Source organism: Camarhynchus parvulus, chromosome 7 (genome assembly GCF_901933205.1).
Source record: "Camarhynchus parvulus chromosome 7, STF_HiC, whole genome shotgun sequence".
NCBI lineage: Eukaryota > Metazoa > Chordata > Aves > Passeriformes > Thraupidae > Camarhynchus > Camarhynchus parvulus.
Window position 1 is genome coordinate 31688041 of NC_044577.1, and position 576716 is coordinate 32264756.

Below are 576716 nucleotides of genomic sequence, written 5' to 3' on the forward strand. Positions count from 1 at the left end.
TGCTCAGATGTAAACCTCTCCATTTGCTTCAGCAGAGTTATCCCTGACTTGCAGAGCTGCAGCCCTGTTAGGTGTTAGACTTTCCTCTGCACTGACTTGTTCTGTCCCCAGGATGAGCACTTGGCTCTGCTGTAGGCACATACCCTCGTGTCTGCAGTGTTTGTGTAGAGATGTGGTCTCAGGAGGTAACAGCAACAGAGCAAGTGTAGCTGCTGGGGAAACCGTTGGGGAGCTGTGATGCAAACAGGATGTGATATGTTTCTGGATGTGGGCTGTCAAGGCTCTGTGTGAACCTGTGGAACACTCTAGAGCTCAGAAGTGCTGAGAGGCTGGTCCCTAGAGAAGTAAAACTTGCTTTACAGTAGAGTGTCAGAGGAGCAGAAGAAAAGTGCCTAACAGAGCAGGGAGTTCAGCAGTATTCTGGGAGCCGAGAGGGAATTAAATCAAGGTTTAGGAAACCAAAGAATAAAGATATCAAAACCCAGGGCTTTTGAATGCCTAGTTAAGAGAACCTGAGGGAGTTCGGCATCCTGTCAGTGTTCAGTTTATAGTGGACATATAGTGTTTATGAAAATGTATGCAGATAGATTAGCTCTTTGGAACATTGTTGGAAAATTGTCAACAATTCTTTGCTCTGTTTTTCTATAAACATTTATATTATATGTTCTTTTATATTTTATGCTTCACAATGACATTTGGCTTTGCCAAATGTATCTCAGAGGAACTTCATTATTTTTGTATTGTTTGTGGTATGAGCATGAACTTTGACTTCCTGCCTTCCAATTTAGTTTGGTGTCTAGCTTTTTGCTGTCTGGGTCACTCATGTTACAGCTGGAGTTTCCTGTTTTCAAACCCATATCAGCCAACCATGTAAACCTGAGGGTCAGCTCGTTTAGAAATGATGCATGATTCCAGTCACTTGTTTACTGAAATAAATTAGATTTACGTAATGAAAGCTGTCAGGTGCTGTATCAATCTTCTGCACTAGTCAAAGTACTTCCTTATTTACAATTCTTGTTTCTTGATGCACAACTCAGCCGCTCAAAAATGCCTTATTTCACTTGGAGGACAACTGAAACTTTCTTTCACACAAATCTGTTATTGAATTTTGTGAGCCTGATATAAAAAGTCATTATTAATGAAAGTTAATGGTATTCTGTGTGTAAAATCTTGGGTGAAATAGTAATCATTTTGGGTCTAATATCATGCTCTGTATCTGCAAGTAAAAATGTTCATCTGTGTGTGTGTATTATCCCTTCTATCTGGCAGAGGAAGGGAGAGTGGAGGGACATCCTTGTGTACACATGATCCTGAAATCTAACACTTCCTAGAGAGAGTTTTTTTAGGAAATAGGAAATGCTGTTTCCTGACTCTAAAAAGAAACCCCACAGTTTCTGTAAGGATGGCTGTGGTGGGTCAGTGCAAGCTTCCCAGATCCATCTTTCCCAGAGTATAAATGACAGTCATTTTAGAGAAAGGGATCCCACAGGGGATCATCTGGAGATTTGTTGTCTTTGGGCAGTTCTGAGGGTTCTGGAAGGCAAGGCACTTTGCCTCTCTCTTGGCTATGAGTGCTATATTTTCTCAAAGTGTCTTTCTGATTCCATAATTTCTAAAATATCAACAGCATTGCCAAACACAAGTGTAAGCCTCTCCTCCCTTGCCCATAAGCAAGCCTCCAAAGCATCATGAGATTTGCTTAAGTCATGAGAATTTGAAGCTGCCATACTTTATGAAGTTCTTTTTATTTGACTTCTTGTTTTTGTGTCTTGAGGATACACCCAAGTCACACTGGCCAGTGTTTCCTCCTAGAGGTCACATGGTGGCCCACAGTTACATCAGCTGAGGCCTGAACCAAAACACGAAGGTGTTACGTGCAATAAAATCCAAACACTGTGGCAGATGGAGTGCAGTCAAAACTGGCTTGCTCTTCCTTTTCTGATCCAGCATAAATTCAGAATAACTTTTATTAAATCTGAAAAGTGTTTTTTCTGCAGCAAAAGAAAGTACATATTCATCTGGTTTGTGTTGCTTGATTAATTATGTCCCCAGAAGTGATGCTACTAATTTAATAATAAAAAGCATTTGGAACATTTAGGTGTTGCTTTTATTTACAATTAAGGAATCTTTGCAGAGCTCTAACAATATAAAATGGCCATTAAGGGCATTGAAATTGCATTTAAGCTGCAGCAAGATAACAAGAATAATTTAAACTTATTTTCCTGTCCATTTTGGGTTTCTGATCACAGCTGAGGAGCTGTCTGTGTTTGATGAACAGGCCAAAAAGTTTGCTTGAGTTAAATGAGTATAGCTTCTTCATATCTGAGATATTCAGTGCCAGCAGAAAGTGTATTCTAATCAGCGTACTGGTCTCTCTTGTATTTTTAAAAATCAGTTTGTTGCATAGATGATAATATGATGTGAGTTTCACCTCAGACAAATTCAGATTGTCAAAGCAAATGTCACACTAAGGGTGTGAGTGGTACTAATGGAAATAACTGGGTCACAGACAACCGTGAGAGGAATCAGAATATTAACATTTTCTTTTACTTGACATTCATAATATATGATTGAGAGCTTTGTGCATATTTGACTAGGCCATTGTCAGCCTCAAATCTGAGCTTCATATTTTTATATTCACAGCTTTTAAGTCCCAGCAATTTTCCTATGAGTCAATTTTGTTTGTGTGAACTTACAAGGAATTACCAAGTTGAACTTTATAACTTTTAAAAGAAAGTGCTCTGGCAGCAGCTGGGGGCTATGGCCCTGTTAACATCCTCTGTGAGTGGAAGTGGTGGTGGTTTGTTCCAGGCAGACTCAGGTATTGTGCTCATCCCTGGAGGCCCTTCCCACTGCACACTGAGCCAGATGCTTGGCGTGCTCCTTGGGAGCGAGCGTGCACACACTGCATTAATCTGTCAAGCTTTTAATATGCAAATTTATACATATATACACACACATGCACAGAGAAACACAAAGGGAGGTGCAGGCGCACATTGGTATGCACAGAGATCTTCTTTGTTTTAGAGAAAATAAGGTCAGACAAGTGCAACATGGAAAAGAAAGCACATTCTCCTTCTCGAGGGAATTCCTTCTGTAGGCCTGTGTCAGCAATGCAGAATATTCCTGCTCTAGGATGGATGAGTGAGTGTCACCATTATGATCCAGTTCTGAAGGTTTTAAGCAAGAAGCTGTCAAAAACAGCCTTTATCCTAAAGGTGTATAAAATAATTTGTACCTCTTGCCAGCAAACTTGTAAGCACCACATGATTAAAATAAACGGCCTCAAACTTTATTCATCATTCTGGTGGATGTCAAGGTAGGACATGTTTAATAAATTCATGACAGTCTGTGTTTCAGGGGACATGCATTGCTATAATTCGAATTGTTGGCATTTCCTGAGGGTCAGCACCTTCACACTCATGTTCTGCATTGTTATGATCTAGTGAGTAGGTGAGAAAGAGCAGCCTCTCGGGTGTGAGCATCCTAGAGCTGGATCACGTGGGGTGTATCTATTTTTAGGGCATCCTTTTAAGCTGTGGTGTCTCTGTGTCTGTGCTGCAGTTTGGTCTCTGCACTACCAGGGTGCAGGAAGCAGTTTTGTGACTGGTGGAAACCAAGCACTGTGCAGAGAGCAATACTTAGGATGTGGATACAAGGTGCCTCCTCCAGAGGCATCTTCTTTGAGGATGGTCTCCCACCAGTTTGCTTTCTGAATGTGGGATTTTGCTGGTAACAGGAACTTCAGAGTGATGATAGGACTGAGGAATTCAGGGACAGTTACAGTCCAACTTATACACAGATGCTGAAGTGTTCCTAGGCCTTTGCCTTTGGATAGCCTTTTACAGAGAATTTGGCAAATGCTTGTTGGGATCAAAGGGGAGGATCTGATAGAGTCAGGATGGTAAGAGTTGGACAGGCTAAAATGTCAATTTTTAGTGGATGGGATTTGATGAGATTGTAATTAACAGATCTCTTGTATGCCAGAACAGTAAACAGTGATAGAGCTGGGACCAGCATAGCATTCAAATGGTGACTTAGCTGACATCACTGATGAACAAATCAGGAGTCCCTAATGTGTTTGTGACATATATGGCTTTCTTCAAAGGTATTCAGCAGCATTCTTACTAGGAATAGTGTTAAATTTAAATTAAGCCTCTAACTGATTGATTACATAAAGTGTTCCTTGGTTATCTAGGCTGCTGCAGAACTTGCATTGATGGTAGAATAGCATCAGATTCCCTGTCTTCCCTTTAAGTTTGGTATTATAGTGGTCTCCCATGCAAGATAAGTTTCAGCCCTTACCTAATTAAAGCTCAAATTTATTAACTCAGACAGGATGTTAAAAAAATTGAGAGCTTCAAGCTGCAGTGATAATTCCTAATGCTCTTACCTTACACCAGTAGAAATTATATGTACTCTTAAATTCCCCTTCAGGTATCCTCAGTAACCTGTAAGAGCTCTCTAATTCTGCCATGAAGATTAATTTGAATCTGTGGTGAATATTTGAAACACTGACTCTTGCTTGTAATTCATCTAGATTAGGCTTTTCCTCTGCTGTGATTTTACCTAATAGTGATACAGCTTCTCCATCTACCAAATGAATAAAATCATGAACTCAGCAGCTGCAGGAAATGTTCTGTGGTGAAATATTTTCTTTTTGTTTATTTCTGTCTTCAGAGATTACATGTGATAACAAAAATTTTAAAAAAATCTTTCCCTATTTCATGGATAAGACAGATATTTGAAGGGGAATAGGAAATGGAAAGTACAAGTACCAAGTAGCACACAGTTCTGGGTATTGATTTATCCCCACCTTAAATCCAGCATTTCACTACAGACAGCCTGCTGCTGGATGATTTTCTGCTTTAGACAGATTCTCTACAAACTTCCTCATATTCTGTTCATGGAGAGAAAACAGCTGGAGCTGGTGTGGTTTACTGAGTAGGCAAGTCCCGTGCACTGGAGCCAGAGACTGTCCTGGTTTAATCTGGCCTCAAGGTTCTGACTCATTCGTGATCCCGAGTAAATCATTTGACCTTCTTGATCTTCTGCCAGCTCAGATGGAAAATTAGGTAAAAAGCAAAGACTGCAGTGGAAACTTGGTCCTGTGACTGAACTGAAGAGATGAAATGAGCAAATGTACAGGTGTTTCCCTGCCTGTACACGACTGATACCAACAGGAGCCACAGCAGGATTCAAACAAAAGACAGAAAATAGCACGTTTGGCATTTTTGTGGCTGAACAGTCTTTCATAATATGTAGCATTTCACTGGAAACAACCCATTACAAATATGTTAAAACAAAGCAGTTCAGTGTGCTGTTATTACCAAGGTGCCATCCACCAGGAATGTGAATTTGATAGCCACAGTAATTTTTTCTGCTCTTATGTTTCGCCTTGGCTTTGGCATGGCATTTGATAGCCCTCACTTCCACTTGTCCTGCCTTGAACAGAAGAGCCGCAGAAGTTCAGAAACCACTTTGAAAGATTCTACTCAATAGAATCCCACTCTCAGAATCACAGTTCCTACTTCTCCCACTCTCTCACACTGAACCTCTGTTTTCATGTCTAAAGTATTAGCATTGAAGTGTTCTCTAATATACTGAAATCAGCAGTACTTGAAAATTTGAGGATCAAGTACTCAATTTAAAAAATTGGTTTGCTTTGGAAAAAAAATTAGCTACCTATGAAAGTGTGATGAAAGCGATGGCTGTAATTATGTTGAGGTTTTATTGCCTCTAGGAGAGAAGGTACAATTAGCAAGGGAAAAGAATAAAGATCATGGTATAGTCTGAGCAGGAACTGAAAACAGATAAAAGAAAAGTTTTACATTGTATTCCCTCTCCATCCACATTACTATAGCTTCTTTAAAAACTGAAATTCTGGAAAAAACTGTTGCAGTTGTGGTTGTATCATAGGCCACTTGATCAAGCTTGTTATGATGTCACCAGAGCTACAAAATTATTTCTAGTCTGCCCACATTGCTTTTATAATTTTTCTTTGCATATCACTGTTATATTAGAAACTGTTAACACCAGCTGTGAGTTTGTTTGACATTCCTCTAAGAATTCAAGAGCTACTGACTTAGTCCTAGATGTAGTTTTATTGCACTGTGTTATTTTTATTACCATGCCATGGAAAACATGTTCAGATTACTGAAATCCATCTGAGAGAGATCTTATTACCTGAAAAAAATGGGGATTTTGATCTTCATACATCAAAGGTAATCCTTTTCCACTCCACAACTGGTTTGGGACCAGCCACATGAATGCAACTAGTATAAGTGTTTTCTGAGAATGTCAGAAACCTCCCTGTTCCTCAATGCCTTTAGTTTACATGCTTTTTTATTTTTCTATCTAAAAATGTATAGCTATATATTAATTATATTTCCTTTTTTCCTCTGGTGCAAAGCAGACTCCAGCCATGGATGCCTTAAAGCATTGACTTGGAGTAAGGAAATTTTATTTCCACTGTTATTAAATCTGGGACATTTTCCCTATTTAAGAATTATTTTCTCTTGTAGTATTTTCAGTTACTAGTGAGCCTAGAATAATTTTGATTATTTTGGCTCTGAACATCTATTGCCTCTGCTGGACTTAGCCTGGTGCAAGCTACCTAAGGTAAAGGCAAGATAAAATCTGAACCTTGAACTAATCCCGCCCTGCAGAAACTCCAGTCTTTGAAATAGAAGTAAAACTTTCATCTGAGCTTCTGGGAGGAGTGTCTGAACACAGGACTGAGATCTGAATTTCATGGCCTGATCCTGTCTTGCTGATTGGAATTATCCTATAGTTACACTGAAGTTATTTTGATTAGGGTAGTAAAGGAAACTGTTTCTGATTCAGTCTGATTCACCATGCCTGGACTTCTTTCTCATGACTGATTAAACAAAACACCATTTATTGTGTGTGCAGGTTACCATGGTGACAAGAAACACTGAACATCAATGAAACTGATTAGAAATTGTGATTCTTTATCTTCAGAAACTTACCTTTTGTGGGGAGACTTTCTTATAAGTTTGGATTCATGAGTTAGCTTTGGGAAAGCAATCTCTAAATTTGATCCCACAAACAAACATGATTTGATCATAGGTGCACACTAGGAACTTGTATGTGCAAATTAGCATTTTCAGAAGCAAACAAAGGCAGATCATTTGTTTAAGATGTGGATCTGGGAAAGGACTGAGTCCTTTCCCAGATTCAAACGCAAACATCTAGTTTGGCCTTGGACCTTGTGACATAAAGACTTTTTTTAAATGCCTGTTCTTTCAAGCACTTGTGTTTTCAGGCACAAAAGGTACTTTAGGCCTGTTTGACTTCAGATATTCTGTATATCTTTGATTTTAGTTGTCATCTGTGAGAGATTTTACTTTTTTCCCCACTGTAAATACACATCTTAAAGCAAGGCAGTACAGCATAAATATTTTGTTTTCATGTAGTAGCCCACTGTGCAAAACATCTTTTCACTTCCCTTTTCTGGACTATTGATGAGATCTTCTTAAAATAAGAATGATGTTGTTGTGTTCTTCTACCAATAGGTTCCACTTGCTGGGTTTGTTTGGTGCTGTCTTTCTCGAACAAGTAGCATGAACTAATCAGGCCATTTTCATGAATGAATGAAGATTATACATAATGAAGATTATAGCAGGATAAACCTAACTTCAAAAATTAATCTAGCTTGGCCTGAATCAATTGTGTGGAAAAGAAGCAGCTTTGATCTTGCCCTGTGTAACAGAATTCAGTGGATTTTACAGTTCCTGTAAGTGCACCTGCTTAGACCTTGGAAGAGGATGCTAAACATATACAGAAATTATCTTTGCATTTACTCTTGTATCTGTTAAAGACTATCTCCTGGATAGTTACTCATGTCTGGAGTGAGATTCCATTATTTTTCCCTGTTTACAGGAATGCTTCAGGGACAAGCATCAGCTGCTAATGCCTTAGCCCTTATAATGTCCTGGCAGACAATTTCAGAGATCTTCAATATGAAAGCAGGACTGGGGTGGAGAGAAGCTTAGCATTGCCAAAGTGTGAAACATTAATGTGGTGGGTTCAGTGTGAGGGATCTGAGGTTTTCTTTTTCTCCACAAAAAGACCTCAAACAAGCTAGCATGAAAAGTGAATTTATGAATTCTCTACAGATATGATTTGTCCTGGCCATGGAAAGGTCACTGGTAGGGCAGTGTAGGTAGGATTAGACATACAGACTTGGCTTGATGATTTATTTTTGGTTTGAAACTAATATCACTTTGCTGTTATACTGCTCAATTGCAGTCCATGACAGATGGGAAGAATCCACAGCCATTTGAACTGGTTATAATATTTCAGCATTTACCACTGAAACCCTCTAGTTCATTGTGTGTTATTTTAGAGAGAAGTGATTAAAACAAAACAATAACATAAATCAAATTTTCTTTCTCTATTTCTTCTCTCTCTGCCCCCTCTTCTGTCTCCCCTTCTTTTCTTCTTTGGAAGGGCTCCAGGAGATACATTAGGAAATCTAATGCCAAATGCCAACAAAGACTCAACCAGTATCAGGATAAGACTTTAAAATATTTTTTTTTTGTTAGTACATAAAAAGGCCTGCAAACTAAAGACTTCTTTATTTTCCTGAATTACAGATAAAATACTGAATAGCAGTCATCTCAATCAGGCATGAAGCTTTTTGAAAAAAAAATCCATTTGACTTTAATAATTGTGTAACGGCTTTTTCTCCACAGCTTTGTTTAAAATAAAACTTGGGAGTTTGACACCAGGACATGTTTGTTCCAGTCAGCTTATAGTAGAAAGGTTTAGTACTTCTTGGCTGCAGATGCCCATGAACTTTAAAAGGTGATGAAGGATTTTTCAACACGTATGGAGACTCAAGAAAAGTATTTTATTTGATTTTTTTTTTAATTTGAGAATATTACTAAAAATTTGTCAGAGGAAGTGATGGCAGAATTCAGGACTCTTGACTCTGTTCAGCACCACAACTTTGCCAGATGCTGCTTCATTATTCCTGCACTCTGTGGGAATATTAACTTCAGCAACAACTTTTGCAAGAATAAACTTGTATTTGCCAACATTCCTTTGCTGGTGATATGGATGGATGAGAGCATTAGCAAGTTACAGACTATTCCTAGTCATTGTTCTTGTGGTTAAATCTCTGCCAGAAGATGATGAAAAGTGGAAGGATTGACAGATAACAGCCTGGCTGTTGTTTGATTGTCTAGGAAGTGGTATCCTGTGTAGGACAAATTCCTATATTCCTCTAATAAACACAAACTACAGTGTGGTGAATGAGATATTACAGTGCTAAAATGCATTAAAATGTCCAGGGAGGTGGGTTCAAGTCTGTCATGGAATGGGCACTTCTATGGTCTTCTTGGAGTTGAAACAGCATTACATCCCACAGAACAGAAAGATTAGCTGGGGAAAGGTTAGGTAGGAAAAATTCTTGATTTTGATGAACCAGAAGCAAAAATCACACAAGAATGAAAGTGGAATGATGTCTTTAGCCCCTGCCTAGAGTTGCTGACTCTTTTGTGAAATTACATAGCAGGCCAGCTAAGAATATAAGACTTAATTAATGTATGGTAGGTATGGATGGAAACCTGGGACACTTCTTTAGGAATAAGGGATGAGCCAATACATGTCACAGTAGGAATCCTTCAATCTGCTGAACAGAGGGGATGAATGGTGCCACTAATGTGGCTAATTTCTGCTAATGCCACTAATAGTTTCTTTGTGGGCTAACTATTCTCCCCATGCCTTTCTCCACTATAGTGTACTGAGCTTAAGCTCCCACACTCCTTGGGGGATGTTGGGGGCCATAGGCCCAGCTGACTGCACTGACAATATGGGATGTTGCTGCCAAAGATACAGCAGAGGGATTTATCCTCTAAAACAAATTCTGCCTGTTTCATATAACAAAAATCTTCCTCTTACAAACAAACGGTTGTATACACTCCAAAGCTAATCAGTGCTGCAAAACAAGTGGTCTTTAGTAGACAGCAATTAAGGAATTAGGGGGATTCTCTAAAAGGGAAAGTCCTTTGCAGTAAAATAGGTGCCATGAAAGTGACAAAGTGATTATGTGTCCTCTTTGGTGTGGAAGGGAAATGTCCCGTCACACTGGCTCCAAGACCCAGCAGGTGGGTTCCTCACCTGAATGGTGCCGGGAAAATGTGGCTGCACCTCGGAACAAAAGGAACATGAACAGTTTGGGATGGGCTCACAGGCAGAGCCTGAGCCAGGAGATAAAATCTTGAAAGAAAGGAAAGGACTCAAATTCACTTTCCATTCTAAGGAGGAAGATGTTTTGGACTAGGATGATAAAAAAAGGAAGACTGAGAGTTGTCGAAAAGGACTGTAAATAAAAGCAGATTAGGACAATTTAAAGATTCGATGTCCACTGTCTGATCATTTATTTCTTGAAAGAGACCAGTTCTTAAGTTGCTATGGACTAACAGATCAGTACAATGAGAATTCATCAGCAGAAACACAAACCTTTGCTGTTATTATTGCTAACCCATTTTTGGTAACCTGTTGTTCCCTATGCTCTGGGGACAGTTACAGGATCTAAGTCAATCGGTGGCAGAAGGGAGAGAACTTTATAAGAATGGGACAGAAGGCAGGTGTGTGATGCACAACTACATCCCCATTGTTATAAATAATCTCATTTTCTTTTTCTGGCCACTTTAATTCTATTCACTTTTGTTCATATTAATTTAGTTTTCCTGTTTTAGTTTTCTGTGTTCTAGCTAAGACAAAGAATGATAATTGGCGTGAATATCTGGACTGCTTTATGCTCTAGTTTTGCCTGCCTCATTTGATTATCTTTATATCTGCTTTTCTGTTTCCCACCTCTGTATTTTCTTCCAATTAGTTTTTTGTTTCTCCCCTTTGTTACCCCTCTCCTTACAATGGTGGTTTCTGTCCAGTTCACCAGGAATTAGTTTCACCCCCACAACTTACTTCTCAGTTGCCCAGTTGTGGTGACTTTCAGTCACTGGAGGCCTGGATCCTATTGGTACCTCTGACCTGAGCTCAAGGTTCTGTGGTGGGCTCTGACTAGCTGCTAACAGGGCCTGGGAAGAGAAATTAGAAATTCTTCTATTGTGAAATAGTCTGACCTTCCATTTGCTGAAATCAGTGATACCCAGGGAATCAGGATTGGGTCCAAAGTCTTGGAAGAAGCTTAAGCTGTTTAAATTTTCATGTGTAGCAACAGAAATGGCATTCTTGGCTCTCTAAAGTACATCTCTCACAAGGCCAGTGCTGCTGTTTATTCTCTCTTGCCATACTATCTCAGTTATGAATTCATCATGTTTGAGACCCTTAAATACAGAGTCAAACAAAGCCACTTGCAATGATCCAGAGTCCCCATTACTGCCCTCCTCAGCCATGGGTAGCTGGCCTTGCATACATCACCCCAGCAATATTTACCCAGAGCCATGAAAACTGCTGGAATTGTGCTTTGCCCCTGCTAGACAAAGTACACTTTTTAATAGGCATGGGTTGAAAGCAAATTGACTTTTTAAAGGGAAACAGGCTGCTCCTCAAAAACTATTAGAGATTCTGTCATCTGGAATATCCCTGTCGTGTTGACCTTATTTACAGATTTCATGAAAAATACAGCATCATAACATTGATGTATAGACCCTCTAGCATCCAATTTCTTTAAAGGATGCCTCCATATGAAATAAAGATGCTGGTCGTGAATCCATGCATGCTGAGGCAATACTAATGAGAGTGAGCACTGTGGGATATATTGCACACAAAGGCTTTTTTTAAATGTAGTCATACACTTTGGAAATAAAGCAATTTGGCATCTTACCATGGCTACAAATGAGGTGGTGTTATGGAAGGGGGAGTCAGGCAATAAAAGTGACAGTGGTGGGGTGTTATTGACAGCTCTTTTCGTAATTACAATCTGTGTATGCATCTATCCACGTTATCCAAGCTCTGGTCTTCTTTAGGAGTAAAACACAAGCATAGGATGGCAACATTTCATTCAGTCTGTTGGAATAACACTTTATCATTAGCAATTAAAATACCTCTTTTATTATTTTTATGCTTTTTATTGTTTCAATCATGCTCACGAACATAATTTAAACGCTCCAAGAACCATACCAGACAAGTAGGCAAAATAGACACAAATCAGGTGTTTTACAGTCCAAATTTACAGTGAAGAGGTCAGGATTCCTTAGGGATTCGGAGTGAATCTAAGGAAGATTCGGGAGAGCTGAAAACAAGGCAAGTGATAATGTGTTCCTTTGTCTAGAACTGCAAATGGCAGCTGCTCTGGGGAGCCTTTAGGAGAGAATAGACTTGAAACAAACAGGCTTGGGATTCCTGGGCCTCTTGCTGATAAGGGCTGGTAAATTGAGAGCTGTAGTCCAAAAGATCGACCAAACAACAGTCTACTGATGCTTGGGCTAATGTGAAGGACATTGGGGAAGGGAGTGTCCAGTTAAGGTCTTTCTGTCTGACAGACTCGTGACTTCTCCAGTTGTTTTTAGTGTCTCCATCTTCTCTCTTATTTAAACAAACCTAGCAAGAAAGCCTGGAAGTGTTTATTCTGATAATCTTTCCTGTAATTCCAGGGAATTCTTTACTTGTCTGGAGTGCTTTAATACTATCCATGATTTCTGGGTCACAATACAATGGCAGTCGTTGTAAAATGATTCTATTTATGAAAGTGAATGTATGGTCATTTTTACCATTTATATATGTGATTAACAAAATGAGAGCAAAACGCTAAAGATATTAGCGAATTATCTTTCAGAATATTTTCAGTATTTTTTCTCTTTTAAATTGAAAGCTAAGAGCCTTTTTAAAATTTGAATTGGTATCAGCCTGTGAAAGCTATGCTACATCTTGCAAAGAAAACAATTTGTCAGTGTGACATAAGTCCTCATAATTCAGCATTCAGGAGTACAAGCATCCCACATACAAATACATTCAGAAGTACTTTCAAATAAAATAAAATAAAATAAAATAAAATAAAATAAAATAAAATAAAATAAAATAAAATAAAATAAAATAGTGTTTCTGTGGTAGGCAATTGTCTTTTGCCTGGAGGCTAAAGTTATCAAGAGCAAAGATCTTCAGGCTGAAACGAGGATGTCTGTTTGGCTTTCTTACCTTGGCCAGCAGTGCATTTTGAGTCTGGTTTAGAAATTTACAGCGAGTGTTGCATACACTTTTAGCCTGCATATTTTGTGTGATCAATAGATCAGAATTGAATGATATCTGTACCTTAGAGTCAGCAATTCAATTTAATAGACAACTTATTAAATTATGCAGAACCTCATAGGTCTTTAAAACAATGTTAAAACTCAATTTCATGTTTGGCAAACAGTCAGCGTCGCTCTGTCGATGCCCAGTGAGCACTGAGGTCATACAACAGCAAATTCTGCTCTGGGGTGCTCATGTAATGAACAAATAACCCCATTAAAATCAGTGGGGTGACTGACTTTACTATGGTGGGTACTGGGGCACGATGGGACTTTTATGGGAAGAGTCTCTTCCTGCTGCATCTGAACAGTGAGGAGCAGATGTAGATTACTGACACAAATGCAGTTTAGATTTTTCACTGGCAGGTGGGAGCCTTTGCTGGCAAACCTCAGCATATCCATAGGTCAACGCATTTTGATTATACTTACTGACATATTGAGTTAGTTCAGAAGTAATCATTCTTCCAATAAATGATAAAATTATGTTCTATGCAACATTGCTTACTGGAAATTTGACCCCTGACTCTCATATGTCTCCTCAAATTGTGTATAACAATGCAAATGTTCATACAGGGTGCTCTGTGCAGCACAAATATGCTTTTTTGAGCAAAAGAAAAACAAGTCCATCTTGTTTTCTGTATTCCATTTTCTGTAAGCCTTGTGCTTTACCTGCTGTTTCAGCAGTAAAATTAGCTCCTTTTCCAATCATGAAAATGTATTTCTGCCCTTAATAATGTGGGTTCATTTCTATAAACATCAATAGAGTCCTCTCCTTAGGTGGTCATGTTTTAACCTGAGTTAAAAATGAGTGTTGTTTTTCTGAGATAAGTAACCTTTGGATACGACTGCCTGCCATTCTCAACTTGTGCCACCAGAGAAGTTCCTACACTTGGAAGGCTTGAGGATTTCCAACTCTTTGTTTTCACCTGGAAGAATTTAAACAATTAGTGGATGGAAACTTCAAGGCTGTAACTGACGAGTGTCCTTTCTTTGAAAATAAATTAGTTTAACTTATGGCTTATGGCAATTACAGCACATCATATGAAATGATATTTATGGGACCTCATCCATCTTAATCAGTTGTGACAGAAGGCACTTTGTGGGGAGGATTGAGCAGGACTTCAGAGCAACTCATTTCACCTTCAGTTGCTTAAAGGGGAAAACTAAGGAAGTTCCACACTTCTGGTTCAGTTTTTGCCAAGGCTGAAAAGTAAATTATTTTTATTAGTGCTGCTATTAGGGCAGTTTTATAGATTTATTTTTTTTTTATATCATCAAGGGCCTGCTTCCATTTTGTGGAAGGTGATCCTGGTGCTGAGGGTGATCCCTGTGGTAGCAGTGCCCTCATTGATCCTGGCGCAGCCCTTCAGGGTCGGGACAGGAGCTGATGGCAGGGTCCATCAACAGCCCCAGACAAGGCAAGGGATGAACCAGGTCCAGGATCCTTCCAGGGTGCCCAGTCAGGGGTAAAGGGAGACTGGGCCAGGAGTGGGACTGGAGACAAAGCCAAAGGTGGGTCCAATATCCAGCCGGGGGATGAGGCCCCAGGCAGGGTGTGGAGCTGATTGGAGCACACTCCTGCAGTGTGGGTGCAGCCCGCAGGCTGCCACGGTCCATTCCCGGACACAAGCCTGGAGACAAACATGCCTACAGAACAGCTCAGGCAAGGACTGAAAGCCTGGAATTAAATGGAGCCCTGGGGCCAGACCCCAGGGCAAGGGAGTGGGTGCCAGGTGAGGCAGAACAGGGCCATTAAGACCTATCAGTGCTCACAAATCTCAGCATTTTAGAAAAGAGAATCCTTTCACTGAATATCTTTGTCTACCAGTGGAAAACACACAGAGATAAAGGAATTGTGCAACTTAGTTTCTCAATGTGTCTTAGTACCAGGTTATTTTTGTCTTTGTAGAGGCAAAATAATAATCTTACTAATATTTTAAATATCTTTCATAGAAGGAACTACAATGTTAAGGAGTTAAGAGAATAACTGGGAAGCCTGTTTTAAAATTTTGTCCCTTTAATATGTGATCACTACCAAAGCTTGACAATAGATGCCAGAATTTGAAACCATTTTACAGTAATTTTGACTATTGTGTTTTAACTTCTGTGTTATTTGGCCATTGGATGCATTAACCCAGTGTGTTTGTCTAAAAGGCAGTGGAGAGGAAGAGGCAGGGAAAAAGAAATTATTTCTGAGAGGTGCCTTATCTCGATCCCACACTTGAGAGCTGTCGAGGGACAATGGTTGAGCCATTGGTTTTGAGAACTTTGTCCTAATCTCCTGCTGAGTTTACAGTAGTGGTTTTATCTAGGAAGGGCAAACCCTGAGAATACAGAGGAATAGCCCCCTTGTGACTGGGTGGTTCAATGAGGCTCTCCCTCAGCAGAGAGGTCACTGAGTTTTTGGGGGACACAGGCTGGAGTGTGCAGTGTTTGAAAGAGCAAGGTCTGCCCATCCCAGTGGCTCACAGAGTGAGCCTCTGACAAAGAAATACCAGAAATGTCTCCAGCTCTTCACAGTCTCATTTTTAAATGATTGATTTGATCCTACAGTTAAATAATGAATGTTTTTTACTTTCAGGAGCTGTTCTGTCAATACCTGATCCCTTTCAGTATGTCTGAAATGGAACTAAACAGGCTGATTCCTGTTAAACTGAAAGTGTTTGACCAATCAATTCAAAGTACTAGTTTTATATTTATTTTTGTTCAGAAAGCCAGGGCTGGGTAATAATGGCTATGAAGAATGAATTTTAGCAGTAATGGAGGAATTACTAGGGTCTTGTGCCTCACAGATCAACTTCCAAGTATATCCTTCCACATAAACTTACTTCTTTTTTGGTTGTTGTACTCCAAATTGAATGGTGTAATGCATCCTCCAAAATGTTCTTTCTGGTTTTTATATTACAGACATCTGAAGTGAGAAGAAACTCAAGGAGGTTTTTAATACTAAATACTTTTTACCACTTGTGGGATCCCTTTAATTTATGAACTACCATGACAAATTTTGCCAAGCTGCGAAATTGAATGAAACAGAAGCAGCTGTTTACTTGGTAATTATTTACTATATAATTTCCATTCCCCAGTGGTGGTACTACACTGCGATTAACTGATCAACAGTGATTATGAGTGCCAGGACCGGTCACTTTATATTGGTGGCCAGCAAATAAGCTGTTACAAAATGCAACAAGCTAAAGTGCACTGAAATTGCTGAAGGTACCAACCCATGCCTGGCTACATGCTCAATTCTCTCTATAAATGCACAAAGATAACATTGCTATGTCATTTTTCAGAAGTGCAGTGTGAGCCTGGATGCTGAGAGCCCATATGATGTATGTCACAGATAGATCAGTTCCAAAGAGAATCAGACTGTTTATATTCAGCTTTGTAACTCGCTAGGAAAAGAAGTCCTTGTTTCAAAAGTTATTCACTGAGAAACAAAAAGCCAGTGAGTTTATTTGTCATAAAGGAGTGGAGTACAGGAGTCAAGGGCCTCTTGTCTGTTTTTGTAGAGAATCCTCCTCTGCTTGGCTCTAGAACACGGGAAGCACTGATGCTCCTGCTCTCCTATCAAGGAGAGATGGATGAGGGTGGCAGAAGGTATTACAGTGTTGTATTTGTGCAGCTAGTGAACAATAGAGTGTAAAAGTGGATTTTCTCATTCAGTGTCCTGCTGGTTGTTGGATTCAGGCTTCACCAATTTATTACCATTTTCATCTGTTCTTCCTGTGGAAATGTGGCAGGTATGGTGATGAAACCACAGCAGACTTTTCCCAAAACTTCCCATGAATTAAAACTCAGGAGAAGATCCCTCCTGGAAAGAAGGACAAAGATGGTAGTGTGCCAGCCAAGTGAATTGTAGCATGAGATGTTATACTAAGAGTTCTCCTATTAAACTTTAATTGGAGCCTTTTTAAGAAATCTGTTGCTCTGTAGAATGGGGAGGCCAATGAAATATTTCTCCTGGCTAAAAACTGACTGGATATTTGCAATGAAGAGAATGGTAGCTTAGAAGGAGAAATTCCATGGCTTTCAAACTATACATCAGTGAGTCACTTGCAGTTTCTTCTTGTTGTTTGCTCAACTGGTATTTTCAAATGTCTCTCTTTGTTGATTTTTGGCACTGAAATATGAGTAGGGGGATGACAATAGAAAGTGGAAAGGCACATTCCCCAGTTTTTGGGTACATTATTCCATGAATATATTTTGTCGTTGCACATGACCAGTTGACCTTTGAAACTGTGTCAGAAATAACTCCGCATCTTGATGGATGACACTGACCTTAATAACAATAACAAAAAGAGAGTAAAAAATGGGGTCCCTTTTCTTTGTAATCACCATGGACTGCTGGCTGTCAGACTCAGACTTTCCTTATTGTTCTTCTCATTTACAAGCCAGACAGCATTACAATGGTTTTTACTTACTGGCTACCGCAGGAGCTAGTGTGGGGCTGGGTAGTGCAAGTACAGCAGCCAGAATTCCATGGTAGGACAGAAAGGGAAAGGAGTGGGAACTGACTTCAAATGTATGGCAGAGGCTTTGAGGCAAGAGTGTCACAGCCTGTTGGGGCACACTGAGACTTGCTGGTGTTTTTCCAGCTTATTTCTCCTGTAAAGAAAAGGCTTTCAAACACTGCAGTGATAAACACGGTGTTTGCACCTAGCAGCATGCACAGATGAAGACATTTCTGGCTCCTGATAACACACAATATATGCGTTATTGTGTGTGTATTGCATTAAGAAGCAGACGTGGATTGGATTCTTGTGGACAGATTATAGAATGTTTCCTTTGTATTCACGGCTGAAACGGACTAATAGGATTTACTTGATTCAGAGATCAGATCAGGCCTTGTTTAAAGGAACAGGCAAACCAAGAATGGGAGCAGCAACTTTTGTATCAGTACCAGCCGGGAGAAATAAAGAAATAGAATGGCTGCAATTTCTATAATACTTTTATCCTGGTGTGGCATGATACAACCTACTTATTGTTACTATTTAAAAAAAATCTTTTATGTAGCCATTCAGTTGAAAATGTCATAATTCTAAAATTTTGATAAAAAAGAGGTAGGAAATAATACAGTATCTGGAGTTAATGGGAAAATGCTATATTGATCTGATACACCTTTTGTGCCTCTAAGTTTAGGAAGCAGAGAGTATTCACAGTACACACTTTAGTAAACTTGCCTAAAGAAGTGAATCTAGTATGATGAGCCTTTACCCTCATGCTTTAAAAAAGGCCTTTGTGAATCTATTCTGACTGGGTACTTTTCCAGATTTCATGCCCATTAAAGCATCAATTACCTGTGACATTTCTATCAGTCTCCCATTAAGTTTGCACTTACTAAATTTCCAGAAATCCTGAGAAAATTAATCCAGGCATTAATCAGACTGCAGAGGGAATAACTTAAAAAAGGAAGAAAAAGAGACTGGTATAATTTATGGTAATAGATTTTGAAATAAATTGCTTCCTTGAGTTAATAACGTGTTCTCTTGTGACTACATATTTGATATTACACTGGAAGCAGTTCTTTTTTGACTAGATCAATTAGTTATTGTTTGCATAGCACTTTGAAGGTGTAAAGTACCATGTAAATGCAGGCTTGTTGTTAATATTGCTGCCTCAGTCAATGATCTACCAAGATCATATTCCTCTTTGCAAAACATATTTAACAGCTGTCTACTTGCCTTTATCCACCCCATCAAAGTGGTTGTCTTTTCTTTCTCTTCCATTTAGAGAATCCTCAGTTGTGCTGGTGGGTTTTCAATTGGAAGGTTTCTTTCTTATAACACTCAATAGCCACCTCATTTTGCTGAAAAGACCCAGGAGAGAGACAGGCCAAAGTTATTATTACCTATTATTACTTATTATTGCCTCAATTAAGGGGTTTAAAAGCCCCCCAGACCTGGAATCAATAAGATCAGAAACGGAATAAATTAGTTATTAGTTACTCTGTTTATTTTCCTCCTCTTACATGACTGAATCTCTTACCACAGGAATAGGGTTACATCTCTGTGAATTTCAAAGCCATTAGAGTTTTGAAACGGTAAGGATTAACTGAACTGAAAAAAATACTATTTTCAAAGGGGCTTGTTTTGGGGCTGCACAGCAGGGGACATTCTGCATTGTATGCTGAAGTCAAGTTAGATATGGAGACACACAATGGGGAAGTCGTTAAGCTTCAGTTGAATTTAGGCATTGAAGTACTCAGAGTTGGTGGGATTCTGGCTGTTTGCAAGGAAGCTCTCAGGTACTAATCCAGCCATTCCTAACAAAGAGGTGGAGTTGCTGAAACGCAATGCTTGTTTTTCTCTGCGATTTTTTATCTAACCTTATAAATATTTGAGCCTATTGCTGAGCTTCTATGTGGCACAGGACTCTGTATATCACATCCTAATTGTTCTTTCAGAACAAAATGAAAGCTAAGCAAAAAAATGGGAAAGTGAGAATAGGGACACTGCAGACATAGACATCTAAGAAATTGTGATTAATACCACTCACCAGTTTTATAACGCTTTTGTCTAGTGGCACTGGCCTGGAACAAACAATAACAAACCAGCCATAATGTAACATCCCCTGAGAGCCATTTGGATCATGCAGGAGCTGGAGAGCCGACAGCATGAGCTCGTGAAAATTGCTCTAATTACTTGTTAAGATACACTCAGAAGTCTGGCAGAGGAAGCTGTGCTGTGCACCACAAATGGTGCAGCAGTGCCACCACCTGAAAGAAAGGGAGACTAAGGGGGGAGGAGAAGGCAGTGAGGACAATTAAATGAAAGCACGGTAAAGGGGTTTCTCATTTTGAAATCTGATGGAAATCCTGCTGCAGCCATTCCCAATGAGGGTGGCCTTTGACCTCACACCCAGAGATCAGCTTGTTTCCATCTTTAGCTCTAAATCCAGGATGTACTGGCTATGGTACATGTGTGAAACCTGAGCAGTAGAGAAACAAAGCTGGGACAGGAAAGGGTTTTCTCCTTGCATGTGTTGTAGGAGGGTGCCATGAAGGATCTCTTGTTCCCTGAGCTCCTCCTGGAGACTGATGCTCCTTCTGCAAGCCTCCTGCTTTCCTTTCATGCTTTTCCTTTTAATCTTTGCACAGCATTTCAGAGGTATTAGAAGGTGAAAGTAGAAGTGAGAAAGAACCACAGCCTTTACACTCTCTTTACATCCATCTCATATTTGATGACTGGGTGACAAGATAGTAATAAGAAGTGTGACCACCAAGGAAATATATTTACTAAGGGATAGAGCTGACCAACCTTGCCTTCAGGCTCTTATCTAGTCAGGCATACCTGATAAAGCACCAGGGCCAAATAATTGGAAAAAAAGAAGAATTGAACTCTTTCTGGTGGCAACTTGTGTCTCTGATATATGCCAGTGACTGCTAAGATTTTATGTTAAATTAAATGTCCAAAGTTTGAACGTTTCTGTAAGAAACCCCAATACTTATGGAAGAATCTCAGATGTTACGGTTAGGACAAGACAGAACATCACAGAAAGAGGTGAAAGCTCTCTATATAAAATTGTTAATTTAAAGCTTTAAAGGATTTATGATTGTCATCCTTGGCTGATTTTGTAAAATGTCATGTTGGGATGATTTTGTAGTATTGTCATCCTTGGCTGATTTGAAAGGCCCACATGTTGTGGCTCCTGAAGAAAAAGTAAGACTGAAACGTGCTGTTTAAATAATTAAAATTTTTAACCAAGAGTAATGGTAAATATTTTCTATGTGTGAAATGATTTTGCATTCAGAATTTCAGTTGCCACTTCTAGTCCTCTTCAATGCTGGTGTCTGTGAGTTGGATCATTAACTATCATTAAGTCTGAGCAATCAAGTCTCTGTTGTCATTAGGAACATTGCATTCAATTTCATATTGGTTATGTGGATTCGAGTTTTTTTATTTCATTTGTTATTCAGCATTCAGGCCAGCCTCCCCAGGCACTAACAGGTTGTCAAAAGCAACTTGCTGATGATTAACCAGTCACATTCTTGGCTGTCTTAGTTATGTCAGGTTTCCACTGTAGATTTTAAACATGGATTTCTAATAAACACTATTCCTAAAAAGTAAAGAAAATAAAAAGTTTCCTAGTTGGGAAATAAGTTGCTGAAGTGTTTCTATCCATTTATTGGCAGCAAATGATGAAAAACCAAACAGGTGCACAACAGAGAGGTCGAATCTTCTGTGAGCCTGTAAAAACCAACTCTCCCTCCCTCATTTCTGCTGAGGTGAATGTAAGAAGGAGCCTTCCTGTTTGTTTTTTCCCAAACAAGGAGGAAGCACTGAGCTTTATTTTCCTATATCTTGTTTAGCCACCTTGATTGGAGCCTACATTCAGGTTCCTTAATGGACAGCGTGTTATATAGGTTGTTTGAGGTTAAGTAACAATGGGGAGCATGGCTAGCACAGTTTCCCATGTCTCTAAATATAAACACAATAAGAATCCTGTTAAGACAATGAAGCAAGATAGAAAGAGGCTTGCTGCTCGAGCGTGTAGGTTCTTTTTCTTGTTTTCTGCCCATTATGTAAACTGACATTCTGTTTTTCCCATTTGAGAGCAGACCTCTGCCTTATCATCATCACTGCAGATGTGCCCAGAGAGTGTTTACCAATAAGGAAAAGAGACATTGCCGTTGTCTGGGTTGTTATTTCCTACAACAAAGAATAGGGGAGTTGGGATGAAGGAGGAGGACGGAAGGCAGCCGGTGCTGAAACGCTGCAGGCGACAATGCGAGCAGAGCCCCTGACGCGTGCTTAGAGCGGCGCTGCCGCAGAGCTGCCACCTTCCCTGGGCACTGCGGGTGTACGGGAGAGGCGCTCACTGCTGCCCTACTGCTGGATGTGCACCCAGATCCACAGGCACAACCTCGCAGCATCTTGTGATGAAAGCTCTGCCAGCTTTTCTCCCCCCTCAGTGACACTTACAGCAGATCAAACCCTCCCATGCAAGTTTGCGACACTCAGCTCAGCTGGGTCTCAGACCATGGAAGCCATCTCTCTGTCAGCTTGGTTTTATTCTAGTGCTGGCCATTTACACCAAAATTAGCTGAGTTATTAATTAGTGTAACCTTAATGCAAAAGGTTCTGCCATCAGTAAGGCCAACAAATATTTTCCACGGATGGAGGAGAGGTTATTTCCACTAGAAAACTGAATTCTCTGAAAAAAGGCAATACTTGCTTTGGAGCAAAATCAAATTAAAGCATAAACAGAGGCAGAATATAACAATTTGTAGGCTGGAAGAATGTTTGTGCAGTAATAACTATTTTAACTGTTAAATATTCATGAATATAACAGAATTTAATAAAGACAAGAAAGTTACAAAATTCAGCTGAGCTCCGGATCAGAGCTTTTCTCCTTGCTCAGATACAAGATCGCCTTCTGCCTAAAGTGGCTGTGACTGCTAAAAAGCAATTTCTGAGAGTCATGGAGTATTCAGGCTTGGGATTTAGATTGCTTCTTTGTCAGAAAAAAAAGCAAGTTAAATGTCTTTGAAAGTGTACATGAACTCCACCAGCCACTAAAACCTTCCTTCTAACCACACAGCTGTCACTGCACTTGTGGCTCTTTAGTTTCTGCAAAATACAAATTAGAGTTTCCCCTAATTAATTGTTAGGACAAGGCTTTAACAGATACTTGATTAAGATCTTGGGGCATAAACAGTTAAAGAGTGTAAAGATCTGAGAAGTGGTTTTGCCTGTGGTACAATCCTTATGCTGTTTGTTTCTCAGTGACACAAAAGAGTCTTTAAATTTTTGCTGTGGGAATAATAAGCACAGAGTTCAGGCCTCACTTTTGTGGCTAAGAAAATAAAATCCAGAGGTAAAAGTGAAATCCTGACCCCGTTAACAAGTGAATGTAGAGTGTCAGGACTTGAAGTCATTCCGACTTCTCCAAGCTATAGGTGTTAAAAAACCCGTAGTGTTTATATCGGAGTGGAAATGCCTCAGATTCTAGGTTTAGTAAAAGCAGCTTCATTGTCTCTGCTGTAGCTGATGAAGACACACTCAGCTGCAGAGCAGCACAGGTATAACCAAGAGCAGAATTTGTGATCTTTGGGTTATTTGTGTCCAGATTCAGCCTCCAAAACAAAGTGTCACCGCCTGTAAGTGGAGGTCTTGGCAGCTGTATTCCAGGTGGCCACTGAACTTGTATTAATATAGCTTCACCCTCTGCATTGATCCCTTTGTGACAGTTTGGAGATGCCATAGAAATGGAAAGCAAGGGCACAAGGTTACTTCTCCTGCACTGGAGTCACACACATAATATGTTTTGACCTCCTGGGACTTGGTGGAATGGTTCATTAATGCAGTGGAACTTATTCAAGACTCTGAGCTTTTTTCTGCCAGGTATTTGTCTCTTTTGTCTCTATAATTATATGCCTTTTTTTTTCTCTTCCTTTTTTTTTCCCTCGCCTCCCGAGAAGTACTTGTTTCTAGAAAGCTATAGGGCTAATGAGCCTGGAAATTTAAAAGAAGCCTTTATGTAATTGTTATGGCACATTTTATATGCATTGCAGCATCATATTCCTATGGAGAAGAAAATCTATATTTCTCCATCATACTTTAAAGACTAATTCCCTGGAGTAATCTCCATTCTTTACTAGTTTATTCTAAATAAAATTGATTTTTTCCTGGGAGATTAAAACCTGCCTTGAAGATTGTGAATGGTTTTGTTGTGTGGGACTTTATTAATAGACTCCCTGCAGCCTAATTCTGTTTATACAACTTGAAAACAATAAAAAGAGTTGACAGTTTTGTCAGTTGTGTTTGCTTAAAAAAACAAACGGTAAAAAAAGGAAACACAGAACCCTCCTTGCCCTGATGTAGCAAGCGCCAGCTCTGTAAACAAACTTCAACGGAGCGTTTAGGAAGATGTGAGTCATTAGTCAGGGCAGAGCGGGCTGTTGGGTTTATCTGTGAAATGAAATGTTCCATCAGGCAGGGAGGAGCCCTGGGGCTCGGTGGGGAGCAGCACACGCGGGTTTATCGCCATCAGCAGCGAAGAAAGAAAGAAAAAAAGAATGTGAGAGAGAAAGAGAGAAAGAGAGAAAGAGAGAAAGAGAGAAAGAGAGAAAAAGAAAGAAAGAAAGAAAAGAAAGAAAAGAAAGAAAAGAAAGAAAGAAAGAAAGAAAGAAAAGAAAGAAAGAAAAGAAAGAAAGAAAGAAAAGAAAGAAAGTAAAGAAAGAAAGAAAGAAAAGAAAGAAAGAAAGAAAGAAAGAAAGAAAGAAAGAAAGAAAGAAAGAAAAGAAAGAAAGAAAGAAAGAAAGAAAGAAAAGAAAGAAAGAAAGAAAAGAAAGAAAGAAAAGAAAGAAAGAAAGAAAAGAAAGAAAGAAAGAAAGAAAAGAAAGAAAGAAAGAAAGAAAGAAAAAGAAAGAAAGAAAGAAAGAAAGAAAGAAAGAAAGAAAGAAAGAAAGAAAGAAAGAAAGAAAGAAAGAAAGAAAGAAAGAAAGAAAGAAAGAAAGAAAAGAAAGAAAGAAAGAAAGAAAGAAAGAAAGAAAGAAAGAAAGAAAGAAAGAAAGAAAGAAAGAAAGAAAGAAAGAAAGAAAAGAAAGAAAAAAGAAAGGAAGAAAGGAAAGAAAAGAAAAGAAAAGAAAAAAGAAAAGAAAAGAAAGAAAAGAGAAAGCAGGGAGCGTGCATCGCTTTAATAATCGCTTTTTGCACTGGCAGGACTTGCCCCGCGGAGGAGTCTGCCAGGCAGGGGAAACGGCACCGCCGCTTAACAAATGCAGTGTTTAACTGGTAGATAGGAGTGCAAATTTCACTGGTAGATAGGAGTGCAAATTTACAATTCCTAGGCGATTGTATTCGAAGTAAGAGAAAGGAGCTGAAATCGGGGGTGTTAATACAGAGACATTGAACTCTAAACGGGGTTATCTTCACGGAACCGAGGATCGCTTTGCAGGTGATCGGAGAAACTTCTCAAGGCTCTACAGTCCGACGCCTTTGTAATCTGCCTTACTTTGGGAGCTGAATGAACCGTGGCTCTCCACCCTGGCACAGCGCTGGAGTTTCTACTGCTATCAAAGCAGGGCGAAAGCTTTTTGTTCAAGATAATTTGACAAAAGTGACTTTTCAGCTTGCCTAAATTCCCAGCATCTTAGTTTTGATATGGGTAAGGCTACCACAGCTGATTTCCTCTCCCCGAATTCTGTCACCAACCCATTGATCTTAAGATTCCAATATTATGTTATTTAGCAGCTTGCATTCATTTAATATACACAGTTTTACTCAAGACACATTCTCTATTTGTGCTTCATGGCGAATTGCTTCATATTTTGGAATTTGTACTTAAATCTCTCAGCAAACTGTTACTTTAGAACAGATAAGGATCATGCAAAGGTTTTTCTACACGAAACATAATCAAAACATCTTTCTTAGGTCCTTCCTAAGAACTTTCATTGAGTTCTTCAGGTGACAGATGTGCTCAGTAGTAAACACGTGTGTATATTCCTACTGATTTGAGTTCAAACTGGTCTTAAATTTCATCAAACGATGCCCTGAAACTAATGGTGGCCTTTTAATTGTGGTAAACTAGAAGTGACTTCAGGGATATCAAAGCGTGATATGCATTTCAGTAGTCTAAATCACCACAAATAATGATCTTGTGACACAAGCAACTTGGAGGGTTCAACCCGAAATTTACATCAAATTTTACAAAGTTTGTATCCAAATTCTGCTGTGGTGGTCCTGCTCATCGCCCGTAGGCATTTTTTATATGGAGGGATTTTGCTCTTTTCAATAAAACTGTAGGAACACAACTTATAAGGTGCCATCCATTCATTTGCAAAAGGGTTGAATTTAGCTTTCTTTATAAAAACTCGGGAGATCCTTTCCCTAGAAAGGTAGGTAAAAGTGCATTTAGAACACATAGGAACATGTTACAAATGGGTGTTTCAGGAGTGGATAACTTGAAATGAAGGTTTTGTCACAGAAATGAGGGAAGGAAATAAAACCACAACTTCTGTTTGGCTGATCAGCAGGCTGGGGTGTGAACGAGGTCAAGGAATCCCAAGCAAAGGTAGAGGTTGAGAAGTCTGAAACCCGAGAAAGGAAATTAGCTAAATATCAGTGTTTCTGAACAACCTGGAGGTCCCTGGGTTGGAAAAAGTCAACTATTCTATCTTCCCTAAGTCAGAACTTTAGAAGTTTTGAACTTTAGCCATCTTTTGTGCTTTCTGCTTGATATGGGAATTATCTTCAAAGTAGTTATCTAAAGTTTTCTGTCCACATAAAAAACAACCAACAACTTGAAAGGAATACTAAATACAACTGAAAGCTGTATAAATCTACGCAACGATGAGTAAAAAAATTGTCCTTTTATCTGTAAGTAGATCATTGATTCTGACACAACTACATCATAGTGTGGGGGAAAGAGAAGCTCTAGAAGAACAGATAGGAGAGAGGATAAAAAAAAAACAACTATTTTTACCTCCAGGAATTATATTTAATTTTCCATGGTCTTTTAAAGTATATTTATGTAAGACAGGATTTCTATTGAGCTAATCATAATCCAAGAAACATGCTGTTATAAATTCCTGGGATATGTGTTCTTAAGGTTTATTTTTCCACCCTCTGAAAATGCATTGAACTAACAATGAGTGGGGACTCCAGGCCCATAAATAGAAATACTCAGCTTCCAATCTGGTTTTGGGAGAACTTGCTCAGTTTCATGAAGTGATTTGATCCAGGTGCTGTGTACAGTGACCTGGGTCTCCTTCCAGTGACACTGGAGCTCACTGCAGGCAGCAGGATTAATTTGTGTGAGAAAGAGGAGAAAGCTGATGCTGCAGCTTTCTGCTGTAGACAAAACCAAGAAGAGATGGACAGTTAGATTTGTTCTCTTGATAGCTTCAGTCTCATCTAGTCTGATTATTGTAATTTAGGATGTACACACTAATGCAGAATAGAAATATATTCCAGTTTCTAGTTATGGCCTGCAGTTGGTATCATCTGATGAAATACTGAATTGTTTTTTGAGTGATACTCTTACTATGATACTCCCACTCTTATCAGGCTATTAAATAAAACTGAATCCATTTGCTGATTTTCTAGGAAAGATAATATTTTGTACAACTAGAAATATCAGGAACGAATCCAGTAGTGGTGAATGTTTTCTGTAGAGGTGGAGGTACCACAGAAGAACAAGGTCACTGGAAAAAAACAAACCACAAAAAAGAACAAAAGCCACAAAAATTTATGTTTGGTGTTTTTTAAGAAAACAAATATATTCTCCTTGTGTATTGGATTAAATTAAATGTACTACCAATGGAGTTAGACTAAGGTAAAAAAGGTTGTAAAAAGAGAAAATCTAATCAGATATTTTAAAGCAAGAATAACATTTACATGCAAAAAACTGTAAGACCATTAGTGATATTATGCAACTTATTTGTGATGTGTTTTTCTGAAATATAATCAGTGTTGTTTGAACCTGGCCTTTTTCTTGGAAAATTATTTTCAGCAATAAGCAACAGAGGTGGAAAGTGTTAACATAAGTCAGCTGTGAATCTCATTAATTTAAATAATGCTGCTCTCAAAACTCATCCAACAGCAACAGCTCAGTTCAACAATTTCCTTTTCAGTCTAGCTCATTGCTATCAGCCTTTTACCCAGTTTCCTCATCACCTCATAGTGTCCATAGAGCTGTGCTGCTCATTTTCCTTAGAGCACAAAGGCTGTTCCTGGAGTCCATACCGTGTTCACAGAATCTAAAAGAAATTGGACTGGATGTGGTGAAAGGGGTTAATTATGACTACTAGCAAACCCCTTGTGTGCATGTGAGCCTGGTGATATGTGATGATGGAAGTCTTTGGGAAATCCCAGACTTCTCCAATTTGTGTCCAGCATCAGTCTGCAGGAGAAAATCACCTGTGTATAAATACATATATATAAAATTAAATGTTAAATTTTTTACACATGCTTTGATCCTTAAGATTATTATGAAGGAACTTATTCTGCTTCTGAGAAAGTGCTTTAAATGAAAGTATATTTCATATATATGTGTTTTTAAAGTTTTTGTGAAAGGTCATTTTTTTATTTTATGAAATATGCTTTGAGAATATACATCTCTGAAACAACCAAATGAAAACAAATACTTGCTATGTCCATTTCGTAGTAAAAGGTGGGTAAAGAATAATTCAAGTTACTGGTAAATGAATTTCATCTTTACTTGACCTTTGTAAAGTAATAGAATAATAATCACAGGTCTCACTCCACAGTTATTCCATTGTTTTTAGTCTCCTAGTGCTGTTCACGACACACAGGTATGGTGCTTACAGATGCATTATCATTTCCAAAGAACTGCTTCAGGCAAACTGTTGATGGAGTGCTGCCATCTCTTGGTTATGCAAATTATATGTTGCAAGATATTAGGCACTTTGCTGAGATGGAAATGCCCTCCCTGAATAGTTTTGTTATGTGAAGGGGGATGCTCAGCTCTAATATTCAACACATTTACAGACATTTTCCATTTAATGTATCCAGCAAGGTTACTAGAGATTTTTGAGAGGCTTTGAGTTTGTCCTTCCTATTAAAGATGGGGAGGTTGGTTTATCTTTAAGCTGCCAAAAGCATTTCAATGCTGTTCAGACACCTAAGCATGTGGACCCGTTATGTAGCTGGTCATGTTGAGGAGAGACCTTGCACATGTAGCACTAATGGCTATGGTTATGTGTGCTTCTGTAATTAATAGGTAGTAATGACAAGTTGTCCTTAGTGAGAGTCAATTATCCATGACCCTACAATAAAACACGAAGTAGAAAAGAACAGGCAGATGATGGGACCAGACCCCTTGGAAGTGCCTATAGGATGGTACCAGAGGCCACAGGGTCATCAGAGGAAAGAAACTTAACAGCCACCCAAAATGTTAAAGTTCCTTTTCTATAATGCTGAAAATAATGTGGATTTAATCAGAACCTCAGGCACATTTCTCCCTGTGGAGCTGGGGGGACTCCAGTCAACCCACTCGTGGTATTCCATGTGAGCTGCTCACCCAGGGGCACCCATTGCCTACTCCAAGTCCTTATAAAGCCACCACACTTTTCCTCAGAGTCCATTTGCCATGGCAGTTTCCCTGGCAGAGCAGGATGACAGATAAACATAAGACACAGAGCTGATTAAATGGCACACACTGAGCTTCCTGAAGGAGGGAAGCTGTGCATCCCCTTGGTATGCCAGCTCCTACATTGTATTATGTATTCTCCTCCTGGTTATTATCTTCTATAATGCAACTTTAAATTGGTTATTTATCCATGCATAAACATGTAGAAAATTCCACTTACTGGCAGCACTATTTATTCAGTTGGTGATAGGCATCTTTAAACACTCAAGTTAGGTACTTCCTGGTCTGTACAGGCTCATAACATGCCACAGATATGTTGGGTAGATTTTGGTTAGTCCTTTGATCATTTACAGATATTCTCGTTAATTTTCTGCCTGCTAAGCAGTCACTCCACTGTTTCAGTTGGATTCAGGCATAATAATTAGGGCACAGGCTTTCAGTGATAGCGTAAAAAATGTTCCTGTCTCAGCTCCACCTACAACAACTTTCCTGGTGTCATATCCAAGGCTTTCAGTGTTGACCTCTTTTGGAACAGTTCTGGTTTTGAAAAGGTGTGAAATGACAATTTGATTTAAGTGTTGGTGAGTAAATAGGCTGCGTTTACACAAATACAATTTAGAGACATGACTGTCACTCTGTTTTAAAATAAATGGTTGAAAATATACCTCCAACACTCTGTTCAGGGAATATGGTGTCTCTAATTAGCAGAGTAAGGAAATGACACATCTGCTGTATCCTAGGGACATGATACATGCATGGGCCTGAGTAGGAAAGAAAGGAAAATACCTTCTTAATTAAGCTTTAGTTTACTTTTCCTAGTTCATCTTTCTTTGCTCAGTTGTTTATGGTAGGTGACAGCAACAGTGGGAGATGAAATAATCAAATGAGATTTTTTAATCCTTGTTCTCTGTGTGAAAAGTGGCTGCAGTCTATGAAACACCCTGATGGTTTGCATACTCTACTGCTCTTTAAATATTCTCAAGTCTCCCATGTTCCTTCTTCAGCAGAAGAACGAGATAAATAGTTTTGCTAATTGGTTGATTCAGTTTCTCATAACATCATCTTTACCAAATTCCTTGTTAAGTGAGTGGGAAAGAAATAAAGACTGCAAAATTTTCAATTTTCTTGCTTTGTCTGAGTGAGGATCAAATATTCATGGAGAAAATGAAACACTTTCATGAGACTTAAAATTCAGAGTAAGTGGTTTTGAAACTACTGCCTAAGGACACGTTTTATAAAGCTTGGAAAAAATGGTCTGTCTGCTCTTACCAGCTGTAATCTGTATGTGAGAGGTGTAGTGGGGCTACATTGAAAATCCTTTTCCCTCCCTTTCCACTTCACCAACAGTGCAGCAGTTTAAAGAATGTGAAGGAATAAAGAATGTGAAGGCCTTCCAAATTCACACTTGTTACTAGAAAGGTCAGGAAACCATTTCTCCATTGCTGGTCTTGTGCATATTTGCATGGCCTGTATGGACACCACATCTCAGCAGTGGTGTGAGAAAAACAAGGTGTTACCTCCATCCCCTACCAGGACAGCCTGAAACTGCTGTTTAACTTGAAGTCTACACTTCAGCTTTCCTTCCAAAGTGAAAGTCTCCTGCTGCGTTGCCAGCAGTGTGGACAATGTCACTCTTCCCTGTATATATCAGAACCTTGGATGTTTTTTTTTAGAACACTGTTTAGGTCAGAGAAGCATTTTGGAGGTAGAATAGCTATGTCTGCATTATGTGAGAATTCTGAGGCACCTACAATACTAGGACAGAAATGAGATTCCCTTCTGTGAGTAAAAATAGATAAGCTGGTGTAGCTGAACTAGAAAGGCTGCTGGAAATCAGGGGAAAAAAATGTTTCATGGCCTTATTTGATAAGCACTGATATTCATGTGTCACATGTCAATTCTGATGGATATTCTCCACGGCCTATAGGACAACAATACAACCACCTGCCATGCTATTACATGACTTCTCAGGGGATTGTTTCTGCTTGCTTACACCCTGCCAAGCGAGCTGTAGTTTTCATTCCCACTCTACTCTCCTCATTTCAATTAATGCATTTGTGAATAACATAGTTATTTCTTCTCATACTTTCCACTTTTGTATGAGGAGAGGTTTTGTCCTTCCTGGACTCACCCCATGCAGCTGGGGAGATGCCTTACTTTAAAAATATATTGACTTGTTTAAACAGGGTGGTAATAAGTTATACTTGTCTTCACTTCTTCAAAAAATAAAAGAAAAGCTTTGCTTTTGATTCTTCCTCTTGTCTTTGTCAGTCACAGGCAATCAGAGGGTGCCCCACATGAGCAGCTGACTGCTCTCAGGTTTGGAGGACACAAGTAGCTCCCTGGAGGTGACAGCAGCCATGTGCACACTCAGAGTGGTGGTGATGACCAAGGAAATGCTGCCTTCCCCAGCACCCGAAGCTTGGAGGCTGACAGTGAGAGAGTGAATGAGCCAACTCACCTTGCAGAAGGCAGCCATCAGCAGCAGAGATGGCAGTTTACTGGGAAATGGCCATTTCATTTTCTGTGTTTGTGCTAGTAAAGGACCCTGTCAGCACACATTCACACACACAACTCTAAGTGCAACTGTCTTTGATCGATTACACTGCAAGGAGGCTGCTTGTAATTCTTTGTTTGTTCCAGTTTATATACTAGACTGTCTCTTGGTCACCTTATTATTCTGATCCTTGGGTGCATATTTAATACATAATCACATATTTTTAGAAATTATTTTATTTCCTGGCTCCTATGTTAAATCTAATTAATATTTATACTTTATTCAAATAAGGGATGATTTTTTTCTTCTACATATTTGACCTTGTATAAGATAACAAACCTTTCTCCGCTATAAAACTGGGATGTTTTCAATCACCCCTTTCTTCACTGATCTAGATGCTGGCAGCAAGTTTTACAAGCTTTTGTTTTATTTCCCACTCCTCTTAGATGCTCCCACACAAATGTATCTCAAACAATTGGCTATGAACTATCTATATTATTCTGATCCATATGTTGGTGAAGTTATATCAACAATATTTACTGCACTGAAAAGCTTTGAGAGCATCCAGCAGAACATCAGCTTGCCTGGTAATAACTTTGATATAGAAATAGGTTACATTTTTTATAGCTTAAAAAAAAAGGTAAATATTGATTTGAAAAATTCATACACAGCCTTTTTTTGGTTTTAGCATACTCAATAAAAGAAAGGAAGCATGTGTATGGGTCAGTTTGAAGAAAATGTGCAAATAATGGCAATAATACTGACCAGTCACATTGTTCTGGTAGGTAGAAATATCTAAACCTTAACATCATTTGTTTTTGTGTTGCAGAGAGATTGTTATGTTACAAGTATTAAGAATTTCATGACACAATCAATTTACCAAGCTGTCCTAGAGAAACAAACTCTAGCATAAAATTCAAGTACTGTAGAGACAGGTACATTTCTACCATAGGTGAGCAGCACCGTTAGGTTCCTAAGTGAATTGGCAGTCACTCTGGTTTTACACTGCTTTTAAGGACATAGTTTTATTTGAATACAATAGTTAGTAAACAACAGTTTTATTTGCCGGGTGTGTGTGTGCTGTATTGCTACTGTCACTGTTCTTTGCAAACTTGCTCTTGTGCTTCATCAGGAAATTGAGATGAAAAGGTGCTTCCAGCTACACTGTTCTGTGGCAGTGAAACTGTTTAAATGGTTCAATCTTTATGCAGGTGAGTAAAGATTTCATATCATTATGCATCTCTCCTCTCGATTCTTTGGTTATGGCTCACATGGCCCAGAACTTGAGATGACAGCATTGTTGGTGGGCATTTGGAAAGGAAGGCTGCTACCCCCTACCCTTTTCAGCAAGTTCCAGAAAGTTGTGTTTCTAACTTCCTGTGGAATACCAGTACAATTTGCACAAGACGGAAGAAAACAAAAACCTGAGCTAAAGAGCAAAACAGAACACAAAGTCAATGAAATTTATTAATAGCACTATTAAAAAATCATAGATATCTAAGTGCATACACGTTGTCTGTGTTCCTGGATTAGTGAAAGCATCTTTTATAACAAAATTTTCTTCCAGACATAGCACAGAACTTTGCCCAGGAGAAAACAGGGTAAAATGTGTTTAGAGTTGTTAAAGCAGTCAAACAATTTCTGACAGACTGACTGATATGCAGAGCAATCGTTTGATGAACAGAGAAACCTGCCTTGGCATGACACTGATGTGTTTTTCTTAAGTAACTTGCACCATGACCCCATGCACACGAAAATACACACCAAACACACACCATTATAACCATTTTATTTTTTATAAAATACTCAGACCATGAAGTTCTACATGAGGGCTGCAACATCCTCCTTTTTTTTTAAAAAGGGCACTCTTACACTTCTTACACTGTTTGTGCATGAATAATCATTAAGACAGAATGAGTATACAAGTCCTAATGCAACTTGACACCCACTTGAAATTTTAAACCTCCTTCTCTATGATGCAAAAATTAATGAGGATTTAATCAGAAACCTCTGAGAATATGGGGCACAACTGTAAGCTACAAATGAGAGGTACTCACTAACATGTTACCGAGGAGAAAATCTGATGGATACTTTTTTTTCTTTATTTGTGCACAATTAATCAGGTAGATCTGTGCCCCTGAAGGCAGAAGTGTTCTGAAGAGCAATGAAAATGTCCTCACAGTGAACAAGAAACTGTAAGTGTTTTACATTTAAATATAATTTAACTAAAAAACAAGTTCCCTTGTTTAGTTGCACAGAGACAACTGCAGAATGACTCATTTTTGGGGGGTTATGGGGTGTGGGGTGGGTTATGGGCGGTCTTTGGGAGGCTTTTGGGTCTGGGGGTCAGGGTGGTCTTTTTGGGGGGGTCAGGGTCTGTGGGGGTCCCTGCCCCACTCACACAAGGGGTGGACACAGAGGGCGACCCCAAAATGGGGAGGTGGCACAAGGGGTTTTTCCCCCAAATAGAGGGCACAGAAGAAATAAGGAAATGACGCCAAAATAATCCCCCAAAAAATGAGGTGGGAGAGAGGAATGATATAAATATATCTTTATTTTGGTGGTTGGCTGCTGGCCAGCCTTTCAGTGAAGAGTGACTGGCACCCAAGTCAGGAGGGATTTCTGTCTTCGCCAACACTAATGACACCACTTTGATTATTTAAAAAATATTAGGAATTAAATAATGGTTTATTATTAAAAGAAAAAAAAGCTGAAAGATTGCTAGGAAGAATCATTAATTTGGCTGCATGTAATTTGCTGCCTGTAGGCCTTGAAAGGGTATAGGTTGAGGACATTGTCTCACCAGAGGGGATGTGCTCTCTGTGAGGCAGGACTCAAGGATTTCAGTTCTGCAAAGCTAACAATGTAACTCACCTTTCCTGAGGTGAACAGACTGCACAGGGCTTTTAGATCTAATTACTGCACAAAGTGGGAACTGCAAATAAAGATATAATCCCTGTTGATAAAGTGATTCATAACACTGTAACCGAGTAGATGGCAAACCTAATTAGGCTGTTTTATAATGATCACTTTCTGTATTTGCTGTTGCTTTCTGGGTCACTGTTTGGGAGACAAGAGCAGCTGTGACCACCATGTGATCCAGAACCTCCTAAGCCATGCTCAGCTCTGCTCTGTGACCCACTGCTGGTCCATGAAGTGTGTCATTGTCAGGCACCAGGAGCACCAAATTAACACTTGATACTGTTAAAGCTGACTCCCACAAAAAGGCACTGCATAGGATCATCCAGCTGATGACTGCTTGCCACAGCATCAATCCACTGTTCCCTCTTGGTCCAAACATGATTCCAGCTGATCACCCAGAAATGCTGCTGGCTTGTACTCTGACAAAATGAGTGTATACAGTTCAAAAAGGAAAATATGGGATTGCAATGCTCATTTGGAAACAGTGGGAATGGGAAGTCAGGAAAAATATGTCAGGATCCTGACCTGGGAAAACTAAGCTGTGCCCATGATCTTCCATGCTCCAGGATGGAAATATGTCCCTGTCACACCACACACCCCACTCACAATAAACACAATATAATGCAGATGTGGATTAAATATGCTGTTTGACAACTATCTTATTTTTTATAAACTGCTTCATTAACTTCATTCATTTGAGCAGGAAAGTTAAATAGGAGGGTAAGTTAAAGGGAAAAAACATCCAAACAGTCCCCTATTCTTACTATGATTTTTAAGAAGATTTTCTTTTCTTTTTAATCTGTTGTAATATATTATGATGCATTACTCTTTCTATGGATCACTGGTGGGTAATCTTGTACTGCTGCTGATTTACATCACTGCAAGCCATGCCAGTGTTTGTATGACAATGTAAGGCAGAAGTCATTCAACTCACTTTCAGCTGGTGGAATTAAGAAAATTCATGCATATCCCTACTGTTCAGACCTTGAGAACTATTAATTGCCTTAAGATTAAGCTTAGGAACAGAGCAGAACACTTAATCTTCTAACAGGTCTAAATCTTATTTACCATTCAGATACAAGCTCTTTATTAAAAAAAAATCTTCAGGAAGAGAAGGTTTTAACTGCAGAGATTTAACCCTTAACCAGATTCCTTGTTAGATTAAATCTGGTCTAATAAGCTAATTGTTAAACATCTGATGGTGTGTGTCAAATCTCTGTCAGCTGCTTATGGCAGTGCTTGTACCATGTGCACCCAGGTTTGTGGTGCTGTCTAAGGGTGACCTGTACATGAACCTCCTTGATGTGAGTGCCATATTTCCATTCACATTGGTTTTGGGAGATGCTTTTTAACCCTAGCAGCAGGGCACCCTTTAAAATAACTGTGCAGGGCACCCTTTCTCTCATACTTAGACATGGTATAATTGAATAAAGCGCTTCCTCATGCCATTAGTGTCCATTGCAAACTGACTTTGTAATGCTGATGTTAGGAAGACCTGGCCTGGCATTTGATACTTTTCAGTCACAAAATATAAGATAGCCAAGTGGAGCTATCAGTGATATTTTGAGATCATAGGAGTTGAAACAACCTCCAGTGTATTCTTATAAAACATCTCTGCCCCAAGAGCTGTAGAGAATGTGGCATTAGGTCCTCTTCTGTAAAATAGCAGCCTTTCGCAGAGTTTGCTCAATAGTCATGTAACACTTTGCATCTCCTCTGGCCACTGTCCTCTTAAAGTTAGAGGTGTTCTTCCATGTAATTGTGTTGGAAAATAACCCTAAAATTCTGAGTTTGAAGGAAAATAAGAGCTTTACCAAACACAGAAAGCAAGAGAAGCTGGCCTCATACCTATTGACAGATCAATGACTTTCAGTGCTGGCTTTGGCTACCTCTGTGTCCTGTCAGCAGCCAGAGCTGTGGCTCTGCTGCTTTCCCCACCACTGCCAGTGCTTGAATTCACACAGAAATTCACATCATTGCTGCAAGAGAGCAATCCTTGGCTCCAAGTGACTCCACTCCCATGCCTGTGATCCAAGTAGGTTGAACAGGAACAAACCTGCTGGATCCCACTGGGCCCAGGTGCAGCCTTTCTGCACTGGAGCTGATTCAGCTTGTAGAATACACAGTGACAAATTACTAAATGTCCCCTGTTTTTGAGAGGCATTCAAAATCAAATAGGAGCAGGTAAGACCGCTGCACTCTGAAAGCAGCACTTCCTTTTCCTCTTTGAACACTGATAATAGCAATTGACTTGAGGGTGATAGTAACCATCTCCTCTGAAAAGAAACGAGAAGCATTTTCCATTCATCTTGCTGTAATAACTAAAGGAAGCAGTTTTTTCAGACTGTGTAGAAACCAAATGCAATTATTGCTTCCTTCCTAACACTGACCCAGCAGCCTAGAATTGGTCCCTGAAGAATCACAGGCAGGTTGAAAGCATCAGCTGAACACACCATGCCCACAGGCGGCTCATTCATGGGGACACAGAGCACCAGGAAGATGCTGTCCCCATGGACACAGCTCACAGGGACACAGAGCACCAGGAAGATGCTGTCCCCATGGACACAGCTCACAAGGACATGGAGCACCAACCACTGTCAGGAACCACACGTGTTTGTTTGGGACAGCTCGCTGCCGTTTAGATTTTTATTTCAAAACTGCTGCTAAGAGATGACAAAGAACGTGTTCTCCTGCCTCTGGTTCCCCCCTCCAGGGCGCGGGGATCTGTTATCGTGTGTCTGTGTATGGGAACCCAGGACATCCCTCTGGCTGTCCAGGCCAAGACCCTTGCCAGGGGGCTCAGAAGCCCTGGCATGGAGCCCAAAACACCTGGGGTTTTGATTATGACCCATGGAGCAAATTACCAACCTTATATGAAGATCAGCAAGCCACAACAGTTTAGGCAAAATAATAGTGAAGTTATCACGGGGTGAAAAAGTAGATTTTGGGGTTCTGGAATGGGGGTTCATGAGGCAAGATGGAGGGATCTGGGCGCCTCCAGCCTTTCTCCTTCTTCTTCTTGGCCTCCACCTTCTGCTGTGATGTTGGCACTTACAGATTGGTTTAGAGTAGAAGCTCACTGTCTAACATAGGTGATAGGTATTGGAAAATAATTGTAAACATTGTACACGTAGTTTTTCGTATAAAGACATAACACTGCCCTGGGGGCAGGCAGAGTGCCTCTGACTGTCTTGCTGAGCGGACCTCGGCAGGGCAGGAGAAAGAAATTTATAGATAAGATACAATAACCAACCTTGAGACGGAGAAATGAAGAACCCTGACTCTTTCTTCAAGCGCCGGGCTGGGAAAAGAGACTTTCTAACGTATCTCGGGGTCACTCTGACAAGCCAGAGAGACCCCTGAATCTGTGGAGCTCAGGGAGCTCACGGGCAGCTCCCCTGAGGCTTTCGGTGCCCCCGGGCAGCCCAGCCCGGCCGCTTTGCTCGGGGAGAGCCCGGGAAGCGAGGCCGGGCAGCGGCTCTGGCAGAGCAGGGAGCGAGCCGCCGCCGGAGGGCAGCCTGGTGTATCCAAACCCCAAAATCGGCGTGGTTTAAAAACCAGCCCGGCCTCCAGAGATGAACTGCTCCACGGAAAACGCTTCCGTGGAAATACTTGTTCCAAACCTTGAAGTTCGCCCGTGGTTTTGCAGACAAAGGCGCGGCCAGCACGGGGACATTAGCAGGTGCCCTCACAGCCAGCGAGGGCTCGCAGGTATCCGTCCAGGGAAATTGCAAATCTTTACCCCTTCCATTTTCCTCAGAGGAGCAGGGAATTGCGGGTGAGAGGAAAGCTAATTGCTTACAAACAATTTGATGGTGAAGGTATGGGTGTTATGTCTTTGAAGTGGGTCTTAGTGTCCCTGCTGACTCTGGGCTGCAGGTTCCTTACAGAGCCCGGACAGCTCGGCTATTGAAACAGTCGTGGGGCTGCACAAGCCCGAACTTCTGAACTTTGGGGCACAGCAGTGGGTTCAAGGGGGGAAGATGTGCAAAGCGGTTCAGGAAGGCCCTGCCTTCCTCGTACCTCGGCCAATTGGGAAAGGAAGGGGCAAGAGGCGCCCGGAGTTTGGGATAAAAGGGAGGCTGAGCCCTCCGAAAGCCCGAGAGAGAAAAGCTCGAGGGCTTGTGCACCGATGGTCTCTCTCCCTTTATTCGAATAAAGCTGCAGGAATCCTCTGTCTCCTTTTGGACATAAACCTCTGGTGTTTGTGGGTTTTCCTGACACGGGCAGGGCTGTGTTACTGTGCTGTTTGCAGGAGCAGGTTCTGCGGGCAGCCGGCTGCGTCCCCTCCGTGCGCACGAGTGAGGACAGGAGCGCTGCCACTCAAAGGCTGCCGCAGAAAATCAGGGGCAGTGCTAAAGCTGAAAGGAAAAGAGTGAAAGAAAAACTCACCATCCCCAGTGTTTGGCATTCCACGTCTGGCTGTAATGGCAGATATATTAACCCTACATTACATGGAAATGTCAAAGCAAATACCCCATGAAAGCATCTAAAAGCATGTTTATTCCCTGACACTCTATTGCCTTTGAGCTGTTATCCTATGTCTGTGTAGCTATAATTTATAGATGTAAGAGAGAATTTCACAAAATAGGCAGAGGCAGATTAAAAAAAAAAAAAACACTTAGGAGGGGCAAACATCTATTTAAAGAAAAAAAATTGCCTTGTAATGGGGAAAGCTCTTATTTAGATTTTGGTGTTTGAAGCATTTCTTGGTCTGACCATTACCAGAGGGGGGCGGGGGGAAAGGCAGTTTTTTGAGTCTCAGGCTTTGCAATCAGCCCGTGGTGTCACCTCCATGCGTGGGTTTCAGAATTCCTCTGGTCTGGAGGATGCTGGTGCAGGGCAGAGGTGGCACTTCTGCAGCTCATGGTGTACCATAGCTGAGAGAGCAGGGAAATCTTTTTGTACTGCATGAAAACAGCAGCTGATCAAATCATCCACCTATGTGAATTGCTTTAGGAGAAAACTAATCATGTGATGACTCCATTGAAAACAGCAAAGGAAGTTGGCTTCATTACCATTCAGGAAGGTGTCAAAGGATGACTTCCTATCAAAATGCTTTATGACACCCCTTATGTGTGTTTTTGTGTGGTCCTTACTGTATCGAATAAGACTTTGTAGAGAATTCAGCTTTAAAATGTAGGTACCAAATGTGCATGCTTTCATGGTGCCCATAATGGAAAGACTAAAATAAAAACCCATCATGTATTCAAGGATACAATATTCAACAGGGATAGAACAGTCTATCCCTTAATATCTTTTGTGCAAATTTACATCTGGATTAGGCTGAGGAGCAGAGCAGTAAGATTTGAAGATAAACATAAAGGCTGTGGGTTAACATGGATGAAGTGTAGTTCTAACATGGTTTTCTCACAAGAGTTTGGTCATAAATGTTACAAGCCTTGTGAGGCCTAGGGTGTGCAGAAGAAGGATATACTTCTATTTATAGTATTTTCGAGAAGCTACTGGGAAATATCATATCCTATTTGGATTCCAACTTAGAACTTATATCTCAGGTATCAATGTGCATGCAAAATCCCTCAATCCATAACAACTTTTGTAGTTATGGTTTCCTAAGTTCTTCTATAATTTATCAGTAGCCATCTAGACTATAACACCTCATACATTTTCCATGACGTCTAAAAAGCTAAATTTCCCAGTAGTTTAAATTATTTTCTGTTCCAAGCACAGGTAAAAGATTTTTTCCTGTTGTCTGTCATTAGATTCCATACAAAGCCTTGTTAACTAGATGGAGTATGTAAGTGAAGTTTGTGACTGCTTCTTATGCTGCAAGTCTTTTTGTGGTTGCAGGTGTTCTGTGGAGTTTAAACAATAAGACTTAGTCATAAGATGTTCAGTAAACAAGGTGAATGAAAAAATTTGAGTATCAAAATAGTTCAGTGTCACCACCAGTGACACTGTGACAGCACAGTAACTTCCTATGCTCACAGCTGCAGGGACTTGGCAAAGGACTGCACTCCTGATATTCTACAAGCCAACCCAAAAGCCAGATGGAAAGGCAGGAGGAGGTCTGGAAACTCCTGGATGACAAACTGTTGTGTTATAAACACCCTTGCAATGCATTTTAAAGCTGAAAGGCTGGACATGGCTAAGCATCATCAAGAGCTACAGTCTCAAGCTGGGGTTCTCTGTGATCCCTTGTAGCCACAGTAGTTCCTATTTACAGCCATAGAAGTCAGGGTGATGCTTGGAGCTGAACTCATGGAAGCAAAGTCCAAGTAGCATCTGAAAATATTCACTCTAATCACAGAATCTGGATGTAACACAAAATTGCATTATTAATCTTGGATAAAGGCAAAGCTATATAATTTGCAGCACTGGCAGGCCTTTTGATGAACAGGAGGTGCTGTCTGACAGACTGTAGGGCAAGGATCTCCTTGTCATCTGTTCCCTCTCTGGTGGTGGTTTTGGCTAATTCTCATTGGGTCTATCCAGTCTGAAGATTTTTTTCCAGTTCTTATTTTCTGTAGAAGGGGTAGAGATTTACCAGTTGTTTGATTGCTGAATTTACCTGGAAGATACAGACAGCTCTAGCTTAGAAACCTTTGGGAAAAGCCATATCTGGACAGGGAGTTCCTACATGTACAATATGGGAATATGGCACACCACAAAGCCTGGAGCTGCTGGGATGTCTCACCCTTAGTGCTGCCCCTGTGTGACACTTCTCCCTCCTGTCTCCCAGATTTCCATTCTGTTCCTGGTGCTGTGTCCAAGAGGCCATGGAAGAAAATCCACAGGGAGCCCCCTCAGGTTCCCCCTTGCTGGACTGGAGAGGGTCAGGATCTGCACCTCTGCTGGGTTTTGGAAAGCTGGGAGGAAGACACAGGCTGTGCTCCTTCCCAGCCTCCTCAGGTGAGTATCTGGCATCTGTACACAGGAGAGGGAATTTACAGCTGGGTGAATAAATAAAATGTGGGGATCTGCCACACAGTCAGCATTTGTGGGATTCTGGCTTCTGAGTGTCTCTCAGATCCTTTGGACGGGGATATTTCCTTTGTAGCCATCAAACAGGCTTGGGCTGGGATGAAGAGGGAAGTCAAGCAGCCTCTGCTTCTGCTTGCATGCAGTGCTGGGGTTGGCTTAAGGAAGTGAGATACTTACTGCTAAGTTTAAATTCAGAAAACATACCTACCTGTAAATCCTTTCTCCTCCCAGTGGAGGTGAAAAGACAGCAAAAGACCAAGTGAAGTAAAGTTAAATTTGACAAAAATAGGGACAATAGCTATTATTTATTCATTAGCTTAAGCGGTGAATAACAGCGCAGCACTAAAAGTGTGAATGACAGGAATAACACAGTGATTCCCATATAGAGCCACAAAATCTGGATGTAGGCAGAAAGACTAGTTTGATGTGACACTGATGTAGACAGGTAATTCCAAACAGTTGGTGTGTATTATCTTAAATGCCATTAAAGTAATCAGTTGTGAAGGTACTACAGACTTAAATTTTCAAATATCTCTGGATGACTTGAATATAATGCTATGGATCTGAAGTGAAATCTTCCTTTAATGGATTTAAATCCGTCGCATGATATTTGAAGACTTGAAAAAGAATAATTTTCAGGATTTTGACAGACATGATGTGAGTTCTTTTAGGCTTAGAGGTAAGTATTAATAATACAGCTGAATGAATGTCTTCCTTTTACTTTTCTGTGATTTATATATAGAAGAAATTTCACAATAAGTTTGTGTTTTCAGCCTGTACCTTCAATTTCCTAAGCAAAAAACATAAGCATTAGAGCAAAGACCTTTTCTGTTTCTTTTAAAATGTCAGATATGTAATTATTTGATTGTAAATACAGGTTCTTAATACGTAAAGAGGAAACCTAAAGAAAGAGGTTAACTGAAAAAAAATCCTTTTTAAAAACTGTGTGTTAGTTTAGAATGTGAGTTGTTTCAAATGTATCAGTTGAACTGATTCAATGAGGGAGTGATTTTTGGATGTTTTGGGTTTGCACAACATTTCAATGTGTATCGTTCTCCCCATGCTTTGTTATGCACTGCAGACTCAGTGAGACATATCCTTACTGCAAGTCCTGTGTATAGATGTGTTTTTAGACCTGCATATAACCTCTTTCATTAAAAATACTGATTTTGATATTAAAAAATGCTCTTTTTCTGATCCTCATAGCCCTTAGGAGGCAAGCCTTCATTTACAAGCTCTGACTCTTCCTGTTTTTAGAATGGTACAACTGAAGAGATACATTCTTGTGTGCATTATTTTGAGATTCACTAATTCCTTCAGTCTGAATTACTGGTATTAATGTACAGCAAACATCCATGCATATTGCACAGTGCTTTTACAATGGGCAGAGACACACACATGAAGTAGAAAACAAACACACTAGGAATTGCCTCCTGGGATGTCTTGAGAGAAAAGGCATTGATAACCAACAGAGGGTGTTTCAGCCTGTTAATGAGCAGATGTAGCTGGCAATCTTTCCTACCTCGCTCTTTAAATAAATCATTATATGAGCAAAGCCTAATTTCTGATGTACCTTTGGTGAGTTGGTTGAGAAACATGCACAAAAGAATGCAGTCCATGCTGCACCATTCATTAGGCTTCTTTAATGGTTATTTATGTATATGTCAGAAATGTGTGGTGCTGGTGAGAATGGAATACATGAACAGCTGTAAAGGCAAAACAGTATTTTGGAACTTGTGCTGTTCGTTCCTGCTCATTACCCTCAGGTATAGGTATTGTCTGGGCGCCCATTTTGAGGACTTGATATAAAAAATTGCAAGTGAGAATTTTTTTGGCAATGCCTTGATATTGTTTTCTTCATTTGAGTTTTAAGAAGGTTCTTGATTTTGTCATATGTACTTGCCTGAAGTATTGGTATTTCCTCACATGATGAGTCAAAGATTTGATATAATTATTTAAGTTCAAATTGTGCTGTGTTTTGTTTAATCTCCTTTTATATCTGGGGAGCTCAGAAGATCCAGGCATTGTGAAAACATTTGTCTAAGTCTAAATCTTTTTATTTGATCCACAATGCTTCATTTGAAAGCAGCTCAAGGACTTTCAAGACCAACAAAAAATCCCAATGAACCATTTCAACAGTCAAATTGAAAAAGATCTGATTTTGATGTTGTGATTCTTTGGAAATCAAAATACTTAGATGTAGGAATTTACTATTTTGTATTCCTGTTTAATTATTCAGCACATTAATATAATTTAAAAAATATGGTGCAGAAAGGTTTTGAGATTTCACCAGTGAAGCAGTTAACCTGACATGCACTGAGCAAGCCTGGAGCTTAGCAGGAATGCCAATCCAGAATTGTGGAAAACAGATACAGGATGTTTTAAGAGGGGAACCATGGTTCTTCAAGCACTTAAGGAATTATGTGCAAAAATATATTGCTCAACTGTCCTTGTGCCTGGTGACAGACATATTTAAGTTCTCAGTGATTCTTTCATTCAAAAGATGAAACTTTTGGAGCTCCAGTTTTGTGGAAATCCATAAAAGATTTTCCTTTAATGTTTTTTTTTCCTCAAGAAAGGTTGCTTGTAAGATTGTGTTGGAGAGGGCTATCAGTATCCATTTACAATTGCATTAATTAATTTGTGACCAAAACAAATTAATAAATGTAGCATATGTGGATGCTCATTAGAAAGAAGTACTCCCTGACACCAAAAAGGAAGTAATGAGATGAATTGCTTATACTTGAGCAAGATCCAAGACAGTTTAAGGGAAATTGAGAAGGTCTCAGAAGATATTAATCACAAAAATATCAATAATGCTTCAATACCAGAAAAAGCAGCATATTCTCAAAAATACACAATATTTGTTATACACCAGTAATACTTAACTTTTATTCCTAAATTCTAGTCAGGCTGAGCTTCAAAAATGGGATAGGTCAGAAATATTAAATACTATGAAAACAAATTTAGCATCCTACTAGTTTTGGCTTCTTATTCCTAAAGTGTGCATGGGAGAAAACCAAGAGATCTGTGGCTTAGAAAAGCTGTTTCCAAAAGAACCTTAAGCTTGTAAGAGTTAAGAGACTCGCTGTCACATACTGAGAAACCCAGTCTCAGTAGAGCCTGTAAAAGTCAGCTCATGAACTGTGCCATGAAATGTCCTTAGTGCCATCAATAAAGAGACTTTGGGTTATCTGCATGTGGACAGGAGAGAGAAGGACAAAATGGTGAAGTTGTATTTCATATCCTCTCTAGGCAACTGTGATAAAGTCAACTTGTATTTGTAGCTTTAAGCAAGAGGAACAGGACTTTGATAATTCTGAATCATAGATGATTCAGAGGTTGGACTTGTATTTGTACAAGTGTTAAGGTGTATAATTCCTGTGGTTTTGTACTGATGGAGGGGATGTACCACATACATGCAAACACACAAGCTTAAATACGTAAATTACTGCATTCCACCATTGCAGTTGCAATTACAGGATCTTACAACTACATATTGCTTTTCAGCAGTGAAGAAATGTCCAAATATGACTGAACCTCCTTCTATGCAAGGGCATTACTCTCATACTGTGCTCCTTTCTGAACTGATATAGATTGGTATATGAAATGCACAGGCATGTTCAATGAGAGAGTGACAGAAAATTTCCTGATATTTTTGCATCCAAAATGGATGAATTCTCTGTCACTCTGTTTTTCTCCACAAAATATTCTGACATCAAGGCTGGATAGCATAGCAGTACAAATGCCATTATCATGTTGATTGAGTTAAAGGGCAGCAGTGTTGGTCATGGCAATGCAGAAGAGAAGAGAAATTTCTTACAGCAAAATTAAAGCTTAAATCAATTTAAATAAAAAGCCCTGTACTATCCAGGGGTAAGGTACTCTCAAAAAATCTGGGAGCATAGGGGGGAAAAATGTGATGGGAGAGAGCACAAATCAGCAGAAAAGAGAAAACTGCCCTAGAAAAAATCCAAGAGCAGAGGAGAAAAATGAAAAGCAAATACACTCCTTTGTTTCAGAGGAGCAGCAAAGATGCAGTGCGGATTGCAGCTTGAAGTTAAAAAATCCCTCAACCTCAAGTTGCTTGGGTCAAAAACCACCTGAGCACAGTTTCAACCTTCTCTTGCCAACATGTATCTTTGGTTTTATCTGGACTGCTACAGCCTTTTCTTTTCTGGCCTTTCAGGACCCGTTATGGTCCATACCAAAGAGCTCCATTCTATATTTTTCTTTCTTACACCCTACTTGTCTCTGCTTTGCACTGGCTCTGATAATTCCTTTAGCATCTGCTCCTATCTACTGCGCTGCTCCAGATCTCCCTGTCAAGATTCTTCTTTTGTATGATCTTGGTCTCCACATTAACCTTTCTCTTCTCTTTGCTTTTTCTTGTGTTCTGCTAGCACCTCTTTTCCATAAAATCCATTTGTAGTGTCCTGCCCTGCTCTTAACACAGTCCTTGTCCTGGACCTCGTGTGACTTTCCTTCCGTCCATTGGTTTTTTTTTTTTGGAGACTTTTGACAAAGCACTTTACCTCCCTTTATTTCAAATTTCACAGCTGTAATATGGTGATAATATTATTGACTTCCTTTGTAAAATGTTTTTAAATTTACCAGTGAAGCTCTGCATAACAGGTGAATATTATTTCTATTGAAATCAATAAGCACTAAGGTGAGCAGTGGGTGTCTCTTTAATGTAAGATCCTGTTTGATCTTCCTCTGTCCAGCTGAGACAAAGAATGTGCATGCTGTGTATCAAGTACAGGCTGCAGCCTGAGCTCCAGCTCAAATTTATTTATAATACACAGTGTGTACATGATTTCAAGGTTATATCATTGGCTTGAAAACCCAGGATCTTGTCTTAAGGAGGGATTGAGCTGCATTTGTGGCTCCCTTCCTGCCATGGGTACAGGTACACAAGACAGAGTGAGGGCAGGTGTGTGAGCTTCCATTCTTGATCTGATGGTCATTGGAAGGACATTGTCAACTGCATGGTAAGCTTTTTACATGTGCTAACTCAAACATATGGTCATGGCTTGCCTTAAAATTTCTCAAAAAAAAGTCCTTTCTCTCTATGTTGAGAATAAGTAAGAGCCATTCTCCCCAGAAGGTTAAGTTCAAAGCTGCAATTTCTGAGAACGGAAGTTTAGAAAGAAAATTCTACATCAGTTTTGGCTCTGGCATCTTGTGAGCATTTCTAGGTGCCTTTCAACTTACTCTTTTGTGAAACAAACAGTACAGGTAAGAAGAGAGCTGGCATACACTTATCCTGCTTTAAAATGAAGGTTGTTTTGAAATTATTTCAGAGAGCTTTTTGGTTTTACATTAATTATGAGCTGTAAGCTTTTCTTAGTGTAAACGTCTTAAACATTTACCTTGTGAAACCATTATTGCCAACTTCTCATTAGTTTTATGTGTAGCAGAATAGTATGATGTTTAATCAGATATTGGAATACAAGATATTCTGAAAAGTATGTGAAATATTGTGTGGAAACGTGTTTCCATAAACAGTGGTTAAGTTTTTCTACACCTGTGAATGCTAAGTGTTAACATTGGTATCAGATAGGAATTGGTGTGGTTACACAACCTCTCAAGGTCCTTTTCACAACCAGATTCTAGTGTTTATGGTATGATCCTAAACAATCTGTCAATCAGTCATATATCAATGGATGTGATGGTGTTTATTTTTATCTTTGCTTGTTTGCTTGTTTGGTTTGCTTTTCTTAAATTCATTTAATACTGATATTTTTACAAGAAACCATTGTGCTCGAATCTTTTAGGATTATTTGGTGGAACTGATCACCAACAATCCCAATGTCTCCCTTTATTTGTACCCATTTATTCCCATGTTTTGAACAAGCCTGTTGGTAAGGGTGCTTTAGATTTTAAGACTATGCTGAATGTGCAAACTCCCACTATCCTGAGATGGACTCATCTCATTAGGTCTTGCTTAATTTCTTCTTCAGTGGTATTTTCTTTTTTCCTTCCACAATAACCTAACGTATAAAACTTAAAAGGTCTACAGACACTAAGAAATGAAAAGGAGAGTGATTCATCTTGGCTGTGGACTGAACAATAGATTTCATCACTGTCACTGCTGAGCAGAGTTCCTTGTCTGCTCCTGACATGATAACAGTCAGCTGCACTACCAGCCTCCAGTGCCCCAGGAGGGAAGCACTGCCAGCTCTGATTGTGGATATGTTGCTTTTTTTTTTGGTAGCACCATAGAATAGAATCTAAAGCTCTGTCTATACTAGCAAGAAAAGAATTTAAAACTATTTGAATATTTGCTGTTTCTAGTTCCAGTGTAGACTTTATACAGAGATGGGAATATTTCTGGACATTCTTAATTAATCCATATTCTGTTTAAGGAAATGAAAGCTTGGATAGCTGCTGGCTTGGTCTGCTCAGTGTTTAGCCCTTCCCAGGCCTGATCTGTGTGGCTCAACCAGAGTGAGCTGGGGCTCTTGTTAAGGCAGAGGGGATGTTTAGGTTTCCTGCTGAAGTGTTGGTGAGTTTGACAGTGACATAAACAAGAAGCTGTGTGGGTGGTGGGCAAATGGGGTCTGGTAAGAAGGCTCAGAGGGGTCAGATCTGCACTTGCCCAGCAAGGCAGGACTGCCAAAATGACTGTGCCTGCTTATGATGGTCACCAGATTGTTGAACCCTATCTCCCATCTGCCATTCTCTGAGGTAGCTTCTTCCTACCATTTCTCTTGCAGAAGGAACATACAGTTTTCTCTCCTCCTCTCCTGGTGTTACCCAGGTAAATCTGTTGTAAACTCAGACCTTGCAGCTCTGCTTTCTCCAAGAGCAATGACTGTATAGTTCCTTTAAAGTGTAGTGTTTGCTCCAGTGAAAGCTCTTTGCAGGAGCCATGACACATGTAGCTTGCTTTAAGATTTTCCTTCAGTCATACCATTCCCTGAACCTGGGGAAGATGCATCTTTGGGAAGTCTCCTGGAATCTCTCCTCTGTCAACAAGCTGACCTACATCCTCTTTTCCTATGAGATGTCTCAGTTTGCTGGTGTTCAACCTCACACTCCTGCCTTTGACAAATCTATTTGTGGAAGTGGAAATGGGATCCTTGGGTGTGACTCATCTGTCTGTCATCTTCCACGTGCATCCTGGACATCTGCTTGCCACCTTCGTCTTTGCTCTTCCTCCTGCTACAGCACAGTCACACAGGGCATTGTCACCATCTGCCCTAGTTGGTTATTTGCCACTAAATAGTGTGTAAATAATATTTTATTTGGAAAAAATAATAAAAGCATAATTTACTTTTGCAAACAAGCAGTTTACTATATTGACAGCAGAGAGGCTTGTACCTAAGGTGATGGAATTTCCTAACTTTTTATACTGAACTGCTTCTCTGGAAAAGGAGAAAACTTACTCCAAAGTGGAGATAAGAAAAATCATTGTCTGAACTGATACTATCTGAAGTCTGAGGATAGTGACTGCATAGACAGAGGTCTGCAGATTCATTTCTTGTACATCCAGTAGAATTAATCTTAGAGTGGCATTATTTGGGATCCGTGCAGTGTTGATGTAAGAAAACCTCTGGGAAAGCAAAGAATTATTTTTATTAGTATCAGGACTGAGCAGAGAAGTACCTGAGCAGAAGATATAGAAATGTCTGTTTGCATGTGATAAGCAGTAAATCACTTTATTTGAAACATTTTCCATGAAATGTCACTATTGTCTTTGCAAGGTACTTCTTGTATGTATGTGCCCCAGTCTCACCGTGCTCTACACTGTCCAAACATAAAAAAGAGTAAAAGCTATCCTCAAATAGTTGAAAATCTAAGTGAAAGGCAAACATAAAGATAAAGCAAACAGATAAAAGGAAGAGTGGAAGATGTAGGGAGTACAAATGGTTTGAGAGAGTGAGTCTTAGCCTTCTGACTAGTTCCTGCAAGAAATGTAGAGATCATGCTGGTATGGGGTTTTATGAATCATTTCGATAAAGCTGTTATCAAAGAATGAATCAAATAGTTCCTGTTAAAGAAAGCATTATCTTTGCAGTCTATTAGAATTCTTTCATTACTTGAGGACAGGAAATCTTGTAGCTACAATAGTAAATACAGTTTATGTGGATAAAGTCACTCAAAAAAAAATATCTCAGTATAAGAAGGAAGTTCTCTGGCGGATTAGGGAGCTCTAAGAAGGTGAGAAATAAGGTCTTGAGAAAAAGATTAATAGTTGAGCAATGTAAAGATCCATATTGGAACTTGTGAAAACTGTCTGGAAAGACAATAAATAGTACTTTTTTTTTTGTTGTTGTTGCTGACAAGGTGAAATTACATGGGCCTTGTTAACTCTAAGAGATACGAGGAATGCAGAGGGATCAAATGGTGACCGAGCACTCAGCAATAAATGACAGGTGAGCTTCAGGGTAGACAGCTGATGGTAACTGATGCTGAAGGGACAATTGGAACTAATCATACTGCCTGATAGATTCTAAATTAGCTGTAACAACTCCAAGAAAAATACTTGGTCATTGCAGGGAACAGCATTGAGAAGGCTGCAGTTCAGTGCAGTCTAGAAAGAAATTGAGATGTTAGATTGTATTAAGACAAAACAAGTATTGTTACAAGAATTTATAGTACACCTTTGCCTGTATTAAAGTGTTCAATCTCAGCATTCTATCTCAAAGAGCACATGAAATAATAGAAAAGATCCTAAAGAGAGCAACTGAAATGATGAAAAAATATCAAAACAATTGCCAGAGAAGTAAATGTCAGGATATTTGAAGACAGTGCTAAGGGGAAATTAATATGGGAAAACGTAATAGATGAATGATTGTGAGGTGAACTCTCTTTTGTCTGTTTAAAATGAAGTGAAAAGGATGCTTCAATTAACTTTACCAAAATGTAGTTAAAAGGCAGCAGACTCAAAATAATGAGCAGAGCAAATTGAACACTTGGCTAACTGAACCATCCAAATGTTTTCTTTCTTGACATTTTGCTGAGGGAAAGATGACCTGAGATGTTCGGAGTTGGCTGTTCCTCAGTGGTGTGTGGCCACTTTGGGCTCCAGGGCCTTGGTACCCCAAGGTACAGCTGGTCACCAAAGAGCCACAGCTGGCCACTCCAGGAATGGTTTCTGATCCCGTTTTTCAGGACAAGACCTAAAATTGTACCTTGTCCAGCCCCTGAGTGACTGACTGAGCCCCAGGTATTCTGGTGAGTGCTGCACTTTCTGTACAGGAGCAAACAGCCCCTGATACAGCCCAGCTTTCTGGCATCCCACACCTGAGAATTCAAACTACTGCTCATTTCTGCCTTTCTGCCTTCAGGCCCTTAGATGTTGTATCAAGGATCCTGTCATGAGCACTTGAGCAGGTTAATTACCTTTCACCCTGCAAAGCTTCATTATCACCGCCATCTGTTTAGTGAATACTTTATCTGGACAAGCTCTAGTCTAAGTTTCCTCCATAATGTACCTTTGATATTTTGTGTAAACTTTTAAAATGGGCAGATAGATGATGGTAAAATGATCAGAATGTCTAGAATCTGTCATTCACTCCTTCAAATATGCCATTGCTCCAATTGCATAACTGCAGCAATTGCAATAATTTCCCTTTTTAGTCCTGTGTACCATTATTTAGCCTAAAAATGACTGCTGATTTTTGGTAACTTAAGGGTGACTCATTTTCTGAAATTCACCTAAAATAACTCTGTGAAATTTACCCTTTAATATAAATTTTAAAACAAATAATCAGAGTAGTATTTTTGTTATTCTTCTTAGATTTTCATGGGCAGAGCAAGCATGCTTTTACAGGAGGTTTGAAAAATAACATTGATAAGACAAGGGCAGCAGACAGGATTGGAAGATTGTGAGAGATCCCTCAGCCCTCTGAAGTCATTCCTGACTAAGTTTGTCTAATTTGTCTTTTAATACTCCTGTCTGCAATTTAAACATATTAACAGAGTGGGCAGTAAGGGTAACCTCTTGCAAAACTTCTCTGTTATTTGATGACTGTTGTTGTGTCTCCTTGAGTCTTGGCTGAGTTAAACAAACGCAATTCTCTCAACCTCTCCTCTCAGAAGGTGTTTTCAAACCTTTGATTGTTCCTGCTGCTCTCAGCTGTCCAGCTGACCTGTTTCTTCCTGGAAGTTTGGTGAATTAAACTCCCTACAGTGCTCCAGCCTCAGGCTGTGGGCTGCTGAGGGCTCCTTCAAACGTCCTATGTGTGACATCTTCATCACACACCCTTGTAGGAGGGTAATTTTATTAGCAAAAATACTGACTCATGTTCTGCTGGTAATTGTTTATCCTCCACATCTTTTTTTTTCCGAATTAATTGTGTTATTAGGTATTCCACATGTTGTGTGTGCACAAGTGATGATTTCTATGTAAGTACAGTATATTGCGCTTGTTTTCCCTGAATTGTATCTTATTTGTATCTTCAGTTTGTTTAGATAAGTTTTGAATTTTAATCCTGTCTCCAAGAGTCCCTATGCACCCTGCCAGCCTGATATTATCTGTGAATTTAATTACTGTGTGTTTTATTCCATCATTGAAGTCATTCATAAAAATGCTGAATAGCTCAGCTTAGGCTCTTGCAGGAGCTTTGCTCAACACATCATTTCCTTTTGGCAGTTAACCAACAATTTTACAGACATTTTTTAGTACTTGTACAATAACTTCATCAAGATTGTGCCAGCTTAGCTCATTTTTGACAATATCACAAGAGATTGTGTAAAAAGCTTTTCTGAGGTTAATCTAAAACTAATCCTCAGCTCAGAAGCCTATTAACCTGTCCTAGAAACAAGTCAGGCTGACTTTTAGGGAGCTTGCTATTTTATAGGTTGCCTTTTTCTGTTGTTAGACACTTGCCTGCCCCTCTGACTTCAAAGGTAAATCACAAATAGGTCCAGGTTTGAATAAAACCAGCACAAAACATTTCTGTTACTTGATTTCTTTTCCCAGACTGTCTCTTTCTATTTATTGCTAATGTATTTAGAAAGTATTCTCATGTTACTGTTTTCTTGTGTATTTATAGTTGTGCTTTAGCTTTTGTATTTTGTCTCTATGCTCCTGCAACCACATCAAGATATTAAATAGGAGGTAACTGGCTTTTGTTTCAAAGCTAAGCCATTTTTCATCTTTAATAAGATGACCTAGTGGTCACTGCTGGCCTGTGCTTTCCAAGCAGACTGTTCACAGTTTCCTGCATTGTGTGCCTTTGCATATTTTCCAGTCTATATACACTGGATATTGACTCCATTAAAAAGACACAGCGTAAGCTCTTCTCTTGCTGTGTCACTCCTGTACATTCCTTCCTGTTCATGTTCAGATAAATAAAGTCAGCTGCAAGAGAGCTGATTTCCACTGGTTATAGTATGTTTTTGGTTTAGATGGCTTATTTCTTTCTCTTTCTGATGCAGCAAAGAGTTGGTGATAATTAGAAACAAAAGAGCTGGTGTGTATATTCCTTGTAAACGAAGCATATTTTGCTGCAACAGGGGTGATTAGACATGAGCTGTCAGCATATTCCCATGCTCTACAGTTAACTGTGCATTAAAAATAATAATGGGAATAATAACTCCTAGTATACAGAGCAGAGATGCTTTGCAGTCCCTACCTAATGTACTGTGGAAATGTAGCCCCCACCTGGGGCAGGTGACAATCGAAGAGCACAGAGCATGCCAGCTAATTCTGAGAAAAGGAAAATGTCTGCAAAACTCACAGAGGAATTAAAAAGAAGCAGGAAATTTTCTTGCAGCCCAAGACAAACATTTCTGTTAATTGACTGGCGAGGGATGGGAGGATGTTCCTTCTTTTCTGTGAGTTTTGTGGGTAAAGATTTAGTGGCTGCATTCTGGCCCACAAAGGCAATTTTACATATGGCAGTCCCTGACAGCCAAAGAACTTATATCTGCTCTCTGTTACACAAGCATAAACTTCTTTTAATATTCCTCTCTATTGACATTTAACTGGGCTGTTTGTGACATTGAAATGGTGTGACTTACAAATCAACTCTGAATGAGGTGATGTGGACCTTTTCAAAGACGTGATCATGGCGCATTGTGAGTCTGTTTGAGATGAATCTGTGTTTGTTTGTGTTCACTTTCTGTTGAACTTTGGTGGCAATAATACTCATAAGCAATAATAGCTGATTTTTCTTTATGATCATTTGCATAAGAAGTTAGATGAGAAAAATGGTATTGCCCAGTGATCTGTGCATCATCATCATCATCATGATCTGTGCATCTCATCAGCATTAGCTGTGGAGCTCACGCTCCGAGCTGTAATACCAAGGAAAAGAATGAGAGCTGTGATTAGCAATTCTGAAAGATGGGGTCTGACTGGGGAATCCCTGCCCACAAGAGTGATTGAACTCATTCTCCCTCAGAGTGGAAGCTGCTCCTGGTAGTGATATGGATGTCTGTGTGCTATAACTTGGACTGAGGCCATCCCTTCTCCTCTGAAAGGTCACCGAAGAGCCATCAAACAGCAGCAGCTTTCAGCTTCATGTCAGAAGTAGTTTGCCAGTCACAAGGCAGCACTTCACAAAGTTTTAAATTCACCCTGTTACATCAAGAGCAATGTAATAAGCTCTGGTAGTCACACAGGACACGAACTATCCTCTTGGATAGCACTTAATGTATGCTTTGTCATCCCTGAAACTCCACAGTCTTGTATTGTGCTATTATAGTTAAGGAAGAATATCCACCTGGTGAATCACTCCTACTAAATCTGATTTACTTGTGGCAAAGCCTAAAACAAACAGCCCAACACATTCGCAGAAGTGAGATGTACAGCTTTCCCTTTGCTATTCCACACACAGGATAATGACAATGGAAATAACAGTGAAGGGTACCAAGACACCTTGAGGAAATGACTGGTTGTAATCGTGCCTGACCTCTATCTGTCGCCCGTCCTTTGTTCCTGGTCTGTACAACAGTGGAACCAATGCACATTATTAAAAACCAAAACCAATTCTGTACTGGCTGAATGATGGACAGGGCATGTTATTTTTCAGGTCTACTGTCTTGCTTTCTACCACCCTTCTCTTAGTACCAAAAAAAGGGCAAAAGGAAACATTTATTTGTTTAAAAATGTGTGCCTTGCATTTCTCTTCTGATAACGAAAAAACCCAGTGTTCCTATACTATTATTTATTACTGTGCGTTGTCTGCTAAGGCTATGTTTTCTATCATGGGATTCAAATTGCTTCTTGTGCCATCAGCATTTTCCTTTTTCACATTTCTTTCAAGGCAAAATAGAAAATCTATTTCTCTGCAGTAGCAACAGTGATCTGGGAAAACTTTATTTAGGGTGAAAGGGAAAATAATGGAGTCAGAATAAGCATCTACACTAAAAGTCTATTTAGAACATCAAACCCCAATGTATTCATAAGACAGAATTGTATCTGTCTTAAATTAAGCTCAAGAAGACATAGAAAAATAGTGTGTAATGACCACCAACCTGTCTATTTGCATTGCAGATTAAAAAAATCTTAAGATGTAGTAATGAGGAGTTCAGATGAAAAGACGGTGTGTTTATGGCAGACAGTATATTTATTTTGCAGAAAAGCTGTGTGAAGGCAGTGCCACTCTTGTAATGATAAAACCTGGAGTGCATTTAAAACTTAACAAATGCATTTCCATCCATGGTTATTGCACAGGAGACCGCATAAATAAAAATTCAAACACTGCTTTCTTAATTCACACTTACAGTTACATTTAATGATGCCAGGACTTCCAACATGAGTAAAACCAGCAGGGTCTGGCCCATAAAAATGATTCTTGTTTGCAGCCTGCCTGTTTTCTACAGCATAGCACTAAGATATCCTTTACTGTCTTTGCAGCAGCAGCAGCAGCAGCAGCTCTGATTTAAGGAGATGCTGACTTCTACCCTCCAGCTCCTCATCCCTTTCCATGGTACCTCCTCAGCTGTGGCAACACAAGTCTTGATGGGGCCATTAGACCAAGCAAATGTGGGAAAAAATTACAGCCAGTACCCTGTCCTTATTCCACACACTAATAGCAATGCAGAAGAAGAGAAGATCTAAGAAGTTTAATGAGTGCAGCTCATCCAAAGATAAATAAAAGCAGTTGTTAGGCAATGACAGATAGAGAAGCAGGGTCTGTTTTTTTGTGCCAGACCTGTCCTCTAGTGCAGTAAATCTTTTAGTGATACAGTGGTCAAAAAAGAAAGGACTATGAAGGCAAATTATTTAGTTTAAAAAGCAGTACTTATGTACTTATTCCAGCATCTTCTGAATTTCAGAGTGAGCCTGTGTGTCACAGTAGCATTTACAAAATTTAGCTATTACAGGAACTGACAGGTTTATGTTGGACAGCTTAAACTTTCAAGTTATCCCCTTTTTACAGGTAATGAGAAATGATAAGAAATTCTGTCTACAATGCAAGAGAAAAGAAGGAACATAAATTGCAGTGCAATTAGCTTCTTTTTCCTTTCTTCTCTGAATACACAGGATAATGGATACCATTCAAACTGATGGAGTCACAGATGGGGTACAAGGCTGTGTTCTGAAATCATTTAACTATGTGCTTAACTTAGAGATGTGAGCACTGTAAAAGCTGAAAATGCTGAGATCGCTTACTCTTAATCTTTAGGGGCTCAGTATTTTGCTGATCAGGGCTGGACTACTGAGCCTTTACAGGAATGAATGCAAGCTGATCTGCTTATGAGAGGGTTTAATGGAAATTTCATTTTCCCTTTCATTTAAAATTCTGTCAACAGTATGTCCTTCCTGGCCTCTGCAGGAAGAAGTGTATCTACATAATGCTTCATTGTTGCTGCAGCAAATGGGCTGTAAAGTAAATGTTCTAATTAGTCTTTGAATCATTAGGCTGGGTGTCGTTGGTCCGGCAGAATGGTGAGCTCGTTGGTATTCTAAAGAAAAGAGGAGAAAGTCCTCTGCACATTTTCATAGTTTCTTTTTGCTTTGAGACTGTTGTGACTCAAAAGTCACTCTTCTGCTGTCTGCCAGCAAGGGGAGGATCCTTATTTTTGGTTTTATTTCTATACTTGCTATTTTTGACCTGAGAAGACAGGTTGGTATCCCAGAAACCACATTTACCTTTAATTTTTTACCTTGAGGATTCCAGATGCAGTATAAGCATTCTGCTTCAGAGGATCACTTATGCAGATGAAAAACATAATTTTTGCCCTCCAGACTATTTTTTAACATAAGACATAGGTGTATCTTGGTGTCCAAAGAGACTTTTATGTGGGCCTTGAATAATTTAGTGCTGGTACTAACAGCAACACATGCTGACATGACTATGTGTCACCTAGAAAATCTCTACAGAGAGAGACTGTCTAGCTCTGAGTACTCCAGTGAGCTCTTTGGAGTGTTGAGGTAGCTTTCAAGTACAGAAGAAAGAAGGAATAAATGTATAAAAAGTGAACCCTTGTGAGAGCTGCAAATGGAGTTTGAATGTACAAGATCCTCAATGTGTGAAATATCTGAGGCTCTTAGGAGGATAAATGCACAGTAATAAGTCAAGGAAGAAAGAAAATAGAGAAGCTGGAGATGAAATTCCCCATTTGTAATTCCAGGTTGGTTTGGGTGTTTTAAAATTTGTGTTGTGGTATGAAAACTCTTTGAGGCTCAAGTATATTCTGGTAGCTCTTCCAATTAAAGACCTTATTGAAACCAAAGTGGAAAAATGTTCTTATCTATCATGTTGGCTCTAGACTTAGTTAATTCCCTCCAGAATACATCTACAGGCACAGAAAAGTGCTTAGGATTAGCCTGGCAGAGGGTGCAGCCTGTCGTGGCAGCTCGAAGTGAAGTTGAGGAACTCAAGCTCACATCTCACTAAGACACTGCCAGGCGATTAAACAAGCAGTCCTGCTTTGCAGGAGGACTGGCTTTTGGAACAATGACATTGGGAATTCCTCTGCTGCTGTTTCACCTTATCTTATCTTTTAACATGTTTGCCCTGGGTTTTATCTGTGCCCTGAGCAGAGCTGGGCAAGCAGTGATAGTGCAGATTGACATGAAGAGTGATGTGATGTGATCTGATTTGATCTGATGTGATCTGATCTGCCTGGGAAGCAGTTGGCTCAGGTGCAATGCTAATGCAGAACAGCATTCAGAGTGATCAGATTTACTGGCACAGACCTGGCATCAAGGTTGGCTTAATGGCAAAAATGGCCCATAATGGCAAAAATGGCCCATCTGCAACTAGTGCTGTCAGCTGGAGTTGCATTAAGTCTCTGGAATGGCTGGTTGCTTTCTCTGTGTGCCGTGTGATGAGTCTATTACTGTTTATCTTGTAAATATACATTTAGAGACCTTATAAACCTGCCTGAATTGTTGCATCTGTAGACTAACTGCTCCTTCATAGCCTTGGTGGCTTAGTTAAAGTGCATGTCATTAACTTGATTGACTACAGGAGCTCCCAAGGTTTATCATACCAGTGCAGGTGCTGAACTGGAGTGTGGGAATAATTCGAGTGGCTGCAGCAGAAGAATAGGAGGCTGGAAATGTCATGGAGTCTCTCACTAGTGTATTTTGAGTCTCTCTTAACCTCACTTCTCAACTTTCTTACAGAAGTATTTGAAGAGAGAAAGAAATGTCAGCAAAGACTTTCAGAATCTTGGATTTTAGGTGCTGTAGAAAAGCAAAGTATTTTACAAGCATTCCAAATCAAATGTCTCCATTTAGGAAATAACAGTTATTAATTCTTTTGATCAAACTACTCAAAGCTTTTATTCTTGTGCAAAGTTGTATTTTACAGCCTATTTAGGTTAAAAAAAAAACAACCAAAAGCAAGCAAACTAACAAAAAAAAAGCTTTAATAGGAGTTTATTATAGGACTACCATAAACCTTACCACTAAAATTGCCCTTTTGCAGGAGAAAAATGGCAGCTAAGTTCTCTCATTAAAGAGATACTGGCTAACTGCATTAAAAAAGACCAAAATAAAAAAAGCAGTAGCTTAAGATAGAAAGGAAAATTTCAGCCCTTTCCAAATACCACCTCTTCCCACGGAGTTTGTGAACATGGAACATGGAAAAACACAGTTTGGAAGGGACCTCTGAGGGCCATCTTGTTCAGAGTCATCCCCCACACAGAACCAACAACATCAGGTCAGGGATTGCTCAGGATTTTGTCCTGTCTAGTTCTGAAAATCTCCAATGACTCACACTGCTCCCTTAAAAATAAAAAAAAAGAAAAAAAAAACCCGCATAAAACTATTTTGGAGGGATTGATCTGGCTTCTGCCTTTGGAATCATATGCCTAAAGTCCAGGCTTTCAAGATCAGTGTGCAGCTGTTGATTGAGGAGCGCAAAAATGGTCTCCAAAAGGGAGGTGCAAACTGTCCCTACACAGGTGTAAGTTCCTTCTGAATAGCTGTCCTTTAGTACCTCAAGAGCAAAACAAACAAACAAACAAACAAAATGAGCAACTTTCCTCTCTCTTTCGTTTCATTCCAACCTAAATTTTAAACCACACTGTAGTGTTAGGAGTGCTGTCCATAAAATTTTTGAAGTCAGGATAAAGAATGGAAACACAGACAGAGCTTTTATTACAGTGCTGCTAAGGACGGTGCTGTAGTAAATAAAGTACTGTTAATATTTTAAGAATGGCATCCCTGAAGTATCTTATAAGATATTTCTCCTCAACTGCCTTCCTTTAGCTGAAAAAAGGAAAAGTGGTTCTTATAAACACATATACCTCTATCTTGTTAACTACACTTGAAATTTTTTCAGGTGGCAATTAAATTTAATTATATAAACTTTTCATATCCAAATTAAATACTTCGTTTTTATACTAAATATAAATTAAGAGTTTCTGAACTGAAATAATTTGTACATTTTTCTCTTTTTTTTCTCTAACTGGGCCTTTACTGCCTTAGAATAATGAATATAATTATAAAAGAATGCTCCCAAAAGACAGAAATGTGCTTAGCATTTTTTATTCCAAGCAGAATATTGTAAGCTTGTGTTTACAAAGCTTGTCTTGTGCACGTGGGTGGACATGAAATTATTTATCAAATTATTTCAAATAATTAATGAGATGATTGCAGACTGTTCACAAATAATTCAGACAAAAAGAGATTACATTAAGCAAGTAAATAATTGCGAACCATTTGCCTAGCTCAATTCTAAACAAATTCTTCCAATGTCAGGGAAATGAAAGAAAAGGATATCTGTAATACCCACAGATTGCTTTAACACTGCTCCAGCACTCCCTCACTGATATGGAGTCATTGCCAGAATTTTTGTGTAATTTCCCTAAATTGCTACGAGTGCATATTGTGTTAAATGGACCTCAGTCATTGGGAAAGTCATCTGAGGTCACTTCAAAACTGAAAGACAAAAAGTGACTTAAAATGACTTAAAGGAGTGGTAAATATGCAGAATGTATTTTAAAGTGGTTTTGGAGCAAGGAACATTTTAATGAATTATAGAGCACAATAGATGAGTTTTTAAGTAGAAGGAGAGGACAGAGATGAATGGGGAAAAAAAGAAATGGAACTGAGGAAACAAAATGGATCAGGTATGTGCAAAACTGCTCTGCCAGACTGTGAGAAGGAAGAGAGCAAACCTCATGAGTGCCACTTCATTCAGTATTTAGAAACAGGCACTATTCCTTTGCTAGGCAATGTAGGCCATTATCAGACACTGTTACTTCAAGCATAACACGGGGAAAAAACATTAAAATAAACTCAGGTTCTATTTTCCCTCCCCTCTTCACTTGTTAAGTGCAGGAACAAAAACCTCTCTTCTAAAAGATACATTTGTCTATTTATTTCTTTACTATGTTACCTATCAAAAGTCAATGTACAGTTGTATTTGGTAATTTATTTCACCATGAAACATGCAGAGGTCTGTTTTCTTCCATGGAATATTTAATGTTATGTGAGCCTCTGCTTTACACTACTCTGCTGATAAGCTAAACAGAAGGGATATTAATTATCTCATATTGGCCATGATGTGCATAATTTCAGATAACAAATGCAGAGCTGGACTGTGTGTCTCTTCTTATTTCCACTCTATCTCCATCTATGCATAGGACATTGCTAAAACAATAATGGAAAAACAAGAGACCCAGACATAAATAAGGTATCATAGGTAAATAAGGTACATAAGTAAGTTCACTCCACAGCAAATGATTTTTCGCTACAGCTGCCCACAAAATAGCTTTTTTCTTTCATGAAATATCCAAGTTCAAACCTGACAAATATGTACAGAAATCCCTGGTTTGCTGCAGGACTGATCCAGGCATTCTGAAGAGCTCCTGGGTGGGGCAGTCTGATGAACGGGGCAGTTCAGACAAAAGTATTTTAGTTTTCAAGACACCCCTAGTAATTGTTGAAAAAATAGAGTTGTAATTTTTTATTCATTTGTTTAAATTGGGACTTTGTTTTCCCCATCCTTTCCTGCACTTTTTGCCTGCATTGCTGGGCTATGGCTGAGCCACCTGTTTCAGGTTTCACAGATCTGTCATAATCCATTTCTTGGATGGTTTTCTGCTCGTTGTGTTTAAATTAGAGGTAGGGAAGGGGATTGAAATATTCTCCTGTTACCTCATAAATGTTAATTCTTGTGCAGAAATACAGATGAGAACAAGACTTTGTCTTCCCTTGTGAGACCTGTAAAATCTACAGACAGTAAATGTTTGTACATGCTCAACAACCAGATAGTTTAGCAAATTCTTCCTTAGTATTTTTTCTATGTAAATAAGCACCAATAAATGTTTTGGCTTTAAACATCTTGGTTGTTTAGCATGCAGAATTTTAGACATGTCAGCTCCGGTTGTTTGATTTATACCTTTGACCTATCTCTAATTATTTTAACCTTATAATTTGCATAAATCCAATCTTTGCTGTCAGACTTGGAAGACAACAGAAATCCCCTTATGCATTGTGATTCACTAAAGAAATTAGAGGTGTGATACATTTTCATTTGACCCTTTACAACTTCTTCTAACTTTGAATTACTCCAGTGAATTTTTCTGTTGTTGAAAGTAAAAGATGTAGAGAACAGATTACTGCTGAGTGCTTTTTGCCTGCTTCTGACAAAGGGAATCGATGACTCCCTGCAACATCTGTGCTGTACCTGAGCTGCCCAGCTCAGCAGGGAGGGTTGGACTGTGGCTCTCAAGAAATTCAGGTCAGAGGTACTGGTTTGCTTCATTATATCAGCTATCAAACATGCAAACTTGAATTTGAATTCTGTTTCGAATTCTGCACGCTGACTCATCGTGCCATAGGGAATTGAGTTTTTTTAGACCTTTGGTTCAAGCCCACTTTGAGCTGTGAGGATGCTGCCAGACTGCTATTGACACCTAGCACTCTATGAACTGGGAGGTCTCTCTGAGGGGCAAATGGCCCTTTCTGGCTTTTCTCAGCTCCCTGGAGCCAGAGTGAGCATCTCTCCTGTGTGGGTGGTGGAAAAGTATGCAATGTGAAATGACAGTTTAAACTTCCAAAACTTATTTCTGTGGAAGAAACTGTTGTGAGAGGAGAAATGGTGGCCTTATCAGGCATGGTTTCGTACATAAAATTGAAAAGTTTATTTAGTTGGCATTTGCCTGGTTCTTTACCCCAGTGCAAGAGGGTGGTTAGTACTTCCTTACCTCACAAGATGTGGTGACAGGCCTTCATCTGAAAAAACTGGGAGCTGTTCTGATGTTGCAATAATGAAGGCCATTTACTATCTATTAGCTTGGATGGATTAAAAGGTTAAACCAGTTTCTGGTGAAAATTAATTATGCTGAGAATTCAGTTAGAAGGGTTCTTTGATGTCTGGCATTTGCATGTCTGTGATGAGGAATAGGTCACCTGCTTTGTGCATAAACTCTCAAGGCTTACAAGAAGAGGAATAGCAAAGTTCCCTGCTAATCTACTTCTCCTGCTTAAGGATGAGTTTCCTACTGATGTGGAGGGAGTCACACCTCGCTGATGTGATTATCTGCAGGTTGGCTGACATTGTGCAGAAATTAGAAGCAGCTTTGTGGCTTCATTTAGGGATAATCTCACTCTCCTACTTAGCTACAGCAAGGAACTCTCCATCCTCTTTCATTCTGCTCTTGTGAAGGTGCTGGGGAGAAAACTGATGCTAAAGGGTGGAAAAGCAATATATTAAATAGTGATGTGACAAATCAGGCATTCATTGGTCTGGCCATGGGCTGCATGACCCTTCCACACCATGAGGTTTGATTAGCTGCTGACTTTGTTCACCTACTGGAGTCCACCTCGGCACAGGCACTTCTGTGTCAGTGCTGGAGAGCTTCTCACTTTGTACACCTGGCACTTGCAGGCTTGGGCAGGTGCTGCCCCCACCTCCCTCTGTGTCTCTGTGTCTCTGTGTCATGAGGCAGTGTCACAGGCTGTTGACAGAGTGACACTAAGTGGCATCTTTATATACACACACATTCCTTTATGAAGAGAAGAAAAGGAACTGGGTTGTGATGACCTGTAAAAATAAAAGCTTTGAGAATGAGGTCAGTGACACATGCTTGGGAAATTGCTTGCAGTGAAGACTCATTGCCTTCAAGGCAGTAAATGTTACCAGTCTGTAGTTAATGCCTCGATAAGAAAGGTGCTGTGTACTCAAGAAGTGGCAAAACCCTTCTCATGGCAGCTCCTGACAGTCACACAGCTCATGGAGTTGGTTTCAGAGCAGCCTCAAGGATGTTAAAAATCTGCAGTGCAAACTTCTATGATCTGCTCACTTTCTCTACAGCCTCTGCTGCCTTCAGCATGAGAGTTAGTCATGTTAGTCACACGCCTTCCCAGCCCTCTTACAGACAACCTGAATTCAGAGTTTGAATGTGACAGCTGGTTTGTAAGCCTGAGACATCAACTGACCACTCCAGTTACACTGTGAACAGAGCCAAAAGCAGTGCTTGTATAATTCTTATAATGATAGAATAGATTTGCAATTGTGTTTAATCTGAGTCTATTATTGCTGAAGAAATTGTTGATTCCACATAGGGCAATTAAGTGCTCAATACTGCTTCTACCTGGAGTAAGTCTTGCCTTTCAAAGAAAATAGAAACAGAGCCCAGACAGCTCTGTGTTTGCAGCACTTTGCTCACCTCTGCTTTTGACCTTTATGTAAATGAAATAGCCATTCCACATCATTGAAACCATATGCACAGAGCAGTTTAAAATATTGGCTACTTCTCGGGTCAGTGATGCCAGAACAATGTGGAAGCAACAAAGAGGAAGATGATTATGCAAAAAAAGAGTTACCTTCTCAAATGAACAAGTCACAAACATTTCCCTTTCATGACACCTAGGAGAAATATCAAGCTTTGCAAGCAAGTTGGATCTGCTAAATCCAAAACTTGCCACCATTAAATATAGTCTGCAATTAAGTAATTATCTCCCTTCTCCCCATTGTCTTCCACTATACACGAAGACTTGCTGTGAGTGAGGATTTTGTTAGCTGACCTGGTGATTAAACTTAAAAGATGTAGGTTTGGAAAAGTTGCAGTAAACTTACTTTCCTAAGTACTGCAAGTGCCCAGTTACTAAAGTGAACAGCATTAGAATAAAGACTATAATTCATAACCCAAGACTTGTAACTCAGCTCTTACCTTTATCTCCCTTTGGTTAAGGGCTCTGGCTTCATGCAACTATTCCATTTCTAGGTCACTCTTTACAGTTGTAACACAATCTTTGATGAACTGTGGCTTGTATCTTAAGTATCTTTAGATAAGTGTTGCTTAGCATCTCTACTTACTGTAGAACTAATGAAGAGAGTTTATGCCTAAATTCATCCCTAACAGTTCCAGAAAGTCTCTGACACCGCTGCAGAAGAGGGAAATAACAGCAGCTGAGGAAGAAATAAGAATGAACAAGCATTTGGTGACTTTGTAACTCCACTTGTGCTGTGGTGGAGTAGTGCAAGTGTGTGGAAAAGAGAGCAGCACATCACGAGGATTCCCACTTTTATCTGAAGAATATCTCTTATCCAGAAAGATCATGAGGAGCTTTGCACTGGGGAAGTGTGAATAACACTGCTAAGTCCTTCTAGTCAGAGAGGTGAAAAGGTAGTCATTGGACTGGGAAAGGGTAATTGACTGATGGCTTCTGTGACCCTGATACTCAGAGAGAGAAGGACCTTGTCAGTCAGACAAAAAATTACTGCTTAGGAACAAGCCCAGAAATTCAGTGATATAGCTCCAATTATTAGTTAGGTCTGTGCATTTTAACCCTTCAGGTGATGCTTTCAAAAAGGAGGGACACACAGAGCTAGCAGCAGTTGGAAGGCATTTATGCTTTTAATGAGAGACATCCTGGCTGCTGGTGTCCTTCCTCTAAAAGCACAATTAGAGAGCAGCAGGAGGGAAGGGAAGATGGTGAAACCCGAGGGAGCTCTGGGATCTCTGCTCCCTGCAGTGCTAATGGTGCTCCTCAGAGGCACCTTCATGTAGGGGGTGTGATGTGTGCCTGGCGAGGAAGGCTGAAGGTCACTGCTCCAAGTGTTGTTTTTACACTGAAATGTAAAAGGAATTGCTCAACCCTCATAGTGGCTGAGAGCAGATTTTGGCACAGCCTTCATTTGTAGCCCTCCCTATCATAAGATGAAAGCTTTGCAGTCCAGCAGGATTTGAATGACCTCTACACCTCAAGGTCAGGCAGGTTTTTTTGTCTGAACTTCTAAGGCTTTCCTTGCTGCTAATCTTACGTGTCGAAATAGAAATTTTTCCTGGCATGTAAATGTATCTGCCTCAAATCAAAATCTGAATTTGACTTCTTGGAGATGTCAAGAGAGATCTTTCCTGTTTCTATTCTGTTGTGCAGTAGCTCTGAATACACTGACTTCTGGATTTTGCCCAAGGAAGATCTCAGAAGCCTCCTGTGGAGTTTTGTTACTGTCATCAAATGGACTTAAAAGAAGGAAAACAACTTGCTGTGTTTTCAGACAAAACTAACACATTTTATTTTTGCTCCTTGAAGGCTGTTCAGAAGGGAGCATGTACTGTTTCAACTGGCTAGGACTTTCCTGGTGTGTTTCAACACTTTCTGATTCAACATTTAGGTCTTTGGAAAAGTTGCTTAAAGCATTGAGGTACCTTTTTTTTTTCTTTTCCCAGTTGAAAGGGAATTTCATTTCTTTAAAGTGTCAGCAGGTGTTTAGAGTACAGACTTTCAGTAGGGAGAACCAGCCTTTGTTATGTGTGATTTATCTGTGGGATGTTCCTTCATTTGTCATTGGCAAGGCAGAAAAGTAGGCAATGTGGAGGGAGGCTGGAGTGATGTGAGCAAAGATGTCTTGTCCTGGCAAAAGGCTTTTTGCTGGCCAGCTCTGCCTGAGGATGAGCAGTGGGGCTAAAGAAAGGCAGAGCTGCGCTGCAACACAGCTAAATACATTTAGGGCAATTTGGATCTTTCTAGGGCAACTTGAATTCTTTCTGGTTATTTGGCCTCAACTACTCTTGAGTGTCAGTGAGCATAGTTGTAGAAACATATCCTTCTCTGCAGTGGAAGTGAGAATTTGCTGTGCCATGTGTAATTGTAGAAACAAACAGTGTCGTTTTCCCTTGCTCTAAGACAGATTTCTGTGGTTGTTTCCAGAGATCAGACAAAGGCTCTGGTCTGTGACTGAGCACATCACACCAGCCAACCTCTCTTTTGATTGATTTTTGATATTTACAGATGCTGTTGTACTGCAGATGGAGGTCATGAACTAGATCCTATGTTTTTGTCTGTCCAAATCTGGACATGTACTAGATATTAAGAAAGGCACTAACTTAGAGAAATGAATTTATAATGAAGTAAAAAATAAAAACCCAAACACCTTAATACAGAGTTAGGATATAACAAATAGTCTTGGATCACTTGTTTCAGTCTCATAATTATCAGTTTGTCATTTTTTGACCTTGTGTGGGGTCTGTAGGACACAGCTCCCATGGTGCTGTGGCTGAGCTGGCACTGGCCGGGCATCAGGTGCCCACCAAAGCCACTCTGTCACTGCCCTCCTCAGCTGGGCAGGAGGAGGGAACTCAGTGAAAGGTTCATGGGGAGAGATCATTCAGTTACTGTCACAGGAAAACAGGCTCGGGGAAATTAGTTTAATTTATCACCAATCAAATCACAGCTGGATAAAGAGAAATAAAACCAAATCTTATAAACATCTTCTCCTCACCCCTCCCTCCTTCATGTCTCCTCTTCACTCATGGTTTTCCCCACCTTCTTCCCCCACCAGCCATGCAGGGATGGTGAATGGGGCTGTGGCCAGTTCAGTTCATCACACGTTGTCTCTGCCACTCCTTCCTCGGGGGGGGATTCCTCGCACTCTTCCCTGCTCCAGTGCGGGGTCTCTTCCACGGGACAAGTCCTTCATGGACTTCTCCAATGTGTGTCCTTCCCATGGGCTGCAGATCTTCACAAACTGGGTCCTTCAGGAATGTGCAAACAGGCCGAGCCTCAGTCTGCCATCATTGTTATTGATTTGTATACACCTGACATTCCAAGGAGCTGATGAGTATAGAGATAATACTTGTGCTGTTCAGTGTGTAAAATGTGTCTTCTTTTTTCCTCAAGTGGAGCTGAATAAAGACTGTTTATTTTTCACATTCATTAAGTGAGGAACACAGTGATTGACTGTAGCTGTGAGGTGTACATATCCTATTGAAACAAATTATGGGCAAAGAGTTGTATAATTCATTCACTGATGTGAGCTAAGTTCATATAACACTGTCTCAATATCTGACTGATATTGCTGTTTAGTAGATGTGACATTTAAAAGTTTAATCATGATCCTGCAGCATTCACTTGGCTCATTCTAAATTGTGGAATAAGAAAGGGGGCATTTGGCATGCTTTCAGGCACACTGCTATCTGCTGCAAAGTACTCAGGAATATTTCTAAATGCATGGATCAACCTTTTCATCTATTGATCTCAGAATGTTTTACTGAGCTAAGTAAGAATCATCAGCTTTCCTATTAAAAAAAAAAAAAAAGAGGATAGGTAGGAATGAAGAGCCTTTACAAAAATCTCTTTCTTCTGACCATATGTACAGCAGGAGAGCAGTGTCCAGCACTCCTGTGGTTCAGGAGAATCTTTCAGGGTCTGAGCTTTGAGGCTGATGTCTGTTCAATAAAGTGAATAAAGTGAGACTTTATTCATCTTCAAAATACCAACTCTGTCTTGATGGTGTTGTAGGTGGTTGCACAGATGAGGACAGTATGTATCATATGTATCTCTTTCTCCTTGCTTTCACATTTTATGTTTATTTGGGAATTTGAGCAGTAAATCACAGGTGGAAAAAGAAAGAAGAAGTAAATTATATGTTAGTATTGAATATTTTCTCATTGCAGACATCAAACAGCAAGACTGGACTTGTGGAGAACAAATTTAAAGTACTGAAATGTCAATGCTGTTATGCACATGGTTTAAATTACTTTTCCCAATGAAGAAGAAGGATGGAAATATGTTCAAATCTTTTGTCTGTCTTCAGTGACCTAAGATAAAATTAGATTCACAGTTTTAACTTTGGTTGTTGTTTTTTTTCCCCACAGTCTATTAATAAAATGCTGTTCTTGTACAAGTGTAAATATACTCCAAACTTTTAACTTAGGTTTACCTGAGACTCTATATGGACTGTTTTACATGAGCAAAAGCACATAGCCTATTGGGAGGGATTTCTTTTGCTAATTATTTGGAGGATTCTGGAAATCTGAGTGTATGTGATTCAGGCTCAAGTTGATCTTTTAAGAAAAAGACAAAAATCCCCCCAAACCCTGCCCCACATACACAGAAGAATAAATACAAATATTCTTTGGAAACTTTCTTGATATTTCTCTGAGGAGTGAAATAGGGTTTGCTTTTATGCCCCTTTGAATGTCATCACTGTTTTGGAGAGTTGGGGTGGAAATGCCTTCTTTGCAGTTTTAATGCAATATTTTTGCAAGTTCATGTGCTGGCATCTCTTGTGGTGGTTGGTGTCAGAATCTTAGCTTCACCAAAATGAAGCAGCTGTACTGGCTCTGGCCTCATTTCTTCCTCTGTCTGATGTTATTAAACTGGTTTAATGGTTTGGTTTTACCTGCATTCTCTTAGAAATCACCAGTTGTAGCCATCTTTGTTTTGGGGCTGGGTACAGAATATCAGCATGTGTGTTTTTACCCTGTGCCTTTGAGCATTGGTGCATGGTGAAAGCACACAAGGTACCTGCTGGCCAGCAAGGACTGAGCTGCTGCTGCTTCTTGGGAACAGCAGCTTTGGGAGCAGGGGTGAAGGCTGGTACAATGAAGGGGGTGGGTGTAATTGTGATATTGCATTTCCTTAGTTTGGCCTTGATCTACACCTGTCCCAGGCAGTTTTTTACTGGGCTCATACAGTGGGTGCTCTTCCCTCCCTTTAGTTCTGGTGTAAATCTGTGGTGTTCACCTAATGGCATTTTCATTGTACAGATTTAGTGGGGGAACAGCCTGAGGCAGAAGGACAGAGACAAAAAATCATAGTGCTGAGAGGCTCCAAACCAAACCTTCAAAGAAAGATTTTAGCACTTGCTGCTCACAAAATGTTTTGGTAGTTATTACATGTGATTGCCTCTCAAGGTCACAGGGTGTAAAACAAAGTAAGGAGATCTTTCCCATTTTATACAGATGAGGAACTGTGAGGAAATGCAGATATTAAAGAGAGGCTACAGTTGAACCAGGAGTTCAACAAGGTTCAGGGAGAAAGAATCTTTATTCAGCTCTCTCTAAAACCACTCTCCTCCCTCCTTTTACTTGTGCTTTTCACTTCTCTCTGTGTGTTTAACCTGCTTCTCTTTTTCAGTATCATTTACCCTTTTACGATTTCCCAGAAATCAAAAGCTTTGCTGGTGCTGGTAGCCCACAAACCCCGGCAGAGAGAACCTCTGCAGTGTAGAGTGTTTGTGTGACCCATGGGGGAGTGGAAGGTGCTTGCACAAGGGAATAAACCTCCTACTCCAGCCAAAGCAGAGCAAAAAGGTAGATTGTCAGTCAGGAGTCTTTTGGGCTCTTGCAAACTGGCATGATAAAGCCATAGGTAGAGAAAACTTAATCCCATTTATTATGCAGAGATTAAAAGTGACTTTAGCATCCGTGTCAGCGAGATGATGGATGGAAACTTCTTATTCACACATTTTCTCAGTGAACTCTATTAAGATGCAAGTCCAGGTAGAATTTAGTATGCTAATTTCAGAGCAAGTCCATTACACAGCTGAAGCTAACAAAATATGTTTCCTTAGTAGATCCTACAGTGTTTCTTACTGAAAATAATGTTAAATATTTTAAGCTATTTAAGAATTGGTTATTTAAAAGCAAAAGAACGTTCAGTCATGGTTTCCTTTCTGGACCCAGAAAAATTCCCACTCATTTTATTTCTCTGAGCTCTGTTAACTTTTTCAGCATTCATATTCTAATAAAAGTTACACTCAGGAAAGTTTTATGTACCCTTTAATACTGATATTTTCATTGGCACTACTTTCCTCACCCTGTTACCTTCCCTGTATGTGAAGGGGTGCAATCCCTGAGCTGTTATTTCTGTTATTGTTTCAGAGGAAGTAAAATCCCACTGGTGTCTCTCCAGGGAGTCAGACATGTGTTATAATCCTGAGTTACACAGCTAAAGCTGCTGAGGGCCTTTCTCCTGCTTCTCTCCAAAATCCTTTGAGTAGCATTATCTGACCCTCAGCACTCAACGCCAGCTATACCTAAATACTGAAATACTGAAACTCCAGGCAAAGGGAGGAGGCAGTGTCCCATCAGGCAGTGGCTGCCACCCAGGGCCATCCAGTGAGATTGTCAGAGCTCTTCAGTGCTAGGGAGGGGAACACAAAGTCTTTGAGTTTTAATTTTTTTTTCTTTTAATTTTAACCATCAGTTTGTATCTGTTTTAACTTTTCTAGTGATTCAGTGGGTGGCACAGATTTCTGCAGGTGAGGAGGTTATAGTCAAGGCATACCTGTCAAAGAACAGGAAAAGTCCACCTGACCCTATCTGGTATTTTACAGGAATGCTGAACAAGTGTTAAAATCAGAGAGAATTCTACTGATTTAGATAGTGTGAAGTTGATAAACAGGATGTAAGTTGTACAGCAAGTCAGGCTCAGACTTAAAATCTGAATCTTCATCTCCTTGCTTCTATGCTGGTCCTGCTGGAACACATTGCTTCCTTAGGATGTTTGTCTTTTATTCCAGGAAAAAAAAAGTCTAGGAAAGTAAAATAAGAACAATAAAAGAAAATATTTCCTTAGACACAGAGTATGTGAGTGGATGGAATGCAGATACAGACAGAATTCGAGAGTGTAGCTGTCACCACTGGCACAGGGATTGCCCTAAGGTGTGCCTGGATGTTAACTTAAGGTTAACGCAGTCAATCTCTCCAGTAAGAATGTTTTCAAGAGCAAACATGTTGAGATATTCCTTTACTATTTCTGCTAGAAATCAGTTGTGATTGGATTTTAAGAAAATGGCTTTTTTCCCCAATACTTTTATTTTTTATATCAGACATTGTAACATCTTCCATCCAATACATCTTCTAGGTACAGATAGTGCAAAACCCATCAATTTCATATGTTCAGAGAGATAATGTATTAAGGGAGCTGTGACATATGTACTAGAAATACTGTGTACCTGTAGGAAATACAGCCTTGTACAGAACCTATTTACATGAAGTTATTGGCACCCAGAATTTCCATACTTCTGTACCTACCCAGCAAGCTGCTATAAAGTTTCTCCGGTCAGTCATTCCCTGCTTTGCACCTTATTTATGCATTGCACAGCTGATGTCAAATCAGACCTGGCACTTTGTTTATGCTGCACTTCCTTTGCACAGATATGAAAGACTGACAGGACTGCAATGCAGAAATGAATGAGACCCCTATTTCATGTGTGTGTGTGTGATCCTCTAGATTCTTTAAAGCAATATAAAAATGAATAATCAAATCTAAGGGTAGAGAAATTACAAGGAAAAAGATTATTATTAAAAAAATCAGTGTTGCCACTTTGAAGCTGAACAGAGAGATTTGCTGATGAAGTTTCTGGGGCAGATGGTTTCTGGATGGATTGATGATACAACTGCAGTAAGACTATTCTGAACTGGCTGTAGGTAAAGTTCTTTCTTTGAAAGTATGGTGCAAATGTGAATAAAAGGGAAAATTGATTCAGCTGAAAACACAGTAGCCAAAAACCTCAGCCTGTTTTATCCAAGAAAACAGTATTTCACTCTCGTTTTCTCTCATTAGTTTAGATTAATTTGTGAAATAGTTTTAGATGTTTTTTGTTGTTTGAATGAGTATTCTGTCCTGTGATACAGTACAGGACTCATTCATGGAGAGCTCATGACATGTTTGAATTTCCTTTTGTATGAGAAGCAAACTTACAAATTGCTGAAATATAAAGACTAATGTAAGTATTTCCAGGAGATATGTTGAACTGTAGCTTTTTCTTACAAAACACTTGATGCTGGGAGGATAATGAAAACAGGTTAACTCACTTCTCCAATACTAATGGTAACTCTAATGTGGATACTGAAAAAATATGGTTGCATTCCTAGTTGTAACAAAAGATAGCTGCCTTTTTATCAATTCTTTCCTGTTCCCATTGCAAACAGGTTAGAAAGGTGCAGCTCTTGAGTGAAACAGGGCAAGATTGAAGAGCTGGCAGGTCCCTCTCTGCTGTCTGGTCATGGTCTGGAGGCACCATAAGTGAGGGCACTGGAGGAAGCAATGAATTCCCACTTCAAATGGAGCTCAGTCAAAAATTAGTGAAAAAGCTTCAAAACTGATCAACCAACTGGGAGCTGAAAGAATGGGAAAGGTGGTGTTCTTCCATTCTGGGGGTACACTCATGACATCACTGAAAGTGGTTTTAAAGTCTGAAAGACACAGGAAGCATTTGCTTGCAGACTGATTACCTCAGTGGAGTTCAAGTACAGAGCCTGGGCTGGAGGATGATGGCAGTCTGTTTTTTTCTGTGGTAGCATGGAAATCGATCACTTGTCATGCACAGAGAGTTGATAGACAAGCACCAGACATCACTGGACATAACCTTATTGATTTTCTTGATAATCAAGAATGAAAAAGTCACAGGGGAAACAAGAGATGAGATGAACTCCAGACCCCTGACTGGCTGATCTCTCAGTTTTACCTGTACTTACAGCTTGTTTGTACATGAAAGAAAAGCACATGTGTCTGTTCCTGTACTTCTCCTCTGCTTTTACACATGTGGATTCTCTGAATGTGTGCTCAAGCAAAAAGAGAAAAAAAGAATAATCAGGTGCAAGAGTTGAAACCCAAAATTTTTGTGAGTCTAAACTCAAGTAATCATTTGGAATTTGTCAATAATCTGAACTGTCAACTTCAGCCTCCCTTACATATATTGGCATTTTTTGGACAATATTTCATTGCTAAGAAATACCTTGGATTTATTTTTCCTCCCAAACTTAGTTTTATCTTTCCAGAAAATGGGAAAGGAATATCTGAATGAATTCTTCTGCTTTTACCAGTTGTTCTAGGTCAGTGGGGTATTGTAATCATGAACAAATGGTTTAATTCTCCTGGACATCCAGCTCTGCTCCTACTCACACAGATAAGCAAAGGCTTCCAGGATGAAAAAGTCCTTTCTATTAAGGCAAAAGCCAGCCTGAAATCCCAGAGATGTTTATTGTCATTTTCTCTGGATTTTGAAATATGTCAGTCTATTCTCTGAGGTTATCATATGTAATAATGACAGTAATAAGTCACTGTGAAATAACTGCATTTCCAGACCATTCCAGGAGAAATAAACATCAGAAAATATGTTATGAAATAATCACAAAAATATTGTAAGTGTTTAAAGTGAGGTTTCCAGCTGCCTCATCCACCTTGAGATTGTTTTTTTATGGGAAGTAATAGCACTGGAAACCTGTGTGTAATAAGAGAGGAGAGGGTGGAGGAAGGAAAACTTTCTTGAGCTGTTGTTTCAGCCTGGGGGTACAAAGCACATCAGCCTCCTAAACTGAGTGTTCTCTTCCTACAGATGCTGGAAACACATGGACAATTTCAGTCTCAGCTATAGGAATTTCAGTCAGATGCAATTCCTCTGATTTCTCTGGAAACCTTTGAGTGATTCAAGAGAAAAGGAAACCACAGCAATAATCTTTGCAATGAAAGTACTCTGTATTGGAGTGTTTTCTGGGGCAGATGCTGGGTTTCCTGAAGGAATAGGACAATCCATGGGTTATAGAAAGGAGGACAGGAACTAATTGTCAAAAATTGCAAGCACAGCCTTAGGGTTATTGTACTCCAAACTCTGGCAATAAGGTGCAGGCTAAACTGGGGCCACTGCAGGCTCTTCTGGAGGTGACTGAGGCAGTGGGACAAGAAACACAGATGCAGCTTTCACTTTGGAAAAGCAGGATTTGCTCCATGGGTTGGTTTAAAATCTAGAGAACACTTGAAGCGCATGGCGAAGAACATTTTAATTTTGCATTGAAGAAACTGGAAAACTTAAAACTTGCAGTCAGTAATGGAAATCAGCGTGCCAGAGATCCCTTAGAACTGCAGGGAAAACAAGAACTTCCTGATGGGGTTTATATTGTGGTGCATTTTGAACATTCCCTTAAGAGCTGTTCCTGCTTCAGCCACAATATGGAGGGCTGTCCTGAGACCATCCTGGATGTTTCCATGCAGATGACTTGAGTTTCCATCATAGGTTCCAATAAAATAATGTTTAAAGTGATCGAGATCTCTTGGGTTAAGTACTCTCTGTTGTGTCTTAAAGTAGTCTTTAGCCACTACAGAAAAGACTGATAACTTACAGAATCTCCTCCTGAGAGAGCCAGTTTAGACTTTAAGACATAACTGAAGGCTTTCCTGGGAAAACTTTGGAAGAAATACTCCAAAGTGCAAAACATTTATCACCAGGTCTAAATTTTATGTAATTCGGGTTCTTTATGATTATATTTCAGTTGTTATACTGCCACTCTTGTGCATTTTGTTCAGTGCCTGCCCATTTGTATGTTGTGTAATTGGAAAGCGGGATGAACAATGGGGAAATAACTGTTACACTGGTGTTTTTATGGGCTCTGTATCCAAGGAGAAGGCAGCCATAAGGGACTCCCCCAGTCCCCTTCCTCCCTCAGAAGAAATGTTCCACAGGAGTTGGTGGAGGAATGATGCAGATCATCTGTATTTTCTGGCCAAATTTAGAAAACAAAGCTGAAATATTTCTTACATTGTCTTGCTGGAGTGAGGAAAGTGAATGAAGACCTGGGAAGGGCTGATTTTTCTGTGGAAGTGCTGAATAATGCTGGGAGAGTGGGACTGTGCTGTGCATGTTGCTGCCAGAGGGGATGGCCCTGAGGGAATGGAGGCAGAGGCAGAAATTCCAGGGCAGGAGAGAGGCTCTGTCTGCCACTTCCCTGTCACAGTGAAAATGCTCAGTTTGTTCCTCTTTTACAGAGCTGAAAACAAGTAAGCATATTTAAGAAGGCTTCTTCTCTTGCACTTAAGAAATATTTTAAAACATCTCTTTATGATCAAAAAGTTTGTCAAAAATTCGTTGTTTTCCACTCAAAAAGAGTGGAAAAGTACTGAGAGCTCTGAGTGTAAAACAGACAGGAGGGGGTCTCGCAGTGGCTTCACTCAGACATGGCAGATGCAGAGGTGAGAATTAATAAGTTTAACAAGAAATGGAGGAGAAAATGTGAGGACCCAAGAGTCTGTGAGAAAGTGTGACTTACAGGGATGGGGAGGGAAGGGGGCTCTAGGGGAGAACAACTTAACTGTGGAGCTTCTGCCTTGGATCTGTGGGGCTGAGATTGATGGAGCTGGGTGAAAAAGTTGGTGATGAAGAAAGAAACGGAAGAAGCAGTTATAGATATAATTTGATGCATTGGGAGGCATTTGCAGGTATAGGGGAAAAGAGGTTAGCGCTGGTTTGCAGAGAAATAAAAAACTGTAAAAGAAGGAACTCAGTTCAAGTTCATGCAAAGAGATGGACAGGAGGGAGAAACACAGTTGGAAAAGTGCTTGGGGAAGGGAGAAAAAGTAGGAAAGGAGGTCCTGATGTTCTGCATGAGATCCCTTTGGTACAGGATAAAACCTAACAGCAAGGGGACATTCTGTGGGACTGCCAAAGCTACCTTGGTGGGAGGCACAGAAAGAGTGAAGCTACAATTAAGTTTGTAAGAAAATGTACAAAAGGAGAAGGAGAATTCCCGTGGAGGCAAGAACAAAAGTGAACAGACAACAGAGCTGCATTGAATAGGTGAAAACTGCTCCCTTCTGCATCAGCTGTTCAATGGCACATTTTCTGTGGCACTGTAAGGAACACCTGCTCCGCTCCCCGGTACTCGTGATTTCTGTTGAGGAACCACAATGCACATGAAAGGTCCTTTATAAGTGACCAATTAGAGGACAAATAGAAACTGTTTTCCTAGCAGAAGTGCACTTGAACTGCAGGTTGAACATAATGCTCTGGGAAGGATACCACGGTCTCTGGAGACAGGGACAGGCTAATGGAGATGGAGCATTGCTGAGCAGCCCCTGCAGTGTGGGGAAGGGTGGGATGTGCACGTGGCTCTCCAAAGCCATCCAGCTCCATTCATGCTTCTTAGTTTCTACAGGCATCATTATTTTAGAATATATTTTTAAGCTAATGGAAAGGTTTTTAAAAATCTGTGGGGATTTGCAGACTTTGAAGAGAGGTTTCCAAGAAAGTAATTGGCTTTGCCTTCCTTCAGACACTGAAGCTCAATTTTCAGTGCAGGAGAGCATTAAAAACAGCAAAGAAAAATGGCCTAGGTGCATATAGTTGTAATACATGCTGCATTTGTAGCATCCCCAACAGGATACAAAAACAATATAGCCAAGGCACTTTGCTAGCATGAAAGAGCATCATTCCTTTGGTATTAGTTTATAGCACATGGAGTCATCTCTCACTTGCAGGAAAAGTCACTGAAATAATTTATGTCACTATTAAACAGCTTCACTGCTGATCCATTGCAGCCTCAGCACATTAACTATATTTACCATCTAAGATACAGAAAGGATTCTGTCCTATCTGACGAGGAAGCAATAAAGTTTTAGTGAAATGGATGTAAATCAAAGTTTAAGTTTGCCCAGTAAAAATACATAAAGCTATGTTTCACATCATGTTTTATGCATAGCAGTATTCTGCATATATGAATAAAACCTGCATTTGTTGGTAAATACTGCTTCCATATTGTTGATTGTTTTGGTCTGTAAATTAAACCTGTGTGCATGCAATGATCTAAAGAAAAATGCATTTTTTGGCTCATAACTGTTTGTAAAAAAGATGCATTGAATGGTAGGAGGAGGAGAGGAACCAGCCTAAATATGTAAAGCATTCACTTGCTGGCATCTTCTTGGTTTCAAGTGCACAGTTTTCTGCATATACCTGAATTTCTGCTTTTCTTCTTGGAGCTTGAGCTTTTGCATTGAGCTGTCACTTTATTAAAATCTTGCAGAGTGTCTCTGTACGTGTCAGACTGGCCACAGGATGGGGTTTATGTCTGTAAGTGCTTTCCTGGAAGATGATTTGGCCCCCAAGAACCTTTGTATGTATAAGGTAATGACACTTTACTTGGTCACAGGGAAACATAATACAAGCTTCTTCTGTCCTTGCTTTGGTAATCCTGGAATTATCATTCACTGACTGCCTTTGCTCAGACAGTTGCTGAAATTCTGGGATAAGAGCTGGTGGATGGCTGTGGCTGTTGTAAGTCAAGCCCAATGTTAAAATGTGTCTCCTTTCAGTGATGCCAAAGAGCAGCAGGTCTGGGGGGAGTGGGATCAGGCCTGGGTGTGCTCCAGGGTGGAGTGGCAGTGCCTTGGAGATGGATTGCAAAGCTGATGGGAGCTGAGTGCTGGGCGAGGCCGCGGAGCTCCCAGGAAGTGCTGTAGGGAAGGCAGCAGTAATAGGTGTCTAAGGTCAAGGAAATTATCTTTTTTTTTTTTCTCCATGCAATTATTTTGTAGTGTGTTTGCCAGCTTGAACCACACAATGTGATAACTGCTGGCTCTCTGAGGCGTTAGCTGAGGCATTACCATCATTGTTTTAAATGTGGTGATGTGCTGGCTGTTCTTCCATCCCACAGAGAGGGAAGAAAAGGCCAACCAGTGCCTAGAGAGAAAATCCTGCTGCAGTCAAAGGGCTTTGTGGGATCTCTTGAAGAAGAAAGACTGTTTTTATGTGCTGACCCTCACCTATCAAGGTAAGAATTGGGGAGGAATAGGATGCTTAATTTTGACACTATGTGGTACTTCAATATCATCTATCATGTTTACTTTAATATATCCCTTTTCTGTGTATTTTGGAGGTTTAAAAAGTTTCCCTGAGACATATCAGCAAGATAGAAGCTATGCTGAAGGAGGCAGGTATCAGCTGTCCCAGAAAAAGGATATTCAGAATCCATCAGAATCTGTAGCCATCACCTTTTATATGGACAAAGTTGCCATGCCTGGCAGCTGTCTCAGTGTGTCCAATTGTCTGCTTTAACAAACCCATCTTTAGGCTTCCAGAAAAGTAAGGTCATTGCTTGGATGAGTAATCTGACACTTGGAAAGAGATGCAGTGGGATAGGTCTACTGCTCTCCAAACAGTGTGCAGAAAAATAATAGTAAAACTAAAAGATAACATATAAGCAATAAAAATAGCAGGTATCTCTTCCTAGGCACATCAATCCCGGCATCATCAGCCCAGCCACGAGTTAGATGGTGAGGGAAGAACAGAGACAAAATGTGTCTCATTTCTGCACTGAAGATTACATGCCATCAAAAAGATAAAATTACCTGAGACCCTCCCAGATCACCTCAAAGTTGGGGTTGTGTATATGCAGCACATTGGAAAACTAGCCCAATTTATCATCTTTGCAAGAAAGCAAATACTTGGCAGGTTTTGTATTTTAAACAGCACTCAAAGTGCATGAAAATAAATAAATAAGGTAACCTTAAAGTCTAAGCCCAGGAATGAAAATCTGAGCAGACTTCAGCCTTCATCATCAGCTTAGCTCTCTGGGTGTGACAGGCAATTTTCCTTTTTAATTTTCTCCAGCAGTAAGGAAGCTAATGGTACATCTTAAAAGAAATGACCTTATCCTTGTAAAGCTACCTGAAGCTTGGCAAAAAATAGGATGGCCTCACTGTCTAAGAAAGGCTGGCTTGAAGGGAAAAATTCCCTTCTTTCTTGCATCAATGGGCTGAAGAATGGGAGGGAATATTTTATTCTCGTACGCCATTTTTATTCTGCTCCAGATATGATCCCTTTGGTGGTTTTTACAGGTACCATTTTATATATTTTTGTATTATGGATGCTCCACATAGATAGATATAACTCTGTTTGGCCAGAATAAATATTCTTAGGGCCAAATTTCTCAATAGCATACCTAGGTGCAGACCATTCCTCCTCACAGTCTTCTTGAAGTCTGATGTGCATTCATAAGGCTGTGGATTTGCTGGGCTTTAGCATGGCAAGGGTTTTGATAAAATAAAAAGTATAAATTGCAGCCAGAGCTATTTCAGTGAGCAATCTGTCAAAATATCATTGGTGCTCTGAATCTGTCATAACAGTGGTGAGAGAAAATAGTAAATTCTGCTGTGTTTGTTTCTGTAGGGTTGCTGACCTGGACACACCCACACTTCATTGGTAAATGATACATACAACTGTATTAATTTTATGTACATACACAAACATCCTTCTCTATCATCCTCTGGGGTTTTTAGCAGAGCCAGGCATTTCCCCACTAGTTTTTGGCAGTAGTTACTCTGTTATCTTATTATTTCATCTGCTGTCAGAAAATGAAATGTTTAACACCATGAAATTCCTTTTTTAAGATGTCATACAGGACCGAGCCCAGTCACAGGGCTGTAGTTACAGGATGAGTGTATTTTCCTTTCACTGCTCAGCTCTGCTGCTGTCTTGCTTTTCATTTGTTGTATATTTTCATTAGAAATGCAATGTTGCATCCTCTCATGATTCATGGAATTAATGAACTCTGAGACCCTGGTCTGTTCAAAGAGTACAGTCTGGGACTTTGCAAGTATTTTGAATGGATTTCCAGTCCTGTGGCCAAAAGCTGGGATTCCATGCAAATCCAGCCATAGATGGCAAGGGAGAGAAGGAGGCAGAGCTCTGCCATTCTGGCACCAACCAACCCCCAGGTCCCTGTTGGGAAGAGTGTGTGGTTTAAACCTGCCAAACAACTTGTCCAAATTCCCATTCTCTGTGTGCTTCAGCAGAAAACTAAACCTGAGCATCACAAATGCCAAAATAGTGGTCTAATCACTGGACCATGTGTCCTCTATTTAACTTGACTTTAGAATTTGCACTCTGCTGACTCGAATAGGACAGTTCACACGTCCAACTACTGTTATTACAGGTGCCTAAAGACTTGAGCACACATTGATGCATTGCTTTAAACTCATTTCACATTTCAAAGGTTTGCTTTGTGATCAAAGGGGCTGGAAACTTCTTTCTAAATGAAAGCAGACATTTTGGGACTATTTTGTCACTATAGCCACCACTGAAAAGAAAAGACTGGTAGGGAGGAGGGGGACTGGTAATCAAGTCAAAGCAGGCTTCTTTTTTTCCGGTCTGACTCTGCAAGACTAAGACTTGGTTGGAAAAAGGAATATCTTCCCATTCTCTGGGTGTGTTTAATCAGGGAGATTGTGAAATGCAACTGGAATTCAAATGGAACTGAGAGTGCTTCTAATGGATCTAAAGAACACTTTTCTAGAAGAGAACTTAGTTCTCTTCTCTTAGTTTTTCACCTCAACTGTGACATTTCAGAGCCTCCCCACCTGTCCTGTCAGGGTAGGAGTTACTAGTTTGTTACCCATTTTCTTGCTTAAACCATCTGAAATGTAATGCATTTTCTTCATCCAAGGGCAAAATTTACCCAGTTTGGCTGGACTGGGTCCATGTATGTGACTCTTTCCAGTTTGGTGTAGATCTCCTGGAACCCAGGTGGCCCTCTGGCCCATTACTCTGTGTTTCAAGAGCTCTCACAGATCTGGCAACTGTTTTTCATGACTGGTATCAAGATGATCTGTAGAGATATCAGGCAGAGAGAAAGAGAAGATTCAGATGCTGTCAGGGTGTTTGTTTATTTGCTTTAATAGTTGCAGTGGATGTTCTGGGTCATTAGTTTCAATTCAGGAAGATTCAAGCTAAGGTCACTTAGCCCAGCTGGAGACAGCAGCTCAAGCTGTTTGCCTCCACATGTGGGTGGTACAGAGGCAGATGTTATTTTGGATGACTTTAATGTTAGTTGTGCATCCTTGAAGCTTTGTAGTTTTAAGTGTCTGAAGTGAGTGAGTGTCCTGGTGCAGACCCTTGAAATTTATGGCACCTGAGGGTCATGGTTTGAAGCACAACTCTATATTATCTTCAGAAACACAAGGAAGAGATCTCCTGGAGATAATGTTTTGTCAGACAATAATAATTGACTGGACCTATCAACACTTGTTTGCTCTCTGACTGCTAACCCTGACTATTACTGATCATGTAGCATGTTAAAGCTGATGTCTGACTTGAGTGATGTACTGATAGGGATATTTCAGTGGCTTTGAAGTCTAGAAGGGTGATGATTTATGGGAGCTGTGCCTTTAGAAAGGGAGGAACTATGTTGCAACAACAGAAGCTCTCAGAATGCGGGGTCGGTGGTTGTCACTCATTCCCCAAAGTCCCATTATTTGTGCCTTCATCCGATAGCTGAGGCCAAATGCTTTCAAATGTTTTATACTCCAGGACATGCCTGCTATTTTGGGAGCAAAAGGAGGTTTGGATGAGTTTCTGGGTTTGTATTTGCAATGCTCCTAGTATGAGAATGCTTCACCTCAGGTTACCTTTTGCAAGTGATCTGTGAAAAATTTGAATATCCAAGGACTATTGTAAAGAGTGCTGTGTAATGCTTATGAGCTTAATCCTTAGTATAATCCCTAAACTTAGTGTATCCTGGCAAGTTTCCTTGAATAAGTGTACTTTGCAGCTAGATCCAGAAAAAGAATAAACTCCATGAGTTAAGCAGAATGGCCAATATTCTTTTTTAAAATTAATTCTTGCTTATGTGGCTCTTGCATGGTAGCAGTTGCCTCTGCATTGAGTATTGAAAAAATAAATGTTCCAAATCCCTCAGAATCTCTAACAATATTTCTGAAAATTAATGGCTTCATTTTTTCCTCTTTCTCTTGTATTTTCTGCCACCTTTTCTCACATCTGTCTTAGTGGGTTTGTCAGAACTCAAGAAGTCAGCCAGTATAAGTGGGAAAGGGGGGCAGGATATCAAGGAATGTCTTTAGGACTTGGTAGATATTTAGTTGGAATGCTTTACAGGTGATTTTACGTGAGAGTATGGGTTGGTGCTTGTCACTTTTGATCTGTGAGCAAGAATACTTGCCATGAACACATCAATCACTTGGAACAAGAAGTTGCAAAAGGACCTGATCTTCCTTTGAAATACCAGTTCAAAGCCTTATTGCTCCCCAAATTGTCCTTAGGATGGAAAAAATGGTAAAAGATGCTTTCTTGGTTAATGATAGGGAAAACTGAAGTATCATTTTCCTTTTTTTAGAGCTTTGGGATGGATTTCTGGGTGTATTGCCTGATTTCTTAATGTATTTCCAAATTTCACCAAATCCTACACGTGGTTCTGGTTTTTAACCATCTTCATTCCGTGCTGGCTCCAGATCAATACACCAATTCCATGAGTACAGAATTTCCTCCTGAAACACAAAGAGGGTCCTAGGAGATGGTGGTTCAGACCCTTTTGGAGGGAAGGGGGAGCACACCCTTAGCAAGGGGCTGGCAATCCTTTGCCTTGGCACTGTCAGCACCAGAGCTCTCAGGATATTGTTCTTAGGGAGGACAGTTCAACAAACAAACACCACAACTGACAGGGCAGAGCAGCTGAACAAACAGACAAGGGTATAATTTATCCCTTTCCCTGGTTTTCAGTGTCTATTTAATGCATTAGCTAATATGATCCTTACTGTGTGATGTCAGTTGTGACAGAAGCAGCTTCATCTGTTGTTTTTAGCTTGGGTTTAATTTAGAACAAAGGAAGACAGGACAGGAGGTGGAAGGGATGGCACAAGAGATGAAGATGGGAGGGCTGGGCAGAGAAGAGAGAAAGGGCACTGTCACCAGTGACTGTGGGACAAGAGAAGTCCCTAATAATCTTGTCTAGGCTTTAATTACTCATGCCTTGGCTACAGCAGATAATTTTCTGTGACCTTGACAATTGTAGCTGTACCAAATGCCAACTCCTTTCCTATCCCCTTGGTCACGATGGATCATCTCTGAGAAGGGGCAGATCATCCCACATCCCACAGCACCAGCCTGGCTTTGTTGCATTTATAAACACAAGGTTTTCTCTCAAAGTGCCTTCCCAAATCTGAAGACGCATCTTGGAAATGTCTTTGTTGCCATCCTGTTCCTCATAATTCGTTCCTGATGGAGCCTGTCTTGTTCTATTGCTTTTCTGGCTTCCTCCATGTTAGGTCCTCTTTGACTTTGGGGCTGAATCCATATTTTTATTATTTGTTTACAAGGGGTTTAGCAGAATGGGATTCTATCCCATGACAAGGGTTTTTTGCACACCATGCTGATAAGCATGACAAAAATATATGAAAAAATATATTGGCAAACAGCTTTTCCTTGTATTTTAGTAATGTTTTTGGATATCTCTGATACCAATAACTCCCACTTTTCCCTTGCAGTTAGGTGATGACCTCCAGGGTCATCAATACCAAATGCTTTTTTGTTTCATTTGGCTGAAGGTGCCACTGAACCTGGCTGCTATTACCACCACTATTTCCACGTGAGTGCTTCTGCAATAACTGTGATTCACAAGCACATGCTAGGATACTGGACAGCTGGAAAACTACTACCTATGAGGAAAATTAGGAGAAAAATTCCTGCCTTGAAATGAATTTATCTCATTCCTGTCTTCCCCAGATATACAGATTGAGCCTTAACTACACAGAGGAATTTTTTATTGTTTCTGTCAAGGAGGATGAAGTAAGGATTCTGATTGAATAAATGATGTGTGTGAGGCATGTCTGATGACTAGCAATCATTGATTTACCCAGCTTTAGTCTTCAAACACTGCAATTGTTTCCCTATTTTGTGTCCACTGTCTCTCAAACTATATTATATGTAAGTACTCTGAATATTTTATATTGCCATGCTTCTTTTTCCCCAGGTTTCTGCCTCTCTTCTTTTATCAGCATTGTAATGGCCTGGGTTTTGAATTGTTTTATCACTTTAAAAGAGATTGACTGAACAAATAATGTTGCTCTTTTGTTGATTGCCATGTTGTCACTTAAATACTATTTCAATATAATGGGTAAGTTATTACTTCTAAAACAGATTTGCTACTACATTTTCTTTCTCTGGCTTTGAGAAGAAGGAAGTTATCTCAGTCAAAGCTCTATTTCTTAGGAAGGAAGAAGATACTGTGCATTTGAACCTCATGAGAATAGTTGATTTTCAGTTTAGGGTAATACAGTCTTTAATTAATGAAGAGGAAACTTTCAAAGATAAAAATGCAGGTGAGGTTCATGGTAATCCCTATGGTTTCTCTTTTTTTCTCTCATTGTATGACTCTGCACCTTTTTTGACTAGTGGCCCAATAAATAAATATTCTTTCATCTATATTGCTCTGATTGTCTGTAAGAGGAGGAATGCAGAGCATCCAAGCAGGAGGGGACCAAGCCAGCAGTCCTGCTCTCATTAGTGATGCTTGCCTACATAGGCTTTGCCCAAGCCTTTGAAAGCAGTGCAGTTACTCTGAATTTACTGTAAGGAATTTGCCACAACGAGCTGAGACAGAATGCAGGTCTCTATTAGATGTGTAAATAATTGCACATTTGTCACATGTGGAAAGCTGGCTTGATGTATGTGTAAAGATAACTGTTTCTTGATGAGCTCAAGTCCTTGAGTTTTAGTGCTTTAAGAGATTTATGGATAGTTGGCTGAGACAGCACAATGTCTGTTCTTGGAACAATGCACTTTTAGAACCTATGCATGCAGGTAACAGACCTGATATTTACATCTAAGGAATACCCCAAATGAATGCTGTAATCAATTCCAAATCTGAAAGGTCAGCATCTCTGAAAGTTAATGCCCAGAAAGAGAAGCAAGTGGTTTTCCTTTTGTGAAAGAAAAAAATCTAGAAATAAAATACAGAAAAGGAAAAAAGACCAAACAAAATTTCAACTCTCCTCTGCTTTTCAGAAAATAAGGGGTTTGTACCTTTTTTTTACTATTTGTATCTCTTCTAGGTGTGAAGGACCAGCTATGAAGAGGAAAATTCCCAATCAAAGGTGTCATATGTGGGAGAAAAGGAGCTGCTTGTTTTCAGGCTGAAGAGATAGAGGTTAAGTGACAATTTGAAAACAGCTGACACTCATTCTATAAAAATCAGTGTGGTGTGCTTATTTGGAAAGGAAAAGAGTAAGAGCAGAGGTGCTGGTCTCTTTTTCTCTTCAAGAAAGAGCTATGTCTAGCCTCCCGTCAAAAATAATTAATATTGTGTGGCATTAAAAAAAAACAAAAGAACCCTCAGAACCCCCAGAATGTTCTTTGCTTTGTGGCTGCCTGTATCACATTGTCCTGCAGCAGAAGCTGAGTGAAATCAAAGGCAGCTGTAGTGAGATTTTCACAGGGAGTGAGGCAATGGTGAAAAGGTGCATCAAGAGGGAAGGACCTCCTGCCTGGGTCAAAACAGCCTGAATCAGCTGCAGCCTCTCCAAATCGATATCCAGGATGATAAGGGGTATAAAACTTTTAGTGTTGGCCTGAGGAAATAGTAGGAGCTATCAGAGTCCACCTGAGAGGCAGGTGAGCAAGAACATGAGCAGTGGGAAGGGAGCTATCCTTGCCTGATGAGGAAGGGGGTGACCTGGGGTGAGGGGCCTCTCACAGTCACATGGAAATGTCCCAGGAGGATGCAGGTGCTGGTTCTGTGAGCTCTGCTCCACTGGTGAGGTCCCTTTGGGTAGCTAATGGCACTGGGAATCCCAGGTGACTCTGAGAAAGTGGAATTGCTGCCCTGCTCAGGGCCCAGAATGCCAGGCAGTTGTTAAAGATGGCCACGAGGTTCCTTGTCCTGTCTGAAGCACATGGAGAGCATCCTGCAAACCCTTGTTTTATGACTGGCTGGAAAACAGAATTTAATTCACCATGTGGAAAGCAGGAATCTATTATTGGGACAGGGTAACAGATGAAGAACACATCTATGAGCATGAATGTAGAATTATATAAAAATAAGGTTTAAGGGAAAAAAAGCAAATAGATATTAGATGTATTGCAATTTTCTTTTTAGTATAAAAATTATGTACTCCCTGCTGGGAGGGATTTTATTAGTCTATTTAAACTGAAGCTTTGCAAATTAATTATGGAGGCAACTTCTTTGAATGCAGCAGAGAACTGCTGGAGCTTGCATGAGTCCTTGTGTCTCTTGCTTGATTTTGAAAAGCTATCAAAAAGCAAGCAGTCATTATAATTTATAGGTAACAGTGTACAGAAAAGCTCATTTGTTGCTACTCCACAGAGTTATATGCTAATTGTCAGCCACACTCTTTTCACCAAAATATGAGTCTGTCTGTCTAACCACAGTGTGGCACTAATGGTATAAATGCAGCAGAACACAGATGGAAATTAAACAGCAGCTGGGTAATCATCTTCATAAATGTAATATTAAAAATATCACAATCCTTTAATTTTTGTTCTGCTTATATAAGGCAGAGCTGCATGACAAATAGCTCTCATAACTTTACTGAGACAATTGCAGCTTGTGACTGGTTTAAACCAAATTACTCTTTTGCCCTGCTGTCCTCACTTGAGCTTTTGAGTACCAGTATTTACAATCTGGTAAACACCAGATCATAATGACCAGATCATAAGGGGTCATAAGCCCTCATTAGCCTCTCAGAGAAAGACCACCTCTGGTTTGTTGAATATTGATTAGGAGGCACCAGAACATACCAGTCTGAAGCCACCAGGGAAGATGCTGAACATCTGAAGCATTCCTCTGCATTTCATGAAGCTCTGGATCAAATCTGCTGTGGCCACTTTGATTTTCATTTTTACTGACCACCTTCTTTGTCCTTGTGCTGTTCTACAGGACTGGGCACTGTAAAAAGCTGATTGAACAATAAACAGAAGTGTTGCTGTCACCCTGAGCCTCTTGTGGGATGGAGGAGTACTCTGATAACTTAACTTGGCTTTTCCATCCTTCATGGACAAACCTACTTCCTTTCCTTCCTCTGATGCATTGCAAGTGTAATGTGTCTTGTTCTGCTGCCAATACCACCACAATAGATTGCAGTGCTTCTCTGAATAGAGATATTGTGAGTCATTTTCATCTCTACTGAAATTAATTCATACATTTTCCCCCCAGTTTGCATCGAAATCAGGTAACTTGACTGATTTAGAGTCCAAACTCGCAACTGGTAAATATAGAAATCCCTTCTAAAGACAGTTTCTTGAAATTGGTAGCATAATGGTAAATACTGTTGAAGATGACCTTGAGGTAATAACTTCAAAAGCTGATAATAGGATTTATGCTCTGGTAGTAGAAGGTGTTTAAAAATTAAACAAGCAAAACATTGTTTCAGTATTAAAAAACCTCATATGTTGTCTTAATATGTGCTATAATCCAAGCCTGACTGTGCATAATAAGCTTGTAATTCCATTGATCCATTGATGGGGAGATAACAAACCCCTGTAAATGGCAAATGGCTTGTGTGTGAGCAATGTGATATTGATGGACCTGCTGCAGTGCTGTAACGGTCTGTGTCTTGGCTGTGTCCCCATCCTGCCTGGGGATGCCCTGCCTTGCTCAGTGCCCTCAGCAGGCTGGAAAGCCAACCAGAGAGGCTTTGCAGAGGATTCCACCAGTTCAGGCTCTGCTCTGCCTGCATTGGCAGCCCTCAAATCCTATGGGTGTGCAGACAGTGATTTGTGAGCATGCAGAGCTGCACAAAGGGATCCCTGGACTGGTTATCCCACAGGAGTCACACCAGTTCCTTATGCTGCTTGAAGTAATTTTCCCCATTTTTCCCTATGCTCAACAAGAATTTTCAAGGGGTTGACATTTTATGGTCATACACACACAGTGTCATAAAGGAGGTGACTTTTTAATGTAAAGTTAAACATGAATGTTGAATAAATGTGTGATATAGATATAAACGTTAAAGGGGAGTGTTACAGTTAAAAGGAAGTGTTTAATATGGCGAAATTAGTGGCAAAGGGAGGGCAAACTGCTCTTCAAATCATCTCAGTCCCACAAAAAACTGCATTTAAGGCATGATCCTCCACTGTTGAAGTCAATGACAAAAAAAAATTCCATACTTCTTTGAGAAGTGAAGGTTGAAGCCTTAAAAGAGCTTTAATATCATCTTGCCCATAAGTTGTTTTGGAAAATGAGACAAGCTCCTTTAGACCTCTCTTCCCATCTCCTATAGCTCCAAAATCAGCAAAACTGATTATGGGCTAGAGATACAATCTCACTCCTCCTCTGCTGTCTAGGGAGTCCAGGGTTGTCTTTGCCCTTATGAAGCATAGCCCTACAGAAAAGAGGAAAATCTATTTAATTTTGTTTTGCATTATACACTCCAGAAAATGCAACTTTATCTATATAACAGCCTGTGATGAGGCAGAGAGAAGAAGCTGCTCATCTAATAATGTGCTTGTTTCCAATTCAGAATCTTGCCACACTTTCCTGAGGCAACACTGATCCAATCCATCCTAATTGCCTCTCTTAGCTCAATGTGGACTTCATAAAAACTAAATATTGGGTTCATGCAAAACAAGTTTTGCTTTGCTGAGCGTTAAAGTCTGCCCTTCTGATGCAGACCCTTATTTTTATTCAGAGAAAGTCAGTGGATGAGGCTCATAACTTTTTGGGAACATTTGTACCATCCATATGGTTGTTTTTTTCTGAAGAGCAATATGACTGAAGTTAAGGCATTTGCTGTTAAATAAATGTTTCTTGTTTTAACTTCTCATCACTCCCAAAGAGCTGGGATGGAAATCATAGTGCTTTCATACAGATGGAGCTCTGAGGTAGATTGCTGCAGTGATGAGGAGATATTATGGACTCCTTAAATGGTGTGTGGGTGTCTGGGGAGAGTGGGATACAGTCTTGTCTTGAACATCAGACAAGGTGGTGATGCCAAGAGCTCTGGTTCCAGGGGCAGAGTAGGGGACACCAGCTGCCTTCTGCCTGGATGCAGGGGCTGTTCACCCTGCAGTGCTGTTGTGACACACTGGTCACCCTCTAGCTCAGGTGTGTTTAAGCACCACCTTCTTGTTAGGTTGGTGCAAGAGCCCTTGATTCCCCCCCAAAAAAACCCCACTCTCTCTATGATTTTAATTCAAGTGAGGGCTTCATTAACTGGAAAGTCTAGTATAGATATTCAAGTCCTTAAAGATGTGGAGAGGAAAAAATCTGTCAAGTATTATCCCCAGGGCAGGATGACCAACGGGACTGAGAGGGGGCACAGCTGAGATGCAGCAGAGCTGCTTGGAGGGGTCTCTTGGATTCAGCTGGGTGCTCTACAGCCCAGCCCAGGGCTGCTAATGCCCAAAGGACAACAATTTCTCATTTCCTGGGCTGGGTGACCTCTTTCCTTTGGCTCTGGGGAAGCCTCTCCTGGGGCTGGCAGACAGGGAGCTGCCCTGAGCTCTCCCCTGGGACTGCCCCTTGGGAAGTGTCTGTTGAGGGGGACATGTGCACACAAATAAGAACTACAAATACACCAAGATGCAAAAGGTGAATCTTTCAGTCTGTGTGCAAGCTGTGCATACCTTGATATGATAAAGTGAAGTATTGCAGTGTTCAGATATGAGTTTGGTGGGAGGAGTTTAGAACATTTCAAATTAATGCAGTGTCAGTGACCTGTAACTCAACACTGCCAGATCATCTTCAAATCACAGACCTCAACCTCTTTTCTGTTCAAGATAAGCCTGACAGTTTTCAGTCTAAACTGTTTGTTACTTCCCTTGCCAAGATTATGTCCCACTAAAAATAGAGTTTATAATAGAAGGTACAGCTTTTAGCTACGAGGCCTTCAGGATGGCTCCATTATATTGCAGTTCTTTTAATTAAAATGAAGGGGGAAAATACATATAATAGGCTTGTGCTAATAAAGCATCAAATGAACAGTTTTACCTTAAGACACTGCTCTGTTTTTCCTTACTGTATGAGCAGTTGTCTTTGTCTTCCTCAAAATACACTGAAATGGAGGGAAGATTTTTTTTTTTTAAAAGGAAACTTTTAAGCCTTCCTATGCACTGTCATTCTGGTACCCTCTGATTTGTCACATAATTGTGTTTAGGCATCTTTGGGCACAGTGGATGGGAGCACAGTGGAGCCTGCTTGAATAGGTGCTTCATGTTGAATTCAGATTGCCAAGTGCTACAGACTGAATTGCTGGAGCTGCTGCATTAATAGGCTGGGATTTTTTTCCCCCTGTGTGCTTTCATGAGAACTTGTACTGAAAAATAACTTTCACTTCTCACCTTAAACCTGGAGAGTTTCTCAAATAGTCTGTGGTGTTGTAAATCTGCAAAACAATTGGTAGACTCTTAATAGTGATCATAATGCAGAAGCAAAGCTTTTATATCAATATGACTATACCAGGAAAGAAAATTGAATCTTTCCCCATGTTTTCTGAATTAAAATTTAAAACATGCAGCAGCAGTGTAGATCTAGAAGCAGTAGGTGATGTTGAACTCCAATCTTTGAGCATGATATTATGCCCCCACCATTAGGTTTTTCTGCATGGTTGTACTACATTTAGCTTCATTCTTCATATGAAATCTATGCATTTATATTTTTTACACATTTACACCCAACAGAATTGGAGCTCTTATGCAATGGATTGGCGTGACCTCAGGTGTTCACAGGGTTGGGGACAATAATGGCTGCATTAAATACCATTTAAACATTATATTTTGCTAATGCTTTGAAGTATTTTGTATTAATGTGAAAAATGTCCACAAGAATATTAGTTTCTAAAAGAAAGAAATAATGCAGCTGTCAGGTTTAAATAAAGAGAAAGTTCATGCAGAAGTCAAGTTTGTCCATGCTCTTTCCAGGAGAATTCAAAGGTGAGAGCAGAGCACAGGGTTCAGATGGGCAGAGTCGACTGGCACCGAGTTGCCCATGGGACTTGTGCCACTGACAGAGCCAGCACAGCTCTCACATGGGCTATAAAATCCTGGAGATCAAAGCAGAGGCAAGATGTAAAATATGTTAACTTCTGTCACTTGCAAGGCTCAGAGACACCACTGTAGAAATAAAAAGTAATATTCTGAGTAAACCAAAATGACAGAACATGCATTGCAAAGTGCTGCTCAAGCATATAAAGTGCAATCCAGCCACTAAGTAGAATGAAACATTCTGCAAACTGTTATTGAGCACCAGCCTCGTGCCACAGAGTGTCTGCACAGAGGAGCTCTGGGTAAGAACTGGAAAAAGTTCTGATAACTTATCCAAAGAAGTCATTAGAGCTAGTAAAGTAAAAATTTTTGGAGTATAGCTGATCAATCCATCTGAAACTGCTGCTAAAAGGAAACAAAAATATATTTCTTGGTAGGAGTTTTGATAGCTGAAGTGAGGTTTTTCCAGAGTTGAAATGCATCAGGTTTCTGATAGCCATTATTAGATGAAATACTGTTGGGAGACTTCAGCTCTGAACTGATCTTGTCCCATTTCACCAGAATTAAAGGGTGATTTGTGAGGTTGCTGTGGTGGGAGCAATAGCAGTAATTTTTTGTTGCAGGGCTTAAGATTTTATTGGGTGTTGTGCAAGGGAAAATGAAAAATCTCAATGTATGTTCTCAATTCTACGTTTCTAAAATGTGTAACGATGGAGCTTAAGCTGGGCATTGCTTTTGGTGTGTGAATAGTGAAGAAAAGTCAGATTTTTCATCATGTACTGGCTGTGAAATATTTAAAAGTAATGAAAATAGTCTGGATAAAGATTTTAATCTCAAATATTAATGAATGTCTATATATTTGTCTGCTCAAACTGAAATTGGATATTAATGAAAAAAAAAAGAAACTCCAAACTTTCTAGTCCTTCACTGGTAACAAGGAATGTGAACAGCACACTGGGCACTGTCTGTCCTGGTGGTGCCACACATCACATCCCTGCTCTTCAAACTCTTCCTACTGCTCCCAGACACCACACTGTGTTGTGATCCCTCAAGTCTGCAATTGCCTGTCTGAATTTGGGGACTTCCCCCCCTGTTTGGGGGTCAGAGTGCTCCTGGTGCACCCTTCCCCCTGCCTGCACACCCTGGCCAGCCTCTGGCAGTGCCAGTTTCCCGGGACCAGGGGCACTGTGCTCTGGGCAGGGAATGGGATGGGCTCAGGCAAAGCTCACTGAGTGTCTGTGCTGCAGCAGGGACAGATCCACCATCTCCACACCGGGGATGGGACACAGCCACCAGTGAGGTGCCACAGCTGCAGCTCTTGGTGGCACTTGCCAACTTGTCACAGCTTCTTCCTGAGCTAAATTTCCCTTGGAGTGTGTGTTTTGTGTGAACAGGACTGAATCCACTGCTTCAGGCTGCCAAAGCAGTGGCTCGTGTGACAAAGCCTCGTTCTTCAAGGAGGGTGACTGCAAGCCAAGCTTTCCTCTGTGACTGAAAGCAGAGAGTCACAAGTGGAGTTTTGGAGTCTCTTGAGAGCAGCTAGAGTTGTAAATGGGATGTGTCTGATGCTGTGGTGGGAAATAGACCCAGAATCTCAGGCTTCTGGGGCGAGACATCAGTCTCTAATCCAGTCACTAGGGACAGACATAATCACACACATTAAAGACTTATTTTATGCCACAGACTGTGTGACTAAATTGGCCTGGCATGTTTATCTAGATCCTTGTGCTCACACTGCATTTTAGCTGTGCTGAGAGCTGCCTGGGCCCTCTCCTTGTCCCTGCAAGGCGCTGCTGCAGGCTCAGTGTCCTGACAAGGACACCTGCCCTGCCTCTGTCACACATTTGACTACCTATGTACCTTAAACTTGTGAAACTTGTGGGGTTTATTTCCACTGAGCTTTTCCATTTGGTTTGACATTTAGATTCTTAGCTAATGCTAACTGGGTGTTTCTCCAGTTGTTTTAACAATGTTTTTCTTTGTGCACTGTTTTTCCAAGCACACCTCAGGGATACAGATGAGATTTGAAACTGGGAGCCGTATCACTTGAGAAAAATTCAAACCCTTCAAAAAGAAAGAAACAGCAGGAATTATTTGATTTTCAAATCATGTTAGAGGGAAAACTTTATACAACAAGAACAGAAACAAATTTGTTTGTATGTTTGGTGGGGTTTTTTTGCCAGGCCTCAGATTCAGGGTATCGAATGGATTATTATTGGTTCTTATCTAAGTTTAGAAAGAGCTGTGAATATATAATGAATACAACAGAGAGATTTCAGTGTTTACTGGTTTACTGGTTTATTGATGCTTCACTTGCCTGTCTTTGCAAGATGTGCCATTTATGAATACTTGGCTAATCTCCAAAGACAGTCGAGATTTGTTCCATTTATTGCTCTTCTGAGTTTGCCTTTTGGCAAAAAGTCTCAGCTCAGGAGCCGTTTGCATATCAAGGCTCACAGGTCTCCTTTGAAAACCTGCCAGGTCATGGAAGTCATGAGGCCTCTCACTTTAAATTAAGTGAACAATAATTGAATGTATTAATTCTAATTCTTAACATTGTTTTTGTAATAGGCATACGTAATTTTGCCATAACTTCATGTAACTGAATCAAGATGGCGTGCACTGTTCTGGCTTTCACTCAGGGGAAGTACAGGGAAATACTGCAGAGGGGGAGGTCTTTTGGACATAAGTTACAGCTAAGTTTATGTTTATTATGCTGATAAGGGAACAGCCAATGGAACACTGGTCATGCTGCTGGTGGTGTCCATAGGGAAAGGTCAGGCACAGTTGTTTCATCCCTTTTAGAGGGTTCTGAAGCTGCTTCATAAATGATGGTTTATGTTGATCAGTGAAGCAGGGATTGCTGCACAGCTTAATAACAACAAGCAGAGCGGGAGGAAAATGCCTTAAACATCTCTGTTCTTGAGTGGAAGCAGTCTGGCAGCAAAGAGAGCAGTGGAGCAGGCACAGCTTGGGGTTGGACTCATTCCCCTGGAAGCTGTGGGCTGGCTGGGCCTGAGCAGGCTGGAAGCACCTTGTGGCACAGGCTTCAGAGGGGTTAGCAAAGGATGGCTTTTACCTTCCCTAAGTGCCTAATTAGAAACATTTCTCCTGAAGGAGCTTCAGCCTGCAGAGGGAGAGGGAAAGTGCTGTGCAAGGAGTGATGAAGTGGTGGTGATGAGCAGAAAAAGCAAGGATTGGCAAATAGTAGGAGCTGCAAAGGCACAATCAAATGCTTGTAAAGGGCACTCTTGGGTTTGAGAACAGGAGAGGGAGGAGGATCTCCTGAAGGCACTGCTCAGGGAACTGATCCGCAGTCATTAAGAAGTATCTTTGCTGGCTACTTGCTGAAAACAAAATAGTGCTGCCTCTTGCCATTTTAGCAGGAACTGAGCTTCTCTCTGTCCAGCACCTCCTTCTGTTCCCAGATCCTCATTTGTGTCACAGGAGAGCTGGACCTGTGGTTACAGAAAATATTAGCACTGCTTTATTGACTCAAGCACCCACAAACCACTTGTCACTCTTCACAACTCAGGGAGGATTGATGCCCAGAGAGCCCATCAGTCCAGAGCAGCAAGGCAAACAACACCCCAGCTGCTCTGACTTATTTAATATTTATCCCAGACCTATGCAATGCTCCTCCCTCTGGAGGTCAGTTCCAGTTTGTGCTCATTTGATCCATCTTTGAGCCAAATATAGAGGTGTTCTTTTAAGGGGAAAAAGAAAATGAGTGCCATCAGTAGGGAGCTTGATGGCAAATGTGCACCTCAGTGTATTCCACTGTCTGTTCTCTCAACAATCAATCTATAAATGACCTTTCCCCTTTCCACTCTACTCTATAGCAGAGTTTTGATTTTATAAGCTGACCAGCCTCTTTCTGTTTCCCAAATCCTCCTATTGTGCTGTAACTGCCTTATTAAAATTTCCATGAGCATGTGGAAATGTTATAATAAGTTTCTCAATAGGAAGTTCTAACAGTGACTATTCAGTTCTGTAGGCTATAGATCATCTCTCATATGCTTTTGAATCAGGTATTGATGTTGCTCTATATTATAATGGGGTTATATTTCATTTTCTTAATGTCACATTTTTATTAATTTCTGATATTGGTACCATACTAAGTATCTTATTCATATGAGCACAATCTCTTAGGTCAAAAATGTAATTAAATATGCACCAGAAAGGTGTGGCTTGCATCTTGATACTGAAAATGACTTATAATCTTTATAACTATTACATATCTTATGTTTCATAGACAGGTGTGTCATATTCCACTTAATGCTCTGACAGTGAGGTTCTTCAGTTGTTGTATTTTTGTGTATTCTGTATTTCCTATCAGTCTTAAAATTGCTGTTCCTTTCACTTAACATCTTTTTGCTTTGCCTCAGAATTTCTCCCCAGTCTATGAATATATTGATTCTGTCACTCATCCTTTATTACCTAATTAGTTTTAGTTGCATTGGTAGGACTTACATACTAATTGTAGTCTCCTGGATCAGCTTTTCCAATGTGACACTGCTACTATGAAGGCAATGCTTAGCAGGAGAATTCTAGCAGTGGAAGTCACATGGAAGACTTGAAACAGTGAAATGCAAAATCTCAAAGTCTGGGGAGCAAATAAAACCCCCTGAAATTTCAGTTGTGATGTGAAGGACAGCTTGAATTGTTATATGTTGCCTCCTGTTATTGCAATAATACTGTGGGAAATAATGCTGTGAGTGACTTTCCTCTGGAACTGAAAGCAGGAAAGATGTCTGAGTGCAAATGGGTACAGCTCCTGTTAGCTGCTGGTGTGCACAGAGGTCAGGGGAATTTGCTTGGTACAAGATATGGCTTATGAGACTTGTGATTTCCTGCTTTGTGTAGTTTGCCTTGCTTGGCATCTTCTGCTAAGATTAAGGGAGGGTGGCAAGTAGCTAAAGCCAAAATATCAGTTGTGTGTTTTGGAAAAAGAAAACATTGTAAGACTAAAATACTCTTACTTTAATAGTAGCTTTTTATCAAGGGTATAAGAAAGCCAGGTCTTGCATAGGGAGCTGGTGTGGGATATGGTCAACAAGGTTCAAAATTGTAAATTGGCTGAAATACGGAGCTAAATCTTGAAGTTTTCTCTCTGAATAACCTATTCTAATGGTCTGAGTGTCAGCTGCATAAAGTTTGCACTATTTTCCTCTCCTCAGACTCCAGTGATGAAAAATGTTCTTACAAAGCTTTTGTTTTTCCAAATAGAAAAAGAAGTAATGTAGTTTCCCAGGATCCCTTTAGCAACAATAATGAATCCTCTGGCACTCCTTACTATGCATTTAATGTCAAGTTTACCTTTCACCCTTAACTCATCTAGACATTAACTGATCTATAAAATTCACTTGAGGATTCATTGCCAATTATAAAACTCCTGTTCTGAAATGTGTATTTTTTCTTTACATTAAAACATTTTAGTCAGTGAAATATCTTCACGTCAAACAAATGATGGATGAATGATTGATTGCCAATACATCTGGTTCATTCAGTTTTGTGTTTTATTACTTTGTGGACCAGGCAGATATTATCCAAATTCTTCTGTCAATGACACCAATGGAAACCCTGACTAATCGTTGTAGTGAATGGCACTGATCTGCATTTTCACACATCATTGACCAAAATACAGCCCAGAGCACAGAGGAAGAGGTGGCACTTAGGGAAAGCTGTGAAGGATACAATGCCATAAAGCTCAGAGCAACTGGGCTTAGTTAAAAATCCTTGGAGCCTTGCCTTGCTACAAGCAGGTTTGATTTTCGATTTTTCACTGTCTTTTCACCAGGACTAAATGCTGCTGCTTGGTGGGTAACATTTGGTTTTGTCAGGGGCAAGCTAACACCCTTTCCTTAAGGGGACTTCTGTAGAAATGGGCTGGTCCTGATGCTCTGGGAGGAATGCAGCTGAGGGGGTCATCGTGGAAAAGCAAAAGTCAAATCCTCTTCTTCATCTAGAATGAGAGGAAAATGTGGAAGCCTTCTGCTCTGTTTTTTGGTAGAAGTTTGCTGACATGTTTTATGGACTTGGAGACAGATATGATGAGATTAAAAGGTAAAACAAAAGTAAATGGAGAGTCAAGGGAAAGCTGCTGTTTGTCCTTGATAGGACAGGAAGGTTTCATGAACTGCTGCAGAGGGGCAGTGCAGTCCCAGTGTCTGGCACTGCCCACCTCAGTCGGGTGTTGGCCCATTCCACCAGCTTCCACATGCACAGCCAGCCCCATCCTTGGGGCTCTGATGTTATTTGGAAGGAGCTCAAGTGAAAACACGGTCAAGGCTCCTGTTTACCTTGAGGAAGGAGTAGAAAGAAATGAGGTGAAAGCTGTATTTGCAATGAATCACTCCCAGAAAATGGTTTATTGCAGAGATATCTATGAAAGGGAAGGCAGGATGAGAAGCACATGTATGAGCCCACCAGATCTATTAACTGAGGTTGTGCAGGGCAAGAATAAACAAGAGAAGATTTTGCACTTATTGCTGGAAAATATGTCAGCATCCCCTGGGGAATTCCAAGTGCCCTTTGATAATAACTGCTAAAACCCAGTGTTTTCAGGATTTGCAGGTGTCAATCTAACTCATATTTTTTCTCAGCTGTGATGTAGATTTCAGTTTATGTTTTTTTTCTCTAAGTTTCTGTCAATGTGCTGCAAAAAAACCCCCCAGTCCAAAAAGTGCAACACATTTAACCAGCAGACATCAGCTATGTAGATTTTAAATGTATTTGCATTACATAGTTAAGCATAAAATGGGTTTACTCATGGTCTGAAGTGTTCTGAATAATAAATTTTAAAAATGCTTTTGTATTTTCTGGAGAACGAGGCCACAAAGGTAATTTAGATGTTTCTTTATGATGTTTTATCTCAGTATTTTAAAGAGGTGTATCATTGTGTGAAGGCTTAAAAAAAACCCAAAACAACAAAGGAAAGCAAAGCATTGTAACCTCTGTTTGTAGTGGCTGATGACAGTGAATTGGAAATGTTAAACAAGAAAAAAAAAATGGCTGCAGTGTTCTGTGATAGTTCTGTGTATATTCTTGACAAATGCTTTGATGTTGAAAACTCCCATTGTGATATTTTTCAGAAAGGAACACTTCATTTTTTTATTATCCAAACTGCTTTAAAAGTATGTCATTGTTTCCATGTTTACAGTTTATGTAGTCTAATAACAATGTTTAGGGAATAAAAGGCACCAAACACCTTTTGTAGGGGCCAGAGACATTTCTTGAGAGTGAGTATTTTCAATATTAAACAGGTATTTTGCTTTGAAATGGGGAAGAAGAAACAGTCATTTTTGGGTTTTACTGTGAAAAGGGCAATTTGGCATTGGGCAACTAAAATACGGGTTGTACACCCATATATCAGTGAAATAGATTCTACAGCTGCTTTTCAGTTCTTGGTGCATAGCCAGGCTATGATAATGCCAGGAGTGCTTACCCTGCAATGCTGTAAACTCACCTGAGCTGCAATTACACACCTGCTTCCCAATGCTGCTGGGCTTAAAATCACCCTGGCAGCATCCTCTATGCTAACTGGTGTCTTAAATACAGGTATTTTTCAGTCTTTGTGGAGGTTTGTACAGCTTTCCCTCAGGCTAGGAGCTTGAACACGGCTCCTAAATGCTGCAGTCTGGAAGTGTCTGTGGTATAAGTGCCTGTCATGAAACACAAGTTGCATTTTCTCACCTTGCTGGTTGATGTCTGTCAGAGCTGGTGGTTCAGCTGGAGCCCTGCACAATGGGAGAAGTTGGAGCTGGGTTTGTTGTGTTTTTGGCCCCAGCTGAGAGGGTCTAAATGTTTCCAGAAGGAAATGACAGCCTTGCTCAGGGCTGCTCTTACATCTTGGAGCACCATGGAGCTCCCCAAAGTCAGAAGAGTTGTCCTGGCTTTATACCCTGGTTTTCTTCCTCTGTTACACTGGAGCACTGTATAGGTTTTGAATAGCTGTAGGTAGAGAAATTCATCCCCAAAGATGTTCTTTTCTTTGTCTGCAGAAGTTTCTGTCTTTCAGAGAAGGCAGGTACATTACCCTGCCTAAACAACGTCTTTGAGATTGACTGTGAGAGTACACTGTGAGGCAGCACTAAAGACACTATAAATAGTGAATCATCTGTCGAAGACAAACCAGCTCCTGTAATGGAATCACTTGGATAGGTGCCATTTATCCTTATCATTTTTCTAGTGAGAGTTTTACATTAGGGGAAAAAGACATGAAGAAATGTTTTCTAGCTGCCTGCCCGTCATCCTTGAACCAAGATTTATACAGGAACTGATCTTTGTATCTTTAACATTTATTGGTATTAACAACACAGGAGTGTAACAAATAGTCAGACTCACCATTTTTGCAAGATATCAGAGGTCAGGAATCATTTTTGTTTCTTTTTTTCTTTCTTTTTGGAAGTCACAAGGTCATTTATGAAATAATATTTGGGAGGAATATGAAGAAAGTTAGAAAAGCTGCTGCCTGTCCTACTAAGCTATTTAGAAAGATTTACTAATGAGTCACAGTGAAAGGATCCAGATGAGCAAAAATGCAATTATTTACACTAGATTTGCAACATGAGATGTGTAACAGCTACACCAGCTTAAGGAGCACCCAGCTGCCTCCCTTTGTCTCGGCTGGTGAATTCCCACCTGTGCTGTGGCTGTTCCTGCAATTGTTCAAGCAGCAGCACAAATTAGAGTAATGAAATTATCTGGGTGGGGAAGTTTTTAGCCCGGATAATTTTACTGGTCTGCAGTGTGGCACCACAGAGGGGTGGCATCACAGTTTGGTGGCAGATTGACATAGAAATGTGAATGAACAGTTGAGAGCAGGGAGGAAGAGTAGAAACTTAGATTAATTTTCGTGCAGTCTTGGTATGTCCAGATCTGCACATGAACTGACTTGTCTTTCATTGCTTCATCTGGTTTCCTATTTTATTAGTCCATGTAGCTCAGAGTGAATAAAACCCAACAGTTTGTCTCTAAATGCTGTAATTGTTCACTGTACCATTCCCTATGTATTGGAGTTAACTGTAACAGCCTGGTGGAGAAAGTGGTAGGAAAACCTGGGTGAGAAGGATTCAAAAGCAGCAACAGAGGGGGAGGAACTACCTCAGAAAAATAAGGTACTGTAGGAAGCTGGGTCTAAACACAAGTCGAGACTGATTTGCTGGCAGCAAAAAGACAAGGAAAAAATCAAATGTGAGATGCAATAAAAAACCAATGATGGCGAAAGTAAAACAAAACTGTTTTCTGACTTAAGATCAGTCATTTTATTGATTTTTAAAATAAAAGCTCTATTTTCTTATGTGTGCCTGAATATACCAGGCAAAACCTAAACCCTGAAATGCTCACTTAGCCTCAGGCAGCCCCCAGCCCCCTGGCCAATAACTCTTGTCTGGCTCGTGCTGCAAGTACAACAGTGTGTGTACTCTGCAAGGTCGTTTATCCGCAAAATCCCAGAGAACTGCATCAAAAGGGTCAAGAACAAGCTCTTTTGGATCTACACTAGGTAAATCACTGAATTTTTGTTAAAGCAATTGTAAAAAATCATGGAGAAAGTTAAAAAAGATCCAGTGCAAAGGCACACGATTACTACTGTGTGTGTCTAGAATCTACTTCTTAAATGTAGTTCTGCAGCAGTTAAACACTAAGGTACCACTGGAGCTCAGATTTGTCTGACAGAGGAAATCAAGGGATAAAATCTCTTTTCAGACAAAGCCATACTGAAGCCCATGAAAGAAAAATAAAGACAGATGATGCTCATTGGGGGTGTCTAGAAAAATATTAATATGGTAATGTCTTTATATCTATGGATTGTGCAATTGCCTTCAGTAGAATTGCACCAGCTTAGCCTGCTGAGCATTTCAACCAGCACACCCAGCTCTGCACTGGATGAATCTCCTGATAACAGATACGAGAGGTGTGATTCAATATCTCCTGCTCTCACAGGCGCCAGAATGCTTGTAGCACATCTAGAAATGCAGGGCACTTGATCCTGCCAAGGAGCCCTTGCTTCTGTTGAGGGAGTTGCCAATATAATTGCAGAAGGTGAAAGGAGTTAAGTCTGTGAGAACTGATCACTTGAGCCCCTTTAGGGAGGTGAGAAAGGCACCGGGTGGAGTGGCACTGCTGAGCTGGCTCCACTCCACCCCGGAGGCGTGATTCAGCATCCCAGCGTGGCTGTGGCATCTCAGAACTGATGTGAACGTGCTCCTGATTTCTAACCAGGTATTGATTGAGAAAGGTGGAGCTGTGGGACAGCTGTGCTCATTTGGAACAACTTCTGGCTGGTGGATTGGGATTGGGATTGGGAAGGAATTTGGTGTGGAGCCATTGTTGACTGAGAGATGTGGATTTAACCCCACTAATTGTCCTAGTGCCCTGGGAGTTTTTCTTTCCTGGGCCTCATTTTGATAGCAGGAGTCCTCTGTGTAAATACAGAGAGACAGAGTGACACAAACTTCCTTCTCCATTTGGAGGAGCAAGAACAATACATACATACAATTTCTATACAATCCAGCCCTCTGTGGTTGTTCTGCTTACTCCTGGGGCTCTGAATTGGAAACTTCTGCATTTAGGCACACACTGCAGTATTTTAGTAGTCTTTTAAATTTCCTTCTGGATTTGCTTATACATGAGTCTTATTTTGGTTTTGGACTTTGCACAATATTTGAAGAGAACAGCAGAAAATCCAAAGCCCTTAATATTTCACTTTGGACTCTAAAATTAGCTTAATGCATTTGATAAAAACATCATTTAAAAGTGAGCCTTATGCTGAGCAAAAACTGAATTATTTTAAGTGAAAAGAATAATTTAATGATAGTATTTATCAGAAATTTATGTATAATTGGTGCAAAAATAGATATTTATTGATGCTTTAGCTTATGTTAAAAAAGGGTATTAGTAGGATTTATAGAAATTTGAGAATTTTTCTTAATTTTGAGTGATCCTTGTAATAAGAATTTATTAGGGTTTTCCTCAAAATTATCAAAATTATGAAAATAAAACCAAAGGCTCTTTGGTTTAATTCTCTGAGTAGGCTTAAGACTACTTAAGATTAGTACTTGTAACCAGCTTTTTTCCCTGTTAAATACTGAGGGCAGTTCCTAGGATCCCAGAGACATCTTGCTGTACTGTGTCTTCTTCCTGACACTGTGCATGCACTGAGTCACAGGAAGCTATTCAGATATCCTAATAAGCCATGATAGAAAATCCTACATGAAATTCTTATCAGAACACAGCTTAAAAACTGAAGTCCTTCCTCAGCTCAGATGGAAGCTCTGATATCAAAAGGAAGTGGAGTAGAAATCTTTCCATGGGCTCTGTTAGAACTGGCTGCAAAGTACTCTGGAGATACCTAAAAGTTAGCAGGTGTTGCTTTCTGGCTGATAGCAGAAAGAACAGATAAGTAAGAAAGAGTCATGGATAAAAGGGGGGAAAAGTTTCTTTCCATTTCACAGGATAGTGGTATTTGTAGGTGTAACTACAGCACCCTTGAGTAAGAAGAATGGCAGTGCTCCTTGATAGTGCCTAAGACCTAAATTAAGCTATGCTTTGCTCAGGGAATGAACAAACTGAAACACTTCTCTATTAACCATGGGCCATTTTGCTTGGCAAACTGCCTTGATATTTAAATGGTGAAATACTTGATAAAACCATGCTTTAGTCTGGTAGTGCTTCGATAAAATTAACCCATTAGTCAGCCCAGGACAGGCTGTCAGTCCCTCTGCAGTGATGGGACTGGTGTTGACTGCCAGCAGCCTCATCACCTCTTTTTCTTGTGCTATTCTGTATTACAAGAGAAAGTTAGCAGTTGAAAAGTTATTTTTATGCTAGTGCAGAGGCAATATCTCAAAAGGGCAGCTTCTCCTGGAATTTATTTTGCTTATCTGAAGCGAGATGTCCCACTGCAGAGCAGAGCAGCCACTACCTGTGTTTCTGTAGCATGGATGGATGTGTCAGTCAAGATAATGACTATTCCAACACAATCTGGTCTCTTCATTTCTCCGTCCCTTTATTCCTTGACTTGTCATCATACCCACGCCTAGAAAATCCAGGTCAGCCTGGCTCCTTTCAGGCAAAACAAACCCAGTAACAACCCCCACACTATTAGCAGGGGATGGGGACAATTTCTTGATGTGTGAGGAAGGTTCTCAAAATTCCCTTCCTTGTGAGTCATTGCGGAGAAGACCAGCATGAAAGGTTGCATGGCTCCCACACCCCCACCCTCCAGGCTCTCTTGTACAGACTCCTCATTAATGGAGGGATTGCGTTAAAAGGAATAAACCTTCCCTCAGAGGATCAATTAGCAACCTTAAAAATAGAATAAAGGAAGACAGAAGCCCTTGCAGAGCCTTTCTGCCAGTAGCTCTCCTTTGCAGTGAAAAATCCAGGAGTAAGCAGGAGTGTGACAGATGATGGAGAGGTTTCTGTCCTCGTTCCCTTTTAACACTTCCTTCACTGTAATTACTGGAGTGTTACTGGTCATAGCAATCCAGTTAGAGCTGCAGCAGCTCTTCCATTAACATTTTCTATTTCCAGGCCTTTTCACTCAGCTGTAAATACGAGCTAACGGGGACAGTTTGGCACACAAGGCCTTACTGAAGGCACAAAGTTCAGAATGTTTTTTCCATGCAATTGTTCTAAAATCTCATTAAATTAAATATTTCATTACTGCAACAAAATTACAAGTGTTGCAACAGTTTATGTGTCTATGACTTTGAGTGAAGAGTTCAGATATAAAATCCAATCCATCCCTTGGATCTGCCAGAAATACCCTATTATCTCTACCAATCAATTGGCAACATCTTGGGAAATGAAAGTGTTTGGATAATTAAATATCAACGTGCAGCTGCAAAGGAATACTGAAATCTTTTTGATATGTATAGCAAAGGCAGAAGGCTTAAAGTATCCCTGAAAATGTCCAGTGCAGACTTCTTTATTTAGGAATTCATCTGAACAGTCAAATCTAGGTCACAACTAGATACCATTGCCCAATGTATCTTTAAAATTTCCTGCTACTTTATTTTTACTTTACAATTCATATTACTGCCCTCCTACAATTGGCCTTAAGTGTTACGCTTCTCAAAAATGTGAAATGTATTTTTCAACACCCTTTGCTATCAGTAATTTGACACAAAGGACACAAAGCAAAGATTTCACGAAATACCCTTGACTTTATCACATTTCATTATATAACATTTGGTGGAAGAGAAAGATGATTAAAATGTCTCAATCCAAAAGTAGTTGGAATAAGTTGCAGATTGTGTATGTTCAGCTGCCCTTATACAGCTTTCATTTGTGTGGCCAGCACTTACTCAGCAGTTCAGTATAACTCTTATTGACCTTGGCAGCTGTCACATCGCTTGCTGGATTTTATGTCGCTGGAGGTGTCAGTGTTCAGGGGAAAGATGTGCAGAATATGCGTGGTTTTATTTGCAGGCGGGAATGAGGTAGAACCCAAACTGCATTTCCAACAGCATTATTTCACAGATGACAGTCACAGGAGACCTGTGACCAACTTTAACCTTTTAATAGTACGCATAAATTAAGGCTACGAGAGAATACTGAGCTGCCAATTATAGAAGCTGTAGTTCCAGGGTCTGTGATTAGCATATTCTTCCCTACTTGCCCCATGACAAAAATGAATAGCAGAAGCTTTATGAAACATTTTCTGAGAGCAGAAACTCATAGAAACTTATCTCCAAATAAATTTAGTGTGCAAAGTAGGTTAGTAAAGCTTCCATTAGCTACTAAATACCCAGAGTGAGAAGGTGGAGCAGAGTGTAGACTAAGGTGCCAGTTTCCTTTGTTCCTTAAACAAATACCTGATGGGTTTTTATTGGCCTACAACCTCTCCTGCAGAATGCAAAGAATAAAGTCTGAGACTGACCTTCCCCAAGGCAGTCAAGTTCATCCTGAATCCTTATCTGCGTAATGGTTCTGCAATAAACAGATGTGGCTTTGCAGTATTTGTAATATAAAATGTAATGTTTTCTGAATGTCTTGGATGTCCTCTTGAGAGTGTCCCAGGGTGAGTTTGGATTTCAAGTCTGAATGCTGTTGCACCTCAAGGCTTTCTTTGGGAATGTGTTTCTAGGTGGTGTGCAAGACTCTTGGTGTCCACAGCCTGGTCCGATCCTTGTGTGCTGAAAAGGCTGAGCTCTGTGGGTTTGGGGGTTTTTTTGGTATATTTTTCACTCTGTTGATCCATCAGACCTGTCGGCGCATGTAAGCCACTACTGGGCATGAAATATGCCTGAGAAATGGCTTGTGGATGTTGCCTGCAGAAGCTCCCCAAAGAAATGGCCTCAGCAACAGCAGCTGCAGCATCGTGCCAGCTCCTGCAGTAACTCTTGGTGACAGATGTCACCTTTTTGGAACGTCCAGAGCCATCTGTGACACTTTTATTTTGACCTTGTATTGATTAGCCCTTTGTTTTTTTAAAGTTCCAGCAAATAACGATGCTAATCCAGATAAATCCAGTCACAACTGAAGGTCAGCATTATCTAGATGTGAGCCTCCAGCCCTTTCCTAATGGGAGCTGAAATGGCATCTGAAAGATTTTATGATTTTAGTGGACTTTTAAGAGGGACTAATTTATTGAAATAATTCTGTAAATGGTGATTTCAATCACTGTAGTTAATTGCACATGATTTCCCAATAGATTTAAAAATACAACATTTCATAAAAAATTAATAAGTTGCAAAAATTTAGAAGCCTCAGACTGATTTCAATTGGTGTTACACCGGAGCATTTTTCTTGTATCCTGTGTTTACAAGTGTTTTTTAATCAAGTATAAAATAAAAACCAAAATAGCATGAAGGCACTGAATATGACACTATAAGAAGTGCACATGAGCCACTGATTTCTACTACATGGGTAAAACTGAACAGTTCCATCCTGTGTTATATTTTCATGGCAGATATTGACTTAATTTTAGTGGCTGTGCTGTGAAAAGTATCTAGACCACGTCCCTGCAACCCCAGACATTTCAGTCTGTCATACAAATCTGAGAGAATTGCAGACTGATACAGGAGTTTTGCACTATTTCATTGGAACTAACTTTTCATTGACCTTTGGCAGAGAAATCTCTTTACTACAGCCTGGTCTTTTATTTCCTGGAGTGCTGGAATCAGAGTTAATGAGCGTATATTGAGGTGAGAAACCCTGGTGCCCTTTTCTTGGAAACATGCTCCCCTCTCTACTTACCATTACAGGGTGGCTATTAGGAGAAGCACACCATCACCAGAGAAATAAAGAGCAAAGTAGATGCTCTCTCCCTTGCTTTCTTTTGGACAAGGAATTTTCAGTCCAATCCTAGTTTGGGGTTTCCTTTGTTTTCCCTTTTATTACAAAGAGGAGTATATTCAAACATGTTCCCTAAGACCAAAATATACAAGGTTTTAGTTACCATGTTTAAACATGGCTTGGAAGCATTTTCTGCCCTTTTGCTGTACAAATGATGCCCTCTCTCCCCTTTCTGCACTCCTCTATGAATGCCTTGGCTAGTCAAGGCCATGAAAAACAGAGTGGGAGATACTTTGAACCTCACCAGCAGTGCTGTGGCTGTTGAACAAGGGCTCTGCCGTTTCCTGCTGCCCACTGCTGTGTTGTAGGTGTGCCCCAGACGCTCAATCAGACACGTCCATCACATCTGCTGAGTCAACAGAGTCGGGAGGCAGAGGGTGGCTGTGTCATACTAAATAGTTTTCTTTGCAGATCCTTTCCTTCCTGAGTCTCTTTGTACCCCTGATCTTATCGATTGAATCGGCTCTGCTAATTTAGCAGTCCTTTGGGCTGATGATCATAATTACAACACACAGCACAGCTTGAGTAAACAGGTCCATTGCAGCCCTAACGTTTTTGGCTGCCCGATGGCAAATAAACACGTTTGGCAAGAAAGTGCTTCTTTAATGACTTTCACTGGTTGCTACAGAGCTGGAGGAGCTGTTGCAGTGTTATGAAGAAAAGGGGAGCTATTCTGTGTAAAGTTCAGCTCCATACACTTTTCCATGCAGCTTGAAAATTGTTGTAAGACTGAGTTCTTTTGAAGCTGACAGACATTGACAGGATTCAAGATAATTTTTATTATGCCTACCTAACTACAATCTTTTTATTGTTAATAATGAGGTAAATATTTATGCTTGATTTTATTTCGACAGCTATCTCGGAGTAGATGTGTCATACTGTTGGCAGAGTAGGTTTTAAATTAACATGTTTGCTTTAAAGTTCAGTGGTAAAATGTGACTGCAGAGCAGAAAGTTGCATATATTATAGACAGTAATTGGAAATAATTATAAAATTCTCTGCTAGAAAATTGTGATGAAAGACCACTTAGATGAATGACAAATGAGCTGTTCCAAGTTCCAGTGATGACAAAGGTAAGGCTGTGTGGGCAAGGTTAATTCTCTTCCTTTGTGCACGTGCACTGCAAGTACTAATGATCCCCCCTTGCACCTTGAAAGTTTTCTGCTGCAATCAGTGGGCAAGCCCCAAACTCTTTATTATTTTATGCCTACCCTTGAAGGTGTAAAACCCTGTACCATTAATTGCAGTTGGGGTTACGCTGTGCCCTGGCTCAGGCACTCAGATTCTCTTCATTAACCCAATAGCACAACAGAACCTGGGCCATAAGCAAAAGCCCTTATTTTCATCATTATATATTCCTATCCCAGTCACTCTTCCCTTAATTTAGCTGCAAGGTAGAAGAAATAATTCTGCTTTGCAAAATAAATGTTGTGAATTGGAGGGATTTATGTTTTCCCTTCCTGGCATGGCATTGCAGCCCCTGCCAGGGGCAGTTTGCTGGGGGTGGCCAGGGCACTCACCAGGTGAAGCCTTTGGTCCTGGGCACCCAGGTGACCACCCAGGTGAGGCTGATGCCCACCAGCTGCTGCCCACTCTGCCTTGGTGGCTGAAGTTTTGACAACAAAACCCACCTTAGATCCAGGGATTCAAGCCTTTAGCATTCAAGATGAAGTCCACAGGGACTTTACAGAATCTGACAAAATCACCTCTTGAATTATCTTTAAAATTCATTTAAAACTAATGTGCATTCAGTTCTTAAGTAGCACAGGTACTTGCAGGCAAGTATTTGAAAGGAATTTAGTGATCCAAGATATGTCTTTAGGATGCAGCGAGGAGGAGTGATCAGTGTTGGGAAACAACTGATGTGATCAGTTTTAGCAGCATATTTTTCTGTCAGTTTTATCCACGCAGCTCTTTGTATAAAATAGATTTAGTGGGAGTTCTGGGCATACTGTGATTCATCTGGCTGAAGCACTTAAACATGTCTCAGCAATTTGTTTTTAGTTTAAACAGCATTTAAACTCAATCTTTTAAGTAGGTACAGACATTATTTGTACATTATTTAATCCTATGCAAAAATTCCTTCAGTTTATTGCTAGCTGTGATACCCAAATCAGTTTGCTGCCAGAACATCAAGTACTGTTTGATCTAATACAGCTTTATTGGATGAAGATTATACTGTAAGTTAGGTTTACTTGTGAAAGCCTTTCTTTCCTGTAGACAAATATTTAATATCTGCACTCACTTGTAAAGCTCACTTTACAAGAGAGGTACTTCAGAGAAAAATGTTATCACCCCCAACGTGACTTTACCTGCAAGGAAAGTGCAAAACTAGAAACTGTAAGAAAATGAACAGAAATAGTGTTTTCTCTTGGGTGTGATCCTAAGACAAGTGCCAAGCTGGGAAAGTCCATTTCTGGCCAGCTTTTGTTTTATTGGGATGTGACTGTCGAGCTCCCTGCCCCCGCTGAAGCCTGCAATTAGGTCAGAGGGATTTTCCATCTCCTTGGCCTTCACTTGATTTGTGGACTGTCGAGGTACAGTCTGAAATGTAACAAACTGGGTAAGGAGTTTTTGGGCCACAGTAAGCTCTAAATTTTCCAGTTAACCTTTTACTAAGTGTGAATCTACTTTTGGGATGATGGCCCTTGAGTAATGATTAGCTGTTGTTATTGATCACTGTATTTTGAGGAAGAGTTCCTTCCTGGTTTTTTTTGGGCTGAGTAGCCTGTCTTTGTGAGCTACTGCTTTGCAGAAGAAGAATCTGTGAGATCATGACATATATAGGAGCAAAAAGAAGAAGTGTTTCAAGAATGTCCTGCTGTGGCATTATCTCCCCTGCAGAAGACAGCAGCTGAATTTGCACTCTGTCAGAGAGCTGAGAAGTCAGGCTCTTTCATATGACCCACAACAATTTCCAGAACAGTCTGAAGAGCAGAAGGTGATTTCTTTTTTTTTTTTTTTTTTGATTCCTTTTACCTGGATGACAGGATGCAGACAGCCCAGCACAGATTTAGGTTTATGTGGAGACATTCCCAGGCAGCCAGGTGCACCCTTTGTTTTTAGCCCTTCCTCCTGTTTGCACTCCTACACGTTTAAATGAGCAATGCATGCCTGACTTAGGAGCAGCAGAGAAGCTATCTGATATAAATGAGGTTTCCTCTCTCCTTTCTTTCCTGCCTGGAGAAATCTAAATGAAGGATCATCTTTGTTATTATGAGACAAGATGTGCCTGGTTGTTCTGCAGGATTATTTATGAAGTGAATGCCAACAGGAGAGTTAGCTCTCTGAGGATCAGTGCTCAGGTCTGAGCTACTACCTTTGGCACAGCAATAACATCACTGTCAAAAAGTGGAGGGTTTTTTTCCCCTTCAACCTACAAATTTCTTTTCTATTATTTAAATTTTGGTGTGATGTAACTCAACTGTGCAATCTTCCTAGTGATTAGGCCCTTAAATGCTTGGCAGTTCAACTTCAAACTCTGGGAAAAGTGTAGGCATCCAAACATTTTCATAGAGGGAAGGAAGGTTGGTGAATATTAAAGCTGTGTTGAATCTGTAGTCACAGGGAAGCCCTGGGATGCTGTGGAACACAGCCCAAGGAAGAGTTTTCAGAATTATTGATATTCAGACCAATAAATGTCTGACATTTACCCCTTGAGAGGATGGTGACTCTTCACCTTCCAGGTATGCTGCAGCTGGAAACCTTATGCAACCACTTTTCACAGAGAAGATAATTGAGTCACATTAACTTCAAAGGTATCGCTCGCATAAGAAAATGAGATTTAGTGCAAGGTTTATAAATATGCTATAATTAGACCATTAATTGTGTCATCTTTTTGGCACAGCAGTTGACATTGCCTGTTCCTGTAAGTATGTGTTATTTCATAGTTTGATTTTAACAATTGTTTTGCCTCACACTGAGGAAGTTTGACATATGCAATGCTGACGATGTGGAAATAAGGCAAATCTAAGAAGACATGGGTTGTGCATGGTAGTTAATTGCCAGATGTTTTTTTAGTTCCTTATTGCAAAAATCCACTTCTAACAATTATTAAAATTGTGTATTTCCACTGACTAAAAGATTTGCTGAATGCCAAATGGATATTAGATCAATTTCCTATTAAATGAAGAAGAATGAATCTGAGTATACAATGAGACTAGTGAGCAGCAGGGTTTATTTTTAGATTATACTTTTAAAGCTAAACACTGTCTTTAAGTCCAAAAGGAATGTGCCATTTCTTTCATTACTTTTTTACACTTGATTTCTTTTGGCAGGTTAAGACAGCAACTTTACATGAAATGGATGATTGGTTGGGAGATTGTGAATCCTGGTTTCCAGGTTATTTCTTTTCTAATAAATCATTTATAGAAAAAGTGGTTTTCTGAAGTTGTCTCATTAGTCTTCATTTTTTCTGCCTTTTCTCGATTTTCTTTTAAAAAGACTGGTTAAATAACCACTGTCCTCTTTCAAATTCATGGGTGCAACTAACCCCTCAAAATGAACAATTGGCCCCTCTGTGATCATTGCTGTGGTTAAGAATTTAGATTTCACTATGAATATAATACTGAAATCCTTTTTTCTAAAGCTAGAGATGAGTCCCTGCTCCTTATTAAGGTCCCTTTTTGCCTCCCCCAGTACCCAGGGCGTTCATCCCTGGCTGTGCACAGGTCCTGGCCTCTGCAGTGGCTGCTGCAGCCTGTGCTGCAGTGATCCCAGGCTTGGAAATGTTCTCTGGAGCTTGTCAGATCTGGAAATAATTTACTGTGCTGAGGGTCAAAATGCCTTCTCACTGCCACTATGGTTGTGAGCACAAATGAAATGTTAAAACTACCTTTGTTCTGCTTTTCTTAGTAGAGGCACTGGAATCCAGCCACCTCAGGCCCTAGCCCAGTGTGTCTGCCATTTAGAAAGCCATGTAGGGGTTTTTCTTTCATTCCTTTTGCTGCCAGGAATCAAATATTTAAGCATTTACAAGGATCCTTTTCAGATTTCTACATGGATGAGAAGACATCATTCAAATTATGGGCACTTGCTGGCAATTATATGGACTTGATCTGCCTGCTAAGAGGAGCATGAATGAATTTAGAGTAACATTTAATGGCTCAGAAAAGAATTTCTGTTTTGGTCATCTCCACATGAAAATGTTAGTGTCTGGATTCAGGTAAACTGAATAGCTTGTGACTTTCTCTCCCCACTCTCTTTCTCCTCACTGTGTTTGCTCTTGAATCTGAAGGAATGAAATCTGCACGAGTCTCAGATTTTCTCAAAAACTTCAGTCCATTTAAGCCAAGGTGCCCTTTGTAGGAGTTGGGGGAGCATTGAGTTTCCTCTGATTTATTTTCATTTGGGCTCATGTAGTTCTAGATACAAAACTAAAAAGAAAAATGTTTTCAATTCCTTCAGCACTGTTGTATTATAGCTGAAAATGGTGCGAAGTGAAGAGAAGTTGGTGGCTTGTTGTGGATCACCCCTTTCATACTGCAGTTGTTTCTTGTCACTGTCTTACTCCCTTGCCAAGGTGAAGCCAGTCAGACCCCATTGCTGGCTTCAGAGAGGACCATAGGAGACACAGAATGGTGGAGGCTGCTCTAAATTTTGTCTGGCAGTCGGCAGTGCTTGAAGGTATAAAACCAATTTGGGGCTTCCTGCAGCTGCTGGCAGCCTGAGGTGTTAGATGGGAAAAGTATTTATCAAGGAACAAATATTTTTTAACTGAATCAATGCCTCAGAAAAGAGAAAGTTGGTTTTGAAGGATTTCTGACGACTAGGAATAAGTTTCAGGGAGTCATGGAGGAAGGAAGTCTTTACAAAAAATGTCTGACATGGTAAAGAAAACCATTACTTCTCTACAGCAGCTGGGAACAACCCACCTTGTCTGATTTCCTCTGGGGACTTTTATAAGCAATTATTTTATTCCAGGTATGAAATTCCTCATCAGTTGCTACCGAGATTTAAATATATAGTTACGTTTCTGTCATTCATGTTTGAATGAATGATAGCATTGACCCTGTTCTTGCTTTATTAATAAATGGAACTTTTTACAGCTTTGATTTGCTCATGAAAGGCAGGGTCTAGATGTTCCTCCTTTAATATGACGGAGTCAGATCCACTGCTGATAACTGTACAATATCATAATGGTTTGGGTTGGCAGGCACTTTAAAGACTTCCTCATTCCTACCCCCTGCCATGATCAGGGACACCTTCCACTGTCCCAGGTTGCTCCAAGCCCTGTCCAGCCTGGCCTTGAACACTGCCAGGGATGGGGCAGCCACAGCTTCTCTGGGCACCCTGTGCCAGGGCCTCACCACCTTCACAGGGAAGAATTTCTTCCTAATCTCTGATCTAATCCTGCCCTCTGTCAGTTTACTTCCATTCCCCCTTATCAATTCACCCAGGGATGTGGCATTAGAGCTGTGCTATGCCTTTCCATATCCTGGAAGCACATGAGGATTTACATGAATTTATCTATCTCGTATAAAGCGCACTGTCACCAGTAGCATTGGTTCACCCCTTCAGGTGTTTTGCCCAAGGGATGCAGCTATGCTTTGGTGGGTCTTTATTCAGAGGCTACCTTGGTGTGTGCGTGGCAAATGTCATTTAACTTCAGAGCAGGAGATCACCAGTCAGTGAGGGATATTACCTCATCTACTCAGTAAAGGTAAATGCACAAGTACAGCACAAAAGCTGAGCAAATGTATCATTTCCCCACTTCTTTACATCCACTTCAATATTGCATCTTTCATTAAATGTTGTTTAAATCATCTTTTTACTGTGCAAGTTTTCATAGTAATGAGTTTTAGCAGGTTGCAGAGAGACTGCGGAAAGGGAATGTTTTGCCCTTCAGACTGGTGAGGAAAGGCTTGTGCTGCATAAACAGGAGAGGGAATTAAGCCATGTCCCAGAGCTGATCCCAAAGAAATGAAGTTGCTTGTGTATGGTGTGGCTTACCTGCCCACACTGCAAAATGAAACCTTGGCTCTGGTAGGAACTTCCTCCTACAAGGCAATGAAATCCTCACACCTTACACAGAGCACTTCAGTTACCAGCAACAGCTCAGAGTTTCATGAAACACAAGTAGGGGGGGAAATGTCCCTTAGTCTGGAACTTTGAGAGAAGTATAAATCTTTTTCACTTGGGGTAGTATTGTATTTTTTGTGCTAATAATTTTCTGGTCCTTAGCACAAGAGATGTCTTATTGGATCCAACCAGGGATATTCTGTCTCATATTCTGTCTTTGCTGGTGGCAGTGAAGATGTTATTCAGGGAGTGCACCAGTGCCCTGCCCTCCTATGTGATCATTCCTCTCCTAATTCCCCAGAATAATTAAATTATGAACATTAGAGCATGATTTTAAACTGAAAGTAGATGATTCTGCTATAAAATATGACATTTTAATATTGCATTCATATTTGCAATGCCATCCATTTCCACCCCAAATAAATAAAATCTTTTCACACGGGAGCTGTAAATATTGGGGGTTTGTGGTGACCCACAAAAAAGTGACAACCAACATTCACAGTCATCATTATTTCATTTAAGTATACCTTTATAGGAATTGCTGTTAACATGTGCATTCTGAAAATTATCATGTCATGGGTGAAACATTAGGTGAAAGCTATCACCTGTCATAGAGGTGGGAGATATGGGTTCTGTTGCAGAGCTTAGAGACCTATGCTCGATTAGGAAAATGCCAAAATGTAGGTAGTTTAATATTATTTTTAGTTAGCACTAGATTTTAGAATTGCAGCTGGTGAGCTACCATTAGTTGTCATTGGCTCACTGATGAATTCATGTCCTCTTAAATGATTTTTGAATGTGTGCCTACAGGCTCTAACAGGCTCCTTTGAGCAATATAAATGAATAAATCAGCAAGAGGTACCCACCAAACTATTACACCAGGGGGTGTAAATGGTTTAGAAAGGAAACACTTACTTAATATCAAATATTTGTCTTAAGCTGCTTATAACTTCTGAACAACTGACTCTCCAGCTGCTGTTAAAATGCTTATTTTTGTGGTGAAGACAAGGCACAGGTATCTATGTAAAAACTGAGATGTATGTGGAGAAGAGCTTGTTACCCCCATGAGTTAAAAATGAAGTTTGGGATGGGAAACAAAGAGAGACATTTTAATCATGGTTGCTGCAAGGGGATTTTCCCCCCCCTTTTATTTTTAATCTGAGTCATTGGGAGAAAAATGACATGATGACAGTTAATTATAACATTAATCCTGCAGTGCTTCAACACAGACTAATATAAAGTTCAGAGAGTTCCACCAGCAGTTAGTTATATCCTTAGGAAGCAATGAGATTTTGCCTAAAATAGTTGTATTGTTTCTTGGCATCTGAAAAGACCCCCACAATGTGCAGTAAATTAGTCTCATATGGTGCTGAAAACCAAGGATATAGTGAAAGAAGTGATTTTTCTGCATATGCATGTAGGTTCCAGGACTACAAAGTGTCTTTTAAAATAGTTTTTGTAAAAAAAAAATTAGAGAAATATCATTCAAAAATGAAACCTAGCAGTTAGTAAGACCATGGGTCAAAGAACTGTTTCAACTTCTACAGGCATCCAAAGTGGAAAAGAAATAACTGCAAAGCAGAGAAAGAAAAACTAGGTGAGGATTTCAGAGGAAGGAAAACATTAATAAAGTTAGTAACTGTTGCCTTAATCAGTCAGTAATACTAAGGCATTCAACACCTTGTGATCTTTGCCTTTAAAGGGTTTGGGTCCATTATTCCCCATCCTGTCGCTCCTCCTGGATGTGCTGCATAGGATGGCTTTGTGGGAGATGGCGTGTCATGGAAAAAAAGAGGAACAAATACACTGAACTAAATCCTAAATGCTGTTAGGAGGCTGCAGTGTTTTTCTGGCAGGACAGCCTGGGTGGGAAATGATGTGCAGAGCAAGCAAGCCTTCAGGAGAAATGAGCTTAAACCCCTGGCTTCCCTGGAAGTGTCAGACAAATTCACTATCACCCTTAAATACAGAGGAAGAAAAACATTTGGGATGATTTTTCAAACCTTCCCTAAAAAATGTAGCAAAAATAGTTTCTAATGTTTTGTGGCTGTTCTTGAACTTGAGTTGAGATCTTTTCTACATATATCCCACTTAGACAGATATGAATGATGTTTGAATTGAATCTTTACTATTGAATTGAATCTTTACTGCTGGAAACTGGTTAAATTTAGTATGTTATTTTCTATTAAAATTGCAAAAGAAGTCCAATTCTAGAAAGTTATGACAAGCTTGATAAGGTGACAGAAAATTGTGTATAATGCATTTATTGTGTTTGCATGTATAGACAGAGAGGACTTATGCTCAGGTATTCTAAGTGCTTTTCAAAGGCACACAAGGTGCATACAAATTCTGGAGAGTGCTGTGATGTTTAGTCATTAAACAGGTAGCCCCTGGAGAAGGAAAGGGACCTGGTGAGAAGGGAAGGCTTTTAGCTGAGTTGAACATCCCTCTCATCTTTGGTTCTTTAGGCATAAAGTGATGAATGCTTTCTAGTACAACAGAAATCAGAGAAACCTGAAAAATGTGGCTGAATATTAATCTGTTGGCTGAATTTCTGTTTGTTCTTTCATCCCATTTCTGTTCTGTAATTTTTTTTTTGTCTTAAAAATTGATGCCATTTATAGAGTGAACATTTTCCTATTTCATGGGGTTTTTTCACGCTTGACAGGGAATTTAACAGCAGTCAATTGAAATAATAAATTGCATCAAGGAAAATGTTTAAGACCAGGCTGGATGGAGCTCTGAGCAACCTGGTTTAGTGGAAGGTGTTGCTGTCCATGGCAGGGGCTTGGAATGAGATGATCTGTAAGTTGCTTTTCAACCCAGGCCATTCTAATACCATGAATCTGTAGCATTATCAAGGCAGAATTTTTGGTAGTACTAGAAGTACTTATGTGCACTGGCTTTGTAAAACATTCATGAGATAAAAGCAGCCAAATCCAGTGAAGTATGATAGGAAGTGAAAGCTGTTCATTATGAGAGTGCCTGAGCCAAACCAGATTTCTGCAGACATGCAAAAAGTGCTTACCACGACTGGCATGTTTGGAGGGACCATTCCTCTCTCCAGTGGATCCCCAGAAGAATGCAACAGGATCCAACCTCCTTGAGACAAAGTTCTTCTTGGGAACCTCCTGTGCTGGCATGTATCTGCAGAGCCCAAGGTGTGACTAAGGATGATAGGCAATAACTAAGCAGCATGTTAAAAATAGCAACTCGATTTAAAATCAGCATCAGAATGCCATTATTGATTGTGTAGAGCAAATCCCCTACCTTGTACTCAACACTTAATTAAAGCACTGGAACAGAAGCACTAATAGAGAGGGAAAAAAAAAACCCAAAGCAAAACTATAATGATTAGAAAATATCTTTAATTTTAGTGTTCTGCTCCATAGTCATCAATAGATTTCAAATCTAATTACTAGTCACTAGCATGAGCTTTCTTTATCTCTTCTTATCACTTTTTCTACTAAATAAGCAGTGCATTGGGACAAAAAACCCTTAACACTTGACAGGTTCCCAGCTGCTAAATTATTGCCAGTTACTGTTTGCAGGGAGACCCTTCTTTGAGTAGGTGCTTGCTGCTCTTTCTGTAAAGCAAGACTCCAATCAGGAAAGGTTAATAGCTTGTGAAGAGCCTCCATCACAGCTTTTCTTGCCCTGCCATAGCTGGTGAATAGGTGGCAGATGCATTGCTTCATGCTGCACCCTACTCATGTTTTTCTTTAACCTGCACACCACAGTACTTAAAAAGGACTTTCTCTTACTCACAAATGCAGCTGTCGTGTTTCCTCAGACATTAACAAGGGTATCACAGTTTTAAGCTCTGGGGGCTCTAGCCAGCAAGATAATTGGTCTTTTGTAGGAGTTCTGCTCTGTGCTTTCATTTGTAGTGATTATTTATTTGGTAAGTGTTCCTCCGTCTTCAACTCATCACTGGCACCAAAAGGTCTGATCCTGCTTTCTCAAAAATAACACTCAACAGGATCTTGATATTTGAACAGGACAAATAATTCCAATTTACACCCTCTACTACCTGTGCCTTGAACTATAGTGTGCAGTAAGGTCATGTAAAAAGGAGCTTTGTGTCCCTTGAGAAACACCTGCCACCATTTGAGGGGCAGTAGGCTGGAGAAGAATAGGAAGGGACAGATGGGTTGTGGGGAAGAGGGGGCTGTTGTGCTGATCAGCCTCTGCAGGTCTGTGCCACAGGGAGGATTGATGTCAAAGCCTAGCTCAGAAGTTATTTCAGGTGCAGGCAGGGATGCACACTGGGATTTGGGTATTGTACTCACTAATGGGTGGTGGGTTGGGATCCAGCATTAACACTGGCTGGATCTATTCACAGAGGTGTGCTCTAACTAGAATGTTGGTAAAGATAGATATCCTGCCTGAATGCATTTCTTCTGTTGCTAAAGAAGTCATCATCTAAGGATATGATCACAACAGGGCTGCCATCAATTATGCTGGTACTCCATAATTAAAAATAAATTATGCTTGGTCCTTAATAGGACTAGTATTAAACTGAATGCCTGTTTAATCTCTGTTAAATCTGCCACAAAGAAATGACACCATGAGAAGTGTGAATGAATGATATCCTTTTTTCCCTCTTCCCTGATTCTAATTACACATGATGGCACTTGCAGTGTCCCTTGTGAATGCACAAAATTGGTGCAGCAGGGGAAATGCAAGCTTCCCTGTGCTGCAGTCTGTTCATTAGCATTGATTTCTGAGGCACTGCCCCTAAGGATGAGAGGATAATTTCTTTTTTCAGTTTCTCATGATCCCAGCTTGTAGTAGACTATTAAAAAGAATTTGTAAACCTCAGTGTAAGTTCTGGAACAGTGAGAGATGTACAAAACTCATAACCCTCCTTTCCATGGAGTATTAATGCTCAACTAACCACTCCTACTTTGTCCCTGGCCTGTGACACTTACCTAAAGCTGTGCCTTTGGGCTGCAAATCCATTGTGTCAGCCTTTCATTGTCTGCTTGGCTTTCTGCTGCTTTTCCATGGTACAATATGAAAACTGATACAACATTCCATATGGAAAAAGCTGTCATTTATTTGGTTAAATTATGAACATCCTGGTAAAGCTCACATATTCAGATTTCTTCTCCCGAGTTGTACTGGCTTTTGTGGTACAGTGTAAAAACATCTCTGTGACCACACTTACAAAGTCTTCCCTATCAGAAAAATAGAAACCTGATCTAGTCATCCAACTGATTTGTACAGTCCCTTCTATTAACTTGGGGCACATGAATAAATGCTGAGTATTGATGAAAAGAGTCCCTATTTCCTGAGTTCCACATTAATTATTATCGCAAAAAATGCACCCAAGACACTTCCCCTAAGTTTTTTTTTTAATCTTCCTCTTTTGAAAAAAATGGCCACTACAGAAAGAATAAAATTGAGGTCCAACTAGCTTCAGTAACAAATCATAGTGTGCATATTAATGATAAAGACTGAGAGAACAAATCATAGGTGCACCCTAATTTCGACAGCTCTTCATCCACATTACTCTAGTAACTACTTTTAGACAACATAAAAAGTGAATTATGAAAGTATGAAGAAAGACTTCCTAACAAATGCAGAATATATTGATAGGGACACTGTAACAGTTTGCTCACTGCCCATTAACGCTGTAGTGGGTGGCTTGTACCGTTTTGCTCTGAATCTCTGCTCCCTGAGAAACAGACAAAAACTTGGCTCCGTGTTTTTATGCAAGATTACCTCTTTGTTTTTAAGCCTGGAATGCCATGTTTTGAAACTGCTCTCTGTTCCTGCCTAAGCTGTATTCCAGATGCTGTGCAGGCAGGTTGGTTCAGGTCCCCACGGTACTGAGGACAGGAGGAGGTGGCTGCTTTGCCCATCTTGCTGAAGATGGACCTGCCTGTAGTCTGTGGCTTTCTGCCCAGCTCTGCTGGAACTGGCTGTTGCATTGCAAGCCTTGCCAAAATTTTTCACAATAACAAGCTCCAATCTACATAACACCTGGCCTGTACAAACCAGGTCATTATGAACTTGATCCAAGCTGTCATTCAAGCAGCTTTGTTATTCCCTTCTTAGCCTGGGCCAGTCATCCATAAGCAGGAGCTGGTTTAAACCTTCCAGGCCTCGCAGCACTCGGGTACCACTTTTCTTTCTTTGAGGCCCACCAAGCAGGAGAGATCCACATAACAAGAGGATCACAGGTAGCAGAAACACGAAGAAACAATGAGTGATCTGGGCTAAAACCCAACCTAACCGGTTACTCCGAGTTCCAAGCTCCTTCCTCTCTATTTTTGTGCTTTTATTTTCCTGTTGCTGCTTCTTGGTCTCATCCTTCAGCCTTTCTATTCAAATGGAACAAAAAGCAGGTTTTACTTAATGTATTTCCCGCATATTCACTCTGTATTCATTTCCTACTTATCTTTTAGGTATATACCAGTCATCCATGAACATTTTGAGGAAAGAGGAATTCCTGAGGAAGAGAACCAAAGCCAAAATGTGTGTGATGAAGGGAGCTGGCACTCAGCTGGCTGGAGAGCTGCGAGAACTCTCTTGCCCTCTTGTGCTGCCTCTTCTTTTCATTAGTGCTACTCTTGAGGCTGCAGGGAGGAGCTCAGGCTCCCATATCCAGATGCTGGATTAGCTGCATTAATGCAGGCTCTGCATTGGCAAATTAAACTAAGAACTGCAGCACTGCAGTTCCATGTAGGCTTCAACTCCAGATTAAGCAGGAGGGGCAAAATGGGGCTATTTTTAGCAGACAACACCACAAGGGCTGTGAGGAGGCAAAGAGAGGGTAGCTGCCCGTAGTCCAGAGCCAGTCAGGAGAAAGGAAGTGTCACTTGCAAAAAGTTCCTGACATTTCAAGAGGTGTCTCCCATTCTGTATCAGGCAAAAATGAGACCTTTAAATTTTTTTCAGTGGAAAAAAGACAGCAGTGAAGCTGGGGCTTGTGCAGCCCTGGTGGGTGCCCTCTGCCACTCTCTCTTGGGGGTAGGGCTCTCTGACCTGGGAAAGAGCCAAGAAAAAAAATCTTCTTAAAACCAATCCTCTTTGGCCAAGTGTTTCCACTTTGACAAATACAAATTTTCTCACAGAACTTCGTTTCCAGCTGTTTATTTTTCTTTGTGACCAGCTGTTTGCAATCTCTGGTGAACTCTCCTTCCGCAGCAAATGTCCAGGATTTTATATGAGAGCAATGGGACAGGCTGAACCTGGAGCCAGGAAGTTTGTGTTTCAATCTCTGATCAGGATTTCATATCTTATGATATGTATCATCCATCTCTCTGCCTTAATTTCTACTCCTCTGTCTCCCATCTTTGTAAGGTAGAACTCTCTGAGAGTAGAAACATTGTTTTTTTAAACAGCATCTACCACAACAAAGTTCTGGTTTCATTTTGGATTTGTAAATTATATGAACAATCCTTGCATGAAGATTTAATATTTTTGTAAACAGACAATAACCTGAGGATCATAGATGATGCAACTATGTCCATTAAAATACTATATATGTTAGTCTTGTTAAATGGAAAATGTCCAAGAGAGACTTGACTGAGTAGGCTATCCCTTGGGCTCTTTAACACACAAGGGATGTTCTGTTCTTTAACAGAAATAAGAACTGTGTGAAAAGCAGGAATAGATACTGTAGTCATTTCCTTGTGCATACACAGTCACCTCTTACTGTCTGACTTAGATATAGGCATTAATTTTTCCTGAATAACTCCTAAACTTAATGACTGTCAAAAAAAAAAAAAAAAGGTTCTGCAGAATAATGCCTATTTGAATTTTTAAATAGTGCAGATAAAGTAAACTGAGATCATTCACTTCATGTATTTAAAAAGTGATGGATTCAGTATCCTCCCTGCAATCAATAAATGTTCTCTCCTTAATCGAGGACTTCCGCCAGTTTGGGGATCTCGTGCACTAATTGCTTCCCTCCAAAATATGACTTAGATGAATTTGAAACTAAATGGGACCAGTGTTCCTTGGGCAAAGATGGTGATTCTGTGTTCAGTTGTTGGCCCTTCATTTCAGGATGGATATTGAGAGGCTGGTGTGTGTCCAGGGAAGGGAAAGGAGCTGGGAAAGGCTCTGCAGCACAGGTCTGATGGGGAGCAGCCGAGGGGGCTCAGCCTGGAGAAAAGGAGGCTCAGGGGGACCTTCTCAGTCTCTACAACTCCCACCTGGTGCAGCCGAGTGTGGGTTGGGCTCCACTCGTAGGTAACAAGTGATAAAATGAGAGAACATGGTTTTAAGCTGTGCTAGAGGAGCTTTAGGTTGGATATTTGGAGGAATTTCTTCACAGGAAGGATGGTTACGCATTGGAACGGGCTGCCCAGAGAGACGGTGGTGTCACCATGCCTGAAGGCGTTTGAGGAAAGCCTGGATGTGGCACTCAGTGCCACGGTCTGGTTAACAAGGTGGTGATGGATCACAGGTTGGACTCTATGATCTCAGAGGGCTTTTCCAGCCCAATCCCTTCAGCAATTCTGCGATTGCCTGGAGCTGTTGTGGAAGCACTGCGAGCACCCTCAGTACGGAGAGCAGCGTGAGGAGGTTGGTGACAACGCGCTGTTGGGAATTCGGCGCGGGGTAAGCATACAACTAAAATTGATCTTTGACTAGTTTCGTAGCGCTAGGGCGTGTTTAACAACACCCGTGGAACCCCCGCGCTCCGAGCCGGAGCAACTCCCCGGCTCCCCTCAGCCCTCAGCGCTGGGCCCTGTCCCGGCGCCGCCCGGCAGAGGGCGCCGCGCGCGCCGCTCCCGCGCGGGGCCGGGCGGGGGCCGGGCCGCGCCTCCTCCATCTTCGCTCCGCCCGCGGCCCCTCCGCGCCGCGGGGCCGAGCGGGGACTGCGCGCCCGTCCCGCCCCGCTCGCCCGCGGCGCCGGCTCCGCAGACCTCCCGCCGCAGCGCGCCGCGCCGGGCTCCATGCCGCGCTCCGGGATGCCAGGAGGTGCGGCCGCCCCGCTGCCGGGGGAGAGGGTGGGTCCGGGGGCTCGGCTCCGCGGGCGGGGGTGCGGGTGCGTGGATGGACGGACGGACGGACGGACCCGCCGGGTCGCGCCGCGCGGGAGAAGTTGCCGCGGTTTTGGGAGCGCTCCGGCCGGGATCTCCCGTCTCGCTGCTGGTGGCATCTCCCGCGCTGGTCCGGCTGCTCCGAGCGCCCCGGCTGTGCCGCCGCGGGAGCAGCGGGCAGGGCGCGGAGCCGGCACCCCGTGAGACCGGGGAAGTTGGGACGGGCACGGGCACCGGCAGGCTCAGTGCGGGCACCGCCGCAACTCCGCTCCGCCGAGCAGCGCGGAAAGTAGCGCGGCTGCCGCGGGCAGCGCGATCGCGGCTGGCTCTGGGCTCTCTGTGGCGCAGGTTGGCTTCCAAACCCCGACTTTTTCACCTGCCTACCCACCCCCGGTCACAGCATCGCAATGTGTTTGGGTTGTCTTTTTCCCTCCGTCGATTCTTCAATCACTGTTTTTAAAGAAGGCACGCTTATACGCTCCTTCATTAACCATTCATTACTTTGAACGTTCGTTCTTAATTTGTGCTCGTCCTTGTATTTATTTTGCGTATTATTATTTATTCAAGGTCAAACCGTATAGAGTTGGGACTTTATTTATGTGAAGATATGATGAGGACTCTGTAATGCTGTTCCTTTCCTCCTCCTCCTCTCCCTCCCACTCCTGTGCCTGCCTGAGCGTTTCTGTAGAAGGCTTTTAAAAGAATAGACGAGGGTCATAAAAAAGTACTTGCTGACCACTGCCTCCAGTTTTTTTGTATAATTGAAATATATTGTTGAATTCCTCTAATGAAAACAGAAAGTCAACTTAAAGAATTGATTGTCTGAGGATGTAATTTTTGGAGCAAGTTGTACAGGGAATGTCTGTTGGGTGTGCAGGTGAGTGGCATAATCTACCTGTTAGACCCGGGTACCACTGAAAGTACCTGTGAGAGGATGTGATGGCAGAGAGCTGCTGTTTGTGCCTTGTATCACACAGGTGCCTTGCATGGCTGCTCAACTTGCTTGGTGAAATCTTCAAACTTTAAGGAAACTGAAAGAAGTAGTGAGCTCGTTAGCTTCTGAAAAGATTCCAGTGGGATTTAGGTAATGGCATGTCGGAGGTGAGGGAGATAGCCTTAAAGTGAGGTGCTGGAGTCCAGGGATGCTTCCCAGGGAAGGCAGATAGGGCTGGGTCGGGGTGTGTGAGGTGTGCGGGCTCGGATGTTCTTGGCTGGTCCACGGGGCTGAGACCAGCTCAGAATGCACAACTTTGTGTCTTTGTGGGGGCAGGCTCGAGGTGTTAAGTGCTGAATTTCCCTGAGGATGCAAGCAGGGGGATGCTGTGCCTGCCTGTACCTTACATAGTGCCGAGCTGGTTTTAGAGCATTGTGCAAGAGCTTTTACTGCTGCGAACATCAGCAAGGAGAGCATGACCCTGCTGTGAGTTGTGACGGCTTTGCTGCTTGCTTTGGTGGGACTGGATAAAGTTTCCATTGTTAATTATTACAAAAGTTATCGAGACACTGTTCTCAGCAGTCTTTTCTGCAACACGAGGGAAGAGCAGGAGATTGTACACTCTCCTTTTTTGTCTTGGTTCTCTGAGGGGAAGCGGCGTCCAGTCGTCTTCCTACATGAAAACAGGATTGTTTTTTTAGATCACAGCATTGAAAAGCATTTTCTGAAGAATCAGAAGTAAACGTCATTCATTAGTAAACTTCATCTTCTGCTTTGCCTCAATGGTGTTTCAAAGATCCCATTTCACTCTGGTAATGGAAGACCAAAAGAGCTGTTAAGCTCCATCTGTATGCATTAGGGTAGGTGGTTGATTTGTACCCTGGGGCCATATTATCTGCTATTTCATTACTTCTGGATCAGTAATGATATTCAGGAAAATGGTATTTGTAGTGACTGCTTTCTAGGGATGCCTGCTCACTAGAAAGCCTCGCCGATAAGATCGTGCCGCGTGTTTGCTGACGTGCTGCGCTGGCGGAGGCACCCGGGCTGCTGCCTTCAGTGGCACAGAACTTCTGGGGTTTCTGAGAGAAATGGGGATTCCCATGGGTTTCCTTGCTCCTTAGTAGAATGTTGGTTTTTTTTACTGAGCCAGTATTTGGTGTCTTACATGCCCTCAGATGAGCTGAGCTCTTGTGCGTGTTTAGACACTTTCTCCTTTAGTGTTTGGGCACAGCCGCAACTACCCCAGTGGCTGGGAGCAGGGGTGAGCACATGAGGAGCCTGGGCTGGGCAGGAGAGACATGCCAGATGCTGCAGGTACCCTGTGCCAAGCTCAGATGTGAATCATAGCACAAAGGTAGCCATGGAAGAGTGGTTTTGAGCAGAGGAAAACCCAGGTGGTGGCTGTACTTGGGAAGCTTTTGCCTCCCTGTTGGTAGGTGAGCAGGGAGGCTGTGGTGGAAGATGTGCTGTGATGTGAATGGTTTCATCCAGGTGTCCAAGGCAACTAAGCTTGTCTGGCTTTGTAGGCTGTAAGCAAAGAGTGGGATAAGAAAACACCAAAAAATAAATTACCCTGAGATGACAGTGCTTCACTGACACCACAAGTACCTGTGTCTTCTTTGCTTCCCTGCACTGCTGCTGGCATCCTGGTGCCTTAACTGAAGTGGATTATGAAAGCTGAGCAACAGGGATGCTGTTTCGGATTAAAGAGGTGATGGAAATGCCCCCAGGCTGTTGTTCAGGGAGGTAGGTTTTTTGTTCCCCATTAGAGGTGTATGCTGGGCTTTAATGGGTTGTGCTCAATGCTGTGGATGGGGGAAAGCAGAGACCTGTCTGCTTGAGCCACCTGAGACAGAGCTGGTTTGGGGAACTTCTCCGGGCATTTTGTAGGTGAGGGAAACTGACCCAATGGACGGCCTCAAAGCGTCTTCAAAAACTGTGTCTGGCTTGTCAGTTTTCAGGAACTTTATTGGATTTCGGGGGGCTTGTTCCAGTATGGTGAGGCGTAAGCATTGTTTTCACAAGACAGAGCTGCTCTGTGGTTTGTTAAGGTAATAGAAAATGAAAATTTGTCTGGTTCTGGCAGCAGTTCACAGGCTCCGGTGCCGCTGGGTGCGGCTGAGGAAGGGGAGTCTTGCTGGGGCTGCCTAGGGTTGAGAGCTTGTGTGTTTTTCCTCTAAACCAGAGAAGCTGACAAGCTGTGGATAGGTTGTCATGCCTTGTTATAACTGAGTTTTATGATACAATGGCATCAGACTTCCTGGCCAAACTCTGTGCAGTTATGGTGTGTTTCTCTGTGTGTTCTGAGTCCTCCCACACTGTTGAGTTTTTGCCCACACATCGCCTCGGTTCTTTACCTGAACTTTGAGAATATTGATTTTTTTTTTTTTTTTTTACTGAGATTGCATTCCAGCTTTTCTGTTATTTGCCCCAGTATCATGTAATGGAAAGTAAGTGTGAAGGTGGGGTGTGAAAAGGGGGTGTGATTGCCAGGGGACACGAGGATGGAGCTGAGGGATGCTGAACTCTGCTGGAAGCTGGGCATCCCATCTCATCCAAAGCTGCTTCTAGGGTGCTGAAGTGGGTGCTGTGAGAGGAGAAACAGATAAAGCACCACAGGCAAAATAAGTACTGTTTATTTGAAGAAAAAAAAGAAAACCCAGGAGTTTGTGCCAGAGGATGAGAGCCGTGTGGGTCATTTAGAAGCAGGAGCTCTGCAGGGAAGGCAGGTTTCTCTGCTTGCTCTGTGAGGCTGCAGAGACCCAGCCTCTGAGTCACTGCTGACCTGTCCTACCTTCTGTGTCTAAGCACAAGTGCCCACTGTCTGCAGTCTGGTTTGGAACAAGAGAGCAAAAAAATACTGTGCTTTGGACTGGCAAGCTTATCAAGAACATGCTGGTAATGCTCTTTCTGCTTTGAATGTTATTGAGTCATCTTCAGGCATTCTTTTGTACTTCTGCTGTATTTAGTTAAAACACTTGAGTATTAAGGACATGCTGCATCATTTTTGTTGGGAATGCTTTTAGTTGTGCTTCTTTCCCATTGTGATTTTTATTTGTTAAGCTTTTGTTCTGATTGAAACAAAATCTTCTGCATTTTTTTTTTTTGGGAAAGCATCTTAGTTTTTCTTTTCAGTCCTAACAAATTCTCATATTTATGTCTGAAAGTAAGGTAGCTACTTTAAAAGGGGATTGTTTTTTTTCCTACACCACCTGCACTGACAGAACAGGCAGCTGTTTTCAGAAAGTGCATGGAATGGGTAGGGAAAGAGGTTCAAGGGCCACCAAAAAGCAAACAAAAAGCTGTGTTGGTGATGCAGGGCCAGAATGTGTGTGTGATGTATGGTGTCCATGCATGTCCCAGGCAGGTGGGGAAGGAATCCCACACAAGATGAGCTGCTCTCTGACCCCTGTGGTGGCTCCCTTGGTTGTGCAGACTCTGTTGATAGAGGCAGAATGTGCAAACACATTGACAGTGCAATGAGGTGTCTCGTTGTAACCTGAAAGGCTAGAATGAAGCAGGAGAGAGGGAAAAGGGTTTTACAGGTGAAATGAAGATTTAAAGTTAGTTAAAAACTACAATAAAGTGGAGAAATAGTCACTCTCCTGACTCAGTTGCTTAAACAGAAAATGTTTGTGCTGGAAAGGGATATTCTCTTAGGAATAGTGGGTATTTTGAAAGGTTGAAGGTAGGATAACTTAATGTGGCAAACTTTTGATCCCAGCCTTGTTAGGAGCGAGGGGGGATTCTTTATGTGTCTTGAGGTTGCCAGGAATGGACAGAAAGACACAATGTGCCATTTGGCTCTGTCAGACTGGCATAGCCTTCCAGAAGAAAGATAAATGAAACGATCTCTTCACTCATTACATATAACTGTGGCTGTTTCTGATCCATCTCCCACAATAACCTGTAATTCACATTGGCATTGTTTCAGCACGTGGTGACAGCAGTGGGGAATTCTGTCTCCTGTGTGTTCAACAGGGATTTGTGGAGAGGATAAGTTGCCACAGCAAATTGTGGGATATATAACTGTGTGAATATATATATATATATATATATATATATATGTAATTTTTTGTCCATGTATAACAGGACAGTGGTACTGAGTCTTTAGGTAGATGTTTTTATCTATTTTAACTGAATTGCTGGGTTTTCATTGCAAAATTGATGTCAGCAGATAGCAGAGAACAGAGCAGAGAGCCTGAGGGCACTGCAGTGTGGGGGAAATGACTCCTGGGCATTAACATATGCCTTTTGAAACACTTCTGAGAGCTGTAGGCTGCAAATATTTATGATTCTGTAATTGATTTCAGGTGTCTGTAGTAAACACGATATACACCTTTGGTAAATAAGGAAGCAGCAGTCTCTGTGATTGCCATTTTCTCCAGCAATGGTGCAGTTTATGGAGCATCAATTTTTAGTGTGTGGTATTTATTCAGGAAAGAAAACTTAGGTGGTGGGAGGCTTGACAGTCATGGCAAACTTTATTTTACGAAGTCATCCTAACAGAAACATGCAAGAGGATTTCTTCTTGTGCTTTTTTTTTTTTAAATCTATGTGTGTCTTGTTTTCCTATTTAAAAATTTATCTGTGTTCCGCCTTGTGAAATGTTTTGAAATAGTCAAAAAGATCACCTGTCCTGTGTAGGAATACATATTGAATTAAGTTACTGTTAATAAAACAGAGAATACATTACCTGTAATGGTTGGAAGAGCAGCCTGAGGATGTGGCACAATGAGGATGAGCACAATCCCACTGTTAATGAATGGGATTAAAACAGGCGTTTATGGGCGAGGGAGGCTCTCCACGGGGATGGAGTCTGTTTTGTGCCTGGCTTTTTGTCTCTAGGGGCTTGAAACAGAGCTCTCTTCCTGAGCCTTTCTGAAGCTCAGCACACATGATTTGTATTCTCCCAGAGAGTAATTTGTCAGGAGATGAACAGCAATATGCTCGGTGGTTGCTGCAGTAGGAAAGACAAGTCCAGTTAAAGACTTATTTCTTGGAGTAAAGTAGTTTTTAAACTTTCCATCATAAAAAAAAGTCATAAATACCCCTGCCTGGCCTAGATTTTTTCCCATATCAAGTACTTTGGTGGCAAATTCAGGTGTGCAGGAAATGAAGCAGCCCAGAGCTTCCAGCTGGGGAGGACACAGGGTTGGTCCCATTGCTCATGAGAGGTCACTGGCTCAGAAGTCAGATGGTTTGGGAACTTGGAAAATTTGTCTAGACATTGTGATGTGTTTTTAAGTAAAACTTTGATGCAAAATAGAAATTGAAACAAAGTAAGTAATAGGTTAATTCTCCCTGAAACAAAGCCATAATTTTTCTGTAATAAAACTTGGCTGACTAAATGAAAGCTTTAGTGTTGATTTCTAGCAGAGGCAAAAACAAAATAAGCATTCAGTTCCAGTTCAGTTTTTTTCTTTTGGGAAGGGAGGTGTGGGGTGTGTTGCACTTTTTTCCCTTTTTGTAATTTTTTTTTTTTCATTAACAGAGAAGCTAAATCATGTCCAGCTTTCTGAGCACTGAGGATTTCTGTCTTCTTGTTGCTTTGTTGGGGCAGAGCTGGGAATGATTCTTCTTAGTATCTGGTGTAAATTAGGTTTTATGCCCAGGCTGGATGGGGCTCTGAGCAACCTGATCAAGGGGAAGGGCTCCCTGCCCATGTCAGGGAGTTGGAGTGGGATCATCTTAAGGTCCCTTCCAACCCAAACCATTCCATGTTTCTATGATTCTATTGAAATTTGGTACTGGGACCAGGGAAAGGGGATGTGTGAGTGACAACCAAGAGAAGATGGCAGCTTGGAATGGAGCTGTGATGTGATGGGTAGGAGTTTTGGGGAGTGCCAGTCAAAACAAGAGAGGCAAGCAAGTGATCTGGTGTTCAGGAATGGATTTAGACTGTAAATGTGTTCAGAAAGCAAGTGGCTTGAAGCCTCTGATTGGCAGGGAGGGAAGAAAAGATGTGAAAAGGAGACACGATGCAACTTCAGTTTTAGTTATCTGCAGCAAAAAAAGGATGTTTTGTGCCACTTTGACTGCGAAGGAAATAGGAGCCAGAAAGGAGAGGTTTAATGAGCAACAGGATGGAGACAGACATGATGGAGGCTTGTCAGGATTTGTTTTTTCCCTTAAAATCTGTAAAACCCTATTCCCATCCTTCAAAAAGCCTCTATATATTTAGGAACATCAATGGTAATATATCATGTCAAATTCGTTTGTTATATCTGCTTCTATCATGTCTAATTTTGGCAGGAATTATAACACTAATTACATTTACTGTCAAGCTGATTGCCCCTTCCCTGTGCAGCTCTTGCTGAGCCTGTCTTGCTCTCTGTTTAAATAGGTATAACTTTTTTTTCCCTGGCTATTTGGAAGAGTCTTGGCTGTGGAATACCCTTTCTCTGGGTCTAGAGAAATATCAGCTTGTCAGTCTTCCAGATGAGCTGTAACGACTTTCTTATCAGGGAAGGTTTAAAGCAGAAAGGTATTGATGGACTAGAATTATCAGATTTCTTTTTTTTTTAAGTTTGAGAGAGGGATTGAGATGGACAGGGTTATATATATATATATATATATATATATATATATATATATATATATAAAATCTCTTTTGGATATGTGTATGAGGTGTTTGCCCCCTTGTAAAAGATTACCATATGTTAATTACTTGTTGAAAAGAGAATGCAAGATGCTTTGTGGGGCAGTTTTGAACATGACATGTCCTTGGTTTTTCAGGGCATCAAATCAGCCTCCGTGTTTGACAGCTTAAAATCCAGATTAGATGAAGACAGTGAATAGTAGACAGATTATTTTGATTCTGGGATGCTCTTTATGAATATTTCTGAAAGAAGCAACAGGGCAGCTGAGTAAGAAGCTGTGGGGAAAAAATGTGAGGTTGGAATGTTGAGTGGGGAGTGATGTTAGAAGGAATAAAGAAAATGGAACTTGGCATTGTGGCTTCACTGAAAATAATCATAGGCAATAGGCATCCTCCTGCAGAAGATGATGAGGGGACTGCAGTATGGGATGCAGAACTTCTATGGAAGCATTTTCAAAAGTGTTTTGCCAAAATACCTCTGGAAGGCAGAACCTAAACTGCAGTAGTTTGGAAGGGCAGAGTTTGGGAAGCATCTGATCCTGCAGAGGAGCACGTTTGGAAGTGAAAAATTTGGTAATTACTTTTCCAAAATGAACTCCAATTTGAGGTTAGGATTAATGCCTGTCTGCCTTTAGGAAGATACAAATAGTTACTATTTTCTGCTAAACTTGAAAAGAAAAATCCGAATAACACTACTGGGACTGAGAGTTAAAGGTCAGAAACTCTGAATAGCAGCATTAATTGCTCCCTTTAAAGGATATAAAGGATCAGAGTCTTTCAGGGCTTGCCTAAGGAGGAGTGCAATATTAATGTCAGTAAAGGATGATGCAGCAAGACTCAAAAAGGGGAGGGGGGGAGGTTTTTTCGTTTGTTACTCCAAAATAAGATGAACATACAATTTACTTGGGTGTAACTTCTGAAGTATTGCAGTGTTGCTTCAGTTGTCTGTTGTGTTTAATACTTTTTATTCCATTGAGCAGAATCAAAGTGCAAGAAATATTACCAGCAGGATTAGCTGTTGTAGTGCACACAGGATTGCCTTGGCCCATCCAGTGCAGTGAACTTATTTCCTTATTTTTTAAAGTTTAAACTCTTTGTTGAGATTGTTATCACAGCCTTTTAGAAAATGATGCCACACTTGATTTACCACCTTTGTAATCTTCAGGTTTGACCCAGTCTTTGCAAGTTGTGCTCCATTCTCTTAGGTGGTGTTTTAGTGTTACTGACTCTAATTAAGAAATATGGGGTGCCTCAGAAAAAATGAATTATTTTATGCATACTCCTGCTGTTGCTGACCTCTTATCAATAGTTCAGGCTATGTGGGAAAACTGTAAATATTGAGGGAATCAGTGATATATGATAGAATTTGTTGTTGAAATGGATTATGCATTTTTAACATGGAGATAATTTTTAAGGAGCCTGGGTTTCCACAGCTGCCTGTGAGATTCCATATAATGATAATGAGGCTGTTTCTGCTTTCCTTCTTTCTCTCATATGTTTAGAAGATTACTCGCTTTTTCATGCAAGGAAGGGTTTGGAAATCAGAACTTCTCAGTGCTGGAGAAACAAAAAAAAGCTTTGTTTTATCTATAGTTAGATTTGCAAAGGAGTCCTTGTTGTAAAAGCACTTGATGCTAAAAATGTTGTTGGGTTTTTCTTACTAATTTTCTTTGCATCCCTTTCTACATCCTTTAGGAAAAACCCTGTTTTCTCTAGGGAATGAGGAGAGTTGAGGGGAAATTATCCTAATTTTCAAACAAGAATGCTTTTAAAGTGTTTACATTTGTTTAACTTCATAGCCACGGGTGGTAGATTTTTTTATCTTCTCTGGATTTCATATATACTTCTTGATGATCTGTTGAAAAAGATTTAGATATGGCTTTTTCAGTTAAAAATAAGAGAAAGTACTTGCCTGCTGACTATTTTTTGTTTAACTTCTAGGAGCTTGCCTTCACTGGGATAGATTTTAGATTTTGTAAGCAAATCCTGTTGGACTATGCAATGATGTGTTTGGATTAAGTTTCCTTCCTATTGCACATTCTACAGGAAAATGTATTTTCTGTTAGTCTGGTAGATGGTTGTATAGGATAGATTTTGATTGCTTCTGAAACAGCAGAAGTCTCCTAGGCAATTCTATTAAATCCCAGGTAGTTCAAGGGAGGAGAGGGAAAGGCTGTGGGCTCAGGTGAAATGTGTGAGAAGCTAAGAAACTTCTGGTGCTGAGGATCTGGCATGGAATGTGGTAAGTAAAACAGAAGGTTGCATACAAAAGATGGTTAAAAAGTTGTATCCAATACTTCCAGCTCTTTCAATACACTTTTAGATTACCTCAGTGTTCTTGATTATTGCATTTTTCTCTCTGTAGTTTTGTGAGTTCTCTAAGGATGGTGTGAGCTTGCCTGTTGGATCAAATAACAATGGAGAGGGGAAACACTCAAGCCTAAACTCAACTTTAACTACTTGAAGTATTTAATTATAGTAAGTGTATTTAAAAAAAGTTCAGTTGATATTTGGCAGAGCCAAGACTTACGTGCTTAGAATGAACAGTGCAGTCCTCATCAGGCAGGTGTTCAAGATCTGGTGTTCTCCCTGTAGGCTGGATTTTTGTGCTAACAATGTTTGCACTTATGCATTGTTGAAAATACTTGCATTTTCTGTGGATTCACATCCCTGAAAACAAATGGCTGCAGGTTGAAATATTGGCAGCCTGGCAGGGTATTTAAGCTTGCACTGTAGATTACTGTTATATTTGTTTACTATCTGGGGATGCTGCTTGCAGAGCTAAAAACCCTCTGAGCTGATCATTATCAAGCTTGTAAAAGGAGTAGCAAAGGAGGAGTGTCAAATTCCGTCTGACATATGAATAAAGTTTTTTTGAAGTGAATTTATCTAAAACGTAAAAAAATAATACAGTAACTAATCCCTGACCTTTTAATTAAAAGTTCACTGGTTTTTTTTTTAGGAGTTAGTTCTGTCAAGATACTTTTGCAGTGTAATGTTCTTGGTGGCAGAGCTTTTTGTATTCTCCTCGACGGATGAATGATTAATGATCTCAACACTGCCTTCTGGATCACCTTGTAAGAGGTCTCCTTCATCAATCTGGCAAGGGGATTGTATGGCAGTTTGCACCCTAATTACAGTCCCCAGCTGGGGATGTGCTGCTTAACAGATTACTTGCAGCAGAACTGGAGTCAGTGCAGATATGGATGGCCACGGAGTTGTTTGATGCCAGGCTTCTAAAATTAGATTTCCTTCTGGAAAAAAACATCCACTTCATATAAGCAGTGCAGCAGATAAAAGTGTTTAGCTGGAATTAACTCTGTAACTTAAAGGTTTAATAATAACACTGCTTCTGTGTTTCCCTGTTTTCATTGTTTCCCTTCCCTTCTCTTGCGGTCTGATAGACCAGGGCAGTATTGCAAGCCAGAAATTTTATTACTAGTGGAAGCATTAAGGTATTCCACAGGGCAAAACAAAAGTGATTCAAAAGGTGCTTTTACAGATAATAAGTTTTAGCATTGAGCAGTTTACCCAGAAGGCAACAGATTATTTCTAGTGGTCTGTCGTTATTGTTGGCCTTTTTTTCTGGCTCATTTGTGGTGTAATGCTGCTGCTCAATTAAGATGTATTTCGGTGAGAACCATGAATGACAATGTCCACCAAGCATATTGCTAAGCATATACATCCCTGCCTACTGCTCAGGCTGACAACTCTGAGTGTGTTGCTGAGGAACAGCTCATTTAAGGACTAAGGCAAGGAGGAAAACTTGCACAGGATCCAGCCAAACACGAAAGCAAAGTGCCTGTTTGGTATTTGAAAACGGCAAGATTTTAGACTTGGGAAGGATGTTATTGCCAAATGATTTTCTAGGTATGTATCAGTGTTTTAGGAGTCAATATTGCCAAAACAGATAGCATTGTGAATATCATGACAATCTGGGAAAAAAATCTAAGTTGTTTTTTTTTTTAAATGATAGGAATTTATTTTCATGGTCTCAGGGTTTGGGCACTGGCAACTTCCCACTGGGTGACAAATATTGGAAGGATAAAGGCTGTGGAGAGGGGTACCAGTAGACTAAGGATGGAGGTGGAATATTAACTATTTATGCTTGTATCCTGAAGAATACAAGGATTGAAGAGATTGATGTTTGTGTTTAGGAGAGTAGAAACCTTCATCAGTGCAGTGGCTGCTGTGAAGGTGTGGGTGTGAATGTTTGACATCATCTAACTTGAAGGAGGAAAAAAAGTCTTTGCTGCTCAGTGAAAAATTAGATGACTGTAGCTGACCTGTTTTAATGCTGTGGAATGGCAGAGAGTCTGGGCAGTCTTCTCCCTTTCTGGGAGCTTGACTCTTGGAGCATGGGAAGGAGCTGATAAGTGTGTGGCAAGCAGGAGTTTATCACTGTGTTATCCTAGGTTTGGAAGAAAATCTCTGAAGTCTTTCCTCCTAGAGATGGTCAGTGATTGGTTATGGTGTATTTACTCTTTCTTGCCTCCCCATGAGAAGTGGAGGAGTTGACTGTAGAGTTGCTGTATTGTCTGGAAATCACATACATTTCACTTTATGGTGAAAACATTTCCAAGAGATTGTTTGGAAGGCTCTGGTTTCTGTGATCCAGGTTTGCCCTAGGTTGAGACCCAGGGCTTTCCCTGTTCTGCTTCCCTCTTGCTCCTTTGACTCCCACCACAAGTGAACAGTCCTTCAGTGCTCCATCCTCTCAGCTCAAAACTAAAGGCTGGCTCTTCAGTTTCTTTTATTGTCTTGTTAAAAAGCAGATGCAGTGTTTCCTCCCTATCAGTCTTTTAGGTGGGGAAGCAGCACGGCTTGGTGTTCTTGTGAGCTTCATCACTCTTCTGTTTGCAGAAGCAATTGGAAGGAAATGATCCAGGTCGTCGTTATTACTCATATTTTGTTTTTTTCCAGTTCTGCAGCTTCAGCTCCTTATTTGAGCTGCGTTGGCACGTCATGAAGCTCCACATTTCGGTCTGTAGTCGTGCATATTAATAGCCCAGGGCTGCACAGCCTCTCCCTGATCTTGGTTTTCCATGGTGGCTCTCTCAGGTTTTGTTCCAGGACAAATACATTGTAGGTACTCAAGAGGAAAACATTTTCTCCTAAATTATTTTAGCAAATGGAAACCCTTTTTTACTCTGGCTGAAGACTTTGTCTTGGCTGTAAGCCTGAGAGATTTAAACATTTGCAGTTCCTTTTATTGTTCAAACCTGTGCAGCATATTTTAAGTGAGCGAGCAGTCTGTCAAGTTACTAGAAATCATTACTTTGCCAGAGAGTTATTGAATGGATGTGAAATCAGGTGTTTGTGAGATTTTTTTACCTTCTGGACTGAATATTTTTGATGTTTGGGAACTTTTATCTGCAGTCAGCCATTGTGCTTTGGAGAGGAGAAGGCTTAATTCAGATTATCTGAGCAATCAGGGAGCAGAGATGCGGGTCTGTGATTCATAATTGAAATTTAGCCTTTAGATTAACTTCATTAGTATGCTGTTGAACAAGGACAGGGTGTTAATAAATGAAAAAATCCTTCTGGGTTTAACCACCAAGAGCTGCAACAGGTCTTTGCAGTTCATGAAGAATTTTTATTTTTGCTGTGACAGCATTATTTTTGATTTGCCCATGCTCTTTTTGTCTTTATTCCTCAAAATTTTGCAGAGATAAATAGAGGAAAGTTTTATCTGATGTGAGATTAAACCCAAAATTGTTCTAGTAAAGCCATGTTCATAAGCCCCTCTGAGATCAAGAAAAGGAACATTAAAAAATAGACTTCAGTTTCCTTTCTAACTGATGATTTAAAGTAATGAGTGAAACCTGGCTTATGTTCTTCAAAGACATGAAACTTTGTGAGGAACTAGAAACTACAGAATCTCCAGTCATTATCTTATAAATGTTTATAAAATGTTTATTCTACTGAGATGACAAATACTGATTTCTGATTACTTTGTAAATTCTTGATCCTGAATTTAATTAAAGGCCTTTTCTAACCTAATTGGTTCTGTGTATATCTCACAGTAGTCCATGGGCCATCAGCATAGAAAGAAGTATTCAGTCTTCTCCAAGTAGAATTTTCTTGCATGAAATGAAGGTTAATGTAGTTGAGTTTTAAATGACTATGCTGTAATGGAGGAAATTATAATTGGCTTTATTTGTAAGAGGGTTTTTGCATTTCTATGCAATGTTTTTTATGCTTTTCATGGTTTTATGAAAGATTTTGATAGATTCTCATTCATCGGTTGTAGAGCAGTACTAAGAAAGTAGGTTCACAAAAAAAAAAAAAAAAAAAAAAGCAACCAGTTACCAGAATGGAAAAGAAGATATTAAGGATTTTTGGTTCCTTCCCATCTTCACAGTTGCTCTTGATCTGCCTAAAACCTGTAGCAGAATATTTTGAGTTGTCTGTACATTCTCTCTTCAGCGGAGAGTCGTGCACTTGATGTAATCCTCTGTGCTTTGAGGTGCTGAGGCATCTGCTTCTGCAGGCAAGGATTATGGATGTAGCTTTTCTTCCTGCATTCAGCCTTGAGGGAAACACAGATTGCTGAACAACAGAGCAGATTGGTGTCTGCTGCTTGAAAGGCTGGGAGCTGAGTTTGAACTCCTGCATGGAGCCTGTGTGGGCCTACAGGGGTTTGTGAAGCTTTGGGAATTGCTGCAGCTGAGAGTCTGGGATAAGGGCAGTTTGGAAAAGAGAAGTGAAGAGAAGAGCAGAAAGTCTGTGTTATAATGAGTGATGTGTAGCGTCCTTCAGTATTTCCTTCAGTACTAGGAAAAGCACAGATTCTGATCTGACATACAGCAATGGGCTATGTTGCATTTTTCCACAGGGTTTGGCATGGAGGAACACATGCTTAAAAAGCTCTAGAAAGTTGTGACTGAGTAAACATAGCTTGTGTGGGGCAGCTTAAGATAGATGGAGTCTAATATCTTCCATTGTTTATCCCTGTGGAAGATGAGTCCTAGCCAGCAGACATAGCTCACATCCCAAAATGTCTTAATTCTCACAAAAAGCTGTTGGGAAACCTTGACTTGAGATACACTGTTGGACTGCAGTGGGATAAAATTGCACTATCAGTGGTTTCTAGCTTTCTACAACCACTCTGTAGGAGAAGTGAAATGATCCAGGCCCAAAAATATGAATTAAAAATAATTTTAGACATCCTATTTTTTTTTTAATATTTGCTGTGTCTTTGAGCAGTGCCCAGAGTATAACATATTGTGTTTCAGTTTTGAGTAGAGAAGCCTAATCTGTAAGAATTCACGTTTTTCTAAGAGAAAATGATACAGAGGGAAAAAAGAAAGAAAAGGGAGTAAATTGGAGAACTACAGACTTTAGATAACATTTAGCTATAGTCCAATAGTACGAAGCTTGAATGATGAACTACCTGCTTGAAGACCAAAAGATAAACTCGATCTCCCCATAATCATTAACATTACACCTTATAGATGCTGTGAGAGCAAGCAGTGAAGATACTTAAATAAGGGATGATGATGGCTTTGATTCACTTAGTGAAGTGGGGTTTCCAATAGGAAAATAGTGTGAGAGAAATACATGACATGTCTAAAGAGATTGGGAAAAAAAAAAGTTTGCTTTTCAGGGCACCACTGTTGATGTTTCATTTTGACAAGATGCTGTAAATAAATTCCCTGGAGATGCTCAAGAGTCAAATATGTTTTTCAGTATTTTGTTTTCTACAACTGAGAGCATTTCTGGTTACCAACAATTTTTTATTCATCCTGATCCTTAAGTTGGGTGGAATCTCCTAACCTTGGCAGCACCAGCAGGGGAGTATGTTTAGCCTTTGCACACTCTGGGAAAACTTGGGTCTGAGCAAGGGCACCCACTGCCAGGTCTTGGCTGTCCTCACTCGATAGACTTGCCATGCTGGAAGAGAAATACATGAACTAGAGATCATGCTTAGTTCAAAAGGCAAAATGCAAACAGTCATTTATGTACAAGATCTGAAATAGTAAAATCCTGGGTGGAGAAATGAGAGAAAATCTTCACTTCCTCGTACATTTGCAAAGGTTAAAATGGAAAGGTTTGTCAGTGTGATGTGTTGGAGCCTGTCTTGATGTGATGGGGGTCAAGTGTTCCTCTTGCATTCTTGATGCTTCCTGTAGTGTTAACTGGAGAATATTCATGAGTATGCTGGTGTTTATAGCCAGTCTGATGAAAGATGCAGACAAATTTAACCTTTTAACTATAATTGAGTTTATTTTTCTTACTCAGGGGTTAGTGTGACCAGTGAACTAAAATAGATGGTGCTTTTTCTTTTTATTTATGCAGGGGAGAGGGCTTGAGGAAATGGTCTTAAGCTGAGATGGGGGAAATTCAAATTAGGTATAAGAACAAAGTGTTTCCACTGTTAGGGTGGCCAGGCATTGGAAGAGGCTGCCCAGGGAGGTGGTGGAGTGGCCATCTGTGGAGGCGTTCAAGTGGAGCTGGATGTTGAGGTTTAGTGGTTTAGGGGTACAGTGGCAGTGCTGGGCTGATGGTTGGACTGGATGATCTTAAAGGGCTTTTCCAACCTTGGAACCTTCCAATTCTAGGATCCTTTGCAGATCCAAGTGTGTATAATTTTCTATATTTAAGTGATTATTTAATTACTCCTTGCCTCAAAGAAGGATGAAACCCAACCCTTCTCCTACATCTCTTTGGTGACTTGACTGTCTCTGTATAAGGGGTCTCCTCTACTGAATCTTGTACCTTGCTGTGTAGAAACTGTGATTCCAAACACAAATACTTAAAATACTCATTGCTAATTACTGGTCCTTGATTGAGACCATGTCACAATGACAAGTACCTGATGTAGTGTGACTGACCCAGTCCATAAAACCTCTAAGAAGCCATAACACATGGATATCCTTATTCTAATGAAAAATTATGGTAATAAAGTTTAGTTTCTGTAAGACAAATGTGTATGAAATATAACCACAAGTGGAGACCTTTCAGTGAACTGACAGCTTTTCAGCTCTCTCCTCCTTTTCTGTGCCATTTTTTCCACTCATCACTTTTTTTCATGGATGCTTCCAAAAGATGAAATGCAAAATGGGAAAATGTTGAAACCCACTGAAGTCAGTATGTTTCTTGTTGACCTAAATGGGAATGTAAAAGCTAGAGGTCCTGTCCTTAACTTTAAATAAATTTCCCCCTGTATGGAAGCACTGTCTGGAAATAGACTATCAACATGCCTTGAAAGAATTTAAACAAAAATGAAAAAGCAAGAGTAGAGTTTGCTTCCAGCTCTTAGTATAATTACTTTGATATTCCAGATCTTCATATCATCCTTTTCTTAAGCAATTCACAGAATCACAGCCTGAGTTTTCCAAACATCTGCTCGTTTGTGGAAGGTATCCTGGTAGGCTGTTTCTATTGAAACAGAGCTTAATCTCTGGCTTCACTGATCCTCTCTTTTAGTCAGAGCTGTCACTTACTTCAGGTCAGTTCAGGCACACTATAAATCAGGACCTTCTCACTAGTCAATCAGTGATTGATTTAGTTTTGCAGCACTCCAAGGCAGTCGTTTCTGGTTTAAAACTGAGTTAATGTGGCCTAACATTAATGTGGGGCTGGGCACATGGCTGGGAGCTTGTGGGTTCTGTAGCCAGGACTGCTTTGTTGCTGATTCACAGTGTGGGCATAGGCAAATTTTATGATTAAATGTAGAAATACTTGCTGTGCTTCAGTCTTTGTCTTTTTCCTCCCTCTGGGTTGAGTTCTTTAAGGCCCTGGAGTTGGAGTGTTCAGAGTTGTGTGGCCTCCCTATTACCTGGAAGTACGTGGAGATGGAAGACTCTTTACTGTGGTTTGTGCCTCAGATGGAGACATTTGTGCTAATGGAGCTTTAAAAACCAAGAAGCTATGTTTGCAAAGGCCTTTAACACTATTGCAGAATAATTGAAAGTAAGACTAAATGGAATTTTTATTTTCATTTGAAGGTGTGGAAAGTCTTCATCCCATTCTGTGCCCTGTCTACACCACCATCCAAATACTCAAAACCCTCAAATGCTTTGCAGTCCTGAATAGTGGATAGCAAGTCCATCATAATGGGACTGAACTCTGCATGATAATATTAAAAGTACTTGGGAGGGACCACATCCTCTGATGTGCAGTTTTGATTTCTGTGCCTCAAACTGGATAAAGACTTACTGTCAAATCTTGGTATTCCTATGGAGGCAAGAGCTGTGTGTGATACTTGTGCCTCTCTGGGTTTCAAAGTTATCTCATGTGTATGTTCTGTAACCTTTCCATAATCTCAGAAAATGGGAAAGCACTGCTGGTGTGAAGATGCTAAAGATTTCAGTTTATTAGTAAAAAGAAAAAAATTCCTTGAAAAACATCCACCTTTTAAAATGCAACAAAGTTCAGACTTCTGTAATTGTTTCAAAATTTAATATGCTTTATAAGTAATAACAAATGAAACCTGTTTTCCTGAGGCAGATGAAACTACAAGGATAACTTGTAGCAAATCAAAAGAAAGTAGGAAAAGACTTTCATCCTGCTATTTCCCCTCTTGCAGTCTGTGGGTCTTCCGCTGCGGTGTTCTCCTACTTTGAAATTGCCCCAGTTAGGTTGGTCTGCAGTTATTGTTGCTATGAGAGAAATGTTTTTTACATTACAAAGTTGTTTCATTTGACTAGCCCTAGAAGGTGGGTATTTTTTCAATAGTAGTTCCATTTCCAAAAATACAGCCATCATCTCAGTGAGGGCAAGTAAGAAAGTCTAAGAAATACATTTTCTGACAATACGTGATATTTTTTTGTTTTTCAGGATGACTTTAAAATTCTGTTCTCTTGAAATAACAATGAGGAAATACTTCTGGTTTTCTGGTTAGGGAAAAAAAAAGTGAACTATTCTGTCTGATCTGTGGAATATACTTGGAACAATGCCAGAGCAGTGAGGGATGCTGTGGGCAGCGAACAGGATCCTGCAAGGCAGACTGCCCTCGGTGTTCAACGGAGCATCTCTAACTTATTTAGCTCTTTTATGTCTCAATATTGGGTGTTTGCTGGGGAGTGATGGCTGCTGTTGTGTGCTGGGATTGCTGCTGGTGTCACAGGCAGCTGGATTGATGAATCAGGGCTCCCTGGAGGAGCTGTGCTCCCTGGGCCAGGCTGACACAGCACACACAGCCACATCCTCAGCCTCCTGCCAGAGCACGAGCAGAGACTGTGGCAAAGCTGCACATTAGTCCAAAAAGGTTCTTTCTGTGCATCTTTAGTTTCTTTAAATATATGCCTGTACTTATGCCAGAGTTTCCAAGTAATTATTCTGTTAAAACATGAATATTTGAAATAACTAAAACAAATGAGGTGCGATAACGTGAAATACAACGGAATTTGCATAATCTGTTTAATAGATAGGAATTGTTACTGTGTTTAGTTTCATTTGTCATCATTTGCCCTGCTTTACTATTGTTTTGGATGCAAAAAATTTCATGTCTAAGTACTTACTCTTCCACAGAGGCTTAATGGCATCCATAAGGGAGTTGGTTGCCTGACTCAGGAATTTGTCTGCTCATGTTTCCCCCTCACCTTCTCTTTCCTGGTTCCTTCTTGCTACTTTAGACTTTGACCACGACAATACTTGAGTGGCAGCAGCTGTAGAGATGAGAATGAACTGAAGCCAACCCTTGTAAAGCAGGGAGTTAATAATATATTTATAAGGATACTATATATAGGTGCTTTGGTATCAATATATACTATTAAATAATGTATAAGGTATTTACAGGAAAGAAACTTCAGCTCTGCAGAAGCAATTGCACGTACAATTACATGGCAATAAGCATCATGTGCTCTGTTGTAGGTATAGGTAATGTTAGACTGTTTAAAAACAAGTGGAAAATTGCTCTAAAAGTCCAGAATGGGCTAAATGCCATTGCAGATCTTGAAACAGGTTATAAAATTGTTCAGAGAAATCTTTGGCGGTAGTAACCAGAATTTAAAAGCCCCACGTGATTTTGAAGTTGAGAATTGGTGCATCTTCTGTGAGAGATTTGTCAGTGTGGGAGAGCAGTGTTTTAGTGAGCTGCTCCTAGAATAGATCCTGTGGGGAGCTCAGGATTATTGCAAACCTCTCCACCAAGTGTTGGGGATATTTGTTTGGCCTCACCTTCTTTAATAGAAGAAGTAAATGGTTGTGTGGTAGGACTTTGGAGATTAAATAATGGTTTTTGATTATATGGAAGAAAACGGGAGCTACTCAGCAGTGTGGAAGATTGGTCTTCAACTCCAGTAAGGCAGGTGGAAGAAATCCCTGTGTAAATGTTAACACTTAATAAAATCAAAGCTTTTCTTTCTGTAATTTCACCATGTTTACAGCAGAAAGGGGAAGAAGAGGTTAATAATTTATAGTATGAACAATAGGTTGGCTTATAAGGCAATTTCTGTTCAAAGGCATTAAGGCATGAGTATGTTTTCTACTTTCATACATGTAATCAAAACCAGATTAAAACAAAAACACAAAGCAAGCAGACCCCCCAGTTCCCCCTAAGAAATGCCAAACCAAAAAAATCCCCTGAAAATAAACAACCCAACGTTCCATGTGCCATCACCTCATATTTAAGCTGTTTTTACAGACATTTTTTTGAGATTGTTCTTGTTTGGAATAATATAATAAGTAGTAGAATGAAAAGAAAAATACGGATAGCAGAGCCAAGAGGAGCAGTTGAGTTTAAGGGAGGTGAGGCTCATTTCCAGCAGAGATGTCCTAGGTGACCACTGTGCTGGACACGTGCAGGAGATGCATTTAAGGGCACCTCCCTCTCCTGGGGCTTGGGAGGGAAACTCTTCCTGCCCTGCTTCTTCTGCCTGCAAAGTGCTACTGCCAAACCTGCATGATTTTTCCCAAGGGTCTGTTAGGAGGAGAAGCCACCTCAAAGAGCTGCTGGCAAGCAGTGCTACCTTCAAGTGTTTCTTAATGAATTCCTTCATTTTTATGTCACAGCTCCATCCTGGTAACCTCCGACAGGGATCCTTCCCTCCAAACAGCCTGACATTGAGTGAGGATAATACACTGCTCAACGATGGTGATGATAATGGATGCACTAATGTTATTTGACATGTATTTCATGTTAAAATTAATGTTGTCTTTGATGTTGTGAAGGTTGAATTCGGAGAAGATAATTGATTCTTGAGCTGAAAAGATGTCTTCAGAGTTGTTGGCAGTTCCTGGTAGTTCAGGTTGCAGGTGTGTCCTGGCTGTCATTCCACTTGCAGACTATCCTGGCAGCCTGGTGGGTGAAGTACCACAAGTGGACATGTCCAACACATAGAAACAGCAAAAACTGAGTGGTTTGGGGTTTTTTTTGCCTTTATACTAAAACCCCCAGGGTTTTTTTAGAGTTACAAAGTGCCTGTATCATCTTTTTTCATTTAGAGCTATGTAAATTAAAATGTGTGTGGGAAAGATAGATAACTGATTTGCAACTAGTACTAGATAATTTACTAATTACTTGTGTTTTCTAGTGTGTAGGATTATCATTTTAGAATAAAAAACTGCCTCCAGAAGCTCTTTTGAATTTGATTTTATAGAAGATAGTGAAGGTTCAGGTATTCATCCTTGGAAATTCTTTTCAGGGTGATGAAGCAGCCCTGAAATGAAGCAGTCCTTCATCCTCTGATTCTGGGTGGAAATACCTTGGATTGCTGGCTGCTTGTTTTAGTTGCATAATCAAGAGTTTTTAGCCCAATAGCAAAGAATTTTGACGCTAACAGACCCAATCTGTGTTGTTAAAGCTTTTTGTGGTGGAAGCTATCATTCTTAATGTGGAATTGCCTTCTGCTGTTACAGCGCTGGGCATGTCATCAAAATAAGAAAGAATCTTCAAATAACACTAGCCATGACATATTTAAATAGTTATTAAATAACTAAAACATCATATAAACTTTTTAAGTCTTTTAAATGATACCTTTCACTATGAATGTGCTATGACAGATTTAGTTATTTAATAAGTATTTGAAGTATTTTCAATGATACCTTTCACTACAAATATACTATGAGAGAATAAATGACATCTTTAACATTTTGTTTCAAAGTTCCTCTATATTTTCCTGAATAGCCAAGTGTATTTTCCTTGGTACTTGATTGGGACTAGCAAAAGTATTATTTTAATCCATTTTTGGATAAAGTAGTAAGACTGTGATATGCAGCAGTCTGACAAGATGTTAATTCATGGTAATGTTGTTATCAACAGACTTCTAATAACTTTAAATACATCTTTGGCATATTAAATGTTCATGTCGAGGTAGAATGGGAAAGGTTGTTTTCAAATTCAAGGAAAGTGCAAAAGAGTGCTATTTGTCCCTAATTAAATATTGAGGACTTTTGTATTAAATATTTAATTTGCCAGCTGTACTGCAGTGGAGTGGTGGATAGATGATAAAACACTACATTTGCACTTAAAGACTGGTTTTGGGCAGTCAAGTGACCTGTTGCTAAATGAATTGGAAGGAAGGAAGAGACTTAAATAAAAATACTTCTGGTGTGTTTCCCACCACTGGTGATCCAGGAAGAAGGCCCTTGATAATCATCCTGTGGCTACACCTTCTGAGCCATTTTACATGTAAGTGCACTGAGGACTGGTTTCTGGCTTCTGTTTTCTGAAGGAGTCATGGAAGATTGGAAAGTCTCTAAGGCAGAGGAAAGCGGGAAATACTCCTGTGTGATCAGTCTGTATGAAAATTGGTATTAAACCCATGCAAATGGAAATGGTTCAGGTTGATAGAATCTTTGTCAGTTTTACAGACAACTTTGAAGCAGTTACCAGAAGAAGTGAAGGTGTTCTTTCATGATGTGTGAAATAGTCCTTGTCTGTTGAGGAGCAAGTGTAAAATTAAAGGGGATGTTTCAGCCAAAACACTCAGGTCTGTTTTGAACACTCCATAGATCCAGTTCAGAACGGGTGACTGCACTATAAAAGATGCCAAGGCAGAGCTTTAGACATGGAAATGGACTACCGCTGTGAAGCTGTGAGTCCATAAGGCCTCAGGAAAGTCAAAATGTACATGTGGTGTGAGGCTGCATCACGTTATCTGTTGGTCCAAAGCCCTGGAGTTTGGGGTTGTATTTGCAAGCTTAAGTTCTGTGTCCCAGTAATCCTAGAAGGTTTTGGTTGGAAGGGACCTTAAAGACCTCCTGGGTCCAACCCTCCTGTTTTGGACAGGGACAAAAACACTATTATGAACCTTAGCAGTTGTTCCTAAGATGCTTTGAGGAACGTATGTGTCGGGAACTCTGTGTGTGTCATTCCAGATGTCATGAGAGGCGATGTGATGGTTCTGCCCTATTTGCTTGTCCTCCCTCTTCCATCCTGTCTCCTACCCCTCCATAAATTACTGATAAGGTGAAGGAAAGATCAGCTCCACATCTCAAGATGAATGATGTGACAACAGCTGGCCTGGCACACATTTGTCAAAAATTATTTTAGCCTGGAAATGGAGCCTTTAAACAATAATGAGAGATGTCCTGGAATGAATGGCATCTCAGTCTGAGAAATTTTGTATCTGAAATCTGTCTCTGCTGCTGTACCCAAGGGATTTTCACTCTTTGGCATATGCCTTTGAGTACATGGATCTTTGTGGGGTTAGGTTATGTTGTCTATAGTATGTTAGATTTAGGTCACAGCAGATGTGTGGCGGTGTCTCTGGGCTCAGGTTAATTGGATTATGACGCTTTAGGAGTGGAAAGCATGTTCATCTTGAGCAAAGAAGGTGAGAGTTTTGGCTTTCTTTTGTAGCACATAGGGTCATGCACGTTCCAGGATCATTTGGGTGTTTGACCCAATGGATGGTGATGCCCATGATCTGTTGTGTGCTTCTGTTTCACTCTGCTGCCCTGACTGCTGTGCTTTACTCTGGTAAAAGCAGAGTAAAGCACAAACCAAACTACTTGGTTTGTTACTGGGTGCTTGCAGCTGCTGGTAGTGTTTGAGGAAACATGCAGAGATGCTTTAACTGTAGGTTAAACTTCCCCCACACCTCTCCTCTGGCTCTGGGACTGAGCTCAGTGATGCAGGCAGTTCTTCCTTTCTTATGTTCCTTGAATACATTAGCCAGGTTTTTTCCAAAAGTGGTGCTGTTGTTAATTACTATTGTAATAAATGTTGTGGTTGAATTAATGAAACCTAAAAAGAATTCCAGATTTCATTGGGATGTCACAAAGCTACATCTTTCAATAAGTGTGAATTACTGTAAAAAGTAGCAAGACTTGCACAGTGTTATGTTCATTTTTAGTAAGTGTACTAGCATGCTATAAATTCTGCCAGTATGCCACATCCTGACATTTAGTAGTTTCGTTATTCTGTTTGTTGGTCATTTCTGAACAAAGACTATTAATGAGAGCTACATAAAATGGTTTTTGTTAAAGACCAGTGACTATGAGGCCACTTCATGTACAAGATTTATGCACTCTTTTTAGTTTTTTTTTTTAACTAGGGATCACATGTTCCTTCTGACTATAATCAGTGTGTGTGTGATAATTGTTTTTATATTTTAAATTATCTAAGTTTTGTCACATATAATGAAAAAGGCTGTCTGGGTTTCATAGCACAGACCCAGAGATACTCAGTGAAGACTGGTGTGTGCCAGAGAGAAGAAGAATTGTTTAACACAGCAAACTGAACTTGTGCTCATTCCTTGTGTGGGAAACTGAAGTCCAGTGAGCGGAGAAGTCTACCCAAGATTCATATTTATTTTCATAATACTATGTTAAGAGATCTTTCACTTTGTGAAGATTGTTTGTATTGCAAAGTGAGTTCCAGTTATTCTCTGACTTTACAACTGATGAATCCTTCCTCCCCATTTCTGAATTGCATATGTGCACCCACAGGGACAGATTCCATCTTTTGAATGTCTAAAACTTTTGCCAACATCCTTATGCAAAATACTTTTTTATCTGAAAACTCTAATTGCAACTGAGACTCCTTAATGAAATATTCTGGTCTTGATTGAAGTTCTTCAATAATTTTTTCATGTTCCCAGTGGAATTTCTAGTAATTCACCAGAGAGACTGTAGTGGTAGGATGGGGGTGGAGATTTAGATTTACTTAGGATGGGGGATGCCTGCATTCAGATCAACTCTTCTTGGCTTCGTTCAGATCTAGGACTTGGATTAGTATTTGGGGATTCAGTTTAGTATTTTGAATAAGGAGCTGTGGTGAGATGCATCTCTCTCATGTTTTTGATGTAAAATATATGTGAGAAGGATAACCTTCATAATCCACCAGAATATTAAAAAGTTACAGGATGAAATAAACCACTCCAGTTCAGTTTTAATGACAGTCATGGATGAAACCTGCAGCTCCTGAGTGCATAATACAAGACTTATAACTGGAAAAGCTGCTTTAATTTGGCCTGAAATGTGGTCCATCAGGAAGCCTTATAAGCAACTTTAACTGTATTATGCAATGGAAGGAAGCTATTACTTCTCTAATTGCCTGGATTTTCATTAATAATGTAAAATTCCCTGCTTTTTTATTCCTCCAGGTGATTAACTGGAGATTTTTCTCAGCAATCTCCCCTCTGTTTTGAGAGAGGAGCAATGAACAGTCCAATAGATCTTTATCTCTGCTTTAGAAAAAAGGAACTGATGTGATTAACCTTTAGCAAAGATACCATGACTGTTAACATCTCATGTGGCAGCAGTGCTGAGCCAGTGCTGAACTGTTGGGAAGAAGGTTAATGACTGATCCTGAGGCTCTAAAAGACTTTGGAGCTCTTTCCAGTGCCTGAAGGGGCTCCAAGAGAGCTGGAGAGGGACTTTGGGCCAAGGGCATGCAGGGGTAGGACAAGGGGAACAGCTTCACACTGACAGGGCAGGGTTAGATGGGATATTGGGAAGAAATCCTTTCCTGTGAGGGTGGTGAGGCCCTGGCACAGGTTCCTGGAGCAGCTGTGGGTGTCCTGGAAGTGTTCAAGGCCGGGCTGGATGGGGCTTGGAGCAACTTGGTCTCGTTGAAGGTATCCCAGCTGATGGCAGGGGGTTTTGAACAAGACGGTCCCTTTGAACCCAAACCATTTTGTGATTCTAAGTTGATCTCCCATGATTTAAATACAACTGGAGACTGTTGGATTTTCACTGCTTTTAACTTTTGGTCTAAAACAACAGCAAAATTTTGGTGACAGAACATGCACTGAAATGATTAAATGCTCGCTCAGAGTTACAGATGTGTGATTTTAGTGAGATACTGGGGTAATATCATAAACTATTACAGCAAGGCTTGAGTATTTCATGTGTTTACTGGAAGCTGCAGGTGATCTGGGATGGTGGAGATGGTTGCATTATCTTAAATACATTGGCTTATACTTAAATTTCACCTGAGAAGGTGTCCCTGATTGTGCACTGCTGTGGTGGGTTTTTTAGGAGAGCAGCAGTTTGTTGGCTGGATTGCTAATGGCCATGGCGGGATCTTCCTTCATGAATTACCTTTCTCTCTCTGGGTTAGCGCCATTACCTTAACAAAGCATGAAAACTGCTAATTGCTAGAACTAACAGCTCACCTTTGTGAGTAGCCACCAAAGAAATGTGTATAAACCACATGTGGTATGTTGTGGCATTAATTGGCTTTTATTGGTTTATCTTAATAATAGTCCATGCTTAACATAATCACAGGAATCTTTTACCTGAGTAAAGGCTGGGATCCATGAGCAGAATATCTGGATAAAGGCACGGGCTGCTGCTTCCATCCAAAACATTGCTGCGCTCCAGCTGTCACATAAAAGACAGAATTCTCAAATGTAATATTTCTTGGAATTTATTTTTGTAGAGTTGTTTCTATGGCAGTTGTTATTCTCTGTGCAAATGGTGTGGTGAAAGTCAAATGGGTGAGTGTTTCCTGAGGCTGAAGAAGCTTAGCAGAGCAACTGTTGCTGACTTTAGAACAAAGCAATCAACATCCATAACTAATGCCTCAACTTTTTAATGTGATTTTTAATATTTAAGTAGGAAAAAATGCTGTGAGATTGTATAATCAATGCAACTGATAGATTTTAAGAAGTAATATTTTATTGAAAGTACTGCTTTTTTCAGGTTTCAATCTATAATCGTTCAGTGCATTGTTTTTTCCATAACCACATGTTCATTATTTTGTTCAGCCAGCCTTGAACTAAAGGGTTGATGGATTAAACCTAATTCTAAGCTATTGCTTTATTTTTCTAGATACAATGTTAAATCCAGGGATACATTTTAAGTGTAGAAAGTTGTGATTACCATGGTTGTCAGAATCAAAGTAAGCGTGTGCATTCCAAAATGAGCTACAAAACAACTTTATAATTGCTGTGATTTTGTTCTTCAGCTGTAAGAGAGGAAAGCTTGACAGCAGGTCCATGGAAGTAAAAAAGAAAATAAACTGAAGCTTGTACTTAAGCACTGGCAATCACAAAATAATTTCTTTTTGGAGGACATCCCCTGGGATGCAGGAGGACATCCCCTAGGATGGGTTCATGAGTGAGCTCTGAGTGGGGTGCACATTTCTGTCCCAGTGCCTTGGCTGGGTGTCCTTGTCCTCCCTGGGTGTTCTCCTCCAGCTTCCCCTGTGTGCTCAGTGTTCAGAAGCTGCCCTACAGAAGGAAGGGCTGGGTGTGCTGTTCCAACAAAGGTTCATTGACTTTCTTGCCCTGCTGCTTTTTCCTGGAGGGAGTGCAAGGGTTATGGAGCGAGTCCAAGGACAAGGAGCAAGTCAAGAGGAGAACATGAAGATGCTCTGAGTCCTTGGGTACCTCTGCTATGGACAGGCTGGAAAAGCTGGCACTGTTCAGCGTGGAGAAGAAAAGGCTCCAAGGAGACCTTAAAGCACCTTCCAGTACCTAAAGAGGCTCCAAGAGAGCTGGAGAGGGACTTGGGACAAGGGCCTGGAGTGACAGGACCAGGGTCACTGGAAGACACTGCCCAGAGAAGCTGTGGCTGACTCACCCCTGGAAATGTTCAAAACCAGATTGGATGAGGTTTGGAGCAATCTGGATGGATGAGGTTTGGAGCAACCTGTTCTAGAGAAAGGCATTCCTGTCCATGACAGGAGGTGGTAACAAGATGAACTTAAAGTCCCTTCCAGCCCAAGCCCTGCTATGAGTCTGGGATTGGATTTCTTGGAAGAAGGTCATCTGTTGTTTTGTCATCTCTTCTGGAACACTTCCAGCCTGATTGTCAGCTGGATAACCTTCCTTTCCCAGCAGGGTGGTGGCAGTGCCTGTTGCTGCTGCTGTCCTGCTGCAGAGCTGTAACTGTGTTTTTGTACAACAAAGTGTAAGTAAGATGCTGTCTGTGTTTTTTCTCAAATGACTTTAATACTCTGGGAAGCTCAGTGGAGAATTAGGTGTTTATGCATGGATGAGGAGAAGTTTAATGAAGAGGAAAACTACAGTCTTTACTCATTTCAGTCTTTCTACTGTTTTTCAAATAAATCCACAGAGAAGTCGCAATATTAACAGTGTGCACCTATTCTTATTGTACCTCTCAGCACTTTAGCATAGAAATTAAAGACAAATAAACCCCTCCAAACCAAACCCAGAGCCAAGCTTTGAAAAATGATAATGGGAAAAAACCTCAGAGCACTGTGTGTTTCAGGCTTTACAGAGCAAACTTTTTAAAAAATGAGGGACTCCAGGGCTGTGGTGTTGTAAAGTGAACCTCTGCTTTAATTTTAATTGCCCAGGTGTTGAGAAATGAGAAAAAAATTGAAAGCAGGGGTTTTGCCCAGGCACAATCTTGAAAATAAATAAAATAATACAGAAATACACACACGTATCTATATGCATCAAGTGTTAGTTGCTGAGGGCAAGACTTAAAATGCTGTTTGGCTTTATCCTGTTCATCTCCCTGCACACATTTTGCTTCCCTGACCGCATGTGAGAAGGGGCAGTGGGAAGGAACTTATTCCATAGCATTTATATTCATAATTTATGCCTGCAGCCTTGAAATAATCTCATTTGTCTTCCACTCTTACCGGAACAGTTTTGCTAGCAATGAAGAATGCTGGGAGCAGTGAGGGATTCTGTTGTTTCAGCTTTTCATTTGTCTTCTGTAAAGAGTGGTTTTGAATAAAAAGATGAATTGGGCAGCGCCGTGTAATACAATTGCCGGGACGTTCCCAACCTGATTTCGAGGAGGCTCGCAGGACTCTGGCTTGTCTGTTCAATAGATAACCAGGTTTATTGGGCAGATAATGCATTTCTCTGGGGCACAGGGAGAGAGCATGTCAGACACCTTCTCTGCCTTTGCAGGCGATGGGCAGCGCTGCTGGCAGCAGGACTGGAGCGGGCTGTGGCTTTGCTGAGGAAGCACAGCAGGGATGGAGGGAGGTTTTGGATGCCTGTGTGTCCCCTGCAGCAGCGTTTATCTGCCCCAAGCAAAATGCAAACAGCAGGAAGGCAGGGCTCTGATCCCACTTGCAGCTGGGAATCATTGCTAAAGTGAGCTCAGATCAGGCAAGAAGTGATTTCTGTAATGAACTCCGACCAGGAGGGAGCCCTGCCCTGTGCACCTGAGCAGTGGCTGTGTCGGAGGTGACCTGGGGGACAGCGCTGCTTCACCTGCGCTCAGCCACAGAAACAGCCGCACAAACTTTAACCTGAGCCAGCTAAACCAGTAGCAGTCTGTCAGCAGCAGTGTGGCACTCTGCGTGGATTAATTTTTCCCTCTTGTCAGTAGTTCTGTGATTGAAGAGCAGCAGTGCCCTGTACCTGCAGTTTTTGTAGGTTAAACCAGCAGGTTGTAGACTGCACTGCAAAGTGGTGCATTGAGTCTGTAGAGAAAAAAACGATTTAAAACTTTGCTTGAGAGGAATTTACGGAAGATTTTAGCTATTACAAACCCAGGAAACAAAGATGTTTGTGTTAGGCATTTTGTGTAACTTCTTAGCTTGTTTACTCTGGAGTATATCTGAGTGAGTGCTGGTGATTTAGGATCTATTTGGTGTAAATTAGATTAAAAGTCACCCTTGGGGCCTAATTAAGCCATGTTATAAACAGGGCAGCAAGTTAAACACTTGCAGTAGATTTTGCAGATAACAGGTACGAATAGATGCAAATAAATCTAAGTTGTCATTGATACAGGAATTTTAATTGCAGTTGTTGGCTGTTCTTGGGGTGACTACCAAGAGCTCAGGGCTGTGAAGCTGTGCTGCTGCCCCTGCACAATCCATGCCACCCCACCTCTGCTCGCTGTCTTTCATCTTGCGCTGGTTGTTTTCCCTTCCGCCTCTGCCATTGATACAAAAGAATATATAAATGCATTTTTTTTGGTTGGTCTAAGCAAGGGGATAAGATTTAAGAAATTTTCCTAAAGACTCTTTCTTATCGTTGACAAAATATTTTACAGACAGGCTTTGGTTTCCCCGTTGCACCAAATGCAATCGCTTGCTGACTGATAATCAATTCTGCAGAATTTATACTTTATTTACTCTAATGTGTCACAGACATTTCTTTTATGAAAAATCCTCTCTTAGGATTTTCCTGCTGAAGCTGAGAAGTTCAGCAACCAGACATAAACAATAGGTTATCTGCTTCTGTGGAATGCAGCAGGTCAGTTCTGGATTGGCCCAGATTGAGTGTTTGGAGGTAATGGCCAATCCGGAACTGAGCTCTCTCGGACTGTGTCCGAGAGAGCAAGGTTTGTTATTCTTTCTTTACTTTCTATTCTTAGGTAGCTAGCAGCTTCTGGAAACTCTCCTTTTCTTTTTCTTTTTAGTATAGTTAAAATAGATGTTTATATCATAACTTAATAAATCAAGCCTTCTGATCATGGAGCCCATCTCGTCTCTTCCTTCACCCCGAAAACCTTGTGGCCAACCGGCGACACTAATGTAGTATCTTCTACCTTGTTCCTGATAGCTTAAATGTGGCTGTGGGAAGTTTTTATCCATCTTCCCTTCTGTGTTCCTGGTGGATGTTTCTGCAGTCAGGGATAAGGTGCCCTGTGGCATCAGCCAGGTCTCACACACAGGCTCTGCTGTGGCCACAGGCTGAGCCCTCAGCAGAGTCTCATGAACTTGCCACATACTTGGTGGGGGGGGCATAGAGACCTCACAAATGTGTTATTACTGTGCTTCATGAAGGAGACCACCCCTTGCTAGAGCATTGGCAAGATGTGTGTGTTTCCAGCTTGGCTAGTTTTATATTCTGTTAAATTTTAAATATTTGTTTTTTGTTTTTTTTTAAACTAAAGGCTCTATGGAAGTAATAGGGAGCTTGCATTTTATTTTGTTTGATTGAATCTTGAATTCAATGCTAAAAATGAGAGGTAAATTTGTATTAAAATCTCCTCCCCTAAGGAAATTTGATAACTAAACTCCACATATTTTCTTTTCGTAATAGCTGTCTGATTGGCTTTTAATAATCAGAGTGTTTCTGAAGACTGCTCATGTAAAAGGAGAAAGTTGTTAACTTTTCAAAGTATTTTTATTTACTTTCAGAGTATGATTACTGCAAAGTGCTTTGTGCAGGTTCATTTAGGGAGTGTCACCTTGCGGTTACCACTCTTCCAGGAAGTTTACATCTGATAGGATTGATCCTGCTGTTGTTGAAGATGCCAGCAAAACCTTTCCAGAATGCAGCAGTTCTATAGCTGGGACAGGTGACATTTGCTCTGATTGCTGATTTATAGGCACTGAGGCCTCTCCTCCCAAAATCAGGGCAGAGGGTTGTGAGTGCTGGTGTGGTTTGCTGAATTTGAGCTGTACTCCCTCTCCCACACAGCAGTGCCCAGAAGTCCTTAGCTGTGTGTGGCTTCTCTGAATCTTTTCCCCATGAACAGCTCTGTCATTTTTGTCACCCTTGTGCTTCAGTGAACATGGCACAGATTCCTAGGGCCCTGAGCTGCTTTTCCCTTGCCATAAAATTAAAAGAGAGCCTGGGGAGCTCCTGTGCAGCAGCTGGGGATGCTGTACCAGCGTGCCTGACCCATGCTGGGAGCTGGTCCTTTGCTGTGGGTCTGTGGCAGGTGTGCAGCAGCTCCCAGCAGTGCTGTTGTTGGTGAGCTGAGCAGAAGGTGAGTGCAGGAATGGCTGGGGAGGTGGAACAACCCATTCTTCTGCCCAAGGTGTGGCAGTCCTGCTCCTGGGCTGGTGATGTCCATCAGTGAAGCTCAGACAACCAGCTCCAGGGCTGGGGACCAGAACTGGGAGAGCAAGCCATGCTTCTGTGTTTTACATTTTCAGCTGAAATTGAGCAAAGCAGCAAAACTAACTTCCTCAAATCAGACCAAAGCCTAAAGTCTAACTTCTGCAGCTCTGCCTCAAGTTAAAGCATTTGCTCTGATTACCTGGTTTGGAGGGCTTCATGGCTGATCCATTTTCTTTATTTGGATTAAGAGAATAACTGAAGCGAATCATTGCCATATAAGATATGGAAGTTCAAATGTAGTTCATGTTTAAAAGGTTTTATAATGAACTTTGTTAAAAATGTCCACTGATTACCTCTGGTGAACTGGAGTGCATGTTATAAAAGCTGCTGATTTAAAGTCCATCTTACATAAGCTTATATATTGAGAACTTTAAAGACTTTTTCAATATAAATTTGGACCAGCTCTTAAAGTGAGATTACACTCTGGGTTTTTAGGATGTGGAGATTCCAAAGGTGTGTATCTCCACATTCTTTCAGGTATCTTTATAGACCAGAAGTCCTGCCCCTTAACTCCTGAGGAAGATTGGTTTTTATCTATTACATAGGTAGATGTTTCACATGAAGTTTCCTAGACACACATTACTCAGAGGAACTTGCCACTGTCCCTGCTTCAAAATGCTTAAAAAACCTGTGGTTTGACCTTAAGCAGAGGGCTGAATTCCTCCAGCCAGGCTCTGGCAGGAGTTCTGCATTCCCTGGGGTAGGTGTCACAGCACATGCACAGCTCCTGAGCCTGTTGTTAGACTTTGCTCAAGAGTGGTGGAGCAGAGCATCACCTGGTCCCTCACTGTGCTTCTGTGAGCTGCACCTGCTCTGAAATAGCCATGTCTGTGTTCAACAGTAACAGGTACTGAGCTGTGGGAATTCTGCTGGAATAGAGATGTGCAAACCTTGGAAGAGCTCCTGGTGTAGAAGTCTGTCTGTGTGTGTGGGTTTCTCTTCCCTGTGGGGGTCTGTGGGGACTGTCTGTGCCTTAATGTGCTGGTGTTGGGAGCTGTAAGCCCAGATCCCTGGGGGAACAGCAGCAATTGATGCTGCTGTACTGCACAGTATCTTGTGGGAACATAACTTTGTCAAATGAAAAGCTTTAAGGCCAATGGCTCTAACTTATCCCATTTCCTTTTCATCTCAGGGATTTTTTTGTATTTTTTTTTTGGAGTATGCCTAATACTCATGAAGTCTTACTGAAAAATGGCTCACAATTATTTTGTGGCTATCAAACACTGCAGAAGGAGTGTGATGGTTAATACTGAAATAGTGAAACAGTTGGGGGCCTTGTACCTTGGCTAGAAATAATTGACTCATTAATCTTAACCACATTGAGCCCACTGCGTGGGGGTCAAACACAGTTTAATCCTCATAGGTGGGAATATGCCAGATTACACTCCAGTTCTGACAGTTATTCTTCTCCCTGGAAAATTTGCTAGTATTTTTACAAAGAAATGAGGAAGAAAGAGAGTAGAAGATACCAAGCAAGCTCTAATACATATACTGAGACAAAACAGCAATGAGGCAGGATTTAAACCTTTACAAATGGGATTTTGAGGAATATTAGATGAGAGCCAACAAATGAGAAAAAGAAAAGGGAAGGATGTGCCCATTTTGGAATTTGATTTTGCCCTGTGCTGGTTGGATGCTGGTCAGTTTCTCACCCTTTCAAAATGGTTGTTCAGCCACCTACTTGTCAGTCTCTACTCCCTGAGTGAGATGTTTAATGCTGTACCTCAGTACAAAATAGTTTTAAATCTTGAATTTGTCCTCTCCTATCAAATCTGCATGTTACAAAATGCCACATTGCAATGTAGTGGTTGTTGACACGGTATTATAATTTAAATAATGTTTCTAACCATTGGCAAATACAGCTCAGGGTCTGGTAAATAATGGATGGAAATTACAGTCGAAATGGGAATGTTAAATAGCCATTCTTAACAGATGGTCATCAGAAATCATGCAGCTTATCTTTTATAGACAGCACAAACACAGATATCTGTGCTTCTGCTGAATCAATTTTTACGTGAGCTCCTTGAAATTGTGGAGCAGAGTCCCAGCACCAGTGGCAGCTCTGGGAAGTCCAGGTGATGGTGGGTCTGTGTGTCCACCAGGCACTGAAACCCAGATCTGAGCATGGTGGATTATGGATTCCTTGCCTTCAGGCTGCTGCTGTCAAACCTGTGTAAAAAGAATTGATTTTGCTGACGAGAAGGTCTTGGGCTGGGGGCTGAGTAAGAGATGAGAAAGGTTTGTCCTTCCACCTGGCCCTTCTTCTCTCCATCCTGGAGCAGAGGTGCTGTGTGTGCTTGGACTGAGGAACTGGGTATTAGAGCCACGTCTTAGCTCATAAATCAGGGATGATTGACACCTAAAACTGCTCCATGGCCACCAGTGGTGTGTCATGCACATGTTGTACAAAAACTGGCAGTAAGCCCATCAGGCTGAATTTCAGACTCCATGTAACAAACACTTCCCTACATTCCTGTGAAGGAAAAAGCTGCTTTAGAGCTCTAAGTGAGTTAGTTACTGCAGATGGATTCTCCATTCTCCTTGAAAAGTGCTTCCCAAGCTCTGGTATGCAAACTGCTCCTGTCCATGGCTGTGCAAGCAGCTGGTTCTTCAGTCTGTATTAAATACAAGTTTGGTTGGTTTTTTTTGTTGTTGTTGTTGTGGGGGTTTTTTGGGTTTTTTTTTTTTTTTAGATAGGGAAGTTTGGAGAAAGTAAATATGAGCATGGCAAGGAAAGGAATGGTGGGTGGTAGAGCTTTACTTTAAAAAGAGACAGCCAAAAGTAGAAGAGCACAGAGGTATCGTGTTCTTGTTCCCTGGGTATGTATAGTATGTGTCAGGATTGTCATTGAAGGGCCCACAACAGCAGGAGGAAGAGCCTTAAACATTCTGTGCTGCCTTAGATGCTCAGTGACTGCAGAGGTTTTGTAGATGTGAGAAGAACAGGTCCAGTTCTCAAGGGCTCTGGTAATGATACTGCAGGTGCTGGTACCTTTAAGCAAATGAAAAGGCTGGGAAAGTTTTGTACACACTCTGTTGCTCTCATTTTCCCCAGACAGCTTGGGTTATACTGCAGCTAACCAGGGGATTGTAGGGACACAAATGTTTCTGATCCCCAGGTGGAGCCAACACAGGAACATCCAGCAGTACAATGTGGTTTTAGAGATGAACTTAAGGACTTCGCAGAGAAGTGTGAGCTCGGACGTGTCGTTGGTAGTCACAATTATTTTTAAGCCAATAAAGTAATGAAAATAAAAATGCCAACTGAGACAGCTTCAGAACCAGATCCCATTTAGCAGGGTTACACTGCAGATAGATGCCCATGGAGCAGGGGCTGTCAGCTGCTGGCGTTTCACTCGACAGCAAACTGAAAGATGAATGCCTGTGCTGTCTGATACTGATGTTGGAGTCATTGGGGATTACAGATGTATGAAGATAGACATGAAAAAATCAATATGATTTGGGGTTCCAGAAGTTGCCACCACTTCATTAAAATGATGCTCTGCGTCTCTCAGGAGGAAGAGGTAACTTCAAGGTCACAGGAGACAGCTGCTCCATGCTGTGGTGTGATAGGTGATAACACATGTGAATTGCAGGAGCACAGGGGATAGCTCTTGATGTTTCATGGGTTCTCCAGAGCTCTGATAATTTGCAATGAGAAATGTTAAGGCTTCAGGATTTAACACAACTCGGTCAAATAAATATGTTCTCCAGTGAGACTGATTTTCTGGAGTGGAATTTTATCCCAGGAGCAGCCCGAGTCTCCTGCACTGACTGACTGTTGTTGGCAAACTCGTGTCATAGCTTGTGTGTGCCTATTTAAATGGTCTGTATTGCTTAGTTATAGAAAGGAAGACATGGTGATAATTCTTGAGGACAGATTCTGCCCATCAGGGCTTTCTCAGACAGAACCCCTAAAAGGCATCAGAGATTGGACACAAAATACCTCAGTGCTTCTGCAAGAAGGAGAAGCAGTGAATTATCACTGAAAGTGGCCAGATCTTTCTTCAAATTTGTCTTATGGTTCCTTGCTCTCAGCACAGACATACATTATCAGAAACACTGATATCAAGTGAATCATCTGTGTTGTTATATAGCAAATAATCTTTGAGTAGCTAAAACAAGCTCTGTGCTGTGAGTCTAGTCAAACATATGTATGTTGACGATGATATATGATTACTGTTAAACTTTATAAATCATTTGTAGTGAGGTAAATGAGCTAAAACCCGGCTGGAAGAAGTATGCAAATTAAAAGTAAAATGGAAATGAAGAAGGCTAGAAGGGAAAGATACCTACATTTGTGAGAGTGCATGAGAAGAGGCTGTTCTTGTACAACACTTGCATTTGTGTAATGCAGCTCTGAGAACAGGGGATGGGAGGTGTTCCTTATTGGCACAGCTGTCTGGGCAGCAGGCTCAGGTGAGGATGAAGAGCCTTGCTTTGATTGGAGGGAGGCAGTGGAGATAAAAGCCAGAACTGTTCTGAGCAGCCCCATCCTCAGGAAAGAAGCATCAGGTGCCCAGCCCCAGCAATACCCCTGTCCTTGTGTCCAGCTCAGACGTGGTGCATGACAGGACAGTGGTGGGAAGGGATTGGTTTGGTAATGGAACTCTGCAGGGCAGAAGTGCTGCTGAATTCATCTTCGCTGCTGGTAGCTCAAAGATGCTGTGAAAGGAATCTGCAGCTAAAGACAGACTAAAATTTCAGGTACACTTTGATATTTTTTCCTTTGTGACACGTTTCAAGTGTGACCATTAAGCACGAAACTTGACTAGTGTCAGCCTGGCATTTTGTTCCCTACCTGATGCTGCTGATGGAGTGGTGATGGGCAGATCTTGCTGCAAGGGATGGCTCCTTGCTCAGGGAGCAGGGGGACTCTTCCTTCACAGAGAATGGCATCTCACTCCAAGGTTATGGACTCTCAAAAGTTTGAAGAGCTTTTCTATGAACTTGGGAGAATGGATGAGACTGAAGGATGCCTGCTCCAGCTGATGTGAGCCAGTGGTCTTCCAGCAATTGTTTGGACTGGCTGATGGGAAGATGGCCAGTGGCTTGGCTGGCCATCTCAAGAATGATTCAGAGAGATGCTAATTTTTCTTATGCATGTCACCCAAGTGTTGAAGAAACTGGTGTTTCTTCAACTTGTATTGAATCACATGTATCACATCAGTTTATCACATTAAGGTGATAAACTTTGAGAGGAGTGAAGGTGCCCATCAGCTACTGAGGTGCTTGGAAGATTGAGCATAGTTCTCAGCTGGTGTTGTTGGATTGTGAGATTTTGCATCCCCTGAGGAACATAATCTGCAGTGAGGGAAGGCAGATAAATACAGTGTGCCTCTAAGCATGTGGCTGGTGGTTGGTCATAAGATGGGAACTCATCTAGGACTGTCACTATTGGCATTTAACTGGGCAGGAACCTTAATCCAACATAAATTGTTATGAGGCTTTCAATTCCCTCAAATTAAGGCTTCAGCAGTAAGTTTCTTTCAAAAGACAGGAAGATTTCCTAGCGCTGCAGTGTGTGATGTATTATTTGTCTGCCCTTATGATTCAATTTTCTGTGTGCTGCTTAACTGCTGTGAGGAGCAAGGGAAAGCAGTTTGGTGTGGGAGAGCTGCTGCAGAGCAGGTTGTGCTCAGGCACCCCGGGAGCATCAGCTGGGGCTGGCAGAGACAAAATCTGGGTTTGGCTCCCTCATGGAGCTCCTGCCCTGGGGTGGCAGCAGGGTCCCTGCAGCAAAGGCTCCAGGGCACCCAGGTGACAGCCTGGGGAGCTCCACCACCCCCCCCATAACTGCAGGTGTGCAAGGACAGGGCTCTTGCTGCTGCCTCCCTCAGCACCCCAGCAGTACCAGGTTTGGATTTTCTTTGTTGAGCTTCACCTGAAGTGGATGTTACTTCAAACCATCTGTGCCCCTATGGCTCTGTGAGGCTCCGGACCTTGGCCTGGATGCTCATTCAGGGTTCATTGCCACAGTCCTGCAGTTTTGTATTAGGTATTTTAATATAAAACATCAGGTGATTTCCTCCCTCTCCTCACACTGTGCTCTTCTAAAGCATTAAGATGTCTTCAGGTGCTTTTAATTTTCTGAGCATCTCTTAGGATGCATTCAAGGTGGTGTCTGCAGATTTTATGCTGCCACCATGAAAGAGACAAAACTTCCTCTTCTGAGATAAAGGAGATTCTGATATAATAGCAGAATTTACAGATTGGGTCCTTAAGGAAAAGAAACAAAGTAGTGGTGCACTGTAGGGTGAATATGGAGGAAATATTTTTCCTGTTGTAGTAGGAGTGATTAATTTTAATTGTAGGTCTTGTACCATGCCAGTTGCAGACAATCAATTTTGTATCAAATAATATAGAATGTGTTGCCAAATTATATATGCTAATTGATTATGAGCTTGTGTGTAACGTACTATTAAATTTTATTTTTAGCCTGGACTGTGCGTGCCTGTGTTCTGTTGCATGGTCTGAACCAAATTTCATGGTGGTAGGTGTGTCCAAGGCAATTCCATTTCTGTAATTGTGGAGAGGGGGCTGGTGTCTGCCTGGAGCAGGCACAAACTCACTGCTCCCACGGGTGGGAAGGCTGCAGCATCCTGTGTGTGGTGAGCATTCCACGTGTGGTGAGCATCCCATCTATTGCTGCTACCTGAGTGGAGAGTGGGGGTGTGAGGAGGAGTTTGAGCTGATGAACCAGCTGAGGTTGTGTTGAAACTGGAGGGAAGCATCTAGGGAGCATCCATACAAATCCAGGCTTCAGTACATCCATGAGCCACCTCCTTAATTAGGTAAAACCATAAAGGAAATAAAGATTTACATTTTTCTCTCTGATGGGATTGTACTTGAGTTAATTGCTTCTAAAATGAGACCATAACTTTTAGCAAGGAGGATGGGTAGCTACTGTTCAGATTTCATTTTGATAATTTTCTTAATACTTTGTTTTACATCAGAAACCCAACTTGAGATGCAAGAGGCCGCTGTTATGTTTGAGGCACTGGAGCACTGAGATGTCATGCTAAACAAATGTGTGAGCTTGATTTCTGATGGATTTTTTCCTTCCATCTTTGCACTTTGCTGCAATACATACGTGTTTTCTTGCTGTGGTGTTTCTGAGAGGCTGTGGGAAATGGAGTTATTAATAAACACATTCAGTAAGTACATTAATGAGTGTATTTTATGTATATGACTGCACATCTGCATACATTACATGCTCCAGGGCTTTATCCAGAATGGCAGTTTTCCTTCTGGAAATAAAATGAAACAAGTTTTAACCAAGGAATTTATTTTAAGTGGATTAGGTCGCTAAAAAATTTCATTTGAGTTCAGTGATGGCAGACTCAGGTCCAGTATTGTAATACTTCATATCAAATGGCATAAATTCCTTTGATACAGGATTTATCTAGTGCTCCTTGTAGTCTTGTAAAGAAAGATTTAGAGAGAGCTTTTAATTCATACTGATTTTCTTTCTTAAAAGAAGTTGATTTTTTTGTCATGAAAAATTCATATATATTACACTAATTAAGAAGTGTATGCACCAGATCTGTCTAGACATAATTTGTGTAGGTTTTTTCTCCTTCCTCTTCAGCCTCTCCTCTAGTGCAGACTTTTTGAACTGGATCCTTTCAGAAGGGAGTCACTTCTTTACAAAAGCTTAGGTGTTGGCACAAGCTGGGCTTTTAAAAAACATTTTTAATCTATCCTATTATTTTTCATATCCTATAGCAATATATAATGGCTTTTATTAGGATGGTTACAATGTCTTTTTAAATCCCCAAATAACACTTGGCATGTCAGGATTATATATAAGCATAACCTTTTTTTTGAGCGTGTCTGGAAATCACAAGGAGCCTGATGGACGCTCATTTTTCACAGGCTGCTGTTCTAACCCCCCTAAGGCAATCAGAGGAGAGCTTGCAGTAGGGTATGTAATGTGAATAATTTTGGATACATTTCTTTTTCATTTCTCTAAGATGCCTGTAAAAGAGTCTGGCTTCTGGAGCTTCTCATCACCTGCTTTCTGCAATCCCAGCCCATTTGCTGTGTCTCGTAAGGAGCACCTGAAATCACTGGTCACATTTGAGGGTAGTCCTAAACAGGTTAGAATGATTTTTTTTTCCCCCCAGTCATTTTTTCCCATCAGTCAGACTCATACTGCTGTATTGGAATGGAAATGTACAGAAGAGACAGGGTTCACTGCTCACATACCTGTTTGTTTGTTAATTTGGTACTTTAAAATTCAAATTTATAGCTATAAATGATGCTTAACTTCATTTATGCAAAGAAGAATTTACATAAATACACAATTTCTTATTTCCCTACTCTTAGTAGGGCAGGAAAGTGAGATCCATTTAAAGTACACATCATAGCTTCAGTAGAAGTTTTGGCATGGATACATGTATTTTCAGGATGGGTCTTTGGTCTGTTTAATGCAGGAAGTGAGACTGGATGTGCACAGTGATCTCCTTAAATGGTGTCAGTATTTATTACCAAAAATGAAATTACAAAGTTTGGAGTAAAACAGGTATCTCTCTGTTTGTTCAGAAGTTAATTAAACAGTAGCAAACAACCTTTGAATGGGCTTTGAATTTACAGAAACTTGATTAGAATGGAAACAGGCATGGATGTTGAGCAGATTCTGGTGGGTGTGTTTGAGGAGCTGTTAAGGTATAGGTTTGCATGAGGGTAGTTAGAGCACTGTATATGTACAAAAGCAGAAAGAGTTATACTGCTGTAACTTCATTCCTAATTAACCTGTTTTCTTAGAATATTATGTTTATTTTTAGCTCTGAGAGCAACTCTGTCTTTTCTCTGATGAGAAATGCTGTGTGAGACAAAAGGGAAAGTCAACTTTAGACTTATTTCTCTCTACAAGTTGTTTTGCATTAATAAACAATGATATTTAATACAGCAAATGTGTGAAGGGAGGAAATGAGCAGTGTTTTGCCCGTGTTCCAGTGTCTGTATATCACTTTGGGTGCATAAGTGTGCACTGAAGTACCACAAAAATGGAAACATTTGTTCTGTCTCAGATCATGGGTTGTGTTAAGGTTCGGTGTTTGCTGGTGGAGTGTGCAAGATTGTGTTAGGCTGCCAAGAGATAGCAAAACTGTGCAGGTAAATGTTTAGGAGATTCACTGGAGCTGGTACATGACTATTTACTGACACTTGCATCCCTGAGAGGCCTTGAGAGGTTTCATCTCAAGTGCTGCACCTTACAGAGGGTCAGAGTCCCACTGCCTCTGATGCAAAGAGCTTCCCTTGCCTGGAGCAATGCTGCTGCCCTGCTCTGGGGTCTTGGTGGCTCCCTGACCCTGGTGTAGCACTTCAACATCTGACAGACTGGCATCAGAATGAGAAGGTTTTGCTCAGTCTGATTCTGATGCTGGTACAAGTTTTGTTAGAGATGGAATCATTTCCCAGAGTCATCATTCAAATATCTGATAGCAATTGGCCTAATCCAGAAGCAGAGGAGAAAAAGTCCTTTTTTCTTGTTGGTGTAGGATAGGCTATCAGTGTCTCTATAATGTTCCCTCATGGATTAAGTGCTGCTCCCCTGTAGGTACACCAGACATCAATCTTGCCAGCAAAGGAGAGAAGCACCTCTGAGCTGGCCATCAGTTCCTGACTATATGCTATCATCATTTCACTCTTGGGAGATGTGACATCTGTCACTTATTCCTGTGGGATTTGTGGACTATTGAGTGTTGAGAGTGACAGCTGCTTCAGTGAGCCTGGCAGCATTGATCTGAGCCTGGAGAGTCCTCATGGCTTTGCTGAGGTGACCTTCTCTCAGGGTGGGCTTGCCAAAGGATTCTGCAGCTTCTCTACGTTCTGTGTCGTTATGAACCTGCCTTTTTGTCTCCCTCGTGCTGACAGCTCGTTCATCTGAAGGTAGGGCACACATTGATATTCCAGTGCAGCTCTTCAGCTGCTGGAGGTGTTGGCACATCACAGGGATGTGTGGGAAACCCTCCCTTTTGTGTGTGTGTGGGTTCCAGCCTTGCCCACGGAGCCACTGGCACCAGCCAGATCCCCCATGTGCATCCTGCACCCTCATCCTTGTCAGAGGTTTACATCACTAACAAACCTCCTCGAGTGGTTCCCTAAAAGCATTTTTTAAGCTCCTCCCAAATAAATTCTTTAAGATTAAAAATATATGGCTTGTTATAATGTCTCTATCTATTTTGTATGAGGTGGTGCATAGCTCTATCTGCCTGCTAAATGCTGCATATAGTTTAAAGTCAGTCTTGTGCTTTCTCTTATTGATTAATCTAAAATACAAATTTACAATTGATTCTCAAGTCTTGGATGCTGCTGAAAACCTCTGCTAGGAATAGATTTATATAGATGATATTCACTGCTGTTTCCAGCACATGGAAATATACTGAAGCACTATTTTTAGATGTTTTATATGCAGTCAAAAGGTTTTTGCTCATCCTCTTGCCTGTACTTTTATTTCTTGCAGTTTGGAGAGTTTTGGATTAAAATAAAGGGAAAATTAGGAACAACAATCAATTTACCCTTAGCCTTACAGTCCCTTATTACAATTGCTAATTCATCAGTGGGTAGGTACCTCTCTTTTGTAATGGATATTGAGGATAATTTTAAAGGCAACTTTTAAGCTTAACCAATTTACATAGTACTCTGGGAGATTAGTTGCTTCTGCATAAAGAGCTGTGTGCATTCCAGGGGTGTTCTAGAGCCCTCTTGTGTGTTTTTTTGAATGTTTGTTGTAATAATAATTGATTTCCTTAGCAAGGTGTTGACCTCTAAGTAAATATTGCAGATTGAAGCAGTAAAACTTTGGAAAATTGCTTGGAAGTCTTTGGTTGGAACAGTTATTCTCAGCTCACAATTGTATCGTGTTTGAAAGATTGAGTTGGGGTCCAGAAAAAGTGTTGGATTTTATGTTCTGTGCAGGCTGTTTCCATGCTTCTGAGTTTGGGGTTCCTTGGTTCTGGATTGCTGTTATTTTGGTTTTTTTCTGCCATCAAATGATCTTCAGTGAAACAGAAGCTGCATTTTCCTATCTTGTGTCCTTCCCTTCTATCTCTGTATATTTACTTTCCTTGTTTTTTAAAGCCATTAACATCGCGAGCATCAGGACAGAAAATGTGAGAGCCACTAAATAGGATTATGTTCAAATGATGATTTAATTGAGCTCTTACACAGGATAAGAAGATTGTCTTGTTTTGCTGAACTGCAGTTTATGGAGGTCCTTGGCAAGAGGAAGCCAAGTTGCTCTCGGCATTCATTCACACCAAATCCAAATCACTGCTAAATTTGTTTAGCAGGAAAAGTAACAAATAGAGGAAAAGCAGAGCCCATGATTTTAAGTGTATTTGTGTTTGCAAATATGTGTTTTCCTGTAATTCAGAGGAAATTCTTCCCACAGGACAAAAGTTCCATTTCCCCCCCTTTCTCAGAGTTGAAATGATCCTCTGAAACATTTGCTGGCATGACAAAATCCCACTCTTGAAAGTAGGACAGGAGACATTTTCCACTTTCTACAGATCAATCTTTTTGTATAACTCAAAGCAATTGCAGTCCTTTAAAAAAGGACTCAGGTGCTGAGTAAAAATTACATAGTAAGTGGAGTTTAACTCTAGTTGTAACCCAGTTCCCTGCTAGTTTTATCACATAAAGAAAAAAGTATCCATAGAATTATGATCCAGCTCTTGTACCAACTCTGCCAAATATTGCCTGGTAGGCCAGTTTTTAAAGAAATGCTCAGGGCTTGCAATATATTTATTTCTGCCATTTAAATTCTAATTTAATTTTAGATTTGTTTATGTAATCAGATATATTGGATTACTGCTGCTATCAAGTCCTGTATTTAGTTCATACTCCTATCTTTCTGAAGGAAGAAAATGCTGCAGGAATGTAAAATAGTTCAAATAATGTGGAATTCAAGCCTCTGGGAGTAGATGCAGCTTTTAATACTGAGAGCATTTGTAAAAGAAATTCTAAACACTTTTAGGTAGCAAGACTATTTTATTCAGGTATAAGTACAGCTTTTTCACTGCAGAAGCTGTTAATTTCTCTTAGTGTGAACCCACAAAGAGAGCTTCTGCCAGCACTGATTTTTCCAGAAGGTTGGCTCAATTTTTATTTAAATTCTGAAACACATAGAAAGGAAGGCTGGAGTCTGGTAAACATCCATCTGGGTGTGCTTTTACAGAAGGCTTTATGCATTAATTGACTTATTAATTCAGCTAATGGGGAAAAGTGTAAAAAATTAGCAGGGAAATATATTAACCTGCAAAAGCCTGACGAGTTTACCTTGACTAGTGTGACAGATGCGTTTTTGAACATCTTTCTGCTGTAACCATCCCAAACTTCAGTGGACAAAGTGCAAGTTGAGTATGGATAATTGGAACTGAGGAATTTCAGCAGGTTCCTCCTACTGCTGTGTTCCTAAAATACCCCTGTAGGCCTGTCTTGGCACTGGAGTTGTTTTCCATCCTTCTCCTGAAGCAGTGTTTTATATGCCTTGCTTGCAGCTTACAGGTGTGCCCTGTAGGACTGACTGAGTATAGTTATGGATGTTATATATATGGTATAGATCTGTTTTGTGTTGCTATTAAGGCTGAGATGCACTATTAAATCAAAAGTAGCCAGTGAACATGACTAATTTCTCTAGCAGCATTTGTTGCATAGGCCATGTCTGTTCTTCCTTTAACCAGATGGAATCTAGTCCATATTGTGGTTATCAAATTTTGAATTATTTAACCCAATATATTTAAATAAAAATATATTTAAATATTTTTTGGTGCACATAACTGCTAAGAGTGAAGTAAATAACGTTTTCTGTAATTGTAGTTATTGGATTTACAGGTACTTTCTGCCTGTTTCAAAGAGAAGTATGAGTAAGGCTTTAAGAGAGGGTTGAAAGCAAGTGTGATGAATAGATAAAAGCAAAAGAAGTCAAAGATAGATGTAAATTGTATTTTAATATAGACTTTAGTAATATGGTAAAAATAGATATAATCACGAAACCTGACTATCTTAATACATTCCTGCAAGGCAACCTTAATTCCAGGATTTCTGAAATGCTGATTATTTGTAACTATAAAATTGTTATAGTATCTTCTTTTGGATATAATGTATTGTGTCTCGTTTTCTTCTCCAAGCATCTCCAGGGGAGGGAAAAAGGCAAAAAACAATAGAGAAGAATACGTGAGAGTGATGAAAATGACTCCCAGGGAATTAGAAAATAGAAGGGAAATGCAAGTGAATAAAGGGCTAGTTAGGAGAAGGAACCAAATGCTGTAGGGTGAGAAAAGGGATAAGAAAACAAGCTGAGAAAAGGTGGTAGATGTAATAAAAGTATATCTGTTGCCTTTTGGAAGAAATCAACTAGTTTAGTATGGGAGAGAATTAAGGGCAAAGGATAGAAAGGATTTGAGGATTAAGGACAAGGTGCTCAGGAGATGTGCAGCAGGTGATGAGACAGGTGGCAGAACTGAATGGAGAAAAGAGAATGTATTGAGATGGGGAAAGTCCTGATTGTGGGACTTGGATTGGGGGCAACCACAGCCTCAGATCTCATGTCAGTTTGCATGAGCTTGGCAGACTGAGCTCTCTGCTGGGAACAGAAACAAAACAAAGGATTTGGGGGCAGTGTCAAGTACCTTGTGAGATTCACAGCTGTCTGGTCCTGCTTTGAGCAGAAGGTTTGGCTGAATAGGGATGTGCCAGCCTGTCCTGTCCTGGGAGTGAGGAATGAACTGCCCTGGTGACTGTGCTCACAGGGAAGAGTGGTCAGAGCAGGCAGGCAGTCTTGGGGCAGTGCAGATAATTGTGTGATGGGAAAGGCCATGGCTCAAATGAAGCTGATCTTGAGAGAAATGAAGCTGTGAATGTGGAGCTGTGGGAATGGGCAGCTGTGTAAATTCACTGTGATTCACTGATCACCTTGCAGAACTCAGGGAGGAAATGTATCTTCCTTTTTTCTCCTCTCATGCTATCATCTTCAGTAAATCTGTGCCTTAATGATATTAAGGAGACATAAAATAGAAAATTGTATTTGAAATCAAATTAATGTCCTATTTCAGTGAATGAGATTGTTGAAATAAAGCTGCAAAACTCATAAGGACACTACAATCACTAGGCAAAAATAAATCCACATAGAGCCATATCCCTCAGACACAGTCCCTGTGACATCCAGTGGTGGAATAGGAGATGAAGGGACTGTAGGTGGCTCTGAGTTCTTGCTGATGGAATAGATGTTCCTAAAGCAACAGGAGAGAGTCAGAGGATAGGTGCAAGTTAAGGGAAGTCTCTGCTGGGAAGGTGCAGAAGGAAATGGAGGGAGAAACAAAATTTGGGCACCAGTGAGCAGTGTGTCCTGTGGGGCAGGGAGAGAAGACCCAGGCTGACACTGTCTGCAGTGTAGGAGATTTTTGTTTTGTGGAAGTGTTTCATCCAGGTTTGATGTTTGTGTGAATTTCACTCTGCCAGAATTACTTCAGTAGTAGTTTTGGCCCGTTTTCTCTGCTCAGGTGTTTAATTTTTTAGTTCAGACCAACCACTGCTGAATGCATGAATAGAAACCATTTCTTTGGTGGACCTGGCAGAGAGAAAATTCAAAAAGATTAATCCTTTTGGTGTGGCCAGGGTTGTTAATCAGGGACTCACCAGGAAAAGTGGTTCTGCATCCTTGTGGGCAGCACCACCAGAGAAACCAGACAACACTTTTAAGTTGCATGTTGAAGCTCTGAAATATAAAATTAACTGATAATTTTCATAGGTCACGCTCTTTCCCATAAACCAAACTCATCTGCTCTCCTGGAGGGAGACAGAACAACTGGTCTGACTTCTCATTATCTCTTCCTATGGCGTTCCCTTATTGAATTACTGCCGGGTAGAGGCAGCAGATGCTCATCAAGCCACTGCAGGACTCCTCTGTTAATTGAACTGTGATGGGGATGACAGCAGGGAAGGTCAGGATGATGGGACCAGTGATGTAATGTGAACTCTGGTAAGAACAACCTGCACAGGCAATTGACCTTGCTTAAATAGTGTCACAATGAGGTCTTTTAGCAGTTCATATCATTATGGTTATTTTTTTGTATCAATACTGCAGCCGTGTCAGGGCCCCCTGTGCGAATCATATTATGTCGTGTTCAGGGCAAATATATTTTTCACCCCAAAGAGATAAGACTTTCCTATGTGATAAAATACAGTGAGGGACCATAGCCAGCAACAGGGGAAAAGAAATGGGAATGAGAAAGGCAACAGAAGCACAGAATTCCTGACTAGATCTATGATTTTACTCAGCTCCAGCTGAGTGCCATCCTTTCTGACTGCCTCTGTGACAATTTGGAGCTTTTTGTTGCTGTCGTGCATAGTTAATCCTGGGTTGAAAGCAAGTTCACTTTTAAATAAATGTGCAGGTATTATGAATGGGTTTTGGTAGGAAACCCCAGATTTTTACACCAGGTTCTGCAGCTCTTGCCAAGTGCCTGGGAATGCCTGAGTTTTGGGCACACATCCCAGGGCCAGGTGCTGAGCTGGAGCACGTGCCTGGTGCTCTTCCCTCTCTGGAGGAGGTGATGGGGTGTGCTGGTGTGGCTCTTGGCTGCTGTGTGTGTCTTCTGGAGAGCCAGACCATTCCTAGGTACTGCCATGGCAGGGAAAAGGAAGTCTGGAAAACTTCCCTGGGGTCCTAAATGTGGCAGTGTGAGGAAGTTTGGTAAAAGGAGCTGCTCATGCATTTCTGACAATGAATTCCAGCTAAAAAGCAGATGCTGCTTTTCAGTACAAGCCTTATACCACTGCACTGTGCTGCTCTTGGTGAGTTGGAGTCTGTGTGGCAATCAGTAAAAGCTGAATTCAGAGTGCAGTGTGTGCCCATTGGTATCTGTGCATGTGTTCAGGAAGCAATTTTTAGAGGTTCTTTATACCAATATTTGAGGTTTTTAATATGTGTTTTTAGCCTTCAAAAAGGCTTTATTTTTTATCTTTATTTTTTAATTTAATTTTAATCTTTATATTTTTATTTAATTTTTTTATATTTATTTTTTTTGCTTAAGTAATATGGTTTTCTTAACCCTTTTGTTACAGTGTCTGCCTGGCCCACTGACATCAAGGTTGCAAAGTAAATAGAAGGCGAATCAACAAATCAGTATTAATGAATCACAAAATATTTTTTATTAATTTTGACAAATCCAGGTATAATTATTTAAAATACATATTCTGACATGAGACCTGACTTATACAGGGTTTGATTCTGTAGCAATGATGAAGCCTTGGTTATAGGAGACTTCATCACAAGATTTCATGGATGGTGTTTGATAGGAAATGAAGAGGTCCAGTGTGAGGGCTTGATGAACTCTGTAGAGCCTGTGTGTTCAGTGTTTGCCATGCATTGTGCTCTTTATTTTCTCCTTTCCAAAAGTTTGTTCTTTGGTGCACGGAAATAAACAGCTGATTGCAGAGGATGCATTGGAATAAATGTTTATTTCAGCACTTTGGAAATGAGTTTTTGGAAATGGGATCTATCTTGTGGATGTGTGCGTGTGTGTGCGTCTCTTCTTATTAGGTCATTTGGGTATGGGCTACAGCTAGGTAGTGTAAATGGCAAAATGCTAATGACTGCCTACAAATAGAGGTACAGATCTTGTAGAAAGAAATGATTCTTAGTGTGTGTGTTACAGCAGAAGGAAAAGTATACATGTAAGAAGTATTGAAGGTGGCCTCTGCATGTTTGGCTGGCTATTTTAGCCAAAGTCACCAGTGCTTAGAAGTTCAAAACTGAACCCCACATAGCCTCCACAGAACTGATTAACAGTAACATGGTAAGATTTTCTGCCTAGTTGCAGTGGTTTCTTTGGTGAGGGGTTTGGGTGTGTGCATGCATTGCTCTGGTTGATGTGAGGAAGTGTAGAATGTAACAATTTCAATTGGAGATGAGCTTCAGCTGCACCAGTCCTGTGGCAGGGAAGCAGATGGTCCCTCCCTGCTAAGCAGAGCCCAAGTCTTTGCTGAGCTCGTATGCCTGGTGGTACTTGATTGTATTATTCTGACCTTGTATTTAAGATTGATAAACTCTACGTGGTGGCCATATTCCAGTGAGGAGAGAAAAAAAAACCTCTGACCTACAGCCTGTGATGCTGTACTAATGTCAAATAATATAAAGTAATATCAGAATGCAGAAGAAAATCACTGCAGTAAGGCAATTTAATTTCTGAACTGAAAGCACTTTAATGGAAATGCTCAGGAAATCTGCCATTGTTCCAGCAGCAGAGGTTATGAGGTTGTTTATTCTTTTCTTGAAACTCTGCTGCCTTGTAATTGGTGACTTTGAACCTTTCTGTTGTTTTCCATGTGAACGGTCCTGCTGCTAAAGTCGGGACATGGCTCTCTACTCAGTCTGATTTCCAGGTTTGCCTTTTAAAGGAAAATAATTTCAAATACTAGTTTTCAAATGGTGTTATACTGCTGAATGTGCATTATATGCAATGCTTTGCCAGTGAAGTGAGAGTAATCCTCTTTGAACAAAAACTTGCAATAGCATTTACTGAAATGCTGTTGGAAGTAGTGCCAGCTCCCTTTGCCTTTGTTTAATTGCAATTTAACAGTAATCCAAGATCTGTGCAACTGTGACAGCAATTCTTAGATACAGCTGAGTTTCAAAGGACCTTCAGTTCATCCATTGCCAATGATAAAAGCTACAGCAGAGCAGTGTATTGATAATAGACTCAAACTTTTCTCTATCCATTGAAAAATAAACAAAAAGAAACTTTTTTTTGTCCCTCAAAGCTATAAAGTTTTGTTGTTACAGAAAGGATGTGCTATAATGTGAGCTTCCAGGCTGTGTTCTGCTGTGCTGGCTGAGAAGGCTGGCATGAGGCATTCAGCTATAATGTGTAAGGGTTGTAAACATAACCTAGATAAAATAACTCCCCAAAATTATTTATCCATCAAAAAATAGGCCTTTGTAAGTTTCTAAGGTGACTGTTGGCGTGTTGATGAGATGTTTGATTTGAGTTTCTGCAGCCTTTTTTTTGTATTTAATTAAATATATAAAAGTGCACGAGCAGCCTGAAAAGGTTACTTAAAAGTTGTTGGACACTTTCTCTGTTCTGCTGCTCAGAAAAAAAAAAAAAATCAATGCCTGAGTTCAGGAGAGAAGCCTATTGACAGTCTTGAGCATTTTGATCTTAATTGCTCTGCACTTGTTCCTGCTGCAAGGGGTATGATAATGGCCTGAAGAACATTTGTGAGGGTAAATTACCCTACTTTGAGTGCTGATACAACACCAAAAGGTCTGTGGCTCTTAAATCCCATTGAGAAGTCCAGGGATTGGATTTCACTTGGGTCACACTGAAAGCAGTTTGTAGAGGGAGATGTTGGGGAGCTCTCGGCATTTCTTCTGCTCTCAGTGGGCCTGGGGGCTGTGGGTGGCTGTGTCACGGACAGGATGGTGCCCTGCACAAACTCCTGAATCCTTGCCTTGGAAGTCTCCTGTCCTTCTGAGGGAGTGTAAATCGCCCACGTTTGTGTGCAAATGAAGCAAGTTTTGCTTCAGCTGTGTTTAACTGAACCAGGTTCCTGGGAAGAGTCTGCAAACCCCATTCACTTTATATTCTTGAAAGTCAAGTGTGTTCCCATGGAGTCCATTGGAAGTACTCAGAGTGAAGGAGAAGTGAGAGCAGCATTGTTTAACAGAGCAGTTCTGCTCCAGCACTGTTGTAATTAAAGTTGTTCTACTGATGGAAAGTCTATTCTCTGGTGTTTTCCTTAATGTAGTCATAATGCATCAGTCTGAGCTCCCTTGCTGGAACATCTTTCATTATAATCCACTTAGCTAAGTTTATAATTAAGCTTCTAAATTCAAACCTGCTTTTGTTACATTTTTAGGTTGTACAGAGACTGAAGGAGGAAAACTTAGGATTCGTGTTTTTTACCCCAAACAGGTTGATGTAAGTTAAGAAGCAATTAATTGGCACTACAGTAATTTCATATGTTTGCTTTTAAAGTCCTGGGTCTTCTATAGCTTTGGAACAAGAATTGGATGCAACTGAATAGAAGAATAAAAGAAAATAATTAATAGATTCTTACTGTTTTGACTATGGACATCTCTAAGATACCCAAGCTTTCAAAAATAACTGGTGATGATAGTGATGACTTACTGAGTTTTCTAGCAATGGATTATTGAGGAAGGTTGTTGAAGTTTATATCTAAAGATGGACCATGAAATTTCTGTTGAGCTTTGCAGATTTGGAGGTTGTGCAGGATTCCTCCCGCCCAAAGCAGGCTGGTTGAGACTGTCTGCTCATTCTTTGGAATGATCTTCTCTAAGAAGATGTGTGAACACCAAATACTTTTTCTGGCATTATTTACCCTTACAGTTATTGTAGCAAATTACCAGAGAACTGTGCAGGTTAATGTTTGGATTCCCAAAAAGTGACCACTTAGGACAAAAGTGATAAAGGTGCTGTCAGCAGTTGTCAACCTGATGTGTAAATCTCGTTCATATGCTCTGTATGTTTTTAACCAGGACTTTCTCAAATGCTCCTGGAAGAGGAACAAATATTCTCAGTTAATGTTTGGAGGTGAGGCAGTAGAGGTGTAGAAAATCAAGCTACCATTCTCATATGTGCAAAGTCACTCTGCTGAAATCACGGGGAGCGCTTGCAGAATCGAGTTTTAGTGTCGGAGCGTGACCTTGGGTGACTTTTTACACTGGAAGCTTCTGGCAGAGTTGGAAGTGGAGTCAGCTTTGGGTGCCTCTGCTTTAACCAGAAGACTGTTTCCTTCCAAATGTGCAAGGGGAGAAATGTGTAGGGTGTGTTTTAGGTATGGAAGTGTAAGGGAAGTTTAGTGTAACTATGTTCATCATTAAATAAAAGACTGGGCACAGAGGTACTTACATTTGAGTGCCTGTTCCTAGTTTGGCATATGTGATTGTCCAAACACTTCTGTTTTGTTACACTCCATGCCTGTAACACTAGCATTTGTGGTTTTTTGGAAATCTCTCCCCCAGGGATGGTCAGCAGTTCTTGTCTGTGGTGATCAGCCTTTGCTGCTACAAGCCAGGCATTCTGCTGCTTTAGAACAGAATAGAATGAGCTTTTTGGATGACAGCTTTCTGGGCAGGCAAGGCAGACTTTATCTGAGGATAAAGACTATGATATAAACATCCAGATTATCTTGGGATATCACACGCAATGGGTTTGTGTGTAATAGGCAAACAGTTGCACAGTTACTACTTACATTTGTATTAAGAAAATTTATTCATGATTAATGATGCTTATCTTTGTGCTAGACACCTGCCAAATGATTTATAGCCACACATATCATCTGTAATGGCTCTTCTTTTTTGTTGTTGCTATTCAAAGTATTTGAGATTATTCTAATTGCATCATGTGTTTGAAATGGAGAGAGCTACCCAGGTGTCCTTGTCAGCATTCCCATCTCATACCAAAAAGTAGGTCAGATTTACCCATGAAGGGAAAGGTCACAACTCCCAGTGAAGTCAGGGGGAATTGAGCTGATGTATGACAAGCTGAAATCATGTCTTAGGTTTGGATCAGTTTAAATTGATCTTTTTCTAAATTTAGTATTAAATATGTTGTAAATCCATGTTGGACCAGAGCCAGGCTGAGCTTCCCTAAACCATAGAAATGGAGCAGAAGGACTGGAGAAACCCCTGTCCCTTGGAGACCTGGAGAAAGAGCAACTAGTTCCTTCTGTTACAGTGCATTATGTGAGAGTGTACAGTTAAATTTGGACCATCAGTCTTTTATTTTTTAGTGTTGGATGATTTTGAGGACTCTGATGTGTCTTGGACTAGCACAGTGCCTGCCAAACGTGCCTTTGACTGCTCAGCAGTGGCTGGAAAATGGGAAAAGTTTCCCAGAGGCTTTTTCCCCCTCTCTGGCTAAGCAGGGATTAGACTGGAATTTGGCTGTTGGATATTCCATTGAGGGTGAAAATTAAATTAAATTTTGATCACTTCAGCAATAAGATACTTGTCAGCTGCGTACGTGTTTACTTATTTCCAGCGTTTTGTCACTGGAATGCCATGCTTTCAGCAGAAATGCAGGTTTCTAAAATAAGTTTGCTTTTCAAAACTAGTTTGATTTAATTCTGTCATTAAGAGAATTAGCAGTGGATTAGCAAATGTAAATGCGTGGTTATGATCATTATAAAACTTGCACGTGTCTTTTTCAAGGCTGCCTGGATATTCCCAGCCATTACAGCTAATGATGATATCCTTGTTTTTCTAAGCAAGATTCCATACCAACCAGAGTGACAAGGATGCTTGTGACTAATCCTCCAAATATCAAAACAACACCTCATTATTTAATTTCAAGAGAATCCATCAGTGCAAACTATGAACTGGCCAGGCCTGGATTATAAAGGATATTGACTAAATCCAGGTAATTTTGGAAGAGAGAGATATTTTCCAGACTAAAGCACATACCTTGAACATATTTAGGAAATAATATGTTAATGTGAAGGTGGTGAGGCCCTGGCACAGGTGCCCAGAGAAGCTGTGGCTGCCCCATCCCTGGAAGTGTCCAAGGCCAGGTTGGATGGAACTTGGAGCAACCTGGGATAGTGGAAGATGTCCCTGCCCATGGCAGGGATTTGGAATGAGATGAGCTTTAAAGTCCCTTCCAACCCAAACCATTTTATGATTTTATGATATTTAAGCAATTCCATGAGTTTAATGACTAGTCTCGATGAAATCAATTTTTAAAATATAAATTTCTTTTTTTTTCTCCTTTTTCATCTGTGTTTGCCAGTTTACAGCTAGCCATGCTGACACATTTGGGAGCTGAGATATCATGTAACTAAATTTGATGTGAAGTGTTGGTGGCCTTCATAATGTAATTTATTCATGTTTCTGTAGATAGCATATGTTGCCTGTGCAATAATTTTTTATCATATCAGGACAGAATAGCTACCGTTCCGAACTGTGTTACACAAACCTAGACACGCAGACAAATTTTTATTGTGCATTGCCGGGGTGTAAATCAGTGGAATCTATTGAGCTCTGCTGGGGTGGAGGAGATTAGAGCCCATGGCATGGTGTCTAATTTATTTCTGTTTTTTCTGACTTAATGTAATCTCTGTTCTTGCTCAGTGGGGAGCAGCAGCCAGTTATCTTTGTAGTCCTGCCCAAAGAATGAACCCCCTTGTTTTGGGCAGGAGGCTGCTGCTCCCGGGGACATGCTGCTGTTTGCTGACCCTTTGAATGCTGAGATGAAGGCAGTGCATTCAGAAAGCAGCTCCTGAGCTCTCCTTGTGCTTCATTAAAAATTTCAGCATCTTTATCAGCTGTTATGTGTGGTGTCCTTGGATTTGCCCATTTCACACCCCTGCCTGTTTAGGTGTTGGTGGTTTTATGGCATTTTCTGGCCCTGGAGGGCTGCCCTGCAAGTGCAATGCCTGCTGTCTGTGCAGGGCTGGGTGTTTGGCTCCCCTGCAGTGCTGAAATCTGAGCATCTGAGTAATTTCTTCCCTGGTTTTGTGTTTTTGTATGTGAAACCTACAGAGCTGGTGTTGGAGGCAGTGTCACTAACTCCTTGTCCTTCCCTTGACAGAAAGCTGGTGACTCTGTTTTCCCACCGCCATAGATGGTGACGGCGATGCTGAAGGCACTGGGCGAGTTGCTCCTCCTCAGCTCTTCTGTGTGAGGTGAGCAGCCATCCTGAAGGGCAAAAAATGCTGAATTGCAGGGTTTCTGAGGGCCCTTCTTCCCCACATCCCAGGACTTCACTGCTGCATTGGATTTCTGAATGATGCTCAAGATTTCTGAGCTTGTGTGCTCCCTATGAAGCCACTTGTGGTCTGTGTTACATTGCTTGGGCGTTGGGACTTGGTGGGTTGCATTCTGAACGAAATGTGAATTCTGAACAAATTTAACCCAGAAGACATAAGCAAAGCATAAATGCCCGTGTTATTTGGTCAAGTTGATGGGTTTTTAGGTTGTACATGAGATGCTGTTCATCTGAAATGCAGGAATGAGCTAAACCAGATAACAGATATTACATTGTATCTCCCACTGTAGTTAGTCAATATCTGATTAAATGTAATTGCATGAATTTATCATGATAGAAACTGTTTCAAAGTAATTTGAATACAGCTTGGAATTAAAAGCTTTACTGTATATTCAGTGTGTACAATTTCCAGATTTATCTTCAGTTTCTTATCAAGAACGATGCTGTGTATTATGTGCTATGACAATGGTGCTTTTCATAAGGTTAGGAATGTAATAGAATTTTCTGGACTGAACTTCTAATAACTGATAATTTTAATGAAAATCACCATGATTATGCCTGTGAAGACAAATCTTGAAGACAGGTATTATCTCCATCCTTATGCAAGTAGAGATGTGACATTTTTACCTATAAAAGTAGGATTAATCACTAATAAGTAGAACTATGTGGAGAATTTAAGTATGGTATAAATACACAGTATAAATACAAAAGCTGTTGCATCAGAAAAATTAATATGTAAATTTACATCAGGAGCTTGTTTGATGTGGAAGTACCATGAATGTTTTTTGAGATTTCTAAATTGTTCCCACCTGAATGTGGATGAATCCAAAATAATTTGAAACTTATGTAAAGTCTGCCTAAGTGTCTAGGTGGTCATCTTGTGGAATGAGAGACACAAGGATTGGAATTACTGGACTGAATAGGAATTTTTAAGATTTTATTTTATTGTGTGAGTTTCTTAATCTCTGCTGTTTGGAGCTTTTCTGTAGTATATAAACCATGTGGGTGTTTGCTGAAGCTGGCATTTAGGAGTTGGTCTGCTTTGTATGGGAGACCCAGAGGAACATTCCTCCTTGCTTCCAGCACCACTCAGTGATTATCTTAATGAATTGTGTGGTGTAAAACTGCTGCAGCAGCAGGACTTGATCCACTCCAGTCTCGTTCACAATGTGCCTCTGGTATCTGTCTGAAGTGTTGGGGAGCTTAATTAAAATCCTTTAGTCAGAGAGACCTCTCTGGAGTAATTGGTTGCTGACCTGGAGCTCAGTGATCCAAAGGGACTTGAATGAGTGTCCCAAATTCCACAGAAATGCCTGTGTAGTGTCTGGTTTTCCCTCTCAAGCTGGTCCATCATGTGCTAATAAGCAACCCCCATTTCCCTGCTTTTCCTGCTACATTTCTAGTGTTGCTCTTGTTTACCCCATGTTTACCCCATGTCAGGAGCTAAAACACTTCCAGGCCTGGATCTTAAATGTAGCGCATGGATTTGGAGCTGAATTTTGTACATGGAATCCATTCTCACTTTGGTTTAGTCTGCTGGTATCAAGATAACATTCCTGCTAAAGATAATAGAGAAAAGAAGGCACACACCGCACGCTGCCCCTGGGTCCATTGCCGTTTATTGGCACTGGCAGATTTCTTCCTAAGAGCCTGCTAGAAGCATTTACAGTGGCTTTGTAGGATGGGACTGTAGGTCCTCTGGGAGCTGGCCCTTCCCTTCTCTCATCCCTTCCTCCTTTTCTTCCTCTCCAAGTGAAGCACCTCTAACAGACTTGTTCTCATCCAATCTGCAGTGGCCACCACGTTACCCTTAGGCTGAGCCTGTTGCCTTGGTGGTTTAAATATTTTAACAAGCCTTCTCTTCTTTTTTTTTTTTTTTGTTAATTCTAGGAGCAAAGAATACAAGAGACTGAATTATCTGAATTATGCTTCTACAACAGAACTGGGTTTCTCCTCATTGGGCATGGCAGAGCCTGGGGAAGCCCTTCCTTTTGTTTGTTTTCTTAATGTTGCAAACAGCTGATCTGCAAGCCAGGAGAGGTCACCAGTTTGTCTGGAAAACAGGTAGGAAAAAGATGCCAACTTCTCTACTAGATACTTGCTGTATTAAAGGATGACATGATTGTCCTCTCTCCATTCTGTTTTGTTTCAATAATAAGTTTTAAAAGTCTGATAATGTCTTCTGTTCTAATTTTTTTTAATTCTGAAAAATAGAAAGTTAATTTGTGTTTGACATTAGTAATCTACATGTCTGTTGCAATTATGCACCCAGAGCATAATTCTAGACTCCTTAATGCTTTTCATCTAAGAGTGTTTTTACTGGATTATTATCCTAATATTGCTTTCTTTGAAATATTTAATAATTTTCTTTTAATTTTTGTATGCAGCAGCATCTCTTAGGATGAACTGAGTCAGAAGCCCACGCTGTTGGTTGATCTGTTTGTAATTCCATTGGTGCGTGTGGTGAATTATTTCTGTCCCTCAGTCAGGTTGGATACATGCAGTGCTTGAATGTGTACAAGGTTGGAAAGCTCTGAAGATGCTTTGGGAGCACCACCACTATTGGTGCTGAAGTGGGTGTCTGGGAGGTGGGGTGGTACAGCTGCACAGGACCAAGCATGGTGCATCAGATGTTTGTTTTGTATCACAACACACAGCAGCAGAGAAAGTTCAATGAAATGGAAAGATTGGTTAATTTGGGAAATGTTTACTTAAAGTGCTTAATCAAAAATACTGAACTGAACCAGGGGTTTCATTGCTCAGGATCCCTTTGAGGTTTGGCCTTTTGTGACTGAGCAACACAGCAATTAAATGTGATGGAAAAATAATTTCCCTCTTTTTTTTGTGTTTTGTTTTGTTTTGGAGAGGTTCTTTGGTATTTTGGTTATTTATTTTTAATTACGTTTCTGTAGAAGGTAATAGACTGAATTAGTGGAATAATGAAGCAATTTTTCTGGGAGAACTCGTGTTCTTCTGAAAGGATCAACACAAACTTCGTGCCTGGCTGCTGGTGTGGGAATCTGGGGAAGGGCTGGTAAAGTACAGCATGATACTGCATTTCCAAAGACTTTTTCTTTAAACTGTCTAGCATGTGAAATGAGGAGGAAATAAACAATGACTCTCTTTTCTCCAATTCACTGTTATTTACATGATTTTTGAACCAACTTTGAAAGGTAGAGTTGTTTTCTTAAAGACAAATTAGAGCCTTCAGTGCTGTCTGTCTTCTCTTCAGTCATTAGGGCTGTGCATTGTAAATCATAAGACTTTAATTTGACTCGATGATTCCAGCTGAAAATAAAGAGCTTTCAATGCTTCAAAGGCATCTGGGGCAGATGTAATTAGAGCTAAGAAAATTTGGTGCCCAGGATTGTGTGGGCACCATGCTCTGAAAGCCCCACAATAGGATTGTTGTTAAGGTTCCTCTTCCAGATGCACAAGAAAATTGTCAGTTCTTGTGACTCCCACAGTGCATTAAATATGTCTGATCTCTAGAGAGTCACTTTAAAAACTTTAAATCCTAAGAATATTTTGATGTACTTTCTCTGCTTATGGAGTGGCATGAGGTACAAAACAACTTTGACTGATGTGTTTTCCAAATGAAAATACCTTGTGAGTTCCAGCTAAATGTATTGTCCCAACTGAGGAAAAATGATTTTTCTCCAATATTTGTAAACATTACCCCCCCTCCCTTTTTTCCCATTGAAGTATTTTGTTGAAAGTTAGATAAAAGTTACATCTAAGGCCCAAATGTTTAGTTCCAGGTTGAAATGAATAGTATTTTCACCCAAAACATTTTGTTTTGCTGAGAAACTAAGTATAATTTGTGAAGCTTCTGCATAAGTAGAGAGCATCAGCATTTTAAATCCTGAATCTTTTGTTTTTGCAGTTTTCCTGAGAAATAACAGAATGGGCAGTATATGGCAGTCTGCTGTCAGGGTGGCGTATGTGGCTTCATTTTCTAAACATTTTCATACCCTAACTGAAAAGGTTTCTCACTATGATTAGTCACAAAGGTGTCTCTTCCAGAGGATTAAAAGGAAGTGTTTTGGGAAGAGAGGAGTGGTGACTTAAATGGATGGATCTGGAGAGGTAGAAGGGTTAACATAACCCCTTGTGGTAAGATATTAATAATAAAATATCCCTGGGATGTAGATCATGAAGATCTTGACCCATTGAAACCTGTGGCTTGTATAATAACTGTATAAAAATCATCCTATAGTTTGAGGACTTTTGTGCCCAATACAAAATAATAAAAAGTTAATAAAAGCACAGCACAGTGAACCTAAAATTAAGTAACTTTTAAAATAAAAGCTGAGCAGATCCATTGCAATAGAAGGAAAACCTGCAGCTGCTGTCCTTTTTCTTAATAAAACAATCTGAAGAGAAATGAACAGTCCATAATGGGAAAGGGGATGATCTGTTCTGTTTTTAAATCTTGAATTGTCTGTTGTAAGCATGGCAAGTTACTTACCTGCTGGGGAGAAATTCAACTTCTTATTGAAATGTCATGCTTTATAATTAAATAAGATTATGCTACTGAAAGCTCTGACTTTATGAAAATGAATTTTTATGTACTGAAATAAATTTTCCTAGCACACACAAATCCAGGGAGGCGTCCTTAATATGGATGGGGCTGGGGAAAAGGAAAAAAAAAATCATATAATTGCTGCAGTTTATAATACAGACTTTTTTTTTTAGCTAAATCCTTGACACTGTCTAATGAAGACTTGTACATTTTCATTCTGGGCTTGGTGGTCTTGGTCTAGGGGAAAACAGCAGTACTGAAATCACTGCATCTAAAAAACCCCCAGGCTCTGAAATTCTAAAACATGAGAACTTGGCAGTGTGAGGTAATTTTATACATAATCTTCCCTCAGCTATTCAGAGGGCTATCACTTGCATGTTGCTTATTGGTGACCTGTCTTAAAACCATTTATTTTCAGCTTTTGGCTTCTAGAAGTTGCAAATTAATATTTGTACCCTGTGTCTTCTGGTTTTCAGACATTTCCCGTCAGATGCTCATTTAGTGGCCACTAAACATGAAAACAATAATCATATCAGCTAAATTACTCAGCAACATCAAATAGCCAAATAATTTTCTTGCACTTGCTAAATTTAATTGGACCTAAATTCTTGTAAATTAATAGTATTTAATGCAGTTGCCAATTAGTGATTTGAATATTGCACCATGTTAATTTTCTCCAACACTTGGAGTAGTCCTTAGAGTTCCTGGAACTTCTGTAATGCCAGTATGCCTATGTTTAAAACTGTGTGTAGAATACTGACACATAATTCTAGTTGTTTTTTCTTTTTTTTTTTTTTTTTGGTGATTCTCTAAAATCTCTAAAATATCTAAAATTTAGCTCCAAAATCAGAATTAAGGGTAAGAAACAAGCTAATATTTTGAATACTTTACAGGAAGGGGCTGATAATAAGGATTACAAAGTGCTGGAGTGTCTCTTTCCAGATACTCTTTTTATAGCTCATGGACAGGTTAGGCTCTCCTTCACTGCTGGTGTCTTCAACTCCTCCATAAACTACAGCCCAGGCTTGTGCTGTTTCCCCCAAAATACAAACAGAATGCAAGCTGTAAGGGACATAGCCCATAAAAGGCTCTCAGAGCTAAAGCAGTGACATGGGTTTATTTTTTAATGAGGGAAATATTGTAAAAATGTTTTTTCTAGGATGAAAATGCCCTAATTTTTAGAAAAATGGTTCTTTAATCATGGTAGAAATGCTATCTATCATGGAAATAATCCTCTGTCTACTATGGAAGGGAGGAAGGGGATTGTTAGAAGCCCAGATGTTGTGTCCCAGTGAGTTTTCCTGCTCTAGAAAAAACGAATCAGGATGGCTATTTAGCCCAGCAGGGACATGCTCCCTGATCTGAGTGGAAGAGCTCTGAAAGTGAGGTATCAGACTGGGAAATGGGTTTGTAATGATTCTGATCACAGCAGAGAGATTTTTACCTGAGGAAGAAACCATTAAACGTCTGGAGTTTGTGGGCTTTTGGGAGCCAGGTGTGTGAGCTGTAAGTACTCCTGCCTGAGGTGAACATATGAAAACTTTAATTTTGGAGTTACTCCCTGTATTTGAAAGTTGTCCTTAAAATAGGGTTAGCAGATGGGTTTTGATCTTTAGTCGTTCTTCAGAAACAATCCATAATGGAAAAGGGACAAAATGAACTTTTCAGAGAACAACTTCTAATGTGGAGGAACCTTTGAACCACCCGTGAGTGTGGGTGAGCTCAGCCCTGGCTATGATGAAAAAAGGCCTTTTGTTCTCTGTTCTCTGATAATACTGCCATAAAATGCCCTTTCTCAAGATTGTAATTTCATGAAGGTCAAGTGCTGGTTTGGAAGTGCCTTTGACCTTACGTCTTAAAAGACAAGCTTTTACCTACGTACACCAAATGTTAAAAGGAGTCCAGGTCTTGACAGGACAGTAGAGCTCAAACCTGCTGAAAGGAGACTCAAAAATAGCTCTGCAACAAGTGAGGTATTCCAAAAGCTCGACAAAATCAAGAGTGATTATCTGTCCTAAATGAAGTGGTTTCTTTGTTTGATGGGACAACAGCTCATGAATGAAGCACAAATGGCTTTTTGGTGATCTTTGTGTGGTGTCTGGAAGGTTTGTGGTGTATCTGACTGATGCTTCTAAACTTCTCATTGTGTGGTAAACATTCTAATTGTGGCTTGTTCTTACACTGCCTTGGTGGATGGAGTTTTAAATGCTGAAACTTTGAAGTGGAAATTTAGCCTTGATTTAATCAAACTTTATATGATTCAGAGGATCTTCACTATGCTAAGAGTGAACACAAGTGGTGCTCCTGGATTATAGATTGTAGTCATGTAGTATCGACTGCAGAAGCAGTAAGTAGTTTCAAAAAAACCTATTATGTTCTGTTCTCAAAATAACCAGGACACTGCCATAAACCTGATAATGAAAAGTTGTTCTACAATGAGAAATCTTGTTTTTACCTTTACTTTATTTATGGTCAGTTTATGCTTGTTCCTGAGCCAGACTATTCTTTAGTTTAAGTAATTCTTCTTTTGGTCATTGCTGTTAATGTATTTATGAATTGAGGACACCAAGCTTCTGGAGCTCTGTGAGTAAACTTATTTCTTAGAACTGGTTGTCAAATGAAATCTTTTCTTAGCACTGCTCCTCAGAATTATATCAAATCTCAATTAAGATTTCACTTACTGATGTTTTACTGTATTGAATTGGAATTATAGATGTCTGGCTTAAAATATCTCAGAGTAATTTTTGAAAACAATGAACAGTTTTTGTAATGAACAGTTTCATTTGAAGCAGTGTAGTTGTTTTTAATGTGTTGGCATAGTTTCATTATGTAGCTGTTAAAAAAGTGATTTAAATAAAAAAAGTAGTACTTGAGTTCTAAATTTGTCTAAAATAATTACTTACAAATAATATTTTATGAGACAGTATAAATTATGCTTCTATTTCTACAAAACATTAAAAAACAATAACATTTGAAGATTCGAAGGAAGTTGTTTTGCAAAATTTCATTAGGAGCAAAATTTAAAATGCTGGTTGATATTAGTCACTGATATTTGAGAGGCTTTAAGGGTGGCCTCAAAGCTAATCTCACATTTTTTCAGACAGAAATGCAGCTGTTTCAGATTGATAAATATTTGGTTTTCTTTCTTCTTTGTTCCTTACAATTTCCTATCCACATTTCCACCCTTCTGTTCCATGACTCTCAAAATTTTATTACATTTGGTTCTGCTGCTCCATGCATCTTATACCACTTCTGATATTGGTATCATCATCTGGTCTTATTTTCTCAACAGCTGAATCCATCTTGTCTTGGGATTGTGGAGATGCACCTGTTGCCTTAATTTATGACCCTTTGCAGGGGTTGGTCAATTCATGGTTAGGTGGGTGAGACATTTCAGAGTTGGGGGAGACCTTGCGTCCTGAGCCAGGAAATACTGGGGAGTTTGGCAGAGAAAAGACAAATGTGCACCAGAAGAGTTCCATAAAGGCTGGAGAAGCTTTCTTATGCTGGAACATCATTTTCCAGCCTGGTGCTTGAGGTCTGCTGCTGGGTTGGATAACTGCCAGGGCAGCCCATGGCACTCCCACCTGGGTCCTGTCCTAATCCCACCAGGCTGGAAGCACCGTGTATGGGACATGGATGAAGGACCTGTGGCACAGAGAGTGCCAACCAGCATCAGAGATGTTGGAATAGCTCCTGGAAGACTTAGGGATGCTGGTTAGAGATACAGGAATACTTAAACTGGCGCTGTTTTCCTTGTCTGTAAAACTTGGCTTGTTTATCAGCTCTGGTTTCCTGTGAGGAGCTGTGGACAGCAGAGGGAGGTTCTTGGTGGCACTGCCTGAAGAAGGAATCCTTGGGTTATTATATTTTCCTAGAAAAGCACTCCAGCAAGCAGTATGGGCAGCACAGAGTACAATCCAGCTAAAAAGGCAAGCAGAGGAGGAACTGAAAGAACCCAGAAATAAATGCTGAAATTAACACTTGATGTGCCTGGAGTAGGAGTTCCCTGGCAGAGGCGAGTGCTGAGCCTGGCTGTGGGCAGGCTGCCTTCAGGGGGGAGCTTTTGCAGCATGTGCCTGGTCATTTTGGTATTGTTGGGCTTGCAAAACTATTTCAGCAGGCCTTTTACAGTAAGGCTGCCTGCTTTAGCAAACATCTTTGTCAACCAGCATCAGATGTTCAGTAGGTGGTGGTTTAAACTAGATTACACAGGAGTTTCATGCTAATCTTTTAATGTCCCTCTTCTCTTCTTGAGAATAATGGTTTTTGAGAATAAGGTGCTTTCTTCTGTTTTTTTTTTTTTTTGGTTGGTATTGGGAAAAGTATGTTAGGTTTCTCATCCTTTTCTTTCCTCAATAGTTACTATGGGAACAGAGCTGGGGGTCACAGGGGAAAATCTGCAAAAGTGGTTTCTTTTAAATAGTTCATAAAAATAAAAAAAAGGATAGCTTATTATTGGAATTGTGGTACTTTTCATTTAACTTTGTTGGATTGTATTGTTGTTCATATTTCAGTCACAAAAGAAGCACAGTGAGTGGCAAGAAAAACAGATTGGGATAATTCTGTAGTTTTTCCTTGGGGTTAATTTTTTTTAATTGAATGCAGCTGTTGGAAATATTTCTGTTGTTATGTATAGGTGGAGCATTAAAAATGGATGATCACATTTTCAGCCTGTTGTAGTGGAGTGCTAGATTTAATTACTCTGCTGCCCTTGTTCAGAACCCTGCAGGTTTTTTTTAAATAAGTATATCTTAAGGGTTTTACTTTGCCACTTCATTGAATGGCTTCAGTATATAAGGGTAATCACTTCCTCATTCACCTCTTGTGTAGAGCACAATTGTGGGTGAAAATAACACAAAATTGTATTAGAAATCCCTAAAATACACGTTGTTCTCAGTATGCAAGTTATGCTGCTGACTCTTTCTAGGGACTCTTCATGAGGTATGGGAAGTCTGCCCTCTGATACCCTTATTCCCTAGATATTTTTTTTCTTCTGCTGCGGTTTTTGAGAATAATCCTGCCATTATAATTTTATTCATTTTTCTTTCCTTTCCAAAAAGAAAAAAATAATTTCTTTGCATTCTTTCTTAGTTTCAAAAAATGTGCATGGCAAAAGCCAGGAACACGAAATAGAGAAGTTGGAAGGGATAATTCATGGTAATCCAGGTTATTTCCCTAGTCTTGACATTGTTTAATTCAATCACCCTCAGCCAGTGGATAGATATGATGAAATAACCACTTAATTCAGGAGTTTTGAATGTCAGAGCTTCAGTTTGCCTGGACTGAGACCAGTCCAAGAGCAGGGTGTGATTCCAGGGGCACTGTCTGGTCTCTACCTCTGCAGAATTCTGCAGTTCCTTCTTCCAGAGCCCTTTTAAAGCTCGTGGTTGAATGTGTCTCCGTGTAGTACTTGCGTGTAATAGTGATTTAGGATTATAGAGCTAAGTTTGGAAAAGCATGTTAAACCCTCATTATAGTGGTTCTAAACACATTGGTTCTGTGTGCTGGGGGTGAGTTGTAGACAGTTGCTGAAGCAGATCCAGCTTTTGTGTGGCATGTCCTGCAAGGCCAGCCATGAAAAATCCCTTTTCAAATGAGAACTTAATAAAAACTTTCCTGCGCTGAGCGCTAAGCCCTGCTCCCCGTGCGATTAGTGGTTTCATTTCTTTCCCAGCAGTTGGGTAATGATTATGGCTCCAGATGCTGCAGGAGTGATAAAGAGAGTGATTAATTTCACTTGAAAGGGCATATGTTCAAAGAGGAGCCAGCCCAGCGCCTCCAAGGCGGAGCCCAGGCTGCGGAGCGTGTGTGTGCCGTGGTACCCAGCTGATCCAGGGACAGCGCCAGGCTCCCTCCCTGTTACCTTCAGCAATACATTTGCTGCTTGGTTGTTGGGTTATTTTCCCAGGATCTGTTTAAAAGCTCTGCACAGCTCTGTGAAGCAGGGCTGTCAGATTTGCAGCTTTGGGGAGGGGCTGATGTCACCAGCGCAGCCCCAGTGACTGCGAGCGAGCTTGGGGCTGTGTTTATACCCTGCACAGAATTAAGGGGTAATGAAGGGTTCGTGTTCCCTGGCTTAGTCAACAGCAGCTTTAAAGGTGTTCCTACGCTTCATTTGCAAGAATAGTTCATGCTGTATGCCTCTGAAAAATCCTGACATTTAAAGCATTATATTTTCAATATGCTTAAAAATTAAACGTGCAAGGTAGGTGCTTCTTTTAGTCTTTATCAGGACTTTTTTGACCCATTGAATAAGGCAACAGAAATATGAAACATGACTGGGTGTGCCACCCATGTGGTTAAATCCATGGGACATCTGGTGTTTGTGTTACCACCTGAAATTTTTCACTGTTTCGTGTCTTTTTGGGTTTATTCTGTCACCCCTGAGATCCAAAGACCTCCAAATTTCAATAGTGTAATAATATCCACCTACATGTGAGGCATGTTTTACTTCTCCACATGGTGACATTTATAATCATAACTTTCACAGGTTTGAAGCTGCTGAAGGGAGAACTTCAGTACTTGTGACATCTTTAACATCTTTTGACCCATTAGTTACATTTATATCACTCATCTGCTTCTAAGCAAAATAAACACTTTTCTTCTGTCTGTTGAAGTAGAAACACTGGATAGAGAAAAAATTATTTCTATACTTTAAATTTTCTATGCATTCAATAAATTTTGATGTGTATTAGCTGCAGGGTTTTGAAGCAGCTGTCTGGATGGGGTACAGAAATAGAGTTTTTACAGACAAGGATTAAAAGGAAGCTTTATTGATTAAACACCAGAAACTTTCTGGAAGTCCTGTTATTAACTATAGTGCTCATAAGGTAGCACTCATATTTTTATTGTCATTCCCTTAATATTCTTGGTTGCATTAATAAAATAATGCTGTATCCAAGCAGAAGTGAAAATTAATTTCAGTGAATTGTTTGCAGCTCTGTGTATTAAATGCATATGGTGTATCACTAGAATAACTTATCTAAACTTCAGTATTTTCAGTTAAACTAACTCAGTACATCTGTTTTTCAACTGGCATTAAATATTTCATAACCTCTGTATAGTTGTATCTTGACTTAAAATGTTCTTAGTGTGAAATTTGTGATTCTACAGATTGGAGGTTGTGTCTGCATTTAACAGGAGGCTCACTTGGATTCGTTTTGAAGTTGTAGGAATCTGATAATGAGGGTTTATCCAAACTGGTAACTGTTATTGATCCCACTTTTCTCTTAAGGAAATACCAATCCTCTATCTTCTGCATTCCTCTGCAAAATGCCAAGATGATCTTGCTTTTAGGATTGTCCCCAAACACTTTTAAACATGAGAAAATGTGCAAAACGACCTTCCCCAAACCCTGAGTACATCCTTGCCTGCACAGCACTGGGAAAATTATCCATGTGTCTGAGTGCTAAATATGCTTCTAGATGTCAGTGCCTGTGTGTGTGTGTTTATTTTAATTTTTGTCTGTGTTTTATGTCACCTGTGTATAATTACATTGTTGCCACCCAGCCAAGGGCACTGGTGTGGTGGCAGAAATAGAAACAGAGCTGCAATGTTTTGAGAAGACTGGGGATGGATCAAATGAGAGACAGGGAAGTCAGAGTAAATGATGACAGTAATGTTATTGTGCCCTAAGGGTCTTGCAAAGTACAGTACTTAAAACCCAATTTTTTGCTTTGTAGATAAGTGAGCGTGTCTCGGTTAAATCAATATACGTGTGCAATAGATGATAAAACTTGGTATTACATACCTCCTTTGATATTTTTCATACTTACTGCTTTAAAGGTAGCATTATATTTATGTTCAGAACACTCCAAAGTGCTTTATGCTTTTTGTTACAAAATTTCTAACATGTTGCTTGGTTTAGTAATGGGAGCTCAGGCAGCCTGAAATTGTCACTCTCATGTTGGGTGTTTATTGATGGTTAATTGACTGCTGACCTTTGCCAGGACTCTCTTCAAAGAGCAGGGAGTGATACCAGGGGATAGTAAATCAAGGAAATAGAAAAACAGGTGAGAAAAGGTAATTCTATGCAGTTACATTTAAATTTTGAAGCTGTTTTTTTAGATAAAAACAAAGGTTAAAATCAAACAACTCCTGCTTTTCCCATAGATATTTCAATCTGCTCCAATATAAAAAAGAAAGTTTTACTTACTCTTCTTCTTCACTGTGATTTACTCGTCCTTGATTGATTTTTTTTTTAAATGGATGAGCCAGCTTTCAAAGTCTTCAGAATGATTTAATTATTACAGCACACAGGGTCCCAAATCAGATTTAAGGTTTTTTTGATATAGTTTATGGAATAAACCAGCAAGCAGATGCAGAGGATGGAAAGCTGCTGGTACTCAAATCAACTACATGATTCTGCAGGCAGAAGATTCCCTGTAGACCTTAACTGAAAGGTCAGGAGGCAACCTCAGTATGTGCCATTTAATCCAATGTCATTGGGATAAATGTATTGTAACTGTGTGTCTGTGGTGTATCAGGAGCTAAAGTACTGGTAAAACTCACAGTGTTCTGGCTATATTGCCAAATAAAGCTATGCTACATTCAATAAAGCAATTACATAAAAGGCATTATAGTCAGCTTCAATTCCAATACCAGCAGCATGATCAATCATTTTCAATCCAAGGGATGGTCTAATCACTTTTCATTGCTGCTTTGAAAGGTTACATTACTCAGTTATCTTGCAGCTGAGCAACCTTTTCATGTTTGCTTCATGTAGGATTTTATAAATGTTCTTCCTTTTACTCTCAGTGTTTTGGTATGGCCTGTTTAAGTGAGAGTTTAAAAGTTTCCCTAACCTTTCCTCATCCCAGTAACTTTTTGGAATAGAAGACCTAATTGTCATGATCAACAAACATGATTTTTTTTTCAATCTGTTTATCTTTATGAAATCCCCTTTTTTCTCCTGGTGCTGGTGCTGCCCCTTCTCTTTCAGTGGAATAAGCATCCTACATATCAATCTCATCTGGCTTCATCCTGTGCTTGTTGCTGTGCAGTTCAAGGACTTCTCTCCCCTTGGCACAGTCCAGCCTGGCACTCTGGCTGGCTGTTTGTGGTTCAGGGTCATTCCTGTGACCAGCAGTGGTTTCCCTCTCTGTCTCCCCCTCCTCTGCTTTGCTCCCAGCTCCATGGGCAGCGCTCTGCAGGCTCTGTTACAGGTCTCTGCCTGTGGGTATTAATGGATACTACCTGGGAAACACTATTGAATTCCTTCCTTAATCAGGTAATTTGGGAAGTAGTTAAGGACAATTGGGTTATCATCATTAGGGCAGTGCTAGTGAGTTGATACTTCAGTGCAAAGACATGAGAGAATGGGGAAAAGATTTCTATCAAGCTTTCCTTTTGCTTCACCTCTCAAAGATAACAGATGCTGGACTGATAAAGTGACAGATGATTCAATTTATTAACTTTTTTCCTTTTTTTTTGTTTCCCCAGAAGCCTAGATACTTTGTGAAAGATCCTTATTTTCAGGTCTTGTGGAAGCAATTCTAGCCAATGCTTTTCTTTGCCACTTAGACAACATTACTCACAATGCAAAAGATTAACTTTTAAGCAAAAGGATACCTCCTTTTCTTAGAGACAAACCTGAGTAATAGTTACTTGAATTACTGTACCCTGGATGCTGCTTGTTGGCCCATAAATTTGTTCCCTCCCTAGACCAGTAAAATAAATGTATTTTGCATGAATGAGAGCTGAAAGGTCTGTAGCATTTTAGTTGTTTTCTCCCATGTAAATAGCACTTGAAGCAGCTGGAAAATTTTAGCTTAAGAATAAATTATCAGAGATTTGTTCCTTTTTATGTCTTTGGTATTGGCAAAGCTGTCTTGTCTGTTAATGTATTGCTGATGGATTTTTCATTTATTTATTCACTAAATCCTAGCAGTTTCCTTATGCCCAACTCAAATACACATTTTGGTGCCAGAAACTGTCTTGTTATGCTGCGGACACACAGACACGTGTTCTGTTCTCCTTATCTTTAGTTAGCTGTTAACATGTGGAAGATCCATACATCTGAATGAGTGTCTGGTGTATTTTTATTTTTACTCTTTATCAGAATAAATTTATTCAGCCTGACTTCTGTATGCTTTGTGCACTGACAGCTGCATGGAGGTGCCATAGGATGTCACAGGAATCTGCTGATTGTTAATGTCATGCATTATTCTGGATTTTTTTTTTGTTCTTTTTAAACTAGGCTGGTAAATGCCATATGTAAAATTTCATAGCTTTTCCATAAAACTCTTCTAGTATCTTTCTGGAGACTCTGTTGATAAACCTTCCCTTAAGCTTACATACAAATTAAATGTGAGAACCTGCGGCTAAAAGAAGTTGCTCCAAGGCAATGATTCACAAGGATGAAAAATCAATGAAAGTTTCATTAAGAAAAGGGAAGGAAGTTTAGACAGGCTCTTTGCTTTACTTTCCTGTGGGAAGCAGAGGGAGAAACCATTTTATTCAGCTTTATTCTTAGAAATAGGGATCATAATGTGTATGGGGCTATTTTGGAGTGTGCTGCAAGTGGAATTATCATCCGGAGAAGCTTCCTTGGCTGGTGACTGGGAACCTGTTCAGGTGGGTGGATTTCTGCAGGAAGCTGCAGCACAGAACTGCTGCCACAGGGAGATGTGTCCTCATCCCCACATCCCCACTCCTCAGGGGCTCAGGTCGCATCACGCTGCTGGAGGAGTCCATTTGAAGCCTGATGTGAGGGAAGCTGTATTTCCCCCTATATTTGGAAGGATTTTCTGTTGAATCAGCAGTGTGCAGCAGCTGAGAGGGTGAGCAGTGGGAGGGCAGGAGGGGCAGAGGGAGCTGGGGGGCTGAGGTGTGCACGCCAGCTCTGGCACAGGCACCTGCTCAGGCTGTGCGTGGGAACTCCTCCCTGCTGGAGTGTTGTCTTGTGGAAGCTGGACTTCTATAGCAACCATATTTCCCTGTCATAACTCTCAATCTTTGTTATTTTTTTAGTTCTGCTATTAAAACTTGGTGATGACACATGTTAACAGTCTCCCGGTGACGTTCGGCAGTTGTACATCTGTTTGTTTTCATTAAATACTGTTTTTTGAAAAGTTTAAGGGCTGATCCGATTAAAACACAGTTAGGATGGAAAAGCTGTCGAGGTTTTCACAGCCAAGAGCGAATTTATTTCTCCAATCTTGTTTAAAAAAGCAGGAATGCTGGCAGGGTTGAGTAGTAAATATGAGCTGTACATCTTGTTCAGTGAGCTTTTTCTGGATGCCTTGTGTGAACTGAGCAAGTGAGTTAAGTGAAACACACGTGACTGAGGCTCTGACAGGGTTGTGGTGATGGGTTAAAATCAGATGAGTGAAGCTGCTGCCACCCCAGACCATCTGCCCCACTCTTTGTTGTGCATCCCAGAACAGCAATATTTGGTCTGTTCATGAATCAGCTTTTATAAAGCAGAATTTAGCCTGGAATTTTAAAGTCATCTGAACTGGGGCTGGTTTGCTTTAATGTGCTTCTCCTAAATGGTTTTGGGGAGCTTGCAGACTGGCCCAGCTGTTTAAAAAGGCACACTAAAAAGGGGATGTTGTGTGTATTTCTGACCTGGGTAACATGCTTGTGCTGCTCCCTCACTTCTCCCTGCTCTGTTGCTCTGTGGAAGTGCAAATGTGCACATTTATGTGGTTGCTCTGCTCTGTGTCATGTCCACAGCCCCCTCAGTGTCCCTGTGCCAGCACTGCCTACCCTGGGGGTCAGCACAAATGCTGCTCTCAGGCTAAAGTTTTCTCAATCTACATTTGAGGAATCTACACTGTTTACCATTTCAATCCCATGGAACCACTGTAAACCATTTGTAAATATTCTACCTTAAGAGCAAGCTGCTATTTTTTGCTTAAATATTTGTCTGATAATGTGCATTGATTGCCTAACTTGCATTTGCACCTGCAGTGCACCTGAACTGTAATTTGAGGAGAAGTTGCTTGGTTTTAGAGCAGAATTGGATCAAAGTTGATTAGCTAGAGCAAATGTGGTGTACCACAAACGGATGCTGGGTTGTGTTGAAAGCAATAAACAGGAATAAACAAGCGTATGGGGCTGGAAATCCCATGCCTGCAAGTGCCATGGGCTCCAGGGCGACCTGTTCACCTTTCCCAGGTTTTGAACAGTGGCAAATGAACAGATTGGATCAGATCTTGTTTCAGCATCGTCTGTTTCCACAGCTGAAGCTCCCATATGATCAGATCCTATAAATTATTTAAGACACAGAAGCTGTGTAACCAGAGTCTCCCATAAAGGTTAAGGCTCCATCTGTTCTGCCAACCTCCAGGACTGTGCATTTCATGCCATTATCTCTAGTGCTGGGTGACATTAGGAGAGTCAGGAACATTCAAGCCTTGCTTCCTATTTGCTGCACAGCACTGAAAGCCTCACTGCATTAGCATCATACACCTGAGGTACTCTTGGCCCATCTTCATTCTCAGTCAGTGAGAAAGGAGCTGAACTGGGCTGTGCACAGCACCAAGAGAGCTGAGAGGTTCTTATAAAAAAAATAAATAGGAAAATCCAAAAAAATCCAGTCTTTTGGGTTACTCTTGTATATAGTCTGTCTTGTTTAAAACCTGCTTTCAGTTTAAAATCTTACAGCTAATCAGTATTTTGGTGATTCTGTTCAGAAATGAGAGCAGCAGAATTCCCCATATAACACCGCCAAATGAAATGATTCCATGTGCAAGTGATGAGGATAAGAATGGAGTTTTGGAAATTGAAACTCCTTTTCCAAGTTTCTTCCTTTCAAAGAGCAGGGATCGAGTTTCTGAAAAGTTCCCTGCATTTTTGCTTTGTGATATTAAAATGAAATATTGACATTGTTTTCTGGTTTCTCCTCCAACCCAAGTGATATGTATATTCCTAAGTAGTTTATTCTACATATATAAAATCCCCAGAGAAATGTATGTTCTTAAAATGAGCATAGCTTCAGGTGTAGGCAAAGGAGTCGTTGCAACTATCACAGCTGTTTAGACTAAACTTATGGGAGCGAGGAAGGATGAAGTTTGGTCTCATGGAGGAAGATGACAAACTTCTAAAGCTTAATTTTCAGAGCTTCGTTTTCTACTGTTCAGGTTATTGTGACCCTTCCTTGAGTCTCTTTCTTAAAGCTGGATGATTTCCTTTCAGTTGGAAACCAGGTGGGATTGTAGATAAAATATCTTCTGGGTAGCTCCTGTATAATTTTTGTAAGTATAATAATTATGTTTCAGTCTTGTATTCTTCTGATGCAAAACCAAACCCCAGGTACTGTTCCAGCTTTTTTTTTTCTGTGAAAATATAAAGCTTTAACAGGCATGGTGGTGACAGCTGCCTGGTACCTGTGATGTTACTGGTTGTTAGAAATTGTGTTAATGGGCTCTGTTCTGGGGAAATTTATAGCTCAGTTTTGGGAGAGGCGGAGAACAACCAAAGCTAAATAAAGTAGGTTGTTTTCTTTTTCTTTTCTTCCTAATTTGAGAAGATTTTGTGGCAGATTATGTTTGGCAGACTGGTCTGGCCTCATCCAAAGCTTTTTGTGTGTGTGTGACAGCTCAAAAGTGGAATGATTTAGACCCCCTTGCTGTCATATATTAGAGCTCAGCATTTTGCAGCTACTGAAGACAGATCAGACAGAGCTGATGTGCTTGGGTAGAGAACTCAGGTGGGAATTTATGGGTGGCAGCAGCGCAGGCAGTGTAGATCTCAGGAGAAATCCTGTTTTTGTTGTCTGTGGAGATCCTGCTGGGGTGGCCAGGGAATTGGCACCATGCCTGGCATCTCTGGGCCCTGGTCTTGGGATGTGTTTGGGCTGGGCTATGCTGAGAGCCCAGGAGCTGTGCAGCAGTTTCAGGGGGTGTCCCAGGTGTGCACCCCTACAGCAGAGTAGGGGTGCATCAGTCTGCATCAAGGATTTATCTCAGAGCTGAAGAAAAAAATTAAGAAGAGGCAGTTAAATCTTTCTTCATGCTTTCTGACTTTATGGGATTCCTTCGTTCTGTGCTGTGACTGAGGTTTTTTGAGCTGAATGCTGAAAATATAACAGAACATAAAAGCTTATAAATTTAACAGAAGGTAGAGAGGCCATAGAATGAATAAATACATTTACCTTCCAGGAAATACCTTAGCCAGGAATTTCTCTTTGTTCAGGTTGGGCTCCACTTTCTCTAGCATATAAACTCCTGTGGATCTTGTTTCCAGAAAGGGATCTCTCCCAGAAGGCTTTAGTGGCTCCTTGAAAGGAAATTAACTACTCAGGGCAGGTGGGCATCCTTCCTAATTTTAATGCAATCACTTAGCTTCTTGATACATTTAAAGAAAGTGAAAGAGTGAGAGTGGCCTAGAGCTGCCATCTCTTTTCTCTTTCTTGCCTCTGCACTGCCAAGCCAAGCCCTGTTTCCTGCCTGCTTTTGTGTGGACCTGTCCTGTCCATGTGCAGCTTTGCATCCATCAGGGAAAGAGGAAAAAAAAAAGGTGAAATGAAGGTTAGTGGCTGTGTAGGACACACTGCACCGAGGGCTCTGATGGAGTGGGAAGAAGGATGTTTGCCAGCAGGTTACTGTGCTCAGGGTCATCAATAAAAGGAAATGTAATTGTCACTTTCCTTTTACAATACTTTTCCTTGGATTGTTTTTCCCATTTCTCTGAATTCATAGGTGTGACAACAAATGCTGTTTATGGGGACCAGTCAGCAGAGAGTTAAACTCTGGTAAATGGTATATAGTTCACTTAGGCTTTGCAGAATTGCAGGAAAACAGAATTTACAGGAGAAAATGAACAATAAAATCCAACATAACAAATTGGGAGTTGCTAACTGCTGCTGTTGTGCAGGCTCCTCCTGCTCTGTGACCTGCCAGGTGTTCTTTGTGCTGCTGTGAGTGCCTGTCTGCTTTGGAGGGAAAACAATTCAATAAACTGACTGAGACAGAAGAGAATATCTGTGCTTTTAATAGTTTTGTCAGGCCTCTGCTTATTCTTAGGTAAATTCTTTAATGGAAGAAATAATAAATTTGATATTAAAACGCATCAGCTGCCCAAGACCACAGTGGGCTTTTATGTATCTGAAGAGTGGTCAGCTTACCTGAAGTCAACATGGCGTTATTTTTGCTCATGCAAAGATGTTTCGCTCCCTCTAAAATACTTTTCTCCCTGGCCAGTCGTCAAACTGATCAGTAATTTCCTTCAAGGGGCTGAATTAGCGATAAAATGTTTGCGAGTACAAATTTTATGAAGCATATTGTTTCTCAATTTGTCAGAAAGACAGGCAGGGAAGGCTGTGACACCTTCCTGCTGCAGCGAGGAGCTGCTCAAATAATCCAGCATGAATCAAATCAGGATCAAAGCACTTCATTGATTTATTAATGGGACGTAATTAACCAGCAAGCAGTGAACTGTATGTTCAGGGCCAATATCAGTAATGCACCAGCTGAGCTGCAGTACAAGAGGTTTAATAAAACTTTATAAACACCTTTCAAGTTATAATCCCCAAAAGTTTCTAATCACCATCCCAGCTCCTGGTTGTGGGTGGGGTCTTCTCCCATGGATGATGTGGATGTTGTGCCCTGTGCTATCTGCCTCCCACAGCTCTCTCTCCTCTGCTATAAGAAAAAAAATCATGCCTTTTAAAATACTTTGCAAGCAGATTTCTTTCTTTGTTTCAGAGGTCCATGTAATTCTTTGGCTGCTGGCTTATGGTCATCCTCTTCAGTGCTGGACAGGCACCTTTGTTGGCAGTTTTGGATGCTCACAGTGCCATACAAAACTCTGATAAACTACATCTTGGAGTGGTTCTTGGAACTGCTTTTTCTGCAGACAATATTTAAATCCCAGCCTTGGGATTACCTTAACTTAATGTACTAAGCAATGTGCTACAGCTGTGGCTGCTCATCTCTCCGCTTATCTCCATTGGCTTTGCAACTGCATCCATTTCTGTTATTTGCTAAGTGGTCTTTCCATTTATAAGGGGATTCAAGAATAGATGAGAAAATACTTGCAGTTTTTTGCTGTATTATACCTCGCTGTAAGAGACCAAATACTATTTTCATTTTAACAAAGAATACTTACTCATGTCCATAGCTGGCTTCCTCTGGGTAAATAGGCAGTTTGTCTGTAGTAATTTCAGAGTGATGGAGCACTCAGATAAATTTTTGGTATTTTGTTTAGTTCAGTTGATGTAATCTCCAGTCTCCCACTCTGTTTTATACCAAATTATTATTCTGGATATCAGTTTATACTTCTGGCTTATTAAAGAAACAGAACATTTCTTGGCAAGCTGTTGATCTGTTGCCAGTTTACCTTTTCTTCCCCTTTTATTCTCTGTGTTCACGGTGCAGCAGAGTTCTGTGCTCAGAGTTGTTGCTGATGGGAAGGAAGTGTGGTACTGAAACTCTCACAATGTCTTGCCAGTGCTGCACTTTGTGCGCTGACAAGGCTCTTTGAAACATCAGAAACAATGGTAGCAATAAAATATGTTTTAAAAAAGCTTTTGGTGCAGGGTTTTCCGGGGTTTCCAAGAAGAAATGTGTGGAGCACAGGCTGCAATCAGGGCACTGCTCAGGAATATCTGATATCTGTGTGTGTTCTGGCCACTGGGGTGTCCTTCAGGGCACAGTGGAACCAAAGTGTTCGATCCAGGGCAGGGAATGGATCACTCAATGTCCGAGAGGGATGGGGTGAGCTTGTCTAATGGTGACTCTACAGGACCCAGGAGGCACTTAATCATGTTGTTGGCAGCATTCCTTTGGCTCCTGATATTCTTGAAACCTCATCTGTTTCTTAGCCTTGATTCTAACCAGCTTGCCCATCTTTTTCTTTACTTTTGTGGTGAGTTATGAAGGCTAATCTGTATTATTTTTTATTTTATTTTTTTACAGTTTTATGTTTTGCATGTTTGGATTTCTGTGATCCCTTTTAACAAGCTTGTGCTTATTTCTAGCTTTTTCATAAAGTAGTTTGGAATGATCATTTACATCTCTTGTAAAGATTTTGCTTTATTTGATTTGGAACAAAATTGTTTCACGTGTACAGACATCACCCTTTTAACAACAGTGCAAATAGATATTGAGTTGGTAGGCACTTCAGTTCTTTTACTTATGATTTTGCAATTAAGTCAGAACTACTCATAAAGCATAGGCTACTACTGTGTTGTGGTTTCCTTCTGTTCTTTCTGGTGCAAATGCCAGTAGCTGAGGCTCTCCTGGTAAATATCCAACCCCAAAATCTGTGGAAGAGATATCTGAAATATTTAATCCAATTATCAAGTTTTTAAAGAAATATTTTACAGGCAATTAACCATGACTACCAGTAATTTTTTGAAGTGTTATGTTGTTTTGACTGCATACCTTATGATGTTTTAATAGATGTCAACTCCTATGCAAATATAAGAATTAGAGACGAGGGTGGATTTTTCAACAGCACAAAGGATAATTGGGTGTCTGACTCATATCAAAAGTTAATACAAGTTGAGTGTCAGGCCCTTTTCGTGCCTCTGAGTACCTCATACAGAAACATAAATAGTCAGTGCTCCCACTATATGACCCTGGAGAAGTTATGTGTGCATTTAAGATTAATTTCTATTTTGGTTTTCTAGCATTTTTTCAAAGTTAAATGTACATGAGTTGGCTGAAGTGAGTGACACTTGAGTGTGTGTGTGTGGAGTAAGTGTCTTGTGGGCGTTGGCTGGGGGTGATGGGTACAGTCAGTACTGCCAAGGTGCTTTTAAAATCCTTGTTGGGGGTGTCAGCTTGAAGACATAGTCTTGGTAGCTCCTCTCACCTGACTACAGGCTTTTCATTGAAGGTTGAACATTTTGATAGCCAGGTGTGTCAAAACTGATCAGCTGCAAAATTGCTATTTGCGTGTGTTTCTTGAAAAGTGGTGCTATCTAAACTTTTTTATTTTCTAAAATAGTGCTGTTATAATGACTCAGCCAAAGGAACCCTCTGCTGACAGTAAAAGGAAAAGCCAGACTTTGAGACTTAGATGACATTCCTTCTTATGGTACAGGCTGTTCTTTGGACTTCATGATTTCATGATGCCTGTCAGAATTCACCGTGTTGTTCTTTTTTTCTCCTTCAGTAATCAAGCTGGAATCTCATTTGACCAAGAAGTTAAATAATATTTCCTCCCTTAAGCTGTATAACCACATCTTTTTGTGGATACACTGGCTCTGGTCCAACATTTGAGTCAGCAAGAATTTCCACTGACTTTGTGTGAGGTCTGCGGAAACAAAATGATGAACACCACAAACCCAGGCACAACTTCTGACAAATGGTGTCCCAGCAGACAGCTTGATTGCTGGGAAACATTAATCACATAAATGCTTCTTTGTAGTTTCTTTGTTGGTGTAAGGCCAGGAGATGATCTATGTGAGAGTAAAGGTGTGTTTCTTACTGACCTTCAGCAAACCTTGGTTTTCCCTTCTGTCAAATGAGTCCAAGAGAGCAGCAGGAGGGGCCAGCCCAGAGTGCCCCAGTGGCTGCCCCTGTCCCCAGCACTGCCTTTCTGTCATCCTCTGTGAAAATGGGGAGAGTACAGAGACTTTTTGGTGTCCCCTTCCACTTCTGGCAGCCTGGAGTTTTAGGAGGCCCTGAGCTGGAGATGGGAGCCCTGAGCTGCACCATTATGAGGGATAATAACCTTCAGAGCCCTGATGAACTCTGCCATGAATCTGCCTAAATGACTCTTGAAACAGTTTGTACTTCTCACATCCAACCATCTTAGAGCAGCAAGGCCTGAAATTTAATTCATTGCTACCCTGCTATGGCAAGGCTGAAAGAGAAGTTTTGCTAACTGTGTCCTTTGGGCTAATAAATCATCCTTTTCCTTGCAGTTCTTTCTTTTTAACTGAATTATGGCTTGTATTTTTGAAAGGGTTTAAGAGTTCTGCCTATCAGCTAGTGATGCAGGGTTAATATTCCTTTTTTTTTCCCTTTCCTCTTAGTGGTTCTCATATTGCATACCATAGGCAGTATTTGACCTATTTCATCCTGAAAACCTGAAGCATTCAGTGGCCCTGAACGTGGGACCCTGAGATGGTTTTCCCATATTTTGTATAACCTCAGCAGCAATCATAAGTACCAAAGCCAGCTCTAAAATTTGGTTTAATAAGTCTTTAGCTGTGTTGCTCCAAATGCCCTGCTATTTTCAGAGCCAGGCAAGCAGTGCTGGCATGGTAGGAGCTCTGCTGCAAGGCTGGAAATGAAAAGGGGAATTGTCTCCCCAGGAAACAGAGGATGCACTGGGAATGCTGCACAAAGCCAAAGCAAAGATGATGAATAGACTCCTTAAGGCCCTGGATATTGCCTCCTAAAGCTGAAGTCCTCCAGGACTGTGGAGGTAGTTTGGGCACAGCTATGCTCTTCTTAAATATTAATTGAATCTACTGGCAACTTGCAACGTTGCAATTTTTGTTTCCCCATTCTCTTCTTTGGGGAAATCCATTACATTTTTCCTGCATCTCTGTCTCTGATTCTGTCTCTTAAATATGTACTTGGCTGCTTGCTGCCAAATTACACGTTTAAGAGGCGAAAAGAAAACTTAATATCAGCCCTGTCATGGACCTTTTCCCAACCTTGCTGTGTAATGCCCATCTGTTGACCAGACTGATGGAATGCATGATGAGAGATACCCTGTGAGATGTGTCAAGCTATTGGAAAACATTTTTTCCTGTTTTCCCTTATTGTAATAAAAAAAATAGATCATTAAAACTGTTTTATGAACGTGAATGAGCTAGAAAATATTATGACAATGAAAGTTACTGAAGATAGAGAAATGAAATTTTAAGATGAGATTTATCTTCTTACTCTAATTTGTACTCCTGCTGTACTGTAAATGTAATAACCATCAAAATGAAAAATGCAACAGATTGATAATACCATTGAGTTTTAATTAAACCACTGAATTGAAAAGGGCCCAGATGGATAACTGGAAAATGTAGTTATAAGCCTGGTATGAAAAATGCTGGATTGCTAGCAATATGTCTTACAAATAAATGCTATGCCAAAAATAATCTCATTTTTAGAACATCTTCCTAAAATTAATCATTAAAGTTTCTAAAACAGATGGTTTCTAGATTTTATTTAATTTGGCTGCCAAACAGTTACCCTAGATCAGTTGTTGTGCTTTTAACAAATCCCTTTCTGAGAGGCTTGTCCAGTGCTGTGGTGTCCCAGGAAACACAGAGGTAGTGCTAAGGAATGTGAAAGCTGCAGTGAGTAAAATCATACCTTAAGCTATTTCAGTGTGAAAATTGCGTTAATTTGGCACACAGTGCTTGACACACAAAGTGATTCATCATGAGATAATGCTAAACACTGCCCCAGCAAAATACATCTTTTACTCCTGATATTTTTAAAATTATCATTTCAGTGGAGACTCCTAATCAGAGGTGGCTTCATGCTGAGACCTCCCTGGCCTCGTGTCCTGGCACTTTACTCCAGGTTATATTTTTTGCCACTAAACAAGCTGGTGTGTGAATTCATACCTGAGTGTGTGTGCACAAGTGAGTACAAAACCCTGGAAGTTTTCCTGGTTTTATTTTCTGATGGAGTCTTCTGAAGTTATTGTCAAATGGAATCTTCATCTTCAAGTTATTTTTGAGATACCTCGAAGGGAATCTTCATCCTCAAGTTATTTAGTAGATATCTAAAAGTAAAAAAGCACCAGTCAAATTAAATTAGCTGTGATCAAATCCTAAAATTAGCATAGAAAGTCGCACTAATCAATATCTTGTTACCTTCAAAGCTTGTTATCTGTACCTTCTCATGAATTAATTCTAGAAACTTTATGCTAAATGATGTAAAAATTGATCTAAAGCTAGAAAAAAAATTAGTGATCAATAAGTTTCTTCTAGGCGGAGAGAAATTCATTAAATTCTATAGGTATTACATTGCCAGATATTCTTACCCTGCTCTGTTCTAATCACTACATTATTCTTGACTGAAAGCACATTAGCTGTAAAAATTCATGAAATGAGAAACAGAACATTATAAAGATTTTCTTGGGATTCTGTCAGTAATGAGTTGTGCAGAAAAGTGGAACACACTCTCCTTGCCAGTGAAGATGTGCTGTGTCTGGTACTGCTTTACACTTCAGCATAGCTGTGCCTTTCATCATTGCATAAGGAATTATTTCCTGATAAATTTGGAGAAGCATAAAATACACTTTTCTTTTTCCTACCAGAAAGATTGAGCTTGTCTTTCTCTACCCAAATATATTTCTTGTGATAAAATTGGGGTAGGAGTGATGAGGTTCAGCGTGTCATTCAGAGGAGTGGTTGATGAAATACTTTTTACTTTGTTGGCTTTCCCTGTGGTGATCACCTGTATAATTTTAGCCAGGTGTTAGTTACCATGGGACACCCCTTTGGCCTGAGTCACCTGCTTCAGCTGCTGCCCAGTGCTTTGGCTGCTTTTTGAACTATGAACTTTTATTTTCTGGCCTGTGGCTGCAGTGTCTGTTCTTTGCAGCTGCTTAGAGCTGGGTTGGGATTCCTTTGCTGATCAGCAGAGGTGCCCTGTGCTCCAAATTAAATCCTGTTTAGGAGCCCCCTGGCTTGATACAGTGCCGGGGAGGACATGCCTGTGTGTGTGCTGCAAGGAAACCCTTCTCCTCTATTAATTACCATTTTCTTACCCTCTTTTACCTGATGCCAGATGTTTTGCTTATCATGCTGCCTGCCCTCTGGCCTTTCTTTCCCTGTTCTTTTTGGTATTATTTTTCCATGCTTTGGCTTCTCTATGGATGTCACTAGGAGTGAAAAATAGGAGTTGTTGATATTCATGTAAGTCACTTCCCTACTACTTCAGCTTATTTTGATGATTCAGGAGAGCCTACACATTATGTAAATTGAATAGCAAATATGAATTCCTATTGACAAGACAGGAGAGGTACAGTCTAAGAAAAAATGTAAAGCATGTGCCAAATAATAAATAATTGAAAGGGACTGAATTGTTGGAAAAAACTGGTTAATAATTTGTGACTGATGTGTAGTACTATTGTAATAAAGAAAATTTATTTTTTGTGTATTGTGTGTCATAGAATAGACACATAAATGTGAAGGTCCTATTTAAAGCACATATATTAAAAAGCCCCAAATTGCCACTTTGCTCACACGTGGGTGCTGGTTAACTGATGTTATCCCCTCAGAGCAGTTAATAGAGAATAAGATACAATGGCAACATGTGAACATGTGAACTTTCTCTTTTCCTGAATCTTGTATGTTTTTGTTTAAAGAAGAGCTGCAATGTGGGTTGAAGTGAATTTATTTGAGCAAGTCTGATTGAGATTGGATGCAGCCCAATAACACTTGTTATGTCTGTGACAAATTTTGAGCAGTCACACTTAAATTGTCACAAGAAGTGGGCTTCTCTTGTATATCAAGGTTTCTAATGGATTTGCATCAGCAGAAATGAAGTGGAAAAATTCATATTTTTAATCACTGGAATCAACTTTATAAAGTAAAGCATTGCCATCTGTTAGCAGTTTTATGCTCAAAGCCCCCCTGGTTGGGAAGAGGGAGACGCCCAGTGTGTGCTAAAACTGTTATCTTGGGGAAGCCTTCACTGGCATTTACCAAAAGTGCCTTTTATGACCTGGAGTATTTCAGTACCTGGGAGCCCAAAGCTGTGCATTTTTTTACTTCAGAATATGTGTGCTACCTTTATTTCATAAACCAAGCTGAATTTATGCCTAAAGTGCAGTGACTTTGAGAATATCTCATTAAAACCCTAGTTTTGTAACAGCCCAGTCTCACAGATATGTTTTTAAATGTCTCACGGGTTGTTTCATGCAGCTTGTGGGTAGAAGGCAGGCTGCAAATCCGGTCTGTGAGCATTTCACCCCAACAGATCTGGATTGCCCTGTCTGCAAGTGAAATGTTTTCCAAGGGTAGATCTGAGGTGCCAGCCACAGTCTGCCTCACATCATTCCTTCTGTAACTTCAAATTAAGCATGTGTTTAGTTTCCCAATGATTAAAGTGCTGAAATATTGATATTATAGATGCAGTATTTAAAAATTGCAAATGAATTATTAAGCTGAAACTTTATACTCTTCCTCCTTCAAAGCTGAAGCCTGTGGTGAATGAATTGCTTTTAACAAGGCCACAGTTGTGTGTTAGCCTGAGCCAAAAGTTTGACAAGATACATTAGAAAAGCACCTAATTATCCTGTAATTCAAACAGTATTATGGAAAGCATTTTCTTATTTAGACTCTCTTACAGTGTTTACTCATCCCTCTGCAAGTTCACCAATGCATCATTGTGCCCTTGCCCTGGTTAATTTGTGCAAACGTGGCTTTGAAGAACACTTTTAGGGGATGAAGGTTATTAAGGTTTGACAATTTAAATGATGTTTACTGATGTACTGCCATTAGTGTTAGACATTCTATATTACAGTGAAAAGATATTTTTTCATGCATATTTTGTGGGGCTTTTGTAGTGTCAGAGCGCATCTCACTTTGTGCCCTGCTGGGGGTGGGTGGCTGAGTGTTTTGGGGTTTCCTTGTGCTTGCTGTTTTTCCATGGGATTTGGGAGTTAATGTTACTCTCAGCCTCTGGGAGTTCTATTTTTCTTCACTTGGAGGAATGAGGGATACAAAACAGCACACCTCTGATAGCAGCACATCTCTGTATTTACTCTGAATTTACTCAGATGTAAGTGCTGCACTCTTTCAGATTGTGGAATAATTTGTAGCTTACAGACAGTAAAATTTGGCTTTGAAAAATTTGGTTTTTGACCTTTCAGGAGAGTAGTGTGTGCTTCTATGTACTACAAATATTACAGTGTTACAAGCTCTTGTAAAATAGTTTTATCACAAATGTAAGGAGGTGATGGGGATGACTACAGCAGGATACACCTGCTGGGGAGTGGTTTATAACACGTAGTGCAGTAATTTTGCAAAAATTTAATAATGAAAGTGTATTCTATCATTCTCTGTTCCCATGACATTAAGCCCAGGAAATAAAGGCAGGCATTTAGTCCTTCATACTTCAGAACAGTCTGTTGAACCACTGCCTGGTGAGAATGAGTTGCCTTTAGGAGCAGTGAAATGACTGAACCTCTGAGTCTCTTTTTTTTTTTTTTTTTTTTTTTTTACCCATGATCTTCCACAGCTATTGCTATTTGTTAATTCATTTGTAAAGCAGGTGTCCTATCTGAAATTTTCTGAACAACCCATCTAGTCAAAGATAAAATCAGATATGAAATGGCTGCACTGTGAAGTACAGAAAACTTTTATATACAGTAAAATTTACTGATAAAACTGGTGGTAGGCTTAATAAAAGGCAATAGATGAAAGGCAGCATGTAGTCTCTGATATATATGAGGGAAAGTGATAAAAAATGGTGGCTTGTAAAATACTCTAAGGAGGTCTTTTCCTGCATTGTGAGGAGCAGCTGGGCTTTGCGTGCTTCAGGGCTCCCAATCATCCTCCTCAGAGCTTTAGATCCGGGGGGAACAGCATTTGGAGAAATCCAGCTCCAGAGTGGCAGCATCCTAAAGCCTTCCCCATTTTGAGGTGGGGTTATCCCACAGGATCCTCCTTGCTCCAGCTGTGGGACTGATGGTGAAGCCTTCACAGACACCTGCAGCTCTGCTGCCATGCAGGGAGGAGCACTGGCTGTAGGACCAGTCCTCAGCAGTAGGAGATTATTGTCACTTGAGCTGTAGCAGCTGGTTTGAGTTTCTGCAAACTCTTGTGTATGGAAGGGTTGAGCTCACACCAGTGTGGTGGCAAATATGTGATGGGGCAGAGAATGGGAGATGCTGGATGTTCTTCCCTCCATGGAAAGGGAAGCTTTGAACAGAGGTGTGTGCTTTAGTATATACAGGGCATTTCTTTGTAGAGTTGAAGTTCTCTGACATTGCAAAATAATTGCATTAATGTCTCTTTTTAAGAACAGAGCAATGTTGCGAGAGAAGATTATTTGTGTTTTATGCAAAGTTTTGATTTGAGTGTAAAGTGGTAAAATATTTGTAGTAATTCTCCATCTGTAGTGAACTTATAACTAGTGACCCATCTGTTTCTAGCTGCTGCTTTGAAACTTTCAAAGTGCTGCATCTCAGCCAGAGCCAAGACAATTGTGCCTTTATAAATTCAGAGCTTTTCATGATGCATTTAGTTAAAGAAGTGCACCTGATTTACTGGGTTCTTTTTTCCCCCCTGTACTGTAATGTTTCATGGAGTTTATTAATAAATAGCATTTTGTTACTTTTTTTGCTGAACATTCAGTTTTTGGGGAAGAAAGCAACCATTTCTAATAAAAGCAACTGATTGTGCTTTGTCTTGCAGTTGTGACAGGAGCTCTGAACTGCTTGAAGGGAACAGTGCTGGACCTTGTTATTAGCATGGAAAACCATAATTATGTTTATTGAATTTGAAGTCTGAAGTTCTTAACTCAAAATCCAAGTTTTTTTTTTTCTTTTTGCCTAATTTATGAAAACCTCATGGGAACTCATCCTTCTATCTTCTTTTTGGTTCCCCCCCATCTGCATCATCACAGTTTTGCTCCATTTATTTCCAAAGTTGTTCTTGTCTCCTCCTTTTGCTTCCCCATACCTAGAGTTCAAACATAAAAAGTTCCTTTAGTACTGCTTTTATGGGCTCTATTTTTGATTTTCAAAGCTTTCAAGGATTTACCTGCACACCAGACAACCTCTTACTCATTTTCATTTTTGTCTTCCAGTCATTACAATAATGAAAGAATTAGGAAATGCCTCACCAACAGCATAAGCCATCAAGTCCAAAGATGTAAACACATTACAGTTTCACCCAATGTCAGCTTTGCCTGCTCCACCAACATGCTATTTTACACCAGACTTTGGAAATCATTTAGTTGATTGATACAGCAATAAAAATGCACTTAATAGCAGCCAAGATAAAAAGCTTTGCCTAACATTCTTCCTCATGTGATAATGATCCTCACAACATTCCAGACCTTCTTAAATGATGAAAGGATTGTACATAAAAATGCTGGTGGAAAAAAACTCCCTGCCCTCTGACAATCCCTGCTAGGCTGAGATGACCAATTAAGAAAAATTTCCTGTTTCCTCCTGTGACACCTGCCCATTGCAGGAGAGTTTGGAATGGAGTGAAATGAGAGGAAAATGAACTTTAGAAAAGTGTACCAACCTTTTTGGGGGTGCAGTTATTTCCTGCTGTGCACTGATCAGAAAAGGTTAAACAGCAGTCAAAATAAGGCTGAATGTTGCATGATCTATATTTATTGTAAGTTTGGTTGAGCAATATGATTATTACTTTGCCATAAATATTTTATGGGTTTTTCTGTCTCCGACTAGATGCAAATGTGTACTTTCTCTAGATAAGGGGCTGGGTGTGGAAACACAAAAATGTGGATGGTTGAAGTTTTCTATTGAGGCAGTTTTCACTGTTTCAGGCAGTCCCCTGCAGCCATGGCCATTGTGGGATCTCCTTCCCTGGGGTCCAGTGAAAATGAGGTGTTTGTTCCCCTGTACTGAGCTGCATTTCATGGTGAAGAGCAGGGAATGAGTTTGGAGCTGCTGTGTGTGTCTTAGGAACACATTATAGGCTGTGGAAAATATTGAATGAAGGGTTTAAGAGATTATATGTATGAAGGAGAAAAGAATCAATTTAAGATGGAGAATCAGGGATTTTGCTTTGCTGATGCATCCAGTTGATCTCTGCTGGTAGAATATTTCTTGCAAGATTGGGGCAGTTAACATAGAAACTGTTGAATGTTAGTGGACTTTTTCTGAGGGGCAGAGACAGACTGAGAATAGCACTGCTAGGGCAGAACTGTGGATTAAATCTGTGCTAGTTAATTAGGAGCTTAATGTTTGGTGTGGATGGGTAATGGCATGATTGCAGAAGTGAAAATCACAATTTAAACTCAGATTCAAGGAGTTCTGACAGTTTGGTTTCTGCTCAGAAAGCTGTTCACAATGGAAGGCACGTGCATGCTTTTCCTTTTCCTTTCTAACCTGGTTTTCCATCTTGTAGTGAATTAAGGCTTCCCCCATCTATCCCCATGAACCTGCCCAGTTTTCAGCATTTTGTGGCTCAACAGACCATTTTAGTATCTACTTTTCAGGGCTCAAAAACATTCCATGCAATTAATGGGATATGCCTCCTGAAAGTAAGGATTTCTGAGGTAATACCTACAAAATACCCTTTGAAAGGTGGCTTAAATGTGGATATTCCCACAGAAAGAGTGGGAGAATCCAGAGCTTTATGTAAAGACTATCTTTAGCCTGAGCTGTGTCTGTGTGGTGAAAAGGGAGCTTCTCTGGGCAGAAGGTCCACATGTGGCCATGACCTGGGTGCTCCCTGCTTGCTGCTGGAAAAGCTGATTGCTCTCAATTAACCCTTGAGGGCCTTTGTGGCCAGTCAGTGCATGCTCCTACCCACCCCATCCTCCCAGCAGTAGTGTTTTGTTCTTACAAAAATACCATAGGTATCTATCACGGGCTTGTCTCCAAGTCCTGACACCTAGTCAATAAAAATTAGTTATGTGTGATTCCTCCTCCATCTGCACTCTCATTTAAGCCAGTTCATAGAAAATCTCGAACAAAAGTGAAATTGCAGGGCTGTAGGTGGCTGCAAATTCCCAAATATCAATAGAGGACATTTAAATATAATATTTTGCCCTTTGAAAACACTGGTTCACTTTTGTTTCTATACTACCCACTACTACAAGGTGATTTCCATTTCATAGGGAACACATGACATGCCCAAATGTGGGCTTGGAAAAACTCTTCCCTTTGAACTGATATTTGTGGAGTTGAGTATCAAACCAGAAGGAAAATGCCTGAGGTGTTAGTGTCTAATTGACACTGAGTCACACTGCAGGCATAGAATTTTTCTTTTTTTATCGTAAAAATACAGAACAAGTATATCTAAGCATTCCAGTGACTTTCACAGGCATTGACTCAGACTGTACAGTGTTCCATTTTGGGATGAAGTAGTATTCTGGTTCAGAACTGGCACCAGTCATATAAAAAAAAGAAAAGTACTAAAGTACTTAACCTGCCCTTAAAGTGGCTGCTGTGCAGAATTATCTGAGACTTGAGGTCTGAAGCGAGCGAGTATCCTGTTCTTAGACCTCTTCATATATGAATGAATAAATAAATAAATAAATATATCTCACTGATTTATTATTTCTGAAATGTTTAAAGATCAAGCAGCGTTCTAATTGTTGCAGTTCATAATTGACAAGTGTGATTAACATCACAACAGTGGTTAATCCAGATGCTGCTGCCAGTGCAAGGCTTGGTGGGTGTATGAGCTGCTGCAAATAAATGGACAAACACAGGCAGTGCTGGTTTATTAGAGGAAGCTTTTAAAAAAAAAAGTATTTGAAGTTAATAGGTATTCTATACATTGCAAATGAGTATAAACTACTGTTCTGGGACACAAGGTGCCCAGTCTTGGGTGTCCAGTGTGGCTGGAGAGTTTAAGCATCATTGCCTTGAGCTAAGTGCCTTGATCCAAGATGATTTTGGTATTCTTTCCAGAGAGTAGAAATTAAAATATAGAATGTATAATTTAAGAAGTGGTTCCCCATCCTTCTCTACCCATCCATGCTACCCTTCACCGAGCTGAACAGTTCAAACTTGTGAGGATATGGAGCCCTGCTGGATGAGTAGAACAGCAGAAGCAAAAAATAAGGTTTGGCAGTTAGTGAATTAGCACTGGAGATGGGAAATTATTGCCATTTCAGTTCTTAAGTTGTCACTGGAAAACAGGATTAGAGGGGGAAGGATTTCTCTAAGCCTCGGGAAAAAAGCTTTTGCAGTGGAATATTGAAGCAGGAAGAAATGCCTGTATTCTGTGCTATTAAGCACACTTACCAAATTGTTCAGTGCCAGTCACAGTTGGCTCCTCTGATGTTTCTCTTATGTAATTCCTAAGAACAATCAGAGGAAGCTGGTTTATATGAAGTCAGCCTGTTCCCACTGTGGCTCTCCTTGGTGCCTGTGAGGGGCTGATGGCAGTGAAGGTGTCCTGGCTCTGGGTGCCCCTGCTTGTACCTGCTGCTGGAAGGCCTGTCCTGGGGTAAATATCCCAGCAGAAGGGTCATGCTGGCTGGCATTCTCCTGATCTGCCTTTTATTCCTCTTTTTTTTAGGGTAGTTTCTTTCCAGTTTTTGTGTGGCATATCAGATACTGGGTCTCATTCATCAGAACTACAAAATCCTTAAACAGTGTGGTGTAAGGAATAGTGGGATGTTGTCTGTATTGTTTGGAAACAGCTGTGCAAACAGACATCCAGTGTAGATTGACTAGCTAAACATTATTTCTCAAAATTGAACATTTTTCAGAATGCTATTGTGGAATTTGGAACATGCTGTATTATCTTGGTTAAATGCTAGATGGTAAATCAAAAGGCTCTCTTAAGGGGGAGCAAGTGGGGCTAAACCAGTGGCAGTGATGAGATGTTCTCACAGTGATTGCTTGGGTTCTCAGGGGAAGCTGTGGGGAGCTGTGCAATGGAAATAAATCACATTGTGGCACCCATCAGTGTGCTGTGTATTGCTTTTCTTAAGCAGGGCTTGGAGTAGGGAGCATTCTAAACCCTGAAAGGCTCCTGTCTGGGCAGAGAAAGAAAAGGAACACCTTTAGGATGACAATAGAGAGACAGTGACAGAATGGGGAAGAGAATAATTTGTTTTACCAGCACCGAGGTGGAGGTATTCTAAAAATGTATAAAAGAACAAAATAAGGTGTGTGTACATAGAATCCATTCATGGGGACTTCTTATTGTTTTTACCTTCCAATCTCCATGTTAATACCTTTGGGTGAAAGAATAAATAATTATTTGTGCTGTGGAGAAATGGTTTTTGGACTCATTTTAATGGGAAGTGTCACAGTGTTGTGGAAGGGAAAGAATTAGAGGTGTTGTGTTAACAGGGTTGGGAAGCAGAGGCAATAGCCCAGAGAGCTATTTTGAGACTGGGTGATTTCACCCAGGAGGAGAAAAAGGCTGCACAATCCCTTCCCCAACGAGCTGAATACAGAGGAGCCAGAAGGAGCCCCAAGATCAGCTCATTCTTCCACTTTTAACACAAACTGGTTGTTTTAACTCAAGTATTAACAAAAAAAAGATTGGAAAATTCATGCAATTTGTTTTAATTTTATAATTTGGAATAATTGTGATCAATAAGTAGGCTGCCTTTTGCTTATAAGCTCTCATCACCAATATAAATTACTTTGTATTGTTCCCCTGGGGTTTTAATTGCATTAAGAAATGATTGGCCCTAATAAACTTCTCCAGTCTGTGATAATTATAATCAAATAAGATATCCATATAAAAGCACAAAATTATGCTGGAGCAAATGCAATCTTGATCATTAATTAGTGAACCATCAGAGGCCTTGCAGATGGTGGTAGTTTGGTGGTTTCAGAGTGAAGCCTGACCATTGCAGCCCCAGCTGTGTGTTGCAAATTTCTCTTTCAGTTATTCCTGCATCAGCAGACACCTCTGGGTGTGTTTGTATGCATGTGCTGCATGTAGTTCCCAGTTGTTTTTCATATGTGGAAATGTCACCAGGAAGGGTTTTGTTGTTTCCATAAGACTGTGACCCTGCACAGTGCTTTACAAAGCTGAGAAATGGATAAAGCTGCAGTTCATGGCAGGTAAAATATAGAACAGCAGTTCACAGGTAATGGTAAAGAAGAAGCTTGGCATAAAGCAGTGTCTTTCTGTAGAAACTGCTGAATTTTTGGGGTTCTGTGAAGCAGAGGAGTTTGTGTTTGGTGGCAGATTATGCCATGTTTCAGTGGCAACATAGGAAAATGAGATTTCTTTCCTATGATGGTGGTGAAGCACTGGGACAGGTTGCCAGAGAAATTGTGGATGCCCCTGGAAGTGTTTTAGGCCAGGTTGGAGCAATGTGATCTAGTGGAAAGTATCCCTGCCCATGGCAGGGGTTGGAATGAAATGGTCCTTAAGATCCTTCCAACCCAAACTATGATTATATGAAATGGATGAATGAGGAGAGAAAGAAAAATGAGGTGATCTCTGTGTTTGGCAGTCAGCAGTGAAATCAAAGCTGTGCTCTGACTGTGCTGGGCCACCACGTTTGGTTTTTGTGTGGCCTCCTCACAGGACAAGGTGGGAGAATTGATGCTTTGCAGCTCTGGGCATGTTGATTCCAACCCAAGTTGTTTCCATTTCAACATGGAAATATTTGAAATGAGGTGCAAGTTTAAAGGCACAATATGCTTCAATATCTCTGGAGTCCTTGGAGGAATACTGGACCTACAAAAATGGATCCAAAGTGTTACCAAAGGCAGGTGAGCTCATCTGCCAAACTCCTGTGAAATGCTGCCATCAAAAGTGTTGAGAGTACGGCTTTATTTACAAAGAATGCCAGCCAGAACTAAAGACCAGGAGCATCATTAGACCAAATTATCTTAATCTAATGACACATGACTCTCTTGTGAGAGGTATCAAGATAGAATGTGACATTTTTGTCTTACAGTAAGTTCCCCTCTAGTCAAATGGGCATCACAGCTGTCTTTGAGTTGCAGGAAGACTTTGATTCCTAAATCCCATAAAGTGGATTTAGGTCCCAGTTTGCCTTTTATTGATTAGAAAGTTAAATTTAATTGCTTACACAGTGTTTTTTTCCTATTTTACACATTTTATCAGTGAAATTCAGGCCCGCATCTTTGACTTCAAACAATTCTATTTACATAATCAGCACATTTACCACTCTCCCTCACAGTTTACATATTGGTTGAGCTTGTCTGCCTGCAATGTGATCTGACCACAATGGCTAACCACTCCTCAGAGATAATTTACATTATTATTGCAATATGGATTAGGCATCAGTGGGAAGCGAGTCTGAGTCGATACGGAATTCTTTCCTGTGACTTCTTGAAAGAAATTATATAACAGCCTGATACATTTGGAAATTCAAGGAAGCTACTGGAAAATGTTTCTTGGCGAGCTCAAGTTCATCAATGAAACTTAGCAATTAGTTCAGCATCCAAAATGTAGGAGAGAGTTAAATGAAAAAAAGTAGTAATGAAATGAAAAAGTAGGAATGCAGACTCTGCTCACCTCCAATTGACAAAATAGAGACCAGTTTGTCCCTGTTTCCCTTTGGAAGATGATGCCATGGGTGTTTCTGTCAAGTGTCCACTGGTCCTGACACTGCAACCCCTCTGAGTGAAGAACATGGATGTTGCAGGGAGAGATATTTATTCTTGCTGCAAAAGTGTTTTTCTCCTTGAGCTGGCAAACACATTCGCAAAAATAGACTGGAAAAACGGAATTCTTGTGCCTGCCCAACCAATTTATTTGTCTGGGGCTTGAATTCCCTGAAGAGAGGAAATATGACGGATTCTGCAGGAAATAGCAGCTGTTCTTCCTCCTCCCTGGGGTATGGTGATCAGTAAACCCCCCTTACTTTTTATCAGTGTGATTGGCACCAGTGTCTTGTTCTAATGGTCCAGCTGTTGAATGCTGTAATCCCTGTTGGCCTGATGGCACATGGTGTTGTTACTGCTGCATGCCCTTTATTTATATTCTTGATGCTGAGTTAATAATTTAATGTAGCTTGTATAAGCAATTTCATTATAATTGAGTGATTTTGAAGGGTTTTTTAGGGTGACCATAAAAAGGTGTTTTCAAGCCTCACCAAAGTTTCGTTAGGGAAAAATCTGTTTTTCCCATAAATTATGAATATAGAAAGCCCTACAGACTTGTTGTTATGGATGGGTTTATTAACATATGAAACTTGAGAAGGGCTTTAGTACATCCTTAATCTAAGGAAAAATTTATAATATGTTCTGATTAGTTGGTATTTAAAAAAAAATTAAATCAATTTCTATCATAAGTCTCTTTGTTATGCATAGTGTTCTTCAGCTATTACATGTGAAATGGAATGAATTATTTGAAAAGATTAAGGTCTGTTGCAATACCAAAGACTCTGAACTTTGTAGTCAGGGAGCCATAGTGACTTGTTTTTCCAAGGCATTGCAGTATCTTATAAATGTAAAGACAGTGAGGGCTGACGCAAAACATCTTTATTTCTACTTCCTGAGACTGATTTATTCCCAGGACTCAGGATTTGAATCTGTTGCATTACAGCAGGCACTTGTATGTTTAGCAGTGTTCTGGCACAGTGCTCTGCCTGGGCTGCTCTGGCACAACCTGGTTCCCTGCTCCTGGTTCATTGCAGTCCTGGTGGGATTTGGGATTGCAGTTTCAGGAATACAAACACACAGATCTGTATGGGCTGAGAAGGACAGTCCATCTCTTAATATGAGTCCAGGTGTTGCAAGGCAAATTTTTTCTCCTCTTGGTCAAGGAGGAAGAGATAAATAAAGCCAGTTAATTAATGGTAGTGTGGCTGAAGCTGTGAGAGGGTCATCAGTGTTACTCCAAATGTAATCATTGCGGAGGAGGAGAAGAGTAATGCAGTTATTGTTGCACAGCTTCCACCTTGTACACCTTTCCTGTGTTACTGTCTCCTTGCTCCCATGCATCCTAAGGCTGGGGGTGTCACCCTGGGGAGGTGGTGAATTGTCAGCCTGGAGTCTTCTCCCAGGAGAAATGTGATGCTCATGTTGCTGGTTCCTTCTCTAGGATGCTGTCCTGAAGGGCCAGGAAAGTACAGGGCAATGTAGGAGTGCACACACTGTTTTATTCTCTCTTTACTGCAAAGTTTGGTGTGAGGCTTTCTGGACACATGGTGGGAAGCTTCTGCTTTCATAGTCTGGTGCAAACTGATGGCTTGTGGAAATAAATAAGGCTATCTGTGGCTATGGTGTGTGATCACACATCCGTCATTATCAGGGGAAAATTCTTTGGGCAGCAACTGTTATAACCAGGCAAATTTAGATAAATGGAAATGGTGACTGAGTAATCATTAATATTCTGTTTTTGCATGAGTAAAAATGACTGTGGAAAAGTATTTAGTTGCTTAGTTTGCCTGTCAAGAGTGTTTATTGGTTTAAGTTAGAATACTTGGGAGAATGGGAATATGGTTCAGTGAAGTGGTTTGGGAAGAGTGATGGGACAACAAAACTGGCTGATCTTTAAGTAAAAGAACCTATGACAATGCAGCTTTACAGTGACCAAGCTCAGAGTCAGGAGGTGTTTTCCCCTTCTCTGTTCTTCAGGCATTAAAGTAGAAACAGTTTAAATTTAGCATACCAGCTTTAAGAAAGGATTTTTAAAAAACACATCCTGTGAACAGTAAATATTGTTTAAAGAAATAGGATTTTTTGTTTGTTTTAAAAAGACCTGAAGTTTATGCAGATTATTAGCCATATACAGCCTGCTTTTGCTTTCTGTTTATGCTTTTTGGAACACCCTTTCCATATGTGCAGCAGTATCAAGATTAGATATAGACTAAAAATCTTTCTGCATCATCGCAGAAGGAATACAAGTCATTGAAGATCAATTTTCAAAGATGATGAATATCTTGAATTTCTAAACTTCAGATAGGGCAGACTGTAAATGTTTTAAACATGTAATGAATATGGATTGCATTTTCTTAGCTCCCTTTTCTTCATTGATTTTTGCATTTGACCAGTCATTTCTCTTTGTATATGTAAAATATGTGGCTTACTGTTCAAAGGATCCCAAATCAAATTGCCTTTATTTACCTCAGAATATTCTGAAATATTGTTATGGGAATCATAAGAAAGGAATAGACATTTATAATAGAATACTGTTTTCAAGTGGCTTCATTGAATTAAAGAATTCCTGGTGGAATTAAAACTCAATTAAGAGCACTTATGTCAGTATCCTTAGTGGGAAAGCCAATTTTTTTTTATTTCACAGAAGTACCACTCTGATTTGTCTACAGCTGAGTGTTCCCCATCTGCTGTGGATGTATACAGGTTTCCTGTGGCTGGTGGATGGTTACACAAACTCTGCTCTGAACTTTGCAATTCTTTAAACCAGGGGAGAAGACCAAGAGCTGGATTTCCTTCTGGAAAAGCCCAGATAGCCCTTGCCATATCTTAAGGAATTTCTTTCTGTATCAGTTTATTGTTTTCTTGTGGTGATGCTGAATCTTCATGTCCTGGTTAATGAACCAGCTGGGGCATGCTAATGAGCTGGTTCATATGGAAACAGCTTACTCATATAAAAGCAGCAAAACTAAAAGCCACTTGAAATCTGTGGTTCAGGATTATTAGCTAAGTGTTTTTATTGCCCTGTTCCCCAAAATCGCTCCTCATTCTGCCTGTCTGCATTCCTCTCAGGGGATTTGGAATAATTAGGTTACCAGATTTCAGTGTTTTGTCCATTGCCTGCCATAATCTGATCTTCAGAAGTATCCACAGCCTCCATCATGACCTCCATCATGGAGGTGTCTCCTGTGGGAAGGGTTAGGAGCTGGCTCCAGTATTTCATGGTATGGCAGTCATGACATTTGACATAAGCTCTGGTGTGTTGGATACAGACTGAGCAGGAAACATTGATTGATTCCAAAATGTGAGCAAAATGGGATGATTTGGATATAAATATCTCACAGCACATACTTATATGTCTGTGTACTTAAATCTTTGACATCAGTTATGTACATTATGCACAATCACACATATATCCTTTTCCTTTTATGAAATAATTTATGATTTTTCTTAATCATATGTGTCTTAACCTATGAAGGGGAAAGGGATACTTGTCTTGGCTTATCTTTCCTGCCATTCCTGAGCTTGAGCAGGTGTTGGAAGGTTCCTTTGATAGCATCTCCTTTCAGTCAGGACTTTGGGCTCATCCACTCCTTTGATTAAACACTGGGGCAGCATCATCTCCTGTCAATATTTAGTAAGTTGAGGGATTTCAGGTGCTATCTGATGAACCTAAATGTGACCTAAATTGAACTGAAAGCAGCTGGAGGCAGGAATGGCCTTTTATCTTCTTGAATCGTGTTTGAAGTTGTGCTAGTTCTTTGAGGCGTATTTAAATTAATAACCACAGCATTATCTTGACAATACTGGTAGAGATAATGTGGGATTTCCATTATTCTGGCCTGGTTTTTGATCATTTCCCAGTTACAGTGAGGATGATGAATGAACATCGTCAAGAAATTATATTTTAAAACATTAGTTTTGCCATGTAGTGCCACAGGGGGCCAGAGATGATTACCAGGGCTGATGTTTAATTTAGAATTATCTAAAAATTTTTACTTGACCCCTTTATATCAAGGTGAACCTGAGGCTGGCTTAGTTTATGCAGGTATCTCAGGCAGTCATGACATCAGTGTAAGTGTTAGATTTATTGTGCAGGCTAAATTATCGTTTTATATATCCAATAGAACCACTCAGGAGTACAAAAGAGGACTCCTTGCAGTTGGATTTTCATGCAAATATCTTTATTTGTAAAACAGTAGAACAGATAGGTGCTCTTGTGCAAATTACTAGCACTGTTTGTAAATATCTCTGCAAGTGAAAGCAGCAGAAGTGCCAGATGTGCAATTAGATTAGCACAGATATTCTACAGAAAGCTGCTTCTGTGAAACAGAAACAAGCTTAATGTGAAAATCTTTGCTTTTGAGAGCATGCATGCTATGCACATCATTAACCTGTTAATTAAATCTATTAAGGGCTGCATTTCTGAGGCCTTGTTAAATGATTACTTATGTGTAAGAACGTCTGTTTCTAAAAAATCTTCAGTTGCAAAGTGTGGGCAGGCACTGTGGTGGCAGATGCCTTTGTTTGGATGTGAAATACATGTACAGCATATGTGCATCCATATCTGATGTTTTCCCATGTCACCATTCTTTTATTTCAAAAAATCAGGGCATCAGATCTTTTATGGCAACAGTGACCAGATTTCCAAGTTCAAGATTGTTCATCTCTGCTCAGCAAACAGAAAACCTGAGTGCTGCCTGCCACATCTGGTAGTGGTTTTTGAAAGAGATATGGGGCTGTGCTAGCAAAACCAGCCTCAGGATTAGGTATTTATCAGCTGTTTAAACATCTCAGAGGAGGTGGTTTTATCCCTTGTGCTGAAGCTGTGAAAATGTGAGTAAAGGTGTCCATCTGTTAGGATTTCAGTGATAGAAGAAGGCTATTCAGAAATGCAAAACCACTATAAATTCAGGATCCTGTGAGCAGAACACCTATCAAAGAGGCAGTGAAGATCTGCCAGTCTGGTGAGGCTGACCCCTGAGTAACTTCAGGGTGCAGTTTGATGTTTGAACACTTCCATCTTTGACTTACTGGAATTGATACTCTGCTTTCAGCTTTCTGTATTTCAGAAGTGCAGATACTGAAAAAAGCATCCCAAACTCTGCCCCTTCCCCTAAAGTGCTTTTTCCCAGCCCAGACTGTGGGGTAACACCTTGCAGAACTTGCAGCTCTTGGGCTCCTGACACAATTTATGGCCCAAACTATGGTACTCTCTTTTCTGTTTATCCTTAAGCATTACTGGCTTTTGTTCCATGGAATCAATCTCAGCTGGAAGAGGGAAAAAAACAAAATTAGAACTAGTAGAAAATTTCATGGGTTAATACAACTCCTTCATATGATTCCTGGATCTCAGTCTGGCCTGATGTTCAGATCTTAATATTTTGCTCTCACTTACCTGCATGTGCAGTTGTTTGGAATGATGCCTGGCAAAATCTGCCTCCAGATGGGATGGAGATTTTTCTTTCTTCACATACTCATCCAGATATGATGTGCTTAGTTATATTTTGTAATTCTTGGCACAAGATTCCCAAGACTTTTCTTATCTTAACACCTGCAAGCCCAAACGAGGTAATGTAATCATGCTCCCTGAGTGCAATCTGAAGTATTTTAGTATTCTGTTCTGCTGTCAAGAAGCAGAATTTATGATGTGATGGGAGTTTATTTTGATTAGGACATTATTGTCTTTGTTTTGGCTTTCCTATTACATTATTATTTCCCCCCCCCCCCAAATTGAACTTTTGTTAACTGGATTTAGCGCTTTTTTTTGTTTGTTTTGTTTTGTTTTTGTTTGTTTTGTTTGTTTGTTTGTTTGTAGTTTGGAGTTTTCTTTGTTTGTTTTGTTTTAGTATGTGCTATATGCCTCTCCTTCTTCCCTGAAAGAAAAACCACTAGCATCTCAGGACCTTTCATCCTGCTATGCACTGGAAACTGCAGCTCTTTGAGAGTTCTTAGAGTTCTTTGCTCAGCCACCCTCCTGTCAGCAGCCAGTGCTCCCAGTGTGTGTGGGACAGTGAAATTGATTTACTGCTGGAGAACACTTACATTCCACATTTTGGCATCGCTTCTCATTGGATTTATTCCTGCACAGCTATTTCCACACAACACAGAGGGTTGTGCTTTTCCAAAATGCTTTCCCTTGAGAATATGGAGTGTCTAGAGTAAATGGAAATTTAATTATTAATAATTGAAAGGGGATAACTAAATATGGACTGTAAAGAAAGTGAAAATGCCCAGTAAAAGCAGTTTGTAGAGTTCTACAATAACCTCTGTCCAGATTTTATAGAATTGATAATGCACATGTTTAAAAATAGAACTTTTCATATGAATTAATTATGCTGTTGCCAGGGAATCGTTATTATAGGTGTTCTCCATCTTTGCAGAAATACTAATTAGCAGCAGTTGGGCTCCATGGGGCTCCTGCCCATTGTATAGCTCTTCTATAATGTTTATTAGGAATAATGAGTGGCCCATATGGTTGGGAAGGTATTTCTGTAGCAGTACATGATGTCTGTGTTTTACCTTTCCTGTTCCGAGTGCTGTGGGCAGCCCCACTTCTGCTCCAGGGCAAGGGGACAGGAGCTGCTCCAAGTGGGGCTCACCAGAGGTCCCACCTGGAGAATTTCCCCAGGAGGACACATCTGTAGGTTCATCACCTCTGCAGGAGGCTGAGGGACAGGTGAAGCAGCTCCTCTGTTTCACCCCAGCCAGACCTGGTAGCACCTCCACGTGCATCTCCAGATTTCCATCCCTTTACCATCACATATTGATTGCTGTAGTAGCTGAAAATGTATGTGGGCTTCTGGGCTGTGGTGGGTTATAAAATATGTGAGTTGGAAATAGGAATGAAGCTAAGCAGAAAAATTATAGTTCTCCCTTAAAATGATGTCTGGAGGGGGATGCGTGCGTTTCTGTGATAATGTGTTTGTGAAGTAAATTTGGACACTTCAGAAAGGTTTTGCAGGTGTGCAGATTGCTATATTATTTCACACCTTTTTTCTCTGAAACAATTTTTTAATTTTGCTGTTATTTTAATGAACAAACATAATTTAAGCTTCATGAAAGAGTAAGAAAATTAGAAACTGCAGTTGCCACAATTTGGAAGAGGGGTTGGGCTCTATCTTTGTTGTTTGCTGGGTAATGAATTCTTACAGAACTTAAAATAAGAATTCTCTGTGTGTCTTGAAGCTCGAATAAGCAGATGTTGAGCAGCTGCCAGTGCCTCCCCCAGCTGTCCCACCAAGGCCTTGTCTCAGAGCAGTGAACCTTTGGCAGAAAGTTTCTTGCTGTGGTTCCCTCAGGAGTCCATGAGTGCCAATCTTCCCTGTGCATGGGTTCTTCCCTGTGAGGGAGGTGAGGCCCTGGCACAGGGGTGCCCAGAGGAGCCATGGCTGCCCCATTTCCCTGGAAATGTTCATGGCCAGGTTGGACAGGGCTTGGTGTTACCTGGTCCAGCAGAAAGTGTCCTTGCCCATGGCAGGAATGAGATGGTGTTTATGGTCCCTTCCAACCCAAACCATTCTGTGGTGTGTTTGTTGAGGTTCCTTGTGAAGATGCAGATGAGGTGGACTCTCCAGAGCTGAGAGCATCCCAGCTGGGCTCTTAGCAGAACATGGACATACAATGAAATGCTTCAAGCAGGCTTTGCATGCTTGAAAAATATCTCAGAGTGACTGCCTCTGTGAAGGGCAGCAAGGGAAAGGCAGTGTGTGGGAAAAGCAGAAATAACTCTGTGTGAAGCTTGCTGGTGTGAAAGCAGTGGTGTAAGGAGCTGTATCCAATTGGAGAGACTTCTGAATCACCAAGTTCCTGGAGCCAAGTAAGAAACAACCTCATTCACAATTCTCTCTCTCTTCCTTCTACTTGCCTGCAAATATCAGAGTGGACCTCCTCAGCTTCTTGTTTCATTGTGCTTGAAGGGATCTGCGATTTCCTGTGGGCTGGGGAAAAGATTGAAGTGTAACTGGGAGCTCAGAAGAAGATGCTGCTGAGAGGGGTGTCCAGCAATGCCCAGGATTTCCCCACAGCCCCCACTGGTAAACTGGTGGTTTGTGTTACAGGAGGCGCTGTGTAACCCACCTCGCGTTGATTCTGGGTTTGGTTTTATTTCCCACTGAGAAATAACAGTTCCTGTTGGGGATTACACACCCCAGGGTCAAGCTGGAGTGACTGAAGAAACATTTCTTTTGCTCTTAAGGTTACATTTACAAACACCTTACAAAGGCTATTATGTTTTTAAAAGAACTGGTTTCCATAGATGTTTGGAATTCCAAAAAGGCCAGTTTGATTATAGCTATTTATAATCCAGCACTGAGGTGGTTTTAATCTCATACGCAGTAAACAATTTAGAGTTGTAATCTGTTGATAAAATCTATTTATTCTTTTTGTTTTTCAACGCACAACCTTATATACATTACTTATTACTAGGTCTCATATCCTATTTTCCACTGCTGTCGAGGCCAGAAATCTGTTCTCATAGACCCTCAAAATGTGTTGGATGAATATGACAGAAATGTTTTGGACTATGTGGGGGTATTTTTTATTTTTCTGTTTTTAATTGAGAGTTGAAAGGAAAGAATATTTTTCCCTGGGCTGTCTCCGGGGTGTGGGCACATGATTGAGTAGCTCAGCTAATACCATTTACATTAGTTCTTAATATTGGGAAATCCTGCCTTCCAGTGCCAAGGGGTTAGTAAATCTCTGTATTTTCATAAACAGCAGTGTTCATTACATTCTGCTGCAGAATGTCTTTCTTGCTGGAGTGTGTCTAGAGTGTTACAGCATATGGATAATAAAGAAAAAACCTGAAATGTAAAATTGGAACAAACTGCTGCATGGCTGTAAGTCACTAAATTTCACATTTATTCAGATCTGAAATAAGATGAATAACTAAGCTGCTGAATTGCTCATTTGTGTAGGTCATGAAAGTTTAAAAAAGTGCTGCATATATTTAAAATTAATCCCAGGAATCAGAGGAATTTTTTATGCCCTGTATGACACTCAGCAAATAGAACAATAGTCTTTTGTATAGAATCTTTCATTCAGATTATAGTACAAAGGGATTTAATGAATTGCTGTTAATAATAAATAGGAAAATAATTGAGACAGTTAAGAATAGGCAAGGAAAATAATCTCTATTTTACCTGAGATGTGGCAGCAGATGCAGGGCAAGGAGACAGAAGGGCTCTTTCAGAAAGCAAGGGAATGGGCAGTTCAGCCAACTACAGCCATACTAACATTCCTGTGTATTATAAAATACTGAAACATCCCAGATCTGGTGTCCTAGACTCCAAAGATTTTAGCCTGTTTTGTCTGCAAGAAAATATGTGGCTGTAGGATCCTTATCTAAATCTTTAGAATTACTTTTCTTGGCGTAATGTACCAAGAGCCCCAACGCCTTTGTATCATGCCAAGAAAAGAAAATATTGGTGAGGAGCTATGTTGCAATTTGTGTGATCTTCAACAGCTTTGGCATATGAGAAATAAATATACCTCAAAATCTCATAAAACATGCATAATTCTCATAAAATTACATTAAAATTACATAAATCTCATAAAACCTTCTCATAAAACAACCAGTTATTCTGGTGAAACATATTCAGTGGAATTTATTTTTTCTGTCTTACTAATAGTGGAGATTAATTAGCTGTAGTGTCATTAGGAGTAAGGCTCATGTGTTCTCTGAGTCTGTTGTTACCTGTTCTCAGAATTCACAGGCTGAGCTGGAGCTTTGCACTTCCCATAACCATGCTCTGGTGGAAAGATGACATTCAGAGGGCTTCAGGGACATTTCAAAAAGAAGTATTCAATTAAAGTGGATGCTGCAGGGATTTTGGGGAGTTATGTCCCGTCTGGTGGAGTAAGTCCTCACTAAATGAAGTTGTACATCTTTGTTATGATGGATAAGAATTAGGAGATTCTGTTAAAAAACAAGTTTTTAAGGTCTTGAATGATTGCTCCTAAATTTGATACTTAAACTGAAAGAGAGGGTAAAAATGGGTAGAAAATAGGACTATTCCAATGGTTGTCCATTAATTTTTTCAGTGTTCCTTCACTGGAGCGTATCTCTTATCTGATACAAATTAGTAACACAATATTCTGTTTTACTGATTGCTCATCTTCTGCTAAGTTTGCAAATCAGAGCATAGCAACAGGGACAGAGTCATTGTGGGAGATGCTTATTATTGAATGAATTCTCCCACGGTGAAATGGTTTCAATTAAGCTAAAATGTCACAATAAACAGAGCATAATTATTCTAGCAGTTCTTATGAAGCAATAATATACTTACTAAGCAGCTCTTACTGGGATTCCTCTTGTAAGTTTGGTGTTCAGTGGTGTTTTGTTTTGTCTGTGAAGTGTAATTATCTGTATAGCCTGCTTGCCTTGTGTGTGTGTGACCTGTGTGTCAGAGAGCAGATGTCACTGCATCCTTTCAGACACAATTATGGTGCAGTTCTAGGTAGGTCTTGAAGGCAGGAAAAACAAATCAGTGCACAGTGCATCAAATAAACTCCAGTTGCTGTGTTATTGCATGTTTTGAAAGGGGTTAGAGAAGCTGAATGGGGTGATAGTACAGCTCTTTCTGGCTGATCAAAGATGAGAAACAGAACAATGTGTAATTTTGCTTTAACAGATTGTCGTGACTTATTAATCCCTTTCATGTCATTGCTTGTAGTGTTACAGATGCTCTGAAAGAAACAGTGGGATGTCTTTGTTCACAGTTGTTCACAAACAAAGACGCCTCATCTGTCTGTCACGTTTTTTGTGTGAGCCCAGTAAGTTTTGTTTCACTTCTCATTTTTGGAAATAGTGATTTGGTTGAACTTCTCTTTAGCTTGGTTGATAATGGATTTATTCATGCTGCTGTGTGTTTATTGGTACTTTGCAGATCTCAGTGGTATTTATTAGTGAAAACATTTTTTTTTGCATCCTGCTGGAGAAAGCCTTGCTTTGAGTTAGATGCTCCTACATGGAGAAACCCAGGTGGAAAAGGACCACGGGAGCTCATCTGGTTGAACCTCACCACAGAGCAGGTTCAGCATTGAATGCACACCCTGAGGTTTCTCAGGGTTTGTTCAGTGAGATCTTGGAAACCTCCAGGGAGGAGGTTCTGTTGCCTGGGTTATCCTCACAGCAGTGAGGTTTTTCCTTACACCCAGTTTGGAGCCTCCCTGTTTCCATGTACATCTACAGTCTGTGTCCTGCTGTGATGAGATCAAACATCCATCCAGCATCTGATCAGGGTACAATACATAGGAGACAGACTGTCAAGCCTTTATCTTCATATGTTTGTACTTTCTGTAGACAGATCACTATGAAATTAATTTCCTCTTATTTAGTCTCCTTCTTTAATTACCAGTGGCCTTCCATTCTAGATGGGGAGTTGTAAAGCATGCTTCTGCAATTCAGGCTTCTGATGTCTAAATTCCAGTGGATTTATAACACAGTTAATATTATAATTCACCTTGTGCTGAGATGTTTCTTTTAATTGACTCAGATGGATTTTGAGAAAAGTGTAAATTTAATATGAGCCTTCTAAAAATAATTAAATTCTAATTACAAAGCGGACTATTGACTAGAAGTATTTGCAGCTTTCTCCTCATTTAAGCTACTGAACAGGATATTTAACCAAGCAGTGAAACATTGTGGATGTTTACTGCCACGTCCTGAGGAGATTGTCAGGAAGTGAAAAAAAATCTATAGTAATGGGTTTTGCACCTGATTTTTTAAACCTTATTTTTCATGCTTCTTTTTCTGGTATGCCAAGAGCAGGCTCTGTTTTTAGCATGTTTGCCAGGGAATAATTGCAAATTATAATGTGTCTAACGACAGTGTAATTACTTACAAGTTCTTGCTTGGTGTTTTTTTTTTGTTTTGTTTTGTTTTTTGTAATTTTTCATCCTAAATTCACATCTCACTTTAAATAATGGCCAGTTCTTGCTTTCTGGCTTCAGCTGAGTGTCTCTCTATCCTGTTAATGTGTGAGTGATCATTCTGCTGTTCATGAGTGGAGCAGTTCATGAGCAGCACCCAGGAGAGTTCTGTGCAGTGGGGAAAGAGCAGTGCTGGGTTTGATGAGTGATCTCTGCTACAGCTGCTTGGCATTCCTCCATAGCAGGGAGGGGGTTAATGCTATTGTAATGCAATTCACTGTCTTAAGATATAGTAAATCCTTGATTGGTATAATGTGTTTCAAGGTCCTATTGACGTGTCAAATTTCGTTCTGTTTAATGCTAAAGGGATTTTTAAAAAATTTTTGCTTTAAATAAAACTGGTGAAAATGGAACTTTGTACTGAAACTTCCACATCTCTAAAAACTAAACTGCCTTTGCTGAAGTGCTGCACAGAAATAAATAAGTTCACGATACAATTATGTAGTGATGCTTAATCATTGTTACTTTTCCCTGTTAATAAAAAGCCACCCAGGATTTGAGGTCTGAATTTTGACTGTTACCTTTAGATGACGGTAATTGCATAATCTGATGTCTGGTTTCAAATCTTGGTGCCAATAGAAAAGATTATTCTGTTAGATCAAGGTGAGGTATCAAGGACAAATGTTTAAGTTGTCAATGGAACTCTTCCCTGTAACTGAACTTCAAAAGCATATCTAAAGATTAATTTTTTTTTCTTAGTTTTTAAGCACACTGGATTCTGCTGAAAGCCTGTCATTAATGTAGGGCAGCTTGTAGAGCACACTAAGTTTGATGCTGCCTTTTCCCAATCAAGGTATCTGTCATGACTGAGTCCTTACCTTGGGCTGATGTCTTTTGGTGTGAAACAGAGGCATAAAAAGGACACAGATTTTTGCACATAGCCTGAGGGATTCAGCAAAAGCTGGAGCTGTCCAAACCTTGAGGACTCTGCCATCCCCTCTTGCCCCAGCCTGTCCACATCTGCAAAAAGTGCCTGACTGAGGGCAGAGCTGCAGCCCTGGCTTGGAAGATGGGGCAGGAGGAACATGGGATCTATTGGAAAAGAAGTTTAGTTATATCCAGTTCCTGTCTGCTTCTCTCCTTTCCTAAAAATAAAAACATCGGGAGTTTTTATTTATTTATTTTCATTTTTCATTACACAGTGTCAAGCCCCTGTCTCTGGAGGATCAACTCCTCTATTCACAGAGAAAGAACAATGGGATTGCCAACAAAACCACCATTGCCTGAAGAAAATACCTGGGATTATAATAGCAGCTGTTATGGGACTGGTTTTGGTTTTTGTGTGTGTTTGAACACCTAACTGATTCTGGTAGTTTTAAATTCAATTAAAAAAAAACTGACTGCAGTAGCATTGCTTAATATAAATTGACTTATTTGTTGCAAGTTCATTTTCTGCCTTGAAAAAACAGAAACTATAGGGCAGTTGCAGTGTATTTTCAGGCAAGAATTACATATGCAATGTTTGTACTGAACAAAATGGCTCTTTTATGAGGTATTGGAAAGTTTTTAAACTTAGAAACGAGATAACACCCCCTTGAGATGATCATCAAAATCCCTTTAATAGTTAAGATTCGGCCTGAGTGCTTTTCTCTAGCTTTGCTCTTCAGTTTGCCAGCAATTTTGTACTTTATAGCCCTCAGTATTTTTTTGATTTGGTGGATTTTTTATTGAATAATATTTTCACAGACAAATCGTTCTATTTAGCCTTGTCTGATTGCTTTCACTTGTAAATCCTCAAGTAAATTTCATATGATTATGTATGTCTGTTGGTGTTCTCCAGAACTGAAAACTACATTGCTGGGTTTTATTTCGGTTTAATTTCTCCTCCTGAATGATGGCTTTGCCACATCTCACAGTGCCATGTGCTGCAAGTGGAAACGATTTACTCAGTGTACCTTGAGGGTGATTATTTTCATGTATTTATCCTCACTGTTTTATCCCTTTGGATGATGACTCTGCTGCTTCCCAGTGCAGTTTATTCTGTTGACTAATTGCTCTATTAAGACTGCTTTCCTCTTATCTAACTTGACTTTCTTTTCCTTTTAGATGATTGTTCTTTTATGATCATTTTTTTATTAATTTGTACAAATGAAATTAAATATTCATTTGGGATGAATTTAACTGCTGCAGAAATTAAAGGCTTGCCTTTAATTTGAAGCACTGTGAGGCATTTTCTTTTTTCCCCAAATTTCTCCAAGTGATTCAGTGATGTGAGTACACTGGGAGAAGCGACTCGCAGCCTTTAGGAAGCACTTAACCAGTTTTAGGGACCAGCTGGTAGTTATTTGCTTTTTAATACACGACAGGATATGGCTTATATTTTATATATGATTTATATTTTCTAACATGGGCAGATAACGATAGGAGAAGGGGGAACATATTGGAACATGGAACATATGCCATTAAAAGAGGTAAGATTTCGGCGAGAAGTTAGGAAGAAACTCTTTAATCAGAGGGTGAGGAGGCCCTGGCAGAGGTGCCCAGAGAAGCTGTGGATGCTCCATCTCTGGAAGCGTCCAAGGCTGGGTTGGAGGGGGTTGGAGCAACCTAGGACAGTGGAAGGTGTTCCATGGCAGGGGGTTGGAATGAGAAGAGCTTTATGGCCCCTCCCAACCCAAACTGTTCTGAGTTGATGGCTTAGTGGTTGTGTGATGTTCTGCCGGTGTCAGGAGGATCTGCAGGGCAGCATTGTGTGCTGTTTCTCATCAGCCCCTCTCTTGCAGGTCACTGGGGCCGCTGCATCGGGGACTGCGGCTCGGGGGGCATTCGCAGCCGGGCTGTCTGGTGCACCCACGCCGAGGGTTGGACCACGTTCCACGCCAACTGCGACCAGCAGGACAAACCCGAGAGCCAGCGGAGGTGCTTTAAAGTGTGCGACTGGCACCTGGAGCTGTTCGAGTGGGAGGTTTCGGGATGGGACAGGTGCGGGCTGGTCCCGGCTGCGGGCGCTGAGGCGGAGGCCGAGGCCTGTGTCACCGCTCAGCACGGGCTGCAGCGCCGCAGCGTCCGCTGCCTGCAGAAGCTGAACAGGACCGTGGTGTCCAGCGAGATCTGCGAGCACTTCAGCCCTCAGCCGCCCGCCGAGCAGGCCTGCCTGGTGCCCTGCCCGCGGGACTGCGTCGTGTCCCAGTTCTCGGGCTGGTCCCCGTGCGGCCCGGGCTGCGCCGGGAGCCTGCAGCACCGCTCACGGGCCGTCATCGCTCCCCCGCTCTACGGCGGGGCGCCGTGCCCCAACCTGACGGAATCCAGAGCCTGCGGGGCCCCTGCCTGTCCCCTCGGGGAGGAGCAGCACACCTACAGCCTCCGCCTGGGCCCCTGGGGCCAATGCTGGCTGCCCCATCCTAAAGACGCGGAGCTGGCGGGCAGGACTATGCTGGATTTGGGCTCGGACTCTGGAGAGCCAAGCACGGCCGGACTTGGCGGCTCTCATCCGCAGCAGCCAGCCGGGGAGGTGGAGATCGGGTACCAAACCAGGCAGGTGCGCTGTGTGCGGAGCGATGGAAAGCACGTGGAGCTGAGGTAAGGCTGATTCCCGCTCCGTGGCATCCCCGCTGCATTTGTGTGATGGAGCCCTGGCTCTGCCTGGCAGCGCCACAGTGAACAAATCCCATTCTTGAATTTTAAACGCAATTTTTAATGTGTTTTCTTTATGAGCCTTTTCTTGATTTAATTCCTTTCTAGCATATGTTGAAGATTTTGCATTCTTCTACGATTTGCGACTGTTTAAATTCATTTAATATTTTTTAATAATTCTCTTCTGGGTCTCTTTTTGTTTTTGTTGTTTTGAGGAAATGGAATTATATATCACTTTGTGCTGTTGCTGGGCCCTGGCTGTGGGAGAGGGAGGATCCATTCTCAGTCATGTGCTGCATATATTTGGTATAAGAGGCTGAGATTGCATCGGCTTAAACTCCTTCATTCTTATGAATCAATAAGTCTGAAATATTGTGAATATGCTAGAAGGTATATTTTGGAAAGAACTCAGTGAGTAAACCTGGGATTGTCATCCTGTCTGGATGTAAATCTCAGGTGCTGGTAGACTGGCACGTCTACCTTGTATAGAGGTTTCTGATTTCTGTCCTTATCTAATGTTTTATCTTCTCTTTGTCCATATATATATGTTGCTTTGCTGTAATTCAAATGTGAAGGTTACAATAATGTGCAGCAAATAATGGAAAGATTTATTCTTTCTATTTCTCACATATAAATTTAAGCTGAGCTCTGCTGTTTGACTTCAGGTTGGATTTGGGTATGTGCCAGTAGCTACAGATGACTGATAAATTGATTGACTTATGAGAAAGTCAGAATTTCTGGAGATCTTACTGTGTTCTGTTTTTCAACTTTTTTAGAAGTTTTTCACTTTTTTAGAAGTTCTTGAAAAATCCTTCTCTTGAATTTTGCAGAAATCAATCTGTTTCTCAATAATCCATAGCTCCTGGCACCTGCACAAACTCAAATGGCAGAGAGAAGGGGTTATTTTACATCCAATTCTCTACCCCCGTTAATTTCTGCAGTGTTTTTGCACACACACTGAGGTGAAAATATGAATTCTAACCTTTTTTCTTACCCACTCCTATTACACCCATAGCCAAGTATGAAGTATTTTTTTATCAGCTGGAAAAAAGTCAGGCTTTGTGAAATGTTCCAGCAGTTTCTAACATCTTGACTTTATTATTCATCTCTTATTATATGCTGATTCTAAATATACAGATTTTATGCTCATGTAGCTGCTTGACTTTAATGGAGTCACTTGTGATTTATTCCACAGTGTGACCAGCAGCAGCTTTATGTCTGTTAACACTTGTTAGCTTTCTCCTGCCTCTTGTATCTCATTTCTTATCAGAGGCTCTGGGAGGGCAATCTTGATTTTGTTAAAATTTTACTTACTCTGCCCTCACACACTCACTGCTATATTTATTCTACTAATGGAAATGGAAACTTTCTATAAATGTTTTCTGTGTTATATACTGAATTTCTGGATGACAGTGCAGAGTTTTAGTTTTGTGACTATCCCTGATCGAGCTGTCTTTTTCCTTGTTCCTTTCTGAGTTTTTTTGCTGATCTAGCCCACTTTTTGGGAGTGTAGAGCTCCATTAGCCACCTCCTGGCAGTCTTTTTCTGCTGAGCTTGTGTCTCAGATTTACTGCAGAGCTGGGCCTGACCCATCCTTTACTCTTACTCTAAATGCAAGAGCAAAGCCCATTGATTGAGTAGAGGAGAAAAGGTCATGTCATGTTACAGCATCCAGACACTCACACACTTCTCCTTTCTCCTTTCGGACCTAAAATTCAAAGCTAAAAATCCAGCCCAAAATCCAGTCCCTGTTTAGTTCCAGGGCTGGAGTGTCACAGATATCAAATACTCCTGACAATGACTCCCTTTAAGCATCCCCTGGTGGTGTCCTCCTCGTTTTGTTGTGCAGCAGATTTGCTGCCATTCTTCTGAAGAGCAGCCCGATCTTACAGATGTTGCTTTACAGCACCGGTGGTATTTTGGCTACTGATAAAGAAGAGTAAATGCATTTGCATAACCCCGTAGTGGGGACTGGCAGGCAGCCAAGTGTCTGCTGTAAACCAGGGAAGAAGTGCCTTATTTGTGCTCCTGCATTTGTCTGGCTGATGTTTCCCATTTTTACTAACGTTGCTAAGAAAGCGCCTCTATAAATTAAACTTCTGGAAAACTGAGGCAGAGGACAGGAATATCCCAAAGTGTGCTTTAACAGTGGGCTTTGAGCTGCTGGTCTGCCAGGACTGTGCCTTCCACCACTGCCCAGTACTTGCAGGTAACAGGAGTGGTCAGCTAACCACCACCAAGGGCCACCAGAGGAGAGGGGCCATGTCCTCATCCTGCCTCCTAATTTATAATGAAATGGGAAAGATGCCCAATTTATTACCAAGGTTGTTTAATTTACTGGTGTCTGATTGCAGGGCTGTAAATAGAAATTGGAGAGGAGCAGAAGCATGTGGAAGGCTGGACATGCCGTGTCAGGGAAACAGAGCTGGGGATGTTTTTGATTAAATATCTTTTCAGTCTGGAGGTTCTGCATTTCTCAAAAGAGAAGGAAAAGGGACAAAGGAAGAGGAAAGGGAGGGACAGACCTTTTTGAAAACACCTGAAACGACAACAATTGAACAGCCAAAGATCAGTAGGCTTTTAGATGGGTTTGCTTCTGCTCAGAAACGATTTTGGTGTAGAAACATGATATTCATGATAATAAAAGGAATAACATCAAAATAGAATGATGCTATGGATCTGTTTTGAACCTTTTAAAGACTTTATTTAAAAAATAGGAATTTTTTTCACACTATTTCCGGTAGAATTCAGGTTTCATTTTAGTTCAGAAAAATGTTATCATTTTGCCTCAAGCCTTACATCCAATAACAGATTCAAACACAACCACTTCCATTCATTAAAAAAATAAAAAAAATCTCTGAAAAAAGATACAAGAAATGAATGTGAAAAAAATGCTGCTATTTTTGCTTTCCTGTCTTGTCACAGTTGCAAAAATCTGCAGAATAATGAGACAAAGGCACTTGAGTTCCTTCCTTTTTTTTTAATAAAAGGTTGTTTAGGTTAGATACTAAATTGCAGTTTGGTAAAATAAATGTGCATAGTTAGACATTGAAATTCTAAATAAATTTAACCTGATTTTCTAACCTGATGTGTGTGCTCAGCTAAGCATACTGAGAAGTTAAAGTCAGGAGCAAACACTTAAAAAGCTTTTTTTTATTATTATTATTTGGATTAGGAGTCTTTTATGTACATATTTCTTAAACTCTTCATTCTATGTGTAAGATGACAACAGTGATATAATAGAGTTGGATTTGGGTTTCTGTTTACTTTACTTTGTAAGTGAAAATTCAGGTCAAACTCAGTCAAGGGACAACCCATCTGTCAAAGCGGAGGTGGAGCAGCATTCAACTCTTTTGTTTGCCTCTGTAATTTAAATTTCCATTATCCATTTCCTGGTGGACTGTGCTTAACCACTTTGCTGTTGTACGTTTTTAGGGAAAAAATATTTGCAGTTTCAGTGTTGACATTCTTCTGTTCTCTGGATGAATACAAAATTCTGCAGTCCGGAGGTGAAAATGCTGTGCTGTAAAATGCTATTTGATGGTTGTGATTCTGATCTGGGAGAGAAATTCTATGTTCCCATTCCTCCTGGCAGATGTAGGAATCAAGCCTCAGTGCTCAGGCTTGAAAACAAATCCCTGAGCTGTTGGAGAAGAAGAATATTCTTTTCAAAAGTTTTGTCTCTCATTTCTTGTGCTTTTATTTAAAAGCACAAGAAACAAAGGAGCAGTGATGGCTTTTTTGATTTCCATGAGTAACAATTTAGTGGCCAGGCATTGGATTAGGCTGCTCAGGGGATGGTTCAAAAGGTGTGTGGATGTGGCACTTGGGGATGTGGTTTAGTGGTGGACCTGGCAGTGCTGGCTTGATAGTTGGACTCCGTGATCTTAGAGATCTGTTCCAATCCTAATGATTCTGGGGTTCAGGGATTTTAGCAGTGGTGTCCAATAATAACTGTGGTTTTTCTCCTGTTCTCAAACTGTGCTGGGAGGCAGCTGCCCCTGTAGCCCCAAGATCTCAGAGTCTGCCAAGGTAGAGCAAATGGAAGCCAGCATTTGTTTTTAATTAAAACAGAGGATCTGGTGCATTAAGTCCTGGAAACACCAAAACTTTGCCATCTTTACTGATGTTTGTTTGGATTGTAGGTCTCCCAGTTCCCTTTCCCTTAGGTCTGTTTTATGGCAGGCAAATATTCCCCATCTTCACCAACCTGGTGCAGAAGAGGCTGATGTTTCTTCTGCCAAAGAAGCCTCTGCTGCACGGATCGAATATATGGTATCCAGAACAGTCCTGTCAGCACTTGAAGACCCTAAAAATACATTAGGAATTCTCAGAAGTGTGCCTGTTAACACTGATTGCCAATTTCTAAGGGAAATAAGTGTTTTAATGCTATTAGAAACATGGCAAGACTGTCCATTATGAGATGTTAACATTATTGACCCAGTGCAAAGAGCAGGTAGTGTGAATTCCAGCAGCCTGTAGGGCTGGGTCTTTAATTACAGAATAGCAGACAGTGCTGAGGAAGAGAAAAAATGGAAATGGGTTGTTAACTTAGCTCACTTCAGGATTATCTTGCTCTAGAGCATGTGGGTTTGAAAACAAGTTCCCTGGTCAGGCATGAGACTTCCCAGGAGCCTTCCCGAGTTGCTGGGGGAGAGCCTGGCTGTGGATGTGGTACCCTGTCCTGCTGGTGCTGCCCCTGTGCCAGCAGCATGGCCATGGTGACACAACTTCTTAGTGTGCCCAGTTACTTTGCAGATGATGCTTTCAGTGTGAAAGGTTTAACAATAACTGCCTGTCTCATCCTGTAACGTAAGGAAATGCACTCACCTGTGCTTCTGAGTGCCTTGGTACAGCTGGGAAGGGAAGCAGGGGTGACTCCTGAGCTGTGCCCAACCTGATTTAGTGTGCACAGCTCCTGGGTGGCGTTGCTGCTTTTTCCAGCTGATGGACCTGTTCCCACTCATTCCCATGTGGTGGATGTGATGGCTCTGTGACTGCAGGGCACGTAGCAGAGGCACTGAGCTGTCGGAAAATGTGCTATTTTTGGTGAGTTGCTTTTTGTCCAGAGGAGGAAGGTGGTGTGGTTCAGCTCAGGGCTGCACAGTTCCTGTGTCTCGGGGGTGTGTGTGTGGCTGGAGATGGAGGAGATCAGTGGTGCTGCTCTGTGGTCAACAGCCTGAAGTGACACAGCCACGGGGATGTGGAGCTGCACAGTCAGGTGGTACCCTGGGCTGCTTTCCCTCCTCCTCTGCTGCTCTGCTCCAGGACTCTGGGAGTGTGAAACAGACGTGAGTAGGTTTCCTTCCTAGTGTTTTGTGTTTCTTTAATAAGTGGTTTATTGCCCTTCAGCACACAAGAGGCTCAGAGGGCACTGTGCCACTTGAGCGAGCTGTGCTCTGTGCTGCTGCTGGCTGCTCACTAATGGATCCATCCTACGCCAGACACCGCAGCGTGGGCTGGGAAACAATTCCTGGGGTTTTACAGTGTCAATCCAAGCATGTAACACACAAAAAAGCATCACTTGTGTAAGTACTCTACTGTGTCACTGTTACCGGATCGACCCCCAAGCAGGAGATCTAACCTGAGACATGAATATGTCAAAAATCAGTTTAAAACCAGGGCTGATAGGGTACCTCCTGTCCCCAAGACCTCGTTCCTGTCCCTGCTGGTTTGGACACAGCCACAGCAGCACAAATCTGTGTCTGGTTTGCAGCCTCAGACCAGCGAGTGTCTCGCAGTCTGGGCTTTATCTGTATTAGATCGTCCTGAATACATCTGCGACATAAAAGGCTGCGTCTGAATTTCATGCAAAAGAGTGTTTTTACATTTGTCTCTGTGTTGCTCAGTGTCACAATTAATTTGACTTGGAGGCTCTGAGTGAGTAGGTACAAGTTAATTAATTTTCTTTCTGTTCAGCAGTTGCTTGTAATTCTCCCTCAAAAGCCTACTTGAGCAGGGTGGAAATTGCCAGCTCCATGTCTCATTCACCTTGAGGTCAACAAAGTTAGCATCTTGCCTTTTATAGCAGGAGCATTGGGGGAGATTTTCAGGGAAAGGAACAGCTATTCAGCCTCTGGCAAAGGCTTTTTCCAGTGCAGGGGTGATTTCTGGGCAGGGATGACTTTTCCAGCCAGAGGGTTGGCGCAGGTTTGGAGAATCCATTAGGGGAGGTATTGGAGGCATTGTCTGGCTGAGAACTGGGACTGGCAAAGATCATTTGAACCAAGACTCCAATCCAGATTTTTAAAGGCTACATTTTAGTTGGTGTTTCAATAAAGATCAGACAGTTTTAAAATCTCTTTGGCAGTGGTGCAACCCCAAAAGTGGATTTTGCTATTCACACTATATCTGAATGGGGCCTTTTGATTGCTTTGAGAAGTAAGATCAGTTACCTTCCCTCGCCCCACCATTCTATGTTCTTAGATAAACTTCAGTTTTCTGGTACCATCAGTTGGGACAGTGTCTTTTATGTGCTACTGTTTTATCTACTGAAAATCAGGAATTATTCTTCCTTGTTAATGTTTTAGCATGGGTGGCTCCGCTTTTGAAAAAATATTAAAAGGGAAATAAAGTTACCATTCATATGACTGCACCTAACTTAATGTTCCAAAAAATCATTCAAAACCCCTGTGTTAGTAAGTACCTATATAATAATTATTACTTTCCAGAACCTTGTTTTGATAGAACTGACGTTTTGTACCAGAGATAGCTTTGTAATCAGTTCAATTTGACTTGTAGTAGAGAAATGAGACATGTTTTTCAATTGTAAGCAAGAATAGTTTCATTTTGAAGGGGTTACATCACAGGCTGTTTGTACTTGTTGAAGTTGTTTAAATAAGCCTCAGTAAATTCATTCTGGTGGCACCTGTGAGATTACTGAGTTTTATTCTGGGTGAAGAAATCAAGACAAAAAGTTGTTATAGTTTTTTTTTGTTTACTTTGAAGTTCAAATAGAAGCCACTATATGCTCTATTTTGCTGTTGATTGAGGGTCTAATCAAAATTGATGTGTTTCAATGGGAATATTCCTGTTGACCTATGTGAAAAGGGGACCAATTTCTAGACTGGAGAAGGGAGTGAGTGCCCTTTATCTTCTCTGCTCTCCCCATGAGGCTGCCCAGCAATCCTGACATGATTGCCCCGGTCTGTTTGCTTTAGAGGGAGATAGTTTGGCCAAACTGTGCTGTAAGGAATAGCAGGAGAGGTAATGGCTGCTTCCCTGGCAGCAGCTCTGGATTTCACACCTTTTAAGTGTACCTGTGTTTGCTCCTTACAGCTGGCAAAAGCTTTGACCACAAGCAGCTGGAGGCTGGAGAAGAAAAATTAAAGTTCACACTGAGTTCATGAAGTGTGGTCTTAATTTCTGAGGCCAGTTTGCGCGGTCCATATAACACTATACAGAAGTCAGAATGTGTTGTAGCTTTGGGACTCTTCAAAATGTTATTCTGGGACTTTGTATCTTTGTACCAAATCTCATCAGTTGGTTGCCCTTAGAATTTGGTTTCCCATTGTGTTTGGCCTAGGGTATCATTGATGTGTTACAGAATGAATGACATCATGTCCTGATGTCAGCAGGAGTAATTGAGTCCCAAAATCCAGCCCCACTTGCAGCATTCCTGAGTCTCTGGTTGTTTGACAGGTTGGAAAACTCTCTGACATTGTTTGACAGCACATGTTTGATAACAGCCTCATGGAACTGAGACCTTTCTTATTAGTGTGGGATTAATTATTTTGTGAAAGAGCAGAGTTGCTCAGCAGGATGTGTGGATAGATGGATGGATGGTTGGATGGATGGGTGGATGGATGGGTGGATGGATGGATGGATGGAGAACATCTGGTCCTGTGTGTGAGATGTTGGAATGGTTACCTGTGCCAGTATTTCTCTTGGGCTTGGATTTTGTTTTCCATCCAGGACGAACTGTGGAATTCTGGCTACACAGGAGCAAATATAATGCTTTGTGCATCTGTTGATACATGAGATACAATATTTACAAAGTACTCAGCATGCAAGTTTGCACCCAGAGCTCATTGGAAATGTGTTATGTGCCCTGCATTCGAACTTCTCTTATTCCCGTCGCACTGGTGTTGGTGTAGATGTTCTGACTGAATGACCATGGATTTCTTCTTGGGGAATTTGGCTTGAAAAAGAGGCTCATTAAGCAAGACCTCCTCAGCTGTTGTACTGTGTTCTTACCGCAGCCTCTGCCTGCAAGACCCTGTGAGCCCCGTGACCTCCAGGTCCTGTGTCATCCCCAAGGACTGCGCCACGTCTGAGTGGTCCCCGTGGAGCCGCTGCTGGCGCAGCTGCGGCTGGGGCGGCGTGGCCGCGGGGCTGCGCAGCCGGCGCCGCCGCGTGCGGAGCGTGCCCGTGGGCACCGGCAGGCCCTGCCCGGAGCTGGAGGAGAGGGAAGCCTGCAGTGGAGGAGGGAAGGCACCGCTGCAGCCCTGCCCCAGGTATGGCCAGAGATGCTTCTCCCGCGCGATGAGGCAGCCAACCAGAACACCTAAACGCCGGCATTTACCTCCTCTTTTACACACTCACCAGCTCACTCCCACTACTAATTGCCATCCTCCACCTGCACAACCAAATCGGTACACTGTACTTCCCAGTACTCAAACTTTCACACCCTACATTAAACTCTCTTGGTTTTGGAGGTAAAAAAGCCCCTGCATTTCCTCCCTGCTGGGTTTGTGCATGGAGAGGGGTGCAAGTGGTGCTTTCTCCGTGTTGGAGAGATCATCGATTTGGTCATTGTTAGCTGTGATTATTGGTCTAATACTCTTTTAATTATTGCTATTTTCATTATTCCCATTACAATAATTACAGTTATATGTAGAAATAAATTTGAATTGCACCCACTACATTTCATATGTAGTTCACATTTATCATATTTTAAAAACTGAGAGCAGTCGCTCTTGTTCTCTAAATGGCTTTTGTCCTGATTGCTGTTTCAGAGAATTTCATCAGCTGTGCAGAGACTGGGCAGGTCTCCATGGCTGAGATTTTATTGGCTTTGAAATTTTAATTTTTACATAAGATTTAATTATTTGTCTTCATCTCCCCGTAAAAAAATCCCAGTCTTGCTTGAGGAAGATGGGAACTGCTCAGAGGTAATAGCTTCCCTCTCTGTGCTTCTTGAAATGGGAAACTTTGCAGTCCCTGAGAGCTTGCTTGGTTGGTGTGATGGAGAAGATCTCACCTTTCTGGTCTGCAAGCCCATGCCATTATGCTTGACCAGGCTAACAGAGGAGCTCGATAGTGTGCTTTGCAAGGAAAATAAAATATTGCTTGATTTTTCGTGAGACATGTTCTGAGATTGACTGTAAAATGCTTTGGGATTGATAGAAATTTATATGCATGCAGAAAAATCTCCCTGTCTGTGAATGAGTGTGTTTAATAGGAGAGCTGTTCAGTGCTCAAGTCATGAGTTTCTGGGGCTTTTGCCAGATACTGCCAAAACCTTCTATAAAGCCTTTGCAAGATACATTTCTTAGGAAGGCATCACCTGTAAAAGTGTCTCTGTATCACTGGGCTCATTCAAAATCAGATGCTGATCATTTTTATGCACCCTGCTAGCAGAAGAGAGAAAGTATAAAAAAATATTCTGTTGCTTGATTACATTCTAAGGAAAGGCTCTTACAGAGTGATTTTTGCTCCTGCCCAAGTGCACATCAATTTCAAAGACAATAGATTAACACATTGTCTTGCTGATTTTGTACAGGAGCGTGGGTGCAGGTGATACCTGATGGGGGGAGACTGGCTGGAAGTTAATCAGGGAGTGAGCAGACGTGGGTCTGTCCCTGGTTTCTCACTTCCCCTTTTTGACATTGCACTGTACTGAAGGGCAAACGGTTGTGTAGAGCCAGGAGAGCACAAAAGGTGAGAACCTGCAAACCACTGATAATTTGTGTAGGTGCCTCTCTCTCTGTAGAAGGAAAATCTGTTATTCTTTCAGTGCATTGCTGCTAGGCCCAGGTTTTCATGAGCCTGTGAGCTCTGAAACCTTCCCCATCCCATTATGCCTCCCTACCTTGAGGCAACACCTCGGGGGCAGTACCTGCATGAGTGAGGATGAACTCTAATGTGCTAGCTCAGAAAAATAACATTAAACTTGGAGGTTAATAGAGCCACTTAGCTGGAAATATTAAAAAATACAACTCTGGTATTTAGTTAATAGTTATTTCTAGAGATGTAATATCTCAAAATGCAGGTGGTAGGCTATGACCTTCTCACACTGTGCAGAAGAATTTTACAGCAGTGCCTGGTTACTAGACTTTGATTGATTCACTCAGTATAAAGAAACAAGTGAGACTGAAAATCCATAATATTGCAGTATGTGCTGTGTGTCTACTGAATGTAAGGCTGTGGGGACCAGGATTTTGTATTAATGAACAGAAGTAAGAAAAATGTATATTATTTAGGTTTCAGTATCTGGTAAAGCTTGCTATTGGTCCATATTTCAGTTTGCAGCCTGGTGATTTGGTGTTGGTCCTTGGGAATTGGTGACTGAGCTACTGGAAATAGCTCAGATTGGAAATCAGTAGCTTTCCAGACATAGAGAGATGTAGTGTTAATCCTTGTGAAATAACACAAGGAACTTTAGATGCTCCTATTCTTCTTATTTGACCACATTCTATTTGTAGGGTAATACCTAGGAAAATTATGTTTTTTTCCCCCTTAAATATATGCCATTCCATCTGTAGTTTGCTGAGACTTGCCAAACAATGATCTTTTCTTTCTACCCCTTAAATGAAGATGATGAATTTAAGGAGCTTCAGTAGCAGAAATAAAAGAGGCTCTCCTTCATTTGTCTGGTCTCAACACAATCCACTCCTTTTTTTCTGTTCGCCTAATCAGATTAGGTTTTAAATCCTTTAAGGTGAGACTGCTGTTTACTTTCCAAGTTCCTAGAAAACATCTCTTTTTTTTTAGGTTGATTTGTAAACAAGTAGTCTTTCCTTTAGTTTTAGGGCAAGAATTTTCTGCAGCATGCTTCAGCCACAGCAAAGAAAATGGGCTAGGACATAGACCAGAACAAGTTGCTGAGCAGAAGGAATGGGATTAGGAAGAAATTAGTATTATATTTAGAAGAATATTAGGAAGAAATTCTTCATTGTGAGGGTGGTAAGTCACTGGCATAGGGTTCCCAGCAAAGTTGTGGCTGCTCCAAGCCTGGAAGTGTCCCAAGGCCAGGTTGGACGGGGCTTGGAGCCACCTGGGATACTGAAAGATGTTTGTGCCCTTGGCAGGGGGTTGGAATGAGATTATCTTCGAGGTCCCTTCTAGCCCAAACCAATCTGTGATTTTTATGATTTTCTAGAGGCTGTTTTTTAATGCAGGGGCAGAGAGCACCCCTGACTGCATGAAGGTACATAATGTGGGCTTCATCCACTGACATAAAAAAGCAGCAGCTTAAGAGGTTGCAGAGTTGTACTCCTCAGAGAGAGGTGGGTGAAGTTATATTCCAGTCTCCTAAAAGGATCCAGAGATGACAAAAATACTTTAAGCCTCAGAACTGCTCAGTTAAATATAACCTCTATGCCCATGGCAAAGCTACAAGTTAAAGGTCCCATCAGAGGTAGGTGGCACAGGTGTAAATTTGCTGTTAAATGGGAAGGGCTTTTAATTTTATGGTTGAAGTTTACAATAACATCTATAATCAATAGTCTAAATGCAAGAAAATAAAACACTTTAACTGCATATAAGACTCCAGAGCTTTGTGCTTTGTTTTACCTTTGGTTATTTGTTCTGAAAGGATTAAGTGCTTAAAAAGCTTAAACACATAGGAGGTGATTCTACTTTCTTTTATTGTGATATAAATTTGGGATAGTTCAATTAAAGTGAATGGGTATATACAGATATAAAACTTGTGTAAACACTAAGAGCATAAGTCCTATAGACTAAAGAGACCAAGAGGTTGCTGTAAATCGGAAAGATATTGAGCCCTTGTTTGTTTCATGACTGTCACCAAGTCATGAGTTTTAAAACAATGTATTATATCTTTTTTATCCTTGATCTGTTGCTTTCATGTTCGCTGGGAATAGATAGACTTTCCAGAATTATGGTTATGTCTTCATATCATTCATTTTGGTTGTGGTTGCTATGTTACGAGACAGGGATATAGCAGAAACTCTCTTTGCTTTGTTGGAAATTCAAAGCTTTTCAGAAGTTAAATGATGGAAAATGGGAATGTTTTAAGACTCGATTTTTGAAAAAAGGCTTATTGCTGAGATACAGGTGTGATGGTATTACTTTGTAAATGAGGTGTATTATGCCCAAATTAAAGATAAGGCATTAGTGTGAAGTAGTAAAGACTGGAGAGGAAGTGCAGTGAACTGTGCTAGAAGGCTCTGGAGTTATACTTGGGCAGTGCCTTTCAGCTCTTTGACCTCCTGTTGGGCTTGTTAGTGGCTATGGAAATGTGTCCCTCTTTATGCCTGGAGGTCAGGATTCCTTTTTGGAGCAGTGGACATGTGCAGGTAGGAGCAGATAGGGCTGAGGCTTGGAGCTGGTGCCAGCGGCGCTCTGAAGGGCTGTCCTTGCCCATGCTCACACAAGTTACTCTGAGAGAATATATAAAGGATTTTTTTTTCTTTTTAATTCAAGAGCTGATGAAGTTTAATTATCTCTCTGAGCTCAGATTTAGTTATTTTGCATAATTTTAATCACCGATGGCCTAATTTTCGTAGGTGTTAATTCCCACAGCTCACACTGAATAGGAGAAGCAGATGCTCACACCTCTGGAAATGAGTCTTTAGGATCTAGAGTTCACAGCTGACTTCCTAAATCAGATATTGATAATGAGTTTTACCTTAGTCCATTTGTGTTTTAAGAAATACTTCTTTAAAACAACTATGTCCATGGCTGTGGAAAGATGGGTGTGTTCTAAATTTAAGATTTTAATTTCAAAAGTAGACCTGAAAAGCACAGAGTTCTGAAGGGATGTGGAGGAGGAATCCCCTTCACCTGGTGTTTGCTGAAGAACACTTTTCATTGCCTTTATGGTTGCATTTAACACTGCAGGCCCAAGAAATGGGATTAGGAATTCCCAAAAGGAACTAGCGAGAAGAGGAATTCATGGCTGTGCTTTATATGTTGTGGGAGTTTGGTATTTGATACTTGTTGTGTGAAAAGTGTGCTCTTTATTATTTTCTTTGGGGGTAATGAACCCTGTGAGCGTATCCAGATTTGCACAAGATGCTGTGAGTTATTTAGGAGAGAATGACAGCTCACCTGAACAGTACCTGTAAAGGCAAGTAATTGGCAGTATTCACAAATATTTTTCGTGAATACATTACAAAATTTGGGGCTAAAAAAAAATCATTCACAAAAAAAATTCATTCACAAAGTAAGTTAAGAGAACATGTGTACTCCAACTAGTGTGTTTATTTTTCATATAGTTTTGAGATGCAGGTTTGCTTGCTATAGCTGTCAGGAGCAGATACTGTGGAGAATAAGCAGAATTATTATGTGGAAGGCTTTTTGTGCAGAGACACCCCACTGTGTTTGAGTTTACAGTGATCAGTCAGCAGTTAAGGAACATATGTAGTTTTAACAACTGTGGATCTGCTGTAAGAGGAGAGAGTATTTGTCTTGAGAATAAAGGAAGGAAATTATTTTACATAGTTTACATTACACAAAACCCAAAGATTCTGTGGTAAAAATAAACTAGGAAATTTAGAGGAGTGGAAGCATAAAACAGCACAAGTGTGAACAGATTGGTTATAAAAACAGTATTGCCTGAGATTTGTGTTTGGGAAGCTTGAGACTTTGGGCTCTTATTTATTTACTCCCCTCAGACTGTGACCTGTGAATCAAAGTGAACTCTGCCTGTGGAAACAGTTGTGTTAGAAGTATGCTCTACATTTTCAGTCATGATGGGGAAATAAATTCTGCTTTCCATGGATAGACAGCACTGTTTTCCCTGTGGTTTTAATAAGTTCTTCCTGGCACTTAAGCTGGTACACACCAACAACTGTTGTCTGAACAGCATTCACCTACCTGTGTCCCAAAATATTGTAATTCCTTGAGAACCTTTCATGCTCTTTAGGGGTAAGTGTAACATAGAATGAAAGTATTTTTTGTCTTGAGCTTGCTGTGTTTCACAACTTGTGGAAAATGGAATTAACTGAGATGCTTTAGCCAATCCCTTGAAGGAACTGGCAGGACCTTGGGCACTTAGAAAGGATGCCCTCTGTGGGAAAGCTGCAAGTGCTTGGAGCTCCATTGACAAATGCAGGATTTCAGCTGTTAGGGGCATTTCAGAGCGAGGTGTTCAGCTCTTGGCAGAGAGGGGTGGTTTAGTGCTTTGAGACACATGTTTGAAAACTACTGTTCACACTTAATCAAACCTCTTAATCTTCACTCATTTTTTACACTGTGCTCAAAGGTGCTGTCAGAATGATTTAGTGCTTCAGAACGCTTTGGAGATTGGTGCTCTGTCAAAAATTTTACACAAGTGCTTCAGACAAATAGCACATACTTAACCTATGTAAATTTAACACTCAAAATGTTTCCAAACATTCCTTGTTTTGGGTAGGAAGGTGCTGCTATAAAGATTAAACCAATTGTATTTTGCCATCTAATAAAGTACCTCTCCCTTTGTGTAGTCTTTCAAAAACTAATTTTACCTGTTCTCTTCCTTTTTCCAAAGGTTTGCCTGGAGGACTTCTGAATGGAAAGCTTGCCAAGTGTCTCTGCTCCTTGACCAGCAGGACCCTCACCACCAGAAGCAGGCAGGGCTCTGTGGAGGTGGGATCCAAACCCGGGTGGTGTACTGTGCCCAGATCGTCGTGGAGCTGGGGACACACCGGCCCAAGGAGGGTGCGTGTGCAGGGTCGCTCTGAAACGCTGGCCTGAGTGCATCTGAGTGGGAGAAACAGGAAGAAAAAAGTAGATAACATGGAGTTATTGGTAGCCTTTGGCTTGCTGCTGCCTTCCTTTTGTCCGTGCTCACACAGGGAGGTGCTGCTGAGCACCAGAGGGAGCCCTGAGGAGCTGCCAGGACTCACAGCCTCCTGGGATGAATTGCTGCCAGTTCTGTTGTTCGCTTCATTGGGAGAGTTACAAAGGATGAAGGAACTAAATTATGCTTGGAGTTGACTTTTCTTCCTCTGTCATATATCAGGAAACCCAGCCCCTTGGTAGCTGAATGCACTTATCTGTAGAGTAGTCTTAGTTTAGAATATAAAACAGGTTGTCACACACCATTCGGTATGGCTTTAGCCTCTGCTTCAGGTTGATACACAATCTTTCTTGTGATTTGAAGGGGAAAGCAAAAATAATATTGTCACAACTTTTGAGCAGACAGACGGGTTTTGGACTCTGGAAGTGAGTTATATTTCCTTTAGAAGAATAATAAGTAGTTACAGATTCACAATGAATAATTCATCATAGGCTGTTTTATTTACTCAATGTGGTGCTCTTGCAGAATGTGTTTTTGAGCAGAGATGTAAGATAATAACAACACAATATTGTATCTTAGATTTTTTTACTTACAGAGGGGAAGCAAGAGTTTCCTGGGTGCCCAGTGTGTGTCCCAGCATCCCTCACAGACTCTGAGGTTACAGAAAACCAGACCTGTTTTAATCTTTATTCAGTCCATGCACAGTGGCTGATTCACCTCTCCCAGACATCTGGCTCTCCTGTGCTCTCCCAGCACAACCCCTCTCTCTTGTTCCACACAAGTGTGGACTTTCAGAGTTAGCAAAATGCTGTTGTTAAAAGATGTGTGGCATTTATTGACTTTCTTCATCCTTCTGAGCACTCCTGTGTTCCTTGCAGCCACTGCGAGGGAGGTTGGTGAGCAGAGAGCTTGAACTGACTTCATTCACACTTTATTCTTTGTCAGAATTGTGAATTTCTCAGCAAGACTAGAGGAGTGCCTCTGAATTCCTTGAGCATTTACATATCTCATGACCAGAGTGTGCTGCATATCCAGTGTGTGACCCACCTGCAGATTTTTCCCTTGCTCAGAGTTCAGTTCAGCTTAAAAGTTGCAAGCCCCCTCCTCAACTGAAAAACCCCACAAACCCTGGGATACCTCTTCCTTGTATTTATGCTTCTAATCTTTAAAAAAAACCCATTCATATAGTCAGCTGGAAAGCCCCAGCTGTGCAGAGCAATTGTACTAGTTAGAAACTATTACTGTAATTTCAAAGCAGTAGTGCAGATGTACAGTAGTGCTTGGAAAGTGAAAATTCCATCTACTGTCAGCACAGTGACATGCAAATGGAACAGGGAAAGCCTTCCCTGTTATCTCTCCTCATCCAGTAATATTCAGTGAGTCTCATTTACTAGCTGACTAATTTTTGTTCTCTGAATAAATAAGGAATTACATATTTGTTTGCTTTTTTCTTTTGGCAATCAGAACTGGCAGAATACTTTTATTTATCACTATCTCATCTTTTACTGTACCAATTTTTCAGTGATGAGAAGATGAAGAAGTTAATTCTCTATGTATAAGCAAATATAGTATCTAATTGCTGCCATCAAAAGCACAGTAATTTTTCTTTCTTCACCTCTTGAGTATCCTTAAAGGGATCATTCAGGAGTCAAACAAGCAAGTCTAATGGAACATTACCATCCATCACAGTTGTTATTCTTCTGGTTGCTTCCAAAGAGAATTTGGACCTGGGCCCAATGACATATGTGAAAGAAGATTTTGTCCCGTGGTCTCTCCAGCAGCATTCTGGGATAAAATATGTTGAATCCTAGTTGGAGACAGGTACCATCTGTGATGTGTTTATACATACTGCTCAAAGCTCTTTTATCCCCCAAGGATGTCTCTCCCATTTTTTATTTGTCTAGTCTTCCCATCTCTTTCTTCTTTTATTAAAATGTGTGTTTGGAAAGGGAGCACCTGTTTCCTTGAGCCCCTATATATCAGCTGTTCAGAAGGTTAAGTCTACTGAAATTTTTCTGTATTTTGATTATAAGGTTCCAACTTGAAGATACTGAGAATGGAAAACTCTCACTCAGGTATTACTTTAAGAAATGCATTGATGAGATTTCATATTTTTTTTCCCCAAGAGGTGACCTGACTAAGAAATCCCTGTCTTGTTCCAAGTGAAGTTATATGTTTTCTAAGCCTTGAGGAGGATGTTCAAACTATTAATATGAGTATTTGGAAGGAAAAGATATTGCAGTCTTTGAAGTGCTTGGTAATGTTCCTGCATTCTGAGGTTGTTACAGCTAAATTTACATTGGTAAATGTGTAAAGTGCTGTGCAGTTCAGAGGTCTGTGAATGTAGGTAACCCTAAGTGAAGGGACTGTGCTGGTTTTAATGCTGACTGTTCTGTCCAAGGAGTCCACACCCCTCCTCACCTGGGAGGCTTTTGTTAATTTAGGCTGAACTTTAACATGATTACCTTTCTACAGATCCTGCTGGTTTTAAGTATCTCACTGAATTTTAACATGTTTGAATTTATAATGCTTAATTTTCACAAAGAGGTTGTAATCTAGTAATTCCAGAGATAGAAGTGGTAAATCTGCATGTTTGAAATGATGTTGTTTTGAAGAGGAGACACATTTTGCACAAAAAGTAACACAGACTATGCAAGTGAGCTGCTTGTGGTACAGCCCTTTCTGCCCTTCAGCTCTGGATACTCCTTGATCCTTGTACCTGGAGTTTCTGGAACAAACTGTAGGAATGGTGGTGACCACCCTTCTTTGTACCTCTTTTTTAAAGTAAGTCTGTTCACTCATATGAAAACTCTTAAGCAAAGTAGAAATGCACATCATTAATTTATTTTCAAAGCCAGACGCTGTTACCATAGGACAGAAATGCTTTCTTCTCCTCTGTAAGTGGGCTTACAAAAAGAGATAAGATTTTGGGGATTTTATGAAATTTTATCTGAAATGTATTGTTCCATAATAAATTTTAATTGATCTGGGTGAATATTACTAACTAGCAATCCCCAGTGTGCCAACAAAAAAGACATCTGGTAGGGAGGAATATTATGCAACAATCTGTTTATGAAACTTCTCCTTGTTTGGCAGTACAGCTCTTCTCTCAATAAATTACTCCAGTGATATGGGAATGAAAATTTCTCTTGGAATCTGGGACTGGTGTCTGTATTTATGTTCAAACAGTTAATAAACATATGTAGTTTCTAGATTTAATTTTCTACCTCAGGATTTCTTTACCTTCTTTTCTGAAGACAAGGGAGTATCCTTATGTTTTCTAATTAATCTTGTTTTTTGGCTTTATCTCAAAAACTGTATCTCTTTCTCAGTAGTCTGAGAGATGGCAGTCTATAAAATACTCCAGAAGTATTTCTTCTCTTCTCTGAACTACTTACCTGCTGTCTCTAGTGGCTGGGATTGCTGCTCTTTCCATATTTTCTGTAGCTTTCTAACTAGGGTTCTGTCTGCCCTGTCATTCTTTCATAAAATTTGTGCCTTATATGTCTTGACATTTTTCCTTTTTTACTTGTTTGAATGAGATCCAATTCACATCTTGCTTTCAGAATTTTCTTAGAGTGTTTTTGGAGCCTGTCTGCTTAAGTTTTAATTATAGGACTGAAAAGACCTTTGTGAAATAATGCTTCACTTCCTTGAATCCTCTTTATTGTTTACTCTGCATAGTAAATTTGGCTAATAAAATGTATCTCTTATTACCTGCTCAGCAGAAATCATTGCAGGTTCCTATCTTCTTAATCTTTGTTATTACATCTGAAAATCCACATAAAATTCTCATGCCTGTATAAGGTTCTAAAGTTTTGTTTACATTTTTTTGCTTAATGAGTTTCTCTATCATATTTGTCTCCATATATTTATTTTTATTTGAGTTTTAATTTCAATAGCAGGTATGTGACACAGTTGTGTCTTCATTGTTTTTGGATAGTTTTTAGTGTTACCCTTCAAGGCTATTTTGTGCAGAAATCTCTATTATTCTTATAGTCCTCTTTCCTTTGAGAGACATTCAACCCTCACCTGTTAGTAGACATAATACCTTGCCTTACTCCCCTGCAGTTCCCCAGCCTATACTAATTTTTGCTTTATTTTTAGGATACAATTCCACCTGGTTCATTTTACATCAGATTGGTTTTCTATAAACTTGTGTGTCGCCAGCTGTAGCAGCAAAACCTCCTTTAGTCTGTTTACAGCTGAGGACTTGGAAAATCCTCAAGTACCTGTTCAGGTCTAATGGTTACTCTCTGATCCATCCCTCTGTGTATTCCCTTATGTAGTTTTGTCTTACAAGCCCCTTTACTGACAGAATCACAAAATGGTCTGAAGCTGAAACTGGTCCCCTGCACTTTCATCTAAGTCCTACTTCTACGAGTCTCAAAATGATTATTTTATGGCCTTTATACATTCTTGTTTTCCTCAAAATATTGAACTTTCTCCCTGCTGCTGATAGGCAAAAATGCCTATTCCTTTCTTATCTGATGAGTGTTTTTTTCAGACTCTTCTTGATTCCCACATGGGAAATATTTTGGCATTGTGTTTTGTTTTTCAGATATTGGTGCCTCTTTGGACTTGCACAGAGATTAATTTGAGGAGTCCTTTCGTGGATATGTTACTCTCTATTTATTCTCATCCCTTTCTTTCTGCCCTGTTTTCTTTTTTAGCTCCAAAATGTGCTGTTTTACTTCCTTTGCTCTGTTTCCTAACGAGGGTGCCACAATTTTTTCCCTGCAAGTTCTTTGTTCTGCTCTGAATCATGACCTTCCAATCTGTGTCTCCAGGGGGATTAGTGTTTCAGACTGGTGCATGTGGCATCTGTTCAGTAAACCCTGGTTTTGGGAAGAGGACAGTGCCAGTGGAAAGGCCAGTTTGAATGTGCCACCATCCCTTTGGGTGCCAGGGATCTTGTGGAGCATCAGGTCCAACTCTTCAGGAACTGAAGTTGGTTGTGCAGGTTGGTGTTGTTCATGGCTTTTGCCATCCTGCATACTGGATGTGCATCCAGCATATAAAGACTGTGTTGATGAAGACAAGCTCCCTGTAGGAGTTTAGGAGTTGATGCAGGTTATGTCCTGTTGGAGTGAGCCCTGTGTGGAGTGTGAGCCCTATATTAAATGCACACTTCATTTTTTTTTTTGTAAATTTATGCTGGTGAAACTGCAGGAATGAGAAGATTAATTTACTCTACGGAAATTAGAATTTTAGGACTTTGATGTTTAAATCCTGTTTTCCTTGTCTGGTTTATGAAATTGAAAAGGAATAGGTTAGAATATATTAGTAATGAGAAAACTTGACTAGGACTGTAGGAGGGAGAGAAATAATGGTCAGCAGTGGTGTGAAAAAAGCTTTGTTGAGCTGCTCCTGGTACAGCAACAGGAGCATCCAGCCTGGAGCTTAGCTGACCTGAATCAGCTAGAAGTCAGATTCTCAGGTGGAACCTCTCCCCCCCCCAAGGATCCCTCTCATCCCAAACTAGTTATTTATCACTGGGATGGCTGTATTGGCTTGAAAAGATGAGAAATACACCTCTGAAGTGTGAAATATATTCAGGGAAGTCTGTATCAGATTTATATTGCTGGGATGCCAAGTTATTGATCTGTAAGCTCACCAAATGCTGAGCAGATTTATGAGATACAACTCACATAATGGAAAAATAAATATGTAACAGCTGGCTTCTTCAGGGGAAACCCTGTAGAAGCAGGAGAGGAAATGATTTTATTCAGATTGTTGTAGTGCTTGACAGTGGTATTTAAATGTGCATTTCAAAAATTTGAGTTTGAATCCATTAAGAAAAAAACCCAACATTCTCCCTAATGTCTTTCAGAGGTGTAATACTTTTAATTCTTTCATATCTTAAAATTAATTAAACTAAAATGCAGTGAGTAATGTTTAAAAAAACTTTGACAGTAAAAAAGTGAGCCTTTTAAGAGGTGCCTTATAAAAAATAGGTCTTTTTTTTGTCAATAAGCTATTTGCTATGACCCTGAATAGTTACCACTTTATAGATGCCTGAATTTGTTTAGCTGGCTGTGGTATGCAGCAAATAATGTGTTGCCCAGTGAGTTCACGTGAGATTCTAGGTTTTAGTCCAGGCTTTTATATTTGAAAGCTAACATTTTAATTGCATCTGTGTTTTTATAATTATTTCTTGCCACTGGAACTGGATTTATTCCCTCCCAGACAGTGATGGTTTGTTCTGTGTAATTTTGTCCTGCTGCTGTTCTGAGGCTGGGGAGCTGCATTGTGTTCAGACAATAACAGGGAGCGAGATGAAAAATTAAAAGGATCTGCGTGCATGAGGCTACACCACAAACTGGGACACTGGGGAGAGAGAAGGAAGCCAGAGGTGTCTGGAGCAGGAGACAGTGGAGATAAATGCAGTTTGTGTGCCAAGGCCAGCCTGGCTGCTCCCAGCATCCGTGTCACCAGCTTAGCTTTGGGCCACCTGTGCCACATCCCGATGTCCCAGGCACATCCACAGAGGGGCTTTTGTTGTGCCAGTCACAGAAGAGGTTCGTCCTTCCTGTGGAATGAATGCTGAACACAGCAGTGGGCAGAGCTCACACTCTTACAAGGATTTCATGAAGTTTTCATGGATTTTCTTCCTGTTTCATAGGTTTTCTTCCCTGTTTTCTTTGTTTCTTCTCTTACCCTCTCTGGTGGTCTGCTCCAAAGATTTTCAGCATTTTCTGGATAACAGCCAAAAGGCTCAAATATCCTGCAGAATCCTTTTTTGCTTTCCATCATTGGCTTTGCTGCCATCCCAGCATCCCTGGTGCCTCTGCTGTTTTTCCTGGACACTCTTAATGAATTGTCACCTCTGATCTGTTCAGTCATGTGGCTGCTGGTGGGGAGCCCCGTGCTCACTCTGAATTTTTGCCAGATATGTAGAGTGTTGTTAATCTCCACAAGTTCTGCTGTAGCAAAACAATGCAGTATCCCAGCTGAGATCATAGTCCTGTTGAGCAGCAGAGGGAGGACACAGGGATACTTTTTGTCTGTGTCACTTTAATAAAATTGTGAGGATTTTTATTGTTCTGAAATGCATTAAGCCATTGTTGCTCTTGGCAATCCACTATTAACCCTCTTTCATGCTGTGATTAGCCTTCTATTCATACATTGTTCCTTGTCTATTAAATGGATTTTAATTGAAAATAGGCCTTCAACTTTGTGCTTAGTGGCTTCAAAACGAATTGATTTTTCCTCAAAGCATAAAGGAACCCTTTCCATCAGACATGGGGTGCATTAGGCCCTTAATGGAAGGGTGCAAGGGACTGGGGTTGGTGCCATTTCCAGGCGGGTCAGATGGCATTCACCACTTCTCCCTTGTGCAGTGTTCTGTTTTTGCTATAAAAATGTCTTTCAGGTTAGAGAAATTGCTTGCAAATGTTGTGCTGGGTTTACCCCTGTTGTGTTTTACACATGAAGGTGTTTTTATAACATAACTCGCTCCTTTGTGGTTTTCTCAAGTAATTTCCCTTTGTATTGATCCAAGTGTCTTTGGTTTATAAGTCCCAGCAAAGGCAGTAAGAGCTTTCACAAGGATATGCCATCCCTTTCTCATACCTGCCTTGTATCCTGGCAGTCTTCACTTTGGATTGGTTTTGCCATATGGTAAACATTTGGATTTATTGCCTTGAGAATTGAGTACTACCTAAAATATGTAAGAGGCAGACCCGATAATCTTTGTGTGTATTCCAGATATATTAGTGATATTTAGAAAAATCTCATTTTGGTTTTCATATGAAAAATACTTGGGTTTTCACTGTAAAAGGAAAAAGTAGTTAAAGTCCAGGAAAAAAGTGTTATTTACCTCCTGAGGAGTTGAAAAACCATATTTGACAGGACTCCCTGCAAACAAAATGCCATCCTATGCATTTCTGCCTCTTGTTTGGTCAGCATTGCTTTTAACATTGTGTGAGTATGTGTGCCTGCAAGGATCTGTCCACATGACTCTATTCAAAGATAATTTATTTATTGGCTTAAAATTGCATTATGGAAATAATCATATCAGAGCTGATTTCCTCTTCCTCCAAATCATTACCTCAGTAAAAATATATAGGGAAACAAGACACTTTAGAACCCAATTTATTATCTCCTGCTGGTAGCAATAACCTGAAAATAACAGCAAATAGTAAAATTCAAACTTGAGGCAAGACCCTGGTGCTGGGAACAGCTGCAGTTGCATTTATAAAGGATAGATTCAATATAACAGCTATAGAAATGTGCAATGTTTCAGAGGCTCCCAGATTAGTACTTGATTGCTTTTTCAAGTTTATTCTATAGATTGGGAAGAACATGGGATTTTAAAAGGTATGAACAAGTGTCATAAATAAGCTGCTACTTGAATCAGAGATGTTTCCTCCCCCTCCCACTCTGCTTTCCTGGCTTCTGCCTTTCACCTTCCTCCAAAAACGTGGCTAAGGTTGTTCCAAGGAAAATAATTACAGAAAAAGCACTTTTTCTGTATTAATGCAGGAAAATACCACTACAGAGTCAATTATTGAATGAAATCAGAAGGCTGGCCCATTCCTAAAGACATTCCTGGAAGCTCTGTTCATTTATCATAGGCATAATGTCAGGTTTTTTCCCTGAGTAGGACATGCCCAGCCAGGCTGCCTGTGCCATTTGGAGACTGCAGTGTGTGAGAATTTTGGCATTTAAAGAGTTCACAGAAAAAATTCCCCTTATCGTTCCTTTATAATTAAAAAAAAGATAAATTTGTTAGAGTATAAAAGAATGACAGGAGAAAATCACATCAAGCTTTGAAATAAACCAGATGGAAATCAGAGTTTTTAATCAAATGGCTGAAGAAGAATGAAATTCTGTTTTAAAGAGGACCCTGCTGGTTCATCCTGTCACTCTGAGTGGAAACTGTGTCTCTCTATACCTGCCAGGTGCTGGAAAAGGATGATATTGTGTATGCATTTATCATTACAGCTTGGGTTTTTTGTTCTGGTCTTATTCCTGAAGACTGACTGCAGGACTGCAGTCAGTGTAGAGTGAGGAGCACAAGCTGGCACAGACTTGGAATGTATTTGGATATTTGATCAGAATGGTATTTTCTGATTTACCTTTTATAGAATGCAAGGAACTATGTAAGGAAGTGAGCAAACAAGCAGCCTCATTCCAGTGCCAAATGGGAAACATTTCCTGGGAAAAGACCTCCCAGTGCTAGAATTAAATAGGGCATCAGCCCATGGGACAAAGAGGAGCAGGAGGGTGGTTGGCAGGGAGAGGAAGGCAGGAATTTCCATCAGAATGGGAAGAAGTCATCCGTGAATGTGGGATGGGTGGTAGGCCCTTTGACTTTTTGTGATCAATTTTCTTGATTTTTTTTTTTCCAAAATCAATTTAAAATCATGTTGGGCGCACTGGTTGGTTTTCAAAGAAGGAGAATCATCCGCTGTATCTAGGCTTCCACATTTAAATTGTTAAATTCAATATAGAAACAACCTAAAAATCAGTGAGGAGGGAAGAGCCATTCCTGGCAACAACACCTTGAGTTAGAGCAAAGCAGGACTGGACTTCATTCCTTGTGTTGACGATTTGTGCTCAGTTTTATTTCCTTTCATTTCTCCGAGTGAACTTCCAGAAAACTGATACAGTTTTGCAAAGCTTGATGCTGAGAGGCAGGTTAAGTCATGCATGAGACTTCTTGGTAAAATAAATACTCTTATCCTTAAAACTCTACTATTTATCTCATTCTGTCTGTCACTTCACTTGCAAGGTTTCTAGAAAAGGTCTCTTTATGTGAGCATTCAGGTGAATTGGATTTATGCCACCTTGTTCTAATCTTTAAATGAACATGTCAAAGGCCTTACAGGGTCTCAGAAAACATTCAGAAAATGGTCTTTTTTACCAATATATTATCTTTCAGCTTAGAATTAAATCACACTGTTGTTTAATCCTATTATTCTGATGAGTTGGAATCATAAGCGCTGATATTGGTCTGAATATCACTTCAGACTGATAGGTCTAAACTCAGCTTCAGAATGTGCAAATCAGAATTCAAGGTTGTGTACGTTAAATTCTTGTGTCTAAAAAAAAAAGTGTTTTTCTTCAAATGATTAATTTTAAAGAAAATGGTGTAATATCAGAAGAAGGAAAGATTACTCATATGTTGGGCATGTTTTTACAAATTCTTTTAAAATCAATTCCATGCATGGAAGCAAAGAAAAACAGACATGAAAAATAAAAATGAGGATAAAACAAACTCAGTAGCTATAAAAATTAATGAAGTCTTGGTAATGCCATGGCAAAGTAAACTCAAACAAGCCTTTGCCTTTTGAAAGACTGCTTTGATATTGATTTATCTAAAGAGACAGCCAAATTCAGCCCATAATGTAATTGAAATGCAATATCATATAATGACTCAGAGGACAGATTTAAGAGTTTTTCTTTCCCTTTCTTTTCCTTCCTCCCCCTGTCCCAAATAAAAAGGTGAGAGAAGTTAATTGAATCTAGAAATCTCTTATGATAAATGAAAATATAAAGAGAGTCAACTTTCCAAACCCATTGTCAGTATCAACTAAACTGGAGTTTGGCAGGGTTTGGGATTGGCTCATTGCTGGGAATAAAGAGGATTGGAGATCCATGGGTGCAGGCAGCTCAGGTAAATGTCTCTCCTCCCAGGCAGGAAAGCTGCTTCGTGCTTGTGTCTCTGTAGAATAATCTGAGAGCTCTGCTCAGTTTTATTGGAAGTAGATGAAAAAATTCCAAGGTCTGGGCACTGCATCCATAATCCAGAGCTGGCAGTGCCCTGAAGGGCATGGGAATGGGGAGAGTCCCCTGTGCTTGGGTTTTACTCACCTGCCTCTGCCTGGCTCCCAGTTGCACTGGGAGCTTTTTGGATTCCCTGCTTAGGTGTCTTTCACTTCAGCCCTGTCTGAAGAGGTCTCCCTGGCCATAAATGTGGGGATTAGATTCCTGTTTGTTACTGCAGCACTGCTGAAAATCAGCACTCAATCTAGTTTTAAAGCACCTGATTACCAGTCTCAGCTGGCTTGCTGAATAAGGGTGGTTTAGATAAAACTCTTAAGTGCCTTTCTGAGCACAGGATTAACTTTTTGCCCTGGGAGATAAGACCCTGAAAAATCACTGGATTTTGGTGCATTCTGGAAAACTAAGGCCACCAGGATAGAGTCACAGCCTTGATTTTCTTTTTTCCTTTTTTTTTTCCTTTCCCTTAGTTGCCAGACCAGTGGATGGGAAGCTTTGCCAGGGTCCTGCCCCTGCCAGCTCGCAGCTGTGTCACCTGCCGTGCCTGGCCGAGTGCGCGGTGTCCTCGTGGTCACCGTGGGGTCCCTGCCTGCCCGAGAGCTGCCAGCACCGCCACGGAGGGAGAGGTGAGCGGGGAGTGCAGCATTGCAGAAGGGCTGCAGAAGCAGAGCTATCACATTGGACATTGGGAGCCTAATGTGTTCTTAAAAAAAATTAATCTAACACAGAATGAAGCTCTTGGACGTGCATAGTGGAATCTGACCTTTTAAAGTTTTTTGCCATAATTCATGTGAGAAGAAAAAGTAAGATTTTTTTCAAGGTGATTCAGGTGCTTTTGTCCTGCACTGAACTTGTGCAGGATGGTCTCTTGGGCCAGCAGCTGCCAGGCTGCCCCTCTCTGATCCCCCTGGAAGTCCTACTGCATGCCTGGGTTCCAGGGCAGTGTATCAGGATGGAGGTGCATCCCACAGCCCTGAAATCTGGACTCAAGTGGAACCAAGAGGTTGTTCTCATTGTTGTGGGTTTGGTTTAAATTCCTGGAAGAAGGATGTGCAAATGTAATTCAACCTCCCCTAGATTTTAATTGAAAGCTATATGTGTTTGTTGGTGTGACACATTGAGATTCCTCACAGAGCCTTTCCTAAAGCTCTAAGTTGGAAAGATGGTTCTTGGAGTGCATGTCAGGGAATGGATGTTATTGTTTAGAAATTAAGCTCTTCTGAAAACTGCTTAAGTATGTGAAATGATTTCAACTGGTCAAAAATTTTCAAACAAAAAGCGAAATAATAAAAAATAATAATATTTGCAAAAGCATTTCATGTTTAAATTGTTTTGAGTAATTTCTTTTTGCTAATTTGATAACTGTGGAAGTTTGATCTGTTATATTCTCTGGAATGTTTTATTTTTAATTTTCTTTTCTGTTTCATGACCAAAGCATTTCCATGTGGCCTGTACTAATGCTGTATATTTGCCCCTGCTCCAAGACTGTCAGAGGAAAAACCCACATGTATTTTTTTCTGCCTTTTTCTTAGAATTCTGTGTCATTTACATAACAGAACCTGCTGAAAGATACTTGTGTATTAGTTCTGCATTGTATATAGCAACATGACTTTTGGTTTTATTCAGAAGGAGGTAGATTATGTAATCAATTCTATGATTATTTCTGTAACCTTTTTCTTCCACTTTACATTTGAATCTTCCAGTTTAATAGGATGTCATTTCAAAGAGGTCTGATATGTATTATGTATCAGAAAACCTTATGCCTTCATGAAACAGAATACTAATTTCTTAGTAAACTGTTCTGCTGTGTCTCAAAACAAATCCTTTCATTAGTGGATTCCCAGGCAGAATGTAGGTGCCATTTATGTCTTCAGTTCCTTAACTGTTTCTCTCTTTTTATCTTAATGCTGTTATAACATTAATGTATGCATTGCTGGTAAATTTCTATATCCTGACATGTGTATTTCTATCTAATGCTGATGAAAGGGAAAAAGAAATGTGAAAAATGTGAGTTGCTGGAATTCTTTGCACACTGTTAGATTTTGCATGCCTGGACACCTACAGTGCTGTCCCAACCAACCCAGTTTGTAAATATTGTTCACTTGTTTGTCTTTAAATCCCCCAGCTCCAGATGCCCTATATAGTCCTCTCGCTACTAAATTATTGCATACATATTTTTTTTCTGTTGTCCAGTTAATCCAGCTCTGGTTTTTCTAGGCTTTAGGATGAGGCAGAGGCAGGTGGTGGTGGATCCAGTGGGCACCCTGGCCGGCTGTCCTCATTTGGTGGAGTCCATTCCTTGTGAGGATGCACGATGTCACGAGTGGGAGGTGTCAGAGGGAGCCTGTGTGACCGACCGAGGGCACTGTGGGCCTGGACACCGTGTCCTGAAGGCTCTCTGCAAGAGCAGGAAAGGTGAGCTGGGCTCTGCTCTCAGAAACCCCGTGGTCTTTTGTGCCTCCTAAAATGACATTCTGTTCTGGAGCAATTGGTGCTTATGTACAATGGCTCCTTACTGAATTTTTTATGAAACTTTCAGATTTTTGAGTTGACTGTTTTGCTCCTTAAAGCCTGGGGCTGGTAGAACCAAGGATTTTGCCTGAAGCCTTCTGTTCCATTTTATCCTAAAGGGGATGGCTCACCAGTGCTGGTTCTGTGTTGTCATTTCTGGCCTTATTATCACAAAAGTGGGATATTTTTACTAAATCAGGGCTCTCACTGAGGTCAGCAGCTCCATGGTCATTTAGAATATCAATCCAGCTCCCAGAACTCTGGTTTTAGCCTGCGGTCTGAATAATTCTCTCATTGGGATAACACTGTTACAGTCACGAGCAGGGATGCTCGGTTGTGCTGCCAGAATTAATACAGGTCTAAGATGTAAATGAAATGATTGTACTGAGTAATCCTTCCCTTGGCAGCAGTTTGAGACATGCAGAGTGTTCAGTGTACGAGTTGCTAATAATGAATAAGTACATTTTTATGTGACGTTTACAAACAGCCAGCAAGATGTTATTTCTTGTGTGTGGTTTGAACCTCAGCCAAAAGTTTCATTTCTTGATAAGGTCACTGTTGTCAGATCTTTAGATTCAATTACATGAAGCACAACTTTGCAGTCCTTAGTCACAGCAAGACTGTGCTATCATCTCAAAAGTGGCAAAACTGTGCAACTTTAGAGCCTGATATTGTATCTGCAATGGAGAATTCCTCTTTTACAATTTCAGGGTGATAACAACTAATTAATTGGTAAGTGGTTAATATAGTGGGTTGTTTACGATCCTGGCACTAGAACCTGGCAGAAAGAAATAATGGCTGCTTTGTCTGAAAAGCACAGATTCCCTTGAAATGTATTTAAATCTGTGTGGTTTTCCTGTGAGTTTGTGAGAATAGGGGGAATAAAAGAAATCTTCAACTTTTACGAAATGATACAGCCAGAATGTCAAGGAGAGCAAAGAGCTCACTCTGAATTTTGCCTGAGTGGTCTCTGCTGATGTGTGATGAATCCTGTAGGTCCAGGCCAGCAGGATGAGTGCAGGTGGAGGCTGGCATTGCTGAGGAGCACCATGCACTTCCCACTGCTGAAGCTGTGCCAGCATCCACCTCTGTGCCCCAACTTGTGCTGGGGACAGAAAGTGTGTTCCATGACAGATGCTCACTGATCTCTGATCAAACTGTTCTCTGTGACTATGATCCTTCAGAAACCAGGCCTTTGAAGTGTCTCTTTTTCACTCAATTGTTCAACAAGGTATTGGAAGTCTCACAATAACCTTTTCATTTCGATTATTCTGTGCATGTTCTAGTTACAGAAAAAAAAATATGGTGGGACAGCCTTCCCACCCCGCCAGCCTGAGGCAAACATTGTTACTAGATGTGATCAGGGTCCACTTTAAACTGAGAAGGTTTCACCACGAAATGTGAAGGGAGGTTACCAGGCAGGTTAGGATCACTGCTTAATATTACTCTGAAGACTTTATGAAGTCCTGATTGAGTATGAGAGGTCTGGAAGAGTCCTTACTGTTGAAGTTGGAAAAAGAGTCAAATTGTTTCTTCTCTCAATTCACTAACGTAGTTGCTTTGTTCATAACCTTATTTATTTCCTTCTGTAATGTTCTTTTACCTAGATTTCCATTGCAAAAAGTACTCTGCTTTTTTTTTTGGATAGAAGTTAGAGTAAGTGTTAGCTTTGCTTAATGTGTTTTACCTGGAGTAGCTGGTTAGTTGGCAGTAGGAGGTCAGAAGGGAGTTATGTTAAACTGAGATGTGCCATTTACAGGTGAAATAGCATGAGGCCTTTGTCCATGCTTAGCATTGTACACATGCTCAGTATTCTGTGCAAGCAATGGCCCTGCTGAAAGCTGTGTTGTGTGCTGCTATTTTCATTTACTTAAGCGTCCTCTGTAGAATTCAGCTCTGAAATCCAGTGATTTATCCAGTCATTCTGTCATCCATGCTTGGCATTATTGCTCAGTATTCCTACTGAATGCCTAAAGGGATGAAAAAAAAAATTTTTTGGACCCTGTTAAATGCCAAATCCAGTATATCATCAACTTAACAGTTCATTTGGGCCTGGAGTGTGTTGATTAGGGTACTTTGGGTTGTCTCTGTATCCCTGCCAGCAAGATGCCTTCATTTTCATGTAAATGCCAAACTTTGTGATGTGGTGCTCTCCTCCTGTTGCTGCAGTGTGCTCCCTTCTCTTCACGAGCAGCCTCTGTGCTGTTGGTGTCAGCTGTGCTGCAGAAGGGTTTACCATCAGGCTTCTTGTCCTTCCCTCCCTTCTCCATCCTCAGTGGCTGAACCTGTGTCCTTTGTCACCTGTGCTTGGCTGTGTAACACTGGGCTCTCCATGGCTCAGACACAGGAGGCTTTTTCCACGTGGAGTCTGTTTTTTCCCTTGCAAAAAAGGAGCTTTTTGCTCCAAAGTAACCACATTTTCATTCTCCCATGTACTGTCCATGGTGCCAGCCCATGCCATGAGAGAGGTGAGTGGGCTGCAGGGGCTAAAGAATGTCTTTCACCAGCTGGAGCCTCACCTTTGAATCCCTTGTAGTGTCCTTTCTTTCCATGGTAAAGAGCCATCATTTCTGGTGAGATTGTTACACTGGCCCAGGTGACAAACTGCTGCTGGCCTGAGCTGGAGCTTGAGTGACTCAAGAACAAGTCACAGCTGGGTCAAACTCTGATTTTTGGGTTTCTCTGAAGGCTTCCCGTCAAAACAACATCTCTGTGTAAGGGCTTGCCTGAAGTTCGAGGTTGTAACACTTGTGCTCAGCCCAGAGGTACAGAAATGGCTTTTTTGCTTCTTAAATAAGTTAATTTGTAATAGTGAAGTGGTTCCACAGAGCACATACTATGGACAGCAGGGTTTTATGTAGTAGCTGGAGTCTGTAATTTGTGATTTGCAGTACTTTAGCACTGATGAGGAGTAATGAGAAGACAATAGTAATCTCATTACTTTGTCATTATTAGGTGTCTGCTCCCACCTAGGAGTGTCTCTAATCTCTGTTAATAAGTTACTGAATATGTGCGAGATACTCTTAGTGTCTAGTCCATATCCCTTGAGTGCTTCTCTTCTATATCAACAAAAGGCAGTAGTGTAATAAGTCAAATTAAATTAAATACTGTGTAGAAACACAATGTCCAGTAATGCATAGAATAGAAAAAGAGCTCTTTTGTATGCTTCTTACAAATAAAATTTTTTAGGACGGTGTCTTTTATTTAGCTGGTGAAGGTCAATAGATATATTTGGGAAAGTCTGTGAAGCCAAAAGCACGGTATAGGAAAATTGATGATTGTACTAAAAATTGGTCTGTGTGTGTCATTGGCTGCATTGATCTATAATTCAGATAAAAGAATTTATTTGAAAGCTCTTTTTTTATATTTGCAGACACCTCAGGAATTACTTGTGATTTTTCTCAAGAGTGGTTGTTTTTGGTTGTTCAACAAGAAATTGAATAATTGCCTGTTAGTAATGTGTTCTTGGGCAGATAGCTACAAGAGTCTGACATTTGATTTTGGGCAGCCTTGATTAGCACTGACAAACATTATTGTGCATTGACCAGATGAAAGGAACTCCCTGAAAACTTTCCAGTTCACAAAACATGAACGTGGTCAAAACTTTCTCATTTTCAAATGCAGTTGTGCAGTAGCCAAAGCTTATTGTGTTTCATTTTTTTAAGAGAATGACCAAAATCATCTTTTGCTTCTTTTGTCTTTGTGTGGTACAAGCACTTTGAGTGTGGTGAATCAGGGGATGTTCAGACAGCAGGGCTTGGCTCAGGGTCAGCAGGTGGAACTTCAGTCCAGACAGGAGTACTTGTCCTTCAGAGGTAATTTCACAGTTGTTTGATTTGGGTGCTACAAAATGTATAAACATATTGGGTTCAGTCTGATGGAGGAATTTGGGCACTCGTTTTATTGTCGTTTTCCCATATCTGTTTTAGGCTGCTTTGATAATAGAAAATGAGATTGAAACAAACACATGTGGAACCAGACCTTGTTTTTAGAAATGCCTGTTGTGCAGCTTGTGCAGAGCAGTCATTATGGTAAGGAGTACAACCTGAGAGCACATACGTAAAAGCAACTATAACAATAAACTCATGAAATAACAAGTCTGACTCATAAAAGTAACAATTCATTTTCCAAGCATTTTAGAAACGTTTCTGACGGTGCCATAAGCAAATTCTTGCCTATTAGCAGTGCTCTTGAGTAGGTCGTAAAATGTTATTATTCAGAATCATACCCACAAGTCATCAATCTATTTCACTGGAATTCCCATGTCATCATTTATTAATTTGCTTTTGCTTGTTCAGATTCCTACCAGAAGAACTGTTAGTAGCAGAGAGGATTTCTCTGAGACAGTGAACAGCGTGGTATCTAAGTAATCAAATATATGAAATAAGTCATACCCAAAGGCTTAATTGTTTTAATCAGAAAATTATTAGCTCAACAACAGGGATTAATGCAAAGGTCATGTGATTTTGCTGTATTCAGGCTCTTGTACCCTACTCCTGGTTAACAAATCTAAGCACAGCTCAAATGTTGCTGAGTATTTGCCTCCCTGTACTGTCAGCCTGGGTGTCAGGGTTTCTTTGGTTTGTGGGAGTTAAAATTCATAGAGAAAGGTTTGAAATGGAAGGGACTTTCAAGATCATCTCATTCCAATCCCCTCTGCCATGGGCAGGGATGCCATGAGTTTGCTTGGACAAATAATCTAAACTTATTATAAATAGTGCCTTCATTTTAAGGACAGTATTTATAGCAGTGCTGAATAATCTCTCTGTTCCTTATGCAGAGTTCAGGCAGTGCCAGGGAGATGCAGGTGCTGAGCCAGAGGAGCAGAGTCCAGAGGGACCCAGGATGCTGCTGACTCTCCCCTGTAGCACCTGAAGGACTGGTCCTGGGACCTGTCACAAAACCTCCATCCTCAGCACCTCCTGCCTCACCTGGAGCTCTGAGGCACCCTGGTGGTGTCTGTGCATCCCCCCCAGGCTCAGCTGAAAAATGAATAACACCTGGCAGCTCTCAGGACTCATGGCTGGGGGGTGAACCTCCCTGCTATGGACCATCTGCCAAAGGGGCAGCTCAGGAATAAAACACTGCAGCCAGAGGGGTTCTGCTGAGAGAAACTTCAGCACAGCAGTTCTGGTTTGTTTTCCTGTGCCATCTCTTTGGTTCTAGGCAGTTGGAATCTAGAACCTGGTGCTTGCCAAAAAGATAAGAGGATTTTTGTTTTTCAGTGTTAATAAGTTCACTGAAAAAGTACGTTTGGGTTGAAATACATCTGTTTCTGAGTTTCTGTTCCATCTGGCAGTTTTATTTGTAAAACTAGGGAATAGTATTTCAGAGACAAAATGTTTTCTTTCAGCATTTTTTAGATTAAATGATTAATGTTTTGGGGTTTTTTTGGCAAATGAACTAGTCTTAAACAAATTAAGAATTCAAAATATTTTTAAAAGAGGTTGTTAGCAAAAGCAAAATATTCCTTTCAGATTAAAACAACATTTTGCCTTACATTGAATTTTTTTTTCCTAAATCCTCCCCCAATCTCTCTTCAATTCCACTTTAAACATTAGTTTTTTCTTCCTTTTCCCTTTCCCTTTTTTTTCTCTCTTTTTTTTTTTTTTGGTTCAGTGCCCAAACAGAAATCCATTATTCACACAACTCAATTGCCAGAGCAGACACTGAAATCCTGTTGGAATTGAAGCGAGGAGTAAAGGGAAGTAAGGTAATCAAAGCAGTGTTAGTTTAAGATCCAATATTACATTCTGCCAGGGCTTGACAGTGAAGCTCTGCACTTGGAGAAGCTGAAGACTCTTTGGGGATAGAATATCAACAGTGGTGTGCTCAGCTGCCTGTCTGTGCTTCCAGGTCAGTGCCAGTGTGTCCTGTGGTCCCCAAGAGTGTCTGTGATCCCTGCTCTGCCCTGTGCAGAGCATCCCAAGGGCCAGGAGCATCCCAGGGGCCAGGAGCATCCCAAGGGGCTGGAGCATCCCCACCACCTGAGCCTGAATCCTGCAGGAGGAAGGGGCTGCAAGGGCACAGGGCAGCTGCTTTTCTTCCTCCTTCAGGGTACGAGAGAAGCAGCCACCTGACCAGTCCTGTTTTAACAGGAGTCATAGAATCACCTAGGTATGAAAAGACCTCTTAAAGTCCATTCTCAGCAAAGCCAAGTTCTTCCCTGGTTAGAGTTCATGATTTTTCATTTTGCAATGGATTGATGATATAAAGTTAATTTGCAGATTCTGTTCATGCTTCTCAGAGAAAAGATATACCATGTTCAATTTGCTGAAAATAAGTTTGAAGTAAGTGGTTTCTTCTTAGTTCCTGAGTGTATCTCACTGTACCCTGTCACTGGAGCTGCTGATCCCAAACCAGCGTGTTTTCCTGACTTTTAGAAATACAGATTCTAAAAGGCAACATGCAAAAGTTTTCTAGCAATTAGATAAAATCCATATTTCTCATTTAGCAGCCATGGAGGAAGAAGGATATTGCAGTGTAGTAGCAGGGCTGAGTATTATGAGTGTTTGAGGAATCCTGAAGCATCATGTGTGAGTTGTTCTGTGGATTTGGGACCTGTGTTTCTTGTAGTCATAAAGGTTGATGTTCTTTTTGAGCAGGCTGGTTGTTAACAAGCCAGGTGGAGTGGATTTAGTTAACTCCATCAAGCCTTGCCTTCCAGCAGCTGGTACTATGCCAAATATTTGATGTCTCCTGCTGGAAACATTTAAAAACTCAAAATGCAGATTGTGCCCTGCTCTAGGACTGGTGTGCAAACAGCGTGAGGACAGACACTGCCATGTTCAGGAGAATTTACTGTCTTTGAATCCTCTGCTGAAATTGATGTCTGCAAAAGAAGCAGAAGATCAGCCTCAGGTTGATTTTAAGGTAAGCTGCTGGAAAGTTAGAGCTTTCTCTGCTTAGTCACACTTTAACAGTTTTACTTCATTCAAGATTATAGCAAGCATGTGGCCTGCCAGCCAAAGAAAACAGAAATGGAAAAGTCTATAAATGATTCTTGTGGTAGCTATGTGTGTGTAAATAACTGTCTTGCAGTCAGGAATATTTCTCTGAAGTACAGGCTGAGATATCTAATGCTGGACAGGTGGAAGGTTGGAATTGTGAGGTTAAACTCAAGCATACTCTGATTTATTTTCTTTATCTTTGGATGCAGATATGTTGTAAGATTTCCAGCAAAGCTGTGGCTGTGCTTTTTCAAATGCTGGTGGTGTGTCCTGTTTCAGTCACCCAGAAGGCAGCTACAGTTGGTATCTAGTGGTAATTTTAGCTCCTCATATTTGGCTGATGGAGATGTAGTGGGGTTTATGAGGAATAAAGCCAGCTTTCATCCTTCCTGTGCTGTCACTATAAGGTATTATAGCCACCTGTGAACTTATTTTTTTTCGTTGCCAGCTAAGTGTGAGCTTGTGGTCAGTGCAGAATGCCCTCAAATGAATTGCTATGCAAAACCACGATTCTTTTCAGTATCTGGTGCTCCTTTTTGATACCCTCTGTCTTCAAGAGATGTTTTACAAGACTTCAGAGCATTGCTGAAATGGTGAAGGGCAAAGGCTGCTTCTTCCCTATGGCTGTTCCAGCAGAGAAGCTGGATTTTCAAATACCCAGCTCCCCCTTTGCACTGTGAGAGAGAGCAACAGGTGCTGATGTTTTTTAAAAATTAACCTGAGCTTCAAACACTTGTAGGTTAGGAACAAAGGGTCGAGGTAGCCCTTTCAGAAATGGGAGCTATAACATTAAGAAAAATATAAACATCAGTTAATATGGCAAGATCTGTACTGCCCTTTCTTTTTTAAATGTTAAGGAATAAGTTTGACCTACGTTGATCTGAGCTTGTGGTAAAGGTTACCTAAAGAGCAGGGGGGTGTGTGTGACCTGTAGGTCTGTTACTTTGGTGCAAGTGCTTTGAAGAAACTTCATGGAAGGATTAGCATTTATATACCAGGCTAGTGCATACATATGTAGTTTAAATTTTTTTTTAATAAGCTGCTTTTAGTGTCTCGGGAACCTTTATTGAGTTTGATGCTTTCTAACCTTTTGATTATGAGACTGAAATAAAGTTCTTCTATTGTATTTTGTAATTGCTGAAGTATTTACAGCTAATTTTTTAAGTCTGGAAAAGACATTGTATAATTGTTTTGGATTTGTCCCTACTGTAGAAGAAAAACTCCAAGTTGTTTCAGTTCAAAACTAGAAAAATACCTGTAAGTACCAACAGGAATTCCTGTTTTCTCAGTGAAATGAAGCATAAAATACCTGCTTGGCTGTTTTCTTTAAACTAAGCTGAACTTCACATATAGGTAGTTCATATTCTTTTTGGAGAGTTATTGCATTTCTTAGGGAACTCTGGTTCAGAAAAAGATGTGAGCAAAGTAAGATTGTTCTAGAGTGGTGTTAAAAATGTAGGTTAATGACAAGTTCTAAAATTAACTAAGTGGGTGAAAGAGGAAGGAGGTTGGAAGGATCTGTTTGAAAATTATTACTAATGACAAAATTCTGCATCTGTGACCCAAATGTGGCTGAAGGTACCAGGAGTAGCAGGTGGAAGATGTGACAGTGAGGGTTCATCTCATCCATAAGGGTTCTGTTTTCTTGGATTAAGTGGGTTCCAAGGGAGATTAAGGATTTCCTGGCTCTTTTGCTGAAGGGTTTCTCATATGTAGATATGATAAATGGCAGACCATACTCCTTGACCATGATTTGAGACTTTAAAACTCACAGCTTCTTGGGGAATATGAGTAATGGGGATACTTGATGTCATCTTTTTATCCTCCTCATCCCCAGTGGAGTCTCTAAGGCATTTGGGTTACTTTAATAAAATGTTTCAATATTTTCTGGTGTTCGCTAATGGATAAACTGTACAATGGCAAATTCTGATTTTCTTAGGTTGCCAGGCTGAATCAAACCAGAAAATAGTATTTGGCACATGTGATATTTTTCAGATTCTAATAGAGAGAAAATTGCCCAATTCCCATTTCAAAATTATTTTAGCCAAGACTTTTTTCCTAAGAGAAATAGTCAGGACAGTATAAAAGACTTAAATTAAACAGGAGGTCATTAGGGTTAAGAAATGACTGGCTATATTTTATTGCATTCTGTGTATGAGGTTTAGTGGGATGGAGTGCAAATCCCATGACATGACTCATGGAAGAAAACAATGTTTCAAAATAAGCCAGTTAAGTTCTGTATGAAGTAGTAATAAACCGAACCTGATTGTGCAGACAGGAGACTGGTAGTGAATATCTGTAAGAAATGGAGTGTGGGGCTGGGGGCTGCCCTGCAGCTCAGTCTGCAGGAGGGATATGGAGGAGGAAGGGTTAGAGCAGCCAGGAGGTCTCAGTGCTCCCTGTTCTTGGGCAGGAGCTGCACCCTGGCTCTGGCTCTGTGCCTTGCTCTGGGTGTCAGCACCAACCTTCTCCCGAGGCTTAAATAAGGGAACAATTCCAGTAACTTCAATAGACAGCTCCTCACATTGATCTCTGACCACAGCCCTTCAGTGGAGGGAAAAAAGCAGGGATTTTTTGTGTAATTTAATCCTTCCCTGCTGGGTGGCCCTACAGAAAGCTTTTTCTGTGGCTGAAACTCCTTCGGTGCTGAACAGGAGTGATTGTGAGAGCCACCTTTATACACTAGTTCTGAAGGCTGTTGAGTGGAAATGAAAGATAAGTCTTCTACTTTCTTTGAGTTTCTTTTTATCAAGCTGTTTATGAAGTAGAGCTGATTTAAAAACAATTTAGTCACTTGTTTTGAGGTTAATGGATGCTGGAGGGGAAGGCTCCTGACATAAAATAAGAAGTTTTGACAAACTTTTAATTAAGAATTTGGAACGTGGAAATTTTGGGGTAGTTCTGCACTACTGAGATTGGCTCTGGGGCATATTGGTTGGTCAGGTTTTTAAAGTAAATCTTCCTCTTAATTCTAATTAAGTATTGTAATGCCAGCACTCTTCATTAGGCAGCAGTTTGAGATTAGTCAGGTGGTAGTAATGGAAAGAGAAAAAACACGTATGAAGTAGTAGAGAAGTTGGAGAGCAGGGAAAACAGCTGTAAGATATGGCTCCTAAATGCTCTTCAGCATTTCCCTGTTGGCAAATTTCCCACTGAATTCAGTGAGTTCTGTGGGACAGGATTCAGTCCTCACACAGATCCTGCCTTGTGTGGAAACACAAGTTCAGAGCACCTTGATCACACGACCTCAGCTCTGAAGTTGTGACAAGAAATGATGCTAAGAACAGCTATAGAGAGGGAAAACTCCTTATTCCCCCCAAAACTTTGAAGCAAAGCTATTATTTTAAGTGTAGATTACATTATTGAATTGTTTATCTGTGGATTGAATCTCGTATTTAATAAATGGGAGCTGTTGTGAAGTGCTGGAGTGAATGTGAATTAGTGAGTTGAGAAAGATTAGCTCTCTGAGGAGATTGAGAACAATTTAAAATTCCATTGTATGGTGTTTTTCTTTCTGTCTGCATGAAGTACAGCTGTAATTGCCTCAAATTAGGTACTGCCTTTGTCTAGGAGAGTTAAACAAGTAACAGGATAAGATAATTTATGGTCCCCTTCTAAATAAACAGCTTGTTCAGTTTGTATCTTTAGGCAGCTTGCAAATGTCAGAGCCACGTTTGTGGAGAGAACATATATATGTATATTATATAAGGGGGAGTTTCCTTAGAAACAGAATCATCCTGGACTTTTGGGATGCATTTTACAATGTGAAGCCTGGTCTTCCCCTACTGTGTAATTTTAGAGTCACCTTTTGTCATGGTTCTTAAAATAGATGCTTTATTAAAAAATTCCTATGGAGACATGGACTGTAAGCACAAATTTGCCCAGCTCCTTTCTGACAGCTGAGGTTTATGTTTTGCCATCAGTTGCTTGGTGGAGTTGTTACCAATGAACCCTCACATTGACCTTGTAATTATCAAGACCAGAAAGAGAAAAAACTGATAAAAATGAGCCAACACACCCCCATGGACTGGGGCAGTAGCACACAGACAACACTGCTTTTTCCTTTCATATTCCTGAGAAGGAAAAAATAATCTCACAAAGTTCTTGGGTTGGTCTTGTGGCCAGTGCTGTCCACGGGGATTCAGGCTCTGCATCTGAGTGAGATGGTTATAAAGTGACTTTTCTGGAAGGAGGGAGAATCCTTATCTGACAAGTGAGCAGGGAATTGTCTCGGTCTGGGTGAGCCCAGGGTGCTTTGCTGGAGGAACAAAGTCACTTCCAGCTGGTGTGAGGTTCACCTGGCCCCTTTCCACATCTCCTGTGGTGCTGTACCTAGGTGTGTCCCTGATGGACAGGGACGGACTCAGGTACAGCAATGGTTGTTTCCATTCGTTACTGGCAAATGCGGTTGTGACATAAACAACCACGTTGGTTTTGTAGTGAAAATACAGCAGAACTGGAGAGTCCTCATGAACCTGATCAATGTTGGGCAGTTCTGTAGAAAAGGCTTCAGAGCTGATTGAAACAGGGAGGGGGTGGACCTTGGCTGCCCATAGTATATTGTAAAATCCAAAATCCTGTAAGTTCAAATTGCATTTTTTGTTGCCACATACAGAATTCCCATCACTCCCCTGGCCCGGTCGCAGCGGATTTCCCAAGTTTAATACCAAGTCAGCACTGTTTGTTGTACACTCACTGCTGTGTCAAAGGGGACTAGAGCCAAGAGGGTGTTTTGTTCTGTTTCATGGTGTTTGCAAATAAAGCTGTGTGGTTTGGTAACTCTCTTGGAAACTCTGAGACTCTAAGTTGGGCAGAATGCTCCCTGGGCATGCATAGATCTAAGGATTTCACTTTCTTGCCTATCAATAAGTATCTTAAGGCCTTAACTTTTAATGCTATATATGACTGAAGTCCCAAGGAAATAATTCCACTACTGCTGTTCATTTATATCATTGGAGTCTGAATTAATTCAGCCTAGGCTAGGTTTTCTAATACATTATTTATTTAGGTCTTCAAAATGTCTGTGGTGCTGCATGTGGTTGACAGAGCATGTTCTTGTTTGTTAATATTATATGGCATCCCGTTTTCCCAAGACACTTCAATAAATGCATGTCTTTGAATAAAGCTGGGATTTTAACAGGCATTTTTTCCCCCTTGTGTTGTAACTGTAGCTTCCCAGATTCTTAGCTCTGATTTCTCTTCTCTACAACCGCCTATTTTAAACAGTTCTGGAAAGATCTTCACTTCTTTAATGTTTGGTTTTGGGTATTTTTTTCTTTTTTTTTAAATGCCTTTTTATTGTTACTGATAGGTAAAGCTTTATAAAGTAACAGTTTGTGTCTTGATTCTAAATATCTAGCCCAACCTCTCCCACTGCTCCCAGGCACTAGAAGTGTATAAATACCCTTAAATTCAATTTAAAAATCCCTGACATGAAGGGTGGAGCACTGGGCTCATATTTTCTGACAGCCCACAAAACTTACAAATCAAAAGACACGAGTGCAGTGTAAATGAGGGTGAAACAAATGGAATACAATACCTGGAAATGAATGAGTCCTGTGAATGAACATTGGCATGTACATCCCCGGCCCCATATGAAGATTAAAGCGAGTTGTCTGCTCTAGAATTGCATAATTGCTTCTGTGACTGATTTGGTGCTGCTCCATAATAAGTTGTGAACACTGTATGCTGACCTGGTTAATGGGATGTTTACTAAATGGATATATTTGTGTAGTTTAATAGGAGGATGCTTGGAAAAATTAGCAGGATGAGAAAGAATGGCCGGAGAGAGTAATTTTTCAGCAAGTGCTGGCGTTGTGAAGAGGAAGGCAGAGGCTGCCTTGCCATTGGCATGTGGGGGCTTGGAGGGGGAGGTTGGATGGGGCTGGATCCCTGATTTTCATGGAACATCCTTGTCCTGCATTCCTGTGGGAGTGGCTGCTCCAGCTGGGGTACCCAGACTCTGCCCCCAGTGAAGGTGCTGCCAGGTGGGGATGTGTGTGCCCCTGGGAGCAGCCTCATCTGCTGCCCTAACAGCTTCATTTGCTAAACTATCTTTCTGGAATTCAGCTATTTTAAGTACTATAGGCTAAGATAATTATTTCATGAAGTAATATTATCTGCAAATTAACCTTGGATCTCTGTGGAGGTTCAGAAAGAGCGAGATAAGGAGTTTTATCACAAATTGCAGACTTACTGGGTTTAACGTAAAGGCCGTGGCAAGTAATACATTTAAACTGCATTTAAGTAGTAAAGACCAGAATATCAAAGTCTAAAAGCAATAAACATTAAATTATTCAGAAAGTTTTTATATTTTCTTTCTAGTTTATATGTTCTTTTCGCACACTGTCATTTAATGAGGTTATATTCTGATTAAAGTAGAAAAATAAAAAAGTAAAATGTTTTATTTCAGTAGATAAAAATGTAGCTTTTAAAATATATCAGCTTGCCCTGTGTAGTCTGAGCTGGCTGTACAATTTCCCCTTCGTTCAGCATGGTTGCTAACTAACGGATTTTGGGGGGAAAAGTCCCCCTTATATAGAGTTTCAATAGAAATCCATATTTTAATTTTAAGTGACAACTAATACATTTACTGTAATCCCTTTCAAATATTCTCTGGCAGGGTTCCCAGACATATATTTTTGAAGGTTAAATGGTTTAGGATTTATGTATTGTACTATGTAGGTGTATTGGCTTCGAGTGTCAAGGTTTTGCTAGCAAGTGAGCTACAGGGGAGGAAGAGAAAATCAGGATTAAAGTGAAGCCTGGAGGGGAGGGAAAGTGTTTTAAGATTTAGGTTTATTTGTTATTATCCTGGTAATTAAATTGATCTCCCTGAGTGGAGTCTGTTTTGCCTGCAACTGGTGAGTGATCCCTCCCTGCCCTTAACTCACCTCATGAACCTTCCATGATAATCCATGATAATCTCTCCCCTGCCCAGTTGAGAAGGGCAGTGGCAGAGTGGCCTTGGTGGGCACCTGGTGCCCAGCCAGAGTCAGCCCACCACAGCAAGTCAGTCTGAGTAAGGTACTGAGTTTATAGGGCCCCCTCATTGCCAGACACCAGTTTGTGGCTCAGAAACACCACAGCTGCAGCAGCAACAATTCTGCTGGTTAATGACCTGTGTTTTTGAGGGGCCCAGGGTGAGGTGCTGGGCTGAAGAACTGCTTTTTGCTGGTTGCAGGGCTCTCTTGGGTATCATTACACAGGGCTGATTAATGTAGTGTGGATGTACCTTTCTGGCAGCTCAGAGTTTTGACTGTCCAGAAACACTTCTTTTTTTTTTAATAGGCTGAAATTGGCATGAATAAGCGGCAGTAATTGAAATAATATTCCACAAGGTTTGCATTTCAGTATGGCAGTGTGATTAAAATTGGTCCTGCCTTTTCCTCTCCCAGGGGAGCCATTGTGTGCTCCATGGCTAATGAAGTGGAATGAGCACTGTGATCAATATTTATGGTGTCGCTCTGGGCACCTGCACTTCTTCCAGCCCTTCTTGCACTGAAAAGCTGGAGTGGAGGTTCCTGACTCGAGCTGTTCATGGCCCAACTGCAGCTTGAGGAGAAGGCTGCAGAGACTGCTCCTGGTAGTGTTTCTCCTGGGGGTCACATGCCACCTGCACAGATTTGCTAGTTCTCATTATTGACTGACACAAGTAGGAACTTGATTTTCTTAGTGATGTGCCTTCATGTCTTCCAGTCATCCTTTGGTGTTTGGGCTCTCCCTGTGTTGGGAACAACCCCCTTTGGGGCACTGTATTTTGCCACTGAACACACAGATAAGATGACATTTTTGGATTATTTCAGCAGAGTTTATAGACTTCTGTCTGTGGCTTTTCTTCTTTTTACACTCCAGTCGCCACTACAGGTTCTGTATCTGCTGGGGACAGTGTTTGTTTAATTCCAGCATGATGCTGTGGAATATCTACTCTGCACTTTTGCCAGTTTGGGAGCTGCTCCCAGCTGTGCCAAAATATCTTTCTGCAGCTGCTTATGAAGTCTGCAGACTACTTTCTGTCCAAATCAGCCTTGAACTACTTTATTTTCTTGTTTCTTGACCCCTTCAAGGCTTTCCCAAAATAATAATATCATCTCTAAACTCTTGGTGGGTTGGTTTGTTGCAAAGTTTGCCCATTCCCTGGCAGTGACAGCAGCTGGAGGCAGTCCAGTGTAATTAGTAAGTATTTTGGAGACTTTGCCTTGGCAGCCCTATTAAATATGTGCAGTGAAAGCAGGATTAGTATGTGGCCTTATCTTTTTTTTTTCTCATTAGGGCATCTCGATGATCTGTAAGCTCATTTAATTGGAAATTAGCCATTCTTATTAACACAGGAGATACCCTTTGGTCTAAATCCTGACATTGGATAAATGTATATAGTTTCCACTAAGGGGAAAGAAAATGCATCCATATACTCTAGGGTGGAAATTTGCCCTTTTGTGTCCAGTGCAGTTCTCCTGGAAGAGAATTTCATTTTCTAGTAAAGGCAATAAATTTTCACTGCTCAGATAAGTGACTACAGAGGTTCATCATCAGGATTTGAAGAAATAAGCCTCCTAAGAAGATGGATGATGACAAGGGGAGTAAGAGTTGTTATCCAATCATTTGTCATGGTCCAGAACATTAAGATGTATTGGTAAGACCCCAAAGGTGTGTAGAATTTCCTTTTTTCCCGTGTGTAATAAGTTACCCTATGCAGTCAGCCAGTATTGCACTGTCTGAAAACTCATTCTGCATCTCTTTGTATACACAGCACACAAGTGTTAAAATCCTGTATATTGCTGGGAAGTATTCTACACATCATCTAGGTGTAGCCCCACAACTACTGAAGAGAGAGGCTGACTTCCTGACTCCTCACTTTCCTGCCCTTCTCTCCCTCCTCCATCCCACTCCAGTTGTTAACATCTCTGCCTTTCCTCTTTTGCTGTGAGTGTTCTGCTCCAGGCTTTCTCCAGAGACTTTTCCCTCTGATTTTTCTGTGGTTCCCTGCTCTGCAGCCCTTGCCTTCTAGTTCTTCCCTTGTCTCAAAGCTTCAAAACCACAGAGCAGCCATGGGGGATTGTGTCAGCTAGTGAAAAACTGGATTAAACATTCATGGCTGCAGGAGTGCTTGTTAGCATATATGTATTAATTCAACATTTCCTGCTGGTTTTCAATATGTTGGGAGGTTGTGTTGCCAATGAGGTGACTTAAAGTCCGTAATGGAATAGGTTCCAACTAACTGCTTGAGACCAAGTAAAAATTTTGTTCTGCTTGTCTGGCTTCAGAGAAAAACCTTTCTCCTTACTTTTTAAAAGAGAGTATTCCTCTCTAAACCAGACATGGTTGAGACCACGTTTCTGCAGGTTTTGTTGAATTCTGGCTCGGTAGCTGGGATAGCTGATTCTGAAAGTCCACCTTCGTATAGGAGAGACACACCATTGTAGTTTGCTGTGGTGAGCTGCTCCCTGCATTGCTCTTTGGTGCTGGGAATTCGTGGAAAGGTGAGGTTTAACTTGTTTTGTCAGGGCTTGTTGTTGCACAGAACGGCTCAGTAGCTTAAATTTGATCCGAAATTGAGAGCTGGCACCGCCTGCCTCCAGGAGGACCCCATGAGTTTGGGAGCCCTTTGCACCATTTCTGGCAGCATGTCTTCAGGTCCTGCAGGCGTTCTGCAAACTGGCCATGGTGGGGAGACCTGTTCCTGTGGGTTTAGGTGATAAACACGTGGCTGTGTTTCCAGGGAAGCAAAATGTAATTCTTCTGAGTCCCAGGCACGTAATTACAGCCATAATAATAGCTATCATTTTTGATGCCTCAGTGCCAAACATAAAGGTTGTTGTTTCTGTTAATGTTTTCAGAGGACTCTGTTCTGCTGCTTTTTCACTATTTGTGCCTTATCTGTGACTGAACAATTACCAGGAATGTGATGAGGACATGGTATGCAGAAAGTCACCCCCTTGTCTCTTTTGCTGATGGCTCAGAGGAGTGTGCAGTGCTGCTATCTCAGCTGCTAATCAATGGAGCTGGAGCTAATGTGCGCAGTGACCTTTGGAGGAGAGAGGAGCTCTGCCAATACTGCACTTGCAGTTTGACTCAACTCTTACACTTTGTCATCTACTTGACTGCAGGAGCTCCTCCCTCACCTGGATTGCTGGATCAGTTGCTGCTCTATCCACCAGGTTAAGAGATGCCCCGAATTTCTCTTGTGTGTTAGTCCTGATGTTTTTCTTAGCCAGGTGTCGTTGTTTTATGGGTTAGGTTATGGATCAGGGTGACCCCTGATCCTCCTGGTCTAAATTCCTTTTGTGCTTTGTTAATTTCAAAGCGATCCTGCATAGCTGTACACTTCACAGACTTTGGGGAAGTCAGTGGGATTTTTCACTGCTGGAATTAGACACAATTTACAGCAGCCCATGGGTGTGCAAAGGCTATTCTCTAGCATTTCCCCTCTCTGCATTTTTATAGTGCTTAGGAGTCTGATGGATGGAGCGCTCAATTATTTAGCATCTATCAAGTTTTTGCTTACAACACCTAAACAAACACTAATATTACATAATTTTTTCTGAATATATAACATATAATTCTGCTACAGCAATTTACAAATGTATGAAAAACACACACTGTTGCTTAACCATCCCTTTTAAGGGAATAGGTTTTGGATTGAAATTTTAAGTATGCATGAAGACAGTAAGATACCATTTGCACCGTTAGGATTTCAATAATGTATGGAATTAGCAGAGCTTTATTATATTTCTGTGCCTGCATGCCCTTCATAGAGTGAAAGTTGTAATAAATATAAGTTCAAAGGTAAAATTTTATTGCTGTGCATGAGGGGAGAGAAAATAAATTAGAATAATGTAATCATGCTCATATATGTTATGAATTTTGAACAGTGTCTATTAGAAAGTTTGTCAAAATGTGCTTAGCTTTGAAAATACAGATTAACGCTGAAGGTTTTAATATTGTTCTTCTGTATATTCCTATTCCTTGCAAATGTAAGTGTAAAATATCTCCTGCCGAAAGCAATTGTCATGAAACGACACTTTCCTATTTTAATAGCTGAATAATCAGAACAAAAATATTTTCTAAGTTGCAGAGAGGTTATTGCTTTCTTCACACAAAGAAATTTAGTGGTAGAAAACCAAATTTTAGCCGGATATTCTTCGCTTTTTGTGTTTCTATTCTTATATGTGAAAAGCGTGTCCAAATGTCTCCTGACAGCTTTGACACTTCTGGGTGATTAAAAATGGGGTGAGGTGTGCTCATCTGATTCCATTTACTGATTCTGTATTTTCCTTTAATCTGGTAGCAAAGTTAAAATAGCAGCTCTCTAGCAGGAGCTGGAAAATCTGTTTGGGGATGATTGGTTGGTATCAGTATGGACCCTTTGGGCTTCTTTTTTTTTTTCTTTTTTTTTCATACTTTGGAGCAAATAAGGACCAGGTCAGTGTGGGTGGGCAGCTGCTGGCACTGAACCCAGCAAACATCAATTGTCTGAGCTTCCACCTCAGCACATGGTCCTTCAGCCTCTCTGAGACAGCCCCAGGTTGGTGAAATTTTGACAACAAAGGCAGTTCCTTCTCCTGGTTTTCTTCCTTTACATTCCTTTTTGTTGTCCTCTGTCATCTCCCTCTTTTCTCCTTCTGTGAGCTCAGGCTGCACCATGAGGGCACTACAAAAGGATTGGCAATGACCTTTTTTTGACATTTTTTCATACAGTCTTCAGGTTTTAGCTCTGTCACTCAGTTTGGGAAAGCTGAGCAGCTATTGGTGCAGACTCCCCTGTTTTTTAATGTGTTTTAAACAGTTTGGATGCTGAATAATTGGAAAAAACATTGATGAATTTTTTGTTTTGGTCGTTGTTGGTTTTTTTGGTTTTTTTTTCTTCCTGAAAGCAACTGTCACCTTTAAATCTATGGAAACTTTCTGGAGAGAGAAAAATATCAGGAAACTTTTCTAAATAAACAATTTTAGGTCATGATAGGTGGTTCCTGCCTTTAAATTCTTCTGTTGATGCCATGGTGGCTGAGGTGCAAGCAGGATGAGGCTGCTGTTCCAGTATAATCAGTGAACCAGTTCCAGAGGGTGGAGCAGTTTAGAGACCAAATGCAGTTTAAATGGCACTAGAGGAATGATGCACTACTGTCTGAAAATGCAGGCATTGTTATTAATGATGTAATTAAAGTTCCACCTCATAGGCAAAGTGGAAGCACACAGAAAATATTGTTAATATTGTGTTTCCTATATTTGATTTATCCCCATTTTAAGTACTAAATGAAGTATGCAAAACACAGTGGGAATTAAACACTCTGCCTAAAATTCACAGCTTTATTATGTAAAAGTGGTTCAAGCAGAGGTCAGGGTACATTAGCCAGAAGTAACTGAACCCAGCTGAAAATTGTCTAATGTACTTTACATGCACAGCTGCTACTTGGCTAAACCTGGGTGTGCAGTAGGAAGTTCTCCTCAGGAACCAAAGGTCGTGGCTTGCTGTTTGTGTTGTTTTGGTCAAGAACAGATCTCAGACATTCATCCAGACCCTTGACTGATGATCATCTGTGGTGCTGGGTGTATTTTCTTTATTGCAATTTTTAGAAGCTCAGTTCTGAGATTTGTGGATCAATTAGAGACAAAATTGAAAAAGATAGTAGTAATAATAAAAATAAAAAATAGCTGGTATTTGGTCCTGCAGATTCTGAACGTTTTCTGATGGATAGTGGGAGCTCTCAGAGTTGCTTTATGAGCTTAGGCCAGACTCTGCAGCTGAACTAGAACGCATTTTTGTGTTAACTGCTTCTAAATGAGCTCTTAGTTTTAAGTAGTTGGCATAAATCTAATTTTAATTTACTGTTTTCATTTTCTTTTGCATTGATCCTCTTTTTTGTAGAGATTCAATTGCAGACTTGGAGAAAGAGGTTTTTTAAAGAGTCCAGATGGTATTTCCAATTATTTATTATCATTAGCATTCACTGTATATGAAAACAAGACTTTTGCCAACTTAGATCAACCTCATCTGCTGCACTATTGTTTATGAATTTTCAGGGTCCTGTGTTAATGCCAACTCACTTTTGGGGTGGTTTCTGGGGCTGCAAGAGAAAAAGGGTCTACTATTGCCAATATATTGCAAATTGCCAATTTACTTTGGGAATGTCACTTGGATAACAATCAGTGATAGGTTTCTCATGCTTACGAGGAAATGAGCAAGGCATGTCATAATTAAGAGTAGCATAATCTGAAGAAAAATCATAATAATCAAACCAGAAGGTACAAAAGATTTGCATTTTTCCATGTCTGAACACAAAAGTTTTCTTTTTGGGGTCAATGGCTGTGTGAGAGCACAATTAGTTTTCCCTTTGTAATAAGCCCCTTACAATTTTTTTTCAAGTTTTGACATTGAAGATGGCACCTCAAGTTGTCAAAAATAAAATGTTTGGAAATTCACAGGTATGTTGCATTCGATATAAAATGCCACCTTCCTTTTTTTGAGCTAAAATGCCTGAATTCTTTCACTATAATTATTTTCCCCTGTACAAAGATGTAAGATGAAATGGATTCTGTGCCCTATTGGAGTGAACAAGCCCACTTATATTTTTTTCCTTAAAGTTTTGAAAATACATGTATATTTGATAATATTTTAATACATTGAAAATTTTTGAGTGATTAGTTTCTACAATATTTTGTGTTGTTTTGCATTTGGAACAAAGCAGCACAGAGAAAGAAATAGAGGGACACCTGTTTCAATTACACCACAGCAGCAATTTCAACAATGAATCTTAATTGCAATCAGTCTTGATCAACCCACCTGTGTAGATTCCCTCATTTACAAGGAAGAGGGATAATGCAGAGAAAATAAGGAAAAAATTGAAAAGAAATAGAGGGGAAAAAAAGCCTGCAGAACACTAATATGGATTATGTTATGTTCTTATAGTTTAAGTTTTCAGATTGCTGCGCTATGTTAATTATTAGGAGCAGCAGCCTAAAATTTCCCTGCTTTTCTCTGGGGATACAGTCAACCCTTGTTTACTTTCAGCTACCACTTGAGCAATTTCTCTTCCATTCAGGAGGGATTGTGCAAACAGCCACGAGGTACAACTAATTCTGCTTCTGTGCCCAAGCTCAGCAGGTGAAGGTGCAGCAAATTCCTTTGTTAAGGAACAACTTGTCTGTCTTGTGTGGGGTAGGAGAGACACCAGAGCTGATGTCTCTGTGGGTAACCTCCTGCAGATGTGTTGGCTGTTTTAACCTTGAGTTTGGAGATGTGCTGCCCTGAGGTGTTCTGGGACCTTCTCTGCAGGCCTGGCAGCTGCTCACTGACGTGCCTCTCCTGTGCTGGGCTTCTGTGGAGCTTCCTTGGACTCACAAATGAGTTTTCTTAGGTGCATTTGCATAAAGAGAGAAAAGAATTGTGGATAAACAGTCCAAATTGCAGTAGAGGATGTATACGGAAGGAAAACAGATACTGCTTTTTTTTGTCTATACTCGTCATCATCTTTTTCTCATAACCTCTGTAATGGTCACTTGGACATAGGTAAGGGACAGGATTGTGGCTAATTGTGCAGGGATTTGGGTGAGACTTCTCATTTTAGGGAGATTTTGTAACATTTTTCCAGACATACATTGCTTTCCATATTCATTATCCTTGCCTCTGTCATTTTTTATACATTTTTGCTTTTACTTTTTCCTTATACTCCTGCATTGTTATTCCTTTTTTCTTCATTGTGCATTATGTGATTAAAAATGTTTTTGTAGTGGCATTTGGCCAAGTCTTTTGACTCAAAACCTTAAGGATTGTCTCATCTCTTTTGTATTTCCCCCCCATAAAGAATGCCCAGGTTTATTTGTGTTTGTTTCCTCTTGTCTGTTGTGATTGGCTTGTTCTATTTCACAGCTTCACCTTCTTTCACGCTCTCGACCTCCTTCCTCTTCATCTCTTTTGCATCCTCTTCTCCTCCATGGGGCTCTGGTAATAGTGATGGACCAGTGCAATTAAATTTATTCCATACACCACTGCTTTCCCTGACAAACTGACACCTCTCTTTTCTGCTGTTCTTACCTGTTGACTGGCATTAAGCAAAGTCAGCCAGGAGCCAGGATTTCAGTGGAGTGTGACATTCATCTGTGGAGATGACTGAGCATGGCAAGTCCTGGATGCTTTCTTCTCTAAAGCTGCCTGTGCAATGTGGGAAAAAAAAAATAAATCTGTGATGTTGTGATGAGATGAAGATGTTCAGGAGGGTTGTAAGAAATTTCTCCTATTGTAATTTGATTGTTATTGCGTTTAAATGTAACATTTTCCTTAATTGATGAGATGCCCAGGCCAGGATCCTGCCAGCACACAGTTTCTCTGCATGCAGTTGCTCTCAGCAAACTGGCATGCAGTCAATAGGAATCCCTCTGAATTTACTGCTGTCTGTTGACATCTCACTCTGTTACAGGAAAGTATTTAATCAAAGTTTATTGTCATTCTTTTCTGAGATTTAAGTGGGACGTAAAATTTTACGATGCATATAGTATTTTAGATGACAGCTTCATTATTTCCACTGAATAATTTGAAATGCTACAAGGAGAAATATTGATGGCAAAGTGGTAATTGTCATTAAATATGCAGCATTTTTGCAGCAGTCACTTGTGCAAAAAATAAATTTTCTGAACTTCTAGGTAGCAGTGCAGAACGGTCTGAAATGCAATTCCTTTGTCTTGGGCCTTTTCCCATCATGGAGGTCACTTGAGGCTCCAAACATGTTCAAACATGAAAACTTCAAAGTGACTTTGCAATTTTTCTTTCTAAAAAATGAGCATGGTATCATATTATTGAATGTCAAAAGGAGAACACTTGGTTTGTTATTGAGTTGATCTTTGGGTTCCTGCTACCTGATGGGATTTTTATTTATTTTTGCTGCCTTAGTTGTCTCCTGTCCAGTGGACATTCCCTTTTTCCTGAGCCAGGAGGGATGTCTTTTGCAGGAGTAATTAAGAACTGTGTCACAGGAGGTGGGCATAACAGGTCACTGGGAAGAAGGAGACAATGCACCAGAGCTGCAAGGCAGGGTGTAAAACAGACAGGTGCAGTTTATTATTGGACAGATTCCAAACAAAACATTCCTGTTGGTTCAGTGCCTCACCATGGAGTGCATTACTCAGGGCTGTGGGAGTGGCTTCTCCTTCTGGAATGCAAAAGACAATAAAAAAAAAATAAAGTTTCTGGAAAAAAGCCAAGTTCTTCAGTTCAAGGAGGGTTTTAGGTCATTCCTTATTTTGTTTCTCTTCTTGGGAAGAAATTAGTTTGCTTTTAGTGAATGAAAAATTCTGCTCAGGATGGTGCTTCTCTGTTACCTTGTTAAAGAATTCGAGTGAGAGACCAGTACATTAGGTCTTTGTTAGCATTTGTGAGCAACTTTGTTAGCAAATATATTTACAAAAATGCCATGCTTGTCTTCTCTTTTGTAATTACTACACCCCGACATGAAAGAAAATGGATTAAATCTTTCCTGTAAAATGCTATCTGTTTGGTATATCTTGAGTATTTAGCTTTATAATCGCTAAACTATTCAAGTACAAGGCAATCAGTTTAAAAAAATGCCATTAGAGATGGTCAGGATGCTTGCAATAAAGCATTTTGAATAGAAAACGGTAACATTTTTCTTAACTACAGCTTCTTTTAGGAAAGCAAGCATTCAGTGAGGCTGAGAACAATCAGTGCTTAAGGCATGAACAAAAGAGCATGTGAGAGGGGTCAGCTGGGTTCTGAGGATGCTGAGGGTGCTGTTTCAGTTCTTAGACCTCAGGCAGATCAGAAGCTGGATCGTGTGGGTTGTGCTCTCAGGTGATGGTGTCTGGTTGTGCTCTTGCTCTCAGCTGGTGCTGGCCAGCACCCACAGGTGCTTTTCCACTGGGCACCCTCCAGCCTGGGTTTTGTGATCCAAATGCAGGACCCAGCTCTTGGCCTTGTCAAACCTCACACAGCTGCCTCAGCCCTTTGATCCAGCCTGTCGAGATCCCCCTGCAGAGCCTTCCTGCCCCCCAGCAGGTCCACACTCCTGCCCACTTTGATGTTGTCCATGAATTTGCTGAGAGTGCCCTCGATCCCCTGGTCCAGACCATCAGTAAAGATGTTAAACAGGGCTGGGCCAGTGCTGGGCCCTGGGGAGCACCACTGGTGACAGCCCCAGCTGTATGTAACTCCAGTCACCACCACTCTCTGGGGCTGGGTGTCCAGCCAGGCTTTTACCCAGCAAACTGTACCAGTCCAAGCCATGAGCAGCCAATTTCTCCAGGAGAAATCTGTGGGAAGTGCTGTCAAAGGCTTTGATAAAGTCCAGATAGATAGATCCACAGCTGTTCCCTCATCCACTAAGTGGGTCACGTTGTCATAGAAGGAGATCAGGTTGGTTAAGCAGGATCTGCTTTTCCTAAATGCATGGTGGCTGGGAATGATCCCCTGGTTGTGTTGTAGATGCTGTGTGACAGCAGTCAAGATGATCTGCTCCATCACCTTCCCTGGTACTGAGGTCAAGCTGCAGGCCTGAAGTTCCCCGGATCCTCCTTCCAGCTCTTATTGTAGCTGAGTGTCACATTTCCAGCCACCAGTCACCAATCACCTCTGGGACTTCCCTGGATAGCCAGGACTTCTGGTCAGAGATGGAGAGTGGTGTGGTGAGCTCTTCTGCCAGCCCCCTCAGTCCATTTGGGTGGATCCCCCATCTGGCCTCACAGAACACACTTGTGCATGTAAAGATTATGAAAAGATCTAGAAAGATTATTCAGCCATATGTGAGATAAGAATTACACTTTCAAGGTACTGAGTGGACAGTTTGGAAGCTCTTGAGAATTTAATATTCCCTTTAAATCTGCGACAATGCATAAAGCACACTTCAGCTATGTCCTCTTCTAGTATTTTTTCATGGAAAATTAAAGATTATTACCTCCCTTTGTAGTATACAGTAGTTTTCTGAGAATTCTCTGCCAGGCAGCTGGTACAGAAGAAATTCCCCTTCTGCAGTAATAGAAGGCAGTGATTAAACCTGAACACGGCGAATGGAGCTATAAAGTAAATCAAAGTGAGTGTTGAATTGTGCCTTCATGCACCCGGTGGTAAACTCCTTCTAACAAAGCACAAAGCTTCCTTTCTTTGCCCAGGAACTGTGAATTGCAGCCTCTGTTTGCAGTGTTGCTGTCACCTGCTGTAAATCCAGTCTGAAAAGAAATTGTGGAAGGAAGAAGTTGAAAGTGTATTTGCCCCCCTTCCCCACAGGGTGGTCACCCCACAATATGTGACATGTGAGCTTATGGGTGGAAAAAGCCACCTCAAAGGGGCCCCAGGTGTTTTAAATCATCTTCTGAGAGGAGTGGTTTGAGTTTTTAGAAGTCTGATTAAATCAGTGGAAAGGCTCTCGTGGCTTTCAACAAGTACTTCTTCTCTGATGCTTAGATCTGTAGCACAGGTGGAAAAAAATTGGCTAAATTCAGAATTTGGTGAACATCGTGGCACTTTCTGGCCATAAAGTCCTGATGTAGCAGATGCCCTGAGCTGTGGATGGAGGGGTGGGGCTCATGCTTTCAGGGCCAGTGTCCCACCTCATCCCGTCTGGTTCTGAAGCCTGTCCCTGGCTGTCCTGTCAGTGATGGGAGAGGAGGACAGGTGTTTCACCCTGCTTCACCAAAGCATGTAATCTCTGGATGCTGCTGTACCACTGACTCCTAAACCAGCCTGCCCCAGCTGCCCTGCATTACCTGCTGCCCTACAGACAAGCTGTCAAACCTTTGCAGGGATTTTGATGCTTAGGTGACGTGGGAAGACAGCTGGAATAAGCCTAACAGGTTTATTTGCTGTTTTCACATTGGTTTTTTTCTGAAGGTAGTTTTCAGCATTAGGTGAGCATCCAAAGCAGCAGTGGTGATACAGAGGCTGCTCAAAGCAGATTCAGCTTGGTTTTCCTTGGGATGCCAATTGCAGCACCGATGGATGGGGGCTCTGTGTAGGGGGGTGGGACGCTGAGCCTTTCCAGGTGAGCACAAAGGAAAGGGAGTATAAAACCAAAGTATTTTTAACCATATCTTGCAGTCTGATTGCTTGCTGGATCTGCTGTTCCTTCTCATAATACGCTTGAAAAGTTTTATCTGTGCCTCGAGGGTGATGAGCCTGTCTTCATTTAGGGATGCAACTGCAGATAATAGCACTGTGCTCTTGACAGCTTTATGTGCTCACAGCCTGCCTCTCTTATTTACTCACTTGTAGATGTGGGCTCTTGTAAAAGCAGCTCAATTTTCTCCCCTCCCAGTTATAATTGCTTCCTGGGCTGCCTTGTTACAGAGCCTGTTCCTGGAGCGTGAGGTGAAAGAGGCACTTTCGGCCGTTATAATTTTTTTTTAACGTATAATTAAGGCTGGATAGTCATTATGGTTTTTTTCCCTAGGTTCATAATTAAAGAAACCTTGACGGAGAGGTTTGTAGCTGTTATGGGGCAAAAGAGGAGGAAACATGTGAAGGGACCCTTTTGTTTATAAACAGTTGAGCTTCTAGAAACTTCAGATGTAGCTGAAGTTTCTTGAGGATCCAGAAATGCTAAGTAATTGAACAGTGTAGCAAAGTCAGTCACGACTGCTCATCACTTAAAACACATTTGTAAGACATTGGGTGGAATTCAGTACTAAAAGAGATATATTTTATGCATTTTTAGGAATTATGATGTCCTTGTAAATTCTATGTAATTACTCAAATTTCTTATTTAGAAAATAGCTTCTCTTCCTTTCTAAAAACAATAGTTCTCTGTGTTGTATTTCACATGATGTCCCTCATGTGCCTCCTTTTGGTGCTCATTCTGGCAGTGGTTCTTTTGGTTGGCAGGTTTTCTCCACTTCTCATCAGGACGTCTGGTTTGGTCCAGGTCTCTTGGTTCATCTGCAGCAGAAAGTATTTTTCTCTCTTTGGTGGTGGTGGCACAATAGATTGATAATTTTAGATCTCCTAGCTTTTGGGTGAGAGGCAAGAGTCAGAAATAAGAGTGGCTCATTCTGATGAAGCTGAAAGGGAAGGACCAAAGCTTCTCTGGCCTACAGGAAAAAGAAGTCTGACTTCTTTGGGGACCTGCACAATTTGTGCTGTGGAAAATAAGTTCTGGAGGTAGGGGTTGCTAGAAAATATGGGGCAATTATCATTAGTTCTGTTGAGATAATTTCATCAATAGAAAGCTGTAATATCTCATTCCTTTCGCTTACCTCCTTCAGAGAGTGGACTGCAGCCAAGATGTCACACACTGAGCTTGAAACATGTGGTTTTTTTCTTCTTTGCTTTCCTGAATAAATTTTTAAGATAGTTGTTCAGGTATTACACTTTGTAGCCTGAAGCCTCACCCCATGCTGTTCTGTAGCATATTCGTCCACGGGCAGGTGGACATGTGACATCAAGTCAGTCTGTTTGGAGCAGGCTGTGGGTATTGAACCAGGCTGTGCCTCCCTCCATGTCTGTCTTGTTTCATTTGCTCCAGGTGAAGAAGTTCCACATCACCTCTGCTCAGAGCTTCCCCATCCCGAGGTGGTGGCTTGTGAGGTCCCGTGTGCCAGGGACTGTGTGCTCAGCGAGTGGTCCCCGTGGTCCCCCTGCTCCCACTCCTGCTCCAGCAAAAATGCCGAGGGCACTCAGAGCAGGAGCAGGTCCATCGTGGCGCTTCCAGCTGAGGGTGAGTGCTGAACATTTCTGGATAATCACTGTTCCTTTAAAGCTTTGGCTTCCTTTCCTGAGCCGAGCTGTGTTTAGATCAGAGCTGATCCCAGTTCCTCAGGAATCAGGGACAATACTGAATGCTTGTCTCTGCCGAGAGACTAAGAGATCTTGATGGGCTGGAGTTCATGTGTCACTTGGAGAAATTCTGTCACAGCTGAAAACTATTTACTTCAGCCTCTGAATTGCTGTCTGTTGAGGCCTGTCTGGGTGTGAATTTGGTTCTGGAGAGCTTCATTCTCTACCAGTAAAATTGCTGCTTGACAGAGTCGTCATGCAAGTGTCTTTATATAGGAACATATCAGTAATGATTTAAAAGCAGCGAGCTGTGAAAAATGAGAAAATGGAAAAGGACTTGCTTATTTATTTATTTTTTTAATGTAACACCTGGAATGTGTTGACCTGCTTGTTGTAGTAAGTAAATAGCTCTTGATAAATACATGTCATTTCTTCTTGATCTTCATGGGTGTATAATGTATCTGTTTTTTTGCATATTAACATCAGTGATACAGCTATTTAAACAAAGCTTTTTGTATTAGAAGTGTAGTCTTCTAATTCAGTTACACATGTGGTAATTAATTTATGTGTTGGTTTATCTCACAGGATTTGGAAGGTCTTGGATCAAGTGCATAAAAATTCATAAAATGTGAAGAGGTCCAACAGACTAAAGCCTTGTTGACATAAAATACGTGCTAGTGCCAAAACTAGGTGCAGTTAATGCAGCAAAACACTTTTAGATGCAAATCTAGTCCAGGACAAGCTCTGTTAAATGCTATTTTGTAAATTGTAATTAAAGCCCCCCACTGTTTCTGGACTAATGTAAGGACTTGATCTTGCAAACCCTTACTCACGTGGAAGGTCTGTATTCACATAAACATCCTCATAAGCACTTGTGAAGAAAATTGGGACCCTTCAGGATAAAAATAATTATTGATTGAATGATAATAACTACTGCTAAGAAGTCTATGAGATAGAGAATAATTAAAATGAAAATACAGTTGGTCTCATATTTTCCATGGAAATAATGCATCCAAATAACAGATAAAACATCGAATTACGAGTGTGAAATGGTGAAGGTGTGAATTCTGGAAGTACAGAAGCACAATCATCTTAGCCTGAAAGGCACTAGCCTAAAAATGGTGTACTCTGAATACTTGAAGTTTCTCTGAATTGAATACTTGAAGTTTCTCAGGAAGGAATAATTAACTATTAAAATCAAACTCCCTGACTTTTTCTGTGCATCTTTAGCAATGATGTTATGATTTGCTGTGCAGACTCACACATCTGTGTTCAGATAGTGACTGAAATTTGGGAGAGTGGAAGTGGAGTTAATGCCATTATCACTGCAATGTTAAGGCAATTTTGAATTACCTGCTTTCTCTACCTTTTTCATACCCAGCTCACACCTGACTTGTACAGAGCTCTGGTACCTTTGCAAGGGCCATTTTGTTTGGCCTCTGTCATTGGAGGAAGTGTCTGTGGCTGTGGCTGTACTGTTGAAGGACTTATGGAAATTTTGGGTCATTTTCTCCATTCTTTACCTGCTCCCAGAATATGATAACCAGGAAGCTGTTGATGAAACCTGAATTGATTTCAATCAGGTTTTAAAAGATAATTCTTTACACAGCAAGTCTGAAACTTGGTGCAAGAGGATATAACGGAGCAGACACTCCCAGCAGGTGTAAAATGAATTATAGGAGCTGCTGAACATCATAAATAATGTTTAAATGGCTACTGGAATGGCCAGGCAAGGGCATGTTGTCCTGCTTTCTTTGTACAAAAATTATCAATGAAATGCAGAAAGTGGCCAGACCCTTGTGCTCTTTATAACAACATCATCTCCTGCTTACAATGTTGCAGGCAAGTTTGGATAAGACATTTTTTATATGTTAAGTTAAATCAGCCTGGTTTGGGAGAGCTTCATTAACGCATTGTAACAAACATAATATTAAAAAAAGCCGCCTTAATTTTCCCCTGGGAAATTCAAAATTTGAGTTGGAAATGTTCTTTACTTTTGTTTTTTTTTTTCTTACAAATGGATCAGGCATTTTGCCATTTGCTTGTTACAATTTTTTATTTTTAAGATGTGTTTCAAACGCACAAGAAAAAGAACTGGTTTGTGTTTTTCCTGCCAAGTCAGATTCTTCAGGAAATAAGCTACCTGGGACATTTTCTACTTCATCATCGTTCTAAACATTTCTGAGACTGAGCACTGTGTGGAACAGTCCATTTTCATGAAAAGATGAATGGTAATGTGACATGATTATCCAGTGGGTTAGGTAATTTGTCTCTTTTTCTTTTCCACTGCTGTTCATTGTGGCCATTTGGGACCTTGCCTTTTTTTCAGGAGGGTCAGTCCTGCAAGGCAGTCGGCATCCCTTTGACATCCCTTCATCTCCTGTTGATTTTAGTAGGGTGTAAATCTGCTCTGAACCTTGTGGTATCTGTCCACAGCACTTCAGCTCTTTCAAAACCTCCAGCACTTTGGCTGTGTCTCAAGTTGGCTGGGTCCTCCCTCCTGGAGGAGAATGGTTTTGATTTTGGTGGTTTTTTCTTCTTTCTTCCTAAAATGACAATGCTTACTGTTAAATTTCACTGCATTACTCCATAGCTTTTGAGCTAGGATCATCTGCTTTTATGGATAAATTCAGGCTGCTGGCTGGAGTGTTACAGCTTCTGGGGAGGCTCCTCAAACTCCTCAACTTTGGGGCTTTGTCACCAATTGCTGACAAAGTGCAGCAGTTTAGCAAAATCTTTGGACATGAGTTTGAAGGATGGTCCTTCAAAGAAGTGAAGGCTTCATGCTCAAAACGTGTCTTTAAAGTTTTTTCCTTCCTTGATTTGCAGATGTGGGTTTCATTTGATGCATCCTGCTGTCATTACAGTTCAGCTTCCTCTGCTGCTCAAATCCTTAAGGCAGCACATGAATGGAGTCCAAATATAAGAGAGAGATGTTCCTTCTTGGGAGATTAGCAAGGAGAATGAATATAAAAATAATGCTTAATTCGTCTTTAAACCTGATTGCATGTTTGCTGAGTGATACTGGCATTTAAATGGAATTAACTTGGCTGTGTGTAGGAGTTATTGATAAAGTCACTCAGAAATACACTTTGCCTGTTTTTGTTTCCATTATGCATTGGAATACAATTTTATGTAAGGCTAGTTTAATGAGGAAACAATATTTTAGAAGGTTGTTATTGCAGCCATAAAGGTCAACAGCTTTATTTAAGCTTTATTTATTTTTTTTTACGGGGATGGAGGGGAAAGAGAAGGTATTGTGCAAACCTGACTTTTAAAAAACATTTTTCCGTATCTTCCTTTTGCTACATGCTGTGAGATGAGGATGTGGTGTTCTCTTGACCCTTTGCAGGTGGAAAAGGCTGTCCCCCTGAGCGAGCCCTGCAGGAGCAGCGTGCCTGCAACGAGCACCCGTGTGTGCATTTCTTCTGGGAGGTGTCTCCCTGGAGCTCCTGCTCCGAGGACGTGCTGGGCACTGCCCTCAACACCACCTCCAGCTGGAGCGGGGAGCCCACCTGTGGGGTGGGCATTCAGACCAGGAAAGTCTTCTGCAGGAAGAGCAGCTCTGGCCAGGTCACTCCCAAAAGGTATGTAAGGGAAGCCTGACAGTGTTTGTTTATAATATACGTGATGCATAAAGGCATTTTCAGCAAGTGTGTGGACTCTGCAGCATTGACATAATTTCATTTCAGGACTAACTCTCCAGGTACTACTCCATCACTGTTGTAACAGGTAAAGAAACCAAATATCCAGCCCATTTTAACTTTCCATGTAAATCCAGGCAAAAAGTATGCTTTCAAGTGGTGGAGATTTTTTGCTGTGGTTCCTCTGCTACTCTAATTTACAGTTTTCTGCAAATATTTTCCCTGAAGGACAGATGTGAAGAAAATATGAAATACATTTGAATATAATGTTCAGCAACTCCTTATTAGCAGTGCTCTAATCAAATAGAAAAAGTAAATAGATTTTGCCTTATATTTACACTCCAATAAGGGAGTACCATATGTGTGATCTATATTGTTCACTTGGTTTATATAACTTCCATAAAGTGATAGCAACACAGCAAAATTACCTATTCTGCAGTAGAAATATCCCAAATTTTGCTTTGCTTTACTAAATGAGGAAAATAAGTAGCACAGATGTTTTCCTTAATATCGAAAAATCAAGACGTTGCTAATTATTTTCTCACCATTAATGAGTCTAGAGACTTAGAACTGAGTTTCCTTTCCTTCTGTAACTCTCAAAACAATGCTGTTTGTGCAAGCAGACTGTGCTGATTTCAGTAAAGTTAATTAACATTCTTGAGGTTAATGGGGTTAATTAAATAAAAGGAAAGAAATCTGGTATTCGTGTATGTCTCAAATGCATTGATAAGCTTGAACTTTACCTAATTAAACATATTGTTTATAGAGTTATGTAATACCTAAAATAGTTGTTTGCCCCCTCCACTCTTGAGGTGGTGCAAGAGGAAATGGAACTGAAGGGGATTAGTAAACACTTAAGTAGCTGAATCATGGTTTTAACATTTTTTTCTTGTGTGGATTAATGGCACATTCCCCCTTCAAACGGGATCATTTTGGGTTGCATGCGTTGCCTAGTATTGTTGAGTGATCTTTTTAATGGAAATTAATAAGGAGTAAGAAAAAGAGTAATTCCCTTCCTGTTCACCACTTGATCTGCAAGATCTGACAGATCCCATAAAATTGTCCCTTTTCTGCTCTTCAAGTCCTCATATATTAACTGTGTCTGAAACTTTTATTAGAATGTGTATGACATGTTTTCCATGTAGGAGTTAAAAATGAATGAAGAAAATCACAGAGCTCTTTGTACTGTATTGCACTTGAAGCTATTTTTGTGTTCCTTGGAGGTTGAAAGTTGAGGAATATGTCATCAGCCCTTACAGACAGGTGGTTTGAAGGCTGTTGCATGTTGTGCTAAAACAGGACTACTTTATAAACATAACTACTCACTTTCTTTGGTAATAAATATATCTTTTTTACTGCCATGAGCTTTGTGGTTTTGATGTCACAGACAGAGCTACATTTAGCCCGTAGTCATCAAGCCAAGCTCCCCATTTTTAAAAACAATTTTTTTTTAATCCTTGAAACATAATAAACTCAGCTGAGTTTCATGAGTGAAAAGAAAAATAAGGCTTGCTCTTAAAAATAAGGCCCTGTGTGTTCACAGCCCTGTGAAAGTCTCAGGAATGGAATCTTTCTCTATAGTTTTAAGTTTTTATTGTTTTATCCGCAGGTGTCCGGAGTCCATCCGGCCCGAGGCAGTGCGGCCGTGTCTCCTCCCCTGCAAGAAGGACTGTGTTGTGACACTGTTCAGTGAGTGGACACCCTGCCCCACAGCCTGTCAGCCTGGTAAGCCTTAAAGAAGTCAAAATTTGGGGGGAAAATTAGAGCATTGGCCTAGAAACATGTGGCAGATGAAGTTCACATCAGTCTAGTAATTTTTAGGACATTCATCTGCATGAATTTTGGACCTGAGGACTTCAGACTTTGACTTTTGAGTGGATGTTCATGGGCAGGTGGGATCCTTGCGAGCAGCTTTGGAGATATGAATTCTCTTTGCCTGGAAAAAATTCCTTCTGGGTTTCTGCCTTCAGAATGACAGCTCCAAGGCCCCTGTGCTGTATGGCTGCACATGGAATTGCATATTGCATATTGCAATTACATATCAAATGTAATTTTCTTAACCAGCCTGGGTGTATGTACAGGGGTGTGCAAGTATCTCCTGTGCTTTGTGGTTTTTCAAGGGCCAAACATCTTTGATCTTGTTAGTTAACTTTGAGGCACAATGAGTGTACAACAAAGTTTCTTTATAATCATCTAGTGTTGGGTTTTCTGACGAATTTGTGTTTCATTAATTGTTCAGATGAAAGTCTGCTCAGTTATCAGAATACTTCATTATTGTTGGTAGTTTCCTTGCCCTTCAAAGATTATGAGTGGATGCTTTAGCATAGTCCTTGTTATATTTTACAGGAAAATGAGTTCTTTCTAAAACAGTGAATCCTGTTTTAATTAGCAATTTATTTTTAGACTTTAAATGAGCTGCCTATGAAGGAGTAGAATAAATTACCTGGTAAATTACTTTGTTTATTAAATAATAGTCTACAATTAAAATGAGAAGAAATTAATTATTTAACCTCCTTGGCAGTGTTATCATTTTAATATAATTCTAAATTAAAACTTCTTAGATGAGGGAGTTTGTTTTTTGCTAAATCTGTTATTGATATGGCTGCATTGCAAGATTTTTTTTTAATTTGCATTGCACAATTAAAACCTCAGCATGATAATGAAATTTCAAAGCCACTATACATACGTGAGTTGTTAGGGGTGTTGTGTTTTTTTTATAGAAAAGTTGTATTTAATGAAAGCAATATACAGATGGTGAATTACTAATCAGATCAAGCAGGAACAGGTATTGCCTGGCAGATTTAAAATTAATTGTGTACCAGCATAAGATCAGAACTTAGACAAACATGGAATCATTAAATCAGCTTTACACAGAACTTTACCAGTTGAGCTGTTTGTAGTTTATCTGAGGAAATACATCCAAGTTTACCATCTCACAATAAAAAAGCTGACATTTTCCCTACATTTAAATGTCATCAGACAACCGTCTGTCTTCTGGCAGAAGATTATCTGCTGCCTCAGGAGGGCAGACAGCACTGAACTTAGGGCAGTAACAGATGGGTGGACAGCATAATTCACAAAGGAAGTGCCGCTGAGTCCCAGCACCTGTTGGGGAGGCAGGAGCAGGGAGCTTGTTGCAAGTTATTGATTCTCTGCCTCTTCAGATACTTACAGGTGGCAACTGTCTCCTGCAGTCTTCTGTAATGTGTCTGTTTTACCTGGGCTTTGAGGATGGATTGAAAACAGAATCAAAGAAGCAGTAGGGTGGTTTCAGGATATGAAGTGGTTTGAATGAGCAGCAGGTGGATTTTCCTCTGTCACTTGCTTTCCTGGGGGTGAAGGCGGCCTGGAGAGGTAACTGCTTTCAGCATGGATGAGGTACTCCCTGGTCTGCCAGCATAGATTTAAGGCAGGGAGATTAAAAAAAGCAAATAACTGACAATAAATAACATTTTTCATCTTCCTTCTGAAAATAGATGGTACCTGTAAGTACCTCTTCTCTTCTGGGCATTGGCTGTCCAGGAGGAAGGTTAGAAAATTTCAGTTACTTAATTCTCTAAACAAGTTTACGTGAAATGTTAGATAGTAACTGTCTTATTTTTTCCATGCCTTAAATCAGATTTGAAATGAGATGGGGTAAAAGTAGATAAAATGCATGGTGTGCCACAATAAGAAATTCCAACAACCTGTACCTTGTGTCAGACAGTCCATGACCTGCCACTTCCAATCCTCATAAACACAAAACCAGAACTGGTCAAAGTGGAAGACTTAAGAGCTCTTATCTCTACAAAGGTATTGGAGGACAGCACTGATTTTGGTGACTAAAATCCCAGAAAATCTCAGAAAATTTGTCCTTGTTTTTTGTGTGAGCAGAGTCTCATGTTGACCAGACTCTGGCTTGCCATCTGCTCAGCATTAGAGTGGAAGCTGGATGTTTTCTGTGGAAACTGGACCTGATACAGCACATGTTCCAGGAGTTTGTCCCTCACCTGAGAATGGTGGTGCAGTTCTGTGAGCCCTGGGGGTGAAAGACAGAGGAAGGAAGGATGCAAGATCCAGGGAGGAGGAAGAGTGGCTTGGTAGGAGTTGTGTGGCTCTGTAAAGGAGGAGAATGGAGGCTGGTGGCACAGGAGGGGGGAGTGGAAGCAGAGGTAAAGAACCTTTGAAATTCTCAAATAGCATTATCTGAGTTGCAAAGTCAAGTGCAGAGTAGTTAAGATGGTCCTGAGATCCTGAGGCTTGACTTTTTTTCAGGAGGGCAAACAGTCATAGCCATGCTGGAAATCCGTTTGGTTTTGAAAGGACAGTCCTCCACAGTGCTAGTACTCTGGAAAAATCAGGCTATAGCAATTTTAACTGAAATATAAAAATTATGTTCATTAACATTTATAAGGAATGCTATAGAAAAGCCAGTGTGGAAATTCAATTTTGAAAATGGGGTTTGAGTAAGGTGCAATAAATGTTGAGGATAATTTAGTTTCTTGAGGTGAAGAAAATGACTGTGGGAAGCTCATTTAGATTTGGTACTGATTAATAGGAAGGAAATGGGTAAGATTCAAATGGTGGTAGATAATTTGAATGAAAATCATCACAAAGTGATAGAGTTCATGATTATTGGAAAGGAAGGATGGCAATATCAACAAGACATTAGAAAAAAATATAGACTTCAACAAACTGCAGGAATTGCTATCTACACCTCTTGGAACTTGTTCTACGCAGAGAGGAGTACAGAAGACCTGGAAGCTCCAAGAAAGCCTCTCCAAGGGGCTGAAGCCCTCCTGGACTGTAATTCCTATTCTGAAACTGTGCTAATAGCAAGCCAGTAGCACTGGGGAGCAAGGCATGTGTAGGTCTGTATGTGATTTGCAAGTTCCAGGTTCAAACCATGAAGAGGAGCACCACATACATCTAGAGAAGCTCTTTTATATCTGATTATCAGAGCTATTCAGGATCTTGTTTCCTTTTGGATTCTCATATTGTTTCACAAAGATTAGAATCAAGAATGCAAACTAAGCTAGAGGATATTAGACAGTGAAAATTGCATAAATGGATTAAAAATAAGGAGGAACTGGATGAAATGTACATTCTGAGAAATGGGGGAAGTACAACATGGGGAATTTGCAGTTGTTGCCATTGTTTCCTATCTGCAGCCAGGAGAAAAGGAGTGTTTCCAATGAGTAGCTATTGCCATGTCATTGAGGTTGTGTGAATAAGAAGGAAGTAGTAAAGTAATGCCAGAGCATCAAATGACTCTCTCATGGGTGAGAAATTAAGTCTTAAAAAACTAAAACTCAGTAATAACAAGGCAGACCAAACCAAAACTCTCCCTCTTGCCTCTGCTCCTCCAAAAAGAAAGGTCAAGAGAATTGTAGATTACTCACCCTAGCTTTGTTATGTAGAAAACTACAAGAACAAGTTATTACTCAAGATGTAAACATTTCAAGAATCAGATTGTAATAAACTGGCCAGTAAGGATTTATTGAGAACAGATTGTGCCCAATAAATTTAATCTCTTCTTTTTTTTGACAGAGTAGCTGTTCTGATTAAGGGAAGTGGTAGATTTTTGACACATTAAACTTCTATCAAGAAGCTGAGGAACAGTGGCTTAAATTAAATCACTCTTAAATGGATACTCAGCTGCTTGAAAAAATCTCACAGTGGATATCACAGTGAAAATAGTCTGTGTCTCCTTACTGCCTGTTGTAGTGTATTGATACACATGATAAGATCCTGTGAGCCTTCTCTCCAAGCTGAAGAGTCCCAGCTGTCCTGGTTTGACTCTGTGCATCAAGTGCTCTGCTCCCTAAATAGTCTTTGTGGCCTCAGGCACCTCTGGAGATGCAATGGACTACAAAATGAATGGAAGTCAGCAGTTAGAAATGCTGAAACTCATACCAGGCTTGTCGAATTCCAGGCATGTTGTATGTGAGACCCCTGAGGGGTCACTGTACTGTGCCCTGGGGAGGCTGCATGTCCTTGGGCACAGTGTAAAAGTGAGCAATGAGAGGGAATTGAATTGGATCTACAAAGCTGGGTTTGCTTAGTTTAGAGAGGGGAACACTTAGAATGGATGCAAGCCCTTGCAATTTTGTAAATATTATGCATTAGGTGACAGGGATAAACTCTTTTCTTCATGTGGTAGACAGAAGATAAAAAAGTTTAATTTCCAGGAGTGGTGGTGTGGGCTAGATTTTAAGAAAGGCTCTTTGTGAGGCTTTACAGGCAGCAGATCAGGCTGTGAAAGGAGACTGTAGGAAGCTGCCTCAGGTAGTGGCTGTGGAAGCAGCAGGAGAGGATCTCTCTGGATGTGCTTTTCCTGCACCAGGGCAGCAGCTGTGCTGAGCAGCATCCTGCCAGTGCAGTGTTCCTTTGCAGTGATCTCACCAGGGTGGCACATGTGCCAGGGGAAGCTTGTATGACTTGCTATTTTTAAAGTCAACATTTTTCTTGAATCTGTGCTTGTGCTTTGTGTTCATGATGTAGTTTCTAAGTTTTCCTTCTATTCTACTACATTGTAATTTTGCCACTGCAGCTTTGCCTTATTCTGAGCTGGAAAAATGATACTCATAGTGGGCTTATTGGCTTTCCTCTTTCAGATGTATTTGATGAAGTCCACTATTTAAAAGTTTTTACATGGTCTGTAACATCCATTAAGGAGTTCTCCTGAGATCCCTTTTTACTTTTCTAGCACCTGTTTTTGAAGTGTGAATACAGTACCCAGAGAATGCCATATGCAGTGGTTAAGCCAGCTCTCACTTTGCTCTTACCACTTACACAGCCAAGGATTGTGTTTGCTTTAGCTGTAGAGACAAATAGATAAATCTTGTTCTTGTCTTTCCTGCTGCATTCTGTGCATGGATTTTGTGAACTGTGTTTCTAGATGGATTGGTCTTGCATCAACTCAGGTTAAGTAGATAGTTAGCCTCTGTTGGTTGCAATGGTTTTCCCATCAGGAAGTTATCATCTCTGATTTCTAGAGCCATAAAGATGGGTTACTGGTAGCAGCCTGAGACCCCCAGAATGTGTTCTTAGAAACAAAACCTTCCTTTATGACAGTTTATTTTTTTGGCTTTTATTCTTTTTCCAGTTTAGTTGTTTATTTTCTTATTTATTTATTGTCTTACTTGATTTGGTGTTCTGTTAAACAGATGTTTTTGGATGCATTTCTTAGGCTTTTGATTTATCATCCTTCCAGCTGCTGTTCTGCTGAACTACTGATAATTTTAAAGGAAGAAATGTTAAGGTGCTCATAGTTTCAAAATATAAATGAAACACAGAACATATTTCTAACCAAGGCACCTAAATCAATAACTTGGGATGACAGCCATGTCTGAAAGACAACTTTTTTTTGCTTTACAGGCAATGCCACTGCAGTTAAGCAGTCCCGGTACAGGATTATCCTTCAGGATTCTGCCAATGGGGGACAGCCATGTCCAGACACCTTGTATGAGGAAAGAGAATGTGAAGATGTTCCCATCTGTCCAGTGTATAGGTAAAAACTGTTCGCTTGGAGTCTGTCTCTAGTGGGTGTCCCTTTCTCCAGAAATTACTCTTGTCTGGCACAATTTTCACCAGAAAATAAGATAATTTTGGAAAATGCAGAGTTTAAAACAAATAGTGTACCTTGCAAAATGTGTAAAAGTAGAGCTGAAGCTGGAGATTTTTGTAGATCTGGAATCATCAGAACAAACACCAACAGACTCAGCTCCTAGAAATAGTAACCTCAGGGTCTGATGTGTGTAAGGAAGCTGTTACTGGGAACTCCCCCCTCATTGTATCTAAAAATCAATGTAAGCTATTTTGGGACCACAAGCCCTAGAGTGCCTGAATCATAATTGCATGGTTATTGCAGAAACTCTTGTCTTTTCCCTTGGTACTCTCACTCCAGTGAATAGTACACACTTAAAAAGTTCTGATTAAACAAATAATACTATAGAGTAGTTACTCACTGCTCTTAATTAGGATTCTGTGGCCCATCTGTTGTGCAATATATTAAATAGAAAAGCATTATATCTTTGCATAAGAATGTCCAGCCTGCACATCCCATTTAAGATGGTCCTGGAGCAGAGTGTGGAGCTGAAGGCAGTGCCAGGCAAGGGACACAATGCTCTGCTCTGCCTGGTACCATGGAAAACTGCTTCCCATGGCTGTGAGTATGGAAAGCAGACTGGGAACAATATCAGCTGTATGAGAGCAGGAGGAGAGCCTGGTGACAAAGGCCTCTGGAGCTATTTCATGTGTATCTTACCTAACTTTGAAACATGCCCTGCAAGATGAGAAAGGGGAAACATTGCTGGACAAGGACGTGGCTTCCTAGAGGGTGAACCTGGCATCTAAAATCCGGTTCCCAGTGCTTGTGTCAGGAGTAATTACAGCTTTGTGACCCCAAATGATTGGTAACTGGAGTTTGTGCTGAGATTTGTTCCCTGTTTTCCAGTTTGAAGCACTTCATTGTTGGCTGTTCTGCTGCAGGTGGAAGAGCCACCGCTGGAGCCCCTGTGTGCTGGTGCCAGCCTCGGTGCGCCAGGGTCCGCCGGGGCAGAGCGAGCCGTGCGGGCACGGCCTACAGTCCAGGGGTAAGAGTCTTCATCCTGCCCCCAGTGTAAAGGTGTTGGATATGGCATTTAAGTCTTTGCTCTTTTGCAGTAGGTAATTTGGAAGCTAACTGAAGTACTTTACTGTTCTGGTTCAGGGCAAACTGGGGAGAGAATTCTTAAAGGGATTTCTCTAGGAAAGCAGATTCAATTGGCCCCTCCACCCAACCGGTCTGGGAGAAAATACTTCTTTGGAGAAAAGTGGAAAAAAACTGTTTATTAAACAATAAAACCTAATCAATAAAACCCTTTGCTGCTCCAAAAGAGATGACAAACTCAGAAAGTCCCCTCCCCAGGTTGCAGCTGAGCTCACTCAGTCTCTGATCAGTCCCTCAGTGCTGGAAATGCCGCGGCCCAGGCCCGGCCTGGTGGGCCTCAGGTGGAGCTGCCGGTGCTCTGCTGGGTGTTCAGTCCAGAGCAGGTTTAAACAGGTCCAAAGAAAAGGAAAAACCCCACAGTCCGGGGAACTTCTTTGCTTCAGCTAGCTAAACTAACTGAAAGCGAAGGAGAGCTCTGTCCTGCTGTCTGTCCATCCGCAGACATCACAGTCCAGGAGCAGGAATGTGGAGGAGTGAGTGCGGTGTGTGAAAACAAAGTGCTGCTTCTTCCCTCCCCGCTTCACTCTCTGGAACGTGTCTTAAAGGTGCAAAACTTATTATTCAGCATAAACAGAACATGACAATTGGGGATAAAAGCATCATATAGTCAACCTAGGACATGTATGAAATAAAGTGTTGGGAACTGCTTCCATCATAGAGTTGTTCTGCTGTTCTGGGCATTAAAGTACCACTAACACAATAGCTGGGAGTATAGGAGAAGATCTATGCTTGATGTTCAAATATCTTAACCTGCTTTTCTGCCTAAAGCTGAAGTGTGTGAGCTTTAAATGAATTATCTATAGGCTTTTATGAAGTAATCCATTCTTTATGCTAAAAATGGAAAGGATAATTTCCTCATGATTTTGAATTTTATTAATGATTTGCCTGAGGCCTGATTTTCATTAAGACTTTTGAAGAAGTTCAGCATGGGTAAAGTCTTTGGGCTCCTGCCCTTGGCATAATTAGGCACTTAGAAATTAGTGGTCCCATTGTCTGAACAGAAGTGTTGAGAAGAATGTTCAGAGTATGCACCAGTCTGTAGTGGTGCCTGCAGGTGGCTGGAGATGTGGTTGTTATCAGTCTCCTGGAAAATACAATGAAACTTTTAACAAAAGATTATTTTTATTGAAAAAAAAATTGCTATACAGGTATGCTAACTGAGGAAACTTGACATAATAATTTACTCCTTCACAAAGGTAGAAGCTATTCTTTAAAGATGAAATGAATTTCTTATATAATTTGGAAACAAAGGAGAAGAAAGAAAAGCCCTGACAGTATGTGGGATGTATCTGAAAGAAGAAATGTGTTTTAAACTAAAACTCAAAGGAGTAAATATCTTTAACTAGGTTTTGACCACAAACCTTTCCACAAGGTTTTCAAATCTGTAAATTGTACTGTTCAGTCTGTGTGAAGGGGTGGTAATCTTTATGTTCTAGTAGGTGCATGAACTTTGTGTTCATCTTACTCTGACAGAATCAGAGGTATAATAGAAGAGTATCACACTTACTTTTACTGTGTGGAGAGCCCTCCAGTAATTACCTAGGCTATGTGCTGTTCTAGGGTAATTGTGAAAAACCTACCTGGGTGAGTTTAAGCAAAAATAGTTTCAGTGCCACGTTCACTTTTTTGTAATTAACTGTGGCTTTTGTAACAGCTTTGGTTTTCATAATTACATATAGTGATAGAACCACTCTGCTGGGTATTATTAAAGATGAGTGAGGTCTCAGGAAAAGGAGATCTCAGATGAGACCCATGGAAGAAGATTTTTGAAGATATTTTGTATGAACAGGAGGAGTGATCTCCACAGACAAGGCAGCTGAAATCCAGCTGTTAACTCTGACCATACTTTGTCTGGAAAAGAAGCTGCTGGGTTTTCAGTAGTTCTGTATCTTATCTGTAGAAGTTTAGTAAGGGAAAGTCTCATAAAGGTTTTGTTAATACCTCTCCTTGCTGGTACTTGAGCTCCTCAGGAGAGTGCAGAGGGTGCTCTGTGTTGTCAGGGAGCAGCCCTTTAGGCAGGGGAGATGTTTGCTTGCATGCCTTGCAGGGGCTCCTTGGCTTGTAAACCTCAACACTGGAGGACTTCTGATCTTGTCTTTCTTCACTGCAAGGGGGCTTTGGACATATTTTTGAATTACCATGTGAGGTGAGGCTGGGGATTTGGGTTTGTTCAACCTGGAAGAGTGTCTGGAGTTCACAGATGAGATGGAACCACACTTCCCAGAGATGCACAGTGGATTAACAGAAGACAAGTCACAGGCTGGAGTGAGAGAAACTCCCAAGTTGCCCAGACAGACTGTAGATAGCTTGGAGATACTGAACACTCAGCAAAAAAAGGTCTTGAGCAGCCCTTTCTGCTTGGAGGTAGACCCTGCTTAGAGCAGGCACTGGATCCTCAGAGGCCCCTTCTGTCCTAAATTACCTTGTATGATACTGTGAGTCTGTGGGTGTTTTCAGGGGAGTCTGGGCCATCACTGGAAGAATCCCAGGTGTAAGAGATAGTTGCTGCCTTCCTGCAATATTCAGGCATCCTGTGAATGAGCTTGCATTCGAGGTATCACCACCACTCCACGCAGCAATTGCATTACATAAAGTACAGCATCTTTAGCCAGTAAGTGCTTCTTGTCCAAAGAGTATTCATATGAATTTGGCTGGTTCCTTTTTTGCTGTGTGACAGCAATTACCCTTTTACTTCTGAAGATAATCAGTCTCACTGTTCCTTGGAGCATCCTTTTTTTAGATTTTTTTTCTCTCCATACCCTGTCATATAAAAAAGAGGATTTTAGTTTTCAGTGACTGTCATATCTAGCCAATTATATAAGAACATTGAGTTCATATAAATTATTTCTAAAGAAAAAAAAGTATGTGTATATGTGTACCTATTTAGGACAATGAGTGTACTGATGGAAAATGAGGTTTAAAATTACTTTCAAGCTCTGTTCTTTCTCTTGGCTAGATTCTGAGATAGACACTTAGAGATCCTGTTCCATGAGCATTTTCACTGAAATTGCATGTAAACGTACTGCATAATATGCAGAAGATATCAGAGTTTTTCTGTGAATAATAAGCAGAATAGCCAAGGAGATGACAGCTGTCTGAAGCTGCAGTTTTTTATGGTTTTATCTTGGAAAGGTATTACACTAATTACAATAGCCTTTCATTTTTTATGTCAGCTTCGATGGACTAACTTATTCAGCAAGCAATGCCGTAGGAAAGAGAAAGGTAGCCTTTAGAACTAATAAATATAGCTGTTATTTAAACTTATTTGAGGCATGATTGGCAAAAAGCCTCCAAGACAGGGCACTCAAATAAAACAGAGTGAGGATGTTGCTTGATGGTTACATAAGACAACATTACTGTCAGTAAATGAGGATCTCTGCAAGCTTTTGTGTCGCTGTACAGCTGTCATTTGCCTCCACCAGGGACTAATTTACTAGGAGGTGTCAAGATTGTGAGAAAAGGTCCTGCACAGGCTGGGGGCAATCCCAAGCAGAAATACAGGCTGGGTGAAGCATGGATTGGGAGCAGGAGGAAGGACTTGGAACTGTTAGTTGATGAGAAGCTCAGAGATGGCAACGTGCACCTGAAGCCCAGAACACCCAACCTTGCCCTGGGCTGCATCCAAAGCACTGTGGGCAGCAGATGAGGGAGGGGATTTTGCCCCTCTGCCCCGCTCTGAGACCCCACTTGGAACTCTGCATCCAGCTCTGGGGTCCTTGACATGAGAAGGATGTAGACCTGCTGGAGCAGATCCAGGGGAAATCACAGAGATGCTCAGAAAACTCAAGAATCTCTGCTATGAAGGCAGGCTGAGAGCTGGGATTGTTCAGCCTGGAGAAGAGAAGGCTCCAGGGAGATGTTGGAGCCCCTTACAGTGCCCTAAAGGGGTTTCAAGAGAGCTGGAGAGGGCGTGGAGTGATAGAGCAAGGGGGAATGGCTTTGAACTGACAAAAAGTAGAGTTGGAAGGAAGTCTTACCTTTGAGAGTGGTTAGGCCCTGGCACAGGATGCCCAGAGAAGCTGTGGATGTCTCCATCTCTGAAGTGTTCAGGGATCAACCCTGGAATAGTGGAAGGTGTCCTTGCCCATGGCAGGGGTGGAGTGAGATGAGCTGGATGGTTTCCAGTTCAGACCATTCCATGGTTTCATGAGAGTTGCTGCTTCGTCAGGTGCTGTTTGGTGAATTCCCTTGTTTTGGATATTTGTGATGGAGGATCCTTCAGGAATGACCTCTCCTTTCCATGCTGACATAAAGAGCTACCTGGGACACACACAGTTTTTGGGAAAAAATGTGTTGCTCATTACAAGGGATTGTTCAGGTTTAATTAGTGGATGGAAAGCCTGTTTTAAGCAAGTGTCTTTGAAGGTTGCTTCAAACACCATTGGTGATGTAAACAGACACATATTAAAGACCAGATGGGTCTAATGAGACTCTGCTTTAAAAACTGGTTCTGGAAATACACTGACAACATGATTATGAAAAAACGAGTTACTTTCCCAAAGCAAAGAGAAGCTGCAGCAATGGAAAATGCCATGTCTTATTTCTCCTGCTCCTGCCACTTTGCTTTGATTCATTTGGAGTGTTTGACCATATTTCCCCCTGTTAATGAGACAGTAAGTCCTTCTCAGAGCTGTAGCTCCCCATCTCAAGAATACAGAAATGCTGTGACACAGAGCAGGAAATATTTTTAGAGATAGTTTATTGATTTATGTACAGGAAAACAAGAATGCACACTCACCAATGCAGCAATAAGAAGCGATTCCTTAGCTTTGGAGAACAGAACTCTCCCTCACTCACTGGAGGTCACAGGTTGGATCAATCCTGGACAGCCCCATTGAGCATCTCTGGGGTGTATTTCTTTTGGTTGCTCTACTGTCAGACCACACAGGATGTATTTCCTTTCCTGCTTTAGCTGGGTTGTAAATTCACACCACGTGGATTTTGCTAAGATGGTTAGTGTTAAATATAATCTGTTACAGTTGAAAAGTTGATATATGAATTGACAGTGAAAACGTGGGATGCAGGCAGCACCAGACTTGGGCAATTTAAGATTTCTGTCTCCTTCATTGCAGGTTTCTGGCTCTTGCTCTGGAGCTTTCTGATAGCTGTAGGGACATTGCAGACAAGACTGGTTTTAGGCTGATTCAGACCAAGAGAAAAAAATCATAAGAAAAAAATGGTAACAATTTGTTACCTAAGTTTCCTGAGTGTGTCTAAATACAGTGATAGTTCCAGTGAAGTCTTGTATAAAACACAGGCAGTACTGTGATCACAAGTCTAATAGTGACCAAGTTAATGCATCATATTAAGCAAGATGAAAGGATGAGTTTAGATATAGCCTGTTAAGATTGTATCTACAGAAATATTTCAAACAGGCATCCTTTAGCTGTATTATCTGCTGTGTTATCCACCAGTAACTCGGTATAATGGCCATATATACTCTTGTTGTTTCTCCTGCAATTATTTTATGGTAACCTCTTTATAATGAGATGTGCCATCAAAAAAGCATCAGTTACTATTTTTTTTTTTTTGCTTATAAGATAAGTCACCCAACACTTCTTATTTTCTGTTTTGTAGATAGTTAATATAACTGCTGATTAGCTAAATGAACACATCAATGTGATTTGAGTTGCAGAATGCTTTTGCACAGAATTACCAATTGCAGGAGGTACATATTAGAATCTTGTGACAATTTACAGGCTGAAGGCAATGTGATAACCTGAAGTTTACAAGGAATGCAATTATGACAGTAAACGTGGCGGAGACTCAACTGCTTCAGTTTGCTGGTGATGTTTTTTGGGCAGGACTCTTGGTGCAGTCCTGTGTCAATCTGTCCAGCTGACAGCAGCTTACCTGTCATCAGCAGCTCCCTCCAGTATTAGGGAGCAGGTAGGGCAGGTAGGACAATGGCACCTTGAGCCTTAATCCGAGGGATGTGTTCATTTGTTGGTCAGTGTTTTTCTTGGTGGTTCTGGTCTAGGTTGTAACAGGGGTTACAGAGACACAAACAGAGCTGAACTTGAGTGGTCCCAGCTAGAGTCCTGGTCTAGAAGACACCTGCCTGGAGGCTGGTGGCATTGGGAACAAATAATTGAAGGGCAAAATAATTACCAGTCAGGAGCTGAGTCTTGTTTGTGATACATTTGAAAAGAACATGAAGCAGAGTTTGTCTAGGATGACTCTGAGGCTCAGGAAGGAGATTACCTTTCCAGAATGAAGAGCCTTGGTCTGTTTATCAGCCATGCCTGCCCAGGGCTTCACCAACACTTTACAAATATAATTCCTGTACATCATATTGCAAATTCACAAAGATGTGTTGCATTATTTTCCTCTTCTTGCTGATAATTCAATTTTTAGCTTAAAAACATACGGACAGTACGAGGGGTTAAGAAACAGCCAAACCAGAATTGATTCACTGTTCTTGTTTTTTGATAATCTGAGTTCTTTCCTTGACAAGGCAGTGGGCTGGAGGTCAGGCAGTAAGGTAAGTGAAAAGCAGCACAGATAATATTCCTTAACTTCAGGAAGACATCAAGTCCAGTCCCACGTGAAACCGTCCCATGTGCAGTACCAAAGTATGACCTAGAGAAATGCAGGGTGAGGTGGTTGTGCAACTGGCTGAAAAAACCTAATCCAAGCTGTGTTATCAGCTATTTGCTGTCAGTCAGGAAGGCTGTTTCAGATGGCTTCTGATCAGATCCTGACAGCTTCCCACGGGGCACACGCACCCTGGACTGCCATCAGTGCTGTCACTAACAGTGTGGATGATGAACTAGAGAGCACATCTGTAACACATCTGGGTAACTGCAAATCGTGAGTACTTTGAAGCACAGACCAGAAATACATGTTGGATAATTTGAGCATGCTGTGAAATCAGAAAAGTGAAATTTTTGTTAAAGAAAAAAATGTCAAATGCAGCACTTGCACTGTAGAAAGGTGGGCAGCAGTACTGTAGAGGAAATTCTGGAATTCAGACTTATATCTGGCATTATCCTGTGGTGAAAAAACACCCATCATAAAATTCTGGTTTGCTTACATTTTCCTTCGCATCTCCAAGTTCCTGAAATTTATTCTTCTGTTGCATAAAACAGAATCTATTTTATAGGCAATCCTCCCTTTTATTTTTGTTCCATAACACCTTTTGCCACTATAAGTAATAACAATTGAGGTCAGGTAAAAACACCAGAATTTTCTCTTGAGTAATTCCAATTCCTGGTTTGCCAATAGAGTCAGAATAGATTAGAAACCTTTTTTTTTCAAAATATCCAAATTTCATTAACAGAAAGAAATTAAGTATTTAGGAGTCTTCCTCTGGTGAATAGCACTGAACAAATTAAAATCTCTTGAGCTTAATGAAACTTTATCGTTGGTTTTGCATTTAAAACTAATCTTCATTCTCAGTGAGCTGTGTATATCTGCACACAGGAGATGGAGAGAATGATCTCTGCAGTATGGATGTGGAATTACATAAGTCCAGATTGCTTGTGTCAGATTTCTGTCAGTTTACATATAAGCTTTGATCTGTTTTTAGCTGTAGATTTGATAATAGATTTGCTTCATGCAGAAATGTGTGTCAGTGTTTCACAAAGGGGAGAGCAAGGAAAAATTGAGAAGACAAAATGCCATACTAATATTATGCATGCATATATGTATGCATTCTTAGCCTTCCCTGCACCAGTGGAATGAGGAAGATATCCTCTCCCAGAGAAATTTTCCATGGGATTAATTTCAGTTTTGTAGCATGAGAATTGGCTGGGAGCAGGAGGGGAGGGGAGGTGAGGGTACAGATGAGGCTATGTGAGGTATAGTGGACCAATCTCTCTGAGCATTTTGGCTGCCTTTGATATTCCTGTAGTTTAATTTATGAGAAATAAAATCACCTGTTTTCATAGAAATCGTCCTGGGCCAATTTCTTAAAACCTGACGCTGTAGCAGAGGTGTCTATGCTAATGTGCGTGGCTGGAATCTGCAGCTGGGCACTGCAGTGGGACATGGAAATTTGTCCTCATATTGTATTACATCCCACTGATCTTCCAGGTAATATGTTCCCCTAGATCAATTTTTCTTTCTTTGGGTGTGAGTTGATAGGACAAGGGGAAGAAAGATTGATACTGGTTTGCCAGTGACAGGTTATTCACGGAAGAGTGATGGTGGACTGCCCTCCTGTTTTTAATGGGGGATGTCAGCAGGCATCAGAGGACACTTAAAACTATATTTCAGCCTGGATCTGCCCAGCTTCCACCTCAGGTACAGCTGCTCTAAGAGTATTTCATAGGCAGGGGGAGAATTGGCAAGACATTACTTTATTGACGCGAACTAATAGCAGGAGAGACTCTGAGTCATTTCTGTCACTGTAGCCTTATGCCAGCAACATAAAAATTGAGGAGACTCTTAGAGAATTTGTCCTGACAGCAATCTACAGTGCAGCATTTTATCCAAAGGCAACTCAATGATCTGTAGACTTTCCGTAAAATAAAGATGATGAAGACTGCGTCAGATAAATTACATGTATTTGATTTCCTTCAAAACCAGGACAGTATATTCCACTCTGCAGAAGGGAACGAGCAGGCTCTCTAGCTTAGCTATATACTGTTCCTATCTGAAAAACAAAACAAATATCAGCCTCTTAGTGCCACAAAGAGCATTTGTTTTCTGGGGGAAAGGAATAAAAAGCCTTAATCAAGTAGAACAGTCTTTTGAAGCCAGAAGGCACAAACCCTGAAAATGTACACTAAGGGCATGTACCAATAGAGGGATTGTTAAAAGATCAAAATAATGAGAAGTAAAGCAGAGGGACATCAAAGCTTGCCAGGCTGTGTATTTCTGCCTTGATTAGGAGGAAGGAGGAAAGAACGGGGGAAAAAGGGTTTTAGATCAATAGGAAGTGGCCCGGTCACCTCAGACAGCACCATACAAATGTGTACAATTTACAGGAATTGCTGGAGCATCTCAGTCATGAAAGTCCCACAGGATCTGACAGTGCTCACACCATATTTAACAGGCACAGAGGGAGAGAGTTGAGATCGTCTTATCTGAAGGAAACTCCTTTTTTAAATGTAAGGGTAGATAGATTTTCATTTTGTCTTTCATCCCTCTGATTAAGTTCAGCTCTCTTTGGTCCTCCCAAGATTTCTTTTATCTAGTGTGGAGTCTGTATGATCTAAGCAACTATCGTTGGCAAAAGTCGTTTTTGGGGTCCTTTTTTAAATGATGGATTGTCATTAAACAGAGTATAGTAGATGAAAGAGGTCCAAGGAGATCCAAACTGTGCTGAGACTTACTCAGGAGGATGAAAGGCATAATGAGAGACATAATGAAGAGCAATCTCTCCCTCAAACTGGAGACAGGCCCTCTCAATTATGACTTGTTTTTACCACTAGCTTCCAGTGATTTAAAATCCTAGTTATGAGCAGTTGATTTAGACTTTGCACACAAATCCTGAGAAATTTGTATTCTGTGAGCAGTAGGCCTGGTGGTGACACATCATGGCTTGTGCAGAGGATGTTACAGACTAGAACAGCAATCTCTTCTGCCATGGGTGGGTTGTAAGCAGACCTGTTCACTCAGTCTTCTGTGTGCTCTTTTAGAAATACAGGAGCCATTTCATCCTAAAACTCTGTTTTCTTCACTTAGAGCCTGAAACATGAAGGTTTCTAATCCTTAATATTTTAAGTGAGCTCATTTTAGTTGCTGGTTTTGGCCCCTGAGTGTGTCTGGCATACCTCAGTTCAATGGAGTAACCCTGCAGTGGGCAAACTGTTCTGATTTCTTGATGATTTTCAATTTAATTGAATTATCCTTTGTTCTTGAGGCATTTGTGTCCTGGTTGGTCTCCTTTTTTGTTATTTTATATAACTCTTTCACATCCCTCTTGTTCACCTCTCCATGTGGAGGCAGGCTCATTCAGTACTGATTTAGATCTACTTTTGCTTTTATAAAATTTTAATTTCCTGTATGTCACAGTTGTGCTGTTTACAACTCCAAAGACAATTCATGCCAAAGCCGCTGTGGTTCATAGGGAAATTGTTAAAAATTCATCTGAACTGAGCAGGATAAGATCCAGGTTCTCTTGAAAATGGCCTTAAGGAGAACTTTTTTTCAAATCGACATTTTAAATAGAAAAGCTTGAAGCATTACCAAAAATAAGCAAGTTTATTAAAAAGCTTTTATACTATTAGTTGTCAGGAAAACACTAGAGATGTTACTTTCACAGTTTTTAGCCAAATAACCTCTTTCTTGTCCGTAATGGTCTCAGTCAAGTGGATTATCAGCTTGTGAGACATTCCAGAGCCATTAATTGGAGGAATGAAGACCAGTTGTTTATTCTTACTGTATGGTAGAACCAAAGGGGTTTAATTTGAGATATAGGCAATACTGGGTTGAAATGTTGATCCTGTTTAAATCAATGAAACATTCAAGGACTCTGTCAATTGTTTTGACTTCCCCCTCTTACCTCCTGGGAAAAAAACAAAACAACAAACCCAAACAAGTAAACAACTTCCCCTCCAAAAAACCCTGAACAAAAACCCAAACCAGCAAACAGAAAAGCAAATCAACAAACAAACCCAGCTGTTGGTGGAAGGAAAATAGGGATGTTGAAAGGAATGCAGAGTTTGATTTATAGCATATATTGCTCATTGTCAGACTCCTGAGGTTTGACCTGTCTGGGGAATTTCCTTCAGAGGAACGTGAGAAAAGTTTCAGTTTGCATTTTCCCTTTTTCTGCATTACTTAGAAAGCACTTCTTGGTGGAAATTATTGAGTAAAGTTTCTTTCAATGATTAAGAACTAATACTCACTGTGAATATTAGAATCCTAAATGTCAGGGCTCATCAATATGATTTACTATAAATCTTCAAGCACAAGATTTTTTGAAGTGTCATGCCACAAAGGTGTAAAAGGAATCCTGATGTCATGTTTGTTGACTCTGAATTTGTATATTAATGTTACTCCAATTGCTTTATGTCTGCAGTAGAGGTTTTAGACATGAGTTTTCAATTTCAGAATAAATGAATAACCTTGAATCAAACTGTCTTTCAAAATTCCCAGCATCTGTCTTTCAAACAGGTGCACTAAAGTGACAGAACAGTAACTGGAAGTGACAGGGATGCTTATGAAGTGCTGGCACTTGTGAGAATACAGCAGGTGTCTGTGAACTGGTTGATATTACATTTGCTTTGGATGTCCAGTGGTGCTCCTTTCTGCTGGCACAGTTTCTAAATATGTTCAGAAATATTAAAAATTCTGAGTGGTATGTTTAGCACTTTCTAAACCGAGTCTGATGATTGCAGGAGTAATACTTCCAAACATTTTTCCTCTTGGAAACAACCCTTCTCCACTTCCCTTATTGTCATCAATTTGGTTCTGAAGAGACTCAGGAGAAGATTCCGTTTTCTTTATTTTTAATAAATCAAGTGAAACTTCATCCAAAAAATTGGAATTCCCCTGGAATAAAATTACTACAGAAGAAAAAGCCATCTCTATACCTTGATGGCAATAGATAGTAATGAAAAATATGTCACCTTCTAACAAAGATTTTTCTAAAGTCAATTTTTTTGCTGGCAGCTGCTGGTTTTACCAGGTGCTTGCATCATTTATTAAAGGATTGCTGATATTGGCTTTGTGAAATAAGGAAAGTTTTGAATAATATATTCTGGTATTTGATAGAGTTCTCCTGAAGCAGAGTATTTTGTAGTGTTAAATTTGGATCTTGGATGTGAAGCCTTGTAGCAAATGTTACTTTTTACGCTTTTGTGATCAATTCAGGTCAGTACTATTGTTTCTTTTTGACAGTTCACTGGAGTTTCTGCCCTGCAATCGTATATTTGTTTTCTTTGATGTGCCCCAAGGTGATTGAAGTTATATCTTTCCTACTGTCTTTTAGATATCAACTTTCTGTATCTAAGTTTTTATCCCAGTCTTTGTGTATGCAGAGGAAGTGCCTGAACTCGAGGAATGCAGTATGAGGAGATCTTACCAAGCTATTAAAATGTGATAGGCTTGTCCAAGGCCATCTACTTCAGCCTGTGTTTAATTCAGGGTGAAGGAGATCAGCGCATCCTCGGGGGATGCGGGACGTGCCGGGCAGCACTCCAGCTCCAGTGGCCTTCCCCAGCCACTGCCCTCGCTGACCACGGGCCTTTGCAGCCACTTATTTATTCCTTGTGCTCCTGGAGGGCAGCTTCATAATAGGCACTTAACAGCATTTGAGAAAATCAAGCATAAATAGGCCTGCAGAAGTGAGCAGCTACTGCAGACATGAACTCTTCAGGGCATTTGGGCGATTATCTCTTCTGTTGCATTTTAGCCCAAGAACACAGGATGTGGTCACAGACATTCACTGGTCAGGGCACAGTGGAGAATTTGTGGGACTGATGCCTCAGGTTTTAGCTTTTATATTTTTCAGATTCTGTACTGCTTTAGTGTGTACTTCTGAGCTTCATATTAGGGGATGGTGTGCTCTCTTCGCAGAGTAGGGAGACAAAACAATTCCTTCTCTAGCTGGGGACCAAGGACAAATGATTCAAATTTCAGACCCAAGAGCATAAACAACGTGGGCTGAAGAGAGAAAAACAAGAAGGATGGGACTTCATAAGCTAAAGCTGTAATTGGACATATAACTCCAATAGGCTAATGGAGCAGAACTGATCAAAGTGTGAGACCTTGTGACTGATCGTCCATTTTGTGACCATTTTGGTTCATCTTGGGTGCAGCCCTGGCTGGGCTCTTGTGCTGCCCGAGGTGGATCCACGGAGGCCTTCTAATAAATCCCTACTTTATCCTTTAGCTCTGTCCAGTCTCTGTTCTAGCTCAGCCTTCACAATTCATCAGGATAGATCAGAACTGCCCTGTTGGTGACGAGTTGCTTTGACCAGTAGGTGCTTTTTCACAACCTTTTTGCAATGTTTACTTAGAGGAGCACATAAAAAGCAGTGCTGAACTCAGTCCTGTGGGATTGGATGGGTTTTGTGCAAGCCACATTGCTGATGTAGCTGCATGTGAGCAAACCTCCAAACACACAGGGACAAATATGTGCTTCATAGATAAATACATACCTTCAGTGCCTGGTTTCGTGGAGCACAAATTTTCCTGTAATCTAAGCACATCTGCTCATTATAATTAACTTGTGTGATGTGTGAAAAGAAGAGCTGCATCAGCTCTATGGCATGGTTAGATGGATTGCTTCCTCTCTGTTCATCACAATGATTAATTGTAGCGTTTATAGGAAGATGGCTGTTTTTATATTAATTTTTGGGTTTAGATTATATATCTGGCCCCTTTTTAAAGCTTATTTAAATGTTAATACTCTGCAAATCTGATATAAAAGCATAAACTTTGTAATTTTAAATACTTTGATGAGAAACAGGGCAAAATGTGTCTGCTCAAATTGTCTTATCTGAAGCTTTTCAAAGATGCCTTTCCTTGTTAGATGAATTTCACAAGTAACTGTAAATACTGGAGGCAACCATGAAAGAAATTTAGCAGGATTATGGAGTTTCATTTGACCCTAATTGCTGGTGTTTCCAAGGGGCAGACTTAATAATAATGAAACATATTAGCAATTTGCAGTTGGTTCTGTGGTTTTGCAAGTATTACATTTTTACTATGAATGAAATAATCACCTAATGTGTTTCCAGAAGTTAAATACACTTAGTTCTTGGGCTGTATTTGAATAAAATTTGATTATATGCTTTGTGGAATGTAAATGTTCAGGCTTGCAGTGGAATAAGTGATGGGTACACGAGTACAGCTGTCAAATAAGTTGATGAGGGGAGCCCAATGATCCTGTTGTATTTTCTCCCAGTGCAGTCATCGTCATCTTCCATTACTTGCAAACGAGTTAATGTGTTCTGTAGATGGAATTCAGCCACAGGTTTTTATTGCTGTTGAGTTTGCACAGTCAGAATGGCAGAGGCAAAAGAAATGATGTGTGGAAAGTATTGAGCAGAAGTCTGAAACTTGGGTAAAGTTGCAGGAGGAGTGAACAGAATTTAGCTTACTATTAAAAAATCTTTCTGGGTTGCTCAAATCATATTGATTAAATGATAAACAAAATACTTTCTTGAAATCTCAGTTAACTGGCATAAACACCCTGATTGAATTATGCTGCAAACAGAACACCATAAGGGAAAATGTCTTTACCATTTACAGTTATATCTTTTTTTTTTTAGGATTTCTTATTAAAAATTTCATCTCAGGGTTTGCTCAGAAGATAAACTAGACTCAACAAAGAAGCTAATGCAAAAATAAGCTATTGCAGTGGCATCAATGAACAGATACAATAAGCAAATAAGCAATTTGCAGATAGAGAGTCAACATCCCATGAAATGTTTATAAAGGTAATATTTAAGATCTCATAAAATCAAATTGTATTCAGATACAATAACAAAATTCAGTAATAAAACAGTGGTGAATAGTCAGAGATTATCATAAAGCAAAAGGCTGTATTCCATTTCAGAGGTTTTCTTTAGTGCCAAGCATTCTATGTGTTTTTATGTCAACTCCACCCAATCTTTGCATACCCAGTTACTCCTGGTTAGAGTGTGCACATCTAAATCAAACTCCTGAAGGCATGTGCTTTTTGGTGCAATATAATTTAATTACTAAGGATGTCATTTGGGATTCACGGTGCTGAGCATTTTTAGGATTTTTGTCCTCAAGGAAGCAAACTATTCTAAAATAAGGTCATTGTTCTTTTTGTTTCACTGTGTCCATCAACCTAGTACAGAGAGAAAGTTGACGTATTTAATTTTTTCTTTTTTTTTTGGTATAGCTGTCCCTTTTGGATGATTATTTGTTCCAATGTTTTTGTGCAAATCAAAAATAAGCTGATGTTCACCTCTGACGTGTTGAGATCAGTTCCTCTGAGTATGCTAGAGCCAGGATTCATTAGAGCAGACACTTTTGGAGTAGCTGGTGTATCCTTGATAGCCCTTTCCCTGTGAGGAAATCCACTCCCAGGAGTGCAGCTGTCCTGGCCTGGGAAGGGTGCTGAGAGCCTGGGCCAGGTTTCCAGGGGTGGGTGGCACAGTAGAGGGTGTCTGGCTTTTTCCAGAACATTTGCAGGAGGATCCTTTGTTACCTTTAATGCTCATTGCTAATACTGATTTTGCATGTTTGTGCTGCAGCCTTCTGCTAATCCATGGGAATGTGACCTAATTTTCACCTTTTTGTTGTTGTTGTTGTGGTCCCAAGGGCAGTGAATAACTTTTGGCTGAGCTCAGCTGATCTCTCATATTCCAGATTATCCCCATTGTGGTTGTGCCCATTCTATCATAGGAGAGCTTTCACTTTGGTTTTTCTCTTTTTTTTCTGAGCTGCACCTTCCTTCAGTTTTCCCTGGCAGCCCAGCTTTCCAGCATGCCTTACTTAGTTCTAATGCAAATATGTTTATATGAATGTGTTTGTCTACCTGCCCATCCCAGCTGGTTCCTGCTCATGGCTTACATTCTGTGCTGAGGGAAATTTACTCTGTCTCCACCCTGACACACCAAATTTTACCAGTCATTCTCTATAAACTGTTTCAAAGATGGAAATTATGTAAAATGTATAGGTAAAATACTTTCCACCATCATTTACATGCCCTTTCAGAAGTGCTGTACCCCCTTATGTTACTATTCTAGTCATGTGAATTCACCTGTTAAATATTGGCTGCAACAGGGTTTCACCCCAAAATACATGTTAGTGTGATAAAATGTGTAAAAATTTTCAGTCTGTTTTTAATGAAATATATTCATATTGTGACACCTTATCTGAGATGAACTGTGATGTGAAGATGATGGAGGAGCCGTCACAGTTTGGGAGAGGGATTTAGGTGTCTCACCTGGCACTGCCCCTGTATTTCACAGTGTGGGTACATTATGCAGCCTTGTGGGGCACAGAAATCAGGTCCCATCTTTTTATTTCCTCCTGTAAGTTACTCTGAGAAGAGTTGTTTAATACTGGTAGCAGGTGACTGCTGTTTATTCAGTGTTTTTGTAGGTGCAGGGGATTTTTGGTTGATAAAGAATAATTTGATTTTGGGAGGTGATTCTATATAATGTGTTTGTTTGAGGTTGATGCTGAAGACTCACACTGTAGCTATAATGGAAAGTGTATTAAACTGCATTTTAAACATATACAATAGAAAGGTAGATAAGCATTTGAAACATTAGAGAGTTAAATGTTTCCTCATTTCTTCACAATCTTTGCTCATTCTTTCGCTATGAGAGAACCAATCTTACATCTTTTAACTTCGATGTAACCCATGTCCTTACTTCCAGTGAACACTTATGTTTTTTAGAATAATTTTATGTAACAATGTGAAACAAGCTGTTGTTATATGGGACAAGGTAGGATACAAGAATCTGTTCAAAGCACCATATGAATCTCAGGGGTTTTTTTGTGTTTTTACTGTATTGGAAAACATGGGAATTTCATCAAGACTTCTCATTTATTGATAGAGACATCAGTGTTGGTAGCTCATTTTTTTTCCTTTTATTAGGAAAAATTGCATTTACTAAGTTAAGCAGAGAAAAAGATTACATCCTGTGTATGTAGTTTATACAAGTGCACAGTTCTCATCACTCCCAGGAGATAATGGGGTTTGGGGTGAGGTTTTTTGAAATTTCACTGTATTTTTACAGTTGTATGAGTACCTAGGACAGCTGGTTAATAGTTAAAATAGCCATTTTATGCATTCCTTTATGATTTTCAATAACTAGAGAAAAGCTTTTTTTCATCTTGATGTAATCAGTAACTCTACCAACAGTACTTTTGATACCTTTTCTGTACCTTTAGACAAAGTTCAAATTTGTATTTGTTAACCATACTCATTAAATATATGGTATTTAATTTAATTTAGGATTATTCTTTTACTTTGGAACCTTACATAGAAGGCTGTGAGGATGTCTTTAGTTCACACACCAAATGCTTTATGAGACAAAAAAGTAATTCAGGCTCTGTAGTCACCATGCTACGTAATGACTGAGTCATAATTTTGAATTGACAGTCAGCATATATTAAATCAGATCATCTATTTGAAACAGTTGTATTTCATAAACTACAGCTGACAGTTTATTATCTTATCTGGGAGAACTCCTTTCTTCCTTCATCTTGCCTCAAAACTAATACCCATACGACTGAACTTTTGGTAAAGTCAAGGTCACAGCTTTGGAATAAAGTTATATATGGGAATTGCCTGTCTTCATGTTGAAAAGGTGAGTAAATCAAAAGTACTGATATGGTAATCTTGCAGTGTGTTCTCTTGCATTTTATTGAAACAAAATGATAAGTTTTCTTGACTTTCAAAAACTGGTCTTGGTGAAACTTTCTTTAGAAAGCATCTTAATAAACCTATTTCTCAATGCCCTTAAAAAATAAATTTAAAAAATCAAGAATGGCAGTAAATTATAAGAGGTATATCTATATATCTTAATGCCAGATCATACAACTTTTCTGGAAGGACAGGAGTCAGGAGCTCGAGAGTGTGATCGTCTCTGGGTGGAAGAAGTGTGCTTGGAGTTGAGCAAGGGACTGCTGGATGCTCCCAGCCTGTCAGGCTCCAGTTCCCATTCAGATTCTTTATTCTTTTTCTGTGTTTCTTCCTTTCCACTGCTGGGTTTTTCACTGAAATTTTGAACTGTGGGCAAAATTATTTTCAAAAACGGGCTCTTGTTCAATTCCTTCTTACCCCATTTTTTTTTAGTACACAGTAGTGAGATCTGCTGATGTGAGCTGAAGAGTCAGTAAAATAGAAATCAAATTTGCCTCTGAGGATCTTCCTCTTCCTTATTTGTTGATTCAAACTTTCCAGCTTAATCAATGTTTCTCTTATTCCTCGTTGACACCAACCTTATAGGCCTGAATAAAGGCAGTGGTTTTCATTGCTTCTAGTATGTTGTTGCTAAATTGTTCATTAATTTGCAGTGAGGAACCTATATATTATACACATACACAATCTCCATACTTCCCCATTAGTGCTGCTGCCTTGATCAGTTGAAAAGTAGTGTTGCAGTCAAGGGGTTTTTATGGGGGGGTGGTGGGGGAAGAAAAAATATCTTAAATGGCAAGATTTTTTTTTTCTGAAATGAATTATGCATTATTCTGAGTAGGTGAGGACCGTGGATGAAATATTGGCATTTAATAATGTAATGCCAGAACCTCCTGGCATAAAGTTCAGTAGCTAGACCAATATTTAAACTGTTGAGCAACGTTATTGCTCTACTAAACCTCATCACTTCGCATTTCTCTCTGCAAGACCTACTACTGCCTCAGGCTGTAAATGGAAGATGAGATTTTTATTATAAGTCTCCTGGATTAGGTACACAGGAACCACACTGGTTGACACTGGCTTTGATATATATGAGCAAAAGTTTATATAGTCATTTTTGCTGCGTTTCCATTCTAAAAGTTAATTAACTGATAAGATATAACCCTGGAGCGTGGGCCTTCTGACAGGACAAGACAAAGGTTTAGAGAGAAATTGAGACAAAGGTCTGATGCAGTGAATGATGGAGGAAAGGCAAAATGCCAGTGCAGTAGCTCAGAGAATGTCTCACTTCTGTGTCGCTGTACAGTCTGAATTTATTTGCCTGTGCCATGTCAAACTTGCTCATAGAAACAAATTACTATGAATTCCTGCTATGCTGTATTTATACTTTCATTATAGCAACAGCAAGAGTTGTTCTCCCAAGTACAGCACATTTGTATGGAAAGTTCTCTTTCCTCTGGGCTTCTGATGAATTAAAAAGCTGCTATTTACTGTTTCTTTGAAATACACAGTTAAAATTCCAAATATCAGTTCTCGCTTCTGAAAAGGAAATGTGACGTGAATCTTGATGGATTTTCAAAGTATTCAGCTGGTTTTGCATTGAATTTTGTTTCCTGAATAACTTATACTAAAATGGAAGAAATAATTACCACTTTGGGAAATTTTGGAAGTCCTTCTGCTTATGTTCCCTTGTTTTTAAGGGTCATGGTAGTGCTGGGCATGATTGGAGATAAAATTTGTTCCCTCTTCAGGGAAGGAAGAGTCAGATGTTCCACTGAGGCAGCCTCAGGTCTGGGTGTGCTCCTCAGTGATGCCTTCCCTGGCTGGGTCCTGCCTCTCCAGAGGGGAGCACAGCCCCTGCTGCTGCTGCTATGTGTAGACAGGGCTGTGAGGGGAATTTCTGCTCTTACAGGAGGTGGAAGCTGATGATAAATCCTTGTGGCCCAGCCACTCTCAAATGAGCATGTGAGGTAAATGTGGGTGTGCTGTTGTTGCAGTGGCACAGTGTGAATAGCCACCTCCACTTCTACAAAATTTTATTCCAATTTAATTTCCAAAGATGGCCTTCCCCTGCTTTAAGTGCTCCTCAATTTGAACCTCTGATCTTGTAATGACAGTTGGCAAAAACCTTCTGCATCAAGAGAGATTCACACAGAGAGCAATTTTATGGGAGAAACTGCTCTGAGCTCCAACAAAGATGAACAAAACTTCACAGGTGAAAAGAGGGTATAAGCTGAGAGTCTAACTGGTGATTTATTATAGCCAAGATTAAAATGATTTGTACTGGAAAGACTGTAATAAAAGAAAATGCTGCATAGTGCAGTGTCCCAGGCTGTGGTTGCCTGGAATGAAGATTACTAATCCTAATAATCTTTCAGCAGGGTGGAAACTATTTCTAGGTCTGGTGCAATTTATGTTCTATTGTATTAATTTTTTTTTTTTTTGCATTTGATTGCTTTTTTCAATTAAGTAAACCATCAATTCTATTATATGTACCAATGGTAAAGGAATCATAATAGAGAACTTTCTGTGTCCAAATGTTGCATTTGCTATACATGAATAATCCTATTGTGATCAGTGTTTGGATTGTGTAATTTCTTTAGAAACAAATGCTTGCTTGCAAACAAATGCTTTATTCATAGAATAACCATTAAAAAGAAAATATAATAGGATCTGTTGTTTTCCTGTTGAAATAACTGTGAGTTTTCCCATTGTTTCAACAGAAATGCAATCTGCTTTATAGCTCCTCCAAGTATGACAACTTAGTGAAAATTTAAGATGAGTAGCAGCAGCCAAATAAGAAATGTTTCTGTTTTTTCTGCCCATAAGAAAGGAAGAGAAGATCATTGCATGAAAACCACAAAGTCCTGTAAGATAAGTCCCTTTGCATCTTCTCTGATCTTCTGCCTTGTTTTTAAGAGATGAGAAGGAAAAAACAGATAGTCCCTTTAGATCTGTTAACTTCAAAAGAGAAGTAAAAAGGAATGTGCTGGCAGTGAGAATGGCCTGAGCAGCAAACCTGAAGGAAGATGGGTGTAATTTTTTAAAATTATTTTTAAGAGGCAAAGCTATTGGATCTGCTTCATTCACACACAGAGTTCATTTAGCATGAACCAGGGGAAATGCCACTCCTAATACTTAGGGAAATCAGGGTCTTTTGTATACCCAGTTTAGAAATACAGCCTTCTTGGACTATTTGTCTCTCCTGGGGGATTTGAGTGTCTTTTTTGGTTTTTTCTTCTTTTTGGTTTTTTTTGCCTGATGACGAATGGATTCCCTGACATAGGGTTTCGGAAAAAATGTTTTTCCCCCTGCACAGTAGGAATGTTGGGGAAAAAGTAGGAAAAGCCATTCTGGATGGATAATTTACATATTAGGTACATATGTATGGTACTCCCACGCATCAGGGTGTGACTCTGCTCTTCCTGGGATTCCAGTCTGCATACTTAGTTTTCCCACTGGGTAAATCTCCCGAAAACTCTGAAACATTTCATTTTTCTAGGCTGTGGGAGGGAATTTTTTCACATTCTCTTTCACATTCTCACTGCCTCTGTTACCTTTATTCTAAGCACAGTGTCTTTACTGTACTTACACTGTGCTGACCCTTGAATCTCAAGTCCAGTATCTTTATTTTTCTCTCATGAGGTGAACAATATTGTATGATGGCTGAAAGATACTTAATTTAGATAACATGAATTATTTGAGTATGTGTTTTTATTAGTTTCAGTCAAAGTAATTTCAGTTATATTATCCGTTTTAGGCTGGAGATGAGTAGCCAGACTTCAGACCTCAATGCATTTAGTATTCTTATCTATTTTTTTACAGTAGAAAAGTGATAGTTAGAGTGGAAAGTTTTATGCAGGACCATATATACAAAATCCACTGGTATTTCAGAAAACTTTGAGAGCACTTTCCATGAGTTGAATGTAGATTAGGATGAGTTGAAAAGCTGTTGAAGGGCCTGTGTGTGTCCCAGTAGCTTTAGCTGCTGGTCCTGAGCAAGGGGGCAAGAGCAGTGTGAGTTTGGAATACCAAAATGGGAAGAGCCAGAGCTGGGGAATGGGGAGCTGAGGAGGAAAGGTGGACTCAAGTCTTGAGGTGTTACCTTGGACCATCATATTTTAAATCTAATGTTGGAGCAGCTGTGAATATGTGGGTGTGTTAGTGTTGTTCTGGATTTAGTGTCTGTGCTTCACTGCAGGGGAAGTCAGTGCTTGCTTAATCAGCTGAGTAATTTTCCAACTTGAGTTACTAGAAATACTGTAATGTTGTGTTTGTTTTCCATTTTCTCTCTCTCGTGTTATTTGGCATATTTGATTCTCTGTATTTACTGTCATCTCAATGCATGTATTTATAGCAGGATGACTTAGTCTTATTTTCAAGTTGTGCAATAAATAATTCATCTTAAATATAACTTGATGATAGGTGCTACAAAGAAATTGAACTTGAGTAATTTTGGTAATTGTGGGCCACAGAAAGAGGAAAAAAATTAACATGTTTTTGTATTTTATGTTCTCTGAAAGCATAATTTCTATCATTAATCATCTAATGCACTTCCATTGATTTTCTTTTTAATAGAAAATGAAAATAAAAGCAATTCAAAACCTATAATAATGTTCAGGGGAAAAGGGAAAAATTGTGAAAGATTCTTTAGACTGATTGCATAATGTGGAAGCACTCAGATTGCAGCTATTCTCTGGACAAAGTAAATTTGAAACATTAAAAACTCATATTATTTTGCCTTCCTAGCCAGGCAGAGTCTGAACCACTTAGAATATGAAAACACTTGTATAAAAATAGTGCTCAGCATTAATTTATCAATCCTGTGTTCTGCATTCAGTGTGTGGGTGGGAGGAGGAATGGGCTTTACAGCAATGTACTTCTCTCCTGCTCCTCCTCAAACAGTGGTTCACAGATGAGGAAAAATACAACCTCAAGTCACACAGCTTGGCAAAATTGACATGTGCAGATCAGCCCTTACAGCAGTTCAGATCCTGTCTTCCAAACCAAATAATTGATCACCCCATCCATGAGTATCAAATTAAAATTGCGCTCTGAGGAGTTATTTTAGATGGAACAGAGGTGAGTCCAACTGAAGGCATTAAATGGTGCTGGAGGTGCCCTCTCACCATGCTGGCCCTCAGCTGCAGCTGGAACTCCTTCTGAGGCTTCTGTGCCTACATTAACCCCATGCACATCTTACTGTGGAAAGGCTGCAGAGAGAAACCAGCCTAAAGAGCAGCCACAACATGGACCTTTAGCTTGAGAAGGATGTTGACAGTTTTGCCTGCTGTTTTCCCCTCCCTTCTAATTCTATCCCAAACTTCTCCCCTTTCCCATTACAATCTCTTCTCCATGCTGATGCTCTGTGCCTGGCTTTTCTGCCCATTTCTTCCCCGACCCCTTTTCATGCAAATAATTTCAGTTGCTTTCCTTTATCTTTCAGTTGGTATTTACCATCTTTATTGCATCCCAAGCTCATCTCGGGCTCCCCTTGTTTGTTTATAGAGCTGGTTGGTTGGGATCTGTGTTTATTCAGTGCTCTGTTTGTGTGGTGGCATTTGTCAGCCCTTTAGCACTTCTGTCAATATCATTAATAATTACAGGATGGGAAACTAGTGACCTCAGAGACAGTTTTCCTGCTGAATAACTAGCTGTCCCAGCTCTTCCTCAGTTATTTGTACAAGATTTGTGTCTGTGATGTCCTTGCTGGCATCATTTGTTCTTTTCCTCAGACTTACTTTTACTGGTTATCTTATGGTGTGTTTCTGTAAGTCCAGACTTTGGACACACTTCATGGCAGGGAGTGCTGCCATCCAGAGGGGCTGCCACAGGGATGGAGTTAAGTGTATTTTTATGTCCTTACAGAATCAGGACTTTAAACTTCAACCTGAGTCTCAGCAGAGCCTTATGTCTTCTATTCTGTCTGATTCTGGCCTGCTATAATTAGGGATTGCATTAACATACAAATAATAGTGTAAATGTTCCACCTGGGATTCTGAAGAAACTTGTTGTAAGTATGAAGCAGCATCAATATAGAAAATAAATGAGGTCATCACGAGTTATGGGACTATACTTATAGTAAGCAGGTATAGACCCTTATGGTATTTTATTCTTTAGTTTTCTAATATATTATCCCTTAACTTCTTTTTCACTTACCAGTAGTGATATGTGTAAGCAATGATGTGTTATCTCATTACATTGAGGGATACCAAGAATAATTATGCAACAGAAGTGAGGCTTTTTCTGAACAAGAGGGCAAACAGCTATATTAAAATAACTGCTTTGACTTTACATGCTGGCTTTGATTTTTCAACAATTCTTAGAATTTGAAGACAGGGAAGATTATGACCTTATTTTGCCTACACCTCTTGGCATTAAGGCTCTTGTCTAGCCTCATAGCTCATCCTATTGTTCCTGTACTGATTCCAGTCATTTCATTTGCCCTACTGCATAGCTTTAGTTTTAGTGTTTGGCCTGAGTGTACCTTCCTGGAATTATCAGTCATGGTTTTCAGATGTTCTAATGACATTTAATTCCAGAGTTTTGAAAACACTAATTTACTTTTCTCAAATTGAAAGTGCCATGGTGCAATATAATTTTACTGTTTCATAGTTGATACTCTCAATCTTTAGCTTTTTACCCTTTGGAATCTGTTGGAATGCATTTTTAAAGGAGAATTGATTGTAACTTAGGTAAATGAACATGATTACAGAGGCTGTCTGTAATTGGATTTTTACTTAAGAGGAATTAAATTTATGTTGTTTCCTTATTGGAGGCAGTGCTGTGCCTGTACTCTTACATTCTCAATACAATTCCTTTTGTTAGGATCATCTCCAATGCTCTTAAGTCAGGCACAAGCACCTGAGAGCACCTGAGTCCCCTCAGTTTGATGCTGACACCCTGCTTTGGTGATGCTGTAGCATCATCCAAGGATGCCTTCAGTGCCTCTGCAATCTGACAGTGTGCAAACATTTGATTTCACCATCTAAAAGTTTATAGGAGATGTGTCTGTTATTTACTTTCAATTTAGGAGAAATGTAGTTACAGAATGTAGCTCCCATATGCTTGTGTGTGCCATATGCTGAGATGCTGGCACGCAGACACGCTCTTGTGGGTGGGAATGCACAGCCAGAGACAGAGACTGTCACACTGCATATCCCCTTAGCAGTCCTTGCTCAGTCTCCTGGCAGAGCCCTGTAGCAGCAGAAAGGGAAATTTGCTCCCCAAGCTCTACATTTAACACTTGACTTAAGCCTTGAAGCAAAGCAGTTGCATCTGCAGCTATTTTCGTTGCTCATATTAATCGCTTTGTTGTGTTGGCACCTTCACAGGTGCATCCACACAGTCTGCTAAACAATTCCAGCCCTTCGCTGAAAAAAAGTTATTTTCTTTCAGCCTCTTAAACCTGGCTACCTTTCATTTTAATTCGTGATCTCGCGGTTATCATTACAAGAGAAAGTGTTTGGGTTTTCATTTTTTTGTGGCAGCAGTTCTTTTTATATCAGTGGAATTGCATTAAAATGTCATGCCATAGTTTGGCCACAAGTGTTTAATTCCAGTTTGGTGCGGTTGACTGGTGGTAACAAGAAAGAATAGTGGGAGTTCAAGAGGAAATCCTGCATTTCTTCTCTTGGTGGGAATGAATATTATAATTTGAAAGCCTTTATCTGGAAGTGTCCAATTATTAGCAGTTCTAGTCATATGTTTGTGTCCATTTTAAATGCTTTAGAGATGGTAGAAATCACACATTATGCCTAGGAGGGATTTGTTACTCTGATTTTTTTTCTCAGTGCATAGGACTGCAAATGGACTGCATTTGCTCTCTGGGGGTATCCTGCTTGAAAAAACAAAAGAAATGTTGACATAACAGAAATAGCTTTGTGGTATGAGTTTATTTAAAACCATTGTGACAGAACTGAGGATTAAGGGGAAATATTTTTTATGCAGCATAAACCACATATGAGCCAAACCAATCAGTAGTTTGAAACCACTGAGGATAAATAATTTTATTTTCCTGAAGGTTCGCTGAAAACAAATTTCTCTCATTCTCTTTCCAGAAGTGCCTGTATATGAAAATATTTTTCTCTTAAAAGTTAAAGCTAAGTAAACTGGGAAGTTTGCAGGAAGCAGAAATGAGGGGATTGGTTCCTGATGTAACCACTGGAGTTGGGTCCATCATCTCTGCTGCTTTCTGCCTGCCCCATTGCAATCTGTTAAAATGCCCTAATGGGCTTTTGCTTTATCATTTTGTTTATTTTAGCAGCTCATGCAGCTCACCTCAAGCCAGGTTTGAAGCCTGTAGCAAGAGTCACAGGAGGTCCTCCTCCTCCTCTCCTTTAGATGTTATGTCTCTTATCAGAGTATACATTAAATATTATTTTCGGCCCCTTCTTGTCTCCATGCTTATACATATCTAATTCACTGTATTATTTGTTACTTTAACTTTCCTCTCACATGTTTCCATTGTCAATAATTTCTTTAAGCTCCATAATCTCTGTCAAATATTTGCCCTGATTTCATATATCCTTATATATATAGATCTATTTTAGCATCTAAATAGGCTCAGCGAACTTGGTGAATTATTTGAATGCTTAAAATTGTGGCTGTTTGTGCAGAAGTTGGGGCGGTTAGACAAGAACTGATCACAGCAGTGGGGTGTCTGGTTTAACATTGATACCTAGAACTTCTATTACTTGTCCTGACATCATTAACAGTGTCAGGAATGAGCTGTGCTTTTCTGGCAGCTCCCACTGAGCACTGCAGTGGGATGGTTTGCTCTGGAATCACAATTCCTGCTGTGTGGGGTTGGCAGTGGAGGACGATGTTCATGTCCCTGCCAGCCGCTGTCGCGGTGCTGAGGAGATGCTCTGCATCCCCTTGGCCACACCTCACGTGGTCACAGCTGTGTGGCCAAACCTGGGGTGTCCTTGCTGAAGGTAATGAGGCTACAGAGACCTTGGGCACCAGAGTCTCTCACTTGTTTAACCTTCCTGAAGAGGGCAATTACGCCGTGTCCCCGCGCGGAGTGGTGACCTCTGTCCCATAATGAGGAGGGGAAGGCTCCAGGCTCACAGCTGGAGTTGGGAGCTAGGAAGGGTCACAGCATTGGAAGTGAAAGGCAAGGATCAGCAATTTAGAGGTGGTCATTAATATGCTGATTTGCTGTCACTTGAGTCTAAAGAGACATTTAACAATTGCTAGCCTTTTGCATGCTCTTCAAAATGCTGATTTTTTTCCATAGAATCTAATTACATTTTAATAAGATGGTTTTTTTATTTCCAGGTGATTGCTAACCCATTCCTTTCTCCCATACAGTGCTATAGTTAAAACCCAAAAAATCATGTGTATTCATTGCAGAGTTACACCCCAGTAAATCCTTTAACTGTAAGAAAACAGAGTTGTTTTTACCTTTCTTTTCATGCTCTCTTACTCACATTAAATGCTGGTAACAAGGAAAATATATGCAGCCTCAAAAGCCTGAATTATTTAGCAATTGTCATAAAATAATATCACAGGTTGTTAAAGTTAAATAATAAAATCTGTATTAAATAACTTCATCCTTAGTAGTTTTATGATATAATGCATGGACTTGCCTAGAATCAGAGAGCCCAACATGACTAAAATCTCATTGCCAAATTCAGTTCATTACTCTGTCCCTGAGTTTATTACCTTAATCAAGTCATGACCTGCCTTTGCTTTGTTTAACCTACACTGGAGGATATAAATAGCCTATAATCTTGGAGGTTTTATGAGAATTAATTATTATTAATGAAATGAAAGACTCCATGATGTGCTGGTTATTTTTATTTATTATAATTACTTACTATTAATTCACTGAATTTAGCAAGTTTTATCCTAGGTTTCCTGTGACTCAGATTCATACATTAAGTACTTTTGTTCTCTATCATGGCTATACAGTACCAATATCCACCGCGAAAAATTAATTATTAGTTATAAAAAAGGACAACAGACAAAGTGGGAGAGTATAAGAGATATCACAATATTTAAGGAGCTCGATGTGGAGGGGCCAGACCTCGTACTTATACCTTGCTGAAAGAAGCATTTAGCTGTAGCATCTTCTCAGTCACTCCTTTCATCTGAAATATGGAAAAAATGATGGTTTTGGAAAAAGAAGCTTTCTTTTATAGTTTTTAGGGGCTTTTTTTAACTAAAGGTTCAATTCCATGAGTAGCAAGCGCATCACGGCTTGGGAATCCCGGCCTCGACCAAACATGTTTTCTGGCACATGGCCACAGTGTTACCTATATTCTTACTTGGTTGTACAATGTATCATTGGTTAAAGTGTCCTCACAACCTTTAAAATGACTGCTCCTTGAGAATGTTGAGTTTATATCATCATTTAGATAACACACTGGTCAAACAAGAACGTGTCTTTATGGTTTAGTGAAGCTTCACTCACTGAGTGACACACGAACAATGCCCTAAAACCAAATCAGCTTTATCCTGTTAATCCAGAGGAGAGAATCTCACACAGAACACCAGGACTAACTGCCCAGAGTGTAATACAATATATATATATATGAGAACATAAGGCTTTCTGTGTTTTCTGTGCCCTTGCTTGCAGCTGTGACGTGCCTGTCGGAGCAGGGCGGCTCTGCCGCGGTTGGGGAGTGCGTGCGGTGGGCAGGAGCGATGCCAGCCCTGGTCCAGGAGTGCCACATTCCCTGCAAGGATGACTGCACTTTCACCCCCTGGTCTAAATTCACAGCCTGCTCCTCTGATTGTGACACAGCCAGGAGCAGAAGGCGATCACTCACAGGTATAATCTTTTACAATATTTGTCTGATTGGGAATAATGCCTCTGCAGTGTTGGAGTGATGGGAAAATCCAGAACATCCTTCATTAGTTTTTCATCTGGCACTGATCATTGCCAGCCTTATACACATTCCAGTATAAGAGCAGTGCAGAAAAACTTGCTGGTGGAAAGGTTTTAGATGGAAACCAAATTAAACAGTGACCAGGCTTTGTGCAAGTTTATCTGACCTATTAATCTGGGAAGCATGCAGAAAATACATATACAGGAGTACAAATCAGTGTGATTTTCTGGAGGAAGTTTAAAACTGGGAGTTTTGTTCTCAGCAGTATGCCCCAGTTCAACAGGGCAAATTAATACCATGAATAAAGAAAACCCAGTACCATTAGAGCGGCTTTGTTTGATCTTTTACATGTGTTCATTAAACTCACCAGTTCAAACCATTTGATGGATCAGTCTTCCATACTTGCTGTCGAGGTTTGTTATTATGTTATTTGAATGCTGGCCAAACTGAAAAGCTTTAAAACTCCTTAATATGAATAGTTTGGAACTGCATGTTTTGCTGGGAGTTGTCTTCCCCCATGTGCATAGTTAAGTAAAAAAGAATTATACTGTGCTTACATGGTTTACAAGAAATTTGCTGTTATTGTTCTTCTCAACAGTCGCATCTTTTCACGTTTCTATGTTGTATTTGAGAGCTAATATGTACCTGGCTTGAGTTTGCTCCTTTAATAGGGGTGAAACTTCAAAGATTTTGACTGTGGAGTAGAGTGCTAAAATTGCTGTAATAATATCTGCTGAAATAAAAGCTGGGACCTGAAGGGCAGCAAAATGTGGTGGCCACCACTTCTCCTTCTTCCTAGACTCACTTGTCCTTGGCTGCATGGCTGTCTTCTTACTCCATTTGTTACTGCTGGAATGTTCTGTGTGTTTTACTAACTAACAATTACAGCACACATTTATACTGGTTTCAAGCTGCTGTTCATCAGTGTGGCTCATTAAAGGATAAATATTTCTTTTTCACATAAAACCCCAGTATTATACAATGCTCTGTAGTTTCTGGCAATGAGCATATTCTAAAGTGTTCTCTATACCAGTGCCTGTATGTTTATAGTAGGAGAAATGCTTGATCCCCAGCAAAATAATAGGTACCTGCTCCTACAAAAGTATGTAAAAAATAATGAATAACTACTTACAGGTAGTTCTAATTCTGATTTTTCTTTATGGGCATTGTGCAAGTTACAAAACAGTACAGCCCTACCTATCCCCTTTCTTACTCTGCTCTAGATCAGATGGAGATCTGTTCAATTAAGTGGACCAAATATGGTTTGTAATGCCCAGGTTCTGTTGGTTTGTCTCCTCACCTGCACTGCATTTGTGACCAACCACCACCAGTCTCTCCCTATCCAACCTTGCTGGGTTCCATTTTTCCTGCCAGGATGGAGCTCGTGGTCTCAGCCAGTGGCCAGTGAAGGTGTCCTGAAAAGCAAGTGGTGAACATGCAGTGAGTGTCCCAGGTGGGGACATGACAATGCCCCAGAGAGAAGGGGATGCCCAAATCAGACACTAGCTTTGGTTTGGCCTCCTCTCAAAAGGGGAACTCAGTGAGACAGGCACCAACTTGTATTTGCTTACGTGCATCTTGAAAAATAGAGGTAGACAAAAGTCTTGGAAAAAATCTTGTCTGCAGGAACTCAAAGATTAAGGAAGATGCCATTTTCAAAAGTATTTTGTGATGTTAAGAGACCTTTATCCATTTGCATTTCATCTCTCTGTAAGTGTGCATGAATTATACCTCTTGTTCATCAACTGTGTGTGTCTGTTCTCAAGTGAATGCTTTGGCTTCATTGTAAGAGTTCATTGATAATGTCATTTAGTGGAAATCTTCTAATTGTTTGCTAAGTATTTGCTTGCCCTCCACTCAATTTTTAATAGTATAATTCATTTTACTTTGTAATTTGTCATTGACTCTACGTATGAAATTAGTCATTGCTTAAGTGAAAGACTTATTACAGAACATATCAAAATTCAAAGTCATTATAATAGAAACACCGTTTTTAGGTGAGTCTTCAGTTAATTAATACAGTCAGTTAATTCCCTGCATTATGGATACAAAAGACTCTCTGTATTTTTAATGTTTCCTATAATTTTAATGTACAGTATGTACTACCTGACAATATTTAATATATATAATATTTGTTAGTATTCAGAAATGTAATTAAAAAAGAAAATTCTATTTAATTGATGGGTTTATGTCCTCAAAAAATTTTGGAGATGGTATTTTTAGCAGCGATCTTTAAAGCAGTCTGTAAAGATGATAAAAATATCACTACCACTAATTCTAAAAATATTTCTATGGGAAGAGTATGGGATCAATGTCACTTTTCCCCTTAAAATAGGGCTTTCATAGCAGCTTCACTTAGGGGGAAGATTCCAACAAAACAGATGGCAGGACAAGTTGTTAAAAAAACCAGTCACATAAGTATGAGATTATTAACATCCTTACTTCAGTGTGTTGTGCTTAATGTCATGGTGGCAAAACGTGGGCAAATCCCAAATTCCCATGTTTACTCACATAATGCAGAGCACACAACTGAACATACAGAGTTTGTGGCTCCTCGTGGCTTCTCAAACAGAAAAGGCTGGAAATGCCGTTAGAGAGTGCTCAATCTAGTTAAAGTCTCTTAAAAGACTTTCCTTGAACTATGGGGAGTTGTACCTGCATTTCCTCATAAATATATACTTTAAAATGTAAACATAGATTTATCTACCAAACTATAAAGATGCTGATTGATTTTTTTTTTGCATAATTTTCTGCTGGCAAATTCTACATTTCCCAGAACTCTGAAAATACCATTTTGAAAGAGCTGGGGCTTGAAGGATGTTGATATTAAGAGTCTACAGGCAGGGGCCTTTCCTTGGCAGGTACATATTTGTATGGAAACAGGCATTGATGAGACCCAGCTTGCCTGTGGTGAAATGGCTCTTGGTTCCAGGCTGGAAAGGGGGTTGTTGAGTTATACAACTTATCTTTTGGTTTTAGTATCTATTTGTGTGCAATGAAGAGAAAACATTTCTTCTGGGATCAAAGCTTTAAAAACCTTCTGCAAAAGTGTTTTTAGTGCATCCAAGATTCCCAAGGAATATTTTGAGGATGGCATACAGATACAGTTTGTTGCTGATGCCAGATGCAAAGACATTCGTGAGCTCAGCCAGCATCAAGATTGTTCCACGGCACGCTGGCTGACCTGTGCCAAGAAAAGCATTGATTTTTATCTTTAGAGGCTGTGTACAGACATTTGTTCCCTTGAGCAGTCGTAGGGATGCAGACAGCTTGAACTCTCTGTTTTGCATTATTTCTTCTTGTACTGGGGACCGACCCCTTCTCATGCCTTGAAATCCTGCAGGACAAGGGCATGGAGAGTGTAATTGCAGAGAACTGTACTGTGGGTTTATTTGGATGCTGCTGCTGCTTCCTAAAACTACTGAAAGAGCTTTCTTTTAAAACCTGTTGAAGGAACAGAGCAAAGGAAAACATAAAAGCAAACACGACCATTGAAATGCTTTCCAGCGCTAATAATTTACTGAGGATTATCTTTTTCTGTTTTCTTCAAAGCATGGTTTGTGTGCACAGCTCATCTTTAACTAATTTGTAAAGAAATCTCAAAGAAGTTGTAGCTAATTTAGGGTCCTCTGGAAGTTGTCCTGGCAACCATTGATTGCGAACAAATAGAGACAAAACAATCAATTTATTTCCATCAGATAATTAGGGGAAAATGATATTATATGAAATTACAAAGCGGTTTTTGGGCAGACCATTTCTAGAGTAAGACTTTGTATCTTACTCCTTGATTTACCCATCAGAACAGGATTTCCAAGTTCTCTGGTTGCCCCTGGAGATAAGTACATTGTCCTTGCACGCCAGAGCACTGGCAGCAGCTAATAGATGCTTCAGAAACATTCCTGAATATTAACATTCAGATTGTCTTGGTTCTGATGTGTTGAATTCATGCAAGTATAAATAATATGACGTGTTGTTATCAAGAGCAGCAGATGTTGAGCTAACACGCCGATTTCTGTGGTCGGAACAGGGCGAAGCAGAAAGCGCGACAAATGCCAGAACACGGAACTTTATCCTCAAGTTGAGACGGAGCCATGCCCCTGCGAGGCGTTCACCTCCCAGCCCCATGGGAATTGGTCTGACTGCATTATCAGAGGGGGTCCAGCCGAGCTGCAGCTGGGAATGCCGGCCCAGGGAGCGGCCAGGGAGTGTGGCCAGGGCGTGCGGCTGCGAGCCATCGCCTGCTACGACAGGAGCGGCAGACTGGTGGAGCCATCTCGCTGTAGCACTTCGGGTAAGGAGGAGTAGAACAGTCCCCAACACGTGTGAATTGCACTCTGTGGCTCATGGTGGAGCTTATGCGAGGTGTGTGCTTGCTGGAATAGCTCTCACAAGTTTGCCCTGGGTGTGGAACACAGTTCTTCTAATATCTTCTTATTGCTCTTTAATACTGAAGTTTTCCTCAGTGTAAGGGTCTGCTGGCATTTCTGCTATGGAAATGAAGCACAAGAAGGCTAAAGTTGGCTACAGTGCCAGAATACCAGAGACATTTCCCTAAAATCCCATAAAAGTAAAAGTTTCAGAGGAGGTGTATTTATTTCAGTCAGCATTTTGTTTGAAGATATCTCCTACTTCTGCTTTTACTTGTTTAGAAATTTTTATTCCCTTTCACAAAGTTTGGAGGTTTGCATGGTTGTTTTCAATGAAGGAATTTGCAATTTTCTAGAGACAATTAGATTTAATCACAAAATGCCTGTGATGTCACTTGCTGTCCCTCATGACAGGCACAGGTGGCTTCAGCAGCCAGTGGTCTCCTCCTACAGTTATGTGCCTGTGTTAAGCTCAAATTCACAGAGTGTATTTTCGTAAATTCTTAGGGTATATTTTCATGTCCCTGCTTCCTGGGGTGCTGTCCACTTACATTTCTTGTATAATTAAGTAACCTATATCAGAAAGAGGGTAGAATTCAAATCAGGGAGAGCAGGGTGTGTCATTCCATTTGGGTGGTTTTTCCCCATTTCCATTATATGCAGTTCATTGAATGGTTGAAGTTGGAAGTGACCTGAAATATCATCTCATTTCACCTCCCTTCCACTATCCCAGGTTGCTCCAAGCCTTGTCCAACCTGGCCTTGAACACTTCCAGGGATGGGGCAGCCACAGCTTCTCTGGAAACCTGTGCTAGAGGTTTCTTCACCACAGTTAAGAATTTCTTCCTGATATCAAATCTAAACCTGATACCTGTGCATTTGAAGCCATTCTCCCTTGTCCTATCACTTATCACAGACATAAGCCTTTATTTTAGGAGCAAAATCTCCAGCTGGGCTGCCCCCAAACCACTGCTGCTCTCTGACTTACAGCCAAAAGCCTTGGGTCAGCTTGGAGCAGGATGTAGCAGTTAGAATTCTGCTGGTGAGCTGTATGATGGGAGGGGGAGGAATGATGTCTCAGGAGGAGATTAAGTCATACAGTGGGCACCATGAATGCTCCTGAGGGTATGAGGGAGCAGAGAAATCAGCTCTCTGGAGGGTCTTCATGATGGGGATCAGCAGCCTGAGCTGCGTGTAATAAAAGGGAAAAAAACCCTCCACCTTAATGAAGTGATTCAGTCCTGGAGTGAATTCCTCTTGCAGCTGTTGGTGGCTGTTCCAGCTGGCTGCACAGGTTCATAAAGCAGCTTTCCATGGTTTGTGTTTCAACAATGTGCTTTTGTACCAACTGATTGTGCCTCGGTGGCCCATGAAGGAGGAGTAGTACCTTTCCCTCACATTACCTTTTCTCCTGCAAAAAGGGAGCTGCTGGGTTTTGAAGGTGGGTTTGCCTGTGGCATGACTTGCTCTTTTGAAAAACTCAGGGTTTTTATCACTGTTAAAAAGGGGAGGTTGTCTATGCGTGGGGCTTTTCTAAATAACCTTGAAGCCTGTTTTCTGTCAGTGATATTTATGTGGCATTTTTAATGGTCTGGCTTCTCTTAGGGAGGTAGTAGGGAGTGGTAGCTCCAGGGGAATATTGTTCACTTTCTTGTCTTCAGGTTTTTATGTGAGCAAAAATGATTGTGGCACTGTCCTGGCACAGGGCCCACATCAGAGGCAGAGGGGTGGTCAGTGACTTTGGGCATAGACTGACTGAAAATGGGCAGAAGCTCCACAGGCTCCACTTCTATCACCTAGGACCTGCCTTCCAAGGTTACACGAAGACAAGTCTGATATTTATTGTCTCTGGAGCTGAGAACTTTCAAAATGCACTTCTGAACACCTTATTGAATTAGTGATAGAAACAAATCATTATCCAATTAATAATTAGCAGAATGCTTTTCAACCATAATGGAGAAGAGCAATTTACAGAAGCATGAAGAATTGCTAAGCCCTGAGAAATTATTCATGACAGTGTTTTTTTGAAGCAGCTCAGTTTGTCTTGCTCACCATTAGTATCAGGTGACCTTTTAACATTTGCTGGCTGGCCATGATTATGGCTAATTAATCCATTGTTTTATATATTGAATGCCAATCACTGTGCTATCTGGGCACTGTTCTTGCTTTATGAGGTGGGGATAAGCAGCTTCCTCTTTTACTCCTTTCAGACTTCTCTTTGTTTCTTGCTCTTTTCCTTCTGCAGGACGGTGCTTTTCCTTCCTTTCCCTTGAACCAGAACAGAAGTGAGAAGTTGTAAGACTTAGACCTCAGTTCTTTGATGGGTCCTTTTGAAGAACTGCAGAATGTAGAAAGAGAGATTTAGGGATGTAAATTGGTCCTCAAGAGTAGGAGCAAATTTGTCCCAGGTTTGATAATGTCTCGAGTTCATGGTGTAGGACAATAAAAATGGTATAGAACAGAATAGCTTAGTTTGTAGCTTTTCTGGAGGGCAAGCTCTGGGCTTGTGCCTTCTTGCTGCAGTGATTTTCATTTTCCCTGACTGAAACCTTGTGAACTTAGACTTGAGTAAGGTTTATTTCACTTGGTCAGTGTGACCTATTATGTGAGAGTATCAAAGTTGTCAAGTGAATGTACAATTCACTTGAGTCTGGTGTAGAAATAAACTGCTCAGAAGGGTTCTGGTTCTGGGGCCCTTCTCTGATGCTGACTTTTTGGGGTGATTCTGCATTTGCAGCTTGGAGGGTGAGGGGGGAACCTAAACAAAAACCCAGTTCAGTCTGTGCATCTGTGTTTCCTATGAGTTTAGACTCTAACTGTCCTAAGCCTATTATCTGCAAATATATTAACCCTTTAAGCATACCTTCACAACTGGAAATGGACATTTTCTCCCCATTGGTGTAGTTACTGCAAGCAGAGTATCCCAAGGTCCAGACAGAGTCAAGACAGAAGCATTCCAGCTGCTCCTTTTTGGAAATGCTGTATCTACCTGCCTGAGATCTACAGTTTGTTCTGTACCAGGGCCTGAAGCCCGGGCTGGAGGGAGACACCTCTGCCCTGACCCACCAGAGCTGAGCAAGCCTGGTGGCAACACTTTGGGTCAGCTGTAGTGGACATGCTGATCACCACTGACTGATTTACCCATCCTCACTGCCATTTAATTGTGTGTTAGCTTGTGGTCATTAGGTATGACAAGCTTAAAAATACCAATCACAGGCTTTTCTGAATTTTATTCCTTTCTATACCAAATCTTTTCTCCTGGAAAAAAAGTACACTTTTTTTTTTTTTTTCATAGCTGGATTTTTTGATAAACTGCTCTATTTTGGTGGTGTCACCTTTTTCCTTGATCACCCATTCAATAAGCTTGAGAAATGAGTGATCTGCATTTTCCAGTTGAGCTAGTGATTTTCTCCCAAGTTTGGTTCACCCTTGTTTTTCTTCCTTTAGTTTGGAAATGCACCCATGAAATCATGGATAGAGGTAACTACCTCTAAATACATTACAAAAATATAATTGGTAGTTTGCCTCCATTTCGCTTCCCATCAGAAGGCTTCTTATATTGAGTTGAGCTCACTGCTAGTCCAGAGGGTCTTCATTTTCTAACTGTGTCTGGAGCATCCTCCTTGGCCATGAAATTGTCCTTTTAATTGCAGTTCATCCGCTTCTCAATCTGTCATCTGAGCTGCTCATACTATTTTTGAATTTCCATCTCCTTTGTTTTGAACGATTTCCCGTCGTCCCTTTGCTTCTCTCTCTTGTGTGCGATGCCAACAGGGTTTTTTTAATCTTAGAGGAACACAGGGTGCCTCATCTTTTCCAAATCAAAGCTGGAGATTTCTGTGCACTTGCATGGAGGTTCTGCTTTTGATCCGATGAGCAATTTATGGAAAGCAGAAGTTTATGAACAGTGCTTATCCTATTCAAATTCTACTGTGCTCACAACAACGGGAACGTGGAAGAAAAAGGCACCACAGACAAATAGATCCTGGTTTTAAATCACAGAGTGCTTAGCTGTGACCTGCACTCACCTTAAAAAGCTTTAATTATCTCTGAATTTATGGAGGGCACAGCAGGGATGCTCAGACACCTCCTTACTCTCAAGAGTGCAGTGTCTCCTTCTGTGAGCTCCCGCTTCTGGTGGACAAACCCATCCTAAAATGAAAATGCTGGGATTGACTCCCCCATTCTAGGAGAAAATGAGCTGTTTTCAGGTGGTTTTTAATCCCTAGATTTTAATAAGCATTCTGCAGTTTTTTATTTGCATAGCTCAAAAGCCATTAGCAGAGCCTAATAGGTTAAAGGAATATGAGTCAGATCTGTCCTGATCTGAAAGCAAACTTGCTGCTCCTACAAGGTTTTGGGGGAAAAATGAAAAAAAAGGTTGAAAATGCAACATTGAATAGGTACTTGTTTAATTTTGGAAGTGTATCAGTTTTGGTAATTACTGTGGTATACATTTTTGCACATCTAGTAAATTTTATTTTGAAGAGTGAAATTGTAGAAATCCCTGATTTTGAAAACCTTCAGAAATAGGAACTTTTCTGAACAGACATATCTTTGTGTTTTTGAAAATATTCCAAAGTTTAATTTTGTTCTTAGTCTGAGTGACTTTCTATATTGAAATTTCACTTTTTAGTACAACCTGTTGATTTCAGAACCCAGCTAGGCTTTCTGTAATCACTTCCCAAAGATAACAAAGACATCCCTGTGTTATCAACACTGCAGCACAAATCCAAAACACAGCCCCATACCAGAAACTGTGAAGAAAATTAACTCTACCCCAGCCAAAACCAGCACAGTCTCTCTCTGTGGCCTTTTTATTACACGGCTGGATTTTATTAATGACTGTATTGCTACTGGAAAGCTTTTCAAAGACTGCTTGAGGAGGAAGCTTCAGCTAAAAATTGACCTTATTTTCTGTCTATCCCATCCCCTGATATGGGAATTAAGGCTGGATCACAGGACTGTCCTGCCCTCGAGTACCCACTTCAGGACTCTTTGAAGCCACTGCCACCTTTGACTGTTTTCAGCTAAATAACTTCTAAATTTAGCTCCGAAATCCTGGCTGGGTTCTGCTCTGGACTCTCTCTGACATTCCTACATGTCTCCTTGGGTGTGTGGTGACACTTTTAATTACAGCTGTGGCTGCCAGGGGAGCTGTAACACAGACACAGAGCCTGGGAAGGACCTGGCCTCCACTTCTTGTTTGACTACAGGATTTTTACATATTGCTCCCAAAACAGTGCTCAAAGAATGGTGATTTATTCCTTATCTTTTCCTTTGCTTTTTCTATTTTTTTTCTTTTTCAAAATCTGTTCACCATGAGAAAATTTGGCCACGGCTCTTCTTTTATGGATGTTAAAAGACTTATCAAATGAAATTGGATCACAGGACAACTGTTCAGACATTGAGTTCTCTGTGTTTTTCTGGCAACAGAATCAAAGATAAACAGCCATCAAAAAAGTTATTTCTGAATGGGTCAAACTGGCTATCAAAGAAGCTTATTTAAGGCAAGGTGAGACTTCCCCTGAGGCGTTAGTACACAGAAATGCACATTCTTCTAGGTCTTTATCTTCTTAGAGAAAGGAAGCATGCATCTTAAGAAAAAATATTTAGAGACTTGGCTTTTGGAGCAGCATCTTCTGTAAGTGCTGCATTTAGTCAGAGTGATGTCTGTTGTTACTCCTTGGCTCTAAATACACATCTTTATTGCTTATCTTCTTGCCCAAATTTCTTTTATGCTTTTTGCTGCATTCCATAAAATGACCCCTTTGAAGAGGTGGCAGTGCCAGACTTTATGAAGGAATGGCTTTTTACTGCCCTCAAAGAGACTTTTCTCATGTTTGACATTCACCATCAGCTGCCTCTTGCTGGACCACCTCTGCCCACCCTTGCTCGTGTCCATCACTTTTGTTTCTATTATTGGGCTCAGTTAGGGTATTTTTTGTTTTGTTGTTTTTTACAGATTGATTAAAACTCTTCCATGGGACTTGGGAATGTTTTTAGTGTAGAAATTGTAACTCAGTGTCGAAATAGTCTATGGGAGCTTTAGGAGAGCTGTGATAGCAGGTTAATGCACTGGACGATCTCCTGCCCTGATTTCTGCAGCAGGCTGTGGAAAAAGAATTTCCTTGAAATGTGGCCCATCTCTTCAGCCTTAATAACACATTTGTCACAAATACAGCCTGTTATGAGGCAAGGCTCTAATAAAATGTTACCATACAAAGATAGACTTAGAATTAACATTTTTCTCTCCCTGCATGTCATTCCATTTAATATGCTATATTGGAAGTGTGAAGAAATATTTAGCCTAGTCCTATTCATGAATTAAATATTCTAGTCCTAAGACCTCTGTACTTCTACTGCTCTTGGAGAGCTTCATGATCCCTCTGGGATGTGTGGCTGCACTGGGAAGTGATGTGGGAGTTCATAGGATTCCTCTCATGTCTTATGTGGGAGTTTTTGCAGCATTTTTAAACCTTTTTGCCTTTTATACAACTCTGATGAGCAGGACTTTCAGGCAAATAAATGGATGACAATTTTTGAGTGGAGAGTGACAATTCCATATCTTTACCACTGCTGGGGAGCCCTGTGCAGCTGGACGTAGTAGGTACTGTGGTGGAGTTCAGTGGGCATTAAAGGGTTTAATGTCTGACACATTCTGAAGATTTTCAGAAGCAACTTAATTAAAATTAAACCTAAACTTCAGCTCAGTCTGTTCTGAGGATTATCCTTGTGATACTGATGAGTAGTAGAGAATTTATCCTACCTTAGTCTGTTTCTGGGCCTGAAATACACTTTAATAGCTCTCTGTCCTCCAAGGTTTGCAAATGAGGATGGTGTAAATTAAATTACTGGGAGACTGGTTTGCAAATCTTCAAATATCCCTCAGTGCAGACAGATTTTCCCACTGTGACATCTTGGCTCTCATTTGTATTTGGTTAACATGGGGGAGTGACCGCTAACAATAGTGTGGTTTAACAGGATTGCATTGCCTTCTGCTTCTGAATTCACTGAAGTCCTCCAGCACAGGAGATTGAACTACACAACCAGGGAGCTCAAAGTCACACTGCAAAATGGAAACAAAAGTCTATCAGAAATTCAGTACATCAATACTCTGTGCTGGGGCCTGCTAGTGTGACAAAAACGTCCTGTTTCCCTCTCAAGGTTTTCCATCATATAAATGAGTCACTGCTCTCCCCGTGCCTGAGCTGTGGAGAACCAGGACTGTTCCCTTCTGCAAAATCGTGGTTTTGTCAGATGTTTTTTATAGTACAGCTTTATTCAAGGAGGTCAGATGCTTCTGCAGCAAGGTGACCTCTAACAGGGGGAGTGAAACTCCTTATGCAAGCAGATGGGGCCTGGCAGCAGCTACGTGGATTTTGGGAATGCATTCATGGATCTTCCTGGTGCTGGTAATGGTTAGTGTCATCCTTAAAACAGCACCTGTATAATTAAAGTGTGCAGTTGGGCTTCTCATTTAGTGTGGATGGGAGAAAGGATCGAGGCAGAGTATTGATTTTAATGTATTGATTTGGGGGGTCACTGTGTCATTCGCCTCCTATGGCAGGGAGGGGTCCCTGTGTCATTCACCTCCTGTGACACTGGGGAGGGGGCTGTGGAGGTCACAGCTGGCTCACAACCTTCCCCTACCTTTCCAGTGCCTGTGTGACCTGCTCATGAGCAGAGGCCCTTGAGTTTGTAAATTAAAGAACTAGGAATGTACATTTAAAGAAAAAGAACATTTTCATGCTGCTGTGAGCCCTCTTGATAATATTAATTGCACACTGATCTAATTAGTGTTCCTGTCTTCTGCAGAGTCATCTGCTGGTTTATTTTGTCTGAAATAAAAGCAATATTGTAATGCAGAATACATGCTAACTATCAGGATGCAGGGAGATGCATCTCCGTGTCCCATTCTATCAAATGAAACCCATAACATTGTTGTCCAAGGCAAGTTGTCTAAATGAGGCTTGTCTGTGTCTTGGGGTCACAGCTTGGCAGCAGAAATGAGGTGCCATATTGTGTTGACAGTGCCCAATGTCATGGCTTCAGAAACTGGCAGAAAGATGCTCTCCATGGAGGGCTTCAAAGTCTGAAATTGAGTTTCTTAGTGTGCTCCAGCAGAGCCTGAAACCATTGACCTTCAAGACATATATGATTTACTGAGGGGGGTAGATACTTGCAGTGGCATTTGGTGGCAGCTTTCTCCCAGTGATGGACCCTTGGCTCTGGAAGATTCTTCCTGCCAGGTCCAAATTGCCCAAGTCTGTATTGATCTTCAGAGCACTCTGCAGTGCACATCTATTTTCAGAGGTGCTGTGCCATCAGGCCTCTGAGAGAAGTCAGGTGTAGGAGAAAAGGGAATTTGATGGTCTGTGGACAGTTTAATTGTGTTCAGCCTTTAAAAAAAGTCTTGTTTTCTTGTATAAATATCATAATAATAACAAAAATAAACACAATTTCGGGTTTGTTTTTAAAACATGCTCATACTATTAACTGAGTAGCCTGAAAAAAAATTTATAGTAAACAATCCATAATAAAATACAGTGGGCTGAGTCTTTTTCCTGATGTATAGAGGATTCCAACACTGCTAAGGGAAAAAAAAAAAGCTACTCTGTTTTATTTGAAGAAAACAGATGATTTTCCCAGTGGCAGAGTGATGAGCAAAGTATACAGAAAAACACAGTGAGCTACTCCCCTAACTGCTATTGATCCCAGTGGATGGTTTTTTATTTGAGTAAGGACTTTGTTAAGATGTCAGGGCTCCCAAGCAGCCAGGCCAGCCCTTCACCATGGGAGGGCAGCCCTGGGAAAAGGGAGCATCATTCCCACAGTTGGTTTTGGAGCCTGGACAGACTTGTGCAGTGGATTTCTGCCCTCCTGCATCACATGTTCCCTGTGAGATGAATGTACACTGTGCAGTCCTATTTATTTGCTCTATTTATTTGCACTCAGAAGGCAGCAGACGAGGCTCCTTCTCCGGAAGAGTTCTCAGCTTGTTCTGCAATCTGTTACAAGGAAAGTGCTAATTAATGGAGATTTCCTTATTGAGTTAAAAGATTAAATATATCAACTACCAGGGCTTGTATCTAATGTCAGTGTATGCTTGGAAGTTCTTTAAGGAAGAAAACTGTAATGCAGAATCAAAAGAAATTAGAAATCATAATGCAAAGTCAGCATCAACCCAACTGCCTCCTCGGGATTTATAGAGTCTGTGAAATTGAGCAATAAAACCAACCTTTGGATGAATTTCAATAACAATAATGTTGAGTTAAACTTACCAGCCTTCTTTACAAGTCCTCTCTGGTCTATTTAGAATCTCTAATCAGTCTGCTAGGAGATAACGTGAGCATGTGCATCTTTTGTGGAGTAAGTGGGAATAAATTAGCTAAGGGTCCATTATTTGAGCCTTGCAAAATATTTGATGTGGAAGTTATTTTTGCTGGGTTTTTTGGCTGTGCATTTACTGAATGTAAATTAGATTATCTCCTAAATTTCTCAGCAAACTAATAATGTGTAAAATCTCTCAAATCCTTGTGTACTGTAAAAAAAAAGAAGATTAAACATTTGTTCTGTGGCAAGATTAAATCCTTTTCAGCTGCAACTCAAGTTTTTAGCAACTTAAGTCTCCCAGACTTACTATGTTTAGTTCCCTTCAGTTAATAATTTTCTGCCTTGAAGCAGGATTTAGGTTTTGAGCGGGGGTTATTTGGGACGAGGTGCTCCTCTTGCAGCTCACAAGCTTCTGGAGCTTTGTTTGTGCCATGTGGCCCATGGCCAGTGGCTGCCTTATTCTTGGCACGCTGGGAAAGCCTCAGCCACAGAACTATGATCAGCTGGTGGAGTTAAGTCTCTGAGCTGCAGTCTGTACTCCATGCCGACTTTTAACCTGAGGTAAAGCAAGAGGTTTGCCTTGCAGGAAATCCCAGAGCTTCAGCTCAGCAGAATTTGGCCCACCAGATGCTGTGGTCCACCAGGTCTCCTTTGTAAAGTCTTTAGCTATTGCATTTTTAGCACTGCTTGGATTTACTGGTGTTATTTTGTGATATTTCACAGTCAGTAATCAAGTGAATGTGAATATTAATTGCAAAATGAATCAATTTTTTTTCCCCCTCTACCTTTGGTGTGTGTAATTAGAAACATTTCTCCTGTGTCACTGTCCACTCTGCTGCTCCCTAGTTTGTTAAAGGGTGATCTCTCCTGTCCCACAGACTCCAAGGGAAATTAGCAGTGTTATTACCAGTGGCAGCTGTGGTGATGCACAGAATTGTCCCTCTCACAGTAATGACCTTGAGTTTTATGAAGCACCTCAAGGTTTACTAACAAGGGTAGAACTGCTAGAAGTTTGTTAATTGAAACCATGAAATATGTTAGAGAGGATACAAATGAGTTTAAAGCCAATTCAATTAGAGGTGCATCTGTTTCCAAAGCTGCTGGAGAAATGTTTATTTTCACATCACTTTTAAGCCAGCCTCTTGGAATGCTGCTGGCACTGTTGTTTAACGCTGTGTGCAGACCTTGCACCCACAGCAAATTTATCTTTTGGAAGTGCAACAGTCAGGTGGAAGTGTCCCTGATGCTTGCTTGTAAAACCACTGATGTCCTTCTTCTCCCAGCACAGCCCCCTGTGGCATCACTGACATCCCCCAGCCCATCACCCAGCTGCCTCCTCTTGCCTTGGCTCTGCTGGGTGGCACAACAAAAATGGGACAATAGGAGTTTCTGCACCATGTATTTGTGCCTCTCTGACACTGGCACAGGGTGCGCAGAGGAGCTGTGGATGCCCCATCCCTGGAAGTGTCCAAGGCCGGGTTGGACAGAGCTTGGAGCAACCTGGGACAATGGGAATTGTTCCTGCCCATGGCAGCAGGGTAGAACGAGATGAACTTTGAGGTCCCTTCCAACCAACAGCTTCTGTGAGTCCATGACAGCCACCAGAGCATGGTCCTCACTTTATCCACCTGCTGTGGCTTTGTCTCTGGGCTGCACAGGAGAATTGAGGTAAGTCAGGACTGCTATGTTGTGTGTCTGAGCCTTCCCAGGACATCCTGTGTGATCTGTGGGTGCTTTGTTTGTTAGAGACACTTTAGAGACTCCATTTGTGGCTTGTTGAGCAACAAGCACACTGTTCTTAATGAATAAATCATAGTAAAATGAGCTGTGCAGTCTAGATAAATGCATTTGCTCATCCCGCTAGGTTGACAGTGTCTCAGTAGAAAAACAATAGCACTTAAATGTAGAAAAGGCTTATTTGGTCATCCAGGCCAATTTTCCCTGCCAACTCCCAGTAGCATGTTTCAAAGTGCCCACTTAAATAACCTGGAGTTCTTGTCATTACCTCCTGTGACATCTGTGTGTACAGCTCCAGCTCTGTGGCATTCAGGAGCCTGCTGATGGCCCTAGTAGGACAGAGGTTCTCATCTGCTCTGTCTGAATCAAATGAGCTTTATTTTAACAGTGTTTGAGATTTTGAGGAATAATAATAGTAATAATAATTTTTAAAAGGAGGTTAGAGGAAGCTTCAAGAAATAATCTAAGAATACATGGAAAAGCAGGCTGAACATGGCTGAAAAGCAGAGAACATCTTTTTCTGTGGAAACAATTGTTTGGTACCAGGTTTTACAGAGGGGAGAAAAATGAAGGATGTGATGGATGAGTGGGAAATTTAAGGATGACACTGACAAAACCAGCTGTGTAAACTCAGCCTTGAGTTGATCTCCCAAGCTGAGCAACAGTAACTCAGAAATGTTATTTACTTTATTCATATTTTGTTATGGTAAGGTTATTTCTCTGGATAGTGGCTTGAATGTAGAGTTCCTTATTAATGGATTGTTTTAATAGCACATTGGCCTTGGGGCTTTTGTTTGTTTAGTATTGTGCATCATGCCAAAGCTACAAGTTTTCTAGGCATGCCAAAACTAGGATTATTGTGGGTCTTTTTAGTCCCCTGACAACAGCAAATTATTGCTTGGCTCCTGCAGAAAAAAGAATATCCTGGTCTCACAGGCAATGGATGAGCTGAGTACAATGTTATTTACTACTCATCATAAAAAGATAGCCATAAAGGCATTCTCTGTCTGAGCAGGGAGGGCACATCACAGGAACATTTTTGGAGGAAAATTTTGGTTGAATGAAATCTTTGCTCTATGAATAAATACCTTAGTGTAGGATTAACCCTTAGTGGTTGATAGAAGAGTGATGGAAGTCTGTGAGGAGAGCTTGAATGGGATATCTTTGGAAATTTCTGTGGTTCACTGAGGGAGAACTCACAGCATTTCCTGGGGATGGAATACAACAGGTTCTTCGGTCTTTATAGAACAGTCTGTGTTGGAAGGGACCTTTTAAAGGTCATCATGTGAACCCAGTGAGCTCCACCAGGTTGCTTCAAGCCCCATCCAACCTGGCCTTGAAGACTTCCAGGGATGGGGCATCCACAGGTTCTCTGGGCAACCTGTGCCAGTATTCTGCCATGTTCATTGAAAAATTTTCTTTCTTGTATATAAGAAAGATGTTTATTATAACTTGTTCTTCATCTTATTTTTATAGTCTCTTTTTTTTGTGTCTTATATTTCTTTTTATTATAGATCTTGAGCTGCCTTAAGACTTAGCCCGTTTTACCTTCTCTGATAAGTTGATAACCCCTCTGACTAATCCTACTTTGAAACAAGGCACTTTCTTTGTTTCTGTTGAGAGTTAATTACCCAGGCTGTCACACAGCCCAAGGAAAGATGATATTTCATACGGTGGTGGAACAGAACTCTTTAGAGAACTGCCTAAGAAATGCTTCTCATAAATCTATCATGAGAAAACTTCTTTTACTTATCATAATGTATTATGAATTGCTTTGAGTGGCAACCTAAGCAGGTGGAACAGAATATCAGTGGAATATTTGAGAGTTTTATTTGGGGGAAAAATGTAAGTCTGTTTTGGCAATATTTGTATATGTGTGTGCATGGATGTCATCTCATTGAGATGAGCATACACAGCATACAAAGTTGAAATATTTCAAACATTCCAATATCACTGGAATGGATTCAGTCAGTAATAATTAAGATACCCAATTCCAGTGGCTTTGGAGCTGCAAATGAAGAGGCACCACAGCAGAGAGAGATCAGAGGCAGCAAAGACACCCAGAGCACTCTGAATGGGCACAGATCTGCAGCACTGGGGAAGAGTTACAGCGTGAGTTACGGGGGCAAATGATTGCAGCTGTCAGGCTGCAGGGTGGCTGCTGTAAAGAAACAGCAGCAGCACCATCACAGGGAATCAGGAGAGGAGAAATAGAGCAGCACTGAGCTGAAGGAGCTGTTGCTGCTGCCGCCGTTTTTTAAGGCACTGTTTACAAAAGCAACATCAGTATTTCTTGTACCTCTAGAAGGAAGATATTTTCCAGTGGATGGATGCCTAAATAAGCCTGAAACCTTTCTTGATACTGACTTCAATGTGAAGAGCAGGAGGGAGGCAGCGAATTGCTGTCGTGGGTTCATGCCCAGGCTGTAACACAGTTACAGTTACAGTTCTGGTTCAGAGTGAGCAGCAGGCTTGGGCGTGGATCAGCCAGTAAATCCAGTTCTGAACCAGAATAATCTCTGTGCCTCAGCCTTGGTGTTCATGGTTGTCTGGGGGTTTTGGACAGCAGCTGTTTCTGGTTTGAGTTTTGTTGTTTGGCTGTTTTTTCTCTCCGTGCTGCTGTGACTGTCACCTGGGTAGATGGGGGAAACCCTTCCTGAAAGAGTCAGGAAATGAGTTAATTTGGTATTCTGTAGGTGAGGAATCAAGAGGGAGTGTTCACATGATGAAAACCAAACAGAAATAAAGGGCATAAAAATGAGAAACAGAGCAGTGGTGGGGATGAAGTTCAGTTATTGCTACAACCATCATTGCCAGAGCTGTCAGAGGGATGAAGCTGCCTCTAATAGAGGCTGATCTGAGCAGCCACTGGCTTTCATGATCTAACATGAAATCTCTTTTTTGTTTAAATTAAAATAATACATACAGACATGACAAGCACATAATAGGAAGCGGGGGAGAATGAATGCAGCATGGTAAGTAGGAAGGTGCAGGAATTATTCCACACTGCCAACCCAGGACTGGTGCCACTAATTCCCTGGAGATCCCCAGGGCTTGGCCACCCTCTACTGCTGTTCTGCACACCAAGAGCTCCACAACCACTGCTGGGCTCTGCAGAGTCTCTCTTCTCATATGCCAGCTCCTAAAACAGCTGTGGGGTTGTGCCTTTTTGGAGGAACATGTTGGATTTTAATTCATGAGGTGCTGGTCCTGCAGATGTCTGGTGTTGTGATTTTAAAAGATGATGATCTTGTGAGGGCTTTCATGTCAAACCAGCTTAAGGTGAAAGTAAAGCTTTAAAATGCCATTTTTGAAACCCATAAAAAGCAAAGTATTTGGAAAGAGGTACAAAGAGAACTTGTGAGGTGTGGGAAGCAGGTTTCATCTGCTTTTCCCAAGAATAACTCCCATACTGTTCCAGCTGGCAGGCAGGTCCCTCACGCATCTGATGGGAGCTGCCAAGAGAAGAGCTCTGTTGCCTTCCCATCCTGTGGTTCTCTCTGCTGGGGAGAGAACCTGTGTCTGTCTCCTGCCTGTGCCAGCCCTGGAGATGGCCAGTGTAACGCAGAAAGAGTACACAGCAAGACTGTACACTTAATTCTCCAGAATTTGTCATGGATGACCACAGTCTAATAAGGAAGGTAATTACCACATATTGGTGACCACCAGCTTCACAACAGGTACTTTTGCCAGCGTGTGTCCTTTACATCATTCCATTTTATCACTGCCTTCTTTGGACTAAACCAAGTAGAAGTTAATTTTAGTCACTGCTGTTCTTCACAAAATAATGCCAGAGCCTCACATTGGATGGTGTTATCAGTCTGCCAAATGCCTTCTCCTTAAGAAGCTCTTGTTTTGTGTTGGTTGCACAGGTCGCATCAGAGGATGGGAGCTGGCCAGTTGCAGTGATTAAAACCTGTCTTAAATCTTTGGTTTAGGTTACATTGAAGAGCCTTGCACGGTCCCGTGCCCGTTTGATTGCAGATTAAGCGATTGGTCCAGTTGGTCTCCTTGCAGCTCCTCCTGCGGACCGGGGGTGAGAGTCCGATCCAAGTGGCTCAAGGAGAAGCCCTACAATGGAGGTCGTCCCTGCCCCAAGCTGGACCTCAAGAACCAGGTGAGCCACGTTCTGACAGCCAACAGAACTCTCTGTGCTGTGTTCTGAGTTGGGATCCAGAGTTCCTGTGCTGGTGAAGAAGGTAAAGATAGGAGTTATCTCTGGCACCGCACCTTGGGTCACCATTTGTAGGCAATCCTTGACCTTCTTGAGGACTGAGGGAGAAATGCTCACATATCAGCAGAATTTGACCTCAAGCACTATATTTCTTATATGAAGAAATTGTTATCTCCCAGAGCACAGGAAGCCCTGGAGTAATAATCCCACCTGGACAGTGTGTAGACATCAGAGAACTCAGATGTCATGGATATTTTCAAAACTTTTAAATTCTTTCTGAGACTCTGGTTGCTGTAGAAACGTTTGTTAAATAAAAATTGCTATTTTTAGCAACATTTCCCTTCAACAGAGCACAGGTTCCCTTGAACATTAATTTCTGTATATTCAATATTGAAGTATCCCATCAGAGGAAAATAATCTTTAAATTACTACTCTTAAAGGAAGATCAGCTTCTATTTAAATGCTACTTAATGCTGTGTGCATTTCTGCAAAGTGCATAGTGATTTCCTACGTTTGCTGATTAATTCTCTAGCACTAATTAACACTGATGAAGTACTGTTTAGTCTTGTCTGCCCTATATTTCAGATTCAGCCATGAAAATTAATTAATAGGACAGAAACAGTCATGCTGAAGGAACTTCATATATATGTTATGAAGAATTTGAATATGTATATGTATAAAATATGTGATGTGTAGAAATACTTCAGTGGTACCATACAAAGATTCATTTGGTAGGTGCTAGAGATGGTGGATTCAGTTGTTTTTCTGCACATCTATTGCTGCAGCAGTCATGTCCTGGAATGGAGCACCTCTTCCAGCTCCTGTGTATGAACTTGACTCATTTTCCTAACAGTTAATTTTATTTTCCTGTGAGAAACTTGGTAAATACTCCTTGGATTTTTTTTCCTTCTTCTTTTTCCTTATTTCTATTTGAAATTCATTGGAAGTAGGCTAACAGAAGCAGCAGGGACTACAGAAATATAAAACTGCTATAAAGTGTATGTTGTCCATAGCTCAGTGCTTTCCTTAATAGATCAGACAGATCACCAGAGAGGCAAAGTGAAATCCCACAGTAAGTGATAAGGTAACAATAAGCTCCTTTGTAATGAAAAGATACTGGGGTTTGTTACCCACAGACACAGCAGACTCCTTCCATTAATAGCAAACTTATTGCCATCATGTGTTGCTTATTCCCACACACATTAGAGTTGCCAGTTTCAAAAGCCTTTCAGAGGATATTAAAGGAAAGAAATTGTTCAAACTTGGAAGTTATGTCTTTGCACAGTTTATTGGTGCACAGTGCTTGCAAAGTGCCAGGGCTGGTATTGATATAAATGTGGTTGGTGCTTTTTTCCTCTTTACCAGGAGCACATGTCACGATCTAAAACCCACTGAATTCATTAGAGGCTTTCTGTTGCAGGCTGTAGTACAAATAATGTAGAATATGTGTTCAGATTTGTTTGGTTAGGTTTGTGGCTTCTTGTTTTTCAAGGTGTTCTTTCAGTTAGCTGCTTTTTGGAGTTTTTGTTTCTTCCCTTGTGAGTTTCTTTTATGATAAAACAGATACTATTTCTAACTGATTTGGCACACAAATGGTTTATCTTCTTCCAATTCAGATTTAAAGGATTGAGTGCAAGTCTATGTATTTCAGAGCTTTTAGGGTAAGAAGAAATGGTTGTGCTAATAAGAAAAGTGTGTATATATGCACACAAATGCACATGTTTTGCCTGTGATTCTGTTCATTTCCTTCCTGAATGCTTCTCAATACTTTGTGAACTTCAGAAGGAGTTTTGCTCTGCATCCACTGGGCTTGGACTTCCAGCCCAGATTTAACACACTGAGGTCCCTGGGCACGTTGCAGGATGCACAAGTTGCCTACCCAGATGGTGAAGTAAATGAGCTGATGGCACTGCTGCTGAGCTAAGCTGGACACATACCATTAATCCACTGTCAGGCAGATTGGCTGCTGCTGTTCCCTCTGCTCTGGGCAGCTTTTAAATCCTAGAGCAAAGCTCTACAGATTCATTATATATAAAAATGTGGCATCCTAATTATTTTGTATAATCTGGATTAAATACCTGCAGTAAATGCTGGCTTTTGTGTGGTATCAGATAGGGGAAAATCATATAAGCTATGTCTATACTTTATATATATATATAAAAACTATATGCAGTAAAGCAGTATAGCACCATTGTGCTGAGTTTTACTTGTGGCTGCTGTGTGGTGTTTTATGCATTTGATAAGATTTTACATAATTTAGAACAAATAATGAATTCCTCCAGGTGCTAGTAGATTTCACTTATGATTTCCATTTTATTTTCTCCAGTATCTTTAATAATTTTGGTTTTGATTACTGCTTCTGAAGTTGAGTCTTGCTATTACTTAATCAGTTGCTTTGGAGAACTCTACATTTTTCCACTGTCTTATAATTAAATCCCTCAGTCATTTTGTGTCTTTTTCTTAAGCCAGATAATCTTTTCACCTCTTTTTGTGCAGGGTGCTGTCTAGGCTTTTTGGCAGACCCCCATATATCCTTTTCTTCAGTGCTTTTCAGATATTTGACATTAATCTAATTGTAGTGTTACTTGAAACATTCTTCTAGCAATTCTTTCTTACCATTTCCCACCATGTCTGGAGCTCTGCCAATAGGGATATTTAGTAAGGCTACTGCTTTGGACAGAGGGACAATTTGCATGATCAAAGAAATCTATTTTGTGAATGTAAGTAGTTATTTAAGTCACATAAACTGTGTTGTAAAAGACTGTCCCTCAAGAGTTTGTCCAGTCACTGTAGTGCAGCTTTCTTGTCTATTAAGGATAGAATATTTTAGGAGAAATTTGATTTTATACAGAAATAATGGCCTGTCCCATTACTGCATGATATTCTGTGGAGTTTGTGCTCCTTATTCCACAGAGAGTTTGAGTCTTCTGGAGTATCTTGAAGCCATTCTTTTGGATGTGTTCATCTGCCTGTAGAGCCTCTCAAGCAGCCCACACTTTTTGCAAGAGATGTGAGAAGTAAACTCAGAGTTAGGAGAATTAATTCAGCTTTTTTGTATTTATTGTTCTCATTGTAGGCAATGGACGAGGTTGAGCCCCTCAAGATTTTATTCCAAGCTATCTTCTAATAGAGGTGCCAAACATTTGCATGGGCTGAGTGCTCATGGTATTCTGATAAAATCACTTGATTTGATGTGGTCCCTTTGGCCTTAAACTCTGTCTGTGTTGCTGCCCTGTGAAATTAAAGGATAAATTACAATATTTGGGGGAAGAGATGACAGTATTTTAACACAGCTCCATGTAATATGCAGAATTACTTTTGCCTTTTACCTCTGTTTGCAAATGGTTGAAGAGCTGGCTAACTACATTTTGCTCCATCTTTTAAAGAAAATGGGCTTTGCATGTAGGGGCTGTGCAGCTCTTATCTGAGGATGTGATTGCTTCTGAACAGCCGATTGGATTAGGGGGTCAGCTGGCAGATGTTCTTGGCTCTGCTGTGCATGTTAAAAGAGGTGTAGCATTTACATTTTTCCATCCCTGCTCTTCTCTGAATGCACTTGCACAGCATGCAGTTGCTATTTAATATGTAGCTCTACATGATGAAAGGTTAAATATGAGTTAAGGGGGGTTTATTGCTTGAATATTCTTTTATAGGTTTTTAGGATTACTGTGAGAAAATGCATCTTATTTTCAAGACTCATGAATTCCAAGGATTATTTTTTTATTGATTGCTCTTATACATATTCTTGTCAAGGTTTTCCCTCCTTCTCCTTCCTCCCCCTCTCTCCCTTAGCCAATACTGCTAAAGGACAAATATCATAGCAAGTAGTTTATCCCCTCTATTTATACTGTATATATTTAAGCAAACGTTTTTAAAGGATTGGGAGTATTTGTAATGGCAGGCATAGCAGGAGAAAAATGTAGTGTATTTAGAATGTAAGCTTACTGCTTTCATTAAAATGAATATTTTATTCTTAATGACATTTTCTGGTGTTCACTGTAGAATATGAGAAATACAGACACTTTGCACATTAGAATTGCAAGTACTGCTCCTGAGATTGCATAGAGGAGTTTAAGGAAAGGCAAAAGGAGGGTGGTGGTGAGCTTACAGACCCGATATCATCTCAGGTGTAAAGATGTATGAATTTCTGGAATTTTTTCATACAAAGTAGCTGCTTTAAGTCCACTTGCACTTCAGAGAAAACAGTTATTTTCAACATTTTCAAAACTTTTAGACTCTTGTATTAAAACCTAAGTTTGAACTGAGCATCTTTCATTGCTCACCAAATTAGCTCCCATCTGCTCCCTGACTGGTGAGTCCCACATGTAACCTGCTCCTTCCAGCATTAGGAATTGGCCTTCAAGAATATAATTATTAATGTACGAACTAGAAATAGCTCCTGGTCAAATCACTTCTTTTATAATATAGATTTCTAATTTTCAGCAAAGTCACTGAACTTTTTGGGGCACTCAGAAACTCTTCCTCTCATGGATTTCAGGTGCCAGTAGTTCATTCCTGAGCCTAGAGCTGTATCAGTCCATCAGCTGTGTCCGATCCCTTCCTGTGCCATGCAGGAAATCATCTGTCTTGCATTTTTATCTGGCTCTATCAGCACTCATTTGCTTCAAGTGCAACTTAACTTCTGGGAAAAACAAAATCCTTTCTTAATCTCTGTTTTACCTTCATAAGATCTGATTTCTTCCCATTCTGCCTTAAAGGAAGGAATTACAGCATAAAACATATCTGTCCTCTGATTCTAGTGCAATTTTACAGTATCATAAAAATGACAAGTTTTTTTGCCTGCTGCACTGATGTGGGAGAATTTTCAGTGTCAGAAAATAGCAAGAGCCTCCTGTTTCCCTTTACACTTTTCTTGCTGTGACTGGAAATTTTGGTACTAAACTGCAATTTAGTTTGTTAAATGAGCAGAAGTAGGAGCCAAATCTGAGCAGCCTGAGCAGTATCTCACCTGCCTGAAGTGACTTTCCATGTGGGTGGGTGTTGCTTCACTTCCTTGGGAAATCAAACCAGTTCCCATGGTCTCCTCCAGGAGAATAACCCTGTAGTGTCTGCTCTAATTCTCAGCATGTATTAATTTTGTATTCACCTTCAATAGCTATCCACACTTGATTTTCATTTCTCCTGCAGATTTTCTGTTGAGTAAAGAGTCATATAAACATATTTTCACAATTGCCACTCATAAAAACCTTTAGCTTCAGAAATTGAGCTGTTTAAAAAATTCCCTCAGAGGTATTTTTCCCTTGGCTTTTTTTTTTCCTAGATAGCTTCTTTAAACTTCTCTTTAATAAAAAAGCAGCTTGGTGTGCGGTGTAATGCTGCTTTCTGTAATTGTGAGAGAACATTTGCACTTTGTGAAGTTAAATATGTTACAATGTCAATCTCCTTCCTGGCATTACGTTCAAATCCAAAAAATTAGAAGCCTTGTGCTAATTAATTAAACTACATTTTTGCTGCCTACTACAGCCCCTACCAATTTTTTAATGAGATATATACCAAAGCATGAATGTTTGGTTTAAATGAAATTTATGTCTTTGAATCTCTGGAAGTAGGAACGGAACATAATTATTTCTGATTCAAATAGAGTTCCTACATTTGTTGTTGAAAGGAATATTTATTGTTCAATGTGCTATCTTTTTGCAAAGTACAGGAAAAGACAGGAATTATACCTAAAGTGCTCCGTCCTTTTGATTTCTTGCAGAGGAGATGGAATTAAATTGGAAATCAGCCATAGAAAGCTGGGTGGCCCAGTAAAGAAAGTATTAGCATTTCTCCTAAGGAACTGAAGTTCAATTGGTTTAGGCAATACTTTTTTTTTTTTAAGGGAAGGAGTGTGGTTTGTGCTGAATCTCTTGTGGACAATATGTCATGTTGGAGGACCTGCAAACAGCGTGTGCCATAAATCAGCGTGACAGCATCTAACACTGAGACTGAACTTACTCTTGCTTGTCTTTGTCTTAGGAGCAGGAGAACAAGAAGGATTGATGCCTTGGTTATTCCGTGGCAGCAGTTTTAATCTTGGTTTGGGTTTTTTTTTTCTCCTTCCTCATTTTAGGAAGTTTTTTTATTTCTTTTCTACAAAGTTTTGCGATTTGTTCTCAGTTTTAGGTTTGCAATCATTAAGGAAGGGAAGATGCTGTATAACAGTTAAAGTGAGGACCTAGCTTCTGTTCTAATTAGAACAAACCCAAGAACATTCAGAATAAAAAATGTTGGTACATCTTCACCTTTTCATATGGTAAAAGATGTGAGAAACAGTTATTTGTCATCTTGCATTTTATCACACATGATTTAGTCTTCAGAGAGAGTCAATTACTTCAGAGAGTAAATTACACTTTTGGCAAGTTAAATGAAGATTTTGACATGTTTTCCTTTTCTTTGCTCTCTTTCATAACTCCTTTCAAAAATTAATTTCCAAAATATGATCTCGTTGATTGCAAAAAATAGTTTGCTATAATACAAGACACAAATGTGGAAACTTCTTTTGTAATAGATTCTATGCCAAGTCATGAAATTCATTACAGCAATTTATAGTTCTAAGAACCTGCCACATAAAATCTTCAAAACTTTTTGAAGTGTGAATGCAACAAGATGTTGGACAGGAGTGTGTTGAGCAGGAGGCAGCCTGGATCTGTCCAGTGTAGGGAGCTGCTGTGTAAATCTGAATCACAGAGCAGAGCATCCAGCAGGAGCAGAGGTGGGGCTGAGTTGGTAAATGAGGTGCTGGTGTTGGCCTGATTTGGCATCTGTTACCATCAGAAACCAGTGTGAGGCTGTTGGTTGTTAATGAAGATTTTGGTCACTTCTTTCATTTTGTTAGTGGGCAGCAATGTCTTCAGATGGATTGAATTTTGTCATAAATATCTAGCAGATTCTGTGTGTCCTCAGTTTAAAGCTGACCCCATGCCAGTGGATGGCTTTATTCCTGGGAGGAACAGGAGTTTGTTAAACATGGTCTGACTCACCTGCATGCTGTGAATATATCCCGAGCATTCAGAGCAGAAAATTTCTATTTTTCTGACTCTCCTTTATGAATAAGAAAGAATAATAGGAAATGAAGTTACTGCTCAGAGAGGGAGAAGGGACATGAAGATGTATGCTGTGTGAATTCATCTGTCAGAGCTCCTGAGCAGCCAGGAACTCTCAGGAGCCTCTTGCATGATGGTCATTAAAATAACCTTGGTCTTGCCTCTTTTAAAGTATTTAATATTGTTCTGTCTCTGTTGCTCTGTCTAGAGCAGTTCTCATTGATTAATACTTAACAAGTGTTAATATTTTTTCTGCTGCAGACATTTCTTGTGGCCATTGCTCAGAAATTATAACCAAATGGTTTGTTGGGTTTGCTTTGTTTTATGCTCTGTAGCTGATTGATAGATTCAGAAATGGACTTCATTTTATTTTTATGTTGTTTAATTGGTTTCTTCCTCCAAGACAGCAGAATAAAAGTGCAGGTGACCTTCTGTCCTCCTCTTGATGTCCCCCCACATGCCTGGAAGGATTGTGCCGGGTTTGCCGTCAGCTAAATGTGAGCACTTGAACCGCAAGCTGAATACATGAATTTTGCATCTTCTTTAAGTGACAGCATCGAGATCATCAGCATTACCAGACTGCTGGCTGGAAAATAAACCACTCAGAGATTCCAGATTTCAAGGCCCAGTTACAGTTCTCTGAGTGGTTGTCAAATACAGCTCCTGTGGCGGGGCTCCTGTTTGCAAGGGCTCTTTAACCAAAGTCGAAATACACTTTAGTCACATTCAGGTGGCTTTTGGGGAGGAAGAGGAAAAATTTGAGACATCTCTGCTGTACAGCAGTCTGGGGCTCTCCCTGCCTCCTGAACTCCTTGTTTTAGCAGGGCTACCAGGAAGAGAGTTGTAAATACGAGTTTGCACAAATTCAGCTAATCCTTTATCATTATCTATAAATCATGACACATTTTTGAGTTATAAATAAGTGTGTTGCAGGCTATAGCCACCACTAGAAAAACCAAAGGTGAGCAGATTTTTATGTATGAATGAAATGCCAAAGGATAGATTCTTCTTCTCCAATAAGATGTATATTCTGTCCATTTGAATTTTATTTACTGCTTCTCACTGGAGGATTGCATAAATCAGCAGTCCTGTGCAGTTTGTTGTGATTTATTGCTTAATTAAAAGTTATGAAGGTTTTTAATCTGTCTATAATTTATATTATTTTTGAGTCAGCTGTTTCCCATATTGTAACAACCAAAAAACTTGCGTCCTTTTATGAAGGGAGCATTTTGTGAGCCCTTGGATTCATTAATAGGTGTGGCCCATAGTGGTGCCAGATTGACTTTGGAGCTCAAACTCAGAGCCAAAGATAATTAAATATTAGTGCACTTAATAAGGTTTCTCCAGCATCAGTTACAGTTTGCTGGCAAATGTAGTCTACATGTTTTTTAGACTTACAGATTAATTTTAAAAGGGATGCAACTCATGTGTGATTTCACAATGCACAGATGTTAGCTACACATTAATAATTTAAAAAGCAGGCTTAAAATGGTTATGGAGATTTTAATGGAGGATTAATTTGGTTCTAGTGCTGGACCACATGTTGTTGTCAAAACAAAAGTTTTAGTGTTTTGTTTTAGTTTGGTTGTTGGGGGATTTTTTTTGTTGGTAGATTGCTGCTGTGTTTTTTCCGTAATTAAATTTAGAACCAGCATACAATTTAAAAACAGACTCTTTTTTTTCACTGTATGGATTTCTATTGAAGAATAAAAATGCTGTAAAAAATTCAGTTTTTGTAGTGATGGCAGGGTTGGCTGGCTTGAGAGAGAGCACTCATCTGCTTTAAACTTCAGTAGGTTTGTCTCCCTCTTTCTCAAATATCATTATTATTTGAAAAGATGCGCTAATTTCTCTAGCAAAGCTTTGTCCAATCCTGACATTATAGTTTTCAGTTAGAAGGTTTTGAGGTCAGCTTGGATTTCAGTATGGCTTGGGGTTTGGCAGGAATGAGGGCTCCCTTTAGCTGTGAGGCAGCTGCCCTCTGTTGGTTAGCTCAGCTTGGCTCTGCTTTCATTTCTGATCTGGGTGACTTCTGGTGGGATGGATGGGAAGAGCCTTCCCTGAGTCCCAGCTATCAATGCTGTTTGAGAGCAGGAGGCCCCCTCTCCTCCTCTGTGAGGTGTAACCAAATTCTCAACTGCTCTTAACCTTCTTTTAAGTTTTTTCCTACATAATTTCATGTGTAATTACAGTGGTGTCACTGAATGGGCTTTGTTGTTTCTTAAACAAAAAATTTGTTCCTCAATTTGTTTTTTTTTTTAAACCCTTTTCTTTGAAATAATATTTTAGAATCATTAATAAAAACCATTAAAGTGATTTGCTATAAAATCAGGTAGAAAATGTTGTATATCACATTAGATAAAAACTGTAGGTATCTTTTGGGTAGTCAGGAAGATTTTTATCCAGACTATTCTTTAGCACTTTGAGAACTGGACAAATATAAGTTAGAATGAACTTTGGCCATTTGAAATGCCAAACCAAATAATATCTGTCAGCTTTGCTGGCCAGTCTCCATTCAAATTACAATATCTGTTAAGTTTAAATGTCTTTTATGCTCTTATAAGTTAGATTTAAATTATTACTTTGAATTTTAAATTATTACTTCACTAAGTAAAAGTGAGAATTTTTCCTTCTCTAAGTGATATTATGAGGTTCATAACTTTCTAATTAACTACCAGGCGTAAAGATATTTTGTTCTTGTCTGAGCAAAAAGAATAAGGTGGAAAAGGTTTAGCAGCCTCTTCTAAGCAAGACTTTGAAAAGGAATGAAGATCTAGTCATATGCTACTTTTGTAGTGTCTTATTGTATATCTATTTAACTGGTGAAAAAGTGTCTGTTGATGCTGTTATTCAGTGTTCTATTTAATACATGGAGCTCATGTTTTTCTTTCAGTATTAGAAGATCTTTGCTCCTCAGTCCGTGCTTCCAGGTCATGAAGCTGCAGTGGTTGGACAATCCTGAGAATTGTCCTGAGGTTGGACATTCCCTCAACTGGTTTTGATTTTACTGGGAATGCTTAGCGGTCACTACGTCCATCATATGGCTCTTTATCAATGTGCAGGTTTTCAACATTTCCTAAAATAAAGCCAGTCTGTTTCTTAATTTCAATTCTGTGTACTCTGAAGTGGCCGTGTGGAACAGAGGTTTTTCTTTCTGCCACTTTGCAGCCAGCATTTCAGATTCTGGGGGCACCAATGGTTTTTTTTTCATGTTGCTTTTCCCCAGTTTGTAGCTTGGTTGTGAAGTTGGGCAATAAATAAACAGATCTGTGATTGTTGGAACACAAACCAGTGAGTACTTTAGCAACTGGAGTAGCAAGATATTCACTAGAAAATCTATTGGAGAAATCAATTATGCTTTGAGTTTGTCTTGTTGAGAAAATAGAAGTGCTTGGTCCTTTCAAAGGAGATACTACTCCAGTGATCAGCAAGTGGGCAGACAAAACAGGTTTTATGGAGAGTCTCACAGGTGAGTGAAACAGTGAGAAAAGATTAATTTTCTATTCTGCATGTTCCCAGAGCAACCATTGACAAAACAACAGGCTTTTTTGAGAGTGAGATGTGTAAGATTGTATCTTACAGTGCACAGAACATGCACAACTCATTGGGCCTGAGAAAGGAAAGTCATGATTAAACTCAGTTGGATTAAACATTTGCATATAAAAGAGGTTATTCTTAATATTCATTTCAGGTCAGTGTTTGATAAATGACTCTCAGATTTTCATCAGCGTTCTCACGTCTTGGCTTTTGCATAATAAGAATCCTCACAGGAGTTGTATGCAAACAGCAACATTTCAGCCTAGTTACTTATCACACAGCAAATTCAAAGTACAAGTTGTATTTGGGTCATATCTGCATGCTAACCTCAGAAATTAATCCCAGCTAGAGTTAGAATAAATATCTTTTTAACCTTACTTCTGTGTTTTCACCCTGTCATAATAATGTAGCATATCAAGGTATCTGGGAACTTGGCAAGGGAAGGGAACACAGATGATTTCTGAAGTCCTTCTGATAACACTAAAATATTTATTTGTTTTGGAGTAAAACATTTATTCTAGGCATTTCTCTTAGTCTAGTGATGCTGATTCTATGAACCTGATTTCTCTGCACCTGAATGAAAATTAATTTGTGATTAAATCCCAAGAATAATCAGTGCCTGACAGGCATTGGTTTAAAACTGAGGATGAGACACTTTTCTTTTAATGACATTAGGGGAATTACTTCCTCTGCATTCATAGCAGCATCAGGGAGCAGTTCTTCCCACAGCATCCTGTACCAAAAGGCTGTGTTTGAAAACCAACTGTGAGAAGTTTGGATGTGGATCCAGGCTCTGCATGGCTCATTTTCCACCTCCATTTGTACTCCCCATGTGTGCCCAAACCAGTGATCACCTCTTGGTGGGTGGTGGGACGTGTGCTGCAGCTGCTCCACGTGGAACACTGGGTGTGCTGGCACTTTGTGGCAGCTCCTCACTCCTGGAACATTCCCAGAAATCCCTGGCATTTGGTGTGCCAGCAGATGCAAACACCAGCTTTATGTCCTGTTTTCCACCCAGTGTGTTTCTAACTACTGTGCAGTTCCAACCAAATGTGTCCAGCCCAACTCTCATCATTTAATTAAATAAAGGCAAATTTCAATTAACTTTTAAGACACCTGGAATTGGCTCAGCATTTTTTTATAAAGCAGTATTAATTTAAACAATATTTCCCTTTTTCTGGTCTATTCAGTGAAGGTGAGACCTTGGATCCAAGTTAGATGCAAAACCCTAAAACGTGGCCTCCCTATAGAATAGTCAGTCATTTAATGTACCAGGAATTTTCATGTTTTTGCTGGATTGTGATCCAATCTGCAGAATGGGCAACAGATGACATTTGATTTAAACAACCAAAAGATAATTTTTTTGGCATGAGCTAATGTTTATCAATGGAGTTAATAATGAAAGAAACAGTCAGTCTCCACATGCTTCCCTGAAATGTGTCCAATAGTATTTGGAACACTGTTGGGGTATCATTTAAATGGTGACATGAGGAACATTTGTGTTTTTTAAAAAGGGTTCATGTGTTACAAATGGGAAAAAACCAAATGTTTTCAGCATGTCTCAGAGTCACACAAATATGAGATGCTCTCAGGATTGTATTGCAAACATTCAAGGGAAAGGAGTATTCTTCCCAGAAATTGATTACAGCAGAGCCAGGTGAGGCCAGAAAAACCTGAGATAATGTAATTATATTTAAAGTAAAATAAAAGTATTGTCAGAGGTCTGTGCTTTCTGTTTCCTTAGTTTAAATTCCTGCTGTTAGAGTTCTTTCCCTCCATTGTGCTTTGGGGGAAAAAGACTTGTTTATTTTCAGTTGTTTTTACTTTTATTGTGTTACTTGCAGTGTATAAATAGATTTCGTTTAGGGAAGACTCCCACTTTTCAGTTTTACTATGTGAAACTGCTACTGGTTTTGTTATTATGTTTGATGTATTTGAGGGTAACTAAATCATGGAACTTAACACATCCTTCCTAATTTGCTGGGAGGTAAATTCTTCCCTTAAATAATAGGCCTTTTCCTATTTCCATTAAATTAAATTTATTAGATGTCCTAATGGCTTGCATGGAAACCAAAATGGGCCACTTTTGTGATGATTCCACACAGCCTTGCTTGGTTCCAAAATTGAAGCTGTTGCAAACAGCATGGATTGGAAAAAAAATAAGCATTTTTCATCTAAAGGCAGTTTCTAAGAGCAAATATGTTGGTTCAATGTGGGTTTTTAAAATTGTATTTTGTAACAAACTGTAAAAAATGAGTGTTTATCTTAGTAGCTTTACATGAGTCATTGCTTAAGCCAATTTATCTTTTCTTTGTTACCACAGAAAACCTATTAAGAGCTGCTAAAGACAAAACCCAATTCATTACCTACTTGCAATCAAAGATCACTTTCTCAGTGGTCTTGAATTTAATTTGCCTTTAATTCGAGGTTTCATTAGGATAATTGTGTATTGGTTCACTTCTGTAGTTGAAGGTTTGCAGGAAAATTAATGTGTGATCAGCTGAGGGAGAGGAGAGGTGTCACACTGCCTGTTCCAGGGTCACACGTGAAACACTCGTGATGTTTTCACAGGACACAGGACTTAGCACAGTCACAGAAGCTGCAGGCTACTGCATTTTCCAGTTGAAAACATTATTAAGTTTTGCCTTGGCATTGGGCAGATGATCTGCATTACTCCTGAAAGCCTGGCCCATCCTCTCCTGTTGAAAATCATTCCCAGGCTGAGTGGATGGGTATTTTCTTCTGTCTCATCTTTGCTGAAGTTTCCATTAGTGCTAAAAGCTCTGCTGTCTGGTGTTTTCTTTATAGGGAAAAAACATCTCTATTCTGTAATGATAAGAGAGGGATCCCTTGCAGCTTCCTGTCTCTGGACATATTGAAACCTTTTAGCCAGTCCTTGCAAAATGTGAGCTTCATTCTCAAAATTGTTGTGTTGTTTTTCTTTTGCCTTTCTTTGTGTTGGATATGGGAGATTAAGTGTCCAGATTTATACACACCACACCAGAGAGGGTCTTTGCAGGGCTTTGTAAAACACTGGTAATTGCATCCCACTTTCTAGGGAAATTCTAAGCTAAAACCTTCCTCAATTGCATTTTTGTCTGGTTTATGTCACAACCACATCACATAATGTTTTATCTTGTGATTCACCCCTGCAGGGCTGATTTTTGGGGTGTTTTTAGTCTCCAGATATGTGATCCATGCTATGTTCTCCTGAACTGCAGCCTCACTCCCACACTCCTGTCCAGCTCCATGCGGATCTTGCTCCACACTGTCCCACTCCTCTTGTATAAAAATGTCATTTAGCTTCTCTCTTCAGTAAAATTTTAACAGGGCCATAGCTATTTGTGTGCCAGTATAATTGGTGAAATATTATCCAAGGCTGGCTGTCAGAGCATTCCCTCAGCAGTGATGCTAATAACTTCCCTCCAGCCTGACGTTCCCCATTTCATGCTGCTGCTGCTGTCCTACCTCTAGCCATTTCAGGCCAATTTAAAATTTCTGTACTAATCCCCCATCTTCTTCAATTTAACTAAAAACTTCCCAGGTGACACAACATTAAAGGTTTCCCAAAAATCAGACTGCCAAGATCAATTTAATTTCCTTTCTCTGGAAACTGAGAGGTTTTTTTCTCTGAGAAAGATGTCAGATCAGTGTGCCTTACCTGTATTAAATCTATGTGGTATTCCCCCCCAAATTCCTTTAACTTCACTGCCTTGGATTATTCTTTCCTTAATAATTGTTCAAATGCTTTGCTGCTGCTAAGCATAGAAGAAAGGGCTTTTAGTTGCTCTGATAACTTTTTTTTCTCCTTATTAAATATAGATGTGACATTTATTATTTCTGATTGTATGATATTGTTTGCGTCTTGTTAGATTTGTTAAACTTGCTACCCCATATGAAATTTTGTGTGCCAGTTCATTCACTAGTTTGAATGGAAATTACTTAATTTCTGGACTTTTTTTTCCCCTTGAGCTTTGTGTTCATCTCGACCTTGATACTATCCGTTTGATTATCAACATTGACATCAATAACAATTGAAGCACGTATTCGTGTAATTTGGAGCTACCTGCTGCCTTTGGTCTGCACTCCAGTGTAGCAGCTCTGCTCCTGTGCAGATTATCTCTTCATGTAGCATTTGTCACTTTCCATCACTTCTTTTAATAACTTCAGAGCAGCTCCCTTGTCCAGGCTGTGGCAGCTGCCCCTCGCTGCCTCCTCTGCTCTCCTCCTCTGCCATTTCCAAACCCTAAGGATGGGCTTCCCTTTGGTGCTTTCTTCACCTCCTCTCCCTCATCCATGCAGGACTTGTGATCTTCTCAGCAAGAGAGCTCTGGGCACACTGCCTGTGGGTTTTTGTTTCTGACTGAGATGTGGATCCCTGCAAGTGCCAACTTCTCTGACTGAAAGCCTCCAGTCTCCTTCCCCTGGCAGATCCTCCATCCTCGTGAGCAGTGACTTCCCAGTGGGTGCCTCACTGTGCACAAGTTGCCCTTTTGAAGCCAAGAGTTGAAAATGCCAGCCTGTCTTTTCTAAGGGTTCTGTGAATGCTGGTGAATACTTTAGTTTGGAATTGTCATATAATCACGTGCTTCAAATTTATTTTTATAACCAGCTCTTTCATTCCTCTTCCCTAGGAGGAAAAAAAATCAGAAATAGCACCTTGTTTCAGTGACTGAATGAAACTGTCAGTGACTGCTTTTGGGAATGTCTGATTCTAGTATTTTTATTAGCAGCATTTGTTCTGCAATAAATGAGAAGTCTTTTTTAGAAAATAGTGGTCCAATAACACTGTTTTCATATGAAAATCTCTCTCTGGAGGTCTGTGGTGTGTTGCTCAACAGTATTATCACAGTGAAACCATCCCAGTGTTACCTTGTGGTCCCATGACAATTTCAGCCTGGTTTTGATAAACTTCTTCAATAATTTAATTCACTGAGTCTCGTTTGCCTCTCACTCTGGTGAATCTACGTGACATCAGGTAAGTCCCTTTTGATTTATATGTCTGTAAAAAGAAACTTGAGGTAGCTACATATCATCTTTATTTGAAGCCTTGCAGAGCTGCACTGTGCTGCTTCCCAGCAGGAAACACAAACATTTGTATTTGCTTCCTGCTGTGGGAATTGTAACATTCTAGGAAGAGTTTAGATTTTTCAGTAAAACAACTGAAGAAGTATTTTAGTATGAATTTTGACTTAAAATATGTATGCATTACTATGTCCACAGATATACACAGAGAAGATACTGGATAAAAAATGAAATTATGAGCTAAGTTGAACATACACTGTGTACTTGTTTTGATTGACCTAAATGCTCATTTATGGCATAAATTCAGCAAGAACTTCCAGTGGTCATTTGGAAGGAAATACCCATATAAGATACTGAGATGACTTAAATCCTGTTGAGATGGGCAGAAATCAATAGAGCACTTTGGTTTTGTTGCACAGCTTTGCAGAAGCTGCAGTTGCCTTCCTCCCTTTAGTCAAGCATTTGGTCGTGCATTCACTGATTCTGTGCTCAATCTTGTCACTCTTCAGCCTTAAACACAAGTTTGAATATCCAACTGCAAGTGCCACATGGGAAATGCAGAGATGTTTAATGAGTGGTTGATGTTTTTCACCTTGTAATTAAATGTTATCCGTGAATATTTGCTCACGTGAAAAATAAATAGGAATGTATGATGTTGGCCAGCAGGTCATTGAGAAAATTAATGATGAGAAAAATTTTCTCACAGAGATGCTGTAGAAAAATTGACTGCATGTGTTAGTGGCCTGGATGCAATTACTGAATACAGCAAGCAAATATAAGTATATATCAATTTATAAGAGAGAGTGTAGAAAATTTTGAGAAGAACTTTCTGTCATTAGTTTGTCCTGTTTGCTGGGACCATTCACCTTTGGGGATGGTAGCTCTGAATTCAAAGATAATAAAGACAGATCCTCATGAACAGTTTTCAAAGAGGTCTTTCGGTTCTCAGTAGTGCAAACCTAGGGAAAAGAATGTTTTTCCTGTTGGAAAATACCACTGTCATTTTTTTCTCACTTATTCTCTAGGTTGTAGAATGTTGAAAGGTCAGGCTTGATGGACTCATTTGAGAATTTGTGGTGTCAGAGTAGAACAAAATGGACACTGGCAGTGGAGGTGTCTCTGTCCTGTCTGTCTGTCCCAAATACACTTAGATGACAAATCATCTGCAGCTGGAATGCTGATCCTGGCTGCATATTCATTTCATCTCTGGTCTTCTACCTCAGACTGTCATTAGCCAGCGCAGTCACTTGGTAGAGTGATGGGTTTCAATAAAGACACTCATACATTAAATTCTAGCTGCACCCAGGCAGGGCTTCACTGCTAAATAGCTGTGACATTCCTGAAGTGAGTGCTCCAGATTGGATAACAAGTTTGAAATAGGAGAGGCCAAGATTATGAAAGTTCTTTCTAAATCATCAATGTGCAACCTAAGAGTTACACTTCTTTTATTCCTCACTTTAAAGGTATTTTGTAGGACTTATTTCTTTTTTAATCAGCTGGTAAAAGCCATTTTCAGAGGAATATTCTCTCCTTTAGAAGAGAGAACCTGTGTATTGCAGTGTTGTTTATATTGACTATTAGAGAAACATTAAACTGTTTTTGCAAAGCTAATGGATATACCCTGATAAAATGCACTCAGATCCTTACCCAAACAGCACATGAGAAAATCTGATCAGCTCAGAATGGTTTAGATAAAAAACTAATGAGCATGAAGCCTAAATAATGACTGCCAGGTTGGGCTCATTGTGTGTCTGGTGCTTTGGGCTAAAAAGGGGCTGTTTCTATGATCTGCAATGATGGCAACTTTATTAAAAGTAGCATTGTTTTGGTCCCAGTACAAATATCCAAATTCCCTGGACAACTGCCTGCTTTTTTTTTTTAATTTGAAAGTCCTTTTACTCTTCAAAATTAGTGAAGCATTCTTCTCTTAGTCACATAAAATCCACTTTTTATTAATGTGCATCAGCTCTTACCCACAGCCCAGACACTTCACCATAACACAGAAGGGGATAATAGGCTGAATTATCCTTAAGCAATTGCAGTTGTAACTATTTCATGTCTTATTGTGGTATGTAAATTTGATTCTTTGCCAGGTCCCATGGACATATCTTCATTCTGACTACTGGAAGGCACAGTGGGATAAATGGATTAAAGTAGAACTAGCTCTTAGCATTATTTCTTATCACTTTTATGGTAATGTCTTCACTGATGTAGTTGCTGTATGCACACAGAAAGCAACTTTCCCAAAAGTGGGAAACCCTTTCAGTATTATACCAAATGTAAAAAGTAAAAATAAAACAATGGGAAAGGATCAAAGGGCAGTGAAAATAGTGGTAGTACAGAGATTGTTTGGTCATTCAGGTTAATAGCAGACACAATGGGATGATGAGGCTATTTTTACCAGGTTGTTTTTTGGAAGAAAAAATACAGTGAATAGCAACCAGCATTACCAAGAGTTGTGCAACCAAGATGCTGTGTCTGAGTGGTTTTGGGAGGGAGAGGTGAGGCTTGCAGCAGGAATGGATCTCAAGAAAGTACTGAGAGCTGGGGAAAGAAATGATATTTCATATTAATTCCAGTTAAGTATTCCAGGAGGGTGGCATAAAGAAAGGTATAACAGAAGTTCAGCCCTGAGTGCTCCTCAGTGGTGTCATTGATGGAGCGAAGTGGGGACAACTGAAGTGAGAGAGAGATGAGCTAAAATAATGTGTTGACTGGAGAGGAACACTTCAGCTATGACAGCCTAAGTGCTGGTTGAAAATGAAAGTTGAAGCCATGGGGGAGATAAAATTAGCTGTGGACAAGGGAGGGAGAAAGAAGAGCAGGCAGGCTGAGGGATAGCTCCCCTGTGCCCAATAAAAAGGAGGATAAGTGGAAGGAGCAAACTTATGAAAGGCATAGCAAAGAGACAGCTAACTCCTGCTCTCAATACAGTTATTCCTTGGTGCAGTATATATAAAATGGGATGTAACATCTTTGCATTAGAGACCAGCTTTTTTTGTTCCTTGTTGGAAGCTGAGGCTTTTAACACCTTGCAAACACAAATCACCAGTGAGGTGCTCTGGCAGGAGCACTACATCTGGGTGGTGAGTAGGGCACAAGCTCTTGCCTGTCTGCTCAGCCTGGGAGGGCAGTTTTGGCTGACACTTTGTGCCTGCTGGTGGTACTGCCACTCTGGAGTGTTCTCCAGCAGGCAGGGATGCAAGGCTTTTGCCTTTGAGATGGAAGTTCCTCTGCAGGGAATGTTTCCAGCTAGGAGGAGCAGGGAGGGGAGAAGTTCATCATCGCCTGCAGGTGGGAAATTTTGCTACTGGCACTTAGCTCATATCTTCAGGAAGTTCGGCCCAGCCTGGCACAGACCTGTGTCATGACCATATGCTCTGCCTTATAACACTGCCCTCTCTAAGTCTCAGGAAAGGTTTTTTCTTTTAAATGGTTAGATTAATTATGGTTTATTAAGTGTTTTGTCGCCAGGCTATTCATTAGTATGGAGTGTGGAGAAAAGTGGGAATGTGAGACTGATGGGCAAGCTGCAGACAGAGGTGAGGGGTTGTTCCTCGGTCTCTGGGGCTTTCCCTGTGCCTGTGGGAGCAGGGACCAGCTGCCTGGGCATGGGGGATGGAGCTGCTGTTGCATGAAGGTCAGGCAGGAGAGTCCCTGCAAGGAGCCAGAACTGGCATTCCCTGGTGCCTGAAGAATGGATGCTCCCTTCCTTCAGCAGCCTCTAAAATACAATTGTTCCTCTCCTCTCAGCCTTGCCTCCCAGAACTCTTGCTGTCTCTGTCAGCCCTCTGTGCCTTCCCTTGGATCCAGCTCTGCTGCTGCCACCAAATTCAGTTCTTCAGCCTGCAGAGTTAGGGCAGAATAACTCATTCAATTTTGCCTCCATTACTGAGCAGCCATGGGCTGCCTCAGAGGGCAGGTGGGTATTTAATGTGACATTTGCACTTCTGTAAGGTTCTGGCAGTGTCATGGGGGCCAGCTAATACAGGTGAACAATTGCCAGTGGTGGCCTAGTCTCGTGAAGAACAGTAATATGACAGTTTATACTCCAGGCTTCTCTCTGTGGGATGATACTGCTCAAGGAAATTAAGCCTAAGAGATAATTTGGCAACAGGCTTATTTTAAATACTGATTAATGACTATTGCTTTAGTGCAGCTCCTGCTTTACTCATGATGTTTTAATATGGCAAAAGAATTATGATTAGTGCTCTTAGGTTTTTAATGTTCAGATAGTTAAAATGTCCCATAATAATCGCTCCCTTTAATACTCAGCATAACTATTACAGAGATATAACTGTGCTTTGGTGTTGAAAAGAAGAAACCAGGATCCCAATGTGATCGTGAATGCCTTTTTCTGGTAGCTTAAATCAAATCCTTGAATTTAAAAGTCCTTGGCAGCAAGTTTTAAGAACTTTAATTAAAAAATAAGTCTTCCATAAATTAAAAAAAAGATAATTTGTTGAAAGGAGTTACTTAAATATTGCAGTAAAAATATAGTGGAATATATAGCAGGAAGCACAAGTAAAAGCATCACAATCAGAAAACAAATTCAGATTCAGGGTGGCTGTAATCTGAGATGTACCTGTATAGCATACAAAGTACCTCCAAGATTTGTAATCATTATTCTTGTGACATTAACGTGGTTTAGATCTGATTCTGCAATATCTCACACCATTGGAAGTCAGGAATGATTTTCTAATAGAATTGCAAAAAAACCCCAATAAGAATAAGAACAGGCTCCAACTCTGCCAATCTGGCTGATCCTTGGAAGAAGCAAGAAATATTTGCATACATTTCCCCTCTCCTGCCTCAGAGGTGCTATCTTGCATGCAGCAGTTCATTGTTGCCTCACCCAGCTTGTAATTCTGTTGTTTTGGGTTCTCCTCTGTGGCTTTGTAAACCATGTTAAGAGTGGAAGGAGTGTGAACTCAAACCTTCCCTTGAAAAGAAGAATCCCCCCGTGCCCATGCAGGACTCCCACAAGGCTCAGAGCAGCATCTCAGCATTTGGAGCTGGGAGCACTGCTGGGGCTGCCGGTTTGTCTGAGGGAATATTTTATGTACAACCATGTCTTGCAGGAATCACAGCGCTCCCACACAGCCCCACAAGCTCTGCACCAGCCCACTGAGCTCATCCTTGCCTCTGTCTCCCTCCAGGGAGTGTCTCTGGATACACTGTGGGGTTGTGCTGCCTCCCACAGAAGCCTCAGCCACCCATTTGATGCCCCTGTCCCTGTGCGCCTTGGGCAGTGTCCCATACTGCTTCAATGCATGGAAAAACCTTCTCTCTCCAGTTCCTTAAAGCCTGACCTTACCTTCTTCCATGTGCCATTTTAAGGTGATATCCCTGCTGGTTTTGTTGAGTTCTTTCCATGATGTCCTCTTCCCCATGTCCTCTCTTTGCCCGTTTCTCACTTGGCAAAGGCTGCTGTGATCTTGCCATTCTTCCTGAAAAGGTGTTAAAAGTTCTTTATTGCAGTGTTGTTTTCACTGATGGTTTGGCTGGTCTTGTCCATGTGCTGAAGTACCACAAGTCCTTTCTCCCACTCCATGTGTGTTTCTTCAGGTGTTGGTTCCTCTTTCTGCTCCCTTTCTTCCTTCATTTGCCGTAAAACTAAATATGGACAATTGATGACCCTCATCGGTTACTTGGTGTGGCATTTCCCACTTTTTCAGGATGAATCCAGGAATGTCATACGAAGCACCCACTGGCATTGGGCTGGCTGCTTATTCCTCTAGGAATACACCAAGGAAGGGTTGGAAAGCAGTATTGTTTATACAAGTGAGCAATTACCCATGGTGGGCAGTTTAGCAGCTTCTGACTTTGTGTGTTGGTCAGGTAAGGATGGGGTGGAGAAAGGGGAGGTAGCTGAGTATTTTGCTTCTCATGTACGTTTTCTCTGTGCACCTTCCAGCTCTGATAGAAGCAATAACCTCACTGAACTCATCACTGACAGCAGGAATGTGTAGGACTGGCTAAAGTAGGGACAGGAACACTAAACGGGACAGGGAAAGGAGAAATGGGAATGGTTTAGCTTCTAGAGTAAGATAAGTTGGAAGTTAGAGAAAAATTGGGGGAAAAAAAGACACTGTAGAGATTTTCCTATTAATCTTTTAAGCTGGGAGGCTGCCATCCTGACATAGTCAATGGAAGGAGGTGAGTGCCTATAACATGCCTTAACTAGCAGCCTAAATTGAGGGGTTTAATGCCACCTGTTTTATTGTTGTGATTCATGATCTTATTAACACACTTTTAAAATGAAAAGAAGTGTCAGACATCAAGAAAGATAAGGGGTAGGTGGAGAGCCTGAACATCTGGTAAATGTTCTGTTCAGTTCATTTTAATAATAATTTTGGGTGTTTTTTCCTTTCCTCTTCCATTATTTTTAGGTAAATGAGATTGTAGCTTAGCGTGAAACTGATTTTGGAAATAAATTTGATGGCATGCTCCTTCTCTTGCAGAGGTGGCTTGATCTCTGTAATGCGGTTTCTTGCATAAATGCATGAACCTTTTTATGTAATTTTATTGCTTGTTAAAGATGTGTCCTCAAGTGTAGATTACTACTTTAAAGGCTTTGTCCGTGGCTGTGGCCAAAACCATTTTTTGGACTGTTTAATTCTGGTTTGTTTAAGAAGCTGTCTTTACTGGCCACATATCCTAATTTTAATTAGACCTGCTGCTTTTTCTTGTATTCTTGCATTACTGAACCTCTGGTATTTTTTGCAGAGAGATACACCTGGAAGAAAAAATTGCACAATCGTTTATTGGCAACTTACAAAACTTTGCCAATGTTTAATATGTCTGAATTCATGAAATAAAGTGTTTAATATGTCTGAATTCATTTTTCACAGAAAGTCAGCAGGAAATAGAAAAATCCTCACAGAAGCATCCAAATACAGCTCAACCAATTTCTTCTGTGTTCAAATATGTCATAGTGATGTCTGGAAAGTGAGTGCCTTCCATTAGTGCAGCGCTGCACCTCAGACAGGTGCCCCGCTGGTGGCTGACCCCAATATAATTGCCCAGCACCTGCAGCAGTCAGTTCTCCTCTGGTGTGTCTCCCCCAAACCATCATCTCTTCTCTTAACTTTTACTCTAAAATCCTGTCAAGCTCATAAACGCCTTTCCCATTCCTTTTCCTCTCTGAGGGCTAACTCCTGGCTGACATGCTGATGGATTTATAAAGGAAGCACTGACGGAGCACACTCCGTTCTGCTGCCCGGCCAATTAGCGGTGCGTCCGGTGGCTGTCCCTGGATGGCTGCACAGGAAGGAGCCCACTCAGGATGAGAAGTTAGCACTTACAAAACAAATGATGCCTCAAATGAGTTGCTAATTACTGGCTCCTTCATTTCCCGTGGCGAAAATCGAGATAAAAGTGAGTTTTAGCCCTTGTGTCAGTTTTGGAACTGCTCCCTTCGGCCTATGAAGTTGGAACACTCGGAGTGTATTGATGATGTGCTGTGAGTATCTGGAGAGGGTTTATGGACCCACCAGCCTTCAGCTGTGAGCTGTGTTCTCCTGGGGATGTGTTGCTGGTGGCGTATGTGCCCCTCATCACAGGCAGAATGGGAAAGGGGGTGTAAACCACAACAAGGAGCAGAATAATGAACAGAATCCAGTGGCGTGGTGATGGTCACTTAAACTGTTAAAGCAGGAGCTGAAGTAATCCTGAGTGGTCACCCAAATTCAAAGCTACATTTATTGAAACTGAGGCTGGAACATCTTGTCCCCAAAGGGTATCTCAAAGCTCATTCTGAATGAACATTGAGGTGTAAGTTGGAATGATTCTTTCGACCTTGGTAATCCTTGTACTTTCTGAAAATTGTACTGACACTTGAAACATCAAATTAGCCAGGAGGTTTTTCAGCTCTGATTTCAGAGATCTTTTATGCTGAATATTAAGGAGAAAGGAGTTATGCATAGTAAAAAAAAAAAAAAAAAACCAGGTAACTTGATGAAAGCCTTATAAATAACTGCTTGAAAATAAGACATTGTCATACTGGAACTAATACTGCTATTGAACTAGTTGGAAAGTTATATTGACATTATTCAAGAATGTTTTATCTCTAGTACTTGTGATTCTAAGCTGTGCATTTATTGGATGTTGCCATTGGGAAAATGGACACCTATTATATATTCTTCTAAGAAAGGACAGTCATCTGAGATTCAGCACATGGCTGAGCAAAGGAAGCAGAGAGAAAATTAATTTTCATAGGGAAAGTTGGGCAGAAGATGAAAAAAAAATACATTAGAGAGGTGGCTGAGTGGAATAAGATAATCTAAAGACCAAAGATCACCTGTTGAACCAAATAAATAATTCAGGAAAACCCTTGATACCCAGGGACCCTGGGCTGAATTGGAAACTGAGCTCTCCCAGTCCTTGCTTGCTGTTATGAATCAGTACCTGACAGCTCCACTGCACTGTGCCAGAGGCTGGGATCTCCCCCAGCTGATCTTGGCAGGCTCTGCCAATGGCTTGTGCTGTCCTGAAACAGCCATAATTTCCCTGCCTTGCGTCATGATGTCTGCTCTCAGAAATTACCTCCCACTGAACTGAGGGCCAGCTCACCGACCTACTTCTCCTGCAGGAACTTCCATGCCCTACATATACCAGGCTGAATGTTTTAAAATACCCATCAGCCAGCTGACCTGCCTGATGTGGGAGCCCAGGCAGCATGATGGTGTTTTGGGCTTAAAGGTGTCTGCAGGATGAAGTCCCATTGACACTTAGATTCCCAGTGCTTGGTCTGAAAGTAGGATTAAAGATTCTGAGGTGACTTATAGCCTCACACTGTTCTTGATGCTCATATTAAATAGCCACAATCTCTGCAGGGAAATGTGCTGCAGCCTGAGGAGAGCTAGGTCAGGCAGTAGAGGTTAGTCCTTGGGTTTCTCATGACTTCTAGGAAATCTTGGACATTGCCTTGCCCCCAGGTTTCTGAAATCCAGTGCTGTGATGAATCTCAATAGTTGGCAGACCAAATGATTCTGGAAAACCGGCCCAATTGCAATAAATGCTTTCAGATTATTGTCCCAAATGATCTATTGAAAAAGGAACAGTTGAAGGCAAGAGTGAGTAAATGAGAGCATTTTCTGAAAGAGCAAATCACAGAGGGAGCCCCTGGCCATTTTTCAGGCTCTATCACATAATCAGAAGCATTCAAAAGCAGGAAGTGTTGGAGGGAGATAAGGGACCTGTACATGAGGGCAGTGAGGTCATGGGTAATAATTGGCAAGAACCTGAGAGAAGCTGACCAGTCTAACCTCCTTAGGTTTATCTCAGAGAAGAGTAAAAACATTTAGGCAATATTGAGATACCCAGTTCCAGTTTGTGGGAGGATGCAGATAAAAGCAGCACAGAGCATCTTAGGAGCCAGCACGGCCTAATTAAGAGAAAATACTGAACGTAATCCCCCAAGACTCCTCTCAATGGTTCTTTGCTCAGGCAGCAGAGTTCAGCATAAACAAGTTAAATATGCTGATATAAAACTGAATTGTGTAATAAACACAGATAGAGAGCTTCTCTTCCCTTTTAATGCCTGGGAAGAGCACAGCAAGTGGGCCAAGCAGCCAGGGGAGAGCAAGCAGTGTGGTGTTTGAATGGTATGTTCCCCTTTTCCATCAAAGTTTTGATTCAACCCATGTGTGCTTAAGCTAAAGATTTCTAGGGCTTGTGTTTTCTAGAACCCCTGTGCTGCCCAGGCTGCTTCTGAATGGGAGTTTGGGCTGCAGGTTACTCAGCTGTGTCATCCCACTGCTGGGGGAGGGGGAAGAGCCAAATATTGGTGAAAAGGCATCTGGGGCTGGGCATTGTCTGTGGGGGTTCCTAGCAGTTCTCAAGGACATAAACACTGTTTTCATGACGTGGTGCCCAGGAGTATAATGGTAATGGGCTGGAATTAATAGTGGAGATGGAGGCTGACTATATGGAAGAGTCTTCCTAGCTAATCAACCACTGCCACAGTGCCCTTTCCAGAGGGAAAGAGCCATTGAAACAGGACCAAACTAACTCTTCCTATAGGAATTTCTCAAGTTCATTAGATCCTACCAGAGGCCTGGGCGTGGATCACTGCTGTGTGTAATTCTGCTGATGGAGTGAGCTGTGGAGAAGATGAATAACCAACGTTCATGTCCTGTGATTTGTGCTGTGTCAGAGCTGCACTTGCCTCTGCTGCTGTGCCAGCCTGGTGGAGAATGTGGCCTCACTGGAGATGTGCTTACATCCCCTGTCTGCTGCTGCTGTGTCTGCACTTCTGGCATGCTGGTGGTGCAATGGAAACAAAGAAAACAATCCAAAAGAGACAATATAGCATAAAAAAGTCTGAATGCTTAGTATCACATTGCTTTGGGATAAAACAAGATAGGCTTCTGGAAGCAGTCCGTCTGAGGAGAGTAATTCTCAACAAAAGTTGGCAATGTGTTGTTACCATTAGAATTGATGAAATTGTCATTTGCTGTAAGTAGGTGTGCTCTGAAGGAGTCTGCACATATTACTGTACTGAGCAAAGATAATCTTGCTTCACAGTATCCTGGTCTGTTCTGTATTTTAGAGCTGCCCTTGTATGCAGCATCAGGGGCTTCCTTCAGTACTTCCCCTAATTTTCTTTAAGCCTCCCATAATTGTTCCCCAAGGAAAGGTGTATTTTACCCACTGTGGCATCTCACCTCATCCCCAGGAGGTCCTAAAAGCATAGCCATTACAATAGTGTCTGTCATCAGCTTTTTCTCTGCCCCAGCCCTCCCTGCTGGTGATGTTTTGTTGATTGCAGGAATGCAAAAAGCATCAAGACTATAATCTTTGGAAAGCATCCAAGGGAGTTTTCCAGTAGGCAGGGTGGAGTGTTTAGGTGACTTTCTCTCAAGTGAATGCTGTGGGTCCCCCATGCTCTTCTGCACCTGCCAGCATCTCTGGGTTGCTGCTGTAGGGGGCTGCAACACTGCTGTGTGCCTTTGATGGCATTCCCCACTGGACAGATGGGATTTATGTGTTCCTGATTATAGGTGGAAATCCCAAGTGCCAGCAGTAGGGATATCCCTGATGTCTTCTGCTTGTGTGAACCATGCAGCTCCTGCCCAATGTGCCACTAGGCTTTTTCCTTTAGCTGCTTTGGTTTCACTCTGCAGTGCTCAGGTGCAGCCATAATTGTTTTGTCTGGATGAGTGAGGAAAATAAATCCTTTTTCCTTTTGTGTGGGGAATCTCATGTCAGAGATATTTACAAAGAGCCCTCTGGCTGGCAGTGCATCACAGCTACCTGCTCACATCCCTTGTGTTCCACAGGAGCACATCCTGCTCCAGAGACCTCTGTCCAGTGCTTGAGGATGCCAGGCAGGAACAGTGAGGCATAAGTTTTGTGGTTTGGGTTGTTTATTTTGAACATCCTGTTTTGCTGACCATCAGAGTGAGAAATACGGTTTTTGTTGGTGTCCAGTAGTTGCCTGAGTTAGAAAGTCAGGCACTGTCCTTGAGAAGCATCTTCCACTGTGTTTAGAAGGGAAAAATGCTGCCTCAGGTTTCTGTTTTCCTCAAAATTGCAATGTCTTTTGTTTTTATTAGGAAAAATATTTCCATGTCTAAACATGCACAAGCACAAATAAAAGCTGATTACTTCTTTTTTCATTTCCATGGTGCAAAAGAAGGAATTTTTTTGGTGCTTTTCCTTCTCTGATAGTTTTTGTTGATATAATAGAAGTAACAGAAGGCAGCTCAATTTTTTGATTACATAATCTAAAAAAACCCCCAAAACAACCAAAAATCCAACCTAAACTATTATTTATTCCAAATGCAGTGGATTTTTCAGGGATCTCTAGCAGGCTGTATTTCTCTATACCCATCTGAAGCAATGTGCTTTATGCTGGTCCTTCATAGCCTAGACTTGCCAACATTTGGCAATTAAAAATGCCATTTGGAAACTGTCTGATGTCCCTATAGCAAACACTGAGAGGAATTTACTGCCATACTCAAGTAGGTTTGAATGGCTTTTTGAGTGAGCAGTTACTTTCCTTGCTGTGGAGTGTTTGTGTCTAAGTCTAAATGAGAAGGCAGTGAAAGGTGGCTTGTTCCATGTCCCATTATATAAAGGGTGGCTACAAAGAAGGAGGAGTTGTATGGAAAAGGCAACAGGTAGGAAAAAGAGGTTATTCCTTCCAGCTGGACACAAGGACATTTTTTCACAGTGAGAATAATGCATTGGAATAATCTCCCCAGGGAGGTGGTGGTTTCCCCAGCGTTGGACACTTCTATGATGCTGGGCAGGCTGCTGGGCTACCTTGCCTAGACTGTGCTTTTGCCATGAAAAGTTGGACCAGGTGATCCCTGAGGTCCCATCCAACCTTGTATTCTCTGATGCTGTGATTCTCTGAAATTTGTGTGTCTGGACACACACACTGGTGTGCAGCTGCTCTGTGGGAGAGGCTTTGGTACAAGCTGAATGGAGCTTGGCTCTTACACCTGCACTGCTTGCTGAAAGCAAAGATTTCCAGAGCTGGCTTTGTGAAGTAAGCTGAAAATAACCCCACAAGTGTTGCCAATGGAGCAAATGATGGCACTAAGGTCACTATCAAGCTGTCAGTAGATATACAGGCATTAGCCTTTTAAGTGTTGCTGCTTTTCCAACTTTTCTGCCTGTTGCATGTGTCTCAGACGATCAGAGGCTGTTACAGAACTGGCCAAACCACAAAGAGATGACCCAAGTCTAGCCCAGCAGAGTTCCATGGATTCCCTGTTGCAAATAACTTTATCATTGCTTCTCCATGTGCCTCTGTCCTGCCTCAGACATATTTTGTTTTGTGTTATATTTTGTCAAGTCTTTGTAAAACACAGTCAGCCTCTTCCTTTAGTGTTTTCCTTTGTCTTTTCTTTGCCTTCATCCTTCACAGTGTTGCTGCCAGTATTCCTTGTTACCATATTTCTGCTCTTTTTCTTGCTTCCCCTGAAATGCACTTCTGCACAGTGAATATTTGCCCTTCTTTGCCAGTTATTCTCTCTCCTTTCTTTCCACTTTCCTGTCAATCAGCTCCTGTTTATTCCTAGTGAGATCCATGCATACATGCATGTATTTGTCCATGTGCCAGATACTATGCAGTAACCTGCAGGAAGGTCAGAGGTGCACTGCAAAGTAAGGGGTCTTAGTAATAAAAACCAGCAGGAGCAGCTGTCTCAGAAACAAAACAAAGATCTGGAAGCCTCTACCCAGAGACAGGAGACTCCAATTTGCATTTACAAGTATTCCATCTATTTTACCTACCCCAGAGTTACAATTGAGAAATGGCAGAATTCATTGATGAATAAATGCAGGCAAGGGAGTGTTTACTTTATTTAAATAATTACTTTTTTTGTTTTCTTGCTTAATCCTGATGGTGTTGGTGCCATTGTGACTTAGCTAAGAACTGTATTCTTTTGAATTCCAGCTCCTGTCTTGCTTAAAATTTAGTAGCTAGAGCTGATGCAGTAAATAAAATATTGTCATCTTTGGGGGATCCACATTTATGGGCTGATACATGAACTGGCTGAACTCCAGTGTGCCTCTGATCTATAATGTAGAACTGTGGTTTTTTGAGAACCTCTCAAAATGTACGTGAAATCCACGCAAGAATCCCCTCAACTTCAATGTGCAATTTGTATTTAAAGTATTTAGTGTGGCTTAATAAATGTGGTGCTCACTGGGTAATTGATACCTGATTTAGAAGTCTTCTGTGGAGTTCCTCATTCAGAGATCCTAGAACCAGAGGTATGTGGTGGTGGTGGTGGTAGTGGTGATGATGATGATGATGATGATGATGATGAGGGTCTGCTTTGACCCCAGGATAAGCTCCTTGTCTGCAGTCAAATCCCTGCCTAGCTGGGGAGGTTTGTGGAAAGGCACACTCTTTGGCTGGAGGAGGAATAACCCTGGATAAACTGATCCAGTAGTTAATTTCCTTCATACTTAAAAAGTTCCCTCTTTGTTTATCATTTTAGGTTGAATTTGTCTAACTGAAGCTCTCAGCCTTGGGAGCATACATCTTTATCTGCTAGCTTAAAAAAGAGGTCTTCTAAGAGAAATTCCCTCTGTATATTCTCAAAAATAATTGAATCTCCTTTTTCCCACCTCCCATCTGAGCCAAAGTAGGTTCCTTCATTTTCCTACTTTTAGGCAAGTGTTCCAGACTTTGAATTATTTTCCTGGATTTCCTTTAACTGCTCTGTCATTATCAATGCTTTTACAATGCAGAGCTAGGACTGTAGGCAGTGTTACAACAACCATGTTGTTAATATTTAATATAATGGAAATTCTTCCCCCCTATCCCTCTATGAGGTATAAGACAGCCCCAGGTTTCCAAAATAGAGTCTGGCAATCTGTGATTTATTCAAGGCAGCAGTGAATAAACCAGCATAGGGCTCAGTGATGCTGCAGATAGATGGTTTCAAGCTGCTGGAAGATCTCTTTAAAGCTCTCTCAGGTGTCTTTTTGCTACTCTGCATCTGGTGTGATACAGCAGAGTTATTTCTTTTTATGGCTAAGCATTGCTATTTTATCTGACAGTGGTACCATGCTTTGTTGACAGACCTGCCATCATATAGATGGTAACTAATTATATTGGTGTTTTAAATGTTTGCCTGTAAAGCAACAGAGGAAATGCCACCACTCACCTTGGCAATTTGATTCTGGTCTTTATAGTGTTACTGCCATCAGTTGTTCCCCAGTTGGTTCAAATCCTTCAGATTTCTCTTCAACTTGGATACCTAAGCCTGGCTGTGCTTTCTGAGCTGAATCTGTGCCACAGCTGAAGTGGTACCTCAGTGTTTTACAAACTCTGTATTTGTCTCATCATTTTACTATACTATTGGATCACATTCTCTTTATGGCTCTCTGCAATTCCTAGATCCAGGACAGTGGTACCCCTGAGTGTCTGTTTTTTTTCTCATCCTGTGTTCTCATTGTTACCTGGTCAGTCTCTGGTCACTGTAGTTCTCTACTTCTCTCTCAACTTATTTTTTCATTCCATGTCACCAATTCATAAAGTGCATCTTGAATTTTTGAATTCCTGTCCTCCAGTAGCCTCGCTGTCCCTCTCACCTTGGCAGCATCCACAGTCAGTACGAATCATTTTCAGTCCATCAGCCTTACATTAATGAAAAGAAGGGATATGGCTGGATACAGAACATAAAGCTCTGCAGAGCCATGTGTGTGGTTTCTTGCCAGTTTTACACTTTACTATTCCGAATGTGATTTTCCAGCATTGTGCTGCAGAGTATTAGATTAATCCAAACCATATTTCCTTAGCCTGAAGGTTTGTGAAAGGCTTACTAAGGTCGACATAATACCTGCCATTTCATCCCTATCCACAGCATCTCTTATCCTGTTACTGAAGAACATTACAATGATTTCACACAGTTTGATCTTGACAAACCCATGCTGCCTGCTACTCATCTCCTTGTTATTTTCTGCTGCTTATAGATGATGTCTGTAGAAAAATATTTTCTGAAGAATAAAGGTGTGTATGACTGCTGTGCAATTCACTGTTTTCCTCATTTCTTCCTCCAGCTCTCTTGCATTGCATCTTCTGAAGATGCTGGGCATCTTGTCCCTGTCATTCCTAAATAGCCCCATTGACACAGGAGTTATTTCAAGTGTCTCTTCCAGTTTGCCCTCCTTGTTGTCAAACTTTCTGACTCAGTCCCTATCATAAAAAGTTTATCTCACCTTTCTTTGTCTTCACCCTGTTGATTTTCCATTTTCTGCCATTCCCTCTATTGTAAATTGACTTTCTTTTAGTGTTGGGCTTTCTCTGTGTGGCTCCTGTGGTAGGTAATGGTGTTTCCCCTTATTTCATTGACTCTTCAGCTCCTTTCAGATCTGCTATTTGACATCAGTTTCTTGTCTCTGCCTTGTTAATTTTCCTTACTTTCTCATCTGCAATGGGCAGAGTGAATACTTTCCTTCAGACCATTTGCATGATCTTTAAATTACTGCAGCCTCTAATTTATACCACATGCTATTTGCTTTGTTGCATTATTTAGTTCTCTAAAAGGTTTCAGGTAGGGTGGTTCATGAGTACAACACACTGCAAAGCACAGCTGGGTTGTGTAGTCTCCATGTGCATTTGCTTTCTATTTTCTCCTTTTACTTGCTGTTTTGGGAAACAGCCTTTTTCACTCCATTATTTCCAGAGTCATGGATGTGTGAAGGTGGTGCTCCAGGGAATGGCAGAGGTGTGAGAACTGCTGAATCACTCGTGCCCTGACATCCCCATCCTGAATGGTGGTACAGAGCAGGACTTGGTGCACTGGTGGCGCTTATTATGGGGTGCAGGACCCTCTGGTATATGAGCAAATGAGGAGTTCAGTGTTCTGGTAGGGTTCCTGCAGTCAGACACTCATAAATTCCTTAAAACCAAGAAAATATAGCTATTATAGATGCTGGTGTTTGCAGAGCATGGGCACATGTGCATGAGAATTATTCCGTTATTCCCTCTCAGAATCCTGGAATGGTTTGGGTTGTAAGGCACCTTAAATACTATCTAGTCCAACCCCCACTGCACACCCCTAGGGATGTGTTCCTTGTCAGATTTATTCAAAACCCCATCTATTTACTTTTTATATAGCTTCTCATTAATCAGCAATATGTAGGCAGTATTGATGTCCATTTAAATAAATACATACTGCAGCAAAAATTCACCATGATCAATACTTTTTTTCCCTAAATTTTAGTGAAGCGCCTATAAATGTTCAGATGTTTCTTGCTTGCTACAGCATGTCCCAGTGGAATTCAGTAGAAGTCTTTGCACTGATTTGTGTGGGTTTGTGCAGGTCCATGTAAAGCATTTAACCTCAAACTACAGGTCAGTGATAGAAATGCAGGAATCTGAAAATACATATTCCTGAATAATACAATTCATTGCCCTGAAAGAAAGGAATGGAAACAGAGAAGAAAGGAAGGACTGGAAACAGAGAAGATGTCAGCTACCCCACAAGGTAGTGACTCCCAAGCAATTCCCTCTTGTCTTTTGGCTTGGGGACAGTGTATGTGCACTCTGATGTTTGAAGTAGGTTGGGTAGAATTTAACTTCTGGCTCAAGGGAGCCTTTAGTTTATTAAATATGGATGTTCTTTCAGGTAGAAACATGGTTTCTCTCTGCAGCACATCACTTTCCTTGAACATATGCATTTGGGGAAGAAAACCCAGCTCTTCTGTACCTAAATCTTTTCTGTCTGAATCCACCTGCAAGAAATAGCAATAAAAACTGTCAGATTGTAACAACTGCAGGATTTTTGAGTGTGCAGTGGCATGGCTTTAGCTGCCTTCACATCTGTGGAATTGTGTGGCTGGTCCCAAGTCTGGGCTCTGTGCAGCACTGCTGGGGGACCTGCCTTTGCCTCACCTGTAATTACAGGGAGAAAATCACTCGAGTTATTGCTGCGTCTAAATGCAGCGCTAACGTCTGGCAGTGAGACAGCTCCCACAAACAGGCCGTGCAACAGGCTGTCACATCCCCTGCCTTCTGCATTATCTTGCTCTTCTAGGGAAATTTTTCCAGCTCCAGTTACTAATCAGGCTGTGGGTGATCTCTCTGAGCTCTGAAGCAATGGGATCTATCACTCATCCATCAGCGCCTGTCCCGCTCTCCCTGCGAGCATCCATTTCTGCCTGGCTGCTGCTGAGGAGGAATGAGACCTGCTGCTGAGTGGGCTGGGGGAGAGCCACAGTCTCGTCCTGACAAAACAATCAGGTTATGGGCTGGTTTGCATTTCTGTTCCTGCTTTTGCAGGAACATAAACTGGACTGTTTCTTGCTGTGACTGCGGGAAGCCTCGGGAGCAGCTTGCTCCTGCTTCCAGCCTTTGGTGTAGCCTCATAGAAGAGTGTTTCAAAAAATGTAACTTTCAACTGCCTGACACTCCCCAGTCTCTTCTATCTCTTGTCTATAGTGCTATCAATCAAATTGTTCTTGTCAGTTAACTGGTTTTAAATCTCATGTGGAAAAAATTGTCAGTTCAAGATCATACTACAGTAAGGACAGATGTGACTGCTCTTATTGCGTTAATTCATTCTTGCTTAAAGATGTGAAAATAAACTGATAGAATATCAATTTGAACCTCTTAGACCTTGAAATGATTTAAAATCTCCTAAAAGAAAGGCTAGGGCTGAGCTTTGTCTCCAAGGCATCATTTTTAACTTAGCAGGAAGCTCTGATGGTCTTTCCTTTAAATTGCCTATTGTCCAGATGCCTACAAAGAAAGTGCTTCAGCGGGACTGTTTGTGTTTAGTGACGGCGTTTATTTCATCTCGTGTGACAGATGACTTGGCTTCTGGATCGAGTAATTACTTCCTCACATCCTGCTGGGGCAGGTTTCTGACCTGCTGGAGCAGCGATTGGCTCTGGGAGCGCCGGCTGGCTGGGCAGGGAGCTGCTGTGGTGGCGGTGACAGGCTCCAGAGCCCCGTGTCCCCAGGCTGGGGTGGCTCCTGCCACTCCTCTGTGGGGACTTCTTGGCTGCTTCAGTCAGAGGAGAGGAGAGGGACATGGCTGCTGCAGGCTTCACTAATAACAGAGCCACCCAATTAATATCTAAATACCTGAAAGCCTTTCTGGTCTCTTATGACTGATAGTCCATTACCGTGGGGTGTCTCACCAGATGGTCAGGTTCATAGATTTTCATAGATTTTCAAAAATTTTTTTTTATTATCCTAAACTTTGATTGTGAGACACAGTGATGAGCTCCTGAGGATTGCTGGATGGAGCTGAATGAACTCTGCTTTATTCTTCAGCATAGTAGAGCTTTTCATTCACTCACAAAGAAATGCTTGATTTCTGCTTGAGGTAAATTTTTTTTTAAAGATGGGGTAATCAAAGCATTGAATGCAACATTACATTGTGGCAATTTTATTTTAAGCAGATTTTCTGCCTTTTTTCCTTTTTTTTTTTTTTTTTTGCAATATTATCATGCAGCAGCCAAACTAATACATATATAATTTTCTTTCCTTTCTGCTTGTCATGCCCTGCTAACATGGACATCTACAAAGGCTCAGGTTGGTGTTGCAATCTGTCTTCATCTTGTTGTTCTCATCTGGTAAAAAAGGGCTTCGATGTTTTCTTCATCAATCAGCTTTTTTTTCTCTTCCTCTCTTTAAAACTGGATCCAACATTATTATGACATTACAGATTCATCGAGAGAGGTGCCACATTTGTTTGTTACCCCTGAAACTTCAGCTGTAGCAAAATGTGCTGTTTCAGAAACAAGGGATATTGATTTATTTCTATCTCCTTAAATTTTCTATGCTTGTCTGGCTTTGTGACAGGGAGGCAGCAGCACCTACAAGTTCTGAAATCTGCAAAAAGGCACTGAAACTCTCACTAATGAGTTTCTGCCTTGTCTTAAACCCCTGTATCTGACATAATTGTAAGATGGCAAATCTTACCTGGATTTAGTATTTTTTTGGTAGGAATGAAACATAATTAAAATGTAAAATAAAAAGCAGAGGCACAGGAACTGGCCCTTTGTGACTGTATTCTCATAAGCCCCCCCCTTCCCACTTTAACTCCTCAATTTTTTGGGAAAACTCTGAGACTAAATTGTCTTGCCTGAGTATTTCAGGTAGAAATAAATACTCAATATGTGCAGGGTTATACTTTGTGCTATGTCCTGCTCCTCAGAGGTTGTACTGACAGTAAAATCATGAGTAAAACCCAGACAGGCAGGTTTGGGGCCAGGAGCTGCATGTTTTTTCCTGATTTACTCATGTTGAATGATGCCAATTTGGTATTTTAATCTCTGAGAAAGAGCACTCATGCTTTACCCTGTTACCACTTGGTGTTTCTAGTGCCTGCACCAATCTCACAGCAAATAAAACCACTTACCACTTGTAAATATGAATTAAAAAGCCTTGCTGAGCAACATGGTAGTTCTATCAGAGTGAGATGTAATGACTGGGGTTCGACAGAGCTCGCCTCAATTAACTTTCTAAACAAGGCATTTTCCACTCATTGCACTTAAGAATTTGAAATAAATCAGTGTCTGACTTGGAATATTTAATTATCCATTAGAAGAAAGTAAGGGATTTGCTAGGAACATTTTGTAAAGTCCAGCAAAAAAAACATAGATGCAGTAAAAGCATCTAAAGGCCATGGTGAGGGCAAATGCAGCATACAGATATCTTTATAGCAAGAATACCCTGCTGCTTTCCTAATTTCTCCTCTTTTCCTCATTTTGCAGCCAGAATTTTACAGTGCTGCTTTTTTTGATGGCTTCATCCTGAAATGTCTTTATCTGAACTTTCCAGGATCTGATTTTAAGCAGAGATATCGTCCAGTTAGTGCAAGAAACTGGGCATTTCCAGACTGAGTCCCCCACTCCCCGAGGGCTTCCTTGCCACCCTCTAGTAAATCACTCAACTCTTCATCCTCAGTTGTCTCATGTGTAAATTAGGATTAAAGTTGAGCAGTTTTGAGGATTGGGCTATAAATAGATAATCAAGAGTAGGGGAAACTTCAGAGGATTGATAAGTGTTTTCACTCTTTTCAGAGAAAATAATTTTTCAGCAGTTTTTGAAGTAGTGGAGTAAGGGTGAGGGGTCTCTTTGTGCAGGGGCTTCCATTCTGCCCACGGGGCAGATCCTGGGAACTGGAGCAACTCTGTGTCTGTGCTGTTGGAATTGCTGCCCTGGCTCTGAACTTAGAATAAAACAGATCTCATCCTTTGGCTGGATGCAAAGTTTTAGGCAATTTCTGGGGTTTTTTTGGTTCAACACCAGTGAAGGTTTTTCAGAAGCTTAGCAAAGCTCTAATTGATTTTCTTTTCTCTGCACCACAAAGGAGGTAAGAAACAGAAACTCCTTTGATTTGGGTGTAAATAAAAACTAAAACTGCTGAATTTGTTTCACAAGTATTTGTGCAGGGATCTGCTAGAGGCATACAAAATACAGGAATTGTCTGTTCAAACTTTTGTGCTCTAAGTCATTTTGAGCAATTTTTTTTTTTAGTTTTGGTGACTATTTGCTGCAGCATCCAAATACCTAAAGACAAATATTCATCAGTGAAGCTGCTGCTTTGCAAAATCTAATTTGCTTGAAAATTAACTGTTCAACCAGCTTTAATACTGGTGAGTGGTTAGCATATTTCTGGCAATCGTGGTCAATGTATAAACCAGCATGAAATAAAATCAATTTTATTTTAAAGAGAACTATTTAATGTTGAAATTTTAATGAGATAATTTCTGTGATGTAGTGTTTGTTAATGTGCAAGTGCTGGTCCTTCAGATATACAGTTAATTCAGTAAAGCTTTTAAGTGCATGCTTAGATCTGCCAAATCAAACACGCAGTTAAGTAATTAACAAAGCAAGTACTCAATTTTTAATTCAGTTTTAAAGAACTAAATAAAAGAAATTCATTGTTAGAAATTATCTGGTTGCTATTAAACAGAATGTGAGAGCAGCATTGGAACATTTTAAAAGTTATTCAGTTAATATATGGACATCTTTCAACCAAAGAAAAGATTTGGATGAATGAGATGGAGTCAACACAGAAGTCAAATTTGTAGATTATTACAATGAATGGACATTTTTTCAGATGTATTTCCACCATACTGTGGATCCATTTGTGTCAGGCAGGGTGCAAGAGAAGTGCTGGCTGTGGCCCACGTGTCACCAGCTGGTGGCCGTAAGCTCTAAGAGGAGGAGAACATCCCTCTGCTGCCTCCTCTTGCAGCCTGCATATGCAGAGAACATAACAAGTGGTTATGCAAAAAGTGTTACAAGTGAGCAAATTGCTGTCCAGTGTCAGTAGCAGTGGTTTTAGCCCTTACCAGCAAGTGTCTTTGCAAATCAGAGCAAGCTCTCTTTGCTATGTGATATCTTCTCTACCTTTACTGTTACTTATGGTGGTCTCCATAGTTTGAAAATGGGTTGTTATTTCTTTGGTTCTGACTGTTTCAATGTGTTAGGTCTAATGTAACCTTCATGTAAGGGCAGCCATGTGAAATGAACTTGTGTTAGCAATGAATTCAGCCCATTTGTATTAGAAATGAAAAGCACAGAGGTAGTCCTCGGGGTCTCAGGCAACTGCTACAGTGATCAGTTTGGTTGTTCTAATATAATAAGCAGATATTGACTTAGTTGGAGTGAACACCAAGATTTACTGTCATGAAAGCTAAAATATCGACTGAGGGAAAACCAGAGTCAATATTTACCTTGAGGGACAATAAATCTTGATGTTCACTGAAATATGAAGTCACTATGATTTTCAGAAGTGTTGAACCTCATTCTAGTTTATTCTGCAGGTGCTCATCAGACAGGTTACCTGAAGTATAGGTATGAATTTCTTTTAATGAATAACATCATTTGAGCAAGTGTGTTTATTTCTAGAAGTCCTTTGCAAGCCTACATTTAAATAAGTAAGTTAGAGAACAATATAAATCACACCTAAGCTCTTGGGTGGTTAGATATTTGGATTTTTCATTAAAATGCAAGTATCAGCTATTAAAAGAGAAAATAAATAGATTAATACTTGTATATCTTGTTGAAGTAACTGTCCACATCAATAATGCTTTAGCAAGGGCTCAGGATTTGCATTGGAGTGAATGGGAATCGGATTCTTTTATTAGGGTAAGCTTTAGCAGTCTGTCTTTTCAAAGGTAGCTTTTGTCCTTCTTCCCTTTAATTTATTGAGAACTGGGCCCATCAACTTGATTTTGGGACTCAGGTGTTAGAGCAGTGTTCCAGGTTAATTCTGACTACAAAGAGAGATACAGTGATCCAGTCAAAGGCAGCAGCAAAACTCCCCTTGGCTTCAGGCAGGCATCGTTTCAGCCCTTGGTTCATTGAGCCCAAAACCCAGCAGGTAAATATGAATAAAAACTGAGGAAAGCAGTTAATTTGCTAATATGCCATGAGACTGTGTTTATTTCTTGAGGCAGTGAGGGATGAAGCCAGGCTGGTTGCCCTGGGTGCTGATCTCTGCAGCTCCTCGCAGGTCAGGTGTCTGCAGCTTCCAGCATCTTTCTCCCTCCATGCAGAACAACGAGTTCCTGCGCCTATTGCATGGAATTCATTTCATTTTTGTCCTTCAGGACATGGATTGTGGCACTGCAGTTCCGTACAGGGGCTCAGTGTGAAGGGGTTTGTAAATGCTCTGTCGTAGCAGGTTTGCATAAGCTTGGGGAAAGGTGAACATTAAGCAGATTATTTTCAAAGGAACTATTGTCTTTGTCCTTGGGAAGAGAAGTGTCACAGCTTTACAAGGGTCTTCTGTATCTGCAGCAGAGTTAGTGGATGGCAAACTTGATGAGGGCCAGGAGACTCAGACCACGTGTAATTTGAAGGCTGGATGCACTCTGTAACAACCAGGGATCCATGGGAGCACATTCCAACCTCCTCCAGGGTTAGGTGCTTTGGATTCTTGGGTTGGTGAGGAGTGAGGACGCCACATCCCATCCCAGCCTCTGTTCAGGGTCAGGACAGGGGTGTTCCCATGGACCTGGGAGGTGAGAAGTGAACCTAGGGTCCTCTGTTTTGTGGGGCGTACAGAACAGCAATGCTTAGTCAAAACCCTTTGAAAATGAAAAATCAAGAGCATGTCTGTTTGACCTCCTTAAGTAGCACAGCTCCTAGCAAAAACAGAAATGGAAGGCTTCAAGGTTTGCTGTAGGTTTTTTCCAAATTAAAAATTAAAAAATAAAAAGGAGGAATTGGAGGTGATTGAAAACAAATTATGGCAAGCCAGAAGAGAAAATGGGAGGAAAACATTCTCCTGTGGAGAAAAGAACCACATGCCACATCACTGTGGTTTTTAAATGCAAAGATGGAGTTACAAATTGTATTCACAGCTTCCTGAACTCATTCCCACTGAGTTCCACCCGTGGAAATCTTGCATCTCCTTGAGACTCCCACTTAAGAGCTTAATGGCATCCACGGGTGCCTGTTGTAACTTGTTCTGAAGAAATCTGTCCCTCCCGGTGACACTGGTGGTTATTTACATCTCCCCAGTGTCCCAGAGGTGCTGCCAGAGTTGGCATTGCTCAGCACTGACACAGGGCAGAGGGGAGAGCTTGTTCACAGCAACAGGGTGCTGTGGTGTCAGCACAATAACTTAGGAAAACAGGTTATTTGTGACAGCTGTAATTCAGGTTTTCGGTGGTGAGTGGAAGCTGGGGATCCTGACCAAAGAGGAAATACTGCACAGGTCAGCAGCAGATCACTGGGGATCTGAGGTACCCCAGGGACAAGCAGCCTGTGCTGTGCCCCCTCCCTCCTCCAGCACAAAGTGGGATGTCTGTCTGTCTGTCTGTCTGTCTGTCTGTCTGTCTGTCTGTCTGTCTGTCTGTTGGAGGAGGAAGAGAGCTGATGGCACTTCACTCGTGATCGAACGGGTTTGACACAGTCAGACAGCAAGCTAGAAGTGCTCTATTAATGGCTTTGTTATTGTGATCCTCCCTGCTCTTTAAAGAGCACATTTGAAGTATCACTTCACATTATGTGTATTTGTGTCAGTGCCTATGGGATTTCTGTTTTGGCTCACCGGATTCCTCAGATTGATTTTAGTTCATGTGGCATCCCTTGCCTGCCCAGCTCTGTCTGGTTTTCCTACACAGTTACTACAGCATGTACATGCCACGGGGGGTTTTGACCACTAAAACACATTTATGGTAAATGCCTGATGTTAAGCCTTTGCTGCTGTCCACAGGTGGGCTTTGCTGGCAAGGAGAGGTCTGAGGTTTAACAGATGTTAAGGGGAGCAATCAGAGGTCACTGAGAGAGTGAGATAGGGCTCCCAAGCTCTTGGCCTCACCCTGGCTTCAGGCAGCAGGCTGAGTGCTGAGAACCTGAGGGTTCACAGTGGTGTACCCTAACCCTGAGGAGGGGTTATTTAATAGAGCAAGGAAAAGAATCTTAAATCCCCAAAGCTGCTGTTTGTGCTGGACTGCTCTGGCTGCCCTGCTGTGCCTGTGGAGGCTGGGAGGGAGGGAGGCAGCACCTACTGCCTGATCCCAACCTCAGCCTCCTCTCCAGAAGTCTAAAAGCAGGAACAGGCCACCCAGCTCTTAATAGAACTTACTAAGTTTTACCATCCTTGACACTGCCCTGTGAGGCACCTTCTCACTGGGCTGGTCCCTGGCAGCCAGCTTTGTCCAAGCTTGGCTCTTTGCTCATTACCTCTGTGATGAGGAAAAAGCTGATCATGCCTCAAGCACCTGTTTCCCTCACTAATCATCTCCTGTGGATGACAGGGTGTTTTGTCAGGCAGCATGGGCAGGCTGTAGTTTTTCCTTCCCCCTGTGGAGCAGGGAAACTAATAAATACTCCCTGACTCTACATCCATCTCGTGGATGGATGTCTGTGGGGAACACAAAGCTTTGCAGTGCCTGAAGAGGGATTGCTGATGTCCCTGGCACATGCAGGGATGTGGCTGCAGGAGTCACTGGATGTGACAGGCTGGTGGGGCGGGATGGTGGCTTCAGCCGAGTCCCAGCATCCATGGGCTCCCTGCTGGCTGGTGCTGAGCCCAGGCTTGGTGAGTGCTGCTTTTCTGTGCTCCCATGTACGCCAGTTAATGATAACGAGCCTGGCTGCTCAGCTAGTTAGCTCTGCTTGTGGTGCTGCTTGCTCAGTGTGGGAAGCTTAGCTCTGAGTGCACTTTGTACAGTGCACAGACACCTGTACACTCTGGAGTTGGGCCAAGTGCCAGTGCCTTGGTGCACAGTCCACATAGAACCAGAGAGTGGCTTCAGTTCAAATGGACTTTAAAGATCATCTCGTTTGCAGCTCCCCCAACATGGGCAGGGACACCTTCTGCTAGTTCAGGTTGCTCAGAGCCACATCCAGGTTTGTAATTTGTGCTCAATAATATGCAGGGAAAGTGGTGCTAATGGTATGGCTGCCTTTGCCCCTTTTGTTCCCTTCCTTTTCCCCTTCTCTGTGTGAAATGTGATTCTCTTACTGGTTCATATTGTCCTTGCCCTCACCAGTTCAGACTTTGATTTCCCTCTTTCCTGTGTTTTCACCTTGACATATTTTCCACTTTTCATCATCTGTTATTCTTCCTTCTCTGCTAAACCTATGCACAACATACAGACAGACCCACAGTTAAAATTAGTTTCGGACATTTTCTGTTTTGAAGGAGTTTTCCTTTTCAAGTTGTCTTCCCTCCATTTGAAATGAAGGTGATTTTCTGATGGGACACCAGTTTTGTTTTCAGACTGATATCTGAATTTTCTTGTCTTCCCACCTCCAAAAGGTTATAAAGAGGGTTTCTTTTTTCTTGTGGCCACAATATATCTAGTCATAATCTGCTATTTTAAAATGATGCTTTAAATTATTAAACATGTGTCTGAATCTTTTTGGGGGGTAGTTGGGAGGCAGGCTATTGATTTATAGTTATTCTACTGGTGAGAATGAAATGGCTTCACAGCAGCAAGGCTGAGGAGGTTTTGGTATGTGGAAGAAGAAATTTTAGGCGTGTTGTATTTTTCCAGGGTAGCACATTATGCTTCATGCAAAGCAACAGGGAATACTGTATCTTCAAATCAGCTTCTGCAGACAGACCAGATTCAAAATAAATAACTTTTATTCATCACTGTAATAGAACTGTTGATGCATTCATTTATTTAAACCTAAAAATCTGCTGAAGTGCTATATCTCAGTGTGCTGCTTTGAACAACCTGAATATCTGGCACCTTTTATCAAGCTTTTGGCCGTATTTTTCTCCCTATGTAGATACCATAGTTCAGGTGAACACGCTGTCGTGTTTGATTAGGAGATATGTTAGAGATAAGTCACTTGCAGGCAAAAAAGCGTTTACCATTTTTGTGTATAAAAATGAAATTTGTAGGAGGCATGAAATTTCATTCTTTTATGGTAAATGGCTTATAAGAATGCATTAGAAGCAAAAGTAAATGAGTGCTGATTTTAAGTTTGTACCTGCTGAAGCACAAAAGGATGTGGTACATACGATCTTGGTGAATGACATGTGATAGATTATCCTGAGAGCAGGCAGAGCAAATGAAATTGTAATGGAATTCCTCTTCTGGCTGCAGGAAATAGCTGTTATTTATCCTGCTTCCGAAGATGCTGCATGCATACTGCAGTTCATTATATACTTAAAAATCCCTTGGCAAGTCAATAATGAATAAATGAACTTAAAGCCATTACAGCAGCCTTAGCATTGGGAGTGTAAGCCAGGATACTTTTCAGTGTGCTTTTTTGTGGGTTTGTTCTGCAGACATGCTAACCTGGACAGTTCAGCTGAAGAGTTTGGTTCTTTCTCCTGGCAGGTGCACGAGGCAGTCCCATGCTACAGTGAGTGCAATCAGTATTCCTGGGAAGTAGGACCATGGTCTCCATGCAAAATCAGCAGCGAACAAAATTCCCTCCACTGTGGAGAAGGAATACAAACGAGGGAAGTCAGGTGCGTGAAGACAAAAGCTCAGGTATTCCAGATCAAAAAGAGCTGGTATGTTCTTGCATAAAGCTGCAATATCTGGCCATCTGACAGTGAGTGTGTTGCTGAGTCCAGTGTATTGCAAATGAAAAGAAACATGTGTTTATGTGCCATGGTTTACAGGAAAAACATTTCAGAGATGCAGCCTTGGTTTTTCAGGAACACGGCATGATATTTAAATTAGTATTCTTCAACCTAAATACCATGTATACATAAAGCTCCCTGAGGTGCAAAGCCTCCATATTTTGATTTGCTAACATTTTCCCCAAGTAATAGCACTGCATGCCACCAGAGTGGCATTCATTATTACTGAATATTCATTCCCCAGGCATGGGGAAATGCTGAGTTATTTCCAAATGTTCAGATGTTACTAGCAGGAGCACTAAGATTTGTTCTCGCTGGTTGTCACTTTCTGTTTGCTCCTTTGTCAGCCGATCAAAGTTAAAATCCCTCTGTATGAAGTAACAAAAGCATGTTGTGCACGTAGCTGATTTCCATTTGCATAAGCATATTAGTTTCATTTTTTGGCCAGCCATGCTGCTTGTATCTGTTGTCATGTCTATGTCCTGTATGGGGTGGAGAAAACTTGTTGATACCCCTCGTGCCTGTGATACTCTAATTAAATTGTGTGCTTTCTGTGTAGGTGTGTGGGCACTGCTGAGGACCACGGCGTGGAGACTGTGCCCAACGCTCTGTGCAGTCAGGCTGAGGTCCCAGAGGCAGTGCAGAAGTGTACCTTGTACTGTCCCAGTGAGTGTGCAGTGTCTGACTGGGGACAGTGGAGCCCGTGTCCACAGGTAGGCTCTCCTGCCCGTGTCCCTGGCAGTGTTCCTCACGCAGCAGTCTTCACTTCTCCTTCAACTATTTCATGGCCTAGTTATTTTCCAGGAAAGTAAATTATTTTCTGAGGGATGTCAGGCTTAATAGATCCTGCCAGCATGTTGAATCTGGAGATATTTATGTCTCTACAGAGACAGAGCTATAGAAAGTTGGTTAGTGAAACAGATAGTTATTACTGTGACAGTTGATTCAACACATCCTTCCCCTTGGTCTGCTATGGGAGAGGGCCCACACAAGCAGAGTGGGTGAAGGGACAGTATTCCAGCTGGTGAATGCCATAGGAAGTGTTTGCAGGGGAGACCTCTTTCAATGGTACATGACTGCCATAACAACCTGCTGGTAAAACCTGGGGGTAACACTCCTCTGGACAGGTCCTAGTCCTCAAGGAATGACAGCTCTCTCCTCCCAACACACACTATTTCTGTCCAGTGTTTCCTCCTCCTCAAACACTTGGGGGAAAATTTGAGGCAGCAGCAGCAGAAGAGTATGACAGCAAGGTGCCTGAACAATTTGTCATGTCATGAAATACTCAAAACTTTGTGAATTATGCAGGCATTCAAGCCACTGTGAAGTGCTCTGTGTTTTCCTAAGTGTGCAAGATGGAAAGAAGTTGCAAATTCTGTGTTATGAAAAGCCTCTGGCCTCAAACCACGTGACTTCAGATCTATTGTTTCTCCCCGATCAGTGTTGAAATAGGTGCCGGGTTTAATCTCAGAGGGGTTTTTTAATAGACTTGCTTGATGTATTTAAGTGACAAACACATATTCATTGCCCCCGTGTTAACAGGGCCATTACCAAAAGTTGAGTGGTTATTGGACAGGTATTTATACCAGTGCTGACACAGGTAATTTCCTTCCATAATATTTTGTGTAGCGTATCAATATACTCGGTAAGAACATGTCAAATAAAATCTTGTGTTTCATTTCCTGCGTTCACCTCCTCCTGAGCAGCATGCCTTTGATGAAGTATAACACTCTTGCAACCCATACAAATGCTTGGATACCTTTCAGAGTCCCACTGTGGTTGGGCCGTTTCTTTGACTTTTCCAGGCATGGATTTTCTTCATTTTCACATGCAGTGAACTGATGCAGAGATCCCTGAAGCTCTTGGGAGTCTCTCAGGTGCCTTGGTGGCAGTCTGTTGGTTATGTGGGACTGCTTGAAGCTTTAAGCACCCTCATATCCTTAAGATACACAGGCTTTTTGCCTGAAGGCTCCTTTTTTTTGGCAATAGTGAAGCCTCCATAGCCCACAGAAGCAGGAAAGGGAAGCCCAGAGCTCATGGGCTGCACTCCATCAGGCGGCACATCTCTTGGCAGGCACAGGGCTGCATGCCACAGTCCCTGTGTCTCCTTGTACATCCCTTTGCCATGGTGGATGTTAATTCATAAATGTGAGGGCATCTGCATGCCAATGCAATTAACTGAACAATATGTTTTCACAAGCTGTTCTGCAATGCTTTGTTGTGAAACTGAGATGACTGTGTGCTGATGGAGCATGTGTTCCCATAGTTCTGTCCAGATACAAGAAAATAAACAGCTTGAAGTTTTATGGGCAAATGAAACCCTCCCTTTGATGAGTTTACTGCAGTGCTGTCTCCCTTTTACAGCTACTCTGGCTATTTGTGGTGGGTTTTGAGAGGGAACCACACAGCACAGTCCCTCCCAGGCTGCACATGCTCCACATCTCCAAGGCGAGTGCTGGGCTTGCTGTTAGTGCAGAATGGCTGTGCTGTGCCACTGGTGTGTCTTTGGTGGGTGTGGGGCAGGGATTGAGGGAATCGTGGCGGCTGGAGTGAGGCACTGCCGGCACCAGGGTGATTAATGAACCTTCCATCTCCTGAGCCACTAGGAAAGGTGGTCAATTAGGACAGCTGTGAGTCGAGGAACTCAAAAATTTCAAAAAATTTGGAAGATCACATCATATTATAATGAAAATTTGGAAGATCACATTGTATTGTAATGAAAAAGCAAAACTGTGCATCCTGGCTGCTCTATTTCAAGCACATTTACATTTCATACCACAATAGTTGGCACTCTTTTAGTCATAGCACTCATGAGGCAGCTGCCAAGGACCATTCCAGGAAGTCTTCCTGTAGCTCTGGTCATGTTTGGCTTGCTGGAGATAAAGAGGATTTATGAAACTTGACAAATTCTAGTTTGTAAAAAATGAACGATCACAATTTCAGCCTCATCTTTGCCTGAGGAGCTTTTTGATTTGAGATATTTACCTAAGATTTTGGTCAGGTGAGAATTCTTTTCCAGTCGCTTTGGTGTTCTGCTCGTGTTTTACAATGTTGATAATAAATTCCTCCTGATAGCAGAATAACTAACTCTTATCAGCTGAATATAAAAAGACCTTTTAGATTATCCGTTGTACCTTTGTCAATATGTCATTGTACTCTGGATACTTTCTAGGGTATTACTTGGTTTTATCTTGTAGCAATATTCTTCCCATGTGAGTTTTCCACTTTCAGGATGGTAAATGATCTTGAATCGTGTTGAAATCAATGAGTCATAAAGGTGGCGACTGCTTTGTCAATGGAAGGTATTTTCTTCAATACTTTTTTCTGCTAAAACATTGTATTTGTTCTACCTTTTTTGGCTGCATTTCCCTTTTGCTTTTAAACACTTTTGTGGTCTTTTATAATTTCAGATGCTCCCACAATTCTTTTATGTGTGTTTTTCAACTGAATTACTTATTTTGCATCTTGATTATGGTGCTATTTAACACTGCTACACAAAGGTAAATTTTAATGTTTCATCTAACGGTCAGAAATGAAGCTGTCAGAAATACAATGCCTCAAGGTTGCTTTGAGGCTTTGTCTCTCTACTGGATCCAAGAATTGCATAGTAACTGAATTAAATCTTCCCTATTGTGCTCACTTTTTCTACTGAGAGAAGTAAATTCAAAATGGTTTTCCCTGTGGTTGAAGACTATTTTTTTGGCTTGTAATGTTTTGTTCTTTGTCACTAAGTAACATCCAAGTGACTTAAATATTAAGCTTTAAAGTCATTTAACATAACAGTTTGAAGCTTGCTAGTTAAAAACAATAACAAAAAAGCCAAAAATAACAAGGAAAAAAAAAACTACAAAAACCCAGAAGGAAATTAGGTTGACTTGCATTTTGCTTAAGAGATTTCATATTTGTTCCAGGGACAATAGCCTGTTCAGTCAGACATCATCACTTGATTGCTCAAAGACCCAGCTAAACAATCTGGGAAGTGAAATCCTGTCATCTCTGTTACATATTCAGTGATGGAATAACACACACTTCCTGTGGCGCCTCGACTTTGTATTCATCTGACTTGGAAATGTAATTAATTGACTTCAATTGAATTCATCAAAGCATTCTTAAAAAGAGTTAATATGCGAGTGGTGCTACAAGTCCCTGAAATAATTACCTCAAATCTATTTCGTTAGCTCTCTGTCGGCGGATGGCTGTCGCAGCTCCCGGTGTGGATTGGAGTGGCCTCCTTGCTTGTCTCAGCTGTTGGCATTTCTAGCAGCTAATTCCAAGAGGTCTGAAATTAGTTAATTATAGGAGGTTGCGTGTGTGGTGAGTGAGAGCAGCTGTCTCCATTTCAGCGAGCGTTTTCCTCATGGATCGATGGCGATGTGCCGCGCTCGGGACTCGCGACAATTGAGTTATTATTCCCTGGAATCCACGGGGGGAGTGGGACACCCACAAGTGACCGGATTAAAAGTGTCACCAAGTGATCCACAGAGCTCCCAGCTCTGCAGTGACTTTCCTTGTCGATGCAAGCTGGAGCTGTTGCAGTTTGGAAATACCAACTGGAAGGGAAATTGTGGAGTCCTGTAGACTCTGGGAGTCACTGTGTGGATTATGAAAGCCTCCATCACAACTGGTGCCTGAACAGAGAACAGGCGAGGTTGGAAGGGACCACTGGAGGTGATCTGGTCCTTTCTTTTCAAGCAGGATTCCCCAGAACACATTCCTCAGAATTGTGTCCTCAAACAGCTTTTTGGATATCTCCAGAGGAAAGTCCCCAACCTCTCTGGGCTTGGCATGTAAGTTTGGTGGAGGAGCTGCAGTGTGAAGGCTGTGCTGAAGAGTGAGGCTTGCACAGAGCTCTTTCTAGCCCAAGAGATAATATATTCAAATCAAGCATGAGGATTATGCTGGTCAAGGCTTTTTTGGAAGAACATGCCCTGCTCCTTATGCATACCTGTGACTTGGATGTTTTTGTATGTCTTTGTCAAAAAAAGTGGGTAACTGCTGCATTTTTTATATTCATCGTTTTATTTTTATTAATCTTTGTTAACAATCACATTTTTTAAGTGATTTAAGTAACGATTCTGTGTGGAGGCAGGCAAGGTTTCAGAACCTGGATGCATCTGAAAAAGAAAATTTATGCAAATGCATTTTCATTTCAAAAGACTGCTCGTGTTATTGTAAATGGCTTGTTAAATTGTTACAAAACATCCACACTGGCATGAACAGTGTAATGGTTCATTGCTCTGTTAAAAATAGTCAAATACGGTTGCTGCCTTTGCATTTACCTTATTTTAAGGTTGTATGCTTGCTTATGAATAGCCAGTTAAGAATAATGCAGCCAGCTATTTATAGTGAAGGATGCATTATACAAGCTGCTTGATAAATTAAACAGCTTAAAGGGCCCTGTAATGGGTTACAGCCTCTGTGCTGTACAATTATGATGCATATGAGAGCCTGGATCAATGAACAGCTCTTAAATTCCATCCCAAAGAGGGTCTAATAGTGTATACTAATGTGTGATATGTTAACAGCTCTTAGACTGGAACTTAGTTTCATAACCTTGCAGCTTTATTTTATTTTATAGCCTTCTCTTCCAGAACAAACTTCTGTGCTTTGTCAGTTCTGTGATTGTCTGAAGCAAAGGCTGGGTGCATCCTTTGTGTGGGGTTTTGTCCCTCACTTTTTATGTTAGCTTTAAATAGTGACAAGTGGTCATGGTGAAAAAATAGCTTTGGCTAAAAGAAATATTTTAAAATGCAGTAGTCAATAGTGCCAGAAATTTCCCCATAGAACCAAGATGGCTGTTATAGTTTCTAAACGGTCCTTTGAGAAAAACTCTGATTTATTCCGGCCTTAACATTTTATGGACTTCTCATTGCTTCAGCATATTTTGTTTCTGTAGTGGTTTATATAATCTCACCTGTGGATCTGTGGCTTTAGCTCAACTTTTTCACACTATATGGAAAAGAATAATGGAAATGGTAAGGTTTAATACTATCAAGTAGGCTGGAACAGTACAGTTATACCCATAAAGAACCCTACTGTCTGTGTATGACATCCTACTGCTGTAGGCTGTTGATGTGCCACCTGAGGTGGCACCCCATTATTATTTTCATAAAGAAATTAATTCTGTTCCTGTTACCAGTTCCAAAGGATGTATATGGCAGAATTACCAACCCCATTGCTTACAGTCATGAACAAAGAATCTGAACAAGCAACATAGTCTGGAAAACTTATCAGCCAAACTGCTCTGCACCTGACCTTGAAGGTGCATAGAGGTCTCCAGGCCTCTGACCTTCCACCTCCATGCACCACAGCTGCCTCCATTTCTTAGGACTTGTTTCCTCTCCCATTATTTATGGCCAGTGGGCACCCATAATCATTGTCCTTCCTTGATCCATAAATTTTTATTCCTAGTCTGGGTGGTGTCAGAAGAGGGTTTCAGTTTCCCAGAATAGGTGTTACACCCATTTCTATCCCATGGTTACATTCCAAATTCTCCCAACTATGGAAACCAGTTAAGGGATTTATAACCACAGGCATAAAGTAAGTATGATGAGCATAAAGAGATGATCTCAGGAATACAAGTCAAACTCCCACTCCTGAACACATCTGTTATTGGCACCTGCCTTTCCTAATGCTTCCACTGTGTTGGCTGATGCTGAGCACAAACCAGTTGCAGTAGCCTTACAGAAGGTAATGGCTGACTTAATGTAAAAAATAATTTTAAAAGCTTCATCTGTCATCAGTGAAAGCACTAGTTACTAATAGAGCAGTAGAAAGTAAAATAATGTCTTTGGAAGTGTAGCATCCACTCGGCGGGAAGAGAGGAGTTGTAAATGAAGATACTCAGGAAAACATTGCTGAATCACAGTGGGCTTTATTTATTTAAAACCCCAGAAACTGTAGACTCATACATGCTTGTGATTAGAAACTTGGATCCCTTGGGCAGACCCACCCTTGATCCATGTACCTGAATGGCACCTTCACTGTTTTGTATGGAAGATTACTTGAGCAGTCAAATTAGTTTTGTCATTTTCTTCATTTGTGAGACTATTCAGAATCAGCCTGTTATCCTGCTTAAATCTTAATCCCATGGTAATTTCTTACTTTAGGTACTCATGAAATATTTCTTTCTTTTGCTGCGTTTTCTCTAAATTGATGGCTGCCATTTCTGTCCTGCCTCCTAAGCCTGTGATTTGCCATTGATGGTGATTGGTTTTGCTCTCAGTATTTTCTAAGATCCACATTCAGGACTAGACATGCCCCTTGGCATTGCTTGTTAGTACCCTCAGCATCTCTCCACTGGCAACAATTCCTCTTCTTTACTTCCACTGTTTGCATCCCCTAATAACATCGAGTCTGCCAATCCATTCCCCAACCTTTGCTATGCCATAAATATTTGATTTTTTTTTCCAGCCTGGGTTTTTGGAGGGGTCCTGCAGGAACCGTGCACCCAAGCCCATTGAGATTTCAGGGTAGCTGGATACTCAGCTCCCTCTTGCTCCTTTGAAAATTCCAGCTTTCATCTTTTTCTTTGCAAGTCATTCCCTCCTGCTGCTTACTCAGTTCCATATATATTTGGCTCAGTTTTTTACATGGTTAACTTGAAAGAGCAAGGGCAGAAAATCAATTATAAAACTAAATTGACTTCTCAATTGACGTTAAGAGAAATTCAACAAATAATATTACAGGATATTAGTTACAGTTTGCCAACTTCCAATTTTTGTATGTTTCCCATGTCCTCAGCTTGATTAAATGAATGCTTTTCCTACAGACATTCCTTATTATTCAAAACCAGTAAAAGTGGGGGGCTTATTGCATCAGCTCTGGCTTCTGAGCCCCATGGCTCATCAGCACAGTGAGAATTCTGGCTTCAGAGCATCAGCAAACCAGTTGTTTGTTTGGATCCTGGCAAACACCAGATAGATTTTGACCTGTTAGACTGCTCTGCTGCCTACCAGGAGGAAATCTGAGAGGGAAAATGGTCCTGCCAGCCAGGAAAGCTCTGGGGCTCTATGACAGCACTGGGCTGCAGCAATGTCCTATAATGGAGCACAACGGGGGCTGTGCTAGACAGGGAAAAAATGCTATTTTATTAAAAGAATTTACTTATCTACAAATGAGGCATATTTTCTGTCTGCAGGTTCTTATTTTAAAGGGAGCAAAAGCTGGTCTTTCTGAGCTGGCACAGACAGCTTCTGTCACAGCATCCATTGATTTTTTTTTTCCCCCTTGGTAACATAATTCAGAGAAACATTAATTAGGAGTAGCTGCTGAGATACATGCTTTGATTTTTTTTCCTTAGTCATTTTGCTTTATTGGCAAATCATTTAAGTTATTAGTGTTAGTTGTGAGAATGAACAATCAGATTAGTTGTGAAAAAGGCAGTAAACTATTGGTAAACACTTAGCATAGGTTTAATTTTCAGATAATTAGAAACAATTGGGTATTTTAGCTGACCAAGGGTATTCAAATAAGATTACCATTTAAAATGATTTGACAAGGTGTGTGTCAGCAATAAAAATGTAATGGATTTTCCTTCATGTAGTGTAAACATAAGGAAATAGGCCCCGACAATGTATTTTAAGACCAGAACAGACTTTTTTCCCATTTGTTCTGATGTTTATTCTGTTCAGTTTTGCTGTCATCTGTGCAGCTAATCCAGTTTACAGCAGCCTGAGATCCAGATTTATGCTGCAAGGCCATTAAATTTCCCTTTAATATTCACAATGCAGGAATTATCCACACTTCCACCCGTGCAGTGTTCAGTGTTTGCAGGCTGTTTGTTGCATGGTAATAAGCCCGTGGTTTTAAACTGTTAGTTATTTTTTGTAATTATAGTACTTTGTAGAAAAATCATGTTTTAAATCCCCAAGCATTTATGAAAATGTGGTTCTACGTGCATTGTTCTGGGATTTTTTTGTTTTGTTCTCTTTGCTGTTCCTGAGCAATCCTAATGAGAAACTGTTAGGAATTAAATGGGTCATCTTGTTCAATAAATGGTGGTGAATACTTTTAATAAGGGATTTATTTCCATTAGGTTTGCTGTGACCAGCTCCACTCACCTATTCCTGTTACTGGCTTGTGGGAGAATAGCTCTGTGCTGCAGTGCTATGAGAGTGAGGATCAAGGGCTGCTAAAAACAAACAGTTTTTATGCCTGTGATGCACAAATAGAAATGAAAACCTGCCTCGGTTGCTTCATATTCCTGTGAAAATATAAACAAGCAAATCCTGGTTTATAGGCAGCTGGACATCAGTATTTGGTATCTCTGAAAAGTCACCTCATCCTGTCAGCATCATAACTGATATGCAATTACAAATGTCCTTTTTGAAATGAGTGCTTTGCTGTAACATCAGATGCTACTTAAAAATGCATTAATTGTGACAAAAATCCTGTCCTGTTATTCAGTACTGTGGCATTTTACTGGAAGCCTTGGAAGGAGATGCAAAGCAGGGCACAGCAAAGTGGCACAATCTTTGTCCCAATGTCCCCAAGGATCTTTATCAAAAAACATGGAAAATATAGTATAGCAGGGCTAAAATAGCCAAATCTGGGTGGATAAAGGATGAGTTTGGATTCTTAACTTTGAACCATATTTCTTTTCTTTCATGTGCTTTTAAGTATAGTTAGGACAGGGGTGGGATTGCATCCTGCCTCCATGTGGCCGTGGATGTGTGTGAACAGCCCTGGTCTGTGGTGTCTGTGTGGTTTTTTGGGGTCAGTGATGTTTGTGTGATTTACTGGGGTCTCTGTACTGTCCATCCCTTCTCCGTCCAGGTGTGTGACCCCAATATTATGCAAACCCGAACCCGGCAAGTGCTGAGGTCTCCTGTCAGTTCAAAGCCCTGCCCTGAAGTTTCGCAAATGAAGCCATGTATTCTTAATCAAAATTGCTTCCAGTACCAGTACAACCTAACAGGTAAGTACAAATTTTCAATATACCCTTAGTATGTGCTTTTAGTTATGTTTGCTTGTGGTGTTGGTTAAAGTCTTGACATTGTTGGTTTCAATAAAGTTAATTACATGCCTACATTTTTACACATTAGTGGACAAATGCACAATGTCTGTATTTAAGTTGTTGTTGCGAGTACATTGGAAATAAAGCATGCTAAATGGGATTTTCAATGGGTTATCAGCATAATTAATTACAAAATTCCAATTAAATCTGTGTGGTTCTGGTGAAGCCAATAATACCAACAGAAATCTGCTTTGAAGGCAATATGAGTTATATGAGTGGGCATAGGATATTCAGACCAAAATGCATTATTTAGGACCTTAGAAGCAATTGGTTCTGTTGCAAACAAATGAACAAAACAAAACCGAAAAATTCCTTTTGTTTTGACCAGCTGAAATAAATGAGAAAGGCATACAGAGGAGAGATCTAAGAGGAGTTTGGGAGCTGGTGGGAAGGGAGAACAAAGCAAGATAAAATATATGAATATAAACTCAGCCTGTTTGTAATAAAAGCCCTAGAAACACAGGCAGCAGGATGATGCCTTTTTTATCATCACATTTCAGAAATGCAGAACATTTATGTGTTCATGTTTATCAGGGGTGGAAGACACAAAGTAATAGGTTTTATTCTCATCCTTCTTATTTATTGGTGGTGTATGGAAATTTTAGTGGCTTCTGTTATGCTTTTTGTTTATTTTAAATGGTGTTTTAAAGCTTATTTCAGTTCAGTTGTATTCCGACCAACATAATTTCAGACACTTAATAAGATATTAATTTCCTTCCACTAGAAATACTGCTTTTATTTCATGACTATTAGAGTTTAGTTTTAAATAATGGATAGCTTTTCCTGGAGACAAAAACAGGTTAAGCCAGAGTTCCCCTTCAGAAACTTCCCCAGCTGCTTTATCAAAGTGGAATTTTACTTCAGACAACAGAGCCTTGTACCTGTGCCAAGTGGATTGAGCTGATAGCCTTTATCAGTGTTCAGCATGTGCACTCTGATGTAGCGGTGTCATCACGGGATGCGGTATGGGACTGTGGAGAGAGCGTGTCTCCTCTGAGGCTTGCCTGGCTCTGAGAACAACTTTCTTTTGTGTGGGGAGGTGTTCTTGGCTGTGGGATGCCCTGACATGGGAAGTGCTGCTGTGGGTGAAGGTAACATCCCTGTTCAGGGCTTCAAAGCCAGCCTGGATGGGGCTTTGAGCTACCTGGTCTAGGGGGAGGTGTCCCTGCCACGGCAGAGGATTGAAGCTACACAATCTTTAGGGTTCCCTTCCAAGCCATTCTGTGATTGTATGATTCTGTGCTGAGTGTAAAGCTGAGCTGCAGCAGTGCACCCTTTGCTTTGTGTCTGCAGGCTGGAGCGGGTGCCAGCTGGGTGCCAATGCCACCTGCGGCCACGGCGGGCGCCGCCGCCTCCTGAGCTGCCGGCGCAGCGACGGGGCCACGGTCAGCATGCAGCTGTGCCAGAGGGTGAGCAGGCTGGGACACACCCTGGGGTTCCAGATGGATGGGGGCCTCCTGATCCACGCTAAGACATTCCCCATAAACGGTGGAAAGGTTTTGTATGGTGCTGGGGGCTTTGGGGAACAGAGGGGTGTCCGTGGGTGTTGTCGCTCCTTGACTCCAACACACAGGCCATGGCTACCAACCCTGCACCATCCCAAAGCTGGGGACCAGGGAGGGGATTGTGTCCTGCTGTTGGAAATCTAGGGTTGTCCTTTTGGAATGAGACCCAAACCCTGAGGGATGCTTAGATGTGAAACTCTTCAGCACTGAAACCACAATCCCCCATTGCACCCTTGGGAAAGCTCCTCATAAACACCATGGTGGTGCTCTGCAGAGTTGCTGCCAGCTCTTGCTTGGGTGCCTGGCTGTGGCAGGAGGTGGCTGGGGCCTGGGGAAGCTGATGCCTGTGTTCCCTGTCACAGCTGCACCTGGAGAAGCCCGTGCCCACGAGCAGCCGGTGCGTGGTGGGGTGTGCCGTGGACTGCCAGCTCTCCCCGTGGTCAGCCTGGTCGCAGTGCTCCCACACGTGTGGCGCCGGCGGTGAGTCCCTGCCTGTCCCCTGCCCCCCACAGCTCAGCAAGGCAGCACAGACTGCACCCACAGGCCCAGGTGGGCTCAGGCAGTCCCTGAGTAGGGGTGCAGAGCTCAGGGAGAGCCTTGAGCCACACCTGAATCCTTCAGAGGTGGTTTTGGACACTCTCAGGGTCCTGAGGTGGTGGGTGCTTAAAAGCAGGCTATTTTCAAATTACTCTAAAGTGAAAAATGCAGCTTAGGGAAAAAGTAGTCAGATGTCTGGAGCATTATTTATTAATTAATTCAAACTCTCATAATTCAGTAACAGCAACTGTTAACCCCAGAGATGGGGAGTATGTAAAGCTAGCAAAGAGCTTGGCAGTGTTAAAAGATTCTGAAGAGATTAATAAGTAAATACAAATTCTCTGGTGAAGTAATTTTTAGGAATATAATTGTATCCTATTGAGGAAAACACACAAGGACTATTTTTCATCATTTAGTGTATGGCTCTGTCTCCATCTTGCATCCACAGGTCCCTTAACACTTACATGACCCCAGTACCTTCAGCAAGACTGTCTATAGCCAGTAGTGCTCACCAGCATACAAAAAGTGAAAGGATTAGGACCTTTTTCAACTCATGTGATTTAAAATACCCTTTGAGTATTGACATGAGGAAATGCATTGAAGTTTTTATTCTCAATAAGCTTGGGATTTTATTTCCCAGGCCTCTGATGTGCATTAGATGTACAGCTAATGGTCTTTAAGATTCAAAAGCCATAATGTATATTTGAATCAAATTCACTTAAGGTCAAAAAGAAAAAAGCTCTTAACTTCCATAAAATGATTCCTTCAGATGGATTCCAGAGATCAAAGTGTGTTACAGAAAAAGCTTAATATTTGGATTAGTGCTGTTCTTTCTTTGCTGAGCTTTTAGCCCATTTGTGAAGTAGTGCTTTCTTAACAGAAATGAATAATTCATGGACAGTGTTTTAACAACAACACGCTGGGAGTACTATTAATTCCAAATTTTTTTTTCCTTTAAAATCCATTTCGGATTGTTAATGCTTGTGTTGCTGAATAAACTTAATTTAATTTTTTGAGTGTTCTATCACTTACTAAGTTAAACAAAGTACAGTACAAAAGCAGGTTGCAATGTTTTTCTGGCTTTTAGCATGCTCAAGGAGCAGCTCACTCTATATAGTACCTGAAGGTTTTTCATCCTGAGCTCTGACATTGCATAGTTTGCAAAAGGAGGTACTGGAGTGAAGATGTGTCTTGTATTCAGCCCCTGATCCTGAAATGCTTGTGCAAATTCCAAAGACTGGTTAAAAAGCTGCCAATGAGTACAAGGAGTTACTTCATGTCCTAAATCAGGGGAAAGCTGGAAACATTTGTGCCTTCCTGAAAGAGACTTTCCAGTGGGTGTCCTGGCTTTGGGTGCCAAACCTCAATGAGAATGCCTGAACCACACAGTCAAGCCCAAGCTCAGCCTGGTTTATGGGTCATCCCTGATCCTCAAAGATCACACCCTGCCATGCTGCTGGTGAGAGCTGTCTTGTACAGGCCACTGTCCTACTGCTGTTGTTTAGCTTGGATTTAAAACCTGGAGATGATACTCTTCTGTGAACCTACAGCAGCTAAGCAGCCAGGAAAACTGTCTTATAAACTGTGTCATGAAGAAGCCAAGTTTTGCTCAGTCCTTCTCTACCACTTGGGCAACTCTGCAAGGACCCAAGAGACTTCTGAACCTCATGCCAAAGCAGGAGCATCAGTGAAATGGAAGTGCTCTGCATCCAGGTTATTCAGAGCACACATTTTCTTTTCCTGCAGCCTCAGTCCTGATCTGACTTTTGCTCTATCAACTCAGGAGCGTGGAGCTACTTTGGACCAAACATCCCTGGTGGAGTGACCTTGGCACCAATCCTGTGGTGGTGGCCCTTGTGTGTTTCCAACAGCACAGACAGTGTCACTCCAGCTGCTTCACCGAGTGCCAGTGGGTTGTAAATACTCCTGGATGATAACAATAGCAGAGAAGATTTTACTTGTGCACTCAGACGAACACAGCAAGGTTTCCAGCCAGAAGGGTCATGGACTGTGACACCTTTGAAGTCACCCTGGGTTTCTCAAGGGCATTTGTGGGAGTAGGATGGAGCCTCAAATTAGATAGGAAAAAACAAAGGATGACAACAAATGAGCTGTGGGAATTGGCTGTAGTAAACACTCATAACTGCTTCCCTTTGCCAGTAATTGCCCAGTGTTTGGTACAGCTAAAATGCAGGGCTTAGGTGCAGAAATAACTCACAGCAAGTGGAATGCAGCATTGCTGGGTCAGCTCACAACAATATTTTGCGTTTCTGGCTTTTTTTGGAGAGTGTGCAGAAGCACCATAAAGGACTTCAAAGAGAAACATAATTTAAATATAATTCAGGTCAAAATTTAGTGTTGCTGGATGTGTGTTTTCACCTGGTTTTTTACTCAAGGATTGTTGCTAACATCTTTATTCTGTTTTTTTCCAGTAACAGTTTGATGTGATATATTTTAATGGGTGGTACCTTAAAGTGAGGTAACACTCAGGTGTTATTTTATGAAATAATGCATTTAAACATGAAGTGATGCTGCTGTGCATGTGGTGCTGGCATCTAACACAGTCGTGGTGCACAGCAGCCAAAGGCTAATATATTGATTTTTATGAATGATGATGAATAAAGCAGATCTCTCTTTCCTGCCTGTGCTGAGCCTGTGGAGATGTGTAACTGATGTTTGCCTGTTGCAGCTGTAGTTCTGGGCAGCATCTGCTCAGGATGCTGGATAGGGCTTTAGGCTGACACTGGGTTATAGATAAGGTTCCTTATATCAGTTGCTGTACAGCTATGAAAAGATGTATGGAACTGCTTTAATGGATGATGCTTCCCTGGCCTGAACCAAAGTTACTGGAAAGATGTTTGGTAAGGATAATCCCCAGCAAATTGAGTTTCCTTTGTTAAGGCAAATGAATACATGAGGATGCTGCATTTTTCTACATAAACGTTTTCCAATCCCAATGGCTTCTCTCAAGGTCTCCAGCAGGACTGCTAAACTGTATAAAACCACCTACAGCTGTGTTTTGCCACTTACAAAGCTGACTTTATCAGATAAATGACAGGATTTACCATGTTGCTATTCCTTACTCAGTCCTCAGACCTCCAGGACCATAGCAGGCTGCAGAGATGTGAATCCCAGCACCAGAGTGACCTGTGGGATTGAAGGGGCACAAGGATGCACACTACAGAAAAATTTGCTTGGTGTATTCCTCCATGGATCATCACCAATCTGGGAAAATATTTTTGGTGTTGCCTTCTGAAGAAGAGCTCCTTGTGATGCTTTCTCCCCTGCTATTCAAACTTGGCAAGCTCCAGTCTGGCAGTGGGAGATGTTGCTGGGATGCCCCAGTGCTGCTGGAGGCCTGGCAGTGGGAAGGGGATGAAAAGCCTTATTTATCCCCTGCCCCACTTGCTTGTGACTGGACCTAATCTGACCTCCAGGGCTTATTTCAGTAACTTGGTCCCTGCTGTGGTCTTGTGGTTCCTTGATAGAGCTGTGTTTTGTGTGCTCTGCTCAAACTCGCTGAACTGCTTACAACATGTTGGTCATTGGGACTGGGATGAAATGTGGCAGGAATTTGAATCTTCTTGGTTTCAACCATGACACATCACTTTGTGGAGATAAAGTGCAAGTAATGGCAAGAATTTTTTGGGGGGTAAAAAATTATCTTACTCTTCTGATTTAAAAATATAATCCCATATTCCTGAGATGCAGTTCTTGCTGCTGACACAAAACAGATTTTTAAGTGACCAGCATTAACAAGACTGGCCTCTTTTGTTTTTTTCCCTTTCAAAACTAATTTGAGGATATGAAGAAATGTTTCTTTTCAATTTCAGCACACTTTTGTATCACATAACATTGCAGAGCAGAGGAATCAGAGATGTGGCCAATTCATTCGAAAATTAGAGAAAAAGTCAAAGGAAAATTAAAGAAATAACTAGGATTGCTTTAACTCTTCTAGAGTTTGTATTGGAAACAAATTAATTTCAGATGCAGTGAGATTCTGTTCTGAATAGGCAGCAAAAGATAAGGCATTAAAAAATAAAAAATGGAGTTTTTCTGCTACTTGAGTGGTAATCAAGCACCTAGATAATTTTTTTGAAGTAAAAAAAAAAAAATGGAGCCTTAAGAAACTCACTGCAATCATTATGCAAAGAAAGGTTTCAATGAAATTTCTTTCTTCAGTTATTCATTCACCGTGTTAAAAGAAAATGATAGACTGAGTCAAGCCTGACCACTGGGACTGTAGTGAATTTCAGTAGTTTGGATAACCAACTGTAGGAAACCAAAATGGGAAGAAAAGTTGTTAATTCCTCTTTCTGTTCAATGATCTTCCCATTTACATATTGCTAGAAACATGTTAAACAGAGTGTACGATAGGAAATTATTTACTTAATTAAAATAGCTTGATGAATGCTTCAGGCTTTCAAGTCCCTTCTAATGAAATTGGATCTTTTAACCTTAGGAGACCTCCTTTTCCTTAGCTCCATGCATGGAGCTGGTGCCTGGCAGGGTGCCCCAGAGCCCTGCAGCCACAGGCTTCCCACTGTTCCCCAAAAAGCCTTTTCTATTGCTCACCAACACTCAGCATTCAGCATTAAGACTAATTTGGCAAATTTGAGGAGGAGGGAACAGCTAATTTTGGCCATTTGGGCTGGGGAGAGCTGTTGTGGTGTTCATCCAGCAGCAGGCTGGGAGATTCCTCTTCCCTTGCTCTGATCTCCCAGGAAACAACAGGAGCTTTCCCTTTCCCCTTCCCTTTCCCTTTCCCCTTCCCTTTCCCTTTCCCTTTCCCTTTCCCTTTCCCTTTCCCTTTCCCCTTTCCCTTTCCCTTTCCCTTTCCCTTTCCCTTTCCCTTTCCCTTTCCCTTTCCCTTTCCCCTTCCCTTTCCCTTTCCTTTTCCCTTTTCCCTTTTCCCTTTTCCCTGTCCTGTCCTCTCCTCTCCCATCCTTCTCCTCCTCCTTCTCCTTTCCTTTTTCCTTTCCTCCTTCCTTTCCTCTCAGCTGGTAGGATTTTTTCCACCTCCTAAGTATGTGATTCTGTGATGGCTGAAGGCACAGTCATGTGGGTAACAGCTTTTATCACCACTTCTGTTACAAACTCCCCAGGTCTGGGGGATTAAAACTGGAAAAGGAAGAAGTCTTAAAATTGGTTTTAATGTGTTTAAAAACAGAATTCAGTGGGTCAGAGCAAGGGAATAAAGGTAAGAGAGCTTGCTAAGTTATCCATCAGTGCCTTTTCCATGTGTGTCTGCTTTTCATTTTTATTTGCTAGAATGTTTTGCTCTGTGGATAGTCATGATGACAGATATCAGGTGCCTTACACCTGCAGTGTCCTTAATTAAAAATCATGTGCATAAATAGCTGGGAGAAGGATCTGGCTGGATATTGCAGCCTCCCTGTTTTGCAGGGTGTTTGCTCCCCCTCCAGACTCCCCTCTGCTCACAAAAGCAGCTGAAGGGCGGTGATCCAAAAGGGAGAGCTCCAGCACAGCACCTTATCTCTTCCTTTGCACTGGCTTAGCAATTACCACTTGCCTCTGCCTTGTTGTATTTGTCTGCCCTTACTGCCCAGACCTTTCAGTTTTTGACTCAAATCCACACATATTGAAAGACAGGGCAGAAATTTTATCCCCAGCACAATCTTCTGCATCCCACTGCATAAGGGCTTTTTCTTTTCCACTTTTCTTTTTAATTGGAGATGGAATTCTAATTGAAACATTTTGAGTGAAAACATTCCTGGACATAAATGGACAGCAAAGGAGGCAGAAATGGAATTGCTGTAAGTTTAATGAATATATTCAGTTTTATTAGTTCAAAAGTAGTACCATAATTGCTTTTTCCATTCAGTGGCTGAAGAAGTTTTCACCAATAATAAATAGGTTTTTTAATGGAAATGGTAGAAGTGGTTATGGACGGTAATAGCCACTACAGTGTTTGCAGTTTTCAAATTAGGTCCACATAATTGCTCATAAAAAGAAAATTTCATTTGTTAAAAATCTCTGAAAACATATTGAATGTGTAATGGTAGAAATGCTGCTGCCATAGGAATTATTTTCCTGTCATATTTAATAATCAGGATCTAGTCAAGTATTTAAATGTGTTGCATAAACAAATACTATATTTGGAAAACATACAAAACCATGTTTAAAAAGTGTGCTTGAAAATATCAGCGACCGCATTTCTTAGACTTAGCAATCGCATCCCTATTATCCAAACAGTCTTCCCAATTAATTGCTTTTTTAACAGATTTTAGCGCTGGGAAATGAACCAGGAATGCTGATAAATTACAAAGTCTGTCTTTCTTTGCTCCTTTCTCTCTCCCTGGCTGTGTCTCTGCTGGCTGTGTGCTGTCTGTCCTAGGCCAGATGGTGCGTGGGCGCTCCGTGGTGCTGCGGGCGGCGGGCGAGGGCAGACCCTGCCCGGAGCAGCTCACCCAGCACAGGAGCTGCCCAGTGAAGCCCTGCTACAGCTGGCTGCTGGGGCCCTGGTCTCCCTGCACGGTCCAGGTAGGAATTTCTCCAGAGCTTCCTCCTGCCCGGGGTCAACGGCAAAATCCATTGTCACTTTGTGGGATTAATTGCTGGTCGTGGGCTCAGGGTGTGTCTGTGGCTGGTGGAGGTCTGCAGGGAAGAGGGGGAAGTTCAGGAGTGGTGAACCCCTGTCCCTCATCTTCCAACCATCAGCAGCCATTCATGAGAGGTGATATGGGTTGAAGTACTGCGAGCTCATGGAATTACTGTAGGGGATTTATGGAGTGGATGTGTTTGACTGGGCATAGTCATGGTGACCTGTAATTTAATTACATAAAATATCTCTAACAAGAAAATAGATGCACTAGATATCAAGACAGCTTAGCCTTTTTTATCTTTTTTTATTTCCTCTTTTTTTGAAGGAGTGTACAGCAGGTCTTCCCCCCCAGGTCTCCAGTACAATAGTGTGAGTTATTGTGTGAAGGGCTGGTTTCTACTTTTTCCTTACCCTGGCTATCTTTTTAATGATCTAAAAATGTCTGGATTCAGTTCCCATGTGCTGTCCCTATGCCTGCCACCTTTGCTCAGCACTGGGGTCATCATTTTTTCACTGGCAATGACTTCCATCAAGCTTGAATTGACTTTTTCTTCCCCTCCATGCTTTTTCTTCTCTCCTTATCTGTTAGATCACATTTCCAATATTAAAACGTATTAGTTGGTAACCCAGTTTAAGCAGAGGTGAATCTTTCACAATGAGGTTTATCAGCCTCCTTAAATCTGGCTTTGGTGAGATGGAGGCAGGAGAAGTGTGGTGGAATAGAGCCCTGTCTGGTCCCAGGGGACAAGACCTGGGCCAGATCTGTGGCTGCTTCTCCACATTATATTGTGTAGGAGATTGAAGCCAATAATGCACATAAAGGCACATATCCCTTGTGATTTGTGCTCTGCCAGTGCCTTGAATACCCACGTGGTTTCTCAGTGGTGGAGGGATGTGAAGTGAATCTGTGAGTAGCATAATAAATACCCAGATTTTTTTCAGGTTTTCACAAATTAAATCTGGATTGTGACAGTCCAGGATCAGAAAAACAGAAGTATATTTATATTTTCTCTAATCAACAACTCATTGCAACTGCTAATGTGAATATGGTCCTTATATGTGCTGTACTCAGCATGTATAAAATGTGTAAAACATATGTATAACATAAACAGAACAAAATTATAGCATCAGCTGATATTTTGTCTTGCTAACATAAGCAGATTCTTTTAAGCATCAAGGAAGAGACTTTCAACCATAGCTGATAAAAAAATTAGTAGGGAAGCTGAATTAAGGCTGTGGCTTACTCCAGATAAATAACACATTGTGCAGATTAAAGTGTGCCCATCCCAAACCCAGCTAAATTTCAGCTCAGAGCCAGTAATCACAGCGTTCAGTAACCCAGATACCATCCCTGCATTCAGTGAGTTAGAGCCTGCTTCTCTCCTTCAATTACCACAGAGCAGTTTCTCTCCCCTTTGCTTTGTTTTGGAGAGAAGCCATTCTATTCATGTTCACTTCTCTTTAATGAGGTGCTTAGGAATTAAATGTAGTTCATAAATACAGGGTGATTTATTCCTGTGCTTTACCCGAAAAGAAGCTTAAGCCTGTGCTCTAAAGAAAGCTTTCAGAATTCCTGTTTTCAAGGATGCTTTGTGAAATAAGGTAAAGCATCGTATGGTAAAGCCATAATGCATGGTGTGAAAGTGTCTTCCTGTAATAATAGAAATGGGACAATTAATTATAAGGCTAAAATATTTTTTCCTTGTATTATAACTGAGACTGCAATTCCTAGTTGTAGGAGGACTATTTTATGCTAAATTGACTTCATGTGACTAATTAGAGGTGTCTTTGTGGTTAGGAATAGAGCCTGCTAGGTGTTCCGTGTTGCTGATTGTCACAGTATGGAAATCAGTGTGTAATTGCACACATCCCAGGCACACCTGTGGCAGCATGGGGCATTTCCCCTGCATTCAGAGGGGTGCAGAACTTAGGAACTGCTCAGTACATCCAATTTTAAAGGGTTACAGGACAATTTTCCTCCTAGAGTTGAAGTGGTTTACTCTGATTAGCTCAAAAAAAAAAGGGAAAAAAATTAGCAGTGTCTGACACTGTTCATTATTTTTTCCATTAAGGGAATATAAGTGGAATAGCCAGGCATTATCAAACACGAGCTGGCTGACATTCCTAAAAAGACTAAGAACCTTTCCTTTCTAATGGTTTTAAAAGCACTCCCTTAAATGTGATCACACAACACTCCCTCATTAGAGTGACTTTTACCTGATTAAATGCTCATCAACCTGTGAAAGCATTGCCCAATCAACTCTTTACCTAAAATAATTGTGAACACATGAACCCCAGTAAAAGCCAAAAAGGGAAAACTTTTCTTCAAGGCACATCTGGGTGAAGCATCTCATTAGGGCTGTTACTCCTGTCTTGTTAGGGTGTTCGATGTGGAAGCATCAGATGTGATGGAGAGAAGGCTGGTGGAGATGCTGCCTTACATTAGTGTGTTACTGAACTCCAGGGATTCCTGACTGTCCAACACAGGAGGAGTAAACCTTCTCCTCATTTTCCCATCAGGATCAGCAGGGTGAGAGGTGGAGGCTCCATGCAGGTGCTGGTGGAGGGGCACATACATCCTGTGTTGGGGAAACCCACCATGGGTTCTGTGTTCTCAGTAGGGTCAGCATGGGAGTTTTTGCAGACAAATGGCAGGAATCCCTTGTGGAAGTCAAATTCCCACATATTTCTGGCAAGGAGATCATGATACAAGAGGCAAATCCTGGTCCTAGGCAAACCTCAGAGGATCACACCTTCCAGAGAAGAGCATTTACAACAGAGAATTGATCCCTGAATTGAATATGTGATGGTTTCCTTGGCAGTTCTTCTCTGATTAGCGCTGTTCCCTGCATCCTCAGTGTGCCATTGCTGGCACAAACTTTCTCTGGTTCCACACCGGTTGATTAGATCTTCAAATGTATAATTTTGGGGACATGAATAATTTTGAAGATGATAAGGAAGTTAATGCAGTGCTCCTGCATTGCTTAAGACCTTTTCAGATATACCAAAAAGCATCTCCTACTGTAAGTGACAGGGTGACATTTTAAGTGTGTTCAGTTGGTTGGAAAATACCCATTGCTGGTCTTGAAAGAAAAAAAGCAGGTGGGAGCCACTGTTAAAAAGCAAATCTTTCTCTTTGGGATTGTTTTGAGAATTCATAGGTTTGGGTTTTGTATTTTTTTTTTTATTCTAGACATTAGAAAATATGAATGAAGCTCCAATATAGTATGATAGAAAAATGGAGAGTGTTGCCTGTGGCCTTTTATAGTGGAAACTGTTATACTGAAAAAAATTTATTGTTTTGACCTATTTATTTCTCAGTATTCTTATTATTTATATATTGATATGTATATAAATAATTATATAGAAGAAGTAGAAGAAGTATATTTTTGAAAACTCTTCTTGTCTTCCCCAGTCATTTAGTCGTTCTTTGAGTCACTTCAAACTGGAGATACTGCAGTTTGATTAGTGCCCATTTCCCCCAAGAATATTCTCCCTTCATCTTCTGTTCCCACCAGCCATTTCTAAGCACTCTAACCCAGTGGACAGCTGCATGAGTTTTTCACACACCATTAATCTCAGACCACAACAGAAGTTTCTGCAGTGAAACAGTAATTTAGAACAGTAAGTTACACACAGACTAAAGTGAAACACTGTGTTAAAAACCTGGAATCTGGCTGCATACACTAAATCTACACTAATACTTCTTTAAGATGCTTTAGATTAGCAGTTGCTCTAAATCCAGCTAGTTATGTTTTTTTTATTGTGGATCTGCACAGAAAGGAGGGAGAGAATGCAGAAGCTGCCAGGTGTGTGCAGGAGAGGCGTTCTTGAGATTCCTGCTAGCAAACCTGCTGCTGGATGAATGCACTCAGTAGGAGCCATTCTGTTCTGCAGATGAAGTCCATTATTTTAAAAGAATCCACTGCCAAGAAATCCAAAGGAGCATTTCCCTTGGTTATATAAAGGCAATGTTTCTTCCTTCTTCTTGAGTTTTGTTTACTGAATTTTTCTAAAGTGCTGTTTTCACGAGGCTTCGGGTGCGCGTTCATAAGGCATCATGCAGACATGAGGCACCTCAACAGCATCACTGGTCTTCATCGGATGGGAATGAAACAATTCCACTCTCCAGAAATAGCCTCAATGCTTCATCTCTCAGAGCATCCTCAGTCCCTGATCATAACTTTAGCCCAGGAATATTGATTTTCCACTAAAGGATGTTCTCTTCAGTAGTTTGGTGCTTGCCAGGGTATTTCAGGACGGGGATGATGAGCATGGAGTAGCCCACATGGAGCCTCCTTTTTCTTGTTCAAATGGAGTTTAGTGCTGACAGGTGATGGCTGGTGGGTTGGGTGTTTTGGTAGAGTGTGTGACATGAACTGGTGGTCTCTGCTCCAGATCTGGTCACTCCTTTTAGAACATGACACAGACAGCCCACAGTGCAGTAAGGATTTTTGCTGTTGCAGGGTTTAAATCATGTGAGTCCTCTTCTTGGGCTGTATCATCAGAGGAGGGTAGAAGAAATGTCTGTTCCTTATGGGCAAGCCCTGGTCTTGGCTTCTTAAGAGAAGCCCAAAATGTCTGTGCTCATCTAATTTGGCACTAATTAAGAATCAGTAAATTCATTAATTTGAGTAAAAGGCATGAAGGGCAGACCTCAAAGATGATATTAATCCTTTATGAATACATCCTCTTCCACACCTTTGACTACGATATGCTTTCATGCCCTGCCCCTGCCTCCAACCTCTGCGGAGAGGTGTACAGAGGAGATCTCCATCTGTCTTCTCATAACTGTGGATACTGTTGCAGACCAAATTTGTATCTTTGAAAACTTTTCATATAGAATCAACTGTGTTTCTTCTGTCATTTGCTAAGCCATTGATGTGTGCCTCTGTTCCCTTTCACCATCCCCTAGGGTGGGCAGTGTGGAGATGGATTGCAAGTCCGCAACCTCACGTGTGTAGTGCATGATGCATCAGTTTCTGCTACATCCAAACCAGTAGAAAATGCATTATGTGGTGAGCTACCATCGAAAGAAAGTGTGCTGCAGTTACCGTGCTCTGTGCCTTGCCCAGGTAAGGCTTCGGAAGGTCACAGTGAATTTTCTGCCTGTGGTAGCTGTCTGAGGTGGACATGCTCCCATGGTTCTGAGTACTGTAAGGCCTTGTAGCACAAATCTGTGCTTCAGCAGATCAGATAAATGCTCAGTCTGCTGTTCCTAGACCATCTAAGAAAGTCTTCCTTTGTTTTTTGAGAAAATGAGATATGCCATGAAGCAGAAAATCCAAATATTGTTTACTACAGAGAGACATCCTAGGGATATTAAAGCTGATGTATGCTTAGGTTAGCCTTATCCTTATCCTTACCCTTCAAGGCTAATTCTTTTTGAAAACCTGTGATTTCTTGTTTCAATGTGCAGGCGACTGCCACCTGACAGAGTGGTCAGAGTGGAGCTCCTGTGAGCTCACCTGCATCAGTGGCAGGAGCTTTGAGCCCACCGGGCGCCAGTCTCGATCCAGAGCCTTCATGGTGCAGGCTGCAGAGAGCCGGGAGAGCTGCTCGGGACAGGAGATGGAAACACGGCCCTGCTCAGGTAGCTGGGTCACAGCTCTGCTCCCTGCCCACCAGGAGTTTGTCCTGGGCTGGCTGCAAGGTGAGGAGTAACTGGTGTTGGTGTTGCAGGAGGGAAGTGTTACGACTACCTGTGGCAGACCAGCCCTTGGCGGGACAACGTGCGCACGGTGTGGTGCCAGCGCTCGGATGGAATCAATGTCACAGGTATGTCCCCACATGGCCTTGCATACTTGTGAGTGAAATGTCTCCACAGAGGCTTTTCTGCTTCTGCATCTGTTGCTCAGAGGGAGTTGGGCATCCTTCTTTGCTCTTCCAGAATTTCAGTTTGGATTTCTGTGTGTAGGGAAGGTGGGTGGGAGCTCACCAGCCTTGCTGTCAGCTCAGCATCACACACATATTGCACAGGAGTATTTGGGCTAATTGCCCTTACTGTCTGGCTGGTCATGGGAAGAAATGAGTGTGCACATTCTAAAGGGCTGCCTGGGCTGGCTTGCACAGCCCTCAGTTCAACCTGCCTGTGACTGTGAAGAGGAGAAGAGAACATCACACGCGTGGTAGAGACCCCATCTTCTGTACCTCCTCTTCTTTTCAAAACACAGGAGTCTCAAATCACTCAAACTGTGAGATTCCTGCTGTTGCTGTGACCTATAAATTCTACCTGTGAAGGATGAAAAGGGGAGTTCATGGTCAGAACTTTGAAGCTCCGTGAGATTGACAAAGGCAGTAGGGCTGCATGTCCATGGGATCTCTTTCAATATGCACAGGGTAAATGAGGAGAGAGTGGAAAGGAAAACGCAGATGTTCATGTCTAGTTCTATTTATAATGACTAGTTAGGATAATAACAAAAGTCTTATGTGCAAAGGTTGCCAAGTATTTAAGAACCCATTAATATGTTTTTATTCCTATAGAAGCACAGGCTTTCCCAAGTGAGGATGGGCAAGGGCGTTATGTGGATTATGTCTTTTTATGTAGATAAGCCATTAATGAGGACACAGAAGATCTGCATCTAATTCTGGATTCTGTCCCCAACTGCCAATGTGGCCAATGGCAAATTGCTTAAATCTGTATATCTCTGTTCTCCATTAACAAGATGGGTATGATAATAGTTCCCTGCCTTGTTAAGGCAAATTAATTAATGCGATGCCTACAGATATTATGTTAATGTGCTTAATAGACTAGTATTTAACTATATAAAATAAGCAGGCAAGCACTTCTTACACTGTGGTGATCTATGACAAAAACATTTTGAAACGTGCCCGTGAAGGCACTCAGTGTTTTCTTTTGCAGGAGGGTGTCCTCTTCGGACAAAGCCTGCCGAGGTCCGGCACTGCAGCCCGCCGTGCAGAAAACCCTTCTCCTACTGCACACAGGTATCTGCTCACTGCAGAACGGGGCTGGGAAATTAGCTCTGCAAGATTTAATCAGATTGCATCTTAGATTGCATTCCAGGACTTGGAAGATAGTTTAGTTTGTCCATGGTACCACCTCGAGGACGTTGTGGGAATTTCATCCTGAAAGAAAACCATGAACCTGCACAAACGGTGTGGTGTTGCAAGTTTGGGTTCGCTCAGTGGAGGGGTTTTGGTTTTAATTTTAAAATTAAACCTCTTGGTTTAATTTTAATTGAGTGCTGTTGTACTGTTCTTTAGAAAAGGGACTGTTTAAAACTTTTGTTAAAGAGGAGCTAAAGGAGCATCAATCACCTGTTTGGATCAAAGTATCAGACCCTCAGACAGACATTGCAGATATAAGACAATTTTATCAATTTTATCAAAACAATAATAAAAAGCCATTTTAAAATAGAAATCCAGAAAACTGAGTATCTATTTAGCAAACCACAGACTTCTAAAAAGCCTCGTGAAGAAACTGCTTAGTCTGAACCAGGGTAATGGACATTTGGTCATAAGAAAGCTTCATTTTAGATAGCCCTGTGAAATACTGGAGTGGAAACATGTGAGGAGGGTTTGGGTCTGCAGGAGGATTGGTTTTGGTTTGTCTGTTCTATTGCCCAGCAGGGTCAGTGGGAAAATTGTTACTTACAAGAGGAGTTTGCCACAGATTCCTGTTGTTAAACCTGTTGGGATGAAAATGTTTATATGTTGGACTTCTCTGTAATTACTGACTCTTTTTCAACCAATTCCCCAAACGTATTTGTGCTTTTTTGTACTGAGACGGGCTCGCAGGTACCAGTTGCTGGCTGGTTTGGTTTGGTGGTGGTGAATTTGCGTGTGCAGGTTATACGTTGCAGTTTGTTCAAGCTTTCCCTGCAGTGTGCACTGTTCTGTGAGAGGGCAGTGCTTGGTTTAATGCTGAATTCCCTTTTATCTGCCAGAGAGGAGTCTGCGGCTGTGAGCGGGGATACACAGAAGTAATGAGATCAAATGGGCTCCTGGATTACTGCGTGAAGGTACCAGGTTTAGAAGATAAGAAAGCTGATGTTAAGACCATTGCCGGAAAAAATAAACCTGTCAACTCCAAAATGCATGACATTTTCAAAGGATGGTCTATTCAACCTTTTAATCCAGGTGAAAAACTTAAATATGAATGGAATAGATTGTCTTTAGAAGGTTTCTGTAGAGGAAAGGTACAAGCTTTGTAGATGATAGCATCAGAGATTGTGTCTGGGAGCTGCAGAGCGACCTCCCAGTTTCCAGCTCGTGTGCTGTCTTTCATGCCTTTGTGCCTGTACAGAGGAATCACAGTCTCTTATGCTGGGAGATAGCAAAGACAGAATGAAGGAATAATATTTTCCAAAAGTATGCTCATGTGTGCTTTGGGGGGATGTTTAGAGCTATTATCTGATGATGTTTCTGGAAGTAATATGTTTGGCCTAGGAAAGATATTGATCACTAGTGCTTCAGAATTTTCAGAGCAGAAAGTGCTTAAGATTTCATTAAAGAAAACATTGGTTGTTTCTTGCCATATTTCAAAAACATATGAAAAGAATAGGGTAGAAAGTGTACAGTTTAGTCTTGAGGGTCGAAGTTACAGCATTAGAAGTGTCCCACAAAGGCAAACAAGCTGTTGAAGCTGTTGTGCCCAAGCAGCTCATCCCAGGTGGATCTTTGACATCCATAGCACAAAATCCTTCCCAGCTGGAACCACAGACTGCATGTGCCCAGACTGGTCCATTGCTCTAATATCTGGTTCCCATTTTGACTGTTGTTTTGAAGATGAATTCATTCAAAACAAATTTCTGAAATGCAAATAGGACTTTAAAAATGAGAAGCAAATGTGTCAGGCACATCAGGTTTTACTGAAATGCATCTGTTCTCCTCGTGTTATAAAATACTGGCAGTGCAGTTCCTCCCCCTCTTCAGGTACCTGACATTGCATTTGTTTGCAGTTAGTTCCTAATGAACGTGCGACTTTAGAAAACATGTAGAGAAAGGTTCTGGTAGGGGGTTCAGGGAGCCATAATTCTGTCTGATATATGTGATCACACTTTGAATGTTACATTTACATATTTGATTTGCAGACAGTGGTTAACCTTTGCGTTGACAGTCTCTGGGCTCACAGAGCTCAGTCCCAAGCCTTTTAAAGTTGGCTGCTTTTCGATCAAGCCCTTCATCTAGTTCACCCACACAGTTCACCTGCAGTTTGAGTCACAGGTGTGGGGTTAATTGCTTTTTTGTCAACACCCCTGGCTCTCTGTAGGCTGTCTTACTTGGATATCATCTCTTTGCCTGGTACCTTTATGGGGTTAGAAAAAGGGAGGGAGGTGTAGGTAGATGCTGCAGTACTCCCTTTTTAAATCACCACTTGAGTCTGCAGCACTAAAAGCTTCTGGAGGGCTTTACCTCAGTGCAGCACCTGTGAGCCAGCTCTCACCCAGGGTGTGCAACAGAAACAGTGACTGAGGCACTTTTACAGAACAGGGTGTTGCCTAATTTACAGCAGAAATGTTATAGAAACAATATATGGGAAGGGAATAAAGGTGCCCCATGTGTGCTGAGTGTGTCACCAGCCCTGTGGCATCCTGCAGTTAACTCTTCAGTCTCTATGTGCTCCTCAGACCCCAGCTCAAGCCTAGTGCTCTTCAAAACCCTCCCCTTTGACAAAATGTGTAATTGCTCCTCTCAAAGAGGCTCTCAGGCTCACTGGCCTGGGGATTTGCAGTGGTTACTGCTGGCTGAGCCAGGAAACCACTGTTACTTCCCTGTTCTGCTGTTGAAAGCAGGTCTGTGGTGAGAGCTGTCTGTATGGATGGCATTTAACACCCTGCAGCACCACAGTCCCTGACATTGTGTTGGTCAATCAAAGTACCTGCGCCTTCTCCAGCTTATCTGTAGTTTCCCTTTCCATTAACAGTTGGGAACACTAATTTTATTTTGATTAAATGAGGCTGATGTTTTTATTCTTCTATAAACGCTCCACGGGAGTGCACAGAACTGATTTCAAATCAGGCTGTGTTTTTCCTCTCTTAACTGCACTCTGAGAGGCCAGAGTTCAGGTACAGAAACTTTTCTTCCACTTGAGAGGCAATTTAAATAGCATTGTTTAAATTGTCAGGTGACATGGTCCAGTGCCTTTCTGCTGGGGATGGAGAGCAGAGCTGCCTTCACAGCAGACATGCTGTGATGCCTTTATGGGGCTGTGACAGTCCCTTTGCAGGATTGCTAAGTATTTCTTGGCCATCTCCAGGTGAGAGGGCAGCAAATTTCAAACCTAGACTTCAGCAAAAGAACTCAAACAAACCAGGCCAGTCCTGCTGAACAGAGCTCTTCTCACATGGGAGATAGTCTGCAAGTGTTTTGAGGAGCAGAAAAAAATCTGTGAGAGGTACTCAGCCTTTCCCCAAAGTCTGGAAGAAAAATGAGAAAGAATAGGATCTGATTAAATGTGTTTCCCTTTGAAAAAATTTGTCATTCAAACATAAAATGAAAACCAGGCTCAGTGATTGTCCCTCTCACTTGACTGGATTTGAAATGGCCTCTGTCAAACCGTGTCTGTGGGCACAGCACAGGTTCCTGTTCCTGCCTGCAGTGTGTATTTGCAGCTCTGCTGATGTGAATCAGCTCAGACTGCTGCTGTGGAAAAGCACCAAAGCTGCTCCCTGCAAGGAAAGCTGTGCAGCCAGAAACAGAGCCAGGAACAGAGAAATATTGATCTTTCCAAAATTGCTGTTATTATTAATGCAAAGCTTGTAATTAAGGAGCTGTCCAAGTGAAGTGTTCTGAGACAAGGGAATGTTTGAACAGACTCGAGCCCACGTGTTCCTGCAGGGCTCCTGGGTCACTGCAGCCCAAAGAGCCCAATCCACAGCCTTACCTTGTCTTAAAGCCACTTTTGGCTGCTGCTCTGTGCCCCAACCAGAAAGCTCTTCCAGCTTTATCCCTCTTACTGTTACAAAACCTATTCTTGTTTTTATTCTAAGCTGAATTTATTCCCATTTGTTGCCCAAGTGTTTCCCAGTTCTAAGCAGCTTTTCCAATTGTGCTTGCTGGTGTTCACCCCAACTGACCCCCAAGTATTTATAGAGAACAATCCCTTCCCTTCTCAGCCCTCAGCTAAACACATCAGGTGTTGCCTGTGTCTGTCTGGGTCAGCTCAGCACTGAACTGCCTCTGCCAGACCAGCCACTGGGCTCTGGAGGGAATGTATCCCAATTACCCTGTGCCTCTGCTCCTTTCCATTAAAGTTTTGTCTTTAAAATTAGGGATTTTTTCAGAAGTCTTCCTATCAAAAATATGGGGTTTATTAATTATAGCCAGGCCCTGCTGTGTTCCCCATCAATGCTGCTACTAATTTCTCTTTAACTGATCTCTTAAAACTTTGTGTATCTTAGAATAAAGTTTTTTATTCTCTCCTCTTCTTCCTCTGTCCTTTTTCCTTGTCTTCCAACAGATGGTAAACTGAAGATATGGGTATATGGAGTATCAGCTGGAGGGTTCTTCATCATCATTTTCCTAATTTTTACATCCTACCTGATGTGGTGAGTATGGCAGGTATTCTGTCCTTAAATAACAGCTAGTTTGCTTTTATTTAAACAATCCAAGATACCCCACAACACTGCACTGCAGGCATTTAATGCTCAAGGCTTCAGCAAAGGATGGAGGCTGGACTGCCTTCATTTGGCCCCTGCCTCAGAGTAATTAAAACTCTCCAAACTGTAAATGTTAGCAGCTGTTACTGTGAAGAAGTTTGGTGGCCATGCAGGGAAAGAATTATTTTTGGTTATCAATAGGCCCTTATATTTATTCAGACTTCTGCTGGGATTAGAAAGAGGTTTTATTGTATTCTTCAAAAAAAGATGAAGTAAAACTGAAGAAAGGCAAGGAGAGTGATTGGAACAAGGAGCTGGCTTCTGCTCAAGGAAGGACTAAATAGAGTAGGGACATGCAGTTGAAAAATGATGTTTGATGTGGGAATACAATAGAGATCTATGAAATCCTGAATGGGGGAGAAAAGGGTGCTATGGAATTTTTATCTCCCACAATAAAAGAAGTAGGAGGCATCTGATGAAATGGTTGTTTAAAATAAACAAAAGAAATTATTTTTCCCACAGTGCATTATTACCTTGTGAGCTTGCTGCTGCCAGGGCTGTGCATGCCAGGAAGATAAATGGATTCAGAGATGGCTTAGGAGTTCATGGGAGATTGGGTCTCTTGGTGTTAATTGTGGTTTCTTGGCTGTTCGCTACAGCTCAGAAAATCCCTAAATAGGTTTTTGCTGTGAATACATCTGGTGAGAACATGTCCTGTGTCTAAAGCTGCTCTTGCCAGCCATTGTTAAGGCCAGGTACCAGATCTGCACCTTTGGGCTCTGGGGTTTTGCTGGGGGTGCAGGGGTCCTGCAGCTCAGGGGAGGTGAGCCCGGCCTGACAGAGCTCTCCTTGCCCTCCCTGCTTGGAGTACTTGGGATGCCATTGATGCCTCTGGGAGGACAGAAAGGGAGAAGGGGGAAGCATCCAGGTGTCCTGTAATTCCCAGGGATTTGGCCTGAGCTTACAAACATTCACAGTGCAAGCTGGCCCAAGCCCTGTCCAGTCAGGGCAGGCAACCAGAGAGTTGCAGCCATGGCCTGACAGCATCACTGCCCACTTCCATCCTCTCTTCCTCCACTTCCCTTTCTGTCTCTTACTCTATCTCTCATTCTCTCTCTTGGGTTAAAAGCTCAAATAATAGCAGCTTAGGAGCTGCAGCTCCCTTATTTTCCAAGCCATGTAGCTCCATTTCTCTGTGGCTTCACAGCAGAGGATACAGAGGATTTTTTAAATAACATTACACACTTCTCCATCACTTGGAGGCTGCTGAGGAAATGCATTTCTCAATAATAATTATTGTTGCTTCAATACCATGCCAAAGAAAAATGAGAATATCCCAGTCCCAGACAGCTCATGTTCCAGTTTTTCTGTGAGGTGTTCCTTGTTTTGTCAGCTGTGAGAAGACATGGGAGACGAATGTGCTTTATTTCCTCTGCAGATGGGGAGCACAGCTGGCTGCTCCTTTCTGGCAGGCTGTGTGTCCATACCACACACAGGAAAGCACCAGAAGGGCCTTGTGGTGCCACTCACTTCCAGCATTCAGTAGCCACTATGGAAAGTTGATTTTTTAAATTGAAGTTTGGGGGTTGATGATGTTCCTGAGCTTGTTACAGTTTGTAATTTTATTTCTGAAATGCTTTTCTTGCAGCAAAAAAAGGAAGCAGCATCAAAGCCCTCCACCACAGCAGAAGCCTCTAACCCTGGCCTATGATGGAGACATTGATATGTAACATAAACAAGAAATCCAAATGTAGACATCGACTGCCTTAACTGCTTTCTTTTTTGGAACTCTCCGACTTCTCAGTTTTTTGAGGAATCTCCTGATGTATAATATCCTGGGCAGAACAGAAGTATTGCAAGCTGAAAATTTTGCCAATTAAAGAAAAAAAATGGAGTAAAAAACTTGGATCTTGTGAAACTTTTCTGAAGAGAACAGCAACTACATCCCTTCCTGTTGAACAATGGGAATAACAAAAAAAAGAAAGAGAGAATCTACAGACATCAAAAGGAATTAGTTGAAAAAAAAGGCATGACAATCCCAAGGAAATTGTGACATTTACTGTAAATGACAAGTTTGACACAGCATCATTATGCACTATATTAGTGCAGGGTTCTTTATTCTTCACATACTTCAACAATGAGTTTTCTAGTGTTTACATTTCGTTCAAAGACTTTAAAACCAGATCATGTATTTTGAGAAATGCAAGGAAGAATGAGTTGAAGTGTCTGAAGTTATCAGGTTTTTTAAAGTTTCTTCCTTCTTATCCTGTTTTCTAGTCTGGAATATGATTTTGCTTCATTTCCACCTACAGGACAGAATAAGGATTGTTATGAAAAAGCATAGGTGGTTTCTTAACCAAGAATATTTTCTAAAGAGCTGAGTAGATAGGTGTTTTGATGAATGGCTAAAGGGTTTGATTGTTTAAAAAGGATTTTAAATTAAATTAAACCATGTAGATACATTATAGCCAGTTTAAATTCAGTTTAATTAAAACAAACTCTGCTTTTGTATTTAAATTTTCTTATCTGAAATATTTATAAATTCCTTTTTTTGAATTTAATTACCTGACCTCATTTAATATACATCAAACACAAATGCAGTTTGTAGAAAGTCTTGCTTTTTTAAATGTTTCAGAACCACTGAGAAGTTACATGTAAAATTCTGGGAACATTTGGAGAGGGTAAGTGTTTATAATAGTGTGTGTTGCAAGTAAGAAAGTGCCATCTTGTGGTATTGACTTGTATTTATAAGCAAATAAAATGCTAAAGAGAGTGAGAAAATTGCTTCTGGTATGTCAAATTAAATGTGTGTAAACGATTTGTGTTATTAGTCATTTACTGAGCTGAGATTGGCCTCGGATCTCAAACTCCTCTGGCATTATTTTGTGCTGCAGTGATTAGTGAGAGACAGAGCACAGACAAGTCGAGAGAATAATTGCAGGTCTGGAGAATGCTTGGTCTTATTTTTAACTCAATGCTGCTGCTCATTCCAATAATCAGAAGAGAAAGAGAAGAATTGTTACCAGCCCAGCACCTTCCCCTTCCAAAGGTACCTGGATCATCACAGCAGATGGGTAAGGCTGGGGCAGAAGGCATTGCTCATCTTGTCATGTTGCTACTCACAGCTTTGTAAAGTGGATTGAATGTTACGGTTTTATTGAAAAAATGATGGAATTGTAGACAGGTTTCCTTCCCTAGGTCGGGATCCCACCCACCCAGCATTGCTCCTGCAGCATCCAGTTGAGATGGTGTTGTGCCACTAAGGCAGGGTCAGGAATGGGCTTTTCTCTTCCCTCATTACAAAGAAAGGCTGATGGAATTGTGAAGGGGACTTGTCTCATGTATGCCTGGCCCTGAAGATGTTCTGCTGGCCCTGCTTTCCACCTTACAGCTATAACTGTTTATGGAATATAAAGCAGATCTGGTGTTTCCCAGTAACACTGGGATCCTAAATCTTTTTTCCAGAGTGCCCTGTGGTGAAGCATTGAGTAACATCTACAGAGGAAGAATTACAAGGGGAGTAATGATCTGGTGCCATTAGGAACAACCCTGACAGATCTTAATATATTTTGTCTGTGGGATACCCTGTCAGCAGAGTGGTACTCTCTGAATAATGAAGGAATGAGCTCAATTAAGCCTGCTGTTCAGCAAGGATTGGAGTGGGCAAGTTGGTGTAATAATAGCAAAAATGACAGCTGGAACATGTGGTCATTGCCCTCAGCATCAGGGTAAATTACAGTCCAAACTATGATGAAGATAAGGCTCTGGGGAGACCTCAGAGCACCTGCCAGAGCCTAAAGGGAGTACCAAGAGAGCTGGAGAGAGACTTTGGACAGAGGCATGGAGTGACAGGACAAGGGGAATGGCTTCAAACAGAGGGCAGGTTTAGGGGAGATATCAGGAAGAAATTCTTCCCTGTGAAGGTGATGAGGACTTGGCACAGGTTGTCCAGAGAAGCTGTGGCTGCCCCTGGAAGTGTTCAAGGCCAGGCTGGATGGGGTTTGGGGCAGCCTGGGGTAGTGGAAGGTGCCCCTGCCCAGCAGGGAAGCAAACCTTTGAGTCCCCTTGTGACCCAAACTGTGGTGGGACTCAGTGATTCTGTGTCCAGTGTGGAACATGTCAGACCCAGGGGCAGGTGAGGAGCTCCAGGTGCAACACTGCAAAGTGTGTTCGTATTGAGGAGATGGATCTGGGGTGTGGTCCAGTGTGGGGCCCCTCTCCCACTCTGTGTCCCCACCTGGGCACCTTCTGGCCACGGGGACTGGATGTGGTTCCCACTGGGGCTGAGCGCTGCTGGCAGAGCTGCGGGCACGGGGTTGGTGTGTGGGGATGAGACCAAATCTGCTGCAGTTCAGTGGTGCCCCTCAGGGAATTGGTCAGAAATGCCCAGGAAATGAGGGCACCTGTGAAATAAAATAAAATAAAGCAGCAGGGAAGGCTCGTGGGGCTGCTGCTGGAGGCTGTGGCTGCTGCCGTGCACTGTCGAACGGAATCCATGTCTGCTCCTCGTCCAGCTTGGGCAGCCTGCTGATTCAAATGTCACAAGGTAATTTAATTGCATGTATTTGATAATTTGGGATTGAATTAAGCTGTGAAATTGAACCAGTGGCCCTGCAGGGTCCATGAGGCTGAGAATGCAGCATAGTGCAACAGCAGGAATCGGTCACTTAGGCAGATGCAAGGTTGTTGCTCTTTGTAAGAGCCCTGGAGATCCTGCTGGCGGGGATTCCCAACCTCCTGTGGGAGCACTGGACTCAATTCCTGCCTTTCATTGTCCAAAATGAGTCCTGACATGGAGAAAGGATTACTCCAGTTCTTGCCTATTTGGGATTTATGAACTTTTTGCTGAAGTAGCTGGGGCTGGTGCTGTCCCCTGCCGAAGACAGGAAAGAGGTCTTGGTCCCTCAGGAAGGAATTCCTCTGCTCCCAGCTCGGGCATCCCATCAGCACGTGTATGTGTTGTGAGATTGTGAGGGAAAGCATCTGTGGGTGAAGAATTTCTTCCTGATACCTAATCTAAATTTAACTTCTTCAGAGCCATTCTCTCTTGTCCTATCACTCCATGCCTCTGTCCAAAATCCCTCTCCAGGTCCCTTGGAGCCCTTTAGGGGAAGGGGAAGGCACTGGAAGAGGCTCCCAAGTCTGCCTGGAGCCTGAAAAACCCGAATTCTTTCAGCCTTTCTTCATAGCAGAGGTGCTCCAGCTCTCTGAGTGTATTTTTTCTAAATGCATAATGTAATTTGCACTTGTGAGGGGAAGGAGCAACATAGTTTAAATAAAATTTTATGCCCTGTTTTCAATTGGGAGGTCATAATGTAGAAAAAAATTACCTCGCTCGGGACCTTCTGAAAGATGGATCAGCCTGCCTGATGTATTAACGTGCCTCAGGACAGATGATGGTTCTGTCTGGTTTAAAATGTAATTTAAATGAATGAACTTCCACGTCTTACAGCTGTGACACGCACCTGTCCTGCTCAGGAGCTTGATTGATGTCACCTCTGTGAAGATCTGTCTGAGGCCAGGCTGTTATGTGCCATCCATATGGATGTGCTCCTTGATTCCCGGAGCCACGACCTGGCAGGTGCCTCAGTGACTGTCACTCAGCTGCTGACATGGCTTGTGCCACCAGCCATGCCACTGGGCTATTGAGATGTCACAGGACCTGATCCCTGGCGCTGGTGACGGGCTGTGCCTCCTGCTGCTGTCAGCCTGGGAGATTAAGGGAGTCCCAGGTAATTCCTGCTGGCTTTTTCCTGCACAGAGGGGGTGGGATGTGCCAGGGAGGTGTCACTGCTTGAGAAAGTTGTACAGCTGTGAGGGTGCCTTGAGAAATCTGTTTGACCCATCAGGATAACCAGGACTAGAAAGGTGAGTGTTAAACACCTGGGGCATTTGCATGAGCTGCCACTGGATAAATGGAACAGCACAGAGTATTCCTTGTTCCTGCCTGGTAGAAATGAAAGAGGTGTCTTGCTGTGAAATCTGAGAGCAAGGAACCCCACTCTGCCTGGGAACAGGTTATTACTTAGATATAAAATTACTTTCTGATCTGGTTACATTTACATTTGGAGAGAGAAGAGTAGATTTGAATGAATAGTTAGTAATCACAGCAATGGGATGCTTTCTGTGGGAATTTTTAATGTGTGCCTTTCATCCCACAATCTAATAGAGTTTATTCATATTTTTAAATGTAAGCCAGTGGTAAAATGGTCACATATGAAATGAGAAAATAACCAAAACCCCCATATTTGTAGACATTGGTAATTATGCTCATTTGCTTTGATTACATGTTTTGTTCCAATCATGATGGGCTGTATGCGGATATGGAGGTTAAAGCAATTTGTGGGATTTATCCTGCCTGTGAAGAGATGTTTTGATGGAATAAAAAATCAGATTGAGTTTTCTCCAATAAGAAAAATTGTTACAATTCTCCTCTGCTTCATAACAGTTTACCTGCACGTTATGAATATTGGGGTTGTCACCTGCCAACATGGCACTTGTAAAAAACTCCTCAGACATAATAACAGTGAACAATTTTTCAATGGCACGTGGGTGAAGTGGAGCACCCAGCATTCATTTTGCATATGAGGAAGATGGCACTCATAATTTTATAATTTTTTGTGCAATCTGGCTCCTACCCCATGTAAGCAGGCTCCAAGTAGCTTTTCTTGCAGAAGTGTCCGAGCAGATGAGTGCAGCCCAGAAATGCTGTGCCCAGGATGGTGCCATTGCCCAGTGGTCACAGCACTGTTCAGTAGCCAGATTGGAACATGGGATGATGTGGTATTTCCTCTCTTCATTGCAAATAACCTTTGGTAACTGTTCTGGAGCTCGGGTTTAGCAGGAATTCACATTCTCTGTCACTCTTGTAGCATCAGGCAAACCCATAATTGAGGTGGGAGAGGAGGGATGGATCTGATCTGAAGTCAGTAAATTATTCTTATTGACTTCGTTCCATCTCATTTAGAGATGATCAGACCATTCATACATTGTTATCTGCTGCTTCCTGAGAGTTTTCCACCTTCACTGAGCTTTGTGAATATGAGTGCATTGATCCTGAGAGGCCTCATGTGGCAAATTAAGTGATTTAATTACACAATTTGCGTTTGCTTTCTGCATTACAAGTCAATTTAGCTCAGTGACTGGATTAGAGACAAACATCCCAGCAATTGACAGGTCAGACCAGTGAAAGATACAAATGTTCCCTGAGAAACATTGCCTGTGGCACCTCTTCTGTCATGGAAGAGTTGAGCTTCTTGGCTTGTGTGCACTGGGTACACCAAGTATATCCAAATTTGTCTAAGTGAGGTACTTGGGGTGTACCTGAGGATGGAAATCCAGGATTGCTTCACTGATGGGATGCAACAGAGATTCAGTTTATGGTCATCTGTGCTTTGAGAAAAGCATTTGTGTCAGTCGACGTCTGTGTCTTTCCTGTTAATAGTGGATGTTTTAAATCTTTCTTCTGATGAAACAGAGACCTTGTCCTGCAAGCAATTGCAAGTAGGACTCTGGAGAAGGGATTCCTCTGTGACAGAAGGTTTTTTCTTCCATGATAGCTGCAGAGAACTTGTGGGTGTTGTAGCACAGCTGAAGCACCAGTGAAATGTTTGTTTTGAGAGATGTAAGAAGGACATTTGCTGAGACCTTGACACTGTGTATGAGCCATCCCTGCCAGTGACAAACAAGCTGAGGGACTGCCAGGGAGAGTCACAGCAGAGCCAGGTCATAGCACAGCAATGCACAGCAATCTCTTGTTTTCTCTAATGGCCCCACACCACCTTTTTAACTGGGTAAACCACTTCATCTCCCGGTGTCTGACAGTCCTGGAGCAGAGAAAATGGGCCTTTATAACTCAGTCCAGTCCTGTCTCAGGTCTGTATTGCCGGGGCTGTGCCTGATGGGCTGGGCAGAGGAGCAGCAGACGCATCCATCTCTGTGAGCTGTGCCCCCTGCCCGGCGCTGCGCTCGCAGTGACAGCAGTGACATTCAGGCAGGCTTCTCATTGCTGCTTCTCCAGGAGAGATGGGCTGAAAATATCACTTCATATACCAAATTCAGGCAGCTGATGGAGCCTGTTGAAGACAGAATTGAGATGAAAAGCTGTAATGCAGATGTGTCACATCACGGTTGTGTTGTCACTCCGTTTCTTTTTATGATACGGCAGATCCACAGCAATTAATTTTAAATGCAGTCTCCATTGCTGCAGAGTGGTAACTTGAAATATTTACTACTTTATTTGCTTCATGCCAAGTGAGATTTCACTCAATTTGTCATTAGAAACACTGTTCTCTTCTGAAGAGAGAGTATATTTACATAAACTGCTCTCCAGTAATTCTGTGTTTTCTGCAGGAGTAGATTATGTGCACAAAAGTCTGCTGATGAGCCTGGGGGACTGAGGACAGATGTTGGGGAAAGAGCAGATCTGTTCATTGCCCTCAGTGGGCCACAGAAAGGCCAAAGAGATCAAAACCCCATTCTTTTGTCACTCCTCTGCATGCAACAGGAATCCTCACAGACCAAAAAAAGCCCCTAAAACCAACAAAACCTCAATCTCTTCATTATTGCAAATTTGTGCAGTGTTTTTGATGTACCAGCAGAGCATGATTTGGAAATGAAGAGCTGCCATCTGCAATGGTTTTCTTGGATCTCTTCTAAAGTCTCTGAAAATCAAAAACCAGAAAACTGCCTGTCTCACCTAATCATGTGAACCTGGGAAATGGATTTTGGGGAGGGAGGCTGGTGGGAGCCAAATGCTGTGAAATTTGAAGCAAAATGGGGAATGTTGCAGCCCAGAGCACAGGGGATGCAGTGCTGGGTGTAGGACCAGCTCCCTCCTGAGCCTCAGCTGCACCACGTGGGAATGACTTGAAACTTGTCTGTCCTGTTGTTTTACAGAGAGAAATGTGTTAATTTATAAATCTGTAGAATTGAAAAACACGCACAGGAGGCTCAGGGGAGTCCTCACTCTCCACAGCTCCCTGGCTTGGAGCCAGGTGAGGACCAGGCTCTCTGGATAGCAAGTGAGAACAGGAAACAGCCTCAAGATGCACCAGGAGAGGTTTGGGTTGGGTGTCATGAAAATCTCTTCACCAAAAGAGTGGTCAAGCATGGGAACAGGCTGCCCAGGGCAGTGCTTGAGTCCCATCCCTGGAGGGGTTTTAAAAGCCATGTGATGTGGCACCTGGGGACATGGATTACTGCTGGAGGAGCAGCTCTTGGAGCTGATGATCTCCAAGGACTTTTCCAATCTATTCTATTCTGTCACCAGTCCTTTTCTCCCTTAAACTTCTGCTGTTCAAGGCACGAGCTTCTTCCCAGCCTGGAATCAGCCTGGCTTTATTCCATGGGTGCTGCAGTTCCATGGGTGTGACTGTTTGGGTACTGCCTTCAGGGCGGTGTTAAAACTTAACTTAAATAGGAAAGAAAATTCTATTGTGTTTGAAGATAAGCTCTGCTGCCAGCCATGGGCCAGGGATGGCAGTGATGCTGGGCCAGTGCTGGAAGCTTTGGGAAAGAAATCCCTATTAAGATGCTGTCAGTGCCTGGATCTGTGGCTTGGTGCAGTCAAGCATGCTCTGTGTTTGACATTTTGTGTAATATTAGACACTGTCTGCTGCATGCTTTGTTTCTATTAATTATCTTTCATTTCTTATCAGATTTGCTTACCTTTTTTTTTAATATAAAACTTTGGATCAGCTTTCTGAGACCAAAAAATATTAAAGTGGAGTTTTTTTCCCTTGCTGACACTGAAACAATGAATATGGATCAGAATTTTCATTTCCTTTTTTTTTGCAACATCCATTTGGTTGATAGAGCAAGCTTACCAGCCTAGTTTTACTTTGATAAACCTAATAAGGAAAAAGCACTTTCCACCTCCATATTATTTTATGCCTTGTTTGTGACTTCAGCATCCCTTATACAGGTTTAAAGACAATTTATTCTTTATTGCCCTTGAGTCATTTTGGGAGAGCATTTGCGTTTTTCCTGACATAAAAATGTCCCCCTGTAACATGATGAATATTAAATAGGTGCTTGGATGAGGATGGATCAGTGTGCTCTGACCTGGCAGCTCCATTTATCCCAGCCACAGGGAGAGCTGAAGGGCTGGTGCTTCCTGGCCCTGGATTTGGGGCCATGCACCCAAATTGCCTCCCCAAATGAGCAATTCCACCACGGTGATGGTGTGAAATCCCTTCTGTCCTGCTTCCCTAAGGGGAAAGCACTGCCCAGCTGAAAGCAGAGCTTGGCTGCCAAAATACAGGGCTGGTTTCAGCTCCTCTGCTGTCACTGCTCAGAGCGGGGCTGGCCCGGGGGGCTCTGCCAGCAGGAGAGAGGGCAAACAGCTGGGCAAACAGCTGGGCAACAGCTGGGCAAACAGCTGGGCAAACAGCAGAGAAAACACCTGGGCAAACAGCTGGGCAAACAGCTGGGAAAACACCTGGGCAAACAGCTGGGCAAACAGCTGGGAAAACAGCTGGGCAAAACAGCTGGGCAAACAGATGGGAAAACACCTGGGAAACCCTGGGCAAACACCTGGGCAAACAGCTGGGTTCTCCTGTGCAGGGGATGTGTGGCTGTCAGTGAGACCCTCACTGTGTCAAACAGCTGGGTTCTCTGGTGCAGGGGATGTGCTGCTGTCAGTGAGACCCTCACTGTGTCAGCAGCTCCCTCCCCACATCACCCATCTCTCCATGTGAGAGGCACAGGGATGAGCACCAGCTTGGGAGCAGAAAATACCAAGGGGAGGTTGAAAAGCCAAGGCAGAGAAGGGGGAAATGTGCAGATGAGCAGAGGAGGAAATGGTGGGTGCCTTGTGCTGGGTCCTTTTCTGGGCAATCCCTGTGAGGGTGGGCTGTGAGTGCTGTTGGGATGGGACAGCTGCAGGATGCCCTGGAGCCACCACCCCTGGCTGTCCTCGGCAGGACAGGGACAGCTCAGCTGCCATGGCTCCTGTGTGCCCCCCTGAATCACCCCTGAGACAGAAAAATGCCTGGCTGTGATATTTCCCTCTGCTACCAAGACAACAAACTGACACCCTCCTACTATAAAGGAGAATTATGGGGAGGTGAAATGCTTTCTCATTCCTGCAGTCCAAGGACAAGGGATGTCCAAGGAATGTGAGGTTTAGATTAGGTATAAGGAAAAAATGTCTTCAAGGAAAGAATGGTCTGGCATTGGAGCAGGCTGTGCAGGGAAGTGGTGGGGTCACCACCTCTGGGAATGTTCAAAAGGTGTGTGGCTGTGGCACTTGAGCTCATGGTGAACGTGGTAGGGCTGGGTTATAGCAGGACTTGATGGTCTTGGTCTTTTCCAAGCTCTGTGATTCAGTATTTCAGTGATTCTGTGATTCAGTTTTTCAGTGATTCTGTGATTCTGTGACAATCCTGGAGCATTGCCTCCCCTAACATTTCATGTGCTCAATCTCTCCTCATGCACAGACCTGTTGCTGAGATGTGAACTTTCCCATTTCCTTGTAGATACATCCAGCTGCTCTCCAAGCAGAGGGTGAAGCAGAGAAACCCTCCTCACACACACAGGGCAGCACTCCATGTTAGTGCTCTCTGGAGTGGCCTTTCTGCGCTGCAGCAGGTGATGAGGGTGGCTTGTGAGGCTGGATTTATTATTCTTTTCTCTGTAGTTTTTTTTCTGAATGTTGCATTCCATGAATTCATATTGCTTTTTCTTCTGTTCCATTTGGGAACTGGTGGGAAAAGGCTGTGCTAATAGGGTGCAACAAGGTGCCCTTGCTGAGCCAAACATGCTCATGTTATGAAAACTGCTTTTCTATGTGGGAAGCATTCATTTTTAAGGAATAGAAAAATAACAATATCTTCACTATCTACAAATGCAAGGGCGACAACCAGGTTAATTATGGCTTGCTTTAGCAAAAATAACTGTGTAATGGCACAGGAAAAATAGCATTAATCTGCCCAAGATTGTTTTAACAAACACATTCTCTCAACTGAAATTAAAAACTGTCACACAGGGAAGTCCCTTGGCCACCTGCAGCAGCAAATGTGACTGCCCCAACCACAGTGTCCTGATGTGCTCTGAGCCCTCCCTGTGCCTGTCCCTGGCTATTGCCCACTCACCTGGCAGTCCTGCAATCCATTTCATGGGAATGAGAGAGCTGGCAGCACTCTCACTGCTCCCCATTAATACAGAATTAAATTCTGTAAAGGTATTGAGCAATAATAGATCTGCTAGAGCTAATGTATTAAGATCTTGAGGATAATTAGCCAAAATAGTGTCTATTTGATAGACTCACAGAACCACAGAATGGTTTGTGTTGGAAGGGACCTTAACAACCATCCAGTTCCAGCCCCTGCCGAGGGGATTTAGTGTTAGGAATTTAAACCCAGTGTGAATGCAGCAAAGCAAATGAAGATTCATGGTGATTCCCTGCACCAGTCAAGGCTACAAGAAAAAGCAGTGGGGAAATATCCACCTTCAATAGAGACACATCCTATTCCAATTTGTCAGGGCTGTTAAAGGTAAGAGCAGCTTTGCTTTGCCTCCAGGCCAGGCTGGACTCACACAGGGCCTGCTGCCTGAGCTTGTTTGTGTGCCCTGACGAATGGCTCAGCTGTTGGGTTTGGTTGGTTTAAATTGACTTCCCACATCTTCCAGAGACTCCTGAAGAAGTCAGGCCCTGGCACCACGGAATGTCCCACCATCAGTGGCTCTGGGATGAGGTGGGTGAGAGCAGCCCCTGGGGCTCACAAGCACAGGGGGGATTGTGACCGTGTTCACAGGGGTTCTTGGATGAGGGAAGAGATGAGGATCTGACTCCATGTTTCAGAAGGCTTGATTTATTATTTTATGATATATATTACATTAAAACTATACTAAAAGAATAGAATAAAGGATTTAATCAGAAGGCTAGCTAAGAATAGAATAGGAAGGAATGATAACAAAGGTTTGTGGCTCGGCTCTCTGTCCGAGCCAGCTGGGCTGTGATTGGCCATTAATTAGAAACATCCAACGTGGGCCAATCACAGATGCACCTGTTGCATACCACAGCAGCAGATAATCAATGTTTGCATTTTGTTCCTGAGGCCTCTCAGCTCCTCAGGAGGAAAAAATCCTAAGGAAAGGATTTTCCATAAAAGATGACTGCGACAGGGGACCCCAAAGCAGCCAGTGGACACTGTGGGGTCACCCCAAGCAGCAGTGGAGGAGCCCCAGACCCTCGAGGAGCTGCACTGAGAGCAGCAAAAACGGGAGTCCTCAGGAGCAGGCAGGGAAGGCAGCCCTGCTGTGATCAGCAATGGCAGAGCTCAGTGCCTGCACACTCAGAGTGCTGTTGGGTTTTACACCTTTTCCAAACTTCTGTTGCTTTCTAAAGCATCAGTCCTGACACATGGCAAGGCCAGCCACAGCTGCTGCTGGCAGGTGCTGGCTGTCTCATCCTGGCATTGTCATGAAGGTGGGATCTGCCCTGACTTAAAATGCATTTCCTCTCTTAACTCTGACCTTTTTGGTGCACGCAAAGATATGGTAAATCCCAAAATACAGCATTAATTGCATCCAAATCTGTACAGCCTATCACAGAAATACATGATAAAGCTTGTCCCTCCTGTATTTTGCCCCCATGAGGGCTTTGTGAAGGTGTTTTGCCCCCTTGCAGCGATGGCAATAAGCCTTTAAGTGAGCAAATTGGTTTTAAGGTACTGGAGTTTGTACCTTGTTTGCTGCTGCCTTTCCTGCTGTTTCCATCCTGGCTCAGGGCAGGTACAAATAATGAATTAACTGCTGGATAAGCCCCATGCTCCCCTGAGCAATTATTCTGGCTTCTGCCAGAGCAGACTCAATTTGTCCTGCAATAAGTACAATTTTCTGAGGAGTTAGTTCTGGTTCAGGTGCTAATCATCCACATCTGTGCAGTGCAGGTATTTTTTTGGGGGGAGGACCCAGTTGTGGGTCAAGATGCCAGGATGGCACATCTTCAGAGCATCGTGGTGCTTTTGGGGATGCAAATGCCCTCCCAGCTGTGTGTGGCATTAACTCAGTTAGTGGAGGGAGGGACAGTATGAAATATGCAATGACCTTGAGCACTTGGTGTTCCTAAGCTTGCTTCCCCATCCCAGGGAGACCAGCACTGGTGATCCAACATGAATTTGAATCTCAAATATGTAAAATTTATTTGCAGAAGGTGTTGGAGGCTGGGAATGGAGCTGCTGGTTAGAAAGGTGATTTCCTACATCTGCTAATTAGTTCTGGGCAAGAAGTGTCATTAGACAGAAAGCAAATCATGGCAAACTGCATTTGAGCAGCAGTGGACAGGCACCTGTAAGCCTCACACGCCCCTAAACCCCAGCTCAAGATGAATCCGTGGTGGTGACTGGGAGGGCCATGCTGAGCTGTTCAGGGTTTTCTCACTGTGCTGTAGCTCCAGGATGCTCAGACACTGTGTAAAATGGGGCAGGCTTGGACACAAGCTCCTGATCTTGCTGTGCCTCAGGTTTATGGGCCAGGATTGTGCACAGCAATGCACTGGCTTTGCCCATTTTCCTGGGAGCCCTGGGGCTGCTGAAGGGCAGCTGGGGATGGGTGCTGGGGGAGGTTTGGGTACTGGGCTGGGGAGCTGCCTGGATGGACAGGCTGCTCACTGCTGTCCTCAATCCCCTGCACATCAGAGGCAAAGGGCCCTAAGTGCTAAAAGCCTTTTGGGGGAAAAGAGGAGAAAAGGGCTGTTCTATATCTTCCCTCAGAGATCCAGTGTCATGGATTGTACAGCAGCAGGAAAGCTCCTCAGGGCCTCCCCTGGACAGGGATCCACAGCAGGTGTAATGATCCCACTGGTTTTGTGCTCAGGACTGGGTGAGAAACTTGGCAAATTGCCTCTTTGCTGGCTCTGGTGAGGTCTGTGAGAGTTTCTATCATTGTAATCAGCTTCCTTCTTTGCATAATGTTTTGATGAGTCAAAATTGCCTGGTGTGTTAAAACAAATGATCTCTGCACACGGTGATAACTATCTGCATAATTGGTGTTAATCACTGCTGAATCCTCTGTGAGTCTCTGTAACACAACCCCTGCCTTGGCTGCACACACCGATGGCTTGGGTGCACATACCCTGGACAGAATGATGCTCCCAGGGTCCAAAAAGCAAAGTCAAATGCTGAAAGGCTTTGAAAGTGAGATTTTATGGTCTTGTGCCCAGTCTTTAAATAGATGCAGAATCACAGTCAGTGTTATATCCTGTTTACTCACTTTGAATATATTATTAAGTGTTTATTGGTACCAAAAGAGCATAATTAAATAGCATGTCAACTGCAGATCAACACTATATTGATGAGGGCTTGTGGCACAGGAGATGTGTGAATTTTATTAACATTGTCATTTCCAGTCCCCAGCATCATAAAGGACTTGGACATTTCCCATTACAGTTGCAGATCTACCTTAACATTGCTAAAGCAATCATAGTGTGGGAAATTAGATATAAACTGAAAAATAATTAAAGGCCTGGTGACAACTTGATAACGCTGAATAATTGAAGTGCTGGTGACAAATCCTGAATTCTAATTTTCTCCCTGTAGCTGATGCTAGTAATCAAGATCAAAAGCATCTTTGTTGCTTCAGGAAAGCTCTCTGACATTTGTACCATGTAAGGAGGGGAAGGAAAAGAGATGAAAACCTTAGGTGTGGGTTAGGTTTGCTAACAGCTCGGAATCCCACTGAATCCTGCAGATGGGAATGGGCCAGAGCTGACCAAGCTTCCTCCCTCCTCACTCTTTGAAAAGCATAAAGTCTGCAGGAGATGCCTCCAGGAGCCTCTGCAGTGCTGTTTAGGACACAACATGTGTGAATATGTGAGTGCAAGCAATCAGGACATCCACTCTGAGGGAAATGTCCCCTCCAAGGAGGGCAAACATGAAATCTGCAGCCTGGATTGCAGGGGCTGGGCCAGGATGGGCATGATGGCACGAGCCACAGAGTGTGGCTCAGCTCACAGAGGTCCAGCTTTCACCACAGCTGCCTCATTTGCTTTTGTTCCCTGGGGTTTTTGAAGCAGTTGTGGTCTTGACACATTGAGGTTAATGAAATGCTTGGTGCTGGTCCTCTGTGACTCCTCACCTGCCTGGAGCTGTGGGCCAGCCCCTGCCTCAGCAGTCAGACCCTTTCAGGGGTAACTGGCTAAAATCTGGCTGGGAGGAAAGGAAATGAGATTCTGTAGCCACCTGAGAGAGCAAGGATGGATGGGGGAGCTGGGGCCACCAGGACCTGTCATCACCTCGGTGGCCATGAAGGACTTGGTGCAATAAAAATCACAGTAGCTGTAATGATGATTTAAATAGCATCCTTGTCTGGAAAGATATTAACTACCTTAATGTTGTCCAGGGTTCCTGCTGCCCACTTTGCCTCCCAGGGGTGCTGGGGCTGATCCTGCAGCCCTCTATTGCCAAGGTCACCCCAGACAGTGACAGGCAGCCTGCAGGGATCTGCTCTGTGCTGCAGATGTGGTGTCCAGATGTGGATCTGTGCAGGTTGCAGGACACAGGGAGAAGCCATCAGAAACTGGTCATAGCTGGAGGGAATGGCAGGGGAGCAAACAGCACCTTCTATTTTTGTCAGGATTCAGGTAAACATAAATGAACTGCTCAGGTGTGTTACAACAGCACACAGCTTAGAAACTGGACAACATCCAGCACTTTGCAAGGTGACAGAAGGTTGCCTGTGCTTGATGCTTGCAGTAAAAATCCCCTTTTTCCTCGAATATCCTGTATATGTATCCACACGAACATCAACAATTTTAAAATTGCCTCTTTGCTCCCTATGCTGAAACTAGTCATCACTGTACTTTTTTGTCTGATAAAACCATATGATATTTTGGCATAACTTAAAAGCCATATTTAAATAAAGCTGTTGGAGGCTGTAAGTCACCATCCCTGGAGGCATAGAAGATGTGGTGCTTGGGGACATGGTTTAATTGTCTGGCAGTGCTGAGTTAGCCATTGGACTTGATCTTAAAAGGGTTTTTTCAACCAAAACAATTCAGTCATCCTGTGACTCCAAAGAGGCGAAAAGCCAAGGACCTCCCTTTTGCTGTTGGCTGTGACTGGAAGGCAGCACAGAGCCCTGTGCCCTCCCACAGCAGTGCTCCTGCCCTGGCATTGGTCTGTGAGTGTTTATTGATCAGTTATTGATCTGAATTTGGCAGGGCAGGGAGTGGGGATCATTTACAGCACAGTGAGGAGCATTTTGGCTCTGGTTGCACATTTCAGACTGGATGCGAGTGCCTTATCTCCTCCTTTATCTCATCCACTTCTCATCCCTTGTCAGTTATTTTAACATCCTTTGTATCCCACCTGACCCCTCATTTGGAAGCTCTTTGAATCAGGTATTGGATTTGCTGTTCAGTGCTCATTTGGCATTGCAGCAGAAATCAAACTGTAATTAATAAACAGAAGGAAGAAGTCCTTCTGTAGGGCTGGGGCACTAGAGGATGCTTGGGGAGAGACAGCACACCCAACACCCAGCTGCCCTCCCAAAACCCAGGAGATTTTGGGATGAAATGAGACACAGACTTTGCTTCAAGGGACTGATATTCTCCATGAGCAAATGCAAGAGCTGTTGGGAGGCAGGGAGGAAAAGGAAAAAGGCTCTGATGAGGTCTTGCAGTAGAAACCAACTCTGCTGCATGGCATCCCATCTTCCCCAGCAGACCTATGCCCACATTTAACGAGTTTGCTAAATATTCCTGTAGTTTAAGCAGTCTCTGCTAAGAGCTGCTGCTGGAGCAGATGGGACAGGGGATGCAGGAGGCACATGAGGCTGTGCCCTCTCCAGAATGAGGATGTGCCAGCCCTGGGTATCGAATCAGGACAATCCCCATGCCAGGGAGAAATAACGAGGAGGACTCCATCTTATCAGAAGGCTAATTAATTACTTTATTATACTATACTATTCTATATTATATTACACTATATTACATTACATCTAAACTGAATCTGCCAAGCCCTCAATTGCACACAACTGCCCAGAATCTGGTGGCTGTCAGCCAACAGTCCTGACACACACTCACACACTTGGCCCTGATAGGCCAAGGAAACAAAACACCATCACTTTGGGTAAACAATCTCCATATTGCATTTGACTTTGGCACAAGCACGGGCACAGAAAATAAGAATTGTGTTTTCCTTTCTCTGAGGTCCAGAGAATGTGAAACCCAGAAATATTCTTGGGAAGAACTGTGCCTTGCTTTTCTCTGTGAAGAGAAATGTGGCGACACCTGGGCGCGCTGCACATGGTGTCAGTGCCTCGTGGCAGCACAGGGCCCTGCTGGCACTCCCCGCTGCATTTTGGGGATCCCCACAATGCCAAGGGGAGCTTGGCTCCAGGAGAACCAGCAGCAGCTGGGGGAGATGGGGGGACACATCCTGCACATCATCCATGTGGCTCTCCCCAGGGTGCAAAGCCAAGGGCAGGATGGAGGTGCATTTTTCACAAAGGGTTTTCACAGGGTTTGGCTCTGCTGCCTCTGCCAGGGCTGAGCAGCACAGCAGCAGATTGTGGAGGGACACAGGGCCCTGTAACTCTATCAGCTTTGATCAATTTTTCAGTCGAGTTGGGAATACACCAGAGAGCGTGTCAGCGTGCTTTATGGAGGGCTGCAAGTGCCTTCCATGGCTAATCCATAAAATGGGTTCCTGGAAAACAGACATTCTGTTTTCACCACGAGGAGACTGCTAAGCAGTGAGGAAAAAGCACAGAGCAGGAATAGCTGGAATCTGCAGTGCCTGCTGCAGCTGCTGGGAATGCCCTGGCGGGGAAGGTGGGCAGCCCGTGGTGCCCCCAGGCAGAGAGGGCAGGGACACGGCCCCTGCTGCCATCCCAGTGCTCCTTCAGCCCTGGCCCTGCAACCTCCTCACCCTCTGGCCCAGGAGAAGCAGCTGCCCTTCTGTTCACGCCTAATGAAGCAGAGCAATCTGGTTTCAGCAATTAGTGGAGACTCAGTTGAAAACACCAAACAGTCCCCAGTGCCTCTGTTCTCCCAACCCTTAAAACGCTGATTGCCATGAACTGCAGCTTTAGCTCCATATTTTGAGCATATGGAGTTGGGAAGACATTTATTTTGATAATATTTGAGCTGTTCTTCCGCTTTTTGGAATTGATTGTTATGATACAAGATTAATTTGCTTTTGGGGTATTTACCAGAGCCTTCTTTCTCAGACTCCCAAAGACACCCTGACACCCACACTCCCTCCCTGCCAACCACTGAAAACATTCACGAGCTTGCTCTGAAATGAATCAATTTTTGGATTTCTTTCAAAGCATTTTCTGTGTTTTGAAGCCTGGAGTGCATTTTGGGTACCTTAGCATACTCCCAAAGCAGGAATTTTGCTGTTAAATATTTCCTGGAAGAACGTTTTGGTTTTTTTCCCCACATTTCACCTGACTTCAGGAGCTGGGAATTAATATAAGCACCAAGTATCCTGACACTTGAGATAGCACAGTGAGAGTGGGTGCTCACTGCAGAAGGCCAAGGTGACTGGAGGTCACAGCTGACAATTACTGTAGGGCTGGATCCCTCCTCACTGCCACAGCAATTCTGATGCACTGCAAGGACTCCTGCAGCCTAAATGTGCTCCTGGGGCACCTCTGTGGAGAGCTCCTGCCTGGAGAGCAGGGCTGGTCCTGCCTAAGCCTCTGCCAAACCAATTCTCCCGATTTTGTCTTGCTTATTCATAGGACAACTGTGGATTTCAAAAGAGGAGAAACAAACAAAACAAACAAAAAAAAAATTACCCAGAGCTTTGACTACTGAGGAAATCTCTTGGCTTTTTCCCACAGTTAACTGCTCCAAAGTATGGACATTTTCAGAGATTACCAGTTTGCTGAATACTATTTTCTCCCCTGTGTTCAATCTCAAGTACCTTTCCTTTCCACAGCCTATAAAAGAAGACTTATCCACAAACTGAAAGGCAAACCCTTCACTCTTCCTAAGTCTTGGTGCAGGGAATAATATTCAGCAAGAAGCAATTGCACCCTAACTGCTGCCTGAGGCCTGATCCCTACAGGATGAGAACTCAGCGAGTGATAAGTTTCCAAATGACCTCTGTCAGCTCCTAAAGAGAAAAAGGAAAGACAACAGCAGCCCCAGTGAGTGGGAAAGGCCAGCTCGAGCTCAACGTGAAGGGATCAAGGCATAGCAGAGAGCAGAAAAGTGTCCTTCCATCCCCATCTAGTGGCTCTGGGTAAAATAAATCCGTAGTGCCTGGTTGGGACCTGCTCTCCTGTGCAATCTGCTCGATGGCAGGTATGCACATTACTAAAGTCCATGTGCCAAAGGTGCTGGATTTATCTGTTTTTGTAAATGCTCCTCAGGGTTTGAGAGATGACAGAACACCAGTGGAAATGAAGCTTTGACCTAGCTGTCAAAGAAGAGTGAATTTAGCTGAGGTTTCTCTTTTTAAGAGTGGGACCGACCAGAAAGGTTCACAGAACAACAGCCAAAGTCTGTGAAAGGTGAGCATCCCCCACTGGGCTCATGCCAACTCTTCCTCTGCTGCTTCTCTTGCTTCCCCATGGAAATGTGGCTCATCATCCTATGTATATTCCAAGAGATATTCCAATTTTGTAACATATTTTTGCCCGGCAGAAGGGCTTTTCCTAGGATGCTTTGGCTGCTCAGAGTGTTCAGATCCCTTCAGCTCAGATGGGGTGTGACGGCTGGGCTCAGCCTTGCTTCAACAGCAGGTGAGTAAAAATAATTTAAATTCTGATCCTTCATTTCCTGTCCCACTCAATTCATCCTCTTGAACTACAAAAATCTCTGAGAGGCCAGTCTCCAGCCTTACTATTTGCACTGCTGACTTGGAGCTAGGGACAAAATCTCTTTTGCTGGCAATTCCTCGTGTTTTGGTACAGCAGGATTTGCAAATACCCCTGTTTTGGAATGCTGTTCCCATTGGATGTGTTTAATCCTGCTCACGCTGGAGTCCCAGCACATGCTACTGGCAGCAGTACAGGTACAGCCACAGAAATGTAAATTCCAAGTGTGTTTTCCTGGCTGAAGACATGTGAGTTTTTGAGGGGTAAAAGGCACATTTTACCATATCTGTCTTTGCTCTCAGAGACATCTTTTTTGAATACTGGGTGGGTTGTAGAGCAAAGCTGGTCTTCACCTTGAATCAAAGAGCATTTTTTGCAGGCAGCCACATCGGACTTTCCCTCTGCCCTTACCCTGGCTCTGTAATTACAACTACATGAGTTAGGACCTCTAGTCAAATAGGTTGGAAAGGGTCATTTTAAAAGGTCTGGAAGAGCTATACCAGGATCAAGGATTTAATAAAGAGGCAGGAAAGGCTGTGTTTAAAAAAGAAAACAAACCAAAAATTAGCACCAAGACACAAATACTTCAGGTTTTTTGGGAGGTTGAACAGAAACATGTCTGGAGCCCAGCAGAGGTGAGGGCTGCTGCTCCCAGGGAGGGATGGGTTCTGCTTCTGCAGTGCCTTTTTTCCAGTATTTATCAGAAATTGTGTTCTTTTTCCCATAAGAAAATATCCTATATAAACATATTTTTAAAAATACTGTTGCTCAAAGTCCAAAATCTACTGCTGCCCAGGATTAAAGGATTAAAGAAAAACAACATTTCTTCCCTTAATTAGAAATCTTGTTGTTAACTGTCAGGAAAATGGGTGCTACAGAATTGCTGGTTATCCTTCTCTCTACCAGAATTTGCTTGATGGAGAATAACATGTTTGCATGAAATATTTCACCTAGGAGAGTAGAGAAACTACAGTACTTGAGAGGATTAATCTAGAAAACTGAAAATAATCTAACTGATGAAAGCATTTTCATTAAAACAGGAAACTGCTACAGAAGAGCTTTGCACACAAGAGAATCAGAGTTACAGGGAAATCAGAGTTACAGGAAAATCAGGGTTACATTACCTGAGCTTTAATTGATTGTTCTAGGTGGATTTGGAAGAGTCTCAAAAAACAAAGTAGTAAACATGGAATCATACATTGGTTTGAGTTGGAAGGGACCATTTAGTCCTACACCTTCTGCCATCAACACACTAAAAATGCCAAGGACCTTCCTGACAACCATCAGCCTAGAGGCTGATTGCTATTTAGAAGGTAAATTCATTTTTGGAAATTTGTCAACCCCAGGCTTTCCTGCCTGGAGATGCAGGTCTGAGCTTGCTGTGCTGGGCTGATAGAGATGGAAAATGAGAGGGGCTCGTGGCCACGGGCAACACCAGCCTCAGCCAGGCTTGCCCCCCGGGGAGAGTGCATGACCCATTTCTGCAGGATCAGCCCCAAACCGACCTCCGGAGCCGCAGAGCAAACACAGTGGCTTTGTTTTCCTTCCCTTGCAGCCCAGCTCTGCCTGCAGCCACCCTCCCTCTCACTGAGCAAAAATCAGCTTTTTCAGCTGGCAGGGAAAACAGAGTCGAGAGCAGATTGAGTCACGAGGTGGGCAGAGCAGCCGCAGGCAGGGCTGGCAGAGGGACATCCTCCGAGGGCACCGCAGCCAGCGGGCACTGCCCACAATGTCCCCTTGTTGTGGGCAGAACAAAGGCTGCTCTTGGAGGCTAATGCCGGCTCGGGGGGGCTCAGGGACACGGGGAGGGGAGCAGCACCCCGTGGGTGTACAAGGAGGCTCCCCAGGGCTGGCAGCTCCAGGCTGCTGGACGTGTCTCCGCAGCTCCGGGAGGTATGGCTTCCTGTGGGACCCGTGGGGTGTCCACCCCTGGCTCTGGCACGGGGGGCTGGGGGTGGTGTTGGGTGTCACAGTGACACTGGGACAAGGCAGAGGTGGCTGGGGACACGAGGCTGCCACGGGGGCAGCGCTTGGGGCTTGGCTGAGACGCTCCAGGTGCATCACGGTTGGTGTCTGGGATGGAATCTCTGGTGGGACTGCTGAGGGACTGAATGAACTGATGTAAGATCACTGCCCAAGTGGTCACACCAGGAGCCAAAGGTGCACTTTAGACCTAGCAAAGAGGTTCTGGTCTTCCCTCACCTGGAATACATTGATCAATTTTTGATCAATATTGATTCAATATTTTGTTGAAGAGTAGCAATGCAGTTTGCTTCTAGCTTAATGTGCTGCTGTGTAAATGCCTTGAGGTGGATAACTCAAATCCATCTGGAAGCCAAATCTAGTGCAAACCAAGGCAGGTCACTGGATGGTGAAGCATCTCCACCTGAGCTTCCTGGTCTAGGGGATCTGTGTGGGGCAGGAAGTTTTCTGGGGATCTCAGCAAGGTGAGAGGTTTTATCTGCTCAGTCTGTTCTACCTTTTGTCTTCAGGGAATGTTAAGTGTTGTTTTTTTTTTTTTTTTTTTTTTTTTTTTTGGTGTTGGTTTTTTTTTTTTTTTTACATTTGTGTTATTAGATTTTTAGGCAATACGAGCACCAGTGTGGGTGAAGGTAGGGGAAAAATCCAGAGAGAAACGCAGGGAGCACCCAGGATTTTCTCTATTTGATCTCTGCACCTTCGTGGGGACCTCCAGCCACCTCTGCCCTGGACAGCTGCCCCCAAAAATGTTTCCTTGCTTTCTAATTCCTGCGGCTTAGCAAGCAGAGTGTGAGCAGGCTGGGCTCGCTGCCCCTGTCCTGGCTGCGTGGGGCAGGACAGGGGGTGCCAGGCTGCCGGGGCTGCAGTGCTCGCTGGAGTTTCTGCCACTGTGCCCCATTTCCCCCTGAGTCACAGACGGGAAAATCGCTTGCTCAGGTCTCCGGGCAGCCAAGGAGCTCCTCTGATCCCTGGGGAAGGCGGGGATCTCCCAGCGCATCCAGCAGGCAAGGATGCAGGGAAGCGCTCCCTGCCTCCTGCCCCGGGCAGGAAGGACAGACCGGGCTCCCAGCACATGAAAAAGGGGACGGAAAGGTCCCCGCTCCGCCCGGCTCACAGCGCTGCCACTCCGCTCCGAAGGTTCGGCAGCCCCAGGGTGTCCCTTTGTGTCTCCCCCGCTCCATGAGGACACGCTCTGCCCGCCCCGGCTCCCGCTCCTGCCCCCGGGGCTCGGGTTTCCCCCTGTCCCTGCCCCGGTGACGCTGCTGTCCCCACAGGTCCGGCAGAGCCGAGCCGAGCCGAGCCGGGCGGGACATGCTGGCCTGGCCTGGCTGAGCCCGGCCCCCGCCCCGCTGTGGGTCACGGAACCGCAGCGTGCCCGGACCCCCGAGGATCATCAGCGCAGCCCCGAGCACGGCACAGCATCCAGCCAGCATGGAGCCCGCTCCGGAGCTGAAGAGGTACTGGCAGGGAGCGGGATGGCGTTCCCCACCTGCTGGCCCTGTGTCACAGATGGGTGCGCGGGAGGTGGGAGGAGCAGCAGATGTGCCCTGGGAAGATTTCCCCCTTAGCCCCTCCACAGGCTAAGTTTAAGAATAATGAAGTTTATGAGTTATGAAGATATTCTTGCAGTTTGTCTTCCTAGAGAAAACTTTTTCAACTGAAAGAGGCTGCATCACCTAAAGTAGTAATGTGACTTCCCTGCGGCTGCTGTCCATGTTGCACCCAGCTCTGCTCATGGAGGGAAGAGGTTTAACCTTGCAAACTCAGTCTTAGCTGGGAGCTGTGGCAGGACCAGCTGCCCGTGGGCATCCTGCTCCCTGGCAGTCCCTGCCTCAGTCCTGGGTGTTGGGGTACTGGGGTGGGCAGGACCAGCCCAAAATGTTATTTGCAAGTTTTAGGATCTGGTCTGGATTTTAACCAGATTTTAGAGGAAGTCCATTTGTTCCTGTTTCACCTTCCCAGCAACAAGTGTTAATCAGTCTCAGAATCTAACCCCTGCCGGGAGAAATGGCAAAAGTGTCAGTGCAAGAGGTCTTGGCATCATCTGTGCTGGTGAATGCTTGTGCTGAAGTCTGTTCAGGTCCCCTGGCAGGTCTCCTGGCATGCCTGGAAACATTTGACCTGTCAGAAATGGAATTCATGTCCAAAGCTGTTCCTCCCTGCACAGGAAAAGCCACGCTACCCTTCGGCATTTGAGTGGGGGACTTACTCTGAAAAGCACCTTGCTGGGCTCACCCAGCTGAGGGGACAGAATAACCCTCTGGGGGTTCTGATGGGCAGAGATGGAAGAGGTTGGAGGGTTGAGTGGAAATTGGAGGGACTGGCCTGCAGCCAAGCTGGAGATGATGGAGGTGGGCTGGTTCTGGCCTCTTCCTGATGAGCTTCTGAGAGCTCTTTCCTGGGCAGAGGTGAGGTCAAGGTGGTGAAAGAGAGACACACTGCATGGACATGAGTTACATGACTTTGGCATTGAACTCAGATGGAATCAGCTGCTCTTGCAAGACTCTGGAAGTGCCCCAGTGTCTCTGAGACTTCTGGGATATCTCAGTATTTTCTTGCCCTCATTGACCAAAGCAGTGCAGTATTCGCGCGTGGCCGCTTCCTTGCCACGTGGCCAGCATGGTCCCTACATATTTGTATCTCAAAGCCCCGCTACAAACTCCTTTCTTTACTTTTCCACCTCCTGCCTTGTTTTTTTCTTCACTTGGGATTTTTTTCCTTGGCAGAAGAGACTATTGGGCTGGGATCTGCTATCTCAGACTGCTTGCCCTGAGGCATTTTCTAACAGCAAAGCCTTGGTGTGTCTAAACACATTACCCAGGATATCACCCCTAAGACTTGCTGTGCATCTCGATACTGAAATGTGGTTACCCAGGAGGTGACTCTTTGCACAGACAGCCTCGTCCCAAGCCTGTCTTTGCAGCAGTGAGGTCCTTGCTCCAATTTAAATGCATCCCTTCCTTTTTGCCTCACCCCTGTTTTATGTATGAGGCACACTGTCAAAGGAAAATGAAGAAAGGAAAATGTCAGTCTGATGCCTTCAGCTGCAATGACTGAACTGCTATGGTTCTGCAGGGGTATGAAAACCTCCACAGCACATCTCAGACAAACACTGGAGCAGTGGCCAGTTGTGGATGCCCCACCCCTGGAAGTGTCCAAGGCCAGCTTGGACAGGGCTTCAAGAAACCTGGGATAGTGGAAGGTGTCCCTGCCCGTGACAGGTGATTGGAATGAGATGAGTTTTGAGGTTCCTTCCAACCCAAACTCTTTTATTGACTCTAGGATTCTATGGCTATGATCAGCTACAAAGAAGTTTTGGCTTTCTCTAGTAAAAAAGAACAAAATAAATTATGGATTATCAGCATAGGAAAGTCTGTCCTGGAGCATTTTCCCTTTGTTCTGCATTTTCAGTGCAGCTTCAAAAAAACATACAGGTTCTTCAAATAACTGAAGTGCTATACTTTCCTTACAGGAATAGTTTTCCCAGCATGAACTTTGAAGCAGAGATTCTGACAACACCACACGATAATTCAGGTATTTGGGAGAAAAAAAAAGAAAAAAAGGAATTAAAGTAAAATGCCCACTCAGGTTGCTATCACTACAAACATGTTTTCATTCTTTTGGAGTTAGAGGTTGTTAAAAAAAAAAGAAAAAGACAAAGAAACAGGATGGTAAACTGAGTGCAATTCAGGTTTATGTTAGGGTAGAGTTCAAAGTGTTGAGGATAGACATTGATATCTTTACCTCCAATAGGGCTGGACCAGGAACACAGCTGCCAAGGACATGTGGTTTTGGAAACAGCAGAGCCTTTCAATTTGAGATTGCAGTGTCCTGGATGAGACATACACGGTTCTCTTACTAGTGGTGACTAAAAGCAGGTGATAAAAATGCAACTCTTTGAAAGGCAAAAATGAGGATGAAGATATTCTGCCAAGCCCTGTCCTTCATCCTCATTTCATTTAAGAGGAATAGCTGATTTTTTCCCCCATTGAATGATGCCTTTTCAACATTGATCTGAGACAGACCCAGCACAGCAGGGCACCTTCTCTTAGTCCTGCCTTTGCTCCTCAGCCTGAGCAGCTGGCCAGAGCCTGTGCCCTGGCAGCTGCCCTGTCTTTAGGATGGGACAGCAGGAAAGGGAGACTTTGCAATAATTGCTTGGAACCCCTTGAGTATCCCTGGGTTTTGGCTCAGAGAGAGAGATCTTGGTGTCAGTCACCCACATTTGAACAGGAGCCCATTCAGTGAAATGTTCTGCCATCAGTTGCCTTCCTGGCCACGAGCTGCAGGTCCCAGCAGGGAATTCCCTTCCCTGGCAGCCCATTTCAGTCCTACGCTGTCCAGAGTCCCAAGTGAGATGCACAGGGTGGACTATTTTTGCTTCAGCTGCAGGTGGCAGTGTTTGTGTTGCATCACCCCTCCTGGGAGGCGTGCCCAGAGCTGCCCCCCTCAGTCACTCTGTCCAGCATGGGCACCAGTGATGGCCACAGGTCGGATCCATCGTGGGACTCCCTTCACCTTTTCTTTAGTCTTCCAGAAAACCCCTCCAGGTCCATCCCTTGCAAACAGAGCTCCCCACATCTGGCTAAACATTTTGGAGACACTTTCCTCAGGCTGTCCTGTAATGATGAGTCACTTAGCAAACATGCTGACGTCAAAGGGTGCCCAAGAATAATTTTTGTAACCCTGAGAGTGAACAGTTTGGAAAGTGCATCCTCTGCACCGTTTTCCCAAATCCTTGGCTCCTGTTGGGTTAGGTTGGGTTTCTCCCATGAGGTAAGTGCTTTGACCCTCCACATGCTTTAAAGCCTCTAACATGCAATCCATGTTTGTTTCCCAAGAGCTCTACATGATCCCTTCCATGAGAAGCCTCACGGCTGAGGAGTATGTGGAGGCCTTTAAGTCCTTCTTGGAGCACTCAACAGAGCACCAGTGCATGGATGAGTTCAACAAGGACCAACTGCCCACCATCGTGGCTGGGTAAGGAGCACTTCCCCTGAGGTGGGAAAGACATCTGTAATCCTGGAAGTCAGCAAAAACTTTTTTTGGGGCAGGAATGAACTTTAAATGCTTTTCAGTTTTAAGTCCCCTACTCGTGGTTTTTAGGATATTCTGTTTAATGACGCCAGAGTAAGTGCTGTTTCAATTAATACACTGTGCTGCCTCAGCTTATGTTAAGGAAAGACTGAAGACCTGGTTCTCATGTCCATCTCTTTTCATTAGCTGCTTTTCCCAGGATTAAAGTTGGGGTTTTTTGGTTGTTTGGGCTTTTTTTTTTTTTCTGAAAGAAAGCTCTCTTGTGCTCTCTCCCTGCTTTTGGGACTTCATCACATCCATCCAAACAGAAACACATCTCTAATTCTTTCCTAGTGGCTAATTCATGGTTTTCCCAATCCCCTAAGGCCTCCTTATTTCTATCCTAAGTCGATTTGCATTGCTTAAGTACCAAATGATAATCAGTTTTGTAAAGTGTTGATGTAATATCTTAAGGCTGGATAACTGCAGACAGTTTCAGAGCAGCCTAGATCCAAAGCACAAGAAAGTCCTTTCAAATCTGGGTAATTTTTGGATGTTATAGGAACTGTGTTTTTCTCCATTGAGAAAAAAAGTTTAGGCAGGCAAATTTTTATTCTACAGATCAGATATGTATATAAAATAAACAACAAAATAATAATCATTAAAGATTACCTTAAGAAATTTTAATTGTGAATTTAAATCATGGACAAAATTGTGGCTTTCTATGTTGCGGATTTTGGGTTTGTCAAAGGGTCCTGACCCTCTTTAGGGCTAAGGCCCCTGGACCTGCTCACACCCTTCAGGACTTGCTGCTCATCCCATTCCTGTGGAATCATTACTGTGGTACCTCCTGAGAGAGTGCTTGGGAAACTCAACCCCTTGGCTGTTATTAAATATTCTGCTAGGAAGCATGTGACTGGAGTCTTTTAATAAGCAATTTTTCTAAGGTAAAAAAGTATTGAAGATTCAGACCCTCCTCCCAATTTCAATCCAGGATTAATGTCAATAAGAGATGATTTCCAGTCACCTGGATAGCTTAATGGTTTTGCCTTTTCTGGGCATTTATATCCAATGTTTCCTCCTGAGGCTGCTGAGGTTTTCCCCAGCTCATCTTGTCCCTGCTTCTCCAGCAGTGCCATCCCAGCCAGGGGCAGCCCCTTTGCCCTGGGCTTCCCAGAGGCTTTTTTTGCCTGAAGAAATTTCCTTGGCAAAGGATGAGAAACTCTGCACCGTGATGCCTACTGTACTTTGAAATATGAGCTGTCTGAGCCATGCTGGTTATCACCAGGCTCAAAAGAGGTGATCAAATTTCTGTCCCAATTCATGTGTATAACATGAAAATTTCCAGGCTGTAAGAATGGAAACATGAAGTGGTGCGACACAGTGTGATTAAGTAATTTTATTTATATGTGTATATGTGTATTTATCCTTTCAGTCTGGGCACTGGAAAATCAACGCTCAGCGTTCTGGGAGTTGGGAGTGGCACAGGTGAGGAGTGTGGGGATGGGGCACGGGGGGACCTGTGGGCAGCAGAAGGAGATGCTGGAAAATTGGGCACTGAGGATTACTCAGACATTAATGGCAGCATTTCCTGCTGAAGCACAGAAGGGCAGAAGGAAGAGTGGAGCTGGGATAAGAGGAGTGCTCCTTCCTTCCCCCTCCACCTCCCTTCTGAAACAGTGCTGCTCAGATCTTTCTGATCTGTGAGAAATGTGTGATTTTAGCTTAGTTTCTGCATCTTGATGACCCTCACCTGACTTCATTTGCCTCAAAGCAAGGACTCCTCCTTCTGGCTAGGTACAGGAGCATCTTCAAACCTTGTTGGAGAGAATTAGAGACATTGGAGGGGTTCTTTCCACCCAAAATCCTGCCTTAGACTCTCCCCCCTGAAGGGACATCTCCTTTTGCTTTGATTTTAGGGATCCCAGAGGCCAAGGCTGGGCAGTGCCCTGCTCTCAGTAGTGCAAAACCAACTGGCCACAACCATTAGCTGCATCAGCTTTTTCAAGTCATGTTTCTTTGTTACTGCTGTGTTTTTACCCAGTGATAAGTAGGGTTTAACTGCAAATGATATTTTTCCCCAGAGAGAAACCTATCCTTTGGAAAAATAGCTTTAAAGTTGTTCTAAATGCATTTGTGTTTAAAAAAAGCCAAAACAACAAAACAAAAAAGTGGTGAAACAGCCAACTTTGCTCCTAGGGAACCTGGGAGAAAATAAAGAGTAGAGAAAAGAAGCAGTGGTTTGATTTGTCAGAGTTTACTTCTGCTTTGAAAAGTATTTTCAGCTGAATTTTAAGTGCTAATACTTCCAAATGAAAGCATTTTTCTCACTTTTTTTGGTTTTGTTTTCCTGAGTAAGAGAAAATTAGCATCTGATTGTTTTCCCCAACTGGGAATATGTTGGAGCATATGAGAAACCAAGCAGGAAGAAATGATTCAGTTCTCAATTACCCTCTATTTTCATTAAGTAATATAAAACAGAAATTCTGACTCCACAAAAGCACAAGAGGGAAATGAACTTTTAGCATCGTCCTTAATTTTCCTTATGTCCTCTTCAGAGGAGGTTTTAATGGAAAAACAAACCCTCTAAAATTTCCTGTGTTTCCTGGATGATGCCAAGACAGGGGTCCAGACCTGCACCCACGTCTGCAAGAGCTGGGGCTGGGCAGGGAGTGAGCTGGGATGGCACCAAGTAAAAGGTTATATCTGATCCCTGACCTTTTCAGAGGTGGACTCTGGTTTCACAGAGCCCCCAGAATTAGTTTAGTTGATGAAAATATTAATGGGGATTAGTGGCCGACTCCACATCCTGAAAGCCTCTGTTGTGCTCCAAATCACGTTTTTTCACTCACCCCATGTTTCCTCATGGCTGGTTGAACTCTGAGCTGGAACTTTCCAGTTGCAGGGAGGTTCCAGTCCCGTCCCAGCCTTGCTGTGGTCAGTGCTGGGGGGTTGTTACTGGCAGGGCAAGCTGCAGCAGATAAATTCCTGCCCTAGAGTGCTGTTATTTTACTGCTTGTTTTTACAGACACCCTGGTTGAAGATGTTATTACCTGCAAACACTTCATTAAGGAATTTAACAGAGGTGGAGTAAAAAAACCTCCAAACTTAAGCAGCTTTTCAGACATCCACCTGCTGTTGGTGCACCCATTTGCCTCCATCAGTGGCTCCAGGGCGCGGGGCAGCGATGCTCTGCCTCTGGCCCTGCCCCAAGCCTGCAGGCAGCTCTAAGGGCTGCTGCTCCCCAAACCAGGCACTTACACACTGGCACCCAGGACTGTCACTAATGATTCAGCTGTTTGCTATTGGGATCTGCCTTCCTGTCAGCAGTATTGGTCCCAGTACCTGCCTTCAATGGATGCAGCCTCAGCCTCCTCCCTTGAGCCTTTGGCCAGCCCTGCCCTGCTGCCGCTGCGTTCCTCACGGGCCTGGGGTATTTTTTTTTCTCACTTCAAAAGCCTCCTCCTTCCTCGGATGTCCCAGTAGTGCTGGCATGGCTGATATTTCCTTCCCTGAATTCTATGTACTGCAGCACCCGCCAAGGATGACAGCTCTTCCTGTGCCTGCTACATCAGCTGAAAGAGCAGGGAGGATGCAGGATCTCGTATCAAGACCTCTCTGTGTGACATTTGCAAGGCCAGGACTATTTTTAGGCCCCACCATCAGCTACAGACAGGATTCTTGCAGAGGTCTCATCAAGGTGGTCACATGTGCTGTTTATTTACTTAGTTTGCAGTGATCCAGGGGGCTCATACGCTTGGCATTTCTGGGAAATAAGCAGCATGACCTGTATCACCTCAGAAGAGGCTGGAAATTTCCTAGAACAGGAGGACAGACTGCTGCTTGCTCCTCCAGAGCTACAGGAGCACCAATAGCTAAATTTGCAGGGCACTTCCACACAAATATGTGAGTCCCTACCTGTATTTCCAAGATAACTATCAGTTCATTGATGGCCTGGGCTGAGGCCATGTGGACAATCCCCATAGAGGGAGGATCCAGGATTCTGCATGTCAGTGGGTCTTTTCTCTTGTAATGCAGTTCCCCAGGTGCTGGGGCTGTGTCACAGCAGCCACTGTGTCCTGTGGCAGCCCCAAAGCCATGGGCCACCCCATGCAGCTGTGTCAGCTGCCTCCTTGCACCCATTCAGACTTTGTGGGGCTGTTGAAAACTCTTTTATGGTTATTTTTGCAAACAGTGAGCTGTGATTCTTCTGGCCTGTCCCACAACCCAGGGTATTGCCATTAGCAGGTTTCTATGCTGCTGCTTGTCTCTGCCTTGTTTTCAGGCTCCTCTGCACCTCTCTGTCAGCCTGAGCAGTACAGTACCATGGTAGGAGTATCACCAGGCTGTGCCACCACATGAGCCACAAAGCAGAACATGCCTCAATTCTGCTGGGGGATTTCCTGGCAGGAGTGGTGGCTGGTGCACTGGCATCCTACCCTTGCATTTACCTGCCTTCTAAAGTAGTGAATTTGTGTTTATTGAATAGGTGAGCAGGATTTGAAAATGATCAGGATACTGCAGGCTGTGCACCCAGGGGTCTTTATTGACAATGAGATTGTGGAGCCCAACCCACAGCACGTGGCAGCTTACAAAGGTAAGGCTACACCTGCTGCCTGGGTTATAGCAAGGACCATGCATTTGAATGATGAGTTTTTCTGCTATTTTATGAAATTCAGGATTTTCTTCTACTTTTTGAAACAGAGCTGGTGAATCAAGCTCCAGACCTGCAGAATGTTTCTTTTATTTGGCACCAGCTCACTTCCTTGGAGTATGAACAGCAGGTGAAGGAGAGAGGCACACATAAGAAATTTGACTTCATCCATATGATCCAGGTAATGGCCATTGCTTTAACACAGGGCTATTGGATTTAACTACCCCCTCCAGTTCTGCTCTATGTTTGAATTTATGACCAGAGCTGAGCACTGCTCTCCCACAGCAATCCTGCAGAAGCTCTACAAACACCAAAGCTGGCAATGCTCAGTGCTGTGAGGTGTCCCTAAATGAGCATGTGGAATCAGGAAAGGCTGGGAAGCATCTGGAACAGAATTTAAAACACCTCTAAGAGAAAGAGTTTAAGCCTTTGGAGGGTCATTGCACTGTGGAGGAGGAATAATGGCTGTGTGTCCCTGTCTCTTCTAGATGCTGTACCGTGTGGAGGATATTCCCAGTACTATCAAGTTTTTCCACAGCTGCCTTGACCATCATGGTAAACTCCTGATCATAATTTTGTCAGGTAAGGGAGACCTTGTATTTTTTGCTCAATTGCTGGAGTTTTGAAGAGATTTGAAGGTTGAGAGCCACAAATATTTATCTGGGGATGTCAGTGGTGCTTATTCTATAGTAAATAACTAAAAAAAGAGCTGAATTTCATAAGGAGAATGCAATCTTTGGCTTAGCCTTGGGCCCCAGTGTCTGATGGGGCCACTCAGGCACAGCCTTTGTGCCCTTGCTTCCCTGCTTATGGAATTGCTGTAGTAGAAAGAAGTGTGGCTGTCCATGAATGAGGGCCCATTCTTCCTCATGGAAAAATCAGCACTGGAAAAAAAAACAACCTGAGCTTTGGGTGGACTCATCCTTAGGGCTCTTTGTACAGCAATGACCCAGAGCCCAGAAGAACAGCAGATTCTGTTGAGAGCTGCAGGCTTTATGGCAGGACAGGAGAAAAGAGGCACAACATGATAGCACTTCTTAAAAGAATTGTTTCATCGCTTGTGCCATTCATGAATCCCTAGCTCTTGGTGTGGTGGAAAAAGCACAAATTCCCATGTTCCCCATAAAAACTGCCTCTCACATTGCCTGTAGCTGTTTCCCTTGCTGTGTTTTTGAGGTATGTATTGTTCAATGAGCACTTATAATTGAGGTTTAATATGTGAAAACATCTGCACTGCTTTGACCAAGGCACAGTTAACAGGCAGCACGGGATGTTCAGGCTTGGCACACTGGTACCTCTGTGTGTACCCTTCCTTCTGGGCAAATTCAGTGCTGGAGACATCTCCTGGGAGTTTCCTTCAAACAGGGCAGTTTTGGAGGGAGGGCTGAGGGAAACCAGGGTTTTATGAGGCGCAGATATTTATGTGTAGTCTTGAGTAAGGGTAAAACTCTCCTCCTGCCCTGTCAAGGCTGGGTCGGCAGTGAGGGAGCTTTCCAGCCCGTTTCATAGTTGATTAGCCGGTGTTTGACTGCCTTGGCTTTGCCAAAATAACCTTGCCTGGTGCCCCGGCAGACAGCAGCGGCTGGGCCAGCCTGTGGAAGAAGCACAGGGACTGCCTGCCCGCCACCGACAGCGGCCACTACATCACCTGCAGCGGCATCACCGAGGTGCTGCGGAGCCTGGGCGTGCAGCACCGCGTCTACGAGCTGCCTTCGGGCTGGGACATCACCGAGTGCTTCAGCGAGGGGGACGCGGTGGGCGGCCGCATGATGGATTTCCTGACGGGCACCAAGAACTTCCTGGGCACGGCCCGCCGGCGCTGCGGCGGCGGCTGCAGGCGGCCCTGCGCCAGCCCGAGTGCAGCAGCACCAGGGACGGCAGGGTCATCTTCAGCAACAACCTCAGCATGATCGTCGTGGAGTCCTAGAGCCCGCAGTGTGCCCGGACTTGTTTTTAACACCGTGCTCCTGCCTGTGCTTTCAGTGGGACGTGCACTTTGTGTGGCCAGCACGTTTGCACAGCCACGGACGGCTGTGCGCGGCCTGGGCGGCTGTGAGGGGGTGGCGGCCCCTGTGCTGGGCAGGCACTGAGCTGCTGCTGCTGCCCTGTGTGCCACTGATGCCTTCTGTCCCCTCTGGGTCACCAGAAACTGATGAATTGTGAAGGCTGACCTAGAGCAGAGACTAGACAGAGCTAAAGAATAAAGTAGGGATTTATTAAAAGGCCTCAATGGATCCGCCTTGGGCAGCACAAGAGCCCAGCCAGGGCTGCACCCAGGATGAACCAAAATGGTCACAAAATGCACAACCGCTCAACCCGTCTCTCACTTTCATGAGTTCTGCTCCATTTGCATCATGGAGTTAATTGTCCAGTTACAGCTTTAGCTTATGAAGTCCCATCCTTCTTGTTTTTCTCTCTTCAGTCCACGTTTTTGTGCTCTTGGGCTGAGATTTGGATCATTTGTCCTTGGTCCCCAGCTAGAGAAGGAATTGTTTTGTCTCCCTACTCTGTGCAAAGAGCTCACCATCCCCTAATATAAAGCTCCAAAGTACACACTAAAGCAGTACAGAATCTGAAAAATATAAAAGCTAAAACCTGAGGCATCACCAGGACAAAACCAGCGAGGTGTCCCTGCTGCTTTGCACCCAGGTAATGGCACTGCACCCAGGCCTGAGCTGCAAGTTGCTCTGCACTAGGCTATTTCACGTGGTTTTATTGGCATAGACATTTACTGCCCCAAGTCTCTCAGCGTCTCACAATATAGACATGTCTTAAAAGTTTATCAGCCTTTTTGTTTGGAGAATATTTTGGAACCCAGGATGATACTTGCCCTGTGCTCTTTCAGGCAGACATTAATTTTGTTACTTTCTTACTACCGTTTGTCTCTATATAAAATAAAAGCAATCTTAAAACAAAAAAAGTCACATCTGGTTCTGCACGTGTGGGATTATAGAAAATGAAGAGCAAAGAGGTCATTGAGTTAAAAACCAAAAAAATATGCAAAGTACCATTTTATGGAAGGCATTGAGGGTTTCTTGTAAGTGAGAAAGATGAGCCTGAGGACGTGGAAGAGCTGGGAGAGAGCTGCAGCTTGTCCTTGTGCTGCAGCCCTGGGAGGCAGCTTGGCTCTCTTGGAGCAGCATCACTGCAGCACAGCAAAACAGCACCAATGACACTAAAATGTGGTTTATGTGGTTAAAATGTTAACATATGTAAGTTAAAACCATTTCCCGAGGGTCTTGAGTTGTTCACAGGGCTGAAGGAGGTGCTGCCAGGGCAGCCAGCACCGAAGGGAGATGCCACTCTGATGCCAGTGAGGTTTGGTTCTGCATTTGGCACCGTGCTGCTGTGCAGACCTTGGACTGAGCAGGGGAAGGCTGCCTGCATTGTCAGCAGCCTCATTGCAAACAGCTCCGAGGGGGGAAACCCAGCTCAGGTGGGAAATACCTGCAGGCACAGAAGCCATCTATCTCTGTGTCTGATTCTTCCATGCTTAAGGGTGAGTAGGACACACCTGTGTGCACCTGGAGGGGCTCAGGTGGAGGTGTGGTGTGGGTCAAATGGCTTCTTCCAGCACCATGAACATGTGGATCCTCACACTGGCGTGCAAGACATTCCGTGTCACTGTCACCCAGAGTCCTGCTGATCCTGCTAAAACTGTCCCACCCCACCCAGCTGAGTGCAGTTACTGCCAGGGGCAGCATCACCCTGAAAAGGTAATGAGCCTCTGGAATCATTGTGTCTCCACTCTGTCCTTTGGGGTTTTTTGGGTATTTTTTTTAGGTTTGGGTTTTAGCACATCCTTTTGAAATTCAGCTATTTCTCCTGAAACTACTGTAACAGGAAAAATGGGCAAAATAATGGGAAAACAGCAGCATGATATCATCTCCCTGGCAGGACTGAGGCGCCATGGCCTGCAAGTACTATTACTGAGAGTTCCAGAAACGTCAGTCAGAACTGGACAACCTTCTCCAGAGTACCCCATAGCTGTGCACAAGCTTTTCCCTTTGATCCATCCTATTGTTTATTCCACAGGCATCTCCTTTGCTGGTGCTGGCTCCCAGCACTGGGCAGGGAGTGAGCAGCTGGGCTCTTGGACAGGATCTCAGCACTGCTCCCATCAGTGCCCTCCTTCCATTATGAATTCCCATGGTTTATATCCAGTCAGCAGTGGTGTCTCTGTCTCCACCTGGTAGATTAAGAGGAAAAACAAAAGGTACCATAAACCAGGCTTGCTTTCCAAGCTTCAAAGAAAAATCCACCTGTTAATCTTTGCAGAAATTTGGCACAATACAGGTTTGCCCAGACCTTCCCAAGCCCAGGAGGTTTTCCACCCCTGCACAGACAGACACATTTCCAATAAGCAGATACTCAGCAAGACCCATCTGTGAGCACAAAATTTACCCACAAAATTGTAAATCAATGTGCAAATGCTCAAAAAAAGGAGCACTTCAAAGCAGACTGTTTAGTGACAGGCTGGGGAGATGAAACAGGGCACCCCATTAAAAACACAGCTGATCAATGCTTTATATGTAATTTTTCCTTTGATTCTTCAAAAGCAAGTAGTTTATCAACAACTCTGCTTGTACACCTGGAATAAATAGCATCCTAAGTGTCCCATTTGTTTGTATATTTATTCTTTGGTGAACATGCTGTTTAATAACTATTTGTTTTGCTTTCTAAAGGATGCTCTCCTCCCATGCAGAATTTCAGGCTGTGCTTCCCCAGCAACAGGAATGTGGCCACGAGAGGGCTGCAGCAGCCAGCGGAATAAATCCACCTCAATCCACCTCCGAAAACTCTGGGAATGCTGAGCTGAAGCAGCAGAACCAGACAGTCAGGCAGACAAATGCATTCAGCTTCCTCTGCTGGCTCATCACACCCTGATCCCAGCAGCTGGGACCACACGTTTTTCTGCTGCAGTCATGGGCTCTGACTCTGGGCTTTGGTTTGTAAAAAAGTCACGATGGCATAGCACAGCTGCCACAAGGAATGCACAAAATCTGCTTTTGGGTTGGTTGTTTTTCTCCCACTCAGTGGCTAAAGTGCTGCTGCTGTAGCTCAGGTCTATGGACAGGGATTCAGGAGTGACAGATCACAGAGAGGGAAACATCAGGAGGGGGATGGCAGGAGGGGAGAGGCTGTTTCAGCCCTAGCTTTGAGCCAAATTAACCCTGCTGAGCTCAGTCCAGGAGGAGCTGTGCTCCATAATGAGTTCCATGGCAGTTCCCATTAGTGAGGAGCCAGTCCACGTCTCCCAGAGGGAACTGTGATGCTCCATCAGCACCGGTTTGTTCCAGCCCAGAGAGAAGGCTTTTGGTGATAACCATGTAGTAGGCTGCTCTGTGCTCTCCGCAGCAGAATCAGTGCCTGCAAAACCCAGACTGTGCAGTTTCACTTGGAGCAGTTGCAGATTTTGTCCTCATTTCCAGTTCATAATCTGCCCATTTCAATGCACAGCTCTGGTTGTGTTACAGTCCCCCAAAAAGGAGCTACAGAGAACAAGTCTTTACAACATCAAGGATGGATAATTTTAGTTTTACTGGGCCTATATGCAGTCTTGGGGGCTCAGTGGTTTGCCTTTGAAGTGTTAAGGCTTCTCTGCTCATGAATATCAACAGGGGAATGAAGGTAGCATGGGAACTGCAAAAATCTAGGAGCTGATTTCTGAATAATCTCATTAAAAAACAAGCTCAGTAAAATACTGGAGCATATACTAAAAATATTATACTTAATCTCAATAGGGGGGAAAATGAAGAGACTGAACTTTTTTTCCCTCCCCCTTCAACATTTTCCCACAGAAATCTGTTGAGGCTTATATCAAGCATGTAGGATTGTGCTCACATTTTTGGAGCTTATAAAGGCCTTCATAGGAATAATAACCTCCTGGATAGGGCTCTAGAAAGGTATTTATCATCCTGCTTTTTAAACTGAATATTTTTTTCAAGATCATCTCCTCCAGAAGGAGGATGAAGATCTAATCCAAGTCTGAAATATCTTTATTAATAGCTCCTTGTAGTCACTCCCCTCCCTTACTGAAGTATCAACAGAAACTTAAATCTTGCTAAATGGTGAAAGTCCTCTTAGGCAGAGAATGTGTTGCTCATCCCCCATTCTCCTTTAATTCCTTGTTAACAACAAATAAATAAAGAAAGAAACAAATCCCTCCAATAATAAATGTTTGGAGTAGAAGCTCCAGCTGGAAAGCTCTGGTGCCTGAGGAGGGTGTGTGGAACATGTGAGATGGCAGAATCCCAGTGGGGCTTTTCTTCTCATCTCTGAGAAGGAGCAGGGAAGAGCAGAACAGGAGTTTCATTTCCACTCCCCACTTCTGATGACACATTTGATTAGATGTGCCAGCAAATTGCTAGAGAAAACATATGTTTTGTCATACATTGTAATGATGGTTCCTCTGGTGAATTTATAAGTGTGATAAGGAAATTTTCAGAGCAGTCTCTAAGTCCCTACTGCTTTGTTAACATTTTTTAGCATCCTATTAATCACTCTGTATGTATCTGTCAACAGCTGATATTATGGATTAAGGAAGATTACAGCTCATTGCTCCAGTGGCTGTTTTCTTTAGGATTTAACTCTACAGGCACTTTGCCATTCACCTCCCTCTGACAAAACCAGCCCCTTGCTTTTGCAAACACTTTGCAGTGCTTCCCTGACTAAGAGTGGGTTTACTTTAAAAAGTATCAAAAGTGCTCATCCAGAAGGGAAACGTTTTGATTTCATTATTTCTGGAAGAAGGGCTAACACAGTTTCAGTGAGGAACAAAGTGTCCACAAGATCCTGATTTACAGACGTTTCCATGCAGATTAATGTTGACTTTGTTTTGTCATGCTTGTGCAGATCATGTCACTTGTTATTTGAGGAAATTCAGAAAAAAGTTCTACAGGTTTAATAAATTTAACTCATAGATTTTCTCCATTGTTTACTATCAGCTATAGGCCATTCTGCAGTTCTATGTATTTGTTATCTACTCTGGGATACAATTAATCCTTGTGACACCTATGATGCAAAACAAAACAGAATTAACACCTGAGAATCAAACAGCTCACCCATAAATTATGTTCAGACTAAAATTTATTCACCCAAACTTACTCCCTTGTGCCAAGACTTGTTTTTATGCTTAAAAACAATAATGCCAGAAATACCAGTTTTGACCTAGACATTCTTCCTGAGCTTATTTAATTCTTACATCTTGTCTGCAAGGCCTTATCATTCCTTGCTCCCTTCTCTGGCAGAGCATCTCCCCACCACATCCTCATCCCAAAGCAGCCAAATTAAAGAAAACTTTCCTCCCATGCTCAGAAGATGCAGGGTCATGGCCAGCCTCTGTCCTGGCTCACTTGCAATTCCTGCCAAATGTTAATGCAGATTTCTTGCTTCAGAGCCTCAGGTGACACAAAGCTGCTCTGGGTGTTTTACTGGGAGCCTCTCACCCCATTACAAATGTCCTAAAACAACAAGCACTGCCAGAGCCTGCCTCCTCTGCACTTGGTGTAAATTATCCCTGGGCCACTGCTTAATGTTTATTATTTCTGATGATTTGAAATTTTAAACTGAGGACATTAATATAACCTATAGTTCAAGGCCAGGTAAAGGGGTTAATTGGAGAGGAAATTTTTGCTTTGCTGTATGGGAGAGCTGTATTTTACTCCCCCTAACCCCCAGCAAATACAGTCCCCAAATTCATTGTTGTTTTGGTGGGAATTTAAATAAATCTTCCAGTTCCATCTCTTGGCCACAAATTGCTTCTAAACATAATTAGCCTTTCTACTGCTACTGGAGCCTTGTTTATTTATGTGTCAGTCCCTGGAAAGTGTAGGAATATATAAAATTTCACTCAGGCTTAGACAAAAACTCCTCCTTGGATAGAATCCTGTACTTTCAAGGGAGGGAAGGAAAAAAAGGAATATAAAAAATAGTCAATATATCTTTCTTGTACTTCCCCCACCCTCCCTGCCTTTTGCAAACCTGTCTGTCAGGGACCTTCTGTGCTGAAGGCTGCATCCAGACAGTCATCCCTCCTCCTTCCCTTTCCTCATTCATTTCCCTGATTTCTTTCCACATGTTTTGCAAAACAGACCCCAACAAATAAATCCATTTCAATACCTCTGCACAGCCACTTTTTATCTTGGTGAAAGATATCTCCTTTTTTTAAATACAATTTCATTTAATGTGAGGATCATCTGGCCAATTTTCACCCTGACTGTAAAACTGTCACCTTCTGATTCCAAAATCAGGCTAAAAATTATTTCAGAGATAATCTGCTGTTCAAAATCTCTCATTTGGCTGTTGAACAGAGAAACACTGAAGTCTGAAAATGCAAAGGAAGGTTCATGTTTGTAATTAAGGGCTTCCCCTGTTCTCAGGGTATCTGTATTTGCATGGGGCCCTGCCATGGGCTTTCCCAGGCTGGCCATGATCATTTCATCTTGCTTGGAACCAATTTTCCATCTTTAAAACCTTCCTTTCCTTGCAGGCAGGCCATGAGGTTGGATCCATTACTGCAAGTGAGAGGTTTTATTACTGAGGTGATAAGTGTCATGCCAATACAATAGTAATAATAAATAACTTCTCTAGAAGTGTAAAAGGGCCTGACATTATTAATTGCATTTCAAGCTCTTGCAGCATGTGTGGATCAGGATTGAATGCAGAACAGACCAAAGGCTTTTTTCTTGCTTGCATTTTTGCTCTTTGGACAGGAATGTGTTTTGGTCAGCTGAAATGTCCCTGGTGTGCTGAGCCTGCAGCAAACCTCTCACCTGTGCAAGCCCCCATCACTCCCATCAGGGCTCAGATGCCCCTGCTGGGATGCAGAGATGGAGGAACACCCCCCTGACAGGCAGGGGAGGCCTTTCTTTTATTTTTTTCCCCTTCAACAGCAAATGCAAATTCTCTAAATCTTCTCAGTCCTTAGTAGAGATGGTGTCAGATGGCTTCAACAGGAGGCAATGCTTTTAGATGCTTATGAAAGATGTGATTTCCTGCATCTCTCCAGCAGGCTGCCATTCACTGATGAATGTGCAGAGGGCCTCACAAATGCCCCAAAAGTGACTAAAGCTCTTGGTTAAAGGCAGAAATTGGTCCCAGGTGCTGCAGGGCTCTGGCACAAATCATTGCATGAGCATTGCCTTGTACATCTGAGTTGAGATGCTCACAGGTAAGTTCACTGAGCAAAGGCAGGTCACATCAGCAGATTTAATGTGTCCTTTGAACCTCCTGCACCTCATTTTCTGCCCTCTGCTGTAACATTTCTTTTGATCATTTAGTAAGGGGCAGTTGTTTCATTACAATGGAAATAAAAATAATTGACACAAAAGGGTGGGGTTTTCCCTATTCAGAGTGACAGTGAAAAGTTGCACTCCTGAGTTGGCTTGAATTGAGTGAGCATTATTAAGTGGTGACATGAAAAAGACCTCTCAAAGGAGATAATGCCTTCATCCAATTAATCCTTCCTAATGAACTTAAGCTTCAGAGGTGGGCAGAACAGTTTCAGCATGAAGTTTGCTTCCTGTGGTCATTTGTGCCAATAAAAGTCTTGAGAGGAGGCTGATGAAAACGCATGTGAATCTGCCTGAAGTGAATTTATTTTGATATTTGACTTGTCAGGAAAAGAAAAAAAAGTGGTTTGTACTTTTCAACCTGATCTGCCATTGTGCTCTCTCCTGATGATCCCATTCTTTAATAACTCCTCAAATTATAATAAGGCTCCTAGGCATCCGCTTCCCTTTGAATTTCAGCTGAGAAAATTCCACATTTGAATCACTTGAAAATGGAGTTTTATTTGATAACCTGTATTTTCAAGGTGGGTAACTACCTTGGTGAACACCTTGATGGTTATTTCAGTAATAGTAGTCTAAAAATACTGTTCTGTCTCTGAGAAATTTGGATTGAGGAAAGAATCTTTTTTCCACTATGTTATAGTGATACTTTGCACTTGGGCACATTCTTTTATCAGCATGTTTTATTCATCAATGCACCAGCCCCTCGACTGGTTTTGTTTAATTGTGACTCTCTTTATACCACAGGTTTGGAAGTCCAACTGTAACATTTTATTGCTGCTTTTCCCTATGCTTTGGAGATCTCAAGAAAGAAAGTGCCAGGAAGGGGAAAAGAAATAGGTAAGCTCTACCAAAGCAGAAGTTGTCAGACTAAAACAAATCCAGAGGGAGGAAAAATGTCAAAAGAATTTATAAGAAGATTTTAAAAATCATATATTTATGATGTGTTTGTTCTTTTATAAAAATGGAAGCTCCTGTTTATCGCCAGTTAGAACTGGTTCTAAAGTGAGATGCCACCTCCAAATGAGAGCACCCAAAATTATCTACCCAGCTCCTACCTCTGTGTCAATAGCTCATATTAGTGATCTGATTTTCATCATGCCAGTGAGTATTTTTTCAGCTTTGAGAAAAGAAAACATGCCTGAAGGTTAGGATTTAAGCTGATAAACCGAAATTCCCAGATTTTAAATATTGGCCACTACAACTTGTCCACTGCTGTAAAATGATTCAGTGAAGTCATCATGAATAGCAACTCTAGGTCTTCCCCATCTCCAATTTAACCAGCAAAAAAGAACTCTTTAATGAGGACAATGGAGCTGATAGCTGGGGAGAAATTATTTTCCAGCTGCTACATGGTTCTGGGGTCGTGTAAAATTAACCACTTTGAAGTTGTGCAGCCTGGTTTCATACCTCAGACAAAGAATTGGGATAATTTTTGAGCACTGCAAGCTGCTCATACTTCTCCTACTGCTTGTGGCAGGAAGGAATAGTTTTTAACCTGCACTTTGTTCAGTATGGCAGTGGAAAAGCCAGTGCATCCAGCCTAGTGCGTGCAGGTGGTGGGCACTGAATTAATATTTCTTTTCATATTCTGGAAGAGTGTCTCAATCAAAATGAGACTTTATGGCCTGCTTTTAATTTCACAGTTATAAAGATGAACATGCAACTTTTCCAGAGAAATAATTAGGTATTACAGAATAAAGCACGTCCCCATCAAATAATAATAACACATTTAATTAAGTGAAAAACTATACTATCTCTAACAGATTTTACTGTCTATAATTTATTCCTAGATTAATGGGTATTTTGTAGTCCGCCAGTCCACTGAGTATGCTTAGTGTATGATAATGCTTTTCTTAGTTATTATTTCTGTTTCTATTTCTACTCCATGTTGACTAAAAACTACTACATCCACTCTTTTCAATTAATGCCTTGGTATTGTTTCTTTTAATGAAAACATAGTTCTTTTGCTCATTTTTTGCCAGACATTTAGCCCTGGGGCTAAACCAGTTGATATGTAATTTTGTTTCCCTGGTGGTCCCATGGATGAGCTTGGATTAGAGTGGGTGCTCATCTAAATGTAAAACACATATAATCACTTGTAATTGCCTGGAAACTGGCAGCAGGTTAATTAGTGCAGACTGTGGTGCTGAGCTGGACATGCAGGTGGTGCAGTGGCTGTGAGACCTGAACCTAAGCCATCATGAGGTTCAAAACAGAAAAGGCCATTTCTGCTGGCCCCAATTTTCTGTGTTCTTTGATTTGATCTCCTCTTTAGGGCGCTTTGGGTTGAGCCTTGGGCAAGGAGGGGATATGCTGCTGTTGTCTTCCAGAGCACAGCAGGTCAGAGAAGACACATTCCCAGAGCTGGTTTAAAAGCTCAGACAGGCTTTTTGGCTGGTGCCTGAGCTGATGCTTGAGTGACTCCTCTGATGGTAAAAGACACTGATGCATCAGCACCAGCCAACGCCAGAGCCATCTATTTACCCAGGGAAGTGCTGCAATAGATCAATGTTAAATGCTTATTTGTGCTTCACTGCTCCAAGGCACAGAAACTAATTACCAAAGATAAATTAGCCCTTGTGACAATGACTAAGAAATACACGTCCCAGGATAGACCACCTTGACCACAAACACACATAATTCTGCCTCTGACGAGGAGCAGCAGAGGGTTACACAGCTCATCCTTCACCAGAGCTCACTCAGGGTGGAGTGCTGCTGCCTTTGTCCGTGTGCTGGAGAGCTGGTGACCATTTGCTGAGCCCCTGAGTCTTTCTTTTCCCTCCTGGAGCCACTCACTTGACTTCCCTGTGTCCCTGTTTGCCCAGCTGTGGATCAGCAGCAGCAGTAAATAAAACACCTTCTGGTGTTCTGACTGATGGCAAACTGCCCCCAAAGGTTTTGAGTTAACACATGAGTTTATGAGCTTTGCCTTTACACCTTAGCTGCTTAGGAACTGCAAATGCCTCACGCTGTGTCACCTGTGCAGCAGTCAGGAACAAAAGGAAAGTTTTCAATTTTGGGTGTGGTTGCAGAGTTTTTCTAGCTAAACTCTTGGTGTTTCTCATGGCAGCTGTAACCAGCAAATGAGAACTTTTCAGAGTTGCAATAGGTTTGTAATGCCACTGCTTCAGTCATCCCTCCCCTGGACCTTTTACTTCTCTCTTCCTGCCAAATTTGGTGAATCTGAATCCAAAAACATCTACCCTTATTCTCTGACTGGAACTGAGAGACTCAGGATGGATCTTTGGGAGTGCCTGAGAGGCTGCAGAGCTCCTCTAAATTTTTCCTGCAAGGAAAGCAGGAGAGAGATGCTTCCATTAACTTTTTACCCTGAGCCCTTACGAAAGATCTTGCTAGGCTGGGCAATGCATTTTCCACAAATTGTGTAAAACCAGAGTACAAAGCCATTATGGATTCAACCCTGCTCACTGTGTCCATCATAACAAGCTCAGGAGAGACCTGCAGAACTGCAGGAGTAATAACTTGAGTGGGGAAACCTTGGGAACACTCACAGTGCCTGGGGGAGGGTCGTGCTGGTGTCAAAGCTCCTCTGTAAGCCAGGTTGACTAAATTGCTCTCAGATAACTCACAAATGGCTGCACTCTTCTCTATCTCCATGGGATGAACCCCTACCAACTGATATATCTCAGCATTCCCCTTGCCCTTTTCACCTGGTTGTATCTCTGTGGCACCACAGACCCATCTCAGGCTGCAGCAGAGCAGTCTGTCCCGCTGTGCCATCCCAAACTGGGCTTTCAGCTCTCAGGGACATCCATTCCTCTCAGTATCATACCCCAGCTCTCCTCTGTACTGAAGGCACTCCCCAGGTTTGGGGCATCATCACATTTTCATCACCACAGTCTTCCTTTTCTGCCAAGATCATTAGTGGGAATATTAAGCTGTGTGACTGACCCTTGAGGAAGACCCTAGAAAATGCCTCCAGGTCTGCTGCTTCTCTGAGCACTCCTTGTAGCTGGACCTCAGGTATAATTAAGAGAAATAACCTGTATTTTTATATCATTTTAGCAAGCTACTATTTTCTAGATGTGAAAATCCCAATTGCTGCCTGAGAAAGTGAAGCATCACTTCTGTCTTTGTGACATCCTCTCTTCCCAGCCAGCAGAGCAAAGCGCTGATGGAGTTTCTGCAGCCAGACTTGTAAGACCCCCTGTGCTGGTTGGGGTGGGCACATCAGCTCTGGCTCCCAGGGCTGGGGACAGTGCCCCTGTCTCTGCCAAGCCATCAGGACAGGACTGGCTCCAGCTCTTAACCCAGATTTTACAGCATCTCGTCCAGCTCTGACCTGGTTTGCAAGGTACAAACCCGAAGGTTACACCTGGATGGGGTTGTACCCACTCCTCCAAAGCCTCCTGGCCACGTTAGTGCTGCCGCAGGTAGTTTTCCATGATTTTGGTTTCCGGCAGCAGAGGTCAGCATTGCCCTGCTGATGGACGGCCACGCTCTCACCTGCAGGGAACAGCAAAACATCACAAAATCAGCTTTCGTTAGTCCTTGCTCTCTTGTTGCGATGGATTGTGTCTCTGAGCTCCAGCAGCTCCTGGAGGGGCAGGTGACCGAGCCACCGTCTGTGTCCTCTGGGAAGTGACAAGGGAGGCTGTGGGGTGGCCTTGCATGTGCCATGGGCTGTTCAAGGTGCCTGGGGACAGCAGGGATGTACTCAGGGTGCTGCCATGGGACCTGTGGGACACCTGTGTCCCCCCAGAGTGGCAGCAGGAGAGAGGCTGATCCCCCCAGCACCACAAACATCCCCAAACATGGACAGGCAGCGGAGCCTGGGGACCTTGGCCATGGATCTGATGTTCCCTGTTCATGTCAGGACTGTATTTTGTCTAACTGATTTATGTCTTGTTAAATGGCTGAGGGATGTTATAAGCACGTGACTCAACTGTTATTGCATATAGATAATTATAGCTCTTCTAAACAGCCTATTGGACACTAATCAGTCCACTGAATAATTGCTCTCTCTTTGTGAACATCCTTTTGACACAAGGTGGGTCCAGCAGGGGAAACAGAAAGGTGAGCCAGTCCTCCAGGGATCTATCTATTGCCTAATTGCTCTGCTATGTCCCTGATATTTTTTCCTGAGCTGGGAAATTACACTTTCTGACTAGAAGTAGTCTTTATCTTGGAGTTCTTGGGGTTTTTACCTACATACTGAATGACTCAGCCAGGCAGTCTCCAATCCATATGTTCTGCACCATGCTGAAGTTACACCACCCTTGACACATAATGAAAATATTGCTCACCAAAGAGCCAGCAGCTGTGCAAGCCAAACTGGTTGCCTCAGTGTTGTTGCCAGCCAAAATCCCAACCTCATAACAAACCCTGGAAGTTGTTGACAGGAGTGGTTTCCATGCTGTCAGGCACTGATTGTGTGCCTTCACTTGGAGCAGGGGAATGGCACCGAGCAAAGCTGTCCCCAGCAGCCCGAGTGGCCTGTGGGGACAGTGTTGGCAGCCCTGCAAAGCAAAGTGGCTTTGGTGCCTCCAGGGATGGACAAGGGGCTGATCAGCCTTTGGTCTGGGTTGAGGAAGTGGCTTCTATCTTCCCCTTTGCACTCCAGGAGGTACAGAATTTTAGGAGATAAATTTGGGCTGAAAGCCTAACAAAAATGATCAGTTTGAAGGCTGGATTTGGTGTATCCTGGTAATGACAGGGAAATTCAGGTGCAATGGTAAAGCCTGGCCTTCAGCACTGGCTGTCAAATTGAAGATCAGTGTGAAGCCCCCTCAAACACATGTGTGATGTGAGAGACTTTGGGGGATTGTTCAAGGGAAGCTGCCCAGGGAGCCCAGGACTGAACTCTGTTAGAGGAACGAACCCTTACTGCCATTCCCTCAGTGTCCCTCAGGCATTTATTGAATCTCACACATTTCCGTGCTTTCTTAAAATTCCCATCTCTTGCAGATGATTGCAAGGCCCACGAAAACTCTGTATTAGACCCCAGATGAGAAGTACACCAGTGGGACAAGGGTTAACACAGCAGCTTTGGTCTCAGGACATTTGGATGTGGTGCCACATGAAGATGAAGAACTCACAGTGTGGTGGGAGCAGCCTGGGCCCTCCCTGGTGCCCCCACCTCTCCACCCTGCAGTTTGAGAGGTGTTTTCTATCGAGTTCATAAAAGAAACACCACACAGAATCCCCTGGCTGTGGCAATAGATTCAATCAGTCTCAGTCCATTAGCTTAACTAATCAATAGCTTTAAGTGCCATAATGCTGTCTCCTACTTCATCACAAAAGCTGCAAACTTACAGGAGGCCACGTGTAATTACAGGCACTCTCTCCATTAACTTCAGGGAAATTAAACAGCCAATATTTGGGTGTCTGGCAGGTTACTTCTCTCAGGAAAGCTGGCACATCCAAATCAAACAGAGCTGATTAATGGGAAAAAAAGGCACATTTTTATCAAGGCTTTTCATGACGTTATCATGTCACTGTCACCCCAGCAGCTCAAGATGTGTTTTGGATGGCAGATCTGCATCTCCCCACTGCACTTTGTCTTGCTGGCCTCAGCTGCAGAGACCTGAGACAGAGATGTGCCCCTGATTTGGAATGACTGCGAAAGACCCCACTCCCTTGCTCTGGAGTGAGAAAATCCTTGGTGAAAATTGCAAGAAATAACACCAAGGGGACAAAAACCCCCACAGGTAATATTAATCTTATTATATTATTATATTACAAATATTATTATATTTTATAAAATCATTATAGTATACTATATAATAATATGATATTACTATTAAGTAATATTATGATATTACTATTACTATAGTATTAGTATATATAGTATGTAGTATAGTGTATATAATATATATATTATAGAATAGTAATTAATGTTAATAATAAACAATGACAACAACAACAACAATAATAATCCCTTTCACAACTTTTTTTTGCTTGTTCCCATGCTGTAATTCCTCCATCTGGAAAAAAGTTGGCTCTAAAATGTTATATTAAGCTCCCTTTAGTCTGCCTCTGGGAAGCCAAAAGTGGACCACATTTGCATTTTCATGCCTGAAGGCTGGACCTTTAACCCTGCATTACCAGCAACATTCCAGAGCCAGGGGGTACAACCACAGCCCAGGTCTCTCCACTGGCCTCTGAGTTGTAATACTCATTAACTATAGCAAGCCTGTGTTTTTTCAATTATTTTTGCCATAACTGATACACTGTAACCAATTCCAGTTCTCTTTGCCTTTTCAGGTACTGTACCCATCCTTGTGTATCCAAATTTGAAAGATGTTCCCTGCTGCCTTCCCCCACTCTTCCCAGTTCCCTTGGAATCTGGATGTGACTGCAACAAGAAGACAAACACCCAGAGCATGGCCAGGAGGTGACTCCCACCACTGAAATCAGGAGCAAATCCTGAAGTGCTTCTTTTGTCCTCATTAACTCTGCCAGGGGTTGTCAGAGCAGAGACAAAATCAAACCCAAGTGAAACGCCAGATATGATCTGCAGAGCAGGCTCATCCCAGGGTAGAGATTGCAAGAGGATTCCTGCTCAATAAAAGCATGAATGCACCTATATATAAAGAAACTCTGAAGCTTTTGTCTGTGGGAAGATGAGAGGTGAGTAGGGATCAAAATAACAAGATGGCAATGCAGCTATCTAATAAAAGTCTTCAGAGTAACTGGTCCCAGGTTTATTTAATCAGGAAAATAGCTGTGAGTTTAAATAACTTGCAATATAAAGCCTGCACAAAGGAGAGAGTGAGCAGGCTGGGCTGGATGGGTCTGTATCTTGCAGGAGGATGTGAATTTGAAAGAAGCAGTGACACTTGGAAACTGCCTACAATGGCACCAGCTGGATTGAGGGGAGAGATAGAAATGGTATTAAAAAATATTATTTCCAGCAACAGTTGCAGGCCTACAGGGCAGGAAGGGAAGGGAGAGCAGGGATCATGGAAAGAGATAAGAGAGCAGGTGAAGACACCACGCTGGGAATGGCAATTGCTGGGGCTGTAACAGGAGCAGGAGCTCAAAGGATGCAGTCAGGGACAGAGCTGCCTCCCCCAGGTCTGCAAACTGACAGCCAGGCTCCCTGCAGGCATCCCTCACTGCCCCTTCCATCCCACTCATGGCCTTCTGGAAAATTCCTTTTCTCTAGACACAATTCTTCACATCTGGCTTCAGAGCAAATAAACACACCTCCAGTTTAAGGCTTGAGGAGATAACTGCCATTTCTTTGGGAATGGCTTTTCACAGAGGGGGGGAAATCCACAGTTCTTCTAGGGAAGCTTTAAGATGGCCTTTTCAGCATCTCTGGCTGAAGCATGAATGGGCTCTGCAGGGAGGAGCTTCCAGTCAAGGCTCCTGTTGGCTGCAAATTAAGTTGTAATTAAAAAAAAATTAAATGACAGCACTATCCATGAAAAAGCTCTTGTACATTTTCACTGGAGCAATGTTACAGCACTATGTCAAGGGCTTTTGCATGATCCATGTACCTCACACTGATAAGTACTAGCAAGTAAAAGCAGTGCTTTTGTACTAATATTTCACTGTGAAATCCCACATTTGCAACGTCTTTTGGCAGTAGGTGGTACACTCAGCTCCAAAATTAATATATTAGCTCAAACTGTAGTAAAAAAAGTAGTATAAATTAAAGTGTGGCTGTATTCACAGCCAAGCTTCAGCATGGCTTTGGAGAGCAGCTTTGTGCATTGGCAGGTGGTGATGAAGCAAGGGGGAATGGCTTTAAACTAAAAGAGGGCAGGTTTAGATTGGATGTTAGGAAGAAATTATTTTCTGTGACGGTGGGCAGGCCTTGGCACAGGGTGCCCAGAGCAGCTGTGGCTGCCCCTGGATCCCTGGCAGTGTCCAAAGCCAGGTTGGACGGGACTGGAGCAACCTGGGATAGTGGAAGGTGTCCCTGCCATGGCAGGGGGTGGAACAAGATGGTCTTTAAAGTCCCTTCTAACTCAAACCACTGTGTGATTCTCTGGCCATAGCAGACCCTGGTGGGCTGCAGACCCTCTCACTTTCCACCTGCAATGGCAGATCCCAGGGTCTAACTGCACGTGACAGTGGTTGGTCATAACATCTGGCATTAAAAAAAAAAAAAGGTGAAATGATTGTTAACAGCAGTGTGCAGAACTGTCAGCCTGTTTCTGTGGTCCTGCCTGTGGTTTGTTCAGTGGCTGTGAGTGGCACGGGGCCATTAAAGCTCACTCTGCTGGGTGTGCTTGCTGAGAATGAAGGGCTGGAGAGGCCAAGGTCAGGGCAGAGCAGCCCCCCCAGCCAGCCATGCTGCTTGCAGGATCACTCGATCTTTATTTTTCTTGTTCCTCCACCTCTGACCCATTGTGAGGCCCTGGAGAGACAAAACCAGCAGGAGCTGAGCTTCACCTCCCATCTGTGTCCCAAGGGGAGGCCTGGGGCCACACAGTTCCCCTGAGAACATCAGTGCTGCTGAGCCCTCTTCCCACACAGGCACTCCTAAAGCTCACTGGCCCTCTCTTTCCACACAGATTCTCATCAGGAACCTGTGGGAACGTCCCACCATTGTCATTAAGAGGGCAGAAGGGGGAAAAGCTTCTGGATTGTAAGGAAAAAAAGAAGAAAAAAAGGGAAAGAAGAAAAGGGAAAGGTAAGTGACTGGTCTGGAGATGCTGGGTGCAAAGCCCCATTTTCAGGACGCTGTCTGCTGTCCCAGGAAGCAGAAGGAAAGAAATGTGGAACATTTCAGAAAGAAACATGGAGCATTTTAGATCTAAAGGTTGCCCTGGCAATGTAATGCCCAGAGTGGTGCCCGGGCTGTGCACTATAGAGACACCAGGGGTGCCACCCCTGTGCTGGCACTGCCAGCTGCCATCCAGCCCAGGGTCCCACAGGCTGAGGGGAACAAATTTTGTCTAAAGGACACTCTTCACCAGGTCAGGGTGATTCACATGTGGAGTTTTGGCATGAGTGGTGGCTTACAGACATCTCAAGTCTTCCTAAGACAACTTCACACAAAGATTTTGATTGTGAGAGTTGTAAGCAGGTACTGCTGCCATTGGAGGGGAGGCAGTGTGCCTAAACCCTTTCCAAAGCTTAACATAAGTTCCCACAGGAAGAGATGTGAAGGGCATGAAAATGTTACACTTCAAGCAGAGAGATTTAGGAGGCATATGAGCCACGCCAAGGAGTTCCAAGCGGAATATTCAGATTATGCTGTGACGGCAGGCACTGCTCCCCCTGCATTGCCCTGTCAGAGCAGGGCACAGGCAGACAGCAGAGCCATGTGCTCAGGGGGATGATGCCTTTCCAAACACAGCCTAGAAGAAAGCCCTTCTAATTTTGGTTGATTGCTTTTCAAGTGTGGCTCGTTCAGATCTTCTTTGTCACACCAGCTCTTGAGGGAGCAGCTGGAGGAGGAGGAAAGGGGAAATCAGTAACGTGGAGAAGGTGCCAGTGGGAAGTGGATATTGCAGAAATAGTACAAATATAGGAAAGATAGCGATCTTTTGGGCCAGGAATGTTTGTTTTGGGAAAAACAACTATTGCTGTTACAAGTGAAAACGAATTAAAACACGAGCAGGTATTAAGAGCTGCATGACTTCTGTCTCACTTCATGCTTTTATCATTCCTGGGGCTGAAGCTCCACTGAGTCAGCCTGGTACCAGGGGCAGCCCCTCATGACAGTCTCTGAAAAACAATGCCCAAGTTGTTATTTTTAATTTATAGGTTGTTGGCTATTTCTGTCATTTCTCTCCTCATATCATTGCATCTTCAAAAGAGAAAATAATTATTCCCATATATGGGTAAAATGCACTAAGAATTGGGTTTTTTTTTTCATAATTGATGATTATTGTTTCCTAAAATATGTAGAAAACCTGAATCAGCAGCAAAAATGGCACCAAAAAAAGCCATCTCCTCTTGCCTGGCATAACTCTGCTTTCCCATAACATCAATAACCTGAGCCAGGTCTTTGCTGAGTCCTTCATGCTTCTCCAGCACAGAAAAAGGTTTCTGGGCAGAGATTGCAGTCCCCAGGAAAAAATGAGCTGCACTCAAGGCTAGCAAGAAGCTGGAGGTTTTGTGTCTTGTCCATGGCTGCTTGTGGCTTCCCAGGACAAGAGCTGCACATTCTGGATGATTTCCAGCAGCATCTCCTTCTACCAGCTCCTTCTGGTGTGGAGCACCTGTTGGTGAAGGTGTGACCATCCTCAACCACCTCCAAAACCGGGCACAGTAATGAAATTCCCTTACCAATGTTTTTTTTCAAATTGAATTTCTTTCTGAGATCAATTCAGTTAAGAATTTCGGTTTCAAATTGCTAATTGAAATGCTCTAATATTTTGGGTTTTTTTCAGTCTGGGAATAGAGCACTGATTTGTTTCACTAATTGCAAGCCAGGAATTTGGAGTGCTCCATAATGAGATATTTCACAAACAATTTTTGGTTCAATTAACTTCAGGAGCAGGAAAAGCAAAATTATTTTAACTAATGCACATGTTTGTAAAAATTTTATCTATTCCTCAGATGTACTGGGGAAGATAAAAAGACACATTTGTTGAACAAATCATTTCTCAGCAAGCCAAGGTTTTGCTTGTTGTGGCTTCTCTGTGTATTATGACAACAAAAAGTGAAATACAGCTAGGTATTATTATTTTTACTCTTTTTACCCCTATTTTTGTTTTACTATCATCTGTTTAAAAAGCATTTGGATAATGTCCTCTACAAGATGCTTTAACTTACAGCCAGCCCTGAAGTGATCAGGCAGTTGGATTAGATCATCATTGTAGAGTCCTTCCAAATGAAATCCTCACCTCGCTTCGCTTTTCTCCCTTTTTCCCATCCCAGTCTGTGGCTGGGACTGTCCTGCAGGAATGCATTAATTGCAGGGACAGGGGTTGGGAGCTGCTCCCCTCTGGTATGAAGAGCTGTGTCAGCCCAGAATGTGAAAGGCCCAGCTTTAAGGGGATGGTGCCTGGGCTGGGTTTGAGGGGGGACAGCAAACCCTCACCCAGATCACAGGGGAAATTAATGGGGTGCAGCTGTGGGGGAGAGCACTGCACGACCCCAGGCTGCTGTAGGTGCCAAGCCCAGCCCAAAGCTGTGGTGAGGATATGTTGAGACACAGAGCAGGGCAGGGACAGCCATGCCCAGTTCCCCCAGGACACCCCATTGTGCACTAAGGAGCTGCAGGAGGAGGGGTGCCTGTGGCAAGGCCCCTCTCCCCCTCACAGGGCAGCCTGCACCCGTGGCCACGTATGTGTGCATGCAAAGCTTTGGAAATTTCCATTTTAATACAAGTAACCTTGGAGGAGCATGAGCAATAACCTGTCTGTTCTTTGGCACTGACAGTTCCGTTGTCCTGACAAATGAGATTTTGCGGGGCCGGCACAGCGCTGCCGTTATCAGCCCAGCTCACATCAGCGTGTGCTTTATTGGGACACAGCAGAAATTATTCCTCAGACATTAAACAACGTCTTGCTCCTGCTTTTATCAGCCTGGCCGTGTCTGATTACATCAGATCCAGAGGTAAGCCAAATAAACTCCTGGATCTTTGGGCTCAGATATTTGGGCCATCTACAAATGCTTTGAAATCTGGGAGTTCCTGTGTAGCCTTTCTTGCTCTTTCTGCCTCTTCCAGTTTCCTAGACCTGACCCACATACTCTGTGTTATATTAAAGCAGTGGGACATTACACTTGGATCCATTTCCTGAGCTTAGCTTTTCTCAGCTGTGGCTCCAGCCTCTGGTCCCTGCTCCAAAGGGATGGATCCTCCTCCAGAGGAGGGTCACTGCAGCCATTCGTGTGAGGGATGGTCTGTTCTGGCACTCCCATCCCTTCTGAGGTAAAATCAACATTGCACAGCCTTCATTTCCTCTCTTCATGTAGGCAGCAGCCAGTCCCAACACTTGTACCCTGGTTTTTGCTACCTTAGATAGGACTTTTCATCTCTGAAGGCATCAACAGATTCACCAGCTAGCACAGCTCTTCCAAACTGCCAGTGGATAATTTTTTCCTGCTATTTCCACTTCAGCAATGGGACTGATGAGATCCACACAGCCTATGGGAAATCCTGTGCTGCTGGTGGGCCTCCTGGGAGCCTGGAGCAGGGTGTGATCCCTTCCCCCTTTCCTCCACCCAGGGCTGTCTGCCAGCATCACTTGGAGCATACCTGGAGGAAGAGGTTTCAGTGATTCATGTGGACCTTTAACTCCTTTCCCCTTCTTCCCAGATTATAAATTTTCAGCCCAAACCCACACAGATGTACTCCATAGAAGGAAATATCTGCAGGTGTTGGCTGGTCCCAGCTCTTGACTCACCTAAGGAGCCAGTGACAACTACTTGTGTCCTTGCCAGCTTCCCAGGGGGACTTGTCTTATCCACAACTTTGTATTTCAGTGTTATTCTACCTCACAGTTGTCCAGGTATCTACAGAGCTGTGAATTGGCCCTTGAGCTGTCATGATCGAGAAATATTTAATATATAATAGTGATTATTTCCAACATATTAATGCTCTTAGGGCTTGTAGGATTTCCTTTCAATAACTCAGCTTCCTTTTATCTAGGACAGTGCTGGGTATAGGAGTCCACAGGGTAGAATGGGACAGGAAGGTGATTTTTCATAAATAAATATTAAGAATCTGTGGCTCCCCCATCCCTGGAAGGGCTCAAGGCCAGGTTGGATGGGGGCTGGAGCAGCCTGGCCTAATGGAAAGTGTCCCTGCCCATGGCAGGGTTTGGAATGAAATGATCTTTAAAGTCCCTTCTCACACAACTATTCTATGATTCTGTGATGGTTCTGTGATGTCAAATAGTGTAAAACCACCTTAATGAACAAACTCATAGATCTGCCAGGTCTGTGCGCAGCCAGCTCCTCTGCAGGGTGTCACTTGACAGAATGATGCTCCATCCTGGCCCTGGTCCTTCTCTGCTGGTTCACAGCCTCTGGCTCAGCAGGGCCCTGCCCTGGGCACTGGGCTAGTCAGTGGTGCAGCATCCCCAAATCCCCGGTGTCCCTGCTCCAGGCAGCACTGAGCACACATCACACTGAAGTGGCTGGGATTTTGCTTAAAGCTCACACAATGAGTCCCCAGGGGAAATTAAATAAGCAAATTACCAGCAGCATCTTTTATTTTCATAAGGCACTTAAAAGCACCAGATGCATATAATCTTTATTTTTGGCTCTCTAAACTTGGGCTTTCATATTAAATGGCAACTGGCATTTGGAAAACCCATACTTAATGCTCTGCAGAGGGGAAAAAGTGTGGGCCAGATGCATTGAGTTTATTTTCTTTAGACCAGCTTGCACAGCTTTGGTGATACCAATTAATACGGATTTCCAGAACTGCACAGAAAACCAAACACCAGTGATGTTGCTGCCCAGCTATGTTTGAACAGCAGTGCTTATCACCAGTACAGAGCCAGGACAGGGTGGCTGCAGAAGGGACATTTGCTGGGACACTGCAGGCCAGTAGAAGCTGGCTTGCTTTGTGGCTGATGGGGTACTTGGAGTTTCATTTTCCTCAAAACACCCCTTGAAAATAAAGTCATAGAATTAGAGAACCACAGAAAAGGGGTTCAAAAGGACCTGAAAGACCACCTGGTCCTAAGCTCCCCTGCCATGGGCAAGCAAGTCATGATTGTTGATTCCAAAGGGCAAAACTGTTGCTGGTCTCCCCATTCTGCCTGTGTGGATTTGGCATCACTCTTTGAAACAGAACCATAAAATATCGTAGGTATTAAAACACTGTGGCATTGCTGCTCCTGGTGAGGTCTTTGATAAAGGGCTTTGTATCTCATTCCCTCAAACTGGAGAGGAAATGGTGCTGTGAACATAGAGAGAAAAAATTGCAGTGGGTGTTGCCTTCGCACACAGTCGTCGTTCTGGCTGAACAATTTTAACTGTTGATATGAAATCTTCATTTGAGTAAACTCTCAGCTAAATGTCAAACTGCAGCCATTCCCCCTGTAACTGTGCCTTTGAAAGCATCATTATTAATATTACTGGTATTATTTTATGTGACTTTTATCATGTGAACAGCTCATTTCTCCTTGAACAGTTCATTTCTCTATCTAACTCCAGAAGGAAAACTTCTTCATTTAACTTAAAAAAAAAATTCCTTCTTGCTAAACATGGAGAAACAAAGCAAAAAATGGGGCAAATGTGTGGTGCCCTGAACATCAAATCACAATGTGATAGCAGACACGGGTCAGTGGTTTTATCCATACTTATGTTCCTTGGGATAAAACTGCTCCTGATAGGGCTGCAGAGGGTGCACACAACTTGGAAAATGCTTAAGCTCTGCAAAGTAAGGGATAAGAAGAATATCTGCTGGCAAGAAAACCAGCTAAAAAAGCAAAGTTTTCTCTAATGGAAGGGTTCTATAGGCAAGCTGCAAATGATGCTGCCCATCACCCCATGCCACACACTGAGACAATTATTTCCAATTTGTCAGGAGCTGTGTTTTCTATTTTCCACTGGCAGGGCTTCATTTGCCACCCCTGCTGTAGTTAACACAGGGGTAGAGCTCCGTGTCTGGATGTTCCCAGGGCAGGGTGGCCGTGCCAGGTGTGTCCTGGGGGAGAGCTGCTGGGAACACATGGAGAGTGGACATGGATGTGGCAGGGCTGGAGCTGTCCCCTGCCTCTCCAGGCAGCTGGAGGATCTAACTCTGTCTGCTCCATCCTCAGCAGCTGCTGCCATAGGAGGGTCTAACTCTGCTCCATCCCCAGCAGCTGCTGCCATAGGAGGTTCTAACTCTGCTCCATCCTCAGCAGCTGCTGCCATATGAGGCAGCACACAGCACATGGACTCCTGCGCTGGTAAACCCAAGCTCACTTGGTTTGCTGCCTTCACGGGGAGGGTCTAAAGGGTTTCATGGCGAGTTTAAAGCAGGTTTCACTCTGCTGGCACAAAGCAGGGACGGATCAAGTAACTGCAGCATAAACAGTGTCCGCTTTCAAAACTCCTCAGTCTTTCTAGGGAGCCACGGGTAAATTTGGATTGTCACTGAAGTGAACAAGCCCGAGTGAATATTATTAACTTACAAGTTTCTATCAGCCTGATTCAGAAACCAGTCCTGTTTTCTGAATTAAAAAGTTAAAGAGAAGTTAAAAGAGAAGTCCTTTCCTTCTTTCTCTTTACACATTTTTAAAGTTAACTGGCCTCAATTCAAACAGCAAAAAAAACCACAGAATGAAATAAATGGGGCAAATTCCAACAGCCAAAAGAGTAATGAAAGAAATGAGACAAATTCCTTGAACTGCACCCAACATGAAAATGAATCCCGGCTGCTCATTAGAGACTGCTGAGCAGGGGATGTTGGCAAATTAAATCACGGGAAGTAGAGGGAGGAACAGAAAAAAGGGTCAACTATCTAAATATCCTCTTATAAACTGCAAAACTTTTTTTTTTTCCAAGATTGAAGGTAGTAAAAATATATTAGTGGCAAACAGCAAAGCTTCCTTATGCACTTAAAATAAAAAGCAAGGAGTCAGGCATAACAAAGGAATGGGTAAACACTGAATACACAATTATGTTTTCAGGGTGGGTTAGCAATGAGTAATTCTCATCCAAAGTACATCCAGGAGTTTCCTTCTTTACCATCTCTGGAAAAATTTCCACTTGGATTCCCCAGGTTAATTCAGATGTTGTTGGATGTTTGAGTGCTGCTCATCTGGGTCAAGGAGGGGTTGTCAGTCAGAGGCTGACAAAGTTTTTAAAGCTGTCCCATCTACTTGTTACCAGTGTTGTACCAGCTTGTTTTTCATTAGTGCTCTCTGAAATGCTCAATTTTGCTATTTTTTCACTTGAAAGTATCCTTGCTGTCTGAGAAGGTGGGGAACAGGGAGTGTACCAAAGCCAGTCTGCCTTGGAGGTAGTATGGGTGGAAAATCAACCTTGGGACCTGCTCCAGAGGTCACCACTGGTCTTTGGGACTGCCCCAAGGAGAGCAATTATCAGGCATTGCTAATTGATTATGAATTCTCAGCCTTTGCTAATAGCTCTGGTAGCAGCACTGGCTGGAGCAGGTGGATTGTCACCAAGCTTCACCATGCCCCTTCCTGCAGGAGCCTTTGGGATCTGAGGAGATTTGGCCCATGGGCTGCAAAACCAAAACGTGTCACGACTTGGATGTTACCTTTGTCACAGGCAGGGGAAGGGAAATGGGCCAAGCCAAGCAGCTGATGCTGTCATTGGAAAGGGGCAGGAGAGGGATCTGGGCAGCTGCTCAGCATGATGGCTGTCCCTAGAAATAGTTCCTAGAAATCATCCTCCCTGCAGCAGAAAGAGAATAAGATGATTGTCAGGCAATGTGGATCTATCAGGAAGAAATTGTTCCAAGCCCGTCTTTCTTCTGGGGAGAAGGAGATGGCACCATTCTCATAAACAAGTGAGGAAGATGCGGCCTTGATGAGACAGGTGGGTGGAAAACTGGTTGCACAGTCAGAAAATTTGTCAGAAGTTCACTGCCAGAAAGGGAGGCAATGGCAAATATGGACCCAAGTTTGTTCCTTTTGTTTCTGTTTATGGTTTGAAGGAGGAACGAGATTATTTGTGTTATTTGATGTGCAGCTGGGAGGGACTTGAGCACAGCAGAGGCCAGATTTTTAATTCAAAGGGACCAGAGGAGCAGTCTGGGAAAAGCCCCTGATCTGAATTCCAGTCATGCTGGTGAGTGAAGGCAGCGGGTGCAGGGTCTCAGTGGAGCCAGGGAAATCATCCCGGCTGTGCTGGGAGCCAGGAAAAGCAATGGCTGGGAGGGTTTTGTGCTGCACTTCAGCACCAATGGGGTTTGGCTGGAGACAGTCCAAAGGGAACTGTAAAAATAGCAAGAGGTGGCTGGGATGTAACCTCTGCAGGAAAGCCAGAGGGGGTGGTAAGAGATGCTGAGGAAATGCAGTGCATCCTTCAGCATGGGGCCCCTGAGGAGGGAGAGGGTTCCCTTTCTCCTTGCCAGGTAGGACAAGATGTGATGGACCTAAACGGCAGTTTAAGAGAGGATAAAGACGTCTTTGTGCACTTTTCAAGGTACAGTCTGACACTTCCCCACTTGCCTTCCCCACTCCTGATTGCCTGTGAGCCTGGTTTAGCACATCTGTTCCAGTAACTCGGGTGGCTTTGGTGAATTAGCTACTCAACCCATGGGAATTGTACCATTATCTTCAGAAGAACTAGAAAAATAAAGTGCATTTATAAGGTTTTTATTGTTTTCACCCCACCATCAGCATTCCATTTAAGAACATCAAAAGATTAAAAAAACAGATAGACATCTGCCAGCGTCTCTGGAGATGAGTGTTGCACTTTCTTCTAATCCAGAGCCAGCCCTTGGAGCCTCTCCATGCCTTCACAAAACAGAGGATTTTTTTTTTTTTTTATTTAAGAACCATCTAAAGACCCTTTTACTGTGTTTAAACAGAGCCCTGTGTCAGCACAGTTAAAAAATGCTGGCACTTGCTCTGCACAGATTAAAGATGATAAATTACCCTTTGCTGCTTGGACCCCATTTGCAGTTTCTGTTGCAAGGTTGTGCAACACTCTGAGGCAGCGGCGGGGCTGGGAACGCGGAGCAAAGTCCAGGTGCAGGCTGGATTTTCCCCTCCAGCACTTTTCATTCCTTCTCTAGCCCAGAGAGAAGAGCTGCAGGGAGCGGCCTGTCCCCTCCTGCAGCCTCCCAGCATGGCTTCACCCATGAGGAGTTTGCTGGCAGACCTTGACAGATACGTCCAGTCCTTCCGCGTCTTCCTGGAGAGGTCCACGGAGCACCAGAGCATGCAGGAGTTCGTGGAGAGGCACCTGCCTGATGTCATAGCCAGGTAACCCCACCCTGGCCTGAGGGACAGCCAGGGCCACGGTCCCAGGGGGTGCTGGCCTCGGGGGGCTGCCTGGGAGAGGCAGATTGCTGCTCCCTGCCCTGTCTGCTGGCCTCTGATACATTCAATTTGCACACACGGCTCTGGATGTTGGCTCTTCGGAATGGAGGCTGTCACAGACATGTCTGCTGAAAAATCCTTTTTTTTTAGGATTTTTTCTCCTGAGAAGCTGAGATGGCTCAGGAACAAAATGTAAACAATGGTTATCTGCTGCTGTGGAATGCAACAGGTAGATCTGTGATTGGTCTCATGTGGTTGTTTCTAATTAATGGCCAATCACAGTCAGCTGGCTCGGACTCTCTGTCCAAGCCACAAGCCTTTGTTATCATTCTTTCTTTTTCTATTCTTAGCTAGCCTTGTGATGAAATCCTTTCTTCTATTCTTTTAGTATAGTTTTAATATATTATATATAATAAAATAATGAATCAGCCTTCTGAAACATGGAGTCAGACCCTCATCTCTTCCCTCATCCTCAGACCCCTGTGAACACGGTCACAGGAGGCTGCCTTGCCAGGAGGAGATAAGGCTGCATTGTTTCCTTGCACACAAAAACAGCTGGCCCTGAATCAGCTCTGAAATGTTCTAACAGATACTACATTCCAGCATCAAGCTTGATGGAAAGCAGCTTTTTTAAAAGCAAGCTTTTCAGGTAATATATAGGGTTTCTCTAGGATGGCTGGATTGTGCTCCTGCTTTGCCTGCCAGTATGCGTCCTTTGCTGGACCCCTCACTTTGCAGGCTGGCCAGCATCAAATCCTGGCTCTGGGGAGGCTCTTCTCAGGGCTCAGGGCTTCATGGCTCTGCCAAAGCCTCACTCAGGGATTTTAGAAGCATTGCACTCTCCCCTCTCCCTCCCCATCTTGCATAATGCAAAAGCTCTACAAGTAATTTTTAAGCTGCTGGTCCAGACCCAGAGGGCTCTGATCCTCAGGGCACAGACACAGACAAGCCCTGCACTTGCTTCTGCTTGTATTCCCTCATAATAAAAGCAAAATGCCACCTCTACAAATTGCCAAAACATTTGGAAAGCATGAATGTCCAAAGGGGAAGAGTTGTGAATCTGATCCCTCCTACCCACTCGCAGGCATGCCTGTGTACACACACATTACATTTGGGTTTTGCCCTGCAAATTTCAGTCTTAATAGGATCTCCAGTGTCTCACATCATGCATGGAACCCTCTCTACTTTAGCTCTCCTAAAATTCCTAAATTGTATAAAAAATGTATAAATAATGTTTTTCAGTATTGGAAATGGGAAGTCTACAATCAATGTTCTAAGTGTTGGTGGTGGAGCAGGTATGTATGGACTTCAATATTGACATGTTTTTTCTCTTTTTCTTTTTCCTTTTTTTTTAAGAATAGAGGACTAAAAGTTGCAAAAGGAGCAGAATGGGAAATAAGTCTTTCCTTGATAAGTCAGCTCCAGGGGACAGGTGGTGTTAGTTGGTGTGTGACCACATCATCTGAAAACAGCTTGTGCCTCCCCACTCTGATTCCTCTGTGTCCTCCACAAAATCTTCTCCTTCTACACCATCACTCCTCAAAGGCAGAGAGAAGCTTTAACTGCTCCACAGGGTTTCTATACAAAACCAAAACAAGACAAAACAAGACAAAAGCAGCAAAACCCCCCACCCAAACCCCAAACAAAATAATGTCTTAGATTCCTCAGAATATTGCATTTTTACCTGCATTACAATATTCCCCCTGTACCTTTATTGAGGTGATAACTCCCATCACTGCTATGTAAGAGCTGTGTCTGAGCTCTGCTTTGGCTGTATTTGCTGACCACCATCAGTGTACAAGCTCCTCCTGCAGCTACTGACCCCCAAAACAGTGGAGCTGAGCATGAACTCCAGAAGAAATCACAAACAAGAAGCCTGACATTCACTGAATGGAAAAACAATACCAGTAAGATCAAGTGGCTTCTTTTCATTAAGTTCTTGCTTAAGTGGCCCCATAATTAAAACCTATGTTTCCTTCTCTGTCCATTAAGTCACCACACTTAAATTTTATATGAACAGTTAAATCTAGTTTAAATGCTGTAGTCATACCATCACCAAAGAGTAACCTCAGTTTTGTTAGTGTCTCCTCCATAAAGTAATTGTATGTAAATGGAAAGTAATTGTATGTAAATGGTTGGCATTAGCTATAAAACAGACAGTGTGACAGAGCAGGAACATTGCTCTCCAAAGGAAAGCATTCCTCTGGAAAAAAAAAAGAAAGAAAAGAGAGAAAGAAAGGGAGAAAGAAAGGGAGAAAGAAAGAAAGAAAGAAAGAGAGAAAGAAAGAAAGAAAGAAAGAAAGAAAGAAAGAAAGAAAGAAAGAAAGAAAGAAAGAAAGAAAGAAAGAAAGAAAGAAAGAAAGAAAGAAAGAAAGAAAAAGAAAGAAAGAAAGAAAGAAAGAAAGAAAGAAAAAAAAAAAAAAAAAAAAAAAAAGAAAGAAAGAGAGAAAGAAAAAGAAAGAGAGAAAGAGAGAGAGAGAAATAGAGAGAGAGAAAGAGAGAATGAAATAGAAATAGAGAGAATGAAATAGAAATAGAGAGAATGAAATAGAAATAGAGAGAAGAATGAAATAGAAATAGAGAATAGAGAGAGAGAATGAAATAGAGAGAATGAAATAGAGAGAATGAAATAGAGAAAGAATGAAATAGAAATAGAGAGAGAGAATGAAATAGAAATAAAGAGAGAGAGAGAGAATGAAATAGAAATAGAGAGAAAGAGAGAATGAAATCGAGAGAGAGAGAGAGAAAGAAAGAAAGAGAACACAGTGCAGTTCTTCATCCTGGCTAGGGACAGTCCAGCTTGCCATCAATCAATAATGGGTAGGCAAAGCTCACTTTGTGATCCCCAAATCCCCAGATCACTGGTTTGTTCTCAGCACGGCCATTGTGAGGCCAGGAGGGAGCCGATGCCCAGATCCCCCTTACAGCCCATCCTGGCTGCTGTGGGAGGGCAGTGATGGAGCTGCTGCCCCGACCCCACCGCCCCTGCTCTTCGCAGGGAGGAGGCACAGAAAAAAAGCATTTCCTCTCTGCTTTCCCACCTCGGGAGACAAGAACCCATTAATGCAGCATCCCATCCATTAGATCCCATCCCATTAGATCCCATCCCATTCCAGCCACCCGAGCACCACTGCCTTATTAAGTTCACACTCCAGCGCGCCGCTCTCTGTACCTTTAAAAACCATCAAAGTCATCAGCGCTGCTATAAAGTAGCAACTGGGCTATAAACTATCCCGTTACGTAAAATGTTTAATTAGAAACTTAATGGCGAACATAGTGGTAGCCTTTAAAAGGTAATTGTGTTGGAGAGTTTAAATAATTCGGATAGCCTAATTGCCAAATTGTTGATAATGCAAGCTGCCACCGATCTGAGTGTAAAATGCCTCGGGACACTTGTTTGCATATAAAAGAGCTAAAAGTGAAGTCATTTAAGGCTGTGGATTAAATTATGAATCAAAGGGGTGTGTTTTTTGGTTAAAAGCAGTAAAAGGGTGATTTGGCCACACACTAGCAGAGGGGAATATTTTAACCTATCTGCATATGGAAATACAAAATTCAATTATTTTTTTTAAATCAGGACCTGCACAGCCTTTTCAAAGGACTAATCATTTTATGGGAAGTTGGTAAAGCAGCCAAAAATCAAACTGTTGTAGTAGTTAATTTCAAATTCTGTGTTCCCAAATTTTACCATGGCAGACTACAGAGTACAGGGCTTGCAGCGATAGCAAAGCTGCAGCTCTTTCTGCTGCCTCAGAAATTCAATTTCCCTCCCACAAAGAACGTGCTTCCATAGATGCCATGTGATTGTTGGTGTTGCTGGTTGCTTTAAGAAAGACACATACGTCTGAGAAAATGCAACTCTTCCTCACTTTGTGTGTTATGTCCCCTGGGCACTAATGAGCAATTTAGTGCCCAGTGTTTTCCTTTTGTTCCTCAAATATTCTGCACGATGGAGCTGATGCTGAAGTGATGGGAGTCCATGGCTCTGAAAATGATGAGGGTGGGCAGAGGCTGTGCAGCTCCTCCTTCCACAGCCCCTCAGCAAGGGCCTGTCTGGCCATCAGGGTGGCCTTGCATTCAATGCACAACTTTGTTCATTTGTAGGGAATTTTATAGCATGGAGTTTTGTGCAAGCACAAGTAAATCTTCCAGGGCAAAGCTAGATATTTACTTGTAATGCGACCCCTGGATCTATTATTCACTGTAGTTACCCTCTGTTTCACTCTTTCTTACCTTAATTTATTCTGCTGTTATTTTTTCCACCTAAAATCTATCCAAGCACAATAAGCAGAGGTTGGAGAAAGTCAAGCAAGCCAGCTGGATATTGTCCCTGGACTCATGCCTCAGTCAGAAATATCATCCCCCTGAGTTTCCTCCACTGCAGATGGGGTGAGATGGCTGAGAATGATGGAGCTATTTTTAAATTCTGAAATCTTGGATCTACCAGTACATCCATCAATAAAACAATTACAGCTGGCCTGGGCAGTGTTTAGAGAGAACTCTTCCTCAACAGAAACATGAAACACAGGAATCTCTGGGGTATTCTGTAAACAAGGGTTAGCTAAACACAAATGGTACGTGCTCCATTCATCATTCTTTTGGGAAAAGTCACAGCACACTGAAGACGAACAGATATGAGTATTGTCTCTGATCCCAGTGTAAACACATATTCCCTTTCCCTCCTCCACATGACCTTGTAACTAGTGAGGTGCCTGGCTAAAAATGCTCCTACTGACTCCTAAGAAATCCTGCCGAGTTTACTGGAGCCATCAGAACCGGCACCATGAGAGTTGTGTAGGATCTCCTCCTCGAGCTTAGACTGTGTCCAGAAAAAAAGAGAGGTCAAGAGTGACTGTGTCAGGGTTTCCCTTGGCCCTGGTGGTGCCAGTCAGAGGGGAGAAATGAAGAGAGTTGGAACTGATATTTACATTTTTCTCAAATCCTAGAGCTCAATCTTCAGTTGCAACCTTCTGAGAATACAAAGCAGCTGCTTGGACCTTTGTGGTGCACCCGTACATAAATGGCAGAAATCAGTCTGCCAAGCTGGGGGTGTGATGGTGGTGGAGATTTCCTTTGCCTGAGCTTTGTTTTCCTTCTCTGTTTTGTGTCTCCTGCTTCTTTAGGTGAGATGGACTTGCAGATCCTTTCAAAAATACGAGCCAGGTATCCTGGGGTCACCATCAACAATGATGTGATTGATCCAAGTGCTGACCAAATCTCCAAGTACAAAGGTATTTTTACATTAAATATATTAAATTTGCATTAATTATTTTACATGCATTAAAAAGTGCTGAAAGGTGGATGACCCTATGTTCAAATGCCTTCTTGTCAGAAGTGTCTCTTAAAAGTTAAAAAATTCAAAATTTCATGCTTTTTTGCAATCATTGCTTCTCAACAATGTTCACTCTCATTTAAATCTTAGTCTCTCATGCTGCAAAGATCTCTGAATGGCAAATGCTTGGCTAGATAGACTTTAAAAGCTAAACAAGGTGGGAAGTGATAGGTGATTGTATGGGAATGGAGTGAAATCCCAGCATTTCAGAAAGTTTTTCCACTTCAGCTTGTGTTGAATCAGGATCCTTCCTCAGCATCAAAGGGAAAATTTTAGTGTCTCATGGTGATTCTCTCACATCTTAGAAATCGTTTCCAAGAAATACCTAAAGCTCACAGTGGGGCACTAAATTAGTAACCAGGCTTTGAATCAGAAAACACGGGAAGGAAAGCAGGAGTGATAGGAAAGGCTTTTGCCATGTGCTCTGAGGCTCAGAGCTTCTTTCCTTCCCCCAGCCCAAAGGTCTAAGCAGCATTCCTGGAGGGAAATGGAACATTTTCCGAGGAGGACTGAGTGTTAATGAGGGTACTTTGATTAAATTGCCCTACAAAGTGAGCATTGAACAGCAACGCAGGGTTGGATTATCACTGGATTAGAGCCCACCAGGATTCACCTCCAGGTGGTGTTGAGGGAGGTGACCCCAGCCCTGAGCTCACCTGGCCAGAGAGCCGTCCTGAATGGATGTGGCAGCAAGGAATGGACCCCATCAGCTGAGTGTCTTGCTGGAAATGCTCCAAACCATGGTAAATACCAGGCTGTGAAACCACACTGTAAATCTCCAGTCTTGGTCTTGCTTGAGTCCTTAAAAATGAAACATTCCTAGTGTGAATCAGCTTGTGGAAGTCAAAGGAAAAAAAAAAAAGCAGCAATCCCTTTCTCCCTGCAGTGAGGTGGCTCAGAATCACTGGAAGCACCAAAGGCTCCCAGGAAAAACCTATTTTTTAAGATATTTCTCAATTTAACACAGATCTGATCTTTTAAAAGATGCCTTGTGCAAAATCCCTGGTGCTCTTATGTTGCTGCAGGCTGAAATGGTGGGGCAACACAGCATCTTCTCTGTTTGTGCACTTGAACAAGGAATTTCTGTCCTGTCTGGGCTACACTGGACTGGATTTGCTCTGAATCTTCCCAGTGGTCCCACCATCCACCACCAATTAACTGGCAGTCCCATCCTACTGCAGTGAGTTTCTTTCCAGAAGAAAGTTAAAGAAAATATAAAATGTTGTCCTTATTTTAAGTTTTATGCTAAACTAGAAATTAAATATTCATCTGAATTTCTTTCTTTCAACTCTCTTATTTGGTAATTAATCATGTCCCCAGTAGCTACCATTAATTAGGTTTCTGAGGCCTAAGATTTTCTGTAGAGAATTAGAAACATTATCTGCACCTCTGAGGATTCAGGATTCAGTGTTTTCTGCCTCACCAAATGCTTTCTCCATGGGAAGGAGAAGCCAAGCTCACGAGAGAAACTCCTTGCTGGGATGTGCAGAGATGACAAACGCAGGTTTCTCTTAGGCTGTGGCATGTGATGGAGGCTTTCCTCAAAAAGGCTGTGCCTTTCCCTCACTCCTGGTGGAACCCCTTGGTGGCCATGGTTGGAGTGTTGGTGGCCCCACAGCTGAGCTGCATGCCTAGTGCACAGCTGCAGCAGCCCAGTTCTGATGGCTCCCATCAGGAACACAACAGCTTCTGGCTGGGAAAAGGATCTGGGGTGAGCCAGGGGAAAAGGAAGGAAAACTTTCCATAATGGATCCAGGTGAATATTTAGGCAGAAATTCCCCACAATCCCGTAATGAATTTGCATTTCCTAGAGTTTGGATTTTGAAGGCCCAGCCTGGAAAGCAACTCAGTTTTCTTCCCAGCTCCTCCTTGCAGGCAGACCCACAACTAAACTGAACCAGATTGCCCTGGGTTATTGGTGAGGGGATAAGAGCTGCTCCTGAGCTTAGAGCAGCAAATCAAATCTGAACTGCCAGTGCTGGGGCCAGTGGCTGATAAATGGAAGCTAACAGAGTAACAGTGGCAGCATCTGAAAGGGGTGGCCCATTTCCAGGCACAGAAGAGAGGAGATAAGCACTGATGGAGCATTTCTCATCTGCCTGACGGGGACGTGTCCAAATCAGAGCCCAAAGGGAGGAACATTGTCATTAGTGCTGTAAAGGCACTGGTCTTAGCAAACTGTGCTGTTCTGAACATGTGTTCTGTAGCTAAGGCTCAGCCTGCCTTTGAGCCATGTAAGTTTTAAATTGATGCTAACTCCAGTGAAGCACAGGAACTGAATCAGGGGCTGCTTTGGCCTGGAGCAGTGCTGAGCAGCAGCACAGTGAGAGGAGCTCCATATGCCAGCAGATGGACATTAGTATTCCCTACATTATGAAATTACCTCTCACTTTTTCTCCCATAAAAACAAAGGGAATGCAGTGATGAGCCAGGCCCTCAGTGTCACTTATTGTTTGAATCCACTTCTCCAAATTTCTGTTTTCCTCAGCTGCTGATGTGCATTGTATTGAGGTCTGAAGACACTCCATGTGTCACTCCTTAAAGCTCTTTGCTTTAAAACACTGTCATCCCTTTTGCCTGAAGCAGCTGCTCAGAACTGTGGGCTCCTGAAAAGTTGTTTCAACACAGAAGCCACTGAATGTCAAGAGATGGGTCTTTGCTTTTGGAACAATGCTCCTTCCCTCTCCTGCCATCCCAGTTACACAAATTTAGAAGAATACATTGCTTTTTCTGCCCTTCTCAAACTTTTAATTGTGCTTCTCTTCTCAAGAAACCCCTGCTTTGATCCATCCTTGAGCACCTGTTTTCATTTGGGGAAAATCCTCCACCATGGCCTGGCTCCTGCTCAGCCATGTGGGTTTTGTGTGGCTCCCACATAAGTGCTGAGGCCATCAATCCTTCTATTCCCCATGAAATGTGCTGCTGGTGGCCTCATAACAATTCATCCCAATCAACATCTTTTAATTCAGCTCGAGCCAGTCATGGGGAATTTCTTCCCTTTTTTTTTTTTAGCTCAGGTAAACACCAGAAGAGCCCAAATGAGGGAGCAAAGGGAAAAGCAACAGACTCTCTTAAGATTTTGTCCTGTAAATCCCTCTACAGCCTTCTCCTCACATATGGGCTAAAACTTTAAGATATTCCACTGCTGTGTTAAACTGGTACCAAAACTCTCTACCTCAATAGGGCTTTTGGATGTATTAAAGCTCTGAGTGGAAGTCAGCCCCATATTTGCAACTGAGATAACTCTGCCCTGCCTTCTCCTCTGTTTCAGAGCGTGTGGCTCAGGCATCAAACCTCGAGAACATAAAGTTTACCTGGCACAAGGAGACAGCTAATGAATATGAAAGTCGAATGAATGCAGAAAAGAAGACTAAAAAATGGGACTTCATTCACATGATCCAGGTAAGAGTCTCTGCAAAGTAAATGCTGCCAAAGACTCAGCTGTTAAAAGTGTGCATGAAGTATGTGACCTCATTATCCACTTGTAGGGGAAGAAAGGTGAGTTTACTTCCCAGTAATTTGAAGTGCTTTGGCATAAATGAACTGCAAAAATGAAAAGCAGCTTTGAGCACAGTAGTCCTATTAACCAGGCTGTGGGTGGCACTCAGCTAAGAATACATTTTAGCTGGTGTCTTCAAAAGCTCCTTGTCCTCTCCATGAAATTGCCTTTGTATTTCCAAAGCCTTCACTGAAGAAAGGCAGATCTCTTCCTCTCAGGTTGATGAATAACATGAGCTCAGACCTGGCAGTGCCAGAGAGCAGGCAGGGCATGACAGCCCTGAGCCTGCAGTGGGAGCCCACAGCCCACACCTTCCTAAGGTGCCTCATTGACCCTTCTTTTCTGCCAGGATTGCCCCCATTTGGTTCCTTTTAACAGGGTTATAGCAGTCACCAGGATGGCACTGCATGTCTCTAAGCGCCTCTGCTTTTTCCAGATGCTCTACTATGTGAAAGATATCCCAGCAACCATCCGGTATTTCCACAGCCTCCTGGACTCACAGGCGAGGCTCCTCATCATCCTGGTGTCAGGTGAGAGCTGCTCCCCAGCCCTGCTCAGGCAGGAGAGGGCTCTGAGGACCTTTGGGGTTCCTGTGTGTAGCACAGGCCACAGAGGTGAGCAGACATCCCCTGCAACCTGCCCACTGTCTGTGTCTGTGTGGATTTATGAGCCAAACCCCCACATCATGGGCACAAAACACCCTTCACTGCCCTTCCCATCCTGCAGCCTGCCCAGTGATGGATGGCAGCAGAGGCCCTGCAGCAGGAGAGGCTCCATCCTGCAGCTCCCACTCACAGGAGCCCCTTCAGGCTCTGCTGTGTGCTGGAAAAGGCTTTCCAGGCTGGGCACTGCATTTTCTGTCTCCCAGAGACTGTGGCATTAAGCAAACGGCTGCGGGGGGCTCAGAAGTGCCATACAGCAGGTGTTGGAGCACATATGGTTCATTTTCTTTTCAAACTGCCCATTTCCTTAATATCATCATTTTGGGTACCAAACAGCATTCTCAGGCAGTTTCAGATCTTGCAGAGATGCTCTGTGGTCAATCCAGCAGGAAAATGTTGGAGCAGAGTAAACGACAACCTTTTAATACTGTGGGCAAGGTATGCCAGAGACCGTGCAGTGGTGGAGTCTAATTTGACTCTAGAAAGCCTTTAATTTGCCTCAAAAGCTATGGAAATTTCAGCTGTGTAAACAGTCACATCTAGCAACTCTGAAAGCCATGTGAAGCATTATTTGTTCAGAGGTTTAAGCTTAATTTCTCATTGAATTTGGCCACCTCTGCAAACATGATGAAGTTCCTTTTATTTTGTTCATGAAGGATCCACTATGAAGTGACACTTCTGACCTGAATGTATTCAACTACTTTTTTTCCCCAAATGATGCTGGTTTGAGGTGTTTTCAAGCAGTTTACAACAAGAAATTTGTGTTTGAAATGATTTTAAAAAACCTGTTCATTTTTTTGGCTGAACAAGAATAGTTCACAATATCAAGACTATTGCTGATTACCTGAATATAGTTAATTAAAGCTCTTTTCCAGTTGCTTAACCTGTCCCTTTGGATATTCATAAAATGTGACTACAGGAAAGAATGTGTGCCTATTCAAAATTAAAATTATTGAAGTTCTGAGTTCATGAAAAGTATTTGAAGTCCTCTCTGGGCCAGATGACTCTGTGTTTTCTGATGGATCAGAAATGGCTGGGGGCAACAAACAAGTGGGAGAGGAGCAGGACTCAGAACAGCAGAGAGGAAAAGAAGGGGAAAACCTTGAAGAAAACAAGAGAATAGAGAGGGGAAGGAAGAAATGCCATTAAAATGAGCACTGAAGGAGAAGGAGTTACTGAAAGATCATCAGAACAAAGCTCATTTCACACACAAGGCAATGTCATCCCCAACACAAACACATCAGGGAATTGAAAGCCAGCCTGGGAGCGGAGCTGGCAGGAGAGGTGGAGGTGGCAATCCCGACGTGCAGGGGCTGTGGCTCTGCTGCAAAACAAAAGCAGAGCCACATGCTGAGCCTCCGAGAGCCATCCCGGGAATGCTGCGTTCAGGTCGGGGATAATAGCTCGGCTCCGAGTCACACCACACCGACGCCAGCACATTTCCTGCAATTAGTGCTCGCCCCGTTCAGTTTCCGGGTGAAAGAAAATATTGTCAGCTCGCTTCTAAACACCAAACTGTTTATTTTACTGTAAATAACTGTTTGCAGATAAAGCAACTGCAAAACCACGAGTAACTGGTTTTAGTACCTAGGGAGAATTATTGTTGTAACTTTCGAGAGCTGCTCATTAGGCTCAAAGTTATTTTCATCCTGTCCAGTCATTCTGAGTAATCCTTCTAAAAATTATTTACAGTAGAAATACCAAATCAGAAATCCAGACTGGGGGAAAATAAAGATATGAAGATGTATGTGGGGATTTTTCAACTTACCCAGCTGGTTTGCTTTAAAATTTGTCTCTGGAGAAGAGAAACACAAGTGTGATCTGCTCTGGCCTCAGCTGGAGGCTCAAGGAGGGTGCTGGAGCTCCAGGGTAGGTGCCCACCGACTCCTGCAGCCCCCAAACCTGCAGGGAGCAGCCACTGTGCCCCAGGACACATCCCAGCTCTGGGAAGATCCCACTTGCAATGAACACAACTGCTAAAAAACCCAGACAATCAAAACTGCTTTCAAATTGTGTTTTTCCTGAACTCTGAGTGTTTTTCTGGTGGTTTATCTCTCAGGAAAGAGTGGCTGGGAAACGCTGTGGAAGAAGTATGGGCCTTCCTTCCCTCTGGACGATCTTTGCTCCTATGTTTCCTCTGCTGATTTGCCCAGGATGCTGGATTCAGCTGGGCTGAAGTACCAGCTCTACGAGCTCCCATCCCACATGGACATAACCAGCTGCTTTAGTGAGGGGGACAAAGATGGGGAGCTCTTGCTGGATTTCCTGACAGAAACACTTGACTTTGCTAAAACTGCCCCTCCTGAGCTAAAGCACCAGGTAATGGAGGAGTTGAGAAAGCCTGGCTGCAGTGAAATCAGAGATGGGAAGGTGTTTTTCAATAACAGCCTGGGTGTAATAGTGGTTGAGCCATGACTTAACCTCTTCTTGATCCAAAGCAAAGAGATACAAACTGTTGACAGCTGAAATGTATTTTTTCATCTTTTATAAATGGCTTCATTTACTTCAGCACTGATAATAATTTTTGGAGCTTGTTAAGAAATCAGTATTGACATCTGTTGTTTTAAGTGAGCTTTAATACTTGATTAATTTTGCACTAATCTATGACTGTGCAACTCACTAGGCAGCAAATTGTGCTTTATCACAGATGTTGTGTAATCAGCTATAACTCAGACCATCCACTCAGGCACTGCAGAAACCTAAGGAATTATTCCTTAGGAATAGTTATTCCTAAGGAATAATCCAGAGCTACATGTGCATCCACCATCTTCATTTAAAAACTCTCTGCAGACTAAACAAGCAAACTGCAGTTTCTTGGTGCAGCTGGCAGGCTCAGAATGACCAACCATTGGGTGGATCTTTGATGGGATTTCTTGAGCTTGTGGCTTCCAGGTCTCACACCTGCAGCTCCTGAAGGTGGCCTCACACCTGCATGTTCAGTGGCTGCCTGCTCCTGCCTCTGCAGGCACCTCCATTCAGTGGCACTGATCTCCCTTTCTGTGTTTTCACTTTATGATGGATCTGCTGAACAAGTTGTGTGGCACTACAGGAGGGAAGCAAGGGAAGATGGTTGAGGCACAGGGTTGGTAACAAATGTCCTGGAGAGTGGATTGCAGCGGTGAGCCCTGATGCAGAGTCTTTGTTGGGAATCAGCTGCTGCAGTTGCACAGAGCTTTTTTGTGTTTTTAATTAACCACACAATGCTTCTGGTCCCAGCCTTCCCCTGGCCTGTGAGCTTTGTAATAAGGAAAATGTAAAAATAAACTCTGATACCAAAACTACTGGTTCCAGAAGCATTTTTTTCTTTTTTTCATTTTCAATGGCATTTTTCAGGTAAATCTATTCACTCTACAAGGTATTCAGCAAGAAGGGGGTTTCACCTCCTCAGCCTCTTCTCCATGTGAGGCTGTTGTGGTTGATGCATTTGTTTTGCTAAATGATTTTATAGTTTTCAGAAGTGTTTTCCTCTCTACAAGGCACAATACATAGTGGGATACAATAGAGTCGCTTGAATGGATTTAACAGCCTGAATACTCGATTTATCCCCTGAGACAGGTGTGATTTCTGCCATTGAAATAATTTGATTCAGTGTTGAAATGGTTTACTTTAGGTAATACTTTAGCTGCAAGGAATTGTGGTTTATTTTTGCACGCACATTTCTGATACAATATAGATTATTAATCGTTTGAAGTGATTTCAAGAGATCATATTGGGCGTAATAGCTGTTTATATTTATTTTAGGGCAAGTTGTTTGAAACACAAACATCTCCTGGTGCTCAAATGTTAATTCAGGTGGAGTTTAGAACGTTTCCATGCTAATCCTCTGTTGGACAGAACAGAATTTATTACCACTTTACCCAGTTCTGTGCACAGGCTCCTGCATTGGGAGACCTCAGTGTATCTGTGAGCTGCTGTGGTCACATGCCAGAGCAGGAATGAAAGAAAATCTCCCATTAGAACAGATTGCTGCACACATTTCTAATGGCAAACAAATTAAAGTTACATTTATTTTCGTGGCTCTTTTGGGCTGTCAGTGACCTTTTCTAAATGGTGCTTGCAAAGCAGGTGACTGCTGAATATTGCCACATCAACCCTGTCAGGGGTGAGATATCTCAGGGAGCCACAGAAATGCCAGAACAAAACCAAAAAAACACTAATCCAGCAACAAAACCCAGCAATAAGATGCCCTTGAAGATCCTGCTGTTTTATTGTTTATCAGGCTAAAAAAAACCCAAAAAATGAAAAAACAACAAAATGAGAAAAAGGGGTTTGGTCTGAAAATGTGGAAGAGAGCTGGAAAGATGAGAAGCAGCAGAGCCCATCTGGAGAGTACAGAGGAGGATTTGACCACACACACACACACACCCAAATTCAGTGTGGATGCACAGAGAACTTCCTCCCCTGTTTTGCTTCTGAGGAGAATTTCATTAAAAACTGGGAGGGGAGAAAATACAGTAAACTCCATTTTGTATCTTGCAGCTGCTTGTGTTAAGGGGCTGGGGGAAAACTGAATCAGCAGAGTACCCTTAAGGGGCAAATCAGTTTTAATTTTAAATTTGTAACACATTTACACATTTTCAAGAAGCAAGTACTTTAAGTATTATTTAGAAGGAAATTAATGTGGGGAAGCAAAATTTTATGCTAATTTCACCATAAAAACCAAAGGATATTTTGTAAATCTCTCAAACAACTTCCTAATAGAGTGGAGAACCACATTTTCATGTGAGAATCACCCTAAATTGTACAGTGAGACGCTGCTATTCCACAGGAAGGTTGGGAAGTACAGTTTGTCCATGGACTGGGATTTGCACAGCAGTTTGTGCCAGGGTTCTTAGGGATTTCTTATTAAATCTCTAATCTAAACCTCTCCTCTGTCAGTTTGAAGCATTTCCCTTTATGCTCTCACTAAAAACCTTGTAAAAAGGTCAAACCCCAATTCCATATTTTCCTGGCTTACACCCCTAAAAATGTAATTTGTGGGCTTTCTACAGTGGTTCATTGAGAGCAATGGTATTAAACCAGCACAATACTGATTGGATCTGGTTTGGCTTCAGGATTCCTGTATTAAAAATATACTAGAAATTATCCTGAAAGCTCTTCATGCATTGGTGTCCTTTTTTGGGACCCTATATATGTGTTTGAGATATGAAACATGGCCCTAGGTAAATGCAATCCTCAATGTTGCATCTCTGTTTTTCTCAGAGATGGCTCTGAGCAGTGCTTGTTTTTAAATTGGGAGACTTTCCTTTTTCTTGTCATTTCATGAGCATATAAACCTGGAATAAACATTCTAACGCAGGTACAGGAGAAAAAAAAAAGCAGGAAGGAGGGAGGGAGGGAGGAGGAGGAAGAGGAGGGAGTCTTTTGAAACAACAGGCAAACACCTGGGCCTGTGTCCCTGTGATAAGTAAAGGAGAGCTTGTGGCTCTGGGGCTGTGTCAGGTGATTGTTTCCCAGAGGAATTCCCGTGGGAGGTTTGTTGTGCAGGGAAGGGAAGGGAACAGCCCGATGTCCAGGGGTGAGGCACAGCTTTGGAGCGATGCCGCGAGGCTGGGGGGACCACAATGGGGCTGACCCCTCCAAAGGGCCCAGGCTTCAGGCACGTGTCCCCCCGCATCAAACACATCTGCCCAAGCAGCTTCAGGGCTGCTCCTTTAAATCATACACAGGAAAATATTCTCACTGCTCCGTTAATTACTCCAGCAAATTGAACAAATGCGCTCACAGCTCGGCTGCTGTCACCACTCCTGCATTGGGGTAATTCATGCTTGCAGCCCATGATAGGATTTTTAATGTCATTACACAGTAGGGCAAAGTCTTCATTTTTAATAAAAATACAAATGCTGAAATGAAACGGATTAATATCTAATTTTACATCTTCATTTACATGATGTGCAAAATTATCTTAAATATTTGTTATGGATGGAGTGGCTTTCCACCAATTTAGGCTGCTTTTTTTTTTTTTTTCATACTGGAGAATGTTAACAGAAATTGTAGCATAAATCATTGCCTTGTAGAGTACCAGAAGGTGCATATAAAAACCCATATCTTTACTGCACATATTTCCCATTAACCATAATCTATTAGTAATTGAAGTTCATTACAAATTCTTGTAGACTTTATTGCTATCATGCTGCATGACATAGTGAACCTGGCTTGCATAACAAGAAGTCCTTGCTGGGAAATATCCTATTAACAATGACAGTGCATTTGTCACTGTGATAATAAATCCAAAGCTGCCTGTAGATTATAAATTATTGCGGCGCCATTTCCACTGTTGTAGTTTAAAAGTTTTGTCAGCACTTCCATTTCCCCTCCTCTTTATGGGCAGTTATAACTTGACCATAAGGATCTGCAATGAGCTGAATCCCATCTCACAAGGTCTCACTCTCAGAGAGTGTTTCTTCCCCCAGTGAGATTCATATTTCACCCACATGAAAACCTTAGAGGCAGAAGCTGTGTTTGTGACAGATTTTTAGGTTCTGCATTTGCACAGATTTTAATTGGAAAGCCCAGGCCATTTCACAAGTAATTTGTCCATGATATTTCTAAAGATTGTGGTAAAATTAAAAAATTCAGCGAGACAAAAAGACAGGAGCTCGGCTGAGCTGAATGCTCGCTGGTTCAGCACCTGAAAGAGCTTCTGTCCTTATCTCCAGGTGCCAGAGACTTTGGGGAGCCATTGGGTAAACCCTGCTTCTCTTCAGAGGAGAAACTGCAGAGAAATGATTCTCCCCATAGGCCTCACAAAGATGTTTTGAGGATTAATTACTGACACAGAAATCCAGGCATGCGCTCAAGCCATCCTTCACCATGTCTGCGCAATTCTTTCCTGTGTAGGTTTTAAGTGTTATTAAAAGAAAATTGCTATAGAGTTGAACTTTAAGCGTTAATTATGACTCGAGATATAAATGACATCAGGTCAAATCTTTCACAGTTTAACTCCCTAATTGACTTCAGCTCTCTGCACCAAGGGATATCTCTCTAGTTGAATGCATCTGTCTATCACATTTCTCAAGTGCCTATAGCAATGCATCCAATTAGCTGGACTGAGCCATTATGCCTCAACAACTCCTAAATAGTGCAGGATGGAGCCTTCATCTCCCTGAAATAATCAAGAAAATTTTACCTCTCACTAGGCGAGGTTTACACATTATCCTGCAGTACATGCTCTGTTTTTAAGTACTGTTTGCAGGTGTGGATAACGGATTCTGAAGTAAAAATGATAATTTTCTATTCACATCAATAATGCCCTTCATCTCACAGTGCCCCAAATTTCTTTAAAATCTTGATGTGCAAAATCACTTTGCTGCACCTCAGTGGTAAGTGGTCTCCTGTGTGAAATTCAGCAGCTGTTGGATCATCCATGGCACCATTTCCCAGTGATTCCTGGCAGGATGAGGAGGAGGAAGTTGGCAGTCAAATGCTGAGGAGCAGAAAGCAATTTCCTGGGCTGGTACTGAGCAGGGGCACGGGCATTCCAGCCAAAACTGTAATCAGCTTCCCCTTTCCTTGGCAGGAGAGTGGTGGGACGTTGGGCTGGGGTGTGGGGTTGGCTCAGCGTGAAGCCCTGGCACATCCAACAGCTCACACTGGTGGTGGGACAGAATGTCTGCCATGGATGGGCTTGGCAGCAGCTTTGTGTGGGAGTGTCCTGGTGCTGCCCAGCAGAGCTCATGTGGAAGGCAGGGATGGATCTGATGGGTGGAAAGGGAAATAAGGTGTCTCCCCTTTTTGCTTTGATGGGAAGAAAATTGCTCTTCGAACTCGCTGATGGATGTGGATGGTACTCAACAGAGTACCCAGTGAGTGTGTGGTACTGGTGTGAATCGGGATGGTGGTTTGTTCAAGACTGGTAAACAGCTCTAAAAAAATTACCCAAAAAAAATTTGTTACAATTTATTGCAGATTTCTTACCTAATGTTGTGTGTTTTGTTTGTATTATCTGGGCAAAGAACACCAAAACCCAATGAAAACAGAATTAAACAAATTAAACAGTCTTTGAAATCCCTAAATCTAAACCACGTCATCTTTTTCCATTTTGAAATCCTCAGTCTAAAACATATCATAGTTTTCCACTCAAGCAGAATAGAGGGACCTAATATCTTAATGCTATAAATACATTTTCATACTTTTACAACCACGATTTTACAGAGGTCACAGTGAGGTATCATTTATTTTGGTGAGGGTAAGTAGGCTATTGGCCAGCAGATATAATCTCTTTGTTTTCTCAAAAGAAAATGAAATGACAGCGTTTGGAGGCTGTTTCAAGGATCCCGTGTGCTACAGTGGATCCTGGCGGAGATGAATTAGTGGCCGGGGTATAGGTGATCTTGCCAAAAATGAATAGCAATGCAATTTATCATACCCTTCTGTAATTTATCTCACCACCATGTATTAGATTAGATAAAGACAGAAAGACATGTGAATTGGATGGACTGGACTAATACTGAAAACTTACACCTGCTTTTATTGAGGCTGACAGGAAGATTTCTGTTGCCTGCATTGCAATCAGGATTTGGCTTCACATTTTTAATTTGCTTTGAAGTATGATCTTGTCCAGCAACGAGAAAAAAGCTAACTCAACATTAAAGTTTGTTGATTGTGTCTGCTATTTCTTTTTCAATACAAATTTGTTCCATCATATATTTCACATTCAATCAATTAGAAAGTGTAAAGCTAAACAAAAACCCCTCAACACTCAGGAGCTTAAAAAGAAGAGCAATAAGCAGCTGTGAAACTGCTGCAAACACTCATTACATGCTACACCGTTTTCAAGGTAACAAACCAATAGTTTATTTTGTCCCCTTCCAACAAAATCCATACTTCAAAATCCACTTTTCTTACCAAATCGGTCTGTCTGTAAGACAAAGAGTGTGCAGCTGGGAGTGTTTACCTAGAACAGCAGAAAGATGTGCTACACTGCCTTCAAATTCAGGAGCAGCAGCAGCCACCTTCTCCAGGCTCGTTGGGAGCAGTGATTGATATCTGTTCTTTTGCATTGCTTTCCTCTCATATCTCTTTGTCCTGCTGCTATAATCGATCACAGATTTTTCCATCAGGCTTCATGTCAGATTAGGATAGTGAACATGACTGGCTTAGAACAAACTGCTTCCAAGTGCACCCAGGCAAGCCTGGGACTCCAACTGCTCTAAAAGCCATTGTTGTGGGCACATCCACAAAGGCAGGGCAGCCAGAAATATGCTTTTCTGGCAGGGGTTTGGGATGGCTGCTCTCTGTGGAACCTGTGGTGATCACATTTCCACTCTGGGGTGGGTGTTTTAAGTGAGGGGCAATGCCTGGCTCTTCATTTTCCTGATTCAGGCAGAAATTTCTGCTTAGGACTCCATGGATGTACCTGGCAGGACCTGCACATGTTTTCTACCTGAGGCTGGAGCTGCAAAGTCACACAAAGTGTTTAGTGCTTTATCTGTGCTAACAAGAACTGCAAGGAGGGAAAGCCCAACAACTTTCCCTGAGTAGAAATAGATCTTAAACATTCATTGTGACCAGTCTTTCCAGGAGAACTAAAATATCAGTCCCTTACTTAAACAGTTCTTTGGGGGATTAGTGCTTGTTTTTATAGTGCCTAGCACAATTGAGTCTCCATCTTGGTGGGTGTTTTAGGTGCATGTGTTGTATAAATAACAATTTTTATTTTAATGTGAAGAATAGAGCAGAGGGCTCTAAGGATTTGATCCAAATTTGGGTCAGTGATCATGGATGAGCTTGCTGACAGCAGATGCTGTTGCTCAGATCTACAAATCCTGAAAGAGGAATTGACCCATGGCAGCTGGGTGACCTCTGGGACTCCTCTTAGAAGAGGAACAGATGTTAAACTTTTACCTGGCTTGAAAAAAGACAAGAATATAGTGAGTGAGAAGTGTTTTGAGGAGGATCACCCAGTGTCCTGTGCAGGACATCCCTGACCTGAAATAGGTGCAAAATTACTGAGGCAAATTATCCCAAGTGCTTGTCCTGTACATATAAGATGCACAGGAGAGTCACTGCTAGGTACCTGTGACCACAGCTGGAGAAATACGAAATAAATAAACATGACAGTCCAACCATTTAGAAGCTTGTTGTAACCCATGTAACATGTGAAACACCTTGTGACACAGAGGTGTTGTTACCCATTTGACACAGCAAACCCCTTTTTCCTAACAGTGACTGGCATCTAACCCAGGACCAGCATCAGGGCACTGCAGGCAGTGCTTGCACAGGAGCACGAGCTCTGACATCCTGCATTTAATCCCAGGGAAGACACAGGCAGTGGTGCATTAGTGTAATGCTCCTAGAAAAATTCTGAATAAAAGGTTTTTTGCTCTACATGTGTAAAAACCAGGCACTCCTGGATTTTGCCATGTGAGAGAGGCAAAGAGTGCCTGAGATTACAGCTTTCTGGAAAAAAAAACCCCTGAGAAATCTTGAGTCAGCAGACAAGAATATTTCCATCAGGAGCTGGGACAGGGATCTTTCCAGAAAGATGTGAAGTGCTGCTGAGATGGATGTGCTGCCAGGGCAGAGGGCAAACTGTGAGATAAATACTCAGGTGCTCATGGGCTGCTGTAATGCTGCACCAGGTAATGGTCTGGGGGCTTAAAAAAACAGGATTGAAAAAAGCACAACTAAAATCTTGCACTCTGCCAGAGACTGAGTTTTCAGCACAGACTTTGAAGTATTTCTGTGTCCTACAGGTCCTGGCCATTCTTGCCTTGCAGAGGTTCTGAGGTTGTGCCTGAAGACAGCACTTGCCCTGAGGAAGGAACAGGGCTCTGCTGGAAGGCAAAGGATGATGGCCAAAGAAATCTGGAGTTTGTTACCTTGCAGGTGAACCCCAGGCTGAGCAGCTGATTTGAACTCTTGGGTAGCTAACCTACCCAGCAGGAAAGGTTAACCCAGATCACTGAGGGAAACCTCATTGTGGGATGATTTATGGAGAGGGTACAACTGCCCTGTGTGCAAGCAAGGGCCACAGATGCCATGGTTTAGTGTTCAAATGGCTTATCCCACTGTAGGGCCATTCATCACACATTGCTCTGGACTCCCAGGCCAACACATATAAAAGTCTGTCTCACAACAGGCACGGCCTTTTCAGTTCCCATCTGCCCACAGCAGCCCTTCCAACGTTGCTAATTACATCCCTGCACTTGATTGTATCAGCTACAGCTCACCCAGAGCCACAGCCATACTGGTGTGCCCCAAATGGGGATTGTGCTCATAAACAAAAACAAGCACAGGGTCTCTGTTTGAGAGCCCATTTCAAAGCCCAAAAGTTGGAAGCTGAACCTCTGGACAACCACACTCCTATTGGTGTTCCACGACTGCTTTATTTGTTTCCATTTCCTTGCTGTAATTCAGTTCCTCGTGGATAAGTGGCAGGATGCTCCCACTAACAATGCATGGAGGGGGTCAGGTTATTTTGCAGAGAAAAAGAAAGGAAAGGAAAGGAAAGGAAAGGAAAGGAAAGGAAAGGAAAGGAAAGGAAAGGAAAGGAAAGGAAAGGAAAGGAAAGGAAAGGAAAGGAAAGGAAAGGAAAGGAAAGGAAAGGAAAGGAAAGGAAAGGAAAGGAAAAGGAAAGGAAAAGGAAAGGAAAGGAAAGGAAAAGGAAAGGAAAGGAAAGGAAAGGAAAGGAAAGGAAAGGAAAGGAAAGGAAAGGAAAGGAAAGGAAAGGAAAGGAAAAGGAAAGGGAAAGGAAAAGGAAAGGAAAAGGAAAGGGAAAGGAAAAGGAAAGGAAAAGGAAAGGGATACGAATTATGAGCTTGGAGAACCACAGGAGCAGCAAAGCTGATGCTGTGACTGGACTGTGGTGCAGGAGAGGCTGAGAATTCCAGGTCTTCCCAGAACAGGTGTGAAAGGGGAAATGGATCTCTCAGGGAAGAGTTTCCTCTCAGCTGTTATGAAAAGCATGAAAAGGAATTAAAACAACCTAAAAACAGAAGGTCTCTTCCTCTTTCTTTTTTTTTCTTTTTTTTTCCTTGTGCTTCCCAAGTCATTTGCTGATAGGTCAGCAAATGATCGAGGTAGGGGGACACGTCTGGCCTAATGCACAGGCAAAAGTTGCTCTGTTTATTAACCAGGGAAATGCTCTGAGGCAGCACTTGCAGCCCCAGCCCTCGGAGAGCCCAGGAGCTCAGGCTGCCCAGGCTGTCAGCAAGGTGCCCCAGGGCCATGCCAGGGGCACTGAGGGCCCACACCCAGCCAGGGCAGCGCCGAGCTGAGGGGTTAAATTGCCATTTTTAGGTGTTTATTCTGGTCACTGGACATCTTTATGCCCAGGGAGAGAGGGCCAGCATACTCAGCAATGGCCGTGCAGCTGCGCACACCCCAGCACTTGTCCCTTCTCCAAAGGATGGGTGACACCACCATGGCAGCTCCAAGAGCTGACTGTTAATAATAAAATCTACTGGCCCAATGGACTGTCCATTGATTATCCAAATAAACTTCTCTATTTTGCTGATGCTTATCTTGATTATATCGATTTCTGTGGTTACAATGGAAACAACAAACGACAGGTGGTTGCAAGTGATCTGGTAAGACATTTATAAGGAACCATTGTTTTCCTGTGCCCCTGCTGATAGTACTGAAAAATATATTATCATTGCCATAGACTTGGGTGTATTTTTCTTCAAAATTATTGCATGAAGCAGAGTGAAGCTGCTGAAGGCTTTGTAGGCTCACAGCCACGGTGCAATTTAGGAATGGGCTTGGAGAACAGCAGACATTCAAAAAGAAACTTAGAATGCCTGGAAAGGAAATTTGGTTAGTGCACGCCTTAAAAAAATCAGATTGCACCAACAGCGTGAACATACAAGGAGCAGGGAATAGGAACCTGTGTAATGGAGTTCTAATTATAATTCCTTTTGTTTTCCTAAAGAACATTAAAAAGCCATGATGTGACCAACGACTCAAGCCCAAAAAATACTTCCAATTTTGTTTTTACACTCATCGGGGCCCCTTGGTAATTTACAGCTAGTGAAATAATAAACAAAGCTGATCTTCTCATTTGCATCTGACACTATAGAAATGGTAATTTTTAAAAGGTTGCCCAGAATCTGTGTGAAGCTTTGATTTCTGTCATTAGCATAGTTAAGTCTCGCTTAAGAAGGGTTTCTTCCCTGAAACACACATTTTACTAAAAGCTGTTTAGTGCCCATAACCATTCTGCTGCTCTCAAAATATGATGCCCTGGCAGGCCAGAGCCAACCTGTGCACATGAAATAAGTTTAGTTTAATGTTGTGTTACAAGGGTTTGGTCTCTGGAGCAGTCACTGCTCAATAACATGTAATCATATGCCTCCTATTTAGTTTCCATTTAACTTGCCCCATACAAGCAATGAATCCAGTTTAATTAAATGTTCTTTTAAACAGCAAAAAATGACACTGGTTTGTATTTTAAAAAATCTACACGCCACGGGGCACCCCCAAGACACAAAATCCTAATAAAGAGGCTGTAAGACACACAGCTAATAACAGAGAGCCAGTTTGACATTTGCAGGGTAATTTAGTGAACCAAGTGCTTCCTTACAGGCTTCATGTGGCTGCAGTGCCATTTAATGGAAGATGAAGAGCCATGTTTATAATAATGCTAATAAACAGCTAATCTGGAAATTGGGCTGGCATGTGGCAGAGGGCTGTTGTGCATGTGTAATAAATGCTGCTCAGTGCTGGCTGAAGGCTGTCAGCTGATGCTGGAACCCTGCTGCAGCATTAATCAGCAGCCTGGGGTGGCCTCGGCCTCCTGCACCCCATGAGTCCCCAGGCTGCAGACAAGGTGGGCAGAAATGCACATTAACCATAAGGGATGATAATAAGGCCAGGAAAGGGGCACTGCAGATGCCCCTTGCAGAGCTTAAACCAGCTCTGAAGCCCTGACATTCAGGGGAATGGTTCTGAGTTCAACAAGTGCTCAGTTCTCATCCCCGTAAGGGGTGAGGAGAGGCATTAAAGCATTTGAGACCAAGCTGGATGGGGCCCTGAGCAACCTGGTCTAGTGGAAGGTGTCCCTGCCCATGGCAGGGACCTGGAATGAGATGATCTTGAAAGTTCCTTCTGTCATGGTTTGACGCTGGCACAATGCCACTGCCCCCATGGAAATACCTTCTCCCTGGTGTCTGCTGTGAGATGGGACCAGGAATAGAGCAAAGCAGGCTCCAGCTTAGGAATAGAAGGGAAAAAACTTTATTAACCTACAATATATAAAAGAAACACACAAAACTCAGGATGAAAACCTTCCAAACATTCCTCCTCCCCCCCAACCAAGTTCCCAATGCATCACAGTAAGACAAAACCTCAGATTCTCAATTCGGTTGCCACTCCTCAGATCACCAACTCTCAGTCCATCACCACTCTTCAGATAATCAACAGCATCCCAAAAAACTCACTTCCTCTCAAACCATGACACTTCCAACCCAAACCATTCTATGACTGACCAAGCATCCCCTCTCTGCTTTATTCTTCTCTGATAGTGTAAATCTGGTCTAACCCTGGCCAATAAGTAATTTAAATCCTCTTCTATTGAGGGCATCATAAAGTAGAAGAGGTAAATGAGGTAGAAAGGAGTGGTAAATGCTTATTTTTCCCCTTTAGAAGAATCAGGATCTTTAATAAAGTAAGTATTAGGGCAATGAAGAAATAAACACTGAAAGCATCTTGCTCATTACTAAAATGAAAATGCTTGCTAATATATGCAGTGCACCTGGAAATGCCCATTCAAGTAATTACAAAAGGGAAAAACACCAGGGAAACAGGCAAGCATGAAGACAATAGCCATTAGAAACAATATTAAATTAAGCACGCCTTTTGAGATCTACAGATTCACTGATTAAATTGTGCATTACAAACCCTGCCTTGACTTCACTCAGCTGGAGTCCTGGGGCAAACCTTCAACACATGAAAACAACCTCTTCTTTTGCATTGAGATTAAGTCAGGGCTGTTCCTAACTCTGCTTAGTCCTGGGGTTTTTTAAAGGCACAAAAAATAACCTTTTTCCCCCCTAACCACCCAGATTCCAGCTAGCAGAAGGCATCACACTCCCCCAGTCTGAGCAATACAAGGGCAGAAAATGCTGCCATGCAGCATCAAGCTTGGCAAATGGCATAAAGCCCATCAAAAAATCAGCAGGAACCTTCTCATTGATGAAAATCCCTTGAGTGTGGCCACCTGTGAGTGTTTGGGTGAGTTCGGCTTCATCTGGGACAGGGAGCTCCACGTTTCCCCACTGAGCCCATTCCCACTCATCTGTGGGGCAGACCAAGAGGGGAATTAATCCTCTGTGATTCCTGCCCCTCATATATTCCTGCACCTGGGAGAGCTCATGGGGCAGCAAATGGGAGCTGTGGCTCTCTCAAGGCCCCCACAGCCACAGGGGTGTTTGAGTGTTTGTGCGAAGAAAGGATGGAATTGAGACCAAAACGCGACCTTCCTGGTGACAAAACTGTATCCTCTCACAGAGACATGAGAAATGAGTGAGGACAAGTTTATTAATACATTTATTGGAGTGCAGGGTTGTTTATCACCATTTTCCTATTGCTGATGAGATTTCCAGGGCTAATGGAAACTCTCCCACTTTCTCCCGTTCTCTGAGAGATCTCCTAAAATTGATTGTGGAAGCCAGCAACCACTTCCAATTGATTTTGTGTCATTAAACATTAAAAACTGTGTGCAGCTTTCATAGAGTTCTTTCTGCTGGAGAGTGGGCTTTTGTCTACCAGCAATCCCAGTTTGCTGCTAAAACAATGGATTTTCTGGAAGGGGTGTAAAATTATATAGAAAACTCTTTTAAGGTGGTACTTTCTTGTAACAACACACACACACACACACATAAACTGTGCTCCTTCCTCTTCCAAAACCTCATAGATAGGCAGTTGTTAATTTTTTTCCAGCTTTTGTCTTTATTTAGTGAGAAGAAAAGAGCCAAATAAAGATAATTTCTGCTTCTATCCACCCAGCTCCTCCTTGCTTTTCCCTAGGCAATGAGGTTCTTCTGTTTCGTTTGTTTTTAGGGACTCTCCTAATACACTTCCTCCCCTTTTTCCCCCTCAAAAATTTCCAGCAAGCCAGAAGGAAATAGAACCTTTAAGAAGCCTTTTGTCCCAGGATAGCAGAAGTTGGGTGCTCCTCCCCTGTGCCTCAGGTCAGTCCCTCCATCCAGAGGCAATCTGCAGGTGCAGACAGGAATTCCCATTGTGGCTGCTGGTGGGCAGGGAGAAGCAGCGAGCTCCTGTGCAGGCTGTGGGGCTCATACCTGGTGCTCATCACACTGAGGCATCTCCAGGGACATATTTTGGCAATCTGTGTGTGTAAACGAGGCCTTTCCAAAACCCAGCCTGTGAGAAGTGAATTCAGGATGAATTCAGGATGACTCCATCCCTTCCATACCTAAATAAGAGAACTCTGTGGCCTGAAGCTGACAGAAGACCAGGAGAAAACTGAAGTCCCACAGACCCTTTTCCCTCCACAAGCCCATCAGAGAGGGCCCTGTACACCTCTCCCACACCTTTTCTGCTCACATTTCCACTAGCTGTACCCAAACACCATGGCACTGATGGGCTGCTGAGGGGACAATGGGTAGATGACAAATCAGCCACCTGGAATGCTGCTGAGGGGACAATGGGGAGGTGACAAACAGCAGGACCACCTGGAATGCTGCTTTGCTCAGGTGTCCTGGTCACAAATGGAGAAGACTCTGACTGAGGGATGAAGCCTCCCTGAAGCAGGGAGCACATTCAAGAGGACAGCTTTTGTGCACCATTTCTAGCTTGGTAATTAAGGCTGGAATCACCCACGAAGTGACAGCTAACATATTAAACACCTTCTGTGTCTTAGGAAGCACAAAGTAGGTGTCACAAATGGAGGCTCATATGGCCCAGCTGCCCCAGGCCATATGGTCACCCTGCTCCTTGCTGTGCCACGTTCAGAGGCACAGCAGGGTGACAGTCAGGGTGCTGGCCTGGCCCAGGGGTGGTGGCACATGTGAGGGTGATAGCCATGGTGGTCACAGAGAGCCCTGCTCCATGTGCTTTCTCTGTTAGGGTTTGTGGACTTGGTTCAGCTACTCAATTTGTGGTATGTAGAGCAGCCAAAATAATTCCATGCGAAATAAAGAGCTGAGAGCAGATGCAAATAGAGCTAATAATACAGTCATTAGGAAGGGAGCCAAGGCACAAATTGCAGAATTGAGTGTGAAAGGAGAAGTCAGGGGAGGGAAAGGACTGTACATACCCTATGCTGCTCAGGGGACACAAAGATGTCCCCAAAGAGCAGCTGTCTGTAGCAAAGGGACAGCAAGAGGCTGTGTGGGCAGACCTGCTGTCTTGGCACAGGACAGGATCCCAGCAGGATGGTGCTCAAGTGCAGGTTGTTCATGGCCCTGCCTTTTGGGCTAGAACCCATCAAAATACAGCAGCAAGCAGGGCAGGGACATGCCACACCACACATTTGTGTCACCTGTGGGGATGGGACAAGCATCCTGCTCCTACAGAGGTGCAGGACACACCTGTGAGGGGTCATTTGCTGGCACCAACATGGGTCACCATTGAGCTGCAGCCAGGTGGTTCAAAATAGCAAAATGACAGCCCAGGAGAGTTGGGGTGGTGATGAAAAATAATCCCCAGTCCTTGGATGGACATGGATAACTGCAGTGTGGGGGGTGGGACTGGTTTGTCCTGCCTTGTGGAGGTGGCAGCCCCACAAACAGCTTAGCCCTGTGTGCTTTGTAAGGCAGGCACAACAGCACAAGTGGTTAACAGCAGCAGAGCAGTCAGGGATGTTTTACTGCCATCTGCTTGATAGCCAGTGTTTCTGATCCATCTAAGGTCAGCAGTGTATTTTGGTTTGCCCTCAGGTGAGAGTTGATGATAATGCAGCCTCTCCACTGGCCCTCCACTGCACCTATTTAAAGCTGCTTAAAGAGCCTGAGCAACTGCATGTCCTTAAGCAGAAAACTTCAAGTGCCTTTCTGTGCCAAGTGCTCTTCAGATTAGACCAATCTTCAACTTGAAATGGGAGGAAAGTCCTTCCAAAGAGTAACAAGAGGGCGATTAAATATACACTTCATAGATTCATACAATGGTTTGGGTTCAAAGGGACCATAAAGATCATTCAGTTCCAGCTCCTCTGCCATGGGCAGGGACACCTTCCACTAGGCCAGGCTGTAAAAATCCCTGTCCAGCCTGGACACTTCCAGGGATGGGGCATCCACAGCTTCTCTGGGCAACCTGTGCCAGGGCCTCACCAGCCTCACAGGGAAGAATTTCTTCATAATATCTAATTTAACCCCTGCACTCTGTCGGTTTACAGCCATTTCCCCTTGTCCTGTCACTCCATGTCCTTGTCCAAAGTGCCTCTCCAGCTCTCTTGGAGTGCTGCTAATACTGAAGAGGGCTCTGAAGTCTCCCTTGAACTGTTTCTCCAGGCTAAACAACCCCAAGTCTCTCAGTGTGTCCCCAGAGCAGAGGGGCTCCAGCTCCCAGAGCATCTTCCTGGCACTTCCCCGTCTTTGTTCCAACAGATCCATGTCCTTTTGGTGTTGGGAGCCCCAGAGTTGGATGCAGAGCTCCAGATGGGGTCTCAAGAGAGCACAACAGAGGGGCAGAATCTCCTTGCTCTGTTGGCTTCCTGGGAAGTGCCCATTGCTGAGTCACGCTGATCTTCTCATCAGCCAATATTTGTCTATAACATCTTTCTGCCCAAGGTGATCAAGTAAATTCTCCTGTAGATGAGCATTTCTGCTGTAATAAAAATGCTGCGGAGCAAACAATGCAAGTCCACACTTCTGAAGTATTGACTGGAATGATTTCTCTCCACTCTTCTTGCCATCAGCTTTCTCTGGTGGCTCCCATCCAGTCTATTGCATTCTTAAAATGAGGAAAAAAAATTCCCAATTTCTTAATCACATGTAGTGGAATGGTAGTGATTTCCCTCAATATCTCTCTGTGCCTCTAGGGAAATATAGTCTAGGCCAATTTCTGGCATCTCTCTTTCCTAATCCCCTATGTATGCCAAGGCAGAGGGTTTATTTAGTGGTGTGGAAATGTCCATGACTTCAATAATTTTTGCCTGCTCTGTTGTCTCATTGCTGGAGGAAAAATGTTAAAGGATTTTTGGTTTTCTGTTTTCCTTTTTTTTTTAAATAACACTATGAACCTAAAAAATTGAACTTTTTGCTAGAAAGTTTTTGTTTACAAGTAACACCTAAAGCTGCAGTAGCAGAATGGAATATGAGACATATTCACACTCATTTGATTGTTCCCTTGAAGGATTTCAATGTACATAATGAATTTTCCTGTTTAGTTGGAGCACTTGTGGCCTCTGCTAGAAGTTTCTTATCTTCTCAAAATTTTAGGCTAGAGAAATTATTTTCTCTCCATAATACAGGTGGGGGACCAAGATGCAAAGAATTGAACCAGATTTCTAAAATCATCGTTATGTCTAAATAGGAGAGCAAAAACCAAATGGCAGCTCAGGAGCTCACACTGTGTGAAACCAAGAGGAGTCAGTAAGTCTTTTTATATCATTCAGTACCTGAATGAGGTGAGGACTGAGTCCACATCCAGTGATGATGCAGACACAGCTAAACATGGAGCAACACATGCAGGGAGGTGTCGCACTCACATTCTCTGAAAAATCCCTTCACCCAGGATTTTTCCTGGGAAGCTGAAAAGCCTCAGAGAAAAAGGGAAACAATTCTTATCTCATTTGCTTCTCCTGTGTTTTGCTTGTGTGGAATGTGTTTGGAGATTGTTCACCCACAGGTGATTGTTTCATTGGGTTCTTGTGTGAGTTGTTTTGACTCTTTGGCCAATCAGGGCCAAGCTGTGTCAGGGCTCTGGAAAGAGTCACGAGTTTTCATTATTATCTTTTTAGCATCCTGTAAGTATCCTTTCTGTATTCTTTAGTATCGTATAGTTTAGTATTCTTTATTATAATATAGTATTATAAAATAATAAATTAGCCTTCTGAGAACATGGAGTCACATTCATCATTCCTTCCTTCATAAGGGCTTCCCTACAAATACAATAGAGAAGCACAGAGAGTGCTGAGGGTAATTAAACAGATGTTGTGAGGATGCTGTCTGTGTCACTCTGTTTGCCCAGGCAGGCATGGTCCATCTTTGCCAGGGTAGCAAAAATGGCTTTTCTAAATAAATGTTCCAGATGAGCTGAATCAGACTGAAAGGTTTCCCTCTTTCCTCTTCATTCCTTTTACAATGCAAAGCAGAAGATACCTATGCCAAAGCATTTCATTTCTCCCAGTTTTATTGCCAGCCTTCAGGCTGCCTCATTCTGGACCTGCTGCAATCCAATCTGCTCTTGCTAATACTTCAAATATAATATTTATAACGGCCCAGGTTGAACCAAAGGCTACTTGCACTGACAGATGTCACAAGCTATAGCTCTCCTTTCCATTTTATTGTTTGGTTGCTTCTGGCAAAGAGGGAGAAGATCTGGTAATGAAATGTTCCTTCTCTGCTTCAAACTCACAGGAACATTTTGCTGTGCTGCCTTTTATTCATGGGGAGTAATCAAGGGGTAGCTGGTTGGTTATCAATGTGTTATGCAAGGGAAGTTTATGTGATGGTAGAGGTTAAGATATATTTCTGATTTAGTTATCGAGCTGCAAGCCCATATGAAGTTTTATCCTTGTGGTTTTGGGGATGTGGGCAAACTTGCAATGCTATGGACAGAAGGACCCTGTTCTGTAACAGGGGAGTAAAATCATTTCTCTGTAACTAAAGATAATGACTTCTGCAGGACTATAAAGAGGCGTGGAGCTGTTTTGCAGATAAAGCATCTCTGTGGTACTTTGCTACAGCAGAGCAATGGGGAAAATTCTGCAGGGAACAATCTTCTCCTGGCAGATGGCTGGACCAGGAGACCTACTCAATATTTTCCATGTCTAGTTTTCATGATTTATACAGCATCATCCCTTGGAAAAGCAATTCTGAGAGGACATTATGATTCCATGATAATTCACTGTACTTGAGAGAAAAGAAAGAAGCCTGTATAAATATGTGTATTCCCTATGGTTGGAGCTAAGAGACTTCAAGTCCTGCTCCAGTTTTTTAACTTTCTTGGCTAGAAGAACCACATGGAGCTTTTTGTTAGCTGGCTGATTAACCAAATTTCCATGGGAATAGCAGTGATTTTGGGGGGAGAGTTCAAAGAATGGTCAGAGGGGAAGAAGAGGGGAGTGAGGACAATCAGGCCCTGCTCTGTGCAAGAGCTAAGCTCAGTCTCTGGGAATTCCAGACTGGAGACTCAGTGCCTCCTGCCCTGGACTTGCGCCATAGCCACTAGAGCACTTGTGAGCTCTCTCTGGGGAAGAAGGATGTGTTCTCACATAGGCAGAGAGTAAGAAAGGTGATGGAACAGCAAAAAATCTGTTGGAAGGAAAAATAGCTTTCTTCAATCTCTATTCTGCCTCATGGGGGACAGTCCTTCTGGTTTTCATTAGAAAGAGAAGTGTGAGTCAAGGGACAAAGTAAGATCCAAGGGGAGCAAAAGGCTTCAGGGCAATTTTTTTCTTTTTCCCCTGTACAACTCAGTTTAATGTTGCTGGCACTGGGAGAGTTTTGCATTGTTCTGTTATGAGCTGTCACTCCACATTGCAGAGCAATGGGACACAGCTGCTGTCCAAGAGCAGCATTTCCAGAAGTGAAGATGGGAATTGCCATGTTCATTAGGACATCAAAGACTAGAAATGAAAAGATTTCAGATCAAGGAAATGTTGTCATGCCAAACTGGGATGATACAAAAATGTACAGACCAAAGAGCCCATGATGGCAAATGGCTGGAGACAGATGATTTTGAAATTAACAATTAGCTTTAAATCAAACTAAACCAGACTAAGCAGAGGACAATTAAGTCAGTAAATACACAAACACAACTTTGCTTATGTTTACAGTTTCACTCTGTCCCCCACCCTTGATCTTTCTGTCCAAGCACAGTGTGGAAAGAAGGCTCAGAGCTTTCCAAAGGCCACACACAACCAGAGTGCAGAAATCTGACTCTGGGTTTTAGTATTTTCTGGGTTTAATCTCTCTTGATGTGCACCCATGGCTACTCCGTGACCACTCCTACTTCATACTTTTGTTCTTTCCTGCAAAGGAGCTGTGCTCCTCTAAATGCACAATTTTTTGTAAGGCAAACCACCCTGAAAGCTGGATGCCCTCATCTTGTGCAGATTTAATCTTAAATCCACAAAAACATTTTAAAAGGTATTCTGAATGCAAAACAAATAGCAATTACCGGGACAGCTCCCCTATTTCAGCAATGGACTGCAGCTGTATTTGCTCTTGGGCAGGGAATGGTTTTCACTTAAGCCATGGTGAGAGGAGGACACAAATCCCAGAATTTTGTGGCCTGGAGGAATCCCCACAGCACAGACATTTGGGTGTGAATGGAGTCCTCTGCTGGAAAGGAGCCTGAACTTGTTCCTGTTGCTCTTGGACACAGCTGGTCAGGACAATTTACATTGCCTGGAAACCAGGAAAAAGAGCTTATGTCCAACTGGTTTTGCTCAACTACTATTTTCTAAAAAGCCCCAGCCTCAGCAGTCCTCAAGAGGTCTCTCCCACTCCTTTAATTTCTTAATACATGTAAAACCAAACAGAAGAAAAACAGAGCAGAAGGTTCACTCAGTTAAGCTCTAGATTGACTTCATCCAACTTAATGCTTTTTAATCACTCTTTGAACAAAAGATTTAGTCCTCATAATCCTCCTTTTGCTCAATTTGCTGCTCCTTACTTTACGAAATCTACTATTTGTTTGGTTCCGCTGATTTCCACCCCCTATATGAGTCTGTGGGAGAAAAAAGGGGCTAATATCACAGGGAATATTACTTTCAGGAATAAAATAGACTATAAATAACAGTGCCAGCTTTTCTTTTATGGCCCTTCATTGGAAAGGTGCATGCAAAAGGTCATGGAGCCCCTTCCACAGGGTAACCTCCTGAGCTGCTCACCAAAACTTCTCATCAATCTCCAGGAGCATGGCTGCAATTACACCTGCTGATTTCAAAGCTAATGCAACCCTTTCTTGGGACAACTGAGATTTAATTTGACATTTAGAGACATTTGCAAATGAATTCCTTGTTTTAGGCTCTGCTTCTTGCCAGTGTCCAGCAACGTGACCACCACTCTCCCAAATTTTTGAACCTGGTTTTGCCTACATATATTCTGACTGGACTGGGATGGAAATTGCCAAACCCAGCTGGGCTGGGCTGTCCCAGTTTTGGTGCCTCTCAAAGGCCCTGAGACTCCCTGCAGGAGCCCCTGGTGCTGGGGGTGTCTGGCTTTCACCAGCTCCTGCCCTGCAGCAAAGAATAACTGTGCCCTGACAAATAAGTCAGTCTTTCCTTTCCAAACATTTATCTCTGATTCATTGGGCCTTCAGGTCTGCTTAGGAGAAAGTTATTCAACCTCAGGATTTCAGCTGTGAAGAAGTACACTTATGTGGGCAGGAGGAGAGCCAGACCCACAAATCACTGCCTCCCATCACCCAAATCCTGTTTTACCCTGGATTTCAGCTGGTGTGTTTTGAACAAAATCCTCACAAACTGTTTGCAAAGCCCAGAGCTATCTGTGCTCACACCTTTCCTAATTTTCACAATACCTATCCCAGGCTACAGATTTTCTTATGTGAGAACATTTGCAAAACAAAAAATTAAATCAATGTTATCCTTCTTAGAGTATGTAAAGCTAAAAATATATCTCATTTTCCATTAGTTCCTCCTTTAAAATAAATCAAATATCACTTTTAAGATATCATAAACTATTATATACTTGAAAACATTTATTTCCTAAGTTGATCACAAATAAGTGCAAATTAGCCCAAAGTACTGAATTTTATCTTTCAATTAGACAATTTCAGTGAAAGTCCTTAAGAAAACTTATTGCTGTGTTTCCTACCATTCCATAAGGTTGGACAGATGTGATCAAATACACCTAACACATGAGATAGCTTCAAAATTCTCCTGCCATCATTTTCTCTTTATGAGAAACAAAGAATATGCCCTTAAACCAGGTGAAGGAGAATGGACCATACTCCTACACTTGAACTGTGTCTGGATTGTTTTGGAAAACTGGAACATGATTTCCTCTGAATGACAGACAGAGCCCCAGGCACTTTATATGTTCAAAAATTAAACTTACAACTGGCATACATCTGGCAGTGATCCTGCACACGAAATCCATTTGGTTGGCCAGATGGCCTGAGACTTGCAGCTTTTTAATCTCATGCACAAAGCACTTTAGGCTGGAAAAAACAATAAATACAACATAATACAGCATTATGACAAAAAGCCCCTTTTATTGGTTTTCCAGCTATAGGTACGGAAAATTATGGGCAAAGTAAGTCGTATTTTCACACTTTAACTTCCTAAAATGTGCTATATCCTGTGACTGCATTCTTTTCTCCTCCATTTCTTACATCTAACTGATCCTCAGTGAAGGGTGAGTGATTCCCTAGGTACAAGGTTGCATGCTGGAGGCAGAGGATGGCTTGATCTTCCACAACTCTTCTTTGATGAGCAAGAGCATCCTAATATCTCTTTTACTTGTGCACTCTTTGGGATAAAAATCCTACATTGCCCTTCTGCACTAAAAACTGAGACAGCTTTAAAAAGTGCATTTTTCTACTGTCAGTATCTTCCAGCAGCCAGAGGCCAGAAAAAACAAACACTCCATTTCCTTTGCTCTGAATGCACATTTCTTTTTCTCAAATACCTTTCTTTATGTTGTTAGGGAAAACCTTTTCTCTCATTGACCTCTGCAGGAATTCTAGTCCTTCCCCTGTATTCAACTGATCAGTTCCTGTGCCTTTATCTGCTTTTTATGCCACATTCTATTAAAATCAGTGTAAAACTCCCACTGAATTCATGGCTCTGTGAACAGCCATGCACTTAGGCACTGTGATATAACCACAACCTTTCACATGACCCACTGCACCACTAAATGAGTGGCACCAGGATGGGAGCACCTTGCTGTGAGCTTGTGTTCAGTGCTTTGGTGTTCTCTGCAGCACAGCAAAAATGTTTGCACAGCTGTGTGTGAGTGAAGCAGAAGCTCAGCCTCCTGGTGTCCCACCCGTTCTTGCGCTAAAGCTGCACATTACCTGTCACCGTGATATTTTCTGAAAAATCCTCTTTGCCCAGGATTCTTCTCCTGGGAAGCTGAGAAGCCTCAGAGAGAAATGAAAACAATAATTATCTGATTGCTTCTCCTGTGTTTGCTGCTCTGGAATGTGGTCTGGAGATTGTTTATCCAAACATGTGAATTCTTTTAACTGAATGGCCAATCACAGCCAGCTATGTCGAGGCTCTGAGGAGTCAGTCATGAGTTTTTATTATTCATTCTTGTTAAACCTTCTGTCTGTATCCCTCTCTTTCTTTGGTATAGTTTTAGTGTAGCATTCTTTAATATAATATAATATCATAAAATAATAAATCAGCCTTCTGAGAGCATGGAGTCAGATTCTCTCTCTCACCTCATTCTGGCGACCCTCACAAACTCAACAGTTACCCTCACTCATCCTTTCCCAGAACTATCCCTTCCTCTCCCTCTCTTTGGAAAGGGTCATGGACCACCTTTGGCTCAGACTTGTGTAATTCACCATGCAACTAATTCACTCAGAACAGCAGGGTTTAGGACACACAGACTACTTCACTCACTGGCTTGTTTCATCTTCCCAGTGATGCCTTCCTTGCTGGCAGCTTCAAAGGCATCTTAGTGGATAAACTGCCTGACCTACTAAAAGAAGTACAAAGAGAATCCCCTTCTCAATTAATTCTTGCGCTCCAAATTCATACTCAGATTTGTTTCTGAGCAGCTTTCATTCCTGTTAATCAGCTATGACAGTTTTAGCTCCCTTGAGTTGTTGCTTGGCTGCAGAGCTCCTCCTGTACTGTAAATTTCCCAATTGTTTTAGGAAACACTGCTGCAGCTGAAATGGCACAGGCCTGGACCTCAGCTGAACTGAATCAATATCTCCACCACAGGAAATTATTTCAAATTCATTAAAGCAAGCAGGTTTATGTCACCTGAGGCTTCTGTCCCTAAATGTTACAGAGATAGCACATATGTACTTATTGCCTAAAGATCTGATCCAAATGCTGCTTCATACTCTTCAATTCCATAGACACAACTAGCTGAGGGGAGATTGCTCTACACACCAAAGGTCCTACAGCAAATCTGTGCTTCAAGGCAAGTAGGTGAATATAACAAGAGATGCTCTCAGCATACATGGAAAATAAGCACTGCTGTCCTACAAGCAAGAAAGTGGAAGCTTGGGAAAGGTTCATCCATGAGAAGTGCCCAAAGTGGGGCTGGGAGAAGAGGTCAGTGACCTTCAGCTGCCAGCTCTGTGCTCTCTGCCCTGAGCACTGGGCTGTGCTGCTGTTCTCACTGGATGGAAGGAAGATCTGTGTTCAGATCCAAGATCTGAGGATTTGTAACAAAAACAAAGGGAGGGAAAAAAGGAGGACAAAACTACAGTAGTGTAGCTACTGTCTGGGGTGGTTTGTACAGCATCTGAGGCTTGTAGACAAAGATTAGAGGTGAGAAGCAAAGCCACTACGTAAAGTCTTTTCCTCATCCCCAGTGTTCCCCTTGCTGAAATCTCTTCAGCTGGACAGACAGACACACAGCACAGCTGGGAGCAGAGGGCTGTAATTCAGACACCTCGCTGCTAATTTATGAACCCAACTCCAGCCAGGCAAGTTTGTCAGCTCTGGCCCCTGCCTTTAATGCTATTAGTATTCTGGAGGGCCTATTGACGATTTCATGCCAAATCAATTTTGGCACATTAAAGTGATTTGTCAGAAATCCAGCAAAAGAGCTTTCTTAATAATTCAGCTCTCAGACTCTACAATGCTAGTGGGAAGGCACTACGTGCCTGCATAGGTGCCCTCAATTAGCTCTAAAAATTTCAGAAAGATTTTACTGGAATTTAAAGCATTTTAACACATTTATTTTAAACCTGTGCTTTTAATTTTAACACGGAGTTGTAGTATGTTTCAAGGCAATTTTAAAAGAAAAGAAATAAATATTTTCTCTAAGGAAAATTATTTTCATTTGCAAAAATTATTATTAGATTGTGAAAATATACACTAGCAAAGTAGCCCTACAGTATTTGATGTTAGGCAACACAGCTGTCTTTCTGCCAGAACAACAATGGTGCACAAATAATCAAATTTATCAGTGTCCTTTGTGGGACATGTATCAGCTCCTTCCAAAATATTCACACTTTTCACCCCATATGTGGATTCATACAAATGTGACAACCCGTCAGTTTTAGGTGTGTAAATTATACATGTCTGAGATGAAGGATCACATTAGCTGACTTTATGGGACAGGTTACTTACACCACACTTAAAGCTATGAAAACAAGAAGCATGAAATACAAAGTTCCTCTTACCTTTGTGCTTGGGGTGAGGCAGGTTCAGAGGTTTGGTCAATGCTGACAGCTGGGAATGCAAAAGAACATGTAAGTTCAGCTGCTCTCTGGGTGGGATGTACATTAGCAGTCACTGGTTTGGGGTTTTTTGGTTGAATTATATCAGTTACCAAAGGAACAGCCAAGGGTGCTAAATAGTTTGAAATGGGAAACAACCATCCCCCGCCCTGCCAGCTCATTTAATGAGTGTTGGAGTGAATGTGCTGCAGCACAGAGACAGAACTGTCTGGGGCCCATCCAGGAACCAGTTCCACCCAAATTCATGACAGCTAACCATAAAGGAAAAGGAAAATAAACATTTCTGCTTTCCCATTATGGAATTTACCATCTCTCCCTCTTTATGGGGCTTGGACGGGGCCCCAGCACCAGCTGAGGGTTTTGGGTGCAGCTGTCCAAGAGCTCTGGCTCTGGCATCCCAGCCAGGCAGAGGTGACACTGCCTGGCACTGCCACCTTGCTGGGCACTGCTCCTGCAAAACTCCTGGAGTGCTCCACACTCTGCTCCAGGGCTGGGCTGCCAGCCAGGGGGCACCTCCTCCCCAGGGAGTTTACCCACTGAAAACTGCTTTTGGGGTAATTTAAAATAAGATTAAGGAACATAAAAATTACCCCCCACAGCCTGTAACGTGTGGGAGTCTGGTAATGGACCTGAGCACAATTGTGTGTTCTAGAAATAGATGTCACATGCAGGAAAAGTCACTGTCCTTCCCTGACATTCCACCATGCAGGATGGTCAAAGAGACCTTCACAAGGGGACTAAAGACAATGTCCCAAAAAACAAAGAGCTTATTTTGCTCTAGGTAAATGTACTGCTATGCATGGGTGGCTTTTCCAGTTCTGGCACATTGCTTCAATCTTTTCTTTCCCACCATGTGAACAAATGTTTGCTTGCTTCAAGTTCAAAACAGGCTTTCCAAAGCAAAATCCATCCAGATGGTCACCAGACTAAGGGGGGAGCCTCAGATTGCTCTAAACAAGTTTTTAAACCAAAGAAATTGTTTTCTGCAGCGTTCCTCACTGATGATGCCTTTTCTGCCGTTGCTCATGACACTGATAGAATAAGCTGCTTTTGTTGATTAAAGCTCCACAATCTCATAGGCAGCCTAAATCCTATCAAAAGGTTCATCTTCTCAGATGTTCTTTTAAAGTTGTTTAACTATGGTTTCTGAATGCTCCCTACTATTTCAATCCTCATAGCTAAGCCCTTCATGCTATCTTTATGTAGTTCCTAGGAATGACATGAGCACTGCATGCAGTGCACATTTAGCTCAAAATACCATTCATGTTATTTTTGTACACGTGTCCCACACCAAATTGCACCCATCATGTACTGCATGGTAGTGGCAAAGTCAAATTTAGCTGTGATTAGCCCAGAGCAGGAGGGTCTTCATCACATCCCAGCCCTCCACATCCTGAGATGTTGTGCAAAATCCCCTTTCCTAGACAGGGAGCTTCATAACAAATAAGAGTGCTGCAGGGCACTGTGTGGGCTGGGGGATGCTGGAGGAGCTTTGGGGCTGCTCAGTGCTACAGGGATGCTGTGGTGCAGCTGAGGAGGGATCTGGTCACCATAAGGCAACCAAAGAACTTGAGATATCCAGCTTCCATCCCTGCTCCATTGCTGTGTGTGACCTTGGGAAGCACAAAAATCTCTGCCCAAGTGAAATGGGGGAAAATGTGTTTGCTCACCTCCTGCAGTCAGCAGGCTCCATTCCTGGAAGCTGCTCAGACCCTGTGAACACAGTGTAGGTACAATAGTCTTTCCATTAACTTTGGATGAGACCTTATAGGCATTGTGCATTTCTCTCAGTGCTCAAAGTAAGCAATTATCCTTATTTCCATCTGTTCTTTCTCTGCCTGCGTCCTTTAAAAGCTATGGCAAAGGCTGACGAGGTCGAAAGTGCCTCAGAAATAAGCAAAGTGAAACAAAATCCCTCATCAAAGTATGTCTGCAAAATATATCTCTATACATAGGATCAAGTCTGAAAATTTTTGCAATATATTTTTGTGAACCATCATTAAGATTGTCTTTGAGGCTTGGGTGAATGACACCTCCTCATCAGCCTGTTCAGGTGAATTTAAATAAGTAATTTCTGGGGTTTAAATAAGTAATTTCTGAGTATTGGCATGTTTTAGTTACAAAACTATTTCATTTTACAGTCTTTGTAAAACTGGCTCAGAAATGGACAGTGTCATTGACTTATTTGACAAGAAAAACACAAAAAACTGACTACAGCTAGAGAAATCAAGTTAAACAAAAAGATCATTTCTGCCCAGTAAAGTCATGCTCACCCACAGCAATTGCATTTTTTACCAGATGTTAAGAGAGCTATAAAATCGCCTGAAGCAAGACAGGTAAGTATTGGCTTTGTATAAACCCAGCTGCAGGAAAAATGGGAGCAGCCTCTCTGTGAGAAGGGGAAGGGCAGGGTGGGTATGTGGTACCAGCACAGCCTCTGAAGAGAGAAAAAAGAATTGTGACATCCTTAAAATTGTGGTCCTAAACCTCTCATGTACATGGGCTCTCTCTTGAACTCTGTTTAAGTGCCAAATATCCTCCTAAAACCTCTCCATAAATCTAAATTGCCAGCTCCTGGGGAAAGTGCAGGCTCTTACTTGTGCTAGAGACTCCCTATTACTCTGCCTGCATGAAGGGGTGGGAAATGATGGTGCAGCCCCCTTTAAACACTGCTCTGTTGGTAACAACATATTCAGAGACTTGGAAATATGATGAATAGTTAGGAATAAATTCAGTTTCATTGCATTTGAGCGTTGATAGCATGTTTGATTTTTTTTATAATACATTCTCAGCAAGCTTTAGCATCTTTCAAATATCAGAGGAAAACCTGACCAGAGGCAAGGGCTCTGGGAAAGCAGCACTTGCCTCAGTTCTTCTGCAGCAGGTTCAAAGGATGTGGTGAAAGAATGGCCAGGGAGTTCTTGCTCTTTCTCACAGGTGTCACAGGTCCTTCAGGGAAGCAGAGGTCTGTGTTTCCAGCTCTACAGAGTAGAAAATCAGTGTTGGTGTAAAGTCAGACAAGAGCAAGGGTCAGGAAAGCTTTGAAAAACTTCTTGCCGGACACTTTTAAAGCTGAACAAAGTAGGTGAGAGCAAGGGGAACGGTTCATTTCACTTCCAGGATGATTTCCATGCAAACTCAATGGGATTATGAGATGGTCCTTCCTCTTCCTAAGTAGGATGGTGTGAGGGATAAAGGTCAGACACTGCACACTTCCAAAGGACACCATTCTGGCATGCTTTGGCTTTCAAAATGTTTTTAGAGTTCAGACCCTGCTCAGAAAAGGACAGCATCACTGACTTCCCTGATAAGCATCAACAGAGGAATAAACAGAAATTGACACCTGACACTGAGGTTGCTCCTAAATTCATATTGCTGCCTTTATTCCATCAGTGAGCACAAGACAGCTCAGTGCCTATGGAAGCCTGGGTTTCTGCCAAAGGTTCTTGGGGGCAACTTCTTCTGTTAAAGAGGCTCAGCTTTATTCATCCAAACAAATCAGTTGGCAACAAAGGTGTTAAATTCCTCTATTCACTACGAGCAAACATGAGTAGGAGTGAAATGTCCATTTGAAAATATATTTCCATCTGTGTGTGGATAGGCCTTGGTGTCTGGAAGTGTTATCAAGGTTAATTAGAAAAATTATCTCATCAGAACAGAAAAGAATCAGGTGAGTGGGATCTGTGTGCCTGAGCCACGCTAATCTTCCCCTGCTCGGTTTCAGGTGCAGCTGTGATCCATCAAAGTCACTTGGCTGTGCAGTCCCTCGAGGACACCACAAGTTTAGCCCACTGTGGCAATTCCTGCATTGCACCCTCAGTGTTAATGAACATGGCTGCTGCCACTGCTTCCTGCAAAACACAATCGAAAAAATAAATTAAAAAGCAAAGCTGATGTGTCCATGCCATTTAATACTGTCGCCCTGTGAAAAGATATTCACATGTTTTTTTCTCTCAGTGGTTTGGGACCACTTCCCCTCAGTTAAAAAGAAATGGTGGCCTCTCTCTGTTTCCATTGTCGTTTGATTGTTCTTATTCAATATTTACTTACATGATCTTTAAATTGTTTTGTTTTCTTCTAATAAAATATGATGCCTGGCCAGGCAGGGTAGTGAATAGGAGGTGCAAAGACACTACAAGAATGTCTTTCAAGAGAAAAGTTAATGGTATCACTGAGTCTGTACTTGCTCAGGTTCCACCCCACTACATTGTTCTTTTTTTCAAGTGGGCAGTCACCACCACTCATGCCTTGCTGGTTGTTTAGGCCATTGATTTTGAAATGTTCATTGTCTCCTTCAGCAAGGTTTTTATGGATCAAAAAGTCTCACAGAGCATGAGTCAGTGCTCACCTGTCGTGCAAATTGGGTACTAGTTGGAAAAGATTGTAAGAGAAGCCAGGTATTTCTGTGGTCAGCTATAATGACATTTCTCACACTCTCCTTTGGGAGGATTTTGCTATGTCTCTAGGTCCCAGCCTTCTCTCTCATCATTCACAGGACTCATTCCTTTGACTTCAGTTTCAGGAGTGCAAGATTTAGCCCACGATGTCTCCTCCAAGATAAATAAACTGCTCACTCTTTTGTTTTCTCTTTTGTGAGAGTCACCCACCCATAGGATGCAGGCCTTTGCCTGGTGCCTCTGCTCGGGCACTGCTCCTCACACAGGGTGGAGGACAGAGCTTCAAAGTGCCAGCCTGGGATCAAGAAGGGACACAATTGTCCCAAAATTGTCAGCATCAAGATCTATTTTTACATTTCGCTGCACAGTGCCACCAGAAATAAAATGGAAAATCACCGTTCGCTTTCTCCTTTATCAGTCGTTGTCCTCTCTGCCGTGGCAACACAAAACGAGCACGAGAGAAAACAAATTAAATTACTCTCTGGTGCATGAAAAAATAAAATAAAAACCCATTTAGTCCAGAATTCCCACTGGAACTGTCAGGCAACAGGGAGAAAAATCTTGTAATACCGCTGCTGCGATGTGCGGGAGCATTCAGGGCTTGTTGATCTCCTGGCAAGCACCGTGCACAGGAAGGCTCCAGTCCCACTGCAAGGGATGCAGGGAGCCATGGGACTGTGCTGCCAACTCTCCTGGGTGTTAGGAAGTTCCCACAGCCACCAATTCATTAATCACAGCTGTCCTCAGAACATCACCCCTACAGCTGCAAAGTCAGAGCAGCATTTCCAGCATAGCTCGAGCTGCCCCGGACACTCTCCAGCAGCAGATCAGAAAGTTTCCAATCTCCAATTTACCTGGAGTGCAACACAGGTTGACTCCTGAAATGCATTTTTAAAACTCTTTTTGATTCCAGTAGAACTCACAATTAGAGACCTTCTTCTGTTGTGAAGTGTTTGTTTTGTTCTGTGCTGATTCGCAGTGTCCCTGGTGAGCAGTTAACGAGATGTCAATTAATCATGCAAATGGGAAGAAATGGGTATAATCTCAGCTCTACCTGGAGCTAAGATTTGGGACTTCATATAGTTACTTCTATTTGGTTTGTTTTTGCTAGCAAATTTTGCTAATTTGCATGACTTTCTACTTTTGTTGTTAAAGAGATGCTCAGTCCTTCCACTGTGTCGTTGTCCTACTGGTCCTGAAAAGACAGGACCAGTAAGAGTGAGAGTAGTTTGCTATAAATGCCAAAGAAGCAAAAAAATTGTTTTTGTTTCCTTCTTATGAAAAATAATCCTTATTAGAATTACACTATTCATAATCATAAATGCTTAAAATGCTCAACACTTAGAAGACTACTGAGCACCAGAAAGTTTTCTGAGAATGTGTTGCATAAAACCAGATATATGATAGTAAAGGATAATTTTGCACTGATGCTCTCTACATTTTTTTTGCTATGTATGTATCTATTCTTTTTCAGTCTATACTCTGGTAACTGTGACCATCCATATGTGAAAGGGCTCATAATTTGTAACTTGTTACAAGTTTTAGCAGGACTACATTCCATTTCTGGCAAATCTTATTTCACATTGAATACAAGACAATATGCTTGTGAAAGGGGTTCCGTTCCTTCAGAAAATGTGCACCTCCTGCATGGACACTGCCCAGATTGTGTCTGCAAATCCAGCTTTTCTCCAAAACATGGTGATTCCTGGGAATAGAAAAAGTAACTTTGCAGTTCAAAAAGGACAGACATCATTTTATCACCATGCTGGACATTGCACCAACAGATATGAGGTAGTTGCAGTCCCTAAGCCCCAGCCAGAGCCTTCATTAGTCATAGAACTAGTCTGGAAATATATTTAAGGTTTCAGGGTAAAATGCACAAATTCACACGATGCAGGAGGGCGATGTTGCTTGGCAGAAAATGTGGCTGGGCTCAGGAAAGCTCACACCCAGAGCAGGGCAAGGGCTTCAGCTCAGGCCACCATCAGAAAAACCACAAGCCTGTTGAACCCAAGTGTTTTCTTCATCATCAGGCAGTGAGACTCAGGGCTTCCATGCTGAGCTATCCTTGAGGATTCACCAGGGACAACCAAATTATTTCCCTTGCATGACTGCTTAGAAGGTTGAATCTGGTTAATTGCATAGATTTAGAGGCCTGGGGAGCAGAGAGTAGTGCTGATGGTGCCCAAAACCTGAACTCACCAGCAGAGTCAGACAAGGGCAGTTAGTGCTGGCAAATTTCCACTCAGGACATTTCCTTGGCTGCCAGGCTGCCCAGGCAGTCTGGACCGTGCAGCTGTGGGTATTTCAGGGTGCTTTGGCTGCCCAGCTGTGTTTGACATGATCCAGGACCAGATCAGTGCAGCATCAGCCTGGGGACAGGCTACAGGGGTCAGGGGGACAGCAGGGTCCTGGTGGAGATCCAGGAGATCCCTCCTGGCCCTGCATCACCCACTGAAGGTGAATCTCCTCCACCATGGGCAGAAATGCCAGGCTGAAGGTGAGGAGGGCCCTAGAGGGACTGAGCAGGGCTTGGGGACAGGACTGGTGGCCACACAGCTCCTGCATGGCTGCTCCCTGCAAAGCCACGTCCTGTGCCACTGTCCTGGGGCACTCTGCAGCCCTCACATGCCATTTCCCCTTCCATCCATTGGGAGTTTCCCCTCGTTAATTTGATTTTGCTGTTTGATGTTTTCCTGAGCATATGCACTGATTTTTCCTTCTTTTTTCCTTTTCCTTTTTTATTTTTTTTTTCCTGGCAAAACTTATCTAGTGATTATTTGAAAGGCAGCAAAGGCATCTGGGGAGTTCCTCTTGCGCTGTTATGATTTAGGTTTGAAATTGCTTAATTGCTGTTTCCTATACTTCTCATTTTCAGTTCCCTAATGACTGTATCAATTTGTTGCCTATTATTCCCAATGACAGGGCAGTGTTTTTTGTGAGTGTTTCCACAAACCATTTTAAAAACTCTTCCCTATGAGCTGCAGAAGGATCCAGTTTTTTGTCCTGGTTTGCCCCCTTGTTCCTGGAGCCAGGAGGAATTCCCACTTAAGGCACTGAGGGTTGCAGGCAAGATTACATTTGTTTAAAATTTCTGAATTCCACTAAGCATGCTCAAAGATTTCCTGAGTTTTCCTATCACATATTGCCTTTAATTGAAATTATTAAATACTGATGGGATTCTATTGATTTCTTTTGTGAAGAATTCCAGTAGTTATAAAGTTATGAAAATCTTGAGTTAAAAAATACACAGCAAAACAAGGACAACAGATGCAGAAAGGCAGGAAAGCAAAATCAGTGATATGAACAAGTGAGAACAGTGGAAAATAAAATAGGCATAAATTAACTCACACTTATACTGGGTTAAGTTAGAAATTAGTCCACAAAACTCACTGCTACAATATTTGCCAGACAAATGATCAAATCCAGGATGTATTTTTAGTGTTGGAGCAGTTCTCAACCCTGGGACAAACACCCTGCATTTGATGCAGACCCCCAGGGTCAAGCAGGGACCCTTTTCAGGTCAAATTTGTGTAACAGACTTGTGACTGTTAGTGCAAAAATATAGCTCATAAATCACCTTATATATAACTAAATAATTTTTCTATTGCAGATAAACTGGCTTGTTTTGTCTACTCATATTCTGTTGCATTTGCTTTCAAATGCCCAGTTCTGTATTTTAGCATTGAAAGGGATAAAGACATGTTTCAGATCCCTCTTTGCCATCTTGTGTTTTCAAAAGTTAATCTTCTAGTTTGTTTGATTTTAGGAGGGACTCAGAGTTGTCTCTGCTATCTGCACAACCTTAGATGTTGGTTAAAAAAATCCTCATTTTTATTCATCCTTTTATGTTGATGGGCACTTTACCATGAGTCAAACACAAGCTACACTTTATCAATTATATCTGTTACAAATGTATTTGCAAACAGAAATAGTGCTAACAATCTATTTTTGATTATCATGCTGATCATTGGGAGTCGTAACATTTAAAAATGAGTTATGATTAAAAGCAAGCAAGCTCATGAATGGTGTCCAGGGTAGTAGCAGCCCTCTGGAACCATATGGCACAGTGTTTGGGGGATGACAGGTGGTAGCCAGTGTTGAGAAGGAGACTCCACTCAGTTCCAAGTGCTATGGGAGGATATTCAGCATATGTCCCTCCAAGAAATCTGTGTGAAGTTGGAAAAGGAAATGCTAATGATGCCTTCATAAATTATCTTCTTTCCTGGCTCTAATGGAGTAATTTCAAGCTTCTGACACATCAGATTATTACCTGATCACAGAACCTCACAGGGGCTGCTGACACTAATGGTCACTGATATTTCTTGACCAGGATTTAATATCTGCAGTGTGTGACAAGCACAGCTTCAGCCAGGAGGTGAGGCTTCCTCCAGGGCTCTGACCTCTTGCTGGTTTTCAATCAGGCTGAGAGAGTTGGGGCTGCTCAGCCTGGAAGTGTCCAAGGCCAGGTTGGATGGGACTTGGAGCAAATTGGGATAGTGGAATGGGTCCCTGCCCATGGTAGGAGGTGGAACAAGATGAGTTTGGAGGTCCCTTCCAACCCAAAACTTTCTGTGATTCTGTGATCCTAACATTCTGCTTTTGTTAAGTACCTCATTTACTAAATTTATAGTTTTGCCTAATTCCATTTAACCTCACTTTCAACAATCATCGTCATGGTTTCAATTTTCAGGATTTAATGTCTGGATCCACAAGGCAAAGTCCAAGAGAGCTGCACCCACAGGGCTCTGAGTTCTTCCACATCAGGTGCCTAATTTCAAAGGTGTGATCCCACACTGGCCATTTTGTTAGCCTGCAAGTTATCTGGAAAGGTCAGATCTCAGTCCCATGACTCACACCTGAGAGCTCACTGTTCATGGTATATTTTATTTTTCAGCACAGCTCTCACTGGAGCTCCTGAATAACTTACAGGTTGCACTGTCATTTCATGTAAATTCACATACAGAGAAAGTTTAAAACTCAAAGAACTGCCAGCCAGAAACACAGCTGGACAAATGCCAATTTTTGTCCAATTTTATTCAAAGCATTTACAGCTTACTTGGTTACTTTGATGTAGTGCATTGGGTCAAAATACCCACCAAGCACTTTTTTGTGTGTGTTTGAGGCATGTATTTAGAATTAGCTTAGACAAGGTGCATTACCCTTGAATTATCTGTGTGAGCTAAAGCAAAGCAGATGCAGGAAGAATGTGATTATCTTGGTAATGTTTGTGAAGCAGATGCAAATGCTAGCAGTGGAATAAAGCACCCTTTTCTGTTACTAATGTTGTTGCCACCAGGTTAATAATCCACCCCACATCCACCAGCTCTTTACTCAGTCTACTGGCCAGACGTGTGAAAAAAATATGACTAGGAAAAGGTCATATCAGAAATATCTACTTAAAATTAGGTCTACCCATGGAAACATTGAACAGACACTCCTCTGGCTCCTACAGCATCGAATCCCACAGCTCAGTAAAAGCAAGAATCATCTTTCTGTGCCCTTCACTTTCTTTTTCAATTTATTTCCCCTCAAAAGAGGATATGATAAAAGCACTAGCACAATGCAGGTTTCCCTCTGCAATAATTTTTACCACAGGTTTGGTGATTGCTGAGCCCAGAGGAGAGAAGAAAAAGTGTGTGGCTACATGTTCTCCTGGGCAGCACCCTGGGCCCAGCTCAGCCCTGTTTTCGGGGTGGCAAGGAAGGGTGGGGACAGCCAAACCATCTCTGAGTTGGCAGCCAAGGGTGACCTCAGGAGTCCTTGTGGGGCAGTTTGTTCTGCCTGAGGGTGATGAGGTGACAGGCAGGTGCTTTTCAAAGCTGACTGCACTCCATGTGTTTTTTTCTGTAAAGTGTAGGAATGTGCCTCCTTGTTGAAGGAGTGACCAAATTATTCTTTGTCTGCTTAAAAAGGCAAAAAGCCCAGAAGTTTCTCTCCTCAATTTGGTAAAAATACACCTCATAGGACCTTTGGGACTTCACCTCAAACCTAGGGCTATCCAATTGGACAGAGACCAAAAGGTCCTGCCTAGGTAATTCACTAGAAAAAGAACAGAACAAAGGAAATAATCACTTTTGTGGAGTGGTTTAGCAGGAGCAAGAACCTCTTGCCCCTGGCTCGGTTTTTCTCTGAAAGAGCTTTGTCATTTTGCCTTTTATTAAACATTTTCTGTTTCCAGCACTACCTCAGAAGCCATCCTGCTAATTTTATGCCATTTGAGGTAGCTGAGCTATCTTGGGTGTGATAGGCTCTCTGAGAGCTCATAAGACCTGGCTCGAGGAGAAACCTGTCAGAAAAGGACCTGGAAGAGGCTGGTAGATGCTCTGGTGTGATCACATCCACCTTGCCTTCCTTTTGTCTTGAGCTGTGTAACCCATGGGAGAAAATCTCCAAATACCCAGTCTTGCCTCCCTGGACAGGGCTTGGAGCAACCTGGGATAGTGGAAGATGTCCCTGCCCACGGCAAGAGGTGGAACAAGAGGAGTTTTGAGGTCCCTTCCAACCCAAACCTTTCTGTGATTCTCTGATCCTAACATTCTGCTTTTATTAAGTACCTCATTAACTAAATTAAGGGACTGGTTTCACTGCTGTGCCATGGGCTGGGGCCATGGCCTCCCTCCCTGAGCAGGCACTGCTTTCATCCTGCCTGCAGGTGCGTCCTGCTTGATCCACACACAGGTGAAGCAGAAGATAAAGGTCCTTCATCCCTCTCTGTCACTGGAAATAAACAGGAAAGGTGGGGAACCTAATGCTGTGCAAGGCACTAAGTCATACCTGACACAAAGTTATAATGTGAGATGAACCAGAAATGTAAGGACTTTAACACTCAGCTCACAGCAGGCTGGAATATGTGGAAATTTTTCTAGGCATGAGTCCTTCACAGATTTCAATCCCTGGTTAAAAAAAAAAAAAATTTCGTAAAGACATCACGCGTTTGCCTACTAAAGGAAATTGACAAAGCAAAGATAAAAAACTTATATATTTCTATCACCAGCCTCCTAGGGAATAAGTACAGAGCTCTATCTTACTCCTCAGCACCGCATAAGATACAGAATGCAAAATTTCCTCCTTGAAATATTTTGGCACAAACAACTATTCTGCACTATTTGTTTAGAAATCCAGTGGGGCTTCACTGAATAAAAGCTAGCATCTTCATACTGGTAGTTGAAGTAAGAATTAATTTCATGCACAATTGGCAGCGCAGAAGGAACCTCCATGATATCCAAAGAGCAAAAGATTTTATGAGGCTGCATATGTATTTATGATTATTTAAGGTTCTTGTTATAATTGAAGAACCTTTAAGGAGAGGAGTTTTATATTTTAATTTGCATAAAGACAATAAAAACTCTTTGAGAAGCAATTTCTTTCCGTATAAAAAGTGAGAACATAGCACCTTAGTGGCACAGACATCTGTTACTTAAGCAGCTGCCACCGTGCAAACTCCATCGAGCAGCACAATCCACCAATCAGAAACCACCCAAACTACATCTGCAGCCAAAATTCAGTGGGTGGCTGGGAGCCTCCAAAAGAGGTTGAGAAATGATGGGCTCTTCTTCGGTGTCCTCATTGCACTGAGGGGTCAGTGGCCCTTGTGTGTCCCTGGTCACCAAAGGCCGCTGCAGCACGCGGCTCCAGTGCAAAGTTAATCCCCCTGATCTACAATCTGCAATTCCTGCCCGCAAGATTCATGCCCACAGAGCCCAGATAAATCACCCCTTCTTTGTTTCTCATTATGGCTGTGCTTCAGCATCCTCACTCGGGAGCTGATGTATCAATATCTCTGCCAGAGGTTAAATATTGCCTGCTTAAGCGCTGCGTGCAGAGATACAAACTCGCAGGGCCAACTTCAGCAGCCCAGCAGCAGCACGGGAGAAGTCTGGGGCTGATAAGCCCTTTCTGAAGCCAGCTTACACTTTAAATCAGGAGTTCATGAAAGGCATTAAGAAAAACTATTATATTACTAGAATGGATGGCAGTAGAGTTTATATGTTACACCTTGAAGTAAGCAGCAGGATTTTCAATCACTTGATAACCTTGAAACTGCTAAGGTATCAAATTGCTATCATGAATATTGTACAGGAGCAGAAATAACTCAGAAAGCTTCCTTTGTGAATAATAATGTGGGAAAGAGCAATGTTCTTCTGGGCTAGGCTCACAATAGCACCGACAAGCAAATAGACGTGGAGGCAAGGCATGTACTTAAACAAGCATATTTGCATTTGACTATATATCAATCAGTTATCAGGGCAGCTGCATCTTACCTGGCCCACAGAGAAAATAAAGAGCCTGCTAGATAACTTTGCCATGCAGGAAAAAGAAATTGCAAGGGACTCATGTTTATATATCCACCTGAAACTATTAGGATAAATGCCCTCTACTTTGATGGGCATTATGTATTGAACAAGTATTTTAAACAGAACCACAGTACAGATCCATCCATGCAGGAATTTAATTTAAAGCCACAATCAACATGTCTTCCTGGTTTGCATGCAAGAGCTGTCAACATATCTTGAGCCCTGGTTCTGGTTTCATTCACTCTGGATGAAAATGCTGAGGTTTTCCTGCATGAGAGAAAGCTGAGCCAGCCCTCCAGGCTCCCATGTTTATGCCCCGAATCAGTGGAGTTTATACCAAACTCTGGTTTTGTTCTGAAGTACAGCATGGGTTTAGTCTTGTGGCATTTTCAGGTGACACAGCCTACTGAGATCATCTGACAGCCATGTGAAAACTCAATGTCTGGAGTGATTCATCATTGTGTCAGATTGTCCTGCACTTTGTCACAATGACTGACAATAGGGGAAACTTGGAAATAATACAAAGATTCAATGCTGGCTGATAATGCCTGCATTGTGATTAGAGCAGGCGGTGAGCACGTGAGGAGAATGATAATTTTTGTCCCCCACCCCCAACTTCATACTGCCTGTGCTTTCAACAGCTGGGTGTCTGCACTTGCTTTCTTAATCTTCACTCCTGTGGCATTTTTAAGTGCAGAGCCTTTTTTTCCAGCATGTTAAAGAGCCATATTATTACAAATGCCAAAAAGAAGTAATATAGTGGAAAAAGGTAAATTCTGCCAGGCACTGTCAGGCACTGCTGGGGCAGGAGCATCTCTGGTGGATGTGCCTGTCCCTCCCTCCCTCCCCTCCTTATCATGGAACCTCACCAGCATCTTAAATAATGCTAAAAACATGTGGAGCAACACTTCCAGGAATGCTATAAAATCCAGCAAGCATGGGTGAATTTGCATGTGGAGTGGGATCTTGCAGCAGGGTCTTATAAAAAATAATGATAGGAAAATATTCCCTTTATTTTGCATTAACTCACAAAAAAGATTTAAGGTAATTGCTGACTCAATAGGGTATTCACACTTGAACAGCCAGAAGAGGTGGTTGCAGCAAGTTGTTCTAAAGCTGTTCAAGTTTTATCAGTGTTAACAGCACCAACATCAGAGACCATGGACTTGCTGTGTAATTAATTGGGAGGAAAAGAAAGGCCCTTCCTTGTGCTCCAGCTGTCCAGGTTATTCTGTTGGGTAAAGAACAAGGGGGAGAAAAACAAACAGTAGCAAGGACAAAAACAACCATTGCTGCATCTACCACAGTAATGAAGGCAGCAGAATTTCTCCCATTTCTGAAAATGTAAGAGGAGCAAGTGGCTCTGTTGCCTGTCCAGGAAGGGGACAGTGGCCTGGCTCCAGGGTGTGGAGGATGGGACAATCTGCCTCAGTGGATTTTCCCTGCAGAGACTGGTGTGGTATGTGCTGCATCACCAGACAGGTGATTTTTTAAAATAGAGAAGTGCAAATCTCTCTGAAGAATCTTACTTGCTTACAAACTCAGAGTATATTTATAATTTCAGAGCTCGTTCTCACAAGCAACCCACTTAGATGTGTGCTATTGTGCTTTAGAAGCTGGGCCCTTGGAAGTAAAACAAAAAGAAATTTCTGTCAGAAGAATAAGAATGATCTAGTTATCTAACTGGCACTAGCAGTGTATTTTTCTTTAAGCAAATACCAAGTTTAAGGGTAGTCAGAATTAAAAATGGGCAAACATCCTGCAGCCTTGGTTCTGTGCTGTGAGCCACTGGCTCTTTGTGTGAAGAGCTGCACGATGCCAAAAGAGGTTCAACAATGAGAGAGAAGCCAGGCTCTGACTTTGGCCTTGCTTTTGTTGATTTAAAGTTGAAAAACCCCACAGGCCTATGTGGAGTCACTCTGAACTGGTGTGCCTGAAAGAAAATGAGATCAAATAAAAACAACCAGAAGTTACCTAATTTCCAGTGACCACAGCTTGGCATGAGCTAAGTTTGAGTGAGCTGGGAGCTGAGGTGATTGAGGTTGGCTGTATTGGAGCTCAAAATGCATTTTACTGTGGTCACTGAGCATTTTGTCCCTAGCAGATATGGGCATACGGCTTGAAAGTGTTTAATGAATTGGTACATTAATTTAGGCTCAATGACACACTTCCATCCTTAACTGTGAAACTGCTCTGTGAACACAGCTCTGTGCTTTATCTAATTTCAGGGTGCTGGATGAGGATACAAGAACATGGTAGGTGCTAAAATACATCTACACAATAAATGATCCATAGATTACAGAGATGTCAGAAGCTTTCTGTTAAATAGAGGTCCACAAACATTGCAAGCTGAGGGAAAGAATGACTTTATGGATGTTGAAAAATCTCATCATTGACTTTATTTTCTTTAAAATGAGCAGTAAAAAGCCAGACATATTTTTTCACTCTGTTGCTTTGGCAAGATGAGCTTGAACCATCAGCTGAAGGTCTCTGGACCTTTAACTTGTGACAACTGTGATGGAAGATGCAAGTTTCCTAAAATGTTTTAACAACCAAAAGAGTATCTGTCCCTGTAGATATTAAAGATACAGTCAGTGAAAGCAATCCAAACCCACCATGAGATTGCAATCTAAACATCTGGGAAACAATTGGTATGTTCAATCATTCAGGTGAAATCATGGCTGGCCTTTGGACTTCCCATCACATTTTTTTTCCCCAGTTGTTTCCTTCTTATAATTAACACCTAGTATCGAGTACAAGATTTTTAATTTTTTATTTTACGAAAAACACTCTTCCATGTGGATTGCAATTATCTTTGCAATATTTTAAAATTGAGAAAACAGCAAAAAATAAAGAGCAGCTTCATTTTTAATACTCCAGTTTAATTAAAAAATTGTTCAAGGAATTTAAAAATGTAGGCATTAAAATACCAATTAAGCTTAAGGCAATTTTTCCTATTAATTTTGATGACATCAGTACAGGGGTGTCACATAAAGGTGACCTCTTAGAGACAGGTTATTTTGAATTTAACATTTGACTGTACTAGTGCTGAGAGAAAATTAATTAATTTATGGAGAAATTACACCTATTTGGTTAATCCCAACAGGCTGAGCTTTGAAAACCACGTGACATTTCTCACAACCAGTAATTTAGCAAATGTAACCTCCTTTCCAGGTTTTAATTACAAAATTTTATTTCTCAGATGTCCTTTTTGGGTGGCCACCTCATTGAAAAGTTGAAATATTTAAGTATAGTTTTAACTGTGCAGTATGAACAGAACTGGAATTTATTGTTTGAGATAAAGGCTATTCTAAAGTGCAGTAATTATTTCTAAAACTGTTTATTGTTCTAATTCTGTGTTGGTGGTTTAATGATAACATGATAAAATTCATTTATTACCTGAACTCTACTGCTGTAAGGATAGAGCAAGTTTTGATGGGGGCAGTAACACTAAAGAAAGCAGAAATTTCTACATCTAATTTGAGTATTTGCAATTAAAGTTTTGTGGTGTAGCTGGACGCCCTAAAACTCAATAGATGACCTTGCAGAAACAGTTACTGGGAGTATCCTTATGCACCCAGAGAAACTAATTCCTCAAGCCAGCCTGGTTATGATGGATTTAAGTTAAATTGATCTCATTTCATTTGAGATCTTACATTGGTTAATGAGGCTGAAATATGCTTTATTTCAGGGAAGTCGTACTGATCTGGACGAGGAGCAGAATTTATGCTGACGTTTGAGTCAAGTGCAAATACCACCATCACTTCTTCATTACCATGTTAACTGGTGTGATCTGTTCTGCTCAGCAGAACTTGAACAAAATGTCAGGTTCCTAAATGAAGAAGCTCCTGGCTCCCTGTGAGAAACAGGCTGATTGGTTAAAAGTACTTCAACCTTTATTTAATTCATGCCTTATAAGTGCTCTTTGGCAGGAGCTCTTGGGATCTGATCTTATGTCACACTTACTGAAACTCATTTAATTATTGCGGCTGAGGAGGGCAGGGAGACGGTTATCTCACTAGGAAAATCTAATCCTCTTCTTTATCAGCTTAAACCCCAGCCCGGGGAAGTTGGTTTGGATTCCTGTGCTTCCCTCAGCCCCACCCGCTGGTAACTGTTTGTCAGTACACGTCCCTTCTTTTGGTGGTTTGTTTTTTTTTTTTTTTTTTTTTTTTTTTGTTTGTTTGTTTGTTTGTTTTTTTTTAATTTTGGTTTGGTTTGGTTTGGTTTGGTTTGGTTTTGTTTTTTTACAGAGATGATTTCTACCGGCGATTTAAAAGGGTTTTGTAAGCAGATGTCCACGGACTCCCTGAACACAGACCCTGTCCTGGAAATCTCTGAGCTGCTGCTCCCAGCCATGCTAAGGTCATTAAGGGTGGGATTGCAGATATCCCCAGTGGTTGTTTCAGTTGCCACATGAAATGAATGGGATAATTTGGATACTCTGCAACCCCAGGCAGCCACAGCCAAACCAGGGTCTGACTGTGCTGACATGGTGCTGCAAAGGGGCTGCAGCCCTAGTGCCTCTGTAGCACAGGTTAAGACTGAATTTTAATAAAAACCAAACTCCTGCCACAGATTTATAACAGCTTTTTATGGGTCCTTGCTAAAAAACCTTTTATGCTTTGTTCTAAAGAGAGGGAAAAGGCAAAACCACACATACTGTGCCCTTATGAGCAAAACATGAAATGGTTTTGATGGAAATCACGTGCAGAATAAGGGATTCAGCCTAAGGCTAAAGACAGAGAATCAGTGGCTTTTATAGCTTTGAAAATTGGCCTTATGACCATCATTAAATTAAAGTATCTCTCCTCATGGGGGGCTTTCATTTCATCAGGGGTTGAACATCTCTTAGCACAATTAGTCACCCCCCAAATGCTGCCATCATAAAACTTAGTATTTTGAATTGTAACTTGAGAAAACTGGAAAAGACCAAACCATTTTGAGTATGAATGTTCAGTAGTGGTGAGTTTTAGACCAGGATGGTTAGATTGATGAAAAATTCTTATCTCTGTGATTCTCCTGGTACAAATTCCAACCTGAGCTACATACAAAACAAATTGTATAAATGTTTCCTTTGAAAACTTTTGTGTATTTCATGATTACACAGTTTATGAAGTTTAGGAGCCTTGGGCAAGCGAGCAAATGTGTAAGAGGAAGGCTTAAGAATTGTTTGTATGCTTGATTTGTTTTACAGTGCATTTGGTCTTTAGTTTTGATTGGATTGTCTTACTGAAACATGAAGGGCATTTAGAAAGTAAGGCAGTGAATAGGATACATTTGCAACTATATGCCCAAAAGCAAGATCTTAATGTCAGAAGTAAATTATAACAACTTAGGTTACTGATGACATACATTATAATTCAAAGCTTGGCAAACCACATCAAGGTTGTTCATACCATGATCTGACAAAAATATCTTTAAAGTCTTGTGTTTTTCAGGATTTATTTATGCTAGGAATTTCATAAATCAAAAGCAAGTATTACTAAAGGTAAATCTATTCTTTCTAAATGTGTCTGAATATTTCTAAAAATTAAAACATTAAGCCAATCATTGTCACAGTAGGATGGTTCCAGGGGGTAAGACAGGTTTCAGCCATCATCTTTTATTTGGTGATTTGGAGGGTGACTTTGAAGTGTTTTCTAGGGATAGATCTATAAAGGACTTAGGTCTAAACTCGGTAAGGGTATCCCAGAGCTGTAAACCCTTCTGCAGGTGGTGTGGGATGTAGAAATATGGGAAGTGTTCCTTGTGAGCAGGAGAGAAGCACCTGAGACTCCATGTTCGCCTGGCACATGGCAGTTCTGTGTGTGTAACCTGGAGGATTTCCCATCTCAGCACCCCAGGTCCCTTATCCATGCAGAGCCAGCTGCAGGGCTGAGGCCAAGGGTGCCAGCACTGCGTGTCCCCTGGCAGCTGCCCTGGCACTGGCAGGAGCAGAGCAGCTCTGTCTGTGCAGCTCATTGCATGGTAGGAGCATCCATCCCTCCCTGAACACGACTGCAGCCCTCACTAACCCACAACTCCTGCACTTTCTGTGCAAAGGACAAGTTCTTCACGTTCCCTACTCCTTAACAGATTTCTCTTCCACTCAGTTGTCAGGTCTTCCCCAAACTCTCTTAAACCTCCAACATCCACAGCCTCTTCTGGGATGGAGCTCCAAATTTAAATCACAGGTTTGGTGGGGGGGGGGGGGAAGAAATCTTAAATCTCCTTTTGTTTGTTTTAAATCTGCTCTTGTTTTGGAAGGGGGACTGGAAAGTCCCTGCTCACTTTCTCACTGCCACTGGTGATTTTACAGATTTTTGTCATATCCCCATCACACACTTTGCAAGCTGAATGGTTACAGTCTGCCTGCTCTGTGAAGGAAAGCCTTTCCAGCAGCTGAACTCATTCGTATCACAGGTACCTGCTTCAATGCCTGATCTCTCCAGTGGGATTAAACCACAAATCTCCCATTTCATGGTGACTCAACACCAAGTTTGTCTCCTGGGTGAAGTGAAACTCTCACCCCAGCTCAGGTTTTATATAAACAGAAGAGAGAGAAAGCAGGGGGTGAGAGCAGCCACTTTCTGCAGGGGCTCTTAGGGGAATCATGGACTTGTGTTTCAGTCCCTGTTCTGCTGAACACTTCACTGTGCTGTGCTGATTGCTCAGAGCTCAGGCACCTTTTGCTCCAGTGAATGAGAGTCTGGTTTAACTGCACAGTGAGTGATGACGAGGAGCAAGGTGATTGCTCCCAATTTACTCCGGTGGAAATGGCTACCACTTTAGAATCAGGCCCACTGAAAACCCAAAAATAAAAATATTCACAACCCTTACATATAATAAGCCTGATTTGTCTTCATTTCAGCTGCAATCAGCCAGAGACATCCGTGCTGGAGTAAGCCTGAATGAAACATGAGATGGCATATTTAGGTTAACAGTGGCTGAATGACTCTGGGCTTAGATTCTGGTGCAGGGTGTTAGTAGGAAAGGATCCATGTCATCACTGTGTCCACACACTGGAAATGCCATCTCCTGGCACCAGAGCCACCACATTGTCACATCAGCCCCCAGCAGACAGGGGTTGTGCTGGGGCTGGACAGAGCTCCAGGCTGAATCTGTGTGGTTCTGAGCATTCCACAACTGCTGAAGCTTTCACCAAGCCCAGATTTATACCTAGTCTGTTAACAAAACTCCATAGCGTTTTTGTTTATTCTGGAAGTGTACACATACTGAACTAGGTCTGTTCTCTCTGCAGAGCACAAGAGATTTTGGTTTTAGAATGCACACATTTGTTGCCATTTGTTTTCTGGAAATCCTAAATCTCCCTGAGGAAAGTTCACCAAAAGTAAATAAAACATAGTAAATTAAAAATCCCTGAAAACCATACTATTTAGCTTTAAAAATAGTGTAATTTTTGTTTGGTATTGCTTGCTAATGATGTTGTCTGTGCAGAAGAATTGTGTGTGTTTGTAGCTTTTTCACAGCTTATGCACTGTGCTCTGCTGGTCTGAATGAGAAATTAAAAGGGAGTTGTCATACAGAAAATTAAAAATTGGTAAGAGTTACAAAAATCTGTTTAATTCATGCTCCTTATAACATCCTGAAAAGAAACTAATGACAGTCCCTGAAAAATCTTACAACAGCTCTGAGTACCCACCAGGCCAGCATGATTTACAGTGTTACGTATATGTGCCTCAAGTTCTGGAAGCAAAGCCTGGGCATGGTATTTCAAGGCACTAAACTCTTAGTGACTAATGCACAATGCCATTATCAGGCGCTAAATGCTTCATCTTCTTCTTCTGTTGGTTTGGTTGTATTTCTACTTTTGTACAGCTTCCTGTGTTAAGATAGTGGCAATGAATCAGTCCTGTGCTCCTTGGGCCAGGATCTGGTGCCGTTTTGACTCTCAGTTTTGTATCTCTTTTGATACCAAGATGAAGCACATCCAGTACTGGCATTTTCCTAAGAACCTTGGACATCTCTAACATCATCACATGAGCAAGAAACATTCAGTTCCCAAACTGCTTTACAAGAACATTTCATTCTTAGGATGGGAATGTCTAAGCAATGCCAATTTATAATAGAGAAACCACAGAAGCCAGGGGGTTTGAAAGTGAATGAAATTGGTGGAAGATTAGAGTTTGACCAGCTGGGATATGTCAACATTTACGCAAGAACATCTGACTGTTCAAGAGAGAATTCCAGTTCAGCCTGGATTGGAGCCCGAGAACCCCCTGGAGCCTCAGCACTTTTATTTCTGCAAAAGCTTCCCATCAATAAATCAGTAGTACAGGTATCATAGAATCCCAGAGTGGTTTGGGTTGGGAGGGACCTTAAAATCAACTCATTCCAATCCCCCTGTCATGGGCAGGGAACCTCCCTCTAGACCTCGTTGTTCAGGGCCCCATCCAAGCTAGCCCTGAACACTTCCAGGGACATTTTTAATAAATATGTTAAAAGCCAAGTCAAAACAAAGTCACCTGCTCTGTCTGTTCTCCCAATGCACTTTGGGCACAGGAAAATGGGAAGCCAGGAAGTCTAGATGGATTTAAACAAAAACCAGACTCACAATTCTGCTTCAGAGGATCAAACCCCACAGGCTGAACTCTTCAAGAGCCCAGACATGTAAGAAGAACTGAGCTCACTGAATCAGACCTGCTAGTCACTTACTATGTTTGATATTGATTAAATTTTGAGCCTCAGGGATCATTGATCCAGTGCTCAACAGACAGAGTAGCTTCCCCTTGCATGGTCACTCCATGGAACAGAATTCTGGAAGCAAAGGAGGATGCCAGGTGGAAATGTCTCAGCCAGCCCTGCAGAACTTGGGCCACCCCAAGCTTTGCCCCAAAGTGATCTAGGCTGGATGCCTGCCTCACCTGTCACAGCTTCCATACCTTGACTTGGAATTCCAAGCATCCTCTACAGCACACACTGAAAACATGCAACCTAAACAGCAAGGATTATAGAGAAATCAGTAGTTTTCCCACTCAGCATCTGTTGATATTTGAGGAAATTCTGAGTTATTTGTCTCTTCCAAATACTCAAAAACTGCAGTGTTTCTAAAAGCCCAGGGGTGGGATCAAGGGCAAGTCCAGATATGTAAACACCACCCCTGTGTCCATTACACAGCTGACAGCATTTATGATCATTGGTTAATAGGGAAAAAGTAAAATGCAGTCATGTGGCTGCTCTAAAGCACCAGTGTTTTGATTTTTTTTCTCTTTTTTAAGAAATGAAATATATTTCCACATTATGTTAATTCTAAAGTAAATTTCTACTTGCTCTGTGAAAATTGGAAGTCAAATGAAAGGGAACTAATCTGGGGATCTTACTGTGGGAGAACCTGCAGCGTGAACTCAACCAAACTATTAGACACTGGAGAAACCACATGGGAGGGAGCTGCTGGAAACAAAGCTTCATAAGTTCCACTGGCCACAGAATGACTCATTTCTTTCTTACTTTAGGATTAGCCCTTATAGGAGCAAATGGAAAAGCTGTGAGAAACTCCAGCAGGTAACTAATTACACAATGCAAAATCGAATGCATCCCATCAGATATGTTCTTTACCCTTCTCAGACTATGAGAGGGTACTCCAGTGCAAAAAAAAAAAATTTCAAGGAATTTCCATGTTTCTATATATTTTCTGAAATTATGCCTTTTAAAATAATACAGTAAGAACCGATGTTTTTGTGAAAATATTAATTCTTTTACTAAACTGCAAATGCCATTTGCACAGGGAGGAAGGGAAGCATGAGCCAGATGCAGAAAATTGCTCCATTTGCTGGCAGTGTAGCTATTTATATGTTGACAAACAGTTGTGCCAAGAGCAGATGGATATTTTCTAGGACTGAAGAACTGCTAATTATTTGCTGCTGTTCCTCTCAAGTTCACAGGGGAAAGCCATTGGTGTTCTGCAGAGCAAGGCATGAAGAAACCAGCTCAAGGCACGCATTTGGCAGAGTGGCCCAGCACCTCCTCTGCCGGCGTGGGGGATGCCCTGGAGCAAGAAGATGCTCTGCCAGATGTCAGCTCAACAACTCCCAGCAAAGCACAGCCACAGGAGCAGCACTCCCCAAACCTTCTGTGAGTCCTTCACTGAGGTTTTCAGCTCAGAGGTTTTCAGCTCATCCTGCTGAGCATCCTGAGCTTATGAAGGTTTTACAGCATCTCACATGTTTTTGAATCATGTGGAAATATAAAAGTTTTTACACCACCACAATGCTGGATGATATCTATTTAATCTGACAGGGAAAAGGCATCTTTCCATAAATCTGTGTATGAGTTACCTCAGCTCTGCTTGTTCCTATCTGAGGCATGCACTGCCCACTTACTGACATATTGGATCCTGCTAGAGCCAAGTGTGAAAAAAAGTGAAGGCAGATGAAGAGCAGGAAATGTTTTGTTTTGTGTTTATTTATTTTTTTTAAACTGAACTGCTCTTAGCCCACTTTGGTAAAAAAAGTCACCATCATGTGTCTTGATATTCTTATATATATCAGCACCAAAGCACAATTTAGTTAGCTTTAAAAAGTCTCAGATCTGATTTATCTATGAGACACACTTCACAACACAAACCAATTTTGCTGTAGTAATACCATGTCAATATTTCTTGACAGAAGACAAATGTTGTTATTATTTTGCCATTTCTTACCTTTGTAAAAGTTTAGAATTTTATAAAATGACTCTTCTTTACATGTCAAAATGGTAAGTTGTTGGAAAGAAAAAAAATTGAAGCCATTCTTATATCTATCAACAGTGATGGATTCTACAGTTAGGTTAAAAATGATTCTGGCTCAATATTGATGTTCAAAAAATAAAAAGTAGGTGATATTTTTAATGGATATGTACATTTTCCTATCAAAACTGAAGAAAATAAAGCAGGAGAAAACCCATGAGAGCTATTTTTCATTGTGTTTTTTGGCATTAAAAAGTATTTATCTGTATGCTGTCTGCTGGACCCAACTGTGCAATATGTGTAGACACAATTTCCTCTCCATAGTGGTGATCTCCAGACAAAGCAGCCTCTCTTACCTTTGCAGTCATCCTCTTCTTGCCCCTTCACTATGTGGAGAGTGACAAATATAAAATATCATCTCTGATTTAAATTGAGTTTAAGAGATTACTTAAAAAAATTACTAAAACTCTTGAAAGCAAAACATTTCAAGATTTTTCTCTGCCATTTTTTAGAAGTCTCTACAATGCTTAATAAATATGATTTTGGGGAACCATGCCTTGCACTTCCATATGGATCTCCCTCTTGTGCTGTTCTATTCTGGTTTCCACAATTAGATCTTGTGCTAACACAAAAGCTTTACCAGACATGCAAGAACCACTTATCTCTGCTTTAAACTGAGATAAAAACTTCCAGGGTTTACCTTGGGGATTACCTGGGTGTGACTGCCATGGAGGGGAGCAGATTTGCCCAGCTGATTCCAGATGTGCAGCACCTTGTCCAGCAGAAAGCAAGTGAGCTTGCACACCTTGTTTGGATCTAAACTGGAGCCAGGGTCCTAAAGTCAAGCAGAGCATAGAGATGAGGCCTCAGATTTTGTTCTGCAGCACCTCTGCATGCTGCTGCTCACCAGAAAATGTCACATGGAACACAATTTACAGTTTCATCCCCAGGCAAGCCAGGATTTAAGGACAGGGTAAAGAAACTGTGTGATGGCAACAGAGCACTTGGACAGGGAAACCCAAACGACTTTATCCACTAAGTTATCCACCAGAGAAAGAGGGCATTACTCTGTAATAAAACATGGTCAGTTCTGACCTTTGCAGAGCATGTATGAATCAATTCTGTTACTTGTTAGCCCAGCCAGGATTCAGAGATGCTCCTTCCCAAATCAAGGGTGAGCAAGTGGCAGTTCACAGGTTCCTCATGAGAAGCCTGACACTGAGGTTTGATATTTAAGCTGTGCTCAGCCAAGTTACCAGTGAATGCAGAGATACAGCTTCAAATATGGGTGTTGAAGCACAAATATAAATATGCAGCTATATGATATCTGTATTCAAATGAATTATGCAGACCAGCTTCAAGAAGCTCTGAGTTTGTGGAACAGAAAGACCTCGAAGGCTATTATGATCAAATTTAACCAAAGTTACAGTGTTCATATAAATATTCACACACTTTTTTTTTTTTCTTTAGCACCATCCTGATTCATTTTTAATTGTAACAAATCAAAGCCAAGAAAAACACTGCACGTATCATTTCAAACTAAGGATTGCAGAAAGAAAGCCTAAACTTTTTCACTTATCTAAGGACCAGCTGCACCGAAATCACTGAAATTACTGCTGTGTTTTTATTTATATTGCAACAGCTATTTTGGCCTAAAAATGACACGAAGGGAGAATTAGGCCATATATTTAGATTCAGCACATTCTATGGCTCACTTTCATGCTGATTATTTTGCTATGTTTCCCAACTGCATGCTGTGTAAGTAGTTGTGGATGATTATTTTACATTGCAGTAGCTATAGGAAAGGTTTATCAATTCTTGCATAAAAGTAAACATACCCTGTATTCTGAACTTTAGGAACAGCCTTCATTTTTGCCTTAATCCTATGCATTATATAAGCAGAATATTAAAAAAATTACCTTAAAAATAAATTACTTGGACTTTAATCTGAAAATTGCACAATAACCCAGTTACTGCATTTCAGAGATTTTAGAATTATTTTTGTTTGCTTGTTTCCCTTCTTTGTTTCCTTCCTAGCACTGGCACAATGTCCCACAGAGCACATTGCATACATTCCCAGGTATAAGCTGGGGATACAGCAGGGTCAGTGAAAAGCAGAGCATATTTCAGTGCATATTCCTGTAAAATTACCATGCTTCTCTCCTTCTTTATCTTCCACCAGAGACACTAAGCAGATGATTTTGCAAAGACTTATGGATTCATTAAGTTTGAACCATGCCACATGTTCCTCCAACTTCAACAGAATTGCTCACACACTGAATTTAAGCACATACTTAACTGTTTTCTTTATTAACTCTCTGAATTCTGCATGGAATTCATGAGCAGTTTTCCCCGTGTTCATGTAGGTTTCAAAAATAAGCAGAGAAGCAAGCCACTCAAAATAAAATAAAATAAAATGAAATAAAATAAAATAAAACCTCTCAAGGAGGCAAATATGCTGCTTTACTACACAAAACATTTAACTTGATTAATTTTTGGGGAGAGGCAGTGACAGAATGTATTGAACCCTTAATTCTTTTATTTATGTTTACAAAGATAAAGAGACTTATTTATTGAAGCACATAGAGCCACACTAGAAGGGAATTTTTCCCAGTATCTTTGGACTTTTAAAGGGTGTCTGAAATCTATTTTCTAAAATCTCTTTATGTACCTACACATGAAAATGCTCTTTTTTCTATGAACATAACATGTTATTTGGAATCAATGCTGTGTGTTCCCTTGTCAGAACTGTAAAAAATTATACAGATAAACAAATTTGTACTGCAGCCTCTGATTGAAAGTAAAGATTTGTGCCTAGCAAACTATACAGAAATTAATCACATGCATTTACCTGATACCTGAAGATTTTAAGTCATTTTTGAGAAAAGTGTATGCCACATATGATAATTTTCCTATTGTTATGATTTCTATCAATTTCTCCTCATAAAATCATGACTTTCTATTTCCCTGTCTATTTGCAAAATGCTTTCTTAAAAGCTAAGAAAAAAGGTAATTAAATTTACATCCTCAGAACAGAAATGTGGTTGTGCCCCTGATTTGTTTCACCAGCAATCAGGAACTGCAGCTACAAAATATAATTTCATTCCTCACCATAAAAATCACCTACAATACAGACCTTCCCTTCTATTTTTAGTAAACGAATGTATTTCTAAATCCCCCAAGTTCCTGTTCTTCACTCCCCACCAATCTCAGCCTATTGCTATGTAGGAACCTGACACAGGGAGCAATTAATCCACACTGCCAAACACAAGAGGAATGTAATGCTTTTTCAAATATCAAATCAGTCCAATTTCATTTAGACTTAAATGATTTTTCTGGTCCCTCTTCATGTAGATACCTCTGCAGTCAATTAGCATTGTCACTTTTAATCTGTAATACTCAGATATTGGTCATTTCCCATTAGAGGCTTATTAAATAGATTCTTATGGTCAGATAGAACCTTCTGCAGTGTAATATCTGAGAGAGAAAACTGACAGCCATTATGCACCTGGCATTTACTGAAAGGTTAGATACTGCAGATAACCTTAATCACAAATTACACTGCATGCCAGTGAGCTACCTCACCACTTCACAATTCCACCTGAACATTTCCCACCCAAACACTCTCACCTTTCTGCTCAGCTAAGCTTAACCATCTAGATGTTTCCTAATTAAAATATTCTTATGCTTTAGAGCATCAGGCTTTACACCAGGCTTTCATGTTAGATGGAAAAACCTTTTCAAGAGCTTTGCAGCTCCAGAGGATCTTGCTGCCTGTAAAGCCACATTCCCCTGAGCTGTGGACATGTGTTCTGTGCTGGATCCCACTGTGCTGCCCCTCTGGCTTGATGAGAACCTGTCATTTCTGAGGCTGCCCCTGCTAAATGATTCATTTGGAGGAGTCCCACGAGCAGCTCAGCCAGGAGGATGAGGGGGGACAACTTCTGGCACCAAGAGCCATCACAGGCAGCTGGGCAGTGACTTCAGATGTGCTGCTCTGGCACGACATGGAGCTCAAACAGAATCAGAGATTCTGAGAGTGATCTTTTCTGTACACAAAGATGACAGCACAGGAGTCCAGCTTAGCAGGATTTTGCCAGAAAGAACCCTCTTCTGTCTTGTTAAAAGGTACTCAATACACTCTAGCCCAAGTAGAAGACAAGGATAGGGGTTTTTTAAAATAAATTTCTGATATTTAATAATTTTTTTTGTGACAGATGATTTATTTTAAAAAACTATTTTAAAACAGCCAAGAATTCCTTTGAGCATAAACCCAAGGGGAGTGATGGGCATTATGGCCTTAAACAGCGACAGTTAAGTGCAACAAAACCAGGTGATAAACGGTCTGATTTGTTTATTTGCTGCCCTTCAAACTCAATAGAATCCCACTGACTTAAGGAACAGCAGAGCAGATCTGTGTGACCAAAGTGCTTGAATCACTACTGGCTCACTGCTATGAGATCATGGCGAAGATTCTACACAGCAATCCAGACTTCATCAGCAATGCTTGCACCACTTCCTTGGGGGCACAAGCAAACTTCTGCTCTCTGTTTTGTTGTGGTGTTCATGGTTGTGATATGTCAAATACAGGCAGGATGGCTTGGCAGCAGGGACAGGCAGAATGCAGTTGGGTTGAGGTTTGTGGTGTGTTTTTGAAGCATTCTTGCTGCATGGACACCAGGTCTAAACTTGTGGCAAAATGAGGAACTGACCATGGATCTTCATGTTCTGGTTCTTAGACCTTCTTCCCACTGCAAATCTAGGAAATACATCATTTATGCAAAAGCTAACTCACTATTAATTAGTTACTGCCAGTCACTATATTCACACAGTAGATATTTTCAATATGCAACATTATCAAAATATCTGTTCCATCCTGAGCACTGCATGTGCATTTTTTTCCCTCCTCAGATTTATTTAAGTGATTGCCTCTCTGATCAGTGCTCCTGATTGTTTATCTCTGGTGGCACAACAGCACGCACGGAGCTGCGCTGCAAACTGACAGGCAGCCTCTCACTGCACGGAATAATTCAATGCCTCATTAAAAACGAGAATTAGACGTGGCTTTGGAGATTAGTGCCAAGAGAGTTTTGCCATTTTGCATTCCTGTTGATGCTCACAGGAGGGATGTGGAGCGTGGATCAGCAGGGCTTCAATCAGAAGACTCCACAGAGGTCACTGTGAGCAATCCTGTGTGGGCTTTCTCCCGAGTCACAGGGATATGTGTGGGTTTGTTTATTGCTGAAATCCCTTCCAAAGCACCCCTGTTTGCACAGCATTAGGGTGACCCAGGAGAGAAAAAATGGAATAAAAGCCAAAAGCTCAGCATTAATGCTGCTCCTCGTGCTTACACTTCAGAATAATTTCTGTCAAACCCTGAGACACAATAACACCTATAACACAGTCTAACTTCTCTATGCTTTACAGATAAGTGTAATATCCTTGAATTCTGGCTTGATTTTATGTCTGTAAATAAATTGAGGCAAAAAAATTAAGCCACCTCCAGTCACCTTCCTTTCTGTCATATGCTTTTCCTATACCTTCCTATAAGGGATGAAGAATAGCAGCTCGTGGGCACAATGAAAAGGATTTGCACATTCACATTTTGAGGCTATCGGGGAAAATTTGGTAATGAAATATTTTCCCAAGTCTCTTCTTGAACCTTGAATTAAAAGCTAGAAAAATGCTTAGTACCCTACCGGCTTCCCTTGCTGGACAGAGAAGGGGTTACACTAAGGGTGGAGTTCTATGAAGGATTATACTAAAGCAGCCTGACTTTTCTGGCCGTGGGGACTGACACAAGTCTCTGGGAGGAACCTCCTCCTATTAATCTCTCTGCAAACACAGGACTTGAGGACAGAGAAGGACTGAGAAGCCCCACTCTGTCCTTGCAGAGCCTGTGGACAGCAGCCAGTCACAAACTGTTCAGCAATGCTCATCGGGAAAGCTCCTTGGGGCAGGGAAAGGCGGCTCCTGCAGCCCTGTAACACAAACCAGGATTTCTGCTCTGCTGCTGCACAGGAAAAGGAGGATCTCTGCACAACTCCCTGCAGCCCACATGCTCCTGATAACCAGAAAGAGTCTCTTTGTGCACAAGTAACACAAATATTACACAGCTGACTACAGGGAATGAGAATGAGGGACTAAGCTCTAATATTCATTAACAAATAACCACTGTTTCATTAAGCTGAGCGGTGAGGACTGTGCAGAACAGAAAACCACAGTGATTTAATATAGATTTCTCGTTGGAACATTATGATACCTGTAGAATACTTTACTAAATTACTGATGTCAGTTGTATTTCTCTTAGAGACTAGGGAAATAGGTTATTGGCACAATAAAACATCTAGAGGCATTTAAAATGTCAGTCTAATAGCAAGAACCAGTAAGGCTTTTAATTACCTTCTGTGCCATTTTTTTAATTGCTTCAGTGGCTGCAGTGCTTAGTGAATTCCTGACAGAGCAGCTGCAACTGACTTAATTTAAAATGTTTTTTAAGCTCTTGGAGGAAATATTAAGAAATACAACAGAAATCCAGGCAGCTACGTGGGATATTTTATGTGGTGCATGGGAGGAAATCTTTGGCTGTTTGCAGCATGGGCAAGAATGCTTTGAAGAGCAGGAATGGATGTTCACATCAGCACTCCCCTGCTCTGAGTAGAAGATCATGTTGGCTGGCTTTTGTAGGAGCTGTGTTTTGGCAATTCAATCCATAGAATGCAAAACCTATCCCTCGTGGTCCTGGCAGCTGCAGAGGAAACACCAGAGGCTCAAGAGAAAGGCTGAGTGCCAGAAAATGTCCCAGGACCTGGGCAGTTCAAACAGAACTTATCCTTATCTTGCAGATGCATTTGCAGCTCTTGAGAGCAAACTCTGATTTTTTCCTTCAGGAGAGAAAGCTATTCTATTAACTGGGAAAAAAATCATATGAACATTTTCCCCTAATAGAACTTAATTTGCAGATAACTGGTGCACTCCACCCAAGGATAATCCACAGTGATCACAGGGGTGGAACTGAAGAATACCAAATATCCAAGAGAGCTCACTTTTTTCCCCAGCAGAGAGGAAACAGCCACCTGCAAAGGCTCAGTCTCCCCCAAACCCATGTGCACCTCCAGTGAAGCTCTCCTGAGCCCACCCTTCCCTTGGATAAGCAGTTTGGGCTCAGGCCCCACTGTCCCAAACACCTCCCTGCCACCAGGCTCTCCACAGGACAGGTTCAGATGTTGGTCCAGTGCTGCTGAAGTTTCCTGGCAGAGGGAGGCTGGGACTGGGAAAATCCCAGCAGAGTTCCAACCTCTGGCTCTCTGGCAGGGCAAACCCATATGCTTTCAGGTTTATTTCATACTACACTGCACTCTGTTAATAAAATGGACTTTTAATCCATTTGAAAAACCACACGGGGCACAGATCCATCTTGCAAACCTCTCTTTCCCTCCTGGGGTTTATCTCGATTAGGCTGTAAAAAGACATCATTGAAAAGGATTAGCTTAACACCTCCTAGCATTGTTTCAAAGGGTGTTCCTACCCTGCAAAAGCACAGCAGTGTCACATTCTGGCTGGAGCATGGTTAAAGGCAACTTTTTTTGCTAATAACACTGCAGAGGAGATATTCTACTGCAGCACATGCAAGAAGGTGAGGATTTCAGCCACACAAGTTGTGTACAAACTAACAGTGCCTTATGTACTTCAATAAATGTAGGCAGGAGAAATTCTTAGAGACATCATAGAAACAGGAAAGAATGAAATATTCTTAATCCAACACACTGATACTGGTGGACATTTAGAGTCATAAAATAAGACTATTAATCAAAAAATATTGGACTTTTTGTTGTCAATTCCAAATGGAAAAGACATGCCTTTCCTAGCTATTAATTTTGTCTTACATTGAAACTGGGAGAAAAACATAGACATGAGATAGAAATGTACTGGCAACCTTTCTAAACTGAGGCTTTAGCTAAATATACAGAGTAGTCCTTAGAGTGAATATTTAATAGCAATTTTGAAGGTCAGCTATAGTCAGTAAACCATTTATAAATTACGCTGAAAAATTCTTTTGATGAGTCCTTGCAAAGAATCCTTTTTGTGTAAACTACAACTTATTCTACTGGGCCCTTTCTAATTTCATTCATACTCACATAAATCAACAGAAAATCCATGGAAGTCAATGGAGTTACACTAAATACAGTGAAAATTTTTTCATTTGATTTTTCTAGGAAGTGTAAATTCATTGCATCAGCTTTTCAGGATTAGTATAGTTTTAGGAGAACGTGTTGGTGACAAAATCCACCAGAAGATTTTATGCTCCAGTAGTCTAAAAATTCATGCTTAAGAAAAACTTGTCATAATTTAAAATAGGAGGGGTGTGTGTGTCAGAGTTTACAGGAGATGGAGGAACTGGACCAGCATCTTTAATTTTAAGTGAGATGGTTTGATTTAAAGATATTTTTGTCATTATTTTAACACAGAACACGTAAAAGAGGTTTCAGTTTATAACTGTCTTACAGGGCAGATTTTATTCTCCTTAGCACACCATGATGTCTTGTTTGCTTGAATATAAAGAGATTGCATATTTTCAGATGTGCATAGATGCAAAGGAAAAGCCAATAAGTCTCTGTGCACAAAATGCATCATTGTCATCAAAAATAAGAAGGCCTGGCCATGTGTGCATTTTTATTTTGGATTTACTCCAAAAGTCTTCTTGTAACTGGGACAGATATATGATCCAGTGCAAGCATTTCAGTGTCTTACAGTCAAATCTCTTTTCAGAGTGAGTGGATCTCCCTTCTTTTCTTACCCACCTATGTTCACAAATGAGCACTCCCTGATTTCTTTGTCAGCTTTGGTTGGACAAGGTGTTCAAAAGCTGTCAGCAGGTGTGCACTGAAACAGTGGGGCTGCACCAGGCTTTGTTTGTCCAGAGGATTAAACCAAAATATCATTGAATAACTGCAGACAGGTGGACACCTGAGGAACCCCCTGGATGCAAGGAAACACCTTCCAGCACAGTGACATCCAATCCTGACACAGCTTGACACCCCAGAGTTCACATCAAGGACTCCCTCAAACATTGAAGCCAATCATGTGCCAGTTTTACTTGTTTTAAACCACAAACATTCTGGTTTCTTGGTTGCAGTTCCATTTTCATGAAAATTTGATGCAGCATAGGCAAGCAAAAGAGTCTGGCAAATCACCTCCTAGAATTAAATACTCCTGTTAACACCTATTGATTTCATGTGGAATTAAAATATCTGAGGAGAATACACAGCAAAATCAAGTCAGCAAGGTTCATGAGAAGAAGTCAAAGAGGACAGGAATATCTTTAATAACACCTTAACATTATAATAACATTTAATATGATAATTTCAGTTATGTTGTGTTTCAAAAGAATCTTTAATAAATGAGGGGAAATATTCCCATACTTCTCCCAGATGTAGGGTGTGTTGTTTTACTCAGGGGTTTTCCCTCATGTCAGAAAAAAAAATTGTATAAAACCATCTAACATTTAAGTACTGTTCTATAAATTTATATGGTAAGAGTTCCAGTGGACCCTTAAAAATTGGACAGGTTAGAATAATTTTTCATGCCTAAATTCTGAAACTTATTCAGACACATAAGCAGGGTACTGGAAGGCTACATTTTCTATCAGTTATCACTATCTTCATTCATCTATCAACCTTTATTCATTGCTAGGTTCATATTATAGAATTTTATTGGATCATTGACTAATGCTTTCCATTTTTCTGCTTCTGATTAATGTGTTTATTGATGCAAAACCAAATAGATATTACTTTTGGGAATAAACAGCAATACACTGAATTAAGCTTTAATGTTTGTTTCTTTACCAAATTGTCTAAAAATAAAGAATTAAAATATCTGCTTCCATTCATCATTTCACCTACACAAGTTCCAGTATTCTATTACATGAAAGAGGTTTTGCACTTGAGACAAAAGTTTAATTATCAGGCTGCTGCTAGAATTGTGATGTATTCTTCGGTAGCTATATTACCTGTGATCTCCTAGCAGCATTTCAGTGTTTTAATTTTAACCAATGAGACACTTCATTTTACATCTCCAGAACCTTGTTAAATACACTGAACAACAACAAATTTTTTATTGATCTTAATGGAGGTGTTCAGCGTTAACTTCATTTCACTCTGACATCCATTTTAATTCCTTTTATTCCTTGCAGTCTTTAGTTTGGCATAGGACAATACAATTCATTGAGGCTCTAATATGTTTAATTATGCTCCGTGGAAGCATGTTTAAAATTCATTCCAGTTCTAACAGATGCATATAAGCCAAATGCTTCCATAAAAAGGAAACTGGAGACTTTACAGATTTCATTCCATGCAGCAGGAAGGGAGGGTAATCCCTTTCCCATCTGCATATTTTGAGCTGTTTTGGTCCGTGAGTTGCTAAATCTGAGTTTATAACTTGAGAAAGGCAAACTCAGCAGTCCTGAGGCAAGCTGCAGCCAGCAGGCTCCACCAGCCCTGCCTCCCCAGGCACAGGGCTGAGCCAGGGAGGAGCCCAGACGGATGCCTGGAGCCTGTTGGCAGAAAGAGGCCACCTGCCAGTTTAAAGGCAGAAAGGTGAATGGGTTGGGACGTGCTCTGCGCTGCTCCAGGGAGAGCATCCCTGGAATTTTAAACCTGGAAGCTGCAGCAGGCAGCAGGTGCAGCTCAACAACCACAATTCAGCCACCTCCAGCTTCCAGGGCGGTGCCAATGTATGGTGAAAGTTGGGTACTGCTATGAAGAAACTCAAGAGGCAGAAGCTGAATTTTATAGACAAAATCAGCATTAATTTCACAAAGCAGCCTGTTCTAATTGCATTTATTCATAACTCTTGCAGTAACACTGCTGGTGACTGAGATCTGATGACCTCTCTAACAACACTGGTGTTGAAATCAACACTATACCCATCCCTAGCATTCTGGTTCACCAGAAAAAATCCTCCTCTTTGACAGGGTTTGGTCATGCACGAGAGCTCCAGGTAGTGCTACTTCCATTAACTCATCCCTTACTGGAATAACACATATAATTAAATGTGCATTTTGTTTGGATGCTGAATTTTGCCTAAAGATCCACCCAGTTTTCCATTCTCCTCTATTTTCAGTCACAAATTTCCTTCACTGACAAGAAGATCCTAGAATTAATTTGATTCCTTTTCTTCTTTTCCCTTTGGCTGTTGTGAACTTGAATGTCATTCTACTTTTCTCTGTTAATGATAAGGTTAACAGTTTCCTTTTTCTGGGTTGTTTTGGATCCACCTTCTCCAGAAATTTTAACTTTCCTGCTTTGATGTGAGCAGTGTTACAAACAGTACTCTAGACAATGTCCAACTCTACCATATGGAGCAATAAAAGTTCTTGGATTTCCTTATGATTTATAGCACACAGGACGGGTAATTCAATTCACTCCCCTGCTTGATTTGTTTTTCACTGCCAGTACACATTGGGATGGATACTTTAGGGATTATTTCAATGCAGAAACACCCAGATTGCTTTATTTGTCTAGATATCAGCACATTTTCCAGTTTATGAATGGCTTTTGGTTTCATTGTTTATTCATTTAGCTGGGCTGAATTTCATTTGTCATTGGTAGGTCCCATCATGTTGAGGTTTTCCCAAATGAGCTGTGCTGATCATGTGGGACTTTTTTCTTTGCACACTCAGTTACTTTTAGTTGGTGCTATTACTTGGAAATTCAGTATAGAATTAAGGGGCTATTCTGCCCCTGCCAGGCCAGCCTCCCTCTGCACAGGACTATCATTTCCATCTGTCTGACACTAATTCAACATTCATGTTTCAGCATAATGCCACAACATTCCTGCTAAAGTCTGAGTTTGTGACACACAGCCACTAGAATTATTCCAGCTATATTTAGTTTTTACTTTTGACTTTAAAATTCCTTCTGGACTACTACAAAAAGTCTTCCAAGAATCTAAATGTGATTACCTCTAAGTCTTCCTTAAGGACCAGGAGAGCAACAGTTTATTTTCCTTATTAAATGGTTAGAGCTGCTGTTAGCCCTCTCCAGGAACTTTTCCCTAAGGGAGACATGACTATTTCATGGACACAGGCATGCTTCAAATTGCATCTAGCTATCAGCAAGCCTATAAAAGTCATTCAAATGCTGCAAAACATTTAAAATGGAATATTTTTTAAAATACTTTTTCCAATCAGAAGTCTGTCTGTATAATACAGGAAGCCCAAACAGCAAACCAATTTATTTACCATGATCTAAGAATGCTTATCACACCTGCTGGAAATCCTGGTTTCTCAGACAAAACAGATAGTCTATAAAGACCATACTTTAATTTTAGTGCTTGCCCGAATCACTAAATATGAGAATTTTCCTTGATTCAGGTGCACCATATTTTAAATCCCTCCTATCTTCCTGAAGTGTTTAAGAGATCAAAGTCAAGTCCAACAAATCTATAAGATAAGCAATTCTATCACCTTCTAAAGTAAAACTTGAGGAAATTACTAAAAAAGTGAAAAAAGACAGAATATAAAATGTAATGTCACATGTGAACACTAAAATCTAGTACCACATTATTCAAAGTTGGAAATTCCTTCCAGCAAGTGCAATTGGATACTTCTTTCTCTCTATTAATATTTCTATTTGCCTCCAGACACTACAGAAGATACATTTAGGTTAAATTTTTTTTTTTCTCCAAAGACTTCTCAATAAAACTTTAAAAAATCATTTTGCTAGAGAGGTTTGATACTACACTTCCCTAATTTTATATTGAACATCTGAACACATTAGCAAATTGTACGGGTTTAGAGGAGAAAACAACGCCCAAATTTCAGGGGTAATCCTCTACTATTTATGGATTTCTCTACTGTTGGAAGGCAACAACAGCTTTTACTGCCTGTGTTGTGTCCTTTGATGCCTTTGTCTCTGGATTGCTGAATCATTTCACACAAGAGATGGCTATTTTCACTTAGCAATGCATCTGCCAGTGTTCTGAGCAGCAATGTTTGCTAAGGGAGCTGTGTCCACACAGGGAAAAAAGCAGTTCCCACATCCCTTGAAATGCTAGAGTGAGTAAATGACACTTTTCTGATGGAATAATATGATATAGGATGGGATGCTTGAAGGAGGCTATATGGCTGTATTAAATAAAAATATTAAATAATAAAAGCAAGCCAATTCATGCAGATAATTCCATAGATCTGAAGCAAGACACGTCTACCTCAAGCCTTCAGTTTCATGAGCTTCATACCACAAGGAGAATCAAAGCACAAGACACAACAAAGGAGTTTGTTTTGCTACCAGTTTACGAAGAGAAGATTCAGCATGAGAATGGCCATGATGTACTATACAAAAAAAATTCAACAAAACACAAATCAAAAATAATAAACACATCACAATGAGCTGTGTTGCCTAATTTTTGCACTTTTTCACAGAATCATACGAGCCTAGAATGGTTTGTGTTTGGAGGGACCTGAGATCACCCTGTTCCAAGCCCCTGCCATGGGCAGGGACACCTTCCTCTAGACAAGGTTCCTCAAAGCCCCATTAAACCAGCCCTTAAATTTTAAGATGTCCCTCTCCCTTACATATTCACTACCACCTGTGCATTTTTATTCTTCTTATTATTATTTCCAGCATGACTTGCAACTTGCAGGAGCTGAGCTTGGAGCAGGCAGTGAGGATGTTTCTGCAGCAGAACAAACTGCACCAAAATCAGCACTGTATTATCTCTACAAACATGGACTCGTCCTTCCTCATTTTGCAGCTCTCAATCTAATGGATGTCAGGGTATTTAATATGGCCCATCCTTCATGGAGAATAGTCATCCCATTTGCTGCTGTGAGATTGATAGTGCCGAGTGCTATCAATCCCCAAAGCTCTGATGCAGGCCATGGACCCCAACCAAGAGATTCCTTTCTGTGCTATCAATCTCACAGCTCTGGGCTCTCTCCAAGTCTTAAATCAGTCTGGTTGATATCTTTCCAGTTTCTGTATTCCTGCATCAGCAGTCTGGCTAAACGTGGCCATCATTCACTACCTCTGTTTCAGCAGTGGTTACAAACACAATATCACTTTTATTATTGTCATTGCTATTTATTTTTATTACAATAACAACACTGAGGTCATCAGTGCTTTTCAAACCTAGGAAAACCCACAGATGTCATCCACCAATACAGGGAGATTTTTACCAGAGTGGGACTTTCAAACCTAGACAGCACAGATAAATACAAACTTCAACAGCCTTGTGTTGAATACCAGGAAAGTGCAACATTTGTTCCATTATGGATGTTTCCATCTTTAACTCACTGAGCTCTGAGGCACCACAGAAAGTTCCTTCTGTTGGAGGGGAAAGGGACAAGTGGCTCTGCTCTGAGCACTGCTGGTTTTTTTGCCTAATGACCATTAAGTGTCCTCCCTAAATACTTCAAAAGGCCTTCCATGTTTTGTGGTCCTGGAAAATATTTTGTGTATTTGTGAACATTAAAAGAAATATTAAATTGGCTTTCCCATCTTTTTTTATTTAAATTATTTTTTAGGCTTAGTTTATCCATAAGGAGTAGTATTTTACAAATAGGCACTCCATAAAAATACCAGCAGAATCTAAGTCTTGGAAGGTAAGAGAAATCTTCAGTTGAAAGCCTATGGCTCACACAGAGAACAGTTGAAATGTCTCTCATATTCAAGTCTTAATATAAGCTGATAATTAAACCCTTTACCATTATTGTTGAATGTGGATTTTAAATCCTTAAAATATGGGAATGTCAAGTCACCTTTCCCACTGAGACAATTTAACAATTGAAATTTATGAACCATATCCTTCATTACGACTTCCATTATGTAAGGGGATCTTAATTTTAAGCCCATTCAAATTTTCAGTGGAAGGATGATGAAATAGTATGAACCATAGCTTTTACAGAGCTGCTTCCATACAAAAAGGATTAGATAATATCCTGCACAAGCATCTGGGTCTACACAGTGATCTTTTATTTTTCACTTTTGTTCATCCTTCCCTAATTAATATGCACAATAAATATTTCTGCTCAAGTACCCTGCTAGGGGTGCCAAGATGAGAAATGGGAATTGAAAATCAATAATTTAGTGGAGACTCTAATTACTGTTTATTTTTGCTGCCCATAAAGGCTGTCACAAAGAGAGAGGCCCAACCATGCTACTCACTGGGCTAAACAACTCCATTGAAATGTCAGAGTCTACAAGTACAGCTGACCATGGACAGACAAGGAAAGGGAAAACAAAGCACACAGCCAGTTCAGAAAAAGGGGAAGTGATCAGTTAGACAAAACAGAGGGTGGGGAGATAAGAAAATAAGGATTGCCAGCTGATGGAGATGGGGAAAAGTAGTGCTGGACTCATCCTGAGTTCATCTTGAGTCCTGCAAAGGGACCCCAGTGTGAAACTTGCTTGCCTTTGCTGGTAGAAGAGACATAGGTTCAACCATAAAGGGAGATGAAATTAAACACAACCCCTCCTCCAACATGCAAGGCTCAAATGGGAGGTTCAGCTAAACAAAGTGCTCCACCAGAAAAAAATAATGATCAGTGAAAACACAGGGAAATGTTCTTTTTATGTGATCTAGTTTTAAATAATTTAATAAAAAAATGATAATTTCATACAAAAACACACAGAGATGAAATTAAAATGCAGTATCTCCACTGGCCCAAGGAGCTGGATTAAGTAGATGGAAATAGAGATGTTTTAATTACTAAGGAAAGGTCTTTTATTAGTCTCCAACTTATGTATTGATTTTCTCTGATTAATTTATAAATGTGGTCTATGGAGTACTTAGAATGCAAGTTTTTGTAGGCACTGCTGTAAATACCTGATTTCTCTCTCATCTCTCAAGGACAGATTTCTTTATTTTAAACTAAATTTCTTTTTATTCTACAAAAGACCTCATCTGGTCACAACTTCAGTCTGCAATGAATGCATCTAGTGGACTAATTTATGCCTTTTTTTGAATTATAATTACTCATTTTTTATAGAAGCTGTGATTCCTACAAGAAGAACTGATTGAACTTTCACTGCTTACAGCGTGAGCCTATAAAGATGCTTGTGTGAATCTTACAGTAATATCTTTACAGAAGACAGAAATGAGGATATAAAAACCTGAAATACAGTTCACTTAGATTGCAGTTTAGTGGAAGTACATGACACTTTATCAGTTGTATAAGTCCTCCTAACTAAATTATGTTACAGTGATGATGCCATTAATCATGCCTGCAGTATTTTCCCCATCGTAAGAGATATCTCCAATACACTCAGGCTCTCCTAAAGAAAAATACCACACACTCATTTATCCTCTATTAAAGAAAAATAATGGCAGCAAGGTAATTACTAGCAACAGTGATGTAAAAACCAAAACATGAGCATATGCCAAAAACAATTGGGAAAAAATGAACAGTAAATTCTATCAGTAAAACTGTCCTGTTTTTCAGCAATAGAGCAAACTATAAAACAACTCCATAAAGCTGTTAATGCAATGTAAATCAAGGCCTCCAGAACCAAGGTCATGCAAAAACTGAACTTTCTAAAGTCAGGAGAGGAAAGTGAGGGGGAAAAAAAATCATATTCTATGGTGTATATATTATCCCATCTGTTAAATAATGGGGGTGAAGATGAAGTGAGAAAGGGTGTAAAGCAGCATACAGGGTAGGAATGGGACAGAGCAGTCATCGGTATGCAAAAACCATCTGTTTAAGGGAAGAATAATTTAAAGGTTATTTCAACAAAAGCAAATTAACTGCAGAGTTCAATATCTGCTTTGTCATTACAATCCACCCTAAACATTAATGCAAAGTGCAAATAGCTAAGTAATTCTCTCACCTCATGTGATGCTGGATCACAGAGAGTTTGGAAGAACCATTTAAAATGAGTTACTAAGCCCACTATGAAAAAAAAAAATTGTTCCTTATTGGCTTTCTTTTGGAGGGAGGGTAGTTCTGCTGCATTGCAAAGAACAACCTGTGATGTGATATTTTACATCTGAGTCCTCATAGCTATCAAAAAAACCCCTCATTTATCATAAAACTCTGACTATAACTGCAGTGGTTCAAATGCCTCTACACAAAAAATTGGAATTGCCATGGCAGTGGTCCCAGAAGCCAGGACATGTGCTCTGGGAAGATGGGCAGGCACAGCAAGGGAACTCCAGCCACCCCTCCACAGCACAGGCATCACATATTTATTACATGCTAACATATTTATTTATTACATGTTATCATGTACATATCATACATTCAACACTCTCAGTGAAGCTGGCACTGCTCTAACAGGCAGCTCAGCAGAAGACAAATGAAAGCGTTATCAGCTCAGTTTATAACAGTTTCTATTCCTTCAGTGTTTCCTTAAAATCACCTCTGAACTGAACTCCTTTTTTCATTGATTTAAACTGTTTGAGTAGAAGTGTTTTTCAGGTGCCTATGCTTCTCTCAATGCAAATCAGTGTTTTTATACATTGCTGCAGAGAACAGCTAAAATTACCACAGTAAAGAAAACCATTTAATTTTCTGATATATCATCCTTACATTAGGCTGAAAGCTCAAACTGTTTTGCAAAGGAATGGAAATGCCAAGAATGACACGCAGATGCTTCATCTTCCAAACCTGCAGTTGGTTGTTAAAGGAAACACAATTTTCTGGGTTTTACACAATTAATCCTGTTGCATTTACTTACATTTCAATGCCTGCAAAGTGTTTCTGTGCAAGTGTTGAAATATGTGTATGCACAAGCTAAATATGTGCAGGCAGAAATGCGTCATTAGCTTCTGCATGCACAGCAGAGAAAATTGGAACAAAAACGCCCTAAGGAAAAGATCCCATGAATTTACAGTTGAAATGGTCAAAACCCAATGGCTAAAAAGCAGCATTTAACCATCCAGCAATACACTGTGCTTGTTGTTTGTTTTAGGTTTTTGTTATATGGACTCCAGCATATGTGTGGGTGTGTATGCATCTTCTGGGCAGAACGTGAATTAGATCAGATAAAATACATATCAGCTCAACAGGGTGCCCCAAAACACTCACCAACCAACCCATCCATTGCTGCATTTGCCATCTTAAGCAAATTCAATTTCTTTCTTTGTGATAAAATAAGCCAGTTCAAAGCAGATAACACCTCACAGTAATGAGTCCCAAAGCTACAATTTAACACAAACCTAGCAATTCTATTATACAACACATCCAGTTCATTAAAAACAACAAGCCAGTTTGTATATGATCTGTATCACCACAAATCAAACATCAGCAAATCAAGCTGCTGGGAAATGCATGGTCCAGTTGAAAGAAAAAAAATTAAGCCATGTAATCACCTCAAAAACCAGCAAATTTAGATTTAGTGTTCAGATGAATTTATGTTCATGAGCCATTAATTGTGAGATAAAAGCTGTTCTCATCCACTAAACTTTAAAAGATCATAACTCTCTCCTATACGAACTATAGTATATTCATAGCAAATATAGTCACATTTAATGTATTTTTCCACATATCTGAGTTTCTTCAAATATATGGCTTACAGTATCAGAGGTCTGGTTAATCATTATTAGCTTATTTATTGGAAATCTGTGTGAAGGACAACAGAAATCCATTTACAAGATATCACTGAAATAATTTGGACTCAGTCCTTCATTTCATGAACTGCTGGACACCTGGCAACTCTCATTATCTTTAATGAGAAGCTTCCAAACCTTTTCAAAATATGAACTGGGCACAATGGGCCCCAGCTGAAGCATCTTATATATTTTAGCATTCACACCACTATAATGCCAAGAGCTATGTTGCATTATACTTGCTTCACCTTGCTTAATGGAAAGGATCTATCGGGTTTAATGCTAATGAAATATTTTAAAATTCCTCTAGGCTCAATAAAAGGCAAGAGATGTGGCCCACACATAGTGTTCAAGTGGTCAATTCTAGTTTTAAAGCAACAATATACAACTCTTTCTTACAGGTTTACCATTTTAATTGCTCTCTCTAATCCAATTTTACACCTAATAGGCCATTCAGGATGCTTTGAAAGTAGTGTACATGTTACTGCAGCAATTTGCTTACTGCCTCACCATCCATCTCCTGAATTACTCTCAGGGTGTTTGCTGCCACAATGTCTGAATACTCCCAGGACAAGATCTGGGAAGAGCAAAATGAGGCAGGGAATGTCCCCTCAACCCCAACCAGGCTCTGTGCCTCCACACATGCACAGGGGAGATTCCTGGGATTTAAGATGTGCAGTTCCTATGGCCATCCTCCCCTCTCCCACAGAGGAAAAGCAGGAGCTGGGTCATTCTGGCTTTTCCCACACAGGAAACAGAGGTTCCCAATCATTTCTCTAAATGCTACAGGCTGTGTCTTTCCATCACAAAGAGTGGGATCCATGACAAGTACAAATCACAGCCAGTGACAGAAAAGGCCAAATCTTCCCAGTGATGATTCTTGTTCTTAATTGCAGCAGAAGGCAAAAGGACATTTCTTGACATAATCAAGGCTACATTACACCAGCTTAACAGGGAAGTGAAGGGCACAATATTAAAATCACCACAACAAACTGCTGACATGCCAAAGAGAGCAAAGCTGTGCTTATTACAAACTTAGCTCATCCCTAGAATGAAATCTACTTTAAATTGCCTCATGCTTCTGTACTGGCTGAAGAGGGACCAGTGCTGCTGCAGGGCAGACACAGAGATCAGGGTGCCTGGAACAACCTGGCTGCCTGGTGGGATTTTGCTGTTGTGTGCCTCGATGTTTTGGGAGCAAACAGGCCAGAGTTGTGTGCCTTGCTCACAGCAGTGGTTACTGAGAAGTTGAATGCTGTTTGCAAGGCTTCCTGAGGTCATTAACTTGGGGTTTATATATTACAGAACAGATTTAGGAGGGTGCTCACATGGTCTGGTGTGGGCATTTGTGTACATAATGTTCATTTCTACACAGGTAATGGCAGCAGGAGCAGAAAGGCAGTGCATTAATTAAAATCCAAGTGACCTGGAGAAAACATGGTGCTGCAACTTTGGCAAAATCTGGGAAATTACTCTGCCCTGACATGGCCTCCAGAGACCTCCTGGCCTCAGGAGGAAGAAGCAGCAACTCACTTTGCATGAGGAAGGGAGTGAGAAGTGAGAAGCACCAGTACACAAGAAACTAAAATTCAGGAGTTTCATCTTGCAACCATCAAAACCTCACATTTTTTCAATGTTTCCAAATGTTTTCAAAAGCTCTTAAATTCTCTGAAAGAACAGCACAGCCAGACACTCTGAACCAGAAATGTGAGGCTTCCCAAAATACCCCAGGGTCAGGAAATGTCAGTCCTGGGTCTGTCCCCAGTAAAAGAAATTTGCCTGACAAACTCCAACAATGCCGAGAAGCCATGAAACCTGAAAACCCTGAAACTTCTACTTCTTGGAAGTGAAGGGAGGATGGATAGGGAAAAAAAAATCTCTGTTACATTTTCAGCTGGGATGTTCTAATTTTATGGCAAGTGAATTTTCTCCTGAAAAAATGACTGTGATGGCAATTCCCCAGCCCTCAGTCCTGCTCTTATCTGCAATGCTTCCCTGAACTGGATGGACAGTGAGCAAAATCCTGGAGGCTTGGATCACTTAGGCAGATAAGGACACATTCTGTAGAAAGAGATGCGCTTCCATGGGCTGGAAAACATCACAAAATACACTGAAATGTGTCAGCTAAAAGACACCAAAAAGCCATGGATGCCTTCCCCTTTAGGAGAGTGCAGAGTGCCAGGATTCAAAGATATGAGCAGTGTTTAACAGGCACCAGCTGCTGCCTCCTGTGCTGGGTGCACAAGGCTGCACATCACATCACGCCTTGCAGGCTGGATTCTGAGACGTTCAGCTTTGCAGCGAGGGAGTTTGGGGATTAATACCTTATTATCACAAAGACACATATAATTCAGCAGTTTGCTTAGTTCTGAGCAGGGTCCCAAGCCTGGCACTTTGCACAAAATCTGTCTTAAGCCAAAACAATTAGAGATTTCCAAACAAGCTTCCAGTTGCTGGAAGGGGGAAGAGAAGGGCAATGAAAACCTGTTCTAAATAAAATGGACTTCTAGTGCCAGTGAGCTGTACTATCTAGTCTTTGTATCTCAGCCAGGTTTTCAGCTGTCAGAGATGGGATCTGAAAACTGAATTCAATAACAGGATTTTTAATCTTTAGAGACACTACTTGTCTCTGAACAGTGGTTGAGAGGAGCTAAACAGAGGAGCTGATCAACGTGTCAGAAACACAGGGTGTACAAACATATATACAGGTACTGTTTGGTCAGAAATGTTCTGCAGCACCGTTCCCAATTCACAAAGGGCTTTTGGTTAGCAGATCTCCAAGTTAGCCAAGGTTTCATCACCACTGCATATTTCAGCTGCTCTAACAAGCCCAGAGCAATGGTAAGCTTTTTAACCTCTTATTTCACAAGTTCAACTGTAGTTTTACTCCTTGATTGTAACAGAGTGAATTTCTACCATAAGTCTTTCCAACTTGATATAGTCCATAAGTTGAGCAGCACCACTTTATGATACAGACGTGTGTTACATGGTGCCAATACCATACAATAGATCAGCTACCGTCACCTATAGCAATTGGTGGTTTTAAGTTTGCTGCCAAAGCGCCAAAGCGAGAATGTTTTTGCAGACATTAATTTTTCAGCATCTTAAAAGCCCCCAAACCTATAGATTTGCATTGATACCAGCTACACTGCCCTGTGCTTACTTTTTTTTTTTTTGGTGGAAAACAGTAAGTCATTGCTACTTTGGCAAAGCTACAAAATGAAGTGACCAAGAACTACAGAATTGGCTCAGAAATGTGATCTGTGTTTGCCTTGCTTGAGAGAGGGCACAGAAGCAAGGCAAGACTTCAGATATAAAACATACCACATACCATTCTCAGCAGAAGCTGTCAGCACTATTCCTCCAGCACAGTAAATTATGCTGGAAATTAAATGAGAAATTACTAGTTTTCCAGATTCTATACATTAAGAAGTGATATACAGCATGAAATATTGCTTCTCAGACAAAGCAGCAGCCCTCGCCTCCAACTCTATACCCCAACAGTCACCAATGAAATATAATTGCTGGCAAGAGAGAGGTAAAAAATGAATCAGTGGCTTAAGCATGAAACGGCCAGTAAGCAGGCAGACTGGGAACCAAAAGGAAGCAATCTTCTCACATGGATTAGCTTGTTTCTCTCTGCTAACTCACCACAATTAACACTACAAACCCCAACAACTTGAAATACAAAATAAAGAGAAGATAAATCGTTTTGGTAAGCTACTGCTATTGCCTTTAACTGGAGCAAGACGTGTAGCATCAATATCAGGCTCATTGAAGGAGACATTAGGTTCCACATTTTTGTTGTGCTTTTAATGCTTTATTTTTTGTAACTTATCTTTTTGAATAGAGTGGAAGCAATAGAATGCAAGACAGTTATTTTTCATTGTTACCATGAACTCCTGCCATATGCTTAGTTCTGTTTCCTGAGTAACCTCTTTGTGTTTTCTCATTTCCAAACCACAAAGAACTCAGAAATTCTGGTAGATGCCTGTGCCTGGAGGCAGGTGATGCTGCTGTGGCCCGGGGCACAGCTCCTGCCCATGTGGAGCTGCAGCCTGGCCAGAGCAGAAGGTGTGAGAGGTGCAGCAGAACACCCAGGCTGGCTTTTGCCTGCGCTGGGATGCAGTTTCCACTCACAGTGTGCAGCACCTGGGGCTGACAGGCCAATACCAGCAGTGGATTAAAATGCTCAAGGTGAATGGTGTCTGCCTTGCACCCTCCTGCAGCAACCCACTCCATGAATGGTGCACATCCAGATCCTAATCACCTTTTCTGGGCCTCCAAGGGTTTCCCATGCTCTGTTCCACAATTTCTCAGCCATAAAGTGCCCCAAGAAGAGTACAGAGAAAAGCCTTTTTCATACTGAAGGACTTCCTTTGTTTTCCTATCATTTTTTCCATATGTGTTGCTTTCAGAGCTGGCTCTCCAGCTTCCACATGATCTTTGCTGTGACTTGTTTCACCATGTAGCTGGAAAGCAAATTCTGGCTATCCCTACATTAGAGATAGCTGCCTTCATCCCTGCCTCCTAGCCTCTGTGACCTTGGGAGCCCCAGGCAGGAGCTGACATTACTCCTATGCTCCATACAAACCTATATAGTCTGAACCCACAGACATAAAAAACCCCATTTAAAAAAGCAATTTTTAGCTCCTGTCTTTGAAAGCTAAATGCCAGCTGAAAACCTGGCCAAGATACAGAGAATAGAGAGCACTGTCCATCTCAAGCCACTTCCCTGAGCATCTCAAACTGTCCTGTAAAATTATTTAATTGCACCTTGTAGGCGGTCTGCATATGGGTTGGGACAGACCTGATCAGAAGGCAGCAGTTTGCAATTTCTTTTTTTTTTAATTCAGAAATAATTTTAGCTCATCTTTTACCTGCAAGCTTACATATTAAACTCAATTAAAAATGCACTTTGTTCTTTAAAAATGAAACTCAATATCAGTCACTCTCCTTTTATCTCTTCGGTGCAGCGGTACTGCTGGAGAGAGAAGTAATTAATGAAGAGAATCAAAAAGTTTCCAAAGTGTTTCCTCTTCACAATATAATCATGATTATATTAATGTAGTGTTTTTATTAAATGAAAATCAAGCCAACCTAGGCCTGTGAGTGTTGCTTCACAGGCAAAGAAACCTTTATTAGCATTCCCTAGCTGCTGCTGCAATTCTTTCAGGGAAGTTTTATTGCTGCAATATATATTCTCAGGTCTGCTACTAGATTTTTGTCTTGTTTATGGAATTTAAATGGTGTATTAGACTAAATTCTTCACTCTGCCTCTTTCCAGAAATGGAGATCCTAGACAGATGAGTTGATGGGAAGAAAACAAAATAGAAATAAACCCCCTAACACTTTTGTATTAGAATTCAGTAAGCAGCCACATTTGTATCAGATATCAAATTCTCTGCTGACCTCTGCTGAAGTTGTTGTGGGAACAAGAGCAAGGGAAACGTGGTCAGGCAGCTGCAAGAGCCTTGTGCTACCCCGATCCCAAACCCAAAGCCTTCAGGCTGTGAGGGTGCAGCACCAGAACTGCAGCTCTGAAAACTTCAGAGTGGAGTCCTGGAAGTGTTAATGCTGGAAAAGCCCTTTAAGCTCATCCAGCCCAGCTGCCAAACCCAGCTCCACCACCATGCTCACCATTAAACCATGTTCTCAAGAGCCAAAATTACACATTTTTATCACCTCCAGGGATGGTGACCCCACCCTGAGCAGCCTGTTCCAATGCTTTACGACCCATTCCATGGAATAATAACTGATCTAAACCTCAGCTGGTGCCATTTCCTCTCATCCTGTCATTGGTTCCCTGGGAGAAGATACTGGCACCCACCTCACTACATCCCTCCTTGTCAGGGAGTTGTAGGGTGAAAAGGTCCCTCCTGAGCCTCCTTTTTTCCAAGCTGAGCCCTTCCAGCTCCCTCAGCTGCTCCTCATAAGCCTTGTGCTCCAGATCCTCTCCCAGATCCATTGCCCTTCTCCAGCACCTCAACATCTTCCTTAGAGAGAGGAGCCCAAAACTGAGCATGGAGCTTTCTCCTCCCTGCCTGTCCTGCTGGCTCCTGGGACACCCCCAGAGAACCTGTCCCATTCCAGGCCAGCTCTCACACTCCATGTCCTGACCAAGCTGGGATCTCACGTGGTTTCAATGCATGGAGCAGCCAGAGGGGTGGACCTTACTCTGCTTCTGCTCTTCCCATCAAGAAGTGCTAAAGCAGAAGGGCCCTCAGTACAGGCCCAGCGGTGCACAGACTCTGTGAGTCACTGGGGTTATGTCCTCTGGGCTGAAATGTCCTTCCCCTCTTAGACAGTTTATTTCCACTAAGCAAACCATCCCAAAATCCATATAGTGAATGCCAAGGTGCCCAAGGAAGAAATCAGGTGGATGCTTCTCTCAAATGGAGCTTTCTCCCCTGCCCTACATTTCAGAAGGGACGAGGCAGGGAGTGCCTGCCTTTCCCCGGGGTTTCTCTCCATCTGGCAGGCAGTTTATGTAAATGGAGTCACGCTGTGGCCCTCCCCTTGTTCCAATGGGAGCAGACAGCTTCTTTCCCTGCAGCATTTTGGGCCCCAGGGCTTAGGTTTAAAGCCAGAATAACTCCACTGAGTTCAGTGGAGTTACACTAACATTAAAATGGAGGAGTCTGAATCTTTGCATCCTTAGTACTCCAGTCTTGCTGGCGTTATTTTATTTATTCAGCTCGTCTTTCCAGAAAACATCCAATTTAGATAATAGCTAGTGGGAGAGCAATCCCCTTTAGGGATCAGCAGTGGTTGTTATATGATTTCTTAACAATTTTCTCAGTGGCAAACAAGTCTGCTACTGAAATAGTACTTGTGTAGCATGTGAGAGTACAGCTTCCAGAACTACTTAGGTCTATTAGAGCTGAGGAAAAAAAACCCTACAGATTCATAATGCAAGATTGAATCATTCACAACAAATTCAGAGTTTACTTGGCCTCCTTTTCTCTTGGTTAGGTTGTGCTTTTTTGGCCTCAAAAGGCCAAGAGACAGTGCACAGATGTACTCCCAGTCCAAAAGAGGAGCTGAGGAAAGCTTTTTTAATAATTTATTGCTGGCTGGGTTGGACTGCTTGGCATGTTGAGGCTGTAGCACTGTTGATGTGTAACGTGGCTGCTGGCACATGTAGAAGATAAAATGTGCAAATATTTTAGGGCTGCTGGAAATGGTTAATAACACCAATCAGTGCAATTAGATCTGATTGGATTTATCAGCCTGCTGTTATTTGTGCACCCATGGATGAGAAAAACAAAAGGTCAGAGTGGGATCTTCTGACTTTCCATTTCTTGGTGGTGACAAACTGCCCTGCCTAAACCACTGCTGTGGTGGGGGTTGTGTGAGGGTTATTTCTCCACACACAGACTTAATGATTCAGGAGGTAGATCTCTGCTAAAAATTCCACTGATGATACACAAAAAGCACAGCGAATTTAAGCAGTCTTCTTTGATTATATGAATTTTCTGATAAAAATCAGAAAATAAATCAAACTAAACCTCTCTGCTAACATTTATTAGAAACTCTGGCATTTCTCATTAGTGCTTTGTCATTAATTCACTTTATTTTGGTGGGCTTAAATTGAAGCTTACTTTTTGACAGCAGTTAGGAAAGCAAAGAAATGTGCAAAGAACACATTTGTATCCAGTTTTGAGGGTCTGACTGAGTCTCCTGCTCAGACAGACCCAACACTTTTCCAAACTTCATCTGGTGCCCACATTTCAGGCCACAACCCATAACTATGGGATGGAATGAAAAATTCTGACAACAAGGAATTGATTTCATCTGGAGAATTAGCAAAGTACAAAGGAAATAGATAAATGAATATCAATAGATACTTTAAAAGATGCTCATTAAAATCTACAAGAAAAATTTAGAGCATACACAACAGCAACACCATTCAGGAATAAGACAAGCCAGATGAATATGACAAAGGGAACCTTATAAAATTTAATAAAGAGAAGCACAGATAATCCCCAAACACAATATTGGCTCTGGGGGTCTTGGTCAGCAGTTGTATCAAGCCCTGAGCAGACTGATCTGACCCCAAAGCTGATCCCACTTTGAGCAGGAATTTGGAGATTTCCTGAGGTCCTTTCCAACCTGAATTACTCTTATAAAACTCTCAGAAAAGGTGGCTAGCATCTTGTTAGCTATTTAGACATCCCCACAGTAGCCTCCTTGGCCTTGCACGACACCATCCTACCAATAATCACTGGAAGATATGAACTTGGGGAATGCTTCAGAGCCTGCTGATGGTTCAAACTACATGTGCAATACACTCAGGGTGTCTTTTACCTTCAAGTACACATCAGCTTATGCATCTCACATCCATATCCACAGGGTGATGAGAGTAACAATGATTTTACAAAGACCTTTGGAATCACAGGCATGCCATTAACAATCTTATCAAAATCCTTGGCACTAACACAGCCCAACTTTGCCAACAGTTAGCTTTCCTGGTAGCAGCAAACCCTTCTAAGGCAGACTTGCATTAGTCCTTGTGCTCTCTTTGAAAAGCTTTAAAAAGAACTACAGGAACAGGTATGCACGTTTTGAAGTTTTCAAATTACTGGAGTTGCTGGTTTGGAGCAATGGCAGACACAGGGGGTCAATCTCATTCTGAGGGACTTTGGGATAAAATTGTCTTTAGGAAACAATTGCTAATTTCCACTGACTTGCATTTTGGGGGCATGCACAGCCTCATAGGAAATTTATGCAAAGAACAAGATTCTCTGTTCCACCACTGTGTTTGTGGAGCAAGTGGTTATTACTGTAGATATTATCCCACTTTTCTGAGTGGGAAAGGTTGAGATAATTTAAAGAGAGGGCAGGTTTGCTGTTACTCAACAGGCAGAGTCTTTTTTCCTTTGAATCTGTGCAATACTCATTGCAATCACATTTTCAGTTAGAAATGCCTGTACAATCACAGAAGCCATCATTAAACACCAGGCAACCACTCCTTGTTCAATTGTAGCGTCAGATACACACAAATATCAAATACTATTTGCATGATATCCTTCATTAGCAAAGGTTAGTTACACCTCTTGCACTTGTAAGGCTCTTAGCTCTTATCTGTAATTATGCTCTGGCTTGCCCAGCTGCACAGGGAAATTGCATTGATACAATCTTTAGAACTCACTTAGACCTGCAAGAGCAGGTTTGATTTAAATTACACAGATATCACTGACTCTACCTCAGGAACCCTGAGATCAGAATTTGCTGTCTATTATTAATAATAAAAGGATTCAGAATGGATTTGTCATGGAATGTGAAGCAGGGCAGGCTGTGCCTCCTGGGACGTGACCTCTGAGAAACAAATTTACTCCAGCATATTATGTGAATAAAGGCCTGGTATGAAACCCAGGCATGTCAATGCAAGGTGCTCAGGGAACCAGCCTGGCAGATCCAGCGGGAGAGCTCTACATACTGCACCAGCTCCTTGACAACTCTACCTGTCCTGGGCACAGCCACAAAGGCAGAGGTTTGCAGAGGTGAGGAAATGGATAAAATGAGTGAGATCCTGAGGCTGGGGACATGGAAGAAACCTGAGGGCTGGAGAGATGGAGATCTCACTCATCAGACTAAGGGATCCGAAAAACGAGTAATAATGAGGCTCATATGTTATAGCCAGTTGTCCATACAGCAGCTATGAATAGTTTCTAGACATACAGCTAGCTGTAGCTGGCTGCAGTGAGGAAGCTGATGGGTTGAATGAGCTGAGGTGGTACTTTGAGCAGGCAGGATGGGTGGGTCAGGATGACAGGGACACTACTTGATGAGAATTCCCCTGGAGATGGGATGGTGTAGAGAGCAAGGATCATGCTCTTCTCCACCTTTACTGGACAAAGCTCTGGTGAAGGAACTGGGGCAGCTGGGAAGAAAATCAAAATGCTTCTCCAAGTTCTGTGCCCAGCACCTGCCATGCCATCTGCTGCCACTGCCAGTGCCACCTGGGCAAATCACTGCTTGGATGGAGCACCAGGGACTGCAGCCATAGGAAGGGCAGAGATGACATCCCACAGGCTTGAAGCCACAGTGGCCTCTAGAAACCACAGGCAGAGCTGCTCCCACTGTGACCAGGTGTAGCACAGCCATCACACACACTGCAAGAGATGGCTGAATGGCATTTGACAGCTCTGACCTATGTTATACCTCTGTGCATAATTGTATTTTTCATAAGCCAGCTGAGATTAAATGAGTTCAGATATTGACTTTGATTCTCTGGCTATTAAAAACATCCACATTTGCATGTATTTCATAAAACTTGAGAATATTTTAATTCATCAAGAAATAGTGCAGATGAAAGCTCTCTGAGTTGGTTTGCTTATCTACACTCTGTTCATTTACATCAAAGACTTCACAAATTTCAATGCTAAGTCTGATATATTTGAGCCCCAAAAAACTATTAAATACCTGCATTTTCAAATAAACAGATTACATTTCATAATTGCAATAATGAATATACTGTCCAATATTGTCTGACATGTAGAGAATCAACTTAAGTCTCCTCAAAGGGAAATTGATCAACCCCCTACTTTGATCTGGACATGGTTTGAGTTTGCAGAGGCCCAGAGTGGAATTATAGCACCTTCTGACTTCCTAACATGGTTTTTGAGGCTAGAAAATAACTGTTTGCTTTGCAGAAGAAAAAGCCAGACCTAAGATTTAGTAGATATAGGTATGGCTAAATGTTTGTGCTGTTTGTATGGGTAGAGCAGGGGAGATAGATAGGAAGTTTGACCATGAAATTGCTTTTTACCCCTTTTGAGACACCACTCCAAGATCCTGCTTTGATTCACACAACACACAAACTGAACAAATAGCAATTGTGTAGCTTGGTTACTGTGTGTGTTGTCAAGCTGCAGTAAGTACCTCACACTTGTGCAGGGGGGGAAGAATCTCTGTTGTGGCTCTTTAAAGCTCAGGGAACTCAAGTTCACAGAGAGATATCTTCCATGGCCCAAGTGTGTCTTGTTTCCAGATGATTCACCCCAAGTGATGAGCTCCCTGCTGTATTACATTTTGTGGGCTACTAGAGGAAGAAAGATTTTGGTTCCAAGTATGACAAGGGATCTGATTTGTAAACAGGAACCATAAAGAGTAAGCTACTGCAAAAGATAAAATAGAAATGGTCTAAACGTCATAAGCAGTGCCGGTGAAGGGTCAAATTTTAGGATTAAGAAACATTTCAGACACTAACCTCAGAAAGAGCCACACTCCTCTCAAAAATATCAAAATTCTCTTGATAAAAAGGAGCAATTTACTGCTACACAAGAGTTACTGTGCCTTTTTTAACCCGGGCTGTGTTATAATCCCTCCCTGACAAACAGCCAAAGCCTCTGGGTGTCCTACAGGCCCAACACTTGTAGGTTTGCCAGGCTACCACATGGGAAACCAGTTCATGAAACCCTAAACTGCAAAGGAACCAAGCCAAATGCCATATGGACAAACTGCCAGCTCAAATGCTTTTGCGAGTCTTGGTGTTCCTTTGGAAGTCTGGGTTGAGTGAATTCTTCCTCCTGCTCAAATACTGTGTCAGACATCTACAAGGTCAAGCCTTGGGAGCACTCCTGGAGTTAATGCATTTATATTTTAGAACAGCAAGTTCACTGTTTAGCAGACTTACATCAGAAACACTCAGCTATTAAGTGTCCCCAACACAGCTGCCTCAGGGGAAGCAAGGAAAAGGTAAATAACATAGAGATGGGATGAAATGAAACAGAGTCATATACAGGAACAGAAGCATGGCAACTTCCACAGCTTGATACCAGGAGGTGCTGCTGGGCATCCTTCCAAGAGGCAGTATTAATTAGCATGTATATCCAGGCCCTGATTTCACAGTCCTCCAGTAATATTCAGTCTCGCAAGAGATTGCAGCAATCTTGGCAGCTCTTACGTAAGATTCACGTTTTGCAGAGGAAGCTGTCCACTGTGCTTCCCAGCTGAAAGCTGCAAGAACTTTCTTTCCCTGTCTCATTTCATTAGCTCTGACTTGCAGTGATCACCCCCACAAGACTCCAGCCCACGCTGAGCAATGGCTGCTGGAGTCTCCAGCCAGTTCTGAGTGACACATCCCTGGCAGAGAGTCCAGATCCAAAGGCATCACATGTATCAAAACTGCTGCATTAACAGTAATTTAATAATAAGCCATTAGTAATTTAATTTAAGTGACAATTTTTGCCCTTTTCTATCTTATTAAACAGATCAAGTTGTGTATATATTGAAAATGCTCTGTTCCATTGTGGTTACTTTATAAATATGTTCCTATATCAGTGAGGTTACAGAGCACATAAAATTTTCATATAACTGAAATGAGCTGTGTAGGGTAAAAGTAAATGCCAGCAGGCATCTAAATATTGTAGCATCTGTTATATTTTACACTCTGTGATCACAAATCTTATAAAGCTTCGCTGCATTTTAGCAGCATTCTTCACAAACTATTGAAGATTGATGGCTAGTGTAATTGCCATATCTGATATGCTATCATTTTTAATATACTGAGCTACTGCAACTGCCCCTTTCTTTGTGCTATCAACCTATGTCTATTTTATGTTTCCACAAAGAGCATATTGTACCAGCAGCCAGTTGTATTACTACCAACTAATATTTTACACACTGTAGTGTTATCTTAATTTTCATTGCAATACATTGTTGTATGTAAGTACAGACAATACAGGATGGTATGTAGCAAAATAAAAACATGAGCCTTCCTTTCATAAACAGTTACATATTTGAAAGGTATTATATTTTTATTCCTTTTCTTGTTGGTTATTATCTGTACTTTCAAGACAAGCCTGGTTCAAAATGGATTAGGCTGATGAAAACGGACTTCTAAATTTCATACATATTCGCAGATTATATTATCCAGAAAGAACAGTGCATATGCAAATTTCTAACCAAATTGAAAGTTGCTTAAGTAAAAAACACAACCTGGAGTTAGAAGGAGATCAAGAATCCTAACAAAACAGTTACATGCATAATGAATATCTATTTAAAAGCACAAACAACTACCTCACTGCCTTTCCATCCATCCTGCTGACTAATGATGTGCACGATTTGAAGAAAAAAATTAGTTTTAAGGAGCAGCACCAGCACCTTGTTGATCAATTCAACAGGAAGCTCGTGAAAAGAAGCAGATAAAGTGCATTTCCTTGGCTAATCAGATAGAGCTCTCATTTGTCATCCCCAGCCAGGGCCATTACTCCAAACTACATTTGAAATACATACAACTGCCTTTGCTTTAACTTCTAAATAAATACAGCATTTCTGCTGGTGATGAGAGCACCGTGTCAGGCAGAGCTAGCTGTTCATTTCCCCACCAAGAGAACTCTTTTCATTTACAGACAGCATCCAGTTGCCATTCTGTTAGCTCTGACTCCAGAATATCAGAGGTTTAAGCCAACAAACATAACCTGCCCTTTCATTAGTTGTCTGCAGACACAGAACATGCTAACTTTGGTGAACATCTATAATGATTCAAGCTAAAATCTGGCAGCAGGAGCCCATGTTTGTACCCTTCTTCACACTAAAAGCACAGCTGGCTACAGCTGAATTCCCCACGGGGCTAATAATTTCTTGGTTTGCACGAAAATGCTCTCAGGGCTCTCTCGAGAGCACAAATTTCTGCAGATTGTTTAACTTGCTCATCTTACTCTCACAGGGCTTGCAAATGTGCATTAACACCTATGGGTGTAATAAATTCAGAGGAAAGGTGTCACTCTTTGAGTAACAAACCTCACTCTTTTGAACCTTGTTTCCATGAACAATACACAAAGTCAAACATTTCTCATTAACTGAAAAAGAATGAGAATGCTTCAGAACAGCAAAAGTAATAAAAAACACTGAACATCTGCAGAGATATGGTTTAATGAACAAAGACTATTGAAGGCACTCACTGTCCTAATTTCCACTAAGTTGACAGACAATGCCCCAAAACTGCCTTTCATATCCAACATTAACTAATAAGCTAATCAGAGCAGAACAAGCCATTTGTGTAGGACTTTAAAATAAAGAATGGCAAGTATAGCTCTGTAACATATGTAGCATTTTGTTTTTGTTTTTAAACAAGAGAATGACTTGTTTTGCTAAAAGATGCACACACTTATGCTGAATAGTCTGTTCGGTATAAAAATGCCCAGATTTGTTTAAAATTGCTGTACATTTTATCTGAGCCGCAATAAACTCCACAATTGTGAACTCTGGCCAAAACTCCTTGCAAAGCCTGTAAGATGTAGCTTGCCACAGTTCTGCCATTTGGCACTGAGCTGATTTTCTGTGGTGACCCTCTGTGCACCCATCAGTTTAGCTTCAATAGGTGCTTGGCAAAAATGTCCTTTTCAGATGCTCCACAGGACCATTCAGTGCATTTTGCTGCAGACACTGAGCTTTACTCAATATAAAAACTCTGGTTAAAACTATTCCATGAGTCAGTAGAAATATTTTATTAGAATTAGAAGCCATAATAGAGATGTAAAAGAAAGGAGGCTTACTCTGAACTTATTTTTACCCAGAAGTGAATTTGCAGCTGAGACATTCATGTCCCTTGTGTCTCCAGACTTGGAAACTGATCTGAAAATGTGTTTGGGGAGATATTTTGAAGTCCGTCTTTTGTGGTCATTTGCTTGAATCTTGTATCCTCCCCATTTTCTCTAAAATGCCAGCTCTTTGGAGCAAAGGCTTCCATCTTCTGATTGTTGTATGGATCCCAAGACTAATGCTGGGACTAGTCAGTGTGGTGTGGGACTTCTGTGATGGTGTGATTTAGTATAAATCACACACTGTGTAAGCAGAAACTATTCTAAATTATAAACATTATTGTAGACATTAATTTTTACTAGGATGAATCCATGAATGTACAAGCAGGCATTTAAAATTTAGCATATTCAACATAATTTTATCTAGTCAGTGAAACTATAGAAGACTAAAGATAATGAACTCAAAATTAGATTGCTAGCTACTGAAACATATCCAAATACATAAAAATAGAGGTTATTGAGGAGAAACAAAAGTTTCAGGACTGCTTTTTAAGCACAGAGCTCAATCATTTACCTCATTTCATTTCTGAACTACTCCCAGGTAAGGGCACTATAGGCCTTTCAAACCTAAGATACCACATTGCCCTTCTCCTCAGTGACCTGGGCTGCCCAGATAACATTGAGAACATGAAAGGTGATCATTTACCTCACACAAAAACTTCTTATCATAAGAAACAGTTCAAACAGGGAGCTCTGCTCATATAGGATAAACCCACCATTGAGCACTGAATTAAATTACAATGGATCTCTGAATCAGATGTGCAGAAATCTTAGCAGGGGGTTTTGTTTGTGGGCTTTTTGAGTTCGTTTAGTTTTGTTTTTCTATAACAATTCCCCATTCCAATACACTGTGGAACTGCAAAAACAGCCATGCTGAACCAGGGGAAGGGCTGTATTTTCTAGCATCAGTACTGGTCTATGGCAGCTTAAGATCCCTGTGAAACTACTGATCCAGACTAAAAACCAGAATTTGTAGCAGAAAAAATAGACACTGAAGTGAAGGCTTTACCTCTGAGATTAATTTAAACAAAGGTGTCCAGGTGCAAACTGGTAGTTGAGAAGCCCAGAGGCACAAACATGGTGTTTTATCTTATCAAGCTGTGGCATTTATGGAGAAATGGAAAGTTTGTATTTGCATTGCTGACTCAGTTACAAGGTATACAAAAACGCTGACCTTTGTGATGTTTGTTTTATGCAGAGGGTATAGAAATACAGCAATGTTCCAGTTACAAATGAATCAGTTGTGCAGATAAAAAGTTTATATTGTATAGCTTATGACCGGTCTTTTGTTGTTTGAAAAGACAAAACTGTGTCTCCTGATCTTTGAAAATGGAGATGAAAAACGTCCCTCTGGCTGCTGAAGGATACCTTCTCACCCTGGAACTTGAGCCTTGTATTCCTGGGTCAGTGTGGGTACAAATACCATTAAAACATGAGGTCACATCTCACTGTGACAGAGGACTGAACCCAAGACCTGTACCCAGGAAAGGTCTCAACTCAAAGATTTAAATTCTCTCGGGTCTCTATCCCCACTTCCTCTCCTACATCATGGCATGAACAATTTTATTAAGCTTCTTCAGAGTCATGAGCAATGAATGGAATTGATGTGTGCAATGTGTTTAAACAAGAAGAAACGTGTGAGTGATAACTGCTCTTGCAGTTATTGATAACACTGAAAAATCTGCCCAGGTGGAGGAGTTGGTGCCTCAAGATCTGGGACTGTTTTTAAAAAAGACCTAGATCCTGTTAGAATATATTGGGTAAACAAGGCAGAGTGAATAAAGGTCTTATGTGCAGTGCCAAGTCAACAAGGCTTTATTTACACGATCCCATCATTCTGCTGACAGATTCAGCAGCTGCAATATCTAATGCAAGACTAATATGATTCCTCATGTGTCTGTCAGCAGTGACACTCCACGACCTTGGTGGGAACCAGAGAAAGAAGAGCACTGAGAAATCCTGTTAACAGAAGAAAAAACATGGAGAAAAAAAAGTGGAGCCAGTGGTTGCTGCAAGACCCCAAGAGCAGCGCTGCGTTAATAGTCCCACTGGGAATGCAGTGTGTCTGACCACTTGATGTCAGACTTGACCCACATTTCAGTCAGCCTCCAGGGCAACAGAAGCTTCAGATTAATTTGATATAAACATTACTACACTTGAAAGATGTATTTGGAAAGACATTTCTTTAGAACACGAGTTGTGGAAGGTCAAATACATGAAATAACATGAAAAGCAGTATTTGAATCTTGACCTACTCAAAGCAGCTAATAAAACTCCTCACAGCAAGAAATTCACATGGTGCTTAAATCTTAATTACATTGAAAATCTCAGACCCAAACATGTATTTGAACATAGGGAAGCTTGCTAAGGCTTCATTTCAGGCACAGTTCTCCAGAAACCATCAGACAGAAATCTGGCATCCAGCACTCAGTCTCTTGGAAATATAAAACACAGATTTCCTTTCAGTCCCCAAGCACTGACATTGATCAGCCAGTATCAAAGCATTTATTACTCTTTGCAAGGCAGAAACTCTGAAGTTTTGACCTTACATCTCCTTCCAGGCACAGCTGCAGAGCCTGTGCTGATCCCATCCTGCACCATCACCTCCCTGTCCAAGGTCATCACTTCTGAGCTTCTTGCCAGGACAGGCATGAGGTGTTCAAGCAATAACAATTTTTTTCTGTTGCAGAAATATAGTTTAAGAACATGGAAGAAAACTAATCATTTTCTTCTAATTTGGGCAAGATAAGCCAATTCCTCACTGGAAATAGTTCCACTTAAACACTCAAAAAAGCTTTTCTGTCTTCCTTTCCATCAAAGCAAGTGAATCAGCCAACATTTAAACTGCTTAACAAAGTCAGGTGCCTTGGACTTAAACTAGATAGAGAAATGCCCCCAACTGCTCCTCTGATGGATGATTGGTGGTAGACAGAGCAGAGGAAGGAGTGTGCCACAGGGCTGCAGAAATGGTAAATGACAGAAGCTACTCCCAGGAGATTTTTATCCACCACTTAAATCCCCAGCTCAGGAAAGCATTAACCAACACTGCTTAACTTAACTGTGTGCTTCAAGTTGCACTGTGTTCAATGGGATAGAAGCATTTAATAAAAATTACACTGGAGCTTAAATGACTTATGAAAGAATGAACTTAAAACTATATTGAAATACCTCCTGAATGATGTTCAGGTCTTCACAGAGACTTGGATATCAAGAAAATTAGACTGGGTCATATGAAGAACTAAAATATTAGCACAGAAAGTGCAAGGCAGTGAGAAGGAAATGGAAAATTGAGTGTAAATTTAAGCATCTCCAATTTATTCACAAAGTCACCACTCCAAGACATTAGTGCAGTGAAGTTTGGCATGAGCTTAGGTTTCAGTGGCTTTAATGGGGTTTAAGCACTTTATTTTGCTACTGTCAAGGTTTTAGGGATCTAAACCAATATGGCCCTTAAGTACAAGGTTTCTCAGTATTTTTCTCAAGCAAACGAAATAGAAATAAAAAACCCAGAAAAACACTGGCTGCTTCCTTCATGCCACAGTGTGGGAATACATGATGATTTGTGCAACCTGCAGCAGTGATGTTATCTTTATCAGAGCACTCAAACAGCAACATTCATTACCACAGCCTCAGCGACTGAAATCACTGGTTTGAAACATGCAGTGCCATTTTCTGCTCTGTACACAGATTTTCAGCAATCATAAAAGACAGACCTTTCTAGTACCCAGTGAAGCAATAAAATAATCTATATTCCCTGTGCAGAAGTAGAAAAAAAATCCCACAATTGAAACAATATAGTATTAGTAGATTGTAACACAACAAGCATTAAAAATAAAGCAGGATGTGAATGATTGTTAGGTAACTAATAATAATCACAGGAGTACTACCATCTAAGCAATTAGATTTCAAATAAAGTCTATTAAAAACAAACATAGGAAGAGGTGGCTGAGCATCTTAAAATCCATTTTATTTAGTTATTGCTATCTGCAATTTATGATTAGTTCTCTTTTTTCAGAGTAGAGTTTTATTTTACTAGCAGCAACGGAAGAAGGTAAATATATAATTTACCAGCTTCCACACAAAAGGCAGAAAGCATAATGATTTCATATCTCCTACAAAGGAGTCATCTCATTTCTCTGAATTTAGATGGTTACAGCAGAGAAATGGCCCATGCTACTGGAACAGGGAATTTATTATTGCATCTCTTGGTCCTGCTGCTGGCTAGAATTTTTTTTATATTCTAAGGGAAGATGTCAAACTATCATACACCTGATAGTGTCCTGTTAAACAATGAGTGGAAGCAAAAGAAGGGTGGATTTGGTTTTTTTTTCTCTATTTATTTCCTCTAATAATCCAGGTTTTACTCTGAAGCCTGAAGATGTGAAGGACCCTCACTAGAGCTGCAGTCCTCTGAAGGTGTTTGGCCTGGCAAGTAAAAGCCTTTGGAAAATTTTGATAGAAACCACCTAGTGGTAGCAGAGGTGCACAAGACATGCAAATTGTTCTGATTCCCTCACAAGCTCTTTCTTGTGTATCCACTGCTGTATTAAAGTTCAGCACAATTATAGATTCTGACAGAGGTTTCTTAGTAATCTGCACCAGCACCACAACAACTGCATTTACAGCTCTAGAGCCATCTGCAACCTCCTCTTCCAGGCAACAGGAAAAAGAGAAGATTTCCCAAATGGTATTCCAGACAAACTCTACAGAGAATTGGAGCATGGGTAGCCCAGATAGGAAAGGTGTGAATATTTCACATTAGGATTTTTATGCTGGACACTATAAGCTTCTCCCTTGAATGCCCAATGTGTAGATGCCAGATTGTACATTTTGGCTAGGAAAAGAAGAATTATTCTTGACCTGAGCTGCTGCCAAAGAGGCTTGGGAGTTTTCTGTGGTGGAGAGTGAAAAGTCTCACAGTGTGTAAGGACGGGGAGCT

The 576716-nt window shown here is 41.5% G+C and overlaps 3 protein-coding genes across 4 annotated transcripts; all 3 read left to right on the forward strand.

The window, feature by feature from the left end:
* The first annotated feature begins 121935 nt into the window (after nucleotides 1-121935).
* THSD7B (thrombospondin type 1 domain containing 7B) lies at nucleotides 121936-420561 on the forward strand. Of its 2 annotated transcripts, none has more exons than XM_030952035.1 (29): nucleotides 121936-122041; nucleotides 176309-176402; nucleotides 178376-178549; nucleotides 227795-228590; nucleotides 236846-237100; nucleotides 243301-243470; nucleotides 254754-254909; nucleotides 256501-256698; nucleotides 284207-284398; nucleotides 287810-288044; nucleotides 289711-289826; nucleotides 295461-295593; nucleotides 296574-296677; nucleotides 324633-324827; nucleotides 328913-329176; nucleotides 344263-344441; nucleotides 387356-387489; nucleotides 388166-388319; nucleotides 397384-397525; nucleotides 398918-399033; nucleotides 399492-399609; nucleotides 406025-406170; nucleotides 411147-411306; nucleotides 411651-411824; nucleotides 411914-412009; nucleotides 413094-413176; nucleotides 414139-414331; nucleotides 417654-417741; nucleotides 419441-420561. In XM_030952035.1, exons 3-29 carry the CDS (start codon nucleotides 178411-178413, stop codon nucleotides 419520-419522), a joined length of 4818 nt encoding a protein of 1605 aa, XP_030807895.1. In that variant the 5' UTR covers nucleotides 121936-122041; nucleotides 176309-176402; nucleotides 178376-178410; the 3' UTR covers nucleotides 419523-420561. The 2 variants fall into 2 exon arrangements, with proteins under 2 accessions (XP_030807895.1, XP_030807894.1); XM_030952034.1 differs by having other exon boundaries at nucleotides 121939-122012.
* A 21423-nt stretch (nucleotides 420562-441984) lies between these two features.
* Nucleotides 441985-452147, forward strand: LOC115905916 (carnosine N-methyltransferase 2-like). The gene is given in 9 exon segments (XM_030952637.1): nucleotides 441985-442007; nucleotides 444023-444084; nucleotides 445392-445530; nucleotides 447002-447054; nucleotides 450056-450163; nucleotides 450271-450401; nucleotides 450709-450802; nucleotides 451793-452026; nucleotides 452029-452147. Coding segments are annotated over 8 exon segments (924 nt in total). The 5' UTR covers nucleotides 441985-442007; nucleotides 444023-444038.
* Nucleotides 452148-477129: 24982 nt separating this feature from the next.
* On the forward strand, nucleotides 477130-491097 carry LOC115905794 (histamine N-methyltransferase-like). The gene is made up of 7 exons (XM_030952461.1): nucleotides 477130-477150; nucleotides 478103-478292; nucleotides 479592-479644; nucleotides 483473-483580; nucleotides 486953-487083; nucleotides 487617-487710; nucleotides 489902-491097. Exons 2-7 carry the CDS (start codon nucleotides 478156-478158, stop codon nucleotides 490255-490257), a joined length of 879 nt encoding a protein of 292 aa, XP_030808321.1. The 5' UTR covers nucleotides 477130-477150; nucleotides 478103-478155; the 3' UTR covers nucleotides 490258-491097.
* The last annotated feature ends 85619 nt before the right edge of the window (nucleotides 491098-576716 follow it).

Coding starts and splice junctions, on each gene's coding strand:
- LOC115905794 (XM_030952461.1), top strand. CDS start 478,156: ATGGCTTCACCCATGAGGAGTTTGCTGGCAGACCTTGACAGATACGTC. Junction 478,293..479,591: donor CTGCCTGATGTCATAGCCAG/GTAACCCCACCC, acceptor AATGTTTTTCAG/TATTGGAAATGGGAAGTCTA. Junction 483,581..486,952: donor CCAAATCTCCAAGTACAAAG/GTATTTTTACAT, acceptor CCTCTGTTTCAG/AGCGTGTGGCTCAGGCATCA.
- THSD7B (XM_030952035.1), top strand. CDS start 178,411: ATGCTTCTACAACAGAACTGGGTTTCTCCTCATTGGGCATGGCAGAGC. Junction 243,471..254,753: donor GACACACCGGCCCAAGGAGG/GTGCGTGTGCAG, acceptor CCTTTCCCTTAG/TTGCCAGACCAGTGGATGGG. Junction 256,699..284,206: donor TCTCTGCAAGAGCAGGAAAG/GTGAGCTGGGCT, acceptor CATTTGCTCCAG/GTGAAGAAGTTCCACATCAC.